We start from the raw sequence: 494,945 nt of genomic DNA, 5'->3' as shown, positions 1-494,945 counted from the left end.
TGGGGTCACATTTAGTGGATGGGAAATGGGAGATATGAGAATATACTATAATCCTGAAATCTCCTGATGATGTATACTTTTATGTCAGCATGTTAGCAAAAGAAGCATACAAAAAGTGTTTATCTGCCCTTTTCCAGTATTAATTTTTTGTAATATAAATGTTTGGGGGATGATAAAAATAGATTATTGATGGATAAATTAGTAATAATATGGATTTCTGTTTCTATGAGTTCTAAAACAACTCTATACAGTATTCAGTTTCATTGAGAAATATTTATTGTATCAAAGTACATTGTACTTAACCCTTTTAGGCCATCCCTTTTACTGTTTTTCAATGCTTTAATATATATTAATTTATATTTGTCCCAGTATTTTTGTATTTTTTTTTTAAAGAAAAGGACTTAAAAATCAGGACTTTTTGCAATAGAACTAACGTAGCATATCGTCTTGGGGTAAATGTTTTCAGTCTGTTTTTTCCTCCCTTTCCCCTTCCCTTTTTCTTTTCCTTAGAATCTGACCACTTGGTGTCACTGAATCTGAAAGTGATGACAATCTGAAGTTTTCACGTACCACAGATATTCAGGACACCTTCCAAGAACCTGTAATGTATGACAGAAAATGTCTTTACACTAGATGGCAATTGTAGAGAAGTTAATTTTCCCTATATACAGTACTTACAGAAAATAAGATGGCGTGTAGAAAATGACATTAGAAAGTAGACCTTTATAAATTAATATTCCCATGAAGCTCTTTACCTTTTTTATAAGAAAAAAAAAGAGAAGAAAGAAAAAAAGGCTGTGCGATCAAGAACTGTGACTTTACCCAAATAATAAAACTACTTTACTGCCCTAATGTTCCCCATGTTAACATGTTGCTGCTAAACTATAATGTAGATTTGGTAATCATTAATAGTGGGTTGTGTTCTTCTCTCAGTAAAACCCAGGGTACCCTGTAAAAATGCAGATGTTTTTCAATTTTATTTTATTTTATTATTTTTTTTTACAAAAACAAAAAAGTTAGATGTACATGTGTAATGCAGTGTGCTTTGTCTTATTTGGACTGATATCAGTAATGCTACTGATGTTTGTAAATTAAACAGATATTTACTTCACTAACAGCTTTTATTTGTATTCTTCTGAGAAGTTTAAGTTGTCTAACAACCTTTAATTGAACACCTGTAGTTGCAAAGAATATTTGGTAAAGGAAAAAAAAAAGAATAAAACCCAACCCTACTTCTAGTGTATTCATTGCTGCAAATCTGAAGAAGGAATTATCTTGGGATTATTACATCTACAAGCAGGGATGTCTGTGAATGTCAGTTCCTTATGAACACAGCTGAACTCATAGCAAAATTAATAAAAGACATATAAATAAAGTGCACTGCATGAAAAGACAAATTAAGTCTATCCTAACATTTTAATGGCTATACATATGGCAATTTGAGAGTTGTTTTAGCAAGTAGCTTGCTTCTTCAGAGAGCTTCATGTTCACTAATCTTGGACAAAATATTTTAAATTTCAGCAATTGGATGGGGTGATGCCTAAACAGGTTTCACTCCTGTAACATAATTTTTGCATATACTTCTGTATTTATTTTACTCATTCTACCTTAGAAATTGTCTCAATCTCTAATGAAACAGCTTTTGGCATGAGGCCTTCTTTCTTGTTCCTTAGATTCTAAATAATCTTTGGTAACTTTTAAAAGCTTTGTTTAAAAAGTAGCCATTTTTGCCAACTACTACTTACATAGCATTCTTGAATAAACATGATTATATTTTCTGGGTACAATTGAAATGCCTGTATGAAGTACATGGAGCCCAACTGCTTTCTGTCCTCATACAGAGAAATGAGCTTTGCTTTCATTTTCAAGCAGTACTAGCAGGTACTGATCCTAAATCCATCAAGACTCTAAGCAGAACCAAACAAGAACCTAAGATTTAATTTCAAAACAAACAAAAGCTTTTGGCACCTAACACTACCCCTCTGGAGGATATAACGCACATCCAACTGTGGTTCAGTTCACCTTAGAAACCTGAGCATCCCTGCATTTTCACACCACTGAAAGTCCTTAAGAATCTACGAGGTGTTCTGCTGTGTATGACACAATATAGCTTCATTGTTTCTCAATGAAATGGGTCATCCTGACCCCTGATACTTACATCAGATTTTGTGTAATATTGCTGTAAAACTGGGCTGCCTTGTACTAATATTCCTTGAAAGGGAAGAGGAGGTGTGAGGGAAGTGTAGCTTTAGGCATAGCTAACACAGTAGAAAATTAATTTAGTTCAATAGATAGATAATCAAATTTAGTTCATTTAGCTGTAAGCACATAAATAAGGGAAAAGATGATGGAGCTTTTAACACAGTGTTCAGGGGTGAAGTTTCCCTCCTAAAGTCTGTGGCCTGGCATAGGAATCATTCACATAAACTCTGCTTTTAATGTATTGAATAAAATGCATAAATGGGATTGGATCTGGAGGATAGGACTCAGTAAAATGACCAAATTCCTCACTTTCAGTTAACACAAATTCCTTTTTTTTTTTTCATAAGAAACCAAGAAAAAAAAAAAGCTTACAGGCTTACAGATTCCATCATTTTCTGCCAATGTTCTTAAAAGCAAAAGCACGTGGATACTACTTAATTTGTACTGGCTCATTCACCTCTCCCACTGTCATTTCAGGTGATAAAAATGGACATGGAAAAATGACCATTCTCCTTGAATGAAAGAGTAACAAAAGACATTGCTCTTTTGTTAATGATGTTGAAGTCAGTTCTGAACACGAACTGCCATACATAGAAGTAGATCGTGCAGCTTGTACTTAAGTCACTGGGGAAGATAGATATGAGTGATAGAAATACTGTTTTAGGAAAAACAGTGGTAAGCTTTGAATAAACTTTGAGAGAGAGAGAAATTATTTTCTAGGCTCCACTGAAGCAAGTTTGCCATGTATTCAGAAGTACTTTTTATTGCTATGTTGGGGGTACCATAAAGCTTAGTATTACAAGAATCACTGTAGAGTGATGGGGCCCTGTGTAGGTGCTACAGTGAGTATGATATTCTTATGATGTTATGAAGGCATTTGCCTGGAAAGACCAGAATGCAAAGGTTTTGTAGAAGACAACAAATCTGGCAGACCTGATGATCCATCATGTTAGTTTTGATGAGATGAGTGATGATTAAGAGATGAGGGGGAGAGTGGCACATTTTGGAAAGGAGCTTCTTGTTGAGAAGAGTAAGCCCAGAAGTTTTGGAAAAGCATCAATGACGTTAGAGGTTGTTTGCTTTGAAGCTCTGGATTTTGGGGGCTTTATCTGTCACTGCCTGTAACGTATGTACTTAAAAGAAACCTCTTTACAGTTGTGAAAAGCACATGCTTGTTCTTTCTATCTTGAGTTAACCATGTTTGAGGAAAACTGTCTTTTTGAAGCAATTCAAAATCACATCTTTTGGTTCCTTCTCCTTTAGAAGCCAGCACTATTCTCTCAGTAGCTCATCAGGCATGCAAATGTCTGTGCTTCAGCTATCCCACCTTACAGTGGAGAGCCTGGCACATAATTTCAGTTCTCATAAAGTAAAATTCCCCAGCTGAGCCATTCAGGATTCTTGGCTTTTAGAAGAAATATTTATACACTGAGCTGGTATCTCCAATCTATTTAAGATTCCTGGAGTGGAAATCAGAAAATCGCTGGTAGTTGTGACTATGTAGGGGCTGTCAGGAGTAAAGTAAAAGTGAAGTGTTTGCCTGCATGCCTGGAGAGCCTGGCTCATCCTGGAGAGCCTGCTGTTTTACTGTGCTCTTTATGTATTGTGTTCCTGGGTTCCTGGGACAGCAGAAAGTAGTCATGCTCATCCTTTCAGAAATGTCTGAGAGTAGAGGGATTTTGTGTCCTTTTGCAAATAAATGGTCTAGGCTGGAAATTACAGGCCTCTTTGGCCCTCAGCCAGGTTAAACTGTGTATGTATACCTTAACATCAACCATCATCTTGGACACCAACAGCTCCTGATGTTTAAAAAAAAAAAAAAAAGTGAATAAATCTTGCTCTCAGCTTAATAAAACGCAGATGGGAAAAGCAAACCAAACAGAGAGTTAACAGCTCTATTCACTAGTCTCCTGGGCTCCATGAGATTAAATCAGAGTTGGAGGGTATGTTCCTGCTGCTGCTGTTCTGGCCAGTGTCCGTAGGGGTGATGGCCAGCAAAGAAGTGCTCTGTCACTGCTGCATGTCATTTGTCAAGCTGAGAAAAAACAGTCATCTCACTGAACAGCAAGACTTCTGGCTATCCACAGTCCCAGCAAATATGCTCCAGCTCTGCAGCATGACACCCATGCTGCAGGAATTCTGCTCAGCCATGGGAACAGACTTTCAAACTGCCTCCCATATCCACAGCTTAATTTCAAAATGTTGATCTTACTAATGCTTTCTGGTCTTTACAACCCCTTGCTTTTATTTCACTCCCATTCAGAGGGAAACCACTTTGGCTCTAAACATCAAGCCTCAGTACCCTCAATAACTGCCCTGTACCACACTACATGCATACAGGAGATTAAGACTTGGATTTTGTTCCTTTTTTAGGTATTTGTTAACATTTGTGGAGGGATCAGAAGACCTGCCTTAAAGAAGGAGGGAGACAGGTTACACATCTAGCCACAGAGATCAGACATTTTCATGTCTTTTATTTGGAAAACATTACGTTACCTCCTGTGGAACAGTCTGACATGCATAGATGATATAAGCTTACATGTTTTATGGATTTATAGACTCAGACCAGGGGAATTGTTATCTGTTTTTGTCTGTTAGGACTTGTTTTTTTAATTCCTTTTAGGATACTTCCCATATCACAAGAGATAAGTAAAGATAGAATTAATGTGCCTGGGTTTCTTACTCCGTCATTAAAGTTCTGCAAAAAGGTCCAGTAGCCTTCTTCCTGCACATTTTTCTTCTTTCTCATAGTTTTTCACATTCTGGGCTTCAATCTGTTGTTTCTGTATGATGGCCCATTTGTCCACTTTGGTGAATTTCCAGGGCAGATTTAATCCTTCTGAAGACAGGGAAAGGATACCCTTTTTTTTTTTTTTTTTTTCCTGCAGCTGTGCCTAAAATCTCTCACAGCACATCTTTAGAAGTATGTTTTCTTTCAAAGTCCTCTGAGAATAGGTTAACTTGAACTGTTTTTACTGCAAACTTTTTTTTTGTTTTGTTTCCTTCTGATTAACTTTATTTATTTAATCACATTTCTGTGTTTCTGCTATGGTAACAGCAATAAGAGCAGTACCATCTGACCTGTGCTGTAGAAGTTGCTTGCTGTTTTGAAATAGCAAGTTTAGAATTTGAAGCTTGCCTGTTCTCTCTTATTTTCTCACTTTTGACTGGATCTCCTTCCCTATCACTTCACCCATTTCTGTGAAGTTTTACAGTTATTTTCTAGAAGAAAGGTAAGGACATGAGTAAGTGTCAGCAGTAAATAAAATTGCCTGCAGAAATCACATAGATCAAACAAAACAAAACAAAACAAATGTTTGTAACCTCACAGAAAAATTGGAAGTAATTAATCATTTGTTGTTGCCTTCTTTTTTGCTGCACAAATTGTTACATGGTTATTGAACAATGCTATGAAGCAGCCTCCCAGGTACACCCATTGAAATAAGCTAATGCAGCAAAGTACTTTGGGGAATTATTGTTTTGTATTTTTTCTTTCCAAAGGTAAAAGTACAAATGCAAAAGTGGTAGTGCTATCATTAGGGAGCACAGGAGAGGAAGCTGAGCTGAAGTATCTCAGCTGCCATGAATGCAGACATGAGAAACCAAATAAAGAATATGATCCTGTAAAAAGAATACAAGCATTACAAATCTGTCAGTCAATGACCATTGTCCCTCCTTGGACACTGAGAAAAAATAAATAAATAAATGAAAATAAAAGCTAAATCAGTGACCAAAAATCTGAAAAAAAAAAAAAAAAAAGCAAAAACTGAATTTTCCAGTAAGAAGAGGGCAGGAATTAATTCTGGCCGGGGTACCCATAATGCAGAAACTGAACCGAGTATTCACTGAGTGGCATATTTACTTCTAAAAATCAGAGCTTATGAAACTACAGGTTTGAAAAACTTTGCAAAGCACCTTGAAAAACACGGTTTGTAAACTCCCAGTTGGTCAAAATGCTGCTCATCATTCACAGCCACAAATCACAGACCAGCCCTTGGCATTCTCGCCTTTCCTCCAGCTCTGGGCTCTCTGTTTCCCTCCCCTTCCCACCCAGCCCAGTCTTTCCTATCCCTGTACCTGGCTCTGGACAGGACTGTGCCTGTCGTTCCCATGGCCCACAGGGGGACACTTCTTCCTGCCCTCTGCAGCAAGTTCTGCACCTACGCTCACTGAAAACTGGAGGCATCTGGCAGGGACAAAACGGCATCCTAATGATGGGAAGAACACTCTGATTAATAGTTGAGCATCTAAAAAACAGGTATTATTAACTGTTACAGCAATGTGCTAGTAGCAATCAGCAGCAATGGTGGACAATGTTTAAGTAGTAAAACTCTCGCTTGTTATGTAAGACAAAGAATGAGGCCTCGTTGTCAGCCTGGGAAGAGGGCATAACTTCAGGTTAATTGATAGCAAGGAGAAAGAGACCTAGACCTAACTGAAAACCTGCATAGCAGTCACACTCAAAAGCTAGAAACAGACAGACAAAAAAGAAAAGGGAAAAAAAAAAAAAGAAAAGAAAAAAAAAAGACCCAGTTATTTTGACCAAGAGAACAATCAAATAGGTAAGGTATGAGTGCCTGGGAAAGATGAGTCATAAGGATAATAAAAAGGAACCAGCTCTGGTTCAATATGAAATTGCTGGGTACTGAACACACAAGGGAATTAACTGCTGCAATTGTTCATTGGGAAACAAATACAGCGATACGCTCTCAAAATTTTGTAGAAAGGACAATTACAGCGCAGACAGTAGCGACCAGTCAGAAGTCCTGTTTAGGAATAACTTCTAGCAGCAGTGGCCTCAGTCCATTTGCGTTTCACATGGTTCTGAATAGGCTTGTTAAATGCAGCAAAATAAGGGCATTAGACTATAGAGAAGAAAATACTGGAGTTTTAAGAAATCTAGGGCCAGATTCACTGTAGGCTCAAGCTGTTTCATGCTGTTTCAGTGATGCAAAGCAGCTGTAAACCCAACTTAGCTGGCCTGAAGCCACCAAAACTTCTATCTGCGAGAAAAATGAATCAATGGTTTCCGTGCACAAAACCTGGTTTGGGGACAGTGGTCCAAGTCCTCCAGTGTGTTGGTTAAAGAAGCCATAGCATGCATTACTTTGGAAAAAAACCTTTGTGCTATTCTGTGCACGTGGATGCTCTGCCCTTCTTCCCCATGTAAGCACTGCTTGGGGTTTGTGGGAAAGGAGCTCGCTTTTCATCGCTGCTTTCCAGGCTCAAGAGGAGTGAAGAGAATTGGCAATTCCTCTTCAGCAGCAGCAGTCAAAAATGAAAGACAGGAGGTCTTTAACCAAAAAAAAAAATAAAAAAAATAAAAAAAATAAAGTGAGTACTATTGTAGTAAAACTGCTTCTAGTGAAGTCATTTCTTTAGTACTCACTTTTAAAGACTCACTTAATTGTGGCTCCATAATAAAGGATTATGGAAAACAGATTCTTCTTGTAAACTTTTCTTTACTGTGTGCGTATATATGCATACATAAGAGTGGAAAGCACATACTTTTTTTATTTGTTTCTCTCTTTCTTTTTCCAGTTGTGAACTTATGCTCTTAGTTCTCCTGAACAGTTCTGAACAACAGCAGGTATGATTAAGAATTCAAGGTAGCTGGCAGCGAGGACATTTTAAACTAATCTATCTTGACTTTGCAATCTATGCATTTTAAATGCAGCATTTCTATCTGGAACATGCTGTGGTTCACCAGGGTACAGCATATCTATTTTAGTCACATGCATGCACCGAAATAGCTGTGTGCACATGGAGATCAATCTTTTTCTTTGTTGTTTTTGTTTTTAGCCAAATTAGGGGATCAAAGCCACGTAAACCCTTTTGTAATGAAACCTGAAGCCACTTGTAATGAAACCAGATAGTTTTTCCTTTCTGATCTAAAGTCTTTCCTGTTTTCAGGCATTACTATAAACCTACATCTTGGACCAGTCTGTAACTTGGTCCAGCTTGGATTAGATTTGCAAACAGTTTGATGAATCTTGGATGATTTATAGCTTGAGGTAGAAAGAAAACAAACACTAGAATCTAAAGTTTGGCCTGCTTTAGGTTCAAAATAAGCGTAACCTCCCCCTGACTCCTTTTGGATTTTTGTATCTTTTCAAATCCTGAAAGGAAAGCACCCCACTGAATCTTAAATCCAGCACTAAAGAGGTAATGCAGAGGCAACTGTTAAAATAAATTCCATGAATATCCTTTATCGTTTTTTTTTTTTTTTTTTTCTGGGAAATTTTGATTTAGACTTAAATGAGGAATATGTACAGAGGGAGATTAGGGAAAACAGATTCTTCCTCAGTACCAAGAGCTGAATGTGCTCTTCTTTGTTCAGAAGAGTGTATCTATCAAAGAGCACTTTATTCATGCCATCCACAAACTTCTTCATTCTCTTTTAATTCAGCTTAAAAGGAAGATAAACATCAGCAGGGAGCTGTTTAGTTAAAGGAAGTGTAACATTCAGAAAAATCAATACAGATTTGCAAAGAGAGTGTGGCTTAAACTTAGCATGAAAATAATGCGATTTATAGCAGCTACAAGGGTTCCCATTTCCTATTTGCTTTTAAGTGTAGAGAGTTGAGATACAAGATATGCCTTCAGGGAATAAGAGTATGTCTGTGAAGAATATCCTACACCATCATTCAACAAAGTGGATTTTTTCAAAAATGCTTATTTACTGATTTAAAGAAATCAATAGGGCATGGATTTTTCTTGAGAAATCATGCTGGTTCTTGATATTTCTAGGTGCTACCAATGCATACAGCAGGTGACAGTCTTAAAGCTGGGCCAGGCCAGCTCAGCTTCCAGCATCAGCAGGTAGAAGGAGAAAAAGCCAATCCCACAAAAAACAGCCATGCAAAATATGCCTGGAGCAAAATCCGAGTGAGCAGATGTTTGTTCCGTTGGACCAGTGTGGGTGAAACTCCATCCCACTTCAGGGGGAAGCTCAAGCAAGGAGCTGATCAAAGTAAACTGTTTGTGTAGTCCAGTATTTGGCCAGCAGGAATGGAGTCTTGAGACATCTTAATTTTCCATATAATTAGTATTTCCATGTAATTAGTATATTTCCGTATAATTAGTATTTTCAACAACCTCAGATCTAAAAGAACATAAAACTGAAGGTATCTCTGATTCTTCTTTATCTCTGACAAAAAGTTTTACATGTATCAATAAGATTGCAGAAGTGTGGCCCTACAAGCCTGAAACTACAGCTCTTTCCATTGTCAAAATTCAATTCCTGGACTAAAAAGATTTTGATCTTCTTCACATTATAATATACTCAGTATTTAAATTTTCTTTCTTATTTAAAGGCATCCTAAACAAGAGTTCAGTGTTCATGTTCCAGGAGGTCATGCTTGCTATTATTATCAGCAGTGGGTACTTTCAAAGGATATATGGACAGTTAAGGCTCAGCAAACCAGCCATGTAATCTATCCACACCTTGTGTAAGGTCAATCATACTAAAATCCATTTAGCCACCCTTTAAAATACACAGGAATCCTTTAATTCAATCTAGATCAAAATGTTGTTTTCCTCTATCTGAGGGATGGAAATTTGTCTAACAGATTCAGAAAAATTCTACATAATTATCCTGGCTGGATGTGAAGTTTCCTTCGATCTTTGATCTATAATGTAGTAATGTGTCAGCTCGACCAAAGTAGTTTTATGTGCAGGAAATAAGACAAGTTGAGTAGCTTCATGGTTAATTGATTAAAAGGTTCTAAAGAAGGTGCAAGATCAAAGAGCAACTTAATGGTTTTATGTTACTCTAGAGAACTGTCGGTCCACTTGCCTGACAAGACTGACCTTGGGCAATGAAGTAACAGGCAATTAAAAAAAAATGCAAAACTAAAACACAGATCATATTTATCTAGTTCAGCATCCTTATTTCCTTTAGCAAGTTATAGGTGGCACACCTCAGTGCACTGAGACAAGTAGCATTTTGTTATCCTTTTACACTGTACAGTCAAAATGAGTACAGAAAATTGACTGTTGCCTATCCCTGCCCTGAAGAGAAAAAAAAAAATAAATGGCACAGCAACTCAGAATCACAGCATGCCATGTTGTTGGCTAAAAACACATGAAAGCAAACAAACAGTAAACAGCAGCTGAAGGGCAGTTCTTTGTAGACTCTTGGTTTGTGGAATCACCAAGTTCCCTTAACCATCCTCAATGGAATTAGGAACTGATGACACCCCTTACTTTACAGGCTCATTCTGAGAAGTGTAGTAAGAAAGAGGAGCTGCTCTAAAGTTTGCAATAAAGGAATAATATTAAAAAAAAAAAAAAAGGAAAGAAGGAAAGGAAAAATGTGTTAATACATTGAGTCTTAAAGAAGAATTTAATAAGGCTATTCTCTAAATGGCACTTTAAAACACTGACGCTTTCTGGTTAGGCTGTCATCACTAGAGTCATTCAAGACTCTCATGAGTACAGTTTAGTTTATGTCTTCTGAAAACAAGCATTATACATATACAAAGGCAAAAGAGAAGTACTGGGAATATTATGCAATGAAAGGAAAGAACTTCATACAAACACTTCTGGAGCTGCACCAGGACCTGAATCAAAATTTTTCTGACTCCTAATTTAGTGTGGCATTTTGTACCACAACCGGTTATTTTGCTTTATTTGAACGATTAGGACAATCAGGTAGGGTACCAGGACTAAGACTGGTGCAAGATTGAGTCTGACATTCAAATCTGCCAATAACTCCAGTGCTTTGGCTTATGGAATACAATATTCCAGGTGCTTACAGCACCTCCATCCCCCTTTTCTGCAGCAATGACTTCACAAGCCAAATGCAAAGTTAAAGAAAAAAAAATCACATTTTTTCCTGCTTTGCTTTAATCCAGTTCTCATCAAAACCAAGGTGCTGTTACACATTTTCCATGTGTTTTTTAATGTTGCAATGGATGCTCTTGCCCCTCGTGAGCCAATTCTCAGCTCATTACTGTGAAGTCTGGCTTCTTCCCCACTCCTCCAAACCATGATTTCTGCCTTAGCAAGGAAGAGAATCCTTTCTCTAGATTATGTTATCATTAAGAGATCCTGGCCATACGACAGGAGGCATCACAAGAGGCCCATCAGCTAGGTCAAAAATACAAAGGCATCGAGTCTCTATGCAACTTCCCTCAAGGGAAAGCTATTCTTTTAGAGGCATCTAGCAAAATGAGCTATTGCAAACAGAAATAGACAGTCACAGAAAATGTCACAAGACATAGCCGCTTGGGAAGACTCCTCTCATCTGTTGATTACAAATCAATTAACACAGCTGACCACTGTGTTGATGACACTGTAGTATGCTTTACCATTAATGTCCTCTATTTACATGAACATGACTTTCAGGTCAAGGATGTAAAAGTTCCCTGTTGTTCTATTTACTTATATCAAACAAACAAAACCCTACTACTGCTCCTGCTGGCCTGCTTTGCTCCACGAAGAAGAATACCCGGCTTGAGCTGACCAGCTGACAGCTCTGCTAGGTGCCTGATAAGCTGCCTTTCCTGGGTCACCACAGAGTGGGAACTTCTGAGCTGTGTAATGGGATTAACTTTCCCACACCATCCCCGGAGAGCCCATTGTTGAAAAGGAATAGTTTTATTCATGGCAACAAGTCAAACACAAACTCTTGGCAATCAAATTAAGAAAAAAAATAAACAAACAAATGGAGTTTTGGCACAATTTGGGATTGTCTTCTTGGAAGTTTCTTTGTAAGCTGATGGAGAAGTTGAGTGATCTGGAATGGACCACTACATTTACAAAGGAGCTAAAGAATAACGAATAATGCTTTATAGAATTGTCTTTTGTTTCCATAAAAGATCTTTCATTACTGCAAAGCCCTTTCCTTTACAAAGGTCCTAAAAAAAATAATAATAATAATAATCACAACCCAGCAGCATATCTTTGGGATGGGGAAAAATACTATTAGACTTTTAGGGGAAGAGCCTTGAATTAGTTATTTTATAATTTTGTAAATACAAGCGCCAGAGAATTGTTGTGATTTAAGGATATAATAATTTTCAGTGCACAAATTCCCTTTACTGGAGTATAAATGGTGCCTTGAGGGCACATAAAAGCACTGAACTGGGCCTGGCAGAATCAGTTTTATTGTATTCTACTGTGCAGAAACAATTACTTCAGTAAAAATTGTCATATGTCATTTTTCAGGCTGATCAAGTTCAGTCTTAATATTGTAAACAATTTTGTAGTTGAGAGGTAGATCCAAAGGTTTGTGGTTAGTACCATACTGAACCTTTTCTTTTATAATCTGAAGTTCTTCTCTTTTTGTTTTCCTCTAGCCATGAACTTTTTTGTTCTCGTTCAAACTTTTATAGTCAGACTTCCAGTCTGAGCACTTTTCATAATTCTATTCTATTCTTAATTCCATTCTCCAAATTGGTATGCTCCAAACTGGTCTGCTTCAGTGCAGAAGAAACCCACTGGAATTCATACTTCCTATTTTGTTTTCCTAAATCTTTACTGGATCTACTGTGTTTCCAATGTTGTGAAATAGGTTGCCATGGAGGATTTGATCATAGAATTATAGAATTATAGAAACATAGGACCATAGACTCTTAGAATCATAGAATCATAGAATGGCTTGGGTTGGAAAGGAACCTCAAGGATCACCTAGTTCCAACCCCCCTGCCATAGGCAGGGATGCCACCCACTAGATCAGGTTGCTCAGGGCCTCATCTAACCTGATCTATTTCTCATAATAAATCTGTGGCCACCTACATAGTTAAAATGCATAGTCATGTGCTTTTTGTGCCTTAGGCTTTTTCAGCCTTGTGAACCTTTCACACTTTATTGAGTGATTATGGTATCTTCATACATCACATTTTTTCTTTCTGCATCTACCAAGCGCCTAGGAAAATAGGCAGGGCATTGTGCAGAGACCCAGAAACGTCACAAAATAAGCCCAGCTGAGAAGTGGGCTGAATTGTGCTGAGGTAGAGCTGTATTAATGCAGATACATTGCTTTGGGGACAAACCCAAAGCTCTCTGAAAAGAGCTAGGTTATGTTGTATAGACATATCAGCTCAGCTGGAACTAATTTGGGAAACCCTCATCACTACATAATGTGAAATATCCCAGGGTCTTACAATAAATAAATAAATAAAAATTCTCCTACTATAAAAACTACTGCGCTTTCAGATTGCAGAGGGGATTTCTCCTGCCTGCAGCCACCACACCAAGACCTGGAGAAATGTGCTGCTGAGCTGGAGTTAACAAGTCCAGTCAAACCTTGACACGAGCTAATGGCGAGCTAATGATCTCTTATGGCTTCTTCCTGCCTACATGGAGCTATGCAGTTTTCTTGCCATCATTTTCCCCGTCATTCCAGGTCCAGGGGTGCAGAGCTGAGCAGCAGGCTGGCACAAGTCCACAGGCCTCATTGGTACCACAGCCCCTGCTCTGCGTGGGTTAGGCACACAGTGCCGCTGGACCACCATGGGCTCTGGGAGGAGAGCTGCAAGAGCACCTGCTCCTACCTAAAATACATTGAACTTGTCAAAGCAGTGGACTTACCTTTTTGTTTTTCCTCTTGACAAGTTCCTGTGTCCCAAAGTACTAAAAAACCACAGAATATTCATGGTGGAGATGTGAAATGTTGTAAGTAAAAGACTGGCTAAACAACAGAAAATAAAGAGTAGGTTTAAATGGTCATTGCTTCCTCAATTTAAGAAAGAAAACTATTAAATAAATTCCCAGTTGCTACTGTGATGTTACTGCCACTACTTCTAAACCATATCATAAAACTGAGTAAAAATTTGTGCGTTGGAGAAAAAGGATGATGTAAATAATATTATTATTATTTATTTAGAGTTGAAGAAATAATGTAATCGATGAAAAAAACACTCATACAGCGCTCCTCACCCTTGATAGATAATTAGTATTCAGCAAAAACCATGGAGCATTAAAATAATTCTTCAAACAAGAATATAGCTAGTCAGAGTAAACAAAACAAAACAAAATAAAACAGAGAAAAAAAAAAGAAAGAAAAAGAAAAACTAGCAACCTAACCTGCCCCCTCAAACTTTTCTTCACTTCACTGCTTAGGGAATGTACACATGATCTATCCCAACAGATAGATGGGATAGTCCTTTTGTGACTGTGCAAGGACACCAGTGTATTTACTACTATCCAGCCCCTATTGATTGCTTCACTTTCCACATGAATAATAGTACTATTCATTATTTGTGGAAGTCATCTATATAACACTGTAAGACTGAATTCTACACTACAACTTGTGTGATCATTTTAGAAATGCATTCAGGGTGTATATGCTAAATAAAATGGATAGGCATACAGAATGGAATAATATTGCAGGACTGAGTCCTCACTACTCTCAAGAATATATTTTACCAGTATTTTCAGTGGGACACTATGCTTAACAGATTGTGCTTGTAATGAAAATGGTGCCATTTTCAGTTTTGTGGACTGAAATAAGTAAATAAACAGAAGAAATAGAAAAGGAAAGAAGACAAGAGTAGAAAAGAAGACCTTGGGGTCTTTTGTATGTAGTGAAATTTCTATGTATATGAGATTTATGAAAGTTATAAAGCACATGATGGCCCACTACATACAGATTGAGCTGCTTTGCATTACTGATTAGGAAAGCTGTCATAATTTAAACAAATCATAATTTTACAGAACATCTAGACAAGTTAAAATGTAAAGAATTTGCGGATTTTAGGAACAATGAGATGGTATTAGGATTCTGAGAAGTGACATGACATTTTTCATTATCCAGTCCAAAAAATAACTGTGAGATGACATAAACTTGTCATTCTCTTTCTGCAACCTTGAAGGAGCCTGAAAAGAACTATTTGGTATTAAATAAATCTAGCAAGTAGCAAATTCACAACTAAAAAAAAAAAAAAGTGAGGATGAGCCGCAAGACTCTTTGTCACAGACTACTGTGAATGCTAAAAGTCTCCTGGGGTTCAACAGGAGACTAGAAGTCACATAAGAGAAATCCTTTGAAGATTACTGAATATGCAGCAATCATCTCTGGCTCAGGATGTCTCTGAATGGCAAATGGCTGAAGGCTGGGAGGATACTCATGGGAAATATTAACTAGAGTTGCCCTGGTTCACATAGTCGTCCCTAGGCACCCTCTCTGGCTGCCTGAGATAGGACACTCAACTACAGGACATTGTGATACATTAATCTTTGATCTGATCCAGCATTCAATTCAACAAAACTCTTTCTGTTAGCCAGAATTGGTAACACTGTTAAAATGATTTTTGGTGAGATGAAAAGTTCACACTATTTTTAAAATACACAACTCTCTTCTGAACTGAATTACTTTTTGTAACTCAAAACTGAAAGTAAATGTCATACTGGCCTCTTGTTCGTACCTTACTTCATGGTTAATACCTGGACCTGTCAGGCTGTCAGTATGTTTCCTCTTTTGCATCTCATACTGCGCAACTATCAGTGTTTATCCTGCAAAGAGACTACCAAGTTTCCACACTCTTTCACTGTCAGCCTTTTTGATAACACTGCAACTCTTTACAACCTGCTCTTGAGAGACCTGCCCTATGCCTTTTAGCTGCCTGTTGCCAGAACCTGCTCTGATGCTTTACAGCACTTCCACAGCCCAGGGACTCGCCAGCCACCCATGCGTGGGACTGCCTGTGTTGGCACCCGGTGGTAGCAGCGCAGTCTGCAGTGGGCAGCACAACATACTCTTTCTCCAGCCTTGCCCTCCCCATCTTTTCCTTTTCCCTCTTCAGAAATACACAGGCTGGTATTCTACTATTTCTAATAAGGAATAAAGAAGTGCAGTATGATGCAGACTGTAGCAAAAGCTTCTCTAATCCACACCTTTCTCTCTGATTCGTTAAGTAGTTCTTCCTTCAGTTCTTTCCCATCTTCAAGTTTCTCTTCTCAGGTCTCCTCTCATATCAGAAGTTAGAACTGCAGAGAACCAAAGTGATGCCTGAATTATGGGAACTATGATCCATGAAGAGAAGTCTAAATGTCATGGGGTTGAAGCCTTAGCTGTGCTCTGCTGGTGGTTTCCCTCTGGTACACCCTCATGCATCCTTTCTCACCACTTTTACTTGGAACTCCAGAGCACTGACTCCCCTCTCCTTCCCTAAAAGGGCTTTAATTCTTCCTCCTCCAAAACCCGCCAGAGTAAGTGACAACAGGGCAGCCTTGCTCCCTCACTTGCTATTCTTGTGTAAGCAGGCACAGAGGGCCCATGGGTTGCTGCTGCTCCCCATTTCCACCACTTTCTGGAAAAAAAAAAAAAAAAAGAGAGAGAGAGAGAGAAAATGAGAAAACTAGAAAACTATTACTGCCACCACCATCTTTGGTTCTATCTATATCACTGCATCATTTAGTCATGACTGTTACCACAGCTCCCATCCTCATCACCATCACTACAGTCAACACTCCTAGGCTGTCACTAGTTCTCAGCCACCAACTTGAATTGAGTCCTATGGACCATAAGTCTGTCTTTCAAACCTTCTCTGTATCACAAAAAAAAGGAAGTGTTCCTACTTGTTATCTCAAGTGCCAGCTGTGCCTGGTATGTGGGAGACATTAAATGCTTTTGTGAAGCAGCATATCCAAGCTGTGTGTGCCTCAGAGCACAGCCTGACGCTCTCAGTGCAGCTCTGCCCTGTTTCTGACAGAGCAAAGGGAACCTCCTGGACTCAGTGAGAGAAAAAAAGCCGAAACATCTGCTAATGTTACAAAAGACAAAGCTGTATCCAGTTATACATCTTCTGCAGACATACTTTTCACTAGCCAGAGCAACAACTCTGCCCCAGCATGTTTTCTTTAGACCAAGAAGTCCTAACTGCATGCATTTACTCCTGCTGTTGGCACACACATACATGCACACACACAAGGAAAAGCAGAGATACTCTCATGATGAATTGTGAATTCATGGAGGATATTTTCCATATTTATTATTATTTGCCTCGTTCTATGAAGGACTAAATAATTTGCCGTTAATCAATACTTTATATACCACTACTGATTTGTGTGCTACAGTGGGATAAAACTGGTAGAAGGTTTGCTAACAAAGAACACAATTTCTCTGACAATTCAACTATGAAATACTTCCCTTGCCACTTAACAAACTCTTCTATTTTGCAGCCTTTTATATTTTGACTTTTCCCTTGATTCTCTCTCCAAACTGAGAGGCTGCGGACCAATGCGGAGCAGCAGCTTTCTCAAAGGGCAGAAGTGGCAAAGAAAGACAGGGAATGATTGCCACCAAGTGGGAAAATACAAAACTGCATGGTATGCGTCTGAATCGCCTCTTTCCCTATGCAAACCCGATAGGGAAAATATGTCAAGCAGCTCTCATAGCATCACCCTAACAATCAGCTGCAACTTTTCAACTTTTGCTTCATTGTTTCCGTAGCAGAATTTAAATCACATCTATCCTGCCTCGGAAATTTAGTGCTTAGTTTTGATTTTCAAATAGTTATAATAGTTAATCATTTGGTGAGCACAGCTAAAGCCTGTCCGTGTTGCGTTTAAAGAACAACACCTCAAGAAAACTTTTGTATGTCTAAAACCAAATTCCAGCTCCACAGAGATCAGCAGGAACAGAATAATGGCATTCTCTGCAGGGAAAGGACAGGGAACCATCCTTTTTTATTTTATTTTTTTTTTCATTTGCTTCATGTGGCACCCATGATATTATATAAAACTACCTGCAACATAGAATAGTGGGGAACACTTATGAATGAACCCCAAATTGTGACAGATTAGTAATCTTTGAACATACTGTCCATTTGTTAGGGGTTGGTTTTGTTTTATGCAGAGAACATATAGTTGCTAGTTCTGTCACAAGTTTCTGTGACATTGGGTACCTTCACCTTTCAGACTTACTATGCTAACTGATATATTATCTCAGTTCATTTCAGTTTACACGTCTCAGACCCAATTCAGTGCAAATCACAATTAGTAAAAGTTGGTTCAGTTCAGAAAAGCATTAGAATGTCCTAAAGCAGTTAAGAATAACAACTCAATATGTCACCATGTGTTCATCAGGTGGGAGAGCTTGGGTTTGAGCCTATTCTTCAAATCAGGCAAAAGAACACTTTGAACCTCAGTTTTCCATATCCCAGTGTTTGTTGTTGTTGTTGTTTTCCATAGCACAGTGAGTCCTCTAACTCCTGGGGGCTCCTGCCTCCAAATCTGCTAGCCTTGAATACTCTTAACTGCTGCAAGGAAATCAGAGATACAAATCCAACTCCTTTTCTTTCCCAAGTGTTTGGCTCCTACCTTTCTCTAAAACCACAGCTTTCTCCTTAACACTTTCTATGACTTGGTGTTGTTCACTGCTTGCTCAACTTTGGTACCTTCTGTGAATTTAATTCTTAGCTGTTTAACTGTTCACGCATTGTGGTAAGAACTCCTGAAACTTAAATTAGGGACAGAGATTCTGGTGAACAGCACAGAGGCAGGAAAGCAAGCATCATAAAACTAAGATTTAGGTCCAGTAACTTAAAGAAATACAGGTTCCTAAGTCTTACTTTTTGACTGTGCTCTTGGAAATTGATCTGTCCACAAAAATAAGCAAAGTAATTTTATGTAAGTAGCTGTGATTGCAAGAGACAGTGATAGCTGTGATCTGAAAGATGGCGTTGGTACGAATTTTCTTCCAGAGCAATTGGCATCACCTGAATAAATAATCAATGGTCACAAAGTCACAATATGAGTATTTTGAAGAATCAGGTTATATATATATATCTTGATATATCTCTTTTGAATCCTAATTTCATTTCTCAAGAAGTGTAGCTCATTAATTGATGGGTACAACTGGTCTGTTTCAGCTCCTGATAGTACTATGTTAGATAGGAACACTGGTTCTATGGGTGTGTGATGGCCATGGTCATGTGTGCAGGATGAATACAAGCATAACCACACTATTTCAGAGCTGCTTTAAACACCTAAATAAGTAATGAAAAGTGGAGCAATTACAAGTTAGTATGTCTGTACATATTCAGGCAAAGCTTTTCCTGTTTCACTCAAGTACTGATGAAAAACCTGAATTCCCTAATTATTTCAGATCAGTATCTTTGAGAGCAATCAAAAAGCCTGGTATGGAATCTTAACACAATTAAACTGTAGTTGCCCACGCAAACATTTGACTTTGCTCAGCTTTCTACCTTAGTTTAAGAATAACATCCACAGCACTGTGCTTGCAGGCTAATGCTAGAGACCTGTGTAGTCCATGACACACTTTAAGAGTCTTTCAGTTCCTAAATTTGCCTGTTACACCTGCATGTATTTTTGTTACCTTATAACATCAAAAAGCACAAGTGTTCCTGTGGATCAGGCTGCTTCTTGGGAGCTTGCCTCCGAGTTTTACACAGGACTTTGATCTCCTAATCCAAAGTCCTCCCAGCAATTTAGCACTTAATAATAGGCAATCAAGTCATTTCTGGTGTATTACAGAAGAATGCAAGCAATTCAGTAGCATCTATGGACTGTTTGTTATCTGGAATTGTTCAACTGAAATGGCACTGTTTCACACCAATTTTCACCGAGGATACAAGGGAATATTCACAGGTCCATCAGCTTTTGACAGGCACTGAACTAATCAACTGATACAGAAGTTGTTGATGGAGAGTGCCTGGAGCATCTAAACCTTTGTAGAGGAACCCAAAAACTACAATTAGGTGTCTACAGTCTGTTCTGTAGCTCACATTTATTGCCAAACCCTGTAAAATAGCTCCCTTTTTTATAGAGTACTCTTTATAAAGCAAATAGAGTGGTTAAGTCAGGACAAAAGCTCTGGGGAATGATATTTGAACAGTCTACAGAAAACACTCCTAGTGACTTCAGTCTGAAATGTGTGCTTTTCAAGAGGCCAGTGAGATTTTCTACCTTTTAAGATTTACAGTAGAAATAAAAATAATTAGCAAATATGTTTAGTTGAGGAAACATGTTTTGTTCTTACATTATTCTTACTAGGTTGTAAAATTTGTTAGCCCCAACTGAGGTTAAAATTGCACATGACTTAGAAACTTTAAAAGTATTTTCAAATATTTCAAATATATATTTGATATATTATTATATGAATATTAGAGAACATAGAAAGATGAAACAATCTTTAAAGCTGTAAAGGTAATCCCTTTCTTGTATTCGGCAAAATTTACCAAACAAAACAGTATAGAACACCTATTGTATAACAAAAAAGCATCCATGAATAGAGAGGGAAATGTTAATGATGTGAATTGTCAGCAAAGAGGACACAAATTCAAACACCAGCTCCCTGCTTTCCACACTTAAAAGTTTGTACCTGTGAAGAAACTTCATGGTATTGGTTGAATGCCAAACCAAAACCATTAAAAAAAGTGTTAGTTTAGCAAAGGTATAAATATGGTCAGACAAAAAGATTGATAACGTGACTGTTTTATGTTATATTCTTTTAATTACTTTAGTCATAAACTTCAGTTTTAATTTCATAAGCCTCAGAATCCATTCCACTTTGGTGAATTCTCCTCCCCCTCAGTAATTAACTACCTAACTGTGACTAATGAAAAAAAAGAAGTCAAAGTGCATATTGGTTTTATCAGCATTGATACATAATTAATTCATTAATCATCACTTATATTTAAATTGGTTACGTACTGTTGTTATTATGAAAAAGCAAGTAATCAATCCAGATCAAACTTTCATTTTCTGAATTTTACATACTTTCCTCAACACAGTAACATACATATGTGACTCCATTTCTTTCGGTGATAAAAACTCCTCACAAATTATTCAGATTTTTTGCCTTTTATTTATTTTGAATATTTAGAAAAATTTATGACAGTTAAATTAAATCAAAATAAGAAATACATAATGGAGAAGTTCATAACAACTGGTGCTAATGCTATGTAAGTATACAAAAATAATAGTAGCTCACGACACCATATTTAAGACTACTAAGTGATATCATTTTGATGGAGAAAAATGCTAAAATTTGTAATGTTTTGTTGATTACGGTATCTTAATATTTTGTTTTTACAATATATTGTATTATTTCTCCTTTTAAATTGTCCATCCACCAAACATGTTAAGATTTCACAGACTAGTTTCTATTATAGCTATTAATAATGAGACAGTATGAAAAGTATTTTCTTTTAAACAAAGACATTTTATTACAAGTATTTTAATGCATATTCCCCATGTCAATATCTAGCAATATCCGAGGTCAGGTAAAATAATGAAGAAGCTACTGAAGGAACTGGGGAGCTGCAGGTTCTTAGGCTAAGTGTAACAGAAAATATTTAAGGTTGTACTGTAGGAATCAATCAGAAGGGATTGAATGTGTATTTAACCTTAGGACTTCTCTTTTCCTAACTCTTAAAATATGCAAATCAGGAAAAATATCCGTGAGGGTGTGTTTTCATCTTACTGAATTCTAGGAATTTAGGATCACTTTAGTCTCTGCTCCTCCCATGGCAGAGGAAGAGAGTGAGACTCCTTCAGAAGAGGACTGGACCCACCCAAGACGGGCAGGTCCCCAGCACTCAAGAACCTGAGCCTTGCAGACATGCAGTGCAGAGCCAGGCTGTATCTCTCTTTGCACACATACAGTAATGCACTGGGAGCCCTGGCACAGGAGGTGTGTATTGGTGCTGCACCACCACCAGGCCAGCATTCCTCCACAGGACTTGGGTAGGAGGGTGCAAACAGGACAGAGCCAGTCTCTTCTTAGTGGTACCCAGTGACGAGACAAGAGGCAATGAGCACAAACTGGAGCACCGGAGGTTCGCTCTGAATGTCAGAATAACTTCTTTACTGTGAGGGTGACTGAACACTGGCACGGGTTGTGGAGTCTTCCTCCTTGGAGACCTTCAAAAGTTGCCTGTGCGCGGCCTTGCGTAACCTGCTCTAGGTGCCCCTGCTTGAACAGGAGGGTTGGACCAGATAACCTCCAGAGGTCCCTTCCAACCTCAGCCATGCTGTGATTCTGTTACCTCATACCTGAAAGAGCTTTACATGAAGGCAGTTTCCTGAGAGACAGATGTAATGATTTGTCCCAGGTCCAGAGAGGAACTGTCTGCCATATGACCCCCCTAGAAGGACATGTCTATCAGGCATCCACAGTTCAGTGGCTCTCTCTCAGTCCTTGATTTGACATATTGTTTCAATGTTCAAAGTATGGCAGGATTCCCTGTCATACCATACACACCACTTTATTGTAACACTCCTTTATTTTGCATTTTTCAGGAAATGGCTTTAACACTGAGTTAAAACCTGCTCTTGCAGAGAAGTCGAGTCTGACTTGCCCTGCTATAACCCAGTAGTTTCTATGCCTCCAGGAACTCAGTGGGAGTTGCTGACTCCACAGAGCTGATCAGTGGTACTTTGCTTCACACAACACAGCAGTTCATACCTCCTACTGACTTAGGAATTATGCTACTACTTTTTTTTTTTTTTTTTTTCCATGCTTGAATGTATCTGTAGTTTGCTCTGTACTCACAAAGCAACTATAGCAGATATATGACTAACATGATACTAAAACACTAAACTAAAATTAAACTTCATGCAGAAAAGCAGTTATTTTTTGCCATTATGGAGATGAGCATGATGGTTTGCATTTTTTTAGTGTGATTGTCAAAGACTTACATCGTATGCTTTAAAAATACTGGATTGTTCTGAGATCCTCACCAGTTTGTAAAATTTACGAATAGGACATCAACTCTTCTATTGCTTTTGGTACTGTGAAACAATAAAAAAAAAATAATGTGGAAGTACTGTATTTACTGTTAGTTTTAGTTAAAAGATTTAGATACAAAGTAAAAATCTTCTCTTCCCTTTTGTTTCTCCAGCATTATTTTTAACATTTTTTCTTCTGTGTTTTCAACAGGTCTCTTGCACTCATATAAAAGCATAAAGTTATGTAGCCCTATTTTAAGTTTGTAAATGTCCTCACTTACAACTTCCAATTATTGGCAGATACAAACTATTTGTGTTGGATAAAACTAATTATGACATGCTATCACTGGCCAAAATCTAAGGAAAATGGTAGTTTTCAAATCACCAAGGACTTTTCAACATTGTCAGCGCATTTTTTTTTTTTTTTTTTTTTGTGGCAAATAACAGAATAGCCACTTATACACATTCAGCTCCTCGTTATAAATTACAAAAGTGAAAAAGAATGTGTGACGGTGGAAAGCTTGTATCCCACACAATTTAAGCAAACCAAAAAAATGTCTTGCTTGGAGATTTACTGCTGAGTGCGTGAAAGAATAAACACAATTCTTGAAGAAAGCAAAAAAGCATTCTGATGATTAATAGGGTTCACAGAAGAAAAAAACGTATCCTTTTACTCAAAAGGTCATTAACTACATTCAGATGTGCTTTATAAGAATAAATACTGTATTTATGACGCAAATTTCAGTATAGTTTGAGAGAGGGTTATCTGTTAAAAGAAACATATTTTCTGCCCTTATAACTGAAACAAAAATAAATTTCAAATGGAGTATGACCCCATGGTTGTAAGCTAAACTTTTGTCACACAAAACTAAAAAGGCAAGATGACTATTTCATGAATCTTGTTTTCCTTGTGAAGATACTAAGAAATCGGGTATCAAGGAGTGGCAATTTCATACTAAAATTTACCATCTCCATTCTAATCAGAAATAGATGAGGTAGGTTGAGAAATCTGACTTCTAAACTTTACTCCGTCTTTCTCCTTGTTCCTGTTAGCCTGAAAGCAAGTATTTAAGCATTGATTCGCTCAAGACACAGCCTCAGCTCCTTGACATTTCACCATGCTTTCCAAGCAGCCAGGCCGGCACAGTAGACCACACAACCAAAGCCACCAGCACACGAGGATGATGCATGGAGTGAGACGCTGGCACCTGGACAAGAACACACAAAGGCTGCTGGAGGTAAGCTTTATTATTACTTTTTTTGTGTGTGTTAAAAGTCCAGAGGATTCAGTGAAATCACTGACGGGAGGCAGTGGGGAGGCTTGGGCTTGATGTGGTATGGCTGCCACTGCCCCACAGGTTGCGGTGTTTGTCTTGGGGCTGTGCATAAGACCTCCATGGGAGATCTTGGAAGCCCTCATGAAGCGTGGCGGAAAGGTGGGCAAGAGGCCGGTGCCCCGTGAGGGGGTGACCGAGGACGAGCACACTGCTTCCACCCCGAGGCACCACCTGCCTCACGCAGCCCTCGCAGCCCGGCCTCCACGCGGCCCCCCGAAGCGCTAACGCCCCCTCCCCTCCGGACCTCGCGCATGCTCCGGAGGAAGATTGGGCTCCCGGCGGCCCGTAGCTTCCCCGGCAACCGGCAGGAAGCGCGGAGCGGAGCGGAGGGGAGCGGGGGCTCTCCTCCCGGCACGCCGGGGCCGGCAGCGCTGGGTCGGGCCCCGCCGGACCCCTGCGGCGCGGAGGGACGGGGTATCGCCGCTGCCCGCCGGCCGGCAGAGGGTGGCTGTTTGAGCCCCTTAACGGTTACGGGGCTCGGGTCCCCCTCATCTCTCTCGTTCTCTGCCCCAGCAGCGCTCCGGGAGGGTTGTCGCTCGGCAGGGTAAGTGAGCAGCTTAGCCCTTAAAGTCCTGCTTGCTGTCGTTCTGCCTCTAATAAGTGACTTCCAGGAGCCAAGTCCAGGCCTCTTTCGTTCTGCCTTGAAAGGCCCGTTTCAAATGTGCTCTTTCTTGTTGTCTGTATGTTTCTGCCCCTTGCTTGAAGTCTGTCACCTGCCGGCGGGACGGTTCGCATCCACATCAAGCCTCGTGTGTCGCTTGTCTGATTCCCGGCTGCGCCTGTGCTGCCTGAGCTCTGTACATGCCTGTGTCTCTTCCAGCTCTTGACTACACAAGGACTTTCATCTTGCTCTGAGGCCGAGGCCTCCCTATGAAGAGTCCTTTTTCCACTCCCTTCCACCTCCCCCTCTAGCAGTAGGTATGCAGTTGTGCTTCTGCAAAACCTTTATCACCGTCCTTAACTTCCATCATAACTTTTGTCCCAAAGGGCTGAGCTGCCTGTTGCCATGTCTTACTTATTTATTCATTTATATAGCTTTCTGTGATGGTGTGACCACTGACTTCTGAAACGCATCTAGATTTTGATGTTAGTTAAAACGCTGTTAAAGTCCTTGATGTGTATCTTAATTACTTGTTGGAAAAAAAAAAAAGAATACTTCTAAATTAATTCTAAATATTTTTCTGAGAAGTGTGTTTGTATTATTATTAAGATGATTGCATTATGAGCAAGTGTACATTTCAAAGGTTGACACTGATAGCACTGTTTTGTGATATATAATACTAATGCCAAGAACTTTTTATTTGGTGTTTTTGTAGTATGAAAATATGTTGTTTCCTATTTTTCCGGTAGAAAGAAATGTGTTTTTTGAAACGATTAGAGTTTTGTGGTAATAAGGTGACACTTAAAAACTAGTAAATTTTCGTTCTCAGTTACTGTCAGTCTTCTAGGACTTCAGGATTATTTATGACTTTAATGATTTTACAAATATAATTCCTGTGTCATGTATGTTTTTGTGTGTTCTAAAGAAACTTTTAGTTGTCTAACTGTGGTACATTAGTTTGTCTTTTAAAAAGACTGTCACTGAAGGCAGGCTATATCTTGAAAACGTTAGGAGAGTAAAGGAGAACAGTGCAAGATTATGAGATGTATGCACTTGAAAGATGAAGTGACAAACTTCTCTGTGAAAATGGTCCTGCATGGGTTGTGGAAGTATAAGCGTTCCTTTTGTCATACACTTATTTAGATTTTCTTCACTGTTTGTTAATGTCAGTCTTCAGACCTCAGGATTCTAACCCTTGGTATTCTGTCTTATAGGAGTGGGAACTCATCTATTTTTAAATTTTTTTTGGTTATAGGCAGTAATGTTCTAAGAATGTCATCAGGCATCCAAATAAAACCAAAGACTGCAGTTCAGAAAAGTAAGGCATCCTCTCCTTTGCCATGTTCTCCAGAACCTGCAACTAAACCACAGCCAAAGCCTAGTGACAAGCTGAATCCCAAAACTATTGATCCGGTATGTATAGGTATGGGTTTTCTGTTTGCTTAAAATAGATCTCTTGATGGAAGAAATTTCCATGCTTCAGGAAATACATGCAGAAGATGATACTTTCATGTGGGAATTTCTATATGTGATTTTTTTTCTTGAAACCTTTTGTAATTAATACAATCAATTAAGCAAAGAAGTCAAATCACGCACGCAATTTTAACAATCTTAATGTAGGCGCAAACACTAGAAAGATAAAAATAAAGGTTTCATGGTATTTCCTGCTATATGCTTTGTGATATGATGTTTAATCTTGAAAGGAGCATTGAATGATCACGTTAGTAAATGATGCCATACCTTACATGGATAAGAAGCATGCATATAATATAACTTTGTGCAGGTTTTCCTGCCATGAAGCTCCCCACTGATTTCCAGTGCCCTCATACCATCTTGCCCAACATTTGGTGTTTATCATCATGCCACCTTGTACTTTTGTCTGTACTCAGATCAGGCTGGAATTGGAGCAAAGCCACCTTCTGCATGTTACCTGCATATAATGGCAATAAGGATCATTAGGAAAGTGAGAGGTACTTAGTGTCTTAAGTGAGAACCCATAAGACTTCAGTGTTAAGATTTGCACGACAAAGTAGAAAAATGAGAGCATTCCACCAGGAATGTATTCGTTTTTGCAACCTCCTACCCAGGTAATTCTGAGAAGTACTTTTTGATAAATGTATCATATGTGTTTTCCATCCTATGTCTTTTCCATCTTAAGATCTTTCTTTTTCTGATTATTTTTAGAATCATGTGACTAAGTTCCTTTCTTGATAAAGTGCACTTTTAACATATTCAAACATTACTGTTATAACCAAGTAATTTTGTTTGTTGATGCCCTCACAGTTTGGTACTCCTTCTAGAACACCTTCTGCATTTGCTGCTATATATGCTAAAGGTGGCGTTCCGTGCAGGTATGTTAGTTTTGTTTATTTTCTTTCTTATATGTATTATGGTTAGGTAGAATTATGCAGGTTGAAAAACATCTGTTCAAAACTCCTTGCTCTTTTAGTTAGGCAGTTTGATTCCATTCATTTCTGAAAAGATTTCTGATACTTAGCTCTTTTCAGAGAAATAAGCAATTTTCCGTGTTTGACGTGGCTTCTTTTTGTTCTTTTTTGTAAAGTATTAAACCTCTTTCACGAACGAATGAGATTTCTTCATATGTTTTCTCCTCCCTAATAACAAAGACAATAAAATCAGTGTCATTTTAGTAAGCAGACATCTTGCAGTCTTTTTTTGTCTGCAGTAAGTACTATGAAAATGTTTTCCTGAATATTCCAATTCTGTAATTGCCAACAATATCAGTTATTAACAAAACCACGTGTTTATGTATTTTAAGCTCCTTTTGTCTATTATATATTTGCATACATAAGAAGCATTTTACTGTTTTGTCAAGCAGATGCGTAATTAGTAAACAAAAAATTAAGTAATCATTAGTACATGTATAAATGAATGTTTTTATACATGTAAGTACATCATCCTCTTAGGAGTAACTGATGAACTCCAGTATGCTTTTCTTTGTGTCAACTGATTTTCCTTGCCAGTTGTTATTTCAGGAAAATGTTTCTTGATGGAAGTAACTTTGCAAAGGGAACGTCTTCTATGTCAGTATGAGAGGCATCCATAATTACTATAATTTATTTTCTGATTTCCTTGTGTTTGGGAGAAGAATTCTGAAAACTGCCATACTTGAAAACTATACTTGCACTGTTATACACTACTATATATTTCATTATGGAGGGCAGTATGTATTGAAATTGTGTGTGTAATATCATAGTAATCTTACAAAGCTGGTGGTGATATTTCAATGTGAATAGTGTTAGAAATAAATCATGCATTGTTGTATGTTAATTTGTTCAAACTTTAATTCTTTATACAGGTTAGTGCATGGCTCAGTAAAACACAGACTGAAATGGGAATGCCTTCCTGAAACTGTTCCTTTTGATCCTCTTCTTGTAACACTGGCAGAGGTAAACTCTTGCATAGTTATGCATATAGTATTTCTTTCACATAGTGCTGAAAAGTTATGCGGATGTACATTAGCTACATTTTTATGTCAGCTGCTGTGTTATTTAATTGCTACTATAGCTGGGCTGCCGTGGTTTGTGGTTTATGCTTTGAAACAAGAGGGAAATAAAAACGTCTCTGAGCTATATGCTCCTAAAAGCTAAGTAGTGCCAGTCTACTTTTTCAGGATTCAATTAAAATTGTTGTAGGAGGAGCTAAGGTGCAGCCAGTCTCCAGACCCACTTTCAAATACGAAGTTAAATAACAAACTAGAAGCAAAGTCATTCCTTTCTGACCTAAGCATTTAGCTGGGATGTGGGAACCCTGTGGAAAAAAAGTAGGTTTTCAGTTCTTCCAAACACCTACAAAGAGTTTATTTTTTATTTTATGTTTTTTTTCCACAGTACAAACCTTTCATGTGTATTAATTACAGTCTGGGGTCCAAAAAAAGTCCTCTAGGGATTGTGAAAACATAAGCCTTTTATAGGTAAAAGACTGATCATATAGTCACCAAAAATGCATAGGGATGTGTTCACTGACTGGATTTGGCTGGAACTGAAAAGGTCTAAGCATTTTCAGAGCTCACAAAGAAGTATTGATTCTTTAGCTCATACCTTTTGGAAGCATTGGAGTCTGCCATTCAGTAGTCAGTGCAGTTGAATTCCGCAGCTCAATTTCAATCAAAAACTGTTGTTAGCCTTTGTATGCCGCTGCAATGATCTGTATGCATAGAAATGTCTGAACTGTCATGGACTCTTTCTACTTCTTTGGAGGTCCTGACCGTGCCCGTACTGTGAAAAGAAGTGCCCACCTCCAAGCTAGTGTCAACTGATATCTGCTGTGGATACTATAAAGAGTAATTTAAAACCAGCTGTGTTAGATTTTTCTCTTACCTGTTTTCTGGTAACAGCCACCTGGTGAATTTCTTTGTTTTTTTTTTTTCTTTTCCCTGCAGATGAATAATTCACTGTTTATCTGATACTAAATGCAAAGGGTAAAAAAGCTTTGTCCAAATCAGATAGACCTACATACAGAAATGTATGTGTATAAAACTCTTCTTTTATAAGGGATAAAAAGTAGTTGCTCTTTTCTGACCACTGCGGTCTGTATATGTTTGTCTCTACTTTGCTATATTCCATAGTTTTTCTTATTATTCTAGGTCACTGGAGAATGTTATTTCCTCTTTTGACCTCATAGTGCCATTTCTGAAATAGATATGTGGTTTAGCTAGAGGTATACCCTTTTTCTTTGGGGGCATCTGAGTAAAGTGTTGTGGAACTAGATACTAATATGCATTTCAGTTATGCTGTTTTACAAATTGTTACACCTGAAGAGGAGGAAGGCTTTGGTGTTAGCCTCTTTTAACACAATCATCCAAAACCCTGATGAATTCAAGACAAATCCAAATACAAGTAGTGTTTTAGATGTGAAAAACAGATGAGACAGTTGTGACTTTTCATGAGAAACCAAAGAAGAAATGGAAATCAATACTGTTTATCTGCTTGTGCTTTAATCTTACCTAAAATATTTTCCTCTTCACATTCTAACAGCTTTTTGTAGATGCTTTTCTGGCCCAAGCAGTGAGGTTGTCTCTTCCAGGATGCTTTACCTCTTAGGTTATGTGACACAGAATCACAGAACGGCACAGGTTGGAAGGGACCTCTAGAAGTCATTTTGTCCAACGCCTCTTCTCAAGCAGGTCATCCTAGAGCAGCTTGCCCAGGGCCATGTCCAGGTGGCTTTTGAAATTCTCCAAGGAGGGAGACTCTGCAAACTCTCTGGGCAACCTGTGCCTGTGCTCTGTCACCTACACAGCACAGAAGTGCTTTCTAATGTTAGGACAACCTTCTGTGTTCCAGTTTGTGCCTATTGCCTCTTGTTGCTGCTACATTACTTTGTATGTGTGTGCTATGTGCACTCTTTCAAATTCAGCAATTTAAATCACTGGCCTTTTTGGAGCTCTGTACTGGTTGAGAGGCTAGATTTTGTAACTAGATGTGAACTCATGTAACAGATGAGTTACACTTTTACATTGAACTGGGTGTGTGTGCACTTGTGGATACATACTTTGCCAGTGACTGAGTCAGTCAGACTTCATTACAGGTAGAAAGTTCAGCAAAGGAATTATTAGGGGCCTAGTGGCTTACTGACAGTTACTTAGCTGCAGCAGTATATTTAGTACTCATCATGTGTTCCTTGTTAAACTACAAATTGGTACTTAGGACAAGGAAGGGAAATGTAGTTCTAAAATGCTGTTGTAACCAGTATGTCTCACTCACGTAGAGGTAAACATGAAGATTTCTTCCAAAGGATGTCTATCAACTTCAGCCATCTGAATGTTATTTTTAAATAATCTTAATACTGACCAGAAATCCTCAGGGATTTCTTTCTGAGGTACAGGAGTACAAAAAGTTCAAGGTACTTTGTTGACCTAGAGCTTAATGAGTCAGTCTAGACAACAATACGCCTCCGTGAGGCCTCCCCTCATGCTTCTCTGCTCTGGGCTGAATAAGCCAAGCGACTTCAACCACTCCTAATGTGTCTTCCCCTCTAGACCCTTCACTATCTTTGTAGCTCTCCTTTGGACACACTCTGCTAGTTTTATGTCTTTCTTGTGTTATGGTGCCCTAAAATGCACACAGTGCTCAAGTTGAGGCCACACCAGCTAGCAGTGCTCTGCCTGATGCTCCCCAGTGTACGGTTGGCCCTCCCGGCAGCCAGGGCACGTTGCTGGCTCATGTTCAACTCACTGCCAACCAAATATGTTTCAGGAGTCTAAATAAATGTTGAATCCAGTCTGGGAGGTAGAATAAAAAAAAAAAGCTCACTCAAGAGCATACACTTTTTTTCTTTTGAAAGATCAGACGTTGTCGATATCTAAAGTAGTTTACAGCTCCTGTTAAGGAAAAAAGAAAGACTTCTACCATATGGCTTTAAATCTTTGAATTCTGCTGCTTGGGTCTTGGCTAGGCATGCATATTTGTACCATTTAAAAGTTTTTGTATTTGTGGGGGGGTATTTTACCTTCTGTTTTTTTCTTTTTTTTTTTTTCCCCCTCAGGGTACAGAAATTAGTTACAAATATATATGTATTCTTGTTCATGGCCTTGTTGAAAAAATTCTTTGGGTAGAGGGATTAAAGATAATGAAGTACAAGTAGTGACTGAAATAGCAATGTTCAAAATGTGCGTCTTAATATTCAGTGTTCCAAAAGAAAAATAAATAGGAATATTCTGTGAGCAGAGTTGTACTCAATGGATCCACACGGTGGAGTTAGTGTATCTTATGTTTTGAATTGATCTGTTATCTAAACATTATCTTTGTGCTAGGTGGAACTTTTTAAATGTGATTTTGTTTAAAGACTAACTATTAAGAAAACATGTTTTACGTTTACAACAGGGTCTGAGAGAGACAAAGCATCCCTATACGTTTGTTTCAAAGGAGGGTTTTAAAGAATTACTTATGGTTGAAGGTGCTACTGAAAAAGCAATTCCCTTGTTGCCTCGTCTAGTTCCAGTGTTAAAGGCTGCATTGGTATGTCTTACTCTTTCTACAGAGATTTTCATGATTTTTTTTTCTTTTTGCTAGTGAGTACTACAAGGAAAACATTGATGTGATAAATCTGTTGGATAGGCTTTTATTTTGGGATTCAGAGGTGTAGGGGTATGGTCTCTCTCATGTTATCCCTGCCTTGGTTCACTTAGATAAAAAAGTCATTAAGAGTAAAATCAGATGAGCAACTCCTTCTATAGCTGAGTGATAGTAGCTATGGGCAAATTCTGTAGAAATATTCTGTTAAAGATCTGAATATAAGCAGAAAAAAATATAAGTACTCGTGGTTTTTATGTCCACATGCAAAATGTGTTTGATGTGAAATAAAATGGAGATGCCAGAATAAATAATCATGTTACATTTAAAAGTGTAAAAAATGCTACAAAGATAAAATAGAATACATCCATGAGGAAAAAGGAAGCATATTTTTATAATGTTTGAGTACATATTCTTCACTTTTAAAATGTTTGTAATTTTTTCTACTCCTTTAGAAAATAATGTGTAGTTAAAGTACTGGCCTGGAATCCTCTTTTGGATCTTTTTAATGTCTTTCAGAGCCCTTTTCTAGGTTGGCCATTTTCTGTCCTTTAATCTAGCTATGCTTCAGTTCTGTTTTTACAGAGATGGATGAAAGTTGAAAATTATTTGAGATAACAGCTCAGAGGTGTAATAGGATCAGGTGTAGTAGAGGATCAGTATTGTTTATTATTAATATCTTTGGTTTATTTTGGAAGACATAATTAGAAAAATTATTCTTGTGTGTTCTTCCAATGACTTATTTATCTGATAATTTTCATTGTTGCATTATTTAACAAGACAAGACTGTATATCAAAACCTTCTACTGAGCAATGACTTCTACTTACTTCTACTTAAACAAACAAAAAAACACCAAAACATTCAGGGCCCAAATGTCAGAATAGAAGAATAACCCTTTAAATAAAGGTTAGTATTAGTACAAGAAAAATGGTCATGAAACAATTTCTCTGCTCAGGGAAGAGTGAGATAACTAAAGCAGTAGAGAACTCATATAGAAGAACCTTCCCATGGGAGCAGTAGAAATGACAAAGCCACCTTAGAAGTAGATAACAGCGTGATAATTGCTGGCGGGTGAAAAAGCTGTAGTTGGCAGGGGACTAAATTCATTGAGCCAGAATATCATTGGTTTGTGGGTTTCTGCAACAAAGACAATTGTTATGAATTACTTAGGAACTACCATGTATTCAATACATTTGTAATTAAAACGTCCCTAAATTTTGATATATGCACATTTTAAAGTTTCTTTCTAACATGCTGTGGAGCACTGCATATAGGATACGTTCCAAACTGTCAGTGTAGTGCCTCTTTTGCATGGTGAATATACTTATTGATTTGTTTATCAATCATATATTAGTTTCCTTTTTTTTTTTTTTGAATAAGTGCAGTAGTTTCATTGACATGGATGCTTTTGTTTTCTGCTTTACAAAATGCTTCTGCATTTAAATATTACATCTGGATAGTCATATTCAGCCATATTGTATTTCTAAACTGCTTGTAATGTTATAAAAATCAGCAGTTCCACAGTACTTTAAATTTATCAAAATACTATATACAATCATAGTATAGAGATTGCAGTTTTGAAGAAACTGTGCGTTTGTCTGAACATTAGTCTGACAGGATTTTCCGCATCCTTTGAAGGCCCATTCAGATGATGAAGTATTTGAAAGGGGATTGGATGCTGTAGTTCAACTGAGTGCTGTTGTTGGCCCGTCTCTTAATGATCATCTTAAGCATCTGCTCACAAATGTAAGTTTTTAGTGCTGTAATAACAGATCATCTGTATTTTTATGTTACCTTTGTTGAGATGTTTACTATAATATCTGCACAGATACATTGGAAGACTCAGCAGTTTCATGAAAAGCATTGCTTTGTATATTCCTCTGTGTAAATCTGTTATTCTTTAATAATGTGGTGACATTATAAAGTTCTACTAGGCTCCAAAAACTTAAGGTAAATTGGAGAATAATGGAAGTGTTTTCTGCACTACTTTAAAAAGATCCAGCTTTGAGTGTGTCAACTTTTCCTGTGGACAGTACTTCAACAATCACTTTGCTTTAACGTTGATACCTCTTTAAGACTTGTTTGCTAAAAAGCAACAATTTAAAATTGTTTGGCTAACAGCTGATCTTACTTTGAATTTAACTCTCTCATCAGTTAATACTTCACTCCTTTTGCCTTGACTGACTTTTATACTTTGACATCAGTTACAAGCTATAAAGTGATGTTTCTTTCAGCTCTCATTTCCCAAAGATAGATAAAGTAGTAAAATAGAATTATATTGGATTTTTTGCATATATGGTACTATATTGGGCAATAGACCTTTTTATTTTACTTTTCCAATAGCTTTCAAGGAGATTAATGGACAAGAAATTTAGAGAAAAAATTACTGTTGCTTTACAGAAGTTGGAGCAATATGGTGGAAAGGTGAGTTAAACAGATAATAATCTGTAATCTGGACGCTTGAATACAGCATTGCCAAGACAGCTTTCATCTCTGGCTTTCAGATTAATAACCCTGTTCTGAGTAATGCTTTGCATGTCACAACTATTCATATTGCATAAAACACTGGATTTTGCACTGTGGCAATTCCAGTCCATGGTAAAATAGTTGTTTTAGTCTGAGGTATTGAATGATGATAGAAATGACATTAAATCACTGTGTGATCTGTATTCTGCCAGTTAGATTTTGTTGTCCCCCATTTTTTAACTCCCACTTTCATGTTATTCATTGTTTCAGTCTCAGAGCAGAATACAGGAGTACATTTCAGTAAAATATTCCAAGGGATCAATACCTATATCAGAAACTGCTTGGCTCTACTTCTATAGCACATCAATTCAAGAGAACTCTTTTTGGGAACAAGTGTTCATCCATGTGGATCCATACTCATGATATTTGCTTGAAACACTTTATTGTCCTTGAGGGGAAGCTCATGCAGCCTTAGTGGCTAAATAAGATACTGTGTTGTTGGTTTTTTTTTAATTATTACTATTTTTTTAACATTTTCTATTTCTCTATAAAGTTTAAAGTCTTTTTCCAGGGTTTAGAATGTGTGTGGAGTGGATTATGTACAGTAAGATTCAGGATGTTTTATGAGTCCTTACTCCAAGTTAGGCACTGCAGCACTTGGAATGTAGATTTTCATGCTGAGTAAAGCATTTGGGCTACTTGTACAGGCCATAGGGTAGGGCAGATACCCATGAAGAGTGATTCAGGAATTCACCAAATGTTAACCTGTAAATAGATCTAGGTTCCTTCTGGAGTATTGACACCTGACACCACAGGCTGAATATTTGCCTTGCTTCAATACACTTGGGATGAAGGCTTTGTGTTCATTTTTCTGAGCCTAAGTGCTTTCCTCAGCAGCATTTACTCTTGCTAAAGGATACTCTTTGCTGTTATTGATGATGCTTGCCTGTTCCTTAATGGCTTAGTGTTTAGGTCACTTACTGAGGAAATCAGATACTAACATTCTAGCCCACCCTGGTTAACCCAGAGGTTAGATCTGCAGTTGTTATACATCAAAAAAATGCATTAAGTAGTAGATGACAGGGTACTCTTCTGTGTTCTAAATTCTAATACAGTGTAGTACTATAGTATTCTGTTCACATCTTCTGTTTTGCTGTACATTGTACTGCAAGGACGAGCAAAAAAATTGAGCATTGGCTTGGACATTCATCTAGAATGGAAAGTACTGGCTCTAATGACCCCATGGGCACTTGAATGTAAGATATTATATGGTCACTGACAAAGAATTGGAATCACCTGAAGAGCAGGGACGACTGTAGATCTTGCTGCTTCTGAACTTGTTTTCCATAGTCAGTAAGCACCCAAATAATCTTCAGGGACCACTTCATTTTTTTGGGGTGCTCATATTCACTTAAGGGCAATAGGAATGCTTATCTTGCAGACTTCAAAACATCCTGACAAAGCAGCACGAAAATTTTTTGTGTGTAGTGGGATGAGAAGAAAATTACATTTTATTTTGATGTCCTGAGAATGTATGTTGAGATAATGGAGCTAATCCAGTGACTCATCTTATGTCTGTCCGCTAATTTCTTGTAGTATGTTGGGTTTGAGAGTGGTCTTTCTGTACGTCCTTTAAAATGCTGTAAGAAGATAAGACAGAAAAGTGGAAACAAGCTCCTAAAACGTGATTATAGCCAGCAACATTATATAGTTCTACTAATGAATTAATCCACTTATTTTTAAATGTTACAATGAATATGATTAGTACTTCTATTGGAAATCCCTTCGAGACTGTTTCCTTTTTTTTTTAAGCCCATTATTTTCAGCTCTTTTGAAAGTAAATTTCTCATAAGTATTAAATTTTAGTTTTGTACTGTTTTGTTAGATAAAGGTAACTAAGCGAAAGTTCTAAATTATACGATTTATACGTATTAAATGAATCTTCTCCTATGTAGTGCTACGGCTCATTGTTGTGTTTAAACTTACTGTATTTTCATCAACAGGCGACTGTGGCTATCATCAAATCTAAAATTCCAACCTATTGTTCTATATCCTCTTGAACAAAAAAAAAAAACTGTAGTGAGTTGTACTGTGAGGTCAAGTTTGAAGATAAACTGCCTGTGAGCATCACTGACACTTCTTTATGGTACGCTATGTTCTCTTAAACTAATCACAGTTCTTCAGTGTAATGGAAAGTGGGAAACATCCCATCAGTTTGTGAATATATAATTATGAGAGAATGTTTAAAATAATTCTCTATTGGCTGCTATTTATGTATGCATTGTGCTTACAAGGACACTGACAAATTGGCTATTATTTCAAAGGCTGAGTAAATATAGATTCATATTTTGTTGTAAATTACATTTTCCTTTAATAGATCTGCTTAGTATGTTTTGTAGATTTGTATGATGCAAAATAATTTGTCTGTACTTACTTAAATGGGAACTCACATAATGCTAAATTACAATGCGCTTTTGAAACATTTAACTTATTTTGTGCCACAGGCACAGATGGATGCAGTTTGGGTTCATCAGGACTTAGTGGATTAGACATAGAACTAAAAGAACTGACCTAGATTTTTTGAGAGTCACCTTTTGAAGGTATGAAGCTGTATGTACTGTACAGGTAGCAAGCTGTATTTGCTCAGTGCGTACTGGGCATGTTGTTTTCAGAAGCTGAAAGAGCATTTGTCCATAAGCGTACTTGAGCTTGATTGCAAAATGTTGACCAACAGATCTTGAAATAAATAATGTTCAGGTTTGTTGTCCTGTGTATTTGAGTTACCCTATGGGGGAGAACTAACTGACTGAAGGGGTAGCTAATTTAATTCACAACTGTGGTTAAGTTCTGAGCTAAGTCAAGATATGTATATTTAAGCTTTTTAAAATAAATTAATTTTGTTGGCAGAAATGTTAAATCTGAAGAAATACAATTATTTAACAACACAAAAAATTGATCATGCTGGTTTTTCTTTGTTTACTTTATTTCTTATTTTATTTTTTTTTACAAAATGTGCACATTTAGTTTACACAAACACGCTGCAGCAAATTTCAGGTGTACATGTATTGTACTACTCTTATCCTACACTGGTGATAGCAGAGCAGCCTTCAACATGCCTCTAACATCCCATCTCTACACCAGAATAGATACCTGATTTTTTTTTTTTGCGAAAGAACATTTGCCACATTCTTTCTACTTCATTAATCCCATTTCACATTTTCTGCAGCAATGTCACAATGAAGATTGGCTTACCTCTGATAGCATTTCACCTATTTTGAAGTATTGGCATAAATCTCTGGACAACATATCTTAAAAATTACATGTATTGGAGGGGGCATACGTTTTAATTCTGAATCTAGATAAAGCTTGCTCCAATCTTAATGAAGAAATTATCCTAAAAATTTAATGCATTTTTCACACATAGATGATATTGTATAGCTGAAGCTTCATTTTTTTTTCCTAATTCTCTCTCATAATTAAAGATATTATGAAAAGCTGACACAGATGTTATCCTGTCTAGAATTCATTATTAGTAGATGTTACTACATAGTGACATTCAGTCTGTGCACTGAAGAGGAACGGAAGTTTCAAAGGAACTTCGTGGGTTTTTTTCTTCATTAAAGGCAACAAGACACATACCCATGAACACAGTGTTAGGATCCAGTTAAGTTTTCTTCATGAAAAATTCAAGGTCAGAAGATTCTTAGTTTTAAGCAAAGATCTTTGTGTATATGCCCAAGAATAATTAGTAATATAGTATGTAAGGACTCCTGATATTCATGTCATGAGAAAATAAATGCAGATTTAATAGATAAGTATGATTAATAGAAGCTTACTAGTATTTTTTAGGGAATAAATCTACCTAAGCAATTATTTTAAATTTGTGTTACATAACATCTCTTCCTCTCAAGTTATTTATTTTGTTAGGCTTGGGGTTTTGGTCTTCTTTTTCGAAGAGGAGAGAAGCAAGTTAAAGGTGGAAGGCAATTGCAGCAAGCTGTGCATTGCACATTGCACATAGCACATTAAGTTAAATTATTATTAAAAAACTGAGGACTACACCATACAAACGTGGAAAGGAAATACATGGTAATGCCTCTGTATAAATTAGAAGCTGAGATTTAATAAATACACTCAAATACCTGGAGCTGAATCCAGTACAAATGAGTAGCAAAACTAAGTATTTATTTAATCTCCTTGTGAGATTAAATCTATTTTATCTAGGGGTTGGAATGATAATAAAGCTGCATAAAGTCGGGTCCTGTTTTGGGGGTTTTGAAATAAAAACCTAACTTTTCAGAACAATCTTGTTAAGTACCCACTGTTGAGATGCTAAATAGTATAATTTGAAAAGATGAGGGGGAAGCTTTCTAATAGAAAAAAGACTTATTTGCATAATACATGTCTCAGTATGAAGCTGAGTAATTTTATTTATGGTAAAGTGGGAAATCCATCTTTTGGATAGTATTGCAGAATAGCTCATGTTTGTCCATTAGATGTTGACCTAATGCCTTCTTTATATCACATTTTCAAAAAGCTGCATGGATCGCATTATATTCTCATCCTGTAACAAAGAAAAAAAAGCATAAAACAAACACAAAAGTCATACACCATTACAAATGTAGTTGGCAAATATCTATAGTGAAATTGGGTGGAACTAACTGTACATATGTAATGACAATGTCTATTTTTCATCTTGTTTGGAGAAAGTGTTAACAGAAAATGGCTGTTAATGGATCTACTCCTAATTTGTGTACATTAATTAAACCAAAACTACTCTGTCAGGAATGCATAAGCATGTTAAGAAAATATGGTCTGCAGTATTTTGGAGGTTATAAATTTGTATCCAATTTAAGAAAGTATAAATAGACAAATACTCAAGGAATGATTTCTATATCTGTAGTGTGAATCAGGAATTACTACATAACATACAGTACATGAAATTACTAGTATTGCGTATCATACACCAAAGCCTTTTTTTCCAATTCTGACCCATCCTATTGTATAGTTATGGTTGACTAAAATAAAATAGATTTAAGTGTGGATCTTTGATTGGAAGAATCAGTCAATTCCCCAGATACCACCAAACACTTTTACTCCTCAGCTTATCTTTTGTGTGTGTTCACACTGAAAGATGCTGACAGCTTCCTGATTCTACTTTCTGCTTTGCATTAGATAGGCAACAAAACCTTCAAATTCTAAGTAATGCCCAATGTTTACTGATGCATCACTCTGCACTCCAATTTCTATTAGTAACAGCACAGCAGTCAGAAAAAAAGAAATTGTTTATAATGTATACCTTTCGTTGTACAGAAGAAAGAGTTTACTTCTAATAGCCTGTATTTGGTGGTGGCACTTCTGCATCACCAGTCCAGTTGCAAGGGTAGGTTACACGTTCATTGAGCTATTGTTGATACCACTAATGATTTTTATTTTTTAACCTGAATTAATACCACTTAGTATTTTCTCAAGAGAGAAACTGATCACCTTTAATTCAAATGAATAAATAAGACTGACTATTTTAGAACATTTCATAAAAGGAGTGCAGACAAAAACACTTCTCGGATTATCAGTGCTGTCCACAACTGATAGGTCTGTAGGCCTTCTGTACATTAATATTCCAATAATAACACATGATTAAGCATGAAATCACAGTTAAATTATTCCCTGTTCAGTCTAGGGTTGATTTGTTTCGTAGAAAATGACAACTGAGTAATTTTCTCATTTTGTTACGACACATGCACAGTAGAGTTTTCATCTTTGATTCTATATGGCATCTCAAGTGGTGTTGCTGTAAGAAGTGATCCATACACTATTTTTCACTAGCAAAGTAATTTATCAAAGCAATGATACCTAACTGAAAAATTTAATGCTTTTAAAGTTTGCATATGAAATTTACTAAGTTTATTTTAATTTACAGTAATTTAAGTTTTTTCCACTGCATTGTTTTGTAATATCAATATATACCTTTGAAGTTCATTGCTGTGAGGTTAAAATGTTTGCTTTGACTAGAATCATTTGTCATTTAATCATATAAAAATGTTTTGTATATACATTAGCAATGAAGTTTAGCTAAGCAAACATGTCAAAACACTTTCTAAATGAAGAACATTTCCTAATACATGTATCATTACTAATGAAACTAGCTGTTTTCTAAAATCAGCTCCATATTTCTGAAGTTTTCTGCTTCAATACAGAAGCCTTCTAAATGCCCCTCCTTTATTCAGTCAGATGGGAAGGGTCTTCAGAAGAAATTACAGACTTGTCGTGATGTTTGGAACATGGTGGCTTTTAGTATGTTTTTTCCATCTTCAGAAAAATGCAGATGCTTGATTTATACTTAGCAAAGAGTTCTAAAATACCTTAATCTTTCTTATTTGCCTCTTTTTTTTTCTCCCAGTACATTTTCCTGAACAATGTTTTGTAATAGCTTTGTTTAGATTCCTGACTCAAGGTGTTAAGGGTGGTGTTTGCATAGTCCATATAAAGTACAAAATATGGATGAATGGGCTTTGCCAGGCCTGACCTAACTGCAAGCTCACTTTGAGGTTTTTCTTCCTGAACTTTGATATGGCTCCTTTGCTCTCTTCAGACTAGCCCAGACCTATCAGGACTCCATACAGAATGGATTACTCTTGCAGAAAATCTGTCCCAGAAACCTTTTTTTCTTTATCAGAAGGTCCTTTAAGTCATTCACTTTTGCACCATGCATGCCTTACTTCTTCACCTTTGTTCCTCATGGTGTTGCTGTAGATATGAAGCAATGCCTGAGTCAGGCCACTTCCCACCAGCACCAAGCAGTGAGAGGACAGAAGTGAGGAAATGAGTTATGATGATAAGGAAATACTTCTGCAGTCCTTTCTTTGTCATGGTCAGAGATAGGTCCTTATACCCAGTGATGAGAGAAGACTATTCATCAATGGGCATTCCCAATTCAGGGTTTGAGGTAGAGTCATTTGTTATGCAAACCAGCAGGGAAGGTTTTGAGTAGACTTGCTCAGATGTCAGCCTTAATGCCAAAAGAGGGTTCACAGATGAAGAAACCAACATAGATGTAAAAGTCTAGGGAACTGGAAGCATGCTGTGCCCCGTCCTGAGTTTCCAGATTCAGTAGCAAAAGATTCAGGTAAGCAAAAGTTTATAGCAGAACTAGAAATGGTCCAGACAGAGGTCAGGTGTGGTTACAGGTTTGGACTTTTTCCCTAGGTGGAAAAATTGAATTAAATGAGTATTTTGCATCTTGGAAAAGAGGTGCTGAACAAAAAGCAATACTGGTAACCCTATTTTTTCCATAGAACATACAGAAAGGCTATAAAAAATATTTCATGTCATGTCTAAAACACAGACAAGTTTACTATAGGAGAGATCACAGAATTATCTAAGTTTGCTCTAGGCACTGTTAAGTACTCATGAACGAGAATTCTCAGTCCTGGAGTAATGCAAATCACTGCATGCTGAGAAAATAAAGGAAGTTGAACGTTATTTTTCTAGATCAGTCTTGTACCTACTAAGATATTAGCAAAAGGTTTTCCTACAGCTGTGTTTTAAAAGGAAGAGGCCACTACTGTCCTTTGGAAGAAACGTAATCCTGAAAATAAATACTGAAACCACATTAACAGAGCACACTTTCTGAATAAAGTTTCTTGAAAGATTCAGGTTGAATCCAAAATCCAGATCTTGTTTCTGAAACAAAATCCTGATGTAAACATGAATTAAACACTGCAGCTCAGAGCTTAATAAGAGAACAGGTCTTCATAGGTAGAGAGACAAAAATTTAGACAGCAAGGTACTTTTTGTATGCCACCTTTGAAGTTAAAATAAAGTGAAGAAAAGTGTCAAGATGACCTGTCCATTAAGAAGAGAGAATGGTGTAACGATTTAGAGGATCTCTCTCTATCATGTATATTCTGAATAATCAGAAGAGATAAATAAGAAATCTTCCAACAGAAGTGAGAAAGTGTGAATCACATTGGAAAAGGAGAACAAGCGATTCCTTACTGAATGTACTAATTTTTTTTGAAAATGAATCATGCAGTCCATTGCCATAATCACTATCACATTCAGGCTGGAGTTTGATTTAAGTTCCAGAACTCAGCAGACCTCAGATGGGAAACGAATCTTATCTCTGTTTCAGATGATCCTTCAGCTTTATCAGAGCAAATACCTTTCATTCATATTGAACAAGACTGATGAACTAGAACCATGCTTGATGTAGCACTGCTGACAGATAGGACACTATCCAGTACCTATTACTAAGGGTACACAGAACAATCAGTTAGAAGAGCTGTTTCCTTTATACACCAAAGTCAGTGGATTAAAACTGATCAAAGACTCACTTAATAAGTGTTTGTGACCCCTCTGTATCTTACTGCTTTTAAATCATGAAGGCAATTCCAAGGAATAACTGCAGACACATAAAACAAGAGACAAATAGCAGAACATCTTCAATATGTCAGCTTTCCATATTCCATATGATTATAAATCTATCACTCACTAACTGCATTGTTCTTGCTGGTCTTGTTCTATCCTGTCTCTTGCCTACTGTATGCTTCTTGGCGTAGGAGGTAAGAAGCAATACACACAGTCTGTAGTGTTGGTCTCTGTCAGCTTCATGTTAATCAGTCAGCTTGGACAAGGTGGATGTACCAGCTGAACACTGCTACAATTCCATATATTTTTCACTGCAATAAATAGCACTGTTTGTTTTTTTTTACCCCATCTCATCACTAGGTCTAATACAACACTTCACAGTTATTTTGTACTATATCATGTTTCTTTTTCTTGCCTTTTTAAACCAACACATTAATAGTAGTTCCTTAAATTTCTGAAAGCAAAACTTACCTTTTCTCATAGCGGCTCCTGGTCCAAAAGCTAGCCAGTTCCCAAAGGGCAGAAGAGTGAAAAGAGTCTGTAATCCCTGCTACATAAATTTATTCTCATTCGTGGCTCCAAAGGCAATGAGCTGCTTTCAGCAGCTGAGGGAAATTAACAGCCACCTGAGCAGTGTAAACACTTGCAACTGGTAATCACAGTCAGTTCTTACTCCTTTGCAATGAAAAAAAAATTGCCTGCTGTTAACTCTTGCCATCTAACACTTTGCAAGCTCCTTCTACTCGCCCTTTTTAAGACCTTCAGTCCTAAAACTCTCTCTTGGAGGAACATTCCTATATATGATAAATTTTCAAGCAATATTATTATTATTATTGCTATGACTATATGCTAGTTGTAACAGGAATGTTCCCCAGCCTGGGCAGACAGTAGAAATAAACATTTAGCTGAATGTGACGAACCTTTTTTTGCTATGAACTACAGAAAAAAAAATGCTGTTCTGCTCACTGTCACACCAAAAAAACTGTGTAGCACTATGGTAGCACTAGCCAACTGATAGGGGTTTGACGCTTCACTGGGTACTTACCTTCTGGCAGCTCTCAATGAATTCATCTATGGTCACTACTCCATCTTTGTTTTTGTCCATTTTCTGTTCAAAAAGAATAAAAATGTATGATTATCATACTGATAATCGTACATAAAACAAGTCCTTTTTATTATTCATTTGGGTTATGTATCAGCCTAGGGAACAACCAGGCCAAAATGCTGGAAAGATGTAAGAAGTGATACACTAGAATAAATTTAAAGAGCTGCTTGTTGAAAAGGCAAGGTGTGGTGAGTAGATCCGAGAAACAAGTGACTTGGGATGGAACCACAAAGAAGGGAAAAAGATAACAAAATTGATAGGATATGCAAAACTATTACAACAAAGAAAATCTATTCGTACCTGCTAACAGAGCAGTCTTTTTAGTTCCTTATGTTACCTCACCCACCTGGAAAAATGTTTCCACGTGTTGTCTAGGTGCGTCCTCCTTGAGAACAGGATAAGTGCATTTCCCCATCATATCATATATTGCTTTCATGATATCAAGCATTTCCTGAAGAGAAAAAATATGTCTGTGTAATGCAAGCTGCATTGTAGATACTGTTTTGGCTCAGAACAGGTTTCTAAGTTTTACATTTTAGAACAAAAATTTGAGATTTTACTATTTTATGATAGAATAGCTTCAAGAATGAACTGTATGTTCCTAGAAATTCTAGCATATTAATTCATCTTTCATAGATTCAGAGGAATGTTTCTGATTTTAAATCATTTTTAAATGATTTAGAATATGTGCAAGTTCACTGATTGTGGGAAGAGTCTCCTGAGGCCTAGTGAATAAAAGTAACCAGGAAAAGAAGTTCTGTAACAGCGTGTTAAAGCACACACCTTCATACAACTGAGTTTTCAAAAGAAAGAAGAAACACCCATACATACACTTGCACACATGCAAAAAGTCTTCCTTCTTTATTAAAAAAAAAAAAAAAAGAATTTTGTTAATAGCGTGGGTTATGAAAACTGTAAGGATAATCATAAATACGTCATCTGCCAGTACGATGAAGAGATTATTTTGTAGATTGACCTTCTGTAGTAATCATGAAGTATCTCTCAAAGTGCAAAACCAAAAGTGTAAAATATCTATATAAAGACCTACTGTTGAAAAAAAAATTATGAAGCCACAGATTTGGTCCCACCATCAGGTGTGGTTAGATCTTTGCAGTATAAAGGATTTAAGAATCTTTTTATATGTATGTTTCAAGTAAAAATTTTAGAAATAGAATAGAATTTTCTATTTAGAATAGAAATAGATTCTATTTCTATTTAGAATAGAAATAGATTCAAAAAATGAATTATGGTTGAAGCCCACTTAATTTTCTTGGGTCCAAATATCCTACCAAACTACTTTATTCTAGTGAAAAAAAAAAAAAAGTAGAAGCCAAATGTCTCTGTACCTGAAGAATTTTGGCCATCCATTATTTCTGTGATAATTTTTCCTTTTCAATTTCTATATATGCCTTTAAAATGAGAAAATTATTTTTAGCTTGTTTAGTTTCATAATATGTTGTATGTTTATTGGTTGACATGTCTAATTTGACAAGGCTGCTTCTGAAGCCATTCTTCTTTCAAAACAGGCCTTGTGTATACAACCTTTAGTTTCAGTGATTAATGTAAAAAGTAGACCTTACCTCTTTAGTTATATATCCATCCTTATTTATATCATACAAATTGAAAGCCCAGTTGAGTTTCTCCTGTACTGTCCCTCGGAGTAAAATTGAGAGACCCATAACAAAATCCTAAATAGACAAAAGCTCTGGGTCAGTTTGGAATTAAGCAGTTTTTCACAAACACTCAGAAATGCAGACTAATGCATTCATCAGAATCACAGAAGTCTTGAAAGGTGTGTTGTTTCTATTTCTTTCACTTGACAGCAAGTGTTACTGATTGCTGGTTATTTAAATAATTACAGATCTAGGCACTATATGCTACACTAATAATAAGTAAATTGAGTAATTTTCTATAAAATAAGCCATCATTTTCTATTAGTGTATTCATCCTCTGAAATGCCTCGCATAAGAAGTCCTTGTTGAACTTGCTACCAAGGAAGAGCAACCCCCATGGTTTAATGGTCCAGAACAAAGCTTAAGTGGGAGTTAGATTAATCTTAGCATAGGAGACCAATTTTGGGAGAATTATCCACTAAGGAATGTTCCATTCTTGTTGTATATATGCCTTGTTGGAAGCGGAATACGTGGTTCCCAGACCTCTTGGATCAGTCTTGTGCAGTCAACATTAAAACCTCATGTGTGCCACAATACACCTCAGTACTTAAACCTTTTATTGGAAATCTGATAAGGAATATACTTATTTTATGTCCCCATGACGCCTTAATGGTCTTGTTACCCACCAATGCTCTAATGCTATAGAACTACTCCACAGAAGTAAATCAGAAGACTATTGAGATTATATACATGAAGTATTTGATATAGATCACTAACAAATTAACATAAGGTTAGCAATAACTAATGGGAATGTCATTCTATGGTCTTGATCAGCTGACAAACAATTATAACAGTACACATACTTACATTACACTAGAGCTAGAACTAGAGTTTGGCTTCATAATTCATATTCTTTTAATAGCACAAACCTTATTTACATTGCATGAACATCTTCTAGATCGGAGAAAATATCAATCAGGATGTGTTGTCATCTGTCTTCTGCGTTTCATAGCACATTAACTGTATTTTTTAAAATAACAGCTTTTTTTTTTTCCTACCCTTCTCCTCTACCCAATTCTGTTTGATAAGTTTGTAAACCCATAAATCTGTGAAATTGTCCTGAAAAAGTTTATATTTAAATGTGCGTTTTTACATTATTGGCAAAGGAAGTCTTAGAGTAACACTAAAGCAGAGACTACAAAAGCTGAATGGTTTCGTATCACCACTGGCAATGTTTGTGCATTTTCTTTAAACAGGAACAATGGAAAAGAATGCATGGAGGTTAGCCATAAATTACAAAGGCCTGATGTACCACATAGACAAATAAGTATACCCAATGCAGTCAAGAATACACAGATATCACAGTGTCAGATGGTCTAGTAAGCATAGCTCTTTTGACAGCTTCGGTCTTTTTAACAATTCAGGTAGTATGTTCTGGGTTTTCTTAGTCTCTCATAAATTTCTCTCTTATTGGTACATGTGCCCTTTGGGGTAAATTAATACATGAATCTTGAAAAGAGTTATGCTCAACTTCTCTTGTCTACATCTCAGTGACTAATTGAGGGTCACCAGGTTAAATCTCCAAACAGCTCTTTAACAACGTAATATTAAGTATTAAAATGTCCAAGAAATTCAGAACAGATTTGATCACATTACAGCATTAGCAATTAACCTTTTTAATCCAGTACTATTTCTTCACATTCTTCTGCACTGTTTTACTGCATTCTTGATGTAGCATTTGCTGAACCTCTGCAAGGGTCTCCAATAATGTTATTTTCTTAAAGTATTATGTTTCAGAGCTCTGAATTTAATTTGGCGCCAGCAACATCTTTGCATTTATTCTGATGCTTAAATCGTATCTACTTGCCTTTTCCTGATTGTTTCTCTTTCTTCCTTTCTTTGAGGTGCCACCCATATGTTAGCTGGCTTACTGGCATTATTTATATCCCCATATTCAAGGCAGCCCTTCTATCGTCAGTATTAAAAAACATGCATCAAAAAACCTTGACTTTGTAGGAATGTATGTCCTTGTAAAAGCTGAAAAAGCTCAAAACCTTCCAGGTGTCTGCTCTAAACTTTGCAAGAGCAGATCACCTCCTTCCATATTGCATGAAGGTGTTTGGGAATCACACAGAATTTGGTTTAGGTTCACCACCTTTGTCTGAAAGCTCCCTGGGGTCACCCAGTGCAGCAGTCCGGTTCAGGAACAATAAGAAGGGCTTATAAGAGGAAGTTGTGATGAGCTGAATAAGGACTAGTTAGGAGAAGATATCTTTCTAGATATTTAATTTCATATGATTTAAGAATATAACAATAAAACAACGTATAAATGGAAAATCTGATTCAATGGACACAGACTGAATCCACAGGGCATTTCATGCTAGATCCTCAAACAGAACAAGTCCCTGCCTAGTGGAAGGCATTGTACACGAGAGGAGTGATGAAGCTCTGTGAGCTGTTAAGCTTGTGATCCAGTGCCAAATGCTATGGTGGAGCAACAGTACTTAGTGTAGCTGATAAGCTTGGAGAGAGTCTGTCTACACTTTTGTTACCAGCACCTCAATGACACATGACTCAGGGACTCCATTTAGCATGAACCCAAGTCCCCATTACAATATTTACTGTACCCAGATGTGTTTTCTTTCCTGGTTTAGGCATCTGGCTCCTGGAGAGAGAGGTTTTCTACTTTCAGAGACTATTTATTTTTGAAGCAAGATAGATAGTACTGCTTGGACACTTACATCCCCTAAGGACGCCAACACTGTCCACTGAGAGGGACAGAAGGCCTGCCCAGCTGAGCACCTAATCACAGGAAGGTGCATCAGATCTAGGGGCAGAGAGTCTGAAACTCAGAGGAGGGCCAGACTCAGGCACACCTCTCTGTTGGGTCTCTCTTCACTCTGTGACAGAAGCACAGAAGCTATGTGCTCTTGGTACTTGCCCTTATTCCTTTCCACAGCTCCTTATTTCCAACTTTTTAGCTTCCTGATGAGCCTGCAAGTATTTGTGAAGACCTCGATCGAATGTCAAACACTCTTGTGTATATAATTTATTCTCCACGAAAGGGGGATGGCTCACTGAAGGGCTGTAAAGCGGAGCATCGTTGCACCCATGTTAGAGCCTCTGTATGCTTGCTGTTATCACCTGCCCAGCTGCCAGTGCCACGCTAGAGCTGTGCAGAGCCTCTGGTTGTGGTCTGTGATTTACTTCTATTTGGTGTTTTTCCCAGCAGTGATAAATTATCTCTTAGCACGGTTGTCGATGACTTTCTGATTGCTTCATCCCTCAGTAAATCTTTGGGGAGAACCAGTCATTAATAAATTAATTAGCAAGCTTACTAGTGTGCACTCTGGGAATAGTGTGATTCATAGGAAAGCCTGAAATTATTCCACCTGATCACATGTTCCTTTGTGTCTTGTTCAAGGCCAGAAGAAGCAGGTAGGCACTGACATCCATTTTGGGATTTAGCCCTTAGGATTTTGGGAGGGAATCACACAGTGAATGTTAGTCACAGCAGTGGTGGGGCACTGATGCCTTTAGGACAATGAAGGTTAGCAATGACATGGAGGAGCTGCTGTTAAGAGGAACTATATTTCTCTGTAGCTACTTTACACGAGCTGGTATCAAAATGCCTTTGAAATCACAGGTGCCCTGAGAAACATTAGCTTATTTCATATATGACATAAACAAGGCTTTTCTATGTTTAACACAGAGAATCACACTTGAAGACGTTAATTAAAATCAGTAAACACCTTGTTACTGTCTTGGAGACAATGACTGTTCATTACTGTTCTTATTAATTAAATACTAAAGATGTCTTTGATCTCAGGACATAAAAGAAGACATAACTAGGTAGGTTAATTCTTGATTCTCCGATAGAAATGAGTTAGCAAGCTTGTTAATTCATTAATTAATGCAAAATTCTGAGGGTACAGCTGAGAAATAAAGTAATCAGAAACTCACCAACAATTTTGCTAAGAGATAATGAATCATTTTAGGAGAAACAAATGCAAGTTTGTTTTTGATTAAAAATGACCAAAATCTTTGAATATCTGTTGCATTTGGCACAGCTTTTGTATTTTAAGGCACTGAGAATTTGGATTACTGAGTGAAATTCCTTTCAACAAGATCACATTTAGAGTAGCGTTAATCTGCATTTACAGCGGACTAAGGGCATTGATTTGAATATTTGTTTGTGGATGCATTGTGCTTTACCTTTGACTACGTATCTGAAGTTAAATAGCTGTCATTTTCTTTTTTTTTCCTCTTTATCATCTCCAAATTTCAAAGTGTTGACACCATTCAAACACCTTATTATCCCCAAACTTGTTACTGACATATGCCTAGAAGTACTAGACCCATCAAATAAATCTAGTTTGGATACCACTTTACCATTAAAATCATTAGAAGAGAGGCTTCTAAATACCTGTGTCATTTTCACCTTTGGATACACAGGGCCTAAAACCAGATGACCTGAAATCTTCAAAACACTTACTCAGTTACCTACAGATTCTTGTTTTTTTTAAGCAAAATGTGAATCACATTTGTGTTTCTGTAGAGCTTTGTGTTTTTGTAGAGCTTAGTGATATGGTTTAGTGAAGGACTTGTTAATGCTAGGTCAGAGGTTGGACTAGGTGATCTTGGAGGTCTCTTCCAACCTAGATGATTCTGTGATTCTGTTCTTATGCTGTACAAAATGTTTCATCTGACTCTTACTAGAGAGTATACAGATTTAGGGATGTGCAAAATTTCACATATGTAGCAATCTCACTAAGCAATCTCATCTAATGAAGGTATGGGTTTTACAAGTACAACAAGTACTAAAAGTCTAAAAGTCTAAAAGTGCTAAAGTCTAATACTTCATTGTTGATGGTTGAAAATTTGAGGGAAAAAAAGAACAAATTTTGTCCTCCTTTTTTGCAATTCCAGCTACCACAGCTTCATTAGAAAAAGGAGATTGCAACAGACAACAATAACAACAACAAACTCTTACCCCTACAAGTTATATTTCTAGTTCTGCCAGTTCATTTCAAAATTTCCTGTTCTTTTCACACAGAAGAGAGCCAAAGAGCATTTTTCTTCTTAGATCATTATATTAAATTGTATTTACTCCTACACTGTGATGAATGATTATTTATAAATCACACCCCCTTTTTCCCACCTTTATGCTGTGTTGTTTTTTTTTTCTTCCTAATAAGAATTAGAAAGCTAGAGTGTGGATTGGTTTAGACAAGATATGGCAGTTGCATCTGAGATAAAAAATGATCAGGAAAAAAAATTACTACTTCCATGATTCAGAGCTACTTTTACACAATTAGAAAAAATCTAAACATTTTTAACCTTAGCAGGATGCTTTTAGAGTGGTTATTGTATAGTTTATAAATATGAAGCTGCTGCATGGTACGAGGACACAGAAATAGAGAGTCTTTTGACAGCACTGGAGTTGTGCTGGATTTACAGCTAGTGCAAATGAAATCAAAGTCTGGGTCACTCTGAGTCGATAGTGGACAAAAGCAAGTTGGAAAATGTCTGTTCTCTCAATGATAAAAAAAAATGCTTTATTTTCCTATTTTCATTTGTTCCAAAGCCTCTTTCGAACATAGACCTGCACTTTGAGATATTCACATCCCTCAAAAAAGGCTTTACATCTATTGCATTTCATAAGTCTTTCTTTTTGAGATACAAATGTGAACAAATTGTTCAGGAAAGCTACAAAAACTTATTTTGTTCTCATTATTCCTAATGATAACAGCAGAAATACTTCTCAAATATTGATGCTAAAAATGTTTTCTAGTATTGTCTCTGCTGTTGCTGATATGACCAGAAGGATTCCTTGTAGAATTAGCCTACATACAGAAGACGTGAATAAAAGCTCCATTTTTTGCTTCCACCAGGCCCATTGTTTTCAGCTGCCTGGAAAGAGGCAGATGGGGTTCATGTTTTTTAAATAAATGCAAGTAATCTCCCACAAAATGCTCTGGTTATATTCCCAGGTGAGGTTTAGGTTTATGATCACAGTGCATCTGCTTGGCAATACTTCTCCTTCCATATTACATCAATAATAAAAGAATGAAAATACTTTTAAAAGATATTCCCTCAGATCTCACAACATCATTCAGTCAAGTAAATCATAAAAACACGTATAGGGCATTTAAACAAATTTACAGTGGATATATTTAATCCTAAACCAATCTCAAGTTGTAAGGATACCATCTGTCAATTGAAAAACAAAACAAAGCACAATATGACAAAGTAAATATTGTTTTGCAGAAGAACTGGGAGATCTCTTAATTCTATACGTTAAAGTAATGGCTCCTTTGCAGTATACCCTGTTTTCATCTAACTATTGCAGGGAGTTGCCTTTTTTGTCATCATTTTTGTATTGATGATGTCAGCCTTTGCAGGTAATGACGTCAGCCTCAGCAGGGAAAGGCAGAAGTTTGAAGATTTGGCATGTAAATGGAGGAAGAATGAATTTTAAACTCTTGTGCTTTTAAATATATTTGCTATAGAGGTGTTTTTTTGTTTGTTTGTTTTGTTTCGTTTTGTTTGGTAGAACCTTCTTCTGGAAAACAATAGAGGCTATTAGCAACCCTATTTTGGCTGAGCTGTAATGTTATTTGGATCAGAGTTCTCATCTTGAAGACAGGCAGGAGGATAAGGATTCTGTTACATAACTTGTGAATAAATTGGGTTACCTTTTAAGTTAGCAGATTTATAAAAAAGTTAATGTAGCAGCACAGTATGAGTTAAAATTCTGGGATACACAATTGTAAAATAATGACTTTTGTTAACACGTTGGAAAAACTTGAAACTTTAGCCACATAAACTAAATTTTATGTGATCCATATAATAAAACTGACCAAATTTCACTTCATTACAAAGAATGTCAAAACATTGAAGAAAACATAAAGGAAGTAACAGCATCACTTACCTCAAAACTTACAGATCCATTGTGATCAGTGTCAAATGCGTTAAACAGAAAATGTGCATAAGTTGTGGAATCTACAATTTAAAACAGTAAGAATATTTCACAGTAAGCATGTCTTATTTCATAGTAAGCACATCTTATTTAATTTAATTTCATTTCATGAAATATTTTTATAGGAAGATATATTTTGATAACAACTAAGGCTAAATTTTCCAGTCAGCTTAAACTTATTTTTTTTGGTGGGGCAGGAGGGATAAATTACAAGTGCAAGTATATGGGTAACTAAACTGGAAAAGAAATTGTGAAAATCTGGACTAGAGTATTTTTATTCATTTTCATTACCACTGCTGCATGCGAACTACTAATCACTGATGTCTGAACAAATAGCGGAGAAGTCATGTTAATGTACTCTGAAGCAGTCTGTGTCAATGGGAACGCTACTTTACCAGTTAAATGACTGTGATAGTGGATCTCTCTTGTGTTACATAAGAAAAATGTGTTCATTTGTCACTTTAAATGAGGAAAGCGGGCACTACCATCTGTGCATCTGGCGTATCACTTTTACTCTGGAGACAGGCGTGTTGCCCCAGCTGAAGATGAGCTGGTCAGAAAATTGCTGCTGCTTTCGGGGCTCAATGCACCGCACAACAAAGTGGCACAGGGACAGGCACCAGTGCCAAAACTTATGCTATATCACTTCAGCAGTATATATCACCAGCCTGGCTGCTGTATAGCTGTTGACAGCCATAGGTGAGATAAAATCCTATCCAGAGAAGCAGATTCTTAAAACTGTGTTGCTGCTTGATTCCCATGAGCATCTTATGAGAGCTAGGTGATTAAAAACCTTGAAAAAAAGTGGCTGTAAGTAACTGAAGTGGTCACAAAGTCTCTGAAAGATGACTTTAGGAAAGTGATGCCTTCACTAATTGTTTACTTTTCACGCCTATTCAACAGCGTATCATCTCAGTTTTCTTTTGATATTCATTGTTTTGCTCTTTCCATTTTATATATTTACATCAATTTTAGGTTAATTAACATTAACCTCACAAACTTTTAGTAAAGTGAGAAGTGTCATGGCCCCGTTTTATAGGTGAAAAACTGGGATAAAGAACAATTTGTCCACAGCCATGACTGCAAATCCTTGGAGGCGCACACAGCCCAAGTGCTGCCCTAAATATTAAGGTGATCCTTCCCAAGGCTGTAGAACCATCTCAGGCCAGAACAGTTACAAGGGAAGTTGTTTCTGCTCCACTGTATTTTTAGCCATTATATGCAGAAAATGCTTTTCATAATAGCAAACCATCATGTCCTGAACAGTAGTAATTTGTAGATTTTTTTTCCTGTTCCTTCTCCTGCCTTAGAAGAAAACTGCCCTTATTGTGGGAAAACCTCATCAGTGCTGAGATGCCTATTTCTGATTTCTTGGCACTAAACCTTTTTTTACCTTTTGTATCAAACCTGAAAAACTGCATTCATCACAGCTCAAACTTTTTTTTTTTTTTTTTTTAATTAAAAGGAGTGATGATTTTGGGTCACCTGAAATACCACCTTGACCCCAAGAAACCAAATATACCAAACCTCAAAACTTTGCACTTCACAGGTTCATACCTGGCGTTGGTAAATGAAGTCTCTGGTCTTATTTCAATATGTTTATTTCATGTGATGTAAGGTAATTGTTACAAGAACAAACTCTGCAGCCATCAAGCCCTGTGTCTGTTAACACATTTTAAGAGAATTTTCCCCCAATACTGAGACATTCATTCACTCATCCATGTAGCCAGAGATTAGTGTAATTGCTTAAGTATAATCTAGTAGACAAATCCCCTTTAACTTTAAAAGGCAAATTTTATTTTAACTGAAAAAGGTAAACTTGTTGACTTCAGTTTACATTTTCTATCCTCTACTGAGACATCTATTGTACAACAACAGTATGCAAGCCATCTTCTAAGAAAAAGCACATTATAGAGGCATAATGACTGTAAATTGAATTTTAAGTACCTTCCCATTCTCTTGGTACTTACTTCTTAAAAAAACAAAACAAAACAACAACAACAACAACAAAAATTGAAACATCCCTAATCATTTTCTGTAGATTTACATTAAATATCACAACATTAACACAAAGTATTTTACTCTTTTTTGTCCATACATGATACAATTTAATACTCTTTTTGTATGATAGTATATGGATAGTAATAATAATAAACTCATTTTGCAGAATTTTTATGTCTACTAACCTCATCTGAAAAAGTCTAAAAAATTCAGAGGTCTCTTTCAGGGTTGTTTGTGCAGGCAATTCTGGTCTGAAATTTTGCGTTCAAAACCACTGCAGAGTGAGGTAGACTGATGTTTACGTGACAGCTACTTCTTAATGTGATGCCCTTGCCATCCCCTAAATCTTGAACATTAACCACGTTAGCCAAAAGCTTTACTTCTTAAATATGTCTTCTTTCCAGAGATCTGGTATCATAACTAGTTGGTTAAGTTGATGTTTTGACAGGTTGAAGCAGGAACAGATATTAAATCAGAATCCCTTTGAAATACATTGTTAAAACATTTTAAATATCAGACCAAAAAAAAAAAAGGAAGAAAAGGGTAGTCATTATATATTCAAGAGTAAGCCTTATCAAACTGTGAACATAACCTATTCTCTTCATAACTGAGGGAGGAAGAGCTCAATAATTGCTCCTTATGTGGATTCTTACCTGTGATCTGCATGGCTGAAGAAGAAATCCCAAGTTTTATATCAGGCAACTTGTTGCATGAGTGCAGGGGAGCTACTGGGACCTATTCATTCACTGGTGTAACTGTGGTTTTCCCAGTTCCTAAAAAGTTGCTGGAGTGCCTTTCTGGCACATAAAGTTTTTCACAAAGCTAATTCTGCCTTTTTGAAATACATTGATTTTACCACAATTCAGTGACAGCTCCCTTGATATTCTTGTGGATTCCTTGTCCTTAGTCCTGGATAGTCCTGGACATCACTTGATGAAGTGACTTGCTGGATGACATTGGTAAATGACTTTTTGATGATTGCTTGGTCACCCTAAAGCTTAAAAAGTTACTCAACATTATTCTGTTTGCTCAAATTATATGAAGTTATAATGATACACTGTGTTGTATCTGGTTTTGTATTATATGGACATTTGGGGCACAGGTCTACATGTATGACATTTTAACTTGAGGACATGTTAATATGTTGTCTTTGTTGTGTTTTCAAACTTTTCTTTTTAATATTCACACATACCTAAAAGCAATATATTAACTGCAACTGAAAGTCAAAGCCCTTGGTTGTACACAGCATGTTGGCAATACCTGCACAGATGCAACTATTCAGACTAGCTGCCTAACTAAAAACTCAAATACAGAGATCTCACCCTGTACTTAACATGCAAATACAGACAATTAACGATGCTTAGCTAATCTGAGGAACCAAGAATAAACTTTGGTCCCCAGACCTCTCAAAAAAATGGCAAAGGTCAGCACAGGCCCACAGAAACTTTAGGATTACTGATGTGTGCTGTTACTCTTGTGAGGAGAATCAGCTCTTCTGCTGTTTCCTCTGAACATTTTTCCTGACATTTAGAGGAAAACTACACAACGCTTTCACATTTGTTTGTGCTGTCTTTATGCACTGTTTGGCTGTAGGCCTTTGTGTGGAGACTGTGGAGCTCGTGGGTGGAGTTAGCTTCTAATGGTCACTTCTCAGGGGGCCTCACTGAGATCCCTGAAATGGCTTTACTGAAGAAGCTAAAATGCAGTTAGTAGTACACAACATCTCCTGCTGATGAATTAATTATCAGGTTTGATACTCTCCTAGCATGCTTAAACACATGGGGCTTCTTTTCAATAAGCTTCTCAAAAAAGAATTCCTACTTCGTTAAAGCCCAAGTTGCTGCAAAGGTGACAGGAAATACTACAGTATTAACACCTCTGAAGTAAACAGGAGTTTCGATTTTCATTTCAGGGGGAAGAAGGTCACTGCATGGGCTCCAAACTGAAAGACAGCTAAGGGTTTATAGTAGTCCATGGGATCCTGATTTTCTAAAGAACTCTTTTTTTTACTGTATTTTACCAAAGTTAAATGAAGAGAGAAGAGAAAGCAAATTTTTCCAAAAATTTTAGCTCGCATGTCAGCCCTGAAGACAACATAGCAGCTGCTGCTAACAAGCCACAGGTTTTGTACAGAGCTTGCTGCAGAGTGGAGGCCTGTCAGGCTCACATTGCATGGACTCTTCATGACTTGCCTGCAGCTTTTTCTCCAGTTTAGCTGTGACAGCCATTTCTCTTCTTGGCCAGGTTTCTAAGGCTGTTTGGTTTTACTTTTGAGGTGCAACTCTAGTTTTATGTAGGTAGCAGCAACAAGCAGTTATCCTAGGCAGTGGATGCAGGCATGGGTGGGATGAGCGGGGACGGGGCACAGGTTGGCACTGTCCCGACAGCTGGATGAGGAAATGCAGACATGGAACTGGACAAAGTGGTTTTAGGAGTAGCAAAGAGAAGAAAGAAATAGTATCTAACACATGTATAAGGTGCCATATATAATACATCTGGGTGTAATGTACAGCTGCAAACCAACTGAGAAAGAGAAAGCACAAAAATGTGGTAGCAAATACATAGAAATAATCCCAAGAAAATCCTAGAGCAAGGAAGAAGAAAGCACTGACTTGAACATTGTATTCCTGCTGGAGATGGACTCCAGATGCTGACAACCCTCTTTCCCCAAATACTGCCACTGCCCTAAAGGCCCAGAATAGCAGTGGACAGGTGAGTACAGGACCAGGAAGAGGGATAGAAACTAAGAATTGTGTATAGAACAATTTTAATTGCATTGTTATTTCTATTCTGTAACAATTAGGTCTGGATTAGTAAAGACTAGGCTTTTGAGGTTTCAGTTATTCTAACAGTAAATTTTAACTCTACTTGCATAAAAGGCATGCTTTCTCTTTGCCTGTAAATGGTTTTCAGTGTAACAATAGGAAATACATATTTCTTTATTATTATCATTTTAAAAGTAGTAAAGGAGTAGTAAATCACATGCAGAGAAGTTATTTTCACCAGGCAGGGTAGCTAAAAATTATAATATCTGAAACTCTGATTGTTAGCCTGGTTTAAAAGAAATAATAGTAGGCAGGCGAACTCATCTAGCCTTTTTTTCTTCCCTATTGATTGTGTCTAGTTGCTGAGGATTTCGGTGATGGTAATCCACACTGAATACTGCTCTTTACCTTGCAGGTTTTTATTTAAAATAAAACTAATTGGGAAAGGGGAGAGTTTTTGTTCCTACCAATTAAGTTTTTTGTTTGGTTGGGAATTTTTGTTGTTTTTTACACACAAGTGAAAAGAAAGAGCTATCAACGGTAACAGGGAAAAATGTAAATCTCAAGAGTTGTGGGAGAAGATGAAGAGCCAGGGCTGAAGAGCTGTAGAGAATATGCAGGGGGAGGACTGAATGCTAAAAGTAAGCAAAAGAAAAGAGGAAAACTATTCAAACTAAAAGAAAATCTGAGGTTTGAGACAAAATATAATATATATATGTGTGTGTATTACCTTTATTGTACCAAAAGACAAGAAAAAGAAGTCATTGAAGGCCCTGGAAATTACTTCACTGAAATTAAGAGTAGAAAAAAAGAGCTTGTTTATGTAGAGAAAGCCCATAGAAATCAAGGGAGTTCTCCCATTGCTATTAGATTTTAATTTGACATACACCTCTAGTGCCTCCTACAGTTTTCATTCCTACTGTGAAAGGTTTTGTAGAATAACAGATAATGGGGAAGACTGCATAGAAAGTTTGAAAGGAAATAACCTACTCAGAGAAACTTTGTTCTCAAAGATACACAAATACAGGTGGGTAACTTCACAACAGGATACTGACCTCTTGTAAATATCATTGCATTTCATTCGGAAACATATACTTTTAAATGTGTCCAGCCATCAACAATCTTGTTAATTTGAACAGGATCTTTTGTCAGATTCAGGAGTGAACAAATATAACTCTCTGTACATTGTCATACCAATTACATTTGCCAAGTACTCACCTCCCTGTGGAAAGAACTGAGAGTAAATCTCTTTGAACGTTTCTTCATTGACAACACCACTGGGACATTCCTGGAAAAAGTTAAACACAAGAAATAAATAGTGTTGAATCTGGTTCAGGCAAATCCTGTGTGCAGGAGACCATAGAGAACACGTACATGATCGTGAGAGTTTAACATGCTGCAAGAGCCTGATTTTGCACTTTAAACCAAATATTAGAGCATTAAATATGCATCACTTTGAAGTGTCTTGTTAAAGAGAAGGGACAAAAAAAATGGACAAAAGTTACTTCTGTGCCATTTCTTCTCAATTTCAGTACTGAGAACTGAGTGACGGGTGTGAGCAGCAACCTCTGTGCTGCAGTGCATGGTGCTGTCGGTGTCTCCACAGGCCACGGGCGATGGCTCCTGCAGCTGCAAGTAGCACTTATGTAGCGTGGAAAACAAGCAGGACTGCAAACTACATTTGCAGTTAGACCCGTCACAGAAGGTCTTAATAAAGCCTTGCAAATCCTTCTGCCTTTTTACATCTTGTTCATAAACTGAAATATATAAGCAAGAATGAGCAGAATGTGTCATAGTAGGGCAATTTCAGAGAAAATGAAACAGAAGAGAAGAAAAGAGAAGATTAGAACACTGTACTTTACAAAAATGGCATATGTAAAGAGGTAGGAAAAACGGAATACAGTTTCAGTTACTAAGTCATGCAGTAAAAATCAAAGGCAAGACTGCTGTATCTAGTCCTAAATTTGCAAGGTTGAGCAGATAGATGACTTTAGGCAATGCACTTAATTTCTTTTTGCTTTAATTCCTTCCTTAATACAGTGGGTGAAAAAAAGCCTGGCAAACTCTATAAGGCAAAAGTATTTCTAGAAACATAAAAAAGAAAGTAAGAAAAGTGAAATAGTGAAGGTTCATAGTTCAGTTTCTTTGTCCATTGCTATGCTATTCAGACTGATGGCTCCAATTTATGTGCTCCTAGTCTGGAGCACTGGGGAAAGAAAATAGCTTCATGTGAAGATAAAGAACGGTGTAACATCATTTGCCAATATAATAACAGCTTTCCCTGTGACGGCAAATGATATTTCTATTAGATCAAGTAAGGAACACTGAGATATTCATAGCTTTGACAGCTTATGTGAAGAAACAAATAGCATAATCTTGCTAATTGAGAGATGATGCACTGCCTGAAAAACATGTCAGATCTGTAGATCTAGGATTATTTTGATTTATGTCACTTACTCTCAGCAAAAATCAGATCTTCACCATAACTAAGAATGTGCAAACACATGGTAAGAAACAATTATCTTTGATCAGAACAGGCAAACAGACAGCAGTCATGGAGACAGAAGTACAAAACTATTTATTCCTGGTCACAGAGGCTGTCACTGATGGAGGCAGAATCAGAGCACAGGTAAGACTAGCTCTATACTGTCTGCTGGGCCACACTGCCTTTCAAATCAAGGCCTTTTGGGGAAGGGGGACAGCAAAATGAATCTAAGATATCCACCCTTTGTCAGGTAACGAGCAATCCATTAATTGAGGTGGCATTCCCTGTCTATTAGATATTTGGGTGTGAGGGTTTTCTAAAGTGTCTCTGCTTTCCCATCTTCCAAAACGCCCTGTATTCAGGTGCTCTAGAATCTCTATGGTCCCTCAAGGATTAACATGCTGCTTGTCTTCTGATGTGAAGCCTTTTAGAGTTGTATAAATGAAAGCAAAAGACAGGTATATTTACTTTAAAACATCAGTGAAGCATTGAGATACTCATTGATGTAACAATATATTTATTCGATGTAGAAAATGTAACAAAGGCATTTCACAAGTTCCTCTTCTAAGCATACGTTGATATTTATTTTACATCATTACCAGACTTGCTCAAGCAAGAGTAACACAACCTTCTCTCTGAGACAAACGGGAATGTGAAAGGACAATGCAATATTTTAAAATTTAGGAAAAGAAGTCATAGCTTCTTTCTGTTCTGCATGTATTTTCTTTTCAGACAAAAAGCTAGGAACATTTTGAATGAACTGAAAAAGGAAAACCCTGAACATTTGAATTTGTACAACTCAGATTCTGCAATATATATATATAATTATTTTTTTTCTGAGAAACTTAATGAATGACAAAACATGTATTTATGTTTATCTCAGTCCATGAATTATTAACATGTAAAGCTATTTTTCTACCTTTTCCTTGGATGAGAAAGGAAATACTCATATTCAAACTATGCTTATCTTGCAAACAGCGCTCTCCTCTTTTTTACAGTAAGTTGTATAGCCACAGGAAATACCAACACTGCCAACAGTGCCAGTCCTTAGTCTAAAGCTGCAAAGTGACTCTCATTTCCTGATTGCATTTCAATGTTGCCGTGCTAGAGGAGAATTAGAGGTATTGTGGAAAAATTTGTCTGATTTATTCTTGGCTAGTTTAAAATAAGTTAGCAGACTGTTTTTATAGAAGTAAACAACTTACAGACCTTACTTAAAGGCAGTGCTTCTTTCTGTCACTTAACTGCAGTTTCACCACACTGTTTGAAAGGAACACTGCTTGAAAAGGCAACATACTTTCACAGAATTGTATATTAGTAGAGGCAGTAGAGTAGATAAATACAACCTCTTGAATTTATCTAGGCTGACCCTCTGTATTTACCTCCTGTCTTTACCACAGCATTGGCAGTAACAGCTTAATTTTTCAATCTCTGGAGATTTGTTGTAATGGTATCTTAAGGACATTCATTAAAAATCTGCAATGTTGGCCAATTACTCTTATCAGAAATACCTAGTTCAAACTTTTCTTTCTTTGTGTTGAGTCTTTCCTTTGAGATTCTACAACACTGTGAACAGATCTCTTCTCAAGTAATTTTAATCTAAATATATATGTAGCCAACATCATTTACGTCCAAGAATATTCTTTTCCTGACTCATAAATCTGGCTTTATCGTATTTATCAGGACAGAGTATTTCTCTAGTTCTCTGTATTTCTCTTGTTCTGTGGAAGATATTTAATATTGTAGTTGTTAAATATGTGCCATGGCTTTACGTCGAGTTATTGCTGACTTCTTCCATCATACCAACTGTAATTAAAAAATGTTTCTAAGCTTTCATTTATAAAAGAAAGGAAAATAATTCAAAAATAGTTTGAAAGAAAAATGTGAGACATTTAAACCATTTCCTATACTCTTCTTTTCCTCCAGATGTATATAATTTATTCTGTTACAGAAAAATAACTGTTTGACAGTCTTTTAAAATTGCATTACAGATGCATTATATATTCCTTCTGGAGAAGAAAAAAAAAAAAAAAAAAAGGAGCATAAGTTCATCTTGAACTGTTTTTTCCTGAGTCCAGTCCTCTCTCCTTTAAAGAGAGAATAAGATAAACTGACAGAAAGAAGAGACAGAGAATAATAAATATGATTCTGCCTTTTGATGATTTCTCTCGCTTGCAATTTTACTGCTGGGAAATTACACCTCCAGTACATGGTCTTGTGAACTACTCCAAAACCTGTAAATTATTTACAGGCTTCATGCTGTCTAAGCTGTCTTTTAAAAAAAAGCATTTATAAGAATACTGCAACGGGTGGACTCATTTTTACCACCTAATCAACACCCTTTTTAGACAAGAGGCAAACCCAAAAAGACAAAAAAGGAGAAACAGAGAAGTGTAGCAACAAGAATGAAGGAAAAAAAAAAACAACAAAACAAAAGAAAAAAACACACAAGGCTCAGAGTTTTGTCTGCAAAATAAACAATGTATGATGGATGAAGCTGTATTAGGAGCTTTGGCAATTTTACATATATTTTATGTATAGGTTATTGCATGTCAACTTCTGCATCCCATGCTTTATCTGCTGTCAGTGTTTGTTCTGCCTCATTTCAGATAAACATTCACATCTATTGATTTAATTATCTCTGACTAACAATATTTTCTCTTTTTTGCATGTATATCTATTCTGACTGAAAATTTAAATTTACCATGAGTACATAATATAATGGAAAATCATATAATTCTGAAATAACATGCATATGCTTTAAAGCTAATTTTAGCAAAATCCCCACAACCCAAACCCACAGTGGCTTTTCATAGTTCAGGCCAGTTCTGAATTTTGCATTCAAGTATAGTAGGACATTGATCAAATCATCATGAAAATTTAAAAAATGGCCTTCATTCAATAACATAATGTAGGTCAAATTAATAATGAAATCCAGGCAAATATTCACCTCATGAAGTTCAACCTGAATCTCAGTGCTTTACATCTGGGAAGAAATACTCCTTTGTGCTGGTGCAAGCTGTGAAGTGACTGGCTGAATGTCAACCCTGCCAAAAAGGATGTGGGGTGACAGTGGATGTCAAGTTGAGTGTGACAGTGGATGTCAAGTTGAGTATGAGCCAAGGAAAATATTCTTACTGCAAATAAGACAAACCAACCAATGAGCCATAGCCAGCAGGCTGAGGGTGCTAGGGTCTCTGCTTGGCACAGTAAGGAGCACAGGCTCGGGTCCCTCCCAGGGATGTGGAAAAACTGAAGAGGGTTTAGCAGAAGGTCACAAAGGCTATCAGGATGGAGGGCACGTGGCCAATAAGAAGAAGTTGAGAGAGCTGGGCTTGCTTAGTCTAGGTCAACACTAAGGGATGAGCTATGAGCTAGTAGCAGCTTACCTGAAAGGCAGTAACAGATAAACAGCCAAACAGCTGGTAGGAGCAGACAATTTAACAGTGGCCACAGTCTGAGTTTTATGAGTTTTGTTGTCCTAACTGGACGTTAGGACAAACTTTTTCACGCTTCTTGTACACTGAAGTGTGGTGATGTTTGAGGTAGCCCCTAATTTCAGTGAGAATTTGTGCTGTTGAACAGCCTTGGCAGAGTTTTTGTGTGCACTCTCTGCTTCCAAAGCTGCATCCCTGAAGTTCATTTAAATTTGCTGTATTTTTCTGTTTGTTTTGATTGAAGCATAGGCATAGGCCTTCTTATGTCTTTCATATTTGCAGAAAATTGAGCCATATGATAATTGTACAATTCACATGAGTTGCAATACTAAATTAATTTCTCCCACTTAGACATACAATTTTGCTTTTGGATTAAACACCTGGTTTTATTCAGGAAAAAAAAAAAATGTATCTATTTGGTGTTTATCCAATGCCCATTGTTGTATACTTGACTTCCCATGGGAAGACATCAACAGCTATGTGGTAAAATTACTCAGTAAAATTATCAGCAAATCATTAGTCAGTGTCATATCTAATAGAAAAATTTTTCTTAGTGTTACTATGCTCATATGTTATATCAGCAAATTTATACCTGAAATTTACAGTGTTTTTTCTAGGCTTATGAAAAGTTTAACCACAAAAGAACTCAAATGATCTGCAGATTCATTGACTAGAGAATTTAGTACTATATAAATTATCTGGAACAAGCCCACTGACACTCAATGCACAAATTACTCCTGTCGTGTTCCTCCTGTGACATAAAAAGTGTGCCAAAGTAGCACACATAAGGAACTAAGGTTACAAACAGTGCCTCCAAGGATCGAAATGATAGGGACTTTGGTGAAAGACATCTAACATAGTCTCACTATGCCTTGGAACTAAGAGAAAAAAAACAGATAAATCTCACTCTGGAAGGGCCTCTTCACATCCTGACACACATTGCTATTAACACTACATCCACATTAAAGACTTTTGCTAGAATGGCTGTGTGTATCAGGTATTATGCTTCGGCAGTTGAGCCAAACAGGTATTTGTAGCACAGATATGAGGCTAGATCCAAAAAGAATGAGCCTTATAAATCTTACCAACTGCCTCTTTCAAAACCTTAATCTGAATCTCTAACCCTCAATAGCCTCTATGTATTTTGCCAACTCACTTCAGTTAATAGTGGTCTCGCTCCTGACTGCTGCTATTTAGGTAACAGCTCTGTAGCAATGGGACCATGTGAAAAGTAAAGCTGAATACCCAACAGCCAGAAGGGCGAGCGGTTACAAAGCAGAAGGGTGAGGGTGGAAGGAGCAAAGAAAAATAGAAAAAGTTATCTCAAGCAAGCAGTGTCACATTTTAAAAAAATGTTTTTTGAGTTTGTTGAAATAACTAATGAGATTTAAGTGCTGTAATGATTAAGCTGCTGGATCATTAGAAATGCATATATCTCATGTTTAGATGGGATAATTGGCTGAGCAGGGGGGGTAAACTTCTACTGCACGAAGTTAAAGTTTCAGAATAAAAACAAAAACTGGAAGCAACATAAAAGCCAAAGAGCAACAATGGCATCAAGATGGTAATTTCAATGTCAAAGTTTCTGAGGTGTTTAATTTTCCCGCCTACAGCTGCAAAACACTACAGCTTATTTCAAAAGACTCCTTTGAGTGCCTGCTGATTATTGTAATATCACAGTTTACCTCCAAAACAGGGTGCACACGGTGACCACAGTTGTTTTGATTTTTTTTTTTTCCCCAGATGCAGCTGTCCATTCAATTCAGCCCTGTCGAATGATGGAACCTGTCCCTGTTAGTTTCTGCATTCATCGCCCTCCAATCTACAGGGAGAGTTTTTCCTGGCTTGCTGTCTCTCAGTTCCTCTTTTCTCTTTACCCTTGCAATAGGATGCGCCAAGCTCTCTTTCACATATTCTCTGATTCGTGGAAGGTCTATCAAGTCCCCTCTGAATCCCCACTTCTCACAATCTCCAGCTCACGTTCTCTTCCCTTTCATCAGCTCCTTCATAGACTTTAAGTGTGTTATCACCAAACATTACCCCATTTATCAGACATAACAGTGCAAAATCAAAAAGAGAAAGCATCAAATGCAAGTTTTTGGTCAAACTACAAAAATCCCATTTCCCTTTTAAGAACAAACACATTCTGTGAAAAGCATTAAAGAATATCTTGTGTAATATTCTGTATTCCTACTTTGTTTCAAAACTTGCCATGTGCTGCTTCTGTAATATAACCTAGGAAAAGTATGCAGAGAGAGAACCCTTTTCTGGAAAAGGAAACAAAACAAACACACCCCAAATAACAACAAAGCAAACCAACAAACCCACAGAACAGGTGCATTCAGGATTGCCAGCCTGAGGGAATGCAAGCAAGAGCAGAATGTTACATTGTTACGGCCAATTCCTGTGGCAAACCGGAAAACCCAGTGCTCTCTCAGTAGCTGCAGTGGTTGTAGGCCATGAAAGAGGGTTGATATTAATTTGGCAAGCAAATGCAATATAGAAAAAATAGTTACTCTTATCATCTTTGAATAGTTTTCTTTAATGTCTAAATAAGAATGCATGCTACCAATGAAAATAGGTTTTTATTTTGACTAGGTGTTATGTTAGGTGTTTAATTGCAAATAATGGCAGTGAAGCTGCACATGCATGTAGATGTTAGTTAGGAGAAGCTTATATATTGTTAGTCTAAGCAATCCCATAGCCTGCTGACACAGGAAGAAGAGAATTCAATGTCCACTTATTTCTGCTTATTTCTCTAGGGCTACTGCAGGAACTGGATTTTTACAATTTTACTATTCCTTGCTTATTTGAAATTTAGCTAACATCCAGCTGATATGACATAAAATGATTTAGTCATGTCTGCAGGAAATTGAATGTACTTCAAGCAGAGTAGGACACACAAATGCGAACTAGACTAAACTTGTTTATATTTATACTTAACAAAATTGTTTATATTTTATAAGCATCTTGCTCCTGGCTGTATGCTGAATTTGTTAGCTTATGTTTGTAAAAGCACACCCACGAAGGAGCACAAGGAGCACAATGGCAGTGCCTGAGCCCAGCTGCTGCAGCGTACATAAGTATGTGCTTATATATATGAGCTGAGCTCCCTGCTCAGACAGAGTGTGGAGCAGGATGAAGCTGTTGGTACTGCCCGTGTTTGTGTGGCTGCTCTGGGTGTCTGCTCATGATCTGTGTGGCCAGCCACATATATATGTATATTTGTGGTGTCTACATATGCTCTATGGGCATGTACTTCTTCGGCCTTGCTGTTGGTTGGATCTGGAGACATGGAGAGGTAACAGCCTCTTCTCTCTCAGGCTGTGGAATCTGGCCTCATATTTTTCACTTAACAAATATAATTCTTCCATGTGTTTTATTTAATATGCTTATATAATTCAATATGTATTATTCATATTCCATACATCGGTACTGTACTGATTTTACTTTGGAATACCTTTAGCTTTAAAGATCTGTTTATCTAATGCCAATCAGGCTAAGTTAGTTTCAACCACCCCTAAAATTCTGTGCTGTGAAAAAATAAGTTTCTAATTTATTGTCATTTAAACAAACAAAAAAGTGATTTTTTAACTAATTTATCTATAATAATATAAATCTATTTCATCATTTACATATTTACCAGGAATAAATTTCTATTTATTTTTAAATGAGTGCTTGTGTGATTAACTTTATGTCCTGAAAGTATTCTTAGAATACAGGGTTCAATTTTGATACTATTTTTTTTCAGTAAACAGGCCAAACATAGAAGAAGTGATCTTTGTGACAAATAGGCTGGGAGGCATTACTGGAGTTCAGATCACATTATTGGGCACCATAGGAGAAACACCAAGAGCAGGAAGAAAAACATCAGCATCTAACATAAATGAGATGATTTTAGAAGGACTTCAAAGCAGATGGTACAAACAAAATGAGGTTTTGGGGGAAAGAAGGGCTTGATTTCATTAAAGGAAAAGCAAATGCAGTCTGAAAAATATCTCAAAAGATATGCTTAAAAGCGTTGTTATGCACTAGCCTATGAAGCAGCCTCAAAAAAAAAAAAAAAAAGTAATTTCAGAGAAAACCTCTCTTGAAATATTTGAAATGTGGCTGAATAAACCACTGGAAATTAAGGCTGTGAAAATTAACCTGGGAATAGTTAGATAGTTCAGAAGACCTTTTTCTTTTCTTTTTAATACAGATTTAAAATATCTCAGACAATCATATTTATGCCTTTTTTTTTTTCCTTCTAATTACTTCTAGAAGAAGCGGTAACAGAAAAAAATAAAGTGGGGTGAGGGGAGCAGCAGTTTTCGTGCCACAGTCAGATACCTCTAAGAGAGAGAAACGAATTCATGGAGATTGAACTATAAGCAAAGTATTGTCCATTAAGGGTAGGTAACATTTCAAGGGGTTACTTCTCCTATGGATTAAAAGAAACCCTGTCTTTCTAATCTATTATAGAGCATCATTTCTCTGAAACAGCTTCTTTGAACCAGAGTCTTCTGAAGTGCAGTATTGTCAGTATTTTGGCTCCTCTTTATGAAATTAGATGAATGACATCTAATTTCCTTTGTATTGATTTATCATTCAACACTTCCACATCAAATGGGAGCTTTGAGGAAGATTTTAGGAAATCAACATGTGTATGAGATAATTGCACTGACTGTAGAAGAGATACCTACTTTGGTTCTTTTGATCAGGCAATTATATTTTTCCCCCATCCCCTGAGTTTCTCTTGAGCTTTGCTATTTCCCTACTATAAAACCCAGATGGTCAAAGGACTGGGGGTGATAGGACTGGCAGGATGACATCTCAAATTCCTCACAAAGGATGAGAATTGTTTTTATTCTATTTTTACAGCTATCATTTTAGGGTCTGGTCAGGTCTATGGTATGATGGAACAAGTCCAGACCTCAGATGCCTTTCTTCTGAAAAGTTCTTTAGGGAAATACTGTTAACTACCAAAGGGGAAAAAAAAAAAAAAAAAAAAAAGTGTTTTTCTGACAATTATACTCCAGGAAACACAGAACTCCAGCACTTGCTGCTAACCTACATACAAAACTGTTTAAGTACTATCTATTATTGTAGAAAAAGCTTTTCTATACGAAAGCAGAAAAGGCTTTTTGCTTTCCAAGTCATTGCCATGGACAGCAAACAAAGACAGTATACCTGCTTGCTTGAAAGGGAGAGATGAGCAGAGGTAGGCTACAGCAAGAGGGTTAGTAGCAGAGAATGAACACGTGTTGGAGGTTTCCTCATTGGTTGTGGCAACCGCACAGGTGGAAATAGTTTTTTTGTTTGTTTGTTTGTTTTTCTGGGGGTGATCTATGCAGGTGAAACCATACAGCTGAGACTGCCAAGTTGTATAAATAGTATCTCATACTAAAGACAAAAAAAGACCCTCAGTGTAAATAAGAAAGTGTCATTTCCTTCCTTCTGCCACACAAGGGAGTCCCCTCTGTAGTTTTAAATCCTCTTACACTGGTTTAATAGCTGGCTTACTAGCTACTCAAGCCAACAGATAGGTGTCTTCTTATTCATGCCAGTTACCCATAAACAGAGCATCAGTTAATTTTCTCAGAGAAAATAATTCTTTAAACAACTCAGAATATTTACTCTAATCACTTTTCATATTTCATTGAATAATTATTTTGCTAGCTGTTCTAACATTTTAAAACTATATTTATTTTAATGAATGAATTATTAATATTATTATTACTGATAAACAAAAAAATGTCAAGATAGTGTGTGTTTGGGTATGCCAGAAATACCAGACATGGACTAATTCAAGGACTTTTTCCCAACTAAGCATAATTCTTATTTCCTAATTGCACTATGTCTATTTAAAGTAAAACACATACAAATTGTAGGACAAAGTGTAGTTAAAACACTATTATAGCTGAAGGAATTTCATATAATATTTGTTCTCAAATGCTTCCTGGAGTAAAATGAAGATTAATTGAAGCCTTTCCTGCTTTGTAGGAGTGCTGAAAGATCCGGTACGTTAATATGTGTAATACAGATGAAGATTCTCAGAAAATAGGAATTTTACAAGTCTAAAACACAAGGTGTTTTGTGTTTTTTTTTTTTTTTTCCCCAAGTCATTCTTTATTACACTTCCTGAAATTACTCTTATGAAAAAAAATAATTCTAAGGCCAGAATTATTATTCTTTTCATCTGTGGAATATTATCCCCAGTATGTACAACAATATGTTATATATATGAATGAGTATGTTTGTAATGACCTATCTCTAGCGTGATGGATTTTCACTCATTTTCTCTAATGAGTAACTTGTGCTCTATTCAATTACATTGAAAACCACTGGTGTTTTTAATTCCAATTATCACTTCTACTTTTTGTGTTATCAGGAAAGGGACAGCTATTAATTTAACCTCCTGCCTATTGAAACTGAATTAGCTCTTGGTTGAGTTTTTTTTTCTTTTTTTTTCTTTTTTTTTTTCTGATTAGATTTCTCATCTTATTTTTCTCAGATGTAGGCTATAAAAAAAAAAAAAAAAGTGCCTTCACAGCTCCTTTCCTTTATTGAAACAATTCTTGTTTTACATTTTTGAAAATAACTTCAGTGCAACCGTATAGAAAAATGCTATATCATGGACAAACAGCAATGAATGCTGAAATGTGTTGATGAAATAGAAAAGGGTGGTTTTTTGTGTGTGAAATGGTAAGGGATGGTTACCTCACTCTTTTGTCGTGATCCCTGCTCTAAATCCTTCCCGTGAATTTGCCCATTTATGGTTACAGATATAAAGCATAAGCAGTTTTTGCAGGAGGAGCTGGAATCCAGGAGTCATTCCCAAATGGAGTGCCCTGATTATTGGGTCTAAAGGGATATCCTTCCTTGCAATTTTTCCTCCCTGATCTAACATGCAGTAGAATTTAGCTAATGGCTCATGGGGATATCATCACGGGTGTTGAATTACCTTTTCTTTCATGTATGCTGCAAGCTTGTTGCTCAGTAGCAACAACCTACAACTCATGGAAACCAGTGGACTTGAGAGCATCCAATATGATCTGACTGATCAGATCAGTCTCCATTGACATCCATTGATGAAATACATGTAAGAACTGTGTTCAAGAACTGCGTTTACCTGTTTTCATCAGGTAAGACTCAATGCCTCTTGTTTGAATTTAGCCATCTGCATAAGAATTATGATAATGCTTCCCAATGGCACAGCAAAGATGTACGAGAGTCTGAGGCGCCCTCTGAAGTATACTTTAACAAACACAGGCCTCTCCCCACCCCCTGCTTACTATGGCAGTTCCAGAGGAAAACAAGCAGAAATGGAGGAACTGGCTCACATCCAGCATGTGTGACTTCACACTGTAAATAACAATCAACGCTTTGGCTGCTTCTCCCATGCAGTGGGCTAGATGCCAGCAGAGCTTTTAATCAGTGCTGCTCTTTATTTAGTGGTGCCTGCTACCCACTGTAATTTTTAGTTTCCTATTATTAGCACTGGCAGTAAAACAACAGTAAACAACACAACTAAAGCTTTGAACTTAAAAGCTCACCCCAATGCCTGACACCAAAACTTTATAGATGAGTCCCTGGCATCTGAAAGGTGCTTACTGTTTCTGTCCTTGCTTGTCACTACAGGAGGGCATTTTACAATCCCGACTTCACACATAGGCAGGAGCTATAATTAAATTAAATGTAGCAGAACCCATACTTCATATACTGAGTGGTGCAGTTTGTTGTAAACACTTGGCAAAGACAAAGTACTTACACACTTGGGACAAGCTGTATTTAGCCTGGCACTGCGTTTCATTCACTCTCGTGAGAAGTTTTATCAAGTCCCTTCATATCAGCTGAGTTCTCAGGTGAGAGCAGGAGAAATAGTCCCTTACCAGCCAATGCTAGTTGCCCAGGTTGCACTCCCTTAAACCTTGTCAAGTAATATCCTTGAATGGGATGAAGAACATCACCAGTCCCTACCAGTTGTCTAAGTATAGACCACTTCCCTACTTTGAAACCATGGAGGCCATTATTTTATGTTTCTTACATGAGAGAGAGAATAGAATTTAGATAGAATTTAGGAGCTCAGTTGATGCTTTTGTTGGTGCTCCTTGTAGTCTTAGAAATTGGAAAATGCATGGAGGATGAATCTGTACAAACAGCTTTCTGCTAAAGGGTCTGATGCTCTCATGTTGGCAGACTAGCACAATCTATCATCGTTACTAATATTTTATAATCATTACTGAAAATGAGAAAGCCTGAATTTAGCACAAAATATTTATGAAGCAACCTCAGTATGTTGGGGTTAGAACTATATTTTGTTTAAAACTCTGTTTTTGTTGTTTCTTTGTTAGAGTCAGGGGTTGATACTAAGTGCTGACACTGTTTTAATCATGAAATAAGAACACTGGGTTTTGCATTCCTGCGACACATCTGCATGCAAGACATTTGGCTCCCAACTCATATTATTTCAGTATTTTTCAGAGTGGTAGTTCTTTTTTTCTTTTAAAGACATGCAGTGGTAAAGGAAGACAGATCAATATTTGGTTAGTGCTAGCTATGATGAAAAACACTGAGGAATTTCAGCTCCTACAGGATCCTGTCAGCTTGCAGAAACGGCAAAGAGCATGAAAGTCAAGGGGGAGTAGGTTAGGAACTGGAAATCAAACATTGTATTCATTATTTATATTACATATAGTAATACATTTATCCTTTAACAAAGGTTTTTGCTTTCTCTGCTACCAACACTTTCTTGCAGAAGAGCCTCAGCATTACAAACATAAGAACAGAATTGCTTACCTACATAAATGTTTACAAAACTGATCTTGAAGTTGGCATAAATAAGACCTGATTCACCAAGTACAGTGGTGAAAATCAGACACTATTGAAGGGCAGTGAAATATGTGAAGCTTCTGTGTTAGAGATCCATATAAAGGAAGAAATATATATATATTCCTATATATATTCCTTCCTATATATGTAGGAAATTTCTTCCTATATCCATAGAAAGAAATGTTTCTTCCCATTTCACAATGTGAGGGCATTGTACCTTGTCCTGGAGGCTTTTTGGCATTCAATGTCTGCCATGTGTTCCATGTCACAAAATGTCACGTGCACTTGTCCAACCTGCTGCACGCCACACCTACATTTCCTTTATTCTGTTACCCAAAGAGGTCATCCCCAAAGTATGGAGAAGAAACCTGATTAGTAGAGTAGTGCTGTTCATGGTAATCATGGACAGACCAGGGTAGGCTTCATGGCAAGGCTTTGGGACATGAATCTAAACGCCTTTGAGAAGGAGGAATGAACAGCTCCATAAGACAGGGAAAGATGTAGCATTGCTACTTACAGATGAGATGTTGTTTCTATAATTCAGTAAAAGACATGAGAAAACCATCAGAATGCAATTTAAAGTTTAGTCAGAAATATAAACTAATAACATCTTTTAGCACAGTAAAAAATCTTAAGTTACATAAATCAATCTCCTTTAGATTGTTCTGAAGACTCCACTGTCTCATAGTTAGATACTTGATACATATTTTTTTTTGGTAGCCTTTCTAAAATTTGTCAAGTAAGTCACATCACTGGAATTGAATGCTGAGATAAACCTAAATAAATGGTGATGGAAATTTGCTGGGATATTTTTGTGAAAACGAACAGCTTAGAAAAATATAAAAGAAGCTGAAGATGTCCCAGTTAGAACAGACAAAGGAAAAAGATAACTGGAGAATCAGACACATCTGAAAAAGAGTTATGTGTTATACAGGGTAGGCCTAAGAGAGATTTCATTTCTCATAGTGGTATCAGTCCTTTAGGAGATTCATTGAGGATGAAATTGTTTGGCGTAAAAACTTCTTGCAAAACCTGCCAAGTTTAAGGCACTTAAAAACATAAAACTTTTCTCTGTTCCATAGCTGCAGCTTCCGCAGTTGTTCTGCAGAACAAAATTTAAAAAAAAAAAAAAAAAAAAAAAAGACTTTTACAGCTTGGGCTCCATTACAAGGGATAGTACTACATCTTTGGTGCAGTGGAGCAGATGCTGTATGACTTTATTTCATTTTTTCAACAGTACTGGAAATGCAATGGAGTTTTTGGAAATCAAATTCAGTGTTGTTATTTGATCAAGTCTGAGGGACGATTATGAGAGTCAAATCTGAAGAACTATATTTCTTAAAGATAAGAAAGAAAAAATAATTGATCCCTGAGCATAAGCTTATAGCCAGTTCATGGTGTGTTTAGTGGTGAAACCGTTACATTAATTGAAAAGAGATGTGTTTCAATGTTAGGATCCTAATTAGATCTCAGCTGGGAGACAGAGGAAAACTTCATAGAGGGCCCTGAGGTTTGCCAAAAACTGCTGCTCCAAGGCAATCTGAATGCAGAAGGCATCTTGTTTGCAGGTCCTCTGTTTAATAACTGAGAACTCTGAAGAAGCCCAGCATGCTCCCACTTGAACTGAGGCAATATCTTGATGTGTAGTCTGTCATGAAAGAAAAAATTTTTCTGAAGAAACCAATACAAGGATCATATTTTATCCAGCAAGGGGCAACAGGGACAGGTACTTGTTTATCTACTGGTAAAAAATAAAATAGAATTAGACTACATGGGGGTGTTGCCTCATGGACATATCTTCCTCTGGGACTAGACTGGAAGATTTTAGAGCCAATTACCACTAAATTATGGTTGTCTGACAGACTGAAAGAATGTGGTGTTCTTTTCATCACAGACAGATAAAGCAGTGAAGGACAAATCAGCTGAATGAAACCGTAACAGCCACTTTTCTACAGCCCTGGAGTCCCTGAGAAGATATTCTTATAGTGAAAAACACATGTAGAAATTAAAAAAAAGTAAAATAGGATCTTCATCACATCTAGGCATATTCCATTAAAGTCAATGAGGATTTGCCATTGACTTTAAAAGAGGCAGGTTTTTTATTCTAGAAGAATAAAATTATAAATTCAGGAGCTAAATGTTACAAGTATCCAGAACTATCTGGAGGGGTTGTTAAAAGCAGCTAATCAAATCTTTCATTACTCTTTGGTGTCAAGATGAATTTAATTTTGCGTTTGCTCGAATATCTCTGTTGTTTTATGCTGTGCCACTCTCCTTTTCTGTCTTGTTCTGGAGGAAAGTAACAAGCATTGCTGGTTTAAAAATTCATTAACAGTAATGAATCACCCACTTTGCTGTGATTTTTACTGACGACTCATTATGCTGGATCTGGAGACACACTAAGAGCTTTTGCCCTAGAAACTTTGGAAAGAGGTGGGAAAAAAAAAAGTGAGGTGAACTGGATTGTTCAATGGGATAATACAGAAGTTAGTTATTGAACCTGGATTTCATAGAATCATGGAGGCATAGAATGGCTTGGGTTGGAAGGGACCCTAAAGCTCATCTAGTTCCAACCCTCCTGCCATGGGCAAGGACGCCAAACAGTAGACCAGATTGCCCAGGGCCTCATCCAATCTGGTTTTGAATACCTCCAGGGAGAGGGCATCCACAGCTTCTCTGAGCAACCTGTTCTAGTGCCTCAGCACCTTCCGAGTGAAGAATTTCCTCCTATCATCTAATCTAAATCTCCCCTCTTTTAGTTTAAAACTGTTACCCCTTGTTCTCTCATTGTCTGCCTGAGCAAAAATTTGCTTTCCATCTTTTTTATAAGCCCCCTTTAAATATTGAAAAGCTGCAATAAGGTCCAAAGCTGCATATTGATCCAAACATGCAAAAGCTGCATATTGATCCAAAGCTCAGTAGCCTGGACAGTACATTTCCTGTTCACCTAGGTTCAGTGGTTGCTGCTGATAAGTATGATCTTAAGCACAATCATGTACCTGTTGATATCTACAACTGCTGGTAAATAGCTGACCAAGGTCAAATATTGTTATATCCAACTACTGCAGGTTCACTTATAAAAATTATTCTTGACACATGTTTTTTGTGAGGCTACAGTAATGGTAGTGCATGTTGGAGATGGTAAATGGAGCAAGTAAATCACCATTAGAAATACCACATGGAGTGTTTCCTAGATCAGTTGTTTTTTTTCAGACATGAGGTTACTGTTGTTTCCAGTTGATAGATATGGAGCTTGGTCGTGGAGCGTGTTCATTGCTCAAATATACCGCCCACAGAACACACATTTCACTCTTAATGCAGAGGAATTCAGCCTTCATTTTTTTCTCCTGTAAGGATGAACTTTGCTGTCTCCAGCTCCTGGGAAAGTTCAGTTTCCCACAGTCAACAGCCTCCCTACTGCTGCTCCCCACTTTGTTCCCAGGGTGTGTTTGAGGAAGCTTTAATCAAAGGCTGAGAAGCAATCTCTCAGATAGCCAGGGACACTGAAAGGTTTTGGCTGTCAGAGCAGAGACATTAAATTAGCCAGTTGTCAATGTGGAGCCCATGCAGGCAGTGAAGTACTAGTATAATGTGCTTTGCAACCCAGAAGGCTTTTTAGTGTGGTAGTTAGGGTTTTAAAGGTGCATGGCAGTTAATAAGCCAGCTGGAGAGCCAAAATGCTAGTGTTTTTAGATTTGTAGCTTCATGCTGTGTTTACTGAATCACTGTCTTCTGCGTTATTGGTTCCTATTTCTTCTGTTACACTCATTGTATCCAAAGTTTTTTAACTGTATTTCACAATGGAATTGATTGGGTTGAATAAATTCCCTTTCTTGAACGTTAACATGAGAATCATTCACATAATCTGATAATATAATCCACACAAATGTCCAGCTGATCTAAAGAATGTTGGATCTGCTAGAAAATGGATTTCAGACTTTCCCTCAAATGCAGAGGCAGGTTGGTCCATGACGTGTGATATTTTTCCATGGCACTACAGAACTTGACCCTGATGCTTTGGCATTTTTGATTTACTGTTTTATTTGAAGATTTATCACTGCCTATTTTTAGGACAGATGTAGATCAAATTTTTTTTTTTTTTAATTTCTTATAAAAAATTACTTCTGTGGAAAAAAAAAAAAGACTCGTGCTTGTGAAGGTTTCAGTGCTTTCTGGCAAAGACTAGACATTGCTGATTTGGTAAAAATTGACCAGGAATTTACACAGGCAAAAATGATAAAGATTCAAAATTATTTGGAAATTCCTGGCACACAGAACAGATCCATGAGTTCAGTACAATAAATAAATAAATAAATAAATAAATAAATAAATAAATAAAATTATCTGTAAAGTTTTGAAGTAATCAGGACCCAAATATTTGAACTGCACCATCTAGAAGTATCATCAGAACATGTATTTATTCCCTGTTCTCTTATTTTACAGGCTTAGCACGCTTATTTAAAATATTTGTGTCCAATCAGAGTCCCTGAATTACATTTTAACAGGGAAATAACTTGGTACAGGATTTAATACTGAATTATCTTGTTTTATATAAAAAAACCTCTTTGCAAAGATGAAAATCAGTAGCAAGAAATTTGAATAGAGACTTTTGAACACTGTTTTCTCAGCTGAAAAATGCGTTCACTAAAACTTTGTTTGTAGCTGTTAGAGTTACTACTCATACCCCTTCATGAAGAAAAGGGGACAGGTAGAAGAAGCAAGAATAAGAGGTGTCTCCTTGCTACATTTTTAAATGACAACATTCTCACGGGTGCATTGCACCAAATTTTACATCTCTAACGTTAGTGATGATGCAGAAACAATAATCCAATAATTTTGTGTAACTCAAGTAACAAGCTTTGTATCACAGTCCAGATGCAGCAAAAAGTAGCTGCAGTGAGCTGTAGCCAAAAGATATTTTGCTGGTCATAGTCCGGTACATAAACATTTATATTCTTCGGATCCACATGAAAGATCTATGGCAGAAAAAAAGCTTTGCTGGTAGCTGGTTTTTGTTAAGCAGCTGGCTAGCAGAGCAGAAGGTATATACTGCACATAAAGTGTCAGCCTGGCATGACCGATGTTATGCCTTATGGTGAGCTCCATTAAGATCACACCAGAGCACTCAGCCACAGGAAAGGGTATTGCCAGTTTCAAATAGGAGGGGTGTGTGTGTGTGTGTGTGTGTGTGAAGCACACAGAGCAATACGATCCAACAAAAATATATTTAAAAAGACTCTTTTTTGGAATAAAGAAGAACTTTAGAGGCACTCCGCACTCTGCACTGCTATTGATATTGGGCGTTTAAAATCATGCTCTTTTTATATGGTTTATTAGTGACTTAGGACCTACATTTTTCAGAGATAACTCAGAAGTAAGCAATCACTATTATGAAGACAGTCTTTGCTGTGCTAGATGACAGTTTTTCCCTAGTGAACACAACATGAAGTATCTCCATGAACAGTAGTAAGTCATGAGATGAATAGAAGTGTAGGGACTGAGTTCATTATTAACTTTCAAAAAGAAGATTTCAGTCTCTGCCAGCAACTGTGAGACTAATTGAGATGAGTATCTCCACTGAATGCATTAAGGTCTGTAAATCTGTGATGACTGACATCTATACACTTGGTCTGTCAAATTCTACCTCCAAATTATTTGTACTCATATTTGAAGGGTTTCAAGTTTCTCCTAACTCTTGAAGGAAATATAAAACAAATGTAGGCATTACTTATTGCTGAGTTTGTTAAAAGATTTTCACATAACCTTGTTTGAAATATAGAAAAGTTCCCTATAAAGCACTAGTATGAATGCCAGTGCTTTCAAAACATAATTGCAAACTTCTATACTGGCAAGTTAGTATTATTTTTTTATAGTCTTTCTTCGGTCATCTAAAACTGAGAAAACAAATAATCTGAAGCCACAACTGGTAAATAACAATGCTAGTAAAGACAAACAAACAAACAAACAAACAAATAAATAAAAAGGGCTATGAGCATTATACACATCTTCAATAACTATCTCTGGATAGAAAAAGGTAATTTACAGAACTGTTTCATGACAGCAGACATGCTATCCAGCTTGTAGGTTTACTTCCTTGGAGTTTCATTATGCTGCTGTCTACTATTTAGATTTTTCCAGCTGAGCAAGACACGGTAGTTTTCTAACAGGGGTAGATATTAATTTTCAGTTTGAATTATTACTATCTGATTTTATAGTAAGATTCAGAACTTCCTTTATTTTATTATGTTTTATTGGTGTTCCTATATAACCAATTTAACAATGCTGTTAAATTTGTTAAAAGCATGAGACACAAACCTACCTTCCAGATACCATCACTGAGTTTACTTGAAAAGAGGAGTTGTTGGTGTTCCTTTGCATATACACCCTCTTCATGTCCACAATGCTGTTGTTTGTGAAGAGGCATCAGCACCTCTACAAAAAGTTTCAGCACAATGGACAAGTTTTGGGCAGTTACCCAGTAGTACAAGACGGTTGTCTCTCTGAAAGTACACTGGCTGCTGGTGGTGAGATGAAATCATTCCTTTCATAGGACTCAGTGGGGGGAGGCTGAAAAGTGTGTTTAAACTCTAAGCCACTTCATCTTTAAGGGCAACAAGCTCTGGAGAACCAATGTGAGGGGCAATATTCTTTTGTACTAGTGTCCTCATCCCTCATATCTCTCATACTCTTTTTTTTTTTTTTTTTTTACACTCTCTCTCTTTGGCTGTTTTGATCTTGAATCCACATTAATTCATTACAGTACAAGCACATGAATTCAGTGTACAACTGAATGGGATCACAATGAAATGAAGACATCCTATTGCCTCTGTGAGACGGGAAATTCATGACTCAGAGATAACTGATCCAAGCTAAACTGTTACACCTTGTGTGAAACCCTGTTTCAGTGTACAAGGCCAGGTTGGATGAGGCTTTGGGCAGATTGATCTTGGTGGAAGTTGTGCCTGCCCGTAAAAGCGGGGTTGGAATTAGATTATCTTTAAGGTCCCTTCCAACCCAAAATATTTTGTGATTTTATGATAAGAGGATTATGTTGCCTTTTCCCCTTGTTATGCTTTTGAACAAGTGACAAATGCTAATTAAAGAAGCAAGGAAAATAGAATGGACATCCTAAATCTGTTTGATTCATCATCCAGGTTTTCAAACTTTGTACATCGCTCCCCCCTCCCCATCCCCCCCTTTTCTCTTACAGCAGAACACCTATCAGCTTCTTTTTTCATTTGTATTAAATCAATTCTAATCAAGACATTGATTATCTTGGAATCTGCAAGACAAAAGTGGAAGACAGAAGTGTACTTCTCCATTAGTCATAGAGCAGAGCTCTATGTGCAAACAATAGCTATAAAGATAGAAGTCATCTCTGCATTGGACACTTTTGTCATACTTTCTTTTTTACCAAGTGACTTCCAGTTATGTTCAGTTCATCCAACATGAATGTGGGCAGTTCAGATCACAAACTGATAGAATTGTTCACTGGAAGAGGCCTGTGATGGTCACCTAGTCAAACTTATGAAAAATATCCTATAAATATTTTTACAGTTGGGTATTTGCATATACATTAGACAGTTAACCATAGATGGTTAGCCTCAGAGGACATGAACCTTATGCTTTTATTTCCTCCTCAATAGATTGGAAATATACTTTATTACATTAAAAAGTGCTTTTTCTCACTTATTTTTTCTAAGATGCTAGCAGATGAACAAACAAAAGAGAAGGATTTTTTTCTGAAAAGGTCAATGAGAATAGTTGTACCTTATCACACAAACTCTTGAATGCTCTACGCAATCAATAAATGAGTGTTAAAACCTAAAAAATGAGCTGTCATTAAGCTGTCTGAGAGTCATCAATGCAACACACAGTATTACAATGCTAATTGAAATTGAAAAATCTTTGAATAAATTAGCATATTTTGAGTTATGCATTTAAGTATCTTTACATGGATGCGTAGTATGATGGGAGGAACCCATCTTTGAGTGTAACATTATCAGAGCTATTTTCTTACTCTCATTTGCCTCATTTACTAACAGTAATAAGAAAGAAGAGTATCTTAGAAATATTGTTTTCTCAATGAATGTCACAAATATAGAGCTGCCTGTTTAAAGCTACGGTATGTATTCAGGGGCATTTTTATGCATTCAAAATTACAATTTATACTTTCGCTGATATACAGCTGGATAAGATGTTCATCAAAATATCTTTTCACATCCAGGAAAGCCTAATAGTTTCCAAACGCAATGTTCTACAGATTTTTTGATGAGAATAATCAACCAAAATTAAAAGATCATTAACATTTAGGTTTAGAACAGGAGCATCTTTTGTGCAACAAAAGCATTTCCTAAGTATTTTTAAATGGAAATGTGCCATAGCTCAGGGACATTTTTAAAACTGTGAGAGACCTATCAATGGACAAAAGAGAAAGAAGGACCACATGTTGAGTGCATGCTTGATAGTCTGTGCAATTTATTGTGAAGTACCACTTGTACTAGGTCTGCCACAGAGCCATTGGTTTGAAAGGTTAATGACTGCAGCAATCACAATTTCAATTTACACGAAATGGGATGACAGGAAGCCAAATACAAAATGGAGAGGTCCCACTGTGATGGCAGCTGAGAAACAATTCATCAACAAAAGTGCAAGAGCATTGTAAAACCAGAGTGTGAGGGACAACATTTTGAGCGTGGGGAGGGCTTAGGACTTCTGTTAAGATCATTTTTTGAGGATAGTATAGAGTCATTAAAATGGCTAAATTTTTGAATACAAGCATAAGTTCTCCTTTCATACTTTTCCTTATAATAGATGTTAGGTCACCTGAAAGTGCTTATCCCACCTCCATACATTTTGTTTAGTGTATCTCCTCTTGTATTTTAAATTTCGACCTTGATTACTACCAAAACATCCATTGTCAAGATAAGCATTTCAATGTTTTTTGGTCCTTTTCTGCAGTTGTTCTCTACTTGCTTTCTGAAACATCAGCTGTTCTACAGTACAATTTGAGACTCTCTAAAGCTTTCATGTGCATACATATACAAAGAAATGCAATCTGAGACCTTGTTCTCCTGCTGTATGAACTATTTTTTGCTGGGTTTGGAATGCAATTTGCCTTTTAATTGATGAAAATACCTTTAAAGATTTATATTTTTATTTTTGTTAAAATAAAAATATATATATAATAAATCAAACTTTGGAAATATCACTGACACTACAGAAATACAATAATACTTGCTGCTTTCTCATCTGAAGTAACTTGAAATCATAAATAATAAGTTACTGGACATAAGCTGGGTGAAATTCTGGTCATCCCTATTTCTGAACAGACATCCTAGAATTGGGCAGGATTTAGGGAAGTCAGCAGGTTGGAATGGCTTACGTACAATGAGAGTTTATATGGACAAAAAGGTTTCAGTTAGGAAAAGAAGCGACTAAGTAATAAATGTGATTGAGATGTGTGAAATAATATCTAGAAGTAATGGTTTTCACAGAAGAAATACTATAGATATCTTATTAAAATAAATGGAAAAAGGCTTGAAATATGCATGAATTATTTTTCAGAGAAGGCATAATTAGGGTATAGACCTAAATTTGGTTAAAGTATATAAAATAAAAAGATGCAGCTATAACCTTCATCACAGGAAATATTTCAGTAGCAGAATGCCAGGTGACAGAACAGTATTTTAGGGGATTTATAACTCTAAACTTCCCATATCCTTACACTTTCCTTTATTTGTCACAGTTGAAAACAGTATACTGAGGCAGAGGGACATAGTGCTGCTTTTCTTGTATTTCATCAGTTGTTTTATTTTCTCATGAATGGGACCTGTTTCCTCTTGCCATGCTTGCATAAAGACAGAGGAAAAATGTGCATACTAGAAAGGCTGTGGAAAATACACAGAAAGTGATGTGAATTTTCTTATTCTTTACTTGCTGACACACCTACAGCACTAAACATTATAATATAGAGATATTGAAGTTCTTCAGAAAGAAATGTCAGTTATGAAATTATATCTACTCTCACTATAGTATGTATGGAGTCTCATCCTTTCTGTATCTTAATTTTTTTACTTTCATTTTGGTTATTAATGTTAGAGATACTTTATCTCCTGGTAGTATTACAGCTTAGTTATTTAAAGTCTTGTGGTTTTTAGGCTCTCTATAAGGAGATAGTTGCTGTCTTTTTATTCTGTAAAGAGATAGGTAAGAGAATTTATAGAGAGGAAAACAGTGCCTGAAACCAGTAACGTTTACTGGTAAAATAACAAGTAGTAACTACTTTAGCTGAAAGAGTAGAACTATCTTTACTCTTACAAAATGATTCAACATATTAAGTGATGAAATAGCAGTAATTATTTTATAACTTATTAGAGGTACAAGTATGGACCAGAAAAAATGTGTGCATAGGATTACCCAGTGCATAATTCTGTTGAATTAATCAAAGTACATATAATAACTATGCCAGGTGACGTTATCTGTGCTGCCTTTAGGACCCAAACTCTGCATGACAGCTCTCTTGAGCCCCTGCCAGTGAAATGCTGATGCTACTGTGCTATGGCATGTAAATTTAGTCTAATTTCTTTAGAGCATAATACCAGTAGAGCTACAGCAGTTTAATTTCATGCCTTAATTTAAACTTAAATTCATATCTTTTTGTTTTGTTTTGTTTTATATAGTTATATTGTTGAAGAGATGGTAAGACAGGCAAACATCAAATGAAAAGCATAAAGCGGAGAGGTCGGATTTGCACATTTTGACAGTATAATGTTAAATATGTGTGCCTGTGTATTTCATCAAATCTTTCAATGGATTTTCTACCCTAGAGGAATGGTTAAGCAGATTATCACAAAGCACAGAATGGCTGAGGTTAACAGGGACCTCTGGAGGTCATCTGGTCAACCACCTCTGCTCAAGCAGGGCCACCCAGAGAAGGTCGCCCGGGACCATGTCCAAGCAGCTTTTGAAGGTCTCCAGTGATGGAGACTCTGCAAACTCTGGGCAACCTGTGCCAGTGATCAGTCACCCACACAGTAGAGACGTGCTTTCTGATGTTCAGAGACAGCCTCTTATGTTCCAGTTTCTGTCCACTGTCTCTCATCCTGGCACTGGGCACCAGTGAAGAGAGCCTGTCTCCATCTTCTTTGCAAATTCCCTTCAGGTATTTATAGACATTGTTGAATCCTCTCCAAGCCTTCTCTTCTCAGAACAGTCCCAACTCTCTCAGCTTTTCCTCACAGGATAGATTCTCAACCTTTCCACCAACACCTCCAGGTCTGCCAAGCTACTTTCCAGGTGGATGACCCTCAGCATATATCAATGCACGAAGCACAAAGATAAAGCACATGGGGTGAAAATATTAGCAGGATAGCATTCAGCTGGATATTAAAAGAAGGAGAGTGAGAAGAGAGGTAGCCTATGACAGACAGAAGCCAATGATCTTTGTCAGGGGGAGAGCATTTAAGCACAGCCATGAGAGGCACTGTAATTCCATCCTATATCAATGTCTACCAAAGCTGCCCAAACTGTTTTTGGTAAAACCTAGACAGGTGACAGGAAAATGAACTCACATAGACAAGCTGCTCACAGAGCTGAGGAGACCAGTCCTAACCACTCTCTGAAGAGAGTAGGGAACTGCAATAATAGGAAACTGCAAATTTTTCAGTAGAAACAGACAAATATGAGAAACAAAATAAACCCCAATTCATCTGAAAGATTTGTAACCATTCATTTCTGAAGTTTGAAGCTTGGGTTAAGTAAGACTTCTGCTTTAGACTGATTTATAACAGTCACCAGCCCTGGACACGTTTTACAACATTTTTGGAAGTAATTGATACATTTGTAATTACATTAAACAAAAAATCTGAGTTTTGTGTTCATTAGCTCTAAATAGTCAGATATTTATATTTGCCTATCTTAACTTACCATGTGCTGATAAAGAAATGAAACACTTGAATAAAGATATATTACTATCAAAACCCTTCTGATGTAAGTAATACATCCTAGAACACAGAAGTACATGAAGAGCTGGCATTCTTCCTGGAAAAAATGTATAACACTAATCAATTAAAATACTTCCTTATAATATATTCTCTTTTTCCATGCCTCATTTTATTCAGAGAAACATCAAGGTCCTTTATTTATGAGACACTCAAAAATAATGATTCCAGAGAAATAGACAGAAGGTGTATTTTATCCACTATACTTTTACCTTTTTGCCTTAGATAATTAGGGACATTAACTCATGATTTGAAATAGCTTGAGAATACTGTCATTAACAGGGGAAAGTTCTCTGGTACCCTGAGGAAATGAGAAGCTTTTAAGAGCAATCACTGTTAATCACTAACATGCCAACATTATATACCTTCTGGAAATGGGGATGATGTATAGCCAGGTCACATTAAGTGACTATATATTTTACTTGCGTTGTGAGCTTTCAATAAAAATGTTGTTTTAAAATATCCCTTTGCACAGCTTGCTTTCACTACAAAATACATGATATCTAAGAATAGATCATTTGTAATTCTGTAAAATTTACACTTCTTCTTCTACAAGCTATTAAAAATATTCTCTCTGATTCCATAGTTAAGCTTCACTGTGTTTTAGCCTTATAATACTTTGTTACACAAATTCAGTTAAGTAGTAAATGCCAAGGGCAAGATGAAGGCCCTTATGTAAGGGTGAAAGAAAAACTAAATCCAAAGGTGATAAGTGCAATTATCATGCAATTTACCTTCAGCTCAGCAGAAGACTTAGTAACTGCACAGTTGCAGTACTCAAAACTGACTTCATAGGTTAATATTACATTCTGATGATTTGGAAGCCATTACTGTTATTCAAAATTTTTAATATTAAATATTTTCTATGTAATGTTAATTGCATATAATATCTTATAAAAGTGTTAGATGAAAAATAAAACAGAAGACTTTTTTTTTTGATAAAGCAGTTTTTCTTGTGTATAGTGTTCATCACTACATATATGACATCAGGGCAGGTCTCACTTTTGGTAAAGAGCCATGTTTAGTATAGAAATTAATAAAACTTAGTAAAATCTTTTTGTGCCATATTTCCTTGCTGTTCCAGCTATGGGAAACTCACATGCCAGCACCAAGCCCAGAGGCACAGGACAGCATATGTACATTGGCAAAGGAGGTAGATGTATGGGGCCCTCAGTGGAGATCCTACCCAGTTGAAAATATAGGGCCTGTTGATAAGACACATATATCAGCAATAAATCACCAAAAATGACTTCCGATAAAGGGATCTGACAAATTCATAGACTTGTAGAGCTAGGAAAAACACAAGTCATCCACTGCTGTCCACCTAACAAAAAATTCGTCTAGTGTAGTTTTAGCCAATTGCATCTTGTGATAACTATTTTGTACAAAAAAAAAATCAAAATCTTTCCTCTAAGTGACCAAACTTTTCATGACTAATTTTCTCTCCCATTATTTCAGCTTTTGCCAAACAGCCCTGACACGATCTGTCCTTGTACAGTCCTACTTTACTAACTTATAATTATTATCTTCTGGATGATTTCTGTCTGTATCTTTCAGCCATTAAACAGCCCAATTGTTGCAGATTGATTGTTTCCACACTTGATCAGGCATGCAGCATTTAAATACTGAATCCCACAATCTCTGCTGCCAGTCATCCTAAAACTGCTGAGACTGCAGTGGCCTATCATGTAAATTGAAAAATGAAGTGCTTACATTCTTGAAACCTCTATATAAGATCTGAAGTTCCTTCTTTGTGAATTTACTCTGTGCTTCCAGCAGCTCAAGAGCTTCAGGTCTATGTCGTACTGTGGCCATTTCCATTTCATCTTCTACAGTGTCTGCAGAATACAAGAGACAGAGAAGGAAGGCTCAACAAGAAATAGAGAATGTAGAAATGACTATCCATTGTAGGAAAAGAAAAATCCTTAAATGACATTAATTTAAAGAATGGCTTTTGCAGCCTTTAAGATATGTTAATTTTGAACTCATGGGGAAAGGGTGTCTATCTGCTTCAGTGGCTGCACAGAATGTGGAACAGTGGTGATAATCCATTGGTCTGGATATTATCACAACACGTATAAATAATAATAAACTGGAAAGTGGACATTCTGCAAGGACATGCGTGACACATTCAGTATGATTTTGCTGTTTCTACAACACTCTGAACAAAGAAAACAATCTTATAAAACCTTAGTGTCACAGCAATACTGACAATTTTCCCTTGTTTTATTACTGGAAGTGAATTCACTGTATTAGACTGGGATTCCCAGTGCTCTCTTTTTATTGTAAAGTAGTACTTTCTAAAGTGTGTGAGAAGGATACTGCACATTCAGCAGTAGACCTTGCTTTGAGTACCATATAACAAAACCTTTTGGACAAACATGATTATTCATGGGGAGCAGCCTTAGCAGGGATCTTGAGGATTTTAGTGACCTCATCATCAACAGAATATGAATGTAAATATACGTCTTTAAGGCTTAAATAAATGTGGCCCTATAAAGATGAGAGAAAGCAATACATTTTTTCCGGGTAGAGATTAAATGTGAAAATTAAAGTCAGTGGAATAGATACAGGAATTTACAGTACAGATTTTTATTTATTTATTTATTTATTTTAATATGGAGGTACCAGGCATACACTTGACCAAAAATTGGAGCATTAAGCAGGCATTAAGCATAGGTTATACAAAACTTCAGACAAATTTAATCAAATCTCTTTCGCCTTCTCTTTGAAGAGTTATACCAACTACAGAAATGTAACTTGAGCAAAACCAAGCATGTATAATTTTTCACTTCTACAACTGTGAAAATATATATTTTATTTAATCAGTGTGGAACTCTGCATTCTTAAAATAAACTTTCATTGTGTTCAATTTTCATAAGATCACAAAGAAAATACACCATTAAAACAGTGTTATGATTATATCTTCACATATTTTTGTTCTGCTTCAATGCAGTAATAATAACTTTCAGCTGCTTGGGAGAAATCTGGAGATACAGTTCAAACAAAAACAAAAAATGAACAACCTTGGAATAGAATCAGAGAATCATGGAATGGTTTAGGTTTGAAGGGACCTTTAAAGATCTAGTTCCAATAACCCTGCCATGAACAGGGACACCTTCTATTAGAGTAGGTTGCTTAAAACTCATAACCATAATATATAAACTATTTGGATAAATTAAAATAATAATAATAATAATAATAATAATAATAATAATAATAATAATAATAATAATAATGTAGGACCATGTCTTTTTTTCCTGTCAAAGAGATGTTGCTGTTGGCAGTCATCTCAGAAATGTAAGGATTAAAGAATTATTCCAGGTGTGGTAAGGAAGAAAACAGATGTTAAAAAAAGTGGGTCCCACTGCCTGAGAGCCTTCCAGTGATTGGCTTCCTACCCTAAATCCCAAGACTAGATGTCCACTTTAAACTCATCAACTGTGAAATATTTCAGACAAGATAACCAACAAATGGGTGATAACTATAGCTTCTGCCTTTACCAAATTAGTAAGAATCATTTAATAGTTGTAATTACAAGTTCAAGATGAAAGGCATGGTATAAGATAGAAAAATGAACCTCATTAATACTTTATGGCTTCTCAAACCTGATTCTTTGAACATCATTTTCTCCTGACAGTGTGCCTTGAGTACATTTATTTTATTCATTAAAGCTGTCTCTGTTAAAACTTTTCAGCTTACAGTCCATGCAGAAAGATTTATTAGAATAAGAAATACAGTGCTAATCTGTTTAAATGACATGTTTGCAAATGCCGTAATATAATGTTAAATTCATTCACTGAACCAGACTGCAAATTCACAGAACCCTCTGCATTTCATAACTCTTCTGAGAGACACGATAGTTTTGTCTGGCTCTGTACTTTAGCTTTTCCCAAGTCATTAGTTATCAGTGTAAGCATTACAGAGAAGAATGTCTGTAGGAAAAATGAAACATGGTATCTTTCATTTAATCTGACAGAAGGTATTTTCCAAATCAGTGTAACCCATAATTTTATCTGAGAATGTCCATTGTGCATTGGCCTATGAGCAAGCTATATCGTGGTTCTTTTTTGTTTTTATTTGTAGGTTGTCTCAGATGACTCAGAGACCACCACCATCTTTATGAATAATACCACAGTAAATGCTATCAACATGAACAATAATAAAAAACAACAACAAACAACTCTCACAACTTTACATTGAACTTATGATGCTTGACGATAGTCTTGATCAAAATTATAAGAACATTTCAGCTCTCACCTTTAAAAAGAAAGTTTCTGTCATGCTGCAGTGCAAAGGGTGAGTTTTGAAAAACCTACCCTTACAGATAAAATTTTAATAAAGTTGGTCCAGGGTTAACAAGCTGTCATCCCAGTATGGGGAATGTCTAGCAAAGTTCTTGAGCTACATTTTAATTCTGGCTGAGAACACCCAAGGTTTATTTTGTAAGGTTATTAAAGCTTTTCCATCATGTTTTAAAGGGAACTATCTTTTATATTGATTATAAAGTCCCTATAATAATGTCATGCTTTAGATATACAGCTGAGATTTTTTTGTCAGCTATCAGTCAACACTAGGTGCTTATGCTAAACTGACAAAAGAGTCACCCAACAATAAATATTGTTCAAATTAACTTATTTTTTATATGACAAAAGTTATATGGAATTTAAATGGGCTACAGTTTAGAAAGAGAGTGACTTAACTGGAAACGAGCTCTCTGTGAATCATCTGACTACCTAGACAGACATCTATAAGCTCTTCATGAAGCTAGATCAGTAGACATAATAACTGTAAGGCTAGATACATAGGCCACAGAACCAGGCTGAGCACAGTGTCTGGTATATCCTTAGTGATGAATGTTTATACTTTGTTTTAATGATTTGGTAAAAATGTAAAAGACTGCAGTATGGTGGTGATGTTAGTTTTCTGTTAATGAAAATATTCAGTTCAACAATCTAATCATGCCCTACTTCTGTAGCACCTTGTAGATAGAAATAATCTAAAAATAATATCACTGGGAATTTCCTTATAATGTGCCAACTATGATGATTAAAATACTGATGATTAAAATACTATGATGAATAAAATTCATGAGTCAATTGCACTTTATTTATTTATTTATTCATACTTATGCCTAGTTATCCAGGCAAGAAAAAATATTTATAGTTACATATACACACTGAAAGTGTGTGAAAATATATGTGTTTCTACATAGGAGTTTCATAATTTATATGACCTTAATAATAATAATAATAAAATAGTTATTTCAGTTCTCTAGTTAATTCAGCCTAAGAAAGTTAAGGGCTTATTTATTTATTTATTTATCCATCCATAAAAGGCATGTTTATCCATACATTTCAATTGAGAAAGAGAAGCAAGTTCATATTCAATTCTTTATATATTAAATATATGTTCTTATTTATGTCATTAATGAATATCTTTCTTCCAGTAAAGAGTTTTTAATGTATTTGCCACGGGAACTACGCTTTGAACCTTTCATCATTCATTAAATTACAAAATGGTAAAATCAGTGCAAAACCCAGACATACTCTTCAAATAATGACTGCTGGAGAAACAAGTCCAATCTTAGGGTTTAGTTCATATCTGTAAAAATTGTCCACGTGCATTTCCCTGCACAAACCCCAAATGATATGTCCCCTACTTATATAATAATTACATGCACATGCACTTCAAAGACATTCAAAGCCATTCTTGAGTCTAGCCCTTTCTGTAGCATATGCATTTAAGTGTTTAGCTAAGGAAGGATAGATTTAATTTTAAGTTTACCAAAGTAAAACACACAAATAAGAAAAAGCACTCTTTGAGATGCTTCGTTGAATGTGAATCCTGAAATAAGTTTTTCATTATTATTTAAATAATCTTTTTCTGCACATATTCATAGAAAGTAAGCACAGAATTGCAAATTCAGAGTTTACATTCTTTCAACAAAATACTTGTTTTAAAAATATTCCCTTTAAAATTTCTAAAGAATTTGTATTATGTGGTTGTCATTGTAGGTAGTGCTGACTTCATTCCTAGTATATTAGAATGTTGTTTCTTCCAAACCAGCAGAAATCAAACAGCACATTATGTCAAAATGGGATAATAACAATGTTCATCTACAATTTAATATAATATTTTCATGTAATATAATATTCTCATTTAAAACAGCATTTCATTATTTACAAGAGCACTGAGGAAAATGCTGACTGCATCTTCTCTTTCTACTATGTAGTTCTCAAATATGAAACATTTGATGCAAGTTTTACTTTGACTTCTCTTCTGGCTTATAAAACACTCACAGCTTGAATATGCGTATTTTGCATGGTCAAAGCTATTAAGACTGATTCTAAATATTTTCATGTTACCTGTGCAGACAAAAATGTTGCATAGATATGTGCAATGAATAAGGATGTGTTGTTCTTCGAATAACTTCAAACAAAGGGATCAAACCATCCATTACTTTTTAGTCTAGGACTATGTCATGTCATGTAGGTGAAAGCAGCTTCTACTTAATGAATTAGTATTAGCTGTCACAACAGTGACTGCCCTTTTTAAGATACCCGAGTTCCCAGTAAAACACATCATCTGAAGCAACCATGAAAATGTTACTGTGCATCCAAATCTTTAGTGCTTTTCATCTTTGAGATCTCAAATAGTTAGAAAGGAAAGAAAACACCAGTCTTCTCTATGGAAGAGCATGTGAAAGGCAGTGAAATGGAATAGCAGAAAGAAATCCTATGTCCACATCACTGAAGTCTTAGCACTTAATAAAGGGCCTATGTTCATAACCTAGTGGCCTCAGGTTGTCCCATGATCACTGGACAGAGGGAACTGCTCTTGAAGGCTTTTCTTGCCTTAGATTGATCAATATGCTGTATCAAGAATAGGATACGGGAAGCATAGGGACCATTCAGCTTCTATTTTTAGGTGTTCAAATTAGCACACAGAATTAAGATAAATTAATCTAGACTGAATTGGGTACAAAAAGATATTTTAGTATCAGTTATAGAGGCCAAATGATATAGGAAGATGTTAGTATTGTTGCTGTAATTTATCTCTACCTAGGTATATATGGATGGATGGATGGACGGACGGACGGACAGATGGATCTGTCTTTCTGTCTGTCTGTCTCTTCCCTTTTATCTGTCTGTTAGCCATCCAGGAAGGATCTTATTTTCTTACAGCATAGGATCAGGACAGTAAAGGAAATTTCAGTGTGCTTATCCTTTAAGTACACGGACACACTTTATTTTTGACACTTTATTTTTCTATTTTTTATTTTTCCCCAGGCACATACTTTAGGTCTCATTCCCTTTACAGCTTGATGTTATACAGTCAACTTGCAACTTCCTCCCATATCAGTAATGCCGCTATTATCCTATGTACTGGACTGTACATACATAAATATATGCACACATACACAAAAAGCTAGCACTTTGTAAATGCATTGAGATCAGGCTTTTAACTTCACCAGTAAACCCCTTTTCAGCTAGGTTGTTGAGTGTAAGTCCCAACCCAGCAGCTTGTGCACAGCAGACCCTGGCACAGTTATCTTGCCAGCATACTCTGCACAGACAAATCTATTACCAGCCCACAAATCTGTTCATCACTCCTTTTTAAACCTCAATAGAGCATACAGTCACTTCGGCAGATGACTTTCAAATGTGCAGTTAATGAAAGTATAAGTTCTGATGCATGCAAACCTAAAAAAAAAAAATTTAAAAAAAAATCAAATGAAAAATAAAACTTGCTTTGAGTAACAGGAGATGTCGTTTTGGCAGCCGAGCAGGGCAAGAGCTTCATAAGTCGCTCTTTAATGCTGCGTTTGGTACTGTTCTGAGCGTAGAGGAAACCTAAAAAATACATTATCAGGACCGTTAACATAGTCTTGAGAACAATTCCTGTACATGCTGAAGCGTTTATCATTATAGCAGTATCCTGATAGGAAAAGGCCAAACAGAGAGCAGCCATCCTGAATTGCAAAAGGCAACCAAAATTTTTGAACAGGACAACAAAATCATTTTGTGCTTGCATCTTTCCAGCAAAGGGGATGTTTTGTATATGTGCATCTCTGGAAAAGTTCTTATAACCCCCTTAAGTTACAAGCCACTTTAAAACATCTAACTATGGTATCAGATTATATATTTGAAACAACACAAGGAGAGAGTGTTTGTAAAGATTTTAATGCTAAAATATTTTAAAGACTTTTAAGTCTATTTAATTACTTATTTGATTTTTAGCTTTAAAGTGGGAAAAAAAAATAAATAAAAACACACAACACATAAATAAAACTTCAAAGATATCTTTTGTTGTCCTTTCTGGCAGTCTTCTACTTCCAAGCCTGAGTTTTCCCGTATCATCCATTCAGCAATTGTGATAACCAGCCTGGTACTTTTGCCTTTTCTGAATATTAAAATATCAACCATGATGTACAGCCAGTCTTCCTTTTCTTTAATATTTGTCATTCTGCATATATATAGCTATAAGTATTATTTAGGTTTTCATCTTCAAATATTCATGGCTGAATAGTTAATGTTTGTGTGCCATAAAACAGATAAACAGTATTATTCTTATTTACTACAATGGAAATTGTCAGAGTGACAAAAAGCCTGTGACATCTAACTAACCATTTCATACAGAATGTTTAATACAAGCAAACGTCTCCTGGCTGGATATTTGCTGTAAATGACAGACTTAACATCTGTAAAACAGCTGACTAAATGATTTGTGTTCCTGGGAACAGTAAAGCTTAGTTTGAACACTATGCAACTCCCATACTTTTCAACTGAACTGCAAGTGCTCAAACATAAACACTGTTCTGCGATGACTTGCTACAACAGCTAGAATGCAAATCTGATGGGGCAAGAAGCGGAAGAAAACACTGAGTTTCTGTGCTAGTGGTGCAGTCACCCGGATTAACCCGGGTTATTCCAGCTGCTGCACTTGTGCTGAATACTGGTATTCATGGCATTATGTGGAATAGTTTCCTTTCTATCACCAAACTAGACCAAGAAGGAACCTCCCACCCTTAACACCAAGTGCAGCTTACAGGCAATCTTGAAAAAGTGTATACTTTATTTGGGAATAGAAGGAAAGAGTGAGAAGGCTTTAAAGATACTAAAAGTTTTAAATGAAAGAAAAATATTTCTCAGTTTGTATACGAGTAAAATATTAAAGAAAATGAAATTAAAAAAAAAAAAAAGAGAAAAAAAGAGAAAAAACAGGAAAGACTCGACTAAAGCCCTAAGAAATCAACCAATTCATAGAATCATAGAATGGCTTGGGTTGGAAGGGTTGTTAAAGATCATCTAACTCCAGCCTCTGTTGATGCAGCCCAGGATGCAGTTGGCCTTCTGGGCTGCAAGCATGCTGTTGTTAGTACACAAATTCTGCCTCCAAGAAAACTCCAGCTCTGGTGAATGGAAGAAAAAATCCAGTTTCAGAATAAGATCAAATGAACCTACATGAATTCATGAATTTCTCTGGAAATGTAAAAACTATTACAAATAATAAGAATGAATACATTTATTATTTGTAGCAGTTAACTGTCAGCTCAACTCAGAATCACACTGCAGGTAAAAGTATAAAATAAAAGACTCTCTGATCTGATGGGTATCTTAAAATTTGCCTTTTTTTTTTTTCTTTTTTTTTCTTGGTCTCAGCTGGCAGTGTCTGGAGTACCACACTATGCTTGTAATGTACAGATTTGAATAGAAAGAGTCACAGAATCACAGAATGGCCGAGGTTGGAAGGGACCTCTGAAGATCGTCTAGTCCAACCCCCCTGCCAAGCAGGATCACCTAGAGCACATTGTGCAGGATGGCATCCAGGCAGGTTTTGAATATCTCCAGAGAAGGAGACTCCACAACCTCTCTGGACAACCTGTTCCAGTGCTCTGTCAACCTCACAGTAAAGTGCCCCTTCATATTGAGCAAGAACCTCTCGTGCTTCAGTTTGTGCCTGTTGCCTCTCATCCTGTCACTGGGCACAACTGAAAAGAGACCGGCTCCATCCTTTTGACACCCTCCCCTCAGATATTTATACACATTGATGAGGTCTCCCCTCAGTCTTCTCTTTTCCAGGCTGAACAGGCCCAGTTCTCTCAGCCTGCCCTCCTGTGACAGGTCTTCTAATCACCTTCGTAGCCCTCCTCTGGACTTGCTCCAGTAGTTCTATGTCCCTCTTGTAATGGGGAGCCCAGAACTGGACACAATACTTCACGTGTGACCTCACCAGGGCTGAGAAGCGGGGGAGGACCACCTCCCTTGATCTGCTGGCAACACACTTCCAAATGAACCCCAGTATACTTTTGGCCTTCCCGGCCACCACAGCATATTGCTGACCCATAGTGAGCCTGCTGTCCACCAGGACCCCCAGGTCCCTCTCTGCAGAGCTGCTCTCCGGAAAGCACTTTGTTTATCTTAAAGATTCTTTTCTTCATTGGGAATTCTTCAAGCATATACATAGTCCAGAAATGTTTACTTCTATCTTTTTAATTTGAGTTCAAGTTTGCAAAGTTTTGTTGTCCTTGTATTACTTACTTAATTACAAAGCTCCACAACCTATGTAATTACTGAAGATGTATTCAGCATTCTGCAAAACCTAAAGGGATGTGTTATTTCCAAAGGTTTTGAAGCTCAGAGCCTTAATTAAGCAAACATTTTTACTACTTTCATGCTCACTCAAGAGATCACAGAACTTAATGGAAAGAATATGGACTTTGCAGTGGTATGAGCAAGGTCAAAAATAAAACAACGTGGGAGAAGGTAATATCAGAGAAGTAACAGAGGAGAACAGTATAACTTCTATACTCATTTTTGGCAAGTCTTTTAGAACCTTAACCCTAAGAACAGAGCAGAGGCTAAGTGGTGTATCTTATGGTATGGGGGAGTATTGTGATAGCTTTTTGCTCCCACTGAATGCAGCGAGTTGAATCTGCAACCACTGCAGTCCACTTTCATGACCTCCCCATCAGTACTACAACTCCTAATGTGATTTTTCATGAGTAAAGGACTCATGCCCCAGAAAAAGTATGTTGGGCTCTGGACCTGTGCTGAGCTGGTGTTTAATACACGCTGAGACACTAAAAAATGCTAATTAAGATGACATACTGTAATCATTTCAGTAAATTTTGTAGCTGTTTGCTCAGCTTAAAATAGGCTGTGGAAAAACTGTGGTGACTAAGACTCTAAGCTAGACTAAAAAGTACTGTTTATGTAGTAAGAGATTCGTATTTTATCATTAGTCTTCAAAATGGATAATCATGAGGATGTGGAGAGCCATTAAGCACCAATGAACTGATAATGACTGGCTGACGTTATTTCATTTTAACTACTACGTAACGGAATAATAGTAATTCTTAGCCTGTGAAGAGATATTCAGAAACTGAATTTTCCAAAACTCTTCTTGATTTCATTTGTTTAATAATGTGTTGATTAGAGATTTCATAGCTGTTATCCCTAGTCCAATCAGCCACAAACTCCACTGTGCTGTGTGACACTTCTTCTATTCAGGTTAGTTAACTAGGGCTCCTTGCTCTTTGGTTTAATAATTTGTTCCTCTGTAATGAAAGTTAAATCCCGAGACACATTTTTCCCCAGAATTCACTGTGGAAGTGTCCTAAAACTCATCTCCATATCACACCACCTGGATTTATTTTATTTTATTTTATTTTATTTTATTTTATTTTATTTTATTTTATTTTATTTTATTTTATTTTATTTTATTTTATTTTATTTTATTTTTTGTGGCCCCAGGAGGTGCTCACACTTCATATAAACTTCTGTAACTAGAGCATGGCTTACAAACTCATATTTAGGCACTGCTGTACTGATATACGTGCTGTATATACATAGATTTTAGTTATACTACACATATTTTAAGTGACTGCTATTTAGCATGATTTATATCTGTAGTTGCAAGTGATAATAAAGCAATTGTTTAAAATTCTGATTTACAGAGATGTAAACCAGAGAACTGTTCTACTATATGAAGAAAAGTATAATACAGATAGTACCATGCATACACATAACCAATAAAATTGCGTTATTAATCACTACTTTTAAAAATCATACTTGGCCAAAAGCATCCAAATCATTGTTTTGTGTGTGATGTCATCACTCCAATATCACAACATTAACAGTCTGATGTAGATATGACACTGCTGTTTACAAAAGATATACACAAAGAAGCAGATAAATTTTTACTCTTGAAATAAAAAATTGGTGTACACAAAAGAGTGTAAAAGATAAGGAAAAAAGATGTGTTAGGGTATAAAAATGATGCATTATAAGTTATGACTGATTTATAAATTGCCATACATTTGTAATCACAATATATCTGTACCTAGACTAGACCTATCTTAAGTCTTTACACGTTTATTTTCTTCATACATATGATCTCTCCTTTATAAAGGCAGTACATACTGCATACTACCCTGCTGTTACAGAGACAGGTCAGACTACCCCAGGAAAGAATATCAAGCCAAGGGATCTTTTCAGGAGTTTTCAGAGGCAAAATATATCTCTTTCTAAATGCAATTGTTTTCATTTCAAATACTTTGTCATCAGCACGAAAACAAGAGCAGGTAGCCACTTTTTGTTGGTAGAGACTTCTACTCAGCAGAAGAGACTTCTGCCTGTCTTGTATCCACAGTAAGTGCTCAAGGTGGACTGTGACTGCTGTGGCTGCCCTTCCTTCTAAGTCTTCCACTTAAGTCTAAGTCTTCTTTCTTGCCCACAACAAACTCCCTCTGTTTGAAGCAGCTCCCTCCTACCTTGCCTCCTGACTCATTGCTGACTTTCTATAATGACATCTGAGTGATAAATTTCAACCTAGAAGGCACACTCATCTGAGTACTTAAAAGAGCTTTTGGGATTGATAATCATCCTATTTAACAGGAAGTTCAAAAACTAGGAACAATTATCTCAACAAAATCCTTCCTCAGTGTCACTGAAAGAGAAAAGTCACCTGTAAAACTCTTTGTTCACACTCTTTCATTCATGGATTTTTACTTCTCTTTACTTTCTGTATTTCACAAAGTCTCTCTACTTATTTGGCAGAGCCAGCTGATAAGCTTCCACTGTTTAAGACTTTCTCCACTTTTTACTCAGCAGTATTTGCAATACACTGGCCACATCCCATGCTTCAGCAGTACAGCTAAGCTCCCAGTAGTGCTGGAATCTGCATTTTTTTCACTTAGGGGATTTTAAGTCTTTTTAAGAGTCTTATAAGAATAAATATATATTTTATTTATTTTTTTATTTATTTATTTATTAATCATAGGCTTAGCAAGGTGGACATTACAGTAGGAGTAAAGTAGGCTCTACCACTAGGCTCTCTGGATATCTCAATAGCAGTCTCTGGTCAGTGAGGAACCTGAGGCTTGGTACCAGTGATGGGTAGTGAGAACCCTTCCAAGCACTCCCTTGCTTATGTGATCTGAGAGGCTCAGCATGGCAAGTAGGACAGCAAGAACTTGTAAAGAAAACCTTCTAAAGAGTTTGAATGAGTAAATGTGATTAAACAGTGATAACAAAATAAGTTTATCTGGATTAGTGAAGATTCACTGAGTTTTGTGATAGAGGAACACCAACCAATGCTTCAATCAAAATGAAGGATCGGTTGCAAATGAAGGACTACAAAAAAATGATATTCAAGAATAAGAAAGGAAAGAGAGGGAAATACTGTTGGGAAAAGACTAGAAAGAACATCTGTAGAAAAAAGGATTAATCTATCAAAGTGAGAGACAGGTGATGGAAAGGAATCAAAAGCATGATAATAAGTGAGCTGCAATGAAAAAAGAAGGGTTCTGAAAAGAAAGGAAAGAGACAGAAAAAAAAATTTTAAGGGAATTAAGAATTAGAATGAAAAACTGAACAGGGAGATATAAAAAGTTGTGAGAAAGCTTTCAAATATTTATTCCCTACATACATCTATCTTATCTAAACTGTGTGTATGGTGTGTGTGAACATGTTCAATGCTCAACACAGATATGCTTATGTTTTCCAAGGAGTATTCATTTCTTGAGAGCCCCTGAAAATTGGTAGAACAAGTGCTATTGATCTACTTTATGATTTAAGAGTTCTGCTTATTGTTTACTAGAGACACTGTACAAAGGAAGCAAAAATTACTGTATGGAAGACAATTTAACCCAATGATTTTTCCCTATGGATTACAGTATACAAGTGATCGTAGGTGAATACAACATGAAATGATTATGGAAATATAAATCAAAATTTCCTTGACAGTTGTATGTTGTTCACAGAGATTGATAACTTCCCTTAAAGGGACTCTACAGCTAATAGTCTTGAGACATTATTCTGGCCCATATCTTCAGAAGATTATAATTGTAAGTAAGATGATCTAGCAAGTTAATCCACAACGTGATTGTAATGGTATGTATAAGAAGGGCTTGTCTGCTTCATCAGAGTTATCTGATCAAGGACCATTTCAATGCAAAAGGGGATAATACGTAAAGGGAAAAGAGATAAATAAGAATACGTAGAGACACAAAACTGTTCCATGAAGGTTGACCAAAGGCTAAAAGTCTGCAGTTACTCATTGAAGGGCCATCAAGAAACTCCAAGGATAGCTCTGGAGAGAGTCAACATGGATTTTGTAACTGACAGCTAAGGGGAAAAAATTGGAACATGAAGATTTGGGATATTTGGGGTATTCCTGTGGGACTATGCAAAGATTATGAAGGTGTTTTTAGGAGAAGGGATTGAAGAAGGAACAGAAGGAAGAATAGACAGAAAGGGATATAAAACAGGCCAACTGTGTGTAAACCATTGTTGATCAGCACAGTTATCTGTGCCTGATCACTGCAGTCTCTGTCCTGTCTTATTCTTCTACCCTTTCTTAACTGTCTCTCTGTGCAATCTCACTCTCTCCCATGTGTGTGAGTGCTGCAAGGATGAGGCATCAGCTACTGGGGGACCACCATGAGTGGATTTGTGTCCAGCAAATGCAGTCAGACCAGGGGTGTAGGCATCCCTGGCCTGTGATGTCAGCTGTTGGAGATGTGGGGTGTCTCTGCCAACAACTGCCTTGGACGGGTGTCTCAGCCCCAACCATGGGATTGGGAATGGTGTGTGTCCCCAAAACCAGCTGAGGAGAACAGAGTGGGTGACAGGTTGTGCTGATGGCTGGAGCAGGGCCAGGCTGGGCTCCAGTGGACACCAGGAAGAATCCCTGCTCCCTGAGCTGATGGAAGCAGCAGCCACTTATGACATCCCTTAACAGCAGCATTGTACTTTACAGAGAAGAGTGTTTTTACTCTCATTAGGAAAGTTAGATAAGACCAGAAACAGATACTTTTAATGAATAATTTCTGGAGCATGCCCTCATAGTGTTCACAATATTATTCAATTATTCTGAGAGGAAATAATTAACCTGCAGTGCTCTAGGCTATCATTGCATTTTTTAATGCTTTATATGAATATAGTTCTTATGAAAGGCAACTCACCAAGAGCTCAGAGAACTTTCACAGGACAGTGAAATCAAAACAGCACACACTTCTCAATTCTGTTGAACTACCCCCAAGTGAGTCAGCTGTGACCTAGATCATTCTGATGCAATTCACTTCCAAATCCACTGTCAAAGTCAACAGCAGAGCAGTAGTTCCACAGAGATCAGTAGGATATGTCTAGAGCTCAAGTCTTATATTTATTTTAGGGCTTCAAATTTTGGTGGTTTAGGTAAAGCTCATTTTTGATTTAAAATGGTAGTGACATTGTACCACCTTTTTACAGAAGTCACCAAGCCTTGACAGTCTTGAGGTAAAGTGCTCTACATTTCATTGGTGATCTGTATCCTGCTTCAGTAAAAATAACATTTCTGAACAAGGCAGAAAAGAGGCACTATGAAGTAATGAAGAATACACTTTTCTCTTTTGCAAGCAGATTTCAAGAAACCAAATCCAGTGTCATTCATTATGTGCTTCATTAAAAAAACAGGATATAAAGTAGAAATAGAAGAACATCAGTCCATCCCTTGCTAACCTATTAGCATTTTCCTGTTAATCTAAGCAAAAGAAAGAAAAATAGATATTCCAAGATACTTTCTGAGATTACAAATTGCTTTTATTGCAAGCTTTGTTCAAGAGTGTTTGGAAAGGCATCTAATTTCAGCTGGGGGACATAACGTATAACAAAAACTCAAATTTTTAAGTAACAATGGACCAAAAAATTTTAGATGATTATATATACATGCTATCATAACAATGAGATTTATCTAAATCATGCAAAGCTATGATTAAAAATTCCAATAATCTATTTCTGCTGTTTTTTTTTCTATTAATTACAAATAAAAAGTCTGGTTAATTCACAGAGCATTATCAGGAGAATTGGAGCAAATTCCTTTCCCTTTGCATGGACAAAACCCCAAATAAAATTAGATGCTTTGTAAAAACACATGTGAAATCTGAGTTATACAGGAACTTTGACACCAGATTACACAAAACATTAGAAAAAAATTCGACTGATCACTGTCTTTCCATCCTGATGTTTTGCTAACCTTTGCAAAGGACCTAAGGGAGCAGTAACACTGAAATATGAAAGGTCACTTAGTGAATAAGTGTAAACCTTTATTTTTGGACTGCTTTTTAAAGATGCTTTTCACTATGAACTAACGCTTGTAGACATAGGCACATACAAACTCTGACCACAGCATTCTGAGTTTGATTACAAATCCTTCCTGTGGCAATTCAGACTGCAAGATAAGAGGTATAAACTACTGCAAAAGGTGGGGCTTTTGATTTCATCATCCTGATTTTGTAACTACATATTTGCTTTCTTTTTTTTTTTTTTTTTTTCTCCCTGGTTGCAGGGCATCGTAGTTACTAGTGCCCAATTTCTCTTTTGCCTATAACTTCTACTTCACCTCACTCATAACCTGTATATTATGGTTTTCATTTGTAGTGCCTTTATTACATTCCTGGTTTTCATAAAGTTCTGCTGCAGTCCATTCAAAATCTGCTGCTAAGATAATTTTTTCATCCTGACATAAACATATTGCTTGTTGCTCTGTAACCTTGATGAACATCTCTCTCAAACTTCTCTCCCTTTGTCCCTCTTCCAGCACCAATGTTCCCGCCTTGCCTTGAGGAAACTATCCGTAATTTAACTATATATAATTCATTAGTCTTGTTACCTTAATATACGGTTGATGTCTTATTTTGTTCCCTTTGTGATCTCAGCTTTTCATCACCCATTTCTTTGAATTTTGAGCTGCTAATTTCATTCTTTCTGCTCATAAAACTGCATGCGCAAGGAAATGAGAACTGCCCACATGTTGTTTTTTAGCCATCCCTTAAAACTCTTCCATTCAAGTAAATGGATAGAATTTGTACTTAGAAACATGTAGGCCTGTGATCATGAATAAAGGCATTTAAAACATGTGCTACCTTTTATTTTGTTTGTCTTTTATTTCTACTTTCACCAGCGGTTTCTCATGATAGCTACTACAATAAATCCAAGCTAGACATGATCCTGATCCTGAGGTAATACAGAGTGGTAAAAATTAAAAATCTCCTCAAGACAATTATCAGAAAGAACAAAAACTGACTAGTGCAGCTTTGAACAGAAAGAAGTTTTTGATTTTAATTTCAAAGAGCCTTGCAGTGCTCTGTTATGGGCTAAGCGGAGCAAGCTTACATTCAGCCTGATGGAGCTTTTATCTGTGATGGAAAAACATGTGCTTGGACTGAGGATCTTACAGTCCAAATCCTCATGTTTTCAGTCATCTGCTTCCAAACAAATCATAAACGTGGGCCCTCTCCAGAAAGAATCAGGAGGCCTGTTTACCCCAGATATGAAGAAGGCTGAAGTACTCAATGACTTTTTTGCCTCAGTCTTCACTGACAAGTGCTCTAGTCACACCGTTCAAGTTGCAGAAGGCAAAGGCAGGAAATGGGAGAATGAAGAAATGCCCTGTGTAGGGGAAGATCACGTTTGAGACCAGCTAAGGAACCAGCAGGTGCCTTCAGGTCCATTGGACCTGAAGAGATACATCCATGTGTGGGTCCTGAGGGAACTGGCAGATGAAGTTGCGAAGCCACTGACCATCATATCTGAGAAGTTGTGGTAGTCCAGTGAAATCCTGCTTACTTAGTGTCAATCAGAAGAAATACATCTGACTTCTAAACTTCAGAGATCCTAGTATAAACTGGTTGTAACTTATTTACTATACATAAAATTCTTATGCCTTTTTCATTCTGTATTACTAAATGTTTTTCCATTTAGTGTCCAAAATTTTTAGTTAAATCAGAGTACAGAAACTATATGTGTTAATACACACCACACTTATATTGTGTTGAAAAAGAACAACCAAAGGAACAACAATTTATGAGTGAATAAATGTGGGACAGACAGAGTATGTAGGAGGATTGCTGAGTATTGCTATCTTGTAATGTGAGCACATAGGAAGCACCAAGATCAGAACAAAAGTCCTTGATTTGGGAGTTCTTTCCAGGGCAAATCAATTAATTTCAGAGATTCCATGGAGAATCTGACAAACCATGCTCCTGCATTATCACAATAAATTGTTCTAGTGGGTGTAATTGTTTAGAAGGCCTAAAAGCATGTTAATCCACTTATTTTCTTTTACAGAAGGCTCTGATTTATTTTTCCATTCCACTTTCACTGTTAACTCCAAATAAGTAAAACACCTTGGACCTTTTTTATTGTTATAGTTTGTCAACTGTCCTCATGTTGCTGTCTTATCTGATGGTTCATTCACATAGAGATCTCAGCCATCTCAGGCAGAGCTTGAAACTTTTGCCAAGGATAAAATGAAATTCATTTTGAGTTCCTCAAGTCTTCTTAAAATTATTTATTTAAAATTGGAACACAAACAGACACATTTTAAAGAAAGATGTAATTTTACTCTATTTCTTCAGAATCCTCACAACATGCTTTACATATATATATATATTATTTTTTTCAGATTAGAAGCCACAGTTAACACTTTAAAGTGTGAAATACATAATGTCAATAACTCACAGACAATGGAAATAGGGAAGACACAATAAAGGAGAAAAAAACAAACAAACTCATTATGGAATCTTATGTGTTCTTGCACAAAGCCAAATAACACAGCTGTCTAATGTGAACTGCTAGAGATAGGAGCCTTACATTATAAAATGTTATCTGCAAAATTATTATTATTTTATTTATTATTATTATTGCTCAGTTTAAAACCAGGTGAGCAGATAAAGATATAACCATGTCTATATATGCATAAATATTAGCTTTATAAACTCATAAAAATACTTATGTCATACTAAAAGATCTAGAATGACTACATATACTTTTTGTTTTTTACATTTTTAAATTTCACACTTTCTAATTAAGACACAAACAGTAGTTTCTTAGAAAGTTAAAAAAAAAAAATCAGACCCTTGGCATGTAATTCACACTTTATTTGAATAAAGCACTCATTTTTTCTGGTCAAGTAAATCCAAGCAGGAGAAGTACTTATTTTCTTATTATGTCCCTTCACTGTTCATGTACAAAATCAAAAGCAATTTATTTCTTAGGTTACTAGATGTCAAACGGCTATAGGTAGAGAAAACCTCTTGATTTTTGTTTAAAACCATGGAAGCAAGATATGGGTAACAGTAAGCTGTTCAATTTGCAGTCCTTTTCACTCGTGGAATTTAACTCCAAGAAGAATCTGAATATAATCAGTAATTCATTATAGGTCTTGTTTTACACAAAATATAGCAATACTTTAACTCAGTGGAACAAATGCTTAATTCTGTTGAAAAAAAATCGATATTCAAGATTGATACATGATTATAAACCATTTGCTTTCGTGTTCTGTACTGATACATGGTCATCTATCAAACTATGGTTAATTACTGTTACTACTGAGCACAGAGCACAAGAATGCCAATTCTTGGGTAAAAGTTCTGTAATACAGAGGTTCTCCAGCTCTTCTACTTCGTAATGAAATAGAGAAAATTCTACAATAGCAGATACTCTTGATGTATGTAAATGGGATAAAATGGATGATATATGCTTTTTAGAGATGAATTAAAAGAGAAAGAAATGGTTCTGCAAAACAGAGGAAAGGAACTGTACTAAGGGGAGAGTAGGTAGCTTGTACAAAGGTACGGAGAGTGCTTTGGAAGAGAAGCACTAGAGCTACTGCTTCAGTTGTTGAAGACTGGGAGGCAGAGTTAAAGCAATAAGAGAGAATAGACTGGAAAATTATTTGCATAAACAGTATCTTGCATTTCCAGACCTGGGCATGTATTGACAAAATTATATTTATCAGAATTCATGGTACAGGAAACCAACAATACTTACAAGAGAACAAGTAATTCTTACTTTATCTAATAGGAATTAAAAGAGGAAAGATATCAGCCTAGTGACACAGTATGTACTGAAAGAAGCCATAGTAAGGGAAGGGTCCACTTTTAATACATTTTTTAAACTCTATGCATATCCAATTTACTTACAGACCATACAAATTTAAAAGGTAATTCCAGGATTCATCAGAATTCCTCTTCACTAACACAGAACAATGCTCCCAGTTCAGACCTTTATTTAATTTTTATTTATTTATTTATTTATTTATTTATAACGGGCTGCAGTAGTACAGCTCTTCTATCTGGCTGGCTTTCTTTACTTTTAAAGAAAAGGACTCTCCTAAGTACTTCTTTTGAAATGAAAGAAAATCATATTAGAACAAACATAAAAACAGCAGCTGGTATTTTCTAAAAAATGCATAATTCAAAGGTTTTTAAAGGTCTAGTAGGAGATAGAGAACAAACTGTTGCTGGTGACCTATAGAACTAGGACACTGGAGACACTGGCAGAAATTAGATTTGTTTAAGTAAGAGCAGTGATTGTTTCAGACATTATTTCTGATATAGTTTGTAATGACAATTTTTGTGATTTACATGTGCTTTCTTACTAAGAAATAAAATCTTTTCTGGTGTTCTCAGAAGCAAAGGAAAAAACAATAAGACTAGTAATACAAAAACACAGATTAAACATACTGAAACACTTAAAATATTATTTTCAACAAAATGTGCAGTACTTTTCAAATATGTGTGATTTTAAAATCCGTGTTGTTACTCTACATGTAGGGTGCTACACCAGGAATGTGTACGTGAAAGTCTGATCCTGGGAGTAGGACCGAAATCTCCCCCACAAAAATGCCTGTTTTGCTGATGTATCATAAGGCAGCTTATTAGCCAGCTCAGAAAAGAAGAATAGTAAGTACCCTCTTTCTTTCATTTTATTTCCAGATCACTTAGGGTTACAGAAAACAAATCCCAGGGAATCAGCACTCTGAGCAGTCAAACTGTTTTGAGTGGCTGCAGAACACGATACAAATTCACCTAATAAAACATCTTTTGGCAACTATTTATTCTGAAACTGCCTGGAACAAATAATCAGTGATAGCTATACTAGCATTATCTAATTATTCTGTTTGTTCTTATGTTAAAATATTCTGTAAGTATTTAGTGTTACTTTTGTTTGAGAGATTTAAAGTATTACATTTTTTTCCAGTGTTGTTCCTATTTATAATTACTGATTTTTGAAGCTCTTTACACACTTTAAGCCTTGTGATTGAAAACTCTAAAGTTTTTACCATCTCTAGCACTAGTATTGGATTAGCTTTACATATTTGTTAGCTAAATTAAAAAGAAAAAGAAAAAAAAAAAAAGAGGAAACGGGAAACAGGATAAAGAACATTAAGATAGCATCCTGATCACCCATTAGTCAGTATTTCAGAATCAATAACCAATTTACTACAGCACTTTATTACTGTATAGCTTAATGAGTCCTTGAGATCAAACCTGGTTGTTTTTCATGGTGTAATATACCCTAAATCAACATTCACCATTTTTCTTTCTTTCCTTGAGTAACCAGTGACACAACCATTAAGGCAGTTAATTCAGGAAAAAAAAAAATCATTATTCAACTAATATATATCCTTAGACATGTTAACAAAATACTGTTGAAACTGTTTACACTAATGTGGTTTATTTTTGAGACTGAGCTAATAGATCTGAGAAGACAATAATCTCCCCAGAGTGACGAATGGCTGAGAGAAAGCAGAGGATAATAATCTCTCTTGCTGGCAAAGCTGTAGCTGGAAGTGATTAAGCCTTTAGGGCCCTACTGATGTCAGAGTTGTTACAGTCTCTTTTGTCAGACAGGATAACTATCTGATAAAATTAAAACAAATACCTCTCATTAGCAGATAGAAAACACACCCACTGAAATAAGCAAGTGTTTACATTTATATACAGAAAATCCATTCCTCTTCAATTTTGAGTCAAGCACTGTTTGAAACCACCCTGTCAAAGATAAATTTGTCTTTTAATCATGGTTGAAAGGAAGATATATCAAAGAAAAGGAAGAATATTTTTCAGTGAAACCTTTGTTCCAGTGTTTTTTTTTTGTTTGTTTGTTTTTTCCTAAATTGGAATGTTATCTTTTCTATCTGTGATTTTTATAAGATATTCTTCAAGACACTATTAAGAATATTCACCTGGGTATTTAATCATGACTGACTTTGACTAACATATCTCTTTTGGCAATTTATATTTTCATCTCTTCCTCTCAGAGAAGGTGCTCCACCAGTTTTTGTCAAAATCTCTCCTAAATTGTAATTAGCATATAATCACGCTAATTGCATTCCTAACAATAACAAACAACAACAACAACAAAATCAATCAATCAATCAATCAATCAAACAAAACCACTAAATATGTTATTTTGTCCCCTTGGATTATTTGTTAATACCTTCTGGACAATGAGCTCTTTCAGATTGGCAAAATCCCAAAATTATCCTTGTACCTCATATACTGACGAATATGTTACATCTGAAATGTGTATTTAAAAGGGCTCCTCTCCATTCCTAGAGGACTTCTTTAAGAAAGGAGTCAAACTGACAACATTGTAATTAGAAGCAATGTCAGTAAATCCTTTCAAAACACTAATGTGAGATTATTAATTTTGTCCAAGTTTAGCCTAGAGATCGGGATTATGCCTCCTGGGTAACTTATTTGAGACATGTTACATCAGAAGCCCAAGATCCTGAAGATAATCTTCTGTAATATTTTTTTTGAATTTGTTGAAATCTCACTCAGTGTAAAGGTTGAAAAAAAGCAACACTTTGACCTTACTGAAGTTACTTAGTAAATCAGAGCTTGAAAGTAGCACACATAGATTCTATCCCTAATGATGTCTCACACAAAAGCAGTAATTCCAGGAGTATAAAACCAGCATCAGCAGCAGTAGGAAAATGAATAAAAGAGTTTGGCGGTTACTTCCTACTTGATGAAGAGAAATCAAAATGTTTAGTTTTTCTTTAGCACCAGGGCCCTGCAGAGTGTGTTCACATTCCTCACAAATATAGTGCTGTGTTCTCTAGGTTGCCATGGTTCTACTCCATCAAAACAGCGAAAATTGCCTAGAAAAATTCAGAGTAAATCTGTTTGAAAAATTCAGATTTGGACAGAACTGTGCCTAGGCAAGAGAGAAAGTACCAAGCTGTACACAATCTTAAACCTTCATGGAAGTGGCTTGAATCAAAAAAACTAGGTCAGTTAAACATTGTATTTTCTAAACTGTTCCTTAATCAATTCTTTCTTTTTTCTTAATCTTAATCTGGATACTAAAATCCACTGCTAGAGATCCTGCTCTTATTCAAATGTTCTTTACTGTATTTGAAGTGTTTCAAACAAACAAAACAAAACAAACAAACAAACAAAAAAACAATAACAACAAGCAGATACAAAGATCCGTTCTAAGAAATTCTGCCAGTTTTAATTAAATAAATAAACGTAGCACGGTAGGATAGCTATTAGAACCATTATTTCTTGCCAGATTCCAAATACTGGGTCAGACTTGTTAAGATATCTAAAATGTTACCCTCTCCTCCTCTGTGCTGGCTGTTTGGAGTATACACTATTTTGTGATGAGAGGGAAATTTCCAATCTACCCTCTTCCTTATGAAGGTTGCAGTTCAGTATTCAAAACTGCTTGCAGCTGTGTTATGTTCATAATACTACTGTGTAAAAAGAAACACAGCAAGAAAAGTTTCTACTTATATTTCACATTACTAAGTGTTATAGCCAACAGCCAGCTAATAAATACATATGGAAGAGACTCAGATAGGGATTTAGGCATTTCTGTAAGTGCATATATTTGAAGCACTAGACTGTCTAAATTTGAAAAGCTCGTGTACTCTTGGAAGACCTTCTCTGACTACCTAAAATACGTCTTCTTTTCACAGAGAGAATATCAAATTAGCCTAAATTATTTCATTAAAAAATGTCAAAATGAGACTGTAATAGTCTCTGAAACCTCTATAAAAATTTTTGTCTTTCAAATCATTATTGGGTATTTGCCATCACCTCCCTTTCTGTGCTCCAATAAGAATCACGCTAATGATTTGAAATGAAAATGTGCCCCAAGGAACATTTGATTAAATGCCTAATGTTGAGGAATGATAATTCATTGGTAATCATAAATTTATAATACTGATGGCAGATGAAATTGTATCATTTTCCAGCAAGTAATATACCCCCAAGAACAGATGGATTTGAATTCATTCCTAACATTCAATTATATAGACAGAAACTGTACAGAAGAACACATGGAAGTGACCTTTAGTATGATTGACTATCACATCCTACTACACATACATTTTTGTAGAGAATGAGGTATCTTCACTGACATTATGGATTTACATCAGTTGGGTATCAATATTGCACGTCATTGTGTAACAAAAATGATAGGAACTATTCGTGCAATACGACTTGCACAAAAATGACAGAGGCAGACGCTGGGCAGATATAAAACAGTGTAGTTATACTGAAGTCACTAAGGCTATGATTGTTTGGATTTTGTTTGCTAAAATGCAGCTATAATACAGGACTGGATTTGTATGATAGCACTCTTAACCAGGAGGTAAAAAGCACCTTCCAAGATACCTAAAATAACATTTTCATAGTAGAAACTTTATCTTAGCTGTTAATATACGTTAATAAGAAATATTTTTACAAATTATCATTTAATATCATATAAAATATTTGCATTTTTATGTAAATAATAATTTGGGCATTTTCTTGCATTACTTCAGCTGAAAAAACATTGATGAAACAAAGCCATAAAAAAGCCCAATATTCCCATCTAGTCACTAATATTGTAAATAGATTGTGCTGACCTTAATGTTAGAAAGCAGGAAATAAACAAATAACTGTCATAAACAGTTTATTTTGCTAAGATAAGAAGGTTTTTCTGCACAAAATTACATCTACTCCAGATAATCAATCAAGTTACATGAAATAACTGTATAGGCAGTGCAATTAAAATACCTGATCTAGAAGTTGTTTGGGAAGAACTGGAGGCAGGATTAAAATTCAGAGAACTTTTGGCAACTCAGAAAAAAAATTGTAAACCCTCAAGAATACAATTCAGTCAAAAGAAGTGCAAAATATGCCCTGAAGAAAAAACAACTTGGCAAAATTAGTAAAGCCTCAAGTATGGGTTTATGTCTGTACTAGGGTACCATTTTTCAAGGACAAAGAGCAGTTTCAGAGAGTGCATAGATGAATATAGGAAATGAAAAGGACACTAAAATAAAAGAAGTGAAAAAGCAGTTTGTTTTTTTGATCTAGGGAGGAGAAGACTAAAGGGAAATATGACGATATGCACAAGGTTGTCACAAAAAGGAAAAGAATACTCTAAGGTTTGTTGGGTAAGAGACAATGACAATAAGTAATAAGCCTAGGTTTCAGAAAAAAAAAGTTTATGTTATATTACAGTCTTTGGAAAATCATCCTAATATAATCAGGCAAATTTCTGAGGCATGTTGTGGGCTTATCATTGCTTTAGCTGTTTCAAAACATGTCAGAAATAGTTTAAGTTTTAGGACTAGGCAACAGACTAAATGACCACCTGACAACTTTACCAACTTTGTTTTTACGTTTCTCTGAAAAAAGTCATCATAAACTATAAGTCTGTTTCTCTAAGTAAAACCCATCAAGGATTTTCAGCTGGGTCAAATATGACTTTAGATTAAGTCTTTGAGGCAGGTATTGTGCATCTCCTTGAGCCTGTGATGCATTCACATAGTAGTTAATAAAAACAAACTAACAAATCGTTCTGGTAACCCTGCTTCTGAAAAGGCTAGTACAGTGCTGTCAGCAAACTCTCCGATCAGAAAAATACACAAAGACAAGTTCCCAGCAATGAGTTCCTTCTACCTTCCTCCCCTCCTGATACTTGGGTAATGGGTGGTTCTGACTATTTAGTACTCTGGTAAATTAATCATTAGTAAACATTCATCAACAATTTTTTTATCAATTTTGGAAAGGACTACAGGAGGGACATAACACAGGTTTAAAGGAGATACCAAGATTTCTAATTTTACATACACTCAGAACTCATGAATCAAGTCAGCCTTCACCTTCATCAATAATATATTACCTGAACATAATCTGACTAGTTTGCTTAAAGATCTGGTCACTAACAGCCTCCCTTGAAATCAAAATCTTTCTGGTTTTATTTCTCATTTGTCTTTCTGGGATGTCTTTGTCATTGTCTTCTGGGATTGTTTAGTCTGGAGAAGAGAAGGCTCAGGGGAGACGTTATTGCTCTCTAGGACTACTTGAAAGGAAGATGTGGGGAGCTGGGGGTTGGCCTCTTCTCACAGGTAACTAGTGATAGGACTAGAGGGAATGGCCTCAAGCTGCACCAGGGGAGCTTCAGGTTGGAAATGAGGAGACATTTCTTCTCAAAAAGAGTGGTCAGGCATTGGAGCAGGTTGCCCAGGGATGGCAAAGGGTGGTGAAGTCACCATCCCTGAGGGTGTTTAAGGAAAGGTTGGACCTGGTGCTTAGGGACATGGGTTAGTGGGTGATGTTGGTGTTGGGGGATGGTTGGGCCAGATGATCTTGGAGGTCTTTCCCAACCTTAATGATTCTATGATTCCTAATCAGCATAAATAAAATATTTAATCATGATCCAAAAAAAAAAAAAAAAAAGGCATTTTGGTAGAGACATTTTAAAAGTCTGTATACTGTTTTCTTCCATATGTATTTCTGTAACTGTGTGGAGAGAATAACCACTTAGGAATCAAAATTGCCTTTAAGTCTAATGGAAAAAAAAAAAAATGTGTGTAAGATCAAGTGCACAGCTTCAATTATTAAAATTACATTCCTTGTGGCTTACAGGAACATTAGTGCGGCCTCTTCCAGGGTAAAGAATGGAGATAGCAGTTATTTACCGGTGTTTGAGTTTTCTAATGTTTCTCTTCAGTACTTAGAAAATCTAATTTCCTGTGAACGGGGCTTGTGTTATCATCCATCACAACCCGTTTCTGCTGGCTCCTCACTAATTCTGCTCATAACAGCTTAGACTGATAATATGACTGTAGTCTGATCCAAGAACAGATGCTTGGACCTAAATCAAAACAGATACTAGTCAAAAAATATTTGTTAGGGCAGCTCCAGCAACAAATAACAAGCTTTCTCTTCTCTGTTCTCCTTCTCTGACTTTAATGAAAGATCTGCTTTATCTAATTTGTCTTATTCCTGGAGTATAGCCCTACTGCTGTCACCAGACTGCATTATTAGTAATTCAACAACACGGAAAGCTGAATGAAAGCAGCTGTCAATTGAATTCGAAAATTACCCAGTTATTTGATTTTGGGGGCCATACAGTGAAAGGCATGCTCCAGTACTTTATGTGTCAAGTAGGCAAGGATACTGGTATTTCACTATACATCTCATGCAACTCAAAAGCAGGTGTTTTGATAATGAGATCTGTGTCCCAAATAATTAGAAGTTCACAAGTAAAACTGAGAAATATGAAAACTGTAAGCACAAAATGCATACAAATACAGAGTTCTGTTTAACTTTAGAAGATGAGCCAAGTTACATAGCAAGTTAATTGGATCAAAAAGGTATTCAAATAAATTTTTAATACCACTGTTGCTTGCTTACAAGTTGACAGAACAATATGCAGCTTTCAGAGAACAGAAGATAACACACAATTCTGATTTGTGTTTTTTGACTTTTTGAAAATGTTATTACATTAAAATTTCCAAAATGCGTTTTAAGATGACTGAGTAGCTATGAAATGCACATTGTTTTCTTAAGGAATTATTGTTTGAAGATTTCAGCAAGAGTCTATGAAAGCTGGACAACTACTAGGTTGTTAGCCAGAGAATTTTTTTCAGAAACCTAGAATAAATGTCTTGTTGGATAACAGATTTAAATTTCTCAAATTAATGATCTTACAGGTCTGTGCTGTAAGCAAAGAGCTTCTTGGAGCTAGCCAGTGAGAAAGCTTGAGGCAGGATATTTCTGTAGGTATTTCTGACTCCTGTCTAACGTAAACATTTTACCTCACGTTAAAACATTGGCATGGTATGCCTACTGCTTTGTTGTGGTTTTGTACTCAGAAAATGCATGCTTATTATCAGTAGCAATTGATATATGAAAATGTTTGAGATACTAAAAAAAAAAAAAAATTATGAAGATTCATGAGTACAAGAAATGGGGAAAAAAAAAAGCCCCCAGGATGCAGGATACCATACTTTGTCACTTTCTTATTCATTCCTTATTCTCCAGCATTTTTTTGTCAGGTGGGAGTCAGACTCCCACCAACAGATCAACAGATTAGAGATTGGACCTCATGTAATATCTGCAGTGATTTCAGCAAAGCTCAGGACCTGATGGCTGAGCCCTTAATTTTTATTTATTTATTTATTTATTTTTATGAAGTATCCTCATAGTCTCCTCTACACAGTCTAGCTTTGTAAATATTCATATCAGCTCTGTCAGTGGCAGTGGTTCCCTCCCAAACGTCTGAAGCACTACTGACTTCTCTTTCAATGAAACTGAAAAAGGCTTCAGATGGGGAGATGGTGAGAAGTGGTACAGAGGTCAAATTCACAGAAGAAATTTTACTGTGCAGTCAAACTCAAGAATCTGAGCATGTGAATGGCGTCAGGGAGGAAAACTGTAGTGAAACATCCTGTCACAGAAAAATAGTGATTTCATATCTGTTCCCTTACACGCTTTTACAGCAAAGAATATATCTAAAGCTGTTGTTTGATACTTATATATAGCTGAAATCAAAATAGACAGATAAACCACACTACCACACCAGAATCTTTCCTCTCCTTAAAATATAATACCAAAAATTGTCCTATCAAAGTCAAAAACAAATATCAATTATATTCTTCCATCTCAACTTGACATGGAAACAGAAAATTATTTTCTTCACAGACTATATGTTACTGCATAGCACAAATGCAATATGATGGGGGTGACCATTAGATGTGCTTTCACTCAATACAGCTGTATTCAATCCTTTTTTAAACTCTGCGAAGAACCAGACAACTCCTTCCTGTGTGATATATGGGCTTACCTGGTGGCTATCACAGCAAATGACATTTGTTCTAGTCCAGTGGCACTCTAAAAAGTGCTGTGAACTATTAAACAAGATTAATGATTTAACAGAAGGCAAACTTTAAAGAAGATTCTTGTTATTTTATTGTTATTTTCTAGACCCATCTCCAGGATTTCATATCTTTGGATATGTTCTTATACTCACAAAAACTCCCCATGAAAAACAAACAAACAAACAAACAACAAAACACAATGTTTATATAATTTCTTTCTGAAGACAACTTTCCAGGAGTCCTAATTAGTATTCTGTGGAAGCTGTTGGCTATTGAAATGATGTATTACATGAACCCATGTTGATTAGGAGGGCCAGAGTTCAGAACAGAAATTTCTTACTTGTAGAAATAAGTAGTTTGTAGTTCCTAATAATATAATAGTAAGATTTGAAAATACCTTGAAACCCCCTGATTAATTATATATATAAGCCAGCTAATGTATCACTGACAGGGTTGCAGGTGGTTTCTAAGACTAACACAGATGAGTAGAAATATAATATGAAAAAATCTTATTTTTAGAAATTTTTATTAAAATGTGAACAATTCTAATGAATTCCCTGACAAAAAAAAATTTCTTTCTTTTAATTTTTTTGCAATGTATCTGTTGTCTGTATTTCATTTGCTGAGAAAAAATAGCTTATCTAATTAACTAATAAAAGCAAACACAGTGAGAACTAGAGATTTCTTTAAAATTAGACCATTGTATTTTAGGGGGTTGTTTTCATGTGGACATCTTTGTTCAGTTCAGCTTTTAGTAGCTTTTTTTTTTTTTCTTTCCTTATTTTCACTTTATTTAAGCAACAAAATGCAGTTCCACACTGGAGTACATGAGGAAACCAGAATACCCCTGGAAAACACAAGCATAAAAAATATGTTCCATTAATGGCAGTGGGGTTTGTGCTGCAATGCAATCATGTTCAAATCTCAGATGACCAAAGAGAGAAGAGCAAATCTATGAAGTGGGAGAAAGACATGAATAAGATGGCAATGAAGTAAGAAGAGAAGATAAATGAGAAATCTTACTAAATTCTGATTTTCTGGGGAGGAAGGGGGCATAATTCCTCCCAGATACATGACAGAGCATATTATTAGACACAGTGATAGAGGCTGTAAAGCTCCATTCTTGCTTCCAGGGCAAGCCTGGTGGTGCCTCACTGCTCTGTGGACCTTTACAATGACCCACTGATAATGGGGGACCCCCTACAATTACTGAAAAATGGTTTCCGTTCTGTGAATACTTATTTCTTCTCCTTTGATATGTGGGCTGAGGCTGGGAGTTCTCTACCTTGTAAGCGTAATCATAAATACTTCATTCTCCTGACAAAGCTGAGAGACAAGCTATTACAGAAAGCAACAAAAAAGGAGAACCACCATCTATATATATATACATATAAAAGTAGGTTTATCTTTTATCTTTTAGTATATATATACATAAAAGATAAACCTACTTTTCTCCATTCTCTAATCACTTAGAGTGAATCCCATTGGGGATTCTTGTGCTTTTCCTGAGAACCAGAAGACCAGCTTTTCAAAGGCATTTTCTCATCCCCAATCAAATTCAAAATGCTTCTGATGACATGCTGCTCTGAAGTAACACTTCTGCTCTCTCCGCTGCTTCTTTTGCTCTGACTTTTGTATTCATTTGATTACGACGACTGAGTCAGATTATTTTGCTGAGTTAGTGTTTAGCTAGATCAGCGAGCTGAACTCACCATGAGCTCACACAATCCCTGCTTTCAACATGAAGAGGACACAAAAACATGACAAATGAGATACATTTGGAAAACCTAATAGGATATTCATTTTGGTATATCTCATTTGCAGTTAGATCACATGAAACATGTAGTGAAACACCACCCTAAGAATTCTTTTAAGTGTAGTAATGACCATTTAGTACTAATGACAAAGTTGTAGGCTATATTAGGTGAAAATGGCTTGCTTTTATCCACATGCTAGTGGTATTTACTATTCAGCAAGACGAGTCTGATCCTTCACCTTACTGTGAGGGAAAGGCTGTTCTTTACAACACCTAGCCGAGGATTATAACAGAAGAAACAAAGATATCTGATCTAACACTACCAGAATTCACATGCCAAGACAAACTTCCTGGTGGGATAATCACTGTTTCTGTTAAAAATCTCTCCCTAGTCATTATGTATGTATGGACAAAGCCTCAAAGTGATAAATTTCTTGAATTAAACTGTCTACAGATTCAGGCTTTTTGGAGCTCTGAGGCAGTTACAACTTTCTGTTCCTTTGCAAGTAATAATATATAAAGAGAAAAAAACAATTTCACCCACAATGTGGCCCTTGTGATCTAAGAAATCATAAATCATTTTGGACAGCAAATATGCTAAAACAACAACAACAGAACCCCACACAACAGTAATATCGGAAAACAGTCTCTGTAGAAGCTGTACAGTGTGCTTTAAAACTTTACTATAAAAAAATTTCTTCTGGTGTTTTACACAACATGAACACCTAAATAAGATGAGGCATTCAGAATTGAATAACACTGAAGCTATTGACACCTAAGCCTCTGATTTTCTTCATGCAAAGCTATACTTATCTACAGTTGAAACAAAATGCACAGAATCTGAGCTGTTTTCTGGCACAGGTTGCACAAATTATTGCTATCTTCATTTTACAATTTAGAGAACTGAAGATCAGAAATTATTAATCTAAATTTTAAAGGAAAACTTAACTGAGTGGAAGAAACTCATGTCTTTCATGAGTTTCATATTATAAATAGTTCCTGAATTCTCACAAATTAAAAAAGGCTCGAGCATAGTTATGTACATTGAGATTTTGGTGGCAGCCCATGTACTTGTTTCAAATATCAAATCAATTGCCTGTTGCTTTCCCTGCAGGCTAGAAAATAGGAATAACTTAAGTGTTAATGAAAAACCTACAGGTGCATGGATCTGGTCAACTAACAGATCTAAGAAGTTCTGGCATAAAAACACCTGCTGCAGCAGCATTAATGGCTGTTGCCATGGAGACCTGGAAAAGCAGAAAAAAATCGGAGGGGTAAGGATGAAAGCAGAGTACATGACTGCCACTCTGTGGGAGTCTGCCAACTCTTGGGAGTTTACAGTCAAGTTTAGAATAATAATAATTGGCCAGAATATTTCTGTGATCTGCAGGTGGAAGAGACCCTCTCTTTCTTTGTTCTTAAGCCTTCCTTCTTGTCAAGAGGGAAAGATGAACAAATTGGTTTTATTGGAGCCCACAAAGATCGTTCAAGAAAAGACAAAATCTGTATGTGAAGAAGGGGGAATGTGGGCCCTTTGTTTTAGTTGGTTTTGTTTACAGTATTAAGACAGTTGGCCAGAAAAAATACTGTAGCATACTAACAAATAATGTACTCATCCAACACCTAGCTCACTGTACTGTTTGAGTTGCCACAATTTTCTTCTTACATGATAGACATGTTTACCACAGATAGTTATATTTATCTCTTCTTATCTCCCCATCAAAAATGTTTGCTATATTAATTCTCCACTTCTTGTAACTGTCAAATTTTGCTCTTTCATAGATATTCAGAACACTTATACGCTTGCACCAAATATTAATACCAAAATAACAAAGCTTTCATAAAATATGTTGTTACAATAAGTAACAGTGGGCTAAATATAATAATAGCAGAAATGTGAACTTGACAAAGAATCTTCTTATTTTGAAACGACAGAGAATAATAAAGACCTGTGTGTATTATTTGATAATAAAATGACCATCAACTACTAATCCAAAGTTACCTAGACAGAAGATATCTCAAGTCCTTCGTAGAAAATGTTTCACTTTCTCTTAGGACACACTGAGTCTTTGGCATTAGGGACACACAGTCCCATACCATACACAGTTCTAGTCACTCATGTTTATGAAAGATCAATGGAAATTGGAACATGAAGACAAACAATCCTGAGATGTTTGTCCTCCAATGACCTGGAGCTTGTTTAGCTTAGTGAATGAGGTGCCAAGAAAGGATATGACTCTTAATTGCAAATTTACCAGAAATGCAAACTTGGAAACTGGAAATCATACTGTTTAAACTAAAGAATAATATTGGCTTGAATGGATATGACTGCAAGTGTGTTAAAGTGGATACTAACAAAAGATTTTCTATAAGCCGAGTCCTTTTTGCCCATGGTGGTAACAGGTAAGTAATCTTTCTACCTTTATCCTGACGCATGAGATTTTCCTCTGTATTTTCTTCCCCTGTCCTGTTGAGGAGGGGGAGTGAGAGAGTGGCTGGGTGGGCTTCTGTTAGCTGGCCAATATCAACCCATCACACTACTGTTATATCTATTTCCCCCTTTTGGTTGAGCTATAGGTTTTCTGAAAATCTTGTATATCTCTTCTCTCACCTCTGGACATACTGTATTTGTGACCCAGATCAAAGATAGCAAACAGGAGTTTTTGTCCAAAAATCATTGGGATACTTGATTTTTGTTTGTTTAATTTTTTAACAAGTATCAAAATCACTCTGGATATTGCTAATCATTTCCCAGGGCACATCATTAGTTTACTGTAACAAAGTAACTGCTGTTCACCAACTGCTTCTTTTTGACTAATTGCTGCATTGACAGACTACTGCTGAAGTCTGAAATGTCAGTAATTATGCAGCAACAGTGAATTGACAGTTTAGACTGAGAACTCCGTGTTGTCCAAAGGTGTCTGGAAAATCAGAGAAACTAAGGAATGGGAAACATTGATTAAAAATCAGATAAGCTGAGAGTGATGTTATTTGAAGTCCATTTTACTTGTAAAAAAGAGAAGAGCACAAATTTGTACATTAGGTTTTAAATAATAGGGTGTGAGCTGAACAACACCTTCAGCATGAAAACATGCTGCAGCACTGCAGCAAAACAGTTTTAAAAAAACTCTTTGCTTTTTACAGAATGTATGAGGAAACATTTGTTAAGGGAATCCAGGACATTCAGTCTGGAAATTATAGAGGATAACCATCTGTTTCTATATAAAAATGTGCAAAGAAGAGTACCATAATTTATCAGTCAAAGTTTAATAACTCTTTCATAGTCCTAAACTTTGGCCTCTGGAAAGGAAACAACAATTATTTCTCCTGAATTCCTCCTAAATTCCTCCATTGGCTTTTAGTGCAAGTTCTATCAGGACTATGCTTAATGGATGATAAAAGCTTATAGCCAGTACCAAATCTTACAGTAACTGCTTGAGAATTTGTTAGAATAGCACTTGAAGGCACTTGTTTTCTCCTAGTCTCCCAGAAGACTCTATTTCAAACAAAAAGTTCCTTTAGAAACAGTTAATGCTGTAAACATATATCTTGAAATACCCTCTGATTAAAAATAATGTTTCACATTCATATAGATATATGTGTGTGTGTTTGTTTGTCTGTTTGTTTGTTTGTTGATTTTTATAGCTAGCAATCATCACAGCTTCGGTTAATCCTCCTTTGCTGAATACTCCCAGGATGGAGTTTTGGGATTACTTACAAAGACAATGTTTTTTGAGTTTCCAAAGTTTAAGTATGCCAAAAAATAAAACTGCTTTTCAGTCTCCAGATGGAGTCTCGAGACTTACAAGATTCTCCAGACAGGATCCCATTGTGAAAGGTAAGATCTCCCACAGTCTAACTTCTGAGGCCCCATGAAGTCCCAAGCTCTACCAAATCCTACTTAAAAGCACCCTTTACCAGAGCACAAGTTTGACCAATGTTATGGTTTATGGTTTGTCTCCTCAGGATCAAGTAACAGTTGTCGTATATAATATGTGCAACTTGAGAAAACCTATAATACACTTCCTCTTTGCTCTAGGTAGCCTATCAAAAAAAAAGGCAAAACAAACAAACAAACAAACAAAAAAAAACACAGATGAAAAATTATCCTATTTCTATTTCACCTGCAGCAATACTACTCAAAAACAGTCAAAAATACTTTCATACAAAAGAAAATAATCAAAGCTTGAACATCGTTTGTTATCTCTTTGTCCAAAGTGGAGGTAGAAATAGAGGATTCTGAGAGGACCCAGACTGAAAAAGAAGCTTTCAGCCTGACACAGTTATAAGTACAGGGTTCACATTCTCAAAATGAATTCTGAAATTATACATAAGGATATTCCTTAAATTACCACAGTAATTATTGTGACCTAGAACAACTACATTTTAAAGTATTTTTAATTATGAACATTGGTGAATTGCAGAGGTTTGGGAGAGAAACTGGGGCAGAGCTTTACCATATTTTTGGTGCAATGCAGGTGCTCCAGAAGAGTTATGGAGGGAAGATTTTGTGAGAATGTGTCAGGACTGAAGTTCTTCTTCAGTCTTGGTCCCTGGGGTTTATTATCCAGCTAGCACCTTGCAACACGCCACAATTCCTTTAACACTTTTCAGTGAACTTCACTAAATTACAGGGTTGGGTTACAGTTAGGTCGTAATTCAATTTTATAAGTCAAAATATTCACATGAAATGCTACCACTTAAACATTTCTGTGGGTATTTAAACCTCTTCGGAAACACCAGGAAAAAAAAAAAAGGCAAAGGCAAAAAACAAAGTATTTGATCTATTTTTTTTTTTTTTGGTAACTATTCTTATCTATATTTAATAGTTTTGCATATCTCTTTTACACTGACTGTTTTGAGAGTTGTATGTACACTGTCATTCAAAAATGCATACATTATACTCTAGCTTTTGCTTTTTGTTTCCTTATTACCTGAACTAATGTTTTAAGAGGAACTCCTTGGCTATTACTATAGACATAAACTGGACTTTGGAGCTGTAGGTTTCCTGTTATAATTGACAATTTGTTTATCTAAACTCTTTTACCTTTTACCTAGGAAAAAACAAAACAAAACAAAACAAAACACTCAAATCCCTGTTAGGAAACAGCAGGTGACATAAACCAGTTGAAAAGACAATAAAGACTATGTCCTTCATACACTTTATAGTTAACTAACATTGAGTTTAGTTTTCTGCATTTAATAAGAACATAGTAGTTTTCTAAGACATGAGTAAGCTCCACTGTAAAAGTCTTCAAGAGTTATAGTTCAGTTTTCACATATTTTTTTCAAGTCAAAGTCCTACCCTATTTTTCGTATTAGTGATGAAACATGACATATCTATCTACCAAAGACAGACATGTTCCCATGAGGGAAGCTTTCTGTTTAAATCTTTACACTATGAAAAAGAGAGAAACATCTCATATTTCCTTGAACATACTAAAACATGCACATGGTCATTTACCAAAGAACCAGTGATTCACAGTAAAAATTACACATTACTCATGTGCATAATCTCATCTTCATACTGCATGCATAAAATTCTGCCTAGTTTTACAGATCAACTTCCTACTGTCATGGCTTTCTATTCCAGTCTGACATAGGTTTTCTCCCAGTTTTTATTGTACCACCTACTTTGATGTTTAAGAGATTCAGTGTGCTTCAGGCATTGACTGTGAAAATTCTCTCCCAATAAACCTTATACCAGAGTAACTCTGCTCTTCATCAGTCAGATGGAAAGCACAATACAAGCTACAGGGAATCTGGGTCTGCATATAAGACATGGAAAGCTATGAAACAGACATAAAAAAAAATAAAAAAATCTTCCTCTTCTATGGAGATAATTGTGATAGATATAACAGAAATCACACTAATAAAGAATGTTACTGATTGCTTCTTTGATGAGTAGGAATCAGTATCCCAAACACTGGGGAAAAAAAGAAAAAAAAAAAAAAAAAGGTTAAGTTCCCTGTATTTCCCTGGACTTTGAAAGTGACCTTGGTGAATCATAACTTCTCGTGTTCTCATGCGCAAGAACTATACACCACACTCCATTTGTCTGCTATGCCAACCTTTTAATAGCAGGGATTCCCGAAATAAGTGCACTGGAAAATCAAGTCAGTAGGCACCTGCCACTCAATAGAAATATTAATAAAGGCAGCGAAGATCTAAAAATGAAAGACAGAAGAAGGAGAAAAAATACAAGCAAAGAAATGCAACTAACTTTCTAAATGTATTACAGTCACAAAAGACGCACACAGTTGTACATGTAGCTTCACAAAGAAGTCAAGAGAGACAGTGTTTGCAATTTTCTTATTGAAAAGAGAACTGTCAATGGAAACCTGCCCCTTCTTGTTTTGTTCCTACCATGCCCTAGAACCCGGTGTACATCCTCAGTAGTGTATTAGCAATTATGTGAGTCCTATTTATTTTTCTTCCTGTACTAGCATAAAATAGTTTGGCCAAACCAAGCCATAATCAAAAGTCATCAAAAAAATAGAACATTGCTGATATGAAAGTAAACAACAATGCTGGCATGAGAGATGAAGCAGGGAAATTGGAAATGATTATTCATGTTAAACCAAGATAGAACAATAATGAAATTGCACATAGACATAGAAAGAAATGACTGAGATAATTTAAAGGAAGAGCTCAAAAATTTGTGAAGAAATTAAAGTGCAGCTTCTTGAGGTTTCTCAGTGGCCAGGGAGAAAGTCAATACTGAGAAGGCTGTGAATTTACAAAAGTCTTCTCCACAAGATCAAATAAAAGAGCCATAATGTGAACTGCAGTTTCCAGGATGAGGAGATGTCAAGACACTGGACATCTTCAAGTTTAAAAAAGATGATCTGAAGTGAGAACCTTAGGAAAATATGTTTAGATGGAAATAGAAGCCTGAAGTATCTGGAAGAAGGGGAAAGGAATTTCTCTGCCAGAAATGGAGGGAGAGATGAGGCTTTACCAGACTTTACCTCAGATTTTAACTCATTGAGGTTCACTGGGTCAGCAGAATGTTCAGCTCCAGTTGAGGCAAAGGAGACAAGAGGGAAGCTTCATGTCAATATTTTAGTACAAATGGGTGGTTAAATGTATGCGTTAATGTATGAAGAAACACAGTAAAGTCACCCCAACAGGGAAAGTGACACAACCTATGCAAGAAGAGATAAATTCCATATTATTGCATTTTTATGTGTACTAGTATCAAGAAGACCTGAAACTAGTAAAAAATTAATACACAATTCTGTAGCAAACCGATAGTTTAAAGAAATTGTTCAGAGAACCAGACAAAATACAACAAATATTGTCAAAACATAACAAACATTGTCAAAATATAACAAGAGATATAACCGATGCTTGGTGAAGGAGATTTAACAAGTCTGAAAAGTGAATATTACCTGCAAATCTTTTCAGAGAACAGTCTGAAATTTTCTAAGAATATATCATTATGATATCTCTGACACACAGCTGAACAGAGAGTTTTACAAAAAAAAAAAAAAGGCTACTAACAATACTGATATCAAAGCACAATTTTTATCTTCTTAAAAGTCATATTGCTATATGAAAGAAGACCTGTTTAAACGATAAGAAACATATGATAGGGTCTGTCACATTTTTAGTAATAACTTTTGGAATATGTTATCAACTTTCTAATGTAATGGGATGTCATTTTAGCATGGTATGCTGAAAATGCTCAGGAATTAACACTTCTATAAATTGTTTGTGGTAAGTTTGGGATGGAATCTAAGGAAATGATATTTGTTCAGAAAAGGATGCAACAAAAGGGTTTCCTTTGAAAAAGTCAAATGTAGCAAAAAGTCAGCAAGTCTGGCACATATAAGAGAGCTTTGTGGGGTTCTGCTTCCGTTGCAGAAGGGCTATTTCTCTAACTAGAACAGAAAACTCCTATATAGGAAAGAGAATACTTTTCTGATAGTTGAATGAAATATTCAGACTGTATAGTTCTGAGAAAGAATCTCATAGGCATTCCCATCTCCATATTTTCTTCTCAGACATTTTTTTTAACAGAAGTAAAAGCCCGCATTTACTGATCGGAGCCAATGTCCTGACACAGAAAAGGGAAGCCAAGGAGTATGACTATATATCAAGTTTACATATTCTTTGGGAGTTTTTGCCTCTTATCTACAACTCAGCCTAAATATATATATATATATTTTTTTCAGTAATATACTTCCACCTCATAAAATTCCAAGTTAATTTAGATTATCACATTTTTTTAAAGAAATGAAGGTCCTTTTCAATGACTTCTAAGATTAAGGTTATAAGTTCACTCATTCATAGCATGAGTAAAACAAAAAAAAAAAAAGGGGCAAAAAAAAGTGATTTACAAACTGCACAGTTAAAGGAAAATTGTTGGAAAATAAGGTGTTCAAGCTTCCTATAGCAATTCTGATGCAATTAAATGAAAAAAAAAAATAAAAAGAGAGAGAGAGAGAGAGAGAGAGAGAGAGAGAAAGTGATGAGGCAAATAGAACTTGTTGAAGAATCTGTAGTGGAAGATGCCAGAACTGTTTAAGAGTCTGCCAAATATGAGTTTATCAGCACCTGATTTCAACGACTGTCCTCAGCTGCTGAGAGATAAGAAATGGTGTGCACATGACTTCTCCCAGTCACGCCAGATGGAATAGTGTTTAATCAAGATTTAAAAAATTATTATTTTTTAATCTTGATTTTTGGTCTGCCAAGAGAAAAGCTTTATCTAGACATCAGATCCCATTGTCACAAATTGATATGATATCTAGCATAAACTTCTGAGGTTATGAAAAGTGTTAGTGACAATATCACAAATACTAGAGATATATTTTCATAGATCAGAAAGGAAAGTATTTATAATTTTCAGTGAACTACTAAACTGGAATATTTACATTTGTAACCATTCTTTTATTTATCTCTGTGTTTATTTAACCATGATCATTGTCATTAAGCCTTTTAATGCAAACAAATGCTGCAAATAATTTTTATGGTGAGGGATTTCTACCAACTATCCACTAGTAATGGTTCATTGCACTAAAAGAAAAAGTTTAGAAGTAGAAAGAGGTACAGTAGAAAAAAAAAATCAGAGCTCATGACATAAGTGCTCTCTTGCTTCAGAAATACCTATTAATCTCACGTGCCTTTTCCAGAGGTGATAGTACTTATTTCTAAGCACTTCTGAGGCTACAGAGTAGCTCACAAGACACCAGCTGTTCTGTAAGTATCAAGTCCTCTGCTCCCTAACCCCACAGAACACAGCTGTGCAGGTCCTGAATATTTCATGACTACCTCTAATGGGAGGAATTGTCCCTGAGTCAGAGTCCATTTCTGTACCAGCAACGGCACAATGCCATCCCACAATAATACTATTGCCTAATTTGATTTTTACTGTAGCAGAGAGACTCTAACCCTGCATATTAATATAACACAACTTCAACATGTTTTGTTGGAGGGCCATAAATTTCCACAGCAATCCAGCCACTACCTCATCCCTAACACAGCCAAAGTGCTCAGAGGTCTGCAGGATTTAGTAATGTTTTTCAACTCAGCAACAGAATGTATAGTTTGCAGAGCAAAGGCTTTCATGCTTCCATGAAACAACTGCAGTATCCATGTATCACTCTGTGGTAATTGTTGGACAATGTTGATTTTCTAATGATGACTAATGCACATTTCTGGGTACATTGGAAGGAACATCAGACCTAGTTTAAACAAGAGGTTTTAACTATCAATATGTCTTGTAAACTTCCCTAAATTTTTGTGTCATAATACAGTGCCACATGTTAGTGACAGGTAGTTTTTAGGAGCTGTTGATTTTCATTGGTGTTCACTTTACACCTATCAACATATCACTGATTGTCAAGATAAACACAAGACAACACCATAAATTAGGTCTAAAGGCTAAGCATAGATTTGACCCTGCCAAGCTCTAATTACTTTAATGTTTTTCTAACTTTAAGCTTCAAAGGTTAAAGCACAGTTCATTCAACTGATTCTTAAGTGTCTTTAATGGAAACAATTACCTTTTAATTTAGGAATTTATGTAATTGTTTTACTGGAGAGGAGAAATATGGTTAGCACCCTACAGCACCCAATTCCTTTGTAAGTAATCACTTTACAAAGTTAAGGATCATTATAAGAGTTTCTTAGGGGTCTAAGACATAATTATTACTCATATTTACTTTGTGGGAAAGCACACATTACTGGTTTTGAGGACAGACAATGCTACAGTCTTATTTGGCAGTAAAAATTCAAGAACAATATTTTTATAATTACTGGTTGGAAAATCCTATGTATTTTTTTGATTGGTTTACTGTGGTCCCAACTGAAAATATCAGTCTAAGACATCCGATCTGTCTCTTTGTTCAACATTTTTGATGTAGGCAAGAAGAGCTAGGCTGGAAAATAAGACGATATACCTCTCTATATCACTCTTTTACTAACAAATTCTCCATTTTAAACTCCAGTCATTGCAACCATAACAGACATTTGCAGAACAGACCAATTTCACAAGATGGGCATAAACCCTTTCCAAGGTGGTAACTCTTATTTAGACTGACTTCTGTAATATATGCAAATATATTTAGAAATGACTAAAGTACCCACTTTTCACTATAAGCAGGAACATCATGAGCAAAAAAGATAGAACAGCCATGGAAAAGCTGCACAGCAGCGATCTTCTACTTGTTTACAACAAGGGATCTAAATACAAGAAATTATTGTGATCTCATACTCTAATGTTTGATAAAAAAAAAAATCAGTAAATCAGGCTTGGACCTTTGGCTGAAAGCATATTTCCAAGTTTAGTTGACCCTGAGTGAGGGTAACAGATTTATCTCTCAAAATGATGAGCTTTGTCTGACTTACTGACAAGTATTACTGATAATATCTTCTTTTTGGAAAAGAACTGAAAGCCTGATAGTCAAGATAAGTTCTACCTTGGCAGTTTTAGCTAGAGTAACCTCTAAGCTTTAAAAATGTAGTTGCAGACTGCTTCAGGAGAAGACATAATATCCCTTTCCCTCTCACCTCTTTGTGCATCATTTTCACCATCTATCTTAAAAACAAAAACAAAAAAAAACAAAAACAAACAAACAACAACAAAACACACTAACAATTGATTCAAAGGGAAAAGTTTGCCTCTTGATAAATCAGTCTATTTTGTTTGGCCTTTCTCAATGCAGAACATATATTACTTTCCAGTTTTCCACTCTCTGTGTTACAAGTGTTGAGACAAAATAGTTGGTATAATATATTCATTATCTTTGCTATTTATGGAGACGGATGATTTTGTACTGCATATAACCTTATAACCATATTGTGAAATTACTTGAATGGGTGTTTTTGTTTTGTTTTGTTGTGTTTTTAATGAGGAATACTTGGAATACTTACAAATAAATTAGAAAATATAGTTCCATCTGTCCCATCAACAGTACCTCTATCAGTACTCTAAAGGCTGCATATTTATGCTTTGGATAGCAACTTTCCTTATTCATTTTTCAAATGAGTAAAAGCTCCAATGTGACCGTAAATTATGGTTATGTTTGTGCTGTTTCTTAAAAACATTTTTCTGTTTCTTAAAAGCAAAAACTACAAACAAACAAACAAACAAAAAAGAAGTATTGTTTAAACGAAAAATGTTACAGCTCAAGAACCTCTTAGACAACACTGGAAATCATATTTTTATGTGCTTTCAAAGCACTATACTTAACTGTCTTTTTGAGATATTAATTTCCCTTGGGCTGTATTGCACTGAGAGATCTGGAAATGGTGTTATGACAAACAGTAGAAAACAGTCTATATACTACGTGATGTCTCTTCCAGTATGTTAGACAGATGATAGGAGATGGCTGAGAAAGAATTCTATTTTCAAGTACACAAGTTAATTGTTGTTTTATATGTTAAAGCAGACCAGTTGAGTTGCATTTTCATGTATGACAAAGCTACCAGCTATTATTATTCGCATTTTGGTGTCCTTTCTCCAGTTGTTTCTATAATTTTACAAATCTAAAGTAGCTTCAACTAAAATTTCAGATTCTTTCCCCTGCGTTGTGGAGAAGAACTGCTGTCATTCCTCCTGCTAGGAAAATATACTTTGTTTTTCTGACTTAAAACTGTTTCTTGTGACCTTTATCAAGCTATGGCAATACTTTGTAACAGGGATTTTAAATTTAGCTTGTAGTTGCCCATTACTTAAAATAACCTTTAGACCCCCCTTGAGAACCTACTAAAACTTGGCCACTGTTATAAATCTTTGAAATTGTGGTTCACCAAAAATGAAAAAAAAAATAGCAGAAATTGTGACAATTTTATTAGTTAAATTCCTTTTGTCCAAAGGTTCAGAAGGTAAGTAACCCAAGGATGAACAGGATTTTCATAGTAGCAGGCTGCACAGAGGTAATCTGAACTGAGAATGGAGAATGAAACATAGGCAGCAACAAGAAGAGGTCTGCCCAGATTAAATGATCCAGGGACAATAACTGGACTGGCTAGAGTAGAAGTTGGAAAATCTGAAGTTAGAATACAGTGAAAAAACATTGAAAATACTACTAATAATCAATAGCAAAAAGAAACTGGATTAGAAAATGTGAAATAAAAATCCTGCAGGAAAGCCTATAAATATATCTGTAGGATATAAGTTTCAGCTTATATCTGTAGGATATAAGATTTCAGCTCCAGAACAGTTTTAGCCTCTGTACTGAAAAGAAATATTGTGAAAATTGACGTTCTACCATGATTATACCAATCATTCAGATAGCTGAGTCATTATATATGAAGCCAGTGTTTATGTGTGTGTGCTTATTTGTATCTCTGTTGAGAGAGAAAATATTTTGAGTATGAAAAAATCTTTTTTGCGGTCCTTTAACACAAATAATATTTACTGTGAGGTTGTACTGACTTCCTGATTCCAGACAGACTGAATAAAAAGTGAACTAAACTGCACAAACTTTTTGCAGTCTCCAGACCAGTGTAACTAAAGAGTCAAATATAAATAAATACTAAGTAAAGAATCAGTTTTAAACTAGAACTTATTTCACAGTTTGCTTTCTAATTCCTTGTGTTAGGAAATATTAAAGGATGTAAGAGCCATCTGATATTTCATATTTCACTCAAATACTGAATATTTGGTGTGGCTGAAATATGCCAGAAAGCCAAAGCCTTATTTTTTGCCTTTCTTATCTGTATTTGCAGACTGTTAAAAATCCCCAACAGAGACAAATCTGAATAACAGACCAGCTGACAGAAAGACTGTTTCCTTATGAGATCTATACTCCATATAGAACAATTTCCTTCATAGAAAAAAGTTCAAATTTTGTTTTTTAACATTTTACTTTTTTCAACTACAGTGAAAAGAACACCTTTAACATTTAAAATCTCACTCCAAATTTAAGAATTTAAAGATTAAACTCATTAGGCCATACCCATAAAAATAAAATCTATTCAGAAGTTCTGAGAAATAAATTTAACTTAAAGGAAGTTACAAGTGCATGGAAGGTAAAATTGAAAGTACTTCTGTATTAAAAAACTTGGCAAAGTGATTATCCATTACAAGTTCTTTTATAAATAAGTAGGGTTTTTTTTATTAAGCTTAAAAAAAAGGGGGGGGGGATGTGATGCTTTGAAACTAATTTTTAAAGATTTTTATTATTTTTATTTATTTATTTTAATAAGGCAAAATGATTCCATGTCTGGTTCTTTCTTTACTTTATTTTTCAGACATTGTAGGAAGATGCCCACAACAGCTATGAAGCCAAAGATTTATATATTTTTTTTGAAAAGCTTGAGTTTCATGGCCTTTAAAAGGTTGTGACCCATAAAACTCAGAATGTCAAGAGAAAGCTTAGCAACTCAAGTGATCGTGGTTTTTTTTTTTATTTATTTTTTATTTTTTTTGACTGGAAGAATTTCATTTTTCTAGTGACCTGTATTTTCTGCAGAGGTTTTGATGTACTAAAAAAACGGTGCTTGCTTCAGTAGAACAAAAGCATAGCGATGGCTGAGCATTTGTCAGTGGGGCAGTCAATGTAACAGCAACGTAATTTTTACTTAGCTTTTGGACTACTATAGACAATGCACAGATGAAGAGTCATAACAACCTAGCCCAGAAGACACAAATCAATAGTTAGAGCTATTACATACAGAAATTTCTGAAGACTTTTCTGAACAGCCTGATAGAAACAGGACTGTCATGCAGAAACTACAAGCAAATTCCTTCAAAATGATTGATGCTGTTGCAATGAAGAGCCTCAGAAGTACTGCACTTTACTTTTCCTACACATTAAGTTTCATGGAATGCATTTTTACTACACAAAGTAACCAATTAATTCATACAACTTATCAGTATCACTATCCAGTTTTGGGGAACTACTGTGTAGAAAACAGATCTGCAAGAATCTTCTGAAGTATGTAACAGCATAACAGATCCAAAAACCTGATTCTTGAAAAGTCTTTACCAGATGTTCCTAGCAACTTTTTTTACCTCCCCATATTTCAGTGTCTGATAAGGTTTACCTCTCTAGTACTCTGAAATAGGAACTGCCATTATACTGTCTTGTAATGCTCCATTCGGTGGGATTTCAAAGAATCACAGAATGGCTGAGGTGGGAAGGGATCTCTGCAGGCCATCTGGTCCAAACGCCTTGCTCCAGCAGGGCATCCCAGAGGTGGCTGCTCAGGACCATGTCCAGGTGGCTTTTGAAAATCTCCAACGAGGGAGACTCCACAGCCTCTAGGGGCAACCTATGTCACTGCTTGGTCACTTGCAAATAAGGAAGTGCTTGCTGGTGTACAGACACATTTGACACTAATATTCCATCTTTAGGTCTGATTCTAAAAATGTGATGGTGTGTGAAATTATTAATGTTAATTCACATACATTTTAGGATGACGATGCTGGAAGAATTGTAAAAGTCCAAGTTCTATTTGCTTTATTGAAGACAACTGAATGTAACTGAGGGAAATGGAAAATGATTAAAAGAGCTTAATGGGACAATGGCAGTCAAATCATTTGAAACAGCTTGAATTTGCAACCAGGTCTGATGGAAAAATGAGTAATGCTTTCCACAGAGAGGCAGGGAGTAAGATTCAATTATTTGTCAGACAGGCTGGCTGCTTTCAGGAGACATACAGGGCAGCTGCCCAGGCCATCCCTCCCCTGGGAGCAGAGATGATACTTTTTTCTGCAGCAAAGAGAGGATCCCCATGGCCCAGCTTATGAGAAAGGAAACCAGCATGCAGGGGCTAGAGCCTATTTGCTTGTGTTGATCTCTGCAAACTCTTCGACTACTGTAATTTAGGGTCAGGATGTCAACTGGTTTGTTGTCATTAAGGGGAACGGACAGCTGACAGAAGTGGTTTCACCCATCTTGCTCTTGGGAGGCAGTGCTTGGCGGCCCATAGGCTGAATGCCTGGGTGGCAGCCTCCACGTTCCAGCTGTGGGAGCTTAGCAAAACCAATTACATTTGCTAAGCTATTTTCTCTGCTAGCCTGTGATCAAGAAAAGATTAAAGGTTACAGGAGAAGCCAAGAGGTGATTTTCCTATAAATGAATTGGTCAGAAAGGCAGATTTCTTCTCAGCTATTAAAATGGCCAGCCACTGTGACACAGCAGTGTCACCAAAGATGTCTTTCAATTACTATATATGTGCTAGTAAACAAACAAATAAATAAATGACAAAAAAAGGCAATTAATACTTTATGACAACAAATGTCTCATTTTCAGAATGCAATTTTGTGAATAGATAAATTTGTGCATCATCTGAAAAGGAGACTGAAAATCCTTTGACATTCAATTTCTTTTTCTCTCAGAAAAGTTCTTCATTATTAATAGAAGCTATTAAACTAACAACAGCAAGTGGAAATTTTCTCTTTAAAAAACAGACAGGTGGAAGCTGACCTTTATGCAGCTTTGAAAAATAGTAATTTATTCATATTATCTGAAGATTATTATTTTGCTGATAACAATAGGAAAGACTTACTCTGCATTTCTTGTGCATCCTGAACTCCTGGAGACTCAGTAATGAAAATTATCATCAAGGGTTATTCACATGGAAATGGGAATGGGGAGAAAGTACAAGACAGGTCCCAAGTAGCTATATGTTTTGAATGTATATTTTAAACTATCACAATTGTGTTTCTTTTAAAAATAGCTTTAATACGAAATAGATCAAAAGAATAAAACAAAACAAACAAAACCTGCAAAAAAACAGCATATGGTTCACTGCATTAATTGGAATGTGACTGGTAAAATGCTTTAGTGTGTATTAACCCAATTTAAGATAATATTGCAGAAGAAATAATATTAGACAGGCTTTTTAACCTGAAGTTCATTTCAATTACACTGTAAATATCATTCCTAACAGTCTGGGATATCTGAAATTTGCTTTGGTGTTGAAATTATATATGCTGTTGCACTTATTTTAAATATATATAATGCAAGAGTGAGGGTACCTGTCTCAAAATGACCAAATACTATATACGCCATGGGTATTGTCATAGGAGCTGACCCCAGCTCACTGGTCGGTGGCATGGTTGTCTGCTTATCCTATGAAGCTGGCATTAGACTGAATGTTACAGTGAGGTAAGCTTTAAATGGGTACCATGATGCCCTATAGATCCAGGTAGTGAATATATATAGGAACATAAGGCAGCACTCTGCAGTATATAAAGCTTAGAGAAAACAGACAAGGCTAATTCAATAAATATTGACAGAAAATGTACCTTTCCAGTTAGCTTTGACAGTGACCTTTATTATTTAATTAATTAAATTAGTTCAGTTATGGAGGTTAATAATTAGTCACATTTTTTTTTTTCTCTTTTTTATGTGTTACTTTTTAATTAAAGTCCCCAGTGGTGTTTCAGGGATTTGTGGGCAAATATAATCTTGGTGATGCATCTTCTTTCTTGTTAACATTTACGATTCTCAGATCATACATGCTCCAGGAAGTTCTTCTTGTTCTTTATTACTATGTACAACAACAGAATAAATCACAGTTAAAGGGTTTTGTAAGCAATATTTAGATCATTTTTACTTAGCTCAATTTATTTCTAGCCTTCCACTTTTTAAGTGGATTGATATTGTGCATATGTATGCTCATAAACTACAGGAGTATCATGCAATGCCTTTGCCTTATTGTGTCCTGCTTTCCTCCTTTGAACCTAGTACATTCTTACTTAGTACCATGCCTTCACACCTTCATAATCCAGTACTTTAACTATATATTTCATATATTGAACGAGAATCACTATAGTTAATCCCAATCCAACTTCTGTCATGAATCTGTTCCTTCCAGATCACCAACTTGTGAATTCATTTTTGCTATTTATTTTTTAATATCCTACTACTTTTAAGAGGTAAAGAAACAAACTAAAGTACACATTTGCTGAAACCAGGACAAAATGCTACTTTTATGCTTTAATGATTAAATTAAAACACTACTATTGTGACATCAAGAAACTTTGGAAATTAATTTTAGCTCTAGTAAAAAAAAACTGGCCTTTAGCAGCATGTTGCTTAAAAGACAAGAAATAAGGGTTAAGCAGCTCAGAGGTTGATCCTGTCCTCTCCTTCCCAATTGACAAACATGTCTTTACTGAGAACTGCAGGATGACAGCTGTAGTAATCAAAGAAAAAAATACTTAAGCTTTCAATTCTAATTTTACAATAACACTTTCAGAACTACTTTGTATCTTCTATCCTGCTGTTGAATAAGAAATACACGATTGGTGCCAAATACATAAAGAAATGACAGACATTAAATCGAATACAGTTTTTGAGCACTTAATGTTGGTTGATCTTCCACAAGACAAACTACAGGAGATGATTGCTAGCTGAAACTATGATCACAAACTGATATTTTTGGGAGTAAGAGGAATTTGCAATTTAAAGTTATCTCCGTAAATATTTTCTTAGAAAATCCCAACATCTATAGCAAGAGCGTAACCATAGTACTACAGAAAGTAAATATGCAGTACATTTCCATTCTTCATTAGTCACAGACTATGTCACCCTTACTTTGCTAAAAATATCAATTTACATGATTCATTTCATGTACTTTCTGGACATTAAATTTAAAAATATGGTAATTCAAGGAAGATAAATGATTTCCCCAAAGCATACTCAAAGCAGGAACCCATTTTAATTGTCATGAAACTGCTATACATATAAATTACCCAGGTTGCTCTCTGTTGTCATCATAAAAGAATGTTTCAGAAATGGGAAGTTTATTACTTGGAAAAAAAAAAGAGAGGAGTCAAATGCATATACAACTGCAAGAAAAATAAAAGTGCAATTAAGGTCTATGTAGAAAGATATGAACTGAATGCAGTACGGAAATTCAACTCTTGACTTATTCTGAGGTCTTAAACTGCTCTCAATTAAGTACTGATGATAGTAGAGGATAAATGTACATTAAAGGAATATGTTTAGGACAGGAATCTAGACATTTCAAACGCATGCTTTTTTTTTTTTTTTCTCTCTGCTATTTATTCAGGTTTGGGGAATGGAAAGAGTTACAGGTGAAATATTTATCAAATATTAAAAACAAATATTAAATAAGATAATCAGAAAACACTAAATCAGGTGAAATCTGACTATATTTTGCCAAGTCACATTCTGAATTCCTGAGTTTTAATTCTGTGAAGGGTTAGCATTTTGAGTTTGTCTCCATAACATTTAAAAGGAAAATAATAATAAAAAAACTAATTCTAACTCATTAACGTATTTTCTTCCTTCTTCCTTTTCATAATGATCCAGAAAGTCTTACAGTAATCCTCTAAATAATTTTTTTTGAACTAAGGTTGCAACTGAGAGAAATATTTCACAACAAGACCACAGCTGGAAAAAAAAAAAAAAAAGCAATAGAAACTGTAAATGATATTATTTAGAATAACCAGGTAAATACAATTCTTATTTTTCATTCATTTTTAGTACTAGACTCTCTTAGGCATTCTGAAATAAATTTTAAAGCAGAAGGAATGCTCTAATTTATGACTTCAGTGATAATAGGAATAAAGAAATAAAACTATTACTAGGTACTTTTTTGTTGTTGTTGTTCAGAAGTATGCAACTGTGTAGTACAGTAATAATACATTGTGAATTACTTGGTGTTAAAAAATACTTCTCACTACCTGCAGGGTAAGTCTTGTGTTTTTTGAAATAAAAACAAACATGAGTATTCAAATACGTTTTCTATAAACTGTTTTCTTGGTGTTATACAGTTTGATGTAGTTTCCAGGCAGCTTTCTGGCCATCTGAGTCCGCTACATCAATCCACCAAAACCTGGAGAAATTAAGTACCAGGGCATGCTTTAGACCTGCCTGGATTCATTTCACTGAAGAGACCAATCATATATACCACTGCTTAAAAGGTCTAAAAGCATTAAAAAATAAAGACTTTCTGCTGAGGATAAATATCATGCAAAGAACCATCAATGCTTAAACCCCATTTTCAAATGTAGGCATCTGAACTAGGTAGCATAGATCAATACCTAGCAACATGGCCTAATTTTCAGAAATGTTTTGTCTGAAATCTGAAATCACAATACTTCTAGTTCAACACTGCACCCAAAATGTGCCTCTATTACAATGCCTCTTGGACTGGCTGTGACCCATGTAGCAGGCAGAAAATTTTCACCTGCCTTTGTATGTTATCTTTGCATGCAAATATTAGGTTATTTGCCACTTATACTCAGGTAAGGATGCCTTCAAGGACCAGCTCTGCCCTGCTCTCTATTCATGTGAGCATGGCATTGAGTCCCCCCTCCCATCAGATGCTGCTGATTAGGATGCTATACAGAGTGAAGAAAATGTGAGCTGCCATAAATATTGACCTGTCACTACTTATTCCTCAGCAGCAGAGAACTAGAAATGAGATTGCTGCTCCCTGACTCAACAGCCTGGCTGCTTCCAAAGCTACACAAACAGAAATGGTCCTTGAACAGTAAAGCCTTTGGGCAGACACTCTCTTCTTTTTTAAAAGTAACTGATAGAACGCATGTGACTATAGTTATAGTGACTATAACTCCGGTTATACAAATGATGCACAATTGCATAATTCAGTAAAATTCATAAAAGAAAAAGATTTAATATTAAGGAATTTACTTAATTATGACTTTTCAGGTGCTTTTATTCAAGTGTTCATCCATGAGATATTTGTTTAACCTTGCACAGGTAAAGAGATCTGAATAAAAGCTTTTAATAACACTATTTTCAGCAATTTCATCTCCATTTGGAAAAAAGCCAGAAGCACAAATTCATGGTAATATATGGGTAGATGGTGAAGCATCCATTTATTGGTAGTACTTTGAGGTTCTCTACTTATAATAAAAAGCAGCCTATACTTTTATGTTGATTGCTATATTTGGAATGTGCCATATTGCACATAATACTCTGCTAAGAGAATAAAGTGGTGGACATGTAAAAACTCTGAAGAAATCAGCTGGAATTTTACATAGTTCAATGCATTATATTTGATCATCTGAGAAAAGCAAGCAAGCGAGCAAAAAAAAAGCATTAATGTTTTCTGATATATCTGAGGATCAGGAACTGAATCCAATCCCTAAACAATTACTGGAAATTAATTGATTAGCTTCCATTTAGTGACTGCAGTAATGAGAATAAAAATTTCTCAGAGGAGGAAGAAATAACTGGAAACAGGTTTTTGTTTGTTTGCTTGTTTTCAGCAATGTAAATCATATTATTCATTACTGAAATATAGCAAAGAAATATGTATTTGCAGTGTGTCATTATTGAAATAAGACAAGAAAGAATCTATCTGAAATGTCAAACTATAAAAAATACTCCAAGTTATTATTTATAATTTATGTTAAAAGTTTAAATTAAAATGAATTATATTTCTTATATTTATATTAGAATCCCAAAGAAATTCTCCACCTTTTAATATCAGAGTATTATCTTTTGCTGAAATTAAAAGTGCGTGTATCTTACAAATATATTTTATTGAAAGAATATCATATGGGTAAGACATGAAGAAATAGGGCCTGTATTTTGAGATACTTCAAAGGAAATACAAATTGACAATTTTTATTTTTTTTTTCAGTCTGTGAGACACTGCTAATCTGCCTACTTGCATTTATTACACCATAAAATGAAAATTATCGAAAATTATTTGCCATATATTTAATAACATACGTGCTATATGTGCTATAGCACGACTTACATATGCTATATATCTCATAAATTAGTGTATTACTCTATATATAATCACGAGAACAAATATATATTACTTGTAATAAAGAAGAAAGATAATGGTTTGTAAATGCTTAAAAATAGGCAATACAAAACATTTATAGCTGAAGAAAGTATATAGAAGTAAAACAGAAGATGCTTACTATGTTACAGTAAAAATCTTATTGTAATTTATATTGGAACCACGTTTTTTTTAGAATCTGAGATGAGACTACCTGCTTTCTCAACAAGAAAATAATTATAATTCATAATAAAGAATGAAGTCTTGGCTACTGGTCAATGCCAATGCATTTCTTATTGGATTCAGAGTGCCTTTTTGGTTTAAAAAGTCTCAACAGGTTGAACCTACCCATAACCATCACTTACAACAATCAAGTTTCAAACTTGAGCTCCTGGTTTTGACAGTGTGATTAACAATACTTCTATTGATGTGTGTCTCTCAATACTCATTTGGCTGACCTCACTACTCTAGCCTCTGAAACAAATTCTAATCTCTTTACCCTCACTACAGTCAGTGAATTACTAGTATAATTTTCACTATTTTCTAGTGAAAAGGAAGGGAATCATTATGAGGGTTCCCAAATGCCAACCCAGTTTTCTAAATATTTAATGCTGATTCTTACAATTATGCAACTAAAGTTGTTAATGATTGATACCCATCTGACAGAAAAATAATGAAGCACCTTATAAACAACTCAAAATATAGAAGCAATACAGGGAGAATCCGAATGTGGGTTATCTAAGGATAATAATCACTCCTACTCTGTTTTGTCAAAAACACAACAGTAACTATTTCAGTGTAAGCAGTACCCCTGACCTACCACTTGTTGAAAGATACTATCAGGAGCAAGAATGATATTTCACATCAAGTGGACTATTCTTCTATTGCCATCTGAGGTAGAGATTCAGATTACTTTTTCAAAAACACAGCCTTGCAATACAAATGCAAACCTACCCAGTTCACCTGAGCTCAAATTTCATGATGATATGCAGAATCTAGAACTCCATCTTTTATCAGCAAACAAAGGAAATTAAAGAATTTGCAGTTAGAGAAAAAAAAAAGAAAAAAGAAAAGAAGAAAAAAAATCAAGAAATCAAACTGCTAGTACATAGGTTGAACATTATAGTCAGGATGATATAGCCAGGATGAACAAGCACTTCTGATGCTGTGATGTCTGAAGGGTCACGACTTAGTGTGGTGTCCACGTTAGATCACCGGGGAATACAATTCTCTTTTTTTTAAGCTTGGAATGTTACATTTCCTCTTCTTACATAGGTGTACATGCTTTAATGTAATATTATTATTTACTTTCCTTTTTTTTTTTTTCCCCCCATTTTTTTTCTGAGTCCCTCCTTGCCTTGCTACTTATTTGCTTGGTGATAGATCACTGAGCAAACTAGACCTTACTTTTCTTGTAATTCTCAACCATCCCTTCTCTCCTCTAAATCCACTTTCCCACTCCAAACCCAGCAGTTTTATCTGCAGGGAACAAACTACCTTTGGGAGCATCATGAAAGGCACTGAACTGCTGCATTTCATCTTGGCTTAACTCATTTCAGTGAACTGGGATCAATATACCTCCTAACTTCCAAAAGCCCTGTAGTCTGAACAATTGTTTGTTTTATATGACATCACTCATTCTTTCTTAAGTGATTAGTGGAAGGCTGAAAATAAAATATACCTAAAACATGGGCAGATACGTATCAGAAATATTCAAGATCAATTCATCTAAATAAACATTTGAAAATCAGACAAATGCAAGTATGGTACCCATCCATCCATTTAAAAGCAAATATAAAATATTAAATCTACCCAGCAGCCTGCTACTTTAATATTTATAGACTATTCATCACTAATATATTTTACAGACAAATAATAAATTGATCAATAATGACTTTTTTTTTTTTTAAATAAAAAGTGACCAACTTCTACCAATACCACCTAAGAACTTGCCAGACCTTTCACTATACTGTTGTTCTCTTGGGATACCATAGCCATTAAAAGTTACTTAGTGCCAAAATTTGGTACACAAAGTCTTAATTTTAGATTATTTCTTTCTCTTCAACCAATGTACACAGATGCATACAACCATGTACTCAATCGACTGTTATGGTAGTTCTGAAAGTACAGAGACTGCAGCCTTTAGAAAGGCATATTACATTTCTATAACTTGAAGAGCCTGATATATATGCTTCTTTATGCTGCTACAGTAGCATGAAGCAGTTATACAACATTAAGTGGCCAGATGACACTGCAAGTTCAGCTTTATGGCTGCTTTTACAATTTTTCTCAAAGATAATTTCATGAGAATTTTTATTATGAGCTAAAATGCATAATGGACGATAAAATTATAGTATAAGTGCTTTAAATTATATTATCATTTTCTCATTACATGGAACAGATTCAACTGCTCTGTAAATTTTGATGTTTCATATAGGTCTACACATAATCCAGAGACATAAATCCCTAAAAAATCTAGTATCTCCCATGTTCTCATTGATATCAAAGGTAAAAAAAAAAAAAATCTCATTGAAAACTGCATCAAACATGGGAACAGATAATTTAAGATTACAAGAGACTGAGACTAAAGGTGACCAATCAGTGCACAATTAAGGATTTTTGTGCTTATTTATTTATTTTCATTCACTCATTCCATTACTGCATATTTTTAATCTTGTTCTATAATGCCACTTTAGGTAATGCTTTAGTTATGCTTGCAAGTATCATTTTCTACCAGTAAAGCCTTCCAGACTCTCAGCCCTGAAGTACATTCACGACTAGCAATGCTTTTCTCTCCTCACCTTAACTCAGCTGACTGAGTGCAGTTATGTTTCAGAAGCATACTTTGTCATAGCAAATCTCTGTCATCTTAAAATGAATTAGTTTATGTGGAGCTACGTTTTAAAAGCAGGTTGAACCTGAAGCAATGGCAGCATACAGAGGGAAAATGTGTATGCAGATCATTCTTTAGGAAGATTCTGGTATTCGTGCTGTTAGATGCAGACTTTGCTACATGTATCAAATACATGTTACTTGCCTCTATTTTGTATGTTTTTCTCTATATTCTGAAAGAAACTACATCCTTCCCTTTCAAATTCCATGTTATTTCAGCCAGCGGTGGTTCTTGGGGCTCTTATGTTTGAATACTGGATGTTTTCGGTGTGGTCTTTTCTTCATTTTTGATATAATTTGTTGATAAAGAATCTATTTTAGCAACCTGTAACAGTGAGATTAAAGGTAGGTTACAGTTCATGCGTACAGTACAACCTAATAAAACCCAGTCCTTTTTTTTTTTTTTTTTTTTCCTCTGGGTGCTCATTCAAATACATTTCACTCCAGTCACTTCTCAATATAGGTATTATACTCAATACAGGTATTCAGAATCTACATGAACAATGACAGTAAAATGATCCTGAGAAAACGGGTGTCTGATCTAGTACGGCAGAGAAGGTGATAAAAGAAAGAAAGAAACAAACAAAAACAAACAAACAAACAGATGTCTTTGTATGATCTACTTAAGATGAATACTCAGCCAGCATTCTTGAAAGAAGTTCAGAAGAGGCTCAAAAGTAACCATATCTTTGCAAAGATGAATACATGGACAAACTGCCCTAATTGCTTGCAAATACTCAATTCTTCAGACTAAAATGAATATCGCTAAGAAACTTTTCCTGAAGAATAATCAAGACTAGGAACTAAACGTTCAAAAGGAGCATCCCTCAATCGAGGGGAAAGGCTCTCCCACAGCAGTGTGGCCAAAAGGTACTTTTCCCAAGATAGGATGCAAAAGTGTGATCCTGAACCAGAGAGTAGTTCTAGCCCAGTGTGTGAATGCAAAAGAAATGTTTTATCTGAACAGTCCAGAAAATTCATATCTGATCCTTCTGGAAACTCTCATGTGAAGGCTACCTAAGTTATCCCTATTGAAATCCTCCTGGTTTATACCAGGTATTTCTTATTTCAGGCGTTCCTTAAATATGTCTTTCCACTTTTCATACAGCCAGTACCCAAACTTTGAATTCAGAGTGCTATGGATGTAGAATGACCTCACTGATTCAGACTGTCTGGGTGTTAAATTCCCTGGAGAAGCTGATACTGTCATTCCTATCCTCACACAAACCTCACCATGGGAAGTCCATGGGAAGTTGTTGACGAAAAGATGTCCATAAGAAAATAAGGCCCTTCTCAAAATTTTTATGCACTTTGTCCCATTTAATTCATAGTTTGTTAAAAGCAAACATTTAGGCTGATGCATGATTTCCTTGTTTTTGACAAGTCAAAGTCTTCATTTATTGAGTACATTACTTTACATTTGTATATAACTTGTGCATCTTATCATTGGGTCTAGGTAGGAAAGCCACTAAAGTAAAGGCAAAACAAAACAAAATCCTCAGTTTTGATACAATTACGTTAAGATTGTTCTCTTGTTACATAAGAAGATCATGGTCTTATTTAAGATGGCGTGTCCCAAATGCAATAAAAAAAAAATATAAATAAATAAAAAGTATGAGTGCACAAGTGCTAATATATTTGATGCTGAAGGAATTATTAGTTCTTGTTTCTGGTGTGACAGCATCACTGATCACTGATGATCACAGGAAACTTAACACTATTACGTGCCTTGATGCAATGAATTGACAATAGCATAGCAGCATCCATTTTTTTGGATAGCAGCATCCAGAATTTTCTGAGGCAGATCATACTGACTTACTCAGAATTAAATAATTCCCTCAGTCCCACAAGTGTCTCTGGAGAAGAAAAAAGTACATGCAAGAAATGGACATTTCATCATGTGTAAACTGAACAGCTAACTGATAACAGATCCTAATCAGGTGTTACACAGAGCTGCTGAGGAAAGGCTAGAGGATGTATTTCTGTGTAGTATATTCCATGCCTTTCTGTTTATTGTGGAGTGATGCTATATTGCATTCCATTTATCTGATAGAGATGTTTTATGGAAGGGAGCATGATAGGAGAGTCTGACAGAAGTCAAACTTTTAGCACAGCCACCAGTTCATAGGTATAAGGACATTAAAATTTGGATAATTCTTATCAGTCACATCTAAACAAAGCATCTGTCCTCAAAACTCCCATGCTTTTTGGGGCCTTTTTTCTTAGAAGAGTACAAAGCAACGGAGAATTTGTCAGCAGTATATCTTTCCCCGTATCATTCATTTACTAAGGGGGAGAGTCATACTGCACTTGAGGCAATATTTTAAACCTTACTGGTTTTGCTAAGCTGTAAGGGTAACTTACAACATGTTAACACAGATGGCTGCAGACAGACCTAAGCTTATCCTCTATGTGCTTTTAGGTGTTTGAGTCCAGAATAGCTAGAAAAAAAAAAAAAAAAAAAGAAAAAAAGAAAAAAAAAGGACACATTTCAGCATGTTAGTGTGACAGAACAAATCAATTCAAATGCACTAATATGACTTCTGGACTTCCGTCCATCCAACTTTTGGATGATTTGAAAGAAAAATTGTTACTTTACTGTCCAAAGACAGACAAATACTCTTATTTAAAGAATACAACCCCCCCTCTCCTAATTTCCAAATTCCTACCACAACAGCAATACTGTGTTCACTCTCAAAGCTGACTTTACAGACATATGTTTATTGATAACTGTAAGTAAACTACTGTTTATTTTGCATCACAGTAAGAAAAAATGATCAAGTAGTCTTGATGGTCCATTCAGTTGAAAGACCTATAGGGCATGACTAGTGGGTCCTACTACTCAAAAGATTTTGAGTTAATTGGCTATTCATACATCAAATATGAAATATAGATCTTAAAAAGCATTTGAAAAATAATAGCAAGCTCAGAAAACAGAGTTTAATGAGTGAGAATAGCAGGGTGTGGAACAGATTGCATCACTGGTTGATTACACTCACAAAAGAAAAACATTTCTACTTGAGGTGTTATACAACATAATCCATGCATGATGAAGGAGGAAGTACTAAGTTTGTCCTACTGAAGACTTTGGTTTATGCAGTCCCCTGAAATGTAATGTTGTTTACGCATATTTATATAGTATCCCATACAGCTACCACATGACAGATATTCTGTGCACACAAAAGTAAAGTGAATCCTTCATTTTGCCAGTCTCTCCCCTCCCTGTTTCTAGTGGATGAATTCCCTTTATGTCTGGTGCTCTGATCCTTTGCTCCAGTTCTGAACTCCCTCCTCCACTCCCCTTCCAGCTGTGTAACAAAACAAAAGCTTTGAGGGAAGCTGCCCAGCAGCAAAAGTTTCTGGCAAGTAAGCAGGAGGAAAAATATTGATCAGTGTCAAACCACTTACAAAATAATGGAAGGAGAGGAAAAGGAGATTTTCACTCTCTCACATTAAAAGTGGTATTGATTCAATTCTGTCTTTGCTAGCTCCGGTAAAGCCAGTTTTTGTCCCCTTCTGGTCTTTCTTTCCTGCTGTCTGGAAAGTGGAGGAACTATGAAGTAGCACAGCATAGTTCCTAGACTAGGATACAGGATCAAGTCAGGTTCCCTGTGCTGTCAAGTACTCAACATTGAAAACAAAAACAAAAGAAAACAAAACAAAACAAAACAAAAAATAAACAAATTGCCTGGATTCTTCTAACTTTCCCATGGAGAAGTGTGGACAGTCAAGTTCTTCTTCACCATAACCCCTTCACCGTGTAAAGCAAGGGAGGGTGGTTGTCCACCATAGACAGCACAGTGAGCTACAGCTGAAAGTACACTTTTGTGGGAGAGATCTATGGGGAAAAAGCATATTGGGTAAAATACCTCCGTAGTGTCAAAGAAGAGGTGGTCTTGTTTGTTTATTTGTTTATTTGTTTCCGGTGAGTGCAATATTTTTTTTTTATCTTTGTTCTTTTAAAAAAATAATTTATAAAGTGCTTGCATACAAGATATAGGGTAGTTTGTATCATGCTGTAAATGGTAATAAAAATAAACAATATACAAGCTGCTGCATTTTCACACTGCAAACAGATTAGCAAGCAGTGAAGCTAAAGATACCTCTACACTGGTGTGGACAGACAGGAAAAGTGAACGGTTAGTATGGAAATACTCCAATTACTTAAACCATAATGCTTTTGTGGATCACTTCTGGTCCTAGTTCTGCTGTTTACTCTTGGTTTGGGCTTAGACAACTCACTCTGCTGGTAGAAACTGATGCAGTGCATCACAACATCTTCAACAAAAATCAGTGGAGTTTTAACGTGATAGCAACTAAGGATTTGTTATTTAGCTGTCTTCTGTGCCCTTTATTGGCAAACACTGGGACAAGCATGCCCTATCCATCAGTGACATTTTCAAAATAAGTCAATATATTGGGGATATTAAGACAAACATGTTAATGCTTCAGAAAGCCTAACTACAGAAAAAAATATTTCAGCATGTGCTTCACACCCTGCCTCTGTGGGGTAGATGGGGTGGGCTTATTGACCATTTTGGTTTCAGGATCAACATTGACCTGAATGTCATGGTCCTCCTTGCATATCAACAAACCCGGCCTTGCATTCAGTGTGAGGACAAACACCCATAAGTTCTGAATACCTTATAAATATTCCTTAATCATTTGCGGCAGAATTCTTGTTTAATGGTAATGGCAGTGCAACAATATGGATGAGTTAAATAGGCTACATCAGCCTTAAGGGAACTAGAAATCCCCTAAGTCATTGGAGCCATTCACACTGGAGATGTTATATATATACACTCTACTTTATAATATTTAGGCTTTTTACATTTAGAGACTGGTTTTATGTCACTGGGTACTTTTGAGTGAAATTATTGTATTATCATGGATGGCACTAATAAGTATATTAACACAAAAAGTTAGATTTCTGATGTTATACTGCCTTGAATTTACTATTTATATTAAAATTGGTACAATTTTTACCTTTTTTTTTTTTTGGAAAGCTGATATAGTTGAAATTACATGAAGCGCTTTCCCATCATTCTGTGAAAAGTTAAGAAAGAGATGTAACTGTGCACATCTGCTAAAAAAAGTGTATATACATATAATTATTTTTCTATAAATGATGTTACTATGTGTAATAAAAATAAAGTTAGCACATATCTAGCAAGAGGAATTTTTAAATGCTAAAAATTCTACACACCCGGAGCATAAAGAAACAAAAAGAAAGGGTTGTTATGAGAAAAAATTACATATTTGTTTAGAATTTAAATAGCAATTTTACAATTCCATAACAAATGTATTATACAGAAAAATAGGAAATGGTATATATTTTCTTCACATATGGCTTTAAGGATGATTTATTTCAATAGTTCAGTAACTACAGAAGTGCTATGTTAAAGATTTCACATTTTATCAGCACACTGAATGATTTTATGAGGTGATGATGTGAATCTATATCCATCAAAGATCCTATTCTATGACGAAAAGTTAATGTTTCAGAAAACTGGAGTGTTCTTCTTGGCTATGTGTTTCTCACTGAAACAGTTACACAGTAAAAGAGGTTTGGTCTCACATGTACAAACACACAGAAAAAAAAAAAAAAGTAGTTTTTGAGAAAAGGTTTTTGTGAGTGAATAGCTTCTGTTTACTACACCAGTCCACACTAAGAAATTTAGTTGAAAAGTTGACAGCCAAAGATCTCATTAATAACTGAACTGAAATAGCATATTTCTATAAAGTATATATTAAACAAACACTTTGTATAGAGATAAAAATCCTATTAAAATTAATGTGATGTCTTCTTTGAGCATAGACTAAATGATACGACCCATATAGTAGAGAGCAGACAGGAATCGGAGCAAGCAAATGAGTTTTAAAACATACAGTTGTTATATATTTAAAATACCCATATTTAATGTTGGCATCTATGAATTTTTCTGAAAGGTGTAAAGCAGATTTGTTCCTAAACTTGCACCTATATTACTTATCCTATAGTAATAATGTTTTGCATTTATCTATGAAACTGATTTGTAAAAGACAGATACCGAGACAGAACAAAACTCTAACTGCGTCATAAATCAGAAAAGCAAAGTGTTATAAATGTGAACTGAGATAAGATCCACTAAATGTACCAAGTTTCTATCACTGAACAGCTTTCAAAGGCAACTGACAGATAAATGTTATGTACACTGTTTTCATCCTTGCTAATTTCTTGTAAAATTCCAACCTGATGCTAGCATATACTTTTGTTTTACAATAACAAAGTAACCGGCAGGAACAAACCGAGATTTTTAGTCTGAATGCTATTTTCACTTCCCAAGCATTTTCATTTCCCAGCTTTTATACCTGATGCTTTCTAAGTCTATTTTAGCAGATCAGATACCACACCTACAAACAGCACAAACTGCAAGTGACCACTTTACCTTCAGAAAAATCAATCAGTCCCAGCAAATGAAGCAGCTTCAGAGATGCAAATATAATCACAACAATACCCACTGTTTGCAGTCCCTCCGACTCCCACTCTAGAGTCAACATTCTTCCAACAGGCAAATCATTCCAGTCGTCACACCAGCTCGTGATCAGAGGGAAACGAGAGGATTTTACCAATAGTTTGCTTTGAAGAAAGTTGCAGTGGTGCAAATCGACGTTGCACTGGGCTGTGGCAATTCACCAGCCACCCTAGCTGAGACAGAATTATTAGATAAAGCCCCGCATCTCATGCTTCTCTAAGCACTGGATAATCAGTAGTGAGTCAACTTGTAAGGCTGAGGTGGACCACTACCCCCCGGGCATGGCATGGTATCCGGCAAGCAGCCTTACTTCAGAGCTGCTGGAGGAACATCTGTGTCAGGAGTGAAGACTTTGCTGTGTCGGTGCCAAGAAGAAATGCTCCCTGCAAACTTGCACGAGGGAGCACGCTGCTGTCAGCACTCTGCACTCCGGTGCTTCCAGACCCAGGCTTTGCGATTCTCCCTGAGCTTCACAGTCCTTCCCCAGCTTATTTTAGTACAATTTTTGTTAAGTGTGACACATGACAGTTTGCTAAAGACAGACATCTGTTTCCACACATGCTGAATACTGCACATCAGAAAACCCCTGCCCTCTGCATTACAAGAAATAATGTAGGGAAGCACTGTTCCTTCCTCTTCTTAAGCATCACCAGTATCTAATTAAAATCTTTAGTCTAAATGAGACTGAAAATTAAAGAAATGCACATCAGCACGACTGGCACCTCCAGCTAGCAAAATATAGTGCTGTCAAGGAGACATGCAGTGTCCAAACATCTATTCTGCAGCCAGGGAGAATGTATTATTTATTGACTGAGAAACAAAACAGTGCTTTTCTGTCTCAGAACATTAACCTAGAAGTGTCAAGCCCCAAATCCTGATCTTATAAATGGCAATTAGGCATTTTCAACAGCTACTGGGAAGATCTTGCCTAGGCTGTGCATCAGGGGAAAAACAAAAGAAGCTGATGATCCCAGATGATTTAGGGGACAGTCTGTATAAAATTAATTGCCCTGTGTTTATTAATGTGATTTCCAAGAGGGTACACAGTGTGAAAAATAGGATCTGCACATGCATACAAAGTGTAAGGTTAACCCTAAACACTAATCTTGTGCCCATCCTAATAATTTAACTAAATCCTGTCCACGTGTATACAAGGCAGTAATGTAAAAGCAACTCTCAGAAAAAAAAAAAAATATATATATATATAATCAAGAAACACATATAATCTAACACTAAAAACAGTCTCTTAAATGAGGACTGGTAGTGACCATTAACCTTAGGTCACTTAACTCTTTCCATTAGAAACAGTTTTTACTAACTTTTTGAAAAGTTTAGAAACATTTACTTTTGATCAGGAAGCTATTACTATTTTAAATATGGATAATAACAAATTGGAACATTAACAATCTGTTGTTTACAGACTGCCATGAAGAGAAAGAAAAACATAACTTCATAGGGACTACCATCTTGGTTTTGTTTGTTTTTCTTTGAAGGCTATCTATATTTAATTACAATAACAAATCACAGAATATTCCCTATAGACAGGGCTCCAGGAGATGTATATTTTTACTCATTGGGAAATCACATGGGCTCCAGTTAGTTTTAGGTTATATCTATGTAGTATATAAGCAACAATATTCTCTAATTTCAATCTTCTGGATATTTAATACTAAAATATCATGAGTTCTATAATATTTGTATGTGCTCTCAAGCTGAATGTCAATTCCTTTCCCTATTAAGCTGTAGAGCTAATGATGTAGGAGGAAAGCACAATAAAAATAAATCAAACAAAATTCACTATCCTCAACCTGTACATTTCTTATATTGTAAAATAGTTATTCAATATATTTTCCTGTAAAGTTCTGCTCCTTTTTTAAAAAAAATCATTGTTTTCCCATGATAGTTCTCTAAGTCAGAAGAACCACGTAAAAACTCCATGTAAAGCAGTAAGGCTAATAAATTACATAGAAAGGAACAAGAAGTGATGAATGAAATATTTCCTTTAATACACTATGCAACAGATTCAAACAACAGTGCAATTTACAGAGTTCAGTTCTTCTGGAAGTCATTCAATCAAAAAAAAAAATCCATACCTCTAGGCATTTGAAAATTAAATCAATCTTGAACAAGGATATCATAAAATTCATATAAGACACCTCATTGTATTCTGATTACTTCCTAAATTCATAGTGAAGTGTAATTTCTCCCTCACTTCATATTTTGAGTATTATTTAAAAATAAATATTTCTGTGACAGGCCCTTATTTCTGTTGCATAGTGTATTAAAGGAAATGTAGTGTCAATGCCTATATTGACACTACAAGCAAATTTTAAAAGCTGTTCAAAGGAAAGGAATTTTTCATCATTGCCATATCCAAGTTACAAAAGAAAACACCATCCTTTACATGAAGCAATGAAACAGCAGTGGATGGCTTATAATACCCAAGCATTGCACTGATTTATTGTCTTGTCTTGATTTCCTCTTTCGTTTTGGGCATTGCAATGCATCGTGGTACTCTCTTAGCAATATATATAAATTTGCATAAACGTTCTTGTTATTCTTCAATAAGTTGTAAGAAATATATAAATATACATATATATATATATGTATATGTCAATATTGTTAGAAAGCTATCACATCTAAACACTGCATCTTCTGCTGGCTGCATATTCTTCTCCACAAATATTTGAAGCAGAACCTTTAACTTTTGCCTGAAATTCAGGCACTACTGCCCTGTGGGTTTACCGAACCACTAATTATGGGAAAGCATTAGTATGTCAGTAGCTAAACTCCAATACAGAGCATTCCCAAATTAACAACAAAACACACAAAACTACAATGTTAGGCTGATCTGCCACCCCACAAAATAAGGGGTGTATATCTTGCACTGTGAGGCTGCAGCAGGTATGTCAAAGCATGGTGTTCTTCAAAGGATATGTTGAAGAAGATCATGTCCATGGACTTACTGCCTCCCCTTCTGAACCCTTGATGATTATCTGTGCAAGCATAAGTTTTTCTCTTCTAAGAAAGCATAGAAGAGAAACCTGTGCTGAAGCACTGTAGAAGGTATCTTCTCTCTGGAAGCACAAATCCTCAGGGAGTTCTGAACATATCTGAGTGCAGATATGCCAAAATTAGCAGGATCTAGTAGAAGAAACACATTTTGGAGTCCTTACATAATTTTTCCACAAACAATCCCAATTAATTATTGGCTACGCTGATCATTTTAAATAGAATGATTCACATATGGAACGCAGTGAACATAAAATAGATGCCTGAAATAACATAGTGTATTATATACAAGTAAATTTTAGATCTGATTGCTGTGTACTCATAGAGTACCTGCAATTTTCCCCTGCTTCTTGGAAGCAGAAACAAATGCTCCAAGATATTATTTATAAAGCTTAGAACTGAATTATAATAATTTTAAAGTTGACTAAAAGAGGATAAGATCTGCCATTTCGAAACAAACAATAATTCACCCAATTTAACACATCATAATGCTTCAGGATAACATGCAGGATGCTATGAATAGAACAAACAAGGAACAAACTGTTCTGAAATTCTAAAAATAGATAAATAATAATTCTGAGATTTATGTATTAAGGTATAAAATTTCTCTATAATTTTATATGATTTCAAAGGTCTTCAAAATTATTTGGCATTATCATATTTCTCTTACATTGGTAACATAGTTTAATTCCAGTAAAATCTTATCTTTTAACTACAATCTGTCAGTCTAATTAGCACAGTAAAAATGGGAAGTATATGTTTTTCTTTTAATGGTTTTAAATTTCAGATTTATTAATGACAGCTTTTGTTTTAGTTCTTACAATAAGTTTTCACTGTCATTTATAAACTCTTCCTCTTTTCAATTTCTTCTGAGTTTTGTACATGACAGTAGAGAAATAAGAATGCCTATCTGATCCCAAATACGTTGAAGTAATTTATCTTTCCACTATATTTTGGTTTTAACATCTTCTTGGAAACATCAGTCTTCTCAGCCTTTTCTCAAAGATAAAGGCTCTTTTTATACTTTGATTTCCATTTCTCTTCTATGCAGACATTCTTTATCTGCTATTGTCTAATGTAGAATGGATCTGACCAAAATGGAACACACTTTGCAAGGTGAGGATATATCGTTATTTGCTAATTGACTTGAATTACACTGTTTTCCTAAATGATTACATCTGCCCAGTGCTATAACTAATGTACAGGGGAAAAAAAAAAAAAAAAAAAAGCTTTAATTGGCTAGCAATAATAGTTCATCAGAAACTATTTGAGATTTTCCCTAAAAGTGGCTGAAAAGGGAAACTGCTGCTGAGCTAGAAATAGAAATAAAATTTGGAGGTATTAATTAGCTGTCCTTCTTTCTGTACTCTTATTTCCAGAGGGAAATGTCAGTCAGCTAGAAGAGAAAGAAACTGTCAAATAAACACAGAAAGGGCACCTACGTGCAGGTCAGCTGAACTTGTAATCTTCAATTTCTTGTTGATGCCAGATCTGAGCTTATTAGGCAAGCTATCTGGCTGACTATGAATTTAATTCTCCTACTATCTAGCCAGTAAGAAATCTGCTCACAGATCTTCAGTTTTCTACACAGAAAAGTTTATATCTCAGATCTAAAGAAGAAAGCTGTGGCAAGTAGAAAGCATTTGGGGAACCACCAAGAGTAATTAATTTACACAGATCCATTTCAGAACGATTGAAATAATTTTTATTGGGTAAAATAATTCACTTTTCTTGAATGTAAAACCTCCTGCATAGGCTGCTACAGATAAACACACAATACTGTCTAATTTTCATAAAATGCTTAGAAAAATGAGACTAAAATATGAAATCACTTTGTTCATCACACCAGTGCTGCAGCTACTGAAGAGCACAATATCGCACCAGCAGAATACTTACATTACCAAAATTGCAGAAAAACTTTCTCTAGGTAGAAGAGCTATGCAGAGTGTAATTACTCAAGATGAAATTTGTCAGACTTCATATATCATCTTTAATATTTATACTAAGTGTCCTAGATCTTTAATGACTGTAAGTGGATATAGGCTGAGGGAAAAAAAAAAAATCAACACCTGTACAGGCAAGATAAGATTTCATTGGTTTGTAATCAAGGGAGAAAATATGACATCCAAGCTTTTGAATGTTTGGTCTCATCCTTAGAAGTAAATTACACTGAAACAATATTGTGGCTGTAGACATCTAAAGTTGATTTCCTCATTTTAGTAGTCTGGTTCTAGGCTACGGAATGGGATTTTACTACTTTTTTTTTTTTTTTTCCTTTCTTTGTTTTCACCTTCCAACTCTCACTTGCTCCTAGAAGCTTTTGTTCTTACTTTGATCTAAATCAAAGGACTGCTGCCATTACTGATCTGAAAACAAGAGCCAAAAAGAATCCCATAAGACAACCATTACCAGCTCCCTCCCATGACATAACAGCTACAGGTGCTTTCATTTTTTCTATAAAATTAATTGACATAACATGTTATACAATTATGCCTTAAATAGCTAGTATGCAAGTGGATTGTAAATTAAACAGAATGGCCATGGGAGTAACTGCAGGATTTTAATTTATAAAGCGTTAGCAAAGCACTAGAGAGAGACTATCTCTTTCCTAAACAAGGTTAAATCACATTTAGTAATAGTAGGTAATCAAATTCTGGTTTGTTTTACTGCAAAGCCCACTGGCTTGCTTGGTAAACTAAATTATCTCTAAATTGTATGACTATGTCCTCAGCCCACAGACCTGCTTTTCTTTTTATGTTCACTTGATGTTGCAGTAGCAGCAACTGCCACTGCCAAGTTTGTAAGCATAAATGTATGTCCATACTGTAGAACTGCAGTATAATGTAGCTACTTATGGTCAGTTGGACCCAATTGCTTTATTACCTGTAATGCAGCTGTGTTATCATAAGGCTCAGACTGGGTTAACATACCCAACAGAGAATCGGTAAAGGAAAACTTACCCCACAAAAAGCTTGCTATATATTGGTTCTAAAATTAAATGATTGTTGCTTCTCCAGTCATTGGAATCCCTGAATGGGAATGCAAACATTTATAAAAAAGTTCAAGCCTGAGGCATGTCTCATCTTAAATTCCCAATATTATCTGAATACCTCTTTGAACTTCCTTTCTCTTACTAACCTTACAAGTAAAACATCCTTTCCCAGCTTGTAATAAAATGGTGTGGGTTTTTTGTTGTTGTTTGTTTGCTTTCCTGCACAACCCTCCTCTTCAGTCTTTGCACATTTGGAAAGAACATAGTAAAAGCAGGGTCTGACCTGCAGATTTTCTTCTTTCACTAATACCTTTGCAATTACACACTGGATCAGATGACACCTTTACCAACCATTTTACTTCTGCAAACAGGACCTACTGGGAGGCCTCAGCTCAAGCTGGTAGAAATGATGGGACAGAGTAGCAGTTTTCACAGCTCCACATTGTCATTTTCTGTTAGGCAAATTAGGACTATATCTACTTATGCTTGTCCATACATCTAAAAAGCTACATTTTTATGGCCTGTAGAGCTGTTAGATGACTTCAGATGAGTTCCTACACAAAGTTACAGGCATTTTCTGCTGTAATGATTAAGAAAACAAATGATCCATGTATTTTAGTTTCAAAACCTAATATTCTAGTAATCAACAGGAATATTCATCATCCAAACCTCAAAGGCAACTATCATTTTAAAATCCTGAAACTATCCTGCGCAACTCCTTTATTTCAAAACTGGTGTGGCTGGCTCCTTATAGTTCAAGGTATGGTTAGGAACTAAACCGGAGAAAAAATATTTTATTAAAGACGATCATATATATGCCACTACCATGGAGCTCTTATCTTGTGATGAACCTGTCTTTCTCTGGTTTAATATATATGTACAGTAAATGTTCTATTTCTCTTATTGGCTTTTAGAAAGGTGAAGTACTGTACTTTCCCATAGCAACAGGAAAGTATTATAAAAGTCTGAGGAGGCTGACATATTTCTACATTTAATGTACTTGTTAAAAGATAAGTGCATCTGTCCTGTAAAGATGAGATGAAAAACAAACAAACAAACAAACAAAAAAAAACACCTATATTATACAGCTGCAGCACTTTCAAGGAATACAAATCAAAAAGCCTACAGTCACAATCTTGTCCCCTCAGTGTGTTTAAGACTTGGACTATATATGAAATGTGTAGATTTGACTACACATCTGTAGCATGTGGTAACCATTCAGAATGATGCAATATTCAGAATTAGTCCATGCTATTTGCTTATGTACTAGTGTTTGATTTATTAACAGCTTCTGAAACGTCTATTTTTTTTATTGTTTTTTTTTCCTCCAATCAGTGACAAAATATCATTTAGGTGCATCAACCCATGAGGCCATACTTGGAGTGTTGTGTCCAGTTCTGGAGTCCCAGTACAAAAGAGACATGGGGATACCGGACAGAGTCCAATGCAGGGCCACCAAGATGATGAAGGGACAGGAGCACCTCTCCTATGAGGAGTGGCTGAGAGAGCTGGGACTGTTCAGCCTGAAGAAGAGGAGGCTCAGGGGGAACCTAACAAATATCTGTAAATACCTGGGGGGAGTTTGCAGAGAAGATGGAACCAGGCTCCTTCTGTGGTGTCTCTTGTCCTGGTGCCCAAACGGGCACAAACTGGAAAACAGGAGGTTCCCTCTGAATGTAGGAAGCACTTCTGTGCTGTGCAAATGACTGAGCATGGCACAGGTTGCCAGAGAGATTGTGAAGTCTTCCTCAATGGATATCTTCAGAAGCCAACCAGACGTGGTCCTGGGCAGCCTGCTCTCTCTGGGTGCCCCTGCTTGAGCAGGGGGTTTGGACAAGATGGCCTCCAGAGGTCCCTTCCAGCCTCAGCCATTTTGTGAAAATAAACTTGAAAATAAACTTGTTAGGGCCAGTTCTTTTCTTGCTTTTAGCCACTAAAGGACTTTTTTCAGTGTGTGGGTCTCTACATAAAAATGATTGTGTTTACTGCAATGAAGTGGTAGTGGTAACAAAGGGAAATGAACAAGAATATAAGGATAAAAGTGCATGTAAAACCTACACTGAAAGGAGTAGGGGTATTGCTTTTTTGAATTCCCCCATTAGAAGTATGAGTTTTGGCAGAGTACTAATGATTCAGGAAATTTACAGAAAATGTCAAGGTTTTGTGACTAGACTCCTGTTCATTCACAAAGAGAAAAAAAATCATTATGTAGAAGGAGTTGGAAGAAATAGCATAATGTGGTGGTGTTTTTAAGTTCCTAATGCAGTTTTTTCTTGGCTCCTACTTGTTCATACAGTGGTATTTGAGGATCCATGCAGCACAATGAGAAACGATCTGCTTCAGCAGTTTTGCTGTTCTAGCACTCTGGAAAGCAGCAACAGTATAAAACCTTGAAGGAAGCAATAAGTTTATAATGTCTTGTTATCAATTAAGGAAAAGAAGGGTTTCAGCTCTTCCCTGAGGAAGCATTATGATGTCCAACAGACTGCATCATGAGGTTCTTGCCCATACTGAAACAAGGGAAGCAACAAAATACAGAAGCACACTATTCTGTACTTCCAACAAAACTTTAGACACCACTTTTGATTGTGCTATGCCACTGCAGGGACTAGCTCTTTTTGTCTTTAGTAGTTTTGCAGGGTTTATCACAACTTCTGTACTCCATGCTGACAGTTTGGATAAGCAGATACTCCATTATGCACAGCAGGCTTATGGGTCATGAGTTCATTTTCATGTGCTTGTTGACATGCAAATGGCTGTATCCCGGTCTCATAAAGGAGACACCTGCATGCCTTCCTCCCTGTTACACCAATAGATTTAAAATATGGATCAGAGATTGCTGGATTTTTAAGCCATGTTCAACCATTTCTAAGGCCAAGAATATTTTTGCTGCCATTAATACTCCAGGAATCATTTCCCTCCAATATTCATGAGTGGACCAGGCTATGAATTTTAATTTCTCTAATCTCCTCAAAAGCAATTTCCCTAGCTTCCCAGTCATGCTGCTCTTTTCTGAACTCACTCCAATTAGGTAGAACAGTTATATAGAAAAAAATTTAGTTAACTAGTTTTTAGGTGGAAACAAATTAGTCATGAGCAGGATTGTCCGATGCAACTGCCAGACATAGCCATTACAATCCATTAATGTCCCCCTCTGACCAAAATAATATTAAAGATTTAATAACATTTTGTCTTATTACTTAAAAGCAAATAAAACTCAGTACTCCTACCCCCTAACATCAGACACCTATGTACACCCTAAGTTTTTAGGAACTTGTATTCCAATAGAGGTATCTTAAGAGTGTGCCAGGAATTCAGCCCTCTCCCTCACTGCAACTGATGTTTGTTTTCATAATGTTTCTTTTTGAACTTAGAGATATTTCTTGCTAATAATGACAGTAACACACATTGTCTCTTACTGAAGCAGCTCTGAAACACACTGGAGAATTATTAGGCTCTCCCAAGACAGCCTAAGCAGGTTAAAACAGAAGACTGTTAAAACAGGAGAAAAATAATTTGACAAAAAGAAAAAAAAGACGTGGAGCCTTGAGGATCTGTCCTTAATACACTTTGTAGACAGTAACTCATCTCCCTTTGTACTCGTCTCATGGTTGCAGTCCAAGACTAGTAATCCTGTGCAAGCTCAGGAGAAGACGAGAGCCAGACTCTAACAGTGTAACAACAGGTTTTGGCCAACATCGCCCGCGTGAGAATTTTGCAATACAATGTCAAGATTTTCTGTACTACCAGATCTATGTGAAGAAAAGCAGTAGCCAAGTGTTCCTTACTGCGTGGGACTCAACACAGCCCATATGCCAGCACGTGGTAACAGAAAAACAAAGTTTTGTCCAGCTTTGTGTATTAATCCTTATTTACACTGTTTAACATATGTATAGAGGACATGCCTATAAAATTTAAGGAAAATGGATTCCTTAAAAGTTTCTCATGTGGATCCTGGCTAGAGGAAGAAGTTAAATGTATATTGTAAGGTGAATTCACCAGCCAGCTGGTGAATTCTTTTGGTAAGTTCAAGTCTCGTACATGTTTTCTTCCTAATGAATTACACTGTCTAGCATACCAAAGTAGATATATATGATACCTGCTCGGAGATACAACCTAACAGAATGCAATGGCTGTCTCACTCCTTTGCTGATTGTTTTGTTTCATTTTTAATTGTTTTGGGGGAAAGGGAATGCAACTGCAGTAAAGGTTAAGCAATACTTGCTGCATTATTTGTTGAACAGATGCTCCCATTTTGCAGACTGAGGGAATTTCTGATCCCCAAAGAAGCTTCTCAGAAATATTAATAAGTGAAGAGTCACAAAACATTTTAGTATAGATGGAGAAAAATGCTAAAAATAAACAGTTTGAACAAATGTAATAATTTTTCTTCCATCCCAAACCTCTGAACATGATAGACAGAGTATTTGGAAAAACATTCTCTATGTATCATAAAATTAAAAAAAAATATCTATCTATCTATCTATCTAGATTTTTCTTAAAAATTTAATTTTGTAAAGAATAAATTAATCAAAATATATATATATATATTTTTCAAGTTTCTACTCATACAAGTTATCTCTTAAGGAGGCTAGAAATAAAAAGATGCACCGACACAAAACTAAGGTGGTTTTATGGTCTTCAAGAATACATATCAGCAACGGGCAAGTTTCAAAAAAGCCAGATGCAAAAGTTAAGGAATAGTTCCAACTACCTTTGCCTCTTTGGAGCTGTCATACTCCAATGGAAACAAAATGAATATATACTAGGCATGTAGGAGTGGTGTTCAGCTGACTTTTGCATTTTCAGGTTTTCTGGTAGTTAAATTGGCAATTTGCAGAGTTATGTCCTGTGCTGAGAAGCAGTAAGGGTGAGGAGAAGTTCTGAGACACTATTTGACAGAAGGGGGAATTTCAGCCCCTTTGTGGGATAAGGAAAAGGGTTTTGGACACTATCAGATAATGAGACCGAGCAGCCAGACCCAACTGCACCCCTGTCCACAGTCTTAATGGTTCAATGCTCTGGGCAATCCAGCTTTTCAGAAAAAAAAGAAGAAAAAGAAGGTACCAGCACTGAGTACACATGATAAATGCTTAATATTCTGGGGGTAGTTGCAGCATTTTAAAATACACGAGAGCTATTTTGCAGAGAATAAAGAGACTGAAGCTGAATGCATGGTCCTAGGCATGGTCCTAGGTCCTAGCTTCAAAGAGCTGCACACCGCCCTTTGAAGCAGTTGGTGACCAGCGACCTTAGTCATTTGGTGCAGTACAGTCTTTTTTAGTTCAAAAGTGACTCATACCAATTTTGAGTTAAACTTTCACCTTATCATTATTTTCATTTTGTGTCCTGAGCTATCAACTGCCCAGCAGTAAAATAAATGTTGAGAATCATTTTTTTTCAGCTGAAATCATGACCTTATGTACAAAAAGACACAAAACCAACAGTAAGAGAAATATTACCACTAAGATTTTTATTTTTTTTTTAAAGGAGGCTGTCTTAGGTTCTTTGTTCATATTTGAAGTTCTCCTGTTTATCCTTTTCTCACCTGTGCAAAACAAATAACATTGCTGTGCAAGTGTATGAATTTTAACATATAGAAACATTGATCTTAAAACAGACACTGTGGCTATACATAAATATATCACTAAATATACTTCAGGAAATTCAGACACTGTACATACAAAGGTCAAAGAAAAATGTCTAGTGAAGAGGTTAGCAGCAATTTTTTCACCAAACAGATTTTCATGGAGTGTCAGTGTGTGATGATCTGAGAAATATCTCATACATGTTATGAATTATGATTGATGTTATTCATTTATTAGTTGTTCCTGTGAAAACAGATGTGTTTTTAAAGTTTTTGTCAACGATTTTCTCCTATTTTCTCATCTAAATGGTTTTGACACACATTCAACAAACACGTTTCTCTGTTGCTCCAGATCTGCACAGTGGCGAAAAGAATAGTGGAAACTATAAAGAGTGGGGGAAAGAAATTTCCAGTGAGATGTCAGAAAGACGGTGACTGAAAAGTGCTAATGGGAGACAGGCAAAATGCACAGGAAACTTACATAGGGAGGAAAGGATCAGCGGCTGAGCACACTTTTGCTGCAGGGTAGCCTGTGTCAGCAGCAACATGAGCCAAGGACTAGAAAGACAAAGGAGGGAAAGAAAGCTTCTGTGATGGCTAAGCAAAATGCTCTCTTTACCAGAATTCTGGCTCAAAGCATGCCTAAGGAAACTGAAGGCATCAAGACAGATAAAGAAATCCTGCCTTCCTACCCAGATGCAGACAGATGCCATAAGACAGGAGAAACTAGGCTGGGTATCTTCTGCACTCAAAGTTTTAATGGTCTGTATTAATTAAACTTTGTCCTCCAAATAAAACTAATGATATTTTAGAAATGCTGAAAAATCAAGGTGATCTGCCTACATCTGTCTGCTCATTTTCACTGCATGGCTTCTGATGACCTAAAGGGGAAGAGAAGCAGCCTCTGGGGTGGGGCTCTGAGAAGTGGCACTGCAGAGAGGAGGGTAGGGTGTCAGGCATCCTGCAGGGACAGCCACTGGAGGAAGCAGCTCTGTTTTCTGCAGGATATGAGCAAAGGAAGGCTGCTTCCCTTTGTCTGGAGACACAAGGTACCTGGACTCTCTTTGAAATGCAAAGGATTAAAAGCACCATAAGGAGTAAAACCTTAGCTTTGTTATAGCAATGACAGGAATTCCTTCCAAACAGTGTAGCAGAACACCAATTTTCCTTAAAAAAAAAAGATGCAGATTACTGGGGGAATAAGGCTACAAGTAGTTTCACAAATCAGTGAAAATAAGATGCCATTAGAGCATCATTTAAAACCTTACCAAATTTAGAACGTACAAGTAATTCTGATTTTTTCTTTTTTTTTTTTTTTCAAATACCGATTGTAATCAGCCCCAGTAATCAATTAAGGTTTCAATAACTTAAAGTATCAGATAGATTTTTATTTTTTATTTTTTTAAAAAACAAAGGACAGGATGAGGGGGAATGGGCTAAAGTTGTGCCAGGGGAGGTTTAGGTTGGATATTAGGAAGAACTTCTTGACTGAAAGGGTTGTTAGGCATTGGAATGGGCTGCCCAGGGAGGTGGTTGAGTCACCATCCCTGGAGGTCTTTAAAAGACGTTTAGATGTAGAGCTTAGTGATAAGGTTTAGTGGAGGACTTGTTAGTATTAGGTAAGAGGTTGGACTGGGTGATCTTGGAGGTCTCTTCCAACCTAGATGATTCTGTGATTCTATGATTCCTTTAGTCTACTCAATTGCACTCTCCACAAAAATTTACCAGAATGACAGAATGGAAATATCAATCATCCATATATATGACTAGTTATGACATGCATTTCATTGGTAAAATCAGTGATTTTGTTAGAAGATACAGGAATATTTATTTATTTTTACTTCTTTTTTATTATTTTTTTAGGGCCTACTTAGCTAAACCCTCGGATAAAATTAGTAATACCTTTATCTTAAACAATAATACTGTACTATAGCATTAGAATTTAGAAGTTAAAGCTTGAAAATATTATCTTTAGACAGATGGAGGGAAAGAATATGCAAATGTTATTATTGCTTAAAAAAATAAATAAATAACAAAACCCAACATTTTAACAAACTGCAAAATGTAATATACTTCAGACTTAGAAAAAATCCCAAACTGTTAATGCATCTTTATTTTTGACCCCTTTAGACAAGGATAAACTAGGTAACCTCTATTGGCCTTTTGCATTTCTTTCTGTAATCCCATAATTCAACTGAAACCATCCAGGATATTTATAAGCAATAATTTATTTCATGGAGATACCAGTGGAATCATATATTAAAGATGCAGACTGACAGCAGTACATATACACTTGGTATCCAAAGCCCACTTTTAGATGTTCAGGAAGAACATTTATAAAATTCGTACTCACCTACGCTAAAGTACATTAAAAATACATAAACAAAAACTTGTAAAAAAAAAAAAAGATTTAATATTGAATAACAATACCATAGCAAGCAGACAAACCATTTAGCTGTTGCAGAAGCTAGGAAAAACTTGTCTTGAGTTGACACCTAAAAATCTGTGGAAGATGACACTGGATTTGGCCCTTAATATAGTACTTTCAGTTCAAGTATGCAGTGTCAAAGGCTGAAATGTTTCCCCGACCCCTGGAGTGTTGCTGTCTGTGATCAAGGCCAGCTCCCTGGGAAGCAAGAGGTGTTTCAGAAGCTGCAATTGGCCATGAAGCTCTTTGAGAAAGAGCAGGAAGAAATCTTCCCCATTTGTCTCTTCAGCTGCATTTATTCTGAGGCTCTTGCTTTTGCTCCCTTCCTGGGCAATATTGCAGTCATACAGGTGCCAGGCTCATACCCGCCCCATTGCTCCACACCCTGAACCTGGCTTGCAGACTTGACTTCCCAGCTTGACATCCATCCTTCCCTCACAAGGGAACTTATTGTTGCTGCTGCCTGAGAGTACAGTGGACTTGCAGTATCTTCTGTGTTTACCAACACAGGAAAAATCATCTTGCTGCACTGGTAGCAAGAATACAGAAAGTAGTAAGAAAAACAAGGAGGAGACTGAATCCTAGAAAGAACAGTAAAGTGACAACAGCAAAGAAACAACTTGAACCTGCCAAATAAGAGGGAAGATGGACAGAAATAAAGAGCAGTGATCCAAGGCTGGATAGATAGCAAGGCAACAGTGGTTCTGAGAAGAGATTTGGAGGAAAAAAACAGCAGCAAATCCAAAGAGGAGAGAGAGGTGTGGAATAGGAGAGCAGAAAAGACTGGGAGTTGTTCGAGGAAGGTGAAAGGTGCAAGGAGACTAAGAGCAATAAGAAGAGAGAACAGGATGAGAACCATGGGAATTCAGCACATTTCAAGTTCTCTTCCACTGTTATTAAGAGGTTTATTTTTTTTTCATAAAATAAAAAAGAACCTAAGAGCAAAAATAATAATAATAATACATCTACATCAGCAAAATTTGCACGTGGACTACTGATAAATTTAATAAAAGTCAAGGAAAAGATTTTCTGTTTCACAATAGCATTATTTTTTACTACACAAAAAATATGCCATGAATGTTAGAGAAGAGATATCTAAATCATGCTCACTAACAACTATGCACACATAAGAGGAACAAAAAAATACTTGTGCTTCACTGGCAACTCATTTGTACGCACCATAACAGACAGGAGTTAATATATTTTTCTTTTTTGGAATGCTATCAAATTGCAGAATAAATAACAAAGAAGATTTATAGTGTTATTACAATGAAATATCTCAGGAACTTAGGCCCATAAAATATTATGCCACTTTCACGTCTGCTATCTTTTATCTGCAGTTTACATTCTCCCTTAAAACTAATAGCAGCCTTCTTCATACAGCTGTAATCATTGTAGCTGTGCCTCCAGCACTCCAAAAGAGTGACTTACTACATCTGTTAACTCTCTTTATATTCCCTCCCGAGTGGCAAACCAATTTATAATGAATAGAAAGTACGAATCTTCTTCTGAAGTCAATGGAACAGAGATCATTGTTATGGATGGCTGATCAGCTACTTCTTCCCTCCAACTTCCTCCACTGCCACTGCATTTTCATCTGTTAGCAGATCATGATCCACTCAAAGTTGTTTTTATTTTGTTTTCTTTTTCTGCTAACACATAAACCCACTCTGGTTTCCAATTCTCACGTCTGTGGACACACTGGTCTGACCAGATGCCACTGCTGACACTGTCAACAGTTTTGCTTGTGCTTTGTTTAATTCAATTGTTCAGTTGTGCTGCTTAGCAAAGACCCTTTACAAAACTAGACTGAAGGGAAGAAAAAGAAAAATGACAGAAGTGAGGCAGAAAGCCAGATTCAGAGATAAGAAAACCTTGCTTGTAAGTTACTGGTTCCTGCTCCAGACACCTAGCCCAACAAGACCCCTAAAACAAATAATTAATTAATCAGTCTAATTAAACTCCAGAGGTATATATGTGACCATATATAGAGTCAACAATGTTTCTGGCACTGAAGACATAAGGGTGAAACCCTTAGTGAAATTCTTTACAAGGACCTTTATAAGGAGGGTCATCTCCACCCTCCCCATCTTCCTTCCCTTCACTCCAAATACTGTGCTGCCATTTTCTGTCTGAATAAACTCTGACTTCAGAATGTGCCATTTGCCAATGACAACTCTTGATGCTCCCATAACATTAAGCAATTTTTTTCTTAAGATGTCTTTGCAGAAAAGAATGGTTGAAAAAGAAGAATGGTTCAATCTGCCTAAAAAGAAATCAAAAATCTGTTAGTTTTTCAGCCATATCTTATCTGTAATCATTGTGATTTGTGTTCATAGCTCTGTGAACATAAAACACTAGTACAGAGCCTGAAATTCATACCTCACATAGAAATATCCCTATATGAAGTAGAATAAGGTAAGCTTTTTCTTTGCTTGGAAGCTGGAATGTCTTTAAAAAAAATTAAATAATTCTAAGCAGATTTGTCCCAGTCTAGTGTATGTCAAATTAACAAGGCAAACTAAGTAAAACCAAAGCGTGGTTTTACATCTTACTCTGTACATCTTAATTTCTGGTAAGGTAATTATGATAATTGTGTCATAATATTATGCCATTTCCATTCCACGTATTCTGCTAGATAAGTACTGCAACTGTAAATTAGTTTTGATCACTACCACCACCTGCTAATAAGGAAAGCTACTTTTGTACTTAGCAAGCTGTTGTGTTGAACACTAGTGCTGAGAATAGTATTTCTGCTCATAATCACCAAGATCAATGATAGGAAAAATAAGAACATTTGCTATTTTCTTTTTTTATTCTTGCATGCAGAATATCTTAGTGAAGTTACAGACAATGGATTGTTTGAACCTCTGCTCTTTTGAGAGTTAAATACAAATTAGGAAATCCTACCTTCGGGTTTGCAATTCTATTGCTAATATGGGGGAGGAGGGGGGTGAATCAGGCAGTCGGTAAGAGATGGTTGAAGGCAGATAGAGAATACAAAAGAGGAAAAAAATTAATAAATGAGGTCTTAAGAAGGAAAAGACAAAATGCAGCAGCAGTAGGTGCAATTGTCTGACTTCTGGCATGATTTGGACATTGCAAACTTGTAAGTAGCTTAAATAGAATATTAAGAGTCAATTATCTCTTAATCAGTACAACAGTTCAAGTATACTCACTCTAACAGTTACCACTCAATACAGCAATAAACAATGTTATATGACTGAGCCAAGAGCAATGCAGTCAAGGGAGATAGCAAAGGGCATAACATTCACAGAGAAAAAAATGTTTGTGGCACTCATGAATGTAATGACTGGCACCACATCATGTCTGGAGTCAAAGTTATTCATACTAGAATACCTGAAAACCAGGCTCACTTTCCAGGTACTATTCATAAAAATTACCAAGACTAACAGTACCAGTGTCAAGTGTTTATGAACAGATGTTTTCTTACAACCTATTTAGCTTATTCTTTCATTTTATTTCTGTTCTCCAAATTAATATGAAATATAACCAAAATATATTAAGAAAAATATGAAGAAATGTGAAGAAAAAAAATATTTTCGTGACGTATTGTATTTTTGATTTTAATTATACTTTTTAAATCTTTGTTTATGTAAAATACAAAAGTAATAAATTTCTACTGATGCTAGAAGGGACATCCATCTAAATGCTTTTAAAGTTAAGATTTTGATGTTAAGATTTTATTGGTAAAGTAGTACAAATCAGACGGATACGCTAGGTCAAGAACACTATCAGGTACTGACTGGTGCACAGAAACTCACATTATCTTAGTCTTGATGTAAACACTTAAATGCAAGTTATTAGAATGCACTGTAAATCAGGTAGGCAGAGCATACTGATGTCTATCCCTTTCCAGTGATTTCCTCAATTCAAAACGTTGAGCAGTAACAGCTAGAATAAGCAGATTTGCATTTACTTAAAAAAAAAAAAGTAAACAAAAAATTGTTGGGTGACAGACGTCCTTCTACTTTGGGTGTTTTGTTTGTTTTAGGATTTTGATTTTTTCAGACATTATGTGACCAAATAACTATGGACTTCAGTGCTTCTGATAGTCCACCTTGTGATATTGCTGTAGTTTTAGTAGTAGAACTGCACAGACAGGTGATGCTAACAGTGATTAATACGTACTCTATAAATCCCTCATCCCCACTGATTTACTATTATACTAATGAAATTATTGAGTGTGTTAACACTACAAGACCTAAAGGTTCACATACTGTTTTTTGATTCGAGTATTTAATATTCATCATTCTACTGAGAATAAAAGAGTAACTCTGCTTCAGGACATCATCATTAGACAGGAAAGCACTGAAGTATCGTGTCCTCAAGATGCACTGAAAACAATGAAACTTGGACATATATGTAAAGTTACCAATTTATATTATATTTCCATATTCATTGCTTGCATAAGCAGCAGGTGGCACTGATATTACAGAAGGAGGTAGAATTAAAGGGCCCTGCTAATTTGATTAGGAAAAGAGGAAAACTGGGCTTCATTCTTCTGACATTCAAGAGTAGGATTTCTTGATTCAGAAAGAAAAATCAACAACAAATCTCACCAGCTGTGACATTAACTTGATAGATATTTTCTGCATATTTTAAGAATCAGAATGAAAGTTTTAAAGAAGAAAAAAATAAATGGATCTCATTTTTGTCATCATTAGAAATTAATTAGTGAATATTAATACTTTATATTCCACTGTAGAGCACAGAAGGTTTGAGAGGTTTTGTTGTTTTTTTTTTAATGGAATGGGAATCTAAGGTGCAAAAAGCCACACTCACTGGTGTGACATGACATACACCCAGGAACAGAATCTGGGACTGAGCTACATCCATTACAAGATACTGCTAATGAAAAGAGAGAAGCCGCACATGTTGACACGAATTCTGTTGGTTAAAGATTCCACTTTATTTTATTCAAATGTATTAACAACAGTAATTTCATACCAATAAAGAAAAGAGAAGAGTTGAATACTTTTACATTGGCAGGTTGTAATAGCTCTGAATATGGTACCAGATAAAAATGACACAGCGTCCTTGTACACAGGATAATTCCTTTATTTTATGAATTTTATGCTACAATAAGTATTCCATGACAAAGGATGTAAAGCACTGAAAGATAAATGCTGTTGTAAAAGGAGTTTCAAATGCTACATCTTCTGTCCTTACTTTGCAGATTTTTGGACTGGCCACACTCAATCAGCAGCACAATAGGGATAACATAAGTATGAAAATTTTAATGCAATTCAAATAATATTTTCTGTTTACAGAGATTCCATGTACATTAGAAACCCACATTAAGTCCTTGTTCAAATTCTGTGTGGCCGAGGAGTGAGAGCAGGAGCCCTCTCTTGTGTTCAGGAAACCAAACCCCACCTCTGCCAAAATAACATTATGTTGAGGTGTGAAATAACATTCAATTGTAAGGTTTACCTTGTTAATATCTGAAAAAATGATTTCCGAACCTTTTATTAGAGCCATTAAACAGTAATTTACTGCTGTGTTGTCATCCGCATTACTGCCTGCTAATGCTTGCAGTTGCATCACCAGTATCTAATGCCACTTGTACAGAATTTTGCTTATTTTTTTCATCTCAGTTCATATTTTTGCTCTCTTAATCTGCTCAACCCATTGCTGTGTAGAGAAATTAAATAAAAGCATAGCATTTAATGTAAAAGATTTGTCTCTGTATGTTTAATCATATTAAATAGATCATCAAATCAGTGATTAAAGCAAGTGGAGAAACTACATGAAGAATATTGGTCCCTGTGGCAGCATACCCATTTTCACTGTACAATTAAACATTCAAAACATATTAATACAATTGTGCCAGACAAATACAGTAGTGCAGACAAATATCTACTACCTTTTCATGTTGTGTGTCAAATTTTATCTCATATGTGTATGCATACATTGAAATGCAGACATGCTATTTGTACAAGTGTGCTTAAACTGGTTGGAGGAAAAGAAAACCTCACCTCTTTTTAAGCAGGCAGTTATGAACTGCATACATGAGTATTGCATGGTATGTTATTGTCACATGTGATACCTTGGCTCTAAAAGCCATGTCCTTACTTTTCATTTATATGCATTAATTGGATTTGATGTCCCCAGTAAATTATTCTTTATTTACCTTCTTCAGAACAACCATACTGTTACAGACCTCTAACAAAATCCTCTTAACTATCTCTTTTTCAGATTATGCAGTACAGTCTCTTTGATCAAGACTCAAAAGAAGACACACAGCACACTTGGATGTTCTTGTTGCCCTTCTCTTACTTTCACCAGTTCTGCTCCTCTGGGAGGACAAAACTCACACAGCATTGAAGATGCAGCAGAAATCTTAGAGATACTGAAAGAGGTCACATTGGAGCATATTTTCATTTGGGAAACTGTATATGAATATGCATAGACATATGTATATAAATGCATTGCATTTGGAGGTGGAAGTGTTTTCTGACCTCTACAGCTATCAGCAGCGTTACTGCAGAGTTCTAGCACAAGGTGCAATTCTGGCTACAGATAAGCTGGCATTTTGATTTGGACTGGAAGAGCAGTTTTAAAAGACACCCTGTGATTATCCCTAGATATTACATATTGACTAGAAGTGTACAACAATTTTGTCTTATGTCAGCTAAATTCCTTCTGGAATCCACTTAACCTGGAAGCTCTCTCCAGGCACAGACCAAATGCCATCCAAACCCTAAGGAGGTCCTTAAACTCCAAAACATTTGGTCCTTGGGAGACCTTCAAACCATTTGCAGTCGGGCTGTTCAGGGCAGGTACCCAGGCTAAATTTACTTTGAAGTCGAAATCCCTGAACAACATATAGCATAAAGATAGGGGTTGCACCACTGAACGCTTAAATCTACCAAGCTGTTCTTGATTCCATTACTTTCTAATATTGATACAGTCTCTCTTTCACTCTGATTAAAATAAAGTTGGATTCAATACTAAAAAAGACTCTTGACTTTCAACCAACAACATTCTTGGAGAGGTCTGGGAACAGCTGCTGACGTACAAAAGCATATTCAGGAGACAATTGTCTAATCAGCTGGAATTTTGAGTCATTATGATTCAATCTACTAGCACATTTACAAAAACAAAACATCCTAGCATGTTTTATTAAGCTGTTATTTCTTTTCTCTAGTACAGTTATTTATGCACAGAAACCAGCACAATCAATATAGTGGGAAAGATTACTTGCTGCATTTTTTTCCTACACCCCTTTCACGCATTCCAGTGACCATATTGCCAATCTGCCTTAAATTTCATGAGGCATTTAATTGAACAAATGCAGAACAGAAACTTGATCATAGTGGTGTGGAGAAAAATCCTGCCCTGACCACCCACTGTAGAAATATTGAACTGATTGGGAACTGTGCAAAGCTTCATGTATCCATTTCCATTTCTCAAGATTCTTATTACTATTATAATTATAGTACACATTCAAATATTATTAATTCACATACATTTAGAGTGCAGTAACTCCAGCTGTTTTAGCAGCAGCATCTCTTTACGTATGCAATTGCAGGCTTTCCTGCTGCCGCAAAATAAAGATGTTTCTTACAAATAACAATAGACTCTTAAATAGTCTTCATTGTCATATGCAGTGGAAAAAAGCAGTTTAAGATGAATATGTATTTATACAAGAATATATTCATAATGTATTCTATACGTACACATTATATCTTTGATATCAAAGTCAATTACCAATGAACAAAACATCCCTGATACTAGAAAGTAAATTTTATCAGCAGAAAAATCACAGGGCTTAATAAATTATGTTTGTAAACTTTTTGCAGCTGTTTAGCTGCATTGTACGATTAAATTCCTTTGATCCAAGAGAGTTGATTGGTGTCTCACTGTAAGCTGACATACATGTATTCATAAAGAATAAATATCTTCTATTCCTATCTCTGACACATCCTGCCTGTGTGGATGATCCTTGTTGTGCTAAGTTTCATGCTGGGCTACAGAGGCAGAGAAGCAGGACCACTGTTAGCAGAGCTGTTTTGAAAGCATGTTTGACATGCTGATCTTTAGAACAATCAAAGTTTTCAAACGTGGCATTTTGCTCAAAAACTTTTCCAGTGTTCTCATTGTGAATATCTCATTTACAACTTCATGACTCATCTGCTCAACTCCTCAAAACTGAAGAGGGCACTAAGATAAAAATTTCATTAAATGGCACAAGATAAAGACCAAAAGTTATTTCAATTTAAAACACACAAAGTGTGAGCAATCCATCTCTGAGAGCATTTGTTTCCTTATTTCACTTTTCTGAATATCTCAAGAAAATCTTTGAAGTGGATGGTTTCCTTGCCACAGAGATAACAATGATAACTTCACTGTTGTTTCAACTAAATTCATGTTTTTGCCTGCCCAGCAACATAGCTTTAAAAGTAATAGGAAAAAAGGTAAGTTTTATTGCATACTCATGAGTTGTGTGAATCAGCTTTTGAATATCAGTGGAAGTTTGATGTCTAGTTCATTTAAATACAATGAATTTGTAAACTTCACCCTCAAATCTGATATACATCTCCAAATATGGACAAATCTGAAATAAATTATAATATTAGTAACATCTACTTAGTGCCTTCCAACATGAAATTATTTAAATAGCAACACAGAATGAATCTGCTGTATCTTGAATAATATTTTGTTACAGAACAGAATACATTAATATTGTATTTAAAGAATAGGAAATGTACTATTATTAATTAATTACACGGTTTATTAGTCCTATTTTCTAACTAGACCTTGTTTTCACCCTGAAGTTTTGCCTGTATGCTGGGGTAAGCATCTTAAATTCAGATTTTCATGTTGGTTGAGAATAGTTTCCTTCTGGCATATTGCATAATTTACATACTTCATAAAAACAATTGTAAAAAGAAGTTATCTGACCGACTAAATAACCATATCTGTTATAGATGTTCTGTCTGCGAGAAACACAAGATTTACAAGACACAGAATTCGTAGAGAGGACTAGCAGCTTTGTAAGGAGGTGGAAAAAATCTTTTAACCCACAGGAACAAGAAAACAACAACAACAACAAAAAACACATAATTGTTCTAGTCTTAGATTTGGTTCAGTAATCAATTCAATTATATTGTTTTCTGAGGCTGCATCTTTGATTAATACTGCATAGGAGTTATGATCAGTGTGAAGTCAATTGAAACAGTAATTCTTATTTGAACAGAAAGAATTTATGTATTTTTTTTCTTCCCAAAGAAAACATTTCTGAAATACTGTCATTTACTTGCAATCCATTAGCACTATCACAATGTGGTAAGGCAAACCTGCCATTCAAGAGAGCTGCAGGTATCAGCATCACAGTATCTTGTGAGCAGAGTGGTTTGTTGCAAAGTCAGTTCGGTGGAAGCTCTCCAAAAGCTGAAAAGAGGGAAAAGCAGTATCCAAGATGACCATATGGTTAACTCTAACTTTGATTAAAAAAAAAAGTATGGTCAGTGATAATTAAAGTTGCAGATAAAGCTAATGGATTAGCACACTTGAGTTTTATTATCTGTATAAAATAATCTGCCTTAAAGGATGAGCACAGCATGTCAGACTAAAACAAGTGTGGAAATTGTTGTAAGAAACTGCATACAATGTGCATCACAACTGCCTCAGTATTCTGGGAAAGGAAGAGTACTGTTCCCTCCTGGCAATGGGATCTTATAACTGGTGTGAAAGAAATGGTTAACATTTGTTATGAGGTGTTAATAACGATAACAAATCTCTCCTGATCCTTACGACATATTAGGAGACAAATCATATCAAAAAACACAGACTTTCTCATCAGTGAACTTAAATGATGATCCAGGTACTAAAAATATTAAGTATTCCTCATAACTCTAATTCTGAGATTTACTGTGATCTGTGATTAAAAATGAACAAATAAACAAAAAAGCTTTCTAGCAGGAAGAAACCATGCACTGTGCAAGAACTATCTAGGCACAGGCAAAAGTTAAAGGATTGCTTCTATGACTTAAGATGTAACTTCTTTGAGCCACTCTAATCCATCATGAGGTCCCATGAGTACCTTTGTCTTCATAGAGGATATGACTTTTGATAAGTACATTGCCATAAAGCTTGCGACAAATAAAAACTATGCTCAGCTATACTGACTTCAATTTCCTCTTCAGTAATTATTTGGTGAAAACAAGGGGAAAAATTACTGAAGTACTTCCAGTAAGAGAGGCTGATTTCAAGAGCCTATTAGTAATATGGACTTGATTAAACTTTATGCTGACACTACAGATCCCAAAACATAGCACAGAATTCGAAAATTTTTGTGCTGTTTTTTTTTGTGCTGTTTTGGGGGAAACAATAAAATTTTCCCTAATGAAAAACATTTTTTAAGTGCTAAAAATATGACTTTAGGAAAAAAGAATAATGAGGACAGATTTTGGTTGTTTAATAAGAATAGTGGTTAAAACGTGCTCAAAGACTCATGCTCTTTCCATATTTGCGCTCCAGGATTTATGTATAACTTTGAACGAGGCATTTCACTTTGGGCTTTAGTCTGTTAATCTGTGAATTGAAGCCATGGTGCTTTACAAAATATATATATATAGATATAGATATATATTATTCTGAGGTCTAGTTTTATCACCATATGAGAGAATTTTGCATTATTGTGATTTTTGTCTTTTTCCCAATGATTTAATATCTGTTCTCAGAGAATTCACTTTATCACCTTCAGTATTTGACATTTATCATTGTAGGGCCTAAGGAAGATACATTAAAATATATATATATTATCGTACATTTTGATCAGATCTCAGAAGCATTTTTTCTAATGCTTACACAGCCACTGCTACAATGATGCTTTCTTCCTACTACTCTTGTGTGTTAACAGGCAAAGCAAAACCAAAATATCAATGTTTTTACTTCTTTATTATTACTAGGATGTCAAAAAAGAGAACGCCTTAAGTTTTCCCACAATTAAATACACATCCAAAATGTTACAGTGAAATTAGCAGAAACGTTGGCACTAAAGTAGCAACGATATCCCTAGGAATAAATATCTAGTTTTAGTAAGTTGCTGTGGGTTTTGTTCTCCCAAGTTTGTAAACAATTTTTCAAACACGGTAGGTTATAGCTATGACAGCCAAGAGTAAAACTAATTTTGAAAGAGTGCTACATGAACTACTTCATGCTAGCTTTTTTAATAAATCTCTTGAACAGTAAAGATGCAGAGGTCAGAGTGAGCCAGCATTCTGCAGATACAGATCTTTTTCCAAAGTAAATCAACAGAATTCTCCTTTTGCTGTGTACTACAGTAGTCAGTCAGTCTAGCTAAAATGATGAAAATACACTGTATATGCTGCTTAGACTTTTCAAAAAGCATCGACTAGCTAATTAGTAAGCAAAAATAAAAAGGGTATAGCATGTTAAATGAATACAGGCTTCTTCATGAAAATGATCTTTACAGTATTCAATAGTCAGATCTAAGAGCCAAGATTATTTCTCAGCAGAGATAACAGTATAGGATTCGAGAGTGAATGATCTGTTTACATAATGTTTTCAGGTTATGGATTAAGTTAAGGATCAAATTCACCACCAACAGGCAAAAATGAGAGAAGTTGCCTTGAAGTCTCAGACCCATTGTGAGGTAGAGTCCAGAGACACAAACACACAGGCTCAGGAACACTAAGATCACAAAATGAAACGATAGAAAAACCATAAGTAGCAGCCAGATCTGCTTTCCTTTCATGGGCTTTAATCACAAACCTATTTTTTCCATACCTAGTGATTTATTGAATTTCCAGAATAAGAAAGGATTTACAGGACCCACTTCATCACAAGAAAGCAAGCAGTATTGACTGACTACTCAAGACTTTATTCTTTGATGAGAAGAAAACATTCATATTGCTAACCTGCTTTCCAGTAAAATTTCTCGGATGAAGTCACTTTCAAAATGGGAACGATTTGAACGATTAATAACTTTTCTTCTTCCTAAGGATTCATCTATAACAGCACACCAGGAGATTTTTTTTTTTCTTCTTAAAATCAAGCTTCTGAAGTAGATAGAAGCAGGTACTTCCCTACCCATGTTTCCCAACACAAGCAAGAGAGAACTGACACAGAAGAGTATACTTTTCTATAAAGTATTTTGTCCAGCTAAACCTGGGTAAGGCACTGGATATAATGTTCATTTGACAACATGAACTGTGCAAGAAGGAAATTAATCTCAGAATAAACTTGAATATGTTTTTTCATTTCCTCTCTTGTTCAAGCCTCTATGGTGTATTCTAAATCAGTTATCAGAGCCTGAAGAGCAAAACCAAAGTTTGCTACAATTTTATTTGTTCCTTGTTTTAACATAGGAACAAATATAGCATTGTATAATGTTCACGTGAACTTTTTTCTTTTGTAACTTTACATACGTCAAGCTAGGACAAGGATGACTCACAAAAGTTACCAAACAGTCTAATGTACACCTATATAACAACATACTAAATACTCCAAAATGAGCCACTTTTTTATTGGATAATAGATTACATATCTACATGCCAGCATTCAGTACAGAGTATCCAATGGGCCATAAATCTTCTCCCTATGTTATCTGTATTAATTTACAAGCGCAGGATACATAGTATATGCTGCTTACAAAGGGCCAGATAAAGCATTGTCAAGTGTCATCATCAAATAATGTCATGAGCAAGACTGAGCAGAATATCCTGGTTCCTCTTCAGTACTCCTTTACCCAGTGCAACACAACTTGTACTAATATATTTCATGCAAACCAGGATGGATGTAGTATTTACACAGCCAATACTAGCCAGGAAGTAAGCAACTAGGAACTGATGAGAGATATTTTTTAGCTAATTTCTCAAAACAGTGTATTTTGAATTTACCTGTTATATTTAAACTGGACTTCCACTTGCTCTTAACAAATGCTAATAAAAGTATTGCAATTTCCTGTTGCCTTTTTCCTCAAAAAAACAAATGGTCAGATAATATTTACCAAAAACATTTTAAATGAACTCAAGAAATGCCAAATATTATTTCCATCTTTACACTGAAAACAAGAAGATTTCTAGAACCAAGAAAGTGCTTTTAACTAAATATCACAAATGGGAAGGTGTTCAATGCAATTTTGAGGATATATTTGAAAAAAGATTTTCAAGGAGACAAATGTATTTTCCTGTTACCACAGGCTGCCACAAATAATCACTCCTGTTATATTATACCACATCGCTTATCACAAATTTATTTGAGAGTAGAAAGATATTTTTACTAAATCCTGAAAAATGTTATAGATATTCAGCACTTTGATATGGTTCATTTACAGATACTATAAACTACCTATACAACATACCAGAAAAAAATAATGTACCTGCTATGTTTGCTGTAGTAGTAGGTGCCAAAACAAAAACAACACCAACCAACCAAAAAACCCTCACCTTCAAAATACCCACAAGTGGGGAAAGAAGCAAATGTGCACTGTCATTTTTTTTAATTAAAAAAAAAAAAGTTAAGTAAATTTATTACAGCCCAAAACTGAAGAGAATTAATAGTGATTTCTCCTAGATTATACAACACTGAGCAAAAAAAAAAAAAAATCTCTTGAGAAACTTAGGAGAATAAACAAATTGCATTCTATAAATATTTTCCACAGGAGTACTACCTATCTCAGTAGAACGTACTGCTGATTTGGCATTGAAAAGCTTCTTTGACTTTGCTTCACCAGTGTCCCAACAAAAAAAGTATTTGAAGTGTCCTTGAACATCCACCATTTTAAAAGCGTTATAACAGAAAAGAGAATGCTGAAATCTCACTGGCAAAGGGCAATTACAAAACTAGAGCTCAATGACAGTAATATTTTGTGTAGAAATTTGATTGTTTTTAACTTCAGATTCCAAAAGCTCATTTACCATATTAATTGCAATTAATTACATTAAAAAAAAATCTTTTAAATAAGCTCCTTCTAATTCAGTAACAAAGTGTTATTCAATTCATTCTTCACACACACTGGATCAAAACTACAACAAAATTCCTGTCCTCCCATAGTTTTAATGTAGAAAGAAGAAAACATGTTCACCCAGATTAGCGACTTCAGAATATCCCTGAAATTATTTGCTTGTTAGACAAGCAGGCAGTTCTCTAGCTATGATGAAATATTACACTTCAGAGCCTCTTTTGAACCTATTCATTTGGGATTCAAGAGCCTGCATTCCCGAGCCTGAAATGTAGTCTCATTCACCTCTGGGAAGCAAGTGACAGCTACTGATACTTTTAAACGTATATGGAAAAATAATGCTAATGGTCTGTGATCAAGTCAAAATGGAGCACAGTTTGTTGTTTTTAGCAGGTGACAGAATCCTTCACAGCTGAAAGCTGGTCTGCTCTGATTTTACAAAATAGATCATAACTTTGCAAAAAGCTTTTCACCTACTAACATGACTTTAAATATGCTTTTTAATCTCTCTACTCTGTAGTTACTCAGACTGCTTCAGTCCTTTCTACAGCTATTTCTATGTTTACTAGCTCAGTTAATGAAGGGTTACATGACACTAAATCACATTTCTAATCTGCTAATGGGGAACTGAATCATACAGCCACAAAAACGAACAAAAAAAAACATGTAAAAAACCTCCACACACATCACAGAAAAGATGCTGAGAAAAAGAAAGGCCCTTGACAATTCAAACGCAAAGTGAAATGTTTCATTTGAGAAAAAGAGGGAGATTTTTCTTAGAAGCATGAGAGGAATGAAGAGGTTATGACACATTATTAAAGCCCAAAAGTAGAAACTAGAGCTAGTACAGTTCTTCCTCTGATGTGTACCTTGCTGAGAGAAATATTTATATAAATTATGTGTAGTTTTAAATTGAAATCATAAATCATAAATCTCCCTGGAAATTTTAAAACACTGCCTGAGTCACCCTATGAAAACTTGACCAAGCAACCTAGTGAGATTTTGGAGTAGCAGAACAACTCAGCCAATTTATTTATTTGTAAATTCTACCTGATCTACATCACAAGAACTAAGACACACTCAGCAAAGACAACAGTGGTTACTGAAGCTGAAATGATCTACGTATACATTTTCTACACAGAGAAAAAGGACAAATCGGTCTCTGATGACATCTGCACGGTCAACAACAACTTTTACCATCAGCATTCCTGCCCTGTTCAGATCCAGTGGGACCACACCCTGGTCAATAATGGCATTCACTGACTATGCTGGGGTCAATGTCAGCTCCTGGCTTATCACCTCTATCAATGCAATCCCCCTGCCATTCTCATCCTTGATATCATAGTGTTTACATTTGATCTATCATTTCCTCCCCATGCTCCCACAACTGATTTTCCTTTTTTTTTTTTTTTAAATCAAATAAAAATCTGTTTTTAAGTCCACTACTGATAAGTAGTACAAAGGCAATACTTCCTACAATCACACAGCAGTCAAGCGAACCTTTATTTTTATTTTCCTGTAAGGAACATGACACGTTGAAACACCTCTGAAAATACGCAGAAAAAAGTGGAGGCTTAAAAGCACACATGTAGTTTCTTAGATATGCTGTTATGTGATTGTCTTGCTCTATTGTGTGCTGCAGCAGCCTCAACTCGACTACTGTGTGCAGCTTCAGGGTACTACAATGCAAGAAGGTCATAAAACTATTAAAGAGTATCCAAAGGAGGGTAATGAGTGCGAGGAGTGGCTTAGGTCCCTTGGTTTGTTCAGCCCAGAGCAGAGCAGGCTGAGGGGGGGGCCTCATGGCAGCCTGCAGCTCCCTCAAAAGGGGAGCGGAGGGGCAGGCGCTGAGCTCTGCTCTCTGGGGACAGCAACAGGACTTGAGGGAATAGCATGGAGTTGGGACAGGGGAGGGTCAGGCTGGGGATTAGGGAAAGGTTCTTCAAAGGACAGGCTCCCCAGGGAAGTGGTCATAGCCTCATTGCTCCTGGAGTTCAAAAAGTGTTTGGATGATGCTCTCAGGTATATGGTCTGATTTTTGTGGAGCCAGGAATTGGATTCCATGATCCCTGTGGGTCCTTTCCAACTAGGGATATTCTATGATTATTATGTAGGGGTGAGACAAAGGAGCATTAATTGTACGTCAAACCTCTTTAACGCTGTGAACTTATGCCACAGAAATGAACACTTGTATGGTCAATGTCATTAATTGTCTTCAAGAGCTACTAGCACACTTAGAAAAACCAGAACACTCCACACAAAATCCATCTCATTTATAAATAGGTGGCTGACAGTTAACACAATCTTTTCTTCTCTTCAGTTTACTGGTATTCTTCACCCCCTACATCCCATTCTTTCGGCTCTTCTAATAAGACAAAGCTGCTTCTGCCTATGCCTCTTCTCCCACAGAGTTCTTAACTCACACTCAGTATCAAATCAAAGCACATTAATAGCTGCACGCACTCAAGTTGCAGGAATACATATTCACATGCTCCAAAGTACATACTACATTGTCTGAGAGAAGAAAGAGGTATTGAATATGGTTTCTGCAGTCTCCTTTCACACCAGGCTTTCATGATTTTTTTTTTTTTCCTGCTAAAAATCACAGGATAATTTGGGATGGAAGGGACTTGAGGAAGTGTCTAGTCCAACCGCTTGCTCAAAGGCAGGCCAGCCTTGAGATAAGACCAGGACACTCAAGGATTGACCCACTCACATTCTAAAAACTTTTAAAGAAGGTCCCACTTAAGCCAAGTCCTACTTGACTTTTTACGAAGTCTGAGGCTCTCATTTCAATTTGTGACTTATCTCTTGTCTTTCTGATATGGACTACTATGAAGAACCTGACTCTGTTTTTCTGATGATCTTGCAGAAGCTGGGGGGCTGCTGTTATGCACTTCTCCCATCGCTACCCAAGGTCATCTCTTCTCCAGGATGAACAAACCCAGCTCCTTCAGCCTCCCTTCCAGCTCCTCCTCATTGGACATGTGCTCCAGCCCCTGGCCTGCTTGTGGGCCTCCAGTGAACTCACCTCCTTTTATCAACACTTCACATTAGAGCATCCAAAACTTGATGCAACAGCCTAGATGCAGGCTAATGAGGTAAATAATCACTTCCCTCAAGTCTACTGTCTGTGATCCCTCCTGTTAATACACCCCAAGATGCTGTTAACCTTATTCAAACTAGCAATATGCCAGGCAACACATTCACATTGTTGAATATCAGGACCCCCAGATCCTTTTCAGCAGAACTGCTTCCCAGGGCTTATTCCTTCTCATATACAGGATTTGTCGTTTGACCATGTTGTCTTTCACAAGATTCCTGCTGGCCTATTTCTCTAATCAGTCTAGGTCTCTCCAAACAGTGGACTTCTTTGTACTCCTTCCAAGTTATTGATAAAGCTGTGAAAGGATAGATTCATGTAGTGCTCCATGTAGAGGCTCCCTCTAAGCCTGGTCATCCAAATGCAAAATGTGTTTTGTTGATGTTGTTTCTTTTTATTTTTAAAAAGCCTTCTCATTGTCCACCAACCCAAACTATAAGTTTCTTGATATAGTACTTCAGGTTCATGCACACTTTCAGATAGCCTTACAATCTTGTCTACCCCAAGACAGAAAAGAACACAAGCACAGAACTGGAGGATGAATCTTATTCCTGGATGCATTGGTAGACTTTTAAAAGCTGCTTGGAGAGCACAATGCAGACATATTGCTGCCTGAACTGATGAGCTGCAGGATCAAGCATCTATCCAAATAATTTCATAGAATGCTTCGGTACAAAGTGTTCTGCACTTCTAAATTTTTTAAGAACCACTATTAATCTGCCTTTTTTTTTTTTTCTTTCAGCCTACATAAAGGGATAGGTCAAGATGCACTTTTTGTTACAAAGAACTTCTAATTTTCAAAGAAAATCACAGATTTTAATTTAATTACAACTGTCTCATTCACATGTCTTACAATGATCTTCACAGATCATCTACATTACAAGATCATAATAGAGTAGCAGGACCAAGTGTTTGATTGTATTTAAAGTACTTGTAAAGGCTTAAGATGTACGTGCAAGATAATTCTTATTCCAGAAAGTAACAAGATGATGTAGTTTGCTACTTAATAAGTCAAGTGTGTGACTGAAACTAATATTAAAAGCTGTCCTGACCAAAACAGACTGGAATCAACAGCACGTTCATAAGACAACACATTTATATATTTGGCAACACTACAAGAACTGCCAGCTAATTATAGTTATTACATAATCTTAAGATGAAATGCAAAGGGAAAGTTCTCAATGCACGTAAAAATAACTCCCTAGTTGCTCCTCGCCCAAGTCATCAATATTTGACAAACATAAATTACTAACATCAACATTAGAAAGTAAGAACTTAAGAACTACTGTAGGAAAGTATTTTCCTTCATTTGTTAGAGCCATTAAATAAATGTAATTTTGTTGTCCACTGTTTTGAAGTGTTTGCCATCCAGCAGGGAAAAAAGGAGGAATACAAGCTCATTACCTTCAAAGGTTCCTGTGCTGCTTCATTCTCTCACTTGTCCACTCTAGTTTAATAAAAACAGAAGTGATTTCCTGTCTTCCAGAGTTATTTTCGCAAGCGTAATCTCTTTACTGCATTCAATGGGACTAAAGTACTCACGCCTCCTGATTTTTACTATGAGAATCAGATTTTTTCTAACAATGTTTCTTCTGTAGACATTTGCAGAGATGATAACTGTGAAGAAACCCACAGGTAAGAAACAGTAGGTCAAAGAAGAGTTGTTGTACCTTTGTAACTACAAAACCATAGCCACTATCTGTTATCATACCAAAACAAAATCCAGTTGAAATTCCATTCCTTCCTTTGGAAATTCTATTTTTCCAGTAATTTCTACAGGCCATTTCAGTAGTGAAACAAGAACAAACACGTTAAACTGGAATTTAATACAACACAATGAAAGCAGATCTCTCTCATTCTTTCAACAACAACAAAATAACCTTTATTGGTTTTGAATTATTTGAATTGTCTGAAAAGAGATATAGAAACGAATGTCCATTATATTGCAAAACATTTAAGTCAGTCTTTCATGGATTCCATGCGTTCTAATTCTCTTACCTGGTTACTAATATGATTCTTCCTAATAACAGCAAGAAGCTTTTTTTTTTTTAAATATCAGTTTTAATCATTTCTATTCTTGGTTTTGGTTTATTGACTCATTTCAGAACTCCCAGAACAGCATATTAAAGACTTATGGTCTTGGAATGGTAGCTTCCTGTCCCACATTTTTGTCTACAAATTTCCAAATAATTTTTACATAGCCTCCTTTACACTATATTGCTTATCTGTACCTATTAATTTCCAGATGTGTGAATGTATGTGACTATTTCTAATCAGTAATGCTAAGACCCTTGTTTTTGCTTTTGCTAAGCAAACCAGTAAGAGCACAGTGAATGATATATATATATTTTTAAAAAGGTACTTTCACAAAAATAGCCAAGTCAATTTTCAGATTGAATAAGTGAATAAGGTTTTTTGCCAATATTGGGGGGGGGGGGGGGGAGTGGAGGAGGAGGAGAGGAAACGATGTGCTGTTCCTACCTGTGCTGTTCTGCTCCTTTAATTCATAGTGCACTCCTAACGTCATGTGAATAAGGAAAACGTACACAGATTCTATAAAACTGATAAATCCAATAAGCAAAATCAAATCTTTTGACGATGTACATAAATTCTTGGATTTTCACTGTGTTTCCCAAGAGAAGGTTGGAGCTCCAGGTCTTGTCCTCATTCTTACATTAACTAGTAAATATATAGTACAGCTTGTGTAAGCATGGGATTACAGTCACAAATTCAAAAATATTATTTGCATTTAGAAGTGGCTCGACTGGTCACTGAAGCTATAAATAACACTATAAAAGACACAGATCTATAGATGCCATCTACTTGTGAACACTATTTATATAATGGGACACTCACACTCTTCAAGTGGCTTTTTTCTCTTAAGACTGCAAGATAAATGATGCAAAACTGCAGTTAAGACAAATCCCTCTATATACACACATACATATACATACACACTCAAACATTAAAGCATCTTAATACAATTTATCCAAATTTTGAGAAAGGAATAATAATCACAGAGTTGTAAGATATATACACTTATATAAAAACTCTTAATGACTAAAGAGTTTTTAAATAGCAGTATAAAATAATTGCATTTATTCTTTATCTCAACTAAGAGATATTTCTCCTTCAAAATATCATCTGAAGGTCATAATAATGCTTTGCAATCACTGTTTCAAAATCTGTTCCAGTACATTTTCTTTACTATCCATATAATATTACCTACAGCACCTGTTTAGAACTTGTAACTGTTCCTAGCTCTAATATAATTATTAGAAAGAAAAAAGTTTTCCTTTAATGTCAGAAAACATTTCTTTTACAAGTTTAGAAAAAAGTATATTGATGCTGCAGTTTTATCATTCAGCTTAAACGCTATCAAGTAAACAATAAGAAATACATCATTCAAGAAAAGGTGGTTCCAACTGAGTTAAACCCCACAGTACACTGAAAAAAATGAATTTCAGTACAATATTAACTTTTGAACATGCTAAGACTCTCCAATTTCTTTATGTTGTATATTTCTTTATTTTAAATAAAGCTAAGGTTCTACTCAAGTGTTCAGTTGGAACAGTAATAGATTATTTAGAAGTCTGCAGAATTAGACAATTAAATTTTGGTACTTACAAGCCCATGCATATGCCTAAAGTTGTGTGGTTTTTATTCAAATGTAAAACTGGAAGGAAGTCATGATCAAACTTAAAAAAATAAAATAAAATAAAATGTATTTTACAAAGTTAGATCTTTGTATAAAAAAAAAATCAAGAAAAAGTACCTACTGAGAATAAATAAGTAAATAAAAAGCATTTAAAGCGTTAAGTTTGGAATGGAGTTTTTTTTTTTTTATATATTATTGTTATGTCTTTAAAGTTGATTTCAAAAGTCTCAAAGAGTTAAAAACAGATTAAAGCAAGAGGAGACCAACTACTGACATACTTATCTAAATTACACTGAAGGAAATAAGCAGTTACCAGTGTTATAATATCATAACGAAAGAAATTAATGACTTAAATGATTGGATCTTACAATGTGGCGCTACAAATCACCACTGTCTCTTGTAAGATCCAGGTTCTTAGAAAAAAAGGGCCAGATATTCCATAGATAGAATTTTTGATTAGCTTGGGTTGGAAGGGATGCCACAGCTTTGACTTTCTTGGTGCTGGGTTGGCCACAACAGCTCACTTTAAGGATGTGTTCATAATGATCAAGGTGAAAGGACATAATGTAGTTAACTCCTTTATAAAATAATAACACTTCTCATATTTCCTTCATTTCTAGAGCTAAAATAACACTAAAAAGAAATAGGGAAGCATGATTACTCAGACAATGACCACAGTCGACATGCCTACAGACTGAAATCTGCTACTAGTTAGTATTTTATATAAAATCAAAGTTAAGGTTTGTAAAGCATCAGACTACTATTTTTTTTTGTGAACATTTATATCCTGAACCTCAGAATAAAGCTTCAGAAAAAAAGTCAAAATTAATTACATGATCATACTGAATGTGAAGTTTATTAATATTAAAAACTATATTAAATCCCACTCATCAAGAATCACTCTTCCTGCTCTTATTGGAGAACTGTCTCACTGACTCACACTTAGCTTAACCTGTCACTTGTGCCAACTTTACCATTTACTTTATATACTATTTTTTCTTCCTCTCGATCGTATCTTGCTCCTGCTTTCTGTTTTGCTATACTAAAGGGATCAGCTTCTTTCAGTCTCCTCTTGTATGAGATGCTTTGTCTCCCCTGTGGCCCTAGATCATTCATTACACCTGCACCACTTTGAATTCATCTCTCAAGAGCGAACCCAGCAGGAAACAAACCAGTCTTGTGTGCTCGAGTGCATGCCAGGCACTGTGGCTTCCCCATCTTGGGACCACAGGGAAAGGAGTGGACAAGATTTGCATGCCTGTGCTCACAACTACTGGGTCACTCACACTCCAGCCATGCTGGCTATGCCAGCATGCGTTTCAAATTCACCTCAATTTTGAGATGTTTAATACATGTAAAGACAAATGAAATCCTGACACAAATATCACACATGTATTTGAAATGTTAAAGGTACTTTTTGACTTTTGCAACATAATCTGTTCTCATAAAGACTGTGGTGCTACATTTTTGAAACTAGAGCGGACCCTATCTCTCCTCTCAGTCTGTATTGGTGCATCTGAAGACATTCCTCTAAGACAGACCTGCATTCAAACCCCTCCTGCACTCAAAGAACTTCAGAGCATCCAATGCAGTGACAAATAAGAAGTTTTAGGTTGTCTGGCTGGTGTGTTGGTTCTTTCTGCACTTGAGAAGTAAAAAAATCAATCCAAAATACAGAAAACCTGTAAAAATTTATTACGGCAGAAGAAGAAGTGTGAGCATAAATTCATAGGTAAGATATCACATATACAGGATTGGATGTGAAATTTGGACTTCTGTCTTGGGCTGTGCACAACATTAATTTCAAGAAAAAAATAGACTTCAGAGACTGCTAAGAGGTAAAATCATTTTCAGATACCTGATAATCAGATATAGATAGAGTCTGGCAAACATAGGAGAAAGCTGTGTAAAACTAAAATGTTTTCGCTTTTTCAATACAATATTTCACTGTTTTTGAGCATGACTGTAATAGTTGGGATATATCTGCTCACTATCATCTGTAGTATCTCCTACTCATGTTGAGAACAGATGGAGCCTCAGTAATCCTCAGCACATCTTATTGAACCATGTTTTGGAACAACATCAAAATTGGAATACATGATATTTCATTGATGAAGGGGAAAACAACAACAACAACAAAAACAACCTAATTTACTGGCAAAACCAAAAAGGACAAGCCACAAAAGACTCCTGCATTAAAAGAACTCATTTTTCTGTAGAATTATATTGATTGAGGTTTAAAATTTTATTGGAAGATTTTTTGTTGTTTCTATGAACCCAGATATTTGAATTGGAGGTTTTGCCTCTTGGATGTTTTTATGTTGAAGCAATAAAGCAGCAGGCAAAGCAACTAACCACATTTAAAGCACAATACCATTTTAAAATTGCTGGTTAACCATAACAGAGAATAATCACTTTTGTTTAGCATTTGTACATTTAAGCATTTCAGTTTCTGTCATTTACTTGTGAGAACAGCAAAGACTTTTTTTCAAGCAGCTTAGATGTAAGGTACAACACAGTCATTCCATTCAATGAGCAGTTCAGGGAATGACATGCAATACAGTGTTCATCTGAACTTTGCTGACTCCTCTCTTGTTCATAGTACATTAAAGTTTGCTGTGAGGCATGACTATACACATTCACTTTTTTTTTTTGGTAGAAACCATTACTCCCAGCAATTTCATCTCCTGCATAAAATAGTAATTTAATGAGCTATGCAAAGGAGAAAGTGCTTCTTCCCTCAAGTACTCTATACAGGTACACCAGGTTGCTGCTGACTTACCATCTGGCCCAGTGCAAATTCTGTTTTCCATGCAAGAAAAACATCCAGCCACATGTGGCACTTAGAGTTTAGCTAAATAAATCAGCCTTCTGCCACCACGTAGCAGCAAACCTTCAAGCAGAGCTTATTGATTCTGTCTGATTGCATGTTCTTAAGAGCCTTGTTACAGTCAGTAAAAAGCATGAGAAGAATGATGACACTGTTAGGAGAAGAATACATTTCCACATAGAGAAATTTATAAGTTATGGTCACTAAAATTTCAATGTAGCATTTATGGTAATCTGTAAATGTAACCTAGATATCATTTTCCTATATAGTTGTAAGTGAGAAGGTAAACACATACTAGATGAAGTATTTCAACAAACCCCGATCCTTATTGAGTTTTCTACTTTGTGAAGCTGTATAGGGTAAACAGTACATAATTTGAGAAGCACGATTAAAAGAACTGCTGTCACTTCTGGCAGTTCTGTAACTGTTCCTAGTGCAGCAGATTAAAAGACAGATTGGCATGCCTATGGAAAACAGGTTGCTGAAGTAAAAAGGTCTTTATAAGACAAAAAGATATATAGTAGAGCCACAAAAGAAGATAACACTAGAGAGAAGCAGAAGAAAAAAAAAAAACCAACAATTTTCTTTAACTAATGGAGTGTATTTCAAGATACTTCCCTCAAAAGTGTTTCATGATTAGGTTTTCATTTATAATATAAACTTGGATGTCACTTCACATGAATACAGCATTGTAGTCCAAGACTGTATTCCCTTGGAACTGAAAATCTGGAGATCCAAAACAACTATGACAGCTGCCCATCTCTTTTTGCCCTTTACTGAAAGTACTGGAAAAGTGTATAGTGACAGAATGTCATCTGTTGCTTTGATTTTTTAATGGCCACAAGATAGAGCACAGGAAGTTCTGCACCAACATGCAAAAGAACTTCTTCACAGTGAGGGTGACGGAGCACTGGAACAGGCTGCCCAGGGAGGTTGTGGAGTCTCCTTCTCTGGAGATATTCAAGGCCCATCTGGACACCTACCTGGGCAGCCTGCTCTAAGGAACCTGCTTTGGCAGGGGGGTTGAACCCGATGATCTTTTGAGGTCCCTTCCAACCCCTTCAATTCTGTGATGTTTTCCTCCCATCCCTTACTTTATTCCTGTTCCAATACTAAAAGATCTAAAGTTTGTGACGTCTCTTACTCTATCAAACTACTCCAGATGACTCAGAACCATTTCTGTGTAGATGAGTAGACTTTAGTACCCAGTGTTGCATCCCTTTTATGGAACTCTGTCCCTTTCGTTCACCAGCAATAATAACAGGTACTTAAGACCTCCATCTACTGCATTTCCCAAATCTTCCTCCTCTCTTCTGTTTCGCTCAGGTCACGTTCCTGAGTTTTTGAAAAGAATTATAAGCACAGAAATTGCTGGTTGTAACCCAGTTAATAATTCCCATTTTATAACACAATAATTAAAATGGATTTTGTAATTTTCAGAGTTCCCTGCCTGTTTGAATATATTGAAACCTTTTTAGCACTAGCTGTGGAGTGTACTAAAAAGCTTGTTATTAACATATAAATAACAATTCCTTGAAAAGATCAAGTGCTAACACACTTTTCCTTCTGAGCCTTAAAGCAACTTCAAAAAATGGGAAGGAACATATAGAAAAAAAGTGTTACCAAACTACCTAATAAAATATTAGGTTTTGAAGTTTAGATGCCAATTCTGTTTCTAAATGCTTACTGGTTGCTTCATGATATGTTCTTTCTTGATTTGTCTTAGAATATATGATCTAACACCATCATGAAGGAGGGTTTACATGTGATATTCAGTTTTATGGCCATTTCTAGAGAAATTATTTTATACAGTGAGAAAAGCTCTTACTGCAGTAAGCAGTTAAGATGATGTATAATAGGACATAGAATTTAAGGTAAATAATATTTTCATGAATTCCCATATTTTCAGGCTACTGAACTAAACAAAATATCAACAACTAGCTACAGTTAGCAATAGTTGCTGTAAAAACTGCTCACACAAGAACAGCAAATATAATCTTATAGAAATTTATTCAGAAAGCAAAATGTGTTTCAGTTTGCCACTGCCTTCATAATTATATGACAATAGAGCTTAACAATTATTACTCTCTAATAGCTTTTCAACAATCTTTTTGAAGCTAGCAGATCTAAATGTAGTTATTAATTGATAACCATCCAGTTTTAAACACACACAACAACAAAACCACACTAATCAAATCAGAATGAATGAGTCTGGAGACATAATAGCCATCTTGTTCCAACCCAACCCTGGGTCCATTAAACTGTCATGCATCTCTCCTTTGTCCTCAACAGATGTTGAATCAGATTATGATTGCTCCTTAATATCAGAGCTGGCCTGCTCTAGAAAGGTCTGAGAAAAAAAGCACGTTTTTCCTCACTCCACCCCCCTACTGTACTTTAACTTTTCAGAAAATGAACAGATTTCAGTTAGATCCTGGATTTCTTAGAAAGAGGTAATCTCAAATATGTAACTAAGCTGCAAACAAATTAACCTAGCTTCTGTCAGCATTTATTGTGCTTCTTTCACATATTGGTATTTATTTAAAACCAGTGACTGCTGGGTTGCCACAGTGCAATCTGGAATTTTAAATCTATTCCCAAGCACAATCAGCAATCTTGTGATTGGAGCCTGAAAGCACATAATAATTACCATAGCTTTACTGAAGAAAAAAAAAAAAGACTTCATATCACCCTAGTATTCTACCATGTAGTATAGATTTGCACACTACTATGATTTAAAACTTCTTTTCTGAAAAGGTTTTGGAGTTACTCAAAATTCTCTTCGCCAAATACAGACAGCATTAAGGAGCTAGTTGTTCTCAGAAGTGCTAAGCATTCAGGTCTGAACAATCAGACTGCTTTAAAAGGGATTTCATTTTAGAATAAATAAAGGGAAAGCACTTTAAAATACTAGACCTTTGTTTGCACATGTACAGGCTATCTAGTAGTCCTCATTAATACCATTTACAAGTCACATGACTGTACAACTCATGAATACTCAGATGAAAAAAATTGTTCCAGTTATCCAGAGAATTCACTATGAAATTAAACACTACAATTTTTAAAACCACTTAAGTACGAGAAATTGTAATTTCCGCATTTTCAGAGCCATTTTCAAATATTGACTCTGTAGCTATGCACTTTCTATAGAACAGAACCGAACAGAGAAAAAGAAAACAAATAGAGAAAATACTCAGTAGGGCTTCATCCTGATAAAAAAAATCCACAAATATTTAACATTTTGGAAACAATACTTACAGAAACCAACCAAGTACAGGTTTTCAGCTTAGCAAAGCTGCAAGAAGGCAGTTGAAGTTGTTTGCTTCCCCAAAGCAAACACTTTGTTTTGGTTTTGGTTCCTATTCTTACAAAAGAAAAAAGTCTAGATGGAAACACAGTGTTACACATGCACACACACATGGTCTTTTAACTCGTCATTGTTCTTCAGCCAGAAAACTTGCATTTTTCCACATTTCTTCATGACATCCCTTAACCACACAGTGCAACGCTGGAGCCCTTCAGCCTCCCATTGCCCTTTAGAATACTCTTTCAAGTTGGCCATGGCATTCTCTGCAGCAGTCTGCATTTTCTATTGACAACTATAAATTCTAATTGGAAATACTCAGTTCTAAACAAAGTCATATAAAATAGCTCTTGTATTGTTAGACTTCCCAAGGCATGTATCCAAATAAGAAAATACGAATAAGGCAAATCCTTCAGCGCTCCCCAAACTGAAATAGAATCAACTTTTTAATAACCTGAAAGTATTATACCTTCTTGAATCTCACTGCAATAATTTCAAATATAAATTTTAGTCAATTGCTGTTGTTCCAAGTGAATATTATCTCTTTACTACTACAGAATGAATGAGATCCACTTAATCTTCATTGTTATAATCAAATGCCATTAACCTAAACTAGGAAGGTGTGAAGTTAATATTGCATAAGCCACAAATTTCAGCATTTGTTAAGGGATAAAGATTTATTTTTTTATTTTTTGAAGCAGCAGAGTATAGCTTCAAGAGCTGAAGAGTGTATTTTTCTAGATTACTCAAAAATCTTTAAATTTACTGCTTTTAAACAAGTTTGTTGTTTAATCCAGTTATTCAGCTTATGCCAGAAATTCAGTTCAGCATAACATTTGCAACTTAATTAAATGCTAATAAAATACATCACTCATATCACCTGCAGACCAGAATGTGGGTGGCTCAATTACTTCAGTGTTTACAGCTCACTGACTTGTGAAGGGCAAATGGAAACTTTTTCAAGTTACTAAACAGCAGTTATTTGTGAACTAACACCAGAGGAAGATATGAATGTATTGTCTCAGATTCCAAAAATGGAATGGATATATCAGTGTTCCCTTACGATAAAGGGAAACAAAAACAGCAAATCTATTGGGATCAATAATTAAGACATTTTAAAACGAAGAGAGGTAGCACTTCAAGGGGACCTATTTTTTTGTTTGTTTTGTGTACGCTATTAATCAGTCCATATCCGTATCGATCTTAGTCTTGTGTTGGCTCTGCTTTTTAAATATATATATTTTATTGCAACCCTTAGGTGGTTTTCCTAGAACTATTAACTGGTATTTTTTCCCTACCTTTTTACAAGTCCTTAAAATATACAATAGCTCATTAAGGCAGGTGATATTTGCGGGTATTCTTGGTATTTTCCTCCAAGTTCTGAGCAGGTGAAAGAAAAAAAAAAATTCTATCCCAAATGATATTTAATGTCCATTAAGCTAAGGAAAAAAACAGGCAGGCCTCAGTCAGTGCAAGACTCATAGTTCCCCATCTAATCTTCCCTCAGACTGATACTGATATACGTATTATAGCTACAGTTACCAATGGAAAGCTGCTGTCGTTTGGAAAGCTGTGTTAGAGTCTTTAAATATAAGTTGTTGTTTTTTTTTCCCCCAATAATTAGAAAATAAACTGTCATTACAAAAGGTAAAAAAAAAAAAAATTAATGGATTATTATTAGTTTTTAAAGACTGATGTTAAAAGGACCATTTAACAGTAAGTAACCAAGGAAGATCACTTCGCAAAATTTACTGCTCCAACAGCTGATTTGGATGCAGTAGGTACTCTTTAGATTGATGGCAATAAAACAAGCCATATTTTCAGTATGTGATGTAGAAGTCATAAATTAAACCTTTTCCCTTGAGAAAGAAAACAGTCCTGTAAATGAACTTCAAATAATCAGATAAATGAAATATGAGACTAAAAGTGGCCACTGAAAAACACATGGGAAAGCCAAGAAAAAATATTTTATGCAAGATCACAGCTAATAATACATACATTAGAGAAGGAATTAGTACTTTAATTAGTAAATTAAGCACTCATAGATGGGAAGTGTTATATCAAGAGAATGGAAACCAGAATAGGACATTTTAGGGGAATCTTTAAAAAAATAAACAAAAAACAGAAACAGAACTAAAGACAGGAGACATTCACAGAAGAGAATAAAACAGCAAGATAGCAAGAATAGGTAGAAAATATATAGAGTACTAAATCCTCTCTAAATCCTATAGTATTGACAGGAATTTTATGTTTGCATTTCAACTAGTCTAGTTATTTACATATATATAAATTTATATATATAAATTCTTTTCTCTTCCTTTCCTTTTCCCATGTTTGGTGATCAAACAAATGCATGAACAAAATCAGATGTGGCTACATACTTTTAAATTGTGGAATAGTAAGAATAATTTTTTTTTTTTTTTTTACAGGTTTTCATATAGTTTGTGAAAACTGGGAAGCAGGGACTGGCAGAACCTAATCTAACTCTTATAAAAAGAAAAATCAGAAAAAAAAGTATTTCGTTACTAAAAGTAAAGTATAGTTGTGCCCCTCTCTCCCCCATTATTTTTTTTAACTGTATTTTCCAGTTTTAAAGTCAAACATTATTTGCAGGCACCACATTTTTAATATGTCATGCTGCACAAGTCTTGTCACCATACAAACACAGTGTATGACATCCCATAATACCAATGCTCATCATAGCATAGCACATGAAAATGGATGACAAAGAACAGATGAGAAAGGATAAAACCGAACACATCGGAGGGTGATGCTTCCCATTCAGGAGCAAATTCTAGTAAGTAAACACATCAGTCTGAAACAACTCAAACATCAAGAAAAAAATGGGTTATGATAAGGGAAACACATTGATTTTACTCTGTTTTATCATTAATATGTACCATGATTCAGACAGCTGAATACTTGTAAATTAAGTTATGTCTAAGGTATTACTCTGTTTGCAACATTCCAAAAAACTTAGACCATAAACTATGCGTGAACTTGACAGTGACTCATAACACGCTCATAAATATGGTTCCGTTAGCTAACAGAGCTCACCACCAGGAAGAAAACATTAAAGTATGATAGAAACTACAGTATAGGAAAGCAAAGGGAGAGTGGGAAATGTTATAGCTAAGTATCCAAACATTTTCAGAAAGACTAGTTACTTACCTGCAAAAAAATGAATTAGTGAGGTTAAAAATTAAGACAAGTAAAATCCTTTCCCTTCAGGAATTCTTACTGTTGTAGAGTTATTAAGCCCAAAGACAAAGCATGCAAGACTTACAAGAGAAATTTTGTGGACTGTGTAAGGTAGTAAGGAGGTCAGACAATCATCTCTGAATAAGGTTAAACTAGGATATTTCTGTGACGTAAAAAATTATACCCCACTAATCTCTTGAATACTTTGAATGAGTCGATAAAACAGTTGCACAGAGACATAAAAAAAAAAGTTAATTGAACTCAAATCATAGCTGTATGGAGGCTAAGATTTTAGATGAATCAAAGAGTTGAGAAGATTTCTCTATCAAGTCGAAGATTTTTGCATACAACACTACAGAAATTTTGCTCGGGAGTATATCTGATTTTATTATATCCTTAACTTCAGTTAAATTAAAATGTCTTATTTACAAGCGGGAAGAGGCTAAAGGGCGGTGTTGATCTTTCATTGTTATTTTCTTGTTAAAACAATCCAATCCAAAAAACAATCCAATTGACCCTTTTGAGGTCAATTAGAATTTTCTTCAATTTACTGTGTTAAATTCTTAAAGTTACTGACCTATCGTGCAAGCAGCAGTAATAAATCAGTTTTGTCTTAATGCATTTTCTGAGAATTAATAAATGAGCAAATATCAACATTAAACAAAGCTACTATAAAAATTATTACAAACTAATCAAAATTGAATAATACCAGGTCACAAAGGGAGAATTACTTGATAAATCAATACATTAAAAATATTTATTTTACATCCCAAATTAACAAAATACATTATCAAATCAATCTTTGGCTCATCTGAAGAATAAATTACATAACCTTAATTCATAATCTGAAAGCTGAAGGATGATTTTTTTTTTTCCTCTGAACTAGAATTTCAAATGATACTCTAGCTGGAACAGCAATTCTGGCGTAGTGGTGAAGAACCCAAATACCCTTTCTAGTTCTGTCGCTCAAGAACTTTCCCAGGACAAGCTGCAAAATTGATTTAACTGATCTTAAAGCACCAAAAATAACTATTCCAGCTTAGTACTTCAGCACTTCCTCGTCAAATTTCTGCTCAGGAGTGATTATTTTCTTCTTGCTTCCCCTTCTACACAGTAACACAAAATATGTACAAGGACCTTGCCTGGAGCGACAAATGAACTACTCTTGCAGTTCTATATATCAGAATCCAATAACCCTCCTTTAACCTTCATGACAATTAATGACTTTCAGATGCCTGCCAGTGAGGTTTCAGAGATGTATTCAAGGTGCAACATAAATTATTTTCCTGTATTTCCAGATTTTGCTGTATCAGGGGAGACATTTCACCCAAAAGAAAACACTAAATGATCCACGTGGCAGGCGTGATGGCCCCCTGCCCTGACGCACGTATGAGTTACAGTAGTTCTGAATAAGCCCAAGGTTAACCGCATAGCAAGTACTATTTACTTCTCAGTTTCCTCAAAGGCTGCCTCATTTTTGTACTGTCAGAAAAAAACAACTAGCCACAGGACATCATCAAAATTTAACTTTGCAGCAATGTTGAATGTGTTACTCTGGGTAAGGACCCCATTCTCACTGGAGTCTTGACTTCTGCCATTCATCACCAGTAAGGTAGTAGTTTAAATAGGAGAGTGTATTAAAAGATACCATTTCATCTAGTTCACATTCTCAGTGTTTGATCTCTGGAACATTAGTGGCAGTGAGAGGTAAATTTTACAGGGACAACTGAGGGAAAAAAAATTAAAAAAATCTATGTTTAGGCAAACAGGGGGAAAGAACAATATAGATATGATATTCAGTCCAGAACTTACAATTAGATGGTAGACTTGATCTACCAAAACAGTTTTGCTCATGCAGCAGTGCTGACAAAGTGCTGCTAACCAAGCCACAGACAGACAGCTGCGAAGCTTCAGTTTTGCCAGAGCAGGCAATCCCAGGCACAGATTACTTCCTAAGTGAAAAAACACTTTTCTTCCCCTCTCCCCCCCCAGCATAACAGAGTCCACAGTAAAGATTTTCAGCAGCACAGCCCTGGAGGTCACCTACTTCTAACTTTGCCAGACATATCCCTGCAAAGCTCAGTCATGGTGAGATATGTATGTAGACAAAAAGCATTGTAGAAAGCAGAAGAAAACAGAAAGGATTACAAAAGCAGAATACAGCAGAGGTCACATCAGACTTGCTACCCAAACATTATGCAAAAGATGTGTCTTCCTAAAGGGTAGCTTTAAAAACATTTTGTACAGCATCTTCAAAGCAGGAATTAAAATATCCAGTAAAGTGGGGAATACATAGAAAATTATTTTCCTACACTTTACTTCATTTTTCAAGAAAAGTTGCATTATAAATAGCCGTTTTAGCTATTGCGTGTTTGCACTGTCTGCAATGCCTATGACTTTTAAGAAAACAAACAAAATCATTCTAGACATTTTCTCTGAACATGAAATATGTTATTTCTTTACGACCTAGACTGTGGAGAGCACTTGGAGACTCAAAAGGCAGTGTTTGAAACTGTTGGCTTTTCCCTAGAATCTTCTGTGCTCATTAAAAGTAAAGAACTGTCAGAACAAAGACCTCTAAGCACAGTTTTAAAGAAATAATTTCTTGGCAGTTTGTAACCCCCTAGTGAGCAAGCTTAGTTTCCAATACTGGTAACAGACTGTACGTATATCACTCTAAAGAATAATATATACCTTAAACTTACATTTCATTATAGTGATTATAATACTTGTCAGAAATTGATGGTGGACTTATACTCCTGGCAGTTATATAGCGTGGGCTTTGTGCAAATAAGTACTTTTTAAATAAGTTCATAGCGCAATTGCTGCTTCTAGATATTTTTTCAAATGAACATCCTTCCCATTGGAAACACATTGGGTTGGGAATCAAAGATACATCATCAGCAGTAAGTTGTGTGTTTTTTATTTTATTTTTTTTTATTTTATTGTTGTTGATTTTTTTTTTTTTTAAGAAATAGAAAAAGTGACAAAACATGGAAAATTAGAGCCACCAGTTTCATGTGGAGCTTTGTCAAGTAAAACATCTCAAATTTTAATTTGTTTTCACACACTTTTGAAATTAAGCACTCAGTGTGCTTGATGACTAGTGAAGCCTGTGAAACTGGTTATGAAGCTTTCTGTGTTAAGTCAGTAAAAAGTTTAAAACAAAATTCATCTTCTTTGTGCATTAATTACATGGTTATGATGTGGAGATCCTTGCTAAACGACAATTTTTCAGATTTAAAAAAAAACCTACAAGACAAAGAACAAAAGGAAAAAAAAAATCCCTCCAGACAAGTTAAAAGCAGAGAAAAGACTTCTGAGGTCCCCAAGATACACAGCGTTTGGGACTGGTACACTGGGGAAGCATCAGTAACATGATCTTTATGTTCTTTCATAACTGCTTTTATCATTACCAGGCCACTCACAGAGACTGGTTTCAAAGTGAGATGAACTGTTGATGTTAATACCTACAATACCCCCCAATACTCTTTAATCAAAGCAAAGTTAAAACCAGGACTATTTTGTATTCAACAACCATTTATATTAATTATGTGTGCACAATAGGGTGGGTGAAAAACTTGGAGGGAAAAAAAAAAAACATTGAAATTTTCTTTACTAATCTTGCAATGGATTGCCTTGAGAAAGAAACGAGCATATCATTGAGAGGTTATAGTCAACTGGAAATTTAAGAACTATTGACACAAATTTGATATACTCATCCTACTGTTAAATATAATAATAATGCACATCCAAAGCAAAGAGCTATATTCCAAATGTAGACTGCTCAAATAACTTGATATAAGGAAGCAGAAGAAATAACCTGCATAACCTAGGTCAGCCCTGAACTGCTGACATGCAACTTAGGTTATATTTTTAGGTTTATTTGTTGTAAATTATTTTCTTTGCAATTTTCTCTCTCTGCAAATTTATTACCTGTGCTAAATCTATTGAAGTGAGGCAAAATCTTATTTGCCACTGTGTGAGAACTCTTTATAATGTGAGCATTTTTATAACATTCCATTATGTATCATGTAATGGAATCAACATTTTATGATTTTATTCATTCTATCCTTAAATAAAAAACATAAAGTAGTAAAAAAATCATTTCTTTGAAATCCCTACTAGCTTTTTCTGTCATGTTGTTAGTACAGAAAAGTTCAAAAAGTGATTTTAGAGATTCTTTAAAAATAATTTGAAAAAGCAGAAAAGACAAATTTGTTTCCTGTGAAAACTAGTATGCACTTATGGAAAAAGAACACTTGCAGTCTGGTAATATTTGTAATCTCAGTCTATCCTCTTTGTTTTTAACTGCTTCCTTGTGCTTCTTAATTTTATGTTGCCACCAAATATGCATATTGGTGGTCTCCTCTACCAGCTTCAAAATCCTTATGAAAGAGAACAGTGAGTAGATAGCCAGCTCCCACTTTGGTTTATCTTTCTACTCTGATCTTCTCCCTTGGAATTATGAAAAAAATATATATATATTTAGGGCTTAAGCAATTTTTGAAATACAAAAGACTCCCTCCTTATAGTCAGGAATAGATATGCCATGTCAAAAATAAGATTGAATGAAAATACACTACAGAGCTATAGAACAGTATTAAGTCTGCCTAGTTTAGTTGTCATGACAAATTTGACATCCAAATTCAATACACTAATTGGAGTCTATCTACATTGCAAAGAGAGCTGATTAAGTGGTTCACTGCTGCAGAAAGGGTAATTCCATTCCTCCTCCTCTTCTCACCTTGTGACCCTGCATGCTCCCTTTTAGTAGACCTGTTACCTACCTGATTGCATGGTAAACTTATTTAACTATCAACATAAAGGGGGAAAAAATCATTTTCTATGCCAAGGTAGTTTTTTACAGGTTACTGAACAGAATTTGTTTAGCATATGGTCAGACAAGGAATAAAACTAGCACATAAAAAGCAATGGGATTATACACACAGAAACAGAGGACAGATAGGACCCTTATCCATAGCAGTCTCTCCCTAGCTCTTCAAATGACAGAAAAAAAAATTACTAAGAAGCTCAAGTTTGTCACTGATTCTGATAGTCAGAACATGTTTACTCTATGCATTTTAGATCATGCAGCATAATATAGGCAACAGATATAAAAGATCTCCTCCGATATAAATTATTTTAAATTACATACATAAAAAGCTACTAAAGTAAGTTATTACAAAACTTTTCTAAACTATATTTTGAAGATGAATCCACTGTAGATCACATTTTACAGAAGTTTGAGCATTACATTCTGTTGAGAGAGTAGGTTTTGCAGCTTTGCTTGGGTTCAGAAAGGAGGGCTTATGTATGACTGGCAGAGGAGCTTAGGTGTATACAGTGAGAAAAGTGTACAGTCACTGGGATAATCAGTGACTAAATAATTTCCTGGAAACAAATGTAATGAAACTTGTAAATATATGCCTTTATGATATATTGAACAATATTCTTAAGTTTTTTGCAAATACCTATGAGAGAATGATTATTAAAATAAACTAAAAGCTAACCATTACCTTATTAACTTGGCGGGCATATTGCTATTATTTGGGATGACTTTTTCCTCAGATTTTTTAGCTTTGATAATGGGATATTGAATCTTAGTTTTCTAACTTGTTTTTATTTTCATGCACACAAATATATGTAATAAAATGTATAATATTGCCTCTTTTTTTAGGAAAAGATGTTCTTAAAATGTTACTTCCAATCTTTAGTGTTTCACCTAAAGATTTTTTATAAAACCATTTTATACTTAGCACTTTGAATGCAGTGTCAACAGAAATCCTGCAAAAGCAGATCACACATTTAACGGGAAAAAAAAAAAAGAAAGAAATAAATATCTAACCAGCAGTACTGCTTAGAAAACTATTAAACTTAGAAACTAAGATCTGTGAGAAGGTGCTGTACTTAATGAGAATAAAAGGGGAAAGATATGTGGGAACTGTATTAAAGTATGTGAAATATAAAAAGAATGAAAAATTACGAGGTTTCCATGTCAAAGGCAGTATAAGAAGTAATTGGCTTATATTTTAATAACAGAGACTTAGGCACTGAGAACCCATAGTGTAATCTATTTGGTTAATCTAGCATAGGGAAAACACAAACTGTGAGCATAGAAGGTTCTGAAAAACAGTTGTTCTTAACTGTATGAGCACTGTCCATCAGCACTGAAACGAAAAAAAGAGTCCTATATGGCTTTCTTGACACTGTCTCCAATCATACATTTCTGATGTTCTAAAGAAGACAAAAGTATAGTTATAGCTTCAATAATCAAAGTTGCAAGAAAGCTGGAAGAATTCAAAAAAAAATCCCACCTGTTTCATACAGAAAAATGTACATTATGAACAGGAAAGTGGAATAAAAGTATATGTTGTTCTCTACATTAAAGAAATTGCATTCCTAGGTAGTAACAAAAAAAAAGTCTGGATTCTCCTGGTCTCACGTGGGAATCTAGGCTGTCTATATACTGCATGGAGATAAGTTGTTTTTGTACTATATTTTCAATATATATTATGTCTTTGCTCTCTCAAAAAGAGAATCAACAAAATACAGCTTCTTTGTTATTATTATTCTTTATCATGCTGTTCACCAGGTTGCTATTCTCTCCTTTTCAATTTCAATAGCAAAGCAGACTTCCAGTTAAACTTGATTGAGGAAAGAACAAACAAAAACATCTCTGTAACTTCACATATACTTGCCCAAAATAATAGTATATATTCCATGGTCATGCTGAGAGTAAGTAAGTTCAGCTATGACCTTTAGAACTCCACTCTTAAAATAGAGCAAGAGTTGTAGTGACAGAAAATAGGTGTCTTCTTATTGTCTACAGAGCTATGCAAACTTGTCACTCTGGGAGAAGATAAAGAGTCAGAAAATAAGTCAATTCTTGCATCAGGCTTTGCAGTTGGGAGTGATAAATATATATGACAAAAGTCATAGGACAAAATAAATAAAATCAGGGAGGTACTATGGACTCCTCTATCTAACTGAAGTTTGCAGCAGACTATTAAAAAAAAAAAAAAAAAGGTTTCATATGAAAACTTTCTTCTCACACTCTTCCTTTTTTAATCACAGCTTGGAGGAAATATAAGGTTTCATTAAGTTACATTTTGATTCCAAATGACTAAAGCATGCCAATTTTCAAGGAAGCCTGCAAATTTATGTTGCTGTAGGAGCCAAAGAGTAAGCAAATACAGACAAATGTAAAACTGTGAAAGCATACAGAGAGGTTACTCTTTACACAGAATATATTATCAAGGTTTGGAAAACAACCCATACCTTGCGGAATATTGCCAGGCTTGTTGGTGTCAAAATACTGAATGACCATTAATCATTAGAGAATTGCTGAGAGGAGCTTGAGCAGCAATGTGAGTTGATTAACATGCATATCTTGCTCATCTGGCCAAAGTACGGAACAGATGTTGGGGGGTTGGACAATAGGCCCGTCCACCACAGCAAATGGTGGATGTCGGGGGTGAGGCAGAAGCCTCACAGCCCTATGTTGTTTAAAGTAAAGCCAGGAAAGCAACCGGTCTCTGTACAGAACATTGGCCTCACCCCCTCCTCCCCTTTTGTTTTTGACCAAACAATGCATTTGGCTCTCAACAAGGCCTATCAGTGCACAATAAATGACTGAGTCCTGCCAGAAGTATAAATAGGGTGTTCAGAAACCTCTATTTTGAGGACGAGAACCCCAGTTATCAGATGGATTGATGGGTCTGGACTTCTCTCCTTCTCAAGCAGTAATGTCTGTTGGTAAGACTCTTGCCTTTGACTCTGTCAGATGTTACCCAGAAAAATATTGATAACTAAAGCACTGAACTGTTAACTCCAGTTGAGTCATTGCAGTAAGTAGATTTACCAATGGCAATTCCAAATCTGTTATATCTGTTGCCTTAATAAATTACCCATCTTTGCAAAACTGTCTCAGTGAACGTCGTTTGCATGTTTGAGATCCCTGCCAAGATTTGGTAAGTGGCAATAGACATAATCCTTTAGACAAACTGTGGACTGGGACTGGTTCCAGCTACACCTAGGCTCCTTTTTGAGGAGGAGTTTAGAAAGCAAAGAGGTCTTTTCTGAATCTTGTGACTCGATAGGAGGGCCTCAGCCATATACCCTTAAGGCAACATACCTCACCAGAATAAACTTTGCGTAATAATTATTCTGAAAAAAAAGTCAGAGTTTTTCAGAGAAAAAAAGAATCATCATCTTGTTATAAATTCTGAATGATTTCTATAGAACTCAAAATCTTTGTAGGACTTTTTTTTTTGTCCACCCTAATCCAGTCTGTAACTATGCATTAAATGTTAAAATAAATATTAGTAAGTTTTAAGATCTCTGCAGCTGTAACTATTTATTTCAACTATTCTTTCAATTATTTCCACATTCTTTAAGATACCATACTGCTTCAGTAGATGTTAATTTTTAATGACTGATGGATTTGTGTGTATTTGATGGACTGTGCGTATTTGACCAAAAAAAAAAAAGTCAAATCTAAACAGCAAGATTATTCTTAGCCCTCTGTGGATATCCAGGAAGATTAAATGGGTTTATTCAGAAGCAAGACACAGCTGTACCTTTGATACCAGCTGAGCCTGGGGAAGAGAGGGAGATCAGAAAAAAAGAGAACCATTTCTCCTCCCCATCTGCATGCGTCATTGCCCTCACATACAAGTCTACCAGTTGATGTGCATCCTTCCAATTTCCGACATAACATCTGTATTTTTCCAAGTATTATGTAGCAGGGTTACTGTCCAATTTTTCCGAAGGACACTATGTAGCTCCAAAACTAACATTAAGTTTGGATGCTGCACATTATTTTCCTCACTAGTAATTTGGGGATTTTAGTCAAACAAAATGATTACACAGAAATCATTAACTGTGAAGGAGAATGAGAGAAGAGTTGCACACCTGAGCACAGAATTACAGAACCACAGCACCCTTCATTGATAGCACATGATGTGAATTTTGAAATTCTGAGAGATTATTAGTTCTGGAATATTTAGGGTTTTTTTGTTTGTTTGTTTTGTAATAGTTTGTCCAAGCTCTTAATAACTAGTTACAGCAAAACAATAAGAAAAATAATATAATAATAATACCTTGGTATAATCAGGACATAATAGAGTTAAATGACTAAGATGACTAGCAAATGAACTGTATTGAATTTGATGCCATTTGAGGTTGAACAACACTACCGATCACCATTTTTTGGATATTTGGGTTGCAGTCTATTATTCTCTGTGTATCTAGAATGTCAAAGAAGTCTTTAAAAAAGAAGCATGTCTAATCTTAAAGTGATTTTCAAGTAAAATGGAAAATAAGCACTTTTTAGGCTTTTATTATGTGAAAAAGGATGGAAACATACTCAAGATCAACAACAAACTACTGTGAATTAACAGTGAAGCCTGAGCTGTTAAATGCTATAGAATTCAGCATAGTCCATAATACACTGCAATTATTTTTACTTTTTGCCATGAACATGCACATCTCTGGAGATTTTCAGACAGCTAGATATATACCTTACCACTATAGCAAGACCTTTTTACAGGGTTTTAAGACTCCATACAAAATAAATAGCATATGACACAATAGAAATATCCCCAACATTGTCATCAGTCTTTTTTTTTTTTTCTTCCATATATAAATGAAAAAAGCCTTTTCTTTGTTCTTCACAAAGTATACTTTTTCCACTAGCAAAGACTTTCATATATAGTTAAAAATTCAAAGTTAGGAATACTGTGACTGTTTCTTTCAGTCAGATGGTCTCTATCTCAGATCCACTGCCAACAATTCGGTATACTCCTGACAGTCAACTTTGCACATTTTCTTGCTGAGAAAAAGGAAAAGTGTGTGTGTGTGTGTGTGTGTGTGTTGGGGGGGGGTCTAGCCCTTTGATCTGATAATACCAGCAAAAGAGTTTTACTTCTTCATTAGACAAGATATAAGATCCCTAAGAATTTGCTCCTTGGCTAAATCCAATTCTGTATAGAGGATTGAAGCAATTTTACCATAAAGTATGTGAACACTGACAGACAAGAAATTGTTCAAATCCAGTACATAGTGACTTTCCTAACTGACCAGTTGCATGTAACACCCATGGTGTTCGTAAGGCCAGGAAAGGCATTTAAAATACTTCTGAAGCATCATCTTCAGTTCACCTATGTTTTGCTTGCCAGTTACAAGAAAATACACACTTCCAGATAATGTCTCCGCTGAAATGGCAACTTAAAAACACAAATTTCTACTTAAACTATAAACAGATTATGTAGAACATAGCCATTTTAAAACAGATATTCAAATATTGCAGAAGGCTTGATTCACTCTAGTTAAATCACTTTTAAGCAGATTTAAATTTAATTAGAGCAGCCTAAGATTATACACAATATCTGACATTTTACCACATTGAAACATCATATATAGATTTGTAAATATCATTAAATAGACTAAATTTTCCCCTCCAGAGCTGGTAAACCATAAAATAGCTTCCATGTAAAAGTCAGGTAAAGACAGAAATTCTCAGAATGTTTCTAGTGCTTCTCTCCCTCCTGACATAGCTGCAGTACCTTAAATTATTCCTCCTCCCCCTCTTGCAGCTCCACCATCAATACACTGCACAGCCTTTCTTCTTATTTGCTAGTTTTGCTTTCTTTTCCCCAAACATTCTCTATGCCACAATATGCATAACTTACTTCCCTGGATTATATTCCTGAAAATGTTTCTTTCCAAGCCTGATGTCCTGAGGCTTATGCTTCCCTTCAGCATGCGCTTTACTTTGGCACCAGGGAAGGTTTCTGAGACAAACTCAGTTGTCATTGCATCCACCAGGACACCTCTGAACTTCACACAAAACAAAAGCATCACAATAATCATTTAAATGTTAAGTATGCTAAGCTGAGTCTGAATTTACCTCAGGAGTCCAGAACCAAGCACTGAAGAGAAAAATATTACCAATCCTGTCCTTCCTCAGGGCTCATGGCACTAGAGGGATCCCATACTAAGTACTGCAGCCTAAATGGCCGAGCCATATGCAATACGCCTTTCCTTTGGCAGGTGACACAGATCACTTATTTTCTTTCCCACAGGAATCTAGTCCACAGCCACCTAATGCATGTTAACTCAGCAACTAGATTTGAAAGACTTAGTCTCATCCCTTCCTTAGGTAGTGAAAATTCAAGCTTCTTTCACCTCCAGACAACTCACCACTACCTGTATCCATCAACAACCCCTCTGTCCAATCTACTTACCAGCTACAGACTGGTAAACTCACCTCTAAGCACAAATGATTCCTTACCTTCCATTTTGACAATATTTTTCAATTTTCTGCTTCAAGACACCACACTGCACTACCGATGCCACATTTCTCCTGCATAAAGATCCAGGCTCACTGAAGACATAAGAACAAAACCCTGCAAACCCAGGTGCAGCTGAGATGAAATCCCAATTAATTAGGAAGCAGGTGCCTATGATCTGACCATTAATATACCTTGTTGGTTCTCTAGATTTTTTGTTTCAGAGAGTCTGGAGGAAATTATTTTTTGAGCAACAGATGCATTTTTTTTTTGCCAGAAATTCATTCATAAAACAAGAATTATTAAATGAGCAAAAGTTAGATTAATAGAGAAAAAAAGGCACAAATCTTTCCTTCTTTCATTCCGTTTCTTGCAGCATTGTTATTTCTTGTTTTCAGCACCTTTTTCCGTATGTATTCAACATTGGTTTAATAGATTCTCACTCATGTCTTTGACTTAAAGAAATGAATTGTCAGGCCAAGAAAGTTTTTCTTCTCACTTTATACAGGTTGAAACTTCACAAACTTTGTTTCAGCTTCCTTCCTCTTTCTTGGGAAATGCATTCCTACATAATCATATGGTAAATGTGTAAAAGCTTTTCAAATCCTCTGAACTTTCCTGTAGTCCTTTTTCCCCTATCCTATCTGTAAGATGGAAATTATTTAAAAAAAAAAAAAAAATAAAAAAAAGAAAAAAAGTATTATTGCTTTAACATCTTTATTTTTCAGTTTTATAAACAGAACTATAGATTAGAATTCTGTGGTGTGTTTTAACAAGTAATACAGGCCGCATAATTGCATCCAATCATTTTTTATAAAACTCAAAATTCCCATTCAACTCTTCTAGAAAGGAATAAAATATTGATTTATAAAGTTAAGTCTGGCATTGTTACCCTTTCTGATATTTAATTAGTGCAAACCAGGGTTCCTTCTCTTCTTGTTTAAACTGAAAGCTTATTGCTTTCATATTGCCATATTGCTAATACTTTCTGTTACTCTTTGCTGACTTTTTCTTTTCCTGCTATAAGATCATAGTTTTACTATTTTTACCAGGTATCTTCTTGTAACATTCTAACAAAGCCATATGAAAACGATGCCTGCACTCTGGGGAACAAGTAACTTCAGATTCTCATTACCCTCCCTTCAACCAATATTTACCAGATGAAGAAGAAAGAAATTCTAAAATTAAATTCTGTTACAATTTAGTTTCAATCACATTTTATTTGTAGAATTAATGTTTATTAAAGAAGCATAGATTTGCCTCTGCTTAAATTTGACCTTCAAGTGAGAGATTTAATAGGCTAAAGATTAAAGTAAATCACTGTGGTTTTTTCATCCTTTTTGTTAGGAAGAGCTGCAGGGAGGAAATAAAACATGAACTTAAAACAGTAGTCAGATTAAGAAAAAGCATAAGCATTAAAAAGAGTAGGTTAGAAGCTATTTAAAAAGAAAACAATTACAGTATTTTATTCTTTTTTTAAATATATATATATATATATATCCTGCTCATCAGTTATATGTGAAATGTGATCTAAAAAGAACGGTATTAGTGGGGTTATCCTGTGGAGAGCACAAAAATTCCAAGCAGTTTACTTACAGTATTATAGCTGTATTTAATAATATATAATAAGAAGCATATAATCTATCAATAATTATATCTAACAATTGTATACAATATATTCAATATAATAAAAGGTACAATATGTGCATAATGTCTTTGAAAAAGTTATTCGTTAACATTACAGAGACCTTTCCTGTAATGCAGTGTCACTGTGCGGATAATGGAGATCCTGGTGCTTTTTCATGTTAAATAAAACAGACACACACACACGCACACACAAATAAAAGAAAAAAAAAGTCTTTACATGAAAAATCAAAATCTAGATTTGCATATTGATTCTTGACCAAAAATAACAGGATTTCTGACTCTTTATTCACATAAACTTCATTTATCAGAACTTAGATTTGGACAAGGAATATTTTTTAAAACCAAGCTCAGATATGTATTTGGACCACAAAGACATCTCAGGTTAGGAAAGAAAAAAAGGTATGAAAATCTCATTAGAGAACTCTGTGGTATGTTTCAATTGCTTCAGAGTATCTGCAAGCAGGGATCACACACACCCTCTTATTGTAGCTTGACATTTCCATCTCTGGCTAGACCAAGAACTGTCCATCTGGGTGAAAAAGCAAACAAACAGGTAAAAGATGGGAGTGTTGGGTGCAGTCAGCGCCTTGACATGGGGAAAGGAGAAAGTTTATTTTAGGTCCTGTATAATTTCTTATTTCAACCATCCTGATTAACTCACGGCTCACCACACAAAGTGCTGCACCCTGCTTGTGCCCACCAGTTTCTCTCTGCCTTTCATCTCCTCACCAGGCTCATTCTATCAAAATAATAATCAACACAAATAACCCCCAAAAGTGTTCTGACTGAAAGGTGTGGGGTGGTGGATTTTAAAATTAGTATGAAACAAACACCAGTGAGGTCTCCACAAGACAACTGTCATTGCAGGGTGTACAGGGTAGCAGAGTGTCTGTCTATGGAACCAGTCAAAGGCACAGTAGGAGCACCCAGCCTTAGTGCTTGGACAGACCAGTAAAGCAGAAACTGAAATGAAGCAGGCAAAAGCCCTATGTGTTTAAACAATGCCCAAGAAACAGGAAAATTGAGAAATAAGGTGAAAATATGGGATTTGATTTTTAATCATTCCCTCATCTGCTTGTTTGTATAACACTTTGTGTGTACGCATTTACAGGCAGAATCTTGAATGAGAGGATGACTGTACCAAATGTGTGCATTTTAATTTCATCTTTCTTTTTAAGTGGACTTTGTTTTTACACTATGTATTAATTAATTTGAAATCAAACGTCAATCAAAGCTTGAAGGATCAAGAAAGTAATGCAAAGATTATATAAAAAAATTATAGAAGATGCTGAAGAAAAACCTTTTCCCTGTAATGCTAACTCTCTTTGGGTTTGGAGCTATCTGCTCCCATTCCCTCATTCATTCTCTGTCTGGTGTCCCACCATACTCTTCTCCCTGTATCCGACATTTAATTTTCACATCTTTGTACAATTTTTTTCTTCTTTAAATTCTATACAGCTAAGCCTATCTGCACAAAGCTCCAATGAGAAATATAAATACTTCAATAAGATGAAAACCACTATCAAAATTAACATGACATTTGCATGCACCTCATGTTTTCATTTAGACTCCATATTGCATGTCTCCATTTCTGCTATTTTTCTTTGCTACTTGTAAAGGCAAAAACCTCTCCCAGTCAGTGACTGTATCTCATTCTATCAATCTATTATGCCTACCAAAATAAGAATCTAATATTGTTTCAATACAAATACTGCTGTGACAATAATGAAAGTGACAGTCACGAATATCTTTATATTGAATAAAATAAGTTAAGATCAATGAATGACTGATTCATGAAATGTATCTTGTAGTTTTTTTTAATAACCATCCAAATAATTGAAGCAAATTAAATAATTAAAGGGTGAGAATTATTATTTAATCAAAATTAAATCTGTTCCTTTCCTAATTTGAGTGCACTGCAGTAAAGCAATTTGTTAAAAGAATATTAGTGAGGCTGCAGTATCAATCATTCATGTGATGAAATGCTGGAACAAAATTTTTCACAGAACTCTAAGCCAGGTGGTTATGGACATATGAATACTGATACAATCTTTAATTACGTGATCTCATTATTTTCCTGCAAGACCTTTTTTCATTACATTTGCAAAAAGGATAGTACTGATTTAACGAAGAGGTAGTTAATGTTTTCCTTCCTCCTGTTTATCCAGTTTGTGGTCTCACGGCTAATTTGTTGTGCGCTATTCAAGACCTGCACTGAAGGAAGAGAGTAATATTTTCCTCATTAGCTTTTTTACAGAGGTCATCATGAGGATGTCAGTGCTTCACAAAGATGTGCAAGTTTAGTCCTGTAAAATCTCCTATTGCTCCTATTTTACAGTAGAAACACTGAAACAAAGCAAACTAAATGCAAGTTACGTCAACACTGAAAAAAAAGAGGAGAGTTTGTGCAATTCATGTTGGATTTAGAATATAAGAAATTCATAAGACTACAGCATTGCTCAAGCCTAGTGTAACCTAAAATCAAACAGCAATTCTAGTTTGGACCTCAGAGTTTCCTACACACTCAGGCATTTCCTACACAGTTCAGGCATTCACACAGAAGGGTGTCAGTGTAAGGAGATAAATTCTAGTTTCCACCCAAGCTTTTTGAAATTTGTAAACATGAGACAGCCTGAACTCCTTTACACAGAGGGGCCTGAGTGTGGTGCAATAAGGGCAGATCTGAATGGCAGAATATTTGGTTCCAAGGACAAACTGTTCATGCATACACAAATATACATATATTTCTCAGGGTTTTTACTTTGAACTGCATGAAGTCCCAGGCCAAATATGCATTAGTGTCTGGAACTGGTTATATATCACCTGAAAATAATTCAGTTTGCAGATTCAGAGACTGCTGTAATGGTCTATCAGGAACAGAAGATTCACCCCAGAACCACTGTCCTGATTTAAACTACAATGCTCATAATGACAACATATAGGTCAACATGTCATAATCTTACTCTTTCCAAAAGTGGCAACACAGTGGCATTGTTAACACTTCTTTCCTATCGTGCAAACTAGTCCCACCAGGAAGTGGGATGTAAAATTGCATATATTTTTATTTTTTCAATTTTCAGGTTTAACCAACAGGCCTGAGAACAAACCATGATTTTCACCTATTCTAAAGGACCACTGCACAACCAAGCATGCAAGAGCCACAGAGTCAGAAAGGACAAGAACAGGGAATACAGATCCATATCAGTTAGGATACTCTAGAAAGGGCAAAACCAAGGTGATTATCATTCCTTTTCAGAGACTACAACATTGTGGTTTTTTTTGGTTTTGTTTGGTTTTGTTTTGTTTTTGTGGCTACCATAAATACTTGGTCATTAGGGTTTAAACTTCAAAAGAAAAGAAAAGAACATCCTCTTCCTCCTCCCTCTCCTGACCCTGATCAAAATGCAAAGGCAGACATTCACCATGAGACACTTAAGCTTAAATGGTTAAAATGATGAAGTTATCTGAAAATAGAATCTTACATAGGGCACCCAAATGCCTACATTATCAGTCTCCTTATAATGAACTCTTAATATATACAACATAAGAATGGTGAAATCTTGGCTCTAAGTCAGGAGAAAAATTATTGACTGAAATTTTACTGTATCAACTGAAGTACGGATGCTGTCCAATAAAAACACAGTCGCTCCACAGCAAGTTTTCAGATTAATGTGAACACAACCATTAACTAAGGATAAGTACAACTTATAAATAGTTCAGGCTAAATAAAAATAAATCTTTGTATGTTTTATACAGACAAATATGAAGTCAAACAAAGTATTTTAATTTGAAAGGTCCTATAAATGAATACAATTAAAAAGGAGCATATTTTGCCTGTTCTTATTTTAATTTTAACACTTTTTTTCCCCATATATACATGTTGAAGATAATCATACACAGTGTTACCCAACTCTCATGCCTGTGTAGAACTACAATAGTTTTTGCACATTTATTTGCACGGTTAGGTCATTATAAAGTATTTCTTTGCTGCTCTCTGCTGGTCAAAGAGATGATTACTTTTAAACCTTGCAGAGAATACTCAGAAAAAATTGTGGGAAGCATATTAAATATCAGTTGAATATGAAGTTCTTTTAAATCACCAACTCAGTCACCACAAAGATTTTCTGTAGAAAGTCTGTACTCCTCAGAGCACCAAAATTAATAATAAATATTAGAGGTGAAATCAAAAGGTGAAACTCCACCTTCACAGGCCATGGCATTCCAATTTATAGATGTACACAATTAAAGTTGCTTTTGTTTGTAATACTCAAATTTTGAAAGAACAAGGAAGATCCTAAAGTTCCTCATTAATCAACTATGAAAATGTGTCACTATGAGTTTAGCCAGGCATGATGGGACGGTGCAATACTAGCACTGAAGATCATTTCACAGATTAAAGAAAATAACTTCCATCTGCAGTTCACACTATCCATCAATGTGAGAAATGTGAGAATAACATATGTTGGTGTGTATTAAAATAATACAGACCTTGCTTTTTTTTTTTTTTCTTTTTTAACTGCAATAAATTAGCAAAGGTTGCTGTCAGAAATTACCCTGGTAAAAGCTTTTACTTCTTTTTTGTATTATAAAAAACAACAGTTACTATGTTTATTTTTGCAGTGGATGTGTTTTCTGTTGTCAGTAGTTATAGTATGATGGACTTGCATTTCACAGTGTCAATTTTTTTCCAGGTGGCCAAGTCACACTGTCAAACTTTCTTTTCATTCTGCAATGTAAATTTATTATCTTTTCAAATATGTATTTACAAAATAATAATAAAAGAAATAACCAACCAATAATTAACCAACTGTTCAGTATGGAATTGCATGGTGAAACACACAGCTGTGCATTTCTTCCTTTGCCTTGGGTCATGCCTGTCGGTTCCCAAACAGGAAAAAGCTAGGACTGAGAATCCTTGGTCCAGTTCTAAATTCAGAAATGTAAAAGTCCAGAAATTCAGAATTTAAAGTTGTAAGTCACAGTTCTGCTGGAGTGTGAAAAACATTCCGATTTATTCATGAAAGATAAACCATATGGCACAGAAAGAGTAAAGTTAGAATGAGGTGAGAAAAATGAGGTGCATAGTGCACAACTGAGATATAAGAAATTTGGACTTGATGTAAGGCAAAACAAGAGGGTTGATGGAGGTAGTTTTAGATATATCCAATATATAGGCTATAGCAAAAGCAAATTTTGGTTCCATTCAGGTTTTCTAACAGCACCTCAAAGGGTCTACTTGAAGCTGTATATTAGTACAATCACAGGCAGTACAAACTTCAATAGATCTAATTTATAACGTTCCCAGTGTTAACATTCAGACTTTCATAAGTATGAATTACCTGGAAAAAGTACCCTTTGAGCTAACAGGATGGCTGCTCTGTGAATATCCACTTTCCCCAACCTGCCTTTACTCATTACTCTAGAAGTTCATGCCCATTTAATAAAATATATTATCTATCATGTACCTAACAAACGAGCAGGTGTTTGATCAACATTATACTGTCAAAACCTGCTTTGAACCTTTGCCTTAGCTACATTCTATCATATAGAATAAACATGTTTCCTACAGTTTCTAGTTTCATGAATCTTTAAGATCTTACTGGACTCCTTAATTTCTATTTGAATTCTGATATGAATAGAAGTCTCATTTTTAGAGCTCTGAGCTGGGTAGCCCTTAATTAAGTGGCCCCACTGGGTAAGTATTGCTCAGTAAAATCACCTCCAAAATAAACATCAAATTACCATCATGTAAAAATCATTTTCTCTTTTCATAAAGAAGTATTTCATGGCAGACTAAGCTAATTTTAAAATTCACTAAACTGTGAGATGAAAATTACATCCAATCAGTATATAGAATGTAAGACTCTTTCCACAAATCATTTCAAACAATGTATTACTGGCACGTAGCAGAAAACACAAACCAGATTTGTGTGTGCTTTTTTTTCTTTTATTTTGGTTAGTCAAACAATTTATTAGATAAGTACAGCAATATGAATAATTTATTTTTATTCCAAATTCATATTTTCCTCAAAGAAATATCTCAGCACTTGCATGTAGATACATTTAGCCCTAGTCTGGATCCATGAATTGGCTTTGAATATGGAACATTTAAAAAAATTGCCAGTTGAAGAATATATTCCCAAATGGCTCAAAGAGCTTTACTTGAGGTCAATGTACTTCTTTTTATGGCAACATAAATTAGATGCAGAAAAGTATTTTGTGATTTCTGTGGCTGTTTTCTAAAACTCTACTTTGGATTAAGTAGCTTAAATAACATAGTGAAGCAACAATCCAATATATTGCTATCGAAAGAATGTTCTGGGATTTTTTAATATAAATATCAGTGCATAATAGATAAACTTATTTATTTTACAAACATTATTAATGGATTAAAACAGATAACTTGAACAAATAAAGATTATATTTTACTTCAATTTTTTCTTTCATTTTCATTCTTATGTTGTCACTGCAAGTTATTAAGACATTTATTTGAAATTGTTTCTTCTTAAATTTTTAATAGTAAAATTTAATAAAATATCCACATACCAATATTCTTTAATGACAACTGTGTGGTTTAAAAAACTAAGACTCATACGTGTATACACTTTGTGGCCATTTCAATTTCTTTCTTTCAAACACCAAAGAAAGCTTTAGATCATTCATAGCTTTATCAAAAATACAAAGGTTTATAGTCAGGTATCCATCTGTATTAAACATGAATGTTTTTTCATCTGGTTCTGTAAAATTTCAGATAATTTTCTCTTGGCTCATGTAGTGTAACCAAGGAATGTTTCTATGCCAGCTATGTGAAAAGAAGCTAATTCTAAACCAAGCTGACATGTAAAGCTTATTTGTCACTCAAGTTTTTCACCTTTCTTCTCTGAGCATAGCTTCTTATAAGGCATTTTCTGTATTTTAGTCTGCTGAAAACAAATGACAAGTAGGAATAGCAAAATGTATAATACAAAGAAATCTGTACTTTCAAAGAATTCACAATAATCAATATCCTGATGTCCAAATGCAAGATAAAGAAATGAAGGAAGCAACTGTGGTCAGAATTTTCAAAACTGCTCAGTAATGTTTAGTGATATTTTGAAATAATTTGGACATAATTCTAAGCATGAGTAGCAGTATTGTGTTGCATCTGGCCATTTTCTAGCTACAATTGAGAAAATGGGCCTCTAATTTGGAAAATGAGATTCAGCCGGACACTTCTGTCTCACTGGAAGTACAGTTTGGTTAGATCATACGAATAGGGCATCAGGTACTTACACCTTGATTCAGCTTCTGCGGGTGGTTTTGTGATGGATAATTAATTGAGATATTGTGACTCACATTCACGTGCTTCACCTCTCTCCCACTGTCTGACTAAAGAATGCATTTAGGTGGACAACTCAGGTTCAGCCTAGGAGAAATTCTTAGCAACTAATTTAGGCTGTTATATGAAATTCAGAGATTTTCTTTCTTCTAATGCATTCTTTCCAAATGCATCTCTTTACTGGATTCCCAAACACAGCAGCAGAAAATCTGCCTTCTGTCTGTTTCACCACCTCTTCACTGCCATGATCAAAGAGATTTCATATCCACTCCAAAGGTTTTTTTTGACTGTTGATGTCTTTATCACAATGTGCTTGTTCACAGCAATAGCAAAAGAGCAAGCATGTAGATGTGGCAGAACTGGTAGATTATGGTACCCTGAAAAGCTATAGTACATATCTTAAAATGTACTTCTTACCTCTTCACTGGAGGACACTGAAAAAAAAATCAAGACTTTCTAAAGACTTCTCTAAAGATATAATTAATCTGGGACCTATATCCAAAGAGATGGTGTCCGTCTCTATAACCTCACTGCTGAAAGTGAGTTGGGACAGGTTAATTCAGCTCTCTCATCATTGACCAACACATAATTTTAACTTAACATCCAACTATTAAACATGTGATAATATTGCCTTACCAATCGTTACTCCTCGTGTCATTTACCATTCTACCTTTCGCCTCATCTTGATAAACCATTTTGCGTCACTGATGTCTGAGCTCAGCATGAAACGGGAGGAGGTACAAATTGCACAGTGCTCTGGGTTAGACTCAGTGGTTTTAAATGAATACCCCAGGAGACATAATGAAAAAACTCAAATGAGTGCTTTTCCCATTATCATTTTCTATAATGACTTCTGTCATGACTGATTAGCTCCATCTTATTAAGAGATATGGTAGCCATTTCAAACTTCTGTCTGGAGAGAATGAGAGTACGCTCAAACCAGAAAAATGTAACTAAAGGAAAATGAAAAAAGAGGGAAAACTTGCTGTCATACTGTTAAGTGTTATTTATCATATGTTCTCATGAAGTCTTTGTGATAAAAGCACAGACTTCACAGTGGAAATCCAATTCCTACAAACATTATAAAAACTTAAAACTTGAGGCAGGGTTCTAAGGGTAATGCTGGGTAAAGGCAGCCTGGAATCTCCCAGCGCCACTGCTGAGGTAAGTTTTGAAGCACAAATTTTGAAGGCCTCAGCAGACCACAGTGAGTCTGTGAACTTGTGATACTCAATACCTGTCATGAAAGAACCCACAGCCAGGAACCAAGGGCTCTGTGTGGACCTTGATTGCCTCCTGACCAAGCACGAACATAAGAAGCTAGGTCCACTATGCTTACAAGTCTACTGATGTCACCAGTACTTATGATCCTTAGACAGGAAGGCAGGTTCCCTGGAGGAAAGCAGGTAAATTACAAAAAAAAAGTAATCACATGGCTATTATAAATAGTAATCCTGTGACTATAAAAGATGTGAATGCAAATTGTCTCTTACAAGCTGCAAAAATATGAACACAAGCCATACCATATCACTTGACCTCACTGCTGAGCCCATCAAGACTGTCTAAACATAGCATGAAACTGCTGAACTGTTTTATCATATCCTGTTATTATTAGCAGGACTTCCTACCTTGCCTAACTTAACAACTATAAACAATTTGATAAGTTAAATGTCAAGTGTTCTGCTTAAAAATACCAAAGTGCAAAAAGCAGAATAGTTCACAGTACATAGTGTGAGCCATATAAACCTGGCAGAAAAAAAAACATCATATGGCTCAAGATAAGTTCCCAAAGTGCTTGCTTTACCTCATGCTCTGGCACTACAAACAATCAAACAAACACAAATAAAATGCCATTTTATTCTTGTCTGCATTTGTTTCTGGCTTCTTTGCAAGATAATAAACAGAACTATGCAGCTCCTTCAGGCCTGGGTTGAAAACCTGGAAGTACTCTAACACCCTGTAACTCTACATCAAATTTTCTTTAATGAGTCTTATCCAGAGCAAAGAAATGACATGCTGCAAGTTTGGTCTCCACCTCTGCCCTCACTACAGTGCAGACATTAAGTTTTCTCAGACATCTCCTATCTTTCAACACTAGCTGTACTGAACATGTTCAAAAATTTTAACTTTGGAACACCTTGAGCTAACAGTGGGAGTTTTTCTCTAGTTTCTCTTTGAAGACAGGTTTCTTGGCTTAATATCCTGATAAACATGGACTTCTACCATTGCAGTTAAGAAAAAATAATAATAATAATAATTTGGAAATGGTGGCTTCTTTGTCCCACTGCATTATATAGACCAAGAAGGCAAATTACACAGCATCCCTTTCATTAAGAAAAAAGGACTTTGACAGCAGACTGTAACATCTGTTCTTTATTCTGCTGGTGATGAATGAACCACCAAAGAAGCCCTGAAGCTGGAAGAGCAAAGAGGAGGAAAGTATCTGCTTCATAGAAGGGGACAGAAAACTGTTTTCCTTTTAACAGAAAATGCCCAAGAAATGGAGAGATGACTGAGAAAATTTAAGAGCTGTTGGTGCATGGCAGATGGTGGGTTACACTGATGTGTTAAAAGCTCACTGGAGGTGGTCTGATTTTCACCAGCAAAAGTAGTGTTGGAGCCAGTACTTAGAAGGTGAGGTCAACGAGAATATTTTAAACAGCTGTATGTATAATCATCTGAAAAGCTAACAAATATTGTTAGTGTAAAAATCAATGTAGATTATACTAAGTTAAGTAACTAGAGTGATCTTGAATTACATGTATTCTTTCCAACATACAAATGGATAATTAACCAAATTTGCCATCAGACTGACTACTTTTTCAATTATTTATCACTGATGTTTTTCATAGTGGGCTTTGTAAGATTCAGTGAAGCAAATGAAGCACTTTTCCCTTATTTTTTTCTTTGAAACTTCTTAGCATATCACAGATAATGAGGAGGTTATTTGTATTGTTTCTACAATTTCAGTTTCCTTGATTTCACCTCTTTTATGGTGTAACATTAAAGCAAAAATGGCACTGAGTAGAGAAACAAACAAAAACACAAAGGATTAAGGAGACATCTGGCATAAATAACTTCCAGAAAGTCATGGTACTACTGGCAAAGGTTGGGGGTTGTTGCAGCTTCGAAGTAATGGGATGAAGCTGTGCATTCACACAACATTATGTGATGCAGGCCCCAGCTGGTGTTAATGGAAGAGCTAAAGCTGCCTTATCCTTCTCTTGCTCAATAAATCAGTGCCTGAGTTAGACTAATAAAAAGGAAAAAGCTATTTTCCAGGCAACAGGCACAGTTACACAGCAGGTTTGCCAAGTCTTCAAGTTTGTAAGGCGTAAACAATGAGAAAGCCTTTCCCAAGAGCATTTTTTTAACCCTTTTTATCTGATTGTATAGCAATACAAAACTTAAAACGCATCTATTCCAGTCGTTTACTTCCTTTGCATTCATGTTAGAGCATGTGCTTGTAAACTGAGCAAGCTGTGTTTTAAAGAGTACCAACTTCTGCCGTACGTCAGGTTCTCAATATTCACTTTAAAAAATAAAAGTGCATTAAAACATGGATAATCATTTCCACACCATTCTCCATTGTTCCACATGATTTGTAATTATAAGAAAATCTGAGGTCACATCCATCTATAAAGAGGCCTATTTTTACATAACTTTGGGTGATTATTATTTTGGTTTGAGCATATGCTCTTGAGAGTCTTATGTCAGATAGAGCTTTCCCCTTCCTTTTCCCCTCCCAGTAAAAGAGGTGCAAAAGCACTAAAAATGTGCGGGATCCCCACTGCCCCCTACTGCTTAGGAAAATAAGGGCCCGCCAAGCGCACACCCAGTCCAGGAGAGTGATGTGGTGGGACTGTACCCTTGAAAAAAGAGAAATGGACCGACCCTAACTGAAGGACATGTTCAGGGAAGTGCAAAGGGCCACTTGACCCGCGCTTATGCACAAATATAAGAGATGTCCTGTCCCTGCACTGTGGAAAAGGTTTTCCTATTTTCTTACACATTGTTCCAACTGGAAGACGTTATCCATCAGCTAGCACTCCTGTAATCTAGACGCTAAACTCATTAGGAGACAAAAGATCATGACTAGGCCTATAATGAAATGTTTACAACTATCACTGTCAAGTTTCATTAGAGTCACAGTCAAAATGCTTTAATTGGAGATACATCAGACTTTCCACTACAGGCCATAACTTACCAGGTATTAATATCTTGTCTTTTAAATCTGCTACAGCTGTGCAGAGAGAGTTAAGAGCAGTTTTGTATTGCCTCCTAAGACAAGTCTAAAGGTGTGCCACATTGTGGTATTATTGTTCACATGAAAGACTAAATAAACCAGAGCTGAATCCTGCAATTCAGCAAAATCCCACAAATTCAGAAAATTTGTCATTTTTACCTGCTGAGAAGACGACCTCCATCATGGGGATCCATGAAGATCCTGGGAGCACAGTGGTATAAAATACACTTTAATACATCACCAGACTCAAAAAAATAAGCTGATTGTATAGGAAAATTTGTATTTAGCTTGAGAAGATTATATTTCCAATGAAAATACTTTTGAATATGGCATTATTTTTAAAATAGAAATCGTATCACTGAATATGTATATTTTTTAAAAAATCATTGACAACTCACCGTGTTTCTTCAAAATCAGTTCTGAAGATGTCATTGATCCCACAACTCATTCCATTGCTTTGAGTCAAAAGAACTCTACATAGCATTTCTTGGAATCTCAGGACTTTTTTTCTAGGTTAGGCTTCTACAGTCGTCTGTAGGTTCATGAATATGAACAGAAGCCATTTAGACTTCTGACTTCAAAGACCAGGCCCTTTGTCTGGTCTTCTGTGACTTCCGAAGGAATTTATATTGAATTTTTAAACTGTTAGTTATGAATGTAAGGCACTAATATTTTCAGCACCAATTATTTTTTTCTCTCTTTTTCTTCTAATTTTTAATGCAATAAGAGTTTTCCTGAACCTAACAGATGTAAAAATGGACTCATGAAACAAACACGATTCAGGAGAAATTCTAAAATTAGTATGTTAGAAACAGAATCCTGAGTATATTTCACAAAATGGATAATCTTAAGCTATTTCATCAGTTGGAACAATGAAAGTGAGAGTATTTGATTTTCATTTCCAGTCAGTTCTTGGGTACTCTGCTGAAGATGACAAGATTTCCATTTAGGGACAGATGCCCATTTAAAGTTGGACTAATAGTGCCAACTATTTTCATATGATATTTCATGTGTTTTTATTTAAACATTTTAAATGGAAAAACTGATGTAAATCCCTTGCTTTGCATTCACCCGAGGGAAGAAGGGCAGGATCTATATAGCAGATCTTTGTGCTCTGCTATAAATAAAAAAAAAATAAATACAGAGAGCACTGGTTTTTTTCCTTCAAGCTAGGTAAAGGGCTCAAGTTCATTCAAATTTCCATGGCACTTTTAATTGTTCTTAAACAAAGTGTGGAAGTCAGTAGGAAAGGTGTGCTATCATAACAAACCACAAAATCTTTTTAAAAGAGCATCAACCAAACAACATACTATGAGGTGTATCACTTTCTGTAATACCCTTTGGCTCCATATGTTTAGCTAAGGGCATTAGGAATATTTTCTTTTATTTCAGCTTCCTCTCTGAAAGACGGCAAACAGTAACTCATTTATTTTGTAAAGCTCCAAGGGATAGCTCTGCCAAGACCAATAAAAAGCATACTTACAGTTTATACATTTGTTTCTATACTATCTATAAATGTTTTCTATATTACAGCACTTGCAGTGCCATAAATTAATGATTCTATATTAAAATCACATTCTGCCAGACCATGAAGGTTTACTTCTAATTAAAAGAAAGAAAAATCTCAGAAAATCCTAAAACATCAGACTGAACACAAGACTATACAGAGATAATAGGCCCAATACTAACTAGATAAAATGATTTTATTTTATTTTTCCTGAAGAAAAGGTATCAAAGATAAAATTGCCATCGTTACAAAGTCTTGTCCCTAATGAAGAGTGATATGGATTAATTTATAATCTAAAGAACTAAACACTGCTCTAATTACACAGAAATGAGCAAGATTAATTTAAAAATATACCTTGAGGTCACAGTCAAAAATATACCCTGTCAGTCATGGTCTCATAAAATCACGGTCTCATAAAATCAATCTTACCCACAAACCCAGAAATTTCAGTAACATTTCACTCTCCATCGAAACACTGAAGTTTTGTGAAAAGAGGTAACAGTTTATTATCATTCAGTGTTTTTAAATTCAAGTCTACCTCAGGAAGGAAACACATTACAGAAAAGCTAAGCTACATAATCACTAGAAGGTTTAAAAGAATATGAAGAGTCACGTTCCAGAGAAATTACTCTGAAAGACTTTTAATTGCTATGAAAAATACATATTTATTCAAGGCTATTGACTTTAAGTTCAGCTTTAACCAAATCATATCACTCTCTTCTGATCAGAAATATTGTGTATTGTTTTCTTACCATGAACTCTTTCTTATAACTGTTACAAACGTGATGCCTCATTCACATGATCTGTATAAATACTTAATACATTTATTATTCTGCTGCTCAGTAGTTGGGCTGAATATCAGAATGCCATTCCTCAGGAAGAATGGGTGCAATCTGGAAATGCACATAGCATTCCAGTACAATAGAAAAACATGTTGTGTCCAGGAGACACAAAACAAAATTCTTGCCTTAACAATCTTTAATAAGGATGAATTTGGTGTATAACTATGATAATTTTTTTTCCCTCTCTCTCTCTCTTTTTTTTTTTTTTTTTTAAGATTAGGCAGGTCCACGCAGTGGAATCTGAAAATAAAACACAGGAAGTAGATTTTTTTTTTCTATGTGCTTTTTAAAATCAGAAGCTCAATGGCTTTTAGCAAGGGAGACACTTATTTATATTCTTTTCCACCCACACTAATCCCATGCAAATTAAAAATATAATTATACAGTTCTTTTTTCTCCTAAATTCAGCTTTGTTTGAAATGTTTCGTATAAGATCTGTGAATGAAAAAATAAATATTCAGACAAGCAGTGTTGGGGTTTTGTCACCAGAAATCCTTCCCTAGACAGAAAGAAGATTAGATATTGGCATAAATGAGAATCATGGTTTATGAATATAACAAAATATGCAGTCATTCAATCTTCAAAGATTGCCAGCGTAAGTCATCCCTGCACACATCCCTTTGTCATTTAGTATACTCAGATGCAAAACTGTTCTACAGGGAACATTATAAAACAAGTGGAAAAATATAATGTACAGAGAAATATATGATAGCCTGCTGATATGGCAGTATGAACATTGACGAGTTATTTGTTGATCAGCTTTATTTTAAGGGCTTATGTAACTATGACTTCAAATCAACTCTGCCTGGTTTTGTAAGGCCAAAAAAAAAAAAAAAAAAGATTTTTTTAAAATTGGAAATTTATTTAAAATGTTCCAAATTGAAAATATTATATTCGCTCCTCACTAAATCTCCTCCATTCCTCCACTTCAGTAGGGATCACAGACAAATTTGAGACGGAAAAGTGGTTTCTACTGAAGACGCACACAGTTAGACATAGGTGCTTAGGATGACTGAAGCATTTTACATCTGTGTAAAACACAGTGCAGTGAGATTCATGGTTAAAGATCTTATTTTTATTGCCAGATTTCATACAAGGAATGGCAGGTCACAGATGCATTTTCACACTGATGCAAATTTGGCATTTGATTTCAAGCACAGAAGCAGGTGAACATCAGAAAGACAGTTCTTCATATTGAAAAGATTTCGTCTAACTGTCACTGCCTTCTTGTGTTTCACCACAAACACTTGATAGAAAAAAAAGATTGGAAATAGGTACAAGCAATGTGGGTCTGGTGCTTGGGGAACATGGAAAGGTGTGGACAGTACTCAGCTACCACTTCATTCTCCTTTTTAACACAATTCTCAGAGAAGAAAAACAGCTTAATAGATCAAGGAAGCAAATTCTTTGTTTATTTCAGCTCCACTGATCTTTTATTTAATGTCCCTACACATATTACTAACTTGAATAAGAATTTTAATACATTTACTATTTAAAGACAATAAATGCTACAGTTACTGTGATACTGTGATAATCTTGGCTAATGAAAGAACAAAATAGGTTCACAGAATCATAGGAAATATAGCTGTAAAATAATTTGATGGGTCAGAGAGCTTTTCCACTTCATGAAAAAAATAAATCAACTTACACTTTGGTAATTGCTGACAAATATTTGTCTATTTTGTTTTTTCTTTAAAGTCTGCTTTAAGCAATGGAACACTGCCTATGTGCAAGATGCATGAAGCAGTCTTTCTAATAAGCATTAATAAGTCTTTAACTGAAGTATTAATTCTAAGACAGTTGCAGAAAACTTGAGAAAGATTGGAAGACAGCAAGAAGATATAAGACTAGAAGATCCGAGGACTAGAAAGCTTGACCTAACAGGAAAGACTGAAAGAACCGGGGTTATTTAAAATAGATAATAGCCTAAAGGGACTGAAGGGTTGGGTATGATAACAGTTTTGATGACAAAAGTATGCTGTATGAACCAGAAGCACTCTTTAGATCCATAGCACCTAGGAAAGGAAATACTTGAACTAAAACTGGAAGTGTAAACACTCATCTTTCATACAAAGACAATCTTTTTAAAGTCAAACATAGTGAGTCGCTAGAACTGTCAAATTTCTACCCAAATACTTCTTAGGAAAAAAAAAAAAAAAAGTAGCAGGCTCTTTTATGGAAAACAAGATGGACTAAACTCTTGAAGTTCCCTCCAGTTCTGTTTTTCTAAGACGTTGTCCTTTTGCTAGGAATTTTCTTCTAATACCTAATAAATCTCTTTTTATCACATTTTCTACTCTAGCCTTCCCTGGTGGCACTTAGAACAGTTTCTCTTTTTCCACTTTTCAGCAATATTTCACTTGCTTGAAATTCTTACCATGTTTCTCTTCAGTCTGCTTTTCTATTAAATCACAAACACTTTCAAATTTTCCTAATAGCCTCTAAACCTAAAATAAATATTACATATACTTCCCTGCCATTCCCTTTATTCTCACATTTCCCTTTATTTTCAATAGATAATGTAACTTGTTCTGTTACATAATAAAAAATATTAGTACAACTACAAGTAGGGCTACTTTCCAGATACTAAGCAAATTCTGGTATTTTGCAGATATATGCAGTCAAATTTTCAAAAAGACCATGATACCTAATTGTCAACAGAAGTCTGCAAAAGAAGGGTGCTGGTTTAAAATTTTTATGCCTATATTTGCTTAAAAAAAAACCAAACTGCTGTGGTTGTCACCGTCAAGGAGGTTCAAATTAACAAAGGCATAATCATATATATATATTTTTTCCCTGGAATGTTACATGACTAGGCATGTTTCTCCACCTCAGCAGGGGATGCAAGTAGTAAAATATGGTCCTATCTAAAATGAGTGAGAATACACATAAATTCACACGTAACACTGGATTTACCATAATTCAGCTAGGCATTGCAGCTTGTTTACAGTATGAGGTCGATAACATCAGTATACGCTACAGCATAACTACTGAAAAAAAAAATACTTATGGTTGGATTGTAGACACTATAGACAACAAAACAAAATAAGGAGCCACGTTTCATAGTGATGGCCATGGTTCACGCTGTTTACTAAATTCTTTATACATACTAGTTACTGTATTGTCACAGTGTACTGTAATCTAGAACATTATAAAATGCTATTTTGTACTGTAGAAGATATGCATAAAAATAGGAGTAAAAAGTCTGCTACCATAACACGCAAAAGTTTCATCTGTGCCAAACAAATCCAGTCACCAGAAAGTAATACAGACCTATTTCAGGTATGTGTGTATATATATATATATGTATATATATATAAGGAGGAAAAGAAATTATAATTTCCAGTTCATCAACAAAAAACGGTTTCAATTTTTATATTGACACTAGTGCAATCCAATTGCTTTATAAATCCATTTGTTAACTGCTTGCTATTAGATAATTTAGATAGTTTTAATAACCCTTCCCCCCCTCTCTTTTTGAGTGTAATACAGCTGGAATCACAAGCCAAGAAAGGTTGTCCTGAAATTCCAAAACAACATTACATGAAATATCTAAGGACTTTGTCAGTAGCATGCTTTGAATGGCATTTTCTCTAAGTAGTATTTATGTGCAGCTTGGCAAAGACTACTAAAGAAGTAAGAGAAGCCATCATGACTCTTGTAGATGATTACATTTTGACAGGTGCAATCATTCACTGTTGGTTGCTTTCTTTCTGGGCTATGCCAATTACCACTGCACCACTTTTCCACAATCAAATATCCCTGCACAACACTGTCCTGTGCGTTGCAGATATTTGCTTGTTCAAAACTACACAGGTTATGTTCAACACCATTAAAAGACTTACGATACTAAACAGTACTTCATCAGGTTGGTTTTCATAGTGGATATGACAAGAAGAGAAGAACAGTTTAACATGTAATAACTGCTAACAATTTGACTGGTAACACAAGATAGCTTTCTAAGAGGTCCATTTTTTCACATGATTTCACCCACAGTATTGTATATATAACAGCTTCAGTCAGTGTAAAGAATCATACAAATTTTAGTAGGCAGCTCAGTAAGCAGCAGTTCAGCCTGAGCTTTGGATTTACTAGAGGTTTTTGTTAACATCAACTAATATTTCATCGGTCCAAAGCATATTACTGTAGTTCAGAGTGTGCTGTTGAATAACTGCCTTACATCTAGCTAGACTAATTAACAGAAAACTGTCTAAAGAGTGGAATGTAAGGAATAGCTTGTGCTAGTAGTAACTAGTGTAGTAACACAGGCAGCAATAGATGGTAATGAGGCAGTAAGAAGGACAAGTAAAAGTGAGGAAAGCAGGGGACAGAGATGCTTTCAGATTCACAGGTTAACTGTGAGACTGCAAATTTATTACTAGAAGATTTTGACATGGAGTGGGACTGAAATAGAATTTGTCAAAGTAGTTTTTCAGTGGTTGTTAGGTTTGGAAATTGCCTTTTGGTCTGAAAGCAGCAAGGCAAGCCAAGAAAATAGTCAAGAAACAGGACAAGTCCTGGGGATTCTTTAGAACATCCATATCACTGTTTTTAACAAGTGCCCATGGAATAATCTGTAGCAACATACAATTTTATCTCAAATAATGAACAGATTTTGGAAATATCCTTTTCTCTAACGCCATTTAGTGTTAGCATTTATCTTTAAAGTAGAAGTTTCATGCCTGTGTGGTTCAAGATGAACATACATTTGTATGAATGTGCGCTGTACAGCTTAATAAGCATATTGCTGTGTGATTTCACAGAGCAGATGCAGCTATGTAAACACACAGTAAAATCACTCTTGAAAATCTGTCAGGCAACCTTTTTTCCTACAGGATACAGACAAATCGGAAGTTATATATAATGCAAGAATTAAGTTATTTTAAAGTGGTTGGAAAATGAACTGTGTTCTGGGAAGTATATTTAATTAAGCACAAAGACAATTGTAAGTATTTTTAACTGTCAAAATCACCTCTATTCAGAATGTGTTTCTCATTTTTTCTGATTATTTTGCTTAAAAAACATATTCTTAAATAACAGGAGCCAAGGAGATTTAAGAGAGACCCATAATGCTGCACATTTAATTTTCTGGAATCCTACCAACTCGTGACTACTTTTAGTTTGTCCTGATGAGCAGGTGTCTTTAGGCAAAGCACCAATGCTGAATATGCCAGTTCTCAGCAACTGCCTCCCTGAGGCCAGTAGTTGATATATATGAAAAACATTCCAAAAACACAAAGACAATACATGCCAGATAATGGCAGAGTAGGGATCAAATCTAGAGGATTTAATCATTATTTCATACCAGACAACTATTCAAACATCCACAGTGACAATACCTGCTGCAGCTTCAGTGTTATAATTCAGCAGAATTATAATATCTCTAGAAAGAATGGGGTGCAAGAGATTAACATAATTTTGTCAAAGAACATTAGTTGCTAAAGCAATCCTTTTGAAATAAAAAAAAAAATCCTCTTAGGTGTTATGATAGTCAAACACTCAGATGACACAAATCAGTGCAGCTGTACTTTACAAAAGCTGTGATGGAACAACTAATTCAGGACCTTTTGACATAAAGAGTTGCCACAAATACAAGTGTGTCGGAAATGTGACATTTCAGGCCAATGTTGTAACTGGGAACTGATTACTCAGTGCAGGTTCACCCTTTCATTATTCACTTAAAACAAACAAACAAAAAACAAAAAAAATTTGTAACATTCTTTTATTTGTGTGACCTTCCCTCTTTTGACAATGCAGGCCTAAATGACCAACAATTGGGTGTGAATACACACAAAATGTTCTATATCATCTTTTCATTAATTTCTTGAAACCACTGCACGACATTAGAATTTTTACTTGTGTCAGAATTCATAAATCTTTACATTAGAATCTGACGTATGTGCTGATTCTTCCTCTATTAAACTACATGGAAATTTATTGATGAACAAGACTGTTTAGAAAGAAGGATGGCTTTCTAAATATTATCTTCATTTGGGAACTTGATTTGTATTATTTTACTTCTCTGTGTTTTCTATGTACTGATCTAAATTAATATTTCTACATTCACTTCACAAGTGTTGTAACATGTAATTAATGTCCATAAAGTAAATTGACAACATCATTATTGATTTTAAGCATAAAATTGATCTTTATGGTAATCCTGAAATCTTGTGAGATGATCCACATGACCTGAAAGCCTTTCTTTTTCATGGATAATTTAGATGTAGCAAGGAGAGGGGAGTAGCATTACCTACCTCAAAGTTATCGGCAGCTTGGAAGGGAATGACTTCAGATGTTCTTAATCAGTCTCCTGAAAGACATACAAGCATGGGGGCAGTCCTAGACCTTTAAGCTTTTTTGTTGTGTTCAGAAAACAAAAAAAAGTCCCAACTAGTTACCTGACCATAAATTTGTTTTTTCACTCCCTATCATTTTCACTTTCCACAACGATGGTCTGTCTTATTTTGTCCCCCTTCTTTTTCAAATCAGACTCCTTTTTTCAGTTTCTCAATTTTCTACAGCTTTTTTTGTTGTTGTTGTTCTTTTTATTTTTCATAGCAACAGAAGCTTACCCTGCGTTTCTTCACTCTTAAGGGATTTATATAAATATGTAAGTATTCTCCCATGAAATTTACTGTTATAAAACAAAACAAAAACACAACCTTATTCTAGTCCAAACTCCATTGCTTTGGACCTTACATACATGAGTATTTGTTCTTGTATCCATTCTGAGCTTCCATAAGGCTGCAATGTCTGTCATACATAGACAAAACAGCAAATCATGGTGCCTTGCTTCTTTGAGAGACCAAAGAGTAACTCTAATTGTCTTTTTATCTGCTCTTTCAGTGTTGTAAGAGGTGAAACCACCTCCTTTCCAATCAACAGATCACCAGCAGTACCCATCACCTATTCCAGACTGTTGATCTTCATGCATACTACCACTAAAACAGCAGTTCTCACATTGAAAACCTGCTATTTTATAGCAGAGGAGATAACCTGGGAATGAAAAGAGGTGGAGAACCTAGTGTCAAAGAACTTGGAAAGTCTGAGGTACTCTCACCTTCCTGGTCTTGTCCTTTTCCAGCCATGTCTGCTCAGTAGCCTCTCTGGTCCCTAGTGCCAGTGCAAAAGGGAAGCACAGCTCATGGCAGAGGATGGATAGTGCCAAGGTGCACTTGCATTCCAGTCCATGGAACTTGTACACCAGTCCATGGAACTGGGTGGGATGTTTCCAAAGCTGAGCCAAGGAGTGCTGCTTTTTCTCACTAAAGAATGAAGGGGAATTTAACCAATGCCTTCCATTACCTAGTGGGTTTCTGGAGAGAAGATGGAGGCAAACTCTTTTTGGAGGCATACAAATGACAACAGACAACAAAAAAGGTGCAGCAAGGAAAATTATGTTCACATTTAAGGAAAAAAATGTCCAAAACGTCAGCTGTGAGGCTGGTCAGAACCTGAGACAGAATGCTGAAAGAGGTACTCAGACCTTGACTGAACTACTTAGAAAGTTGGCTCAGTTTGGAGTAGCAGATTGGACTAGGTGATCTCCAGAGGCCTTCTTCCAACCAAAGTTATCCTATGATTCTCTGATTTTATGAAATGCCAGCCTAGCTACAGCCCCATTTGTCTAGGACAAAAGGTTATATAAAAATTCAATTTTTTTTTTCTCCATGATATATTGGCTTCAGTTGAATCGCAGTTGTGCTTTCTGTGTAAAAATTCATATGCAAAAGTTCAGTTTGTGAAGCTTTTAATTCATCTGGGAGAAAGCCTCTATTTTAAAACTAAGTCAGAGTTCTGCTCCTGAAGCACTGCACATGTGGTCAGCCGTTTCAATATTCAAAAGAATGTGATCATTTTCAAAGCTTGTTTTTATTATTCACAATGTCTTCACACAGAATGTGCATATATAAATAAATAGAAGAAGCCAAGGTCTGGCAGGGGCAAGCAAAAGATCTGATGAAAACAAGAATCAGTTAGTAAATAAATAAAAAAAAATCTGAAAGAATCAGCTGTCACAATGCACTCATTCATAATGGGAAGAGGAAAATAACATCTGGTAACTGTATAGCATATCTACTTAAAGACATTGGATAGTTCAATTGCCAGATGAAGTGGACCCTGACATCTTAAGCACCAAGAGAATGTGCAGCAGTGTAAATGGATGATGGATGTGATCATCTTGGAGGGTTGAAATAATGTTGTACTCTGATACTTCAGAAAAGATCTCAGTCACTCATTTTTACCTTCTATTGAAGTGACCATGGCAATTTAGTATCTTGGTTCTTCAGTATAAGACAGTCCCGCATTTATTTTATCTGAAACCTGTATTAATTCAGACTAAATGACTATGGATTTATTCTGAATAATGCTGTAAAAAAAAAAAAAAGGCACAAGGGCCTGGGCTATATCCCAACATCAGAAATAGTTTGCCAAGCCAAAAGTCTTTTGCTTTGACTAAGGATAAAAAGAAGAACCTTTAGTGAGCAGTAACCACTCCAGGATCAAAAAGCTGCCTTTATAGATTCTTGATGGAAGATGTTTTGGGATGTTTTTCACATGCCCCCAGAACGTAGAATCTCTTGAACCTGTTCTATTTGCTAAGATTTTTCTCTGAATTTCTGCTGACAAGATTCTGCTGAGAAGCAGAAAGGGTGGGTGGACATTTGTGGGGCTGGTATTCTCAGGATATTATAGTTTTGCTCTCACCAGTTCTATCTATGTACAGTATTTCCTACGTTTTGGAAAGTCTAGTAAGCCAGCTGGAGCAGGAAAAATGTCCCTGACTTGTCTGTTGGATACATTACAGTCCTGCACACTGCATTGACTTGTGTCAGCTCAGCAGAGAACTTGCAACAGTTCAGTGCTTTATAAAAATGGGGATGACAGAGAACGTGCATGTAAAGTTATTTCTGGAAGAGCTCAGAAAGAAATGTAGACTTCGTTCTTTCAACTAACATTTTTCTACATGCTCCTTTTTGGGATACTATATCAGCTCTGTCAATAGGGGTGAAAACATACTTGAAACTGACCAATCAATATAATAATATATCTGGAGAGCATGGAAAATATGATAGAAATTAAAGAACTAGTAAGTAGTAATAAAATGATTGCAAAGAGTCTGAAGGGAAAGGTGAAGAGGTTTACAAAATTAAGTCCAGATCTCTTTGGTCAAATAAATTTTTGGTGCAAAAACTGCACCAAAATTTAGTACAACAGAGGTTCTGTGTCATCAGTTATTATGAATAATTTTGGTAAGAATATTAAAATCTAATGTCAGGCCTATTGATGTTGCACAAACTTGTCACAAATCAAATATATAAATGGCCATACTACTACAAGAGCACTTCCCTTTTTGTTTTTAAAGCACTAACAATCATGTGTGAAAAGTAAATTAATCAGTGCTCAGAAATACCCTCCCAGGGTTTGAACTGCCAAAAACAGAAGTGACAGAATACCATAACATTCCATATAAATTTAAGGAGTAACAGAGATGAAGCATTATGGACTGACCACAACCCCCACTCCCCATTCCCCCGAACCTCTTTGGGGGGAGGAGGTAGTGGATGGTGGATGAGTGGAAGGTCTTTTTAGTTTGCTTTAGCTGTGCTAGTCTGTTACTAGCACTGTTACTGTTGGAGCATGAAACAAAAGAAGTGGTAAGGAATAAGAACACTACAGAATAGAATGAATATAGGAAGACATAAGATGAGTAAAGCAGATAGCTGCAATACAAGCAGATGTTACAGAACAGGAAAATACCTGATAAAAAGTATACCAATTACACTTCTTAAAAAAAAAGGCATTTATCCATAGAGATGTCACATGTAAAATTACAAGAACGAACTGAGACTATGAAACGAAATACATTCTGTTTCCAGTTGTGTCCCAAAATACAGATAGATTAAAGGGTGGATTCCCATACCAATACCTTTGGGGAAAGCAACTAACGGAAATAACTCAGATGAAGCAGGAGAAACTCAAAGTTTCAATGTGTGATTTCTTGCTTCAGAGCACACACATGAGAGAATGACACTTGATGTGGCATTTAAACAACAGGACAAAACCTGGCTGCACTCAGCTAATCAGACCTGCCAAGACCTGTATCTGTCTTCTTCATTTATATAAATATAATCAACTGATATCTCACCGTGTGATTTTCTTTCTTCTGACTGACTCATCAGAAGGGTGAGTCACATGTCAGGTGTGTGACTTTCCACTAGCTCTGGAGGAGGCAGACGTATTCCATAAGCACTGGTGTATCTGCTTCTCAAGTTTAACGATTAGTGTGTCTGCAATTACTTATAGAAGAAAAATCACTGGTGACAAAACTACTCAGCCCTACATTCCTTATCCAGACCACTGAAATGCAGAGTTTTCAACAAATAAGTAAGGACAAGGGATGGGTCAATGAACAAAATTATATGCTTAAGTCAAACACTTTGGGAAGATTTACTATTTACACTTAATCCTTATCTTCAATTCAGTTTCATGATAATACTGATCCTAAAGAATTAAAAAAAAAAAAAAAGCACAACATTTTCTTTAAAGAAGAACTGAGATAATACTGTGGGCTTTTAATAGTGTTATCTTCCTCTCACAAACTATATTAATGGAAGAAGCATACACTCTACAGTTAAAAAAATGAGACTGCAGGATGGGAGAGCTGTGCCCTATTCCTAGAGGCTTTTGGGGCTGCAGTATCTGTCTTCAAAATGCAAAACTAAGGTTGCCACAATATACTCCTGACTGGCTTGCAGTTGGAATAATGAGACATAGAAAAAATAATAAAGGAATTAATAATGCTAAAATGGGCTATATGCAGCAAAATATTAAACACGAACTAAAAGTTGTGGGTCCTGACACTGTATAATGTCTGTTATCCACCCCCCCCCACCAAATGGTGAAACACTCAGTTTGTAATCTATTCTTGTAGTAAATAAATCAATGCAATTCATTGTTTATTCAATTTGAGATATGTAAATTTTTATGATTTTGCTTCAAATCCATAAACTGTGAATGTGCTTTAGTAATAGGATCTCCAGATTACTTGGAATTAAGCTAATTAGCTTTTAAACGTGACATCAATTTATCACATTTTGGTATTTGACTTCACAGTTTTATTTCCTGTATATCGTAAGGGACACATTGTAGAAGTGTAATTGCTATGAGTATATTTTTTATATTAATAATAAAAATAAAATTAATGATTTTATTATATTAATATTTTGTATATTTTTGAAATTAAATATAAAAATAAAAACCAACAAGATAATAAAATTGTTATAATACCGTATTGAAACCAAGACCCCAACAGCTTGTATTTTAAAATCAAAGGTGAAATGCAAGTCATGAATATGAGCATTTTTCCTCATCTTCCTGATAGTCAATAAGCACACTTCAAATATATGTTTTAAGGCAGTGGTCTGATTTTCATAAAGGATTTTGCATTTTGCTTGTTGTCTTTTATTCATATGAGCTTCTTCAGCCGTTGCCCCTGGAAACACATGCTGCAAAGCTGACCATTAGTCATAGTGCATGCATCAGATGAAGCTCTAAGGAGGAAATGTTATTTATTAATGTATTCTCCAAAATTAATTTTGTTTTAAAATTAAACTTGCCTACAAGAATATATGCTTGCTTAAAATTAAGGCTTAGAAATATAAACATATCTCCAAAAGCAGATCAAATCTCTGAACATCCTCATTACACTGCCTAGGTACACAGTCCCAACAGAAGCAAATTCTCTTGAGTTTTGAGAAAGTTTGGTTCAGATGAAAGCTAACTGAGATGATGCTTTAGAAGATTTGTTCATGGAAATAAGTTGTTGACAGTGAGGAAGATATAGCCTATACATTTCTTGAGAATTTGGCCCAGATACACTAAAAATACACTACAATCACTTCAGTTCCATTCATTTTCTTTAAAGAGACTCTGGCTAATAGCTCTGCCTAATTAGCTACTGCCAAAAATGCTATGGGTGAGGGACACAGCTGTAAAGACTTTCTAGGCTAGAACCATATGGCTTCATCTATTCATTTATTCTAATGCACATCAGGTCAGTAACATTTTGCTAACATATTTAAAAATTATCTACGAAACAAGTATAACCACAGGACATGAAAAACCTTTAAACAGATGGTTAGCAATGAATTGCTGGTCAACAAATGCAATAGCTTGACAGATAACAGACTGCTTAAGTACTGCCAATTTGGCAATATTACCTGGACCAGTGCCGACACTGTTTACAGCTCAGGATTTTTTATTTGTTTTGGTTTGCTCTGTCATTAATTTTCACATGGAAACTAAACAAAATTCTTGACGTAGAACAAACAAAAGCACAAGTAAAATAGCAGCATAACCCAATGCAAAATCATTATATTGTCAAAAGTACTCATCCATCAAATGCATGACCAGCAGGGCAAGGGAGGTGATTCTCCCCCTCTACTCTGCTCTCACGAGATCCCATCTGGAGTGCTGCATTCAACTCTGGGGCCCCCAGCACAAGAAGGATGTGGACCTGTTAGAAGGAATCCAGAGAAGGGCCACGAGGATAATCAAAGGGCTGGAACACCTCTCCTGTGAAGACAGGCTGAGGGAGGTGGGGTTGTTCAGCCTGGAGAAGAGAAGGCTTAAGAGAGACCTTACAATGGCCTTCTGGTACTTAAAGGGGGCTACAGGGAAGCTGGGGAGGGACTCTTTGTCAGGGAGGGTAGCGATAGGACAAGAGATAGTGGCTTTAAACTAAAAAAGGGTAGATTTATATTAAATATTCAGATGACATTCTTTCCTAGAGGGTGGTGAGGCACTGGAACAGGTTGCCCATCACTGGAGGTGTTCAAGACCGGGTTGGATGGAGCTTTGAGCAGCCTAGTCTACTGGAAGACATCCCTGCCCAGGGCAGTGGGGTTGGAATTAGATGGTCTTTAAAGTCCCTTCCAATCCAAAGCATCCTATTATTCCATGATTTACAAGAAATGTAGGAATCCCAGTTTTCCTTTAGACAAAAATACACTATGAGGAAAAGTTTCACTATCAAAGATAAGCAGGTGGATTGGAGGAGGGGGCTACTAGTGTGCTAAGATACTGATTTCTGAAAATATAGAGATTTTTTTCTTTTTTGATGACTTTTTTAATTTAGTTGTTGATGTTAAAGAGCAGCAGGAAACATTATTCCAGTCTAATCTTCTAAATAATCTTTTTTATTTTTCTTCTGCATAGCTTTTAATTTCCTGTTCATACTATAAAAGTTTAGCCCACATTTCAGATATGCGGCTTTTATGTTTTTATAGGCTTTCTCTATTGCATACCACTAATGCTGGTGTCATTGCCCCTACAAAATGCTAATTTTCTTATAAGGAGTAAAGAACTAGACTCACTTTTTTTTTTTTTTAAATAGACCTATAAAATATGGTTTTTAGTTATATAGTTTGAATTTCAAATGAAAACCATTGTACAGTGCAGTGATAATTATCACTTTCACAGTTATCCCAAAAGTGAGAAAAAAGTACAACAGCCTGTCAGTTTTGAGAGAAACTGGGGGAGATCCAGCTTCAGTTTACAAAAGAGCAAAAGGAAATCCTAATCACCCATCCAATTTGTGTCAGATTTATAACAATCTCAGTTAGGCCATATACTATGGCATATTTGACTATATTTTCTCGGGTACTCCATCTCTCACTAGGCACTTCATGATTTCTGTAATGAGTAAAGGTAAAAGAAATTAAAAATTAAAAACTTGCTGTTACTGACTGCAAAATGATGCTCTGCATAAACAGCAAAATCAATCCTGTACAGGTAGAAATGTCTTTACAGTTCAGCTGTCTAGCAGTTGAGCTTGGGAATTCTATTTCTACCTTAGCATTGACAGTCTCTGATTCTAAAAATAGCCCTTTTCATGTGTCAGGCTCAGGTTTATTGGCGCTGATTTACAAATAATCAACCTTCAGCACAAATGCTTGATTAAAACTCACATCCAAAGCTGGATGTGGAGAGCTGAATGTTCACTCATGTCATTAGATTCTAGATGTTACAAACCAAATGCTGTAGTTGATAAATAATGCATACATACGCATCTGATGCTGTTTCTGTAAAGTGAGTTCAACATTCAAATGAGTGATACCAGTGTAAAAACCTTTAATGGAAAATTGTGCCTCAGAAATCGGTACATTGCAGGAAAACCATACCAAAACAAAAGTAATTCACTCATTTGGTATGTTCCTAATCTATGGCTAGCCTTACAGGGAGAATAAAAACTGATTCTTTCCTAGTTCTTTCAAGAATTTCTTTCTTTCCCTAATGCAAGCACAATTTCACACACTTTTCAATAAAGACGACAGGAAAAAGATAAAACAAAGGATACATTTTTGAATAAACAGAACTCTAAACCATTTATTGTTAGGATGCTATTTTAAAGCCGTCATTTTGAACATATATAGGAAACTAAACTCTAGGTTTTTCTTTTAATACTTCACTGTATTTTCTTTGTTTTACATTACCCCCCACTGCACAAAATTACATACAATTTACTTCACCACCAGAAATTCTGTAAGAAAAGGACCAAAAGCTATCAACAAATAATTATACATTCTGTTGCTGCACTTTACTGTAGATCCCATACTTGTCTGACTGGACCCAGATTTTATTTATAAAAATAAAATAATAATAAATAATAATAAAATAAATAAAAATAAATAAATACAAGACCCATCTATTGACGTTTGGCCTGCTGGCTCTTATCTCTCTTTTCTGCAAAAACTACCCTAAATTAGATACCATTTATGAAAACACAATAAGCCATCCCACTTTCAACGGTAATATTTGACATTCTGGAAACGTTACTGCAAATAGTTCAATAAAGTTTGAGTTTGTTGGAACCATCTATGTACATATTCATTGAGAACTTCCTGCTGAACTACCCTGCTCTCTGCTATTCTTAATAGCAAAGCAGATAGCCTGTCAGCAAGGCATTTTTAACTCTTATTCACTTCTTTCTAAATTTGTAACTTTTTAATTGAAAATGCCAGGGAATGGCACAAAACTACGCCAGGGGAGGTTCAGACTAGACATTAGGAGAAAATTCTTTAAAATTAGGGTGTTCAAACCTCAGACTTCCTAGGGAGGTGGCTGATGCCCCATGCCTGTCGGTGTTCAAGAGGCATTTGGATAAAGACCTCATTAATATGCTTTAACTTTTGTATATCTCTGGCAGCTGGGAATGATCTAGATGATCTTTGAAGGTCCCTTCTAGGTGAACTATTCTATTCTATTCTGAAAGGGCACTATGAGCATCGTGTTTCTGTAATCACCTTTCTCTTTCTTCTTTTTCCCTCCTTATGAGAGTATTGATGCTTCCTTTCCAAACCAACAAATTTCTTCAAATGAAAGATGATCCTTCCCTTTTATTTATTTATTTGTATGTTTCCAATCTGTAGCAACAATTTCCTACAGCTTTTTCCAAACCCATATGAAAGATACACTGGGTTAAGATTTAAGCTGCACTTTCTGATTGATTTCCAGAATACATTTTACATTCAATATCCCGCATAAAAAGCCCATGGAGAACTGCACCACAACAATTAATGATACAAGGTTTTTTTCTTGATATATGACTCAGCAGCCCCTGAGACTTATTTTTTTCTAGACTCAGTACAGCAGTTTCTGCTTCAGACTATAGCTCCAAAATAGCAACTTGCATAGTTTCTATGTTAACAAATCACAAGATGTCAAGCTGACACGAACTATAATCATTTTTTACTCTGTCTTTTAAATATATTTTATTTAGCAAATACTGGCATAGTAAATATACATTTTAAAGATATTATTAGACAATGATGTATGAAGATCTCAATTTGACAAGTACTTTGTTCAACAGCTTTAACAATATGTACCTCCTACCAAATAACTTAAATGTCTGTAATGTTTGAAATGCCATTTTTTTTCCTCATGCAAATATTGAAAACCTTTACAGATAAAGCTTTAACAGAAGAAATCCTTTAGCGTCATATTGAATTCCCCCCCCCCCCCCCCCCCGGAAATGTGTTATTCTATAGTTCACCACTGAATGCAAAAGATTGAGAATCAGAAGAAAATATCTATAATACCTAGAAATTTTGCTACCCTGAGAAAAGTAACAAACCATATAAAGAGTTAACATGAATGAATTCAAAATGTAGGAGTTTTATACATGTGTGTGTATATATATATACACACACGCACACATATCTTTATATGTATATATATACCTTTATATGTATATATATATACACACACAAATCTTTATATGATTGAGTCTCTACTTTCCAGAGTTCTGTTCTGACAATGCAGGTACAAACACTTGAGCTTATCAAAGTATGACTTTGGTATGCATTTTACCATTCCAATATTTCATGACATCATGTTAAATCACTTTTTTTTTTTTTCCTTTCACATTAAATCTTGAGCTGAATATAAAGCTCTTGGTTTCAAACTTAGAGTCATCAATAAAGCACAGCAAGGAAATAATCACAGGATGTACTGAATATCAGACTAAATTTGCCAAACGATTTAGCCAAATTTTCTATAGTAAAAAGCAAAATATGCATTTATCCACAGAGAATTCAAGATATGAAATGTCTGCATTTTTTGGTTCTTACTTTCCCCTCTCCATCTGGTCCTCTCCAAATACACAAAGTAACTCCAGGTTGACCATAACTAATACTAAAATAATTTACAGTTTAAAAATGCTGCTATTACTGCTACAGAGAACAGAGTGACTTTTCCCGCAGCCTAGAACTGAAATACTTAAGAAGAAAATATGCTATGCTTGTTTTAATCACATGTAATAAAGCCATTGTTTTTAATTTTATTTTCCTGAAGATACTCATTGATGTATTGTTTAGAACCAAAATTGTGCTGCATTTCAGAAAACACTCATGGGAGGATCCTTTCTGCATGATAAATGCAACTGAAGAAACTTGCTAGAAATACAGAGATGTATTTTCACAATTATAATGACTATGAAAATAAGAGACAGATTACAACCTGGTTTATTCTGCAAGCTTTCTGAATCTTGAGGGGAAAAAAAAAAAAAAGCTAATTATCAGTTAGAGTAAGCTGGAGAAAAAAAATGATATGTGCTTTAGGGTAGAAAACAGCCCAAAATGAGATGATGGGAACAAAAGATATAATGATTGTGCTGAAAGAAGGCAGAAGAAAATTAGCAATTAAAAACCAAATGTGATTGTTATGTAACAGAGGAAGACTGAAACATGAGGTCCAGCAATTGCATTTCAATTCCTGTAATGGATAATTACGTGTTAGGCTCTAACGTGAAGGACACTCCTTTATAAAGCAGTACTTTTATCATGCATTATACATCACTTGCACACCAGGCACACCAGGAAAAAAATAAAAAAAATCTTTTTTCTTGTAAACACTAGGCAGTTACTTCTAAATAGATATACTGGAAATAAATTACTGCTGCACACAATGGAGCCCTTAGAAGTTCTTATTAAAAACAAACAAACAACAAACTTTACGATGAAATATTATGAAAATTGCATGAGCTTTATAAGACAATTGCATGCCCTGAGATTTTGTTAGAATGCTGTATTTTGGAGTTAAACTAGTAACTCCAGAGTTATGGTATAATTAGTTATTGCTAAATTTTTGTTGGTAGCCTTTTCATATTTTCAGTACACATTCTTTCTTTCTGAAATAGACCTGTCAGCAACAGACCATCAGTGGAAATCTTTCTGTTTCTCAGAAAGTCCGCTTAGATGGTATGAAATTTTAGGGGAAGTCCTGGTGTTATTATTATTACTATTACTATTATTATATTTTACTGGTGGTAGTAAACTAGAGTTTCTGGATATCGGCAGTTCCTAAGACCACGTTACTCCAATTCCTAGGATCTCCAGATGTGCTCTATTCATTTGCTTAATGCAAAGCCACGCCTTTGAGTATGTTAAAAGAAACTGGCTAATTAGCTAAAGGGTCTAAAGGGTTCTAAGGAGGTAGAAACATAAAAAGGGAAATTTTCCAAAGCGTGTTACTTGTTACACACAAGACAACCTGGAGGGTTTTGTTTGTTTGTTTCTTTGTCCCGTCCCCTCCCCCCCCCCCCCCCCCCCCCCCCATTCTTACTGTCATACTCTGTTATCATCTGGCAATAAATTAAATTAATCTTCCACAAGCTGAGTCTGTTTTGACTGTGACCGTTCTATTTTGGGGATACTTTCAATACCCAAAGGACATTGAGCTTTAATAGGCAAAAAAAAAAAAAAAAAAAAAAAAGATAGGAAAGGACCCAAAAGAAAGAACAGGTAAGTTTGTTTACTGTATAGTATTTACACATCCTTTCTTATATAGCTCTTGACACCAGTATCTGTAGAGAGATAGCAGAAGTGAAGTTCAGAAGACTTGACCCTTGAGTACAACTGCAAATGCCTTTCTTGTTCTGAAATTCAAATGAAAATTCTAGAGTGGATATAGAATCACTAAGGGTGCTTTCAGATGTCATGAGGATTTCAGGGAAAAAAATAAATAAGTTTGATAAGAGTTTGATTCTTGAGAGCTTAGGAGCAAGGTGGACAAGAGTAGAATGTAGCACTCAATTTTTACATTACCACTGTTGAATGATGTCTGACGCTGCAAGGCCTTCTTCAATTGCAGGGGAACACTGTTAGAGCATCTCTTGAGATAGGCAAGTTCCAGCATTTTTATAGATGCTAAAATGTTTGTAGATAAGATGAGGATTTAACTCCTAGTAGGTTACGGCATGAACAAATACCAAAGCCTATGCTTTTCTGCCATGGCACTATTGTGTTACTGCACGTCCTTCCATACCTTTAACCAAGATGTCACATGACTAGAAAATAAACCTGCTTCCATTAGCACTAGGACTCAATGACAGTGATCAGTCCTTAGGATTTAGACAATAGAAAACACAGTTGCAAGCCAGATTGATTCACCACCAGTTGATTTCCACCATTCTCTGAGATAACCAGGCACAGCTGTGTCTGCTGGAGTCCACACCTCGTCAGGACAAACCTGTGGTTGACTCAGAGAGAAGTAATCATTCCCTTGAGCGATTATTTGAGAGAAGACCTTACAGTGATAAGTTATCCAATGGACTGGACGAGTGAGGATGTTTTTCACCTTGTACCTGTCTAACAAGGGCAGTGCAAAAGGTCTTGAATTACTTGCCCATTACAGCTCACTTCCAAGAAACAGGCTGAGGTCAAGACTATAATCAGCTTCAACTAGATCCAAGTATACCTCTATTTGGTTACTGAAACCCTCATACTTCAAACAATTGAAAGCATTTAACACTATGATAACAGAAAGTTAAAGTTTCATTAATCTTCAATTACAATAGAAAAAGATATTTTTACAGAAAAAAAAAAACCACAAAAAAAGAAATCTGCTTGAATCAGATAGCACCACTTGTTTAGCACAGTACTTGGAACTATCCTTTCTGATTCTATACTTCCAAGTAACATAGTGATTTCTAAAAATGTTAATGAATATGCAAAATATACCAATATTGAATTTGTTACTCCTACAGTGTAAGTCATTACAGAACTCAAAACAAACAAAATAATAATAAAAAAAAATCTATGCATGAAAAGTGTTACATTTTATCTTTTTTCCTGTCTGCAAAAATCTGGCTGTAAATTATGAGTAGTGATACTATAGGATTCTAATAACAGAAAATTCCCAGAGTAGTAAATCTTTCAGAAGGAACGATAAAGATAAAATTAGGAGGAAAGGAGATCTTCCCAAAGAGAAAAAAAAAATAAAATAAAAAACCTCTTTATACTCACCTGTATTCATAAAAATGTAAGATAAATAACTACAGATTTTTTTTTTTTTCCTAAAGTTAGTTTCATAACCTAGAAACAAATGGAAGAGTTCTGAAGCAGCATTCCTAATTCAATGTTTTATTTCACTTTTTGTGGTAGGTTAATTTAAAACTAAGAAAATACAGGAGGTGGTACACTTGTACTAATCCATATCAGGCTTCACAACAGAAGGTTCCATCTTTAACATGGTTATTTCAAAGGAAAAAAATAAATTTACCAAAGGTTTTTCTCATGAGCTCTTCTAACAAATAAAAAAGGGGGGAAGGAGGATTTATAATTGTCTTTAGTTCTATGTAGAATCACTCGTGAATATCTTTATATTACATGAAAATATAAGTTGAGCTAGCTAATGCTCAGATGCATCAGTGGTAATTATCAAGTATGGGCAAAGCAGGGATACTACCTCTTACTTCTGGCCTGTCTGCGACCAGTTTTGAATCCTGTGTCAATCCTGTATCCAAAGATTGGATATGTCAGTTCTTTACAAACTCCAAAAAATTTATAAGAACTGAAATACATTCAGATAAGAACCAGAGAAAATATTTTGAATCTGGAAAGCAAATGCTACAAGAGCTAAAAGAGTTTTACTTAAGAAACAGATTAAGATATCTGATGCTACATACTATCTAGCAAAGAGTAGGCAAAGATATTACATAGGTAAACTTTGAGCTGAACAGCAACAGAAGCCAAAAGCAGATATATCATTTCCAGCATTTGAAGTAATTAAACAATGGACCAGCCTGTCAAAAAAAAATGTCATAATGACCTAATGGCATAAAAACCCAATCTAACTCGGGTTTTTGCAGTGAGATTACTTTTCAAATAGGTATGTTTTAGGTCTATTAATTATTAGCTCAATCAAAACAATTCTAACATTCATGAATGGAATAGCACATAATTTGTCCTGACAGAGATCAGTAAGGATGCAAAGAGAAAAATAAGTAGCATTTAATGCATGAATTTAAGCAGACTATTGCATTTTGGGGGGGAATGATAATTTAAAGGTGATGTCAACACCTGAGCAGATTAAGAATTCTTTCCTGTTTTAATGACATTTTTATTATTATTGAACTATTAGAGCAAGTTTGATTGTAGGGAAATTTACTACATTTGATTATATCTCAACTTGCTAAACAACAATTTCAACACAACATTCTGCCTTCTTTACTGTTGAAGACAATAATATACTGGTAACTTGATTCAACTCAAAAGTCTTATCTGGCCTTAAAATTGACCTGAATGTGAACTCTGAACTTTGTCATGATAAATAAGAGGGAAAGAGTTCTAACTTGTCTTCAAATCCCAAACATTTTTCTGAGAGCACATGTACTTTTTTTTTTATGGTCTTATGAACGTAAGTTTAATTCTCAGACTTCAAAGGAGGTAGCTCAGATGGCACGTTAATACAGTTTAAATATTTAACATGCATAACCTACGGCTAAATAAAATTTGACACAGAGTGAGAAAAAAGTTCCTTTTAACGACAAAATACTCAAGGACCTAATTCAGGTTATAGATTTTTTTTTTTCCAGGTGGGCACACTACACACCCTCTTGAAGTGGCAGAATTTGGTCTTATCCTCCAAGTGAACAGAATTACACATGGACATTATGGATTATCTGCATAAATTGGGCTTTCCAGAAATATCAGGCTCACTGTACATGCAGTACAAGATTGATCTCTTCCTGCTTTTTAAGCATAGTAGTTAAGCATGGGTTCCACCACCAGAGAAATTTAGGCAGGCTGTTTCTTGGTTCTGTTGGTCCTGAAAGCTTCTGAGACACGGGCAAGAAGTGCCTGCATGTAGGTGATTTGTTCTGCTAGCAGCAGTTGTCTTTCCTGGTGACCTACAGGCACTCCATCAATCGGTAAGGGCAATGTCATAAATACTGCTGATTAAGTAGGAGCTTCTGATGCTAAAAGAACATACCAGCCTGTAGATGACTGGTTCTCTGCATTTGGAATCCTAACAAATTTCCTAAGAAAATGGGCCTGATAAGCAAGAAATAACACGAGCTGCAGGATGAATGACTGATCTTCTGAAAAGACTTTTTGAAAAGAAGGGTGAGAGGGGAGAAGAGTTCACTTTTGGGCCACACTGAAGCGACATGCTGTCCTCCCTTATCAGTCAAGGTGCTAAAGAAAGCTTTGGAAAAAACTGTTGCAATATTCCTAATGCATAAAGCAGATTTAAATACATACTTGTATAATAATTAATCTTCTATACAAGAGAGAGCAGAAGGTTTTCTAAATGGAGATAATAGTAGCAATTAACCTTGAAATGTATTACATTAGCTTTGAAATATTTGTAAACTAGGTAATAAGAAATTTTTAATATAAAGTGCTCTTATAATGCATTAGTGGAATCAGACCGTTTTTCAAGAAAATGCTAATCTCAATAATGACAGGGTTTTGACGATACTGTAATATAGGCACAACCTTAACCTGTGAGATCAATTATTCAAAAGTGTAGGTACTGTTTACAAGAACATATGTAAATTGGATAGTTTAAGCAGAAAAAAAATGCATCATTGAAGGAATAATTTCTACAAGAAGAGGCTTCTTACCAATTATTCATTTGTGCTAAACCAGGGAGACAGTGGTATGGATACTGTAAGTGGTCCAAAAGGCATCTCTTTTTACAAGTGTCCTAGCAACTGTGAGGTGTGACACTCCTTACATACTGCAAATAACTCTTCTTTTTCTTCCTCTTTAAAAGAGTATGTTACAGATTCGGGTTCTGGATCATTAGGACTTTCTCCAGAATATTTCATCTCCCCTCTCACCATATGCATGCACAGAAATGCTTATCTTTACATTTGGTCATCACCACCAATGATTTTAAGACATGATTATGCAACTCAGCTGTGTATGTAATGGCATGATTGCCACTGCAACAGCAAGCTGAATAAAAAGGGTTGTTAACCTGACAGAAATGGGTAACAGGACCAAAAAAGGTGTATTTAATGTAACTCAATTCTGCTTTCCTCCAATGGGGATATTTAAATAGGGCTATTTCAACAGAAATAATTTGGAAGTGAAGTTTGCTGTAAAAGGGAAAAACAAATGAGATTTACTGAAAGTATAGACAAAGAGAAGATGAAAGAGATTTGCGCCAATACCTTCCTATTAAACCTTCATGAGGTAGGGTAGGCCCTGTAATCCAAGCGTCTATTCAATGTACCTAAAATACTTGATGTGTGATGCATAACCATAATGCATACGTCCAGTGAAGATATCTTACTTAATGTCTTAATTCAATTGTTTAATAACCCCTTTCTCTTTTCTGCTTTAGAATAATGGGTTTATTTTGTTTGATTTTTTTTTGTGTGTGTGTGTGTTAGAATTTGTTGTTATTAAAGAGCATTAAATTTATAATCATACAGCTTGTATATAAAAGTATACAATATTTCCTATAAAAGCTTTGATATAAGCACTGAGTATAAAATAATTGGTTAATAAACAGGTAATTGCCAGGTTGTCTCACACTGTAAACAACGAGGAGTCTGCTGTGGACTGCTTTGGATGATACAAGTTTTATCTGTCTGTTTGAAGAAGAATAATTTTGAACTATTTATCGAAAAAAAAAAGGAAAGAAAATGTGCTTGGAGAAATTTATTCTTTAATGTTTCTGCAATATTTTTGGAAAGTATCAATAAAGGCCACTAGAAGAAAAGACTGGACAACAACCAGAAATTACTTCTAGAGATACCACAAGGGGAAAATGACGACAGAAAGCAAAAACCAGAGGTGTTTCATCTGATTAAATCATCTGCTTCATTAGATTCAGGCAACATTTAGTCTGGCTGGACAGAATTTCCTACCAGGTGCTGAAAAATTCATTGACAGCTACCAGAGAAATAGGTCAGATAACTAAAGGAAAAAACTCTCTTATTAAAAACAACACTACGACCACAAGATCTTCCTTATACTCTTAAGAAGATACACAATTGCTTGTAACTTAACTAAGGAAAGGTTTAGTTGGTATAGTAGGTTTAGTTGGTCTTTCTGACTGACACAGAGCTAATGGCTAGAAAACTTAGATTACCTACTTAAAATGGAGTGTAAATCTGGGAGTGATTCAGAGAAAAAAAAAATGAATCAGTAGGTGAAGATAGGGGGAAAACTGGCATTGGATGCTGTTTTTAACAATGTCAAAAAAGGGAAGTTGTGAAACAAAGTGATTTATCTGTTGTCTTTTGTCATCTTCAGAGCACATCTAGGTTCTGGATTCACCCCACCTAGTCTTAGAAAAACCCTGTAACTCTCTTAATTTGAGAATATCATTGACCCAGATGAATGGATCCCAAATTTAAAAAGTCACTTGTACTCACTTGCTTTCTCCCTTCATCAAATATATTTCCTGATTTTCCCTCCTATGAGGAAAGGCTGAGAGAGCTGGGGATGTTCAGCTTGAAGAAGAGATGGCTCTGGGAAGACCTCATTGTGACCTTTCAATACTTAAAGAGGTCTTATAAAACGAAGATGGAGGACTCTTTACTCGGGTGGATAATGATAGGACAAAGGGGAACGGTCTTAAGCTAAAAGATGATAGATTTAGACTAGACATTAGGAGGAAATTCTTCACTGTAAGGGCCCTGGAACAAGTTGCCAACAGAAGTGGTGTACGCTCCATCCCTGGAGGTTTTCAAGGCCAGGCTAGATGGGGGCTTGGCCAACCTGATCTAGTGGGTAGTATCACTGTCTATGGCACGGGGGATGGAATTAGATGATCTTTAAGGTCCCTTCCAACCCAAGCCATTCTATGATTCTATGATTAGTCTAAACATGCTATGGTGGTCATCATAAAAATAAATACATAGAAGTTATCACCGTGTAGTATACAGGCATTAAGAGCACATGATCTGATCATTTCTTTTAACTTCATGGATCAACCCATGAAATTTTGTAGTCTCTGGCATAATTTTCCTCATGTATTTCCACATATCAGGAAATAATTCTATTTACTGTTGCAAAGCATTTTAAATTCTATGGGAAAAAAAAAGTACAGGAAGTCTTACTAGCATTAATATATTTCATAACAGAATGGATAGACCTGATCTCACTACTCAGATTATTTATTTCTGCCTACAAAATTAGGTATGCCATTTTTCCCCCTACTTACTGACAAAACTATATTCTTATAAGATGCTTACTCTTCTACTCAGTAGCCCATTAAAATAATTAGTTCTAAATATCTGGGGAAAAAAAAATCCACAACAATTTAATTTCTATTGTTTTTAAAACTTAAAAAAAAAAAAAAAAAAGGAAGAAAAAAAGATTTTGGGGGGGCTATTTTAGCCTTAAGTACTGAAAAGTAATAAATGTTCTCAAAACTTGGTATAAATTGTGCATGTTTCAATTTGTACCACCCATATTTACTCTTAGCTAATATACAGGCCAGGAAAAAAAAAAAAAAAAGGAGAGTGAGAGAGAGTCAATAACTGTTTCTAGAGGGCATCTATAGATTTTCATTAAAAGGGAATTGAATCTTGTAGAGAATAAGTAAAAATCAAGGCATTTATAGTGATAGGCAAACACTGTGCTGTATATACTTTTCTTTTGCTTATGGTGGCTCTTTGACAGTAGGAATGTCAAATTTACTTATTTAAATTAAATAAATAAAACAGATACTTTCATAATATAAATTCTATATTGAGTAGCCAGTAGGAAATAGGGAAAGTAAATATCAGAAGTTGTCTCCTTGAGGGAGATAAAACAGACCAAAATCACAGGACTTTCTCATACCCACGTTAATCCCATAAATTCTGGGGGGTTATTATCTAAAATTGCAAAGGAGTAAAAATGAGCAATAAGGTTTTAGTAGTCTTCCATTCTATAGTAAATGAGGCAATTTACATTTTTGCACAAAACTGAAACAGGAGTGAGACCCTTGTGTTCATAAAATGCATTACAACTACTCATCACGGGAAAGTTGAGAGTCCTCTGATCAACTCTTTGCTTGGGTCTAGTATCTTTTTTTTTTTTTTTTTAAGGTTAATTATAAACTCACGAGTTTGCGAAGGGTATTGTATTGTAATGTGGAGCATAGTATTCTTTATTGACTTATTCCTTTGACATCTCTTTTTCACTTGCAGTTACAGTATTTGCTTACTTTTGACCTCTGTGGATGTAAAGCACTAAACAAGCTCATGAGTGAAAATTAGTCCTAAGAAAAACATCTCTTCAGTAGATACTGACCTGGGAACACTCAGAACACTTTTCAACAACAATGGATCAGCCTTCAGAAGACGATTCAGAGACATTGGACTGCTTTAAAGCAGACACTGCTTTAAAGAAGGCACCTATTACGAACTGCTTTGGTTAGCAAGCTTGCTTGCCCAGTTCTGGTTTTTGATGCTGCAACCAGAACTTGAGGCTTCTAGTATGGAAGACAGCTTGCCACCATCTACAAATGACATGGTAGTGCTGTTTGAGCAGAAATATTTAATCAAGGAAAACTTCACTGGAGTTCTATGTTGAAGATTTCTATCTACTGCTCACCCATCCACATCTGAGTAGCTGTTTTAACAGTTGTCTTAATTCAATCTATCTTTTTATATATGGAGACTTAATTGAACAGATTACTTCTAAGGAATGCCTGAAATTCCTAACATTAAAGTTTCTATTATCTTTTTTCTTTTGCACACTGTCAGCTCTGTCTAATCTTTTCACATATTGGTCCATAGTTGGTTTCATATTTCATTATCTTGATGTCAAAGAGAGTTATGTACAAAAAGAAAGAGTCACACATAGATCTTTGCCTGATCCCATACTCTTACTACAAACTGTTTCTGGTATGAAGTACTATTAGTGATAACGAATGCTCTGAAATTAATATTCCTCCATTTCCATCCACAAATATCACTGTGGAGGGTGACATCACTGTGGAAGCACTGAAATTCCCAGCAAATCATAAACTGGATCAAAAACCAACTTAACTGGCTGTGAGTTTCAGAGTAATAACAAGTAACTTCAGTGTTATTTCCACTCACATACAGTCTGTCAAAGACAGTTATAAATATCACAAGTGACTCCCTGTGTCTCTGTGGCTTTCCTCTGTTTTCCAAATGTTAAACTGGAAATTGTTAGTAGCTATCACAATTAAAATGGAATTAGAAGCTGCTTTGACATTTTGAGGAATCAAGTTTTTCAGTAATTTAACTAAATTATTACAATTTTATCCAAAAAGTTCTACTACTGCCACTCTCAGGGCTCCTAAGAAAGTTTTTTAGACACTAATCTTGATATTATCATATTAGATACAAACAACATAGACACATTTCACAGAAACATGTATGACTACTACTACGTGTTTTTTTTTTTTTATCCTGTTAGAGGTCCTACTTGCTATGAAAGTATTTCTTAACAAACAGAATATTTTTACATGAATATTCTGGATCACTTACTTTCTTTACATTTCTTCTCTGAACCTTATGCCCAGTGGTACTGGTTTCAATGCTTACACTGAGGAAGAAGAGTAGCTTGGTAGATGACATCAGTCAGTCTATTTGGCCTTTTGCAAGGTCACACAGTCCTACATGATCTTTAGATCGCAGAAAGATCGATTTGAAGCGTGGACTATTCAGTGAATAAAGAATTGGCTGTGTGGCCGCACCCAGAGGGTTGCAATCAATAGCTCAATGTCCAGGTGGTGGCCGATGATGAGTGCTGTCCCTCAGGGATCTGTCTTGGGAACAGTGCTGTTTAATATCTGTATCAGTGACACAGACAATGGGATCGAGTGCACCCTCAGCGAGCTTGCAAATAACACCAAGCTGAGTGGTGCAATCAATACACCAGAAGGAAGGGATGCCATCCAACAGGATCTGGACAAGCTAGAAAACTGGACACATGTGAACCTAATGAGGTTCAACAAGGCCAAGTGCAAGGGGCTGCACCTGGCTCAGGGCAATCCTAGACATGAGCACAGACTGGAAGAAGATCTCATTGAGAGCAGTACAGCAGAGAAGAACTTGGAGGTTCTGGTGGATGACATGAGCTAGCAGTGCACGCTTGCAGCCCAGAAAGCCAGCCACATCAACAGGGGAGTGGGCAGCAGGTCAAGGGAGAGGATTGTCCCCCTTTGATCTGCCCTTGTGAGGTTCCACTTGGAGTACTGCAGCCAGGTCTGGGACCCCCAGCACAAGAAAGTTTTAATTTTAATTGTGAATGATTTTTGGAAAAACTTTTCGTACAAGAAGAAGTGTAATTGATTTTAAATTTCTATCTACAAACTCTTCTTGCTAGGTATCCTCTTTACATCTAATAAGTTTACATTTAAAATAATATAAACTTTATTAAGGAGGACATAATTTGCTAAGAGTTAAAGAGAAAGTCTGCACAATCCACAACCAATGAGAACAAATAAATCTTTTCTGCTACTTGCTACTTTAGAAGCTGTCATACAATATTAAAAACATCTATTTGAAAACACTTTTGTAACAACAGTAGAACCACTCAGCAGCTAAAGGCAACTGAGCAAAACCACAGAAAGCACAGTTGCCTCAGTGATTGCAATACATCATAAAATAATACTTAATCTACAGATAAAGTCCCTGCAACCCACAACCGACAGAAGTATATAAATCTATTCTGCTACTTATCACTTTAGCAGCTGTCATACAATATTAAAAGCATCTGTTTCAAAATACTTCTACTACAACAACAATCACTCAGTGCTTGAAGGCAACTGGGCAAAACCACAGAAAACATACTGTTACCTGACTGCAGTGCATTAGGAAATAAATATTATCAAATATATACAATATTTATTCTGAAGATATTATTTTCATCGTCTTTGCATACTATTATTATACATATAGTTTATATTAAACACTATGAAGAAAGCAGAATATTACTCATGGTAGTTATTAAAAGACTACAATGAAGAAAATGTGGTTTTGCTATTGATTTACATAAATTGCACTTGAGTTTTTCACATTAAATGTGGAGGTGGTTCACAACATTCAGAATCATGACAAACTGATGTGGAAAGAAAGAAAGGCTAGCTTCAAGCTTTTGGTAAGGATTTAGATAGAGACAATTCTGAAACTCAGATCTCTACCTAAGCTTCAGTATACTTTAGAGAGTTCAGCATACTGTTTTGGGTGCACTGAATTACAGATCATTACTGAATCTACAGATGATTTTTAGATAGATGTAGCATGTTTCATATGCCACAAGTACGTAAAACCATTCATTTGTATGAAACATGCAAAAACATTTAACTGGGACACACTAACCTTTGAGAGAAAAAAAAAAAAAAAAGAGATATCCTAAACCAGACAGCAACAAACATTCTTATAACAAACAACACTTCCATGAAACTGTCACCAACTTCTTTACGGATTTCCAGAAAAGCATATAGATATTCTGAGCACACTTGTAAAATTCATTTTTTTCTTAACATTTTACTTAAAAGCATAACATTTGCACAATTTTATGATTCATGCACTTTTCATTATGTATGGGTGGAATTGAATAGACTTGATACTACTTAAAAAAATTTTTTTTTCCCCAGTAAAAATGCATAAATCTATTTTTTTTTTCTATTGTGAATAGTTCAGATCTTTAATTCACAAGGTTAAGAAATACCCGGGGAATTAACCTGCACTGTTCCTAAACTATGAGCAAATGAATCCATAAGTTTGTGCTAGGTATCTAATGCCCACTTTCATACATTATTGTTTATATTTATTACTGGATTTTCACACAACATGCCTTTTATCTCATTTATACCATTTGAATATCACAGAAGGATATACACCTTCCTGTGATTTCCTTTGGCTGGCATGCTGGAAAACTGTACTGCACTAGGAAGAAAGAAACTTTAAGATTTCATATACATGTATACTAACAGTTGTTTTTTTGTTGTTGTTGTTTTTGTTTTTTCTACTGAGGCAGACAAAATAGGCAGCCGCATGATAAACTTATTTCTTACAGAACTCTTACAATCACTTACAGGCAGCTTCACTATATTTCTAATTGCCTTCCCATTATCACCATCCCCAGCCATAAAAACAAGCATAGACAACAATCAAATGCTAAATTTTAGCAAGGAACTGGACTGCATGTGAGGCTCAAAAGAACGCAGAGACCTGCCAACCAACCTAAGAAGTAAATACCTTTTTTTTTTTTTTTGTCAGAATCTCCACAACCTCTAATGCTGCAGGTAACTTATCCCATTTCTCTAGTTGATTGACATTTCTATTTACAACTGAATACAAAACAAAAAGAAAAGCAGAAATTAATGCATTCAAAGGGAATCTCTCTGTTGTTATTTCAACTCAGTGTAACACACTCCAATGCATATATACATTCTTTGTAAAAATGCACTTGATAACACATTTTTTGTGAGTGCCTGCAGGGTTTTCAGATTCTGTAATTAACACTAGCAAGTCCATCTGACACAGCAACAGAGAGAAACCTTTGAGTGAACTTCCCTATTTCAAATCAAATGACTGCATTTCTTGAAAGGGTTACACAAGTAGCATTTTCAGACCTTTTCATAAAAGCAAATTTTGCTTACATTCTCACTCGTTAACACATGAAACCACAATCTCTCAGTAACAAAGTTCCCCTCTTCACAGGCATAAATATATACACTGTACTCAAATGCTATCTTACAGGAAGATTTGAACATACATATTTCTTCAATATTTGAGACAGAACATTTAAGCCTGAAACCTGATGCAATGAATATCACTACATTATCAACTATGCTGCAGTGTTTTTGTTTTTTTTCTGTTTTTTTTTCTTTTTTGATTAACTACTCATATGGTAAGAATAACAGTGACTTTAGAGAAATAAAAGAAAAAAAAAGTGAAAGTAATCAATATTCCACTAGGTTTTGCAAATAAAAAGCACATTAAGAACAACATTAGCTTCTTATTTCTCATTTTTACTGCTTTATACACAAACCATATTGATAAGAAGGGAGGAGGTGATCTGAGATAAAGCATCAAGCAATAAAACTTGCGCTTAATTGCCATAAGTGAACACTAAAGTTGCTTATTTTCAATCTGAGCATTGCAGTTCTTCTTCCTCAAGAACAATTTTAAGTTTTAACAGTACATTAAATATTCAACAGGTTTTTAAATACTACAAAATACATATCTTGAATTTACAACAATTCCCATCTAGACGATACTTGCATGAATAGGCTAGAAGAAAATTTTAAGGCAATATAGCAGTATTTGCACGTTAGCATCCCTAAAGCTCCTTTGGCACCTGCTGTTTTAGAACTGCAGATTTACAACAGGAACAAGATATTCACGTTCTATTCACGTTACCTCTGCTCAACGCTTAAGTTTCTACTTGCGGTATTCAGGACACCGGTGTGTTTTTCCTGCGGAAGAAAAGCGCCGCAGCCCTAAGACCGCCCGCTCGCAGCCCCCAGGGCTGGAGGTGACCCAGGCAGCGCCGCACGCCCACCCTACAGGTGCCCCTGGCCTCGCCGCAGGAGCAGAGCCGGAACAGAAAGGACGAGCCATCAAAAAGCACTCCCTTACCTTCTAAACCTGCTTCAATCAGCCCAAACTGTTCCAACACTTTAACAAAAAGCACAATCACGATCAAAACTGCTATCATTTCGAGCCCTTCCAAGTTCATGATGAGTTAGGTCATGGTCTAACCACAGCCACTGAGGAAAGTGCTCTCCTGCCCGGCTTTCTTTGCAAAGCCATTAAACTACGCGCAGAAGGCTCCTGCGAGGGAAGGGGGAGAGCGGGAAGGGAGGGAGCGGGGGGGGCGGCATCCCATCCACTCGAGCTGGGGCCAGCAGCGGCGAGCGGCTCCGCTCCGGCCTCCGCCACCGGTCCCCGAGCGCCGAGCGCGCTCCCGCAGCCGGGCGGCCCGGCGTGGAGCTGAGGCCGAGGGGTCCTCCCACCCCACCCTGGGTCGGGTCACTCGGGAAACGTCCGCGGGAAAAACGACGCCGAAACGCCGGGGGCCGGCGAAGCTGGCGGCGGCGGCGTCGTTGCGGGCAGCGCGCTGCCATGGAAACGCAGGGAGCGGGCCCGGCGCCGGGCACCGAGGGACGCGAAGGGCCTGAGGGCGAAGCACGGAGCCGAGGGGGGGAACCGCAGCGTCGGCAGGGATCGGCTCTCCGCCGGCCTGGGCAGCACGCGGGGATTTGCCCGGTGCGTCCGGACAGCTCCTCTCTTGGTTTCCCGGGGTTACAAAAAACAGCCCACGAAACTGTTGCATACGGCCGGTAACACCGAGTTTTGCGCGTCAAGAATCGTCTCTCGTCATTAACTGCCACGAACTTCTTTGATTCTGCTGTCTCACACTCACTGAGCTTTATTTAGTGTTTAAGCTGATTTGAAAAAGAAAAATTTTAAAGAATGGGTTGAGAAGGAAAAGGAAAAGCGACCTCATTGTTTTTGATGGTCTCTCACTTCAGTAGGATGTGCTGACCAAAGTATTTTCCAAGTGAAACATTAGCAGCAAAATAACACAAATACTAACCACAAGTCTGAATTGGTGTCCTCCACCAGTATGGGCTGCTGGCCTACCTGCAGAGGTTTGCAGTTCTGTCACACACAGCACAAAACGCTATTCACAGTTAAGGCATTACTATTTAAATCCCCTAATAATTTAGCACATAAGAAGGAATTTACATCAGAAAAACAGCACCTTTATTACAGCAAAAAATGGGCAAGGGAACAATTGCAACAAATTTAATCTTCTCTGGTAGAGTACTGTCATCCACATGGTTGAAATCCATTACCGTCCATTTCTTTCTTTGGATAAGTTTCAAAAAAAACAATCTTTGTGTCATGTAAGAACTGGCAGCGACTTCTAAATCCCCCAGGTATACTCACATTATGATGGGTGTTATCATTACTGAAAACAATGGAAAGAAGTGGGAATATGAGGACTGATAATAATAAATAGAAAAAGAAATGACTTTTTTTCTACTGTGAATAGGTAAATCCATACAGCTTAGTGTTTTGCATGTCACTATTCTATGCTTTGTTTGCTCAGGATTGAAATCTCTGAAACTACTTAAGCTTCTTCTGTCAGAAAACCTAAAGTTTAATGCTCCATCTTAAACATACCGACATGGGCTTTCTCTGTCTGTGCTCAGGACATACTGCAAATCTCTAAGTTTGTTTTCATTTCATTTCTGTAGGCTACTTTTCCTTAGGTAACCGTGCCTTTATTTACTTCAAACTTTCTCCTTCCATTCTTCTGTCTCTTATTTAATCTTTGTTTCAAACAAGGTCAGATACCTCCCTCTAAGCTAACTTATCAATAATTTTATGGACAATGGGTCCAGCTTTCTTTAAGGTGGGACTAAAATGGGATAATTTACCCTTATCAGCAGCATAACCTCTGCAACCGGTGTGCATGTTAACCAAATGATTGATACAAGCTGTGTCTCAGTACATTTAACATTGCCACCTGAACTGACATATTCAATTGCATTAATAGCTTTCCTTAATACTTGTCTGCTGCAAATGTTGACATGAACAGAAAAGTAAATGATTTTTAAAAAGACCCAATATTAACTACTTCTGTGACAGCACCAGTTGCTATTACTGTCAAGGCAGCCACACCAGCCTCATCCAGTGAAGTGCGGTGTGAGAAGGGAAGGGAAGGATGTGCCTGCACCTTTCAGCAGGTGGTGAGACAGCTGCTTTGGGATGTAGAAGGTAAAAGCACAAAGAAGTCTGGAGGTTTGGAGAAAAACTCTAGGAGACAGAGGAATTAGGAAGCTCTTCTCCCTCTATCCTAGCAGCATCATCCACCTCCATAGCCATGAGGGAGAGAATGGGCCTAGGACTGCTCCTGAGGCTGACAGCAGCTGAACTCAAGCCAGGGCCAAGAAGAAAAAAATGGCAAGCAGAGGTTATGGTGGAGGTTCTGCAAAGAAGGCAGCTGTAATTGCTCCCCAAACCTGGATTCCCACTGCTGTGTACTAAGAAATACACAGCGGGGGATCTGCTGTCTGGGGTCTGCCCTATCAGCTATGAGCAGGACAAAGTAGAGAGTTTTTTTCCAGAGGTGTAGGTCCACTGCACCTATGTCTAACGCTTCCAAGTATTCCCACTATTCTTCCAAGACATAGCATAGAATGTACAGAAGAAAAGAAGGAAGCACTATTGCTCCAGTTTTACAGGTGGATGCCAAAACGCAGTAAGAATAATAATCTTCAGGCTAGGAGTTTGCAAGAAAGCTGTAACCAAACTCAGTAAAACTGGCTGAGTGGTCACTCCCAGAGAGTGGTGATAAGCAGTGACAAAGTCAATTTGGAGGCTAGTGACTAGCAGTATACCTCAGGGATCAATATTGAATCCAGTTCTTTTTAGCATCTTCATTAATGATCTGGATGATGGGAGCAAGTTTGCAGATGGCACAAATATTAGAGACGTTGCTGATGCTCCAGAGGGTTGTGCTGACATCTGGAGGGACCTCAACACGCTAGAGAAATGGTCTGACAGGAACATCATGAAGGTCAACAAGAAGAGAAGTGCAAAGTTCTACATCTGGGGAGGAACAACCCCAGACACCAGGACATGCTGAGGACCATCCAGCTGGAAAGCAGCTTGGCAAGAGTTGGGTCTTGGTGGACACTAAGCTAAACAAGAGCCAGCTGTGTGCCCTTGCCAAAAGAAGGTCAATGGTGTTCTTAGCTGCATTAAGCAAAGTATTGCCACTAGCTCAAGGGAGGAGATCCTTCACCTCTACTCATCACTGCTGAAGCCACACTTGGAGTGCTGGATCCAGGTCTGGGCTCTTGAGTACAAGAGAGACATGGATGCACTGGAGAAAGTCCAACAAAAGGCCACAAAGATGATGAAAGGACTGGAGCATCTCCGCTATAAGAAAAGACTGTGAGAACTGGGTCTGTTCAGCATATCCTGGAGGGGACACAGTGGGGATCTCATCAATGTCTATAAATATCTGAAGGGTATTTATATACAAAAGACAATGGAGCCAGGCTCTTTACAGCAGCGTCCAGTGACAGGACAAGAAATTTGGACAATGTGAAACACAGGAGATTCCAACTGAGCACATCAGGAAGCACTTCTGATGCTTCCTTGCCACACATACTGTGTGGGTGACTGAGCATGGCACAGGCTGCCCAGAGAGGCTGTGAAGTCTCCTTCCTTGGAGATCTTCAAAAGCCACCTGGACATGGTCCTGCTCATCCTGCTGTGGGTGGCCCTGCTTGAGCAGGGGGATTAGATCAGATGGCCTCCAGAGGTTCCTGCCAAGCTCAACAATTCTGTGATTCTCTTTCTGTGAATCAGCCATGACAATCTCCTCTATATTTTGTTCTCATTTTCATATACTTACAGTTAAAGATTCTTTTCCTCATTAGGTCATTGCTTTTTAGCAAAACCTTACAAAAATATATTTCTCTTGTAGGAAGGCAAAATACCCCCAGAGCTCTCTGCTCCTTATGTTTCTACCTGCTTAAAAATGGAGTTGACTCTATTGACAACTAATGTTACAAACTGCATGGAATAATTATTTCTCTCTCCAAATAGCTTGCCAAAAATAATGAAGAGACTGTTGATTTCTTCTTTTCCTTACATTTAAGGAAAAAAAAAAAAAAAAGTCATCCTCATTTACCCATACAGTTTTGTCAGAATACAAGAGGAAGAATGTAGCTAACGCATCTGCAAATACTGAAACCCTATTTTCTCTCTTGTGTAACCACCCAAAGCTTAATATATTGTGGAATTAAACTTGAAAAAGGTCTACAAGATAGTTAGGAATGGAGGAAATAGGAATGTGATGAAAAGACATTAATGCATAAATTATCATTACATGTAGATGTTTTATAAAGAACTGCATGTAGCTGTGTTTTTCTTATTTTGTAACTACAGATAAAAAGTTTCAGCCTAGAAAGTGTTATAGATTCTGTAACCTATTCGAAAAAGCATTTAGTACATTCTTACCTTTTATCATGAGAGTAAATATATTAAATTGAAATCACTGGTCATATTTCAAGCTAGGGGCATATCTAAATGCTCACTTCTCATATTGTGATGGAAGTCTAAACCACAATACAGTGAATATGTTTACATTATTATGACTAGGATCCCAGGTACTACGAATCGTATTGCTACTGCTTAATGTTGTATATCACAAAATGTTAATGTTAAAAAAAGACCCATTCAATTTGGACTGAGAAATGGTAAGTGGGTCCACAGATGAAATCCCAGGAATGCTTATATTCTTCCTTACACTTTCTCTTCTTATGCACTCACATTCATCAGGTTGCCATTAAGCTACTCTCAGGATTTTGTCATGACTCCAATTAGGATTTTTAGAATTCTAAGAATTAATATATAGAGATAATTAATATATAGAGAGAATTAATATATAGAGAGAATTAATATATATATTAATTCTTATATATATATATAAACAGCAAATCTTCTAGTTCATCAAATCACTGAGTGTAAGCAGCAAAGAGATACAAGCTATTCTTTTAGCTTTAATTCTTTGAATGTAATCCTCTTTCTCAGTAAATATTTAATGAACCAAAATATACAAAATGCAATGATATTATCAGCCATTATATTAAGTCTCATAATGGACCACACCTTTCAACTTTCCTCTAGGAGTAAGCCAGCGCGGCTTGACTTCCATAGGATCTTTCCCAGATTAAGTACTGGGGAAAAAAATAATAGTAATAATTACAACAATATGACATCACAGTACATTATTTCTACCTCTTTACAACTTTTACCTATGTTCACATCCCAAACTGTGCCCAACTTTTTTTCACTTGTCACTACTCAAGGAGTTGCCACAGTTTGGACATGATGATGCTTAAGTGACGTCAGAAGATAATTTCCTAGTACCATCCAAAAAGTCAGACTACTGATATGCATGGTGATGCCCTAAACATGCATTCCAGCTCTATATCAGCAGGCAGCAATAATTTTATGGGCTAGCATGCATGGTGTAACTCACCCAAAGAGTCTTCAGTCTTGGACAGGGGCAAGGTGTAGTCATGAAGCCAAAGTTCTGGCTCTTCACACTCAGCATTGTATTTAAATAGCAATACATTACATCTTGTGCTTTTACAGAAGTGACTAAAATAGAAAATGTTATATACTATAATATTCATAAACAGGCTTTTTGAAGGCTTCTTGATGTAAAACACCCTCACCAGCCAACTGATTTGTAGTCCCAGTTGAAAAGTATACCTGAAGCTCTCGTATCATAACACTGCTCTTGAGAAGTTCTGATCTGCTATAAAAAGTCAGAAGTGGCATACAGTCATTTTGCCAGTTATTCTAAGTAGTCATTTGAATAGTCTTTGGATATTCTCTCATCCTTAAAATTGAATTATATTTCAAGTTTATCCCCATCCATACTGTGGAAATGTGGCTCCCTGAATCTGTTAGTGTATTTTTCTGGAAGTTGGTGCAGATATTGTAGTAATGGTGGCCATGAATTATATGTCATTTGAAGACATAAATTTTCTCAGCATGTTGAAAAATGCCATCCAGATAACTCCACCTTTACTGGAAATTCTTAAACCACATTAAAAAGCAAAAATCATCAAAAAAGTTCAATGTCAAAAATGTCAGGCAACTACACTTTCAAATGCTCTGTGGAAACTGAAGCTGAAAAATTCTTGGCTGTTGCAATTCCATAGATGAAGCTCAACTCTCCTCATGATTCGTTTGTGCTACTTACTTATTAGCAAGGACTCTGTGTGTCTGAGCTAATGCTTTTGAGACAAGTAATTTCACAGAATTTTTTCTAGCCATGTCAGTCCTGTAGCCCTTCAACCTGGGTATCTCTTATTTATTTCTCCCTTTGTGTTCTTGAATCAGGGGTATATGTAATACCACCAGTACAACTGCTCTAAGATTCAGTGTTTTTCCTGTCAGAGAACTAAAATCTTAATTTAGACTTTCCTGTTTTTGCTTCTCAACTATCATGACTTTCTCTTTGCTGTCCTTAGCAAGTGCTATCTTTCTTTTCTTTTTATCCACTGAGGATACTCCTGCTAAAATCATCATTCTGGGTTGTCACAACTTTCTCAGCCCTTTACATTTCCCTAACGGATCCATTTCAACATACACAAATATATTTGCTATTACCTTCAAGGCCAGTCTTAACATATTACTGCCATACTTGGACACTTCTGACTTTCAAAGAATATTGAGCTGTCAACTCCCTCAATCAATAATGATAGCCTTACTCATTCATAAATTAAACTTTATTCATAAGAAATGTTGCTGGTTCTAATACAGCCCTTTAATATATTCTGAAATATTAATACATCTGTTCTTCCTCGAGTTTCTCCTTAAACTGTGGTAATAGGAAGTCCACAATGCCCTGCCAAAACCTCAGAAGTTACAGTGATGTGTCCACAATAAAACTTTCTATTCATAATTGTGTTTGTTTGCTCTCCCATCCCTGTCACTCTACCTGAGCTCTTATTTTATTCTTAAGTATTAGATGTCTTGGAGCAATTTTTGTTAACTTTACAAAACACCATAGTACTTTGCTTACTCAAGTCCAACAGCATCTAGATGATATAGGAATATGGTCAGTGATTTGTAAAAAAAAAAAAGTGATATTTTAGCCTATATGTGGGATACAAAAACTGATCCATTGCTATTCTTCACTGTGTTCCCAAGTTAGTTATCACAGTAAATTTTTTGTGCCATATTAGGAGAATTATTTTAGTAAGCCACTTTCTATGAGACTCATATCTAGGAGAAACATCTGCAAGGAACTATCTGCATACTGTTTGTTACATGTGTCTGAAAGACATTTGCTTTTGCTGAACAAGGCTAAGTGAATATAAGCAGAGATGATAAAGGCTTCAAGGACCTCAATAGAATATCTGCTTCTGACCCCCTTGTGTCTTTTTGAAAATACCTACCCCTAGAAAATAAAGCTGTCTAAATTAGTAAATTAAATATATAATTCTCTGCTACTTTTATTGACTACCATAGAACAGTCTGCATCCATACTATACACATCTCTTGTCCTCTAAAACAGTATGGCTATAGAAAAAATGTTGAAATAGAAATGCTAGGATTAGTTTCTGGTCTATGATAGCTCCTAAACCATGTACAGGGGTTATTTAGGAGAGTGTTAGCTAGCACAGGCCAAGAGTATTACAGGCACTCTTCTAATACTTTAATAGAGTTGATGACAGTGTCTCAATGTGCAAGAATGTTTCCTGGAAGTGTTTAATTAACTAGTCTAGACACAGTCTAAACTTATCAGCTGCATTTTAAGTGATTCAGTGTAATAATTTGAGAGCTGACGTTAAAAAGAGAATATCTTCAACTTCGAGAAAACCTGCTCCACTTTTGAGCACATAGGTTCAAAAGGGTAGCCAGGGTTGCCTTGAAAAGTTACAAAACATGGAAATCTAAGAATTGAGACAAATTTACATGAATTCAAAATAAATAAATAAATAAATACTAGTTAGTCAGTACTTTAAATGACCACAGTTCTGTTGAAATTTTGCTAGAGGGATTTCCTAAGTTTTCCCAAGCTCAAATTCTCTGAACATGTCAATCACCTGGTATCAGGGCATTTGTGACAGTACTGGATGTAAGGCAAAACAGTCTAAGCAGACCTAGAATGCCATACCTGTTGCAAAAGACTGCTATGTTAAAAAGACTACCAATGCTTCAAAACATTATTAACTTATTGAGACATCAACAGCTCAACAGTGAGCAAGTTTAGTAAACACAGCAGAAAAATAAAATTGAAGAGGTCTATGGCTGAGTGAGATAATTTTGAAACATTTATCAAGAGATCTCTGGGAATGTGAGAAAACACACAGAAGTGCAAGGATGTGGACAGTAGCTTTCATGATTGTCAGAACACTGTTAATAACTCAATTACTTCTGCAGTCTTAGCATACACTCTTTTTATATGGTCATGACAGCTTGATGACAACAAAGCTAATGGAAGAAAAATACCTTTAAACAGAAGAAAGAGTTTGTAAAAGCTGTCCAGAACATCTTTTTACAGCTGGAAATGTTTGTTAAGTAAAATTCTAGTAAACTAAAACTAGTTTCAATACCTAAAAGAACAACAAATAACTTGGCAATTTTCTTTTCAAAGTCACAGGTCTTCTCTCATGGGCTGTTTTCTAATGTACTTATTGACTCCCCCCCCTCCCCCCCCCCCCCCAAAAAAAAAAAAAAAACAAACACAAACAAACCAATACATACCTTTGATAGTTGCATATAGGAAGTAAGGGAGGTGGAACATTTTAGAGCTATCTTCCAAACTTGTATGATGAAACTTAAACATTCCTCTTTGTTTCTAATTAGCACTGTCTCTGTGCTCTTAAATATGATCTTTTCTCCATTTTTTTCTCTCAAAAATAAAAGTTGCTTTTGTCATAGGATAAGCCATTTTAGGAACAGCAGATTTAGGAATAACAGACTTGAATGAAAACTGCACAAAATGCACAGAAACATTTCCTCAACATATCTGGATTCAGCTGTAGATCACTATTTTCTGTCTTCCAGAACAGCATTCTACATGTAACTCTGGAATTTTGTTTTGATTTCTTCCTCTGAGAGGTGCAATCACTGTGGAAAGGACCTTCACAATGATCAACAGAGAAACTGCAAAAACTTAGAAACTATTACCAACCCATATTTTCTCTGGAACCATGTAGCTCTGCAAGATAAAGAGCATGACTACATAATGGGAAAGCATTCATACAGTATGTTCAATTGTTGAATTTGTAAAACCATGCACAATAAACTAACTAGATATCTTGGTAATAAGTTTTGCTAACAAATCTTAATAAAACTATGTTAGGGCTTTCTAAAATCACAACTATGCCAAACACAGCTATTCAAACTCTTGTCCACAATTATAATCCCATAAAGAAACTAGATTAAGAGATTACAATGAAAAACAAGTATTATGTAAATCTGATCACTTTCTATGCTTTCTTTCTGGCAAACAAGGCAGATGTGCAGTTTGTGTGGTATGTAGCATGCAGATACCTACATTTTTAAACCTATAGCTACGGATAGAAGGTGAGAATTGAATCACACAATACAGTAACATTTTCATGCAAATAACAAAGAAAGAAGATACATCATTAATAATTAGAGGTATCATTAATAATTAGAATAACACTACTTTTTGATACATCTTTTGCTGTGTATTATTGGAAAACTGTCAAGCTTCCTGTGGGCTTTAGCTGTGTTAAGTGAACTTTACCATAAATATGTTTAGGAAACTTATCTACAGTCTCAAAATAAAAGACTGACAGAAGAGTTCCTTCAGTTCAGCTGATGGAGCATGTGGATGTTTGCCAGGCTTTTCCTCCTAATCCCTTGTTGCTTCATTAGTAGCTCACTGCAGACGACAAGGGACTTTTATGCCAATCAACAGTAAAAAGTCACAGGGAAGCCTAGCTCACATGCCTATGGAAAACAGCTTGAGACACTGCAACAAGGCAGCATTTTTCAAAGTTATGCTTAAAATAAAATAAAATAAAAAAATAAAAAAGCACAAAACAAAACAGAACCAAAAAGCCAGGGAAATCAGAAAGCCAATGTCTGCTGAACCTTACAGTCTGACTTAAGCACTAGTGTGCTGCTAGAGTGTACTTCTAGTCCAAATGTGAGCTTCTACTTTTCCCAGAAGTTATTATTAAGACAAATGACAGAACAAAACAGTGACAAGTTGAATGTCTTTTTTTTCAGGCTGGTTATATAAAGCTAACCAACATACATAATGTCATAAAGTAAATAAGAAAATGACATTGTTTTCAAGTCCGCCCAATTAATAATCTACTTGGATGAAGAAGCCCCCAGGTTTTTCTTAACATTTTGACAGTCTCTCTCCTTTTTTTTTTTCTCTTTTTTTGTTCCTACACACCTGTACCATGTAAGAGCCCAAAGCTCTCAGGAGTTTTGTGTTGTTAGGTGGGTGATGCTAAGTCATCTTATTGGAGAAACTCACTGAAGGGTGGGCTAGGTTTTCTAAAGAATCAAGTATTATGCCAATTTTCGCACTGTGAAAAAAACATCTTACAAATTACTTACATCAACAATATATTCAATAATAAGGTGTACCTCATTGATACCCAATCATCATTAAGAAACAAGGTTGTTTTAAACCAGATGACAAGGATAATTGGCCATTCTACGTGAACAACTAGTCCTACTTAGTCAAGTTGCATACGTGGTCTTTATAGCATAGGTTTGAAGAATGTGTTTGCAATAGTACAGAGAGACATAAAGTACTAACATTTGCTACTTCAATGCAAAGGAGATTTCTGTGCACAAAGCACTGAGACTTAGAGACTTTCAATAGTGCTAAACTCAGCAGAGCTACTCTTAAACTAACAGGCAGAAAATTCTTCTTATCTAAATTCTCTCTCTCCCTCCTGTCTCTGTGCAATATAAAGGTCTGCATTACCACTTCCTTCCTCTATTATTACATTCTTTGTTATCAGTTGATATATTTTTCTTCATAAAAATCATCTACATACCAGAAATATGACTCCATTTTCTAACACATTATTAGTTCTACATGGTTCTTTAGTCCTCATCACTCTATGCTTTTTGAAGGCTGCTTTTATTTAAATTCAGATTTCCTGCACTGGAAAGACTGTGTCTTGATTTATACCTTCTCCATTTGTTTCTGGAACACAGACATGTTTCTATGTGAGCTGGTAACCTTCCAAAAGGGTGTGGAAATTTCAGGAGCAAAGAGAGATCCAGTGGATACCCACAGAACACAGGGGACACTGAGACTTGTTTACATATTAGTCTTTTAAAAGTGTCAAAAGAATGTTGCTGTTTCATTTTAACATAAGAAGTTTGAAGAGAGGCCAGATAATATTTGCTTTGCTTTTATATTCACTGGCAATATAGGATGATGAAGAGAGTTCAGAATGTTCCAGGGAACTCAGAAATGTGAAACAATAAGAAATATGACATTTAATGCTCCTCGCTTGTCAAAATAAACAAAAAACAATGTGATGCATGAAAAGCTTTGCTGGTGTTAGGTATTATTTTTTATTATTTTATTTTGTGTTTTCTATTGCTTTCTCTGAAAATCTGATGAGTTTTTTTGATTGATGTTCAATCCCCATATTCTCTTCCATCATGAAAATGACACCATTCATGCAAATTCTTTATTTCATTGTGGATACACTAGACTGATAGGCAACCATAGCTCTGTTTTGTGCAATGTACATAGGAGAGAAGACATAAGGGGTGAGAAGAAGACTGTGAGAAGTTGTCTGTTCATCAGGAATTAAAAAACAACAAACAAACAAACAAACCAAACAACAACAAATCAACAACAACAAAAAAAACCAAACTACCAATAGCAACAACAACAAAATATCCAGTAACTGAAAGGGAGACAGGTATAAAAGCAGAGAGCGGACATGGATATTTATGGTATGGTCACTCTGGCGCTCTGAATAGCGCAGGTCGGCCACATTTAAAGTATGAACTAGCATGAAACAAAGAGAGATCAAGCATTTTTCCATGAAACTTTTTGCTACCATTAATAGCACTGCTATAGTTACAGATACCAGTGAGTAACAGAGCCCATATTTTGTCATTCATTGAAAACATAAAAAGATCCTACTCAAGTAGTAAAGTTAAGCCCTGTAAGGATAGGCATCAAAAGATGCATGCTGTGCATGGTGGCCTAGTAAAACCCTTTCACCTGGCTGCCTATCAGTTTACATGACAGAGAAAGGATTCACACTGTCAGGTGATTGAAATATTCTGCAGAGAAGAACAAATGAAAAAAATTGAATACTTCCTTCACATGGGAGGACATCAAAATATATTTGAAGCAAGTAGATTGTGCCTGTTCGAATTACTAACACTGAAATCGAGCTAGATAAGTTAAAAGAAGTCATTTAAAGACCTTCAGATCAGTATTTTGAGATCTCACATGAAAACAATGATGTTGAAAACAATAATGTCTAAAATTGAACAGAGCTAAATAAAGATCAGTATGGAGGAAAGAAAAAAGATTCTGAAAGACTTTCTTTTTCCCCAAGCTACGAACAGAGGGTTCAAATGGCATCCTGAGACTTGCTATTCTCAAAATTAATTTTAGAATGTAATTTAGACTCAGCCATGAATATAGCCTTGTCAGAGTACAAGAGAACTGTGAAATTAAATATATACATACCTATGTACACAACATGGGAGTGGCTGGTTGTAACAGCAATTCACGTCTTACATTATTCTTCAGGATTATCAATATGCTTCAAATGTAAAATTCTTCATTCATAACTTCAGCCATTATTTATTTACTTTTTCCCTGAGGAATATCCCTCTGAAGGAGTTGCAGGGTTTTGCATCAGAAGAGGAAACTCAAGCTCTGTATTTGAAGATAATGGCAGGCTCTGGCAGAGGGAGCCCACAGCAGTGGAGATGGTCACCAGTAGAGAGCTTTCCCACAGAAATGCAACACAGCAGAACTAACTGATGGCTGGAGCAATTCTACACCTTCCTGTCAGTCTTGCTGCATATGAGGAAGATATCCAATAGGAAGACAGAAACAGGAGTTTGCTGGTAGCTTCTCCTTCCCAATATGCACCTTCTCCACACTGCAGGCTCTACTGCTTCCTCAGTGAAAGGATCCTGAGGAACTGAGCTGTGGTACACATCCATCCAGACTCAGCACCTTCCACAGTGCAGTCCTACTGCTTATCTTCCACCTCCTAGAAACAGAAGCAGGCTCAGGAACTTTCCCATAATTGTACTTCTAGAAACCCTACAAACCATAAAGCAGCAACTTTTTGATGCCTGTGGTTTTGGTCTCTGCCTGTCATGGCCTGTGGGCTTGGCTATTTCCATTCTTGCTCACTTTTCTGTGACTTTAATTCTGAAGCAATATTTTCATTTAATTGGATGCAGCACTTTTCATTTCAGTATCATTTTTCTTCTAGTTTTCTGGCTCCTTTCTTTGTAAAATGTCCTGCTTACTTGATCACTAACAGCAAGAGTCAGTCTGTAGCTTCCACTTTTGGACAAAGTTCTTATTTTAATCCTTTGTCCTGGGCGCTAATCACTTGAAATATGAACATGAAATTAAAAGGTGAAAGTTTGCCTGCAAAGTTTTTCCAGGTTCTATTCTAATTGTTATTGCAATAGAGACTACCTTTGAGTAAATCTCATAATTCAGAATCATCATTTTTCTGTTAAATTATTCAGATCAGCTATAAATCTTTCTGCAACCAGATTCTTCTCTTTGCATCTTTGATGATGCTTTGCATAACTTAGGCTTTGAGACTTACTTTTTTTTTTTTTAACTTTTCTACTTTATGCAGCTATAATATCAGTTTAGATTTCACAGGTAGAAATGAAAGCTAGTCCATTTCATATACAAATGAGGCTAATGCTTTCAACAGTTGAACAAGTCAATTGATGGAACAGTTTATTTAATGTTTTCATTCCATTACCTCCTGTGAAAGACATGGTCTAGTCACTTCCATGTTCAGGGCTCAGGTCAAAAATCACTGTTCTGGATTATTTAACTTTCTTAATTAGAACAGCTCACTGTTAAAAAGTCACTGGCCAAATTTCTATAGCTTCATGACTGCCCAGGGAAACCCACAGTGCCCTCTAAATCGGCCAGGAATCGTTTTAAAATTGTGAGTTCAAATCTGCTCCTGTTGCAGCTGAGCAACATTTTGACAACTGAGTTGTGTGCCAAATTATACTGATCTCAGACCAATTATTTATCCATGTACACATTAACCATTTCTTTCTATCTGGTGTCTCACCATCAAAGTGCCAAGCAATAGATAGATCAGACATACTGGTACTTGAAGATAAAGCATCCTCTTTGCATTTATCAAGATACACAACCACACATGCAATCCTCTGTAAATAACATATTAAGATGAACTGTATGTGATGTTTTACCCATTCAATATTAGCATTCTGTTCTACTATCTGCGCTCAATTAAAGCTGCATATACCATCTTCAGTATATTGCCCTAATGATACCCTATCTTTTGGATAGTTTTGTAATTTCAACATAGGGAGTTTCTTCCTATTCAAAATAAAATAAAATAAAATACATATGGATATAATATGCTAGTTTTGACTAGAGGGATCAGCACATGCTTCCATCATGTTTTTTCACCAATCCATTTACATTGTATCCTTGTTTAATTATCTTTAAGTAACACATTAGTTAACTAATAGTCTAGCAAGTACAGAATAAAAAGCCAGAAAAGAAAGCCTGAAATGTAGCTTTCATGCTTATTAGCAGATTTAACCAAACTACTAGAAATTACTAGTCTCTCTAAAAATAATGGAATGCCTTATTCTGATAAATGCAGGGAAAATAACAAAATCTATTTGATGGAGTATCCACAATGTTTTTTTACAAGTATGTTATAGTCCCTATAAAAGGTAATCTATGAACTGAAGGTACAAAAGTCTATGGAGATGAGGAGTATGATGATATGCTCCTAAGCTGAATATTTACATGTCAGCTGTAACAATATTAAGTTAGTGAGGTCAGAATAAAGCTGATCCATCTTCTCAATGAGATGTTAATAAATTAGTTTAGTAAAAGACAAAAACATGGCATATTACTACATGATACTTAAGTAAGTGTGAAAGCTTCTGAGATATTCCTGTAATCAAAAAATGCTAGAAGCAGGGAAGGTTAGCAGACTGTGGTTTTATCTTTTTTTTTTTCCTTCTTTTTTTTTTTTTTCCCCTCTCACATGGGGACAATTTTCAGTGATCCAGAATAAATTCAGAAGACATTTTGAAAAACTGCACAATTTACAGGGAATCATTCCTCATTCTGATGACTTACATTGGTGAAACTTGTTCTGTGCATGAAGCTTTGAAATCTGTCCTATTCCCAATTCACTACTTCATATTGTTGCAAAAGTAGTAAAAGTGTCAAGGTAAAAATTTAATATAATAATTATCTGAAACTAGAGCAATATTTTAGTGATCACCAGAAATGATGCACCTACCTCTGCTGATAGTTAAATGTATATAGACCTTACATTTCAAGTTTCAAATGGGATCACTGAAGTTGAATGAACCCCTAGAAAACACAGTCTATGCAAGAAGACTTAAAATATAGCCTGTAAAAAACAGCTATGAGAGAAGCACCTAATAAATATATATTTTTTTTTAATAATCCTGCAGACTCATAATGATAAAGTATGATTTTAAGGGATCTCATGAAGCAATCTAGTCCAGTCTCTTGCATTATACTTATATCACTCCTAACAGACATTTAAAAAGAAACATTAAAAGAATTAGAGCTCCTACCAAAGTACTGAAGTATTTTTTCAGTCTTTAGAAAAAGTGAATCCGGTCCCTCACCCAGTATTTACTCAAAATTCCCCAGTCTCTTCTGCTGCTATTTGACCCCATTTCTTCTCATCTTAGTCATGCAGCTCTGTAAATCTGTCTCTCAACTGAAGCAGGTCTGGTCTACAAAAATGAACTGAAGCAACTGAAATTCTATGAAGCAGTAACATAATTTCCATATGTCCTTCTTACAAAAACATCTTACTTATGATCCTTTGGTGTATTTTTTAATCAGAAAATTGAATATCTGAAATAGTCAAGCTATTTTTAAAAAGTTTTCCAAAAAAAGGGAAAAAAGTATTGCAAAACACAATTTTCCCATAAGTATAAAAAATTCAAAATCATTCAGAATAAATTCTAAATTATTTCATAGCCTGTGGAAAACATAATCCATATTAAAACTGGACTACTGACTACTTCGCTTTTACAATGTAATCTTTCCCCTATTTTTCCCCATTTAGATAAAAAGTTTCCCTAGGCATTGACTGTGTTGTATACATTCAGAAAATCATCCCAGATGTATCTTAATCTAAATAATAAATGCCAATAAAATGATACAAGGAATCCAAGCTTTCTTTTTAAGTGGAACATGACTGAACTGAAAGTCCAATGGGGACATGCTATTTCATTTGGAAGTCACTGAAAACTACTGTTTCCATAGGTTTATCTGGACCTGTGACCTCAAACTGAGATCAGCTGCAAACAGCAAAATTATTTTAGGTATGCAGTGTTTAGCAGAGGTCAGCATGACACTTACAAGTCTGTACTGTGGCCAAGTTCACTGAAAAAAAAAAAAAACAGCACTTGGAGACTCTTATTCTGTTTGCCCATTGCACTGGAAAAGAAAGTCCTACCAGAAACCCTGCAAATACAGAGAATGTCTGTACACAGTGATTTTGCATTTTGACCTCTGTGTTAGTTGAAAGATAAATGATGTTAGGGGTAGTCATAGAGGTTCTGTCTTGCTAAAACAATTACATATCTTGTATATGTTATTTATTCAGGAAAATGTAATGTCTGTTTTATGAAATCAATTTAGTATTGATATGGCAGTTTTGGGTAGACAGACCACTTAATCTGTAACACATGTCTAAACCAGGACATCAAAATTCAGGGAATTTTGATCAGAAATACATATTTCTGACCTTATGAACTCTTCTGGAGGAATTCAGTATCCCAACAGAGAAACTGCCCTGTGTTGAGGGAGCTGCTGCCAGATACTCAACATATATATAAAACATTCTTCTCTTGAATGTGTTATTTCTGGGCAGAACGAGCCCTAAATAACTGTCTCATTGCACATTAACAGTTTATGTGGCTGGATTTCAATTCCACATAATTTATGGAACACTAGAGAGTTTTATTACAAGGTTCAGGAGAAATTAAAAGAAAATCAAGTACAAATGAAGTATGGGTCATCCAAGAGCAGAATTCATAGAGGTACTGGAAAGCAAAATAGTATCTGTTACAGCATCCAAAAAGACAGACGGATTTCCAGTGCATGTGTTTTCAGGAAATAAAACAGTTTGGCTGAGGTTGAACTTTGTCATGTTAGACAGGGAAAGAGATGCCCCTTGTAAGTGGGCTAAGAATCATTGAGAAACACTTTTGCCTCTGCTTTACTGTAGACCCAATCCCATTTTCAGTGCTGAGAAAGCATAACATGAGATTTCATAGAGGCCAGGGGAATAATATGTGTGAGATAACGTCTCTCCTTCTTTTCCCAGTGGAAGGAGCTCAGCTAAAAAGAAACAAACAAGCAAAACCAAATTAAAACCCTATGTAATCTGTAACACAATCCATAAGCAACAAGACCTATTATAAAAAACTGCTGGGCCCAAAGTTGCTGGACTTAATTTACTATTAGTTTGTAACATACAATCATTTCCAAAAGTACAAAATGGGTGCAAAAATTGAAATAATAAATGTTTTATTCAGCACTAGAGTAAATACCAGCATGCCACTATGAGAAGGATGGTGATCAGGGTCAGCAGAAGGCTGCAGAGAAAGACTTTTCTCTTTTTGAAACAGAAAGTAACTTATTTGAAGGTGGTCGAAACAGTTTTAACCTCAGATTTAACCAAAAATGAAAGTGAAAGGACAGAATAAGGCACTCCATGCTTTTTCTCTCCAGATGTATTCTGGCCTTGTGGTGTGCTGGCTCTGTTTTTGGGGAGCCTGTGGTCACAAGGAACTTTTCTCTGTGGAGCACTCTTGCATTGCCGGAGCTTTAAGGTGGACTGTTTGGTTGTGTTACAATTACTACACATTCCTCATCATGCAACTAGTTAGTAACTCGCACAGGGGACAGAACTAGGTCCTGCAGGGAGGCATTCCTGTCTTCCTGTGAGCAGTACTGCTGACTACCATAGCTGTGGGTCATACCAGTCCCTTATGCAGAATTACTGGAGTTGCATTGTCTTGTAACCAATTTAATCTTTCACACTTGCATCAAATGCAAATAAAATGCTGCTGTCTGACAGCACTCTCTGCTCATATTGGCATATATGTCATCTCTCATTAGTAGACTTGGGCCCAGCTTTTGTAATGAGTGGTGAAAGAATACCATTCCTAGCTGCTAGTGTCTGCATGGGGAAGCACCAAGCCTAATGGAAAGCCTGCTTGACATTACTTCGTTTTCTACAGAAACAGATAAGTAAAGAACCTATATTTAGTCCATTATTCACTCTGAAAACAGTCACCTAGTATTTTGGATAAATGTAGTCAGAAAGACTCAAGTATGATTAAATTCCTAAAAAAAAGAAAAAAAAAGAGAAAGAGAGAGAGAGAAAGAAAGAGAGAGAGAGAGAAAGAAAGAAAGAAAGAAAAAGAAAGAAAGAAGAAATAAAAAACAACTTTGACTGAAAGCCAGTGCTTTACTTACTCTGGGCTATTTTAATGGGACAGATAATACCAAATAAAGGATACTCACAAACAGAATTCAATTCTGTATTGCTGCTTGCTTTAGCACAGGCTGATGGAGTGCCTTAGAGTGCCCTTACATATTTTAAAATAGAAGGTAGATGAATAGACATGCACCTCCGTTTTTTAAGTGAGATAAGTCACAGTTCTCGAATCATTTTTCTTTTCTTTGCTCCCTTCTTTTTAATTTAAGACAATATTTGTACATTTTATTGTATCCTTATCAAAGTTCTGTGAGCATAGTTAATCTCACTTCATGTGATCAGAATAAAAGCAACAATTACACTGTGAAAAGTAATAGATCTCATTGCAAATTAATTTTTTGAAACAGATAATGAGATCAGGTGTTTTACCTTGAGAGGAATATTGGCAAGTAACACTTTTCAGGGCAAACATCTTTGTCTACGAGTTGGATTCTATGTAAAGAAAAAAATCAATTTCTAGTATATATTCACTTCACCAACTCATTCTTGGTGTATTCTCAAAATTGGTTCATTTCTCTATATATACACACTCCACATATTGTAACCAATAATGCATAGGCCTGGACATCTACCCCAGGATCTCAGAGTATTTTTCATAAGTGTTTTGCAGGAATATTTGTTCACCTTTAGAAAGGCAAACAAACTAGAAGGTAATGAGCTGCCTCTCAAAACACAGCTATAGAGCCAAAAGTACAACCTGTATATCCTTTTGTCTTTCTGGTGTCCAGTCTGTCTGCTATGCTACAGCTTAAAGTATCTGTAACAACACTCTATAATTTTGTTGCTGCAATGTCTGTAATTGTTTTGGGTGTGTTAGTCTACTGTGAAAGGTTGAAACAGAGAAGGTAGAGTACAGCTCTTGCTGTGAAAAAAAATGTAATCTGGAAAAGGCACAAGCAGACTCTTATTGTATAGAATAACTATGGAGTTAGGATTAAAGAGACTCCAAAACTCTTTGAAATTTGTCACTGTAAAGCTAAAAGTTTATTCATAAGGAGTCCAAATCATAATGGTTTAATCAACTGTTGAAGCTCACAAACTCCTTAAAATTGAATGTGTTAAAAAACTGACTACATAGATTGATGATTGTGCATTTATTTCTACCTGCTGAGTTCTCTAGCATAATATTAACTATGTAAATAATTTAACATTTTGTTTTAAAAAATTATTCCATGAATTCTTTTCACTCTGAAAATGAGATTTGCACCTTCACTTGAAATCTTTCATGTCAAATAGAGGATAAAGAATAACAGGTTATTAAGTTCCCAGTTCTTATTGAAGAACATTTCTCTCTTAAATGAAATGTTCTGGCCGAAATGGCATGGGATGCTACATGGAAGAGAGACTTTGGCAGTTAAAAATAATCAGGAATGCAAGAATTCAACTTAGCACTGCCTTAGTTCCAACCTCTTCCCAATGTTATCCAAGCACTATGAGGAACAACTGGAAGGACATGATTCCACTTATTGTTAGTTATTACTTCCTTTTTTCCTCATTTTGCACTGCATTTATTGGGCTAGATAAAGCATTAGAGTTGACAAACTTCAGATTGCTACATTTTGGGAAGGATAAACAGGCATTTTAATAACAGTCTCTGATTTCTTAGGAACAGCCATATCAAAATCTTTTAAGTGTTTAGCTTTCTAATGATATTGACTGTGAGAAAGCTTGGGAGCACTTAGAAATAACAGGCTGATAAGCTTTGAAATTCATGCACACAATCTACAGGTATGATGAGTTTTGATTTGAAATGTACAAGCTGTTGAAACACCTTCTGGCAAACGCATAATACAATCCCCTAAAATTTTTATGACTAATTAAAAAAAAATAAATTGATTTTGCTGTATTCTAAAACTGACCCATTGCTACATATACAGTGAATCCACTGAGCTGGGAAATGTCCTACCAGCCATGCCTGTGCTGCAGTTGATCTGTACAGGTGCAGTAATTTCCATGACAAGGAGAACCCTTTGGGCTTTTGCACTGAACTACCCACAGCACAATCACACAGTGAGGACCTGCTGCCAAAAAACTGACCCGAGCATGTTTGGTGGCCATTTATCCAGATGTTATCTTGACTGGAGCTACATCTTCAAACGGGCTACCCTGTGTTTAGAAGCTTAAAAAAATTGTCGTATCCTTTTTTCATCATCACTAAAACTTCCAGATAACCTGTGGCACTCTGTAAGTTTAAGAGCTCCAAACAAATTGCAAATTTGTGAAACGGTTTTCAGGCAAAGGCATACTTCTTAATTCACGGAAGAAACAGATCTTCCAACAATTCATTTGACTCAGAGAAAGAAAAGACCATTCTAGCTGGTTCTGGTTACTTCAGTTAAAATTATGGCACAGTAATGAGCAATAAAAACTATGCCAAATTAAAACATTGAGATGGAAAGTGAATTTTCCATAGGCCCAAATTAAAGTGGAAAAGACATTTCTGAGGTTGAAGCTAATGAAAAATTAAGTAGATTTGCTTCCCCACCCTTTCCCCAGGCATTTATTTGAAAATCTTTAGTGATTGTGTGTTAGAGAGCAAGTGAATGAAATATGGCAGAAGAAATTCCAAGACAGAGAGATAGAATGTGATGGATTTCTCTGCATACTATCAGAGAGGTCTAAGGGAATCTGATTGAAAATTTCACCTCTGCTATTTGGTTTATGGTCAACAAAATTCAAGAGAAAAGGAATACTCCTTTGGGACTTGAGTACTGAGAAAAGGAAAGAAATTATTTGCTCCAGAAATTAGACACTTTGAATATTGCTATTTACTTACATCATGTTTTTGTCTTTAATCTGAGTCTTATGCAATAAAAGAACTGGAAAGAAGACAGTCTCACTGAGAGCAGTGAGACTACAGCCCTTGTCAAACTTCTCTGTTACTTGGTTATGAAAACGGGAAGATATAAAGGAGAAAGATTCTTATCACTACATCCACACTGTGTGTCAACAGGTGGCAAAGTGAAAGGCAGCCTTAAAAGCCCTCTGTCCCTCTCCCTTGCTGTCTGTGAAGAGGAAAAAATAGAATGCAATGTTCAGGTGTGGAAAAAAGTGAGGAGCAGTTTGTGGAAGAAGCTGTGGGATGGTTGCATTAAGCCAGAAGGTATTTAAATTGAATTCTCTATGCATATAGCTGAAGGAGAAAATCATACTGAAATGACGGAAAAGAAAAAAAGTTCAGAGATAAAAGGATACTACAGGGATTGGCTGAACTGAAGGGTAGGTGAGAAATGGGGTGCTTGTAGACCACAAAGAAAACAGCTGAAGAAATTGAATAAGAGATTTCACATCCCCTCATTTTCTCTGCCTTGAATTTTTCCTTCCTTTTGCTTTACTCACTGGGAACCCTTCCCTTAATTTCTCACTGTAAGTACGATATTAAAATTTAGACAAATGAGCACTTACTTACATTTCAAGTTTGCATATCTACTGCTTTTTGCCTTGGCAAATGTACCTGCATTCTCCTATTAGAATTTATGGAATATACACAGCTACCTAAATTATGTCTGACAGCTTCCGTTAATGTGGGCAGGTAGATTTTACACTATGAAATACACTTCATCCATAACAATTAAAGTGTACTGCACAAGTTACGTGACCAAGAGAGATGAAGAGAGTATAAAGAGTTAAAGCTTCCATGGTAACCTTGGCAGTGAGGATGCAATTGGCTCGCTTGGTCCCTTCTGTCACATCTTGATTCCATGCCAACAAATCATGAACTGTCCATCATTTCACACATCTATTTTTAGAGCACACTCAGCTGCTACCAATAAAATGATAAATGATACATGCTCACAGAGGGCTATTGCTGGTCGCAGAAAGGGCTGTTTCCATCTGAAATGTAAGCTGGAGATTTGGAGTAAATCACCATGACAAAGGTACTGACCTTCAGTAAAGACAGACTGAAGGTTTCGGTCAAACTGCCTTTTGCTTTTCTTAGCAGCAACTTGTTCCTAAGTAAAAGCAAACAAAATCTATGCCAAATATGACCAAATACATCTGTAGCTATTACAGGAATTGTTCCAAAGGGCCAGTACCTCTGCAGACTCACTCTCAAGTGAGAAGCATTTATATAGTGCCTCATCTACACTGAAGTACCTTCTCTTTTGTGCTTTAAATAGAAATGCGTGCTGGTATTTAAACAAGACCACTGCAAACACAGAATCTTTAATAATGCATTTTTCTGGGAGACAGCTCTGTTCACACAGGATGCCCAATACTCAGACATTGAACAGAAATTGCTTATGATGTACCATTCATTGCTGTGTCTGCGCTCCAACAAAAATAAAATAAAATAATATATATAGAGAGAGACAAATGGGAGGAGACCATTTAATGGAAAGAGAAGCATGAAAATAACCTTTCCTTAGGTGATCAGATCTAAACCAGCAGAAGAAGTCACATCATACTATGTCATACTATGACAGGGAACTCAACATAAAACATTGAACTTAAAATGCTTGCAGTGCCTACTGATGGTAACGCCTCAGAGAAGTATAGGAATACCTCAGTGTCAGCAATCTTCATAATTCTGCTTCTCTCTTTTAGTTAGATGTTCTTCATTTTTAATCCATATTCTGATTGGTCTGCGTTTAGTTTGCCTGGCTCCAGCATCACTTGCTAGAGTTCTAGACATTGTTCCAAAACACTGCATAGAATTCCAGACCTACTTTTATATACAAATCCGGCACGCTGAATTATTTCATAATATTGCCTGAAGACATATAGCTTCATCATTTCTAAGCACAGAAAATTATTTAATATTTTACAGGTCAATGAAACTTATCAGCAACTACTTTTGAACTACTTTTTATTCCTATTAACTTTATATGATTTAAAATAAGGAGAATAAGGTCTTTGGAGAAGGGACTGTAGATAATTAAAAATGTAATCAGTCCCCAAACTATAGGAATCTTACTCTTACTTGAAAGCATTTGTTGTTGTTGTTGTTTTCTAAATAAAGTCAATTTTCTTTTAGTGTTCAAACATTTTTGTGCATATATACCAATATACTTATTACACCTAGGATAGGAAACTGCAGTTCTCAGATGGTTTTCCTGACTGACAGAATATATTCTGAAAAATCAGAGCTATATTATTATTATAATTCCTCTATTTCATTTGCTAATCTGCCCATTTATTTGACAGCAGAGAGCTTTTTCTTCCAACCAGTAAATTACTCTTTTAATGTATTATTCTTGACTTACACCAGAATAAAGCTTATTTTTAATATATATAGTCTCTATATCTTTTCCCTATATACGTTCTCAGAAAGAAATAAAAAATAAAAAATATTGATGATTGAAATATTATTTGGCTTTTATATTACCTTTTTTTTTTTAAAGGATAGATGAAAATGCACAACTGATTATGTCTTATGTCTGAATTACCAAGGAAAATTCCATCAAAGTCATTCACCTGTTCTTCTACAAAAGAAGTCGTCTTACTCAGCTACGTACAAGATTCATTTCGGCATTGAAGAAAATATTTCTGCTTCTATGCTACTGTGGAGCACTGGTATTAAAATTATGCTAATGACATTGCACAAGAGTGGTTCACTTGCAGCTAACTTAACTGAGAGATGCTGCATATACTTACTAATTAAAGTAATCCATAAACTTCTGGTTAGGCATTAAACAACAACAACAACAAAACAATTCCACAAAACAAATCATAGAATATGCTACAAGAATCTAGCTAAATGATAATTATAAGTTAATCATAAGTGTATTCACCCCTTCAAATACAACATTCCTTTAGTATATAAATGAATAGAATTATGTCGAATTACTCTTCTCTCAGTCATTCCACATATTGCTTTGGCACCAGCATGCATTAATTTTTAAAGCACATTAAAAAGTTTACATTTTTTTCAGTCTTGCAAAGTCACACAGGCCCTGATTATTAAGGTGACATAAGGGCATAGCAGCATAAGCTTCCTGTTCATCAATAGGATCAACAAGGACAGAAGGACTTTCACCATAGTTATAAGGCACCCAGTTTACACATCAGAGTCACCTCCACACCAATCCAGGTAGGTATACAGGGCCGTTTTCTAGGAAACACCATTTCATGAAGAAGAAAATCAAATAAAAAATAGTACCCCTACAATCCTTTGTTAGAGTATGTCAAATTACATTGAGTGGATGCTTTGATTGCACAACATCTCTGCAAAATTTTGGTTAGCTGTTCTTACTGTCAATTTCAAAAGTTATAAAGAGAAGAAAGTGAATGAAATGAGGAAAGAGGAGAACCGAGAGCTGTCCTGCTACTCACAAGGGAAGAGGGAATAGCCATCCTGACCTGCTCACCTCTCCGATCCCTCCTGCTCTCCAGTAAGGTCCCTCACAGAATCACAGAACAGTTGAGGTGGGCAGGGCCCTCTGAAGGCCATCTGGTCCAACCCCTGCTCACACAGGGCCACCCAGCGCAGACTGCCCAGGACCATGTACAGGTGGCTTTTGAAAATCTCCAAGGAGGAGACTCCACAGCCTCTCTGGGGAAGCTGTGCCAGTACTTGGTCACCTGTACAGTAAGGAAGTGCTTCCTGCTGTTTAGATGACACCTCCTGGGTTCCAGTTTGTGCCCACTGCCTCTTGCCCTGGCATTGGGGACCACACAAAAGAGCCTGGCTCCATCCTCTCTGCATTCTCCCTTCAAGTATTTATAGACATTGTTGAGATCCCCCCAAGTCTCCTCTTCTCCAGGCTGAACAGTCCTAGCTCTCTCAGTCTCTCCTTACAGGAGAGGTGCTTCAGTCCCTTTATTGGACTCTCTCCAGTAGGTCCATGTCTCTCTTGTACAGGGGAGCCCAGACCTGGATCCAGTACTCCAGCTGTGGTCTCACCATTGCTGAATAGAGGGAGAAGTCCTCCTCCAGGAGGAGAGGGAAAGGGACTTCTGGCCACTTTCCAGTCCCTCGAAGATGACTGTTGAACACAGACAACTGAAATTACCAACCTATCCTTAGAAAATACATTTTATATATTTATAACTATTTACTCTTTAATATTCCTTTTTCATTTAATAAAAATAAAATAATTTGTAATTAAAAAATAAAAAATAAAATTAACCATTCAGCTGCATGCTGGCTATTCTGCCAGCACTTTGTATTTTGTGTGCCACTCCATGTTATTCTCTGAAAATACTGATGTGCAATTGATGGAAGAGTTCATTTATGTATTATTGATAAAGTACATATGTATAATTTAAATTCCCTAACATATCTACCTGCAACTCACAGGTAGAAGTAGTTCTTTGCTCCTCCAAAAAGCTAGATTTATTAACAGAATAAGTTTCCATGTGAACAAAAGTGGTAACATGAGCCTTTTAGAAAAAATATTTTCTTGATATAAATGGATAAACATGAGCCTACTGACGCTATCGTTAATAATTTGGAATATTTGCATAAATGTGAGCAAAGATGGATGACTTTAAACAACGGTCACTAATTAAGAGACTCAAAGAAAGAAAGGACTAATAATAGTTTGTAAACCAAGATAGGCATATTAGCATACTGTATCTCATATCATTGTGGTAATGTCAGAAAGACAAATAGTCCTGATTACATCTGAAGCAATACTATAACTAATGCAATCAGTCACAGCAAGGGACTTTTTTTTGCTGTTCATTTCTTACATAAACTTTGATTTTTAAATTAGGTCTGTTGTTGAAATATACGTGTGTATGAAAATGAATAAAATTTGTTGTAATAATAAAATATGCTAACTGAAGGATCTCCTTGCAACTGAATTATTAGTAGCCATTTCCTAAAACTAGCTAATCATTATGCAGACTTCAGTCTAAGACATATTGTTAGAAGTGAATGGCAGATCATTAGGAAAGTCTGTTTTCCAGAATTCTTGCCAAAAATCTTCTCTGACTGAATATTTGCAAGATTATTTTGAATTAGCCAAAGGCTGAAAAATTAGTCACAAAGAGGTAATAAAATGTCATTTAACTCCAGTTAGTGCTGCTCAGTGCTAATTAAAGTGTTGCAACTATTTTGAGTTACATGCTTTGGGACATGCAGCTTGTTAATTCCTGAAAACTAGCAGAGAGGCACAGGTGGTATGTAAATATTCTGATAATTTTTCTTTGGATGAGCCTCTGAAAAACAGTGGTCCCACTTTCCAATGACTTCTCAAATATAAGGTTCTGCATCCTTGTATACTGAGAAATTATTAACAGGTTTTCTGCAGGAGATGAGACCTGTGAAGGGATGGACTGTCTCTTCCTCATAGCTTACCTGTGAAGTTAGTGAACAGCACTGTTACCACATTTCCCATGCACAAATTAAGTCCGTCAATGAATAATGCTAGCTACTGTTCTTTAATAATGATCTATAGTAATCCAGTACATTCTGAGCACTGTTCTTGTAGTACTTCAAAGACTAATTCATTTCATCTCCCAATAAGATAGAAGCTTTCATGTTTTATCTCCTATACTTAAATGGGGAAAATAGAGGCAACCAACCAACCAAAGAAAAACAAATCAAAGAGAAACTAACGGGCTTGCCATTCAGAAATGTCTTTTCTGGATTCCTCAGTTTTTCACTGCCCAGTTCAGCATACCTTTCCAAGTTTCTTGGCATTTTCTCTGTACACTTCCTCTCACCACACAGGCAGCATGACATCCCCTTGTACTACAAATTTGGCTAGCCACTGGAGATCACTGTGGCTTTGGTTCTGGCCTTCATCCAGTAAAAACAAACAAATGTGCAGATGTTAATAGCTCATGTTCCCTTTGTATGACAGAAGTCAGTGACATCACTTTCTCAGGCTTTTTAGACTGCACTTTGACCAGACTCCTTGACCTGTCTGCTGACAGTACTCCAATTTTCCGTGTTGCATAGAGAACATGATGGCATTTTTTTGCAGCAACATGGAGATATTTGCACACTGTTTCTTCTCTTTAATTTATATGGAAGTGAAGAAAACAAGAAAGGCTCTTAAAGTAAATTCTACTCATAAATCAGGGCAAAACACATGCACCAGTAAGGTGCCAATGAGAAGGAGCCTTCAAGGACACTGTTCGTGTATATTGGACAAACTCAATACGGAAACTTAGAGCCACTCCTACCTCTTCAAAGCTTTTTCTATAAAGCAAATTTGACCTGCACTGCATATTTAAGAAGGTACATAAATAACAGTAACAGAAGAAACAATTATTGAATTATCTGTACAATTATCTGTGCTTTTAACGAGAAGCCCTTGGAGGACAATACAGTACAATTCATCTTTTTTTTTTCTTGGAGACCAGTGAAATAGCTGTGTTTTGTGGGTCCTCAATGACAAACACTCCCAGAATGATGCTGTAGGCTTACAGCCCTGATGCCAGCAGAGATCCACACTGCAAGACCTGTCTGGAAAGTCTAGAAATAAAAATTGCTACCATTTCATTTCTTATTTTACCTATCCAGAGGCATGCAAAAACCAAGCCAACAAAACAAAACAAAAAGCAACAAACAGAACACAGATAAAGCATAGGAAACTCCTATGTAGAAGACCCAGAAATACTCTCTTGCTTCTGAGAGCTGGATATCACACAGCTATTAAACTGTTGAGCAAAGAACTGGCTACAGGAGTTTAAGTGAATACATCACTACTGTTGCCTTACACTCGTTCTGGTAGGAAAAAATGTGTATGACAGCTCCATTTGACAACAGTGACTAGTAGTGGCATCAGGCACAATTGCAGCAGTTCCAAGTAGCTTTCACTGACAATGTTCATAGATAGCAACAACCAATCTGACTTTAAATCAAAGGACTTTTTTACTAGCTGATAGACTTGGGAAACTGAGTCATCTCTGGATCAGCTGAAATACCAGAACTCATACAAAGGATTATCATAACCCGACGTCAAAGAAATCATCTCTCCCTTGAGTATTTCTGCTCACTCTCAGCACTTCAGCACAAGAGCATACAATTACCTATGCTGTAGGCAATCTCGGGGCTCTTTGCATGTTAGCACCACACATTTAGAAATGTGGGGATCTGAGTGAAAAGTTTCCTCACTCTTAGATCAAACTGTTGGATGAAATCCGAATGCCCCGTTTCCTCCCCACTTTCTCCACAGATTTAGTTACCATGGGCTCTGACTTAAAAATTATGTCAGGCTGTATCTCCTGCTGTCTCTCAATTACTGTCTGAATTGAAGGAAGGAGTGAGCTCTACAGCTCAGCATCCTGTTTCTTCACATCTATGTGACTTGTGCTCTGCTGGGTAGAGAAAGACTAATACTCTGTTCTCTTCCATTATTTATTTATCAAGTCCTATAGAAACAAACACAGTAGAGACAAAGTATCCTGCTCCAAATATGGTCTACCTTCTCAAAAATGTAATTGTAAAACTCTCTTTTTCACACGGAGTGCACAAAGTTCAAAAGAGATTGGAGCCTTAGCTCTCCTCCCAAACACTGAATCAGTTTAAACAAGAAAAAAAAAATATCTGTGCCAGCTGTTCTGGGAGCAGGAAGGGAAACTCTTTGAAAACAAATGGTGATAATGAATCCATGTCTGCTTCAAATTAGTTTTGTTCTCCAGTCCTCAATTGGTACTGCCTCTGTTTCATCCTTATTCTTTCTTCGGTTAATGGCACTTTGCTTCCCTCTCTCCCAGGCCACATCAAATGTCAAGGAAACTCGGAAGCTAAAAGGTCTATTGGTTTAATAAACATTAATTGACAAACACTAACCTAAGCAATTGTGTTGTGACGAGATGGGTAAGTGCATTTAATTTTTTTATTTTTTTTAATCCATAAATACTGATCTGGTACTTAAGTTTGGACTCCTCTTAGCTAGAGAGGTAATTTTTATTTTTACTGTTAAACTAAGCAACACTGTATAGAACAGAGAGCAAAAATATTATTGATAATCGAAGAGTTATAACACTACTTTCAACCTCTTCTCTCTGCCACGTCTTTCAGCTAACTTCATCCATAAAACATTGATAGTCATTCTTTTTCTTTCAGGATCTGTCAGAATTTCAGCCATTATTTTCTTTTCTCTAAAGTGCTCTTCTTAGTCAAAAGCTATTCCACTTTCCCTCTACAATGGCAGGGGCTGTTTTAAACCAGGAGATTCAGACCGAGAACATTTTAAGAAGCCTTGCAATTATACATCAAGGACCAATGGAAAACTAGAATGGTAAAAATTCTAACACAATACTCTTCCCAATTTACATGCAATAAGTAAACTTCTTACCAAGTTTGCTGTATTTCATAAATTTATGAACAGTCCCTTAGACCCTCATTCTGCAAGAGACACTTTCTCTATGCACTATATTCTAGTGAGTATAGGAAATGTGTCCACGTAACACCTGAGGCAGTTAAGACACTGCCATACTCTTGCAGACCTGCCAACTTATTTGTGTTCTGACTTGTTCAAATTAATTAAAGTCAGAAGCTGCTTTAGATTTTACAAACTTTGTGTAGATGAATTATTCCTGATTATCTCATAAGCATTTAGCATCCCTTATGTAAATTTTGACTGAAGTCCAGAAAGTTTATTAATGAATAAGCAAGACAGTGAGATTCTTTCAGATATTTTTTGCTTCGGAGTTGAATTTTAATGTTCACACCCATACAACATTAAATCTTGTGGAGATATTCCCAACCTAGGTGATCTATAGCATATGCAAGGTTAAGCATATACTCAGAAACAAAAAAAAAATCAGCATTTTAAATTAACTACTAAAATCAAAATATACATAGTAAAATGATGGTATGTTCCACTGTAAGAAAAGCATGAATTTAATTTATTTAAGTTTATTTTACTTGCAAAGGTTTCTTAGCTGAGGATAGTAAAGTTGTCAGAGCTACATGGCCTTCTCAACTTTTTAGCTATGATCAGTTAATTAATACTGTAGAAAGCTTCTCAGAAAATTCTGAACTGATATTTCTGAGGATTAAAGTTCAGGAGCTATGACAGTTTATTTGCTATCAGAGAAAATGTGTAAAAGTAACACTTCTGGAAAAAAAAAATAGTGAAAGAATAAGCATTAGAAATACATGACTGCAGAATATGCAAGAACAGTGACTCCCAGGCAAGAAAAAAGTATAAACATAATGGAATGAGAAACTAACAAATTATCATATGAAAAACGGCACACATTTCTGTCCATCCAGCTCCAAGAAAAACAAACAAAAAAAAAACACTTAAACTGAGTCAGAATAGGTGAAAAGAAAAGCAGTAAATCATTTTCACTGTTATTTAAAATCCTGCTCTCTTCCAAGAATGTTACAGACTTTCCCTTTGTGAGAGGTGAGGAAAAGTTTGATTACTTGTTATAGCAAAATGGTAGGTAATGATAATATTCCTGGATATAGCTGAATGAAAAAGTATAAATACAAAGAGAACATACAAGCTGCTTAAGATGAAAGCATCAGTGATTAAACTGCCCATGAATAAATTTTGACTGGAAATCATAATAAGATTTCAACTGGAGTTGTAAGAATAAAAAGACATAATTGTTTTTAAGGAAAATCTAGGTGTATTTATGAAAGGATCTCTGTGCTTTGGCACCTACAAAGAGACTTGATGACCCTGATGATTCCTTCTAGTCTTGTGTTCCTAAAGACTCACAATCTTAGTCATACTGTCTTTTTTTTTCTTTTTTTTTTTTTTTTCTCCCTTCGCTAGATTTGAGTCTGAGCTGCTGTCTTGCAGGCTTCCTGCCTTTGATTGATAGCTATTAGATTAGGTTTTACCCCTTTGGTTCTGTCCAGATTAAATACATTTATAGCACAGCATGGCACAATGAGACAAAGGAACCAGTGGCAATTACTTTGTCTATTTTTGTCTCCTTCATAGTTAACCATTATTTAAACATTGAAAAGGGAGTAAAGAGACCTGTATGAGTTTGAAAAAAAGCAAACTGAAAGAAATCAGGAAAAAAGAAATCAGAAAGAAATCAGGAAAACTAACCCTGTTTAATAACAAACATTAATAACAAAAATTAATAACCCTGTTATAATAACAAACAATTTTTTCAGAAAATATTTTTTTCTAAATCCCAGGAATGGTTTTTCAACGAAGAGCCAAACAAAGTGGTACTAAAAAGACCTTGCCAAACTAGAACACATCAATATCAAACGAGCAATAAAGAGAATGAAAACAGCTTGTTGTACATGACTTGCAGAGTGTTTTCTTATTTAAAGCATAGTTGTTTAATACTGATATGAGTTCACAGTTCCTTCATGCGGTAACAAAACAGGGAATAAACAAAATAATGGTTTAGATAAAATTTCTGTTGTCATACAAAGCACAGAAATCTCTTTTCTCCTTGTTAGCAACTGTATCCCTTGTTGGCAGATAGGATGTATATGAGAAGATCTATGGGCAGAAGTCCTTGGGATAGACAGTTGCTTCCCATATATTACATGTTTTTAGGAGATTGCAAGGTGTTTTTTATTAATACACTTGCCAAATGATGAAAATGGCATATGAAAAGACAGAGGAACGTACATCTGTTTCTAGACATAAACTTTTGGCCAGAAACCTCTTGTTCATACTCATCCTGTCAGAGTTAGAGCACCTTTACAAATAATACAACTCCAAAATAAATAGACAGACTTTGAAAGTATGGCAGTATACATACATGATACTTCATGGTATTAGTGTTATAGAACTGATTAGATTAATTGAAAACCTAGTTTCTCTTTTCTCAGAGAGGAGAAGGTGAGTGTGGAAATGGTTATCTGAGGTGATGATGGGAAACATTTAAAAAGCACAACAGACCTGTAATCACATTATTTCAGTTGCTCTTCTGTTTGGATCATCTGTCTTGTGAAGGGATCCAAAGCCTCACTTGTTTGGTTAGAAAGTCTAAATGAGAATTTATTATATGTATAGTGTGATTTGTGGCACTGATGGTAGACCATAGGGGCCTAACTCTCTGACTTGTTTCTACCAACCAAATCACATACAAAAGCTTCAAACAATATTTACAATGCTTTCCTGATAATTGCCCCATGTACATTGTTAGACACAGATTTTCTTAGAATCATACGACAGCTTGGGTTGGAAGGAACTTTAAAGATCATCTAATTCCACCTTGCACTACACCAGGTTACTCAAAGCCCCATCTAACCTGGTCTTAAACACTTCTTGCATGGCAGTGCTTTATGGATCTAGGTCTTAATGCTAGTTAACTTTCTGACACAAGCATCAGGAGAACATTTCTCTGTCACAGTAAAAACTGTGGTGATTTTAGGTGTTAGCAGTTGACAAGTCAGAATTACGTTTATTTTCAATCCTGAGGACATTGTTCACTTGAGATAAAAATCACAGGGCAAGTCAAATCTTCATAGGGAACATGTTGTGAGTTGCTGTTGACAGGGTGTCACCACTACATCTATACTCTGTAATTTATAAGTTTGTTATTCTCCCACTTGCTCCACTGGCTTTCATAGTTACTGTTTTTAACAACTATGGCAGCTTTTGAATAGCTGGGAGTGTTCAGGGCACAGCAGGTTGTTCAAGAAATTGGATATACAAGAGGTAGCTGAAAGTGGGACTCATATCTTTTAAAGTTTAGGTGCAATGTGCATTATTTTGAGAGGAACTATCACAACAATGTAAATTCCCACCTTAGTGAGCAGAGGGGATGATTTAATCAAAGAAGCAAAGGTTGTTTTTTATTTAGCTGGGAGTTTTGGCAGTCTTTCTCTTGCCAACTAAAATTGTAGGCTGCTTGCTGAGGCAATACGCCAGGAAAATTCACCCAGAAGAAAGGAGAAATATTTAACCTTATCCTGCACAGTGGAGTGGCACTGCTGTCAATGCTAGTGCCCACCACCCAGCGCCTGTTAGCTCCGTATATTTAGAGGTGTGCTAAGTGGCACAAAACCCACACCTGTCTTCATTTACCTCTATTTAATAACTGAAATATTTTGTAGTTGAAACTCTTTGGTAAGCTGGGCATGTGTATCCTGTGCAGGAGCTTTTAATCCTTCCTGTCATGTCCCAACACTGAATCATATGCTACAGAAGATGGAGGAAGGAGCTGAGGTTTAGCTCCCTAAATTTAAAAGTTCTGGTTTTCGCACGCCAGTGATACATATTGTAAGACCCCTTCAGCATGGAGCACAGACTTTCAGTGGTACCTCAATGTATTTGGTACCAAGCATATTTGGTACAAAAGGCCAAAATAAAGCTTCCCTTTTTAAATGCTAATTTTGAACTCAAAATCTGACTTGTAACCAAAAAATGAGACAGCTAGTGTATTACTTCCTTTTTTCAATTCCTAAATCATTGCTTTGAATGACAATATTTCTGGGGAGAAAAGGACCTGCTAACAAGCCACATTTTTAGGCTATATAAAAAATGACTCTGGTACGTTAATTATTAAACAAGAATCAAGTTCTATAGCAATATTCTCATTTAAAATGCAGTATTTAAGACCTTGTGTTTCTTCCCATTTTTCTGCAGGTATATTTAGACAGATACATGAATCAATACATTAATGCTGAAACAATTTCAGAGTATCAAAAGCTGCTAATTGATAGTTAAATGTGAGCTTATTTTTCATGTGAAACCGTCATACTGTACTCATTGTTGAAATAATGGTAATCATTTTCTTTGTGACATTCTCTTGAGGAATTTTAAACAAAGCCTGCAGTAATTGCTTAGTTATTTCAGACCTGTCTAGTAATTTTCCACTGTATTAAAAGGCATTTGTTACTGAGAGTGATGGAAAAAAAAAATGTGTGTCTGCTAGATGGAGCTTTTACTTATTTTCAGTCAACATAATTACTTTTTTATTAACATACCTGGTATCTAAAAAACAGCCTATTTTTATTTATTTGACAAATACCTTTATAGGTTCATAACTGTAGGATATCTATATCTTTCAAACCATAGTGAGCAAACAAGATTGGTTATGTGGACAAGACTATGCTTTGATTTTTTACAGAAAAAAAAAAAAAGTTTAACCACAGTCACAATAAAATAATTTTGATTATATTCAGTCTTAGAGAAAAACCTAATCCAACAGACTGAACTTTCAAGGAACATGTAGCAAAACAAAAATAACAGAATTAGTACTAGAAAAACAATATTTTATAGTATATGTATTAGACTCCAGTGATTTTGTAAGGCTAACATTAAATGTATATATATGGATAGTAAATACTATCTAGAGTATTGCAATGTTAAACTACCCACAGTATTGCTGTATTAAACAACAGGTATTACCTAAATAAAGGTCATCTAGATAACTAAATATTATGTGATGCAATTTATGCTGTTCATCAAACTAATCTTGTTTCTAATTCCAACACTGTGATGAAAAATAGCACCCCTTCAAAGCAATACCTTCAGCAACCTGCCTCCATGTAGGACAAAAGGGGAATTGTCTGTAAAGCTGCCAGGCTGCCTTCTTGCAAGCATGTGAAGTAGGTGGTGGGTGTGTAAACATCTTCAAGAAGATTTAGGTACCGTAAGTATAAATACCATTCTCGCATAGGTTTAGGGAAGAGCATATATTCCACCTCTAGCTGCCTATCTCTAACTGTTTCAACCTTATCACCTCTCCTGCATGTTCCTTCAGCATCTTTTCATGGTCTAGCCCAAAGTTAAGGAATGACCTTATCTCCCTTGGTCAGCAGATATACTGCAGCTGGAACAACAAAGCGAGTAGAATGACGTTTAATCGTCTATTGAACACTCAAACACTGCTCCCCTGATATATTACTTACTTAGGAATATTACAGCACATTTTCAAATGAAAAACAGTACTACAGGAACACATACACAGAAAAGGATTCAAATTATATTGTCAGAAAATTTCTTTTGCTTGATAAATTTAACTGAAAGAGCATATAATCATTTTATTCCTGAATTTTAATGTAATCTATATGGGCTCATTTATCATTTTTCTCTTAACTTTGAGGTAAAGTAACTTTTCTTTTGATTCTTTTCAGGAAAAAAAAAATAAAGGCAACAACCCACAGTTGAAAAAAAAAAAAAAAAAAGGACCCAAACCAGCAACCAACAAAGAGAACTTTTAAAGACAATAGGACTAGAAACAATTATTTACCACAGGGTGCACTTGTGTAACAGATGTGTGACACTTCTCATATTCAAGATTTCATTCATGGTATTTATACTTTTTGAGGAGATACAAAATATATGCCAGCAAAAGTGATTCTTTCATACTTCTCAACAAATATTTTTGGTTCTCCACCTGTGAGTTCAAATTTTTGTTGTTTGTTTTTTGTTTGTTTTACCTTTATGCAAGAAATTCCTGGTTTATGGTTGTAAAGGAGAAACTAGTGAACTAAGATTTCCAACAACTATTTTTGGTTAGTATCTCTTCCTCTATAATCTCTTCCTTTTTTTTTTTTTTTTCTTTTTCTTTCTCACTGTTATTTAGTATAAACAAAAGTTTCCAGTAGCTTCAGTGAAAAGCAAAGCAAGGTCATTTTTACTGCACAGTCCTTCTAAAGATATAGCATCAGATAGTTCAGAACTGGTGGTATAGACCAGCATCAGAAGGGAAAGCAGGGATGAATTTAATCACATACATTACAGTGTTCCCTAAAGTTGCAAATACAGGATGTATAAAATAAATCAATCAATCTGTAAAGTGCTAATTCTCCACAGCTGCCTTTTAGACTAATCAATGATGGTACGTTCAATCTACCTGGTGAGTTTAAGAATATATTCAACGATTTAGGAAAGATACAAGATATTTTGAGCTACTCAAGTAGGAAGCTGAAACAAGGGTGTGTTGGTAAGGTCAGCACAGAAGGAGATCAGAAGCAGAGGGTGCACACTGCTAACAAGTTACTCTCCTGTAATGCGGCATTTTATGAGATGTTTCCGAAAATCAGTTGGATCGCCTGAACCAGGAGGCACTTTAACTCACTGGATCCCCTCATTTTGGACTGCAGAGGACCCAAGAGGGCTCAGCCACGGTGCGGAGATGTGCAGGGAAGCCCTGACCCACTCACAGCCCACGTCAGCACCCAGCAAAGGACTTTCACCCCACTTTCACTTGACATTCCAAAAGCAGGATGAAGGGATAAGAAAAGGAGGCAGCTTGGTCTTGCGTCATGACTGAGTGGATCAAGCAGTGATTCAGGAAGGGAAGGAGCTGAAGATGCTTTCCAGCTGTCAGATGTTGACATGGACCCTGATTTAGGACAGCAAGAGCCACTGTGTCGAAAAGCAGAGAGCATGGTGTCCAAAAGAACCTGGCAGACTTCCCAGGGAGAGAGGACTTGGGGGTTGGATCTCTCTTCACAGCATTATTTATGTGTTTTATTCAACAAGTCTTCAGTGACTCTCCAAGCCGCATTATTTTTCACTGGGCATGACTACAATGCAAACAGTATTATTTGACTGTATTCCAATAATCCTATTAGCGGTGATGTAAATACGTAGCAGGAAGATGACTCTGGATGTAGAAAAGCACATTTCCAGGAATGTTCTCTCTACTAGCTTCACAATCATTATTTCTCAGTCACTTTATAATTTTAATCTTTCCACTGAAAATGGATATTAGTTTATATTTCTTCCTTAATAAAAGCATTTTTACTTCTAGGAGCTTCTTTGCTGCCCTCTTATGCACTTTGCTAGAACAGCAGAGCTTAATAAAAATAAGTTTATTATATTCAGCAAAAAGATGTTTGAAATAGTTTCTGGTTTGACTTTATTATTTTCTTTTTCACAGAAATATTTTTCTGATTATATAAAATGAATTCCCAACCAGAGGTTCCTTAGCATTTCAAACTGTATGTTAAGCATAACCTTTCTAAAATTACCTACTATAAGTTAGAGGAAGGCAGAGTTAGAAAAAGAACTACATAAGATAACAAAAAGACAAAAGAAACAAATACAAGTAAGTTATTTTTGCAATATATATGCATATATAATCAAGATATCTGTTATTTGTTAATCTGTTTTTATTTCCTCACTCATTTATTTCTTAATGTCTTCCTGCAGTAAAACAGTTTCAAATAACATTTCTAACCTTTCTCAGGAAAAGCAAAAATCACTGATTTACTGATTTGCCATTTTTTAATCCCATGAAAACCCATACTTGTTAATGACACAGAGAGAAAGAACACTGTAAATACTAACTGTAAAAGCTGTTTTTAACCTCAAAGTGAAAGTTTTCACTAATTGATTCATATCCATTGCTTTCTCTATTATTAATAAAACCTCCTTTTGAGGATTTGATTGAGAAAGCAGCATTTGATGCAAAAGCATGGATTCCACAACTTCTTGAACTTTTTCCAGCCAACTCATGGGACACACAACACAGTGAAGGTCTGATTCATGTTTCCCCCAAAATTAAAGCAAATATATTCCAATGAAAAGTGAATTCAGCTTTCTTAACCCATTTTCACAGGTAAAGGGTACCCAGCACACACATGAAAAAATAAGTTTAATCAATTAAACAGGTGACACAGGTAGTATAAGATGATAGGTGAGCATGCTATGAATCTGTAGGATAATTTTGATCTTCTCTTGTTTTGTTTGAATGACTTTGAATCAAGTAAAAATTGTGCATCAGTCAAAATCCACTTTGCATGATAAAAATTAAACATTGACATACCAGAAGGTTAGAGAATCAGAGGAAAGAACTGTGTTTGTACTAAAGAGATTTGTATTAAAGAGATGGGAAAAGAGAGGCCTTACTGACACATGTCAGTAAATTCTATTATCATAGCGGTAAACAGACTCTAACCTGGATCAAGGTAAAGAAACACTAATGATCTGTTCTGGGAAGAGGAACTAAAGCACACATGTTAGAAGCATCAGCTGTGGAGGAAAGCCTATTCCTTAGAAGGAATACAAACGAAGAATTTCACAGGTGAGTTGCCTTAGATGCTACTAGTTTCCTTCATTATTTGAATGATTAAAAGGGGATTTTTATCCCCTATTCTTGTAGACAGAATCCATCACTGGAACATAAGAGATCTCTTTTAAACTGATAGGAAAATAAAGAAAAGCCCTTTAAGGAGAAGTTGTGTAGAATAGAAGTTTTTAAGATGGGAAAAAAAGAGTGAATATGATGTGGCCAACTTGATGGACCTCTACCAAAATTTCTGGAGATCCTAGTCAGAGCTTTCTTGGATGAGGGAAAATTAAAGTGGGTGTCTTAAAAGCACTCCACTGGGGCCATCTAGAAACCCTGAAAACATACATTAGTTGTATATTAATTCTAAACAATAGTTGACTTTCTCTGTTATTCTACTATCTAATCAATGTTATGATTTTATGCTTTTGCTGTTCAGTCAGAAATTAATGAAAGAGATAGAACAAAAATGTATTTAAGTTATCATGCAGTAGTTTTTGTGAAACTCAGTGTACTTTTTGACCCTTACACTTAATCAAAGTTTTAGCTTTAATATCTTTGGTAACACTGTAAGATCACAAATTCTTACAGATTCAGAAATTCATGCATACATTTTACAGTGTAGTAGCTATGCTACAATAATGTAGCTTAAACTGTATTCTTTTATAACAAATAACTTTGAAGTTCTTAATTAAAATAGAACTACCAAATAAACTGAAAAATAATAAATTGATTTTATCTTTAAAGCTATTCAGTAGATTTAATCCAGTGTTTAAAATCACACTTGAGAGGATATGAAAATTATGTTCGCTGTTCTAGTCTTTAATATCACTCATTTATACCCTTTAATTAAAATGTAAATTCATCTATAGAGCAGATGTAAAGACAAAAGCTTTGGTGAGCATGGAATATCTGAGAAATCATTAGCCAATCTCACAGCACATTAGATTACTCCTACTGAATTGGAAATATAATGTTCACTCTTTTACTGCGATGAAGAGATTATAAATTAAATCAGATGGCAGTACCACCTAGTGTTTTAATTTCCACATACTTCACTTTGAAACACTTTCTTCTCTGAATAATAACTTTCAGCATCATCAGAGAGCTATTAAGTCCTTAGCTTAAAACACTGACTCCTCTTTGCATGATTTTTCACCAAAAGTCTTTCTCATGTTCTGTCAACTGGCAACTGGTGTAATGCAATGCAGCTGATTTGCCATTTGATTTATACTTATAAATTAATGACAGAAGCAGAAAACTACTGCTTGGCAATGTGAGAGCTCAGCAAGTGGACAAAGCAATGGACTTGGGATCCACCTGCTTTCAGCAGATTCTAAGATAGTTACAGTTATGAATGAATAAGAGTGCTACAAACCAAACACATGCGCATTTCTGTACAGACGTTCAGACTGATCAGCACCCATTGCTACCCACAGCTACCATAGTGCCAAAAGCCACATTCGTGCTGCTCAGACTGCACTCCCAAGCTGAAGGTGCTGAGATGCTTACGGTGACTGGCACCTTGCCACTGGCTATCTTTCATTTCATTTAGTTCTCTAAACAGGCACCTTGTGTGGTAGTTAGATATGAATATGCCTGTCCTTTTCTCTGTATCCATGAGGACAAGGTAACTGGGTGATGCGATTGATCTTCCACTGATGTTGTCCCGATGTCACCTCCCAGCTCGTTCTCAGTTAAAGGAACTACATTCAGCTAGAATGTAAATAAAGGTGTACTAATCAAGGCAAATGCAGCTGTACTTAGCAAAATATTAAAAATATACGCTGCTTGCTAGAGTTACAATTCACAGCTGTCTGAACACTCCTAGGTTCAGATTTATTGATCCTGGCTTTTCCCTCTGCATGGCTACTAACAAGCTTCTTTCCTCTCCACAGTCACATATCTTTATGAAGCAGGTGGGAATGTAATACAGCAGGAATCTAGCCTCATTCAAACCTGAAAGAAATTAGATTTTTTCAAACCTTATCAAGTCACAGACAGGCCCCACACAATGCAAGCATGCATCCAATTAAACACACACAGTGTAATAATACCATACCATTTCCATAGGAAACAAAGTTAATTGCATTCCACTTAAACGCTTGACCAGAGCTGGTAAGAGTTATCACACGAGGTACAATCAGATAGGCTTCAGAACATGACAATTGCAAATTTCAAAATTATTTAGCTCTTGTTTCACTGTCAATTTAAAGCATGAAGCCGGTTAAAATTGCCCTTTGTAAATAAGCTAAGGATTACAGGCTGTCTCTCTTTTTGCTTGCACACAGCTCCTGCAAAAATTGCTGAATTACTTTGTCTTACAAATTTACTACTTCTCTTTAAACTGACAGGCAGATGATGGAAAACATGTTGATGCTCCATATGGCTTGAAGGCTCATAAGAAATCTCGTTCCTAAAATTGGCGTATTTCAATGTCTTTAGAGCTGAGAAGAGCTTTTATGTCTGCCAGTTTTCTACACCATTATTACAGTCCTGCAGCAATGTTTATCACTGGAGTATGCCACCTGGCTCCAGGATGCTCTATGCTATTCTTTTACGTTTCCCTCCATGGATTACCTGCCAATGAATCACCAAGGAAACTCATTACCAAAAGCACAAACTACATTGAACAGTACAGCTGACTGCCAGCAGATAACCTTATTCGCTGGACCACTCAAGCCTGTTATTTCTTCAAATGTTGCACTTGTGTCACGTTAAACTGCTGTGCTACTGTTTCTCATTCTCATTCACTGTTTAATTTTAATCTCATCTGACTCACTGCTGTGGCTATGATGTTTGAGCTGCTGTCAGAAGTCTGTGTGAAGCTATTTTAACAGCTATTAAAAGACAAAATGCAGTTCTCATTCTTTTCATTTACCTTTTCTTTCTTTCCTTTTTTTTTTTCTTTTTTTTTTTTGAATTTATTTTTTCATTACCTCCGCTTAGGCATGTAATGCTCTGGATGATTTAAGAGGAAAGTGAATCCCCATTTACTACTGTCTAATGTTTACCTCCACCTTATGTCAGGCTGTGAATTTACTATTTCCATGATGCCAGTCTTAAAAAAGCTCAGGGACTACTACATACAAAATACAAAGATCATGACTCATCTAGACTTTATCCTAAGGGCTAAGTTGTAACCTTTATGCTTCACACCCTTTTCAAGACTTCCAAATCCAACTTTTTGATGTTTGCATCAACTTCAACTTTTCCCACCTAATCTCCGTAAACACATTTCAAGTACTGAATCAAATGACAAATCTTGGATAACATTTGGGTGTGAGAATGTTTTTCCACGACTGCCTCCCATTCTACTTTCTCCCAATTCTACTTTGCATTGAAATGAACTATATAGGCTTCCTGTAAGGTTTCTCCTAGATGGTAGGGCAGCTACTATATACCCAATACGGAAGACGTACCATGCACCTCCCTTTGTCTCTTCAGTTTCCAGTCCCTGTGCTTTAGACACATCCAGCTGGATCCCTGGTGAGTAAGGTGGATTCTGATATTCAGCACGAATTTATGTTAATGCTCTATGCAGGTAATACAAGGAAAAATGTGGCGAAAGTGCTTGTTTTCTAATACCCCTCGTACCTCTGATCCTGAATGGTCATCTCCTCTCTTACATGTCGGGGCACTCTTTCCCTCTCACCACTCCTGGAAGCTCAGGTCTGTGCCTGAAGCCACCCTGCTGCTAAGAGCTGTTGTGAAAGAAGCTGGAAGGAGCCTCAGCCTGCGCTTGCACCTCCCCAGCACCTTGACTCCTCTGCCCCCACCAAAACCTCAGAGCCTGCTCCTTCCTCCCCAGGGACTGCCTGCTCCATACAGCACACCTGAAGCTATCAGTAGCCTGCACATATGAAAATCAGGATAATTCAAGACATAGTTGAAAAGCCATAAACTCCTGATGGGCTGCTTATGTTTACTCCAGTCCATTAGTATTGAGTTTGATAAGGTGTTCAAGAAGTGTTTGGATAAATCTCTTAGGTAAATGGTTTAACTCTTTGGTTGGCTTATGTGGAGCCAGGAGTTGGACTCCATGATCCCCATGAGTCCCTTCCAATTCAAGATAATCTGAAATTCTGTGAGTCTCCTATGCTTGTCATGAAAATATGTACCTAAATATTTCCTTCAAGAATATGCAGGCAGGAAGGACCCCAACATCTGTGTGGATTTTCCCAGGGAATCTCTGCTGGGACAGCAGCTGTCAGCTCGGTGTCCTGGCCAGGTATCTTCACTGTCCCACTGTGGCTCATTTCTCTTTATAGAACTGGTGGAATGAGGAACGTCTCATTTACTCCTGGACACCCACTCACATATTTATGGCAGAGACTTTCTCATTAAAAGTACCCATTAGCCAGTGTTCTGTTACTTGCACCAGTTCACAGTTCATCAGTTCAAAGCTGATCCCACTGGCTATTTTAAGCTATTGAATGTCATCGCTCCCTAACTTCATTGTCCTCCACAGACAGCTTAGCTACCTTTCATCCTGATGAAGCTCCAAGCTGTTTTGCCAACTCTTTTCCTATTTATATAAATCTATTATATTATTATAATAATTTAATACTGGCTACAATTTCAGGCTTCCAAACTCTAAATTAAAGACATTTTATTTTTTGTCATAGTTTTGTTTTGGTTAGTCTAAAACCAACCATTACTTTTAGCTCTTGCTATTTTTCAGATTTTGCCTTACTTCACACCTACACTTATGTAGGGCATTTACTACATCCTCACTTAATGCTGCCAACTATTATCTTTTTTTAAAAAAAACTTCATCAGTCCTGGTCACTGGTGGAAACAGTTTAAGTGGGCATAAAATTGGAATGAGAAATAGAGGCTAAAATGGCCTATGTATACTTTGACTAATCTGAGATACTCAGTGGCTTGAAATGAAAGCATGGCAAAGTTATAGGGATAAAAATCTATTTAATATATCAATAGATTAAATATTTAGATGACATTTATCTAACCAAACACCATAGATTTTTAATAATTGCTAGGAAAAGACGGATTATTTTAGAATATGATGACATTAAAAATAACTATTCTGATTTGAAATGCGCACTCTATGCTGATAGACAGCTTACAAGATACAGAGATTCTGATGAAAGTCACATCATGTCATCATTGAAGACAATTTTATTCAGAGACTGTCCTTACTGAACAGTTAAATCCAGGATAAAATTAAGCAACTTTTTTTTTAAAAAAAAATTAATAATAAAGCTAGTTAAGAAGCATGTTTAAATCTACTGTGAATCAGCCATCAGTAGTATAACAATACATACTGCTTAGATTCCTTCTCAGTACAAGAATTGTTGGTAAATTTACTGCTTCCAGCTAAAAAGTGAGAAATTACTTATTTTTTCTCTTCATTCAGGCACTGAGTTTAAAAGGTTGGGAACAATGATCCTCCACTGCTCAGAACATTCTAGCTGGTGCGGGGTGAAATAGAGCCTTATTAAAGTAAATGGCAAAACTTTTACTGACTTCTGCATAGCCACAGAGATCAGTCATAAAATACTGCCTTTCCACACATGTAGTCCCATTCATTTCTGTAGGTCTGTTCAGGTGTATAAATTTTGACCCAGCCATCTGGTTGCTAGAAATAATAATAGTGACAAATGAGCAGTGCAGCAGTGTCCCTGCTAAGGGCCAGATCCACAGCACTTTGCTGGAGAGGAACACCTGCACATGAATCAAAGTTTTAAATTGCATGTGAGAGGAGGAAGAATTGGCACATGCAAGAAAGAGACTGAAGACCTGGTGAAAGGGCTTGTTTGGAAAAAAAACCAGAAATTTTGACTACAAGATTGTGAACACTGTATGAGATCTCAGATTGGAAGAGGTCAGGGATATTTTTGAATAGTTCTGAAGCACTGTAAGTTACTTTGAAGATAACGTGTTGAGTAGAAGCAGTGTTATCCTTTAATCTTTGTTATTTTCTTCTTTTTTTTTGAGAAAAAAAGAACGTTATGCTAAACTTTTTCCTCAGTGTTCTACTTCCTTTGCTCATAGATATTTCGATAAGTTTTCATTGACTTAAGTATTTTATGACAATATGAGTGATGCAAAACATGGTATAGTATTGACATTCTTGACATTTGTCAAGACTGTCTCTCTTGACAATCCATTTTTTTGGGGAAAAAAAATGCTGTCAGGTTGAGTTTACACTAGCATCTGTGAGGTTGGATCCTCAACACTCTAGAGTTTTACCACAACTGAGAGTATTCATCTTCCTACAAGTAGCAGAACGATGACCAAGAAAACAGTACCAGGCTGAACCCAGACTGTCCCTCTGGCTAAGTGACATAATGTGACAATGAACCCAAGCCTGCTCAAGATAACCTGGTACTGCTGAGTAACATAAGGGCTGATGCTGTAAACACAGAACCATGCGGATCAGCAGCTGAGCTTAGAAGACAGAGACTTAAAAGTATAACATCCAAAATACTTTGGAAGTTGTATTTAATGTTCACATGCAAAGTTTAGTTTTTAATGTAAAGTTTATATTATTATACATTACAAAGCTGGCAAGTGCTCCTTTCGTACCCTTTCCCTCTTTCCTTTTGCTTTCAGGCATGCATTTACAGGGTGTGGAATTTACAGAGAATTAAATGTCAGCTATTTTAGGATTCATTCCTTCAGTGCACATACACTATATAATGAAAATGGTTTCCTGTACTTCAATTATTCAAGCAAAGGTGTCTATACATAATTATTATTAAGAAACCTAATTTGGATTCGCATTCACATTTTGATGTGATTTATGTCATTGTGATGGCTTTCTGCTAACAAGGCATTAGTGATTATTTCTGAAATACCAAGGCCTAAATGGCAGCAATGTTGTTCAGACCAGGAAAGAGAACATTCTGAGAGTTTGACTTTCATTTAACCTATATTTTCCAGGAGTGAGTGATAGTGTAATCTAATTCATCACATCAGATCCTTTTCATCTCTTAAGAAATTCTTCAAATGCTTTTGTAGTTTCTGATCCATTCAGCTATACAGTAGCAAAAATTTAAAATGTGAGTAACTGCGGCAAGAAATAATACTGTAATAGAATTTCTAAAAAGGACATAAATCTTTATAGCCTTCCTATTTTCAAGAAGACTCTGAAAGCTGTGGAAACACAGTACCTGCTCTAAACTACCACTGATGGCACTACACGCAACTGATCACCCTCTTCAATAAAGAGGACACCACCACATATGGCCTTAATGAGGTTGGGGTTGTGCAGCTTTAGAAAACTCGTGTTTTATAGATTATTCACTCTTTAAAAAATAAATATTTTGGGGAAAGCCATGTGTTTGGCAGGGAAATCCTAAAGCTAAACAGAATCTTCTTCTGTGACACCCAGTAATTCTGTGGAAGCTGCTGAGCTACCTGAAAAATAGCCAATGTCCTACAGGAAAATAACAAATGTCCTACATACTCTTCCCACGCTCTCGAGCACTAGTTCTTAAAACATCCTCTCTTTGGCTGCGCACATCTATGCAAATATACATACACATTTGCAAATATATACATATCTATGATTTACACTTGAAAAATAATCAGTGTGTTTTTTCTGTAAAAATCCCGCTTGAATTACTTCATTTTAAGGCTTTTCTTTCTTCTTTGTTTTACTTTGTGCTTTTTTTCAATGAAAGCTTTGCCATTTTTCTGTAATATTAGAGCAACATTTACTGCTGTTGGTGTGATAAATAACCCAACCCAAACTGCTGGTCATCAAGCCCAGAATGTGACAAGGACATCTGATTGCCTGCAATCCAAGCTCTGGCAGCCGTGACTATGTCTGTAACCCCTGCTAGAGTGTCCTTGCTGAAGTCAGTTTTGCTTTCCTTTCTTATTAGTTATGACTTTATAAACGGTGAAGTCAAAACTGAAGAAATCTTTTTGCCCATTAAGAAATCCTAGACCAATAGTCACAGCTTCTTAAAACTACAATTGTAATCAAAACAGCATCATGCAGACAACTTTCACTATGCCGGAACTTGACTGATAGGAGAAAAAATATTGTGAATAATTTACGTATGCCACTGGTACTTTTTGCTCTTTTAGTCTAAGTAGTTGGCATTTCAATTTCCTCTGTAGATAGTTTTTCCTACCCTAAAAATAATAAAAAATGTCTACTTCAAAACAGTAATTTCATTACAAATGTTTAATTTAGTTCAGTTTACACCACAGACAATTTCAAAGTCTAACTCAATATTAAAACCACATACGTATACATACGCATACATAGTAAAAGAATCTGCAAAATTGCATACAATGCATGCATGCTTACCTCTATGAAATGGAAACAAACCAATACCCTTACCTCTACTACATCTTCCCTATTATATAAACAAGAAAAAAGTCATAATTTTAATGATGGCTTCACCTTCTGTCCCACATATTAGTGTCTTGATATTGATTTGTTAAATTAGGGTTGCTCTATTGCACAATGTCTGAAAAACAAACCAGGACTGTGACTACAAAAACACAGAAAGCTTTTACGTGTTACCACCTACCTTCTCTTAAGCATGCATCTCTTTATAATCTAAGTACTAATATGCTTGTCCCTCCAGATTTTCTATCTTGAAATACATATCTTTATATGTATATAAGATATATATATTTTTTCTATCTTGAATTATAGAATCATAGAATGGTTTGGGTTGGAAGGGATCTTAAAGATCACCCAGTTCCAACCCCCTGCCATGGGCAGGGACACCTCCCACTAGACCAGGTTGCTCAAAGCCCCATCCAGTCCATCATTAAACACTTCCTTGTCTTTTGATACTTCTTAAAAAGAAAATACAGTAACTGCCACATTCCTTTGACTAGAAACTCAGTGGGACCGAGTACTCACAACTCCACACAAAAACTAACCAAGCTCAATAATTTTTAGGAAGTAAACACATTAGAAATAGCAAAAAATTGTTCAAAAGTTTAATAAAAGGTGTCAGCAGAGAAAAATTCCACAGGCTACGTGACTATATCAGAAACAAATACTTTGTCTCCAACTGGCTGGATTTGCTTTAGCTATCTCTGATGGAACAAGTTTTTATTCAGAAAAGTTTGAAACTGACAACAGAAGAATTAAGAAAAAAAATACCAGAACATTTTCCTCCTCAGGAAAGTTTTTCAGTCGCAGTAGTACGAGGGAATGTCTAAACAATTCTGACTTTAACCTTTGACAGTACTGCTCTGTAATATACGTAATGGTTACAACTGTTCTGCAGAAAAATATTTCCACCTTCAAGATATAGAGCAGAGGAGCTAAACACCTGATGATTTCTAACTGCTTTGGAGCATCATTACACAACAACTATTTTTAAAACAAAATAAATGGCACCCCACAACTTTGAAGCTGCAACTTTACCTTGCTCACAGTGATGTTAAAGCTCTTGATTCAGAGATAGAGAGCATGTTTAATATGCTTCCTGCACAGAGCTGACGTACAACTAGACTTCATATCACCCTCCCTTCTACTAAAGAAACTTCAGTGTGAGGCTGGCCATGCATTGCATATGAAATGCAAACAGAGTCATGGATAAACAGCTGTTTTCCCAATATAGTAAATTCTTTAGGGAAATTTGTGATGGAGGAAGCAATAAATGCATCAGCAACCACTGACACACTGATAATTACTGCAAAGCAAAAGAACATCTGCATGCAAGGAGGACTAAAAACAACATTACAACTAGTGCAAAGAAAAATGATAAAAATAACACACTATGATGGGGAGTGGAACAGAAATGTCCCCCTTTGCTGAAGAGATCACTAGCATATTACTCAAGAATTTCATTTTGAATCATGCTTTTGTTGCTTGATAGCTTGTGCTTTTCTTGACTGAAATAATTTACACCTCATTTAAAAACAGATGTTTCCCTACTCCTTCAAAAAATCTAACCAAGACCTGACAAACCAGCTCTGATACGCAGTGGAGTTATCTATTCTCCAGAAGCTATTCTTGGGAAAACGCATTCACCTTATTAAACCAAATGAGCACTCTAGATTCATGAATATGAAAATGCTATGCAAAACAGCAAGTTGAGACTTATTGCCACAATTTATCATCCACCTAAACAAACTCCAAAGTTCCCAGAAGAACAGAGAGCAATATACTGAAGTCCACATTGGGAGGTTTAAATAAAGTAGATGACTGGAAATTTTGCAAGATTTTTCTCGTAAGAATACTTAAACTTTCCAGTTGTGTTTGGTTAGGGGAAAAAAAACCACCAAATTAACGTATCTGGCATATTTCTGTTGTGCCTTTCCCAAAGAAAATGGAGCCATGGGACACAAAACAGGTTATTCTGGATGTGAGCTGCTGTTATGGTAACTCTCACAGTAACACAGGCTTTCACCGGCTCTTTTTCATCATTTCCAGCTGCTATTAGCCTCATCTCAGGGTTCACAAATTTGCTTATCACAATACCTAATACAAATGCATATGAACCAAAGAAAAGAAGCCGAAATACTGATGGGGAAAGCAGGAGGAGGGAACTTGTTTTTTAAAACATGCAAATACATGTTATAAAATCCGTCACAGTTTTGCATAAGTGGGAAAGTTAATTTCTATTAATAAATCACCTACTGTGGTTTATAATTTTTTTCTGATAAAATTTTAGAATGACTTTGTTTATTTAAAATTCCTTGAGTTTTTTTTTTATTCACTGTTGAAGTCACGGTAGCAGTGTCAATTTTTTCATGTCACTGTGGCAGCACCAAGCTCCGTTGTCTGGGTATTACCCTCCTGTCCTTTTCACAGCCCCTTGCTACTGCCCAGAAACTGCACCAATGTTAGTTCTCTGTACAGAAAAGGAACATGTCCATGGCATTTTTTTCTATAGAATGGATATGATTTTTTAAATCACTTTTTTATGGCAATTTGTTTAATGTTCTGAACACAACCTACTTTCAAGAAAGCGGAATGAGAAACTGAAGAGTTTTGATTATGTTAATAGAGATGGTGATTAATACCTTTCTTGCCACTCTCAAAATCAGTCCAAAAGTACTGCATTTTATATAATCTGCTAATGGAGCTTTTCAGTGGAAATGCTCCTAAGAGGCTAGGTAATCTGTCTATTTCTTCCAAAACTAGACAAACATTAAAATAGTTAATTCTAAATGACACTGACACTATTAGTATATTATACATAAACCACACGATTCAATTCTAAATGAAAAAATGAATACAAATTAGACATGGACATGTATTCTTGACAATTTAAAAGAGGTAACAAAATGAGTGGAAAGTGAGTAACTGGAGTGTTTCAAGGACAGCAAAAAAATGTACAAGGAGGTGTTTCTACACGTTTTCTCAGTGCTCTCTTCAGTGACAGAATGCAATCCCAGATCCCAAAGCACCTGGGCTCTAAAGCTAAGATTAAGCCCCAGTGGAAAAAAGATAAATTACATGCAGCAAATTGAACAAGTTCATAAGCAAGGAAAACAGTGGAAAGAAACTGAGTGAATGGTCCTTGCTAGAATAGAGTAGCAGAACATGATCTCACACAAGCATGGAAAACGCCATTATCTCAGTCCTGGGATATTCATTCCTCCAGCAACAGATGACAGTTTATTTACAGAAGACCATCCTTTTTTCACCAGTCAGGGAGCACATTTGTTTACCCTCATCAGAATGTTGTGTGAAGATATGTGTAAATGCTTAAGAGCATTTTATTTCCCCTATCACCTCAGTGGGGAAGCTCTTTTAGTCCTGGCCAAGTATTAGAGATTCATTAGGAAAATCCAGCACAGATTTACCAATATTTACTAACCATCATTGACCAACTAGAATTCCTTCTATGACAAAATGACTGGCTTAGTTGATGTCATTTACCAAGACCTCAGCAAGATTTTTCACCAAGTGGTGGTGAGTAGTAGACAGGCTGCTGGGAAGGGCTCCTGTTGAGAAAGACCAGTTCTAAAACGTGAACAGACTCCGATGTTCAGCCTGAACCAAGCTGTTTATTCATTTATTTGATTAAGAGAAAAAAGCGTAGACTCAGTACTGCTATCATTCCTTTCCACAGTTCTGAGACATTTCAGCATTCTTCATTACAGGAAGGATATACTGGAGAACACTGGTGAAGGACAACACAGTCATTGATCTCAAATTGGAGATTAATTACAGAGAAATTACCTAAATGTTTCATAAGGGTTTGTAAATCGTCTTTGTACCCCTTACACCATTTATATAACTTTCTGGAATAAGTTTCTAAAGAATTAAGACAACAAATAAATACACCATGTTCTAACAACAAGGTTGCCATTTCTCCAACCATACACTTGTGGGTTTTAGGATTTTACTGTAATAATGTTGGGTAATAATTGACCAACTTATATTTTTTTTCCTTCCATGCTATTAGAAAGATTTGAAAACATGGAAGAGAACTGCATTTTCCCAGAAAATCAATCTAGATTTCTAGATGTATTTTATCCACGTAAAATATGTCTGAGTTCCAGGAGTAATATTACCCATGTGTTTGCAGTCATGAGATAAAGAACCAAAAAAATTTCATCAAAACACCAGCTGATTAACTGACAACTATCGAATCCTCTATCTAAAAAATATAACCTTGAGGGAAGTACATGGAAAGTGCGCTTGCATTCTATTGTCTTACACATGCTCACAATAAACCTCAGTGAATGCTATTTTTATCTTTTTAACTACTGAGAAGTGAGCTGAATCCCTCTGGTAGGTAAATTAATAAAACTTTAATTTTGGTCTTTTTTTGATTTTTAATGAGCTTACATACTGAGATACCTACATTACCATTTCAAATGCTTCCCTTAGTTTTTGCCTCTACTTTCTCTTCAAAAATTTGCATTTTAAAGGTTTTCTCATGAAGTTTTTTTTTCTCATTAACAATATACTAGATAGTAAGTAGATTTTACGTTTAGTGATACAGTGAATAGTATTTAAGTTTTATATATAAATATTTGTTTCTGTAAACATATTCTATTCCTGTATAGTTAAACATATTTCATTTTTAGACATAGACACCTAGGAACTTTGTGAAAGCTCAGGGTGTAAAAGAAAAAAACAAGAGAAAAATGAGATAAGGTGGATATTTTGGCAGCAGGCACCATTTTCATTAGCTCTGAGATTGTTATTTTAGTGGTTAAAGTTGGTTCTAATATTTCTAATTATAAAAATAAATTATTATTTAATTCTACGCAATACCAGTTGTTTTAATAGTATGCTTATCCATTGGCATACCTAGGTGTTTCACATTGTGCCTAGACCAGATTGGGGAATCTGGAAATTAATTTTTTATAATCCAAAAACAAATTACTATTTCTTGTTTTTTGTTTGTTTTCCTCTGTGTTTCATTTGTTCAATTCCACTACTAAGAATTCTTAGGATAGTGTAGATACCAATGTCCAGAAAGTATTACAAGTTAATAAAATTCAGCTGTCATCTTCAGCTTCACTTTCACCTGTTTATTGTGGGTTAGCCTATGATTAATGGAGCCAATCCTTGCTTGAAGCTTGAAAGCTACTCTTCATTAATTTCCGCTTTCATGCCACACACTGATGAACATCATATAGCCTGGAGTGTCCTCTTGCTCTGCTCTTTTGCTTAGCCAGAAAGTTCAATTTAAACAACCACTATAAAAGAAACTAGGAGGAGAGAAAATAAAATAATACTTGTAGAAACTAATGAAATAACATTGTGTGAAATGGAAGATGTGATAAAGGGTAATGAATGCCAGCGATCTTTATTCCTAAGTACTTTTTCAGGAAGGAGGTGCTGCACCACCCGAGTCCTGTAATATACTTTCCTTCATCACCATCCCAAGTAAGACACTAACAGGGCAAACTCCATATCCACACTCTGGACAGCTCCCACACATTTACAACATTTGCATGCCCTTATCTTTATAGAATCACAGAATCATAGAATGGATTGTGTTGGAAAAGACCTTAAAGATCATCTAATTCCAACCTCCTGACATGAACACAGATGCCACCCACTAGGCCAGGTTGCTCAAAGCGACATCCAACCTGGGCTTAAACACTTCCAGGGATGGGGCATCCACAGCTTCTCTGGGCAACCTTTTACCAGTGCCTCACTACCCTCTGAGTAAACAATTTCTTTCTAATACCTAACATAAATCTATCCTCTTTTAGTTAAAAGCCATTACACGCTGTCCTATCACTCCACTCCCTGACAAAGAGTCCCTCCCCAGCTTTCCTGTAGCCCCCTTTAGGTACTGGAAGGCCACTCTAAGGTCTTCCCAGAGCTTTCTCTTCTCCAGGCTGAACAACCCCAACTCCCTCAGCCTGTCTTCATAAGAGAGGTGCTCCAGTCCTCTGATCATCTTCATGGCCCTCCTCTGGACTGTCTCTAATACTTCTGTGTCCTCCTGGGGGTCCCAGAGCTGAATGCAGCACTCCTGGTGGCATCTCATGGGTGGGGTATCTTGATGTGAAGCGGCGTGTTCTCATTGAGTAGCTGCTTTCCCACAGAAATGATGAATAAAATTGCTCACTTCTAGGAAAATCCTGTAAGTGTGCTCAAGGGTGGGATCTGGGTAGTGTGATACCTGTCAGTCCATCTGATGCTGGTTGTTCCCAGCTTCTGAAGAGCAGTAAGACTATCTACATTGTGCTTTCTCCACTTCTAGTGGTAAAATTGCCAATACATGATATTTTTATCAATATTTTATGGAGTCTGAGTGATGTACTGAAATACATAGCAAACAGAAGCGCTTGTGCCTTAAAGCCAGGATAGCATTCTGGTCATTGAACTAGTGTTTTCAAAAATCAGAATGCAGAACGTAAAATGAAACAAAATGAAAATGAAAATGACAAAAACAGAAGAAACAAACAAACAAACAACAGTGAATTCCTGCCTCTTGGACACGACTTATATTGCTTATACAGACATCAGTGCCTTGGCTATTGAAAGCAGAAATCAATCCGCTAGAAAAAAAACGGAAATATGAATTCAAAGGTGACATCTGAAAAACTTCTTTTGATGGTGTTTTCTTTGTGTGTTTTTGTTTGTTTGCTTGTTTGCTTGTTTGTTTTTAGTTTTACTTATTCCCTGTTTACTCTTAATATCTGCATTTACATTGCCTTTGAATGTCTTCTATGAAATGTTTTTTCTTTACCTGCCATCTGTGATTAGGATGAATCCTCCAACTGATTCCTGTTGGACCTCTGTTAAACTCATGGGGTGTATGTTGGGGATGAGAAAACTGAGGCTGTGTGTTATTTTTAACAATGTTCTGCATGAAATAAATATTTTTTCCACAGTGTGGCAGCAAAGCCTTTTCAGACAAAGAACTGTATCATCTCAAGAACTCTTTGCTAAGTCAGTCAGTTGAAAGTTATCAATTGCTGGAGTCAGAATCCATAGATTCCTCATTCCCAGAGAACTGGATTGTGTTTGGAAGACTTTCTAATCTAGAATTGTAAATCACTGCAGGGTCGTCTTCTTACTTTACCACAATTATTTTCTAATGGTTCTTTTTTTCCATAATAAAGGTCTTGAAATAGTTCACACAAATTTATAATGATGTTTTGCTGTTCTATACAATCATGCTGCCCACAGGCAAAATGTCAAAGAAACCTTCTTCTGTAACATTACATAGGAAGAACATCAGAACGCTCAGGCAAGTAGTGTCCTGCAGTTCTGTAAGTGTTGTGATTCAGATAAGGAAATGACGCAGAGCACTGCACGTCAAACTGGGTTCTATTTTTCATTCCTGATGCCCAATATTTTGTTTTATTTTATTCTAATTCTCTGCTAATTGCAAGAGAGAAGACAAAAGTAAGGAAATCTAATTCCTGAAGAATTACATCAGACAAAAACATTTAAAGCCCCAGACTCAGGATCACTACTTCTAAAAAGCAAAAATTATAATAGCATTTCTGTGATCAATGGCTAAAACCTTCCTGATTGCAGCAATGTTCCAGCATGTGGTCTGACTCCTGTTTTCCATCTCAGTTAAAATAAATGAAGAAACAGAGTGCTTTTCATTCCTTCTAATTTTCACCTACATTTACTAGTTACAACTTCTAGGTACAGTACACTTACTAAGTAAACAGGTTGAAGCTGCCTTAACTTGAGCACGCCTATTTTGATCATCAGTTTACTTTTGACCTTCTCAAGAAAACTATTTATTCTTTCACATTTGAAGTCAAAGGGCAAAATTCTTTCTTATATATGTGGTTCTCACTTTCTTAAAGGCTTAAGAGAAAATTGTTGTTACTCTGGAAAAGGTAAAAATCATTTTTTTTCCAGGAAAATTAGTTATTTCCTTTGGTATGTTTCAAAGCAATTCATCCAATAAAAGACTTTCTATAGTCATGAAAATAATCAAATATTTAATTATGGCTGTATCAAATAAGAAAACTAAACAGTATGGTTGATTTATTTTCTGAAATAGATGAAAGAAAATGATTAAATTTTAGGGAATAATGTCTAATGTGAAAAGAAGTAAAAACCACAGTGTCTGCATTAAAATCAGTTAATTAAATCAGTATTTTACATGTAGATCATCTTATCTGACATCTACAATATAGATTTTTTTAGGCATCTGGCTGGATCTTTGTCTACATTGTAATTGAATAATGAAATCTTTCTGGATGGATGATAAAGTACACTGAACACTGAGCCTTAATCTTGAAACTACTGGGAGATCTCTCTTAAGATACATGTGCTCAATATGAACACACATGTATCTACTTGAATATGCTTCATTTGGTCTAAATATAAATCTAAACCTTAATACATGAAATTTGGATTTATAGAAATTCAGAAAAACTAGAGTGGATACAATATGTTATATGAGAGAAGTTCATTTCTCATCCGGGACTTGCTGACTCATGATTTAAACACACAGTGATAAATTACTTCTGGGAAAGTGTCTAATGGTGTGTATCAGACAGAAGAAACTATTAAATTCTAATATTTAAAACTGTGGGAGGAAATAAATATTTGTCTTCACTCAATCCAGTCTTGAAAAAAATAGGGAGGATTTAAATACAAAGATTAAAAAAAAAAAAAAGAACACAGAAAAATAGCAATTTCCTTAAACTTTTAATATCAGCGTTGGCATTGCATGTCAACACTGAATGATCCCCAATATAAATCTTTTAGAAATTATTCTATTATTACTGTCATATTCTGGTAAATCAATACTGACTTGCTGTCTTGTCACCCTCCTTTATCTTCAATAATAGAACAGGACTGTTTTAATGGTATAAATCAGATTTATCCATGTTATGGATGACTTCAAGTCCATTTACTACAAAACTACTGCTACAAAGTCATCCATAATCAGTTCTTAACTTCAATGTATTATAAAATATTTCAAATTAATTTCAGAAAAGTTTAATGAAAGCAGTTCAAGGAACAGAGCATGTGTGCTGCCTATGTGTTGCCCACAGCTATGATATGACCTATTGATCTTAGACCAAGTTATTCCCTATATTCAAAGACTGATTATTAAATATCAGAAGTTCAGATTCTTTTGGCATAATTTCACAGAATCACAGAATTGAAGGGGTTGGAAGGGACCTTGAAAGATGATCAGGTCCAACCCCCCTGCCAAAGCGGGTTCCTTAGAGCAGGCTGCCCACGTAGGTGTCCAGACAGGCCTTGAATATCTCCAGAGAAGGAGACTCCACAACCTCCCTGGGCAGCCTGCTCCAGTGCTCCGTCACCCTCACTGTGAAGAAGTTCTTTTGCATGTTGGTGCAGAACTTCCTGTGCTCTATCTTGTGGCCATTACCCCTTGTCCTATCCCCACAAACCACTGAAAAGAAGTGGGCCAAATCCCTCTGTCTCCCACTCCTCAGGTATTTACACACATTGATGAGATCCCCTCTCAGTCTTTTTTTCTCAAGGCTGAACCCAGGTCTCTCAGCCTTTCCTCAAAGGGAAGATGCTCCAGGCCCCGTATCATCTTTGTGGCCCTCCGCTGGACTCTTTCCAGGAGATCCCTGTCTTTTTTGTACCGGGGAGCCCAGAACTGGACACAGTACTCCAGGTGAGGCCTGACCAGGGCAGAGTAGAGGGGGAGGATCACCTCCCTTGACCTTCTGGCCACGCTCCTTTTAATGCACGCCAGGATCCCATTGGCCCTCTTGGCCACGAGGGCACACTGCTGGCTCATGGTCAACCTGTCGTCCACCAGGACCCCCAGGTCCTTCTCCTCAGAGCTCCTCTCCAGCAGGTCGTCCCCCAGCCTGTACTGATAGGTCCGGTTGTTCCTTCCCAGGTGCAGGACTCTACACCTGCTCTTATTAAACCTCATTTGGTTTCTTCCTACCCATCTCTCCAGCTGGTCCAGGTCTCACTGAATGGCAGCACAGCCTTCTGGCATGTTGGCCACTCCTCCCAGCTTTGTATCATCGGCGTACTTGCTGAGGGCAGACACTATTCCCTCATCAAGGTCGTCGATGAAGATGTTGAACTATTTAAAATAGGCATTTTTAGCTAACACATTTAGGATTACTGTAGGTTAAATACTCTAAGAAAAAAAAGAATTTAACAGGAATGATGAAGAATATATATAGATGTTTCAAAAGGTTGCCAGTGATAGTTCCTATTGCTTATTGAAGTGAATTGTAACAACATGGTTATGGAATCTCACATGTAGGCTGTCCAACATCCACGCATACAAACACAAACTTACCTGCTAGATAGTTACATATATTTTAAAAACAGATTCAGGATCACCTGACTATATCCTGGTCTATTAAATTCTGCTTCACATAAGTATTTTGCTGAATTAAAGAGTATTGTAGTAATGTTTGAATTCCTGAAGGTAAATTAGAATCATAGGTTGGTTTGGGTTGGAAGGGACCTTAAAGATCATCTAATTCCAACCCCCCTGACATGGGCAGAGATGCCACCCACTAGGCCAGGTTGTTCAAAGCCACATCCAACCTGGGCTTAAACACTTCCAGGGATGGGGCATCCACAGCTTCTCTGGGCAACCTTTTACCAGTGCCCCGCCACCCTGAGTAAACAATTTCTTCCTAATACCTAACATAAATCTGTACTCTTTTAATTAAAAGCCATTACACTCTGTCTATCACTCCACTCCCTGACAAAGTGTCCCTCCCCAGCTTTTCTGTAGGCCTCCTTTAGGTACTGGAAGGCCACTTTAAGGTCTCCCCTAAGCCTTCTCTTCTCCAGGCTAAACAACCCCAACTCCCACTGCCTGTCTTCATCAGAGATGTGCTCCAGCCCCTTGATCATCTTTGTGGCCCTACTCTGGACTCTAATACTTCTGTGTCCTTCTTGTGTTGGGGACCCCAGAGCCGAATACAGAACTCCAGGTGGGATCTCATGGGTAGGAATAGAGGTGGAGAATCACCTCCCTTGACCTGCGGGCCATGCTTCTTTTGATGCAGCTCAGGATATGGTTGGCTTTCTGGGCTGCAGGCACACTTTGCTGTCTCACATTGAGCTTCTCATCAACCAACAACACCAGGTCCTTCTCCTCAGGACTCTCAATCCATTCTCTGCCAAGCCTGTATTTGCCCTGGCCTAGATGCAGGACCTTGGCCTTGTTGAACTTCATGAGATTCGCACAGGCCCACATCTCAGGTCCCTCTGGATGGCATACCTTCCCTCCAGCATATCAACTGCACCACACAGCTTGGTGTCATCAGCGAACTCGCTGAGGATGCACTCAATCCAACTATCCATGCCACTGACAAAGATGTTAAACAGTGCTGGTGCCAATACCAGCCCGAGGAACACCACTCCTTACTGATCATTACTGACATCGAAGCATTGACCACAACGCCTTGAGTGCAACTATTGAGCCAATTCCTTACCCACTGAGTGGTACATCCATCAAATCCATGTCTTCCCAGTATAGAGACAAGCATATCCCAGGTGACAATGTCAAATGCTTTGCAGAAGTCCAGGTAGATGATGTCAGCTGTTCTTCCACTGTCCACCAATGCTGTAACCCTGCTGTAGAAGGCCACCATATCTATCAGGCATGATCTGCCATTAGCGAAGCCATGTTGGGTGTCACCAACCACCTTATTTTTCATGTGCCTTAGTATAGTTTCCAGAAGGATCTGCTCCATGATCTTGCCAGGCACAGAGGTGAGACTGACTGGACTGTAGTTCCCTAGGTCTTCCTGTTTTCCCTTTTTAAAAATGGGGCTTTGGTTTCCCCCTTCCACTCAGTGGGAACTTCATCAGACTGCCAGGACTTCTCAAATATGATGGACAGTAACTTAGCAACCTCTGTGGGGAAACATGATTGGATTTCCTTGCATTTATTGAGCACTTAAAATAAGCGTACTTAGAATAGACTTAAATCAAAATTAGATGTCAGTCTGTCTTAAAACTATGTAATGGTAGTTCTTCTTGCCACTGCTTTTAATGTCCACCCTCCAGCAAGGGAAACTCAAGCTCATATTCAAATAAACCCAAAATTATAGGTACACAAAGCAATGCAGGCACAAGAAAGTCAGCTCATTTACCCCATTGAACTCCATGCTGCAATTGGTTTGTTTAAAGTTGAGTCAGCTCTTTCTGAACAGTACTGCAGTCACCATGACAAACATTCATAAAATATCCCTTCACTGTCTTCAGTCAAGTTGTCCCTACTGTGCTTCACATGAGTTTCAGTGAACCAGTCTACCACAACCAAACACATGCTCTGATGAGTGCTTTCTTTTTATGCTGCGGAGTATCACCACAGCATTCTCCCTGGCTACTTTAGCTTCAATTCAAAATCACTAAAAATCGATTTAAAAATATATACACAAATACAAGAATCAGGTTTTGAGTTGTAGGGAAGACCTAAGTTTCTATTTTCCTTCACATCCTTTCAAAGTTTGGTGATTGCATAGTTTCAAGATTAGGAAGGTCATTGGAAGAAAAAAAAAATATTTCAGTTTGAAAGTTATAAATTAAGGTCTCTTCATGATAAATAGGTTTAGCTTGGATGAGAAAGAATTAATGTCTCTCTCAGAATCTTGGGAAAGACCATAATTCCACTAGAGAGGAACAAATATTCCACAAATGGGACGTGATGATTTAATGAAGTGGGAAAAAATCTTTTAAATTTTGTATATATGTGTGTGTGTGTTTGTTTGCACACAAACACAGAATGCAATTTTCTTTTATGGGCTGATGCTGCCTCCATCAACAAATATGCAATGAAACTGCAGAGCTATGGTTTATTGAGTTCTTATAATTGTCTAACCAGTTTCACAACATCCAAAATAAACTAGAGAATGACATAGAGATAAAAAGCAAGTCAAAAGGTTTTGAGAGAGCGTATTACAAACATTTTTAAACAAAGGTAGAATTCATTAAGTAATATTGACTTATTAGTCTAGGAATTTACATTATTATACACAAATACATGTACACTATATAGTTTAATATTGCAATAATTTGTATGTTATATGGGTTTAGAAAATACTGTGACACCACATTTTGTTCTCTTAGGTACTGTCTCTACTTATTGTCTCTCAGTGCATGGTTAGACCATCCTCACAGAAGGAATGAGACTGCTATTTTAACCTTATTTAACTACTTGTCCCCACCTTATTTTCTATACCCTCTCAAGGCATACAATGGATGCAACATCACGTGGGCTTTTCCAAGGTCATCAGCACCACCATGCTCAAGTATTTCACACAGCTGAACATATCTTTATACATTTACAGGGAGGGAATGGTGCCTTGCCCTGTCAATACAACGCATGACGGTTTTAAAAAATAAAAAATAAATCAGGCGTCAGGGTCTCTACGTTATATCAAAGAACTAACTGTGCATGAGTCAAACATTTAGCAATACTTAACTACTAGTAAGGGAACAGGGGAACAGTGAGTAGTGAAACTTTTAAAAAAAGACAAAGATTTTATTTTCTATTTCTCCATAACTGAAGACATTTTACAAGATCTTGCAAAACGTTACTTGAAGTTTATTCCTGATCTCTTCAGTTTGTTCACTATTGAGTTGTCCTCATCAATCAGTGCTGTTGTAACATATTTTACACTCAACGATTTCAAATGGACTACACCAAAAATATGAAAAACTCTCAGCATCTAAAAGAGATGTGCAGGCACAAAGGTTTTTGGAGCCTTACTTTCCCCTTTCCCAGCTATAGTTATAATAAAAGAGTTGTTCTGAAGAAGCAGCTGTTAAATTCAAAGGAAATATACAGTCCTGAAGAAAAAAATAAAGAAGTCAAGACTGATCTGTCAGAGGCATTGGTCAGATTCAACATTTTTAGCTTCAGCTCACTGCTCTGGGTGCTTATGCTACCTGCCACTTCAGAAAAGTAGGTCTGACAGGGCCAATCTGAGCGTTACTAGACATGAAAGTATACAATTTTCTTGTATTTTTATTATATTTTATTCACAGATAAGTTAAAAAGCTCTAAGTAATTATCCAGAAAAAAGTTACTCAAAATTAGGGGGCAGCTTTAGAAATGGAGGGCCAGAAATGTACTTTGACTTATCAGAAAAATTAATGCTATTACTGTGGAATAACAAATATTCATATATTCATCTGTAGTTACAGAGATGCAACTGTGTAGGAAACTAGAAAATTATCTTTGAATGCATCAGTTTATTCATGGTAGCTTTTTTGACTATACGGTTAAAAACATTATATTTTCTCATGTACTTCACATGTGTATCAAGGGGATAAGAGCACACAAATAGGAAATTACTATGTTTACTAATTTTACAGTATCCTACCTTTTAACAATACTTAATGAGCCCTGCCCTTGTTTTTGTAACAGAAAATGAATAGTAAACAGTTCAGAAGATAAAGGCATATGTTCATCCTTAATAAAACAATTAAGTTAATAGAAGCCAGGAATATGCGTGGTTTCACAGATTTGGAATGTAAAAAATATTGTGTACTGGAAAACAAAAGCATAAGTATGCCAAGCATTAGTACCTTTACACTTAAACAGCAAAGAAAGCATACAAGAAATTAAGAAGCGTGCTATATTAAGAAGCTATTAAGAAGCTAAGAAGCTATGCCATGGCTTTTAAAGGATTCCCAGTGCCACTGATATTTGGAAAAATCTAGTTTTGGCAGAAGACAATATTGAGTGCAATATGTTCTCTGAAGTCAAGAATTAATGCCTATCCTTTGGCTGGGAAGCCATGTGGCCAGGATGAACCTCACAGGGCAGACACTACAAATTTTCTGTATCACATTATAGGACAATTTCTGACTTCCAGGTTTTTATTATAAAACAGGTATCCATCCCAACATGGCCTGAGACACACACACACACAGAAGCCCATCACCATCTCCCCTCTCCCCTGGAGCCCACCCACCTCATTCACCAGAGGGCCATACTGACATCCAGAGGGACCTCGGCAGGCTGGAGAGGAGGGTTGACAGGAAATTCTTGAAGTTCGGCAAGGAGAATTGTAGAGTCCTGCACCTGGAGAGGAACAATTCCAGGCATCAGGGCATGCTGGGGGCCACTAAGGTGGAAAGAAGCTCTGCAGAAAAGAACCTGGGTATCCTGGTGGACACCAAGTTGAACACGAGTCAGCAATGTGCCCTTGCTGCTAAGAAGTCTTAACAGTATTCATGGCTACATTAGACAAAATATGGCCAGCAGGTCAAGGGTGGTGATCCTTACATTCTACTTAGCATTGCTGAGGCCACATTTGGTGTAATGCATACAGTTCTGGGCCCCTCTGTACTAGAGAGACCTGAATATACTGGAAAGAGTCCAACACAGAGACAAGCAGATGATGAAGGGACTGAAGCATCTCTCATATGAGGAGAGGCTGAGAGAGCTGGAACAGAGAGCTGTTCAGCCTGGAGAAGAGAAAGCCTAGGGGGATCTCATCCACGTATATAAATACCTGAAGGAAGGATGCAATGAAGATGGAGCCAGGCTCCTTTTAGTGGTGCTCAGCGCCAGGGCAAGACACAATGGGCACAAATGGAAACACAGAAGGTTCCCTTAAAACATTGGGCAACATTTTTTCCTTGTGTGCATACAGGTTGCCAAGAGAAGTTGTGGAGTCTCCATCCTACTGCCATTTTGATATTCAAAAGCTGTCTAGACATGGTCCTGGGCAACTTGCTCAAGTAGAGGGCTTGGACCATATGACAACCAGAGGTCCCTTCCAACCTCAACCACTCTGTGATTCTGTGATGAAAGTGCCCGTTTGATCCCATTGCAGATGTGCTGCCAGCCACATGAAGAAATCAGTGTAGGACCCCCTTAGAAAAAGAAGTCAGTTGTGAGGGGTTTACAGGTCACTGGAGTGATTCATTCAGCACTGTCCCTTGTTGCTGTCTTCTCCCAGTGCTAAGCAAATCTCTCAAAGACAACCCACCTGTCTTCTACCAAATGTAATAGGCAAGCAGCTTTTATTCTGCGTTAAGAAAGAATATCAAAGGAGAAGTACCTTTATAAAGTACTTGTGGCTCTAATAGCAGAAATGATTCACAAAAAGTAGTATATTTATTTATTCCATTTTTATTATAGTTTAAGAAGGTTTACTTCCTGGATACTTGTATGCCTTTACGCATACTACAGCATATTTGTGAAAATAACTGATTCAGTAAGTGGGGAATAAAATTTCCCTCTCAGAAAACCATGTTTTGCTGCAGAAATTCATAGCTAACCCACATTTATTTTCTTTCTTCCCAACTTCTACTTACGCTTTAGAGTGGAAGACAATTTGACAAGTGCTCCTGAAAGTGCTGCACCAGTCATGCTGCATCCTTTTGAGGCAAGCAGTGCAGATCACTCAACTGTTTTACAGCATTGTTGTCTAGCACTGATCACAGTGCTGTCACTAAAGTGCTTTATTTATAGCATACTGCTGAGTCTGACTGAAATTATTTGTATCTCACAATTATGTTCCATAAAAGTGACTGGCTTTGTTATGGGAAAACATGTCTGCATAATTGATAGCAGAAGACAGGAAGGTGCTAACAACTATCAATTTCTGTTGTCAAAAAGCAGCTGAGGCTGAAATGTGCTGCTTAATGTACCAGCAAGATTATCTGATACATATATAAAATTGTCTAAAATCCTATCATTTGGAACAAATTTTATATATATATATTTTTTTTAAACATGGAACAAAAAATAATCTATAATATACATTGGACTTTCCTCCAAAGTTTCAGAAATTGGTTGTAATTCTCTGCTTAGAGAAAGAGAAGATGTTCCCAATGTAAAACATCTATCAAACAAAGGATACAGTTAGAAATATAATTCTCTATAATAACTGGTAGAAGATATTAAAACAAAATTCTGTTTCTTATTTTTATTTTTTTCTGCAATGACTTTAAATACTAAATATCTCAAAATCAATCTTTCACACATTGAATACTTCTTTAATAGTAGGGACTAACCAGTAACTCCATCTTTTACTGCGAAGATACAAGGAAACTTCCTTTTTGAATTATTAAACACCCTTTGAATGTGGCTAGGGTTCACAGATCTGACAGTCTGATGAATCTCAGGACTATGTTGCATTAACTAAAAGACTAAAGATCCTTGGCAGCCTCATAAAAAATGAATTGGTCTTTCTACCAAGCAGAAGGATAAAATCTACCAAAAATTAATCATATTTGTTAATGTTCCCATTTTTTTTCACATGGACTTTTAATTATTCTGCAAGAACTATCAACCTCTAAAATCTAAGCTCAAAACTGTCTTTCTCTCTGGATTATGAATTTCAAACCTAATCTACATTAATTACTATATATTATTTCTAAAATTACATAAAGAAATAGCATATGATTAAAAAGCCTTAATTTAATAATTTCAACAACTTTAAAAATGTTTTGACATCTAATTTCAGAGTGGAATTTTCTGACAATTTTTACTGAGAAAATTACTGTTCTTCCAAAAATATCAGTAATACATTTTATTTGAAGTATTGTAAATGTACTTTCTACATTGTAGATAGATTTGCCACTATGGCCATGAAGTGCTCAAAACATTGATATGAAATCTGGAATTGCCTTGTCATCAAATACGCACTTTCTTTCTTTTGAAATAAAATTCTGTTTAATGGCCTCCAGAAACTTTCATGATGTGTGTGTCCTTGACTGCAATCTCCAAACACGTAGGTCTGTCTGTGATTTTGCAGCACAATCTAAGTAAGACCCACTTACAATTTAAACTTGCAACCTATAGTAGAAGAGGCTCTCTAGCAAAGGGCTCTAAACAAAGTATTCTGGTCCTTTCAGGGTTTCTTTTCTGCCATGAGATGGAGAAGAGCTTCTGACTCCTCTGCCCCTGGGCTGGATTGCAGCTGCTCCTTTTCACTTCACTTTTCACTTGCCAGGTAGAGATTTTAATTGAAATGAAATATATATATATATATATATGCATTTAGCTAGTATTAACATTGCAAACAGTCTTATTTATCCAAACTAGGGGTTCTTCAAGGGGCAAAGATAATGTTAAGGTGGATGATGAGCAGATCAGCAGCCCAGAAATATAAGGACACTTGCCAATATTAAATTGCGCGAGAAAACACAAGTCAGTGTAGTATAAGAATCATTGAACAAAAGTAATGGCAAGAAAAAAGCACGTTTGAAATGCAGAGCTTACTGTTCAGGTTTTATCTACATTGCTATTGGATACATTTTTACCTCTTTGTGATAGAAGTTCATGGGATTAGTACCATGCTAGCTTCCTGCTCTTATCAAAAATATGTACTGAGTGTGAGAAACAAAGTTGTGGTTTTGGAGTAGAAGGTGTATTTTGCAGTGGAAAATTCCACTAACCTTGCATATTCAAAAGTCATTGTGCAGGCATGACAGTGGCATAGCAGTGGCGAGCATATGAAAGGACAAAACAGCCAAGGAAACATTTGTAGATCTCTTAAAGCTTTGGATGTAGTTTATAAATACTATACACTATTTCAAAATTGCTATACTAATATATATATTAATATATATACTAATACTCTACTAATTTCAAAATTGCCACTCCTAGAAACACTACTGCAATCTTAAGGGAACACCAAAATAACTCCGAGGAGGTCAGGCTGTTTACTTGTGCAAGAAGTAGAAGGAAAAAACAGGAAAAGGAACAAACCAACTAGTCAGCTGACTGTTTGGTCATCGACCCAAAAGACTTTAGCAAGCACGCGAGAAATGAGAAACTTCTTCCTCTACACAGGGAAACTGTGTTGATAGGACATTGAAAGAAGAGTTGTAGGTCCATTCAGAGAGTTCTGGCAACTTCCAAAACAAGTCTGTATACATTTGATATTCCCTTTGGTAAAGGATTTCTTCAGATCACTATTTAGGCTCCGCATAGTCTTCAGAATTTCACATTTACAGGAAACTTCAAGTTTTTGATCAATGAAAGGTTACAAAGATATACAAATATGACTTTTTGATCAGGAAAGAAAAGTTGAAAAGCACAACTGGAGGCTGTAATCAGGAGCGAGCCATAGTTCTTAGATAGTTCATAGGCTAGAGCTAAAGGCACACAAAAATTATACTGTGTGCAACTGAAAAAGCTATGCTGCAAAAAGTTAATTTCCCAAGTAACAGCTAATCTGGAACTGTCACCAACAGGACAGGCAGAACAAAGATCCTAACTTCACTTAATTAGATGCCTACATCAATAACCTGATAGTAGCACAGAGATGTCCTGATAGCTGCAAAGCTTATCAAAGACTCTGAAAGTATTTAACTTGAACAGGTCACAGTTCAAAACCACAATGACTAGGTTTCCTTGGACACACAGAGAGAATGGCAGTGCAACTTGATGAACATGAAAGGGACCTATACATGCTATGACCACAGCAGAAAGAAAGAAAAATAATGAGACATTACCTAACAAGTGAAGATATAACTGGCTTTGCAGAGCTTTGTGGGATAAATCACAGGACTGGAGTATTGGTGTGGAACAAGTCACTTATTAAGCAACCTCTCACAAAGGAATAAAAGTGAGAAAGTGCTTCATTTCGAGAGCACACATACATGCTATAATACAGAGAAACAGACATAAAATGATTTTATTTTATTTTTTTTGAAAATCTTGGGAAGTGGGGGCAAAGATAAGAAAGTAAAAGAGCAGATGCTATAGAAGCTTTTACAGCCAGAAAGTGAGGAAGACTTTCTTCATGTGTGTGTGTGGTGGGAGAGGGGTTTAGGCTTTTGTTAATGAAAAACTATAAAAGCATCTAAAGGAGATGTGACAGAGATTTTTCATACTTAGGTACCACGTGAGAAAACTAAGACAGTTAGCCTGTCAGCACGTTGCACTGAAGACAAATTTTCATTTCAGAGTGAAGAAGCTACCACGGGAGCGGTTATTTTAGGTTTGGTGCTGTCTAACAGCAAAGAATGGATTAAACAATATGAAGGAGGTCTTCAGGGGAAAGCGATCACAAACTGATGTAGGAAAAATGAGACATAACAGTTGCAGAAATAAAACAGAAACACCCACCAATGGCACTATCACCATCAAAAACAAAAGACCTCAGCAAACTCCAGACACTTTTTAGATGTCTTTTTATAAGATGACTTGAAGATAAATGCATGCAGGTATGCTAGCAGTTACTAAAGAAGATTAAATTAAATGCATGAATTGTCCCAAAGAAAGGAAACGGGCATTGTATACCTGCATTTGGAAATCCCCAACGACTGGCTGTGAAAAAGTAATCAAACAAAAGAGGAAAATAATGTCAGATAAAGTGGAATAATATAGAAGAAAAGCATATACAACAGCAAAAAAAGCTGAAGAATAAAATGAGTTTTAAATTGCCAAGTGCAAAATAAACAAAATGAGGAATTTTAAAATACCTGATTAAAAAAATAAACAAACAAGAAAGTCAGTGGTGATATAAAAGTAGAGAAAGCAATGTAAGGAAAAGTAAAACTGAATTATGTAATATCTCCTTAACTCTAGCCCTCCCAAAATGGTGAATCTTGACAAGACATTCAAGGTCAAAAAAATAGGATCATAAAGCAAAGTAAGTTAACAATATGTTAATAATACAATGAAGAATACTTAGATAAGATAGATGTGTTAAAATTGGCTGGGATTGATTAGATTCATCTTATAGAAAATACACAGAAAAATTTCTGAGTCATTAACAATTATCTCTACAAGCTTGTGGAGGACAGAGAACATCAGAGGACTGTACAGGGGCAAATATAGCACCTGTCTCTTTGGGAAGAGAAAAGGAAAGACTGAAGACTGATGGAGTGACAGACCAGTCGCTTGGAATTTTATTCCTGCAAAGATCCCAGAATAAACTATTGCTATGCCAGTGTCCACATAATTTTCTGAATAGAATTCTTTTACTGAAAAAAAAAATCCACACAAAACAAAAACCCACAAAGTTTTGTTTGTCAAACCAGTGCAAAATTATTATTTTTTTATAGGGTAGGACAGAAGATATTGCAGATCACGAAATATAGAAGTAAAATGTGTATTCCTGGCATTCATGTGCCAAGAGTGTCAATATTCTTCAACAGATAATACATCTTCAGGAATATAGTACAAATTTAGGCAAAGTCACTTTAAAACTGACCCAGAAGAATTACATGAACTACCAAAGAGATGCAGTACTTAGAGAATAATGCACTATTCTTTTTTTCCTCAATAACAGAAAAAGATTTGCAAATGGATTCCAAGTCCAAGAGCAACATGACAGTTGCATATTCTCTGCAGGCTACACAGAGCTACACTACATAAGCTCACACAATTAAAAAGGTCAGACAGAAACCTTTTGAAATGATCTGGTCCAACCTGCTGCTAAGAGCAGGGCCAACTTCAAAGTGAGACCCAATTTAAAAATAAGGTCAGGTCGCTCAGGACTTGGCCAGCCAAGGTCCAAAAACTTCTCAGGATGGAGATTTCATTCTCTCTGGGCAACCTGCTCCAGAGTATGATCACCATCAGAGCTAAGAAATTTTTCTTATGTCTGTGCAGAGATTCCCTTGCTGCACTTTGTGCATAAACCAAAGAGTGGCTCCATCCAGCTAAAATCTGCCCTTAGGTAGCGCATGTTCATCTTTAGCTTTCTCTTGTTCAGGCTGAAAAAGGCCATCTCTCTGACACTGTTCAGTGCCTTTTAATCTATCCCCTTAAACATCTTGATGGCCTCAGCTGTATTTGTTCTAGTATGACAAACTCTCTCTTGTACTGCAAAACCCAAAGTTGGACACAGTTGTCTAGGGCACTCATCCTCTGCTCTCACAGAGCACTGCTACAGGACAAAGAACACAAAACAGAAGAAAAAAAATATTTCTTCCATCTTATTAAATCTGTCTGCATCTGCTCTAGAGATGGACTTTCTTGATTCCTACCCAGTATTCACAGATAGGCTACAAGGTGGGAAATGGCTCTTTCACTCCTGCTAAAAGTTCCCCTGAGTTAGCTGAGGGAAGCAATTGCTAAAGGACCAACATCACAAATGTTCTCCAATTTAACCAAGGGTTTTTAACAGGTAAAGGAAATCAGTATGAGTATAATCACCTTTTCTCTTCTTATGTTTCTCCAAACTAGTATAGGAGAAGCCATGTCAGACAAACTGCTAATTCTATTTTTTCCTTTTTCATGTTCAGAAAAAAGAATTACAAAAGAAAAAAAAAAAAAACACACCACCACCACCACCAACAGTAACACAAAAATAGCTTATCTCTTTGTATTGCCTCAAACAACCCTCAGACAAAACAGTACAGAAAACATCTAGCAAATTCCCAGGTCAGCGCAAAGAAGTCAAGCAAGATGAGTTCCACTTGCTAAGCTTCTCCCCCAGTAGGTCTGCTCAGAGGCAATGAGCCTTCAGTTGCTAAAGGACTGAATTCACAGTAACCTTTGTAGATATATGATTGAAGTTTTAAAGCCCACAGTGCGCGATTAAACGAAAACCACCTAAGCACTATTTTTAGACTGTCTCAGAGGCTCGGTCTACATTCTTCCAACTATATTTTAAACTCTTTTGGCTCTAAAATGCATGATATTTAGCAGGAAAACAAGCCAAGGCAGAAAAAATCATACATGTTAGCCAGCCATACATGTTCATATGTCACGATCCATGACACTCAATACTACAGAAACCTTAAAGACAAGCTATTTGCAGTCCCTTTGTAAAAGCCAAGAATTGTTCTAGAAAAAACTGTAAGGATTTTGAACCTGCATTGTTTGAAAAACCATGATCAAAGGCACAATCAAGGATAGCAGTCATCTTTTGCTTTTCTCTAAGATAGTTTCAACCTGGAGCATTCATCGCGGTGGTATTCATAGTGGAAGAGAAAAATAATTAAATTCTCTGTGTTCACCTCCTAGCACAGACTACACAAGTTGTATTCTGGATTATGTCCAGAAACTTGCATGGCTTCAGAGCCAGCAAAGGCCAACTCCATGCTCAGTTTTTGTACAGAGGAAGGGAAAATGCACCTCTGACATACCGTCCTGTCTCCAGTGGTGACCAGAGGTAGAAGACTGGGAAAGACTACAAAGGAAGACCAACAACATAGTAATACCTCCTTCACAATATTCTTGATGTTGCCTTTTTGGATTTCTTTTCCATGAATCTATAAAACTGCCTTTTTTTTTTTAAATCCTTCTAAGCATTGGCCCAAATCAATATCTGTTAGCAAAGAGCTCTATAATTTGACTATGTGCAGTGAAATAGGTACAACCCCAGTACATTTTGAATCTGCCATATGATAATCTCACTCCTCATAGTTTAATCATGAGAAATAATGAACCTTCCTTCATGCCATTCACTTTTAAAACCTCCTCTCCCACTTTCCTCCTCATTAGTCATTTTTTCTAAGGCTGAGGAGCCCTGATGTACTTGTACACGTCCTTGTACTAAAACCCTTCTATATCTTTGATCATCCATGCTGCCTTTCTCTGTACCGTTTCTAGCTTTATTTTGTCCTTTTTGAGACACCAGAACAGCATACAGGATTCAAGATGAAGGCAAGAGTTTCATAAAGTGGTATAATGATGTTTGCTTTCGTTCTCTATTCCGTTCCTAATAATTTTTAGTGTCATATTTGCTTTCTTGATAGCTACTCAGCACTGAGATGACATTTTCAGAGCACAACCTATTATAATTCAAAGATGTCATTCTTGAGCAATAAAACCACAAACACGGCACACCACTGTGGATGTCACTGGAGGCCTGCTTTTAACATGTACATTACTTTACATTTATGAGTACTGACAGGTTATCACCCATTCATTCAACATTCTTCTGGCGTTCTTTAGTGCTGACCTTTTGCCAATCCCTAAGAGCAACTTCTCCCTCCCCTGCTATCCCCTTTTTCCAGGATTGTGATAGCAGCAATAAGGATAAGACATAGATTTAAGGAGGTCATTGTAAAAAAACAGTAGTCATCCTTACCAATGAAGCCTGAAAATTACCTTAGCTTTTCTGATAACATGAGCTATTTTTCAACATTTGCAGTTATGAACTGAATGATTAAAAACAGTATTTTTTAATAAAAGCAAAAAGAAATAGCCGAAAAAGTGGATAAGTGGGGTAACAGAGACATTCCTTAAGTATAACTTTGGCAATAGTGTTTCACAGTCTATTCCTTTGGAGAGTCAATTTCTATCTGAACTGTTTTCTACTCTTGTAGAATGCTCTAATCAATATTTAAGATTAAGTCACAGTGGGTAGCAAAGCCCTTTAAAGATCACTGAGCCATTAGTTTAACTTTGTGCTAGCTTGTCCCTCTGACAGCTACTCCTGTGAGCCATGCCTTTGCACTTCTCTCTCCTCCACCACTCTCCAGCTAGTCGTGTTTTGACCTGCCATTTGCTTTGATAACCTGCCCCATTTAGTTAACTCCAGCACCTTTGCCAAGAGTTGCCATTTCAGTTCTTTGAACACTGCATGCAATGGAAAGAATCGAACATATTTTCAGTTCACAGGAGGCATTAAGATGGTTTGATTGTTCCTCTGGAGACTACCCTCCAGGTCTCCTCTTCACCTTCTATACTCTCATGCTAGAGGATACTGCTTAGGTGTAAGGGGACCACCCACCTAGGAAATACCAATGCAAACTTTTGTGTCCCACTGTGACTACATAATTCCCCAATTATATAATTTCACTGTTTTAGAAGTAACAACTGTGTGTGTTGAGGCCACATACACAATTGTTTCAGGTCTGTCACTGACAGCATCCACCTTTTTACTTTTTTACTTCAGAAAAAACAAATGGATTTCTGAGGCATGATTTCCCCTTAGGAAAGCTTTGTAAACTTCACTTAGCCACATACCTACAGATCTAACAGTCTAACACTTGAGAAACTGTCATGTTTCATTTGATCGATTTGTTCTTCTCCTTGCCCTGTAATCTGAAATACATCTTCTCACACACAGTGTGACTGTACTGAGAGTTTCCTCACATGGGGAGATACCCTAAACTCTTCCCTCACGCTGCATGTGAATATAAAAACATGCAGTCATTTAGCCTTTCCTTTGTAAGGCTTTCTGCTACTTATTCATTGTTAACAATTTTTAAAATACTTTTTAAGTCTTTATCATAATATTTTAATATATAAGCACAGTGTATAGATTTTTGTTATTTTGTTTCTTGGACCATCTGAATATTGATTCCCTAGTTACCCATTTGAATCTTCTATTTGATGACACTTTTTTCCCCCTCTAAAATCTGTTTTGATAAAGTGGTGTGGACTTTTACTGAGCCTCTAATATGATATTTTAAAAACATCCCCATTATATCTGAACACACTTAACCCTTTTGAATGGTCCTTTCAATTTCCTTTCAACGAACTCTTCAATTTTACATCAACCTTATTTTTTAAGATAAGCAGCAGTATAATGGATTCTGCTGTTCCTGTCAGGATATTGAATCTAATTGCATTATAAAGACCTAAAGAGTTGGAGAGTAGTTCTTTGACAGTAAGGCTCTGAACTGGGTCCTATACTATTTGAAATAAACATTTCTTCTTTTCTTGTGGTTCCCTGAATAGCTATTACATGGGACAGTCATTTCCAGGTCTTAAAATTTTACATTTGAAATCACATTTAACCTATCTTCAAAGGGATAATGGAATTTTTCCATTATATATATATATTTAAAGTGGCATTGTTCTATGGCACACCTCACTAAATACCTTTCTTAACTTTAGATACTAAATTCTTATGTCTATGTCTGAATACCAAGAATAAAAATTGACCCTGAATTACATTTAAAATTGTTCTTCAATGTGAAATGTATCCCTTAAAAGCAAGTGGAAGGAAAAAAAAAGGCACAATGAAATAGTGGCAATACTGCTTCCATTAAGTTCAAAAAAATCTCTTACAGCTTTCAGGGTACTATTTTATGTTTTCACTCCTTCTGTTTTTCCTTCCTTTATCTCATTCTGTTCTTGCCTTTTTCAGCTGCCATTCTACTTCAAATTGTGTATTAATCTTGAAGCTTGATTTTCATATTACCATTCATTAAATCATGACTAAAGAAAAAAATAATAATAGAAAAACCAAAGCACTAAGCAGCCTACATCCACAAACAGCTAGTACCACTAGGGGTGGTCATAATGACTTACAAAGGAAATTCTATAAAAACACTTGGTTTGAAAGACATAATCTTCAACTGATGTGCTGTCATGGTCTATGTAGAACATTCTTTGAGAGCCTGACACTTTACTATAAAACAGATACCTACAGGACAAAACTACAGTTTTTAAAGGGACATGGAAGACTTCAAGTTCTTTATTCTTCATTAGAGCTACAGCCATAATTTTATCTGAGTTTATTATCACAGAATTTACAACACATTGAGAGCCACTGCATCAGTAAAGTGTCTGTAAAAAGATCATCCCAGAACCTGATTCCTATTCAACACTTTCAAAACACTCAGAAAGGGTAAGTTTGATTGACCAATTACATTACTAATTGAAAATTACTTAATCTAAATGAAAGAATTTAATGTTTAGTAACTTAGATCTGCCTATCTAGTATATCTACATCTGACACCTTAAAAGAACATAGCACAGAGCTTCATTATACTCCAAAAATCCACAGATGCAGTTGTTTACAGTAACTGTGTTATAGCTAGGGAACATACATGGCTTATAGACACTGTAGCTTCTTTAAAAATGAAGCAAACTCCCTAAGTTTACACAAACAGTTCAGCATCAGCTTTAAAAAAAAAAAATCACAAATAGAATATCCATGCTGTCTGTAAACAGGTACCAGGTGGTTCTTCTCCCTGGTGACCAGCAACAGGACCCGAGGGAACAGCATGGAGCTGGGACAGGGGAGGGTCAGGCTGGGTGTTAGGAAAAGGTTCTGCACCCAGAGGGCGGTCGGGCACTGGGACAGGCTCCCCAGGGCAATGATCATAGCACTGAGCATGCCGGAGTTCAAGAAGTGTTTGGACAACACTCTCAGACATATGGCTTGGTTTTTGGATGGTCCTGTGTGCAGCCAGGAGTTGGACTTGATGATCCTTGTGGGACCCTTCCAACTCAGGATGATTCAATGATTCTAGGTTTTACACAACACAGAGCCTGCCAGGTGACTTTAGTCCCTCCGTTACATCAAAGTTGTTCAAAATTACAGTTATGAATTCTGGGTAAGATTTCATAGCACAACGCTCACAATAAATGGTTTTCTAACCACTGACTTTTTTCCTTCATCAAGCAGTTTTAAAAACAAAACAAAACAAACAAACGAAAAAAAAAACACACACACACAAAAACCACACATCAAGCTGAAATATGTCAGAAAGTCTCTACATCTAACAGGTATGAGCCTGTGAAAACAGCACACTCCAAACTCCTTTCCATTAAGGGCAAAGGGCTTCTTTCCAAGTGACTGTAGCTCCTTTTCCAGCAGCTACCTCTTTGAGCTTTCTTTCAGTTATGTGTAATTTTACAAAGGTAAAGTTCACACCTATATTTTTTTTCTATATTGAACTACTTCATGGCATTTTCTTTGACTTCTCTTCCAATCATGAATCACACTTAGCACATTTACTCTTATATTTTGTCCTCACTGGACTCTTTCCAAGGATGATCAGATCTGATTTTCTGCCTTTCCTCTCCCACTTCCTTATTCTAGATTACTCTAAACACTCAATAACTACTAGTTTTCATTCAGAAGTATTTAGACTTTAGATAAGGACAGGAATAAAGAAAGTAAAAATCAAGAAATACCATTTCAGTTTAAGAAAAATGTGATTAAAATATATATCTAAAAGATTTTCATGTTATATCTGTTGTCATACCCTCAGAAAAATGTAAATAATCTCAATTGCAAACAAAAGCCAAATAAAACATTACAGTTTATCCCACAAAGCCCATAAATCTCAATTTGTTTGTGTCAGAGAACTCTCACATGGAATGCAAATGTATACATCTGTGCCATCTCTCAACATATCTCTGAACTGAAGAGGTAAAATAGCCTGAACTCATTCAAAACTAATAAATAAATCACAGTTTAAATGCTCTCAAGGGAAAAAGCATTCAATAACATCATTGAAGAGTCAACTATTCACTGTAAAACAGATAAAGTCACAAAAGCATTTATTCTTTATACTTAATAATGACTGAACATAGGAAGATACCTGCTCTTCAGCCCAACTTTTTCATGCAAAATATATATGTAATACACAAGAAAACAGGAATATTTTAAAATAATAGAGAGATAGTTTCGAAGTTTAGGCAACCAATCATTGCTCTTTAGCAAGGGAAATGAGTTGGAGAAATGTAAAAGTAGCTACAAGATCATTTTTGAAAATTTGTTTTAATATTCAAATATTCTGAAATGGAAAAAAGAGAGGAATGGACTTTTGTGTGAAACATAATAAAATACAGTGACAAAGAACAGTTGCTCAGTAGATCTTATAGCTGAAAAAACAGTGGACCATCAATGAAACTAGCAAGTGGAGAAAGAAATATCTTCTCGTGCCACAGAGTTAAGATACAAAGTCCTGTTTCACAGAACACTACAGATCCTAAATAAAGAGATGCAACAACAAAAAAAAAAGAAAAGAGCTTAAAAAATTCATAGATGAAAAGTATGTCAAGAACTATTAAATACAACATAAGCTGTTTGGGAAGTCCTTGAACTGTAAATTCCTGGGAATAGGAAAGCAATCCTAGGACATCTCGATATATGCTTTTCTTTTTACCTTCTCTAAATATCTTGGCCCCTGACCAAGCTAAGACGTAGAGCTAATGAACTTCAGTCTGACCTACAAGAGATTTTTATATTCTGTATTGTCATTTATATGTCGAACTGGAATTTTATTTATATGCCCATAAACCCTCATGAACTCTTCAGAAAGAGTATAATAATTCTCATTGCAGATAAAAAAGGCTAACAAAATTAATAATACTTGACAGGAAAAGTTCAGAATGAACTACAACCTACTTTAGAGTGATGTTATATATATTTATCATATGTGTTCTGTACCATGTCAATAGCACAGAAGACTGTACACACACGCTAAAACTTACAATTAAGTTATCTATATGATACATAATATATTATGCATTATAAAGAGTTCACACTATTACGCACAATAATGATATCTCTGTTAATGTCACATAGGTTGGCATGAAACAAAAAAAAAAAAGGGGGTGGGGAGAGGACCTTTCTATACCTGTAGGCATTTTCTATTAGTGATCAAGCAGACAGGAGAAATAAAGAATTTTCTCACCTTCTCAGAGCTGCTGAAACAAAATGTTTGACTAGTAAATCACTGTGTAGACTGTGAGGCCCAACAAATAAATAAATTTAACACAGCCTACCAGATAAATAGGTCACCTCATTTTCAAAGAAAGAATGTAAATAAAAAGAAAAAACACCAACAAAACAGGTAGAAAATCTTGCATTAAGATTAGAGGTTGAAAGACTGTGGATTACAATCTTTCTTCATTAGATAATGAAAATGTCTTGAATAATTTATGATTGAATTGCTCTTGCTTGTTAAAACAGTTTACGCGTTACTCAGTATTAAATAAAAACTGTGGTGTGATTATCAACTTTATTTCTTTATCTATTGTTAGTAAAGAATGTTTTTGTCTAACACTTCTCATCCCATGTAGCCACTGACTGTGCCAACACAGCACGAGGTAGGGTTTTTTTTTTTTTTATTATTCCTCACTGCTCAGAGAGCTTATTCTCAAAAAAGCATTTGCCAATGTGTTCTGGATGTTTTAGGACAAGCTCACTAAACATAAAAAGACAACTCCTGTCATAATCTCCCAATGTTATCATCGCATATTGCTTAGGAAATCCCACTGAAATAATTTTCAAATTATTACATTAAGGTATGAATCTTAACTAATCATTAGCAAAGGCCAAGATTGTGTGTACTATAAGCTATTTTTTTTTCCTTTTATGTTGTCCCCTATAGTATGTGCACCCTCTACCTGATCGCAGTTGAACCTTTCAATGAATTAAATGAATAAGATTTTGTGAATTTTCCCTTTCCAGTGAGAAGCAGACCAAGTCTCTCAACATATATTGAAGCAGACCAAGCCTCTCGTAAATCTACTGTGAGATATGGAGTGTTACCACCGCCAAGCCACTTGTACAATTAAGAGTCTGAATTGAAAAATGATGAAATAATATTGCAAGAAAATATTTGAAGAATCAAAATTTGAGGCCAGGAATCCCATAATTCTTGGATCACCTGTTTTTTTTGTCCAGCAGTTTACACATCACTATACAGGCTAAAATAACAAATCAACGAGATTAAAGCGCTCAAGTACAACACACCAAGCCCAAAAAGAAATGGTCATTCACAATGATTTACTTACATTCTGAAGAGAATCAGGGGTCAGATACCAGAAAACATCATCACAGTGATTGACAGTGGTACAATATACAAAGAGCATCTTTCAGAGGAAAGGAAAGCAAGGATGGTAAGACAAAGTGGTTTCTGTGTAACAAGAACTTAAAAAGCATTATGTTCATCTAGAACATAAAAAGCACTACCAAGGAAGTATCAAGTTAAATTTACACTCAATTTCTCCTATACTTTCCATGATTGATCAAAGTTATGCATTTTGTTGAATACTTAGTATGACACATTACAACTGTTGCTATGTTCTCATTTCATTATTTTGTCATCATTATAACTTTAATTAGTTTTTATACCATCTTCACTCTCACATCATGTTATTTATTTTGTAAATTTGGCTGATGGCCTTAGTATATTCTCTTCTTGACTAAACAGATTTTCTTACTGATTTAAAATGTAAGTACCTCTGACAAACACAGAAGTACAAATCAGTGCTCCTGAAACCCTGTTCTGACCTTCACCCCACTCACTGCAAGTCCTCCTTTTCTACTTAACTTTTCTCTGAGAAACTCATCTTTGCTTGAAAATCATTGATCCACAAAATTTAAGTGACAGCTATCTTCCATTAGAAGGTTAACTCTGTTTAAAAATTGTTCTTTCTTAAGAAGTACCATTTCACACAAGAATGAGATGTTTGGATTAACACTGCAAACTTTAGAAACATGATTATAGTAATATTATCATTTAATGATTTCCATTTTACTGCTAACTTATTTTTATAATAAAGCAATTTCTCTATTTTACACTAACACTGCGCCTACTTAGAATTATACATCTAACTATTGTGGAACAAAAATAGCATAAAAAAGAGTCTCAGAAAGAGAAATTAACATATTCAAGTCTTTCTAGATAAACTTTTCAGAAAGCAAGAGAAGACAGAATTTAAACTAGAAAACGTTTTTGTCAAGTTCCCTGATTAAAAAGCTCCTTAAAATAGCAGAATGTATTAAAAAATAAAGAAACCATTGTTCAAAAACAATGAAAACAAGTTACAGATCCAATAGGTTGAAAATCCACATGCACATGTTAAATAATAGGCAGATATATTTTATACCTGCAAATTTAGTTCATTACACCCAATAACAAAAGACACAAAACTAATCATTAAAAAGACTAATTAAACACAAGCTTATTGAAGCAATAGGGTACAGAGCAAACGATTGAGGAATACAGACTACTTGGCTTTTTGAAGCAACACCTCATTGCCCTCCTTTACTCTTCTCTTTGAAAGTGCCTCTATCATGAGAGCTAACAAAAAAAAAATATATCCTAGCGCTATGTCACAAGATGCTGAGAAAGTTAAATTTATTTTAGGGTTTAAACATCTATTTGGATTCTGAGCTGCTAAGTTCCTGTACCATGAGGTAATTGCAAGAATCTCTCTGTGTACTCAGATAAGATTTTCTTAAAATCATTTGGTCGATACCTTTCAGAAAACAGGTGGAGTGAAAAAGTTTGTCTTTCTTTAGTTTGTTCGTTTTTTTTTCATAATGAAAAGAATTCAAGAAGTCTTAAAATAATTCTCCTTTGCCTTTCCTCAGTATTTAACGGACCATTACTTGCTTCACAGGGGAAGAAAAAAGAATATGATCACCCTTATAGTGTAAGATCAGTTGAAACAGAACCAGATAGACAGACAACTATGAAATAAGGACTATTTCTGGAGTACCTGTAGTTATCCTTAAATCCTTCGGCAGCTGTTTGATACATGATGGCACCAGACCCTCATTGCTTCAGTACAAAAGTGTCAGTGAACATAACTTTACTTATTCATTCCACACCAGACTTGTCCGTTTTTGCTGTTGAGAACTGCAACAGATCCATGTCTCAATTTTCACATTTTATAAAAACTGAAACTGATAAACCACCTTTTAAAAGGGTGCCAGTCATCTTAGAGAATGACTCAATTCACTGAACAAGGTTATTAGTTTAACAGCTAAAGCTGACATTCTCTCCAGTTGAATTTATGTACTATGTCTACAATACATTTTCAATTTATTTTTTATCTAATACATTACACTCTGTCACCATACTTGCAGACATATAATATAAACTTATGGAGTGAATCAAGTTTTATAAATATCTTTTTCCAAGCCAGAATTTTAAGCGACAACGAGGAAATGTTTATTTTTGCAGAACAACTGCTCTATCAGATTTGTAGCCTGTCAAGATTCACAAGAAATGAATGCAACTACGGCTGTTGTCCTTGCAATATCATGACTGAACCTAAGGACTGATAAATACCTGTGCTATCTTCCTCCTGCCACTACTTATTTTCCTTGGCAAATTCAGTGACTAGTGAAACATGCCTTTAACTAGAAGCAAAGTAAATGTCAGAATGCTACAAAACTGAATAATAGAAGTGATTTTAGCAACAAAACTGTCTGAAACACTGATGAGCTGCTGTCAGAACCTAAGTCTCTCTCCTTCAGGAATCTGCAGCAATCTGCCCAGAATATCTAATTCCTTCCTGTGGAACCACTTGTGCAACGGTCTGGTGCCTTGAGGTACAAAAGCACTGACGTCTTCCAGTACAATCCTCTCTGCACACATAGGGAACAGAGACATCACCTGTCAAATAGCAGGGAGTGTAACATCCAGGAGTTCCTGAACCAAGCTCATTAGTATCCTCTGAATGATGAAGGAGAAGGTTTGCCAGGGTTGGGTGGAGAGACCTCAACAGCTACCCTGCTGGAAAGCATGGTGCAGAAGCATGGCACCAAATGTGGTATTCATAGGGTGCCCTAATGGGGTATTCATTTTCTCTTGTCCTCAGCTGGGCTCCAGAATTCTGTAGTCACTCAGAGAACTCTCCTCAAACCTTCATACACCCTTTTCAAAACTTTGCCCAGATTGACCAAGCCAACAGGAAAATCTATTTCTGCCATTTGAGCATTTACTGCATATTCAGAAGCAATCTTGCTCTGAATCACAGCGTGTTTATTGCTTTATGAGTAGAAAGTGCTTAGAGTAGAAAGTATCCACAGCATTAGCTAATTTTGTGTATCTTCTCGGAAACAATACTTTTGGCTGTCACATTCCCCTGGATAAAACCTGCTGAGGGAAGCACAGGAAATGACTCCTAGAGAAGTAAGGTGACTTTTACATTCCTCTAGAAGTGAATGTCTTCTAACAAAGAAGACTGTCTTCCATTATAGGGCAGGTAGAGGGATTTTAAGGTAAAAAACTAAGCAAGACTTGAACAGTCAAAACAGCCAGCTACAAAGTGTAAAGTACCCCCATAGCAGCTGAATGAAAATTCGTACAGGGTGGATATAGTTGGACAAATAGAATTACACCATATCTTGAGAGAAACAGCAAGTCATGAACAAGGGCAACAAATACTTCATTTATTGCAACCGTGGCGCTAGTAGGTCAAGCATAATTTTTTTAATGAACTCATTTGTAACTGTGTTGTCTGCCCATAGGGCTGAAAGAGCTTACAGTGACAAACCCTGTAAGTGGGATTCTGTGGCACCTGTACAAATACTTAACCCTCAGTACATGCTAGCTGATGGTGTCTGAGGGGTATGGTGTGAGCTGCAGGCCAGGCAGAAACTCAGCACAGTAGGGGTAGGGCAGGTAGGAGCATCAAGATACTTTTGGGCGGTACCGTTGTGTTGCAGAATTTCCAGGTACGCATATGAACACCAAATCATGAAGAAAGTGCCAGCACTGTTGTTTGATAATAAAAGATATTTAGTTATTATGAAAATTTCTCTCAAAGCATTATACTGTGAGTACTAATAAAGAACATGCTTAACAACTGAGATGCAATACCAGGCAAATGTTTACATGACCAGAATGCAAAAGATAGCTAAAACACTGCAGGTTAGCTACTTCTGCGTTATTCTAAGCTGTTAGGATATTTTTCCTTGACATACTGAATTGCAAACTAAGATTCAGGCTAAGTATAGTTCAAGCTGCCTCATTAACTAACGCATAATTAGCAATCATGACTCATTTGCACAACACAGTGATAGCAGTGTCTTTGGTTATAATATAAAGTGAAAATTGCCATTCAAATGTTAAAGAAATATATTAGTGGTTAGTGAATAGGGTTTAATAAAATGCTATATGCATTCACTGATTTATCCTGTCTCATTTATTACTGAGACTGTTCAAAAGAGATCCTCTTTATTCCTTAATAACAGTTATCCACATAGTGCTACACATTTTGAAATACTATATAAACCCTTAACATTGCCACCCTTCAAAAAAGCCCCAGTGAGAGAGAACAGGGCTTTTCTTTGTGGTATTTCATCTATATTTCAACATTTGCAAATATAAATATGCTAAACAGGAAGTCACATACCAAACCAGAAGAGCTGTTGTGGTAAATTTTTAATTGTACAAAGTTTCGTCTTGTACTATTAACCTTAAAGTAATTGGAACTCTGCTAGCATAAACAAAAATGTAGGCCTTTTCTGGTGTGTGTATACATAGACTTGTTTCAGCAGGTTTTTCTCAATATACGTTACACTTCACTGCACTCTCTCCTCTCACTAGGGAGAGGATGGAATAACCAACAACAGTTGACAGATGTTAGTCACATCACACAATGCACCAGGAAATAACAGATAACAGATAGCCAGCACACACATGAGCACAACACAACATCCTCTGTATACTCCACAGTGTTCATTCGCTTAGTTCAACATACAGCGTGGGGTCACTCTGTATTCGTAATCCCATACAGTGACGACATCATTGACGAAATATATTAATTCTTTCCTGCAAGTTTATTTTCCCACCTTTCCATACCATAGGAGTCATAAAAAATACATCTAGGTTAATAAATTTACTGTGCCTGGAAATGTCCCTGAGTGCTGATATGATGGCATGGCTCATGGCTCTATTAGCTCTCTTATCCTCCAAGATTGCACAGCTGCATGTAAAGTTATTCTCTTCGGGAATAACTTCTGAAAAGTTTTAACTCCTGAATGATGTCCAGGAATTGCTGGGGAGACAATGAGTTAGCACATGCCAGAAGCTTTCCATGGACCATGATACCAATACAGATGGTTACGTCCCAGTGCTAGGGACGTTCCTGGTAACGTTCAACATACTAATACAGCAGCAGGGTAGTAATAGAGGTTTTTAAGGCAGCTTTTAATCAGCCTTTTAATTTCATTGTGCCTACACACACTGCTTGGTCTATGTCCGTGTACCAAACGACAGCCTCTGGGAACTGAGTGTCCTTCACCCAGCCAAAACGTCTAAATGCTGGGAGCCATCCGATAATCCTTTCAGTGACAACATTGCAAAGCTGTGAAAGATGTTATGAAAGCCTTTTTAAATATAATCACCTTGAAACAAAAAAGCCACACAAATATCAGAGGCTACTGCCACTCACTAATGCTAAAAGTTTGCTGGAAACAGTGCCTGAGGTTGTACATACCACTGTTTATTGCCTACAGTGGTGGAACAAGTAAACGCTTCTATGTCTGACTATATTAATATTTATAAATCTACTGGGGAAAAATAAAAAGGCAACAACAAAACAACAACAACAAAAAAAAACTAGGATAACGTGAGAAGAACACGTGAAAGAAAGATGAATTTATTTCAGACACAGGAGACTCACTACTAAAAGTAATAGGCCCAGTAGGGATAGATACTTAACAGCTGCAATTCATTGTGGAAAGATGCAATAAAAGAAGCAACATGACATTTTTACTGGTATCCCACTAATGCCAGATTCATAAGGACTAATTTAGTTTAAGCAACAGGTCATGCAAACAATCTTTGTGGTAACCCATTCACAAGCCTGGCAAGTTACATAGCACTTCAGCATAAAAAGACGTTTCACTGTTTTGATGTTATTCTTCACAGCATCCTTTTTGGTAGTCAAAGCTCTTTCTTTCAGCTTTTAATCTGAAAGTAAAAGTTTCTCAGAGATCTTTAGAAAATCTAAGCAATTGCCATCCACTGAATTTCTCTTCTCTGTCCTATCAGTGAGTGATACCTACAAAGTGTTACAGAAGCTTAGTTAGACATGACCTTTTCTGACTGAATTTTCCTTGAACACACATTTTCTTTGAACAACACTTCTACTTATGTGTAAAATAACTCCAATGAGTATAGTATAATTATCAGTAATCATTACTAGCTCAAAACCAGCTCAATTTAATAGTAACATAGAATTGCTGTGAATTTACATAGCTGAAAGACTATCTTAATTCTGTCTGGTGGTATCAGTCCAACTCCTAATGAACAGAAATCAACACCATTCTCCTCCCTTTGGCACTGTACCCATCAGACAACCAAGAATTAAAAAGATGTGGTATGATTGATCAGTCTCTTAGTATACATGTGATTGAAATAATGCCATTGTTCATTGCCATTTTCAAGTGCATGGCCTCAAAGCTGTGGCAGATCGTGGATTTGTACCTGTCTTTCGTATAGGAACTTTTTTTTTTCCCCAGGGAACTTCCCATCTCTACTTCAAAATGTAAATGCCAGCTATGTGGGAATTTTGATTTACTAGTACTAGTGGGTGTATTGGGTTTATGTGGCAAAGTTTTGGTAGCAGGACACTGCAGGGGTGGCCTCTGAGACCAGAGCCCTGCAGCTGCCCCATGTTAGATAAGGGGCCAACTTCAGCCAGCTCCAACAGCAGTTGTGGGGATGCTCAGCTGGCCAGCTGGGTAAAACCACCACAGTGGGTAAAGTGTCAGTTAAACAAGACCTTCAGGTACAATTTAGAGCAACTCTGAAGTTGGTGTAACCAAGAAGCTCTAAAACATTTTATTGCATTCACATAAATGAAACTATTCTGCCTCTCTCACCCCTTTCACAGCCTGCAATGCTGTTCTGGACATCCTAGGCTATCAAGCACTACCAAATGGCTACACTTTCATATGAAGTTTTTAGACCTGACCTAATTTCATTCTATCCAGTATAGCTGCATAAAATATTACCTTGTGTGCAAAAACCAAGGACACGTCTAGACTATAAATACCCGCTTGCCAGGAAATGGTGTAAGCACACAGTCATACTGCAGTTACTAACACCTGTTTCTTCTTTGCATTGTAGATGAGATCCAACATTAACTTGTATTTTGCAACAAATCTGGTTCAGTCTAATATATTTTAAAGGGCAAATAAAACAGCATTACCTTAAAGCCACACAAGTTCCTTCTAAAAAGAGAAAAGTGCTGGAGGTCACTGTGTAGTGGGGAGAACACACAGTAGTTCTTTGCAATATGTAGAAAGTGAAAAGAACATATGCCATTTTGAAAGACTACTTGGAGATAGTTTTTAATAAATTTGCTTCAATTTGGTGATTTTCATCTGCTTCTTTGCAAGCATCCCTTAAAACTTTTTAAAGGATATTTGAGAAACTGAGTATGCTTAAGAAATAAGCCAAAGCACTTTCTGAGGTGAAAAAGATTGATCAGGAATTTTAAATGATTTCATGAAGTAAAACTGAGCAGACTATACAGTTTGACAGGGGAATTTGCGCAGTGTCTTTCTGAATGTGGGGAGCATGACACTAGCTGTTATGTTATACACATTACTACACCAATCTGAAAGATCTGCAAGGAAACACACAAACAAAAACATAAAACACCACTAAGTTCTTTCAGATATGAAAATGCATCAGGGAAAGAGGTACAGTGTATAGCATTAGTGAAAATGCATTACATATAGAAGTTTTATTATTACCTTTCTATACACATACTTCAATTAAATTGGTGGAGCTCCTATAGGAGAAAGAAATGACGGACGATTGCATCTTGATAACTACTGCTTTCCTCCTCCACTACCCAATATTCACACCCACACATTTTTCTCTCTGTAGAAATGTATATACAAGGTCAGATCTAAGCCCATAGCGGGTTTTGTAGGTGGATTCCTGTCTTTACCATTGATTTGAATTTCAGACTTTAATTAAATTTTATTCCTTCTCTTCAATAAATGCTGTAATCAGTTTGTCTGAATTGATTTTGTAAGCTGAAAATGTCAGTATGAATCACAGAACATTCGGCACGTTGGAAAATAAATATAATGAAAATTGAAACATTTGAAAACTGAGGAGCTGGCTTGTGGGCAAATACAAACAAAGTAGGATTATATTCATTATGCTGGATTTTGCTCTTCAGAAGATGGCCTTTCTCTCAATGCACGATGTTTGATGTCCCTGAAGGACACTACCCTCTGGTTTACTGCTGTCTCTTTTGTGAGAATGAGCATGCCCCTGGGGGAACCACTCCACTCCGTTGCATCTATGTTTGGGGTGGTTTGCTGTTATGATAGCAGCTGGCTTGGAAAAGCTGATAAAGACTGCTGTGGCATGAGGAAATATGTTCTGAAACACATAATATCCTCCAAAAAGAAGCCAAAAATCAGGTCTGATTGCAAGATTATATCAGATTTTTTGTAATTCATAATTTTTTACAACACACAGTAAAAGTTGAATAACTTCAATATGCATAGCTCTTTTTTCCTTTGCCTTAAATAAAATTATGACCACTCCATGGAATTTTTTTTTTTCTCTGCATGATAATTTAAAAGTTAAGATACTAGTTTGGATTTAGAAACAACAACAAAAAAGGGGGGGCGTGGTAAAAAGGATTGAGAAGGTTTGCACAGAAAGGAGTCTTGGGGAGGAAAAAAACACACAACATGAAATTACTCTAGTGGCAGCTAAAATCCAACACCTGCAAAGTATATAATCGCCTAACTCCCCGCTCATACTAATAGTGTTATGCCAGGACTGTAAAATACCATCACTATTATGAATAAAACCGCTGGGTCCTGTGAAACACACCCCAAGGGAACCAAAGTTACACCACTGGGTAGACAGTATATAGATAGCATCACCGAGACTGTGGAGTTTGAGTAACTAGAACACTGTCACTTTGGGACTAAATACTGAAGTCCCCTGAATCTCCAACCTCCTGTGAGCAACCCATGAGTCTAACCTCTCAATATGCTATTTATAACCTCTCCTCATTTCAATCCTACCTTCCCTTTGAGGAAATTCAGCCAATTCCACTAAGGCACCCAAACCTGCACCCTTCCCTTGTTATAGCAGCAATAGGTTAATTACAGAACACTGTCAGATTCAATTTCACATTTAGACCTCATTATTAACAATTTAATGTCACAAGGCTATAGCATAGTTTCTGTTTAGCATCACTGGCCTTGAAAACTAGCTATCAATCTCATTTTAAAGTGCCAAATTTTAATATTTCCTCAAAACCATCCTTTAGGTTAAGAGTCATAGTGAAGTCATAGCTCAGTGTTTTCAGTATTTTCTACAGTTAAATCATTTAAGCTGTTCTGCTTACATACACAGTCTTAGGTTAACAATGGTGCAGAACTACACTGAGTTCAATTATACTTAGAAAGTTCTAGATAAGAGCCTAAATTTTCCTTGCACAACTAAGATATATGATTATATTGTGCTGTTCAAGAGCTAAATCCCACAAGGAAAAATAATCCAATGTTTCTACAAAGAAAGAATTTTGATGAAATCCAACACTCCATAGACATGTAAATTCCTCTACTAGTACAAATCCCAACTGAATGAAAATAATAATAATAATAAAATAAGTTAAAATCAGAAGTATCCAATAAAATGTTCTGTTTCCATTACTCTTCCTTAAGATACTACTGTGAAATATCCTAAATCCAGATCTATACTTTGTGTTTTAGTAACAGAAAACCATCAACCAATTGATCATTTTATTAAAAATATCATCTGACCAAATGTAAATTGAAATTACTTTAACAATCTGTAGATTTATTTTGGGATGACACACTGAAGGTATCAACTTCTAAGCAGTTATGCCCAGTATTTTGAAGACATATCCTCAAGGGCTGTCACCATCCTGTCTTAGATGCACCTCAGACACTGAAAAGGATTTTTTTCCATCACATATAAGAAATGCAATGCCTCCTACATGATTCCTATAGGCAGAAAGCATCACTTGTTTGAAAGTAGGGCAATACAGACACTGACATCTCTTCTATAAGAAAAACTTGTTCTACCACAGTGAAAATGACTGAACCAAATGCATTCAAGCTGAAAGCCTGGAACAATTACACAAAAATTTAATAGGAAAGTGTCAGACAAATTGTTTCTAAATCATGGTTGCAGATGATTTTGCTTACATTCTGAACGCGACCAAACCTTTTCCATGAAGAGCAAAATGAACAAGAAGCATTTGTTTGCAAGTGGATCTAAATATACTATTTTCAATTTAGCAAAATTCACAAGGTACATGCCAGGAAGGAAATGGTCCTGAAGTGAGCTTCAGGGATTTCTGAATCTGTAATAGCTTGAAAATGTGTACCAGCAGACACCGTGGTGTGATGAAACAGTTTAACAGTAGGAGAAATTATTTTTATCTCTAATCAAGCAGGTATAAAATCAGTATACGTAATCTAGTATTTCAACTCTTGAAAAAAAAAAAAAAAGCCCATCTAGAGCACATTACAATAATAGCAAAAGTCTTTTCCCTTCACAGAAGTGAAAAATGCAAGAGCTGTTATAATGCATCCTACATCTAAATCTAAGGCTTAAAAGGAAAAAGACTCATATTTTTATGTGGAAGGAGAAGGAAAAAAAAAAGATTAATCTCAACAGGCAGTTGTCTCCCATGGATTATTAGGTCTCTCAAGACAGCTTATATAACACACATTGGTCTTATGATTAGCTTGAAAACCCAAGGAGACATATTATTATCCTCCTAAAAGTAAAGTGCCATATTGCAACAGTGGTTTGAAGATAAAAGTTGTTCCAAGTTTCTCCGATTTCAGCATTGCTTTTTACTTCAAATATTCTTTTGCCTCTTAACTCCAGCACATGCAGAAAGTTATTAGTGAGGGCACAGAAAGCACACCCTGTAGTACCAGATAGAGGAAACCACTGGCTGTGGTAGCTGTCTAGGAACTTTTGCTATGGTAAGACCTTACATAAGTGAGAAGAAAGGAGAAAACTCCAACTCACAAGCCCAGGTGAATGATCAACTAATAAACAAACTGTTCAACTGCATTACTTATTAAAATAGACACAACAGTTCAAATATAAAAAGGTGTTCTTGAGTATGAAAGGCCAAATCTCTAAAAGTGCAGATTTCTCAGCACAGCACATAAAACAGCTAAAAAGTGCTAGTTTGAAATTTTACAGTTACCTGAAAAATCAGACTGGATCCCCCTTTCTACATTGTTTGTTTCCTCCACTTTTCTTTCTAGATTTTTTTTTCTTGTATAATTTTGTCATTAGTGGTTTCAATATTTGCTGCCATTTTCTCTTGCTGCTCGTTTGCTCTCTCTTTTTTCACCCCTAGCTTCTTTACTCTTTGAAGGCTTTCCATCCATTTCTTCTCTCTCTGTCTGACCCTCTCAACCTCTTCCTCCATTACCCGAAAAGCATCTCAGTTAAATCATCTACAACATACAGTTCTGACACTGGGAAGTGTGTGTGGACTAGCTGAGAAGATGGGACAGTATTCTAAAGAGCCTTAGGAGATGTCAAGAACAGAAGGAAGCAGGAGAACCGCAGTATCCTTTCTCAGTACCCCCAAGAGGTCATCCTGAGCCCTAGCAGATCTTGCTAGGGCACAGTAAATGCCATAAGAATTCCATGCTGGAATGACTCACTGCATCAAAAAGGACATTTGACACCATGCTAATCACTAGGAAGGACAAGGGAGAAAAATCTCTTCAAGTTAAGAAGGCAAACATCTGCTGTTTCAGCTAAGTAAAGAAAAAAGGAAAACCACATCACTTGAAGTCAATTGTAGAGCAGAGAGGACAGAATTCACCATGCTTTTAACCCCAGGACAGGGCAGCAACAACACACCCTTCTCACCAGAGAGGCAAAGGAAGATCATCAGATCCTTCCCACTACAGAAAGGCATCAGGACTGCAAACAAATGCTAGTTCCCCTCCCAGAAGGCTGAATTCTTATGCTTCTGAATGGCTCAACAGAGATCTCTAGGTCTTGAATGCTAGGTTGTATCTGAGATAGCATCAAAACTTCCTATACAAAGAGCATCCAAATTAATACTTGGAAAGAAACTGCTTAAAGCAATCAAGCAGCTTATTTTGCTGAATATTTTCAAGCGGTAACAGGACATACGCATTTATCATAAAATTTTCTAGTATCTTCAGCCTCTCAGGTAGCAGGTGTAAGTTTTGCCCCTTGTGTAAGTCCTTATGAGATCAGTGGAGTGATTAAAGATGAAACAGTTCAGAAATCTTGAGGGAAATCCTATTCACATAATGAAAAAACAGATGCCAAGGGACCTATTTCTGGAAATCAACTCTCTCATCATAGGTGAAAACCTGGTCACAGTGAAAACAATGCAATTGCCACATTCTTGTAGATGTAACCTTCAGTATTACTCATAGGCATGCATTGCAAGGTCTATGAAATGTTAAATGCTCTGAGAAGTGACTGAAATTATCAGAGGATTTAAAAATGCAATCATTAATGCTATTATTTCAGTCTTGCTAGACTTGGATAATCCTCAGTGACACTTGCAACTTCCATAAACAAAAAATACCCTTCTGCTTTGAAAAATAAGCCCATTCATGCAAAGCTAATCTACATTTCCCAATCAAAATTGGCTCAAGGGGGTTCTACAGTTTTCTCCTTTTGCAAGCATTCATCTAGCAGATGCTGTCATTTTAACTCCTGTGAAGCACTTCTTATCCTAACCTGGGCATTGCACACTGTTTCTGTTCCTCTTAACACATTTTTCTGGGAGTTTTAGCAAGGAGAAACCATCAGTGCTGCCAAACCAGCTGTTAAATGTGAGAAAAGTACTCAAGAAGTCATTTCACAGAATATTTTCTATTATGCATCTGTGCTTGACTATCTTACCAGCAAATTTTACAGATGTAAAATGTTCAACATATGATATGTTAAATCTGTTTGTATGGCTACACACACACACACATTCCTTAGTGCAGCATGACTGAGATTCAGAAATACTACTACCAAAGAATAAATAAGATAGAAGATTTTACTTAAGTCAGACAGAAATAATGTGCTATTTGAAAACTGTCTGCTGAGTAATAGACCTGATCTTCGTGACAAGGTTTACCATAGATTTACCATAGACAAAGTGGCTGCCAAAACATGACTCAGAAAAAGTCACGTTAAAAGTCACTGATACTGAAAACATTTGTGGTTCACAGAATATTTAGCAAGTGAGACTTTCTGCTGCAAGGAACACAGTAATCTTTCCTGAAAAGCTCCAAGGAGGAGATGAATTCTGTAGGTCACGTCTGCTAATCAACAGAAAGGCCAAAATACTGCCTCAGTTGATCATCAGGTTTCTTTTTCCTTATAAATTAAGCCAATTGCCCTATGGAAGAAAATGAGAAGGGTAGTTCCTCATGTTTTCTTGGTAAAAGTCTAGAAATGACAAAGTGCTACAATGCTTTGAAAAACAAAACAAAAACCCTACCCAGATGTTTCTTATGCTGATGGAAATTACTCTTGATGTTATGAGGGGTGCTCTTCTGGAACTCTCCCTCCAATCTCAATGGAACAAAGAAGGAATAGAGTGCATTTATAAAAATTACATTTTCAGCAGTTAGCAGTTCAAGCCATAATCACCTCAAGAAAAAAAAAAGGAAAGAAATTAAAGCACAGGGCAGTCTTTTTCAATGTTTTTTCAGTCAGATCTCAAAAATATTCTGAAAATCTTTTGGCTGGAAGAATATGCAAAAATGGTAGTTTGCCTTTTATAAATACAAAACGCTAATATATTGTTCTGAAAATTGTGTTAGTGTGCATACCCCCATGTATGTGTATTTTGGTCCTACACGCGATGAGAGCAGAAAACCTGCCAAATCTGCTAGAACAACAGTTGTGAATCACAGCAGTAATTCCTGCCACAAAAGCATGAACTAACCACAGACTACGAATCTGCCATTCTGCACGTTGATCCCCACCCCGTCTAAATCACAGGAAAATACAGCCGCTAACAGAACAATTTCATATCAAAATGGAAAGTTGTTTTTAGCTTTCTTATACCAAGTGGCAGCCGAACATACTAGGAGGAGGAAAACCCAAAAGGCCAGAATGGACAGATTTTATTACACTGCTATACCTAATGCACTTAAGTTAGAAACAGCTAGTTGAGTGCAAGAGCAGAACACTTAAAGTAATTAAAGCCCCCCAAACTCATGGGTAATACAAACATGCATACAGTCTGATATTTACACCCTATTATTTAACTTCTTTAAGGATTAACAAGTGAAGAAAGTTATTTGACTGTACTGTGTCATATGCAATGTCATATATTTCATAGGGGACAATACACGGTCTAAGAAAATGGAAAGACTAGCTGCTACTTTATGACATTATTTTATTTCACCAATTGAAACAGTAAAACAGGAATCTTTAAAGAGGAAAAAAAAATTAAACTATTAAAAAAATAGCCTACATACAAGCTATAGCTATATAGAGGTAGGCTAAATACATATTAACTAAGCCTGACTGAATTATAGCAATTTCTGTAAAATCACTTTACAGGGCTTTGCATATCCATTACTTTAATAGCAGTATTTTTTCCTAAAAGGATATCTTTCAGTCGCTCTGACAGGTTTATCTTCATGATATATAGTCTCCCTGCCTTATTTTTGCATAGTACAAAAGAGACTATAGAAGAAAATTTAAATAACCAAAACCAGCATTAGCCAATATTACTGAGCCACTTGTTCACTGTGCTTTATAGTATATATTTTACAATAAAGACTCTGCAGAGAAGAGTGTGGGCACATAAGAAGTAAACTTAATTTTGTGTTAAAGATTAATTAAAAGAAAAGAGAAAATTGGATGAGGCTGAAAATCAAAGACTATATTTATATAGCTGCAGCTAGAAATAGTGAAGCATCTTCTGTGTGTCCCTCATCAAAGAAGCCACGGGTAGTGATTAGGGGAAGCAAAATTGTGCAAGCAAAGTAATGATCTTCCCCTAGAAGAACTTATGGAACACAGTTTTTCACTCAGGGCATCAGCTGCTCAAAGCAGTAAGCACCTCCGTGGAGACTGGGTCTCCCTGAACCTGCTCCTATCTGCAGCCTCCAGCAGAAGTACCCATGCTCCTGGTCAGCCACCAAAGCCGAGCATCAGTTGCATAAGATCCTCTCTGGAAAGTCACTGCATAGGTACGCATCCATCACAACTGTACCCTCTCTGCTGACGGGGAAAAAAAAAGAAATGCCACTATTTGGAGAGTGCCCTAGAGTATTCAAAGATTATGAATGCTAGAAAAGAAGCAGATATTAAGCAATTCTTGACTTTGAAACAAAGCTTTACTTTTCAACTGGTCTGAAATTGTGACATGAAGATAAAAAATCTTTTACCCATTACAGACCTGACACCTACCACGGGAAATCTGGCTATGAAATTTCCCCTAATCTTTCCCGAAGTTTTCCTGTTTGCACAGTCATAGCATCAACCTCAAATACAATGTGTTAGGAAGCTTAATTTATTAGGAAAGTTTATCTATTATTAATACACAAGATTTATTATGGGAGATACAGAGAGAAAATTTTTGCTTATGAAAATTCATGGAAAGGCAAGTTAATATTTCAACTCAGAAGGCAATTTATTTTACTTGTTAATTAATAATATATACAACTTCCACAGAGCAGCCAAAATCTGGGCAAAAATCTGAAAACAGAAGCGAAAATAGCAATAACAAACCAACATGTCTATGAGTCTGTTCCTATGTGGTTCTTCCATTCTCAGAGATCAGTTCATAAAGTGAGGGGGATCACTAAAAATCATCAGCTATGACTGATCAAGACAATTTAAAAAATAAAATTAAAAAAAATGCAATGCATAAGTTGGGCAGCCTTCATTCCCAAACCCTACTAAATATTCTGTTTTACCCTGGGGGGGGGGGGGGGGGGGGGGGGGGGGGGGGGAAGTAATAATAATCAATCACAGGGTTATACTTTGCTTCACAGATTTATAAGAATTTAGTTCTTGCTTCCCCATTCAACTCATCAAGCTTCCCACGTACATTCTGATTTCATTCTCAAATGGCACTGTTCTTCAGGTAAGATCCACTTACGTAACTTCAGGACTGGTACACAGTTTTCTGTTTTCCTTACTTTTAATAAACCCTTCTCCTCCTGGATGTTCCTTCTGTGCAGTCTAATGAAAATTCATAGGACTTCTGTTCATTCAGAACTAGGACAATTTCTACCTTTGAACTTTCTGCCTAAAAAGATGAGCAACAAGCACGTTGTATTTCGAGATTCTCCCAAGGATTATACTCAATCATCCACTTCCTTCTGTCTTTTTCTATCACAACTTATTAGCCTCATTGTTTCCCATGCTTCCAAAAATCTGTTGTCCTTCTCTGTCTCTCCAAAACAAGCCACAGATTCTTCTTTCACAGTTCCCTGACATTTTTCAAGTCAACATGAAGGGCCATCTGTTCTCCTTGGCATATGATTCCCATTCTTTCACTTTAAAAGAAATACTATTCAGTTACATATCTTGAACATCAAGATCGTCTTCATTTTTTCTTTCAAACTTTATGATTTTACATGCATCGTCTTTTTTTTTTTTTACAAGATTTACAAGTTTTAGTTTATGACATATTATAACTTACTTGTATTAGTCTTGTATTTCAAGGTAGTTGTTGAAATAAGTTGTGATGCATTACAATGCATATGCTCAAACTGAAAATGATTGTTTAGGATACTCCAAAGCCTACTTCTCCAAGAATGTCTTTTTGCAGGTGTGTGTGTGTTAAATATAAGCAGTTGTATTTTTTGACTAGCAATGAAATGATTCTAGACACTTTCTTGCAACCCCTGCTCTCTCTTTCTCTAGGTCTCAGGTGAGGAGCAAAGTAGTATCACCGGAAGGATCTTCTAGGGAAAGAAATAAAACTACAGGAATAGACAGATAAGGTTACGGTCAAAAATAACCTTAACTCTTTGAGCTTCTTCTTACATAGAGATCATAATATCCCTTGCCGAGCAGTCTAACATTCCTGAGCAATTAGGAAGAATGACTGTCACAGCACTAGGAAATACAGTAATACAGGAGAACTGTATTTTTTCTACATTGGCTATAACACGAATTTACATTTGAACTGAGTATCAAGACTTTTGAACCTTTATCCTATGCATGTTTCTACACAGTTGTGTTCTGATGGCTCACACACAACAAATGAATCCTGTGCCAGTCAATTCAAAAATGTGCTGTGTGGTGGTATCAAGCACAAGCTTTATAAGAGCAGTGGTCAAAGTCAGAGTTGTTTGCAAACTATATTGTACAACCAGAAAAATAACATCACTTCCAGATGCAATGGAATGGAGTTACCTTTCAGCACAGTTGATTAATAGATATCAGATATTAGATTAGATATCAGGAAGTTTAAGAAGACAAATGGCATAGGTCTTAAGAGGAAATTAAAGATTTACAAGGGGAAAAGTGTGCAGGTGAACCAAAAGTTTTTTTTTAAAAATCAACAGTAACCTCCAAGTGAGAAGTTATGCTAATTTAGGTTATTCTTATAATGATGGATTGCTAACATTTGGGGAACAGCTGTACAGCTCGCTACGTAGAAATGACCACAGCCATCTCCTCAATTAATTGAATGCCTCAAATGGTGCCCTCATTAACCATAACATTTTCTGTGGACATCATGTAAAAAGTAGACAATACTTTGACAAATTAATGTGTCTGTTTTCAGAAGAAAAAAAAAAAAAAGGACATCTGAGTCAAAGTAGCATTAGAACCACTTAAGTTCTAATTTAGCAGAGACTGTGAAACTTTGCAGCATATACTGTGAAATAAATTGAGAATTATTCTTTATTTTCCCAGGGTTTTCCCTCATCCAGGAAGCTCCTATTTAAGCACCAGGCCAGTAGTAACTTTGTATTTTATAGCAGACTTTTCATTTTACCTAGCAGACTTTTCATTCGTTTGGATTTCAGATCAGCTAAAGTCCGCTGAAAAATTAAAATCCTAGTAATAACATGTGAGTTAAATACGAAGACAATTAACTCAATAGCACCATTAGACAGCAATAACCATAAGCAGCTTACAGAAACTTTTATGTGGTTATATGTTACTCTGCTTTATTTTAGAAACTTATTTGGAAATATTTTTTTCCCAGTTTTATTTTTCCCCCTAAATATTACAGTTTACATAATTGTAAAGCTACTACTGCTGAGTCCCATATTTAATTCTATACGACAATCATTGCCTAGACACAACGTGATTGTGTTGGGTTAGCTATTCTTTGGGAAAAAAAAAATAAAAATAAAAGTCTATTTTCCTGATAAAATCATTGTATTAATACTGGGGATCTCAACAAGAAGGACACCAACAGTCTTAGAGGCAGCAGAACTGAAGAAATTTTTGGTGCTGAACGGAGCAACAGACAACTTCTTGACATGGGCAGGCTTAAAACTCTTCTTATATTTTATCACATTCAAAAGACAATCTGACAACTTCCCTAAGATGCTGTTAAATTTAGTAGGGTTTCTTTATTCCCAGCAGTCTGCTGAAAAACCCAGTGTATTATGTAGCCAGAAGTGCACTTCTTTCCTAGAACAAAGGGGAGGTGGCATTTATTCCATGAAATTTTCAAACAAACAGAAATACAATGCTAAAAGAAACTCTTGGTTCAGGTGGCAGTAGCAGTGAGACTCTTTATTCGATTTTCTAAGTACTTAAATTCTTCAAAGCTGTTTCCCATCCAGTATTCTTTTTTTATTCTGTTTTGCTTTCACGCCTTTCATGTAGATCTCCATCCACACTTTGCGTGACAAAACAGCCACTGCCAAAGCACTTTTATCGACCTTTCTGCTTTGAAAGCTGCTAGAAGCACTAATGCATTCTCCCTATCTTGCTTTTTATCACCAGAGAAGCAAGTTCCCTCACCCAATACTCAGAGGAGTAATTGGCCTCAATTAAAAACTGGCAAAAAGCCCAAATCTGTTGACCTCCCAAGTATTCACAAAAAGGCCAGTTTTATACATCAGGTTTTTGAGAAAGGTAAATGAGGCTGGCTTGTAAATTAAGGTATAAGAAAAAGCAGAACAACTGATCTACAACCAATCTTTGAGAAATGCTAACATAACCAGCTGGAAGCATCTTCTACAGAGCTTCCAATTACCCAGCGCCAATCACTCCAAACACAGGATGCAGGAGACTATTGTCAGGCTGCTTGGATCCAAGCAATTTCCACATAGCTTTAAGAATTAAACTTATGCAGCAAACAATAAAAAAACTTCTCATAAATGAATGCGCAGTTTCTCCAGAGACAGTGAAGAGAGCTGCAGAGTGCTCAAAACCCGTTTATTTTCTGAAAAATACAAGGTGGGAACAAAGAAACATAACAACATCAGTAGGTCCCAGAACTAGACAGCTCCTGTAGTTTTAAGGTAGCTCAGTATGAGAGGGCTATGTGATTTTATTACAGAAAAACAAACTGACATATAGGCATATGAATTAAAGAAAAGCACAGCTAACTTGTCTTTATGCCTCTTCTAAGTCCACAAAGTTAATTTGACATATTTGAGGAGTTAAATTCTGGATGACAGATTTCACTGAGATTTACAACAAAACAAAGACTAGTAGAAGACCCTAAATAAACTTTCATCAAGGAAAAAGAGTCCCTTAGTTCAAGATGAAGCTCTAAGAATGAAAATCTTCTCTGTACTGAATATGAAAATGAAGAAAACAGGTCCTGAAGCAGAAACACATGCTTACCATCAGTTCCAAAAGTCTATAAAACAACACCCAACCTGAAAGTAACTGGAATAATTATCCGAAGTGGGCAGAGTTCTGCAAGCCCGCAGGAGCATGGGGCAAGTTAAAAGCAGGAAAGAGTCAGATGAAACTCGTGGTTTGCAGGGGCTAGCTACGGAATAGATGAACTTAAGGTATGACTTATAAACTGGATATGACAATAAATTAGAAAAGACATCCACACAAAAGAGCTGTTACTCTGTTAAGAAGGAAAGCAAACCTTCTATTCAATCAAGTAACTGCTTGCACTGTGCAGGCAAAAGGGACCAAAAGCGTACGAAATATGAAGAGCATTTCAGGTAACAGAGATCTCCCAAGTGAGCGTGGCAGAGAGCTGCTGAAGCTAAACCACTCAGAAGCAAAGGGCCAAAGGGTCAAGGGCTGCATCCTTCATTTCTACTTAAACCTCAAAACACAAGCAAAGAAACTATGTGGAAACTGAGTGGTACCTATGCAAAAAGGTATTTGGAGAGTGAAAGATTTGTGTCTTTCTACTATACTCAACACCTCAGTGGACTCCATCTAGTCCATTAAGAAAACAGGTTTCTTTGATATATTCAGAAACTTCGTTTAAGATTTATTGTTTTGAATTGTTAGTTCAGTTCTGTTTCTTAACTGACTAGTAACCAGGGGCTGGAGGTGTAGGGTGAGGAAAACAGCTTTTGAGGTTATAGATGGCACTGCACAAGGCCTGCAGGAATGAAATATATATTTCTATTTCAGATACATATTAAGTATCTCAAAAAAATAAAAATAAAAATAAAAAAGAAATCCAAAGAGCCTTACCCAAAATCCTTGGAATCTGCTTTGAATTTGAGAGCAAATAAATCTGAAGAGAGAGGAATTTGCAGCTAATTTTTCTCCTCCTGTTGACTCAGAGCAGTACTACACAAAGTAATTCAATATATACTAGAATACAACCTTAATAAAGAGTTTGAGAAATTATTACGATAATTAAGGAAATCCCAGGCCTGAGGTATCCCATCAGTAAATATACAAATTGCATGACATAAAAAATGCTGGAGAACATTTCTATTTTTTTTCTAGTCTGAACTTTAATAAAATTCCTGTTTTTTTTTTTTTTTTTTTCCCTAAAACAGATATAACTTAACAGTGGCAGAAAAAATAGCTGTAACTGGAGGGGGGGCGGGGGGAAGAGAAAGCCAAGTTACACCATTTTCTACCACTGAGCTACTTTTTTCTATTCCATAAAGAAGCCAAGTTTCTAGGAGCAAACCCTTGTGCATCATAGGAGAAATCACACAGAAGAATGATCACCAGTTTTGACAGCTTACATGCCTTGTGTATCAGTAATTGACATCCATTTGGGAGCCTATTTGTTTTTTTAGAAATATTTCTCTTTCTTGGTGCTTACTAATTAGACATTTGAGAGCAAAAGCAACCTGTCATCTTAATGCCACTCCATGTTTTGATGTGGGAAAAAAATACAACTGAAACCCAGGTCATAATCATATGTTCATAAGAATGCAGGGAAAAACAAAAAAAGGAATATATGGCTTTTGTGGGTAAAAATATCCAGATGGAATTGTTTTTCCCTACTGGAGCTTTATACTGGTAATTTATAGGAAGGAACATGTCAAAATGCTTGTCCTGAGGTAGGGCCCATGTACCTAATCTTTTCCCCTGTACCCATCACACCAAATAATCTTCTCTTTCTGGAATTCCAATCTGCATTACACAATTTACTGCAACATGAAAGACATTTGTGACAGAGTGAAAACCAAAGAAGCATTCACAGGCATTAGTGTGAGAGGTAGATAACCTTTATCTCTAAAATAAAATTAGAGAAACAGAAATAAATTAAGAAATAACCATTAGTTTTACAGGTGATCAGTGAAAGTTTCAGGAAGGGCAGAATTCTTCACACTTTCTTCCTTTTCTTGCAATTCATTCTTCAAATTATGATGCCATATAGTGGGATTGTTCAAAATAGGATTTTAAAAGAAACCCATTGAAAACATCTTATACAAACAATTTTAAACAGAAAATTCACTTTTAGGATGTGATTTCTATCTGTGTAGGGGTGTGTGTGTGTTTTAAACAGGTTTTGGTTTGTATAATGCATAGTACAGAGTGAAACAAATTAAACATAATAAACATCCATCTGTGATTCAGGATGTTTGATTGCATTTTTACAACAGACTGAAATGAAAATGAGTAGTTTACTTCAGCAGTTGGTATAGTTCTATGCCTGGAAATTTATCATAGTTTGCCATGTAATTTAAGCACTCAATTTCCAACAGCTACTGCTCTCAGCCTGGGGAGGAAGTAAGGAGAGAAAAAAAAAACTACGACAAATTACACATGATGAATTTTTAGTAGCCTCAATATGTTTTCTGTGTCACTAGGAGACAGGATACTGTGCAACTGGCTGCCTGAGAGAACAGACGGTTAACAAACTGGAAAGCAAAAACAAGACTCTGTGGAAGGTGACCTTCGGAGAAGAGGTATCCCAGCCCCTGGCTGGGATGAGCAAATGCTGTAACTGCTACAGAATTACATTAAAAGTAGCTTATCGCTCCCTACTGAGCAAGAGTGTCCTGGTAACTTTGCTTTGTATTGAGGCATGTGCTACTGCACTAACGCATCTGTATGCCTTTGACATCTTCTTGACTGGACTTTCTGGGAGCCTGATGCAGATTTTTTAATCCTACATCATAAGACAGATACCAAACTACTTGCTTCTACCAGAACGGCTTCTGCTCCAGGACTGTAAAAGACTGAAGCACAGGCAGTTAAGGCAGCAGTTTTATCAATGTTTTCTTGGACTTCAGCAGAATATAGGCACCAAAGCCCCAGTTTCTTTACCCATGAGCTGAAATAACTTGTCCTAGTCCAGACACTGGACTAGGAACAAAATCTCACTAGTAGCTCTGAGCTACTCCTCATTTTCTAATGACAGATCTTCATGACTGACAGTAGCATCTACTGAATTATCTTTGCGAGACATTATTGCATTTTTAGGATTTCTTTGTTCCTCACATTGTGTTTGGAAGAAATTCACAGTATCTTTCATAGACACTCTCTGCCTTAGTAATGTCTTAATTGTTATTTTTTTTAATAACATTTATATAACAGTCATAACATTGTTATTCTGGTAGAAAGCAATTCTTAAAAAAAAAAAAAAGGCAATAACCGTTATGAAGAACCATAAAGTCATTTAAGCAAACGAGTGGCACAGCTCAGACTGCACGTAAGAATTCTGGTTTCTCGAGGCAGCTCTCACGGCTTCAGTTCCCTTCAGGACGTGTACAACAACCCCTTGATTTGGGGTCACCATTTTATGGAGACAGCCACTCTCTTATGTATTAGGTTCGCTGCTCTCCCATAGCTGGAGCTCTTGATAAGGTAAGAGCTGAACAAAAAGATAGCTTATGAAGCAGAATCACAAATAAGTTAAAAAAAAAAAAAGGACAAAAATGGAGTAGGAGTAATTGGTCAGATTATCATAGCAAAGGAAAGTTACAACGGAGGAGTCTCTATAGGGTCAGTACTGAAGCTCCCAATGTTCAGCACATTCATAAGCATTCAGAAAAAGAAGATGGACAATGAAACTAGCTAAATTTGTACATTATATTCAATCTTCCACTGAAGTGAAGACTGAGTGCAAGAACTGCAGACGTATGACATGCAACCGAGTGACTGGGTGATAAAAAGATGAAAGACAGCAGTCAGATGAACCAATGTAGACAAATTTAGCATTAGGCAGGTAGGAAAAACAACTTTAACTTACATCACAGAGTGCTGAGCTCACTGCTGAGCTGAAGTATAACCACTGAAAAATGGGAACTTAGTCTTGTAATACATACCTCTAGGAAAACTTTAGCTCAGCAGCACTTAAACAACACAGAGCAAAACACTAAGAATGATTGCAAAAGTGTTAAAGAATTAAAGAGCAAGCATCCCGGACTGTTAAAACACAGAGGGTTTGTACATTTTAAGTACAAGACATTCTGTTGTCTCTAGAGTAAAAAGGATTTAGTAGCAGCACAATACAAGGCACTTAACTACATGTAAACAAGCGTCTGTACTACCTGAAAGAAGTGTGAACATCAAGAGAAATAATTTTAAATCTTAATATATAATATCAGTTTTGCCAGCTCAAACCTACACTGCTGGAAGGTGCCAAAATAGATGAAGCTTAAATGGATACAGACAAAATAGCTAATTCACTAAGTCTAAGCTGAACACTTATTAGCTTCTGAATTTAGGTCTTTAGCAATGCCCAGTCTGCAAAGGGCTGCAAGTGTAGCACATCCTCCATATTGCTTCAACGGGTAACATGGAGAGAAACATGAAGGCAGATATGTATTAATGATATATATTATATAATAATGATATATTATTGACGTATTCCAGGATATATTAATGATGAAGTCACCAACTTTTCCACGCCCTCTAGACACAACTATACATGTCCAAAGGCTTTTTCCTTCAAACCCAGCTTCTCTGTGGCCCAGCTTTAGACCTTGCAAAAGCCTTAGCATCCCAGAGCTCTCAGATCCACAGGCACTCCATGGCCTGTATTTCATGCTGCTGATTCACTGTGGTGCAGTCATTTCTGCCGCTTATACTTTGCCCTGTCAGGCTTTAAATAGATGTCCTCCTTATATTCAAGTATACAGGTAACATACAAGCACTGAAAATTCTAGAAACTCTATTTTCTGTTATTACACGGTAATTTCCTTCTCACTGATGAATGCTACTTGGAACAACAGGAAATAAATTATTCATACTCTTCAAAACAAAAAAAGGCACATATCAAACTGCCTATCCACAGTGTCAAGAAGAATATGCAGGAGAATTCCATCCCTTTTTGGAGGCCAGTTTCCTACTTTATGAAGATGAACATCTGTTGCAATATGGCATGATTACTGTGATAAAAACATTTCAGCAGACTAGTCACGAAAGAACTGGCCTTCTTCCTACGTTGTCTCAAATGGATGACATTTCAATTACTGACACAATATGATCCTGTACAGACAACAGGTAAGTAATTTAATAGATCAGCCCAGAACTTCCTGTAAGCAATACATACAATTCAATTAGTTTCTCACAATAGACTACAGTGGTTATTCGAGGAGCTTGAAGCACTTCATCTGGTAGTTCTTCACAGGGGCAGGAATGCCCTGCTGTTTCCATTCACATCTGTCACTCAGCATTAAAGATTCAGAGCACCGTGAACATGGACAGTGGGTATGTGACGGCATTCAGATTCACCTGTGTGCAGCGAGTAGGAGAGGGCCTTAACTGTCTGTGATGAGATTTCCAAAACCAGCAGCCAGGATAACAGACATGCCAAACACAACTGCCAGCATTTCAGTCTTCCCCGACCTAGACTGTTGTTACAGCTGTCACTCCATGAACTCAAAAACCTGCCTGTTTTTGAAGGAATAAATATTTCTACACTACATTTTAGAAAATTATCAGGCTGATCATTTTGTCTCAACTCTCACAAAGCTGTAAGACTGAAGACATGATGCTGTGCTATGCCTTAACTACTCCTCTTGCTTCAAACTTTAAGCTGGTATGGATTTGCTGCTGGATGGATTTGCCAACGATGAACCTGGTACACAATAATGTAGCTGTATCAGCGCCTGTGCACATACGTACACTTTTACATATTAGTGTCACTTGTACTGCCTCTTCTTTCTGCTCTACTTCTAATTCTTCTCTACTGCCTCTGTCTCCACTCCTCACCCCACTGGGTGTGAGTGCAACCGTTTTACTTTAGATAGGTTTGTCTTAAAGTCTTATTTTGTATTACTTGCATTTTTAAAAGTTACTAACTGATAAGAAATCAAAAATGTCTTGTCCCCACTAAGATGCACTGCCTTTTCAGTGTTCCTGAGGAGCTTTGCACACAGGCTACTCAGGAAAGTTAAATATTAATTAATCAGTAAGGTAGAATAGTTAAAATGAATTCAATCTCCGTTGAGACCTTCTCATTCAGAATTAAAATAGACTTTGTTTGGTTTAATTTCCTTGACAAATGAATTATGCTAAATTAAAGCAAGGTCACTACTGTTCTGATCCTTCTGAAATGTAGCAGCTTTACTTAATTTGAATGAAATCTCAACATGATTAGATTTCTCTTATGTTACTGTTCCTTTCCTGAACAGATCCTGGAAGAAGTTTACAAAAGTTGTGTTAGGCAGTAGTATAGCAGTTCAAGAGCAGCTTATCGCTGGTGTTGAGCTTTTGTTTGTCTAGACACAAACACATGATATTTGGGGGTATTTGACTAAGTGAATACAATAATTAGACTCGTGTTTATAGTAAATAACTAATTTCATAAGTATTCTTAACAGAAATTTCTGCAGTTTCTACCATTATGGTTTCCAGAGGCACCCTTGCTAGTGATTAGCTGGCTAGAGCACTCATCATACCTGACACAAAAGATGTTTAAATATGAGCGCATTTAAAAATTGTAAGTGAGCATGATGAAAGCTTGTTTAAAAAAAATATTAAAAAATATTCTGAATATAAATATATAAGTTTTTAATATAAGCAAAAGTCCTAATTTTTCCATAATCCAAGACAATCTACATCATCAACATTAGCACTTACTGTACTTGATCAGAAAAGCACTTGATTTTTCACTCAGTTCCAATCCATTTGCATTGGTAGTTAGGCCAGGGAAGGGCCAGGAGGCTCAACCAAGCTGGATGCGCCTAAGAGCATGCCAGTGCTATATGACACAGAGGCTCCACTAAGTCCAGGTCCCAGTGCACTCAGCTTAGGAGAAAACCCGACCCAGGACTTTTAAGGAAGTCTTCCCCTACTAACATAGCAAAATGCAGTCACTAGACTAAAGAAGTTAAGGACAAACTTTTGAGGAGTAAATAACGTAAAACCCTAATTCCTATTTTCAGAGTTGACTAAAGAATCTATGTTCTGATGACCTTTACAAATATTACCAAAAATCAAATATCCGCTGCCATTCATTTTTCCCAAAATTAACTGAAGGTTACAATGGTTGTATGCAAAAGGGTCTGCACATCCCAAATGCTAAATGTATTTTGATTTTGATCACATGGCTCATAAAAGTGATTTAAAGAATAACAAATCTGCCAATAAAAAGCAGACTAATGGAGACACAAAATTTAGTGCCTCATCTCAGCTTTATTCAATTTCCTAAATTAATGAAGTATGGTTGCTGGTGAAAACAGACTTTTTTTTCCTATTCCAGGCACTTTTAATTTGTATTTAAATTTAGTTACATTGCTCAGATGGACACTCTATGAAGAGTTCAAGAGGAAAAATCATTATTACCAGTTTTAAAAGCTATAGAGCATATTTGATGCCCCACCCCCGCAGTAATACTGTATATCTTTTTTTTTTTTTTTTTCAGATAATGTATGCTGAGGACACATTAATGAGAAAACTTAATTTGTATAATTAGGGTATCAATAGTATTTGAAATAGAACTTCAAGTACATTATTACTGACATGTCAGAGTTAAATACTGTTGGGCAGTAACAGGAAAATAGCGTCCTTAAGAATAGCGGCTGTAGCTTTAAGAACATGTTTTGGAAAATAAGATCTTTAGTTTCTTGCCAATATTTGGTGGAGGAGTCCCCACATAAAGGTAAAAGAGTACACATCTGCACAGCATTACAGAATTCAATAAAAAAATGCAAAAATCTAAAGTGGTAATCAAGAACCAGAATCTAAAAAAGAACCAGAATCTAAAAAAAGTGTCTTACTGCTTAGAGAATCAAATGATGTAATTCAGACACCTTTTCCAGCAGAAAGTTCAGGAGCACAATTCCAGGTAGGTTTTTTGTTGTTGTTGTTGTTTGTTCATTTGTTTTTAAATTACTTCAAAATAAGCATTTTAATTTTGGAATTGAAAGAGAGAAAATGAACTGTGTTGTCCTTTCCAACAGGCTGTCATTATGAAGAGACAAGAGACAAATTTAGAGCTTAGTGTCACACAAAGCGTCTCATTGTATTTAATCAATATCTAAACAAACTAAGAGGCATATAACAATCTGCCAGTAGAATTCCAATAAATGGGGTTACACACAGAAACAATAAGTGTTAAAAAATAAATCTATATACTCTGAAAACACCTCAGAGCACATAAAGACCACCACACCATACAGAGAAACACAATAGCAGTATGCGATGAGCTGTGTGATGTTACTGCACATGAACTGGTGACTGTCACCATAATATAGCATAAGGCTGGCTTTCTCCATGGCCACAAAGCAGCATTAAGTTTCATCAGTTCTGCTGCTTCTACTTGACTGCATCTGTGCCAATCACACAGAATAACCAGTTCAAGACTCAAGTGCCCACATAGCTCCAAGTCAACCTACTAGTGCCATTTTCCAAATTATCTATTTTACATACTGAACTGACCATCACCTAACTCTTAGTTCTTACAGAGTGGAAAAACTATAATAAACTATTAAATGGGGAAAATGTGTTTTGTGAATGCAGGTTCACATTCAAAATAGCCTTTACAGCCTCTTAAGTATGAACGTGTGGTTATCCTCATTTTGAATATACTGCCATTCATTCAACTAAAAGTCAAATTGAGTATGCTTACTACAATCATCTAAAAGCATATCATCATATTTGGGTCAATGAGATTGTCAGGGTTTTTCATTTTTCTTCCTAGCTTGCATCTTTCGAATAACAGCCACAAATAAAACTACGAGGCAGATCCAAAAATACAATGACATCTTTTTGTTACGATTGAATATCTTTATATGGATGATAATCTATTGACATTGCCGATGCAACACCCTTAGTTGTTACCTACTCATCTTTTCTTCCATTAATAAATTTCCAATTCATTTTCAGGATGCTAAAGAGTACAATTGCCTGAGGAGGTTGGGAAGTATTCAGGCTAGTTCTGGGTTTTTCTGTTGGGGCTTCAAACATAACTACTCATATTTTCATTCGCAGACAACATTACGAAAACAAAGCAAAAGCATTATTTTCACTTCAGGGAAAAATGTGTGTTAAACCCAGGTGGCACTTTGGTTAAAGAAGTGGTATTTAAGTGTAAATTTAACAGTAATTGCAGGCAGTGCAGTTTACTTTTCTAAATACCTGACATATATAACACAGCCTAGCAGATCATTGCTACATTACCAAAGACTTTATTTGTGTAGCCCAAAAGAGAAATGCATTGTCTCAAAATCATAATTAAGAATGGGAAGTAATGTTTGTCTTTTAGAAAAAGTCACTAGTTTTCATTGAAATCCTTTCAGTTTCAAAGCATGATTAAAAAACAAAAAAGGCAAAGCAAAGCAAAGCAAAACAAACAGAGTCTTCTCTGTTCCCTTCCCCAAACACATAAGTAGTCAAACGTAATACAGAAAGAGAAGGGTATTGCATCCTAAGACTTATTTTAAGGCTATTCCTCAAGCAAAGCTTAACAAACCAAAGATATTTTAAAAGCACATACAATGGCACTTATAACAACACTTTCTGGAAGTTTCAGCAGACTTCGTATTTGGTTTTTAATTCCATGCAATCTACCTGTATGAAACTTGTGAGGACTGGAATAAGGGACTCGAGAGATGATCAGTCAAGAACACATTTTATGGAAGCAATAGGGGTTGTGACTGTTAAACTGCCCTACCATCCTTTGAAGCAGTGATATTACTGTTTGGAGAGAAGGTTGTTTTGGTGTTTTTGATGTAGAAACGTAAGAATATAGCAGCACTCGTTCAGACCAAGGCTCCATCTAGAACAATATACTGTGTTCAGCAGTAACTGCTAAGCGGTCGCCCAGAGAACAGACGCAGGAAAAGTATATAGTGTATTCCCCCCCCGTACTTTCCCAGCTACTAGTTAGTTACTCCCAAAGGATTTCTCTTTTAAGTGCTTGCCCAGCCTGTCGCTTTGAACTCAAGCAGACCTTTTTGCACTTACAACACCCTATAGTAAGGAATTTCACAGATTTATTAGCCCCAGGGTTTCATTCCTAGCAGATAATGGTCATCTCACCCCCTACCTTTTTAGATGTACTGCTCATTTTGCCCAGCATGCACCCCTTCACGTTAATCTACGTTGAATTTTATCTGCCATTTTACTGTCAGAGAGACAGTCTCAGAGTCCCTGGAAATGAACAAAAACTCAAAAACCAAAAACAGCTGGTATACTTAAAGGTAGTATTTGTTACAGCAAGCATCAAAATTTCCTGATTTTTTTTTCCTACTCTTAGTATACTCTAGCCCTTATTACTTCTGTACTCTTAGTTACAATGGTTCAAAGAAAAGTACACACGCAATTAAGAAGGGCATTATATCGCACGCATCTAAGGAAATCTTAATGGTGCCATTTCCTAACATCTTTTGAGCATAATTTAGAAACTTGCTGAGAGTTCTTCTAAGAGTACTTGTAATGTCAAGTGCATCCTACATACAGCCAAAGTTTTAATGTTATCTTTAAAAATTATACCAGTAATTTGGACTCTTCCAAGGGTGTTAGAGAACACAGGACTTCTGAAGAGAGATCACTAAGGATGGCAATTGGATGCTTTCAGAGCATCATTTGTAAGAGAAACTGAACTGGATCTTTCGTTATAATTAAGATTCAAATTTGGAATGAAAGAATAAAAACTCAAACACCTTTTTAATAGAAATGGCATACAGCATGGTAACTTCAATTTTGTCTGTCCTCTTCCTGTTAACACACTACAAAAAAACCTTAAGACTTCCAACAAGACTCTTTAGTAGGATCTGAGGGGAGAAAAACTTTTTGAAATTTCTTATATGATGGAGTTAATGTGCTAAAAATATGGGACATTTGAGCAAAACGCTTTCAGAGGAATATGTTTAAAGATTAGAGTATTGCTTTTAGATCCTGTACTTCAAGATATTCTCCTACCCACACAAATTTTTCACTACTGCTTCAGTGCTCTGTGATGTCCAATCCATCTGCCATTTCCAGTATTATAAAATTTGAAGTTGAAATGCTTTGTACAACACTGAGTTTTGCAGATGCTGCTTAAAAGAAGAGAGAGGTATGCAAGTTGAGGGAAGCGGAGACAGTCAATCTAGATTTTTTTCTGAAAAAGTTTACAATTACCAAAAGGAGTGATTAGCAGTGGTTTATTATCAAATATTTTCTAATTAATTGCATTACTTAAAATATGAGTGATCTCCTACAGAAATGCTTGAAGTTCACAGTACATCTGTAGCTGCAGCATGTGTGAAGTATACAGCTAGACTGTTTTTCTGGTGAATAAAAGAAATATTTATAATAGGCTCCAGCTTGAAGCACAATGTACCACAAGTGCACTAAGTTATGGCTTTCTCAGCATTTTGCAGGACTTCTTTTAAGCTAACTGCTGATAAGTTCAATACATCTTGGTCTTTTGTCTCAGAGTGCTTCTTACAGTACAGTCTGCTTCTAAATACAAGGTTGTAGGAGGCCTTATTTCTTTAGGATCACATTAAAAAGGTGTTTACAAAACTCAGGTACTCAACCATGCTATAAAACAAAAATCTAGCAACATTATAATGAGGACGCATGCAAAATTTGGCTAACATATTTGTCAAGAAAAGGACTTTAAGAAAAGGTTGTTATGCATTTTTTTCATAGAGTAGTTTTCTCTCAGTGTCTCATAGTTTACATTTAGGTGTCTCAGTCAATGAAAAGTATGAAACCTAATTAAATGCCAACCTTGTAACATTACTGCATCTATCACATCCTTCCACAAAAGTGATTTCTCTTCAAGGAAGACTAATAACAACCCTATACTGGCAAAAGTTATCAAAGATAATCAGGAAATTGAGCAAGTGTAAAATTACAATGGCAAACTTCAGATGAAATTTTGATTGGTTTCTTTGAAAAGACATTTGTCTTTGAGTACGAGATGACTAAGATTTCACCCTTGCAAACTGGAACTTTTTAGGTGACTACATACAGTGCATTCCACCTATATATATATATATAATGTATACATATATATATGTAAATAACAGAATCGTGAGGTTCAGACTACTTCAAAGGCAAGAGGTAGAGATGCAGATTCTGGAATCATTTCTTCAGGAAAAAAAAATCCTTATGAGGTTGATGAACAGTACTTTTATTGGAACAGGAACTTTCAGCAACACAAAACAAAAAAAAAGTAGCAGCATTTGGAAACAAGCAAAACCCATTATTTCCCCATGAATGCTCATACTTTGGCTTTTTTGCGACATCTACAAGCTACGATCTCCTTTTAAAATAACTTTATTTTAGACACCATTTGCATTAAAAAGGGAACATCTTCATTTGTCTGCTCTTTTTTTCATGCTGTTTATGATTTTGATATTTTGGATTAATGCTTTCTTTTAACTTATTCTATTTCTCATTTTATTTTATGCATTTTTTCAACAGATGATAAAGAAATGTTATTAACCTGCGTTCAAAATGGTAATTCACCTTCCCTGGTTGTTAAAGTTCCCTATTAGCCCCATAACAACAAAACAGCCTCAAATAAAGCTTGGAAACCATTGTTCGTCCTCTTGTTATAGATTTTGCTCAACAGTTGCCTGGACCCGCTACTTCATCTCTGGCTGGGTGGCTGGGTTCATTGATCCGTTTCTCAATTCTGAATTTTAATGCTAAGCAAAGTCCTTTTATTATAGTTTGGCACTATACTTCCAAAATTTCATCTCATGAAATGAGAGAAAAAAAGATGGTAGAAATTCTGTAGTTACATTAGAACTAATGAAGAAAATTTTAAAATGTCATTAGGGAAATGGTGCTGAGAACTCATTCTTCACTCTTCACTGTGCTTTCTTTACTACATACTGTAAAATAATTAAGCAGTACTTTTTAAAAATGGATCTATGCATAGAAAACAATGCTGTAAATTAACTTTGAGAGTCTACCTTGTATTATTTATTGAAAAACAACCCTCTAGTTGAGCTACAAGAAAATATTTGAGAAATGAAAATTTATTACACTGGACATACATCAATCAGTGCATCGCTATTTGAAAATCTTTTCAGTATGAGATAATCACTTAACATTTTCAGTGAACACAAGCGATGAAAAGAAATACAGAAATAATTTTTAGGGGGGTCATATAATATAGCCTTGAATGAGATATATTCTTCTCAAATAGAACAAAGTAAAAGCTTGATTCCAAACAGTTTGAAGTGCTATGGAAAAAAAAAAAAATCCATAGAAAATTCTACTGCTCTCTTCTCTGCGCACTGCTGCTTTTTAGCAAGATTTTGTAAATACAGGGAGAGAACAAGGTTCTCTCAGGGTTATTCATTCAGTAGCCTACTCCCAAGTGCTAAAGTCATTCTTTAACAAAATGCTTCTGATGTGCCACTGTGTGCTTCACACTCACAGCTATGTGTCCCTGCAGGGAACAGGCTAGTGACCACTCCACTGCAAGAGCAATACAAGAGCTCAATCAAAACCCCCGGTGTGATAGGCCTCATTTGCCTACTTAATCAAAGTCAGCCCGGAACAGAGAGAGCTTTGCAATCACAGCACTAAAATCACCTCCTGATATCATGTGAGAATGGAAGTGGGATGAGCATAGTATGTCTCCTGCCTGGGAAAGGGCAGGAGAAACGGCAAAGGCCAATATACAAAGAAGTTTGGGAAGGGCTGATAGAGCACACCTGAGGCTCTCAGTGCTCTCGCAAAAAGCAGGATGCCCTTTTGCTGGCCAGCCTTGCACTGGAGTCCTTAGTCACTGCACTTGTGCATCCATCTTCACTGCAAGGTACGGAAAAGCAAGGGATGCATGAAGTGGTCCAAGTATAAAAGTGCACAGCTCTTCCTGTGCAAGGCCTAGGGGGATGTTCCTCTACTCAGTTTTCACACAGGGTGAGTTCACCTTCACCATGGCACTTTTAGTATTGTACTGTACAGTTATGATTTTGAGCTTAAAAAAACATAAAACTATCCAAAGATATCCAAGAAACAGATGACCCTTAAATGCATCTAAGCCATGTGTTAGAGGCAGAACTAACATCCAGACACAAACTGAGAATAGCTGCATTTGTCTACTGTTTTATTCTAGTTTCTCAATATTTGTTCATTTGCCATCTCCTTTGCTTGGGAGATGCAAATTTAAGAATCCTGAAAAAAGCACCTCTTTGATAACCTTAGGAATGTCAGAGTTGGTGCACGGACATCCATGGAACAGTGCTGGGAAAGGTGAAGTTCACTTGCATGGGCACCATCTAACCAACAGTTTCCAGCACTTCTGGTTTGTAAGAATCTACTGCTAGTACCTCAGAAGGCAAAAGATGTATCAAAAAGGCCTAGATTTTATTAAAGAGATGAAAGGCTTGCTCTTTATTATTGCCTAATTGTATTGTCTCTCTGTAGGTTAATAGACCAGTGATCTGCCACTGCAGGCCTTGCTTCAATCAAGTTATTTTAGCACAGGCTCCATGGCTTTGAATGAGATCCAACTGCACAACTTGCTTTAAAAGGACCACGTTTCTTGTTTGCTTGTGTAAAAATGAGGGCTTATTTCCACTTCTTCACTTCGTACGATCCCACACAATACAGCAATGTAGTTTTTCCGCTTCTGTTGCTTTTGTAAGTACTACTGGGAATTATGTTTCATGCTTTCTCATGAATAGCTGCGTTTCTTACCCAGTTTCTTTTAATCTTCACTTTCAGAAGATTATTCCTGTGACTCAGAGGTGGCCTTAACAAGTGAGCGTAGTTTCTCATTCATTTATTTGACTGTGTACTAAGCTAATAAATCTAAGCAAATGCAAAAGTCAGTGCAGGTCTTTCAGAAGGTTATATGATCAATATGATTAAGCATGAAATTAAAGCCAAACCAGAATTTTAAAAACTTAGCATTTTTTCTTTAACTCATTACAAAATTAATTCACCAAATGTTTCACATATTCCATTCTTTACTTTCCTATCTTGTTATTTTTATTCAGTTCTCAGTCTTCCACAGTTTACCTGAAGTTTTCAAAGGCCAAAGCCATCATGATGAAAAATGTTCTCTTGATAGAAATCCTATCTGAGATGGGGTGCAAATCAAGCTAGTTTCATTTGATAATTCTTTTCAGTTCCTCATATCACTTTCAGTAAAACTGTATCAGAGAGCAATAGAAAAAAAATCCTCTTTAGAACTGCAACTCTTACAGTCTTTAAAGGAAATTGTTTGGGGATAAATTCTACAGGGCCATGTGGATCTGTTTTTCCACATTGTATCACACCAAGCATTCCAGCAAAAGCACAGCTCTACTAGCTCAACACATGAAGCATTTTCTCATTTTCATGCTCAAAAATTCGGTTGCTTTTTTTTTTTTTCTTTTAAACTTCCCCAGCCTCAGCCAACCTAACTGCCAGACATCACTGGCCCAAAAGGTGTCTGATCAGTTCATTAATCATGGCCTGAACTTCAGCACAGTATAAGGAAGTAACACAGAAGCAGCAGCTGCATACCTGCATATGCCTGGCTGGAACCTGAAGCTGGACAGGACTTGACAAATGAGCAGCTCAGTCCTTAGCAGCAGCTTTTGTCAGAGACAGGCAGATGCCCAGGGACTGCAACTGCTTCAGCCCTCTGATTTTTATCCTCCTTTGCTGTCTGCCAGAGTCTTTAAGTCCCTCTGAATTTACCTAATTAAGCAGCATGTATAAGAATTGACAGAATGTATGGAGACTACTTGCTCTGCTGTTTAGGATGCTGTTACATAGCTATTGCCAACTATATGCTATATATATACTATATATATAGTTAGCAACATAGAATAGAAATATTTCTTTATATATAATATATATTATATATATAAAGAAACCCCACCTTTTACAGATCTTTTTACTAATTTGTGAGATTATTCTATCTTCCCATTAGAAGAACATGTCTTACAAGTGTTCATATTGACTAATCAGTTAACAGTAATTCCAGATCTTTGGCTAAACTGAGTATTTTTTTTTACAACTCACCAAAACCAAAATATTAAACAATTAACATGGAGGAAAAGAGCTACTAGAAAATAATAACAGAATTAACTAGCTTTAATAATTCAGGAATACTTTCCTCATGGTTATTATACTTCAAGGTCTAAAGAGACCATCTCAGAGACAGTCTGACAGTTGTTTCCTATGTCTATTTAAGTTGGGTTTTTAGCATCACTCATTCATAAAGCTATGCAGAGAATTGACTACACAGAGAAAGGTACACTAACTTCATTTTGGGATCAGTTCTTTATTAAAAGAGAAACTGTCTTTTGCATTAGAAGTACAATACTTTTTCATCTCTAACTTCTACTGAGATTTAGAAAAGTATTTAATCAATTGTTGGAATATCCTCATTTACCATATTTAAGATGATTGTTCGTTTGTTCGTAGACTAAATGTAAAGCATTTTTTCCTTAGCACAAAACTCAAAAAAGAAGAAAAAGAGTATAATTAAATAAAAGCACTTGTCAGTCTCCACATTCTTTTTTTTACATAACCTTTTAACTGTAAAGGGAAAAAGTTATTCTGGAACATTTAGCTACTGTCACTAATTAGTCTATTACATTCCTATAAAATATTTTAATTAATCTTCAGATTTTTATAACCATTCATTTTGAACTTTTCATAGCTTAATTAAAAAAGCTGATATATATTGTGCGAGTTTTACATTCAGACTCCTGAACTCAAATCCCATATTCTGCTAGGTTTTACTCCGTGAGTAAAAATCCCAATGCGTTCGCCTGATTTTTCAGAATGATTCAGTCAACGCAGCCACAACATGCATACCTAAAAATTAAGGCTGAGCTGAAACTGGATACTATAACAACCATGGAATCCACACCACACCAGCACTGATGATGAAGCAAAGACTGCCTCATGGATTTGCTGTTGTGACAGAATGGAGTAGGAAAGGGAACAAGGCAGGAAGTTTGCCCAGTGGGGCATTCAGCCTCGGCATTTCCCTGTCTCTGAACTAGGTCATGAAGTAAGGCATCTCCTTCAGCATAATTCAATCTATCCATAACTCAGAGCTGGTAAGCATTCAGGATCTCCATGTGGCTGGTACCTATTCCTACATGGTCTTTGTCAAAGATGAATGTCAAAAAGTGGCATGGTGATGGTACTTGCCCTTGGGATGGTTACAGATCTCTTAATTGCATGACTTCATGAAGTGCAGTTTACAGCCCACTTCTACTCTCTCCCAAATGAATTCCCTAACCATCAGCAAAGACTTAGGCACCTTGTCACTGTCTGTTTCTGGTCCTGTGATGTTCACATGCTCAGCTGTAAGATGGACAAAAGTGGAGAGGACTTATCTCTAATACTGGATCTTGGAAGTAGGTGCATTCTCCTTGAACATGGGGAAACATCTAATTTCTCTTCAGGGAAGACTGTCAGCTACACACCCCTTATTTCCAGAGTGCAGGAGGGAGGGAGATATCTAATGAATCTATGCAAAGTTAGCAGCCTTGGGAAGGATTCAAAACTACCGTCTCAAACTGAGGTGAACTTTAGGCACTGATAGGCAGGTGAGCTGCAACAGACACAGCAGAACTTGTCATGAGCCCCTGGATGCCCGTGCTAGTGTCCGCCTCACCTTCAGGGAAATGATGCTCAGAGGGCATCTTCCTACTGGCATTAAGCTAAAAAACACTAATTTGCTTGTTTGCACACATAAAAGGCCAAAGATGATCTTTTGGTAAGACATCAGTTTCTCAGGGAAAGTGTTATCAGAAAGTATATCCCACATTCACAAACAGATTTAACTAAAACATCTCAAGCTTATGATCAATATTACTTTACACCAATGGCATCAGTCTATAGATTAAAAAAACACACACAATCAGTCCATAGCTTTATCTGCATAACTCTAGAAGAATATTATCTCAGGTTGCTGGAGAGAGAGAGCACATCACAGCCAGAATTGTTCTTTCTTTGTAAATGCGTGTAGCCAGGAATTTGAATCCATACTCAAAATCCTAGATTCCATTGTGGCAGGCACGTAATATGAGCATACCCAAAAAGGATATACTCTTAGAAATTTACCACTGAAATCAATGGCACTTTTGCTACTAACATCTCTTTAATTCCCATATTTTACCAGTTAAAATAGTTAAAAAAAACTTCCTGGCCATTGCTCTGAAATTGTTTTTTCCACTTCAGAGTAATTTATGGTCCATTTCCCTCTCAGTGGTTAATCTCAGTATTTGTATTACACAAATTCATGATGCATCTCAAAACCGAAACATTTGCAACTGCAGCACGAAGTTCTGTATGACAATGTTTCAAAGAAAAGGCACTTCCAACACGCCTCAAGAGGCAGCAGGCAATAGAGTAGGACTTGGTGTGACATTTGGGGAATGCTGTCTTCAAGTATTTGAGGGAGTATCTTTCAGTTGTGGAATCACATCAACTTCATATATAGCAGAAACTAGAGAAAGTGAAAAACTTTGTTTAAAATACTTTATTCTCACTACATATTGCTTTCAACCATGGTAACAAGCTGTAAAATAAAAAAGGAAGAAGTCTGGACTTAGGCGGAGATAGTCGCTTAGAGCCCATTGTAAAAATGTATGTAGCATTTACCTTTAATAAGGGGGGTAGTTTCATTAACGTTAGTTACAGCCAAGTTGAATATTAAGCACAAGTCCATGTTTACACTGCATCTCAGACAGCCATATTAGATAATATTTTATATAGAAAAATAAATCAAGTTTCACCATAGAACAGGTCCATTTAGCATCACAACGGATTACAAAACGTGAGCAGTAAAAACAATCAACAACAGTGACTTTACTTGGGCCTATAGACAACAAACTGAGCCTTTGTCCTAGCTCTCTTCACCCTTATTAGAAGATAAACAAATCACAACACCAGTGCTCATGCAGATTTATATTAATGAAGGTGAGATATATTCATCACACTTACCCATACAGAAAAAAAGGTATGGATTAGATTTAGTGCTCGAGCTTTCAACAATGTGTAGTTCGAACTTATTATAAATTTAAATAAACACCTGAAAGAAGAAACACGGGCCAAATCTTATCAACAGGGAAGTTAAATTGGGTTCCCTGTTGTACTCCTTAGTAGATATCTGCAGTGTGAAAATAATTTGGTGACTTGAGTCATGTAAGCAGAGCAGGCTGCCCACATGTGAAAACCTAAATAAGCATACATTTTAGTTTCTGATGGTGATTCTACATTTTAGAATGAACACTCACAGAAAGAGCAACATGTTCAATACACAAATTAACTATAGTTTTCTAACACTTTCAACTAGACTTCCTCATTCATCTTCATTATCATCTAATTATCAGCATAATGAATTATGCATTAGATTTTGAAGGTAGAAGAGTTAACTGGTATTGCAACAGTTGTGGTTGATGCAAACTACCAGATGTGATAGACTGGGCTACGCAAGAACTGAATGGTTTAAGTCTACCTCTTTGCGGTTCAATTACTGTCACATTACATTTTGATCTTACTTGTTACATCATTTGAACACAGCAGGGACTATTATCCTAGTAAGAGTAGTAAGATACTGCTGTTATCTGTAATAGAAGTAAATGAAAATCCTGGGAACTTTCTCCGTTCCTGAGACTGTGTGAAAGTGCCTTAAATCACTAATGCAAAAGACTGGATTAAGGCTTGCCTCCTTTAAGGTAACATATTTCATACACTCTACCGTCTTCATAGTAATTTAGCCTCCAAGATGTGCTTCTTAATTTTAAGTGAAACAACTTCTTAGTAGTAACAGTATAACCAGTATCCACAACTCTGGAAAATGGTTTTGAATTGTGAGCTTAGAAAGCTTGCAATACAAACATCAGTCTGAAAAATAGAGCACATCATTTGGTAGACAGGAAAGGAAAAGCTTGAATGACTTTGTGAAATAGGAGTATTGGCCTTCATCTCTAATACAGCTTTCTTCTTGCATCGTCTATTACTTAATTTCCATAGCAACCCACAGGAGCAAGAAGTCAGCATTTCAAAGAAATCTGAACTGATACAATATACAAAAAAAATGACAGAATAAGAATAGGACAGAAAAAGACAGGGAAATTCTACTTTACGAAACACTCGTGGATACTGAAAAGCTACACTAGTTCATATTAGATTTATATAAGTTACAAGTACCTTATAAAGTACTGGTTGCCAGTGATTTCTACAGCACTATAACCCAAAATATTGATAAATGCAATTTATCAATAAAGTATGAGTGCAGAGTCAACTCTGCTTTCAAAGCTTTCCATCAGTGATTAATAAACCAGAAAATAAAATAATCAGCAGAAACTTTCAAAATGTTTTTAGCAAAGTGAACATTTAATTCTCAATAATCCTGTTAGTATAATTGCTTGTTATCTGCTACAGCTGGACTTGCACCTCTGCTTGCTGATTTTTCCAAGGAAAAACATATCTGAAGTCTAGAAAGAAGCAAAGTTGTATTTCACTAGTACAGAATGACACATCATGTAAGTTGTCCTATGTGACAGTCCCTGGGAATAACCAGAGAAAATGCTGATTTGCAAGAAAAGTGTATTTTCCCAAGTGCTAAAAAGAAAACTACACTGTTTGATCAATCCAGCTTACAAATCCCTTCTGGCACTGTACAATTGATCCAAGGTTACCCAAAATAGATTAAGTCAGCAGCCACTTAAGTTCCAAATTCTTTAGGGGCAAAAAGCACAAGCATTATTTAAAGTTTGCAGCGAGCTGCTACAGCACCACATCGCAGTTGGTTTACATGTGGAAATAAGCAAAAACAAGTGTCTGCGAAAAAGAATGTAGGCTGACTGCGGTGGTAAATCTGTAGGGGAGAGTGAAAATAAAAAGCAGGAGCTTCCCCTCTATGGCCATGCATCCCGTGGGTGCTGTGCTCCCCGTTAGGGCAGGCACGTGAGCGGGTGAAGGCACGTAGACACGCAGCCCCATCGGGGTGCAGGTTTGCCAGTGCTCAAGGGAACCCCTCACACTGTCTAAACACCGCAACGTTCACAAGACCACATGCTCTGTTTTTATTATCCCCAGCCACAAATTGGTCCGTAGGTTTCTTTTTATTACTTGCAAGATGAGAATTATAAACATAAAGCAATGCCATCACTACATTAAACGCAGGCAATCGTCCTGTTATCACGCCGCACGGTTAGACCACAAACAAAAACAGCCGTTACCTGTGTGAAGAGAACCTGTGATTAGCCTGAGAAGGTACTGGGCAAATTTCATGATTTCTCGCTTACACCGCTTCCTACAGCCACTCATCTTAAGCAACAAGGTATTCCTCTGAGAAGAGACGGGCACTTTTGCCGATAGAGGGAACCGTTCCTGGCAGCAAACTTCTGAGGCAGTTGGCAGCCTCGCAACTCGCCTTCTCCCAGCAGCCGAGCCCAAACTCCCCCGGCTCCTTCCCTCCGCTGCCTGCCGAGCAAAGCCCCGGGGCACCGGGGGGCACCGGGGGGCGCCGGGGGGCCGGAGCCGCTCCCGCCGCAGGCGCTGCCCGCGCACAGCCCGCGGTCGGCTCGGCGGGCACCGCAGCCCCGGGGCGGGGCCACGCACCCCTCACATCACACACACACCCCACAGACATCACACACAGACACCCCACGCCGCACACAACCACACGAAGATGCCACACGCACCCCACATACATCACACAGACACCACGCACCCCCCACATCACACACACACACACCCCACATAAATCACACAGACACCACCCCCCACACACACACACATCACACACACACACCCCACAGACATCACACACAGGCTCCGCTTTGCCCCTCAGGGAATCAGCAAGGGAATCGAGGGCACGGCATCGCTCCGTTTTGCTGGGAGGAGGATGGAAAAAAATAAATAAATCACAGCACAACATCAAAAGGTGGGTTTAACAGAAAACATCCCAGTGGCGGATATCACAGCGCGCTGCTCAAGGTCAGAAGAGAGGGCTGCCTCACCTCCAGCTCACCTGCAGAAGGCAGGGGAGCTGGGGGGCTCCTGGCCAGCCCCTCAAAAGCTGCAGGGCCCCAGGGGTCCCCCAAGGCTGGGGCAGGCGGCAGCCAACAGACCTTAGCTAGGGTGGCTCCAAGAAAGGCTTTTTTTTGGGTGGGAAGCTGCATGCACTCTTTGCTGCTCCCGTAGAAATTCATGCTTTGCTGCCTTGCATGAGAGAAGCGTTTCCTATTAATAAAAGTGATCTGCTGAAGTCTTTCCCCGTGAGCAGAGAAGCTGAAGAATACGTTTTCATTTCCCTCACACTACTTCCCTGGACTACAGAAACACAGAACAACTCCAAGTATTGCATTAGATGGTGATGCAATATGTAATGCCTAATACAGTTAAAAGAAGACAAAGAACCCATTAAGGAAAAGCTTAACAGAAGAAAATCACTGTCTGATCTAATTTTAATGACAGCATCGACCACACAAACATTTTGGTAAATGCCTTTAAAAAACTGTAATAAACACAAATGCGCATCTTCAAACTATTTTTGTACTGTGCACTGAGCAGGGATAGATACATTCTAGATGCAACACATCAAAGCATTAGCAAACTTGCAGTTAGATGACATGTTTTCTGTCTATGCTAACTAAAACACAAGCCTGCTCTCTTATGCTTGCAGTGAGGCCATGAAGCTATCAGAAAGAGCCAAAATGAAACACCCCCAAGAAATCCCCATTTTAGCTCATTGCAGGGTTTAGCCCTGGAAGAAACTAGGCAAGTTTCAGCATTTCGTATTTGCACTGCTTCATCCTACAGCCACTCTTCTATTTAGAAAAGGCATTAAAAATAAATAAATCCACAAACAACAAGAAAACAAAACCTTGCCACAGAGAGTTTAACACCACTGCCACCTTCTTCCACCTCTGAAAGGGAAACTCCCTAAACAGCTGGTAGAAGTGAAGATGGATACTGAAAACAGAACTGTGAGCATCTCGTCTTTGGCTGAAGACAGAAGAGGCCAATGCAAATGGTTCTCAGCCAGAGTCCTTGACCTGCTTAATCCTTTAACATTTTTAATTGCTTTATATAAATTTCACTTGCAGTAGTACTTCAAAATGAAGAAGTGAAATACTGGTTTTCTAAAGCTTTAAATAAGCATCGTCACCATGATCGGTTTTTTCCCTCCCCTAAAACAAAGTAGCATCAGTTCTGACTAATTTTCCTAAACCTTTTACATTTCAATACAGCAATAACAGTAATTACTGTCTAAGAAAAAGTTCATGTAAGGTTTCAGACCAGTTTCAATAAGAGACTTTTAACAAACAGTGTAATATTCCGATAAAACTGAATCCGAATCTAGCTCCCATTATTTTCCTGCTCAAAACAAATGGCTGTCCAATCTTTGACTAGAAGCTACTTACCCCAAATCAAAAAAAAAAGCAGATCAGGGATGAGTGGAAAGGAAAAATCACAATGAAGAATAGTTAAAAAAACACCATGGTTTTGTCAATAAATACATTATAGTGAAATAATTTTGGAGAACACCAACTCCTATGTATTGGCAATACACTTTTTTAAGATGGGACACATTAAAGTCTTCAGAAACAGAGTCTCTGCACTGGAATATAAAAATACTTTTTATATCTATAAGAATGACTGCCCCTACTAATTCATAATATATATATAGGTCTGAAGTAAAAAAAATTTTTTAATAAGATTTCTATTAACATCGGAAGGACATGGATCAGTTTCTGGAAGTTCTGACTTGGGAATCAGGTACTTAGAAATCAGGGTTTAGAAACCACTATTGAAGTACAATAGAGAAGGAATAAAGTATGCAAAACAATTCTTTTCCCAGAGTTTAGGGAAAGCAAATGGAAGGAGAAGGTAAATATTATTTGTAAACTCTTGGACTTTCAAATTAGTTTATCCAGCCCAATTGACAGGCACCCAAGAACAGTACAAAGCAACTTCTTTTATTTTGAAGTACTTGGAATGCATGAAATAAAAGGGCAGGAAATGTGGTTTTATTTGTTTTAAAAGAGACCAACCACAGCAGCACTTTAAATACAAAATAGAGAAGTTCCTCTGAATGTACGAAGTATACTCTACAGCTCTTAATAATCAAATATTTTCTATTTTTTATATGAAGATTTTTAAACAAAGCTACAAGAAAAATCTTCCTTAAAAATAATCCATTGTGATGACTTAGCATAAAATGATAAATGTTGAATTAGCTAGCACTATAGTTTCTTTTTGAGAAAAAACGCTAAATACAGATTGCATTTAATAACAAAATAACGCAAAATCATCCCTTAAAAATACTCCATCAGAAGTTAAATTTGGATGTCATAGCTAACAACAGCAAGGACTCAACTTGCAAAAAAGCACTGCATAATGGTTTAAGAAAAAAAAAGATAAGAAATCCCTGCAATAAGGATGACATTGCCTGCTAGATGCAAGTTCACCAGACTGGCAATAAAAAAATTAAAAAAACCACACAACAACATGAGTTGAAGTGACATATGCAGAGTACGTAAGCTGATCAGCTTCTTGGAGACTATTTGCATTGTATGTTTCATTCACATACATTTTAAACGATCTTCCAAATTGAAAGAGTGCAATTTCCTCCTGAAGTAGCCTGTGCTATTCCTTAAAAAGAGCTAATTTGAATCTTCTAAAAACGACAAATTCAGTAAGTGGCCTCAACCTCAGGAAGGGTCAACCAGGAACACTGGGAACCTGTACACAGTTTCCTCACTGCTGACTGAAGAGCCTTGCCAGAGTCTTTGTTCTTAACGCAAATGCTGAATTCCACAACTGAACATTTTATCAGAGGGTTTCTAGCCACCTTATTTCAAAGAACAGATATTTACAACCTAAGCACATGGCAAGAAACAACAGATGGGCAGAAACAAACAGATGGGTGAACACAAGGTAACAGCGAGATGTTTACGATCAGCGCAATAAACAGCTGCCATGCGTAGATGACCATCATCAGATCTCCTCTCAGTTGCTCCTTGCCTGTCATAAATGTGAGAGTCTTTCTAAATCACAGTCCCCAGTGTATTTATTTTAATAGCTCTTCTCTTTTTTTATTTCTTGACTCAACAGTAGCTTGTAGCAAGGTGTCCAAAGTTGACTGCCATCTAAAATAGATGCAGCAGGATTAGAGCCCTTTTTCACAAAAAGCACCAGAAACTGCAGAATTCCACAGTATTCACCATTTCTATGACCATACCAGCCATGGCTTTAACCACAAACAGTAAGCAGCAATACAAATTTCTCCCAAAAAATTATTTTTTTGCCCAAATTTAAGTCTTAGATAATAACACAAACCAGCAATTATTACATGCTAGAATGTGAGCAGGGAGAGCAGAGATGCAGATAGATATTCCCTTCCTCACTGCTCCATACCAACAAGCTAGGGGATGAAGCTAAATTTACTTGGTTTGGAACTGTTATTGCTCATTGTTTTCTGTCCTGAACATTACAGCAATAACAGGCAACACAAAAATCTTTCTACTTCATCTACTCCATATTAAAATGGATGTTCATACGGGATGTGGACATAGCCTTGTTCTGTCATGGGTGGGAATAGTAATTGCCACAGAGCCCAGGACAGTTAGCAGGGGGACTGCCAATGTATTTAAGGCAACAATTTTTTTTATTTAGCAAAATCTAACAAAAACTTCACAGGAAAAAAAAAACAACTTCATAGCATTCCAAATTCACTTATCCATCCCGTCCATAATGTTTCTTAATGTGCAACACAAAATAACAAGAGACCTTTACCCCAGCCTATACCACTGAAAATTAATGCACAATCTTCCTGCTTCTGTCTCGAGTTTTTAGCTTCTCCTGAAAACTTGCTAAGAATAATGTCATCAAAAAATCAAACAACTAGTGCTGTGCTGAGAATGGTACTACAGAGAAATGACTGCTATCTCATGCCGTTTGCATAATATCAGCAAGTCATACACATGCTCCATTCTAATAGCTAATACTTGTATACAAGAAATTACTTCCATTGCTGTTATATTTCTAGACTCTATAGTTTCAGACTTAATTTTCTATTACATTTATGGAGCTCAGTAAAACCTGGTGGCTTAGCCAGAAAGAGCATAAAACCTTTGACCAGCATAACAAAAACACTTTTTAAAACACTTGTCATTTGTCTCTATTATTTCTGACTTCCCTGTAACTAGCTACTCAATCAGAATGCCTTTTTTTTTTTTTAACCTAGTCTGTGTCCTTGAAGCTTACCCCAGGGATTCATTTCCACACAACGCTCTAAGATGATACTGCAGACAGTCAATGAGGAGCTACAGCTGCCTCAACCTCCCACATGGTCCTCTCTTGCCTAATTAAATATTCATCACTCCCAAATGCTGCGGTGTCAAACATGAGCAACTTCCCAGCCTGACCTTCCACGGCCAGCCAGAGGTTTGTGCTGGGGAATAAACAAGGCTAGGACTTACCTGCTGAAACATAAAATAGCATAATGCAGTTTTCATGTTGCACGTTAAGTTCTGTGCACACGCTGTAAAATTCTCACTGCAGAACGTAGAGTACTGCCTTTAACATTCAATATAAATTGAATCTCTGTATGCAAAGCTAACTATAAAAACCTGCATGAGCTGTGTTACGAATAGTCTTTCTACAGAACACTAAAATCTATTCACCCTTATTATACAGACCCCGTTTTGTATGTGTGGCCTTATCTTTCAACTTAAACCGATGCTGAGTGTTCTCAAACGAAAAAAGATTAAGATGTGCTACTATCAACAAGTATACGGGTTCTCTCTTCATTTTGTGGCTCTGAGTTCATAAGTAACAAATTCACATACATCATTCATAAGAAGTTTAAATTTTGCCCCCAAGATGAAAGAATTAATTCCTATTTTCTCTTCCCTATGGAAAAAGATATCTGGAGTTGTTATACTCATTTTAGTTCTACTAGACTCTACACACATTTCAATCTCTATTTAATGGAGAGATTAATGGAAGAGAAAGAAATTCCATCTCATCTTTTCAGTCAAGTGCTTTCCTAGAGTTTTCAGGGATCACCCCCCATCATCACCACCACCTTTCCATCATTTTGCGTTGCAAAACAATTGTGGATTCTGCAAATTTGCAGTTTAATCAGGAAATCAAACTAAACCTGCAAAATTAAGATTTAGAGGTGCAACTCCTGACGTCTTTACATCCTTAACCTCACATGAATTGCAATGCATTTGGGTGAGTATGCTGCATTTACTACCTCAGGGAGGAGAAAGAAGAGGCAGAGGCAACAGCCCTAACAGCTCTTCAGAACCTAGGTCATCCTTGCTTGGAGTAATTTTGAAACAGGCTGTCCTGCAACCCAAAATTTATCCTGTTAAGTATTCATGTATAAGCATATATGAAATAAAAAGTTAAACTACCCCAATGCTAGGCTGAGGTGTCTGTATTTCCCCTCCTAGCATGATCCTGCAGATATTGAGGACAGCCTGTCTGCAATCCTGCAGTACCCTTTAGTTATAAGCAGTTACTCATCTACTCCCCAGTTTTCCAGAACTGTTGCAATTGTAATACTGGCCCATGGATATTCCATATAATACAGATGATTAGCTCTCCCAATGTATATAATAATTAAAATTATTTTTCCATTTGTCAGTTTAAATTGACTTAGAATTGATCTGGTTGGTCTGATAAACCTGAGTTAAACCCTGTTCACCCACAAGAAAGGTTCTTATATGCTCAAAATTGTACCACTCAGAACTAAGATTTTCTATACTGCACATTTGTTTGCATTACAGGGAAATGAAAAACATTCCAAAAGCTTTTAATTTTTTATTTTTATTAACTACAGTAAGTTTGAAATCCGTCTTGGCTTCATGCGATGGATAAGCCTGAAGAAGCTACACATTATGCACTGCAGATAGGACACAACGATCAAGGATATAAATGAGAAAGCATCACATCCATTTAACTTTGCTGGCCCTGCAAAGTAAAATCTCTGAGTCTGCATTATGATCTTGAAGTCACACACTACACACAGCTGCAGATTTTGATGGCCTTATACAACATCCATGCAGTACCATTTTTCTCCCTGCCTCCTAACACACATTCTTTTGCGGCCATATACACTGCCACTTCTCCAAGAAGTATGGCCATGACTACCTGCAGCTTCAGGCAAGCTTCCCTCATCAGTCCTTGTAATGCTTCTTTAAATCAGTCCGCAAGGACCAGAGACAGAAGGACGAAGAATCAAAGTTAATCTTAGAGTTTAAAAAAAACAGTACAATGGAGCAAAGAGGGAATTTAACCTCATGTGTGACCCACAGGCATTAATGAAAGGCCAAATCTTTGATTCCCAGCTCAGAGCATCCCATGGTACAGCAGGTATTTGGGCTGCTGTGCTTCAGAGCTCAGGAAACCATAAAAATTTAGCATGACATCATTGCAGTCTCTTAGCGATAACACAGTCTAAAAAGATCTAATCAAATGAGGGCCTTCAGCATAAATTCAAGTCATTTTCCAACTCTCTAGCCTAAGGAAGTGAAGTAGTTTTTATTATGAACTCAGCTATTATGAGGTTACAAATCAGTGATAACCATAATAATCTATATATGGTCTAGACAAGCAAAAGAAAATTTCATTAGTTGGCTGTAAATAAATTTCCAACTCAGAAGCCTAGAACAGGAAGTTAACTGCAAGGCTGGTAATGACAACAGAGCATCTATCTCATTTCTATACATCAGCACAATAATTCTATCATGCACGCTCTCCTGAGCATCGGTGTTGATGAAAAATACAGGAAAATACCACCAGTTACCAGAAAAATGATGGTAAACTTCTGAGGTCTTGTATGGTACAGGGGTGAGTGAGCGTTCTTAAACCCTGCAGAAATCTTAGTTCATAGCAGCTGCTCCACGTGCCTGGATATAGAATTTCAGTCACCAAGTAGAAATCATGTTTTATATTACAGAAATTATGACTTCAAACTTTCCCCCATCGGAATAGGACAGCTACTTCTACTGCAGAAACTATATTAAAAATGAAAGAGATAAGCTGTTCAGTCAAAAAATAAATTCTATTAGAGTTATCTCATGTCCAAGGAACTAGAGTGGGAAAAAATTCTCTGAAATTTCCAATACACAGGTAACTTGTCAGGTATAAGCATCTTAATTGCAAAGATGCCCTTACCAGTTTCGGTCAATAAGGAATTTATGGCATTATGTACAGCTTCAGTTCTTGCCTCTTGGTTAAACTAGGTAATTCCACACTCCTTAAATTAAAGATGCTTTCAATTAGTAACCACGTTTCATCCTACATTTTATATCATCATTAGCCAGACTCCCCCATATTGACTCTTCAGAGAATTCAAGTTGGTCACATTTTACTAGCTTAACTTTGTTTTCCACATGATGAATGAGGGGGGGAAAAAAAATTTGGGTAACAGATGTTTTATCTAGTTGACTTTTCTCTGAAGGTAAAATGTTTATTTGAAAACATTTATAGAATTTTCTCACTTTTTAATATTGTTTCTAAATATAACATATTGCTTTGGCTTTGGAAGGTGGGGGGGGGAGACTGGCACCACAAGTGTGCTTTGTGCGACTCTGCCTTGGAAAATAACTAATAAAAATTAGAATAGTAACCAACAGGAGAAAGTCTTATTTCAAAACATGCTACAGCCTGAGGGAAGATTACAATACTATCTGGGGAAGGAATAAGGATGATATCAAAATGAAATTATTCCTGAAGGTCTCTGGTCATGGATCTCATTGCACTACAAGATCTCAGATCAGCATGAACTGCTAGTATGATTGCAATTGGACTAATAAATTTTTTTTGTATTTTGATTACGAATTATTTTATTTTTGCTTATTTAAAGTTTAACTCTTGACTCTGTAGATGTATAGACCAGATACAGACAATAGTGTTCTCCTTCTTTTGCCCACAGCAACATTTCATGTGTTAACACCTCTTACCACAAGAACGTTTCTTTCCAGTCACCTTTCACAGCAATGCATCCTCATGATGTAACCACTTTCATTCTTTAAAGGCAGTGCTATTTCTGAACTTGCTTAGCAGTAGAAGAACATAATTTCCTGGCTGCAACCTTGTGCCTACTCTGAATGTGCAGTTCAGACTGATCACCATAGCACACAAAGACAGCAACAAGTAAACCAATTTTTACTTTATATCATTCAAGACATTCCTGCACCTGAAGTAGTAGTAAAGGTATCTGAAGTGGGTAATGACAGTTTCTACATCACTCTTTAGTTCTTCCACAGTAAATTAGACTTTCCTCAGGGGGCTGGGTCCTTTCTTGTACTGCCTCTCCAGAGGCTCCTATCCTGGTTTCTCTCCTAGAAATGCATTCTCAAAACCATTTCCACTCCTCATCCAGACTTTATTTACTTCTATAAAGATGCTTTCTTTTATAACTCCCCTTTATCTGGTCCATTACTAGATAATCTATTCCATGGTTATTAACATCTGGCATTTAAACTAAAAAATCTGGTCTGCCCAGAGCAACAGCTATCCCTTTTCCAGCAGTACTTTAAGTAGAAGGTGATCAAATTTTAATGATACTCTTTTGTTATCTTAAACCAACTGCAAAAATTACCCCTGTCACTTCCCCTGGGTTCGAAGGATATCAGCAAATTTATCCATTCTAAATGGCACAAAGCTTTTGGTGGTTAAAATGCACATCTGCTCTAAAGAGATGACAAAAGTTGTAACAAAAATGCTACAGTACTCAAAAGTTTAAGCAATCAAATACTTACGGCCAAGGCATTTTTCCAAAGTTAAAGGACCCTTTACAAATCTGCATTCAGAATGAAGGTGGAAAAAAAGCTTCATTTTCAAGCCTATAACAATTTTTTCCTATCAGAAACCTATAGGAAATTCAACTTACAAACAACTAGCTATTGCAGATCTGCCAAGTATCAAATACCCTGAAAGATATTTTTTTTGTTGACAACTTCATAATAGAGAGAGATTCTGCTTGCTGAATCCTCAGTGTTTTTCTATAGCGTTTTGTTTTTTTGTTGTTTTTTTCCTCCCTATAGGCTTCTGCTTGTTTTTGAGGTAGTTACATACACAAGAAGATTGCTCTGATCTACATAATGCTGGAGAAGACTGTCAAAACCTAGCCATAATTATTAGCTTTTTGTAAACATGTGTGGAGTCTGGGAGCTTCAATTCTATCAGCAAACACTCTATGAACCCCAGAATTACATTAATAATCCACCTAGAAATAAATGTTATTTTCAAAGTGGCTGGTAATATATATACGCACAACTGTGACTGGTAGAGGATACTTCTCTGAAAATATCTTGAAATACTTAGAAAAATATGCACAGTGGTCTAAGCTAATCAGAAAGTGCACATCAGGATAATGCATTAAAAACTGAATAGAACTAGAATTGATCTTCTTTGCCAAAGACAACTTCTTGCTGAATCTCAGAGATAAAACAAAAATCACCAAAGATGCTCTACAAAGTTTGTGCTTTCCAAAAATTCCTTGGCTCAGACTCCTTTGCAAAATAAGTCTTTTACTGTCACTCCTGCAATTTGAAAGGCTCAGTGAGTCCATGATGCTGAGATGCATGCTTCTGTATTTTCCTTCCATTCTGGGGTTTGAAGTAGCTACACTTCTTTTAGAATAACAACCTCAAAAAAGATACAATATAAATGTTGCCAGTATTGATGCTTCAATTAACAAGCTTCCTCTACCCCTTCAAAGAAGAAGCCATAAGTTATCTTCCTCTTCCTTCTCCCCCCGCCCCCCAATAACTCAGTAAGAAAAGAGACTCAGTAAGCAAAGAGTTTAATGGTAGAATGGTACACAAAGGGAATAATCCAAAATAAACAAAGTAGTAGTTTTACTCTGGATCTATACAGCTGCATACAAAAGTGAATGAGAGAGTGAAAAGCTCTTGAAAAGTTTTTTTTTCCTTTGCCTGTTGGAGTACATGCAGCAATATTAGGCTGGAACTGACATTCTACTTACCAGGAAACACGATGTGATGGGTTTCTAAATTTGAGTGCAAAGTAGCAGAACTTTAGGATGATACTGAAAACAGAAGTGCATAAAAGATTCTTTCAACCAGCCAGAAAAGCATCACTAGAACAACCCTTCAATAGAGCTTCAGAAGCATGTTTTCTCTGGTAAAGGTTCTCATTGCCATTGTAATGCACCAGTGGCTGGAAATTACTAGTTGTTGTTGCCACTACATCAGCATCAGCTGTTGACAGCTTATCAGTGTAACAAAGAGGAGAGGGAAGTGTTAGTCTCTGTTCCCTGGGAACTGATGATAGGGTGCATGGGAACAGACCAAAGCTGCACCATGGCAGTTTCCAACTGGGCATTAGAAAAAAAAAAATAACCCAGAGTGTGGTCAAACACTTCCTAGAGGTGGTTGATGCCCCATGCCTGTCAATGTTCATTTGGATAATGCCCTTAATAATATCCTTTAACTTTTAGTCAGGCAGTTGGACTTGGTGACCATTGCAGGTCCCTTCCAACTGAACTACTCTGATTTCTAATTATTCAGTATAGCCTATGAATATGGTCCAACAAATATATACTATTCAAAGTGTTTTTTTTACTTTCATTTTTCTGAAGTGCAATGAACATAAGTGTGTTGTAATCTAGCAAATCTTATATGTATTTCCTAAACTGAACAGTCTTAAAACTAACAACACTGACATGTGAATCCTAAACTGAACAGTCTTAAAAACTAACAACACTGACGTGAATTTGTAAAACTTCATTCCAGCCTGTGACAAGTACAAGGGAGCAAACCAACGAGTAGACAGAAAATGACAAGTGAAGACACGTCCACAATCTCTGAAGCCAAGTTTCCAAACACAATGTTACAAGAAACAGCTAATGTAGAGCGACAAAAAGATGAATATACATGAAATAATCAGTTTAATATTACAGGTCCAAGACTTTTTTCCAGAACAATTTAAGCTGGAATCCCATTTCAGGTCTCTTCTAAATGAATCTGTCATAGTTCACAATTTATATTAGCTCAATTAGATCATCCTATTCCCTCAGGATCCTATTCCTACTGAGAAAAACAACAACAACAGATGCCTTCCATATTCAGCCTTGTTCTTTTATGTTTTTGTGTCTCATAGTGCAAATATTCCCATGTTTTAGGGGAAGTATATGAAGCCAGAAAACAAAATTATGTCTCAAGAGATTCTGAGTATTAAACAACACAGTTAATTCCAAACTGAAGTGAAACATTTAACAGCTGAAGAGAGTCCCAGTTTGGTAAGGCCTCAGGTACATTGCTACCTGCCCTTGGTTTTACTGTTCCCCAGAGCTGCTACGAGACGCAAAAAATCTTTATAATAAGATACTGACATTTTCTTCTTGTGGTCACCATAAGTAAAATCAGTGTCAACAGGTTCGTGAGAAATACTTGACCAACATTTGATATTCTGATACAAAAAGCATTTTCAATTTCCATATTTTACTTTATTTTTTTTTAAGTAGCGACGAAAAATAATTGGCAGTTTGAATGTGCTTTAGTAAATTTGTATACAACACTAAATAAGAAAAAAATTTGGAGCAGCTATAGTAATATCCTCTAAGATCATTGGTGAAGTTAGGTGAAGTTAACCCATTACTGTCCTTGTGTATACCTATCTACAACATCTTTGTAGATCTGATAAGCATAGGGATGGAGAAAGCAGAAGGGTATGTCTATAAACTTCATTAGGATAGACAATCAAAAAACATGTTTGTGGAAAACTGAGTTTAGACTCAAGCCAAGGATGGAAAGAAGTTGCATGATATAGAACTTGAGTTCCTTTGTACTAATGAATTCCTCTGTGGCTACAAGAAGAAAGTAACTTAAATCAGATATAGCTTTCCATAAGTCACAACATGCATCTGATCTTAAAGATCGCACCCTGAAACAGCATGGTTATCTTTGCATTATCAGTGCTGTCTGTAAGCTCTCCCCCTGCCCCGCTCCACTCTGCCCCCCCCCCAGAGTTTTATTCTAGTAATTTCTGGTAGAAATAAGAAATTCAGAGATAATTTTTACCTCTACCCTTCCTTTGACATTTACAACACTTTAGGAATGCATTTGCTCTTCAAGGATATTTTCATCTATTAAGGAATATTTATGAGTGCTGCTTCAAAGAAAACCACTGGAATGAGAAGTCAAGCAAAAACAGAGAGAAGATTTGCATTTGCAACTATTTATAGATTAACTCCTAGCAATATAAAAAGCAACATCAGAAATTCATTCTAAAGCTGGGTTAAGAAAGGTGTCAATGCATGAATTATATTCTCTTCTCTATTCAGTTGTTTTAGAGTTTAATATCAGGGTGCACCTAGAAAAGACAAAGAGCTTAAGATATCGCTACAATTTAAGTGCAAGTTAGTTGACAAATCAATTAAAATGAAGGCAACTAAAAGGAGTTAAACATTAAAAAGAATTAAAATACTGGTTTTGCTCTGCTTAAGTTCAGTGCTCTCTTAAGTCTGTGACTAATGATTTTGTGAAGCAGGGATATTATGTAATTTCACAGAAGTCTTGAAAGGCTTTATAAATGGTGCTATTCATGTGTATCACTAGCCATATACCTCCATAGTAAAACTGCCCTTTAAAATGGTAAATTCCATAAAGCATTCACACTCTTGAAGTCAGAGCAGCACATGAAACTGATTTAGAAAGGATTGTTCAGTTGGATACAGACTCCTGAGCTTCAGAAACTGAATGGATTATCTGATGATAGCGTCCAAAAACTCTTACTTCATTCACTCTGGTGTTACAACAGTTTGATATTCTTGCACTATTATAGTAGACTGGCAGCATAGCTATGAGGCATCCACCACACATATCTATCCTAGGCAAGTCAATATTAAGTACTAAGGGGATAGATTATGTTTTTAAAGAAAGGCAGAAATGACATTTTTGAAAACAATTTTGCCATTATTAACAGTACTATACCGCACTTCTTTCAAAAATAATTGCAGAAACAGAGCAACTTTCCATCCAAGACTGCACTCAGTAGAAGTTACTGTTATTAGGAGCTTGGTCTCTAAACTCAATCTGTGTATATATGCACATACTTGCTTTGAAAGTTCATATTATTTTCAAATGTTCATTTTTGTTGTTTTTTTTTTTTTGAAAGGGAGGGGAAGTCAAGAAAAAACAATCAACCAACAGAGGCATGGCCAGCAGGTCAAGGGAGGTGATTGTCCCCCTCTACTCTGCCCTTGAGGGACCCCACTTGGAGTGCTGCAGACAGGTCTGGGGCCCCCAGCACAAGAAGGACATGGGGCTGTTAGAGCAGGTCCAGAGGGCCACCAAGTTGATCAAGGGGCTGGAGCACCTCTCCTGAAGAAAGGCTGAGAGCTGTGGGATGTTCAGCCTAGAGAGAAGGCGGCTCTGGGGAGACCTCATTGCAGTCTTTCAGTACCTAAAGGGGGCTTATGAAGAATAGACGGAGAGTAACTTTTTACGTGGTCAGGTTGATAGGACAGGGGAAATGGTTTTAAACCAGAAGAGGGGAGATGCAGATTAGATGTTAGGAGGAAATTCTTCACTCAGAGGGTGTGGCAGCACTGGAACAGGTTGCACTGAGAAGCTGTGGATGCCCCATTCCTCAAAGGGTTCAAGGCCAGGTTGGATGATGCCCCGGGCAACCTGGTCAAGTGGGTGGCAAGTCCTAGCGGGGTTGAAACTAGATGATCTTTAAGATCCCTTCCAAACCAAGCCATTCTATGATTTTAAAGACAACAAAATATATGAATTACTAAAATGGGAGTCATATTTATCTATCCTGGTGAAGTTTAAAAGTCAATCGGGACATTGATGAGATCAGTGCGTATAAATACCTGAGGAGTGGGAGACAGAGGGATTTGGCCAACCTCTTCTCAGTGGTTTGTGGGGATAGGACCAGGGGCAATGGCCATAAGATAGAGCACAGGAAGTTCCGCACCAACATGAGAAAGAACTTCTTCACAGTGAGGGTGACGGAGCACTGGAACAGGCTGCCCAGGGAGGTTGTGGAGTCTCCTTCTCTGGAGATATTCAAGGCCTGTCTGGACACCTACCTGGGCAGCCTGCTCTAAGGAACCCGTTTTGGCACGGGGGTTGAACCCAACGATCTTTCAAGGTCCCTTCCAACCCCTTCAATTCTGTGATTCTGTGACAAAAAGAGCATTTTTTATTATTATTTAATTGACTTGGAAGATGGCAATATTTGTATTTTGAAACTCACCAGCTTTCTGAACAGTTTGAGCTCTGAGATTTTAATGACAATTATTGTTTCCAGCAATGACATTTCTAGGGACACTGTTACAATTTCACACATTAATAGGCAGGTACAACCAGTTGTTCCCCAAATACATAATTCCTTTATTAAAAATAATTCAACATTGAAAAAATGTATTTGTAAATGCCTTGTCAAAAACATCAGTGAATAATTATTCACATCTGCTCAGAAGGCTACACTATTTTCAGCCTAGATTTTGACATCTAATTAAAATAGCACATTAAATATCAAAAGTCATCTTAATAAAGGAAAATATTCTTTGGCAAAAATATCAAAGTTATACAGCCTCCAAAGAAAGAACATCAACTCTATTTTATTTAGATATTTAACTCAATAAGATCTGAATTAAGAAATTTCTGATGCGTCATTAGTTTTATAAAAATGCATTGTGCTTTTATTTTGCTAAGGATTTTCAGAATTTTGCAAGCAAATTTACAAGTCGTTTGGACACTTTCATGCAATAGGAAGGCTTTGATTCCTCTTTTCTAACACAATTATATTCTTTGTAGCAACCAAAAGTCTACTAAGTACTTTGCAAGTATAATGGCTCCTAGTAAGTCTCACCGAAATGGAAAAGTTACAGAACTCAGGCAGTGGAGACAAAGATGCATGAGGAAACTAATATATCTAATACATTGATTGTATTTTCATTCCAAATGGAGCAGCTTACTCACATCTCAATCAATTTTCTATACAGTGAAACTCCAGATAGTGCTAGTTACAATGAGGTTTTAAACTGGTTTATTACTGGGTGAAATTAAACTGTGCATTTCAGATTACATAATGCAAAGACTTGAACAACTTTGAATGCTTATTACATTCTAGATTAGGGTTTCTAGAGCTATCCTATCACACTACCAGTTTTTCAAACAAAAACGGGATAATTAACAAGTCTGAAGAATCTATATTCTTGGAGAGTCAGAACAGATACACAGGATTTATATACTTCTTTGCTTTCTCTTAGTAAAACCACCAAGTGAATTTACATTTGTGTGTGATAAAGAAGTTATATGTATGAATATTGCAGAGGCATAAGAGCTTTTCCATTCCAGGCAATCAAGCAGCCAATATTCCTAGACAGCTATCATGCCATTACCTGTACCAATAATAAGATATTTGACCTATGAATCATTTTTAACAAGCACTACACGTTTCTATAGAAAGTCAGATAAAGCCAGGGTAGAAAACGTTCAGTAAAACCAAACATCCACTTATATTCTAGAAAGAGAGACTCTCCAGATAAAATCAAATTAAAAAATTATTAATGGAAGACTGATGAGGAATACTAGTAACAAGCAGGTCTCAGGGTATCACTTCTATCTCAGCTTACAAAAAAAGGTAGGAGTTACTATGAAAAGTATTTTGGGGAATGTTTCAGCAAATTAAAGTTTTATGCCTCTAATAATTTTCACATATGAAAGATTTTACTCAAATTGCAGTAATCTTTTCTATTATAGAAGCCAAAGGAACTTCAAACAATATGAATGAGATATTGGAAAATCTGTCTTCCTTGAGTGAAATCTATTCCTTAATATTTTTTTTTGTAAATTTTCGTAATTCCTCCAGCTATATCAAATAACTGGGGAAAATAGCTTCATCTAAAACAGTAAAAACAAAAAACACTCATCTGTCATTTTTACTCTCCATTTGTATGTTTCTATATTTCACAATACTTGCATTTGGTTGACTAAATCTCAAATTCTTGTTCTGTCTCAAACGTTGTTTGCAGAGTTGCCTGCCTAGCAATGCTGACCTACCTCTCCCTATGGCTAGCACATCTCTTCTGAATTGGCCAGAATGCATGGGTAGAAGAAAAATGCCAGTGCAGCGCGTGCTGGGCACGTGGTGCTGGGGCCCTTCCTGCCCAGGGACAGCAATCCCTACCAATCAGAAATTTAACAACATGCATAGCAACAAACCAGTACATACAATTACATTGGAAACCAGGTAAAAATACCACGAGCGGACACTATGGAAAGACAGTGCCTTTTCAAGACACAAGGGACTTTCCCCACCAAATCTTTGAAGACAACGGACCAATGGGACACCACTGGATCCATGGTGGTGATTATCTCCTGCAATCTATAAGACTATAAGACAACTTTGCTTACATTTTGACACCTTTTCTACCACTCCTTTCTGAACTCTCACTTCTCTTTTGATATTTTTATACAAAATTAATAAGCTGGTGGACAACATTTGACCTCACTTAATTTTGCTGTAGGTAACTCATGAATGGCCCTCCAAGCAATCAGAACGGGATAGCCAGCAAAAATCCCAGTATGGCTAGACATGATTTTAGTCCCATATGAACTTCAGACAACATATACACAGCTATAGAAGTTGTGTAATTTTCATACAAATAATCCAGAATTAAATTCACTTATATAATTCATGACGTTGACAAAGAGCTCAAACAATCTTTCAGCATAATATATAATATAAATACTAGGAAACTAAGTTTCTAATGGCAACCTCAGGTTTTGAAAAAAATTAGACACTTCAGTTAAAAAGTTGAACTGAAGTTAAACATTTTCTCAAAATATATTCTAGTATTAACAAAAGAAGGAAGCAAATTTCAGTTTTATGTGAATTGTGCAGTGGTGAAATAAAGCAGTATAATTTTAGATACAACTTCAGTAAAGCTACAGCTTTTAAGGAAATATGAATTGAGCAATCACTGTCATACACTATCAGAGGTAGAGACTGTGACAAGCTCCAGGAAAGGGCACTGCATGAAGGCTTTTATTACTTTTTATGTACCATCACCCAACTGTTGTTAAGGAAATGCAATTACCAATTGAAGAATCATTTATCCAAATTATTCAGTGCTACAAAGGAAAACTGACATGCAACCAATTTAGATAAGAGATCCTAATGATCTAATGCTTGAAGTTGTCTGCAATTTGTCACTTAGATTTTACTTTTAAAGGTAAGCTTTCATTGCCATTGGAAAAAAATAATTCCATTAAATGCACACTAACCACCACAGTAGCTGGTGAAAGAGACACTAACTCGTCTTATACTACCTTCTAGAGTGTTCCCTGCTGTAAATACTGACACACACACTTAAGGGTGACTACTGTGCTTTGCATTAATGCTATATGTTGTGTTCCCTCATACTTGAAGGAATTTTTTTTCACTGTAAGTATATATATATATAATGTATGTATAGATAGGTCTGTCCCTATCTATATATACATATAACTCATAACAAATAACTTTTTGATAACTGTGCCTTGTTATTGAGGTATTATGTATCTATCCACAGCAAATACAGATACTGCACATGCACAGAAGTGGTTTAAATTCATCTTTGAATTCTCAAGATCTTCTGTCCTTCACCTAATTTCTTGTGACAGATTAACAAAGTTAGACATGTGCAGCATGTTCTTTATACATATACCTCTGCAGGACTGAAATCCCAGGTGGGAAAGAATCGTAAGTCAAGGGCATCACAGAGGTCTTAGTTTCCTCCAGACCTCTTCTCTTTGCTACTGACTCTTCCAAGAAGCAGCTATGAGTGCACAAAATCCACCTCAACTCTTTTACCACAGGGGTCATCCCAGTGGGTGAGCTCAACCACAACTCCATATCAGAAAGGGAATGGAGAAGACCTAGCAGAAGCTTTCAGCGGGGAATTAGAGCAGATGACCAAACATCCTTTCCAGCCTGAATCACGTGCTGGCTGATTCATAGGGCCACAAGGATGATTAAGGGGCTAGAGCACCTCTCCTGTGAAGAACGAGAAAGCTGGGGGTGTTCAGCCTACAGAAGAGAAGGCTCCAGGGAAACCTCACTGTGACCTTTCAGTACTTAAAGGCGACTCATAAACAAGATGGAGAGCAACTCTTAGCTCCATTGGATAACAACATGGCAAGGCAGAATGGTTTAAAACTGAAAGATAGGAGACAGATTAGGTGTTAAGAGAAAATTCTTCGCTCAGAGGGTGGTGAAGCACTGGAAGAGGTTGCCCAGAGAGGTTGTGGATGCCCCATCCCTGGAGGTGTTCAGGACCAGGTTGGATGGGGCCCTGGGCATCCTAGCCCATGGCCCAGGGGTTGGATATCATCACTAGATTATATTTAAAGGTCCCTTCCAACACAAGCCATTCAATGATTCTGGATACTGATGGAGATGGAATTGTTAGAGAGGACATCATAAACTAATTGCCCAGGCAGCACCTGGAAAAGGTAAGCACTGCACAGCATACAATTGATAATTTATTTTTACAGATTTGTTTTGTCAAACTCTCAAAAAAAAGCAAGTGAAAAGAAGAGATCAGTTCTCTATGACCTTTATCTTCATGGAGGAACTTTTTACGCTGACATTCATACATATTCTTAAAGGGCGGAGAACTTGACTTAAAGCTGAAGAACTGACTATACTCACAGGGAAGACATGATTTGCTAACACTTTACTATTGAAAATAAACTTAGCTGAAAACCTTGAAAATGTTTTGTTTCATTCTTGAAAACTATTTTCATGATAAAATACAAATCATTTTTCTTCTGCAAGAATATATTAAAGCATCAAAAACAGAAATTTAAAGCAAAAGCTTTAACTCAATTATGTAAACTCAAGGTGCTCTTGGCATGTCATTACAGAAGAAAGCGTGGGACAGTAGGAAAACTAAAATCCAAGTAATTTTAACAAAGCCTAATCTTGACTCACACGTAGGATGTTTATTCATGGAATGTTTTTCTGGCATGTCTCAGTATTAGAGCACAAGAAATTATCAGTAGTCCCCAGGAGTCACAAAAACTGTAGCGCAAAAATAATCAGTCTTAAAAAGAACTACATTTAATAGTAAATTTTGAAAAGAATTTAATGAGTTATAAAGTAACTGAATTTGCTTCCATGTCACTGTTAGGATTCGAAATTAGAAATAAATAGCTTCTGTGAGGTGAAATATGGTAATGTCAAAAAGATATTGGCAATGCATTAGACAAAAGGATACTTTCAGAAATAGTAATTTATTCACAAGTTTGCAGTGCTGAATATTTTTGCATATTTTAGTCATGTTCATACCTAAAAATACAGGTTTCAGATAAGATCAGAAGAAAATCTAGGAATTCATGATCAAAAATTATTTTCAGTTTTATCAAAAAGGCATGCCTGTGTGAAGAATTGCATGGGTATCTTTAGAACAGTGAAATTAATCAAAAAACACCAGTTTAAAAAAAATTTAAGTCTCCTACAAGCTCCCCAGATAATTTCTTTGCTGCTTTTGCAGTCAGCAATCCCAAACTGGGTCAAGGAATCCAGTCTTTAACACAAATAATAGGGAAGACATAAGTATTAGCAAAATTGAATCCTGCCCCACAAACTGTAGAGTACCTGCACTGAATTTATCCCGAAAATTGATCTGAATTATCGCCATAAGTGGTTTTTGAACCTGAAAACACTCCTTGCAATGTATTTTCTAAGCTGAAGGAGACACAGGTTTCAGTTTAACAGGAGTTATCTGCACACTTCGGTTGAAAGGGTGAATTGGCTCAGTCAATGCAAACACAGGAGATGAGGAGGAAATGACGAGTTGTGTATTATAGACATTTGCAAAAATAAACGCCTAACACGTCTCAGAGTTAGTTTTTCATGTTTTGTCTGTGAGTGTTGACAGAAAAAGCTTGGCATCTGCACAGCCACTTCCTTATTATGGGATCCAATGCATATATCTTGCTAAAATTTCTGACATAGGCAGTAATTCAGTCTCATCTCTCTGGGACATTACAAAGGCTAATCATCCTGTATCATGTCTTGGGTCCTTCCAAAAGTGGCCCTGGCTTAAACATTTAAAGGAGACTAGCAATCTGATACAGCAGTAAAATGAAGAAAGGCAGCAAGTAGTCAAAGCCTATTTGAATTACTCCCTTTGTAATATGAAAATCGTTCTTTTTCAGAAGAAAATACGATGATTCTCCATTTCAGTGTACCAAGAATGTACCAATCCTTCCATTATCACAAACTATTCGCTTAAGAACTTCTTTTCCAATTTTAAGTTGGAAAATAGATCACCATGCATCACATTTCTATGCACTGGCAAGTCTAAACTCTCAGTATCTGCTTTAACAACATAGTGCACAGAAAATTTGTTCTGCTAGAAAATATCTTTAATAGTTGAACTTTATAATATTCTAGAGATAAATATGGCAGGAGGATTTTTCATTTTGCCTTTTCTAAAGATGCTACTTCACTAGATACTTATTTTCTAAAGACAACATAATGTTAGTTTACATGTTGATTCATTCTATTTAATACCTTAATCTCACTGTTCCTTCTTCCTCCTGTTTTTCATCTTTTTAAACCTCAGTTCAAGTTGAGCCCAAATCCCCCTGATGATACATAAGCATCCCTTATAGATTTTACTGTGGCTCCAGAGAAATTCAGCATGTACCAGCAACAAGCCTCCCCGTCCTGCAGACGATAGTCTCATCTACCTGAGATGCAGATGAGAAATGCATAGATAAGTTCACAGAGCACAGTACAAAAAATAAACTGGACAACAGAAGGTAGACAAATTCGTGTGGCCTGTCCTCTTAAATGACAACTTCTCATAGAGCAGGCAGAGAAGTAAGCAAAACCAACTAACAGATCTGTGAAGGACTAAATACATCAAAAGAAAAATAACAAAACAAGGACTATCAAAGTCTGCTTAAGAGCCCATGACACTACAAGCCACAGGACAACAAACCAATATAGATGGCAGCAGGTGTCTTACAAGCACCAAAGAAACAGCCTGCCAAGACACAAGTTCTGTAAGAGCGGGATGTATTTTGCTGCTAAACCAAGGATACGTTAGCAGCATATTGCCCAGACAAACCAGACCACTGAGATAATAACATCCTAAGAACAGTGATTTCCTCATGTATTTAAAAGGGAATGGAATATTGACCTCAAAATATTGACCATTACATACCCATGTTTGCCATATTCATTCATTGATAAAAGGAGAAGACTGACACAAGGAATTGAAACAATCTCAAAGATATCCAAGAGCGATATTGATTTACTTTTTTTTTTTTCTTTTCATTCCAGTGCATACTCAATGAGAAAGTTCGGTTAAATTAGTCAGCTATATATACTATTGGAACAGAGCTGATGTTCCTTCTGTTTTGTTTTCCTTCTTATTACTTTAATAGCTAAAACCAAGTTGCATTTTCAAACATCAGCCTTGATTCAGAGTGCATCTAATTTTTACTCAAAAGTAGTGAAGATTATTTTTGTATCGAAGTTGTGCTAGATTCATCTAATGTTATTTCAATACCACTGGGACATGGAGAAATACAATCAGTTTTGGCAGCTTTTGATCAACCCTAACAAAACAAGAAGTAAAAATATATTTTGGTAAGGTAACTAATGGTATTATTTCCTTTAGAACTTCAGAGGTTGTTCTTTACCAATGACAACTTTCTCTGAATTTACTTAAGTATAGAACAATTCTGTGCTCAATTTGTATGCAAATAGACTAGCACATTTCAGAAAGCAAACACTGAAAGCTAACAAGCAGCCTGACCAATAAACTGGCCATCATCCTATCCATAATCTCTCTTTCAGATGGAGAGCAACAAAAAAGAGTAAATAAAAAACGCAAGTATTACAAAATTTAAGTCCACAGACCCTAGCACACTTGCAAATCAGACTCTGGAAGCCTATCTCAGTTGCCTGTCCAGAATCTGATGGATTACTTTGGTAACACTGAACACTTCCAAATAGGTTTAATATTTCATCTGATGCTCATTAGTTTTCTTTACCCCAGTTAAAAAAAATCCTTTGGTATGCAAGACTTTTTGGATAGAATTCATACAAGGTGAAAGCCTTCTGATTATCTAGGATACCCATTAAAAATGAAACTTTACATACTTCTTAAAAATATATCTTCCAGGCTTATTCAGGTGCCGAAGTATTCAGTTAAAGTAAGGTTCTGCTAGATCAGGGAAAACCCTGCCTGTCCCACCAGCTCTTGAGAAGTTGGCACCACAAAATTCTGTGCCTTTTCAGGGCTATTTCCAGGTGAGGCTTCCCATAAGCTGCTAAGCACCTCCCAGGACTGGTGGGATGCCAGAATTCAATGCAGTTCTCACTGACCCCACCAGCCACCTAAAGCTGCCAGAGTGCAAAACTGATGAGCAAAGCAGACACATTAAGCAGTAAAAGTATGAATTACCTCACAGCTCTCTCACTTCAGTTCTGGATGCTGCCAGTAGTCTAATGCAGCCTTTAGAACAGTTAAAATACAACTGGATTCACTGCTGCCACATGGCTGCTTTGGGCACCTGTAAATCTGGGTTCACAGGACTCTTCCACAGAGGGAAAAGCACTGGGAAGCTCAAGATGGCATACTTTCCTCTTCCTTCAGATGCACCACTATTTGTCCGTACCTTGCCAAGAGTTTTGTCACACCTAATTTTAAGCCTTGCAAATAACCTGACTTCTACCACTTCCTTTGGGAAATGAGTCAACAGCCCATTACATTTCACTGACAGCCACCTGGTGTGAGGGCAGGCCACCAGCATCACACCCCAGGAGTCAGTTCATGCAGGATGAGACTTCAGGACTTTGCTGAATAATTTTCCTGCAGCAGATGGATAAGTGGTTTCCTCATCTCTCCAGGATGCTGCAGATTTTAACCATCTATTCAACCCCTACACACACAACCTGGATGCATACAACCCTTCTGCATTCTTCCCCTTTGAAATCTATTCTGCAGCTACTGTAGCTTATACAGATCTGCTTCCAGATATGTTTTTCTGGGCAACTTTACCCCAAGTAACTACAGCATCTGGAAAACGTGGCCCACCACAAGCTTCGTATGCGTATGAAATATCTGTATGAAAACAGCATATCATATACTGAAGGGACTTGTAGTTTGCTGCTACACACACAGGTAGGAATCCAAATGAGCTGCTGTATCTAAATCCAGGTGAACAGTTTTTCCTCAGATACATCCCCCTAATCAGAGATGCAGTAAAAAGGCTCCTGCAGAGTATAGAGAAAGGACAGCCCTTCCTCTGTGTGGAACTATAAAACAGGTCTTACAACTGCACCACCATAAATGTATTTAATATTTGGCACAGATTCTGTAACTGTGGTACTGTAGATTTATGAGTTATGTCATGAGGAACAGGCATTTAAAATCAAACAGATGGACATTGAACATGTGTAATACTATATATAACATACTAGAAAAAAACTTGGAGAAACTGTTCTCATTCATCACCATTGATATATCTGACAGGATGTATATGTATCTTGTGGATACAATTACATTTTCCTATTCTTAACATTACAGAATGTTTTATTTTATTTTATCCTTTGTCTGTATGTTGTAAGCATTTCAAATCCTCAATTAATGGCAATACATTTCAGGACACTTCGGTAAGAAAATCGCAGATGTCAATACAGTATAAAAGCATTTTAGTGATACTCTGAACATAAACAAAACCACATTTTGTGTAAGTTTTAGTAGAGCTTTAAACTCTACCATCACCATTCTAGGAATTAACTTTAGGCTTGTTGCTATTGTATAAATGGATTCTTTCTTGTTAATTCATTCTGGTTAATTAAACTAGAATGAATTTCCAGGATTTTCAGACTTTTACTTTGAAGCTGTTAAATATTTGCTTGCAGCTTCAAAACAAAAACTAAGTAATAAGATACAATCTGAAACTTATGCACAGCTTGTTGAGACAATGGAACTGAGTCTCAGAGGATAGTCATGTTCTATGACTGCTTCTACAGTTTATTATTATAAGCCTTGGGCACTTCATTATGAAGTTGAAGTGTTAATTATTTCCAAAATAAGTGAAGCATGATTTATCACCCCCAGACTATGCTTTGTTTCACCTTAGAAAGCATAAATGAAAGGTTTTAACAAAGATGGTAGGCAACTTTCAAAAATACTTTGTGCATTTTTGGAGTGGCTTTTAAGGAAGTATTTAAATGTTGGCTGATATAAGCCATTACAATACAAGGTGGAATGACAACTTTTTAAATATATTTATAGGATCCTCTGAAAGCATACCGGTTATGTGTGAATCAATTTCCAGTACACTGTGCCAGTCTGCCACTGTGGCCAGTTAAAAATTCACTAGATTGTATCAGCATTTCTGAATGATCACTGGGAGAACAGCCAAGGCCTTTACAAAGGGAGAGCTCAACTTCTGGATCTGGTCAGCAAAAGCTGGCAATGCATTCCAAACACCAAGCAAAAGACTGCTTAATTGAATGATGTTTATTTAACTGAAAACATGCAATGGGCAATGCCACATTTTCTTGGAGGACAGTGTGATGCAAATGGAAATGCTTATGAAATTCAGCTCTGTGCACAGGCTCTTCTCCCTTTGGAGAAGAGGAAAAAACTGTTCAGAAGCTGGTACCACTGCCCAGGTATGTTATGGGCTTGGGGTGCCACAGTGATGCATGCAGTCTCTGGAGAATGGATACAGATGTCTCTGTGCCAGCATTTCTCTTATGCCCCGCTGCAGAAAGGGTCTCACCAGCTGTACTTTCCTCAACACCTCCAGGGCCCTGCACACACAAACCTGGGTACAGAATCAACTGCTTGTGCCCCAGACACTTACCCACAGCATTGAGCAACAGCTGTTGTTTGTACTTCAGAAGCTGACAGACCAGGAAAAACAGTGTTATTCCAGCACCTGAATAATAATCATACTTCTCCCCCCGAACTCTAGAATTTGACATTGAGGCACTATGCACAGTAGCAAAGTCATGATGCCATTATGACACATGAATCTGCTCTGCATGACCTATACTAGGGTAATTTTCTGATGCAAGAACTTAAAATGCATCATTTATACCCAGTTGAGCACATTTGCACTGTAATGCGACATCTAAAAAACTAAAGTTAGCCCTTGAATGCATAAGTAGGAAGGAATAAAGTGCACTATACTGCAAAATAGTTTCAACAATTTTCATTATAGCACAGATCTATAAACAGCTACCCTAGCACAGCTGAGGAAAGAGTCCAGATAAGAAATACAGTGTATGGAAGCAAAGCCTGAATTTAACACAATTATGTCAATCTACCTACTAATAAAAGAATGAGATTTTGATTAAATTACATAAGGTATAAACAGGCAAAAGAAACTTATTTCTCTCCCCAAGATCTTGGGAATACAGAGCTCTAGTTTGACTCTTCCTCTCAGTCCTTTTGCTTCCAGGTAGAATTTCGTCTCTTTTGACTTCTATTGTCCTTACTAAAACAATGTAGGAAGAACATTGTAAGTAAAAAGGGAAGCTTCCATAATGAAATTTAAGGTGGAAGATGAGAGGGTGAACAGAGCAGCCTCCCTAGACAACAGTTCTAGTTTTCAACATCTGCTTACTGGGTAAATTCCAACATTGCCAGGACCGCATACTAAAAAAAGGTAAAAAGTTTCTATGTGCCTCTGAATACTTGAATCCTTAAGAATTCATAACTTATTTTTAATTTAGAGAAGTGTGCAAATGAAAAAAGACAACCCTAAACTTATCAGAATTCATTGGTTCATTTTAAAGCTATGTTTACATTATTAAGATCTTCTTTTGTTTTAGTTAATTCAGGTCAATCAGCAGAACTTGAGACAAGGCACAGTTTACCAAGCTTCTAGTTTATAAAGGTCTAAATTAAAATTCTGCACAAGGGCTAAAAGCAAATTTAGGGGATGTGGAAAAGTTTTGTGCCCCTCCTGTTTTCCTTCAACCATTTGCTTCCTATTTTCAATATTATGACAGGCAGCAGTTAGAGAACATTTAACAGATAATGAGAGTTCCAAGTGGTTTGAATACTAAACCATACAAAAGCCCATGGAAATCAATAAAGTCTGACAGGTTCTCTTGTGTGCTGTGTTTCTCAAGGAATGGGTAGAGAGAGGGATTTATACCTATTTTCTTCTGAAATACCTTTTCCAGCTCCATTCGATTTAACATAAAATGAACAACCTGGGTAGTCTAATTGTACTATGTCACCTTCAAATAGCATTTAGCTGTATTTTTCCAATAGGTGAACTGCATTGTTTTCAGAGATGTTTTGTCATGAATGCATTCAGAACATTTAATGCCATATTCCAATTACATTAGTGAGATACACAATTAAATCAGAAGTGATCTTTCCTTCTTTTCTGTACCTTTTAAGTGTCCTAGCACCTCAAACAATGAATATCCTTTCCATGGATGTGGTTCCTGCCTCTGTTTCTCCACCCTACTAGGAAACAGGTGACTGACTTATCTTACATTGAATTGTGATAAGTAATGACAGCAAATTTTCACGTACATTGTTGTGAAAAGCATAAAGAATTTCAACCTAACAGAGGTGCCCATGAAGAAGATTGTAAATTGGAGGAGAGCCTTCAATTATCCCCTTACTGGAAGGAAGGGAAGTAAGAAAACCAGGAGCAGCCATGACAACACAAGGGGCAGCCACAGTCAGGATCTCCCACCACCCCGGTTCTGTTCACTACTGCCACAGGAGATTTGGGGATTAACTTGACTGCACTTCAGATGTGAGGAGGAAAAAAAACAAGAAGCAAACCACATAAGATGAGAGTTGCTCCCTTCAAAGCCAGATGCAAGTACTCTTGAGAAAGTTAAGAAGGAGCATCTTGTGGCCTCTGCAGGGTGATGCAGAGTCATCTAAATACACAAGCTGACTAAATTGAACTTAAATAGCATAACCTTTGGAAAGCAGCAAATTTATCTTAATATCTGCCAGCTGCTCCCATACATTCTTTAAACAAGCATGGCATTTTAATGCCCTGTTACTCAAAAAGCACCATTGCTTAAGGCTCAGTACAGTTACCTGATAAATAGCTGACTGGTCTTTAAGGATTCCTTTTTTCCAGTACCTGTTCCTGAAGAATCTTGTTTTCCTAAAACTGCTTGAAGAAAATCATCATCATCATCATCCAAACCATCCCAAGACAGCTGTTTACAGTAGCTAGAGCAAACACTACATAAAAAGTAATTAAAATCTCAATAGTAAGCAGAGAAAACTTTCTACATGTGTGAAACTTATGCAAGTCAAATACACTGGCAGCTTTTTGGAGTGTCTAGAAACTTGACAAAAAGCTAAATGACGCAAGTACACTGTTTAAAAGCCATTCAAAAAAAGTAAGAGCTCTGTTTGAAAAGTGGTAATCCAGTTAGCCTGCTCAAGTCCACCAATATTTGTGCAAAATTAAGCTAGAAATAATCATGTGCAAGTATGGAAAATTCATGTAAAAAAATTAAGCATGACCTTCAAGGTAAAAAAAAATAAAAATCGAGCAGTCAAGGCAAGCAATGGCAAAAAAAGTTTTTCAAAGCCTTGGAGTGATCAAGAACTACTACTGTGTGTGCAGTGAGGGACAGAAGCCATGAAAGTTGGCTTTAACCATGGCCCTCCCAGACCCATGTCTTGTCACTCACAAAATTCCACTATTATTCAGCCAACACTAGGCTGGATTCCATCATATCCAATGTTTCCAAACAATAAAATACTAAACTTAACACGTTTTTGTATTAATTACATATTTTAAATTGCCTTAAAGATGTTGTCTACTAGTCTATTCTGCTAAAATTTTAATAATTTTACTTTACATGTTTAAATAGATTTACATTATATAGTTAGATGAAGGTGGATCATAGAATCCTGGATGTTTTCACATTATGTACTTTGCTGAACACTTCTGAATTAACCATCTCTGTGTTTAGGCTGGTGACCGCTTCCTTTTAGATACATAACATGGACATCTCTTACTTAAATTTTCTCCTAGTATTGCTCCAGAATAAGCTGTCTGTGATTAAACCACGCAGGCATTGTGGTATGTAAGCATTAGCATTCCTCTCTGGAAATAGCATGCAGTTAGGTGTGCTGTCCTGCATTCACTGAGCAACACAGCAAAACATAACAAGAAAAGGAGTATACGATGAGAAACAATTAACTCCACTCTTACAGTTTACAGTAGCTATTTCTTACCACTACCCCGCTTTCTTTTTTAGTTTATTTTTTAAGCATTCCAATAACTAATGGCTCTTTCCTTCTTATATCGCCATAAAATTTAAGGGGTCTGGAAAAATCATAGGGAGGCACAGGGCTCATTTGGAACTACCCACAAACAACCCAGTATTCATTGCTTGTTTTATGTTCAGGTTGAAGTTGTGCACAGGGAGCAATTTAACTTTCTTAATGGATTTCAAGGGAACTAAAACCATGCTAAGGTTTTTGTCAAGGTCAGTCAAGAGCTAGCTAGTATATACGCATGTATAAGAAAATGCATATTCTCTTAATAGCCTTTACAATCACGGAATATTAATCCCCATGTTCATGCAATAAAGTGTCATTATGAATAACAGTAATGAGCAAGTCTAGAGATTTTTAAGAACTGAAATAAAGACTTGTTTTTTTCATATTGCATTTTATATTCCCCCCTTTTTGGCTGCAGTAGAGCCTGCAAAGTGAAGTATAAAGAAAAAAGCATGTTTTCTTCCAATTATCATTTGAAAACATAAAAGCATTTCTTACAACTTAACCCACTGAAGTCTTATAAGAAAAAGTCATATTTGCCGATTAATGCTTTTACTTGAAATGTAACTCTTACATAAGACCCTAAAAAAAGTTACCGGGGAAGAAACTCGGAGCTCCCTGTGCTGAGCTGTGCCTGGTGGCGCTGCCACCTGCTGGCCACCAACCTGGGTCACAGAGCTACTGCAAAGCCAGCTATTGCAACTCCCGTCTTTTCTAGGAAGATACATTGCACTATCTTTAGCTCGTTGCTCTGGAAAATGATCAGAATGAAGCCTTCGTAAGGTAGACAAAGGGAATTGTTTCATCACTAATGATTATAGGCCGAAGGAAGCAAAACTCGAAGCTGCAAAGGAGCTCAGGACAGGGAGTGGAAGAGCTCACAGAGATGCTCATTCCTGTATATTGCCACCAGTACAGCACCATGTACCAACTTCAGCCAACATCAGCAGAAATTTAAAAAATATAATTTGAAGCTGTATTGTTTCCAGCTACAGGATACAATTTTGAGGACTTGATGAATATGGACATCCATCTTCAGAGGTGCTCATAAGATCAGAACATTAAACACTGCAGCTAAATGTTGTAACATTTTAGAAGTGTGATCTTTAGCCAAGAGCACATTTCCAAGCATACCCAGTGCAAGACTGTCAGGCCAGGTGAGGGAAAATAGGTTTCACTCCCATGTAATTCAGCAGCCAGCAGCACAGACAAGTTTCTACCATCAGGATATTTGGTAAACAGGTTCACCAAGAAGATACAGTCCTGCTACAACATAGTGGCTCATTCTCTACGGTTCAGGTCTTCCCATAAGCCCTTCCTCATGAAGGTAGATAAGCCACACAACCAAGAGACTGGAAGTTATTCAAGTGTGTTTCTCAAGACCTTCAAACTGGGACCCATTCCCCTGCACTTGGATGAGTCAATAACCAAAAGCTCATGTTCAAGAGCGAGCAAGCACATCTATGGAATACATATATTAAGAATGATAAAACTAGGGGACTCGATCAAAGATTTCAATAAGAGATATTGAAACAGGAAATTGGGGCAAATACATACCACTACTTCTCCTTGCATACTTTTGCATCACAGGTTATCTGCAGCCTAGGAGTTGCCAAACAGACTTTATATAAGCCAGTGTACTGAAAATCAGTTAAAGCATTTTTTTATTTGAACTTGACTAATGGCTTAAAAAAATTATTAGCAGTTAGCAGAGGTGAACTCCCTGATTTAATTAAGCATCATATGTAAAACTTTTTTTAAAACCAAATCTGCACTAAATACTTTCATTAGTTGCTCCCTGCCTCATGTGTTGTGAGGCAGACTGGACAACCTTCTCTATTTGCTCTCCTCAGTCCATTTATATTCTAGTATCCATTATCTTCATATTTGTTTTTCCAAACAGAAGCATTCTAAATTAAATAACTTCTCCTCACATGGACACACTGCTATTCCAAAAGCAAAGAAAAATCAATGTGCCCTTTCTCTTACCTTTGCTGATTTTACCATGTCCTTTCTGAAGCGAGTGCGCATAGAATGTATGAGGAGCAGTGATATTTTGTTAAACACTTCCTTTCCCTCCACATTCCCAATGACATGCCTGCTTCCAGAACTAAGAGTTACTAATTCTGGTTATATATATATTCTTCTGAATAATTTAGATTTATTACTGATACAAACTGTCACCCCCAACTGACCAATAATTTTCTGCCACTACTGCTACCAAATTTTATATTTAAATATTCTGATTAACTTGGGGAACATCCACTAAATTTGTCATTTTAGCATTCAACTTCTTTCCCAGATAATTGACTAACGTGTAAGAAAAACTAAACCTCTTTCCATTAATTCTTATGCCTTTGGCTCTTAAGTTTACTCTCTTACTAGGCTAGGAGAGTATTTTTCTTGTTATTCTATTAAAACTATTTGGTAAGAAAACTTTCAGAAAAAAGTCCTTCAAATCCTTACCATACTTGAATCAATTATAACAATTTTATGCAAAAGCCTACCCAAAAATCTATCCTGATTGATGCCAGTGTGCAATTTCTCTTACAGGTAAGATTTATTCTTCCCCTTTACAACGTATTTCTACTAGTTCAATCATTTCAACTTTTTGTTCCATAAATCAGATTTATTAGATTGTACTTTCTGAAGTGTTGTTAAAAACCATTTTTACTGTCTCCCATCCCTCTGGAAATGGACTTAAGTGAAAAGTTATGCACCACAACAAGCAATTTGGCAAATTCACACTCGAAATTAAAAAGTCATTGCATGACTTCAGCAGTTTGCTGCTGTTCATTTTACCAGCTTGTTCTAAACCTAACAATATTTCATTTTGATACAGAAATGCACTGGAAGAATTGAAGGATTGTGGGAATATCAAGCAGCTCTTCTGTAACAGGTAAGTACAGAAATCACTATACAGAAAGTAGCCTTAAAAAATAATAATAAATTCACTCCTCTGCTTAGTTTTAACAGATTATTTCATTCCACATTTCTTCCTTGCAAGCAAAGGCTCTAGCCATAAACCTATCAGGCTGTTTGGGAGAATCATTCATCCGTTCCCAGCCAAACAATTCTATTTTTCCACAGTTAAATATTAGGTTGGGACTGAGCACAAGAAAGATCAGTATTGATCTCAGAGTTAATGGATTATTGGTCTCTAATATAATAAACAGGTCTCTAATATCCTGTGTACAGAGTGAAAGCTATTGGTAATTCCTTTAGAAATACTGCTTAAGAACATCCAGGTTTTTTTTGATGTTTCATATGTATAAATAATACAAAATAAATACAAAATTTAATTAATTTAAATACAAAAATAAGAGGATTGATCATGTAAGTTCAATATTCCTTTATTTTTGTTCCCTATTTTTCTTAGGGGGAAAAAAAGGAACAGAATTACCCTGCTTTGATTCATGTGCACCCTTTCATTACAAACCCTACAACAAATATAGGAATAAAATGAACTGAATGAAACCTTAAAAATCACCAGTTCCAAACTCCTGCCATGGTCAGGGACACCTTCCGCTAGACCATGCTGCTCAAAGCCCCATCCAGCTTGGTCTTGAACACTCCCAGGGATGGGGCATCCACAGCTTCTCTGGGCAACCTGTTCCAGTGCCTCACCACCCTCTGAAAAAAAGAATTTCTTCTGAACATCTAATGAAAATCTATCCTTTTTTAGTTTAAAGCCAGTATCCTTTGTCTTATCACTACACCCCCTGACAAAGAGTCTCTCCCCAGCTTTCCTGTAGCCCTCTTTAGGTATTAGAAGGTCACTAAGGTCTCCCCAGAGCCTTCTCTTCTCCAGACTGAACAATGCTATCTCCCTCATCCTGTCTTCATAGGAGAGGTGCTCCAGCCCCTTGATCATCCTTGTGGCCTTCCTCTGGACTCATTCTAACAGGTCCATGTCCTTCTTGTGCTGGGGGCCCCAGAGCTGAAAACAGCACTCCAGGTGAGGTCTCGTGAGAGCAGAGGGGGAGAATCACCTCCCGCACCCTGCTGGCCACACTGCTTTTGATGCAGCCCAGGATACGGTTGGCTTTCTGGGCTGCAAGCGCACATTGCTGGCTCATGTGGAGCTTCTCATCAACCACAACCCTGAAGTCCTTCTCCTCAGGGCTACTTTCACTTTCAATCCATTCCTCATCCAGCCTGTATTTGTATCTGAGAATGCCCCAAAATTAATAGTAGGATAGCTTCATTTGTCTGCACTGCCCGTTCTAAATCTTCAATCAGTGAATAAACTTATCCTGCAGAGAGGTGTGAGGCTGAATCGAGAACACACTCAGAAGAATTAAAAATATGAAGCAGGAAGGTTTTTTCCATCATTTCCAAGTGATGGATTTGGCCATTATGGAAAAATGATGGCTGCTTAATCAAACACATGAAAATTCACAGGGCACAGAATGCTTGGTTCATATTTGAATGCCTTTTTGGAAACTACCACTTACTTATCCCATTGTTTGGATTGCTCTGTGCCATAAAATAGCTCTATACCAAACAACTGAGCTTTGGTGTCATAAAAGGTATTATGAATTAGCTTTTGTTTTTGGAAGGGGACAGGAACAATGGAAGAGTTACCAGAGGGTAGGGAACATCTGCAGTAGAAAATACTTGTAAACAAGAAAAAAATTACACCCCAGAATAACAGCTGTCAAATCATCCTACAACTGTTCAACAGAAATAACTTAAAGCCAAACAGCTGATGAAGCATATAATCTCCAGTCTTGAGGCTATTAACCAGAAATAACCACTGCTGTGCATAGTTTAGACACATTAGTTTGAGCAATTTATAGCAAAAGACAGTCTTACTTGGTTAGCACCTCAGTGTCTCCAGCAAGACAGTGAGAAATACCATGAAAATAAAGCTTTTTAAAAAAAATAAAGCACCTGAGTCTGATACTGATCCACTCGTCACTGTATTGCAGCATAAGGCCAGCAACGAAAACAATACCTGAAAGCTCACTCAGAAAAGAATAAATTCAGTATTGGATAATGAAACCAACTTTATTGGACAATCTGATAAAAAGCAATTAATAAAATTTACTCAGTGTGATCCAGGCTTCAAGGAGCTACTGCAATTTAATGCAGTCCTTCATAATTCACAAATTAACTCCTAAGCAGTTATCTTATACTATTATGTCATCATTACTTTAAGAGCAATCTGTGCTCTGAATAAAGATTTTGATTTTTAAATCCATTCAGAGGCAGGAAGAATGACAAAAATTCAGTATTTACATCGTATGTGCTGTATGAACAATAACATTAACTTCTTTATAAAAAAATCTAGACAGCAAAGATGTCAGTGGCCAGTGGAATGCAAAAAGCTGCAAATAACTAAAATACTTTGTAGCATCTTTCATCTACTCCAATTTTTCCATACCTACTGAGGATGTATTGCTATTTCTTTTAAGAAAATGCAACAGATTAGCTGGGAAAGCTATCCCACTGGATATACAAAATATTCTCATTGTCTTGCTGTGGCAATGCTTAAGATAATATATGTCCATCCAGAAGCAAGTACAGTGGGATGCAAATTGCATCCCTAAAGTTTGCAATGGTAATATTATCTGGCAGTAAATTAAGATCTACATACAATTACAAAACTACACAGTCTTCCTTTGGTTCCAAGTAAAAGAACACACTTATTTCACTCATTGCTTTCTTCCGGGAAAGAAATCCAAAACATTTTTTCAGTGCAAAGTTTAGGCACATTTTCAGCTGCAGTGGTGTATGATAGACATAAAACTGTTTCACATGAACATTTAGATACATTTTTTACTATAATAAAATCCTATTTCACAGTTATCTCCTAGTCAGATATACTTTTGATGGTTAGGTTTCCTAGAATATCTTTAAACTATTAGTTTCCTTGAACAGCCAAAAAAACCTAAGTAGACTTTCAGATTTTCTGTAGAAAACTGCTTAAGATGTCTCTACAACTCTCACCTAGGCAAAATAGTAATAAAAAGAAAATCTAGGATCTCCATCTGATCACAATAAAGTGAAAAAAAATGCTAGGTTAGATCAGCTGTTGTTGCCACTTTGTTTACATTTACATTTCCTGAAAGGATTGGCCTCTATAATTCTGAAACAGCATAGAATAGCCTCGGTTTTTCCATTCCCATACAAAGCTTTCCAGAACAAGAAATATCAACTGTCCATCTCTCTTCATTTAAAAATACTAAAATCCAACAGGAAAAGGCATGCTTTCCTATAAATTAAAGAGTTCTTCCAATTGAAAACTTGGGCTAATGTATTAATCTTTGATTTTATCTTTTTCCACTATTATCTAACGTAAAAACTACAAATCTGTCAAATTCCACGTGGTCTGAGAGATTACAGTGGAGTTTGACATTTTGCTATAAATTGTTCTCCATAAGTCTCAGCAGACAGGTACATTCTCACTGTGCATTGCCACAAACACCATTACTGCATTTTGCTAATCAGAAAACAAAAAACAGGCTTTTAATCAATGCAGTTAATTCAATAGTTTTGCACATGCCATATTCGTAGCCTCTTCCTGCATACTACTGTATTCTGTGGGTTTTTATCAGAGGGCTTCTGTTTGTTCATTACCTATATGAAGGGTGTGGAACTGTGTACATATAAGGGCACACACTGCTAGATCTCCAGTGTTCAAGTTACCTAGGTCCAAATGGAGCCTAGTCATAGCCTAAGAAGAGGTGGATTGTTTACACTCCTTGTTCAGACCTTTTCCCAACAGGGCTTTGTCTTTCAAAGAAAGGTGTCACTAAACATACACCGGCCCAAGACATCCCAATAGTGCCTTTATTAAAAGCACAAACTGAAGACACCTCAGGTTTATTTTCAAGAAAATGGGACACTTGAGAAACAGAGGTAGTAAGAGTAATTACCTCTTGAGAAGCGAAACTCTAGAGTATTTAAAGCATCAAGAGCTCCAAGATGAGCCTTCTGCATGATCAGCAATGCTGAATGTTTTGGCCTGGGTAGGCATCCAGGACATCCTTTGTCCAAGTAAAAATAATAATAGTCCATCCACAAAAAACAACAACAGAAAATGCTTCTTCATTCACAATTTTGATTCAGTTTATAAAATACCTTGTCATTAAAAAGTCAATAGGATGGACAGGGTTTTCCCTCAGCTCAGCAATACAAAAAAGCACTTGAAAGAACATGATGCATGGCTTCTAGGCAAAGGCTATAGTTCTTCTAGCAGCTCCAAAGATGCCCACAGCTAAGATTTCACCTTTCACACAGCATTGGATGGGCAGACTACATAGCCAACACGTGTAGTAAAAACTTAGAACCACAGAGAGGCAAAAGTGAAGGCAGTAGGCCAGAAAGTAACCCTTACAAACACATTTTCACTCAAGACATCAGATGAAGTTATAGCAACTTCAAATAGAAGTGGGATTTACCAGATGGCACAGTGTTAGGGACTGCCACCTGAAGGGTTTACGTTTATCCTAGACTGACATAAATTTGTGCTTTCCTTTCAGAGCAAAGAATGTTTACTTGGTCACATCTGTTTTGAGAAACAACATGTCTGTAGAAGCGTTTCTGAAATTTTTTATTAGTAAGTCATGGGATGCTGTTTTAGTTATTCATTCTAATCCTTTAAAAACCACACTCCTTTCACGGAAAACAATTGTATTTCTCCTAGACCACAAGTAATGTTTTCTCCCCTAGGATCCATAACTTCTACCAGCCAGACCTCTATGACTCCTCTGTTTGATAGTATGCAAGTAGGCACCAACTACAGCCAAGAACTTGGGAAACTGTTAGTATAATTTATAGTCTTACTGGACATTATTACAGGTGGCCTGCTTAATTTCTTACAGTTTACCACTTGTGAAAGACAAATTAGTTTACCTTAATGTGATGGTGGGAGGCCTTTATCATTCCATCTGGTACCATCTCATCAGCAGCAGCACCATCAAGCAAATGAGGCCCAGGAGATACTAATAAAGCTACCCTGTTTTGCTCACTGTTGAATTTACTGGGGAAGATTTACAAACACACAACAATATAGGGTGGAGGGGGGCCAGGGGAGAAGAAACAGGATTTCAGTGAACATGATGGCAGACAGCTGTTATTCTTCTTTGGTTAAGGAAATAATCAGAAAAAGGAAAATAAAGATATCAACGAAATATCAAAAGGATGTTTTCCTATACATATAAATAGGAAAAGGATGTATTTAAATGAAAGGATGACAGAAACTCACACATACATTTTGGTACAGGACAGTGCTGATGGAGGACAACTGGAAGACCAACCTGGAGGATCAAGAAGTTCAGTTGCAATGCAGTGTTATTATCTGTACACATACGATAGCCAAAGCTCTTCCAGAAATAGAGACATGGAAAAAAAACCACAAGTCCTATGTTTCTGCCTTTTGTACCACACCAGGCTACTACTACTGGTGCTTCCAGTAGACACCAGCTTCTCTTGCCTTTGTCTGTCACCCCCTGACATTGTATATCAATGCAATCTTGTTCAAAGATGGACTGCAGCACAATGAACTAATATCACAAGGGGCATCTTCCAGGACAAGGCACATAAACCCATACATGGGGTAAAGTACTGAATAATGTTTTGCTAGTTCTTGAGTTTCCCACTTTGTAATATGACAGCAGACAAAACTCTTAGAAGGAGAGTATCATAATTAAATATAGTAACACATTAAAGAACAATGCATCATTTAGAACATTAAAATTTCTCCAGACACAATACTAGTAATCAGTATAAGAAAAGATAATGAATATGGGAAGGGCAGAGATAAAGCTAGACCAGACATTTTTGCTTAAGCTAGGAGCATACACAATTTGATCTTGGTTGAAGAAAAAGATCTCATTAGATGTTCAGCAGAAGTAATTTCTAACATAGTACGGCTTTTATCTTTTTATAGTTAAAAATACACTTTTCCAAAACACTACTAGATTTGATGAAATCACCACCTAAAAAATATTGGTTTTGTCAAGTTAAAAAAATTGTTTTGATATTTTACTTCCTCATTATAAAAACAACAGATTTTATTTAAAAAAATCTTATGTGTTTCACACCAAAAGTTTTAACACGTGTCCAAGGACGCTGATACAGATTTATTTACACTCATGATATCTCAAGTTCAGAACAAAACCATCAGAAATGGGCAGATACCAGAAGAAACCTTCCTGGAAAACATGGCTACAAAGCGTTCAGTCTAACAAGGCAGCAAAACACATAACACAGCCATTTGTGGTCAAAGAAAACTGCTTCTATGAGCAGAACATAAAATAAATTAAGTTCAAGTTGTCAAAAAAGAGAACATACTATTTTTACCCCAGGAAATAAAGTTGACATTTAATCTGAGGTACAGCACATAATCTTCATGTCTTCCATCTGTGCATTAGGGGAAAATCGGTTCTTCTCACTTTTCTTATATGCAATTTTATAATTACATAACAAATCCAAACAAAGCCAAAAGATACAAAGTTCTGTAAAGCAGTTACAATATAAATATATATTACATATATAATATGTAAGAACAAAAAAACTACAAATTTAAACCACCTATGATTTTTAGCACTGTTACAGTTGTTTCTAAGAGAACTTAGAAAACAAGATCACGGATCACATTCCTTTCTTGCTTGTACCAACTCTCTGCGCAATTAAGACAGTAAAAGAAAACAATTCTTTTCTCAGAAAGAGTGACAGCTTATAAAAGGTGAAGATAAGCAATACAGTGAAGATAATAGATGCAGTGCATTGCACTGGAAGACAAACAGCATGGATGGAAGTGGAGGGAAACTGTGAATCAGCTTTACACTTTTGGTTGTATCGGTTCCTTAAGACAGCACTAGAAAAGGCCACTGCTGGGCTGTGAAGTGAAAGTGCTGTAGGCATGTTGATTTGGCTTAGCTCAGTACCTTCAGAGACCTACCCAACAATGCAGTATGAGAACAGTTTAACACCACGTAGATAGAGCATCTTGTGGCTCAGTGACACAGCAGTGCAACTCTGAAGCAGGTAAATGTACCTGGGTCTATGTAGGTTAGAGAAAACAAGACAGGAAAGCTACCCGTGATATACACCTCTCTGCAGAGGATGGGTACAGAAAAATAATGTATGAGTATATGTCCAAAAGTTTCTCAAAACCATATTGCGTCTATGTTTCAGGACATATGTTCAGAGGAGCATTCCCAAGATCACCAAGTCTAGCACCTACTTACTACTGCAGAAAAATCACATCTTAGTTATTCCTCACATGTACCAACTTTCAGTTCTGAAGTAGTCACCCTTCTTGTCCTGTCACTTGTTAGGTGCCTGCTTCAGACACTTTAACATCTCTTTAACAGCCAGAAGCCTGGATTTATTGACAGCCAATTTTTTCGTACTTATTCTTGTGTAACTTTGCTCCTCAGACATTTTTTTCTGTCTCCACATCACCATTATAAGCTATTTAGAGGCAGCACGCATCATCACTTTCCCATAGCCCAGCATCTTTTGCCTAAAAAAGACCATTTATTTTAGACACGTATCTATTTTTTCCTTCTCTTCCCCCTTGCAATTATTTCAAGTAAGGCGTAATGAAAATGTCACTTTTCTATAGCATTGATAAGGGTAAGTATTCACATTAAAGGACTAAGAAGCACCCTAATAGCTGGCTTACTAATAGAGGTGTGAGCCACAGTTTCCACCCCAGCCACCTACAGAGATAGAGGGAACATATGTCAATTGCTCCAGCAGGTAAAGCAAAGTTTAAGTATACAGACAAAACACATATTCAAACAGGTGTAAAATTCAAAGACTGCCCTATCAGTCTAGCTCCACCAGCAAGCCTACTCCCCATGACAATGGTGAAAGTGTTCTTATTAAAAGTCTACATCAGCATTTCATATCCTATAGCTACCTATAGGCAAACACATCATAAAAGCTAGTTACTGAGACATACTTAGCTAACTTGATTTTGTCATCAGTTTATGTTATAATATTTAAAATACCCTGTGGTCTAGAGAAGGTCACATTGTCGCTTTTGTACTAATAAAGACAAAAATCATCAAAGCAGGCGAATCCATTTGTTCATACAATATGTATCTTATAAAAGGCAAACTAGAGTATTCAAACAAGTCAGTACATCATAAATATAAAATGCAGTTAGCTGCAATTAAGGCTTTCATTATGTAATGAAAAACAAAAGCAGTGAAGAAAGAAAGCCCTCATCCTCTTGAGCACCAAAGCTATACATAAAATAAATCACATGCAGGCAAGAACAGAAAACTAGTCCACTAGCTAATTACTTCTGCAAGCACTGATGAGAGAAATTATTTAGTAAGCTATCATACAATGCAGAAAGAAGAACCACTAAAAGTGGAAGTTTGTAACGTATTACTATACTGTAGCATATATTAATTTTCATTTTTAACAAAGTTAAACAGCCCTATTGCTGCTACCTTTTCCACAAAGTGGCTAAAGCACAACAGCTAACAAGAAATAACTTGAAAGTCTCCAGGTTTTTGCAATTTTTATAACTTCTATTTAACCACTAGGTGGTGATAGCTCAACACAGATCAGCTTCTAGTCTACTAAAATAAGCATAAACTGCAACTGGACAGTACAGTTTAACATTAAATTCAAATGTGCCCTCTACACACTAAAAAAAAGGAAAAATTCACCATTTATGCTGCATAAATTGCTGTAGCATAGACTTACCTGCTGTGGTTACATCCTTCCACTAACTCCATTCTTCGTTAAAACACTAATAGCTTGAAAAAATAAATCCTTTTTTTTTTCCTGGATCATTCACCAAAAAAGCCTTCCACCTTGTTTCTAGCTGAGGCACATAGTCATTGTAATGCTCTATAGTGTTGTCTTAGCAAATGCTTCTAAATACTGCAGTAGTTCCACATTTAAATTCTCTCCCTATAGTGCTACTTACAAGACAGTAAGCCTAAGGCTGCTTCTACAAGTCCTTTTATGAATTCTACAAAAGGCCACCATTTTTTGCCCCCAAAGCCTCCTCTACATTCCTTCAAATAGGCCCCCTCAAATACAGCATATTTAAAGAACACCCACAACCACTGCCTTTTTCATCAGAATAAACCTGTACATCACAGCTTTCCTCACTCAGATAATCAGCCACAAAACCTAATCCCATGTCCCACTACCCCCCAGGTAGCTGAACAAAGTTCAGCTGAAGTCAATTCTCCTTTGAGGCTTGCCCTCCAGCAGGTACATTGGGCACACCTGCACCCTGTTAGATTAGACATACAATCTAACTTTTGCCACAAAGACTAATCAACCACCGGAATTTTTCTATCCAGTTTAGAAAAACTTCTTTTATGTGTTTGCTATAATAATGATTTTGCATTTGCACAACACTGCTTTTGCTATTAATGCTACTGCCTGATCCATTGCCAGTGACGTTTGTACCTGTCTCTACAACAGCCTCTGTGTGGTGAGGCTGCATCCCCACCTTCCAGCACGTAGCCCCTAACATGGATTGCTTTCTTCAAATACTGGCACCTGGATGAGTTAGAGCCACACTTGCTCAGCTCTAGGCATTTTAGAGCTCCATCTGGGTGCAGCCCAGCTACCGAAACCACAGAAAGTTGAAAATATGGAAAAAATGCATGGCTTTTCTATTCTCATATTGCTTACAATGGTATCCATAATATGACACCTCTGAAATACAATTATGCTTTTCCAATGATTGTATACAAGTTAAATTCATTGGTTTCTCTCCACATTTAAATCTAAATAGCTGAAATCAGTTAGTTTTAATTACGTTCACAAATATACTACTATAAAACTTTAAAGTAAAATGAGTAATGCAACAAAACCATAAAAAAATATAAATCGATACCTCCAGCATAATCACACTTTACTGCACCACTGAGGACGTTCAGAGCCTTATGACTGTGAAAGGGCAGTAATAAGACTATTTGCTAGGATTTCATACAGAAATTTATTAGTTGGGGGAGCTGCACGTCAAAGATGAAGACAAAACAGATTACTGAAGATAACTAGGCTACAGGGCCACAAGATGTCAGATTAACATTATAGGGAAAACAAAGAAAAAGGACTGAGGGAGTTTGTATTACTTTTATGTTACACCAACCTGTGTTTGCACGTCTGCATTTAAGTTATATATAAACATAACATGTTTTCCATAAAACATGTCTCTCTTTAACTTGTCCCTATTTGCTGTCCCGTAGTTTATAGCTCAGTGTGCATGAACACAGCTTGGAATAAACAGACTGAGTGTAATTTATGTCAGTAAAATGGGAAAGAAGAATATATCAGGTATATTAGCTAACAGCATGGCTTAAATAGGTTTTAAACTGAAGCTGAGAAATTTCTACTTAAACCACAAGTAATCCAACATGAACAAAATCAATAGGAAAACAGAGCTACAAAGCAGTAAAATACATGGACCATTCTCCAAAAGTGATAGGGTTTCTCACTAGACTGTGAAAGATCCCATGCTGTTCTGAAGTCTGCATCAGACTGTCACCCTACAGAGAGCATGTAAGAATGATAAACTTATGAATAAAGAGAAAACAAACCCAAATCCTTGATTAAATAACTTAATCTCCTTACTGTTTCCTTGGTCTGCTCTTTCTCAAGTAAACTGTAAAGTCCTTAATGCTTCCCTGTCTGTTCCAGGGTCCAAGCTGGGTGCTTCTTCCATGACCCGAGATACAAAGCATGAATTTTACAGCACTGGGGTTTCACAACACCTACAGACTCTCACTTAGACTTTCCATCTGGCTTCAAAAGTGGAATGAACACGGGCTCTAACCTAGCAGCAGCCCAAGACCTTGGCCACAATTCTGTTCTGCAGCATGAAATTCTTATTATAGCGGACTTATTATAGTTTGTATTTAAACAAACAAACAACAACAACAAAAAAAGATATACACTCAACATGCATCTGAACCACTCAGCACCTAGTCCAGGCTCTACTATCTCTACTAACTCTTAGTGATCCTCTGTACAGAAGAGATAGTTGATCATGTCAGGATTCTCAGGCAACATTTCCACAGTTAACCATTTTCACTGGCCATGGTTCTGCTGCATTTTTATAGGGTCAGGTTTCAGTGCAGAAGGTTGTGTTGCTATCATTTTTGTTACCACCTGCCGTCCTCCCTTCCTTCATTTCCAGAAGAGAAATAGAAGCTGAGTCTCACTCCTTCAGGCTGCAAGAAATATCACCTGCTTTTCTGGGTTGGTATGATGTGGATTTTCTTCCATGGAATTAAACTCACAGAACTGTCATTTAGAGTAAATGAGGAAATAATGAGGGCATTTTTAAACATTCTGAGCACAAAGTAAAATAAATGTTTGAATAATATTCTCAAATGCCGTTATCATTAAAAAAATAATAATAAGGGAAAATAATGATATCCTAGGGCACTGTCCTCAGTGAACTACAAAGTATAAATAGCTCAGCTGAAAGCAGAACAAAAGTTGTTTTGTGCTATCATATAACTGAGCCAAAAATAAAGCTTTTTTGGCATTGCTTTAGAGAATCTCATAGTTCTTACAAATCTTAATAGCTTAATCTTTTCCTTTAACCTTTCTCTAGCTAGATAAAAGGAATTAAAATAAAGCTCCTGGTTCTCAGGGACAGAATGTTTGGTATGTATTGTTGATAAACAGAAGAATACCAAACCTTCAAACGTTTCTTGACCCTTCCCATTGTATTAACCTAAAGATAGCATTTTTGTAGGTATTACATAATTTCAGATTTGAAGTAGAAAAGTTCTTTAGTACACATTTTCCATAGACCATCTTTCCACAGTAATTCATGCAAAAAGCCAAGACTATGACATAACAGATATATTTAAATATTTAAGGAGGATGATCTCCCTCGTCCTGCTGGCCATGCTGCTTTTGATGCAGCCCAGGATACAGTTGGCTTTCTGGGCAGCAAGCACACATTCCCAGGTCATGTCGAGCTTTTTGTCCACCAACATCCCCAGGTCCTTCTCCTCAAGGCTGCTCTCAATCCATTCTGTGCCCAGCCTGTATTTGCACTTGGAATTGCCCCAGCCCTGATGCAAGACCTTGCAATTGGCCATGTTGAAAGTCAGGAGGTTCACACAGGCTCATCTCTCCCACCTGTCCAGGTCCCTCTGGATGACATCCCTTCCCTCCAGCATGTTAACAAAACCACACAGCTTGGTGTCATCAGCAAACGTGCTGAGGGTGCACTCAATCCCACTGTTCATGTAACTGACAAAGATGTTAAATAGTGCCTGTCCCAATACAGAGTCCTAAGGGACACCACTTGTCACTGGTCTTCACCTGGACATCAAGCCACTAACTTCAACCCTTTGAGTGCAACCATCAAGCTGATTCCTTATTCACCCAGTGGTCCTCTGTGATGAAGTACTCCTGTCTCACCCCCTACCCCAAGCTTAAGCAGAGCATCCGGCCTAAGCCAGTAACACTCAATGGCCGTCATGATGGATGTGTCCAGTCATGATGGTGGTGTCCTGGATTCAAGGGAGACAGAAGACAAATAGCCAAGGGCTAGTATGCTAACACACTGTAATGGTGCTTTGTGATCACACTTTATAATCTTAGCTAAGTAGCATAAAAGATTCTTGTAATGCATATAATCCTTTAGACACAAATCATTGGCCAAGTCTGGGACTAGGAGTGGGTTCAGCCACACCTAGGCTCCTTACCTCTTCAGTTCAAGGAGTTTAGAAAGCAAGGGGGTCCACTCTGAACCTTGTGACTCATTAGGAGGGTTTCCTTGATGTAATGTCACCTAACCCAGTTTCTTATGTAGTCTCTGTGTAGTATATAATGTCTTTCATTTAGTGTCTTTGAGTTGTATACAACGCCTTTTATGTAGTGTGCAATTAGGTGTACCTTCCAATTATAATCAGGTGTACCTTGCCATCATCAAATCTTTGTTGATATGTATAAGCTTTGTTATCAATAAATTATATTGCTGCTTCTCTCTTCCGAGTGAAGTGCATATCATTCCTCATTCCTTTTTCCACCCACAACATCCATCCATCAATTCAATGTCTCTTCATTTTAGAGACAAGGACATCATGCGGGACAGTATCAAATGCTTTGAACAAGTGCAGGTAGATGACATCAGTTGTTCTTTCCTTGTCCACCAATGGAAGTAAAAACACTGCTGTAAACCTGAAGTAAAAAATTTCTTTTACTTTTCCTCTTTTATATGATAAAATTAGAATTATATGGGATATTTAGACTACCTTTCCTTTTGATAGCAGAAATGGTGTTTTCTTTTGCATGAAAGAATATTGTGGGTCTTTTCACTCATTATTCATGCATACTTTTGTCTTTATCCTTTTGGAAATCATCTAGCAGAAAATTCTCACTAAAACAACGCCAAGACATATATGATGTTCATAAAAAGGAATCTGATGTCCTGGAGTAAGATTTAGTCCATGAAGTGCTCTGAAAGGGCACAGCCTGGTGGAACATCTGATTCGTTCTTACATAGTCACTTTATGAACACTGCAAGTTGGAATTTATTGCCCATAACAAAGAATGGTTAAACAAGACTGTTTCCTAAAAAGTCTATGTACTCATTCTTCATCCAGAAAATGCACGAGTTATAGGATTTATAGTTTATTGCCTCTGACTCAGTTTCAAATAGGGAAAAGGTTGATATTCATGATGGGAATATTTCAGAGGGGCTGATTCTTATCATGCTTTCAGAGTTGAAAAGACTCTCCTTTGCTCAGAAGTATCATGTGAAAGTTTTCATAAAAACCTCCATTTATCATCCTACAGCTGTTGGTAAGAGAACAACAGATGGTTTTCCATAGGAGATGACACTGGAGCCAGGGAGAGTTACTGACATCACCCAGACAGGGAGCCTGGCCCAAATGACATGGAGATGGCAGGACTTCCTGCCATGACTTGAGAGCTGATTTAGGCCAAAAGGTACTAGCAGAATGTTTCTTGTTTCATTTTTCAGTTTGCAGAATGATTTTTCCCCATGTGAATAACCTTCTTTGTCTATATACTGCATATATCACTACTTGCTGACATCACGGCACTTTGAATGAATGTGCTGTGGTGGTGCTGCTGTAAAAAAAAAGGCAGGGTAAATAAGATATTAATCATAATTTGCACCATTAATTTTTTTCCCAAAGTCTTTGACCAGCTGAAAATCATGCAGGGCTTTTCTGAAGTTGATAAATGAACTACAATTTGGTTTAAAAAAAATATGGAAAAAGTAATGAGTGTCTAAATCATTAAGGGAGGTATTAACATTATCATAGACTACCGAAAGAAGGAGAAATATTTTTAGCTGCATCTTCTTAGCATGGCTTACCACAAATAGCTGCAGTTTTGGTACTTTCACCACATACTCATTATAAATACTCCACAACAACTTCTAAGAACTTTCCTCTCTGTTAGTGGAATTGATTCATAAAGCTGGAAAATATTTTTTATCCAGAACATTTTTCACACAAAAAAATATGATTTGGTTTAGTTGAAAAAACAAAGGGGGGGGGGGGGGGGGATCTATGTTGAGGTCAGTCAAACTTTTTCGTTATAAAGAAACAAACCAGATACTCTTAACAACTTTTCTTTTTAACTCAAATTTTGTACCAAACGTTAATTTTTCTAGAAGTTCAACCTGAAAAAAAAATCTATTTATCTCTGGGGTGCATTAAGCAGTTTTCTCAATCTCAAACACTGCTTTTCGAGTCGTTTTGGAGCAACCATCACAACTAATAGCTGGCTGTTTGCAGATCTCTACTCACAGGCACTAGCAAAGTTGCTACTAATATCTCAGTAATGCTAATTACTTGAAGAAACAGAGATCAAGAAACAGAGACAGTCACTGCAGCATCTCCCTTCCAAAGCTGCAGGGAGCTAAAATGTTTTCCTGGTTTTGCAAGCTGAGTAAGAGAGCTGACGGGAAACAAAATGGCTTGCTCACACTCAGTGAGTTAGTGGCGAAGTCAGGCATGCAGCCTGATGTGTGGACATGGCTTATAGACCTGGCGTGTAGCTCAGAAGAAAGCAGTGATGAGACTGAGACTGTACACCTGCAGAAGCCCCAGCCCATGAGTGAAACTCAGCACCATTTTCCTCTTTTCCTCTTTCTCTGTTGCCTGAAGCAGCCTTCCTCCCTCCCTGCTCCAGAGGGAAGCTAGATGCATGCAGCTAGCTCTGAATAAGTTGTGAGGAGTTCACAACACCAAAAATAGCATTGTGTATAGACAGTAGCTGTGTCTCAGAAGTAGCACAGCTCTGCTTGCGTGGCATAATGCCTGCTATAGTTAGCACTGCTTAGTCGGCTAATTAGCCTAGTGAAGGTCCTGCACTAGTGCTTGCATCTTATTTCCCACTGCAGAGTTAGCTCAGCTGTGGTATCTCTGCATAGTACATCACTGTCCGGAAAAACAGCTGGATTCCTGGTACGTCTGTATAGTGATGATCAGGCAGATAAACAAGCAATATATATACATCTGTCTCTTTGATTTGACCCACACTTCTCGTGAGTTGATAGAGGGAAGTAAGAAATCTGTCCTTAGATTACACCTCAGGGTAGCAAGTTCAGTGAAAATTTTACTTTACATAAATTAGAATGTATACTTGTACATAAAAAAAAAAAAAAAAAAAAAACTATTATGGCTTCAGAAACTTAAATTGTTACTTTTCAGCATAATTTCAAAGTTTAAAACCAACTAGTGCATTGTGAATCACTCCTCACAGTTGAAAATATATAGAATATTAAAAAGAATATTTATATAATATGGTAGGAAAAAAAAAAAAAAGTGGAATCATTGAACCTTTCCAAAATATTATAATCTGATACCTTTAACTTAGGAAATTAATTAAAATATGACTCTGTTATTATGTGCTTTTGGTACTTCATTTACTAAAATAGTATGTGATAATGATCCAAAAATATTGCCTAGTAATATTTAAATAAAATAATAATAAAAAGTAGGCTTTTTTCATAGCCTTTAGCAATGGCTACTTTGTACAGAATAATTATTAATAAAGGAACTTGTGGAGTATTCTGATACAGGTGGTTTTTTTTTTAACTTGAAAATAGGACTAAAACCTGCCTAATATGACACCATTTTTATTAATTAATGAAATAATATAAAGACAGCTGGCTTCTCACCTAAAACTTGTGAACAGTGAGGAGAAAATTATGATAAATTAAATATTATAAAAATATTCACTCGGAGGACTCCAAAGAACATTGCTAGGTGTTTAGAGAAGCTGATGGATTTACTGCTTATGAACTGGGGACAGCCCATTTCCCCACAGTCTTATCCTTAATTAAGTCATTTATTTCTGGCATAAATAGGGTTTTAAGTATTAGTTGTTATTTATTAGATTTGTTACTTGATTTGTAGAAGTGCATTTTACTACACAAAGTGAAAGGCAACAAAAAGCTGAGCTCAGGCTCTGCTCTGCAACAATGATAGTCAAGAACAAAGGTATCTGCATTCCTCCAGCAAAGGTTAAGGAGGTTTCTATTACTAACATTGAGCAAAAAGAAGAAATCATTTCCTGTACACCTCTCCCAGAGCACAATGAAGTGAAAGGCAGCTAACAATCAGATCTTTTGGTCTGACCACAGATGTTGCCTTCTGTAGTTAACTTCAAATTATTTTACCAGTCACTGAAACACACTGATATATTTATTATATGGACTTGTTAAGTTAAAATTCAGGAAGTTTTCAATTTTATTTCTAGTTCAGTTCCTGTTCAGGAAGATCACAAATATTATGTGTAGAGATTATGCAATATAAAGTTTGGAATTTAGTCTGGACATTGTTCTAAAAAATCCCATATATATCTTGCACTTAGAAACAGGACTTCGGTACCCTGTTAGTTACTATAAACAAAAAGGTAACATAGCATTTGTCTTGTGCAGAGATCTCATGCAGATTCTTTCCACAACTGGATGCAAGTCTCTTGTGTGGGTCACTGGCTCAGAGAACAATGCATTGCTTCAATTTTATCTGCAGTTTCCAAATCTTCAGAATCTCCAATCTGAGCGTAACTTAAACTCTATATAATGCAATCAAAATCTGGCAGACAGGATAAGTAAAACTGCAGGACCATCTAAATATACCATCTATACTTTTGGTATAGATAGTGCAGAGAAGAAGCAAGACATGTTTTTTGGGGGGTAAAAAAAATAAATAAAACCAAAACCAAGAATTTAATTGCTGTTTAAAAATCAACATCTCACTAAACTGCAGTATCTCTCATAATTGTGAAGGATGTTCATAAAAGTTGAAATTATTTATAACATCAGCTTTAATAAAAACATATAGGACTGGAATATAAAACAGCTGGCATTTGAAAGCTCAGCAGGCGTTATGATACTGAAGGAAGGCTCTTCTGAACTCTTTACATAGATGAGATCACAACCTTTAGTTTCTGAGCAGAGGAAGAAAATAGGCTATAAAAAAAAAAAAAGTAGAAAACAGACAAGAAGAAAAACAAAACATTCAGGCTAATCTTTCATTTTCTATGAATGAAATATAGAAATTTTATCAGCTTTCCCAGTGAAAGTGAAAAGACAAATGGCAGAATAATAATGTTTTCTTTACTGGTACCCAAAATTCTTCCTTCCCCGTTTTTGCAAATGATTAAGTGTTGACTTATTTCCTAATATATTAAGCATAAACCTATTTTTAATAATACAAAAACCTTGAGAATCCAATTTTAATTCCTAAAAAGGCAAGAATTTCAAAGTCCAACAAAGAGCTTTTTCTGAAACAAGTGCCAGTATAGTTGCAGCCCTCAGTTGGATATAAACTCCTCGGTCCCTATACAAGCCAAAGTCTTTCCCTTAAAAAAAAATCAGAAACATTAACTTTATAGAAACTTCTCTCATGTGGATGGATCCACAAGAACCCAGTAGAGAAATAGGTAACTCCCAATAAACCCTATCATTGCCAAGGTCCTCACAACCAACCATGGAAAAAGAAGATAGAGCAGAAAAAACGGGATTTATTTCACAATTCAATATTTAAAGATAACTTGCTAACAGGTTATTTCCAAGAGGTATAAACACATTTCTGAAATACAAATGAAAGTAGGGCTTCATCCCTCTCCCCATACACAGAACAATAGCAGCATAAGAACTTTAGTTCTGGTAGCTTAAGATTTTGACATATTTCATTTTATAATGTGTTTGAATACGGAAAAAAAGTATTTCTCAAAATGAGGGGAAATGGAGCAGACATGTTAGCTACATGTGACTAGATCAGTATTTAAAATAGAGACATGATATCCAAAATTTTCATACGTCCTACTTACATTTCCTAAGCACGTGAGAAATCTGGAGGTCAGTTGTACTGCCTTCTGTAGGTCATACTCACTTATTTCTCCTAATCCACTTATTTTTTGTGATTTATTAGCTCATTTATTAGATTCTGTCAACTTCTAGGTAAAAAATTCAGTTTGGCTTTGCCAAGAAGGTATAATATTGTCTGTCTAATGGTCAAAAGTATACTTCAGTGCATAAGCTCAAAGATATCTATGCCAGGATGCAGGACAGAATGTAGATAGTCTTTATGCACATTTACCTCTAATAATAAAAGCACAATGGCACTAAACAGTGCAAAAAGAGTGTCTCTGTCCTTGGTATATATGAAAACCATATGACTACTGTTGCCTTACAGAAGAGGGTAGGAGAGACACACAAAGCGAATAAAATACATCGCTTTAGAAGAGGAAAAAAGAAAAGAAAAAGTGGGAAAATTCTCCTTTTCTGTTGCAATTTTTATGAACTTGTTAGAAGGGCAGTTTTTGGATATCTCTCTAGTCACAGCTATTCAGAGGAATGCTGATCAGGAAACTTCAGCTGGATTTGCATTTTACTGAGAGGTTTTCTCCCTTCAGAAGCTTTTCTTTGGGACATTAAGCTATATAGTTCTAATTCCAGACTGGTGGCTGAATGCATCAACTTGTTATCCTAAGTAGTTTTCACTAGTTTTCTTTCAACAGGCCCTAACAATCAGCAGGCTTCATCTGTGTGAAATTAATTCCAAAATGAAAATGTCCATAAATAAACAACTAACACCTTCACCCACATTTCTGTATGATCTGGAAATGGCTGTAAATATTGGAGTAATGAGTCTTTGGGTATAATATTCTGTGAAATATACTTCAACAATCTTGGTGTGTCAAACAAAAGCTTAAATAATTTTGCAGAAGGTTTTATCTAACCTGAAAAGACACAACAACCCATTTCTGATGAACAGAGCCCTTTTATATACCAAAGAAAACTGAATCTGGATGCAAATGGTTACATATTCAGCAAAATCCCCACTAGCAACTTTTGTCAGTGGCAGATAGGATTATGTCAGACATCAGAAAAAAATAAATAAATAAATAATAAAAATAAAAAGCACCACAAACTTATCTAGCAATGTTTTGCTGTCTTCATGACTGAAAGCACCACAGTAGATACACAACGTATCTACACAATATACTGTAGATGTTTATTCTGTCTTGTGCAATGTACACAAAGCAGAAAAAAAATCTGAATGGAGTGCAAGAAAAAATCTTTTGAACTCAACACTACTTTATAGGACATCATATGTAAAAAAAGAAATTAAGTCCAGTAAAACCCATACTACCCATTGAGACCCCTCTACTACTGTCAAGAAATATCCAGCCCCACTGGATCTTCAGAGAAAATAATTAGAATTATTTCCTCATCATTTATCAGCAAGATTGTTCATTACCAATACCACTATCATACTTTTTGCCATACAGACGCCAATACCAAAGCTAACCAGAATTAAGTCTTTCTGAGGGACTCATCTGCATCCAGAAATTTCATATCAATTCCTTTTAAAATTTTAATATCAAACTTACCTTGCAATTCGTTCTTTTAAACCACAAGGTTTAATGAGTTGTTGCCTACTACGGTGTATGATTTTTTCCAGAACAAAGTATGGTTATACTAATGTCACTGACTACAAGGTATTGATCTTAGCATTTATCCAGATGTGTGGAATACAGATATATCAATTGTGTATCAATTAAAATTACGCTGATTAGATAGTGCATAATGGGAAAGAAAAATCATGTTCACATACTCAGCTCTCTTTGTGCCAACACATTATCTTTATCCCATTAAAGAGCCTTATGCCATCTGTACCATCTGTGATACCAGCTGGTACATTGGTCCAAAAATATCTCTTCAATTATGGTATACTGATTAGTTTTTAGTATAGAATCAATTGTAGCTTAAATAAATTATAAAAATAAATCTGTATTTTTTTTCATTTCTGTGATTTGATTTTGGTAATGAAAATTCAAAAACTTTCTAAGACTTGGAGATTTCATAATTTACTTCAAATAAAATAAATAAGGAGTGAAGTGGGGATATTGGTCAAATAAGACATATTGGGACTTCATTCAAAAAGCATTTCTAGCAAAAATCAGTGAAGGAGCTACTACATTAAAACTTAATGTTACAAAGCCAACAGTAGAGTGTTATTTGATATAAAGATTTATCTTACTCACTACAGAGGCATTTTTATAAAGCAAATTGGGTGATTCCTACTATGATAAAACTTATGGCAAGGTTTTCACTGATTTTTTGTAACGTTACACAAGTGGAAGTACACTAGAAGATGCACATCCTTCCCTACTCACCACACTTTTCATACTTTGTATCGTAGGGTCTGATCCTTTGATCAATCACTTTGGTTTACTACTACTTGTAGTCTGACAAGTTCTGACAAGTCTGACAAGGTCTGACAAGACAAGTTCTGAGTTTTATGCTATAAATCCTTCAAACTAAGGAATTCTTTTGTATATATTACTTATGTAGGTAATATACAGGAAAATAACTGCATTGTGTTCATAAATACTAACAGCATTACTTCAGCCCCTTTCCACTTATGCATTATGGTGAAATCTTTTAATGGTTTGACCATTGGCTATATTTTGAAAAGGAGATTAATTAAGCTTAATTAAGGAGTTTAATTCATGCGTAGCACTTATTCACCAAATTCAGAACCTCACTCTCCACATCTTGTTACCCAGTAATTTACCTGCAAAATATTACTGAGAATCTGAATTCAAAATACAGTTTTCTACGATGTTCATCACGACAGTGTCTGGGTTCTCCACAAATTTTGCTACATTTACGTTCACAACATCCCCATGAGATGAGAGGGTATGATACCTACTTAATGCAGATAAAAGGCACAGTAAGATTAAGATCAAAGGTATTGACTAATTCATGCACTTGGTAGGAAATTAATGGAAGCTGATTCTCACATTGTTCACACAGCCTTTCAATATATGTTCAAAGTCAAGTTGGGAATGCTGCAAGCGCTCAGTAGTCTGCAAATCAAACTGCAAGGATTTTCTCAGAAAACAAGAAATACTCAGTGCCCATCCCTAAATTTGTCTTAACTGACTCTTCTAACATCACATAGGAGCACTCTGTCAGAAGAAATCCCATTCTCCAGACTAAATTAACGATGTGGGTCTCCTTTCTTTCCTGCATTTTTTTCACTACTTCCTTATTCACACAATAAACAGCTAAGAAATTGCACTGTCTTCTTTACAAGCATTTCTGTGAATCAGTTCATCGTCTGAGAATTTCACTATGTTCACTAAAAAGTAGATTTTTTTTAACTGATAGCTGCAGTAGCATATTGTGCCTCCATATAGTTCAAAACTAGAGGGAAATAAATAATTTCTGGGCTTAGAGACATTTAATCACAGCAGATACTATTGAGATTCAGGGAAAAAAAAAATAAAAAAAAAAGGTTCAATTCTAAGTTGCTGTAGGGATACATTGCGATTTTTCCCCACCTCCATCTAAGCTTGATCTTTCTCACCAATCATTTTCATCTCAGTCACATCAGAAGTGGTATGAACCAAATGTCAGAAAAGGGTCATTGTTAAAAGCAGCCAAACTATCATAGCTTGGGAAGGTAGCTCTTGTCAACTGAAAGCTAAGCTAAAACATTTTACCTCTTAACCAGCGAAGATAAATATAGAGATGTTTATAAGCTCAGCTGATGGATACTACATTCAAGAGTTGTTGTATTTTCATGGCCTTAAATACACATATACATGAGGTAAAACATAAAAGTCACATAGACTGATGCTAGTTAAATTCTGAGGAACTGGGTGATTTGAATAGACAGAGGTCTAACTACGACGCATTCTCACCATTAGACACCTCTTGCTATTACATTCACAACAGACTTAATCCATTCCTTTGCGTTAGCCAGAAGCAGGTAATGAAGCCAGCTTCACATTTCTGTTGCCCTAGACCTTTGGACCTTGTATGGTCAGATATAGGTTTCATCTACTGTTGGGAATGATGATCATCCCAATGTGTCCTGAGATACCCCCCAGGTATCTCGCTTTTGCAAGAGAAAAGTACCAAAAGTGCTTAGGTAGCTAAATATTTGCAGCACCATTTTCTCTGACATATGTGAAATCAAGTATGCCTTCTGCTTTGCTGCACAGTACAGGTTTATTGGCATTTGGCTGAGGTGATCTGCAAAATTCAGTTGCAATGTTGCCACAGATGACTAATACAGTACTGTGCCCACAAAACATTTAGATGGCTCGGTGAAGAATTCCAGTCTTTTTGTGAGTCTCTTGCACACAGAAAGGATGAATAAGAAAATTAAAGAACAACTGAGAACACATCTCCTTGCCAAGAAGATAATGCTACTGGAAGGAACAGCAGGGAGGTCCCAGCAGGATAGCATTATTGAAGCAACGAAGAGCATCAGGTCCTCCCACTTACCCCTTTTGGGCTGAAAGCAGGGCAAATCTATCCCATCAGAATCATTGTCTGCCAGAAGAGCTGTCAGGACCACACTGCAGACTCCAATGGAAACAAGCATTCAAGAAAGGCGACGGCAGCAATAAATTAAATGGGGGAGGGGAGAGTGGGGAAAGCAACAAGGCAACATGTAATTTTCTTGTTTTAGTCATTCCAATTAATTTGTTTCTTACTATTTTTCCCTCCCTTCTTCTGCCCTAACTTTCCACTTCTAAGATACGTTGTTTTTCCTTTTACTTTGACCTTTTGTGAAAAGTTATCCAGTGTTTCACCACAAAAAAAGGGGGAAAAAAAACAAAAGGAAAGAAAAAAGTTGGCATTGCATACTTTAAAGAAGCTGCTTCTGGCAGCTTATTAGGTCTGTAGCAGAACTGCTCCTTCTAGTCTCAGCATTTTTTTCAGGGACAGATGCTCACAAACACAATTGTGTTATACTGCACTAATATTTGGTACACTTCGGTAAACAAAATTCAGATATCATTAACCAACACAACAAATCCAGTTCTTTATGGGCCATACCATTTACACAAAGACATTCAGAACTACCATTTAATCTGGAATACTCTCAATATATTTAGCCACTTAAATTGCTGGAATAATGCCCAGATGGAAAGTGGCAAGATATTTAAAGATTGATTCCATTTTCTAAGTATGCCATGAATATAAAAGTCCTTCCACTTAATCTAATACACTTTTTCAGCCTATTAGTTTTTGATTGATAGAATGTCTTGAAATAAAAAAAGCAGCTGTTGGCAGACACAGCAGAAATCAAAGATACTGTGAATACAGAGACTAACTAGAAGTATATATTGGTTTCACAAAGGAAACAATTTAGTTTCCCAAATGGGGCGATCCTCTACATTTATTATATTCCAAACCTTCAATCCTTAGAACTTGAGTTTTAAGTAAAAGATTTTCAATAAATTAACAACTGTGTTTTTTAGTATTTTTTTAAATGGCATACTGACCCTTGTATAACAAAGAAGGGAAATCTGGGGAGACAAAATTAGACATCAGATTTACAAATGGAGAGGTAATAACTCCATAGTTTGCTTAGGTGTTCAGGACATACAATTGCTATATTATATTGCAATGAATCATTTTTTAACATCTGCATGACATTGAAGCAACAAGTCCAATTCTATGAAAAAAACAACTACAATTAGAAAAACAATTATTTTTCAGATATAACTAGCTCATTGCTCATCAAGAGCAATTAATCACATATTTTTTTTATTCTTAGGCCAAAGTCATGAAGATGCTGAGGTTTTTTCTAACAGGTTAAACTTATTGAAGAATAAGGTGATCATTGGTAAGTAGGATTAAGGATCTCAGTGGAAAAATAAAAGTTCATTATGCAAAGTCCAGAGTGACATCCCTGAGAAGGTTCCATTCAGCTCAGTGGTTCCTCATGCTTTTTATATGAAAGGAAAACACACTTTCTTTATTTTTTCACGAAAAAAAAAATCAATAAAAAATGTCCATTTGAGGCTCTTAATTAGTTTAAAACTGTTCATTGTTTCTTAGGAAGCTTATGAATACTACTAAGTGTCAACACTGCTCTGTAGAAAAAGGAAGGGAAGCAAAGGACAAAAAGCTTTGAAGTTCAACGTGCCCTTGTGTAAATCTGCCATAAGTTAATACTTGACTTTCTAGTATCATGTCCCTCCTCGTAACTGCAACTTGCTTCAAAGAAATGCTGGGATGACAAGGTAGCAATTGCAGAAGACCATAAATATCTATTCTAACATAAAGGAAACAAAGCTCCAAGAGAAAAGGAGAAGCATTCCGTGTTCTGTAACACCTAAATATCCAGGGAAGCATAAAGCAGAAGTTCCATAGAGTGATGTATTCACTTTTTTCAGAACCATGTTTCTGGGGGGGTTAACTATGGAGCACGTTCAATCCTTTGAATCTCAAATGCTGAGGAAATCTAATTCCCATGAAATATCCATTTTACAAGCACATTCACCCTTAGCAGAACTGACTTCATAATCTGCATTTTGCAAATTGCTATCTTTGTATTAAAGCATCTAAAAAACAAAATTATGGGTAATAGTTATGTTTATTGGCACAAATAACTGTTTCAAGGACTCTGAAGAGGCATGAACAAATTCTCCCCAAACTGTAAACCAGTGGTTATTGCAAAATTTGTGCAATTTGATTTTTAAATTTGGAATTGTTATCAAAATTTTCATCTATATGCACATAAGTAAAGCAGCAAGGGCTTTTGTCAAGATTGTGGCCTCTGAGTGTTATTTTTTAAAACCTTAAGAGGTATTAAAACCTTCAGAAGGTATGCATTCATGTTTTTTTTTCTAAGGCAGATTTTGGAGAATGATTTCTAAACTTCCTTGAGCCAAAAATTATATTACTTTAATTTTATATATAATTGTCAGAGCCTCATACTTTCATTAGCTATATGCATTGCTCTGTTTAGCACGTCTGTACACAAATACACAGTGAAAAGCTCCTTTCAAAACATTAATCACTGGAATAATCGCTTTGGAATGATTCTAAGTTGTGAGAATCAATGTTTTTCCAATTTCCCCCTTAATGACCTGAAAGATAACAAACATTCCTGAATAATATTCTTTCCTGTTAATTTGTGCCATTAACTATTACTGCTACCCTGAAGAGAGTATTAGAGGTCTTATTGAGATTAGATCACTCTGTGCTGCGCATTTAAAAGAAAATGACATCCACCAGGGAGAGCTCCTAATTTTATTGCCATGATTTGTCTTTCAGAGTTAACATTTGGCAAAAAGGGAACAAACTATGAGGCACCCCTTTTTGCCGAGTCTCATCATACAAACTCTTTTGTTTGAGATCATAAGGGAAGAACAAGCTCTGGTGGAAAACAAGAACAGAAATACCTTATTTTCTCTTACCTTTTTTCTTTTCTTTCCACCATGTTTTATTAAAATTTGTAGAACAATCTTTTCCTACATATAAATATGAACATCTACATCCCTATTTTAATACTGATTATTTTTTAGCTAAGAATAGTCCTAAATTAGTGTCAGGGGAAAAAATCTGAAAGAAGCTTATTACTTGCAAAATTTTAACAAATAAACAGAATACATCCACATTTTACATTCAGTTCAGCCCCTTGAAAATATAAGCACATGCAACACATGCTGTATTTATTCCGAAGGTGATTTTTTTTGCAGCATAAAATGCAATGTTTGCACAGTGTGCCAGAACATATAAGGCACCACAAAAACTTTTGCTTTATTATAGCTGAATAAGAAAACAATGCTAATTCATAGTTCACTGTGATAAAAGAAATACCTAACGCAGCACTAAGTATGCTCATTCTCTTTGAAAAAGGTTATTAAAAGACACAAAGTGAATAAGGTTTTAACTGTAACTTTGCCTGGCCTTAGTAGCTAGCTTACTTAAGACCAATGTGTACACCAATTGCATCATCATCAACACGTAAAACATTTTCATAAATATTTCAAATAGACAAAGTGGGCTAAACATCATTCATTTTGAATTCCCAGTTAAGTTTCTCTTCTTAGAGTCTTTACAAAATAGACAAAGATTTATGTACTGGCTAAAACTATGAAAGGTTCAATTTTTAAATACATTTCTATCTGTTTTCAGAGTATAAAATCTCAGGGGCATTAATCTCTTCAGTGGTTAACATGCATAGTAATATACATACTCCTTATTGAGCATTCTGGACAGATTTAGTAGGAAAAGATTTCAGTCTACTTATTTACAGATGTTGACCATTTAAAATGGAAAGGATAAGAGACATGGTCCTCTCTCCAACTCTCTCCTTTTTCCTTCTCTTAGCGGCTCTCAGACTCAGCAAAGTCATATGAACTTCAGTTCTATAGGCACATAGGACAAATTTCTCTTTGTGCTCATCTGGAGTTTTCTGAATTCTTCTCGTGATGACATGATATTGTTCAAAGCATCTGGGAGAAAGCTAGGGGGGAAAAAACTGGGAAAAACATTGAACTGACATGACATGAATTGAAAAATGATGCATCTGACAACTGAATACAAATTCAATTACTGGACAAGTTAATATCTGAACTGTGTATCAGCAATACTTTGAGAGAGGGATGTTTGTGAAGAGCAGTTACTAGAGAAAGGGAATGAACTCAGGAGGATATGCTGTCCTTGACTCTGGATATATATTACTTAGTGTTGTTGTTTTCTGTCATTTTTATCTTCATTTATCTTCGTTTATTATCTTCGTGTAGAAAAGCATGACTTAGTAAACCTGAAATAAGGCAGACTTCAGTAACTATCATTCTATGCATGAGCAAACTCTTTAGGGAAAAGAAAAGGCTTTTGCTTCAGTAATGAATTTAGGAAACAACCCTTGCCTCCTGTTTAGTAGCTTTGTGAGCTTTGATAATGGAAAAGACATCTACTTTAAACCTTGTATGTAATCCTGCTGTCTACCTTTCAGGTTGTCTTTGCACCATTACTTCACTGCTCAGCAGAAATGTAGTTGAAACAGACACACAAGAATTAGAGCTGAGGGACACATTGGAAGAATGTTTCAGTCCAAAGGACCCGTGCTCAATATTAACACAGATTCTTCCTAATTTTGAACTGGGAGGAAACTTTCTTTTCATGGTCTAAGATGTGACTGGATTCAAAAGTACTGCTCAACATATTTGTGTATAAGAAAAGGCAAACGTACAATAGGGGGCAGACTATCATCCCATTCACAGGAAGTCCTTTTTTAAGAAACCAGTACTGACAAAGTCCAGAAGGAATTTTTTAAGATATCTAAAGTCTGAGAGTATATGAAGTATTCTAGGGAGAGCAGAACATTTAATTAGTTCTCAAAAAACTTCGTTATTTTTTCATTAAATATTCTGTCAAATATGCTGACAGAGAAAGATACACTCAGTAGTTGACAGCTTGGAATTATTCCTAAATTATTCTATCTTAACTCATAAATAAGTGGTTTGAGAAAACACAAACAATATAAAAATCTATAAATAACAAACAGTTGATAATCAGTAACATTTTAGCAGTATTTAATGCAGTCAGCCATATAATTCCTCCAGATTTATCTTTGTGAAAGACAACCTGTTTTCCTCTTGGTGTCCCTCATTTGCATTTTAAAAAATCTGTAGCAGGATGTATATTCATGGCATGGAATAATCAGGGAAGACTCATAACTGCCCTAGGTTAACTGAGTAGGTTGCCAATTTAGTAAGGAGATACTTCAGGCTGCTCAGTTTTTCAAATACACTTTAAACTTGGGCCCAGAGCTCACTGAAACATCAAGCTCTAACTGATGTATACCTGGCAATAGTCTGAAACTGTTCCTCAAGCCTTAGTTACAAGATACCTACTCTCTGAAACTGCTGTGCGAGGAATTACTCAAATTACTGAGCTTTGAACATTGACTAAAATAGTGACTTTAGTATCGAATTGTTTCCCATTGACAACTGTTATTCCATTTACTTTTCTTTGAAATCCAATACACCATTTTTTATTCTCTTGCTCTTCCTTTGGAGCAATCACGGCTGCATGAAAATCATGCTATGTTAATACTTCATAGAAAAGGGTTGAGTGTAACCATCTTTCCAGTATTTATGTTACAACATTCTTCTCTTACTCATACGACAGATGTTGAAGCAGGAAGAGCAGGAAGACAACCCCAGTGCATTGACATTCTAACGTTTTACCATAGGAGTTAAGATTATTCATTCTGAAAATTGTGTTAAATCATCTGAACATAACAGTAAGTCAAGTATTTATTTGCATGCTTTGAATTCATAAATGGAAATTGTCTCTGAAAGTATAATTAATTCTATAAAGTTAAAAGAACGTGTTGACAAACTCAGTTTCAAGATCATGCAAATGACCTACAATAAGAAAAACAAATTGTTGAAAATAAATAAATTCTACTTTAAAGGAAAGATCAACTGCATGTTACTATACAGTATTTCCTGCTACAAACCCTTATAATAGCAGTGAATAACCAAATAACTCATTATTTACAGTCTTCATTATTTTTTAAAAATATGACCAAACAAATTTTGGTTGCTTTTTAAGTATTTAATCTTAAATGCCTAATGATAACTTTTATACCACTTCACAAGTGTGAGGTATCTTAAGACAACCAATGAGGAATCTGATTTGTGTAAAGGAATGACTAAGTGGGAATGAGCCACCACAGTATCAATTGCAAACCCATCTTCATCCTCCAACGGAAAGTATTAGGCATTGAGTGAGTATTTCAGTAGCCACATGCTCTGTAGCTGCCATAGCAGTGTCATGGGTACTAGGAGAAAGGCTATTTACAGAAGACCTCTTGCTGAGTTAACTAATTCCAGAGAATGGGTGGGTATGTATCTGCATGGTCAAGCCTGGGTGTTTACAGAAATGCTCCGTTTGTTTATGTGTATGAAATCTTACCTAGCTGTGGATCAGGAACTCAGTGTGATATGCCATATATAACACGCTACAGGTGTCAGAAGACAATAGTACTCAAGTCCAAGAAAACCTATTTGGCCAGTGGAGTCACCTTGGAAAAACAGTGTTGAAGAAAGTACCTCAGGAGGTCAGTTTTGGTGATCTTGATGAATATACAAAGGTTCTTGTAAAGGTATTCCCATGAGAAAGTGTTTTCTATCATTTGGTTGATAAAGTAAAATTAATGGCTTAATTTTGAGTTAACAACGTGTTAAATTCCCATTTTGTCTCTGTTGGAGTAACCCAGAGTAACTTGATTCATCCTGATTCATCTATCTTCTGATTCACTTTACCAAGACAAAATAAATCCTCAATTCTGTCATTTCCTGTCAACAGTTTGTAGACCCTTTCCAGAGGTGAAAATGATTAGCCAGTTTAAAGTTACTAAGAATCAAAAATATTAACTTCAGTGCAAGTTGCTTTTTATTCACACACTATGACTAGAGAGCTGATTCCCTAGGCCCACACAGACTGTTGATAAATAACTCATGAGTGTTAACTCATGCCATACTATGAAATGACCCAATGGGAAAAAAAAAAAAAAGTTTCTATGAACAAAAGAATGAGTTTTGAAAGGGTTACAGCAAAATCATTTTTGCTTCATTAGCTCCAGTAACAATATAAAATATAAATGAAAGTGACTAGAATTATAGGTACAAACTGATACACAATCAAGGATGTATTTAGCAAACCATAATATGTATACTGATTAAAGCAACCATTCATTGTATTATCCTAAAGCTTTAAAACCGAGTGGCCAAGAACACATAAATGATTGTGCTGAGGTTAAAAGGCATATCAAACACATGTCTACTTGGATAATAGACGGATAAGGGCAGTTTAAGATCAGAGGCAGGTTGCATTTAACCAGCTCATTTTTTCCTAAATGTTGAAACTAAGGTACTGAAGCATATCTTTTAAAATGAATGTATAAATAAAAAAGTATATCACTCAGGGTATGGTGACTTAGTTTGTCATGACTAAATAATGTCATCCATTCTTTCATTCAGTTTGACACAAATTCAATATATAGAGGGCCTGTTTTTTTAATTGTCATAAACAATGTGCAAGGAGATGAAAAATGCTGCCAAATCACAAAAGGGTTGTTTGGGACAATTTTTTTGTTTTATTTTTACATAATGGTGCAAAGTACAAATATGATGGTAAAAAGAGGAATCAGTGCTGAATAAAATCTTTAAATGTGTGTAGGTTCCAGAGGAAAATAAAGCAGATTAACCATCACTTCACTGTGGTTGTTATTTAATTTATTATTCATAAAAGAGTTAGACTTTCAATGGGTGAGATATTTCACAGCCAAGTTCCAATTTAAAAAGAAGCATTTCTTTCAATATTTATTAATAAATACAGTACACAGCATCATTATGTAAAAAAGTGACAGGATGTTACCTTTCTCCATTTTCTCTAAGACAAAGGAATTGATCATGTAATATCCATGTAAATATACTCTGAAAGTGATCAAAGGAGTTTATGCTCATCAAAACAGATCTTGGGGTTGAGCCCTGATAAACTGATAGATTTAATTACTGGGATTTTACATGTATTCATTTAGCTTGTGATTGAAGGATTTTTTTTTTTCTGCAGACCTTTTCTGCAGATCATGTATTTTGGTGTGCTACAAAATGAATGCTTATGCAGTACAATTATTTATATCACATTATGATAAAGCACCTTCAATCAAAGCTGTACCATTTCTAATCTCTTTGCACAATAGACCCAAGACAGTAGAGACTTTTTGTACCTGTAACTTGACTGATGCTAAATTCAGTAGTACCTCTATCAAAAATTCAGAATTCTTGGAAAGACAGCAATTGCTCCTACACTAAAAATTTCAATAGGAAAGGTACCTTTAGAGCTCAAACTTTTCCAGGCAAAAAATCGTTTTACCAAGCAGCAATTCCTAAGCAATTTCTTGCAGCTTGCAGGTTTCTGATGATAATGTTGCAAATCTTCTTTCTCTTCATGTGTTTTCTTCTCTGGTACTAAGACATCCATCCTAAACAAAAACTTAACCTTTACTTTTCCTGAAAGTTATACATATACAACTTAAATCCATAGACTGGAGGTAGGGGAGATGGGTGTGGGGGAGAATGGAGGAGATGGAGGGGAGATAGAGGGAAAAGCTTTAAGATCTCATTGACCATTATTCTCAGCTGATACAATCAGAATATTAATTAACTTTAATGGAATTATTGTATTCATATTGGTTTGTTATGAATTATTTATCTAGAGTATTAATATATTTTTACAGATATAGGGAGAAAAAAACTTCAGATTTTATCTGCTATTAAAAAAAAAATTTTGATATTACTTAAAATCTATAAATTACATAACATCTTTAGATGGTGAATAAATATTTACCTCTTACCTTAGTCAGTTGTCTAGGTAAAGGAAATAATGTAATCCTCTATGCATGAACCTATTATCCTTCCTATCTTAGCTTGCCTTACATCAGTGTCATAAAGGAGAGCTGCATTCCTCTAGCTGCTATTGAAAGACAGCTGCTCTACCCAGAAAAGATGAATAGTTGGGTTTCTGAGCTGCCTTAATGCCACTGTCACTCAAATGCAGAAAAGCAGCTGAGCCACTTAAAGCCAGTTGTACACTTGGGGACCATTCCTCTACACTACCTTCTGATTCACACAGAGAGACCAATAAATTCCTATATGACAGTATTTTTCTTGATAGACTGCCACTTTGAAGGAGCCGGGGGCCGTTAGCAACAACCAGCTCTGACTAGGACCTAACCAAAGCCCTACTAAGGGGCCAAAAAAAAAAAAACCACAAGAATAGGTGCCTGCCTAGGGCTCCTGCACTTTTATGCTACTCCAAGGTCATGCAAGAGTCCTAAGCAGCATTCCTGTTTGCTTCAGTGCTTGATGCCAAGGAGCTCGCTGCTGCTGAGGGAACCAACGTGCCCGCTGTTGCAGCCGGGTGACAGCTGGCTCCATGCTGCACTGGGGGAGCTACTCAGCTACACACAGCAACTATACCCAGCCAGAACCAGGATGCCAAAGCAGCCACCAATTCACTCCCCTCCTGTTCCCTCTCACTGCATTCTCCCTCACGACCTGAATCTAACAACAGGAAGCGCAATTTATGTTCTAAAGGAAAAAATTAAGAGAGAGTACAAAAAAAAAAAAAAAAACAAGTTGGCATTGTTCACTGTATACACACGAGTTTCAGAAATAAAGCTGACTTTTCAGTTGTAAACTTATTTCTTCCTAAACAAAAAACATGATATAACTCATGACCTAACTGTGTGCATTTGCAGCAAGAGTTTCTATTGGTTATCCAAAAGAATCAAGGAAGATGTTTCCATTTCCCGAAATTTATTTTTTTTTAACAGATACTAGAATTCCAAGCTTTTTTGTGTGTGTTTTTGTTTTAATCACTCAGTTTTCCTTCTACCTCAATTAATCTTCATGCTGATTATATAAATTTGCGAGTTTGGGCCATGCAATACACAATGTGAAATTTCCTGCATACATTTGAACTATGACTTAGCAATTTTGTTTAGTACAAATAGTTACACACAGAACCATGTACCTACCTGCAGGCACCTCAGATTTATCAGTACAGGCTAGGACAGAGTTTTTTAAGTACTAATTCCACCTCTATAAACAGTCTACCAGCAGTCAATTCTGTTTATAACAGTAAGAGCCTTAACAACAGATTTTTAGGCTGCTAAAGCATAGGGCAGCACTTCCATTCAGATTCTTATCTAGGGATGTATTTCAGGCCCATCATTATCTAGAACTGAGGAAGACTTGACTTTGCACTGTTTGAACAGCACTTGATGGTATCGGGTTCTTTGAGTCCTACTGCATGACACAGCACTCCAGTCATGGCTGTATTCCCATCCCCAGCCACTATCAAGGTGAGCTGAATTTCAATCTGATAAGAGCTACTGGAACTTCTATACATGCAGTAGAGAACCTTCTTCCAGTTCAAGCATATTTCGCAGCTCTCCTCTAATAACTTTGAAAGGTGTAATTCTAAGAATGAATACAAAACTGGTGCTTCAGTTCGCTAAGAAAAGAAATACATTTTCACCAAAAAAGAGTTAGTCCAGGTGACTCCTCAAACAAAATTTTGAATTGGAAGAAGAAAACATAAATGTAAGTGGGATCGTATAGTATACAGCATCATATAGGATAGCCCCAAACAGCTAAAACTAGACATTGTTATTGAAATAACTTAAAGGTTTCCTGATATAAATCTGCAAAGAAACTGCCTACTCATCTAAAGGTACATGCAAAATTCTTGATCCTGCAACTCAAACACTAGCTTTCATGACCTATTCTGTCTTCCTTAGGACACTTCTGAGCTGCCTTATCTCAGAGATTCATGAATCCAAAGGCAGAGTGAGTGGGGAAGCAGACACAGGAGCTGAGATGGGCATCTGGGAAAATTATACCATGATGTAAACAGGAGTGAATATTGTCTAGACACAGAGAAACTGTTCCAACACGATGGGAGAAGGATGCTTGATACGACCTCCTATTAGTCCCGTATTAGTTGAATAAGTTCTTCAGGAGCAGCGAGAATACAAAGGAGCTTTGCCCAAGATGGGATATATGAAAGCACAAATTTAACAGTACTCAAGAGGATATGGAGAAGTAGAACCTTCACTGAAATCTTCAGGAATTGCTTATGTGCAGCTGCAAAACGTGTCCTATTTGCCACAATGTGAAGAACCTCACTTGAGATTTTACTCCTAGAAGGAAGTATTTTTCCTAAAAACAGTTCAGATGTTCAGGGGTTCATATCAGAATGTATCTCTTTCCTTACCTCCAACCTTAATCAACTCCATAGCAATTATTTTCCATAATAGAAGTATAACATCAATCAGATATTCTTCACAGAGTTGATTGTTAGGTTAGAATTTTTTAGTCATCTTACAATAAATCTAAGCGATAGAATCATAACATTCAAAGTCCCACAGAATTTTTCCAAGCAACTGACCGTACCTCACACTTTCATAAAAGCTAATTTATAAAAGGAATTAACATCGCTATTCTGAACCAATGCACTTTATTTACATCTTTTTCCTCTGAGAATCTCATTCTCTGTCTGTGACAAAAGGAAATGGTTTGGTTGCAAATCCACATTTACAAACAATCATAAAAAATGATTGTATGTGCAATGTTGGAGAGAAACTGATCATGTTGTAGGCAACATACAGAAAAGTATTATGGGTGGAAAGTGTTTCATTTCCAGATGCACAGGATCCTTCCTTTCCCTAAGTATCTAGAATCATTGAATAATTTAGGCAAAACAATCTAAGGGAACCAGGGAGCACACTGAGGTGGAAGGCTGAATCATTCAGCAAGTTCAAATGAGCAGCCAGTTTCTGAAATCGATGCACCTGGTTCAGCTAGCACCTACTGGGAACTGGTGCCTAGAATTTACTGAGACTGAGCAACCTCAGCATCTGGGGATGAGGAGATCTCCCAGCAGAGAGTTAGCAAAATATGTAAGAAAGAAAATAAACAGAACTATGTACTAGTGAGAGTATCGAAAACAAGATAGATGTGGATAAATGATCTGCAAAAACGCTGGAATACCTCTGGTTTGAGCTCTTTTTTAGATGTTACTGCACAAGTAACTAGGAACTTGTACTCATCCTGACCCTATGCCTCAAGTCAGAAAAGGCAAATTTTTTCCTTTAGCAGCATGGAAATGGGGAGTGCAGAAAGAAAGTAGGTTATTCACTATTTCCTATTATCAAATTTCATCCGTAATAAGTTACCTCCAAAAATAAAGCTCGGTTTCTGTATAAAAGTCGTTAATTTCCTATTGATTGTTAAATAACTGCTTTTATGAGTGATCTCAGTCATGTTGGTTAAAAACTCCAGAGTCACAAGGCAATGAATCATGTAAGTGCTATGTGATACCACACAGTTGCAGACATTTTGAGGAATACTTATTTGAGCTAGGAGAGAATGTCTTTCACCTGGGTGCACATGAACATGACTGCTATAATAGCATGTATGCAAGTTGTCTCTTATCACTACTTGATGTGAACTGAAGTTTGGGAATATGGAACTGAATTTTGGGTAGACTTATTGAAAATTATATAATTCTTTGCTCGATAACAAAAAAAAAAAAAAAAAAAAAGCGCAATTGGAAAGACCAGAGGCATCATTATAGAGTGAGAAATGGCTAAGATTTTAGAGGAAAGAGTCAAAACTGACCTGGCATCTATATGTTTTTATTGGGGAACTTTACAGAACCGTTAGCTGCATTAGTTAATTACTCTAGTACAACTGCTTCAAGAATCTTTCCTGATAACTACAAACTGTGAAAACTCTGGTCTCATAAGGGTCTTGATGAAAGAAATTTTTAGCATCAATGATGAAGCTAGGTTTAACCAGTGATGTTTAGGCCACTAGAGATTACAGCTGTAAGTTAAGAAATGAACACTGAAAAATAGGGAAGGTTGCAGAATGTAGTCCTGGACGAGTATGCAGGAGACTGCTGGCATATTAAGGAATATTACAATGAGTTGCTTCAGAGAAAAAGCAGAAGGTTTGCTTTGTTTTTCTCAGCAGAAGCATTTTTTAATAATATTTTATTATATCAAATTTTGGATGATCAAATAAAGGTTTTGTTAATGGAAAGGAAAATTTATTTCTGTAATATGAAAGATGGAACAGAAAGACTGGAAATGAAAATTTATCAGCTCTTTATTTGTCCCCCTATATAGTGCTCTCTAAGGATTTGCTTTTGCATTAACTTGGTCTCTATTAACAACTTTTTATGAAGATGTTTTCAACATTTTTATTTGTCTATTTAAAGGCAAAAAATGGCATTTGGAATCAAAAGCTTCCTGTGTTCTTTAATATCAATTAAAAGTTGGGGTTCTGCTTCTGCCAAGAGGTAGGGAAAATAAACAGGCAAATCTTAATTTAGCTTAAATGCAGTAAGAGTTGAGCAGTGCCGGCCACTCTGGAAGGTCTGTGGAAGGTCTTGCATCCGAACATTTCCTATAAATATGGGGAAAACTGCTATCTTCTCCAGTTGTTCTCACCTCAGAAAGGTCATCCTCCTTGATGCATGAAATGTCTGCAGTTTATGCCTTTTCACGCATGGTGAATCTCTATATTGTAAAGGAGTAAGGAAAAAAAATAGGAATGTGCTCTGGGGCAGCACTCCCTGAGATTCTTTTTATTTAGCTCTGGACCCTTTGGTGGGGTAGTATAGGGTAATAATTGATTTCAGTTATAATCTGGTTGCCTGGATTAGAAGAACATCTGAATCCACATGCATTATGTCACAGTACTTGTGGGCAGTGCAGGTGACAGGAACACATTTTGACACCTTCAACAATTATTTGACTGCAGCAGGAACAATGAACAACATAAGCGAGAGCAAGTATTTGTGGGTGGGCATTTCAGAGAGCTGCTTCACTGTGCCAGAGGAATTTCACATCATAATGAGCCCTCTTGGGGATATAGATATATTGGGATGAGCTCTCACTGCATGATTCAGTAGCTGAACTGCTCTGAGAAAAAGGGTTTACCTCCTGTCAGATTATAGTGATGACAGAAATAACTGTAACTCTGATATGGGCAGAATGGATTTTTATGTTAATTAAATGTTAATGTTAATTAAAACCTTCCTGCTTGCTGGTAGCATTTGTCTGGGGTATATATATTCTACCCCAACTGGTTAAAATGACAGTGATTTTTAGATGTTTAGTGGTAATAAATACTTCTCAGCAAAGAGATATATAGTCTATCTGCAGGTCAAAAAAAATTGTAATTGCCAAGAAGCTTTCTTGTCAATATTTTAAGTGCTTAATTCTTACAGAATTTATTACAGGTGCAGAATAACCTTTCATTTTCTAAAATCACTGGAGAAAATTGAACTAATTAGAGGGAAAAAAATATATATATGCAACCTCTAAGAACCTCTTTCAGTTGTTTCCAGAAGGTTTCTTTTTACAGGTAACTTTACACTTGCAAATTTGAACAATCACATGCCACTGCTGTGAAAGGTATTAAGTAAACAATCCATAGAAAATATATTTTAAAAACTTATTCATTAGCATCAATAGCTTACAAGATTACCTCAGCTGGGTATTCTTTCAAAACTGAAGAGGTCAATCCTCCCACTGAGATGGACACTGGAAGAAGGATGTCAGAGGGATGGGTTGAGTAAGGCTGAGCTCAGCCATTTTATATGTGAGAATGGTATCCTCGGATACTACAAAAGGGTAGAAATATACCTGGAAGTGTGCTAAACACAGCTGGAGTTCATGAAGAATTAACATGTTTGTTGGACTGTTTAACTTTCTAAACCAAAATTTTATATATCATAGTCGGAAGATGAATATACAGAAGTCTTACATGTCTAACACACATAGATACTGTTTTGTACTTTGGTATATCACCATGCCTTTACAAGAAAAGGCCTTATTTAAGAAGTCCAACAGCTGAGAATGAATACTGATGAGATTAATTATGGTACTGCTTTGTGTGTAATTAGTTAGAAATATTGATAGATCAAGATGCTAATTCAGAAGTATCAGAATACGAAACTGGGCTTAAACAGCGTGGAATCGCTACCTATCTGTATCAAAAGTGGTGCCATGAATGTATGGCATTGGGGAAGATGAATAAAATGTAGAGCAGTAAAAGTAGAGGAAATGAACATAAGTGCATTATTTGATTATACTCTGTAAGCATATGGACTTAGCAACAACCTCTAAAGAGAAAATCCAACTAGATTTTGCTGTTGAAAACTCTTCTCTTGGTCTAAGTCATTTTTACAAGTAATATCTCACTCATCAATACGGGTATTTGTCACAGTCTGCATTTTAAACTAACCAGAAAACTGTAAGTAATGTTCTGTATAACACAAGTGTTTGCTTGTATTTTGCTTTCAAACAGTGAGAGGTATTCATTTTTAAACTGGATTTGAGTTTATTGTAGGAAGAGGAAATAATCCCTCCCTGCCATTGACTTTGACACCTCTAATGGGCCCTACACCTGTTGTGCTCAAAAGCATCAACATAAACAGCAGAATATTCCCAGTTAACTCATAGCTATCAGAGCTCTATGAAAGGTGACAATCACCACTTTGGAAAGTGCTACATTTTGAGATAAATCTTTCTATGGCTTTTGCTCAGGCTCCCAATTGGCCTAATATTTGTCAAAATACCCCTAGAAGTTCCCTAGGGTTTCCGTTCTTTGTGGATCTTTATCATTTACATGTAATTTATATCTACAAAACTATGAAACAAATTGTTCATCCTTATTCCATGGCCTGGAATTTCCAAAATGCAACAAAATTAAATTTGGCCAGGACATTTAAACTGTCTCCATCCTTGTAGATCACTCAATACATGATAGAAAAAAGGTGTTCAGTTCTCACAGATCCACTTAAGAATTATTTTTTAGAATGAAATTGAATTAAGAATGCAGTCAGTAAAACTCCTAGAGACAATGATTTATTTATTATTTATGAACATTTAATTAATGCATATTAAACTAGCTTGCAAGGCTTTCACAAAAAAATTAAATAGAAGAGAAATTAACTTTTTAGCACAATTGATAGTTCCTTTCCTATCTGCTGGATGTTATATCTTCCAGCCATCTTTTGTCAGCATTGAATAACACTGAGTGGGAGCATAGCGCTGGTAACAAAAAAGGGCAGAACCCTCCAGCTCACATGCAAAACAAACTGCTTATCAAACTGCTGTAGATGGGTCTGTACTAACAAATGAAGCTAATTGAATGACAATGAGAACGTCCCCCCCCCCTTTTTTAAATGATCAAGGTATGGTCTTCTTCATCCAGGGTATTGTCAGAAGTAAAACAGCTTAGAATAAGAAAATGCTATAACAAATCATCTACAAAATGAGTTCCTAACTCCTATAGAAATTCTTATTGCTGTCTTTTACTCACTGAAGAGCACGAACAAATCCAAAAGATATCATATGGTATAATGTCATAAGTGTCGATAAATACAGTCCTTTAAATGGTTAAAAAAAAGAGAAATTTTTCTCTTTTAATTTAAAAAAATTAAAAAAAAAAAAAGGAAAAGGGGGCACACCGGAGCAATTGAAATCAGAAGCTTTTAAAATCTGGTTTAGCCATGAGAAGAATTTTATTTGTATTATGGTCACTGAAGAAGGAGCTTGAGGATATATAGGAATGCCACCGCATGATACACTTGGGAAAGGAAGCAAAACAGGTTTCATATTTCATTTCAGTTTCAAATAATATTGACTGTGAACCATTAGACGAGAAGTTTGATGATTTCATATTTCAGCAGAACATAACTCACACATTTCCTCAAAAAGACACAGAAGTCTCATTTACAAGGGATATACACATTGCCTGGAGAGATTACACATGAATCACTATGAACACATTTGTCACTTGGATGCCTGATGAAGTATCAGCTGAAGAACCCTTAAACAATCTTCCAGATTTTGGAGAGAACCATACATATTGGATGCAAACTTACATTTTTCAGGGTGTCATATGATGTTGCACCAAATAAAATCATCATCTCGTTACATATCATGCCTGTTGCCTAATGCTCTGCAAAATAATGATAAACAGTCTCAAGGACAATAGAATAGGAGATAAAAACAATAAAGATATTCTCAGACTTTAATGTTCTGTGTTTATTTGGATATACATGCAGTGTGAACAATGTTCTGAAGTGAATTAAAAAGTAGCAGATATTTCTGAATTTTAATAAAGGCTTTCATATGGTGTCATAAAATTTTACTCTTATGAAACTGATCTCAAATAATTTATTTTTTTCCTGGATATGAACAGCCTCAAAGATTAAACAGAGGTGTAGAGAATATAAATTTAGGATATAATCAACTGCACTAGACTGCAGTCACATAAGCATCAACACTTGATTCTGTGATGTGCTGAGTGCTCACAACACTCGTGGATAACAGAAGGATGTAGTACTCAGCAATTTTCAAGATCAGGCTCAGGTGATTATTATACACTGACAAATTACCATTTGAATCTTTTTTTTTTCTGATGTACAATTTCTTCCTTAATGGTCCTAAAGTGAAACTAAAACCTATAGCAAGTGGAAATTCACATTGTGGTAAGTTGAGAAGAACTAAGGAGGCAGAAACAATGCTGGCAAACAAAAAAGGGCATTTATTATTTAAAAGGGTAACAGGAGGAACCTTTTTTGTGCAACTTTAGAATAACTGCATTTTACAAGTGTTCTTTAACCACATTACTATTTAGTAAGTTACATTATAAGTGACATGATTTTTGCTGCTTCATACAAATAAATTTACCAGTACTACTGGATCTATTAACAGCAAGTTAAAATTGTAGATTCTGACTTATTTACCATTCTTGTATAGTAGCTTTCTCTATTTCTAGGACTGTCAGGGAATGTTTAGTCTTTTCTAAATTAGACAACATGCACAGCAGTCAAAAACTAGTTACATGTGCCATGGCTATTAAAACATGAGTTCAAGGTGTTTATAAATATCCAGAGACCAAGATGATCAATACTTGCAATTTAGGTTCAAGGCGAGTCAGCATCTGATAAGCTGAATGTCCCAAAAACTTAGCACTTGGGCCACCCATACAATTCTGAAATGCTTATTTTACAAAGATTTATCATTCGTTGGGAATGTGCCTGACAGCAACGGAAACAGAAATCTTCTGTTTTGTCAAAGAACAGAGAAAGCTATGAGAGCGCAACACCTTTAATCTTCCGTTAGAACAGCTACAAGCAATGACAATGTTTTCCTTCCTTCTTCTAAATTCTTGGCCTAATTGGACAGACTAATAGGGCAGCTAGTTAGCAGAACTGATAGCTGTGGTGATTCTTGTGGACACAGTTTTCAGAGAAAATGAACCGAATTCACACAAAATGGTAACCAGACAACTATGAACTACAGGTTTACAATTAAAAAAGACAGTTTCCCTCAGTAGTTAGTACACAAAATACAAGCAACTAAAGAAAAAAACCTTTAATAGTCATATTCTATCTATTGATTTTCTATAATAGCCTTATGACCCTCATGCAGTACAGTGCGGATAAAATAATGCTATAGGACTGAAGAACTTCTCATCAATTTATCCCTATCTCAAATTCACGTCCATGTAAGAATAATCGTTACAGAAGTATTAAAACACTGTCACGTATAAGGCTTCTGTCCACTTAAAATTCCCTCTAGAGCAAGCACAGTGTAATCAGTGTGTACAGTGGAGACCATCTACAGTTTCCAAGACCTTCCATAATTCCCATAACTAGGACACCTGGGGATCTTTTCCTAAAATAATCTTAATATATTAAAACAGAACTTCTTACTACAGAAACAACTTTATCATCGTGGACCCTGATGTTTTGATATATTTACATGAGACTACTTCAGGGAAAAGTCAGATATAGTATTACTTGCAAAACAAACAAACAAACCAACCAACGGTTTAGGAAGCTAGCACTATTCAAAAATAAACTCCAACGACAGGTTTGTAATTTGTGAATGTTCAATCTTAAGGTGTATTTTTACATTTGACTATGTCCTGTCAACAGGTTAAATACCTATTCTTGTACAGTGATGCCAGGGTATTTACAGTAACATTTTTAATGGTCCAGTGATGCAGGGTACTTTACCAGTGATACAGGAAACTTGGAAACTAGGAAAACAAATTCCATCAACAGCATGCCCTATTCTAATACTTTGTGACGATGGAAAACACTGCAAGCTTATAGCAATTCCACTGCTTCCTTCCAGAAAATCAAAGTTGTCACTTCCCAGTGAACTAGTATGCTCTCAGAAACCTCCATGTTGTGCTGTTCCTACACAATGGCATTGCAGGCATTATAGAACTAGGAAAGAAACAACAAAGATGTAATTTAGTAGCTCACACACTTTTGCAACCCAGCCTGTCATAATGTTGCAGATTTTTATATCATTTGGAAGATGTACTTGAGAGACAAACAGAAGTCTCATCTTTATCCATCCTTACTAAATGAGAGACAGTTCACTTATTTCTCAGTGCTAATGAATAAGAATAATCTTTTTTCATTTTCCTCTTCGGGCATTCGCACACAAAGAATCATTTTCTTTCAAAAAAAATGAGACAGGAGTTAGACTGTTCTAATAAAGGATGGAAAATGAGATAAAATGATATGTATTTCCACATTGCTTATGGAGGCAGCATAGATGAAGACTGTTCACCTGATGCACTATAAAAAAACTTTAGATTTAGAAACCACATTTTGACAGCTGAATTAGTTATGAACCAAGGAGCCTGAAAAATGCATCAACAGATTAAGATTGTGTTACCTGTCTTAATTCTGGGTAATTCTATGTCCCTTCTCTATCACATAATATGAAGAGGTTGACATTACACCTTAGCCAGATGTTGTGTTAGCAGCTTTCATGTCAATGTCCTCAGCTATGCCTCTGTTCATTAGGTTTTATTGTTTCATAGTTAACAACCTACTAATTATGAATGGAAGAGTTCACCCATGAATGAGCACACATCTATGAATGAAGAAGGGACTGACTTTTTGTACAACTTGTAAATAGTTTTATCAGCACTTTAAAGGATGCCATAAATTCCTTATATGGACAAATGTAAAAACTGAGGGAGACAATAATCTAAGAGGACATTTTACTGTTACAGGGTAAATTCAGTAACATTTCTCAGTTCAGCAGAATGCAAAACAACACTTCTAAGAACAAAGAATAGATCTAGCTTTGTTCAAAAACTTACTCAAGAAAAAAAAAAGCCATACAGAGCATTCTGGTTTAGAGTCCACACTTACAAAGAGATGAGAAAACAGTAATGATTCCAAGGGACTACATAGTGAAGGAAATTGATAGATGGCTACATCTCTCTCTGAAGATACTCATAAATTAAAAAAAAAAAAAAGGGCTGATTATGGAAAGTTTTTGAGGCTGATGGACATGGACCAAGTATAATACAACAGATGAAAACCGAAGCTAGACAAATCTGAAAAATAAGATGAAATTTTAGAGTAGTTAAATATTAGTGTGATGATCTCTTTCTTGCTTGGTTTGCTAAGAAGCAATAAAACATATTTGAAACATAAATTATCATCCGGTCTGTGGAAAAAAGACCTCTGCCTAACAGTCAGTTTAGAAGTTTACTGTGATCACTTCTGGACTTATAAATCACTGTGATTTCCAGATAGAAGAAAAGAACACTATGCTGTTCCCGGCTTATTTAACAGGTTGCTTACAAGGTTATCATCACAGTCACTAAAAGCTGGAAACGTAACACATTTCTGTAACAGTTCTGTCAGATTTTCTGGCAAAATTTAGAAATTCTAACAAAACTTCTAACAAAATCTAAATACTAATGAACGAATTCTAATCAATTTTCCAGGATGAGGCCATTTGTCTACATTGTCCTTCAGCGAAGAAGAGGGTGTCAAAGCTCCATACAAATTTGTATTTTGTCATACGATCATCATTCAGCACTACATTAAATGTTCCAGTGATTAAAACATCTGAATAATTGAAGGGATTCCTAATAGAATAATTACAATGATGTTCTTTAGTGTATCCCTGTTTTCATAGCTTTAGGCAATATCAAGGGGTTTGAATTACTAAACCACCTCATAGATCAGATGGCTTTCTAGCATCTACAGTTGAGTTTTTCAAACTACTGGTTAGGAAGGCAGCCATAAGTTTTGCAAATAATAACGACATTTTCGACCTTCCCATGTCATGTAAATTGATGTGTGCCTGACACGGGCACACATTTTGCTGCTAAATTCAAAAGCTTTCAGCTTTGTCATTGTCCCCATCTTGTAATTGGATGTGTTAACTCTAAAGGAGACTAAAACAGAAGAGCAAAATCAGGGACCAGAGCGTATGAAGAAATGAACATTCCTTTTCAAAAATATACATATTTCTATTTCTTGTAAAAGATATGCAGTTGTAATTTATCAGTTAGATACTTTCTATAAAATAAGACTATATATCAAATGCTGACAATTAATGTATAACTATATAATATCTATAATACCTATAATATATAATATCTATAATAAAGTGGTTGCACTGTCACTAAGCTTATTCTCTAGTACCTGGCATTTTAGATGGTAAAAGTTGAGTCCAATTTATGAGAAATAAGCATTCATATTTCTTTGACTCTTTTCATGCTTTGCTTTTGATATCCTTATTTTTTCTTTTCATCTTCATTGTAACTCCTATTCACTTTTCATTCCTTTATAGCAGTTCCTAGTTCCCAGTAACTCAAGTCCACTAACTGAAACATCCTGATTCTCACACTTCAGCGTAGCCAGTTTTTGTCACATAATGCATAATGACCAAGCAAACAATTATATTATATCATCCGCAGTAATAACTGAGCAAATTTTAATAGCAGATTTCAACCAGATGAATATATTTGGTTAAGCACCATTATTATCCCATATTACAGATGGGAAAACTGTAAAAGAGAGTAAATAAATTGACAGGCTTAGAAATATTAACAGACTGGAGGGACATCAGCAAACAAAGAAAATAGTACATGCATTGGTAGTAAATAAATAAATTAATAAATATATATCACTCAGGACAATATGAAGGTACCATAAGATAGGACCTGTGCTCCTCCTATGGAGCACCACAGCAGTACTCATTATGTATGTCCATGACAGGTGTTACCAGCACGATGATCCAGCCCACTCATACTAGTAACTGTTGTTATGGCTAAATATTGCACTACAATGAAGTGATATATAAACAACTGAACATATTAAGCAGTAACACAAAAATAGTTTCAACAGACAAAAACTTCCAACTGCAAGTCTATAACGAAAAAGGGAGATATTGAGTATGTGGGGTAAAAGAGGAGAAACGTTGCTGCAATTAGGACTCTCTTTATTATACCTTTCTTTTCAAGTTGGAAAACTCAATTTGTGATGCAAAATAAACACTAATAAGACACAGAGCTAAAAATCCAGGATGTGTGACATTATCAGATTCCTGTTTTATTTTCCCCATATCATAACGTTCATAAGAAGAAACACTACCAGCCCATGTAATTAACATGACATTTGTCCTACAGCTCCCCAAACTCTCGTTGTTATTGCTGTTCATCTAAGACAACTACCATGAGTACAGCTCATGTTTTAAGAAGCTAACACTTTGCAGAAAGTTGGGAAGGTGGTTTAGTACCCAGATACTTCTCCCAGACCTAATTCTGTACCATGTTAGTGTAGCTAAGGAACTTGTGGAGTTCTAGTAAATTAAGACATTTCTTGGAAGATCTAGGTTATCATCACAAATTCTAATTTAGGTAACTGTATCTTGCTTTCTTACATTTCTTTGTTAATTCATGGAAACTACATGTAGCACTGCAAGAAGTTCCCTTCACATAAGTCTCACACATCTGCAGGGATAGCTAGTTATTTAATATCTATATAATAATGCCAGAAAGCAAAATTCTATGATGTATGAACCTTCAGTACAAGGATGAAGAATGTGGTACTCAGTTTGTCTTCACGATACACTATATTAATTTATACCATATTATACTAAGACCATACTACTCTCTAATTCAAAATGGCCAAATTAATCTAAAAAAAAAAAAAAAGGAAACACACTATGGAATAATCTCCAACCTTGTCAAAGTTGTCTGTCAAAATACTACATGTTCTGATTTTCACTTTAAGTGATATATTAAAATACGAACACGCACAGATCTTTACACAATGATAAATTATTTCTTTCCAGATATTAATTTCAGACCCAAAAATATATATATTAATCAACTCTGTGTTAAAGGATCAGGTCACTAGATTTTCAGAAGGTGTTTCCACATAAAAACCATGAAACTGAGAACACCTCTACGTTCTCTAACTCATCTGAAGGCATTTATAAATTGCACATTTTTTCATAGTGGTCGAGATTGAAGATTTTATGTGGGAAAGAACCTGAACAAGACCGGAAATTCACAAATTGCTGTGTTAGAAGGGAGTAAAAGACAGAGAAGCCATCTGATTTTCGGTGCTTAGCTTCCCTTTTAAATTGAGTGTGTAAACTCCTTCAATTCAACCTATAGCCTCTCAGAAAGGAGCCCCAGCAGAGGGTGATGCAAAATTCCTGCATGTTCTGCCCTGACCTGCCCTCTTCTGGCTGCATACTATACCCTTTCAATTTCTATCAAGTCCTAGTACCCATAGTGACTATGAGATCAAGAAATGCAAAAGAGACGTAAAAGTTAATATTACTAGCAGTGTCATGGAAGACAGTAAAAATCCATTATTTATCAACAGTTGATGTACTCTAGTTACTGATAATGCCCATTATGAGGGTATTTGTGAGTGGACAGGGTAGGCAGAATGGGGGGGACTCAAAAGAATAATACCTCGGGGTGGTATGTGCTGTCAGTGCTAAGTCTTTATGGCAACCACAATATGGTAACCAAAAAAAATTTTAATCTGTCAAAAAGGCTGTGAGAAAGTTCTACACTATTTCAAGTTCTACACTGGTCTGAAGTAGACTGCAAATGCATTTCACAGAACACACATTAAAAATGCTCCCGCCTTGGGGCTGTCATCCGTTACTATATTATGGAAATACCTAATGGCTGCAGTATATTAGGTAGTATACAAACATGTTATAAGAAACATTTCTTTTTCCTCTGCGCCACAGTACTACTAGGCAAGGCAAAGGCCACACAGAAGAATACATCCATTGTCTCCATTTGACAGATGGGGAACGGGAGCCCAGAGAGACCAAGTGATTTGCCCAAGGCAGTGTGTAGCAGAGCCAGGGATTTGACCTAGACAGCTTGAGTTCCAGACCAATGCCTTCTCTCATTAATATCTGCTTCCTTATGCATGTTTTGCCATAATCTAGCAAGTAAAGGAACACTACTTTGTCCCAAGTTTAATAGGAGCACAGTCTTAAAATGATATACAGGAGTCAGTAACTTTGAAAAACAGACAATAAATTTTAAGCTGTATTGATTTTAGTTTCTTCCCTCAGCTACTATGTTCTTCAAACCATCTTCTGTAATTTGATTCAAGCTTTGGAAGGAAGTCCTTTGAGAGCACATGAAACAGTATTTCAGTTAAACCACTAATGTGATTTTTCATCAATCAAATATTAAAGACTTGAAGAGAAAATAAACATGAACAATGAGAAATGTTTCCGAAAGCAGTTCAAAAGATGCACACCTGTGCAACTCTGCAAATGGACTAGAGATTCAGTTTTGTATCATAACACTGAGTGATTAGGTTTAATGCTTCATACATCCTTATACTGAAGTGTGAAAAATGAAAGCAACTGTAAATATGGATAAAACAGAAGTACAGTCCTAGATAAGATAGCTGCAGACAGTACAAGAGATTTCTTTTTCGTTTGCTGCAAGGCAAAAGTCCCATACATAAACAGTAATAGATGAATTTCAATGAGTTCAGGGAATCATTACTTTCCTAAATTCTAACCTATACAATGTAATGAATTACATGTCTCTGGGTTTTGTTTGGTAGACAGAGATTAAAAAAATATCAGTGAGCCAAATGTTCAGTTGACAGACATCAGTATAATTGGGAGAGCAGGGGAAAGAAAACTCCCTAAATAAACACAGACTACTTCAGTGCTTTAACATCATGTAAAAATTTACAAGAAATTGTTGACTAGAAGTTAGAAGATATTAACAATAGAAATAGCTGGGTTTTGATTTAAGAAGAATATTGTTTTTCTGAGCCTTGGGAAGTGTGCAGTACACTCCGAAGCCTTACCTCTGGGATAACTGCAAAATGATATCCTCATCTGAAAAAAGTAATGATGAAAGAAACAGGGCAAATGAGGCTACAAAAATAGAGAGGTTACACAATCACATAGGTGCCTATTGATTTTCATAAGCAAGTCCCCAAAATTTGATCCTGTTTACTGCAATTATCTGCTCTACTCAGTATACAGAAAGACAAATCATTACCACTGAAAAAGGAATCAAGACCCTTTGAAAAGAATATAATAAATGTAGGTTCTGCACATATACTACAAATTAGGAGCAAATTTATACTGGAAATAAGAAATGTGAAAGGAAAAAATTGATAATGAATCCCCAAAAATATGAGGAAAAAGAACAATCTTCTACCTTCTAATTTTATTGCAGCCAAAAGAAGCCTTGTGGCAAAAAAATAAAAATAAAATAAAAATAAAATGTCAATACCAAAGCTGTAGCTCTGTCACTCAAACACTTCTTATAAAAACTTAAAATTAATTTTGTGGCTAGTTTATGCAACAGAATACGGATACGGCAGTGGAGTGAGACTGGATGAAGAGAAATGCTGACATAAACTAGTTGCAAGTGATATTTATTAAAACTTTAGGAAAATTTGCAGAGAATAATTATCCATGAATAAAAGTACCTACTGCTTAGGCAGCTCAAAAATAGGAAAATAATTGCCATCAGAATGGTATTCACTGGTTTGTTTGGGCTTTTTTCTTCTAACACTGAATGCATTAAGAACCATACAACCTTCTAGGGAAAAGGTAAGGAACTATCATTCACTAGTATGATTGGAAATCAACATATAACAGCAAAGATAGTTATTTAGGAGATGACAATATATTTTTGCCTTGCTTACAAAGATCATTTTTTTCCCTGGCATACTTTAGTACTCAAAATTAGGCAACCAAACCTGTTTCAGTTCTAGGCTACCTAGACTTGCATAGGAGCCTACAACAGTAGTCTGGGAGGAAATAATTGATCCACCCAGCCTACCACCAACAAAAATTTTTGATTCATTCCTCGTAGTTATTGTGCTTATCGCTGACAGGTTTTAGGCAGAGCACTAGCTGGTTCTCAGCTAAAAACTTGCGGCTCCATAGAGCCACTGAGAGCCTACATTGGTATCAAGGAGACCAGACAGAATCAAACCTTTTTTGTATACATAGTTCATACCATACCATAGTTCAACCAAACCTAGTCCTGTTCTCACTGTGAAGCTCTAGTATTCTAAACCTTAGGGACATTTTTTCTAGACAAGTCTCAAGTTTCTGTCTTACCACATTGCAAAGTTTTCTTTTTACTGATAAGAAAAACTCTTTCCCTCACCATGCTTCATGAGGAAGGCAGAACGTTTCTTCCCTTCATAAAGTCCTGTAAAGTTTCATCCTAAGAGAGTCATGATGCAAGAAAGTTCTAAACGAAACATCTGAAGATAAGCATTATAGTTCATCATCTGCAGCAGCAAATAGAGTTGGTTACTGGAATTTGAAAATAGAGAAGGTAATGGCAAAGTTTTAGATTAAAGTAATTATACTGAAATAATTGCATGGGTCTGAGTTAATTATATTACAAGGTAGTTTGAACATCTGAGCCATTTAAATATATTTATACCGACTAGTACTGAAGTTGAAGTCTTTGTTAGGTACAACATGAAAAGCACATTAATATTCTGAAAGTATCTCTGTGAAAACACATTCTGTTTTGTAATCTGGCCAACCACAAACTTATTTAACGCATGAGAAAAAATAACTGTTTATTCTGTTGCATGCGTAAGGTCACAAGGAAATTTAAACTACTAGCTACTAAACAAATCAAACTACATTAAGGAAACTATCTAATCACATTTTGGACTAGGAAGAAAATATAAAGAATTATTACTTTAATTAATGGAAAAACATCTGCATTTTTTCATGTTATCAATTCCGACAATGCTTAAGGTTCATAATAATTGTATTAGAAAGACAAAACTATTAGTACAACTGCTCTTGTACCATTCATACTATTCAGAATTCAAGTGTTATGGCCCTGTTAAGACATCTCATTTTTAATGTTTATTTAGCTTACCAGTTCAAGAGACAAAAAAAAGAAAATCAGTTTGAAGCAGCTACTTAAATCTCAATGACTTTTGAGATGTCACGTATACTGCACTTCTTACAACTGTAAGTAAAGAACGTTTAATCCCTTACTGGTAAGTGTAATATCATCCTGATAGAAGATCTAAATGAATCCTTTCCATTATCTGGATCTTACTGCTATTCCTCTCTTTCGAAGTTTCATGGGAAATCCTTCCACACCTTCACCGTTCAGAAGTTAACAGCTTTAATTCAATAAAATATCTGTATGTAGAAAGCACCCTTGATTCCAAGATATTACAAATATTTCATGCCCATGGAAGACAGTCTAACAAAAGCACTTTTCTAACTGCAACCCTAGGCGAAGTAAAACAGAAGCTCATGACTCTTCAACACACATTAATACACAGAATGCTTTGAAAACAGGTTAATTTATGGATATCTTAAAGGCTTGAGGAATCATGGTCTTTAGGTACCTTATGACCTAGAAAATCTACAAAGATGGGAACCAAGCAGGAGAACACTTTCTGGCTTTGCAACTAATCAGTTCTGAGCACAGAAAATTTTTGAAATGTAATTAGCACTCAGTTAACTTTGTGCCAGTCGCCTGATGTTGGCGCAGAAAAATCTCTCCTTTTAAGTGACTGATAAATGGAGAGAGGTGGGTTTTAACACTGCACAGCATTAGAATACGTATTAAAAAAAAAAAAAAGAAAGCAAAGTTCAAAGAAAAATAATTGTATAAGCTCCTGCCATGTACATTATTAAAAGCTACTCATATACTGTGCACTGGATGGCTACTGAATTCTCTCGCTTAATTTGCGCTCAAATTACCACAGCAGTAAGCCTCAAAATAAGAATTCAGCAGATAGATGGATAGCTATTGCTTTAAAACAATCCAGTACATTGATATGGCCCAATGGAAATTGGAAAGCTAAGAACCAAGGAACAAAGCAAGATGCAAAAGTCTTCATTTGCGATCTGATGTGGCTTTTCTGGTTTATCGGAAGCCACCTGTAATAGTTCTTCCACTGTCTTTAAATCATACTGAGAACCAAATCTTTGGCTCTTAGAAAGCCCTAAAAACTAAATGTATTTCCCTTCAGTTTAAAAGATTCTTTTCTTTCATTTTATTTGTATGGTGTAACACTAGACATCTCTTCTGCCTTTCCTAGAAAAAATAAATCCCTTTAATTCTTCAACTAGACCATATTTTTTCATTTTTGTCCGTATTTGCATATAAAAGAACAGGGATAATTTATTCTATATATGTTGCAGAATGAAACAACCATTTCTGTGGTAGTGAATTCCACAGAGTCTGATTTTACTTCGGTTAAAAAAAGAAACATTTGCTTATCCCAGGTACTGATTTAGATATTGAATTCAATGAAGTTTTTCCAATGGTACTGTATATTTGCTATGTCTAGTTTTATTACCTTATTTTAGCTATCATATAAAAATAATCCCGATACAATTCTGATTTCAAGTACTTAATAAACTCAAAAAAAAATAATGTTTAAATCCTACTTGGTTACCCCTTTTTGATCAACACTTCTTAGAATGATGAAAAAGTAATATTTGTGCAGTAAATATTTACTTAGTTACTAGCTTGTTAATTCATCTGAATATTGGAATGTTTTGAAGGTTTGTTTGTTTGTTTTAATATTTTGATAGCAATATTACCAAAATTTTTGTACATCCATTCCAGTTTCTTAGTTAAGCAAACAAATATGCAACTGGAAACACATACACAAATGCACCATTACATTTGCTCATGTCAGCAGTTCTGACAAATCTAATAGCTAAAAAACGTTCAACCCTAGATTTTGTGCATATACTATATATTATCAATTTTAACCAATCCTGAATTTCATTCATAAACTCACAGAATATTTTAACAAATAAACAGGAAAAAATATTCAATAATATTAACTAAACTTTCAAGACCCAATAATCCAATAAAATCTACATTAATAGATTTCAGATAAGGTATTCAAGACCTCCTTACCCACTGAAAGAAAGTCAGTAAATGCCAATGCTCTTCCAAAAGCATTCTGTGGGTTAGTTTGTACTGAAACATAGCATCAGCATTATCAAACCTCTCTAAATAAAGGCCACGCTTCCAAAACTGCGAGATCCTTGCCAAAGCCAAATCAATTACTTAAAAATAATTTTTAAAAGGGGGTTATTTCAGGTTTCCAGTACTACCCATTTATCACTGGGCTGGAAAAAACGCTGTGGAAAAAACTTCTGAATTCACTATTTTTGCTTCCTTGAAGCATCAACCTGATGGAAGCCAGAACAGGCAGGCACTAATGATAACAATGTAATCACCTTTTTTTAAAATTGGAAGATTAGGATCATTACCAGTGCTCTCGATGATATGAAACAGAGCACTGTAAAATTTTCCTGGTCATCTGAGGAGGATCCATGCTGCGGTACAAATGCTTTGCAATAATCCCCTCCCAAACCTTGTCGTGAGCCTGGGGAATGGGAGAGGAGCGAAAGCAGCAGGCAGCTGCAGGTAACAGCATGGTTGTGTGGAAGGGCATCACGGTGCAAACCACCAGGGCCCTTCTGGAGCCCACAGCAGCTGGAATTAAAAAGCTGTGGGTATGGCTGGATACCCACTAATACTGTCAGTCTCCTGGGTTGCAACTTTTAGCTTCTCCCCACAGGCTCACAGCCCCAAATTTTGTGTGAACTTTAAAGAGTCTGCTTGATCAAAAAAGAAATAAAATGTTCAGGCTAGTTCTGCTGTGAAAAGGGAAATTTCTTAGTATATTTAGCATCATTTCAAAAAGTTGTCAGGGCTCAGGTAACACATTTACAGTTCTCTTAAGCTGTGGTGTTTCCGACTTGAACTGGATGAACTGAGCACAGTATTTTTATCTTGTGTCCAAAAAAACATCCAATGCAGAGAAAAAGCATCATATTATTTCAGTATTTGAACTAAACCTGCATACTTCATTTTAATCACAAGATGATGCAAATTAAGGTATTTTCTTACTTCTGTGAAATTTCAGTGTAGTCCTTTCTCACTGTAAAGTGCGTACGTTTAATATTCATCTCTGGAGTCTTCAGAAGAATCAGGCCATGCAATGACAGTTGTTAGGGAGACAGACTGACATTACTCATAATTGTCTACCTCCAAAAAAAGTCAAAGCAAACCCCAGTTCCTTTACACAGAAGGCTGAACTTTCTACGTCTGTAAAAATAATACTAGGCCCAACACAGGTAAGTACAACATGCTATGAATGAATGGGTTTCAAATGGACAGAGGAATTTCCTACTAGGCAAAACGAGAAATAAAGTAAAAGATTTTTCATTCACTTACCCTCAGTCCCATTTGGCTATTTTTAAGTAAACTTGTCAAAAAGTAATGATTTGACCAGTAAAAAATTGGTAATTTATTTCTTCCTTGCATTAAGCATTCATTCAGTCAGAAAACCTTTAATATTCATGGAAAGGAACAGACATTTCTCTGTCACATTTGCCAAAATCTTATATATTTATATGAGGCACTGCTGAATGTCTCCATTTTAAAACAAAACACACAAATTCTTCTGTTGCTTTTGCCAGGATGATGTATGTTTTATTTGAAAATCATCTTACAAAATAATTAAAAACCTCAGAATTAACCCTCAATTCTCTCAAGTTTATTTTATTTATTTTTTTTTAAGAGAGAAAACTTAGTGGAGACTTTAGGACCCTGTAGCGCACATTGAAAAGTACAATTTTATTTTAGAACACGCCACTACTCTCTGCAGAGCCCTTGAAACCTGATGTCAGCGAAAAAGAGTCATTATACTTGAAGATTTCCACAGGGAGAAACAAAGCATTCAAAATACTACTCTCCCTACCAATGTCTACAGTTTGGGGTTTTTTTTTTCTTTTCTTTCTGCTGTTTGAGTAAACTGTTGATGTTAAGGATAGGATGAAAAACTTCTCTGGAAGTGGAACGGAATTAATCATCATGGGAAGTGCCAAAATGCCAATGAAAGGGAGTTAACCTTACCTAAATTATCCCATTAATTGGTGCTGGATTGCATACAGCTTAAGTAAGAGTCTAACTTTGCAAGCCCTCAAGGGTGCAGAACTCTTATATGAATCGGTAAGAGCTCTATGAATAGAGAATTTGCAAGGGGAGGACATACCATCAATATTTGATTGGTTTTTTTTTGTTTGGTTTTTTTTTGGAGAATTTGAATTATACAGCAATGTGTCTGGTTTATTCCATCTAACATCATGTTGCACAGCAGTGTTTGTTACTTACATGGCACACCAAACTTTGCTAATCTATAAAAAGAAAGATATTAAGGTAATTGAGCAGAATGATGAACCAAGGCAGCCAGATATGAGCAACTTGATTTAAATACCCCATTACACATAGGCAATGTGATATCAAACCCATCTTCTTTCTCCTTTCCTGTTAAAGGGAGTTACATGTACAGCACAAATAAACCACTGGATGAACATTTTAAAGACTAAGTCATACAGATATCTAGTCATCTTCACCATGTCAGAAAGTATTTGAGATCAAAAAGTAGCAAGACAAGAAGCTAGACAGGTTCATAGCCTTTTTTTCTTCTCTACCTTTCTTTTTTTTTTTCTCTATTTTCAAATACAGTTCTGTTAAGGCCTGATGCAATGTGTCTTAATATCAAACATATTTATTTAGATGTACCAAAAGGGAAAGTGAAGACATGAAAAATATTCCTCGTATCAAAAGTTTTAAATATCAAATGTGCTTTAAACAAGCATGTATAGCACTAATTTCAGCATTCTCTAGGTATCGATATCAAAAGATAGAAGGGCTATTATGAAATAATCACATAATACAAGAAGTGGTCCTTCAGTAAAAACAGTTTAAAATAAGTGCTTCTACTATAACTAGTTACCATAATCCTTTCCTAGCTGAACTGCAAATTAATCACAGAACAGTACCTTTAAGCCTGCTGCCATCCACATTAAATTAATTGCTGGCTGATTAGCAAAGAAATTCAATATTAATAAGACTTTATTTTTTTTTTAAGTAGGCTATCAGGTTTCTGTGCAAATTATGTCCCAATCTGAAAAGCTAAACTTCACTGCAAGATAGAAGGAGCCATATAAATAGAATAAATGACTTCAAGAGCTCTCTTCTCAAAATCAATGTCAGTTCACTACTTCAACAGCTTTATAACTGCACTGAAGTGGTTTTAGTTCCAAAAGGTGATGCCCACATACAACACTTAACACTAGCTTTAATTAAGGTTTAATGTATCCCCAGATTGCCCTAAGCTAGTATTAACAAAGTCATTTGATTTAATGAATACAGAAACCAGAGTCTTAAACAGGCTCTACATTAATATGGCAAAAAGGTAACAAACTAATATAACCTGACTTTTTGGAGTATTCTCTTTCTTGCAGCCTGGAGAAAGGGTTTCCATCTTCAGTCCTGGTGACTATGTCTTAAAGCATGAGGGAGTAGAGCATGGCTGCAGGCTCTCTTTTTCATCAAAATACTTTTAATCCCTGACTATTTTCAAGCACAAATTCAGTCAAATTTTGTGACTTACCTCTTCTGCGGATGACTCTACATCTTCGAATAAAGATATTAACAGAGAAGGAGTTCCACAGGTGCACATCTCTATTTTGAGAAGTGTCAGTCATTAGGGTATTTTCTGTTTTGTTTTTCCCAGACATGAACAATTATACTCAACTTGGGTCTCCTTATCTGCATGTACACTCTTCTGTGTGGTTATGACTTTGTAAGTTTGAACGTGACACCTATTCCAGGCATTTGTATTGCTCCTCCAAAAATCACAACAGAATTTTCTCCATCCCTGGCCATACACTTGGGATTCCACCACACCGGTGGCCCCTCTATTGCAAAATACAAAACGGTCCAACAAGCTGGAGCATGTCAATTTGGGGAGAAGCTGTTTTTTTTCTGATAGTCCATTGTCCATGAGAGATTGGCCCAGTAAACACCAATTTCCTTTACTAGTGGGGAAAAGTATCAACATCCATAATGTAGTTATAGAGCTTGCACCATCAAAATAAGGAAACAGTGAAAAGATTGAAGCATTCTGAACACATCTATGAGATACTTATGATGGTCAATTTAGTTTACCTTTTTAAGCAGATTATCCAGTTAGCCGATCTAGTACAGGTAAGTGGTATGTACTAAAACAATCAGCCTACAGGTAGCTGCAGTTTTTCCTGAATCTCCTTTTAGTGGTTTTAATTCTTTCAATAAAAGGTGGTACATTTGAAGTACGGTTGTAGCCACGTTCTATTATATGGAAATACTAGTTGTCATTTTTGAAATTTAAGCATCTTGTTCTAACCTACACTTTGAAAAACAGGAAGTTTCCAAATAAGCAAACTGCTAATAAATAAACTGAAGCAACTGAACGTGTATCTCCTCTCTACTAAAATAAGCAGTATGGTCTTGACAAGTTCTAACAGAACGTTGTTTCAGCATGGAAAGATACTTTGAACAGCTGTCCCACTGAAGTCTTTAACATATGCTCTACAAGGTCTGAAGACACTGATAAAAAATCTGTCTTGCCTTCAAAACTGGTAGAGAGCTAATACGCCCACCAGGACCACCTCAAAGTGTCAACCTGTTTTTAAAAATTCATGAATTTGTAAAAATCTAATGGGCAATTTTCTTATGTATGCTTTTGACACAAGATATAACCTCATAATCAAAATTTGAAATAATTTAAACGCTTTGGAAAGGTTTCAGACACTTTTTCATTATTATTATTCTTTTCTAACTTTTAGACATGCAACAAATGCTTGCAAACAAGGTTACATTGATGCTTCATTTTAAGAATGAAGAAGTCCTTGAAATTACCTTTTTATTTACAAGAAAAGAGATTTCTGACAAGTACAAATATTTCAGCTCGTGTTCTTCCCTGAAACATTTTTGAGTGTGTTTTATTAATACTATAGTTTTTAGTAAGAAAATTTATGAGTTAAAGATTCACTTTTCTATCATAAAAAATATGGAGCAAAACCACAATAGTGATATCAGTATCCAACCTAGCAAAAAATAAGGCTCTAAGAGAGACAGAATTTCAGGCAGGTAAAACTTTCCTGTGATTCAAATAAAGATGAAGAGAAAAATGTAATACTACAATTCTAAAGAAAAAGCTCCAGCTTGTATTATGATACAATCACCAAATATTTTTCTTTAAAAATAGGCTAATATTGACATGAGTTCAGCTGTGCAGCTCCTTGTATTCGACTAGTAACTGAAAAATTCTTCACTTGACTGGAGGCATCTCTATGCAAGTTAATATATGAGCTTTATAGCATCTGTTCTGACTGCATTTCTTAAATGGGCCATTATGTAATATCTAGATGGTAGTGCCATGGGCTACAACACATTAAGAAACTTTCAACACCATTTTATCAAAGTGAAAAATGTGAACAAACTCCAGACCCCTAACCAGGATTATATTTTCACTGGAAAAATGTGACAGCTTTGTACACATCCCAGACTTAGCTTATGAAAACCTCTGTAAAAGCCAGTATGAACAGATTTATCTGTTTTATCCAGCTGACCTATTAATTTCATTTATAAACACCATGGATGTACATCAAAGTCAACATACATGGACAGTGAAATAGAAAATAAGTTTTCTTGCATGCTGTATATGCATATGCACACAAATGCAGCATTTCAACAATGTGGCTCAAATCTCCAGCTATTGATGCTCACCTAGGCAGCCGTTGATAGCTATTCACAAAAATAGGAGACCAACAAGGTTGAAGAGGCAAATGAAGAGCTCTAGAGAAACTGCAAAAAGAATGGATCCCATTCCACAAGGGTTCTATGTACAGAAATAAGAGTTCTAACAGATAAGAAAATGAAATTAACATAAGATTTTACTCCCAAAATTATTTTCAGATAGACCACGGCAATAAAGTTCTAACTTTTTAGAGAGATGCATATTTTCAAATGTGTAATGCTTCAGTACTTACATCTTTGGGTAGATATTAAACAAAACCATTAAAACCTAATCACTTTTTTTTTTTTGATGTTTAAGCATTTCACTTATCGAGAGCTGAATTAGTTAGCACCAAACACCTAAAACCACTCCTTTCCAATCCATAAACCATTAGTTACACGGTACATCTTAACTATAGAACAACTCTTCAAATTTCATAGATAACTACAGCCTTCCCTGCCATTTGTTTAAAAATATTAATTCCAGTTTTCTATTCTCAGTGATTATCATCCTTGGCATAACTTTTAAATACAAAACTATGCACAGAAGTCTATATAAAGATGAAAATGCCATATATGGCCATTCTGGGGGCCACAAAATCACAAGTATCCCTAAAAACTTAATTGCAATTAATGTACCTATAGTGTGTAATGGCACTTAAAAAAAAAAAAAGTAATTGGTTTCAGTCAGAATCACGGAATGGCTGAGGCTGAAAGGGACCTCTGGAGATCACTTGGTCCAACCCCCTGCTTGAGCAGGGCCACATAGAGACGTTTGCCCAGGACCACGTCCAGGCAGCTTTTGAAGATCTCCAAGGAGGAAGAATCCACTACCTCTATGGGCAACCTGTGCCAGTGTTCAGTCACCCACACAGTAAAGAAGTGTGTATTGATGCTCAGAGGGAACCTCATGTCTTTCAGATTGTGCTCGTTACCTCTTGTCCTGGCACTGGGCACCACAGAAAAGAGCCTGGCTCCATCCTCTCTACATCATCCCCTCAGGTATTTACAGACGCTGATGAGAAACCCTGAGTCTCTTCCCTGTGCTGGAGTCCCAGCTCTCTCAGCCTCTCCTTATAGGAGAGAGGTGCTCCAATCCCTTCATGATCTGCCTGGCTCTTTGCTCAACTCTCTCCGTTATGTCCATGCCTCTCCTTGGGGAGCCCAGAACTGGGCACAGTATTCCAGGTGTGGCCTCATCAGTTTCAATCACTCTCAGCCTTAGAGAATTTACCATTAATAATTTCCATTCTTAGCTTCCATCATACAATAGCATTCCTCTCACACAGCTCTGCAAAAACCAAACCTGTGTGGTGTTTCTCAAGCTAAATGAATATGGGAGACAAGGAACAAAGTCTTTATCTACTCAAGATTTTAAAGCACTTTTCATAGTAGGCTGAGATGGTACTTACATGAGCTAAGAATAAATCTGGTAGCTGCGTCATCTCTGAGATAATTGGATTTGGAAGCAATTTAGCAATGTTTAAAAGAAGTATAATCACTCTGAACAATACACTTGATTCTTTAAGATAGAAAGGCATTGCAAGGTGTAGTTTCTAAGCTTGAAAAATATGGTGAAGACCAAATGAAATTCTTTTGGCTTTGTGGTCATTTCTATAGCAAGTGAGAATAATATTAGACCCTACAGTCATGGTGTGCAAGGAAAACCCTACTCAACTGCTATGATCAAACTACAAATGTACTTACAGACATACTTAAAAGAATCTGTAAGCTGCACAGCTTTGGCACTGTATTTCAGAATTTCAAATTCTGGTGCTGTAACAAACTAATGTGAACCAGAGAAGGTACAGATGCCCTGTCCCTGCAAGTGTTCAAGGTGAGGCTGGACAGGGCTTTGGGCAACATGATTTAGTGGTCTAGTGGAAGGCATCTCTGCCTACAACAGGGGCGTTGGGACTAGATCTTTAAGGTCCCTTCCAACTCAAACCATCCTATGATTCTATAATGTAATATAAAATGTTACCCAATCTCCATACTGATTTATACTCTTTGCAGTGCTATTAACAGTTTCTCCTCAATAATACTAATGCTTGGTGATGGTGATTAAATCTTAGGAACATCTCTGACAGAGAATTTGACTTTAATATTTTACAAGATGCAATTTTGTTAAAATCAATATCTACTCTGAATATTTTACTGTATTTTAGCAAACGTTAATATATATACATATATAGGCCCAAACTTTAACAAACATCCTTAAAATATTAGCATGGTCCCCAGGAGTGTCTCCATAAATTCCCTGAGCTCAAAAGAATCAGATTTGAATTCTGCAAAGCAGATGAAGCTGTAATTCAACAAACACCCAATTTCTGGGCCTCTAGAGAAGTGGAAGACTCCCACAGTGCTGTCTGATGTGGACATATTTAGCATTTCCATTCAGGTTGGGGGTGTGCTTTCAGAATAAGTCACCTAATACTCCTTAGATACCACATCTTGGTTCACGTCACAGAATGGATTTAGAATGCACAAATTGGATTCTTTTAGATGAAACTAAGAAGGAAGATGTGCTCCAGAAGATCACTTAATGTACTCCAACCATTAGCAGGTATTCAGTCCATTGAACTAGCCAAGAGCCAGTCTGAAATAAAACCTTGTAAAGTTTTTATTCATCATTACTGAATACCATTTCATTCTGCAAATCCTATTTCCCAAATCTAGGCAGAGTCTGAATGCCTAGACTGAGAAAGTCATGATCTTCCTAAGCCATCTCAATTTAATTTCTTTGTCTCTTATCAATTATTTTTCTTCAAAACTTCAGAAATTGTCCAGCAACCTTATTTTAAGATGGCGAGAATTTTAATTAAAAGCATTGTGAACCTATCACCCAATGAACAATGCAGTTCTCTTTACAGCACTATCAAAAGGTAAATAATAGCTTAATGTCTTAATAGCTTAATAAAAGGCTAATGACTAGTCTGATAAAAAGTTATACAAGAACAGGCACAGCAAATACAATACATTGCCTGCTTTATTTCCAGCTAAGGTCAAGCGTCTGACAAAGTTCTTCTGAAGTAAAAAGGCAATGCAAGGTTGATGTATTTATGGAACATTTAAATTAAATTCAAAGGGAGAATAAATACCATGAAGGCAAAGCCACACGATGTATAAAATGCATTAGTTGTGATGAACGTTAACCCTGTGAAGCTGCCAAAGTATACACAAAAGAAATGATGTTATATATATACAAGTATAAAAATCAACAGTGTAACGTTTTCCTAGCAAGGAAAAGGCGAGGAATATTGAATGGTGTAAAGTCAGAGCGCCAGCTCGGTGCCTCTAGAGGACTGCCTGATAAAAGGCTCTGTCTGGGCTAGTTAACACAGCTTTATCACACCTCACAACTGAATTCAAACACACAGTTTAATTTATTAACATGCACAGATGAGCTATCACAGAACTCTCCTGGAACTACAAGCCTAAAGAACCATACCCCTAAACTATCAAACTATAAAAATGAATTTTGAAAGGATAGATAAAAATATGCTGTGGTCATTTGCATGCAAGTACCATTCTAATGGCGATTTTAATCAGGCACCGGGCAACAAGTGAAATACTTTTGGAGTATATACACCAAAAATTACAACTAGAAAGGCTTAAGCTGGCATAAAAGTTAAAATACATGACAACTTTCTTGATTAAAGTCTTAGATACATCAGCCTTGAAAAACGAGAGAGGAATGAGCATACACTATTTTATCATTATAATAACATTCAGTAAGACACTCTTATAAAGCAGAGGCACATCTTTTCAAGTGTGAGATGGTACACCACTGATAAAAATAATCTGAATAACAAGTTTTTGAAGCTTCAAAAGCTTTACTATTGCCTGTGACATTGACTTTTCGTGTTAAAAATTTGTTTAAAGTAACTGTCTTCAGTTTTTATTCATGGAAGAGAAAGCAAAGATGCTAATGCTACATATAAAATGTTGAAGAGCTAAAAAAAATCCTAACAAAACATGCAGTTCATAAAAAGGTCACTGTCAAAATTTCCCCCTCACCTGTATAATTGCTTTCTGAAGGGAAGGTCCAAATCTAACACCTGGAAAGCTGTGCAAGTTCAAGTTGTCCTTCCCCCAATACCCATTCAGATCACAAAAGATACCAGATCTGGAGGCCCATGAGGATCCCTACAGACTTTCATCAAGCTTCCCACAGAAATAAGGAAGAGCTGATAGTTGCTATTTCTTGTAACACAATGGCTCCTATCCCATTCCAAATTCTTGAGAGATGCTTTGTACAAAAGCAAAAGATTTGCTGCACCGCAAGGATGCTTACTTTACAGTGACTGCTCCTCACACCCAACAGGAGCTGGGAGATGATGATTTCACCTTTGTCAAAGACATAACTCTTACTGAGCACTCATAGGATTAGACGAATTGCCATCAACAGGAGCAAGATGAAACCTCTCCTACGTACAATGCAACAGCTTCCAGAGCTAAGTTGAAAACTGCACCCTACTTTTATTTTTCCAGTTTCAAACACTGTGGTTAGTGAACAGGTTTTGAAGTTAGAAGATAAAAAACAACATCCAAAGATTCATTTGTAAATTAGAAAACATGAGGTAGAGTTCCACAGAAATAATCTATTCTATAGAAACCTAAACAGTTTTTCTTCATTCTGTAACATCTATGTATCTGGGAGGTCTGACACTGCTGAACACATGAAGCGTGGAGTGTTTTGCAAAAGAGGCAGCCATTCTTACTTGAAGATATAAACAAGACAACAGTCTGCAATATTTATGAAATAATGGTTTTGTTCTATTCTGTACTGTAAAATCTAGGGCAGGTATTTCATCGATTATGTGTACCAGGCTTTACAAGTAAGAAGATTTACTTCAGAACTAAGAAAAACTTTGTACCAGCAAAGATAAATTCTGGAATAGATTATCTAACAATGTTATGAAGCACACAGTACTGGTGGATTTTAAGTACGCATTAGAAAAAAGCTGTCTGCACTAACGTATAAACATTTGTTTCTGCCTTTGGCCATCAGGATAGATGGTGAGACTTTTCAGCTTCTCTTTGAAACTATTTTTCTGTAACTATGTCTCTAGTGCTTTTATCTGAAAATTACAAATAAATCTGTTGTAATAAAAAATTTGAGCTGCATTTTGCATCAGCCTTCTGCCTAGAGTAGACCGCTGCTGATTACATACAGTTGTACATTCAGAGAATATAGACCTAGAAACTTGACTATGTCTATTTCATTATGAGACAGAAAATCGACAGCTTTCTTGGTGGTGGTGTTTGTTTTTTTCCCCTTAAAATACAAATCTCTCAAACAATGATATTACCCAAATATACCAGCATTCCTTGAAAAAGTTTTGTTTCCCATATGGTAAATAAGTAGCTGACTCTTAAAAAGACAAGTTACAATTTCAGTGGCCTCAACAGAGAAACAGATTCTACTTATATAGCTCATTTGTTTCACATATACTTTTGCATTACATTAGCATTATAAGGTGCATTGTCAGTGTAGCTGGGTATCCTATAAAGCTACCATCTATCTTTTTCTGGTTTAATAACTTACCGACCACACAGGAAGAAATAAAAGCTTTATTTCTTTCCTTCTCTGTAACACATTTCAGAATCTGAAGGACTAAAGTCTAGTTCAAACATTTTATTTATATAAAGTGTTGATGAATAAAAGGTTTTATTTATCAACAAAGTTCAAAGGCTTATGACAAAGCATATTTCTTGAGTACAATAGGATGATTCTCAGTTGTAATCACTACACTGCACTGCAACTGTCATAAAATCAGCCCTTCTAATCACAATGCAACAGGCACCGAGGGATTGAGAAGATCCATATTAATTGCCTCAGTGCAAGGCGCAGTTAATCCATATGCCCTCTCTTGGAACACAAAGTGTTGTTTTAGTGTTGTTCAAACAAGAAGCTGGCATCAGTTTATGTAATTAACTGTATGTTTACTATTGAATACACATTTCTTCTAAGACTACATCTGCGAAATGGACAATCTACCACCTATACAAGCAGAATTATAAGTTGCCACTCACCAAATAACAGTTTGATAATGCCATCAACTTTTTGCTGTTGTTTTCAGTGAGGAATTAGCCTCTTAACTGACAGCTGTTTCCACATGTATTCTTTGTGATGCAGCATGCTGGAGAACACACCATTAGCGTTATGGGTTCTTGAAAGGCTTTTTTGTGTTTTCCCTTCTTCTGAATTCTTTAATTAAAAATGTCTTAACAGGTTGTCAGTCTAGTAGTAATTTAAAGTGTTGTTGATAAAACACTCCTTAATAAGATGTTAGAAATATACTGACACCTTTCAGATAGCTTTACTTTCCATTCTGAACAGGTCAAAATGTTTTCGCTTTTGTATTTCTAAATATATGGAGTAGCTTTTGAAACCCGGTAAAGTAAAACATACAGTTAAATTATGATTTTTAATTCATTTTTTTAAACATCATGAGGTTTTATCTGAGTAACACCCATATCTTCAGGAATGAAAAAAAGTCACTGATTTTTAAGAAGTCTGTGATGACTCAAAGACTTTATAAAGATTGCTTCTTGTTTCTAAGTCTAAAATATAGAACTGTTTTATTCTATTTTAGTAACAGAAAATTAGCTGAATGCAAAAAAAAATGAAGTGCAATGGAGGCAAATATTGTTACAGGTCTACATAATGCCTAAATGTTCTACAACCTTGCAAGCTAATTAAGCAAGGTATTTTAACATGCATCTGTATGATTTTAAGTCTCACTAGCTTATGTGTTTAAAGAAGAGTTAAAGTATTAGGGGGAAAGCTTGATAGCAGGTGTGCCATGTAAAGAGCCACGTCACCATATACCCTCAATTGCACGTGTTCCTTCCTCCCCTTAACCTCATCATATTTTTCCTCCTGACTACTGGAATTCAGTTTTATAAAACTTGAATAGAAACCTAGAAGTTCACCGAAGACATCGCATATTCTCCTCTCCTTTGACTGACAATCAAACAAACTTGAAAGAACTGTGTAACGCCTAAACATCATCAGACTGTGGTATAAGATTACACAAGGAAGGAGAGAAAGGGCCCTTTTGGCTGAGGGGTTCATGTGCCCTTTCTAAGTGGCACCCAAACAGAGGCAGAACAGGGAGATATTGCTTGAACTGCTTGGAGGTTCTGTCTTCTCCTGCAAAGGGGATATTCACCACCAAGTAATGGACAGCAGAAAGGGCAAAACCCATGCTTGTTTACAAAATCCTTACCGATATCTGACCTCCTCTTTCCCCAATGCCCGGATAGGGAAAGAAGTGTGCAGTCCTACAGAAATGGACTGAAAGCAATAGATTTGAAGAAAAACAATGAAGTGGGTTCTTAGGTCCTAGCCACAGTTCACTCCTTTACCCAACTCTGGACAATAGCCTGGGAAGACAATTGCACAACATGACATTCCAAAAAGCAACAGAGGACAAAAACAAAACATACATACATACAAACAAACAAAAAAAAACCTCCCACATTCATTACCATCAACACAGAGATCAAAGATCATAGTATATAAATACTGTATGTTACTAATCCAGTAGCATGAAGACCTCTGTATCTTAATCATACCTGTAAGTTCTGAGAGAAAGTAGTTTCTTTATTATTTTTTTTTCCTCTTTTCCTTCCTTAGGCATCTTAGATGCTGGTAGACAGCATAGCCTGGATGTGCACCTAAGAGCCAGTGTATGCATGTATTCAATTACAGCATCTTTTCAAAAATAACAATGAGCTTCATTATATACTTGTTTCACTTACCAGCAGGTGGATGCTGCCAGCACACAATACTCCAGAGAAACAGTCTAGATTTATCCTCAATAGACAGCATTACTACATGTGATACTTTTTATAACACTGCATCTTAGAACAAAATCTGGCAACCTCAGATGCCCACAAATCAACATGAGAAAAGGAAATATAGAAAGAATATAAAGAATTAGATATGTAGGGTACCATTCCCTTACTGAACAGTGGAATATACATCAATAGTCAGAATGATAAAGGACATCTGGGGATCATCTGACAGGCATACTGTTAAAACTCAGGACCTATGGAGATCTGAGAAAACACCTATCGTATTGTTACCAGCATTCAATAAAGCAAAACATGATTCTATCGCTGGATCTACTTGATATGCATCTTCTATATTGTTTCAAAGGAGTATTCTTTAAGGATTTTCCCCCTATGTATTTTAGATAAACCTGGTTCGCTTATCTCCAGTGAAAGAGAATAAAACAGCAGATCCCACAATCAGCTTGCTCAGATACCACCAAAGCCACACACATAAGAAGGCATTTCTGGATCTTTTTTCTCTCCTTTCTTTTACCTGCTCAGGACTGGAGCCCCACAGCCCAGCCTGTCATTATCCCTGTGCTCACCTGTGCAGCACACACACAGCACATCCCTCCATGGTGCTCAGGCTCTACGTGCAGGGGCTCACCCCGCCCCATCCCGATGCTTCCAGCCCAGAAGGCTTGGTATAACGCACCATGGCGTGCTCTGAAACAAACCATCTTGAAAAAAAGTCAGCCCTTTCTAGGATGTTCTTTGAGACCATGAGCAGTAGTGCTCACGCCAAAGTACTACGAAAGAACTAGTTCAGTTATTTGGAAACTGTGATCATACCTTGTTAAATTACAGTACTTAACCTGTTTACAGGCTCATCTACATACTATAATATTCAAAAGATTCTTTTTCAGTTGCAGCAACACTTGTATCTGACAGATATACACAGCACAACTTTCAGAAGGTCATAATTTTAATTGCATGAGGCAATTATATCACATTCAAAAAAAAAAAAACAAAAAACCAACCCTGTATTTTCCCTCCATTCTAACTTACTGCACGCATTTAGGACATTCTCCATTTAGTGCAGTTCTTGTTGTTGTATTATGTTTAGCTCTTGTTTGGCAAAATGGTGCCTTTCAATATGTTTTTATTATAACATATGTTGTAATATTGTCAAAAATTCTAAGAAAGTCAAATAACTATATTTAATTTTAAAACTCAGAATTACTTAAATTTTATAAAATTTTCCTCAGGTTGTTCAATAGTGATTAAACCAAACTGAATTCCTCTGTGCTTGTGAGTTAGGATACACTATAATTTCTTTGTTAAAAAGCATTACCTTGAATTAAAACTCAAAGCAAAAACTATACAGGCAATACAAGTAAAGAACAGGACATAATGTTATACTGCAACTATTTAAATTACTTTTTTAAATAATTAAAGACTATGTTTTGGTGCACAAACAACAAAATTAAAAATATATATATTTCTATATACAGATGGATATTTGTCAATATTGCAGCATCCATGTCTGCAGTGACTCAGTGATTTCATCTGAATCATATTGCTTCTGCTCTATTTAATAAAACCATTCAAGGATTTGGAAATCAATTGGTACAGATTACCAGAACCATTTCTGTGAGAGCGTACAGAAAGTCAAATTTCTTGCAGGAAACAAGTTAGGGATCTGACCCAAGGTGTCCTCAACTAGCACAGCATGAGCATCACTAGCTTCAATGTTTCCTACTGTAGTCCTTTTATACAGCAGGGAAAAATAGCCGGAATGCAACATATTGCGATGCCCAGACAGCAAATGCACCTTTGGCAGCACGAGCCAGGTAGTACAAATTAGGGAAGCCCCCCAGATATTGTATCATTAAGAGACTAGAGAGCTAATGAAGGGGTGCTTAGACATGCTGTTCAGTTTACTGTTAGGCATGTAGACAAGTGATTCAATAAGAGGTTTTGGTCGTTTGACTTTATTTCAGGATATACTAGAGCTATAAAGCTTTTAATTACCATTAAGTATTTCCAGCACAGCTGTTTCCTTCCTTTATGTGCAGTCATGTAATCTTGATCTGTGTTTCAGTTCCAGGTTTAGTGTTCTCCTGATTTGCACAAATATTAGGGCCCAAATCCTTATTCACTGCAATTATTCCCACAGGTATCAAAGGATATATAGGTATAGTAAGGAGACACAAATGAGTTACTGTGCTGACATGCTCTTCTGGTTGTTCTCACTTTGGGCAAGAATAAATGACTTTAAAAGAAAAACAACGACAACAGCACACCACACTGTGACAAATCAGAGCCATCATAATGTTTTATGGCTATTGTTTAAAATTCTAATAAATCCTAAATGTTTCTTCTGGATTATAAGCAAAAGCAAACTAATTCAAAAATAAGAAAAAGATTTGTTGCACTAAGACCTCATGACTAAAGTATCATTCATAAAAAAATCTCTGCTGGAAAGACAACTGAAAATTGAAAGAACAAGACAATGTATCAGTAAAATGGCCCTTTTTTCCTATCATTAAAATAGCAAACACTTTCCTACTGACAGGATGAAATAAAGCAACCACCTTGCAGTCTATGTCTTAGGACGTTTAGAGCCTTTAATTTTGTCTAACCATTTCTATGCTGTCACCACTTAGTCATTTTGTGGCATACTGATGTAGCATGCTGTAGAGTGCTAGATACTTCATGGTGCTCAGGGAAGCTTCTGGGTTTACATTTTCTTTGGTGAAAATATCTGGCCTACAAATAGAAATATTTTTTCCTGTAATAAAATCCAAACATCGAAGCGTGAAGCATTGTTCTTAACGGGTCAAGACATTTATAGTTAAAAATTCCCTATTATCGTGCCCTGCACCTGTAGTTCATTTCTCCAGCGGACACACAAGCATCTACGACTTTCATTCCACTGTCCGTGTCACTGCAGCATAAATTTCTTTAGAGGTACAGTTTATAGTTGTGATTCCCTGTCGTATGTTTTTAAGTTGTTTTATAGGTGAAAAAGACTACAAAAGAAAAGTAACGCTATATTTATTTCAGACCTCTGACAGAAAGCTAGCTCCTTTTAATACCATATTAAGTCTCTGCTAGTCTGCCAGAAATAAAACACAGTATGTGTTCAGATATACAGCTTTTATTCTGTGTTTGGGTTTATTCTTAGAGGTGAATGGATTCGATATATTTTTCAACCCAACCACATATTTTAAACTGCTGCCAATTTATAGTTTTCTATGGACCTTTCAGATTCATAGCAGCAAGGCTGGAGCCTAACCTCCTCTGCTGCTGCATGCATGAAGGCGGTAATGCCGAACTCATCTCCTCTGGAGAGAGTGAGAATGGGGAGTCCTCATCTATATGAGCCCATGACACAAGTCTCCTGCAATACAATTACAAAATAATAATTAAGAACATCACAAAATAATTTGACTCCCTGCTTTCCACAGTTCTACAGACAAATATATATATATATATGTTTTCACTTCTCTTCCACATCGTACCTGGTGTAACCAGTGAGAAACCTGGGTCAAATGCTGCCTACCCAGCCAAGCAATAGCAAGCAAAGATCAGGGAAAACAGGATTCTGAAGAGACAACAACTATCAAAATTTTAACACCTATGTCAGCCTTTTGTCCCTTCACTTTTGACACAACCACACATTATAGATCAAGCCAAACATTATAGAGATATAACGTCCAAACAAGCCCATTAACCTCACCATTACTATCTCCAGCTATGCTGCCATGACACACTCACAAGAAAGAAGGTCTTTATATCTGTGACCCTTACTCCCCAGAATAGGCCCAAAACTATTAATTAAAGGATTCTGTTATTTATTAGCACACACCACTTGATTCAGACTGTATTGACTACAACTACTGGGGAAAAAAAAAAAAAGAAAGATTTGGCTCCTGGCCCAGTGCACAACCTCGTGCCAATATTTTCTCTCATCTCAAATAGGAGCAATGGCCTCTGCTAATAGCAGACAATAAATGACCAGCATTCATTTGGCAAGCAAGGTTTCCCATACAGTCTATTTCAGTGCTCTGTACACTTGCAAGAGAGGACAAGCAGAATTTGGGGGAGAAGGATAGTAGGGCATGCTGGCAAGAATGCAGATATCTATGAAACAGCGAAGCAATCAGGCGTTGTGGTATTTTTAGATACTTTCTTTTTCAAGTGCCAAAGATTCTGAATAAATCACAATGGCAAACAGGATGGCTGAGATGGGATAGATTACAGCTGAACAGTGCGCAGATCAAATATTCAGCTCCAACCCAAAGCATGAGTCCTAAGTGCATATCTGATACACTGTAAAAGCTTTCCATGACACAAGCCATCTACTTCTCTTACAGCTACATTAACTGCTAGACCCTGCATCTGCCTCTATATATTTCATAAAGTCTAAAAACACCTGGAATCAGTTCTCTAAACTCTATACACCTGAAACTTGTCCAGACATTTGGTTATTTGCATCAACTCTCCTGTCGTGGTTAGTAACTTTGAAACACAGAATAATGAAAAGTATATTTTCTGCAAAGTCTATAAAATTGATACTGGTGGGAGGCCAAAGCATTTTCGGCATTCATATCAAATATGGCTCTCAATACAAGAATTTTGCATATAATCACTGCTTCATGTGCTCACTGAATGCAGGAACTGGTGATAGAGGCAAAGACCAAATTTTATACAGAGGCTTACACTGCATTTAGGTCTCTCAAAACTTCAGTTATTTCCTCCGTCGTGCAGGAACAGAATATGTTTTTATACTTCATATACATGTTTTTATACTTTATTTGTAAAGATACCTCCTGTATTAGATCAGGAGTCCATTTAATTTATTCCTTCCCTTGCATATTTGCCAATTTCACAGAACCACATGGAATTTGGAAGCAGCGTTTCTGACTGTGGCTCCTACAAAGAGAACATATCTGTGTTACAGAGGGCTCAGGCACAGACAAGATCCACTGGATACAAGTGCACAAGATAAAACAGCCAGAAGATCTATCGTATCTATGATAACACGAAGAGTGTTAAGGGCCAACAGATCATTAGTGGCCAAAGTGATACTGACTCCTGACTGACAGCATGCCATATGGATGGAGCTCCTAGACAACCCAAAGCTCTGATGTATTTATTGGTGGAAGTTGCCTGGAAAGTCACCACCTGCTTTTCATCGTGTCAGGTGAATCCCAACTTGGCTGTGAAGGACTTGGTCCAGTATATACCTCATTATTCCCGTATCACTCAGTAGGGTACGCTTTTCTTTAATATCGGTTGTACCTTAAGTAGTATAAAAAACTGCTTTTTATTCCCTCCCTCCCACCTTTTTTCTTGTCATTGTCTTCCAGTGCATTTTTTCCTTACTTTCGTCATTTTTCTTGCCATCGCTTTTCCTAAATTGTTATATTTAACTTTTCCCTTGTGTAGTTTCTTGTCCTTCTGTCACTGCTTCCTTTGTCTTCTAAGAATGCCTCAAGCAACAAGAGCAAACCATTCATTAAAATCAAAAGTGAACGCTATCGCACAAGGATCTCTCAGAGGTATGGCAGAGAATACCAAACTAAGAAAACTTCAAGTTGGATAAACACCTTTCAATAGTACTAGTTGTTCTGTCTTCTGCACATACTGTAGAAATGACAGCCTCTTTTCTGACATGCAGAATTTGACATTGCCCTGTCTAGCCACAGAGAAAGCTTCAAGACTTGTCATAAATTTACTTCACAGCTTTTGTCAGGATTTCTATTGTTTGAACAAGGAAGGGCATACTGGTCAGCACAATTCCCATTTTGAATTTATGATACTGTAAAGTAAAGCAAGCAGTGCATACAAAGTGCCTCATTCATATTAGTTTACCCCCCACCTTAAATTTGTCCTAGACATTCAACCCACAGAACACCTTTTGGTTAAACTTACTCATGCAGGTAGCCGCGTGAACTTGTTCTAATAATCTCCCTCTGCTCTTCTGGTTTTGCCAAGACCATTGCCTTTACCCAGTAGCAGACGAGTTTTGGCTATCACTAGTACAAACACAACTTCCCCACAGACAAGACATTGATAAAGACTGTTTCATGTGGCAGAGGGATGAAACAGTTCATCTTTACAATGGCTGAGTATTTCAGAGAGGAAGCATTTTGCTACTCAACAACTCCCAGTGGTGCTGCAGCCGACGCTAGCTTGAATGTAAAAGATGTCCTCCAAGTTGCAATACAGTAAATGTAAGGGGAAGAGTGGCCAAAGGGCATCATTACTCATTTAAAGATACAAAGTGGTTCCTTTGTTGCTAATAATTTTCATAACTTAAGCTGCTTGTGTATTGCTTGGGCTTTATTTCAAAAAAAATGAAATGGAAGAACAATTGCACTGCTTTCTGTTGGTTTCATTTACTGAGCTTCACGTACTACCTTTAAACCCCTACAATAATTCTACTGCAGACATCACCATTTAAAAAATAAGTAACATTTTAAATATTGTTTGTATTTGAAGAGAAATAGTGATAATAAATCTACTGAATGCTTCCTTATTAAATAACCAACAAATGCATTCCAAAATGCTGATGGCCCTGGGAGACAACTAGAGAAGAGAAAGGTGGAAAGAGAAGTTCAGATCAAAAAGGAACAAAATTTTGAGACTATGAACATGTGTGCACTCCGTCATATAAGGAGGAAGCCCAGAGCAGTGAAGCTAGACACTGACTTTAACAAAAATCAAGCTAGTGATGGGATATAAGTTGAGTGGTGATCTCAGGTATGTCACTCTAAGAAAAGGGGCTATCTCCTTTTAGCTCTGTCATTTTTATTATGCCAGAAGTGGAAAAAATAAAGATAACTTATTTCTGAGAGATGCTCTTCCTACATCAACTCATGTTTCAGTTAGATTTTGTTTTCTTACTTTAAAACAGTGCAAAAGTGTATCTTAGCTCTGACCATTACAAGCTTAATATGAGTTAAATCCTTCCTTCATTTCTAAAAATGACAAGACATATCAAGAGAACCAGAATGAAACACATGCATAATATACAGCTCAACAGAAAGTATTTTCTGTAAAAACATCACCTTGATATATCACATTATTTGTATGGCATGGATTCAGATAATATTTCCCTAGTTTACACACAGACGCTTTCCCGTTACTGCTAACCATACCTGTAAGATGAAACATTAAGTTGCAAACTTTCTTTATTCTTCAACACCTACAGTAACAGCCCATAAACCAAACTATGCCTCAATAGCAGCTGTACAAATCCACTGCATCTGAATTACGACCCAAGCTGTGTTTTCCCTGAACAGTCCTGCTGGGTGGTTGTACAGGTGTAGCTAAGAGTCTGCCTGGTGTTTGCCAGTGATGGTGTATGTGTTAAGGGAAAAGAGACTGACTTTCTGATATTTAACAGAAAAGACCTGTAAGGCTGACAGTGGTATGTGGAGGGACACATCTGAATTATAACTTTGGGGCTGAGATCTGAAAAGCAGCGAGAAGTATCACAACATGACTTTGGTGGCTGAGCCCCTTGCTGGATAACCACAATGTATATTTTTCTGAAGCTTTAAAGAAATGCAAAGCCAGTCTAACAATTGAGCTGATAACCTAAAACGAACTGCATACACAATTGCAAAAGTTTCTTATCCCTAAGGGAAGTGATCTAGTATCCTGTTTGAAGGGCTCCAAGCCCTATCAAATGAGAAAAGCTGGGAGACTAAGGAGAGAGAAAACCGAGTGCAATCCAACAGAGGGCACGTGGCTGTGAGCCTCCTCTGGCAAGCAGAAAGACTACTTTGAAACATCAGAAAACAGTGAAGAGTGGGACTTCACTGCACCTTTCAAACAACTTCATGACAAGACTGTTACTCTACACTGCATTGCACAGTTTATGAGAAATCTAGCAACACAGAAGCAAATATGAAACAGCTTTCCATCTTTTCTTTTTAGAGAGCAACTTTCCTCTATTTTTGACTGCCTATTTTGCAAAGTTTTTCAGCTAACTCTCCAGCCTTCCTCTGCACCACCTTACCTTCAACAGAGCACCTTCCTCAGCAACAGCATGTTACACACATCGCACCCACACAGCTTCATTTCTAAATAAACCTGTTTCCTACACATGCTGGGAGAAAACTCCAGCACCCTGGCAGCGACGGACCACAAAGCACGCTGTTCTCCTCCCTAAGGCACAAGTTATTTTGTAACCTCCCTCAGGTGCGTGCATACTGCAAATTGCAGTACAGAGAAGAGAGAGGCAGCAGGTATCCTTTGGCTTAGAACGAGCTGGTCTCCATCAGGTAGTTACGCAAGGAAGGTGCAAAGGAGACCAAAGCAGGGAGGCGTGAGTGGGACTGACCAAAATTACCTCCTGGGAGTTAGCACCAGAGAGGACGAGAGGTTCGTACCCAGCACCAGATCATTTCAGCGAAGGCAAAAGTACCAGTTGGGTCACAGCAGGCACCTTACGGCGGGCTTTGCGAAGCGCTGACGGTTTCCCAGCCCCACATCCCAGGCACTAAGCGTTTGCTTACCGTCCCCATAAGGCACACGCACATTTTTGCAAGACACCACAGATGCATTTCCCCCATGCAAGCAGGCAGCTCCTCCCCCCCCCCCCCAGCCCCACGCCAAGTTGCAAGACTTGCAGCTGAAAAGGTGTGTGGGGGGGGAGAAACCCCAAAATAACTACGAGGGAAAAAAATAAAGGGGGGAGAAAAATAAAACAAAATCCCCGCGCCCCCACGCTGCTCCCGTCCTACCGCCTGTGGAGCTGGCCTCCTCCAGCTGCGCCGAGATGCTCTCCACCCTCCTCACGTTCATGCTGGGAGCCGCGGCGGGGCCGCGGGAGCCGGAGCGGGGCGGAGCGGGGCCAGGGGGCGGCGGAGCGGAGCCGGAGCGGGATCGGGATCAGGATCGGGAGCGGGGCCCCGCCTCGGCGGCGGCGCCTCCCCCGCCACCCGTGGCGGCGCGGCACGGGGCGGGCCGCGGCGCGGGGCTGTGGGACGACGCCGTGGGGGACCTGTCCCGGTGCGGTCCCCGCCGGGCAGGGGAGCCCGAGAGCGGCTCCCTGCCCTGCCGGGGCTCCGCGGGGTGGGAGGCGGCGCCCGCAGCCCGAGCAGGGCGGGCCTGGCAGCGGGGAAAGCCCCGAGGGAGAACCCGCGAGGGCCGGGCCGGGCCGTGCCCGCCGCCCTACGGCTTCACACAGGTGGTTCTTGGAGCCCCTGTCCCGCCCCGCCTCGGTGCCCGGGCGCTGGCGGCACCGAGCCCTCAAATAATGGAGCTCCTCTGACTTGTGCTCCACGAGCACCTACCTCTGAGGGGTTAGCAGGGGCTGGGGGGCTCACAGCGCTGCTGCTGCCCACGGGTGCTTGTCGGAAGAGCTCCTGGGGGGCCACCAGCTCAGATCTGAAAGAGCAAGCCTGTATCGTGTCAAACCCTTTCCTTGTTTACTAAATGCTGTATTTGGCCAAATTACGATCGGTTGTGCCATAGGATGTGAAACGTAGGAGGCAGCGTATGGAGCATAGAAATAACACCTGACGGAAATGGCTTGTTTGGCACTTTGAACAGCTCTGGGAGAAATTCAGGCAATTCCACTGAAACTGAGGAGGTCCTGCCCAGTGATACCTGGAAAGATGTGGCCATTATGCTTAAAGAAAAACAGAAATGGCATTTAATAGACCTTCATAGCACCTCTAATTTATAACGGCCTTCCATGACAGAAGAAATCATTAGAAAATGCTTCAACTATGGCAGCTCTTCCAGTTCATTTCTATATGGTTAACATTTTAATCTTCTTTACTATTTCTTTTATTCTTACATGAATAATGTCTTGTTTTGGAAATCCCAGCTATTCTTTTGTTCGGTGTGTACATTCCCCAACCATCATAGTGATTTTTTCAAGGCAAATAAAGTTTACAGACTTGCTACCTAAAACCTTAAATATTATTTTGGTGTCTGATTTCATATCATTTCTTGAACCCGGTACTAATCAGATTCTTATCAGCTGAAGGATAAAGGTGTATTTGCTACACCATACTGCCAAGAAATGATTTATGAAAAGACTCCTACCTTCTTCTATTCCATGGGACAAACTTACGCCTGTTTTCACTCCAAAATGGTGAAATGACTGGGCAGACAGAGAGCTGTATATAACATTAGCCAAGAACAACTCAATGTTGAGTAGCTTCTGCCAAGTGATCTTTTCTGATAAAAACACATGCATTGCTGCAGGTTTAGGAAAGACTGTGAAGAGTCAGGATTCAGAGTACTGTATTTGCTAAACACCATCAAAAGATTTTCATTCTATAAGGAGAATCCTTGGGTAGCCAAAATATGGCTCCCCTTCATGAGAGAAATTCAAAGGAGTGAGAAGAGAGACCAGGATTTGGTTTCATTATCAAGAGTTGAGCTGGCTTACTATTGAGAAGGTAACCTACCGATAACTCTAATGCATCACAACTTTGCAAGAGCCCTTGGTGTCACACATACATAGTTTTCAGAGTGAAGCAATTCTGATTTATGGCTGTCACCTCCTTTTGCTCACTATGCCGTACCCCAACATTGTATCAAAACTCTGTGAGTTATGAAAACAATCTAAATATACAGTAGCAGCTGGTCATAACAGAGTGAGCTAGGGAAAGAATGGTAGTAATACATCAAAAACACCTTTGCAGTTGCCAGGTAAGATAGATATTTGTCTTGTGTCTTAGAAAGAATTACGGGTATGTAGCACAGCACGCAATGTGAGCACTACAGTGACTACCAAGTTTGTACAGAGAAGGCAGTGTGTGTAACCTTTATGATCAATTGTGTCTGAGGCAAAGAAAAAAGAAAGTGACCCAAATAAACTCAACAGTCTCTATCAATCTACATGCTTCTCCCAAGCTCATCTCCTTTATTTTTCTACTTGCTCTCTGTTTCCACCCACCTGCTCTTCATCTCCTGTTCTTCTTCATAAACCTTGCTTAAAATAATTTGATCAAATTCCTTTGCCTATTTTTTTCCTTTTTGTTCTCTCAGGACATAAAGATTTTTGTTGGAAAAAGCCATAGATTTTCCCAAGCTTCCATTTGAACTTTTCCAGTTCTTGGCTGTTTAATTTTCTTTCACCTTCTAAATACCAGTTTTCTTGTTTCACCACTACCGCCATTGAAATCCAAACATCAGTATATTTACCACTTACTTACAAATTAGGGGTACAGTACTAAAAATGAAAGCCTAGTTAAAAATAACAGGGCAAAACCTCAGTTAATATAAATGAATATAATTTTCTGACTTCATAAGCTATAACAGTAATAGAACCATGCAGATTTTCAACCACTGAGCATCTGGTTTAATTTTAACTAAATCTGGATTATGACAAAGGTTGGCAATAATTCCTGAATATAAAGATCAAATATGTGTAATTTTGATGCTATATGTAAAAGAAAATATACCTCAATGTGTTTGTTTTTGTTTTTTCCGAATTTGCTTTAAAGGGAAAATTCTTTGTCATTTACCAAACCTGATTCAGTTTTCTCCAATTAGCATGTCAAGACCACGTATCTGCTCTATATAACATTCAGTAAAAATTGACATCAACTGTGATTTCATCCTTTCTATATAATTACATTTCAACGTATAATTACATTTCTATGAATATAGAGTTTCATTCTAGTTCTAGTTTCTGTTTTTCAAAATGTGTAATTTCTTCCTTCCTGATTTATTTCAAATACTTATTTCAGAGCTAAATGCTAGTAACACTTTGCTCATATATTTAAGGGTACACGTATATATTAAGATTTCTTCCAGTCACCTATGATAAAATTTTAATTTCTTCTTTTTGAAATCGTTGATGCAGTTTCCACTTGATTTCTTCAATTAGAAGCTGAATCAGCATATTTTTGTTAGCCTCAAATGTAAACTAATTGGAAAGACTTAACAAGACTATGATTCCTATGTCCAAATCAAGCTCAGATTTCCACAGCTGTTTAAAATATATAATACGTAGAATTAATTATTAAATCATGAAGCTAGACTAGGGATCAAGGAGTCATTTTCATCCAACAGAGAAAATTAATCAAATCATCTTAGATGAATCAAGATTATTCATCATGATTTCCGGTGGTAATACGTTCCTCTTAGACAGGACCTGATTTTTTCCTACTTATTTGTGTAGATGAGAAAAGGCTTAGGCTCAGAAAGCATATAGGAATATCCAAAGATTCAGTCCTTTCAGCCTCTTCTACTTCCCCACTGGTCTTGGGACATCTGCAAAGGGCTAACACAGTTAGTTCAGCAACCCAAATTGTATTTGCACAAAGGATCTGAATAATTTATAATCAAGCAGTTGAATAGAACCAATATAACCCCAAATGATTCAGTGCATCCACGTGCTGATGGCCTCCTGAGAAGCCATTTATTTCTGTAGTGCTTCCTCTGCTGGAGAATGGCCCTCCAGGTGGGGCCCTTTCTTGACTCCCAGAAGTTGTAAATTTGTCATTCAGCTTATAGTGCACGTCACTTATGATGTTTTTCAAAAAGATTAAAAATACAAAAATAAATAAATAAATAAATAAAACTAAATTAGTTTGCCACTTACTTCTAGGATAAATTCTCTTCCTCCTCCAAAAAGTAATAAAATTCCATTTTGCTAGTTTTTATTCAGGCATGAGAAAGAAAGACTGCTCTTTATGCTACAACAGATTTCTAAGAGTATTTTTGCTACGAGAAGTGTATTGTATTTATCTTTAACTTATACTGCGTAAGGATGCATTCTAGGAAAAAAAAAAACAAAAACCTTTATGTGTCCTCTAAATCAGAAAATGCTAACTATAATTTGGCCATACTCAAATATTACAAGTGTCTATGATATAAATACTCTATTTAAGTGAGATGTTGCCTACACCTTTGAGAGTCATCTGGCACCCTGACTTAGGGTGTGTGTTGCTGGCATGGTTTTGGTAGTGGGGGGTTTCCAGGGCTGGTCTCAGGGAAAGTTCAGGGGCAGCCAGTGTCAGCTATACCGCTCAAGGGACAGAGGCTCATGGAGGACACACACTAGAGCAAGTACCCCCCTGAAGTACTGCAGCCCAAGGAGAAAGTCCATGCCAGAGTAGAGGAAATCCATAACAATGAAGAAACTATAGAAAAAACGTGAGAAACAAGGAGCAGCAGAGAGAAACTACTATGCACAGACCCCAGCCTCCTGCCCTGCCCATCATCCATTCAGTGGAATGTAACCTGCAGTAAAATCAAGGGGAAAGAAGTGTCTGGGGTGAATTTGACTCTAGAAAAGGGAGATGAAATGTGTTTTTCCTCTACTATTTAAACATTTGTCTTTTTTTTGTTTGTTTCTGAATACCCAAATCAAGTAATTAAATATTTTTGTTGATTGTCTATAAATTAAGGTATCTCCCCAAGTCTGTTTTGCCCATAACAGTAACTGCTGAATGATTTTCCTGTCTTTACTTCAACCCACAAGTTTTCACCCTCTTGTTCTTGCCATTTTCTCCCCTGCGGAAGTAGGGAAGAGGGGTGAGCAAACAGGTGTGTGGGGGCTTGGCTGCCAGCTGGGGCCAACCCAGCAAAGGGGGGATATAGGAGAGTCCGAAGTGCAAAATGAGATTGTAGGAGTAGGAAAGGTATCACTACTACTAAGTTACTTGTCCCTGAAACAGGGAAGCATCTATATTTAAGATTTCCTGTTAGCATCCACTGTTTCAGGAAGCACTGGTGCTTTCAGAAAGAGTAATCTTGCATATTTCGATTTTTGTGCTTATTAAACCTCAACCATGACACTTCAGAAGAAGTGCAATGTGTATCCCTACCCTTTCACAGGAAACATCGAGAAACAATGAAGTCCTGTCCTGGAACTTGACAAAAATTGGCCGTTATTATTATTCTACCTTGTTACTGAAAAGGTGAGAGGAAAGGGTGAGAACCTACTTTCCTTGAAACTCAATTTATTTTTTTGTATTTGCATTTTGTAGTAAGTTCTCTAGGGGTCAGAAGCAATTCAATTTACCAGAAATGAATAAACAAGTCAGAATTAATATGTGGTAACCAAAAAGAAAATAGAAAACAATTAACAGCCCTCCAATTTAAACTTTGTCTCCGGGTGTAAATCTGCCAAGATGTGCTTTGACTTCTTTGCTGGGGCTTTTAAAACAAAACTCAGGGAAGTTGGGGCCCACCCTTCAGTCATTGTCAATGGAAAATAAGCACTCTGGAATGCTAAACTGTGGCATTTTTTTCTGCTGTTGTATCTGTTTGTTGGCTTCACTGCAGTATGCTGCAGGTGACTGGAGCTGCTCAGTGGTGGCATTTAGGTACTTTACCTTTGATTTGTGAGAGTCTTCTGTTTTTATATCTATGTTTTAACTGTGATTCATAGTTTGTAATGGCCACACTGCAGATATTTTAGAAGAGAGTCATTACAAACTAATGCAAGGTTATATTTTTAAGAACCAATGTAATATTCTACACGACTTTGATGTGCTGCTCATAGACTTCCTTGGCATAATCTGTATCACTTAATCTAAATTGCTATTGAATTGTTTGTTGTCATTATTAGACTGCCACTGAAGTTATTTCATTAGTAAACCTGAGTCAATATAATGTTTCATATTTACATAAAGTTCATGTAAAATAACAGCACTGTGGTTTTTAAGCACCTCATTCTTAGCCTGGCAGATTACAAAACATTTTATAAATAAAAGCATACTGGGAGCAGCTTCACCTGCTGCTGAAATGTAGCCAACTTCAGAGGACAGGCAGCTGAAAAACAGCATTAGACAGGTGTAGGTTGAAGAAAAATATTGGCTAATTATACTGTAGCAAACCTATGTTCGTGGGGGTGGCAGTTGGGGGGGGTAGATTCTATACTTTTTTATAAAAAATAGACCATGGGTTTTAAGATCTCATGTGAAATACCTGCTAATAGTAATCTGCACTATGCTCAGAAGAGACAGAAAAAAGAAATGCCTAAACAAAAAACAGCAATAAAAACCCCAGAGCTGACCTGGCGTAGGACAGCGCCCAGACTGAGCCAGTTTATGGCAGCATGATTTCTCAACACTTTTTCTGGCAGTTTTACATTCAGCAGTATGTTGGCTTCACATTGCTCTTTGTACTTCATTCTCAGCAGGTAATTCTGCACTCTATTCCAGTAAACCCTTCTCCCACTCTATTCCTCCCTCTCCCTTCCCTCCATTTCCTTTCCCTTTCCTATTTACCTCACACATCATTTCTTACCAAAAAAACGAGTAACAGCTGAAAGGATAATGGCTTTTATGTTCAGCTAGTGGAGATCAGAGAGCAGTAGTGTTCTGTACAGCCAGCTACAGAATGTAACTGAATGCAGTGCTTCATATTTTCCATTTTTAAATCCAGATCCACAGAGTTGCCAGACTACAGGGTTTTAAGAACAAAAGTATATGGAGTCCTAGCTAATTCAAAAGCCATTTTAAGGAATATCAAACAATCATTAGCAATACAAACTTAGCAAATTTCAGACAGTTTTAAAGCATTTTGATTCTTAGAATAGTTCCTCCTGGGAAGTCCAAGAGGGGATATAGTTGTTGTATAGATACATCAGGCAGGTAAAAAACAGTGAGTGAAGAAAAAAAAAAAACACCACAAAACTATTTCAGCTAAAGGTCATTGTTGACACCAGAACAAATAGTACAATTTAGTATCTATACATTTAAGTTGTGTATGAAACAAAAGTTGCTAAGCATTAAAGCATTCACAAACTGGAACAACCTTCCGAATGAATAGGAGGAAAAGCAAAATAAATGTTTCAAGGCAGAGCTTGATAAGTCTGTGAATTATATGATATCTATGAAACAGAGAGCTGTATGATCATAAATCATACATGTTTTCCTTTCCTTAGCAAGAAAAGCTCTTGAACATAATGCCAAATTCATAATACAGCATGGGAGAAGGGCTACAATACTTATTGCAGAGATTGCATAACAATCTATAATACCAAGAGCCTCTATAATAAACATTAATTCCTTTATGTAATATTCTGAAAACTTGTAGGACACGATAACATAACAGGCTTTCATATTTAAATGGCTATGACAAGGAAGACAGCAATCAATTGTTCTCTGTGGTCAGCGGCAGAGAGTCATAGGAGAAAGGGACTTAGTTTGCAGCAAAAAAAGTAGTTAAAATTTAGGGGAAATTTTCTAAGTTCTAAGATTAAGCCAAATATTAGATCAATTTTCTGAAGAGGTTGGTGGAATTTCCATCATTAAAGAGCTTGTTTTAGCTGCCATGGAGATGACCTGCTGAAGAAAATCTAGAGCTTTTGATTGTGTCACAGCCCAGCATTATGACAGACCTTGACGCATTTCTGTCTATATACACCTCTATGGTCCTACAGTTAAAAGAATAGTACTGATTGAAGCGAGAAAGGAATTTAGCCAGCAGTGGCCCTATCTTGTCAGCTCACCATCCCCACTTCTCCTACAGAAAAAAAGAAAACAATCCAGGTGCTCCTAGATTGTTTGGATTTTATTCTATAAAAATAGAGGTGTATTTCCTGATTTTTTTTAAAGATGTTTTGTTTCTTAATTTGCATACCTAAGTATTCTGTTGTCATGGAAATCTCTTCTCTGAAGTCCTTGAAGACCAGTTCTCTTGCTTCAATTCTGTTTCAAATTTTCTGCATCATCAACTAATTTTTATTCTTACTTCAGGTTTCCCATATATCAACTTGTTACATCTAAATGACAGTCTTACCATCTCTCAGGCCAAAACCTCACACTACTTGGCCATAAGAAAAGACGTTTCACTTTAGACAAGTGTATTAAGTCTAATACGATGCCATTTGTTGACTAAAATGAATTAATATTTTTAATTCTTTCAGTGAAAGAGCAACCACGTTGATAAGGATTTGGCAGCTCAGCAAACAAGCAAGAAGTCATAGTACTTATGAAATGATAGAAAGGATATAGCTGTAATGAAATTCAGGTAGAATTGCTTGAGTAATCACAGTACAAATATCTTGCCTATGCCCATCTTCTTACATTGCTTGAAGGTAGTCTCACAGTCTGTCCTGAAAGCTGAAATACCTGATTAAGGCAAAAAAATGAATCACATCAGCTTTCCTTCCACATAAATGCCAACCTATCAGTGTCTTACTTTTCACCAGTTGCAGCCCAGGTAGGTTCAGATTTTTCAGTGATCACAGATATAAATACTGAAGGGATTTAGTGAGATCAGGCTTTCATGATTAAAAATGGCATTACACCTTTGGCTATTATGAGAAGTTTGAAAACAAATACTGTCTTTCATAGAAGAAACATATGCATAATATGCATATGGAAAAAAAAAAATGTTTGAAGAAGCAGTCCTCCAAAATAACAAGCTTTGGTCACTAACAACCTGGAGGGATTTTAGAATTTAGTCCACCCATAGCTCATCTTATGGTCAATGAAAGTTCTACATCAGAATGAAATAATTTTAGTCTCTAAGCATATGACAAAAGGTGCACTTGCAACTTAATGATCAAGAAGCTGCCAAGGTCAACCTTCCAGCCAATGACCTAAGGGCAGATATACATCCTAAATGAAAAACGCCGGAATGTATCTGCCTTACTCTCCAGTTTTTTCACCAGCTAGCTGACCCAATGCCATCTTGATATTCAGCCAAATTGCATTTGTGCCGCAGTTCCCCCAGAAAGACAGCAATGTAATCTTCCTTCATCAGGAGTTGGAAATGCAGATATAAAGCTGTATTATCTGCATGCTGAAGCAGAACTCACTTTTTTTTTTTCAACAGCCTCCCATATGTGCATATAGCTTGATTAATTAATGACTAAAGTAGAGCATAAAGCAGCATCACTGATCACACTTTTATTTATTATTAAATCTATAAGGCAGGCTTCTGTCTCTTAGCTGCTGTCATCAGCATCCTCCCAGTTTGATCCACTAGACTAGGTTAAAGCCAGAATTTTCTCTCTTAATTACTTTGTTCCTTTACAGTAGTATTCTAAGTGCTGCAGATCAAGTCAGTTCAATGGTAGTAATTATTTTTTTCTATAATAATAAAAAAAATAATCACTGCAAAATGTGATTTAAGATTGTGGGTCTCTGTGTTCCCTAATTTAAGTTATTATTGTGGTGACAGTACACTGGAGTGAATAAGTATAAATATGTAAACTTATGAAGCTGTCTCTTAGTCTTCCAGTTTTAAACACTTCAGTTCTCCATTACATATATATGTATATAGTATGTATTTTACAGGTTACTATCAGTTTGCTTACCCTTTTGCATCATTCTTATTCAAATGACTTTTTAGCTTTGAAAGATTATATACACATTTTATTTTTACATCTCCCAGAAGAGTACTATGACTTTAAGAACTGAAAGATAAATTCTCAAATATGTCATTCCTGCCCCAATGTGCTTATTTATAAACTAATGCTGAATGTCAACTGACCAGTACTATCTATTAAGAACTTAATAATAAGTATTGCTATTCTTACCATCAAAAAACATGAGGTTAATTCTTCCTTCCCATCAACAAAGCATGACATTGTTTGAAATACTGTCAGCCTGAAACTCATTTTTATTTCCACTTGCACATTCTCAGCATACCAGCTAGAAAATTTTCAAAATAAGTTAAAGATAAAATTGACCTGAATCTCAAAGCTGTGTCCCTAAGAAGAAAGAGTACCATGACCTGTATGATACACTTTATGAGAAATGTCAATATGAAATGTGGTACTGCTTGTTGCTTTTGAGATTTGAGAGATGTGGTTTGTTAGCAGCTATGAATGTTTATATTTCCACAGGAGTTGGAAAAGAGAAGGGATTACCAGGTCACAGACTAGATTAATATGCAAGGGCATCCTAGTTTACTCTCACACAATGCTGAGCTCACTGAATTGCATGTACGAGGCACAGATAAAGGCAGTGCTGAAGAAAATGGATTTATGCTGAGAATTTGCTTAGAAGATCCAATAAAGTCAGACTTCCCTATGTGCTGCTCATTTTTGGGGTCACTAGACAGAAGATTCATTGACACCTTTCTCAAACAGTTAGATGATTTAGATCTGCTTTTGCCACTCCAGATTCACCATTCTTTTCTCACAAGAATCCAACTTATTTGTAAATTGCCAGTTTCAACTCTTAGGACTCCTTTGCTCTAGGAAACACCAGGTCCTGAGCTTTCTGAGATTCATGCCATCTCACATGAGGCCTGAGTAGTCATACAAAGTCACTATTTCCTCATTTTTCTACATGAGAGTATTGGGATTGAGGGAGAGTTTGCACAACAAAGTTTATTTTTGTGGATTTTATTTACCCATCTGCTTATCTCTTCTATTATCCTCTCCTTTCTTCAATACAATTTTTATACAATTATTACAGAGGCAGAGTTGTACAGTAAATGATTCTTCGAGTCATTTGAGTGACCAAGTACTATCAGCCTAGACTAGCTCCAGCAAGATATCAACTTAAGGGCAAATATCAACTTAAGAAATGCAAAGGATCCATGATAATAATTTCCAGATATGACATGGGCTCTGGTAGGAGCAAGGAGCAGGAAGTCAGAAAACCATAGGAAAGCTTAGGAAACCAGGGCTTGGAAGGAACTGGTGAATTTCCAATTCCTGAAAACACGTTTAAAAGACAAAATAGGTTATGTGAACAATTAACCAATAAAAGAAGAATTAATTCTTAAACATTTTGAATGGGTAGCACAAATGCAGATAGCCATAGTGAATGCCAATTTCCCAACATTTCTATGCCATACATTTCCAACTTTAAAGCGAAGCTAACATGGAAAGTGAATCCCTACTTTCAGCTTCAGTCTAGCTCTGAGATACGTCTGCAACAGTGGCAAACTACAAGGACTGTGTGCTTCTGTTGCACTTCTCTCCCACTAAGGTTAAACTTTGGAGACCATTTCAGGGATTTCACATTCTTTGGCTTCAGGGGATCCCAGCAAATAAACATGAAAGTAATGGTCAAGAGGGAGTATGCATAACCTTTTCCCAGCTTACACCATGTGGCCCTCAGCAGGACTTGATCAATGCAGCTAAAGCTACTGCAGGGTATAGTGAAAAAATTAACCAGCTTACTGTCATAAAAGATAACATTGCTAACTTCCATGTTATTCCTTTTTCATATGAGCCTGAAGGCATGCGATTAGTCACCACATTGCCTTGTCACATCAGGTGCCTTAGTTCTGTCACAAAACTAACAACCAGTCTCTAGCAAAAGCAATTATTTCTCCATAAGGTACACTTCGGGGCTTCTTCTGAATACCACCTGACAAAGCCTGTTTTATGAGTGACAGCTATGTAAAGAAAAGATTGCCACTCACTCATTAGGGATGACCTGACCTAAACCACCTCCTGCGTATGATTTTTTTCTTGATGGAGAGAGGTTGTGACTGCATTGTTGAATCAGTAATGGAATTATAGGTTTGTATACTTTAAAATCTGTTAGATCATTTCATCTTCTCAATCCTATTTTAATAGGAGAAAGAGAAGGACGATTTACAGAATAAATTACTTTTTAAATGGCATATGTGCACATTTAATACTATTAGGACACTAAGTGTCAGACAAAATGGAATCAGAAATGGAGATGGAAAGTTGCTACCATGGCCAGGGTAAGTAAGGTCAGGAAATGGGGAAGAAATTGATTCCACAAAGTCAAAGGTCTATGCAGCGAATGTTGCCAGGAACTGTGCCAAAGTCAAGAACTAGGAAAGTGAAGATTAGATAGGGAGATCAGGACAAGCACCAGGCAACAGAATTGAGCAAGTGGGACATAAATTTAGCTAGGAAACAAGTTTAACAATCAAAAGTAATTTGTGCCTTGAAAATCTGTCAAATTTTGGTAAACCAGCAATCAGACTCATAAACCCAGCTGCAGTTGCTAATGCTATCAAGCCATCATTCTCCTGTGGCAAAGGTTGTGACCAACTGGCAAAGCTTTAAAAAAAAAAAAAAAAATTAAAAAAACTGCTTGGCCATGTGGATAGTAATGTATTGACAAAGATGATAAACCAGAAAAAGAGGAGAGTGCAACCTTGTGTTGACTATCTAGCACCACACCTTTCCAAATTAAAATACTTCGAAGAATAACTGTTAGACTCTCTTATGGTGTCTACATGCCACTGATACCTCAGCTAGCGATACGGCTATTGCAAGCCTTTCTGCATGGCACCATATTCTATCATACAGAGCTCAGACCATTGTTTCTTGTGTTCCAGTTGCTAAACCATTAGAAAGCAAGTATTGTAATGCTCAGATGAAAATCAGAATATATGGACATGAGGAAATTATATGGATATGAGGAAAAGACTACATTAGACATCTAACGTGTAATACAGCCATTTTATTTGTTAATTCCTCTGCTGGTTTTTATAATTCAAAGCACCCACATTATACTAGAAATAATTGGGAGCCTATATGGACTTTGTACATGCTATCCAGTGGAAGCACTGTTTTATAAATCAGTATTATCATGAGTTCCTGAAGTTCTATCATATAACCTTTCTTGTTTATTACAGTATTCTGTATCGGACTGAAAGCAGCCCTGAGGAGAAGGACCTGGGAGTGTTGGTTGAAGAGGTGCTCCACATAAGCCGGCAATGTGTGCTTGCAGCCCAGAAAGCCAACCGTACCCTGGGCTGCATCAAAAGCAGCGTGGTCAGCAGGTTGAGGGCGTTGATTCCCCCCCTCTGCTCTGATCTCATGAGACCCCACCTGGAGCCCTGCATTCAGCTCTGGGGCCCCCAGTACAAGAAGGACATGGACCTTTTAGAACAAGTCCAGAGGAGGGCCATGAAGATGATCAGAGGGCTGGAGCCCCTCTCCTGTGAGGACAGGCTGAGAGAGCTGGGGTTGTTCAGCCTGGAGAAGAGAAGAGAAGGTTCTCTTCTCCGGAAAGAGATATTAAGGAGGTCTTCCAGTACCAAAAGGAAAGCTGGAGAAGGACTCTGTCAGGGAGTGTAGTGATAGAACAATGGATAATGGCTTTAAACTAAAAGAGCATAGATCTGAATTAGATACATGGAAGAAATTCTTTCCTATAAGGGTGGTGAGACACTGTAACAGGCTACCCAGAGAAGCTGTGGATGCTCTGTCGCTGTCCCTGGCCTTGAAGGCCAGGCTGGATGGGGCTTTGAGCAACCAGGTCTAGTAGGAGGTGTCCCTGCCCATAGTAGGGGGTTGGAACTGGATGATCTTTAAGATCCCTTCCAACCAAAACCATTCTGACTCTAAAGTTCTTATAATTAACTACATGCAGTCTTCACCTGGAAGTAACACCTTTGGTATTTCTGGGGTATGATAACTGACTGTATTACTGGTATGATAGCTGACTGATAGCTATGAAACTCTGCTAGTAACAGAAAAGAATGATGAAACATGCTGGAAATTTGTTTTTGTTTGGTTGTTTTTTTTGTTTGTTTGTTTTTTTAAATTACATTCAGGAACACCTATTAGAAGACTTTTGTGTCATGATAACAAGAACATTAATAACACAGAGCACCATCTGCCACAGTACCATAATTAAAGTTTCAAAATTCTGAAAATCACAGGGAAAATAGTCTAGACTACACAATTCCAAAAGTGAAATGGTTGAAAAGAAGTGTATTTGCTAATGTCATTCCCTGAACATCAAACAGCATGACAGTATTTTTTGCTGAGTAGCAAATCACACACACATTTTCCTGCTCAGGAAACTTCCTGGCCCTGGTGCTTCCTACCAGTTGATGACACTTACCTACCCATTAGTCTTCTTCCATGCCCAGATTTAGTCAAACACGGCTAAAGACAGCAGATGACAGATGTATTTCACTATTCACTAAGAAATTTAGTGGTAACATATTTCTTGAACAGAATTGATAATACTTTAGTAACTATACAAAAATAACCTTCTGGAGCAACCTGTCCAACATCAGGTAGCTGGATTCATGACCTTGAGAAATAGTTAAAACAAATCAGAAGGAACTCTAGCTCAAAGCAATTCCATCTCCAAAAGACTGCCAACATTTCAAAAACCCATCAAAATTAGCATTGACAGACAACAGATCTTAAGGTATAGCACGAAATATGTTATTTGTTGTTTAACAAGACTGTCAGACATAAAAGCACGGGTGTCAGAATACTGCTTCAGGGGGAAGTAGCAATGTAGCCTCCTAAAGGGAAGACCTAATAGTGTCCATCAACTACTAATCTAGAGGTCTACACTGCACTTCCTAGTCAGTTCAGAGAAGACAATATAAATTATTTGAAAAAGTATTTGATAATAAAAGCAGATTTACCATTTGTTTCTTTAAGATACACCTCTGTGCCATAGAAATACATAGCATAAGCTAACTCCATGAACATTAATTCACCATCCAGCAAGAAAAAAACTCATTACATCTGATCACCTTCTGTGAGTTAAAAATAAATAAATAAATAAATAAATAAATCAGGTAGAAGCAAAATCAGCTGTAAACTCAATATGAAATGAAGAATTTCCTTTGAAACAGCTTCTTGCTATGGGAATAAATTCACTAACAGTTAATACAGCTAATAAAAATAAAGTCATTATTCTTCTTATAGCATAAAAGACATTCAGTGAAAGTTATCTTTGTACTTACTGATTTAACAGGCCCAAAGAGTAACTATATCTTTTGTGTTTGTTTGTTGTTGGGTTTTTTTGTTTGTTTTTTAAATATACGCATGCAGATTTTTTGATCTCAACTTGCATAGAACTGTCTTTGGAAAGGGAGCTAAGAAATACACACTATTTTCAGTGCTCAAATGCTGTTTTAGGCATATAAGAAAAAGCAGCAGAAATATTAATCTCAACTCAGCTTCAGTGACAGACAATGTGTTGCCATAACTGCCTACAACATGCTGATTCAAAGTGAGAACGTTGTTATAATTGTGCACTATCATGCATTTTTGAAGAAATTGAATTCCATAATAGGTGTAAAAGTTTAACAATCTACAGAGTCACATATAAAGCAAAACATAACAGAGGATGCAGTAAAATCTCCCTTTATGTCAGATGAACCAGTAATAGGTATTGGAATGACAAATAATTTTCAGGTCTAAATGCCTTAGGAAATTACATCTCTGGAACAGAAATATCCAAATCCCTAAAATTACTGCCTTTTCTCCCTCTGAATATTACTTTTCACCTGGATTACTCACTATCAAAGGATTTTTTAAAATATCAGAAGCAAATAGATACCTTACTTATTATTCCCATACCTTACTTATTAAGTCTAACTTACTCAGAGGATCATCTTAAAGGACTATAGCTTGAACCTGGACTCATTTACCAATCCCTTAGAGAATGCTGACATATCTTACCTCCTCTGTTTCCTTATCTGTAAAATGAAGCTAATTTGAGTGAAAGCAGAAAAAGACCTCTACACTGTTACTGGAAACAACCCAGTTGGATATTTTTGAATACGTAAAGAGTAAATAAGACAAAAAAGTTGTTAGGTTTCTAAAGTACAGCACAGAGGGTGCTGTAACAAAATGCCAGAAGACAAAGCCAGCTATACCACTTCAAAAAAAAATGTCTTTTAGCACTGTTTTGTTATTCAGATCATGCAATAAAGAGCCAATTGTTTGTTTCTTAGGAAAGCAGAAGTCCTCCTGATTTGAGTAGATGAATGGGCTTCCATAAAGTCTGTAAGTTTTGACTCAGTATTGGGAAAAAATTAAACCAAAATGAAGCCATCATTTTTACTCTTCATACTCTTGCTCAGGCCAAATGAAAAAAAAAAAATGAATGAAAGCAACTTGTCATACTGAAACCACATCTTCAATGGAAAACACGATTCAGCTCCTTTATTGCCATACAGAAAGGTTTCAGGATCTTTTTTTATGAACTCAAATGTGTTTCAAGCTAACGAGAAGATTACATTAAAAAATCATAACAACTATGTATTGATTTATTCTGTGTTTGAAGAAAGATACTAAATTTTTGCTATACCTCTGCTATATCTCTGTATCTTTGCTCTATTTTGCATAGAGGGGAAGAAAAATAATTTCCCAGAGAGAAATTAAAAACAATAATGTTTTGCTTCTGCCTGCAAGAAACTTTGTAACAAGGATGAGGAGTGGAAATTCTGAATAATTGTGGTAGGATTCACTGTATTTATGCATGTCAATACATGCATATGTCTCAAGTGAGATCATAGTTAAACAGCATAGACTGATGACTGTCATGGCATGGAATATTGTTCAAGGAAAAACAAAATAAAAGCAAAGACTTCTTCACACACAAGGTGTCAAAAGCCAAGATACTTCTCCGTGAATGAGCTAGGATTCTCTACTTCAGGTATGACTTGTATCTGAAAATTGCATAGATTTTGGCAGATAAAGAGCAGATACACCAGTTTCATTTGTAGCTTTGCTCATAGAATAGGTTTAATGCGTCTTTTTAGAAGAATAGTAAGATTGCTTTTCTCCTTTTCTAATCCAGTCTTTGAATCTGAAAATATCTAAATTCAGTTCAGCCTCAACTGCAGTCTCAAGGAACAACCTGTGCAGCAACTGCTGTTTCCAAATAAGTGCACTGATGTTGAGATTCACAGGAATCAGAAAACAAAGAAAAAAAAAAGTGTGCCAGGTGTGGGAAACTATTTTGACACAATGAATAGCTAGTGACAGTTTCCTAAAAAAAGTCTCCCTGGTGTTACGTCTGGCTGTTTCTGAAAACACTATGAAGCACCTAAATACCTTTTCAAAAATCTGTATCTCAGGATTCTATCAAAATTGTTCAGCATATATACCTAAACCAGATTCCTCTTAGCTTCTGAAAATGTCAGTTAGGTTTTTATGTAAATACTACAGAGGCTTCGAAAGCAGACGTATAATTCCATTGGAATCTCTCAAATACTCCCAAGAACTACTCAAAGACTTAGTTTCAGAGCTATCTACACTTAAGAAAACAATAATAAACTGACCTTTCTGTTGTAAAATTACTTTCACCCATTTCTAACATGTTGCTTCAGTAAAAATACAGCAGTCCACTTACTGCACAGGTGGGAAACAATCCATGCTAGTATATTCTGTATGTGAGAAATGGTTACTTAATATGAAATCAGAATTATTTTTGAAAATAACAATTTTCGTTTGGAAGTTCTACAGTAACTACAATATGTTTACATGGCTCAAGAAGCCTGTTATTTTGTTAAGAAAGATTGTTTATTAACTAGAAGGACAAAATATAGAAAGAAATTATGTGGTTTCTTATTTTCAGCAAGAAAACTTAATGCTTCATTTTACTGCAAACTTTCCTATGCATGGACTGATGTACTTGTTATGAAAGTGCTTCCTTTTTTCAATGTCAACTATTTTTAGGTTACATACTTCCGTCATTCACATTTGAAAAACAGGTTTTATGTCTAGAACCTCCTAAGAACAGAAAAAAAGATGTTCCAAGTGTTCAGTCCCTTCGATCCTTATTCCCATTCTGTCTCACTTGTCTCGGTGCTGTCTGCAGAATATATAGCTTAAATCTAATAGCCAAAGTAGCAGAATTAACAAAAACTGCATGGGGGTGTAATGCTGATACCTGTTTGACAGCTCAAAGTTATAATCTTCTTGTCAGTCTTCTAGCAGCCAATATTCTGTGTTCTTGCTGAAAGCCAGGCAAAAGAAGAGAAACATTTCTGTGCTATGTATTTAAGAAAGAAAAACAAACCTGATATGAAGTACATGTACTTCACCTTTGGCTGAGTCACAAAAGGGTTAGGTTGCTCTGCCATTCAGCTGAAAAGCCCAGCATGAATACACTGCCTTAGCTGGCAGGCTGGAAGAGAAGGGGAGACATGTTTGGATGACTGCATCAGCAGCTGCATGGATGAAGCCCACAGGTGTGCTTCACAAGGAGAAAAACTGAAAAAAAGCTGAGGTTTTAAATGGGATGTTGTCAGGAGGGGCATTCTAAAGCAGCAGAGCTCTTCTCCAACAGTGAAAGGGGAACTGTTGGGGGAGAGGGATCAGCAGCTGTCTAAATAGTTAAAGTATGGCAATAAACAAACAAAAGCCACTAACACAGGGAAAAATCAAGGCATAATATTATGTTTAAAGTTCTATTCCACCTTGCTTATAAGTTTGGTAATGGTCACCCCAGAAGAATTGTATTATAACCTTACTGTAAGCAGTTTAAAAGTATTTGGCTTTATTATATTTATATAGCAAAGGCCTTACAGTCAAAACACAGTCCTTTACCATAAATATCAGAAATATTATTGGGTTTTCTAACAATGAGAATTGTGCCAGCAGAACACAATCAAGGATCCCACAATTGAAGGCGGCAAATATTTTTTCATCCCCAGTGTTTTAAGTTTCAGTTTATATTTTAATGGTGTCAGTGCCTGTCTCTATCAAACATAACAGGCTCAAAATAGAAAAAAAAAAAAAAGAAGACTAGATTAGGGTGTATTTCACCCATATATTTTAATACCACTTCTATTCCACCATAAAGATTTATTTCCTAAAAAGTTATGAACTTTTAGTTCATAACATACTTTCAGTTCCATATTGCTCTAGTTGTCATTGTTGTAATTTACAACTAAGTTATAATTCATAGATTTTCAGTGGATCAGAGTTGAGAGAAAGACTTCTTGGCCAATACTAGCAGTTTCTTTCATATCATGATGTCATCTAAGAGCCAACACGACTTTCTAGAGCACAAATGCACAAGATGAAGGCATATAGTATAAAATCACTTAAGCAAAATTCTCTTTCAGTGCTATTTTAGGCCAGATGTCAAAGTCAAGTTGCTCTGGTGATTTTTCCTGATGAGGAATTATGAGACAATGCTTCATCTCTAATATTTGTTATTAATAGAACTAAAGTACAAACAGTCTTTCTAGAAAGTGTTACTAAAACCTTCTAGCTCTTTATCATAACTACGTAGCAATGCCATATGCTTAAAATATCTTTTCTTTCTTCCTCACATAGCCTAGAGTCTGGATATTTTTTCTTCATGCATGTGCTTTACATACAGTATGATCTTTGCTGTATTAAAGATGAAAGTTGTTTTCCCTTGAAGCTAAAATAATAATGTTATGGGAAAATACTATTATTTCAGACATCACCGACAGTAAGAATTCTTAAGATAGCTCACCATCACTAACATCTTTTTTGGGGAAAAAAAACATAACTTGAAATGAAGTAAAATAGTGAACTATCAGTAAGACAATCTGCAGATACTTAGAAACATTTTAGAAATATTAGCAGTGCAACCAAGTGGAAAGAATTTGATCTCTTGATGCTGAAAAATGCAACCATGAAGTTAACGATAATGCAAAAAATCTAATATGATAAAATGGTTAAATAAGGAAATAAACCCAAATAAATGCTTAAGTTGTTGTGCTATTAGGTAATTCTGCATAGTGGTTTTAATACACACAGAAGAAAACTGATCATAAAATAAAGTTAGTTAATGAGCTAACAATCAGCAGCTGAGTGCAGAAGTACAGTTTTGCTACTGTCTTTTGTTAATCAACATACAAATTGACCGGATCAAACAGTTAATGAAGACCTATAGAAATTATAGCAAAGACCATTTGGTTCATCCTAGTTTTTAAGACAGCCTACAATGTCTGCCACTTCATACTGATTCCAAAACATTCCGAAACACATAGTAGAACCTGAAAATCATAGTGGAAATATTCCCTATGTATTCCCTCTGGTATATGACTAAAGCTTCCTTCTCTCCCCATAATTTAATTAAAAGGATGACTGCCCTTCAACTCCTTTTTTTTTTTTTTTTTAATTTTGGTCTATAAATGAATGGAATCATCTGCCAACAATAATATATATTTGTTGAACAGGCATTTAAGACTTTTTTGGTATCAGAATAGAGAAAAAACAATTCATTCTGATCAGGATGGAATTATGAAAAATAATTTCCTGTGCTGCTGATTAGAAATAAAATCCTTGTCTCAATGTATTCACCATGACTAGCAAAGTTAATTTTTGATGTTTCTTCAAGTGATCCCTACATTCATTCAAATTATTTTGAATTAAATTTTGCTTATGGAGAACCAGTTAGCTAAGTGCTGAGCAGTAAGCTTATAAGTTTCAGCCCTTTCTAAGTTCAAGTTAGGGGATGAGATAAGAGCATGACCTACATACTGAGAATCAAAGACAACAAAAAGCAAAACTACAGCATGGAAAGAACCCAGAAACCAATGTAAGAAATAACTGAATTAGAGTAGCTGACAAAGTATCACTGTCAGGAAATGTAAGTACAGGGCAGCCAAGATAGTTCATTTAATAAGAAAAAAAATCATTTGACTAAATGAAAGAAATGAGACAAATTCATCAGTTCAATAGAAACTAAATAATGCTGAATAAAAATAATTTTCATTAATTTACAAATGTTAAGTGGAAAAGAATAAAACCTTAAGAGCCTCAGGGTGGTACCAAAAGAAATCTTCAGGAAAAAAAAAATCCCTGGGCTTAGCAGCATGAAAGCACAGCTTGCAGCAGCTGCTACCAAAGTATTTCAATCACCCTGCAAAGATGAGCATCTCCTAAGCCAGCAGGACTTAATTTTTATCCATGCAAGAGACAGAAAGTGATTCTGTAGTCTTGGCAAATGCAGTACTCTTCTCACGCAAAAGGGGGCAAATTGTTATTATCTGCCAACTTTCTAGCCCATCTTCACACAGCTCCATTACAATACATAATATTGACTGAAAATATGTAATGTTTGTTTCAACTTGTAATTATTTGAGTTTGTATATACCGAGGGAATAGACTGAATCACTCATTCCTTTTCTGAATTTGGATACCATTAATGAAATCAATGCAAAGTTACCCAAGTGTCAAAGTTACTATTTTCTTCATACATAGCTTAGGAATGTTGTCACAGACTTAACAGAAAATATATATATCCCTCTTACTCAGCTCCAGCTACCTTCCCAATCACATTTTTTAGGTGCTTTAAATAACTCTTTATCAATTACAGCACAAAGTCTACTTCAGAACTGTAGCTTCAGTAATTGGGTCAGTGACATTTTGTATGCTTTGAAACACTTCACTGACAAATTATTAGCAGCATCTGTAATAATAGATAACATTTGAACTGCTTCATATTATTTGTAATGTTATAGTTTCTTCTATATTTAATACCAAACTCAAAGCACTTGAATACTCGTTATTTTGTAAGTTTACTAATGGTGTACAAATGGAAACAATATTGTGGAGAAAAAGAAAATACACTAGTAGAGGTTCTCTTCTAATTACATCTTATCTGCTGAGATAAGAAATTGTACTAAATTACTAAAGAAAAGTCAACTAATAGATTCAGAATTTGTTAGGTCTATGTAATACTGTTCCTGAAAGCTATACCCTCCAGGCATGGAATGTTATCAAGCAAATGGGCAATGACCCCAGCCATCCTTAACTTAGGAGAAAAAAAGCACACAAAATGAGGGTGCAAATTAATTTCCTTATTCTTTTTCATACAAATAGCTCACAAGTTCTACCTTTTGAAGTCTATTTCTTAAAGGGTGACAAAAATGTACATCTAATAGCTTTTATTCAGCAATATTAAATCAGCGCAAGTTTAATCTTTTATTAATAAAGAAGATGTAGGTAAGCCTTTATGAAATACATCTTTTTAGGAAAAAAAATGTAGTTATGTCACACTTTTTAACTCACTTGCCTGGGAAGACATCTTGCATGAAATGGCCACTGCCGTGAAACTGCATTGTAGCTGGCAGTGGTGGTACCTACCTACCATTTAAGTTAAAACTGCAGACTGTAAGTGGAAGTCTTTGCTATAAAAATCAATACAAACAGGTTACTCCACACAGAAGGCCCTTCCTGTCAAAATAAACTTGTTTGTGCTAAAGCAACAGAATTGCTCATATGTGAAAATTCAAGATATTTTCAGCTTTCAAAGTTCATAAATACTTTCACTGACAGATATTAACATTTACTCAAATGAAAAATGTTTTTCCTTAATAGTTAAAAACAAAATAAAAGTCTAAGCTTTGAAAGGGTTATTAGAGAGAATTACTGCACTAGTGTCATTAAGCATAAGCTCTTTCTGCTCCCTAATAGCTTTGTTAATACAGAAGAAATGGATTAAAGTGAAATTGCCCATACTAACCATTTTCTTTTTCTAGAGAATTTGAATTCTTA

General features: G+C 36.3%; 2 protein-coding genes and 2 long non-coding RNA genes across 22 annotated transcripts; 3 read left to right on the top strand and 1 right to left on the bottom strand.

Moving 5' to 3' along the window:
* Positions 1–23,940: 23,940 nt before the first annotated feature.
* PACRGL (parkin coregulated like) lies at positions 23,941–85,563 on the top strand. Of its 8 annotated transcripts, XR_013950801.1 has the most exons (9): positions 24,004–24,730; positions 26,043–26,196; positions 27,067–27,134; positions 28,103–28,193; positions 31,629–31,763; positions 33,457–33,564; positions 34,162–34,242; positions 36,288–36,430; positions 36,789–37,044. XR_013950801.1 is itself a non-coding variant. In XM_080590897.1 (8 exons), exons 2-8 carry the CDS (start codon positions 26,056–26,058, stop codon positions 34,705–34,707), a joined length of 777 nt encoding a protein of 258 aa, XP_080447023.1. In that variant the 5' UTR covers positions 23,968–24,730; positions 26,043–26,055; the 3' UTR covers positions 34,708–36,374. The 8 variants fall into 8 exon arrangements, 6 of the variants coding, with proteins under 6 accessions (XP_080447025.1, XP_080447023.1, XP_080447028.1 ...); XM_080590897.1 differs by lacking the exon at positions 36,789–37,044 and having other exon boundaries at positions 23,968–24,730; positions 34,555–36,374; XM_080590901.1 differs by lacking the exons at positions 36,288–36,430; positions 36,789–37,044 and adding an exon at positions 64,786–85,563 and having other exon boundaries at positions 23,986–24,730.
* On the bottom strand, positions 37,250–474,196 carry KCNIP4 (potassium voltage-gated channel interacting protein 4). 12 transcript variants are annotated; one of them, XM_080590889.1, is made up of 10 exons: positions 247,957–256,574; positions 91,613–91,714; positions 85,572–85,696; positions 58,339–58,408; positions 52,307–52,377; positions 45,340–45,447; positions 44,106–44,210; positions 43,700–43,762; positions 42,621–42,688; positions 37,250–38,848 (listed from the first exon to the last, which is right to left on the bottom strand). In XM_080590889.1, the coding sequence occupies exons 1-9, from the start codon at positions 248,054–248,056 to the stop codon at positions 42,659–42,661; spliced, it is 774 nt and encodes a 257-aa protein (XP_080447015.1). In that variant the 5' UTR covers positions 248,057–256,574; the 3' UTR covers positions 37,250–38,848; positions 42,621–42,658. The 12 variants fall into 12 exon arrangements, with proteins under 12 accessions (XP_080447015.1, XP_080447017.1, XP_080447013.1 ...); XM_080590891.1 differs by lacking the exons at positions 42,621–42,688; positions 247,957–256,574 and adding an exon at positions 472,570–474,196; XM_080590887.1 differs by lacking the exons at positions 42,621–42,688; positions 91,613–91,714; positions 247,957–256,574 and adding exons at positions 260,594–261,128; positions 472,570–472,658.
* On the top strand, positions 153,293–167,039 carry LOC308194702. The gene is made up of 2 exons (XR_013950814.1): positions 153,293–158,310; positions 165,912–167,039. It is a non-coding gene; the product is annotated as an uncharacterized lncRNA (long non-coding RNA).
* LOC308194699 lies at positions 178,154–217,497 on the top strand. Its single transcript, XR_013950811.1, has 2 exons — positions 178,154–201,445; positions 201,545–217,497. It is a non-coding gene; the product is annotated as an uncharacterized lncRNA (long non-coding RNA).
* Positions 474,197–494,945: the final 20,749 nt, after the last annotated feature.

This window comes from Anser brachyrhynchus (genome assembly GCF_964034855.1).
Source record: "Anser brachyrhynchus genome assembly, chromosome: 4".
Classification (NCBI taxonomy): domain Eukaryota; kingdom Metazoa; phylum Chordata; class Aves; order Anseriformes; family Anatidae; genus Anser; species Anser brachyrhynchus.
The sequence above is the reverse complement of the archived record's forward strand: the minus strand, read 5'-3'. Positions and strand labels throughout refer to the sequence as shown.

What these genes read in the sequence shown, in the direction of transcription:
- PACRGL (XM_080590897.1), top strand. Translation starts at nt 26,056, where the DNA reads ATGTCATCAGGCATCCAAATAAAACCAAAGACTGCAGTTCAGAAAAGT. An exon ending in TTCTTGTAACACTGGCAGAG is followed by an intron (nt 28,194 to 31,628) that starts GTAAACTCTTGC and finishes CGTTTACAACAG; the next exon opens with GGTCTGAGAGAGACAAAGCA. An exon ending in TGGAGCAATATGGTGGAAAG is followed by an intron (nt 34,243 to 34,554) that starts GTGAGTTAAACA and finishes TCATTGTTTCAG; the next exon opens with TCTCAGAGCAGAATACAGGA.
- KCNIP4 (XM_080590888.1), bottom strand. Translation starts at nt 145,695, where the DNA reads ATGTTGACTCTAGAGTGGGAGTCGGAGGGACTGCAAACAGTGGGTATT. An exon ending in ACTGATTGATTTTTCTGAAG is followed by an intron (nt 91,715 to 145,583) that starts GTAAAGTGGTCA and finishes TGTATTTTTTAG; the next exon opens with GTTTCCTCTACGCTCAGAAC. An exon ending in TCAGTTCTTTCCACAGGGAG is followed by an intron (nt 52,378 to 58,338) that starts GTGAGTACTTGG and finishes TTTAAATTGTAG; the next exon opens with ATTCCACAACTTATGCACAT.